Source organism: Aulonocara stuartgranti, assembly GCF_965226115.1.
Source record: "Aulonocara stuartgranti genome assembly, chromosome: 13".
In the NCBI taxonomy this organism is placed as follows: Eukaryota; Metazoa; Chordata; class Actinopteri; order Cichliformes; family Cichlidae; genus Aulonocara; species Aulonocara stuartgranti.
Window position 1 is genome coordinate 19,294,443 of NC_138949.1, and position 442,916 is coordinate 19,737,358.

General features: G+C 40.7%; 18 protein-coding genes and 2 long non-coding RNA genes across 40 annotated transcripts; 9 read left to right on the forward strand and 11 right to left on the reverse strand.

The window, feature by feature from the left end:
- The first annotated feature begins 13,571 nt into the window (after window positions 1-13,571).
- On the forward strand, window positions 13,572-315,012 carry cuedc2 (CUE domain containing 2). Of its 4 annotated transcripts, XR_014280354.1 has the most exons (10): window positions 13,714-13,998; window positions 14,430-14,515; window positions 14,602-14,745; window positions 14,875-14,936; window positions 15,035-15,165; window positions 15,280-15,447; window positions 15,533-15,597; window positions 15,682-15,742; window positions 15,825-16,659; window positions 314,992-315,012. XR_014280354.1 is itself a non-coding variant. In XM_082556318.1 (9 exons), exons 2-9 carry the CDS (start codon window positions 14,442-14,444, stop codon window positions 15,969-15,971), a joined length of 852 nt encoding a protein of 283 aa, XP_082412444.1. In that variant the 5' UTR covers window positions 13,572-13,699; window positions 14,430-14,441; the 3' UTR covers window positions 15,972-18,404. The 4 variants fall into 4 exon arrangements, 3 of the variants coding, with proteins under 3 accessions (XP_082412444.1, XP_082412442.1, XP_082412443.1); XM_082556318.1 differs by lacking the exons at window positions 13,714-13,998; window positions 314,992-315,012 and adding an exon at window positions 13,572-13,699 and having other exon boundaries at window positions 15,825-18,404; XM_082556316.1 differs by lacking the exon at window positions 314,992-315,012 and having other exon boundaries at window positions 15,825-18,404.
- On the reverse strand, window positions 18,282-32,509 carry hif1an (hypoxia inducible factor 1 subunit alpha inhibitor). The gene is made up of 8 exons (XM_082556314.1): window positions 32,089-32,509; window positions 27,854-28,104; window positions 26,752-26,900; window positions 26,520-26,665; window positions 23,864-23,970; window positions 20,874-20,937; window positions 20,680-20,790; window positions 18,282-20,366 (listed from the first exon to the last, which is right to left on the reverse strand). The coding sequence occupies exons 1-8, from the start codon at window positions 32,266-32,268 to the stop codon at window positions 20,310-20,312; spliced, it is 1,065 nt and encodes a 354-aa protein (XP_082412440.1). The 5' UTR covers window positions 32,269-32,509; the 3' UTR covers window positions 18,282-20,309.
- Window positions 38,380-40,946, forward strand: LOC309720874. Its single transcript, XR_014280585.1, has 3 exons — window positions 38,380-38,466; window positions 38,594-38,657; window positions 40,842-40,946. It is a non-coding gene; the product is annotated as an uncharacterized lncRNA (long non-coding RNA).
- wnt8b (wingless-type MMTV integration site family, member 8b) lies at window positions 39,825-44,408 on the reverse strand (the record flags this gene model as incomplete). The annotated part of the gene is made up of 6 exons (XM_082558072.1): window positions 39,825-40,648; window positions 41,827-41,969; window positions 42,064-42,189; window positions 42,791-42,929; window positions 43,779-43,812; window positions 44,338-44,408. The coding sequence occupies 6 exons, from the start codon at window positions 44,406-44,408 to the stop codon at window positions 40,079-40,081; spliced, it is 1,083 nt and encodes a 360-aa protein (XP_082414198.1). The 3' UTR covers window positions 39,825-40,078.
- On the reverse strand, window positions 47,643-50,737 carry scdb (stearoyl-CoA desaturase b). The gene is given in 4 exon segments (XM_082556214.1): window positions 47,643-48,166; window positions 48,908-49,162; window positions 49,563-49,586; window positions 49,588-50,737. Coding segments are annotated over 4 exon segments (813 nt in total). The 5' UTR covers window positions 49,866-50,737; the 3' UTR covers window positions 47,643-47,910.
- trmt2b (tRNA methyltransferase 2 homolog B) lies at window positions 50,788-54,102 on the reverse strand (the record flags this gene model as incomplete). The annotated part of the gene is made up of 2 exons (XM_082557709.1): window positions 50,788-51,867; window positions 53,272-54,102. 2 exons carry the CDS (start codon window positions 54,100-54,102, stop codon window positions 51,247-51,249), a joined length of 1,452 nt encoding a protein of 483 aa, XP_082413835.1. The 3' UTR covers window positions 50,788-51,246.
- Window positions 54,230-61,202, forward strand: dnajb12a (DnaJ heat shock protein family (Hsp40) member B12a). Of its 2 annotated transcripts, none has more exons than XM_082557710.1 (9): window positions 54,230-54,458; window positions 54,805-54,982; window positions 56,671-56,816; window positions 56,903-57,073; window positions 58,404-58,483; window positions 58,606-58,715; window positions 58,799-58,971; window positions 59,701-59,843; window positions 60,599-61,202. In XM_082557710.1, exons 1-8 carry the CDS (start codon window positions 54,326-54,328, stop codon window positions 59,820-59,822), a joined length of 1,113 nt encoding a protein of 370 aa, XP_082413836.1. In that variant the 5' UTR covers window positions 54,230-54,325; the 3' UTR covers window positions 59,823-59,843; window positions 60,599-61,202. The 2 variants fall into 2 exon arrangements, with proteins under 2 accessions (XP_082413836.1, XP_082413837.1); XM_082557711.1 differs by lacking the exon at window positions 54,230-54,458 and adding an exon at window positions 54,476-54,732.
- On the reverse strand, window positions 63,882-65,393 carry LOC309720701 (DNA damage-inducible transcript 4 protein-like). The gene is made up of 2 exons (XM_082557843.1): window positions 64,974-65,393; window positions 63,882-64,729 (listed from the first exon to the last, which is right to left on the reverse strand). The coding sequence occupies exons 1-2, from the start codon at window positions 65,131-65,133 to the stop codon at window positions 64,221-64,223; spliced, it is 669 nt and encodes a 222-aa protein (XP_082413969.1). The 5' UTR covers window positions 65,134-65,393; the 3' UTR covers window positions 63,882-64,220.
- On the forward strand, window positions 74,792-170,091 carry spock2 (SPARC (osteonectin), cwcv and kazal like domains proteoglycan 2). The gene is made up of 10 exons (XM_082556912.1): window positions 74,792-75,080; window positions 93,195-93,240; window positions 164,284-164,398; window positions 164,775-164,880; window positions 165,879-165,987; window positions 166,120-166,254; window positions 166,962-167,180; window positions 167,626-167,688; window positions 168,383-168,514; window positions 169,091-170,091. The coding sequence occupies exons 1-10, from the start codon at window positions 74,892-74,894 to the stop codon at window positions 169,228-169,230; spliced, it is 1,254 nt and encodes a 417-aa protein (XP_082413038.1). The 5' UTR covers window positions 74,792-74,891; the 3' UTR covers window positions 169,231-170,091.
- Window positions 175,119-179,618, reverse strand: tysnd1 (trypsin like peroxisomal matrix peptidase 1). Of its 3 annotated transcripts, none has more exons than XM_082557581.1 (5): window positions 179,504-179,618; window positions 178,336-179,408; window positions 176,183-176,313; window positions 175,875-176,060; window positions 175,119-175,699 (listed from the first exon to the last, which is right to left on the reverse strand). In XM_082557581.1, exons 2-5 carry the CDS (start codon window positions 179,403-179,405, stop codon window positions 175,497-175,499), a joined length of 1,590 nt encoding a protein of 529 aa, XP_082413707.1. In that variant the 5' UTR covers window positions 179,406-179,408; window positions 179,504-179,618; the 3' UTR covers window positions 175,119-175,496. The 3 variants fall into 3 exon arrangements, with proteins under 3 accessions (XP_082413707.1, XP_082413706.1, XP_082413705.1); XM_082557580.1 differs by having other exon boundaries at window positions 179,487-179,618; XM_082557579.1 differs by having other exon boundaries at window positions 175,120-175,699; window positions 178,336-179,618.
- On the reverse strand, window positions 180,691-185,858 carry sar1ab (secretion associated, Ras related GTPase 1Ab). The gene is made up of 7 exons (XM_082558338.1): window positions 185,770-185,858; window positions 184,782-184,852; window positions 183,680-183,799; window positions 183,530-183,595; window positions 183,314-183,417; window positions 183,081-183,212; window positions 180,691-181,826 (listed from the first exon to the last, which is right to left on the reverse strand). Exons 2-7 carry the CDS (start codon window positions 184,837-184,839, stop codon window positions 181,710-181,712), a joined length of 597 nt encoding a protein of 198 aa, XP_082414464.1. The 5' UTR covers window positions 184,840-184,852; window positions 185,770-185,858; the 3' UTR covers window positions 180,691-181,709.
- On the reverse strand, window positions 189,412-194,819 carry ppa1b (inorganic pyrophosphatase 1b). The gene is made up of 11 exons (XM_082558337.1): window positions 194,659-194,819; window positions 193,831-193,895; window positions 193,412-193,465; window positions 191,137-191,256; window positions 190,961-191,047; window positions 190,714-190,840; window positions 190,506-190,633; window positions 190,211-190,296; window positions 190,020-190,095; window positions 189,869-189,908; window positions 189,412-189,790 (listed from the first exon to the last, which is right to left on the reverse strand). Exons 1-11 carry the CDS (start codon window positions 194,717-194,719, stop codon window positions 189,759-189,761), a joined length of 876 nt encoding a protein of 291 aa, XP_082414463.1. The 5' UTR covers window positions 194,720-194,819; the 3' UTR covers window positions 189,412-189,758.
- eif4ebp2 (eukaryotic translation initiation factor 4E binding protein 2) lies at window positions 197,218-202,092 on the forward strand. The gene is made up of 3 exons (XM_082558345.1): window positions 197,218-197,548; window positions 199,713-199,892; window positions 199,989-202,092. The coding sequence occupies exons 1-3, from the start codon at window positions 197,416-197,418 to the stop codon at window positions 200,018-200,020; spliced, it is 345 nt and encodes a 114-aa protein (XP_082414471.1). The 5' UTR covers window positions 197,218-197,415; the 3' UTR covers window positions 200,021-202,092.
- Window positions 202,693-207,844, forward strand: rps24 (ribosomal protein S24). Of its 6 annotated transcripts, none has more exons than XM_082558344.1 (6): window positions 202,693-202,731; window positions 203,483-203,551; window positions 204,189-204,254; window positions 204,347-204,556; window positions 206,211-206,324; window positions 207,176-207,844. In XM_082558344.1, exons 1-6 carry the CDS (start codon window positions 202,708-202,710, stop codon window positions 207,179-207,181), a joined length of 489 nt encoding a protein of 162 aa, XP_082414470.1. In that variant the 5' UTR covers window positions 202,693-202,707; the 3' UTR covers window positions 207,182-207,844. The 6 variants fall into 6 exon arrangements, with proteins under 6 accessions (XP_082414470.1, XP_082414469.1, XP_082414467.1 ...); XM_082558343.1 differs by lacking the exon at window positions 202,693-202,731 and adding an exon at window positions 202,791-202,853; XM_082558341.1 differs by lacking the exon at window positions 202,693-202,731 and adding an exon at window positions 203,214-203,300 and having other exon boundaries at window positions 203,447-203,551.
- zmiz1a (zinc finger, MIZ-type containing 1a) lies at window positions 247,216-357,328 on the forward strand. 9 transcript variants are annotated; one of them, XM_082556305.1, is made up of 25 exons: window positions 247,216-247,479; window positions 275,739-275,854; window positions 291,132-291,208; window positions 323,080-323,190; window positions 325,863-325,976; window positions 329,438-329,543; window positions 339,214-339,249; window positions 345,722-345,857; window positions 347,750-347,864; window positions 347,991-348,211; window positions 348,306-348,507; window positions 348,612-348,893; window positions 348,998-349,174; window positions 349,337-349,405; window positions 349,549-349,714; window positions 349,855-349,996; window positions 350,954-351,164; window positions 351,348-351,453; window positions 351,580-351,740; window positions 351,849-351,916; window positions 351,999-352,067; window positions 352,152-352,429; window positions 352,793-352,968; window positions 353,432-353,719; window positions 354,173-357,328. In XM_082556305.1, the coding sequence occupies exons 4-25, from the start codon at window positions 323,122-323,124 to the stop codon at window positions 354,278-354,280; spliced, it is 3,300 nt and encodes a 1,099-aa protein (XP_082412431.1). In that variant the 5' UTR covers window positions 247,216-247,479; window positions 275,739-275,854; window positions 291,132-291,208; window positions 323,080-323,121; the 3' UTR covers window positions 354,281-357,328. The 9 variants fall into 9 exon arrangements, with proteins under 9 accessions (XP_082412431.1, XP_082412434.1, XP_082412436.1 ...); XM_082556308.1 differs by having other exon boundaries at window positions 349,340-349,405; XM_082556310.1 differs by lacking the exon at window positions 353,432-353,719.
- A 1,226-nt stretch (window positions 357,329-358,554) lies between these two features.
- On the reverse strand, window positions 358,555-365,906 carry LOC309720409 (uncharacterized protein). Its single transcript, XM_082557321.1, has 5 exons — window positions 365,529-365,906; window positions 365,186-365,368; window positions 360,889-361,114; window positions 360,659-360,785; window positions 358,555-359,597 (listed from the first exon to the last, which is right to left on the reverse strand). The coding sequence occupies exons 1-5, from the start codon at window positions 365,767-365,769 to the stop codon at window positions 358,851-358,853; spliced, it is 1,524 nt and encodes a 507-aa protein (XP_082413447.1). The 5' UTR covers window positions 365,770-365,906; the 3' UTR covers window positions 358,555-358,850.
- Window positions 365,907-366,955: 1,049 nt separating this feature from the next.
- Window positions 366,956-369,432, forward strand: ppifa (peptidylprolyl isomerase Fa). Of its 2 annotated transcripts, XM_082557338.1 has the most exons (6): window positions 366,956-367,182; window positions 367,298-367,328; window positions 367,399-367,487; window positions 367,554-367,650; window positions 368,778-368,853; window positions 368,980-369,432. In XM_082557338.1, exons 1-6 carry the CDS (start codon window positions 367,039-367,041, stop codon window positions 369,113-369,115), a joined length of 573 nt encoding a protein of 190 aa, XP_082413464.1. In that variant the 5' UTR covers window positions 366,956-367,038; the 3' UTR covers window positions 369,116-369,432. The 2 variants fall into 2 exon arrangements, with proteins under 2 accessions (XP_082413464.1, XP_082413463.1); XM_082557337.1 differs by having other exon boundaries at window positions 367,399-367,650.
- Window positions 369,433-370,518: 1,086 nt separating this feature from the next.
- On the reverse strand, window positions 370,519-418,170 carry zcchc24 (zinc finger, CCHC domain containing 24). Its single transcript, XM_082557335.1, has 4 exons — window positions 417,637-418,170; window positions 414,496-414,696; window positions 381,316-381,480; window positions 370,519-377,088 (listed from the first exon to the last, which is right to left on the reverse strand). The coding sequence occupies exons 1-4, from the start codon at window positions 417,874-417,876 to the stop codon at window positions 376,975-376,977; spliced, it is 720 nt and encodes a 239-aa protein (XP_082413461.1). The 5' UTR covers window positions 417,877-418,170; the 3' UTR covers window positions 370,519-376,974.
- Window positions 385,081-387,076, reverse strand: LOC309720418. The gene is made up of 3 exons (XR_014280477.1): window positions 386,764-387,076; window positions 386,477-386,564; window positions 385,081-385,763 (listed from the first exon to the last, which is right to left on the reverse strand). It is a non-coding gene; the product is annotated as an uncharacterized lncRNA (long non-coding RNA).
- Window positions 418,171-421,789: 3,619 nt separating the features above from the next.
- anxa11a (annexin A11a) lies at window positions 421,790-440,748 on the forward strand. Its single transcript, XM_082557582.1, has 15 exons — window positions 421,790-421,897; window positions 424,436-424,705; window positions 425,879-425,961; window positions 427,202-427,432; window positions 427,606-427,693; window positions 435,342-435,436; window positions 436,845-436,958; window positions 437,098-437,188; window positions 437,617-437,696; window positions 437,788-437,844; window positions 437,975-438,068; window positions 438,162-438,257; window positions 439,743-439,801; window positions 439,889-440,011; window positions 440,103-440,748. Exons 2-15 carry the CDS (start codon window positions 424,438-424,440, stop codon window positions 440,160-440,162), a joined length of 1,539 nt encoding a protein of 512 aa, XP_082413708.1. The 5' UTR covers window positions 421,790-421,897; window positions 424,436-424,437; the 3' UTR covers window positions 440,163-440,748.
- Window positions 440,749-442,916: the final 2,168 nt, after the last annotated feature.

Sequence of the window (442,916 nt, forward strand, 5' to 3'; positions counted from 1 at the left end):
GCCAGGAAACAAAAGAGCGTCTCTGTGTCCACTAGCAGGATGAGTATATCCCTTTCACAGGCACACATCTCCCTGGCTTTACTTATTTGACAAGCTTATGGTGGTTTTCAGTGGAAAGGATGGAAAGAGACTGACCAACATGGGATACGGACCACTGCAGCTGGATCAGAGTCGGAGCCAAACTCAGTAGTAGCCTCCCCTTTATTTATACTCATATGTTTTATGTCATGTTTGTGGTGTAAATTTATGTATAAATTCCCTTTTCGCTCATTTTAGTTTTACTTAAATTGCCATATCCTTAAGATTGATGCTAACAAAAAATTACTCAAAGACCCTAAAATGTAAATTTTAGCAGTGTTTCCTTTGTAGGTAACTTCCTCACGTCATTAACAATATATGCATTAAAATATAACTAAAAAATGTGAAACACAAGTAAAGTACACATTCTGAAGAAATGAATCAAATTGTCTGTTAAGTTATTAAAGCTTTTCTTTCTGTTAGGTATTTTAAGGTGCAAAGCATTCCTATTGTCCTAAGAACATATTTTACAAGCTAACAACTACACATTCCAGAAATGAAAACCATGTAAAATGCATTGAGCTGTATTGAAATTAAACACAGAGCAAAAATATATCATTTGAACCCTTTTTGTCACTGCTGCCTAAAAATGATAGATTATGTAAATGTTTCTTTTAGCGTGACCCATATATAGTCGACAGCATCGGTGTGAGGAAAGAAGTGGGCCAGAGTGACAGGCTGAAAACAGGCTCTACTCACCCTAAAGGAAAGCATGGCCTCAACTGGCCAAACATGAGCAGTACAACTTACAGCACCTCCCAGCGCTTTCCAGTGTTTTTTACACAAAGTGTACTGGAGCTGTATGAATTAGTAAATGATAGATTGATTTCCAAAAAGATGGACAATAAATGAGGAAAGTAAACACACACACACTTTTAAATACAGTGGTGTTAGGGTAGCATTGTCTATGACACGTGGGGATCAGTGTCACTGTGTCACAGATGATCCCTGGTGTACAATCTGACAGCAGGCACCCTCAGGGCCCTGCTTTACTGCTGAAAATACATCCGTCCATACGGTATCTATCGCAACAAACACATTTGGCGTTCATGTGAGTGGGGTGTTTGCACTTTAGCTGTATGGCTGTGAGTACACTGATGTAGCTGCCTGTGTGTGCATGTTGTATATTTCTGATTCTGCCATTTTATTATATTTGTGCAAAGCTAAAACATTCAAACATTAGCCCTTCAGTCTCATCCTACCCAGCTGCACCTGTCTTGCTCAAATTGCTTTTTCCCCACTCTGTCTAGCCTGCCAGCTACCTGCCATTGTGGCTGGCAGATTATCCCTATTTTACCAAGTTCCTCCTGTGTTTATTTGTCCCATCTTTAATGACGGGTCACTGTGGTCGCAGCCACTAATGACCTTGGTCTAGCACTCCTGCCACAGTAGGATTGCTCCATAAATGGTCAGTAAAGACCGAGTGCCTGAGAGCTAACAGGCCCCACTGTTACAAACAAAGGTAAGTAACAGTGACTGGGCTTTGATTGTAGAGCTTCTGTTCTTCCCAGAACAACTCGATCTTCTGGTTCCTTATGAAGAGAGTGAGGCTTTATTACTAGATTGCAAACATGTGGTATTAAAAATCAACATTTTGGTTTGAATGGGGTGCTATAATGAGAATTTAGCATCAGGTAAAATTAATTCTTATTTTCCAGTATTTGGTATTTCTTTTAGATGTTTCAGATAATTAAATTAATTGTCAGTGGTAGTTGTATTATTGGTATTATTTTTTAACCTAGCAAGGTGGGTCTAGGGTAAGGATGCTAATACTGGTAGGTCCAGACTGAATTTCTCAGAAACTACTGCATGAACTAACATATTTTTATAAGTTCAACAGATGATGGACTTAACGCTTTGATCTGCTGGTTTTCCAAATTGCTACCAGCAGGTTTACAATTGGCCAACAGCAAAATGTCCTCCTTGTAGCTGGATGGATTTTGATGATGGTTACATGCGTTGTTCCCTTCAGGATAATTTAACTCTGGGGATCATTGAACACTTTTACCAGCGTTATTACCAGGTCAAACCCCAGTATGTGTACTTGAGTGCAAGAAAATTACTTCTCCTACTTTAAAGTCCTACTTTATATCTTTTGCTAATTAGCAAATGTTAGCTGGTCATTATGCTAAAATAAGGCGAAGATTAGCATGCTAGCTTCTAATGACTTGCATTGGATTTTTAGTCTTCTTAAAACACATCAGGTCATTACTTTGCTTTTCCAGAATTATTGAACATGGGAATGCTGTTGCACATAAGTACATGAAATATTCCAATAAACACAGGCATAAATAATAATAAATCATTCATTTTTAAGCATTCAGGGGACCAAAAAATGGCTATCACTTTTTTTGTTTAACCCCTGTCTTTATCAGGGTAACTGAAAAGTGCTGACACTTTTATAGCAGCTGTGAAGAGAAGCCTCTTGAAGAGGCACCACAGAGCTCGCTCTGCTCCCTAGGTAGACACAGATAGACTGCTGCAGATTAGCTGGTTTTCTTAATGTCTCCTCTCTGGCAAAGTTTCTTTCAGAGTGTTGAGAGGCAAACAGGCCCTGGTGAAAGACTCACTCCCCATTAGTGGAGGTAAATGGCTCTTCTGTGAGCAACCAGTTAAAACAGGGTGGGATAAAGGACCTCTCCACAGAGTCTTCAGTCAGATTAGAGAGGTGACTCTTGTCTCGAGGATGTAAAATGTTTACATGGGCACAAGAGCCACTCTACCGTAGGACTTCAGCAGTTTTTCCTAACACATACAACACCAGGACTTCAGAAAGCGCTTCTTTTTAGTACTGACACAGCTCCCAAATAGGATATTAAAACTCTCCACATATGGCGAAACAGTTATAGTTAGCTGTCATTTATGTGTTTCCTATAGTGATAGCTTTAGTATTAATCAGTTTAATGCCACACAGCTCCCTGACGTCAAAACTAAATCAACTTTTCCTTCACCGTGTTTTAAAATTTACATGCAGTTTGGTGTGAGAGACCAAACTACTGCAATATATTTTCTGTGCTACTTCTTCAGCTCAAACTCTGCCTTACTCCTTGAAAGGCGTGGGGCGGGGAGGGACTGCACCTAATCACAGGCTCATTGCTTCTTTGCCAGCTACCAGCCACTGATTGCATTTCAGCTGAGAAGTAAATACTACATGCTCAGTTACCAGGTGAAATCAAGCAGGCAGATGTGTCTGCAGCCTCAGTAGATACTCTCTGGACCCTGCTTCTGTCTACCTGTGCCACAGAGTTTCTAGCCAAGTCAGCTGCTGCTGATCCATGTTGCTGAGTAGGTGTGTGTTTGTGTTGTGTTGTGTGTGTGTGTGTGTGTGTGTGCGTGTGTGTGTGTAAGTGAGTGAGTGAGGGGGGAAATGTACTTAAGCTAACTTAAAGGCTTTTTAAGAGACAAACATGAAGCAAATCCATGAGCCTCAGTGGGTAGAGTGGGTTGTCTACTAAACAGAAGGTCTGTAGTTCAATCCCCATCTTCTCCATATTTATAATAGTTCATATTATCCTCAGGCATGATACTCCACCTGAAATTCCCCCCAATGATGCATTTAAAGGCATTTAAGAAAGCATTGTTTGAATATGTGCGTAAATGAGTAGATGTGACAGTCTGAAAACTGCTTTGAGTGCTCATTAAAAAACATTATATAAATACCAGACTACATACTTCTACTGATTAAAATATAGCTCAAAATTCAAAACATACTCAAAGTAATGCATACTAGCTTCAGATTTCTAAGAGCTTACAAAGGAAGAGTGCAGCAGAGCTAGGTTTGCCAGAGAAGGGGTGAGAATACAATAGCCTTCCTTCCAAGGGTCTGTAACCATAGACTCTAATAAAGTCACTGCCTGCAAATAAAGAGCCGCTGCTCTGCTCGTGTTACAACAACAAGGACGGCATTATACACCACGGCTCTGTTTTGAAGTTCGCTACCATATATTAAAGATCAACAAAGGGGCACAATCCACATGGTTTGATACTGACGATCAGTAATTTGCTCGTCTCCTTTCACAACAGATATATCAATATATAACTGCACAGTTTGAAGTAACACGGCTGAGTTTTTTGTCTGATCTGTGTCCTGAAGACTGGTTGTTTGGCTGAGAATAATACTTAATGTATTACATTTTATAGACATAACATGCTGTCAGCTCAATCAAGAACAGACGTTGTATTGATGTTGAGTTTGAGAAAGATGTAAATCAATACCGATACATACTGATTGGTTCGTCTTTTTTTTAGGAAGCCGATCACTGGCTAGATGGAGATAAAGTTAATAAAAAAAAGTAAGACAGAACAACACACCTGTGTAAATGATCAAAAACATGGCAATGGCAACAAGGTAATGCCGGTGTTTATTATCACTTTTAATATGAAATTACATCCAATAAAACTGAATTAACCTCAAATTATTTGGTAAAAAGTTACAATGAAACAGTGACTGAAACTTGTCTGTACTCTGTCAGCAGTTACATGTAGTAAAAGTTTGACAGGGCTGCTCTTTGCAAATTTCAGGCCTCCCTGTTGCTAAAGGTTGTGACCCGGCTTTTTATTTTTCCCGGGGCTGTTGGGTTAATGAAGTAACAACAAACTGGGCCTGCAGCTAATTTGGAGTGGCACTTCCTGGCCCCTCCTGTCTCCACGAAGACGTATTTCATTTTCTCTTATCTCTGCTTCGGTCATGTGGCTTTCCGCATGGACGCCCTTGTCTCCCCCAGTTGCGCGAATAATGGAAACTTCGTTAATGTCATTAATCTGCAGACCAGGACATGAACCAAACATGGTTAACCTTTCTGGGTTTGCCTCTTCCACGAAGCTGTTGTGACTCGGTGCTCAGTGTGTGGACGGTTACTGCTTAGTGTTAGGTGTAACAACACGAGTTTCTCTTGTCCACATCAATTTCATCCACTACAAAGCCACGTTGGACCAACGTGGGAGTGCTATGCAGCATTGCAAAACATCATGTAAAACACGTAAGGTCTACAGATACTCAGGTTTCACCAGCACTAGGAGGATGGCTGTATCTTTAAGTTTACACTAAATACCTTTTCCAATCATCCTCACTTGACTGGATTGGTGTTTATTGATGACAGCGCTCCCACTTCCAGCATGCCCATTTAAACACTGCTAATGTCAAAAGCTTGTTTAATGACTAATCAGGTGTCTGTGTTTCATGCTTCATTCAAAGCCCTTATTCCCACATTCCACCAGCTCCATGAATGGACACTCAGCCCCGCATGTCATATACTTTCATTCATAAGAAGAAGACAGGAGAAGAGGGGGTGGTTAGAAAAAAAAAAGGACTCTCTCTCTCTGGTAGGATGGGTAACCCAGGGGACATTTTCTTTTGTGTGGCACTCAGCTTATGGGGCCAAATGCCAGCAGGCTTACCTCCACACTGTCTGTCTGTGTGTGTCCCTTTTTCCTTTGCACACAGTAATTAGGAGGATCTTAATGGAGAGGGGGTTTATTAGTGTCTAAGGAAGGCTTTAAACGTCACTTTAATTAAGGGGGATTCGACAGACAGCTTGTGTGGCTATGTCACCCGTTTTATAAAATCCTTGTTTGGGCACAACAGGAAAATAGAAGTGGGTCTTTAAAAAGAAGGGGAAAAGGCTTTCCAGAGGAAGACTGTCTAGACCTGCGGTCAGACAGAGAATAGATAGTCTGACCCTGGCTGAGCATTAAGATGACGATCATTATCTGCTCAGAAATTTCACATCTGTGCATGCAGCGGGGGGACACCCTCCCTCAAGAAAATCAGACAAACAAACTCACCTGCCTCTCTGAAAGTGTTTCATTGAAAAGATAACCTCTCTGCTAAAATTTGGACAGGGTGGGGGGGGGATTAATTTATTCTCAGCATATCCTATGGCCATTCATGCAGGATATAAAATCCTAGATTATTTCCTGCTTGGTTAACCCGCATCCGGCCAGTCCCTCTCACAAAGCCATTCTAATGTTGCCATTAGTTATGCTCCTCTGGTGGCCAAAAGATTGATCCCAGAGACTTGGAAACCAATAAATGTGTACATGAATGGCAGAGAGAGATAACATATTTCCCACAGATAGTAGAGGGGCCGATCAGTGCTGAAACATAATTGGAAAAAATTACTGATGATATAGCTTGGGGAAAATAGCACAACAATGATATGTTAAATTTAATATTTAATATTTAATCCTTCTTCTTTTTATGATATGTTTGATATATCTTTTACAGTTGTCATGTTTTCAGAATATTTTTTAATACAAAACGGCATTATTATATTTTTCTAGTATTGTGTTAACATGCATTAAAAAAGAAGGAAACTACTATCCAAACAAGTTAAATAGAGCATATATTTCCTCATAAAAAATAAAAAATAAAAATCCTGTCACAGACATCATGGTGCTATAAAAGTAGAGTCTTCCACAATGACTGCAGCTGCTGGGAGCCCACAGAGGGGATCTGATAATGGGCCTGAGGGGAAATGACAACGTGCTCAGGGAGCAGGGATTGTCTGGAAGACAGATAAGAAGACGCAGGAACAGGTTATCAGCTAGTTTATGGGGTGTCACTCTACTCAAACATTCACCTGTTCCTCAGGAAAAATCACACAGTCACAAGTACTGCATTAATTCCCACAAGGATCTTATAGCTATGATCCATTTAAATGTAGATATCTTTAAACTGTGTCTCGCGTATAACATTTAGACTGTTCAGACAGAAATGACACAAGATAATATTATTATATACACTGTAAACCAACTGTACATTGCAGTCAGGATTTAGTCAGTGTGTACACCAACACTTTGGAGTATTAATGCCGTACTTCGAAACAAGAAAGAAAAAAAAAAACAATGTAACAACGTAGAAGAGGTTCTTAAGGAAACATCCAACCAAAACTGTTTTGTGGAAATCATACAAAGACAGGTTAAATGTGAAAATGTAATGTTTTTTATCATTTCAAAGTGGGTCACAGCTGTCATGATGCACTTTTCCACAAATCCCAAATCAAATTTGGCTCAAGTCTGAGTAAAATCACTAAAAGACTACAAAAGAGAATATCAGTCGGCGTACATTTGTACAAACAGGGCATTGCTGTAGAATAAAAGTCTTAGGAGTTACCAAGTCATTTCAGTCACATTTGACTTTTGTGGCACCTGCAGTCCCTACAGAAGGCAAACTTCTTGTTGACAATAAACTAAAACAGCATCTTTTTTATTCATCGTCTATGAGCTGTAGTGTACTTGTTTACTAGACTAGCTACTACTCATGACATCAAAATGACTTCTTCATTCACTCATACAAATCTGACAAAGTAAATAAATTGTGTTTTGCACAATGAAATCGTTCGAAACAATATAGCACAATGCCAATTTCTCTTCTCCACTGACTTCTTCCCTATTGTGATAACAATCATCGCGTCATGAATAATTTTTGTTATCATTTTTAAGCCGCTGTCGATAACGCTAAATGCATGGGGGGATGTATGCTTACTGAATTGGTAAATTGCAAAATGTTTCTAAAAACTTTACTTTGCCATATTGCTCCCAGAGAATTATAGTTTAGATTTACATTAAATAACATAGTTACATGACATGCCTCGATGTGCCAGCTGCACTGTGCCACTAAAACATGGAAATGTTGCCTTCCATTAAAAAAGGCACAACCTCCTGTAGATAGCTTAACTACATGGGAATATTCTCCAGATTTTTTATTATTATTCTTTCACCCACATAAATGATCAAAACAAATGACAATCTCTGCGCAAGGAGGAGACGAAGCCCACAAAAGGGAGTCTGACAGCCATTTCCACAACAGATGTTTTTACAGAGGGGTGTCTTCTCTCCGCTGAGCAGTCTCACACATGAGAGACCCCCAAAAGCTTCAGAGAAACGTCCAGAAAACCAACATGTAAATTTGTAACTGCCACGTCTCAGACAAGCAGGCCCACGCCAATTATATTTCTTTAGGAAAAAAACACTGAGAGAGAAAGAAAGAGATGCCGTAAAAGCAAATACAAATGTACATATCAGCAAGGATGGTTTAAGAAAAAAAAAAAGAGTGGCGGACAAAATTAAAACTTCAATATCAGAAGAAGACAACAGGCATCGTTATGTGTTATCGTGAAAAGATAAAAGTCCCTATTGATCCAGGTTGTGGGCAAAGGCTGCACTATTGACAGGAAGACTGAATATGTCGGAGGGGCAATATTTCATACATTTGGCCTGTTCACTCCATCACTGTGAGAGGGTGTTTTTCTGGGCTGTATATAATAACACGTGTGCTCTTTATTTCCCTCAGATCAATGGTAATGTGAGGCGGGCCACACAAGATGGATGCCACAGGCAGGTTAACCTATCGACTGCTGAACAGAGACACGCAGACTAAGACAAGAGAGACCAATCCATTTACTGAGATAAACCTAAGCTAGTTGGGATTTGAATCTCTCTGCTTGTTGCTGTAGCTCGACAAAAAAATATATATTCATATCATAATTAAATGTATATTTTTTTATGTTATTTCCAGATACAAATTAAGATTTTTCTAAACATCCTGTTAACCTAGCTCTGATTTCTGTGTTGAAGGTGATGGGGGAAGTAGAAGAGGATGGAAAGAGCCAGTGGGAAGCCTAGTGACCATTTCCTGGAGCCAGGACAGGAGGCAGATGAGAGGGCAGGCTAGGCCACACAGGTGGCCCGGATCTGGACCAGGTCAGCCTCACCCTCGAACAACAAGCCAGCGTATCTTGTGCTTATGCTCCAAGTTCTCTCAAGTCACTAACTGGCAGCTTTTGTTAAGGGGGGGAAAAAGTGTAAAAGGTAACATTTAATTAAATTCATATGCCCGCTTTGATTTCATGAGTGTTGTTAATATGGTGCTTTTGTAAAAAATCTACACGGTCTGGCTTTGAAATCTATGACCTTCAAAACCAAGCAGAGAGAGGAGAAATGGATTTCAAGCATCTGATTTGATTAAACATACCTTAGGTTATGATTGTGAAGAAAGCCTTATATTATAAAAGTTTCAACTAATTAAACCACACTGTGCTTGAATTCACTTCGTAAATGCTCCTTTTGTAATGCTTAGGAACAGATCTGTTAACTGTTTAACAAATTCTGCCTCCGCTGAGTGTGCTGATCCCATCTGCGCTGCACAGGTGACTCAACAGAAAATGTGAAATAATTCTGCACCGTTCTATTGTGGATGCAATGCCACGCACTCACTGAGAAAATACAATAAAATCTAAATATGAAATCACTCTGGCTGAACTGCAAAGCGACTGTTAATAGAAGAATACCGTTCCGACAGACGGCTCCGAGCATTATTGTCTAAAGTTGGGTAAGGGGTAATTAATTTGGCATTAAATCATTCAGTGTTTTGGTGAGTCTGATGAGAACTGTAAAATACCTTCTTTTCTTTTTTTTCTCAGACACTGCCTCAGCCAACCCCCAGCCCCCATTGTCTGTGTGAAAATGGAAATCTGTGCCACCAGTACAATATCCACATTATGTGCCCTGCCTCGACATTGTTGCATGACATGCTTGATTGTACCCTGGCATATAAGAACAGAAATGTATAAACATACCATTAGCACATATTAAATTTATCTCCCACTCACATTATTGTGTAAAAGGTAAGTTTTTAAGTTCATTTTTTAATTTTTTGTATTTTCTGAATAAAATTCACCACTTTAGACATTTTGTACAACGCTTTTGATTGGATTTAAATGCAGAAGAAATGCATTTATTTCCTATTTGTTATGTCTTTGGACATGCTTAAGCGGTCAATTTTAAACTTTTACAATTAAATTTCGAAAAAAGAAAACTACGCAATTATGTTGAATTATCATTCCGCCACACGCATGCACAAAACAATCAAAAGGATACAGTTTTGCCACACCACTTTAACTTAATCAACCTGCTCTTCCATGTCTTTAGGTTAAAACTAAAAGTCTAAAACAATCTTTGTAATTATTTACAGTGTTAGCCATCTGTAAGCATTAATATGACTTGTTTTAAATGCTCCACATGTTTTATAGAAGTAAATGTTTTCTTCTGAACCTTAAAAAGGCCTGCAGCAATAGCAGGAAAAAAAACCTCACTAACCCTCAGCTGTACATTCACATTACTGGTATATTCTATTCCATTTTCGTTCACTCAAGTCCAAATTTAACAATTCTGCTCACAGCACAGGCTGAGGTCAACCCAGTACAAGCAGTCCAAACATGTCTCCCACTCACACTGAATGCACTGTAGCCACTGTATGCACAGAGAAAGTCTTCACTCATAAAACCAAATCAAAGAAACCTAAATTTGTACATCAGCATGGGTTAATGCTTTCAGATAGGACAAAATTATAGGTGACTTTTAACAACTTCCAACCCCAACATCATCGACACAACTGTTATTAATCCAAATTTGCACTCTTAAATTGAACTTTTCTGTCTGTTTTTTTGTTTTTTACATAATTCATTTTTGCATTTAAAAACGTAACATTGGGAGCATCTCGCCATCCCAGGAGGTTGTGGAAAATACACAAAGATATTCTAAAATTCTTTTCTTGCTTTCATTTATTTTTATTTTATTTTTCTCCAACTGAAAGGTCTCATGAGAATGCTATCTTTTCAAAAAATAGAAGAGGTCCTCTTGTCACTAATAACTCAATGCTGCCACCCAGTGTCAGCACATCTGTTGATTTAAAACAGCGGGTCTCAGACTTTCTCTGGCATTTCCCCCTTTTTGGAAGCTAAAAAAAATATCAACAGTAAAAAAAAGGAATCCTTTCTGGGTTTGCAGAAAAATCATAGTCATTTAACTTAGTTCCCAAATTTTTCCAGCTGGCCTTTCAAAGGCAAAAGTTAATTTTGTCTTTATCATGGTCTGTGAGGTTGATTTAACTACTGAACTTTGACTAGAAGAAGCTATAAACAGGACCTCCAGATGGCTTTTGAGACTATTATTTTCTGTTTGGACATGTGCAAATGCAGTTAAAACCTTGTTTCGTGCATTAAGGTATAAGCAATGGCTGTTCTAAGTATGAGCATGCGCAATATAATATTACAATATGTTCTTCAAATGTGTGTATTACTACTTGCAGGCTGTTCTCGGTGTTGGGAAAACACAAAGAGGGGAAAAACACCATGCTGTCCTTTAATACAGATACTACATGCTCTCCTCTGATACCTCAGCCCCACCTGTCTAGCCATGAGCTCAGAGTTGAAACAGAGTTCAGCCAAGTCGAGAATTGTTCTTGCTTGTTTTATCAGTGGTGTGTACCATATTTCCCGATGAAATACTACAGCCGGCAAGAGATACTGCCAAGGGAGCAAGGAGACAATTGAATGAGCATTAATGATTTACAGGTACATATCTGCTATAATACCAACACAGGCGGAGGTAACTGAGAGCAGGCTCTAATGACATCATTGATGTTGCCTCAGATAACACCTTGATCATCAACTATGTATGGATCTGGCAAAAGATATAAGATAATGTCAAAGTGAGAGTAGACTGTTTACCACCCTACCATAGGCTGGTAAATAGACCAATATTCAGACACTGAGTCAGGAATTTAAAAAAAGAAATCTACACATGTATCAATAAGACAAATGAACTGTAAATCTTGGGTTCGCAGTGGAAGATAAAATGTATTTTCTAAGAGAAAAATATTTGATGACAGCTGGAAAATACTTTGGGGGAAATAATTATTTGATCTCATGCTGAATTTGTAAGTTTTCTTGCTCGCAAGAAAATGAACGGTCTCTAATTTTTATGGTTGCATTTTAATGGAGATGGACAGAATATCAGCCAAAAATCATGAAGAAAACATGTTACACAAACGTTATAAATTGATTTGCATGTCACTGAGTGAAATATACATTTGATCCCCAAGCAAAACATGACTGGAAATCATAATGATATGACATTTCTTCTAGTTGGTCACCAGGTTTACATTCATGTCAGGAGGGATTTGGGGCCACTCCTGTTTACAGAAACTCTCTAAATCCTTTAGTCTTCTTTTACTGCATCTTGGCAGACCCTCTTGGACTGAAGGCTGTTAATCCATGACCCTATTGTGCTTCCTTGTTACCCACACCTTTGTTGCCTTGAAAATATTTTTGGGGCCACTGTCATGCTGGAAGATCCATCCACAGCTTAGAGAAGGAGGCTCTCCGCTATGATTTTATGGTACGTGGCTCTGTCTATAGGCCCCTCTGTGCAGTGAAGTAGCATGTACGCTTAGTAGAAGAAACAGTCCAAATCATAATGTTTCCACCTCTGTGCTTGACTGTGGGGATGATGTTCTTTGGGTCATACTTAGCACTTCTCTTTCTCCAAACAGGGTGGGTAGAATTGATGCCAAAGAGCTCATTTTTGTTTTCTACAGTCATTGTGTGTTACCAATGGTGTTCTCACTGACTGTGGTCCTGACTGTCTGCAGATCATTTACCGACTCATACATATAGTTTTGGACTGATCCACCAACTTTCTCATGATCATCCTCACCTCATAAACCAAAGATCTTGTATGGAGCTTCAGACTGAGGGTCACCAACAGTTGTCACTAGTTCTTGCTGATGGTCTTGTAACTCATTCCAGCTTCTTTTCACAGCTTTTTGGTTTTGCCCATGGTGGCATAGAGGTTGGTGTCTAAGAAGTATCTGTGACTGATTGATTGATTGATTGATTGATTCATTCATTGATTGATTCATTCATTCATTCATTCATTCATTCATTCATTCATTGACTGATTGAATACTTATTTTACCCACTAAGGAAAAAAATGTGACATTTTAAAAAAGGTAACAATGACCTTGAACTGGTAGGTATTAGCACTAATAGCTCTGAGAAAGTCTTACACTGATGTTTTTGCATTTCCGCCATTAGTTATCTACTTACTATCTACCGTCCATCATAAAATGGGTACACTGGATAACCAGGATAACCCACCATGTCACAAAGCTGAAATCATCTCAAACTGGATTTTGCTGTGTTTTATTCGTCAAACTACATTCTTGAACATAGCAATGAGTTCAGTATACTCAAATGGCCTCCAGTGACCAGATTTCAGTGTAACGTAGCAACTTAGGGATGTAGTGGAATAAAAGATTCCCATTATGAATATGTAGCTGACGAATCTGCAAGAATGATGTGATGATATTATTTTAATATAGACCAAAATTTCTTAGGAATATTTTCAGCATCTTGTTGCTGCAGTGAGTGTAGTTCTTTGTTATTTGTAGCAATATTTTGTCACAGTAACTGTGTATTTTAAGAGGGAGCAGGATAGTCCCTTGAATATATATGAATATTTAAAAAACATATGTTAAATAAAATATTATTCTACCATGGTCTCTTGGTTGTTTTGTTTTTTGTGTGTGTGTTTAAGCTTGACAGTGCAGATTCAAAAGAAACAGTCTGAATTGCATTAGATTTCCTTTTTATTTCAATTAAATATAACCAACATTATTAAGGATTAAACATTTTTAGAGGAAGTGACGTGCTAATGTTTTGAATCGTGCCGTGCAAGTTTGCGGTTGTCACGAATAGAAATCCCTGTACTGACCTGTCTTCCCCGTATATATCTGGGGAAAACCTTTTAGCTTCATGTCTCCATAATTTCTCTCACAGTAAGTTTTCTTCAATACAAACCCGCTCTTATGTAACAGCATTCGTTTAGGCATTCAGCGTTGAGTGTTAGCTTGCTTGTAGTTGTTGTCAGCTAACGAGAAGCCACTTTGCTAGCGCTAGTTCTCCAAGAGCCTGCAGCTATTTCTCTAACGAGATGCCCAGATGAAGGTTAGCCTTGTGGATCAACAGACACTTGTGATGTTAAGAAAATACGAGTGATATGTGTGTGAATAACAACACACAATATCGTATAGCTTATGATAGCTAAGCCGTGATGCTAGTAATTAACCATGAGCGGGTAAGTAACAGCTGCAGTGCTAATGCTGTGCTGCAAAGCACGAGAGAGGTCATTGTATAGTTGTGTGTGTGTTGTGCTAAAGCGTTGTTAGCTGCATAGATAGGCTGTTGCTTAACTATCTGAATTAATCTGCCTAATTGCAATGGTAAGTCTTTCCTCAAAGTTTGTAATATTATGGTTGCATCACAGCTAACCACATTTGAGATCTGTCCCGCATAAAAGTCATCGCTGCCTGCTAGAGATGTTGGATCTCAAGCTTTTGTAACAACTGGTTTTGTAACGTGTTTATTTCAGCATGAGCTGACTGTGTACCAAATCTGGTAAATGGTGACAGCTGTTAGGTTATTTAAGGGTCTGCATTTGCCACTGCTCAGTACATAACTGACGTGATCATCCAGCACTTTGACTTTTGTGCGTATTCTACCTCACAGCAGGAGAAAGTAATGGACCTCCACAAAATTATCCACAGTGCACTGCAGGAATTTATTCAGACTTACATTACTGATGCAGATCTCAGGTAAGCAGCCCCCAGCCTCATTTAAGCCTGAAAACTCATTTTCTATGGCTTTTGGAAATAACTTCCTTTCTTACCGTGCCATGCAGCACACTGGATGATGTCCTGTTGTCTTACATCACTGGGGTCCTGGAGGATCTTGGTTCCCAGCAGAGTGTTGAGGAGAACTTTGATGTGGAGGACTTTGCAGAGATGCTAGAAGCTTACATACCTGGCTTTGCAGAAATTGACAGGTAAACAGACTTTCTCCTTTCTCTGGATGGGTTAAGAAAACCACATAACAACTGTACTATGTGTTTTAATGTTATTTCTATTTTTATTAATTTTTTTAATAACAGTTTTTTTTTCTTTTTATTCTGCAGTGTCAAAGTCTGTGAAATGATGTTCAGTCTGGCTTCAAAACTAGCTACTGCTCGGACCTCAGGTGGCAAACATGTTCATTTTCTCAGCGTTTCTAAAAGTGTGATTCTGATACCTCTACTATTCTACTAAATGTTAATTTATTTGTTCCTTTTTATTTAGCTCGTGAAGAAAATGGTATCCCCAAGGCAAGGACAGAAGAGATCTCATTGAAGCTCACCAGCCTGCCCAGTGAGCCACCAAGAAGAGAAACGCAGTGCCTTAAATCACAGACAGAGGGAGCCACTGCCAAGGTTATCGATTCACCTGACATCAGCACATTGTTTTTTTACATATTTGCATTTGTCTTTTTGTCCTACTGTAGATATTGTTACATCCATTAACAAATATTCACGTGTCTGTGTTAGCCACCAGTGTCTGAGTGGGAGGCCCAGGAGCAGCACTTACTAGAGATGTTTCCCAAGTGTAGTCTGACTGAGGCTCGCAGCGCCCTGTCTATTGCCAAAGGAGACATGGAGGAAGCTGTTCGTCTTATCATAGAAGGGGATGTTCAACTCAGTCCCACACCTCTTAACGTGAGTCTCTGATACACACAGAAACGTTGGTTTTGTGTTCCTCCTACCTTCCTTAGCAGTCTTTGATGGGATCCTCTTGTCTCAGGTAAACCATGGGAAGAGTATTTCCTCACTGGCAGACCAGAAACTTAAAGAGAGCATCCTTGAGAAGTGAGTAAGAGTGCTAGTGTGACTCAGCAGAACTTTCCTCATTTGTTTGTTTCTTGAGTTTATGACTGTGCTTAATCATACCAGGTACATGCTGGTGGACAGGGAGGAAGATAAGAAAACACACCGTCCCGTCGTTCCCAAAGATGTAAGCTTCCCCTTATACTTCTATTTTCTTCACATCAAATCTGTTTCATGCCTCTAAATCCAGGTGCACTCTGTTGTGACAGGCTCCAAAGAAGCTAGTTCGGTACCACGGTAACCAGGTGGTAACCACGAAAGGAGAACGGTATCAGCTCGTGAAGAAGGACGAGACCGAGGACATGAAGAAGACATATGTCAACCTCAAGCCAGCGCGAAAGTACAGATTCCATTGATGACGAGCACAGTTCTGAAAGAGCAGCTAATGACAGTATTGTTTACACTATTTTTAATTTATTAATTTCATTTAGCCTACATTTTGTTTGTTTTTTCCCAATTAAAAGCTGACATCTGCAGTGTTGTCAGAAGCTTCTTTTGGAAAAGGAAAAAAAAAAAGTTACCTTTTCATGCCTTGGTTAAAACGTTGGATTACAGTGTTTCAGTTTTTTATTGAAAAACTGAAACAGATATTTCAGTCAGGATGTTGTGACTTGCGTTCTTGTGTGTGTTTGTAACAGCCTAACCTATCTACGTTTGGCCATCTCAGCAGGTCTGATGTTGTTCTGACAGTATTGAGGTTGTGTTTGTTTAAAAAAAAATTAATTTTATTTTTTTTTTATGCATTTTTCTTTTTAAGCCGTACTGACATTGTGAATGAACCTATATTGATTTCTGTAACTAAGTTTTAGTGGTGCTGTAAAGTTTCTTCTGGACATTAGAATTATCAGCTGTTTTATGTACATATTGATTCAAAGAGGCCAATTTCATTTAGTTTAAAGTTAGGTCCAGAGTTTGTTGGACAAGGACACTGTTGTTGGAGTTTTGCCTCTGCACTCCACCACGGTGGATTTTAAATAAGATAATCGTGATGATTTAAAACATTAGTCTTAGATGTTTATTGGTAAAGTCAAGTCCTTCCTCCTTGTTCTTGTGTAATCAGTGGTTTACAACTTGTTTTAAACTTGCTGTATTTAAATTGATGAATTAATTGCAGTTTGTGAAAATGGAGGATATGCTGATGAAATTGCTTTTCTTACCCATGTAAATAATTGCCATTGTGACCTTTAGTTTTTTGTTTTTTTTTTTCTATGGTCTTTCAGTTGTGGTGTACACACTCAAAACTACAAAAATTGTCTTTGTCCAACAAATTATGCACCTAACTGTGTATTGTAGCCAGTAGGAGTGCTGCAGATATGTTTGTTCAGGCCTTGAATTTTAAATCAGTTTGTTCAGTCCATAAGAGGAAGTCCTGATTGTTTACTTTAACCACTTTCTCACACACGTATTAGGGCAAAAGGATGTTTTAATATGCAAAGTTTTACGGTATTTTGGTTGTTTTGCCACAGAACACTATCGTCCCCTGCATCTCCCTACATTGTTGAATCGCCTCAGGTCTTACTCTCTTTCTCCTGTCTGGCAGCTCCATCTTCATCACCTCCTCTGCACATGTTCAAACCAGCTCAGCTTTGCCTCTTTGTTTCCAGACAGCTAAACCTGAGCTGTCCCTCTGATGTACTCATTTCTAATTCTGTCCATCTTGGTTACTCCCAGTAAAAATCTTGGCGTCTTTAACTCTGCAACCTAGCTGTTTAAGTACTGAATTTAAAACCAGAGGGGAAGAAAACGCATTACAATAACTTGATCTGAAGTCTGACAGAAGTGAGATTTGACAACCTACGGATTCACAGCTCATCCCTAATAAAGGAGGACGTACACTTCACAGGCCTTACCCAGCTGAAAACATGTCCGTATGCTATATAAATTCATTTTTCAAGACATGTTCAAACAACTGCAGCACTCTACTTTCTAACATTACGAAGTTGTGTGTGTGCTTTCTTTCACACCCCTAATGCAGAGTAAAAAATGCTGCTGGATGACTTCATTTTAAAGTTCATTCCAACAGGATTACCTTTATTTTTGATAGAGATGTTTAGATTTTCAAATTCTCCAATCATGTATTTGTGATAATAGATCATGTGCTTTCAGGGTCCGTTTACATATTACCGAAGTGGTTCTCTTGTCACAGCGCCTCTCATCTCGTTTGTGTTCTGTGAGGTTTGCTTCGCATGTGATTGTGGATGTTTTTTTTTCCTCTGATTGGATTCTGATTTCTTGTTAGTTGTAGATTAGGATAAATGGGGTTTTCTTTTAGATATATGCTTTGTGTTTCTTTCTGCGTCCATTTGGACCAGCTATAAGCATTTGTTCTAAATGGATGGTATATAGTTTTCCCCTCGGTGTAGTGTAACAGCTGGGTGTTGGAAAGATGTCTTGTTTCTGGTGCTTATCGGCAGCAATGTTATCTTTAAATACTGTATGATGGTGTTACTGTAGAGCATGGAATGGATCCCCTGAAGCTGTTATAGTGACAACCGAAACAGCTTTCCTCGCTCTGAGAAACTGCTGACGCACAATTTATAGTAAATACTAATTTTGTAGACTACCATATGAGTTGTGTCTATTTATTCATGTACATACATAAGGTGCTAAATTTGAATATTTAAGTTTATTATTTAATTTCACAGCTTTCAGTAATCAGTCAACTCTGAAGAAGAAGAAGAACAAACAAACTTTAATCAGAAGAACAAGGAGATGACATTTAAAAAAAAAAAAGAAACCACAGGCATCCATCAATAAAAAAGGGAAAAAAAAAAAAAAACATAACTATCTCTGCAAATAAAATCATTCTCATCTTTAAAGCAGCTTAATGCCAGAGTGACAACAAGCATTTTTACTATAAAATTGGAAAATTAAAAAAAAATAATAATAATCTTGTGACATTTAATACCCTGCCCATTTAAGACAAGGCACGCACAGTAATTAATTACCCTAGCAAAACAGTCTTATTTTTACAGAGTAATTAGTACTCAACGTTTGATCACTGCACAATTTGTGAGAAGAACAAATGATGATTACTATCAGGAGTTTAAAGGCTGAACCTTGAGCAGAAAGAAATGAAAAAATATTGACAATATATGTATATTTCCATTTCAAGGGTTCATCTCACTGATTTATTCAGTTACATTATGAAGATACCATCTACTGGTTGGTTTGGCACATACTGCACAGGACACCAGTCAGCCACAACATTAAAGCCACTGATATTTAAGTTAAACTGTTCTGCGAAACCATGCTCCTACTGTAGCATTCGTGTGGATGCTAATTTGACGTGCGCAAGCCACCGTACCCCACTGTACTCGCTTTTAATACCGTGGCCACACAGCGTGTACCAAATGGTGTCCCTTTTATTTAATGTACATATTAATAACAACTCGAGAGAGCAGCTTAAACTTCTATGACAGCCATCTTTCAAGTCGCTCTCGCGTCAAGATCTTACAAACCTGTTTGTGTGAAAGTAAAAATACATTTTTCTCATCTACAGATGCAAATACAGCATTTTCACCAGGAATTAAATGTTTGTATACATTACAGAATCATTTAATTTCAAAATAGACGTATGTAATATAACATTCTGATTAAGTGTACTGTAGTCCACATCAAGCTTGAAAAGCAAATGCAAACCTAACCACTAGGTGGTGCTTCTTTGTTGCACTGCAATGGTTGATACTGAGCTACATTCCACACATTTTCCTGCTAGTTCACTAAACTAATAGCATTTTAACATGTGAGTTGTTTTAAACCGGTTTTACACCCTTTAACCCAAGACAACATGATGTGTAATTGTTCTAAGAGGTTTCCACAAATTTCATATTTTCTTTCTTAAAAGTTGCAACTAAATCTGCACTGATCAGCTCATTTCAAGTACCCACTTCTCCTGATACTGGTGTGCAGAGTAGCCCATCCCAAAGAAAGGCCTTGAAGTAAAAACTCAAAGAGCAGTTTATAACACACACAAAGGAAAAGAAATCACTGCTAAAAAGAATGTGACATATTCCTTCAGCTGAATATATGACCCCCCCACAAAAAAAAAAAAAAAAAAAAAACACTTTTGAATATTACTGTACTGCATTAACATCTGTGCCTATGTCTTTTTTTTCTTTTCTTTTTTTAAACGAGAAGTCTTGCTGATCGTATCCGAAGCAAGTCTTAGGTAGGCATAGAGGAAACGCAGATAAATATTCCCAAAAACCTCAGCTGTAAAGCTGTCTTTGAATTGCAATAAAGATTATGATTATTACAACATAATGAAATGAAATTTACTAGTCAAGCCAAAACTGTATTACTCCATGTATATGACAAATATCCTGATGTGCACTGTACATATAATACCCCTCTGACTCTTTCATTAGTGGTTAAAATAACAATGCTTCTCTACCAATTTCAGACAATCAACAGCTTGAATTGTAAAACTGAGACAGCTCTGACAGATCGGTACGAATAGACAAAAGAAAACGAGAACATGAATGTTTGATCGATGTTTCTTCTGTTGCTTTTGTATTTTTCCAATGACAATGGCACTCGAAGACTGAAGCACAACGTTTTCATGATGGCCGCTTATTGCCATGCAGTGATGCGTAGCTCCAAAGACAGTGCTTACACACACACAGCAGTGTCAGCATCACATGCACACAGTTTCCAAAGCAGTCTAGTCAGCAGTTTTTAAGGGTAGGGGTCTAACTAAGATCCTGCTCGTATCGCCCTTTGATCATTGTTTTCAGCAAAGGTCCGACCTACAGTAAAAGAAAAAGGGTTTTTTTGTTTAGGATAAGCTACATCACGTACTCTTACTACACGGTTATGCTCACTGCATTGTCCTGAACTGCATATATATCTTTCCTCTGTACTAAATCAGGTAAGCCATAAATATTCACAGTAACTGGGTTGCTGGAAGGGTCAGCATGCCCCAGTGATTTCATGTAACAGGTGACCTAAATGTGGATCTTATTTGATGTTCTAGAATCAGGCAATGTGACATTCATGTGCAACTTTGTGCAGTCATGTACACTGCCAGTACTTTAGAAACCGCTCTTTTCTTTTTTTTACCTCATGTGGATCTCCGAGTGCTTCTCCCAGCATCTTTTCAATATTCCTCATGATGGCTACTTTCTGATGAGCCCGCAGAGGGTATTCTATCCTCTTAGGTGTGGGGGCACCCTGGAAGTACATGTAATAGCTGAGCAATCATGAACAGACATGTGGTGGCAATATACCACATGTTTTAAAGTAACTGTACATACTTTGTACCAGAAGTTTACAGTGATTGTCACTCCACCATTCAGCAGCGATTCAATGTGATGCCACCTGAAGACAGAAGAAAAATACAATCAACTAAATCCAGTGAACTGAATGTGTTAGAGCAAAATTAACCATCACTTAATCCCAGCATTACAAATGCAAGTAAGAAACTACAAGCAGTCTAAGTGAAAATAAAACAGAATGTCAATGGTGTAGTACCCCAGTATCCCAATTTCTTGTAATGTGTGAAGTACACAAAGTAAGTGATATGTTTTCTTGTCATTGGTTGTCTGTGCATTACTGGTGTTAGCATCAATCAATCAATTTATTTATAAGCACATTTAAAAACAACACAGGTTGACCAAAGTGCTGTACATAGTAAAAAAGTAGATCAAACACACACAAAGAACAGAACAAAACTCAGTGACAATTAAAAGCTAGAGCGTAGAAATGTGTTTTCAAACGGGTTTTAAAAATGTCAAGTGTTTGAGAGATCCTAATTTCAAGATGCAGACTGTTCCAAAGTTTGGTTGCAGCAATCGCAAAGGCCCGATCTCCTCTGTTTTTTGGCCTGCTTCTAGGGACAACTAGAAGTAATTTATCAGCTGACCTGAGAGTTCTACTAGGAGTATTTTTAGTTAACAGATCAGAGAGGTATGATGGAGCTAATCCATTTAGGGATTTAAAAACAAGCAATAAAATCTTAAAATCAATTCTACAACGTACTGGAAGCCAATGTAAATGAGCCAAGACTGGGGAAATATGGTCATGTTTACGTGTGCCGGTCAGGAGTCGAGCTGCAGCATTTTGAACTAGCTGAAGACGAGAGAGCAGAGCCTGGCTGATACCAAAATAAAGACTGTTACAGTAGCCAAGTAGTCAAGCCTGGATGAAATAAATGCATGTAGTCAGCAAATGACAAAATGTTCTTAGTTTTTGCAAGTGCCCTGAGCTAGAAGAAGCTGGCTTTTACAACAGAATTTATTTGTTTCTCAAATGAAAAGCTGCTATCAAAGAACACTCCGAGATTCTTTGCAAGCACTGCAAATAGTACAATCTCAGTTTTTTGGTCGTTTACATTCAAAAAATTTAATGCAAACCATGATTTAATGTCATCGAGCCAGTCTAGCAACACTTTTAGAGAGTCCGTAGAATTATTTTTAAGAGGAAAGTCAATTTGAAAATCATCTGCATAACAGTGAAATGAGATTCCGTGTTTCCTGAAAATAGAGCCTAATGGGAGCAAGTAAAGGGAAAAAGAGTACTGGGCCCAGGATAGATCCCTCAGGAACCCCACATGTAAGGTAAGTGGATGTGGATGAAGAGCCACCAAACCTGACAGAAAAACTTCTATCAATTAAATAGGATCTGAAGCATTCAAGTGCAGTTCCTTTAATACCCACACAGCTCTCCAGTCTTGATAAGAGAATCCCACGATCTACTGTATCAAATGCCACACTTATATCTAAAAGCACAAAAATGGCAGAGTTACTAGAGTCAGCAATTAATAAAAGATCATTAAGAACTTTTAAAAGCGCAGTTTCAGTGCTATGTAGCGCTTAATGCATAATGGTGGCAAGAAGACCTCTACGCTGCCTTCTTAATGACCACGTCCTCCATGATCAAGACCAGTAAGATCATAATCCATGTACAGGAGGGGTTTCAAGCGTACGACACGTGGGCCAGAGGTAACCCACCAAAGGATCCAATCCAGCCCACAGGATGCTTTTGGAAAAGGTGGTATTTTAAAGGAGGAGGCCAAAACTTTTGAGCCTTTAACTGCATTTTCATTAGTTTTAGTCTATACCAAGACGTAACCTGTAATAACCTATAATCTGCCATACACCAAGTAGCTCAACAGATAAACACCAACTGCAAGAAAATTTTACTTTTTTATTGTTAGTATTCATTTTAAAACCATTTACAATAGGATTTGGGGGGTTTTTTTCCAATGATTTTACAAAGTAAATAATGGAACCGTCTTTCATTTCTTTACAGTACAAGCCCTGCTGACCGGTTCATTTGATTTACCACAGCATTATGTTGACAAACAGATATATTGATGAAATTGTACTTTTCTTAAGACACATTTGGCATTAAATACATAGGTAACCTTCTTCACACTCAAAGTAACAATTTTGAGGTGTATTTCTTTATACGAGATATTGGGCAACATCTTTACTGGTCCACCCCATTTAAGATGAAACTGAGCTTTATGTGACACATGACGTAAAATGATTTTTGACACCCCTGATCTGAAGGAAATCAAGTGCTATGCAACACATACAGCAAGTCATGACATCACTCGTCAACACAGAGACTCATGTCAACAACCTTGCTAAATGGTTTAAACTGAAAAATGTACATCAGGAGCAAGAATTTGGTTAAACTAAGGAGTGCACATGAAGTTTATGATGGAGAAAATGGAAAAATGCTCATTAAAAAAAAGGGACCAAAGGGTTTGTTAACTGTGCACAAATTTCACCAAAATCTGACTAATGCTCAAAGCGGAGTAGTGGATTGTGAATCGTGGACAGATGGACAGACAACTGACTCCTCCCCATGGCACAAGCTCATTTGTCCTTTGGCTACATTAGCTAAAATAGCAAGGCATAATACGATGAGCAGACATGTACTGAGTGACAAAGTGACACAAGACACTACTTTTACACTAAAAAAGGAAAAGATCATGTTTTAAAACCTCTTAAATGACAGAGGCGGAATACAACGCACACTTCCTCCTCACATGGATGTGAAAGTGCGACTCAGAGAACTCCATCACATGACACATTAATGTCACGCTTGCTTTTTCTGGGCTAATTAATGAGGCCAACCTAAACCAAACGACTGATGGATAATCCTGCAACAGCCTGCTAAGTGCTTAAATAAAACAAAGCCATGCCGAGAGCATGAAAACAACAGCTGACAGGGCTTCCAAGAAATGTTTGCACACATAAGATTGATAGAAAGATCACAGAGATATTATTCTTACCAGTACATTGGGATGTAGAGCACGTCTCCGGGGCCCACGACAGCCTCATAGCCAACAACATTTTTAAAATTTGGAAACCTCTCATAGTCTGGATTATCAAAATCAACCTATAAATGAATAAATAAATTATATAAGAAACAGGAACATATTACTCATCTGTCTTCATGAAATATAAAACACATTTAAAAAGGTGCAGATTAAAGTTATTAAGGTAAATTAATAAAACAAATCTAATGTTATCACATTAATGACGTCATTGGAATCAAACTTGGGTGTATTGCTACATACAGCACACAAAAGTTTGGTTTCACTCATCAAAATGTGAAAAATAATTATATTAGAAAGTTAAAGATGAAATATTCTTTTCAATATATTATGCAATGTTGTATTATTTTTGTATTTCACAGTTTTTACAGTATAAAAAAAGGAAAGGAGCAAAGTGCAAATGAAATAGAACCCTAACCCTTAATGCAATGGAGCTAAGGCTTCTTTATAATCATAACTAATTAAAAAATAAAAATATTACTAAAACCTTATCCAGTTTTCATGTGCCGTCTATGCAACTGCCTGGTGTGACACATTTGAATAATTATGTTACTAAATTCCACTAAATGTGTTGTTAATGTGTTTCAGCTAGCAAGAGATTATTTAAGCCTAGCTGACGCAGTGAGCAGCTTCTCATCTCTAAAACAACTCTGCAGCTAGACACATCCTGTGGTTGTGGCGAAGATAATATTCTGTTACTGAAGGGTCAAGTTACTCTCCTGAATCAAGCACAGAAAATCACTTAACAACTCAACAATCATCTTTGAGTTAGAAATGTGGTTTTAAAAAAAGTTTTATAGAGAAAGCATTATGATCTGGGGTTGCTTCGGTTGGTCAGGTTGAGGTTTAAGAGAATTACAATTTAAAAAGTGAGGTGTATAAACTGAACGACCAGGTTTTTTTAATCAAAGGCTTTTTTTCCTGAGCTTCCAAGATTAATTGGGCTCAAATTGCGAAAGAGTGGTTCAGGGAGCATGAGACATTTTCACACATGGACTGGCCACCCGAGTCGAGACCTTAACCCCACTGAGAATCTCTAGGATGTGCTGGAGAAGACATTAGGCAGTGGGCCAACTCCCCCACTGTCAACACAAGAGCTTGGCAAAACATGAATGCAACTCTGGAAATAAATGCTGTGACATTGCACAGGTTTATAAAAATGATGCCACAATGAACGCATGCTGTCATCAAAGCTAAAATTGGTCCAATGAACTATTAGACTGTGTGCCTTTTTTCTTTTCCAGGCAGCGTATATGGACACAGTGCAGGCATCTGCACGTGAGCATGGCCGAAAGCCTTTTCGCAGGATGGAGCTGGCTTTGGACCGGAGGTCAAACATATGAAGCTTTCTGTGTGTTGTGCGTGTCAAACAGGTAAGTATACAATGTTGGGCAAGCGTCACCTTTCAACCCATCATTTCATCTCTAACAGAAAACGCAGAGTGGCACAAACACATACTGGCACTGTGAAAATAAAAATCTGATAGCCTACAGAAGAGAAGGCTATCACAGGATAAGCAAAGGTAACAGTTTCTTCAAATTTGTAATGCAAATAAGGAGTTCAAACAAATGCCGCAGGGCAAGTCTGGAAGAGCAAGAAAACTGCATGTCGGATTGCCACTGATGACCTGCAAAAGACTGAGAACATTTTAACAGTCTCTGGAGTGGTGGTGCACGGTCTTACTGTGCAGCAACACCTCTGCAAGTTTGCAAAGTAACATCTAAGCAAGCCTGACACAATTTGTAAATCCAAACTGATATTGTTGAAATAAAACTGACACCAATAAGCAGCCTGGCTTAATAACATGAACCCCTCCTGAATGGAGCAGCTCAAACACACTTTGGGTTTGTGCTGCAGCTAGTAGTATGGGAACATTTAACCGGGAAGAACGCATTTATGTAAATGCCAACTCCTGGAAGCACATAATGATAGTTTAAAATCCATAACAGCAAGGAACACAAAATACAGGTTGCACCACAGCCCTCAGGCCCTTAAAGTGAACATCAACAATATATTTATAAACCTCAAAGGAGAAGAGCATACAAGACCCATACAAGAGAATAACACAACTACACATCTTGCAGGATAAATTGGTGAAAACTTGCCAAACAAGAATTGAGACTGAGTAGAAAGAGGAAAGAAAAAAAACATCTGTATGGCTTTGGCAAAGAGGGTGTCATTAAGCAGAGAGTGATCCTTTCCTTTTTTTGTTATTTTAAAACTGCAAAAAATTTAAAAATTTAAAAAATGGAAATAACAGTGTCATCTTGCTGAAAGTTTAAAGAAATTTAGCAACTTTCGGGGTGGCTGTAGCTCAGGAGGTAGAGCATGTCAACTGCTGATTGGAAGGCTGGTGCTTCGATCCCTGGCTCCCCCAGTTTGCATGCCAAATATCCTTGGGCAAGATACTAACCCCGACTTGCTCTCCGATGCATCCATCGGAGTATGAATGTGTATGAATGACAGTTAGAAAGTATAGATAACTGTGTATGGGTGAACCCAGCATGTTGTATAGACTCCAGTAGAGTAGAAAAGCGCTATACAAGAATCAATCTATTCATCTTATTCTTTAATCATTTGACCAAATTTCTGCACCTACAGTACAACTTACTTGGCTCTGTCTGTCACAGGGGTGATGAACAGGGTATGGATAGAGACATTCAAACTGGTCTGGCGGGAAGAGGATGCATCTCTTATGGCCTTTAATCTGTGCAAAGAAATTCTGCTGCTCGTCATAATGCGCTGGCGTCACATTGCCTGCGGTGACAGATTAACAGAAAATGTAACGCAGGGGTGACAAAAATAACTTTGAACTTATTTTCTTTCTGCTGCCAGAGCCTCACCCTCCATGCCAATGAGCAGGAGGTTGGATGTCAGCTGTCCCCAGCTTCTCTTGGCTTGCTGCTTGTTGATCCAGTTCCAGTTGAAACCAAGAAAGTCAACAACGATCTTCTTTCCTACTGTGTCGTTCAGCGTCTGCTGCAGATATACCCTTGAAATGCACGAGAAAAGGGCACATGCAAAATGTATGAGCCTGAGACAAAAGTGGTATAAAATACACTGGCATTATAGTGTACAATGACAACTTGTTTACCAGCTCCTGTTTCAGCTGACTACATCTCCTTTACACCACAAAGAGAAATTTAGCATTTAAGGAAGTGGCTAGTTTAAATCCAAATAGGTAAAAGCCGCTTTGCGTGTCGGCAAGTCAACAGTCAGCTCTCTTTAGTAAATGATCTGTCTGTGTGTGTGCTGCCAGGCCAAGTCAGGTCACAGGAATAAGCTTCTCCCATGGTTCTCTGGTGGAAATGCTTAGTCATGGCCACCGCTTTCCTCTGCTGCATTACGCTGTGAGTGTAAAAACCCTTCCCTGTTAAGTACACCTGCAGCACAAACACATCTTGTCCCTGACATTCAATGAGGCCCTCGTGCACCATATTTCTATACTTAGGGGTGCACTTAAGTGGTCCGCAGGTGCGCATGCGCTGTCAAAATAAAAGACGCGCACCAGATAAGAAGTTGTAACGCGCGTTTGCGTACATAAGATTTTGTGGAGGAGGACAGACATTTGTTTAGAACTCTTAAAGATGTCGAAGAAGCAAGCTCCTTTAAGCAATTACTTTGGTGTTCCTCCACCTCCAAAGAAATATCAGGAGTCCGAACCGCAAAAGAAGCACGTATTCTCGGAAAAGTGGTTGCAGGAGGCGAGCTGGTTTCAAACAAATGATGAAAACACAGAGATGGGGTGCAGAATATGCCATGAAAATCCCACTGTAGTGGACAAAAACAGTACCTTTGTACGCAAACGCGCGTAGCAACTTCTTAGCTGGTGCGTGTCTTTTATTTTGACAGCACATGCGCACCTGCGGACCACTTATGTGCACCCCTGTCGATACGCCTATATAACAAACACACCGCTTCGACTAAAATATCATTTCATCCTACCTTTCATCTCCTCCCCTTTCCTCCGTTTCGTGCATTTGATCCACAAATTCGTTAAACTTCATTTCCATTCGCTGAGACTTCGGGACAAAGTTCTCAAAGTTGCACATTTTTTTCTCATCGTAGTAAAGGAATTTGTGGTTTCCTGAAATGTAAACAGAGAACTCTCCGTTTCCAATGTTGTCCTTGAGGTATGCGATATCCCATTTGAGAGCTGGGTACACGAGGTTTGTGTCTGTCAAAACCACCGGTTCCTGAAAAAAATAATAATAAAAAGCATTTCAACACAACAGAAAAATCTAACTTTATTTCACGCAATTGAAAGGTGACGTAAGTGACTTTGAACATGGCATTGTTTATGGAGACCGGTCAGAATACTTCAGTCTGATAGGAGGAAAAAGTAACTCATCACCACTCATCACGCCCAATGCATAAGAGCATCTCTGAATACAAAACACATCAAACCTTGAAGATGGGATACAGCAAGAGAAGACCAGACTGGAACATGGACCATGTCCATTTCGCCTTGTATCAACCATTCACGCTCCTGGTGGTGGTGAAACGATGTGGAGGATATTTTCTTGGCACACTTTGGACCCCCTGAGACTAACTGAGCATTATTTAAACACCACAGCCTACCTGAGCATTGTTGCTGACCATGTCCACCCCTTTATGACCACAGTATCTTCTTCTGATGGCTGCTTCCAGCAGGTTAACATGCTATGTCACAAAGCGCAAATTATCTTAAACAGGTTTCTTGAACATAACAATGTTTACTGCATTCAAATGCCCCCCCTATTCACCAGCTCTCGATGCAATAGATGACCATCACCATTATAGTGAAATGGGAGATTTGTATCATGGGCGGGACTCCAAAAATTCTGCACCAACTGCGTGATAACAGCATGTCAATATGGACAAAAATCTGCCAAATGGTTCCAGCAACTTGCTGAATCTACTACTACTTTTAATTCTTTATGGCAGCGTGGAAAAATCTCACAACTAGACTTCAGTAGATTGCAGATTACAGTCAAGTGATTTCTGTTTTTCTACTCCACCCAATTCAAGCGCCTAATCCTAGCTGCAATGGCCATCATAGGTCAAAAAAACCCAAAACAAAAACAGCTGGCCACTGTTCGTCTGCAATTAGCGCAGGCTGTCAGTCCACTGTTTACCTTATCTGTCAATATGCCAATTTTCCACATCTATTTACTCTGAATGACAACGTCAAATTTTGTGAAAGGAGTCCAATATGAGTTGATGGATCAGTGAAGTTCACAAGCATGTTTTGCATTTTTTCATATTTCAAAGGTCTGACTTCAGTTCAGGAGATGAAACGTGGGGTGAGAAGGAAGAGGATGAGTGGAAAAGAGGGAAAACAGAGACATAATGAAAATATACATGTAAAACTGTTAAATAGTCAAACAACTACTGTATTGAAGACAGACAACTTGGTGGCTTTTGCGAATCTGTGCCCTGTCTGTTTTTTTATGGACTAATTCTAGGCTGTTAAAATGCATCAATCTGTTAGAATATGTAATTATACACTAATAAGTGTAAATCTTTGATTACAGTGTTCTTTTTGCCATTAGAAATCCAACCCAGTACTACCAGGCATACCTAATATAGTGGACAGCGAGTGTACAATGGTAGGATAAAAATGTAAAGTTTTACTTTACATTTCTCACCTTTATGACCAGCACATAACTATGCTGCATAAATTAAGAGGAATGCAAAAAGACTGCTGAAGTGTCTTTCAAGGGCGACTTTTCAAGCTTTTAAGTAAAAATAATAATAATTAATTAAATTATTAATTACACATAAAAAATAAACATTAACTGTTGCTGCGTGTATCACCATGTTGATTTTGTCGCATTATTGTTCATAAAATCTCCCAAAATATTTGTTTAATAACTGCTCTGAATGCCATTAAAATAAATATATCCCAGCAGCTTGCAGCGGGCTGCACGGGGAGTATATGGCAGCACACTCTGAGCTACGAGGCCTACGTGACTAACTGAACGTACACCGCTGCGCGCGCCCCCGCCGCCCGCGTGTCTCGTACGTTGTGCACTGTACTGGTTCTCGGTTTCACTTTCACCGGACAACTGGGAGAATTTTCGGTGGCAAAGGCTTGAAATGATGCTGTAAATCCTCGACGCCGTCAACTAACTGTAACGTTTTGAAATATAGACACTTTAGTTATGGTCTGTGTTTAAATTAAGATGGCAGGTGGAAGCAAATAAGGGGGGAAACTGCCATTTACTTCAAATACATCTTTTTTTTTTTCTTTAGTTTTTACGCCCGCGCTTTATGTGCGTCGTTTTAAAATAGTTAAATATATCTCATTATTTTCCACTCTGCCTTAATACTGCTGGGAAAGAGAGTCGGTAGTTTTAATATGGATGTTTTTGTTAACATTAAACAGCTAATAAGGCGACACAATTGACATGTCACATTTGAAGCCGTGTTTGGTAGCTACAGGGGTCACTCCTAGCACAACCTGTGATCTACATTACACATACCCCTCAATGTGTCTTTTTTTTCACTCATGTATTAATGGTTGAATCAGAATGGCTGCAGCTGTTAAAAGCAGTCTCTCCAATATGACAACACCAAATAAACAAATTCCAGTGTAAAAGATGCCTATGATAATGAATAAACGGGGGCAATTATACTCATTTGATTATCTCTGAGTGCATTTCCCCACCCTAACCTGCCTTTGCTAAATATTCTACACCATCATACATATTACTATTTTTTAACTGTTGCACAATTTGCAAAGTAGAGATCTTGAAGCCCAAATACAGATAACTGCACCAGTTTTGAGGAAGTTGGAAGAGCACAATGTGTAAGAAAAGGTGTGAAAATGTGTAAGAAATTTTCACTTCCCTTGTTCCATATATGGTAATAAAAATGAAGTGTGAAACGTGAGTAAGCTTGACAATATTACTATCTGTGTTCTGTTACTATTCTTAGATAAACATGTCTCAAGAGCTGAAAACTGTCATGGATTAGTGTGCAGAAGAATAATAAAAAGCAGAGCAGGAAGCTGGTTTATTTGGAGAAGTATTAGTAAGATGACACATCTACTTCTGTGCAAACCAATTCTGATTACAAACAGAGAAAGTGTCAGCTCTATTAATGTGCCATTTTGCAATATGCTTTTGTTGGGCACATACACCTACTCCATAAAGTTTTATAACGCATACCATATCTTAAATGAGGAAAGTTAATATGGTTAACAGTACCTTTATAGCTCTATATTCCACATTAAATTCTTGTGAGACAACACTGAAGTGATTAGAGTTTTCTATGGGGAGTGACTTAGGTGTCACTTCTTTTTAAATGCAATGGCCTGCATAGAAGCCATTCACTTCTTTGCAGGCCATGCACCTATACATGATTGGTCAGTGGCCCATCAGTAAACTCCTGTAACGGGTAACTATTGTCTAGAGAGGTCTCTTGGTAAAAGGCTCCAGCTAAATTAAACAAAGAATAAGAGCAATAAAAGACAGTGGACGTATTATGATATTGTTTGCCTGCTCAAGATAGAAATTATTACAGCCTCAACCTTAAGCAGACGAGGCATGCATTTCACTTCCATTTGTTATGGTTGGAATTAACCTACAGCTGTTTCATCAAGAAGTTGGGGAGAGGTGAAAAACCTATATCAGATAAGACACCACAGAAACGCTGATTCTTATAAACACTTCTGTGTGTAGACCACAATGATGATCACCCCAAACAGCTCTGCAAAGTCACAAAGCACAGATACCGGATCTGCTTATATTAATACGTTTGCGTCCAAATGTGGAAGAAAAAGAAAGCATCTTGCTTTGGGTGTAATGTGCTGTCACGAAAACCCATTTACAGTGCCAAATTCTTACATGGCAAGCTGGAACTCTGAGGATTTGAGCTTGAAAATCAAAGTCTCTGTACTAAATTTAAATGCATCATACAGATTTATGTTGACCACACTGAGCTGATGTAGTGTTGTGATAAAACAAGGCTAAATCTGTCCAGGATGTGTCCTTGGACACTAAACAAAACTCTAAGATTGTTCGCGATCTTTCACTGTCACCGCGTTGGTAGATAACCTGAAGACTGATATTTCTTAGATGAAGCTGTTACTAAAATGTTTGTGCTGCAGCGGTACTTTTTTGGTTTCTGTAAAAACACGGGGTGCAATTTTAGCGAATCTTAGAAGTTCCCATAAGCTAACTTAGCAATTTTACCTCATTGTTTATTAGCATTTCTGCTCTCGGGTCCGTGTGAGACAGCCTGGGAATGGGCTTGGTGGGGAAAGAATACTTTCGGAGCTGGGATTCATCCCAACCCCGGCTCTGGACGCCAGAGAAAGCGGCACCACCTTCGCTCGTCGCCGGGTCAGCTTCCACCACGGTCGCCGCTGCCATGGTCGTCGACAAGCGCTGATTAGCCGCCTCAGTCTTCCCCTGAATAAAACAACCATACACCGGTTTTCGCTGCTAACGATATCCCGCTAGGCTACACAGTCAGCAACGGCACTCTCTTACAAGCTTTTCCATTCACAATTATTAATCGGTACAAGAAAATGTGCGCAGTCCCACAGAGAGCACACAGCTCCGCTCCGTGCAACTGTTTGTTGACAGCTAGAAAACAAACGAAACCAACTCATATATACTCTGGTCTGATAATGTGATGCTCAGAATATCGGACAGCGACTCCTAGCGTTGTGGCTGACTAAATGCTACTATTGCATCTATTTCCTTTCACCACAAGGGGGAGCAGTCGCACTTACTTTTTTCACAGTTGTGCAGAAAGTCGATAGCAAAGAGGCAACGAGCCCATCAGTGATAGGTTAAAAGTCACACTTATATCATCTAGTGTGCAGATACAAGCTGGAAGACTTTGTTAACATAATGTTGTTACTTCTGAAAAAATATGTCCTAATTAGAGCTCAGCCTACATGTAATATGAATATTTTATTTAAGTGCTTCACTTTATTCCTCTGTTATGCAAAATTTTATTGCATAAATCCGATATTGCATGGTTTTCAATACAGGAAACGCTAGTGTAATTTTAACAGGACTTTTAATTCACAGTGACAATTAGAATAGTTTAATATAATGGACATCAATTATATTGTTCTATACAATGGCAGGGCAAACGATGGGGCTGAGTTGGCATTGACCCCCATAGTTAAAGTACCATAACCCTCAATCAGTGTAAATATACCTCCACCATCCACTTTATTAAATACACCCTATTAGTACTAGATTGGACCCTTTTTTGCCTTCAGAACTCCCTTAATTTTTCATGCCATGCATTCAGTCAGTTGCTATCATGTCCAATATAGAGACAGAGTTGCTGCAGATCTATAGACTGCACATCCATGGTGCACTCCACTCCACTCCACTGCATCCCAGAGGTGCTCTATTGGATTGAGATCTAATGACTATGGAGGCCTTTTGAGTACAATGAACTCCTTGTTGTGTTTAAGAAACCAGTTTGAGAAAATTTGAGATTTAAGGCATAGCACATGATCCTGCTGGTAGCAGCCATCATAAGATGGGTACACACTGCTCATAAGGTGGTGTGGTGTTTGGTCTTTAAATGATGCGCAGAGGAACTACTAAGGAGGAGCCCAAAGTGTACCAAAAAATGTCCCTCACCCCGTTACACCACGGCTGAAAGCCTGAACTGTTCAATGTTGTTTGTGCCAAAGGTTGGCCCTATCTTCCAAATATCGTCATGTTCAAAGTCACTTAAATTGTCTTTCTTTCCCATTTTGATGCATAGTTTGAGTTAGGCAGGTTAGCTAGACCATATCCTACATGTCTAAATGCACTGAGTTGTTGCCAGGTGATTGACTGAGTAGACATTTGCATTAATAAGCAGTTAAAAAGGGTACCTAACAAAATGTCCAGTGAATGTGTAACTATGTAATGTTAAATAATAATATTTGCAAGTTTTAAAAGACAGACTCCCCCCTCACCTACCTCACAGTGGTTTGGTATAGTGGACTGAAACCTGTCTTAATATGACAAGACATCCTGAAAATAATGTAGAGAAACACAAACTCTTACTTTAGGGACAGAATGACATTTATTGGCGTGTTATTTAATGCCACCATAATCATAAAATGATATAAAATAAGATCAATCACACACACATTAAATACATGAAATACAATAAATTAGGACCAGAAAGAAAGGATGGCAGCGGCTTTATTGTGTAGTAGTATGTACATTTGTTTGTGAAACCAAAGATCCCTGGTTCAACTGTGGGAGGAGGCACAGATCCTGCAAAAGCAAATATGTGGCCCTATCTACTGTGGTGACCCCTGTGTGAATAAGGGAGCAACTGACAGTAGCTTCTATATAAAATATGTAAGAAAAAATAACAAAACTGATGAAGTTAGAAGCTCCGTGAAGGAAATTTTACATTAAACAAACGTGTTAAAAAGCTCCACGTGAGGATTGAAACTGTAAACCAAAAAGCATGTATTGTACCAAAATACTCTTTTAAATACTTTTGTTGAGTAGTTCCATGTTAAAGTACTTCTACTCCATAAGATGTCAGGGGGAAATATTGCATTTCCCCTTCAGTGCTTTAATTTCTCAGCCATAGTGGCGGGGATACTCTTCAGATTATAATAATAATTAATATTTTTCCTGTAATATTCTGAATTCAAGACTCATACTTTGAATACTAATTTAATTTGATTATGTGTCCCAGTAACACCACACAGTACCCCAGATGAGCCACCTATATAAGTCAAACTTTCTGCTTCAGATAAAGGAAGATGTAGTATTTTGATAGTGTGGCTCTTATTTCAGGAAAAAGACCAACTGCTTACAACAGTACTGGTCTTAACAAAGCACTGCATATTAAAAGTTTCATGAAAGTTAATCAGTGATGATCTGAAACATGAGTCTTTTTTTACTCTAATATTTAGGTACTCACACACTATGCCATGCTCAGCAGGCTGATTAGCCGATGCTGCCTTGTTCTGTTATTTAAATAACAACTGCTTTTAATGCTACACATAATTTTAGTTCAATAATGCAAATGCACTTCCTTTATGTGTTTTCTCCTGATTCAGTATTTATGTTCCCATGCTTAGTGTTGTTTGTTGTGGAGATCAGTGAGCTGAGCGGATCCCTCTGATGCTTTATTTTTCCCGTAGTTACTCACAGCCAGGAGATCAAACAGCCTGGTGAGTCACAAGAAACTTGTTGCTCCATCCTGCTGACCAATACCAGCAAATCTACCACTGCTGTCTTTTCCCCAAACAGCTGACAAAGCAATCACTCTGTGTTACAGTGGATCTCTACTGACGAATAGAAGCTGTTCATATCTATAGCACTTCCAAAAGTTGCAACAAATTTTGGCATTCATTGAGTTTTATAAAGCAGAGTAGAGCGCATAGTGGAAGTAAAACTCATCTGTACTCATCTGTGTTGGCTTTCATGCTGACCCTCTCCCCTCTAGGTGTTGCAGGTCTAAAACCCCTAAGCCATAAATCCTATAAGCTGAGGATTCTCTGAGGCATTATAAGTCATTTTCCCAACTTTAATTGTTTGCAAACAAAAATACTCCACATCAAAAGCTCAAAGTCTTAAAATTAGGTTTTAATACCGACGCTACTGTACAGATTAAAAGAAAAAAAATCTTTTATACATTATGCATCTCGCTGTTTTGGTTCAGAAGTTCAGATTAATTATTTAAACTGTGAAAGTAAGCAGCTGCTTTAAAACAGATCCCACAGTTCCCGTGTGGTGGTGGTGTAACCTGCTTCCCTGTCACCTCAGGCTCATGTGTTACCGCAGATCGAAAATGGCAGGGCCGGCCCGAGAGACGGAAGTTAAGACCGCTCGGTCAGAGGTCGTGTCACCTCTGCGTGGTGGGAAACTGTGTGCCCGGCTCAGCGACGAACACTTTGCGCTGTTTCACACATCCGTGATAATATTTGGTTAATTCAGGTCAGCTCTCTTCAGTTCATCAGGGTGTGTGGTAGCGCATTTGAGGAAAATGCTGGTGTTTGCATCAAACTTTATGTCTGTCTGCCAGCTTTTTTCTTTATTGTAGTCCAAATATATTGAAGGTATTTAATAGTAATAAAAAAATTATAGTAAAGCAACGATTTAGAGTTAGAGTGAGCATTAATGTTCTCTGTCCTTGTGAATCTTCTCAGCTGATCTTATAGTCCAGCCCCTGATTTTAGATCTCATTCAGTGAACAGGAGAATAATTTCACAGATGTGTCAAACTGCTCAACTTTAACCTCCTAAGACCCGAACTCTTTCATGGCACGCACTTTTAGTTTCTCTTTGCTATTTGGGTTGATTGGGACCTGATGAATGTAAAAACAAAGAATTACAGTGGGGCAAAAAAGTATTTAGTCAGCCACCGATTGTGCAAGTTCCCCCACCTAAAATGATGACAGAGGTCAGTAATTTGCACCAGAGGTACACTTCAACTGTGAGAGACAGAATGTGAAAAAAAAAATCCATGAATCCACATGGTAGGATTTGTAAAGAATTTATTCGTAAATCAGGGTGGAAAATAAGTATTTGGTCAATAACAAAAATACAACTCAATACTTTGTAACATAACCTTTGTTGGCAATAACAGAGGTCAAACGTTTACTATAGGTCTTTACCAGGTTTGCACACACAGTAGCTGGTATTTTGGCCCATTCCTCCATGCAGATCTTCTCGAGAGCAGTGATGTTTTGGGGCTGTCGCCGAGCAACACGGACTTTCAACTCCCGCCACAGATTTTCTATGGGGTTGAGGTCTGGAGACTGGCTAGGCCACTCCAGGACTTTCAAATGCTTCTTACGGAGCCACTCCTTTGTTGCCCGGGCGGTGTGTTGTGGATCATTGTCATGTTGGAAGACCCAGCCTCGTTTCATCTTCAAAGTTCTCACTGATGGAGGGAGGTTTTGGCTCAAAATCTCACGATACATGGCCCCATTCATTCTGTCCTTAACACGGATCAGTCGTCCTGTCCCCTTGGCAGAAAAACAGCCCCATAGCATGATGTTTCCACCCCCATGCTTCACAGTAGGTATGGTGTTCTTGGGATGCAACTCAGTATTCGTCTTCCTCCAAACACGACGAGTTGAGTTTATACCAAAAAGTTCTACTTTGGTTTCATCTGACCACATGACATTCTCCCAATCCTCTGCTGTATCATCCATGTGCTCTCTGGCAAACTTCAGACGGGCCTGGACATGCACTGGCTTCAGCAGCGGAACACGTCTGGCACTGCGGGATTTGATTCCCTGCCGTTGTAGTGTGTTACTGATGGTGACCTTTGTTACTTTGGTCCCAGCTCTCTGCAGGTCATTCACCAGGTCCCCCCGTGTGGTTCTGGGATCTTTGCTCACCGTTCTCATGATCATTTTGACCCCACGGGATGAGATCTTGCGTGGAGCCCCAGATCGAGGGAGATTATCAGTGGTCTTGTATGTCTTCCATTTTCTGATGATTGCTCCCACAGTTGATTTTTTCACACCAAGCTGCTTGCCTATTGTAGATTCACTCTTCCAGTCTGGTGCAGGTCTACAATACTTTTCCTGGTGTCCTTCGAAAGCTCTTTGGTCTTGGCCATGGCGGAGTTTGGAGTCTGACTGTTTGAGGCTGTGGACAGGTGTCTTTTATACAGATGATGAGTTCAAACAGGTGCCATTCATACAGGTAACGAGTGGGGGACAGAAAAGCTTCTTACAGAAGACGTTACAGGTCTGTGAGAGCCAGAGATTTTCCTTGTTTGAGCTGACCAAATACTTATTTTCCACCCTAATTTACGAATAAATTCTTTACAAATCCTACCATGTGAATTCATGGATTTTTTTTTCACATTCTGTCTCTCACAGTTGAAGTGTACCTCTGGTGCAAATTACTGACCTCTGTCATCATTTTAAGTGGGGGAACTTGCACAATCGGTGGCTGACTAAATACTGTTTTGCCCCACTGTATGTGATTTCTTTTAACCAATTTTTACTTATTTTTGTTTCTGAGAAAAATGAGATCCACATATGAGGACATTTGCTTTAAATTCTGATATAACAGTATAATGTCCTTGTAAGTGGATATCAGGCCCTTGTAGAGCAAAATTTAGTATTTTGGTCTAGACAACCCAAAATGTGATGTCCACATATGTGGACGCCAGGTCCTAGGAGGTTAAAATGTGTTTTTCATGTTCAGCTTTCCCACACGTTAACCAATTGTTGTGCCAGCATGCTTTCCTCACTCTCTAGGGTGCTTTTTCACACGCGGGTGTAAGTGGGCAGCAAACGACTGCTGATGGCGAATTACTGGATGGCAGCATGGAGAGGAAAGCACAAATGAGAATCACTGCATTGTGCACACTGAGTCTAAAGTGGCTTTGTTAGGTTTAATCCAAAACGCTTGTCCTAATTATATTTCTGCATTACCTTTGAATGCAGTGAATGAACATTTTGTGCCTCTGTTGTACTCCCTAACACAACAAATTTGCAGGACTGCAGAGCCGCGGGGCTTTTGTTCGTGCGAGGGTTTTGCTGCATGCCAGTCGGAGCGATCTGACCAGCCCACGGGGGTCATCAGAGGAGAGAGGAGTTTTGATTATAATCATTATTTGGTAAATAAGATGTCAACAAGGTGTTTCCTTGACACTTCATTGAGTAAAAGGAGGAAGGTGCAGAAATGAATGCCCCCGTCTCAATAGGGACTCTAATCTCCCCTTTCATGTCTCTTCTTGTCTGAAGGGTTTCAGCTTCGGCTGCCATGTGCTAGTTTGCCTGAACCTGGCACTTCTTACTCGCAGGTGGGGTGAGTATCCTGGCAAGCATGTGTTTATAAAACCCACTTGTTTGGGCACAATACTTGAACTAACTTCTTTTGAGCGAACAGTGTGAATCTGTGCAAAGCCTTTTCCCAAAGTCCTTTAGAAGGCGACAGCCCATTGAGAGTGGAGAAGAAGGGATTACCTTCCTCGACAGTGGTGCATTTCCGAGAGAGCTGATTAGCTCTGCATTCATTGTTAAATCGAGCAAAGGCAGGCCCTAGAGGAGTGAAAGGATCCAAATAGGTGGGCCCAGAAATAAAACAGCCACAGGAAGCCTTGCACAGCTAGCCCAAAGTTTTCCCAACACTTCTTTCCCCCACTCCTAAGGAGGTGCGGCGTGAAAAAGGAGATTAGCATACAAAATTAGAGGCGGGATGATTTTTAAGGGCAACTTGCCTCATGCCCTCCACCCCCATGGTCCTACTCTGTCTGGACAAAGTTAATTAAACTAGTATTAAACAGTGAAGAAACTTCCAAGCGCTCAGGAGTTAGGGGGCTCTTTGAGGATTACCATGATGAGGGAGAGAATGGGAGGTATTTGTTGAGGCGAAATTGAGAAAGGCGTGATGGAAGGAAGAGTATGCTGGAAAATTTTCTATTCTTGTTGGTATCCGAACCCCAGTGGGAGGAATGTGAAGCGTAATGCTGTGTTTACTCCAAACGGCAGGGTATTACTGTCACAAAGAGTGTGTTAAAGAAGGATGAGTACTTTCTCCAGGCTGAATGATAGACAGGGTTGACGGATTTATTATTCTTTTATGGCATTTTAATAGTAAACAAACCACAAAGAAAACTAACAATAAAGCAAAACTAGAAAATGCTTCGCAATAAATTAACAATGTACAGTACAAAGTGCTTCATTTTATGTACAATTAAATACATGAAGAGGTGGAGCAAAGGTCACAACAAGCCAAATGATGGGAGAGAAAATTCAAAACTTGACACTGATGGGTGTTTTATATACAAAGATTACTGACGGGTTCATATATATATATATATATATATATATATATATATATATATATATATATATATATATATATATATATACACACACACACACATAAGTTATTTATACCACAATAGCCACGTCCACCAAGATTGTGTATCTGCATGACAATAAATACATGAAGTTGTGGAGAATTTTGAAAGCAGATAAAAACTCTTCAAATGCCCAGTGACTTTTCAAGATGTTGTAAAAAATATAAAAAATATATCTTAAATACATTTATTCCTAACCATCTATAAATTTGTTAAAACCCTTCTCATCTCCTCTATCTTGTGGCCGTTGTGTTTACTTTTAAAACGCTGTGGACACTGACGACGGTCTGAGATCATCCTTTTATCCAAAACAAACTATCTAAAAAAGAATCTGCCGGGGAGCTGCAAGAAATCATTAAGATCCTCAGTGCTTCTTCCTCAGTCTGAGGTTCTTCCTGCGGCTCCCGGCGCTCTCGCTTCTTCCCCTCTGACCTCCTTTTTTCACACAAAAGTACTTGGTCACTGTCTTTCTGCACTGCTCGCACTTTACCGCACAGCACCAGTGAAATTTACAATTACAGCTCGACACCATCTCAGCCTTACGCTCCTCCACAGCCAGGCCGCACTCCCCACATAGTCTCTTGCAGCTTCGCTTCTCCCATTTGCTCAAGTTCTTGCCTTTCTTTAGGCACTCGCGGCCCTCAGTGCCAGGCAAACCCAGAGTGCGATTTTCCAGGCAGTAATCAGGAGAGTCCTCGAGGTGGACCAGCTCCTTACGGGAGATGGAACTAAAGGTCTCGGCGATGGCCCCCTTGCTGGCCGCGCTGTTCCCCGCTCCTCTCAGAAGGTCTACTTTCAGCGCCCTGTGGTACTTCTCCTTCAAGTAGTTCCCCACCTCTCTGAACTCTGGCAGCTGCAGCCAACAGGTCTGAGTTGTGCAGCTTCCTGACACGCCATGGCACTTGCATGTCCTCTGCATGGTTCCCTTCACAGCCTGGGCACACAGACACAGTTCATGTTATCAAAATAAATAGGAATAGTTCACTGCATTAAAGAAAACTGTGTTTTGCTCTGAGTTTAATGGAAAAACTGTCAAAACATAAAAACCGTAATTGTGTGTTGGTGCATACATTTCCTGCAAATTCTTGATTGACATGTGGTCAAATTAACTGATTGTATTCTCAAAGTTTTTCAGATAAAGGCATGAAAGCAGTGAAAAGGAAGAAATGATAGCTTCGAGGTCCATCGCGGAGTTCCTTGTCATCCATTGTGTTTCCTGACTTCAACCAACACAAAACAGCTGTCAATTGAAAAGCGGTGTTTTCTTTCCGTGAAGAGGGGATGAACTTTCTGTTGAAGTGAGGCTGAATCAAAGTTTCACATCGGGTCGCATTGTTCCTCGTAGAATAAATAGAAGTATTTATTTAGCATGTTCATTATCAACATGTTTTCTAGTGTGAGACGACCCAATGGAGAGTCCCATTGAGTGGATAAATGAAAAAGGAGGGGTTTTTCCCTCTCTCTTTCTATCCCCATTTTTTTCTGTTACAATGATGCTCCAGGTGCCATGGGGATCCCAGGGCCCAACAGGGGGGAGCAAAGGCACCGTAAACAAAGACCACTTCAGCTGCACGCCTGTGGTCCCCTCAGACTCCCTCGGGGCCAAACAAAGACCAACATAAATGTGGGATCCTTATTGCAAGAATAAAACTAAACACTTATTTTAAAAAAAGCAGAATAATACAGAATGCCGTGCAATGTCTGGCTCCCCAGGATCTCTAATTAAGCGTGCACCAGTGATCCTGAGATTCTTGAGTTGAGGTTTTGTCATAAGGAGCATTCAGCACTGGTAAATAGGCCCTTCTGGTACACCGAACACGCTGTTATTATTGGAGACGAGTGGCACCTCACTTATAGCGACGTGAAAGGGATGCTTGGGTGGCACACTCAGCGTAATTCTGCGCAGGGAAAAATGATTCAAAAGGTGCTTTACAATCTGCAATCAGTCGGAGGGCCGTGTAAGATTCTTACATTTTAAGCCAGGATGCCACCCAGTTTAAATAATGAGTGGTTAATTAAAGCCATAATATTGCATGATTGTACTGCATCTCATGCAAGATGCTCGTTTTTCATTTGCAAGTTGATCGGGTAAATTAAGAGGGCATACTGTACCTTGCGCCCAGCCTCATTGTTATGGAGATTCATGGCTGCCCGTGCATCCTGTCCAGTCTCTAAAGCATCAACAAACTGTTTGGAGATGGCCTCACCAAAGCCAACATTGTCACTGCAGCCACCCCAGAGCCACCCGTGACCACCTATAAAACAAAAAGAATGAAATTACTGGAATCGCTTTAGGAAGCGAAAACTGTCCTTTCACATGTCATGTACGCGTTCGTGTATCTCTCTGACCTCGTTGTCCATTTCTGCTGTCATCACAGCCGCAGTTATCAAAGTCTCCAAGGCTGCAGTTCCGGGTTAGGGTGTACATAACGCCAGCTGAGCTGATGGCGTGGACAAACGCCGTCTCTCGATTTGCTATTATCATCGGAGAAACTTGTTAGCTATGTTGTCTAATACATTCACACAATTATACTCCAGTTGCTTCCTTCCACTAAGTTAAATCAACTACAGAGAGAGTTTAACTTTATGTATTTTGTGTTGTTGCTGTTGTTTTTTTAATGAAAATTATTTTGAAAAAAAATCCCGCCTTCGTGCCAGGAGAGTAAAACCCTCACTGACAGTTATTATAAATATTCTCTAAATTAAACTAATTTTATTTTATATTACCTAACAAATCTGTCTCTTTGTGTTTGTGGATCTCTGTATGTAGAGGCTGTGATTCGGTGGGACATGAGTGCCTTTTTGTTTTGGCTCTTGTCTTACTTGCCTCTGTAACAATCCCAACTCTTTGGACTAAGCAAATATTTGTAAGACACAAAGAAGACAAAAAAACTCAAGCATCAGAAATAAACCTAAAAAAAAAAAAAAAAAAAGCACACAGTTGCATACCACTTTTTAAACATCTTTGAAAATCTGCCATGTTTGCCATGAGTTGGAATCTCAGCCTCGTAGGCGTGTGGGAATATTTGGGATGGCGTTGAGTTGTTCTGTGAGGGGTGGGGGGGTCAGGACTTACCACTGCGCAGGCTGCTGTGCGTGGATAGCTGCAGAGCTCGCTCGGGGCAGTTCCAGCGGTCCCATGCAAACTGGTATTTGCACTCCTCTATGCCACTCTGAGCTCCTGCTGCCACGCTGCTTGAGTAGATCAGGTATGCCTGCGTTATAATACAATGCACATTTTACAGCAACAGCAGTGTGATTTCACAACATGGCATCTGCTGTGATTTCAGTACCAGGATGCATCCTACCTAACAAGCATCATATTATACTTTTAGGAAACATGGTTGAACGAGCTTGATCAAGTACAGGGAAAGTCAGTCGCTGCTATCTGCGGGACTAAAAGATCATGAGGGACTGGATCAAGGATGTGCGACTTTCACATTTGTTAGTGTTAAATCCACTGCTTTCATGTCACTTTCTTATCAGTGCAAAATTTAAGTTACTATGTGGAGTTTAAAATGTGGAAGAAGCTGGTATAAAGTGGTTACTCTTTAACAGACAGATTAAATAGATGATATCTGTCAGTTATGTGACAAAAACACTATGAAGCGGCTCAGTTTGCATGTGGAGGTCTCATCAGCTGCAGTAAAGTCTCAAAGCGCCGTCTGTGCGGGTTTCGCCTGCCGCTCTGCTGCTTGTTCGGACTGTGTGAATGATAATATAACTAATATGTCTCAAGTGGCCTTCAGGGAGATGGAGTACCACCTCTTTCACAGGGGTCTGGATCACTAATGATGACCACCCACTACAGCAGTGCCTGCTCTTGCCTCTTAACACATTCAACCCTCGGCTACACAGAGCCTTTGAATAAGGTCAAGTGTACGGATGGGGGGGTAAAGAAAAAAAATCACAAAAGTCCAAGAATATCACAGATGTAGCACCATTGTTCAACGCAGACAGGTACCAGAATTTGTCCCTAAACTTGAGTTAAGATCTCATAAGAAGTGTCTTTCTCTTTTGTGGAAAAACAGAGAGGAGAGAAGATCAAAAGAAAGTTGGCTTACCTTGGGTCCAGTCATCAAGAAATTATTCACTGACCTGGAAAAGGAGACAGCTTATTCACCCTGGGAAGCTCAGTGTCCTCCACAAATTCCTCTGCTAATTCATCTCTCATTAGTGCACTTTGTAACATGTTAAACTATGACATGTGGGTATTCAAACTTTAGTGAACCACACTACTGAAAGATTTTTTAAAAGTGGGAACTGATGTGGGAATGTTATTTTATTGACTTAGTCAAGAAAAAAAATTTTCGCTGGTTGATGGATTTTAGTTTGTAAGAAATCTCAGGGAATTTTCAAAACCTGGCTACCCGCAAATCGACCTCATAAACGGCTTATATTTAGCCAACACTAAGTGCTTATTAACCGCCTTCAAACCCAATAAGCCCTTTATAAAAGGTTCCTTATTGAATAATTCTATTAAATAAATTGGGCTTTTATTTTTCGAATTAATAAATGAATAAAAGTTCCCCGCGTGTGTTCAGTTAATCCTTTTCAGTAGGCTATTTGGAGCGGACGTTATAGCCAAGAAAGTGGCTAATATTTCATAATAAACCAACTTACCAGCAGCAGGTGGACCTCATGTGAGTCAGGAGAATGAAAATGTAATAAAAAACCTCCCAGTGCATGAACATCCTGACAGGTGAGGGGAGGGAAGAGACGGCAACTCGTCCAAAGCTGCAGACGGCGTGAAGATGGAGAGGACACTGAACTACCAGCACATGAAACTTCACAAGGGCTTCCAGGATTCAAGGCGGGGGCTCTGAAATGGAGCTGCTCTCGTCCCAACAAGAGATTATCTGCTTAATTAAAGATTTTCCCCCTTCTTACTCTCTTGGCCAATCAGAAGTAATGCACCAAGGAGAGACTGAAATGATCAAAAGGGCACCCTGGGCCTTCAGGGCCGAGCAACGGTAGGTTCCCTGCCTTCCTTTAAAAGCAAAGGCAGATCTGTTTAATCCTTTAGGAAAAGTGTAACAGTGATCCCTTGAATTTCTGCGCAGAGAAAATGTTTATTTAAGCTATCGAAAAGCAGTTGATTTGTCGGGGATTAGCTGGAGGATAGCCGTTTGTCAGTTTGATGGGACAACAGAAAACTTTGGTTCAGTTTAACAAAGGTGTGATTGAATCAGTGTATCTGTCATGGAAACTGTTACTCAACGAAATTTAACAGCACCGAGCGAGTGTGTAGTTTCATACAGGTCAAATACTCCCGATTAGTGATTGATTTTTAAAATTGATTTATTTATTTTAATTAATATTTGTTTATTTATAGGAGAGTTAAAGCAAAATTCTGCAAATGAATGATGTTTGGGTGGGGGTTCTTGATAGATGCATTCTCAGAATAATGTGCGATGACGTGCTGCAGGGAGCGGCGATGTTTATTTTGAGTGTTTAGCAGGTTTTCCCTTAAAATTTTCTATTTATTTATTTTACTGATCTTAGTAGGAGTACATTTTTGTTTACTTGCCTGCTATATTTTAACAGCCACATAAAAGGTGGATTGTGACAGAGTGAAGGCCAAGCCACTGATCAGAAATAGGACATTTGCATCGCTAATCCAGACGGCCCTTTCCTGACACTGGATAAAGGGTTATTCCCCAATAACCTCGTCTGACCTTTAGGTCCCTTCCTTTATCTGAGGCAGGACTTTTGCGATCTTCTTGTGTGCAAATTGGGATTTGGGGCGGGGGAGGGGGGGTCATCATGAGGGACTTCTGAGGGATGTTTTTGGATTAAGATTTAAAAAGAACTGACAAGTAAGATGAGATGAAATCAGGAACCACGTTGTTGCCTTAGCTTCTTTTTTTTGTTTTTGTTTCTCCAAAAAAACACTACATTTATTTTTTTTCTTATAAATGAATTGGTCCTTATTTGGCATTTCCCCCCCCCCCCCCCCTTTTTTTTTTTTTACTCCAAGTCATATTCACCCAATAATAATAATAATAATAATAATAATAATAATAATAATAATAATAATAATAAATTTTATTTATGAGCGCCTTTCAAGTCACCCAAGGACACTTTACAATAGGATAAAACAATCACATTCACACAAGCATTTTTTCTAACGTTTGTATACACCCCACTGGATTGGGGACAGCTCTGGGTTTAGTATATTTCCCAAAGAAAATTTCTCATGCAGCCTCGAGTATCCAAGGATTGAATCACCAACCATTTGATGGACAAGCCACTCACCCTCCTGAGCCACAGCCACCTCAAACATAGAGTTCCTCATTTTTACATGTGGTCTCCCAACTAACCGGGCCCAATCCTGCTTAGTTTCCCAGATCAGATGAGAATGCTTAGGGTGCTATGACCATGAGCTACGACAAGAAGTTTGTTATTCCTTACCTGAAACAAACAGCAAAAATTTAGCACTGCAGATTTCAGTAAACATGATGGAAACTGAGTACATTTTTAGCTTCACACAGCATAAAAGTATAGCGTGAAGAGGCATTGTTTATGTATGTGTCATAATTGTTCAAATGTGTGACAGTGTATGAATATTTAATCCCAGGCACAGAAGAATACTAATCTTGCCACACTTGCAGTGCACAGTTTATTTTTATTTGTAAATTAGATTAAATTCAGAGGTGTCCCACACAAATGCTGCCTTTGTCTCACAGCAAGTTTATCTGCATTTGGTCACCCTGCCACAGTAAAAAAGGACAATGTCAAAGTTTAATGGAGCAGAAACGTAATGCTGCAAGTAATGTTCAGACCATATCTGAATAGCATGTCAAATGTGTAACCTGCAGATGGATATGATCCAAACTCACACAGCTATCAGCAAAGATAAGTGATTTCTACAAGGGTCATTTTCACAGAATCCAATATGTGGCGCTGAAATGTAATACTTAATGTTTTTGAGGGTTTTTAGATTCATTCACACAGTTCATGTTTTTGTCAAGTCATTTTTTATTTTTTTTTATTCTTTAAATAATGTCAAAGTGCATAATCTTCTTGTCTAAAGTAGCATTTTGATTAGTAACATATACTTAGCTGCTTTTGAGTGATTCTTAGTATAGATAGTATAAAAAAAACAAACAGCACTGGTTGTGATTCTTGCTTTTATTTCATTTTTTTAAATTTACATTATTTATTTATTTTTATTCGGAATGTGAATAGTTTTACAGTGCTCCAAATTTAAAAAAAAAAAACAAGAAGTCCGTTCTGGTGTGCAAAGAATTTGGTGCCTGCTTAAGGTTCATACATACAAAAAACAACAATAAAAAAAAGTCTGAAAATCAAGAACAAAGTGCCTTTATCAGTGTAGCAAGTCATTCTTAAAAAGAGACAAACTACTGATTTGGTGATGGTGATGATAACTCATCACAGAAAAGCAGTAGGGAGACAGACACTGGTTGAAGCATGTGAAGGATAATTTGATGCTGAGTACACTCGTTTTTCCATTTAAAAATCTTGAAAAATAAATAAATAAAAAGATAATCACACACATTTGTATGTTAAGCTAAGCACCTGTGATTAACATCCTTCCAAATCCCTTACTTGTGAAAACATTTTCTCATTATATATGTACTTTTACAATTACAATAAGTTTGGCACCTTCTAGGTCATTATGATCTTGACTTCGATGTTGTAAAGTCATTCTTTGATCATCTCTCTCTTCTGTAGTCTTTCAGGCCTGTCGCTGTTGCCGAGCTGGTTAGTACATTAGTTCTTACTAACATGCTAGATTTTGATTTGGCCTCTCCTAATTTTTTTTTTTTTCCTCTCAGGTTTAGTTTTGGCTTTTCAGCCTATATCTCTTTGAACCTTAAATTGAGGGTTCAGCTAGTAGATATTAAACTGAAGTTAAACACTTGGAATCAGACTCCATAGCTTTTATCTGCTTAACCTTTAATGAAATAAGAGCAGGCCTAAGCAGGCCTCACCTGACCTTATCAGTCAATTCTCAAATGAATTTAGATTCTCTGAAAATGGGATCCTGTGGACAAAAATGACTGCAATTCCCAAACAGTTAATGCAAAAATAATCTGTTTAACCCATTGAATTCAAGCTGAACGTCTGCACTTCAGTTTTTTTTAAATCTGCTGTTGTGGTATATAGAGGTTAAATTAAGAAATTGTGACACTGTCCATACAGTTAAGGACCTGACTGCAAATAGTAACTTTAATGAGTTGTAAAAGAAAATCTTACGGCACTGAAAGAAACAAACTTGTTTTCCCTTGGGTTGATGTTCTTGTCATAAGGTCTGTTGCCCCACATTTGTGCAACACTATTTACAAGCCAGGTGGCATTTAGGACTGCAACATGTCTGAGGAGCCCAGGGACAAAGCACCCCACAACTAAGGATTCACCCCAGAAGTACCAGGGAACCAGCGTGGGCACGAGGAACCAGAGGACCAGCATAGACACCACGTAATGTCTGAAATAAATCAACAGATAGCATCTCATACATCCATTCTTAGTTGGCTACAATTTGGTTTGCAATGAACATTTTTTTGGACTAGTTTCAAAGACGCACAAACTCTGAATGGTAATTGGACAAATTCTTACATAGCGCTTTTCTACTCTCCCGGAGAACTCAGAGCACTTATACAACATGTCTCATCCATTCATTCAGCACATTCAGCAAGTGCTTTCTATGTAACATCCACATACATACTTGGGTTAGTATCTTTTCCAAGGCAGGCAGACTAGAGCAGATAGGACCTGCTCTACCTCCTGAACTACCAGTGACTCCAAATGGAACAGAAATCAAACATAGCATGAAGAGCACCAACATCATCGTTATTAGGGCAACAACTTCCTCAGTACCTCTGACCAGGTCACTGACCATCATTAGCAGAGGAGGATTTGCCCAGAACAGTGTAAATGTTTACTAGTGACCAAAAAGTTAACATTACTAAATCAATTCAAGGCCAAACTCACTTTTCAACATTGTTTTGCAGAAATCAAGCTCAGAAACAGTAATAAAGTATGTCTGTGTAGGTTCTCAGTCATCCAAGTCTTGCTACTCTAAGGAGCTTGGAAAGAAATCAACTGGACTACCAATAAAGTATGAGGTGCATTATTGCACTCTGTGGCTTGTTGTTGATTGAATGAGTCTTGCATAACTGTACTTTTTTTATGATCCAAATCAGTGTCTGCATTAAGGTTTGCTCACCGTTTCTGGAACATAACCACTTTATCTGTCGTCAGGTCAGACAGGCTGAGTTTCTGTTTCTTTTCAGCGCAGTCAGGATGTTCTTGGACCAGGAGCCAACCAATGTGGGAGAAGAAAAATCCCCGTGAGGCATTGTGAGGGTCTGCGTCTGTGCATACATATTTGTGGTGGAGGCAATGGTCCCTCACCCATTCATATATGTTCTTCTGCATACACATAGACAGGGAGAAGGCATGAAGTATATCACATCTCAGACTTTGCATTTTATTTTATGTACAAGTGTTCAAAAGAAGCATCACATCCGCAATTATGTTTTGTAACTTAATATTAAGTATTTAGGTACATCAATGTTTTATGACAAAAAAAACAATATTTTCTTACTACATTACAGTATTTAATTTAATATACAGTAAAAACAAAAAGTGCAAATACTTAAAATTTAAAAAGCACTTGATTAACAGATCAGCAAGTGTGAACACCTCTGTAAAAGCAGTAGCCAAATACTTTTCCCGTGTGGAATTACATTGCATGTTTTTAAATGGCCATTCAGTTATTTAAAACGTGTCAGGTTGGCTTCCTTTTTTATGATATTTAGTTTGAAGATATGCAGATAGTGTCTTTTTATCATGTGCCAGAGGTTACTTTTTCATAGCACTTTACCCTGAAATTTATAAAGCTAGAGAGGATCAGCCTCCATTTTTCCCATATGTAATCGTACAACCAAGCATGCCCCTGGATTTCCTGAATACTCACTCCATGCAAGGGTTGAAGGCGATGTGGAGGAAATGAGAATCAGTCCGTAAAGTGCTCCCAGATGTAAGAGGATAAACACTATGATATTTCTCCATCTTAAGACTGTCGGCAGTTTCCATGGTTTCTCTTTATAGGTAAAGTAAATAGCATCATCTACCGTACTTGAGTCTGTCCTCGCATCTCCGCTTTGCTTCTTGTTAGTCATTTTTTATTTTTTGCAAAGAGGACCCTGTAATAGCACCTCGAAAACTAGACAGACAGATGTGATCAGTAAAACGCGCACACAGTCTCCGATCGTGTCTGCAGACACTCTTATTCTTTTGTTTGTCGTTCACCGCTTAGGTTACGCTAGACATTTTAATTAGTAACTTATTATGATGATGAGAGGGGACAGTCCACGTTAGACTAAGGTGATCGAGGTCCCCTTGACTGGATTGTTGCCATCTGCGTGGGGTGGGATAGTGATAGGGGAGGCTGGATGCCTGTTAGCTGTATTTGAAGCCTGCCTGTGAGACTGTGCAATCTCTGCAGGGCAGGTGTGGGTGTACTCCGGGCCTCAAGGGCCGGTCTCCTCCAGGTTTTAGATGTGTCCTTGATCCAACACAGCTGATTTAAATGGCTAAATTACCTCCTCAAAATGTTTTGAGGTTCTCCAGAGGCCTGGTAATGAACTAATTCAGGTGTGTTAACCCAGGGTGATATCTAAAACCTGCAGGACACCGGCCCTTGAGGCCTGGAGCTTTTCACCCCTAATGCAAGGTCTAAGTATCGCCTCATGTTACCACACTGATCATAGTCAAAATGCAATACTAGTAAAAAAAAATGCCAGCGCATATAATTCCCACCTGTAAAACCATACCTGTTTTGGGGGTTATCTCATTGTTGACGTTCTACTGTTATAACAACCCCTTCTGCTACTTATCTGACCAGATCAGACTCCCAGATGTTGAACTGTCTTGATGCTGCTCATGAAATTAAAGGATTGAAAGGTATTACTTTATTTATTTGAGTAAATACCAAAGTCCATGGATTTGTGTGTGTTACTGTTTGTGTGTTACTTTCCATTAGTTAATTAATGGAATTAATTTATAAATTGGGGGGGGGGGGGGGGGAGCTGCAAGACCTCCTCCTATAAGGACTTTGGTAAAGCACAATCTGTCAGAGCAGAGTAATAAACCCCCCAGTGCTGTATTTAGAGGTGTTTTATGTCACTCTAGGTCTGCTTAGTCTGATAATGTGAAATCAACAATGTCGATCACCATTAAAATTAGGATTTTTCCATTTTTTAGTTTTCAGTATTTAACGTGAATATATCTGGGGACTGACTGTTGGATATTCATCTTTCTAATATTTTATAAACCAATAATTACTCCAAAACAATGGCACGTTAGCTGATTAATAATCTAAACAGTAACTTGTTGCACTGGTAGCACAGAGTCCTGAAAGCAAACAATTGAGAACACGTGGGTCAAACATGAGTATAGGATGCGCAACGATTTATTTTATCATCTAAAATACAGTACATCATTATTCCTCTACTTACAAGCTTTCAGGGTTAAGGCCAACCTTTGAACAAAAACTATTTGCTACCTCTCGAAAAGTATCACCACTTCACAATGAGGAGTATGTGGGAACAAGTCAACGGGCACAGCCAGAGTTGGTGAAAATGCTTCTCCTGTGAGTTTCTTCTGTGAGTTAGGATCACAGCAAAGTTCCTTGAAGTTCCTCATAGCTTCTCCGTCTGGTTTACAAGAAACGTAGACCAGCCTGCGGATAGCCGGTTGGTTTCGCAAAGCCCGGACAACCCTGTGGTGGAGGCCGGCTCGAGCAGGATTTACCACGACTGTAAGGCATCTGCCTGCGAAGCTCAGCTGAGATATAAGGCCAGGAAGCACAGCTTCTGCCTTCCCAGAGATAAACTCACAGTTTAACACATTATTGAGAGCTGCGTTGTGTTTAGCGTCTTCCACTGCCTGTTCTATGAGCTCTATACCAATAATTTTGTCCACTCTGGGAGAAATAGTGATTCCCATGGCACCCGTCCCACAGCACACATCTAGAAGAGTGCTGCCGGCTTTTGTTTGCCCTCCATCCTCCTCAGTGTTTGGGACACAAAGGTCTCTCACTGTGGCATAGAGGACTTCAGCAGCTGCCTGGTTCACCTGGAAAAAGGCGTCGGCCGAGATGCGGAACTTGAAGTCCAGTATCTGAGAATCACAAGATGACAGAGGAGCAATGAAAAAAAACAATCATAAGGTAAAAACATATTAAACAGTAGCTACCCACTCTTCTCTATTGCCTACATAAATTCAATGTTTATAAGGATGGTTTTATAAGTAAAGCTAATGTTATTGTTTTATGGCAACTGACAACCAACATGAAGGTGTATTACTGCCACCTGCTTGGCTAGAGTAGTGGTACAAGACTTCAAAATGCAAGCCTGCAAGGGATGCAATGAAAGGGAGCAATGGCTGTACACACAAAAACACACAGTTTTATATTTCATTGCTAAGTTTGAATAATGACTCCTGTCTTTTTTAAAGAGACAGTTCCCCCTGGTGGGCCACAAAGATACTGCAGGTGGGCCACAGTAATAACAGAAACTCAGTTTTAATATACTAAGTTCATTACAAATGTATGAAAATATACTTATTTATATAAAAAGTGAAACAAAACTGGTAATATTAGGTGGTTAAGTTGTGATATTAGTCATTACTCTGACCTAAAGTTACAGCTCTTGAATTGACATTTCTGTCTTCCAGTAGCAGTCGGGTCACACACTGGCCTTAGCACCTTGTGTCTGACTGCGTAACATTAGGAATTTATAGACAACAGTCTGTGTTGTTTATGTTATTTAATAAAGTTTTCAAGGAAATACATCTCTTTCTCTTGTATTAATTTGGGCGAAGATTCAGGGCTTGATGGGCTCCGCTGGATTTTCTGGTGTTTAATGAGACACAGTACTCTTGGCTTTGGGAATGGCCGACTTACATTTTAGTCATACATGTTCCACTGCTTCCGTGATGTATCTTGTGGGGGGTTTTCCCAGTACTTCCACAGCTGTAAATAAGCTGAATTTCCTACATGGCCTATTCTTAACCTCAAAAATATTACTTCTTCCCTTCTGCTTCTCCCTATTGCCTTGCTATGATAACTTTGCTATTACAAATAATGCTCTTACATGCCTCATTTACATGTCCTTAGATACATTACTGTGCAAAAGTCTCGAGCCAACCCTAATTTCTTCATATTTTGCTAGGAAAATATGTGCAGCGACTTACTGAAACATGCACAAACAAGTACTGAATGATGTGCAGCTCTGCATGAGGCAACTGACACCAGCTTTCAGTAATGTTTTTCCAATATTCTCCGATTCTTTTGTGCGGGAATGGATCGTGTTAAGACATTATATAGCCAAGAGAATAAAAGAATAACAGATTTCAAACACTTTATTTAAATTTAAGTGTTTAAATGTGCACATTTACCTATTTTTGTTTCCTATTTTGGCAGTGAATCTGAATTAAAATATACATGAAATTATTCATGAGAGCAAGCACTTGAACAGTGTCTGTGCAGCTGGACAAGGGATTATGAAATCTCTGTGAGGTTACCTCCTCATATATGTGTGGCTGACCATACAGAAGCTGGTAGGGAGATTGCTCATGGGTGCACCGAGTCATGCTGCTCTCCTGGAAGTACAGCGAGTCCAGCTGACAGACCGATCCAGGACCCTGCGTGAAGTAATCCACCAATTCCGCCTTATGGACGGCCACTTCTGCTGGGGTGAGGCTCTGTGGGTGAAAGTACACGATGGCCATGGTGCAGCCCTCTTTATTGGTCCTCACTGTGATCTCTCTCCAGTGACCCCCGGTGTGGAACAGCAGGCAGGGCTCCAGTGAGGACAGGCGGATGAAGTCTTGGTAGCACCTGGCCACCAGTTTGTGCTTCTGTGGCATGTTGAGCAGGTGGTCTCCGCTGACACAGACGATGTTCCCCTTCCTGCCCGTGCCCACGTAAAATCCAACCGTCTTCGGATTGCCATCCACTCCTCTGTTGACTGAAAATGTGGACTTGTTGCGGTAGCCATCTCTCACTGGTGAGGGCAGAACAGGCAGCACAGGAAAGCTGAGTTTATCCCTGACAGGTGAGTCGCCAGAAAGATGCCCAGAGAGCTGGGACAGGATCTTCTCCTGATTCTGTTGCTTGAGCTCAAGCTGCTTATCATAACTCAGCCTCCACAGAGGGGTGACCACATCTGCCAGCCTCTCCTCCCACGACACATCATCAGTACATGAGGGTGGTTTCTTCTCCTTACCTTTCCTCCATCGCTTCTTTGATGGTGGGTTCCCCTGTTCGGTTACAATAGTGCCATTCGCTAGAAACCGCAAAAGGTCACGTTTGACAAATATAACTGACTTGCTGCGTGCAGCTACCAAGGCCATTTTCTATTTTTGAAAAACTTGCTACTATGGCTGAGGGTCCTGCAGGAGGATTAGCGCATTGTAATCTATAAGGTGTACACGGCAAAAGACTTTACCGGGTGTTCATGAAGCACATGCTGGAGGTTCAAAGAAACTCCTCTGACGTCTTATTTACCGGACAGATAAGCTTGCTATCGACATCCCCCTGCGTCCCAGGGCAAGTAAACATTTCCGCTGTGTCGCGATGGACTCAAACAAGGACGAAGCGGAGCGGTGCATTAAAATAGCCCTAAATGCAGTCAGTAACAACCAGCCGGATAAAGCCAGAAAGTTCCTGGAGAAGGCACAACGCCTGTTTCCGACAGAGCAAGCCAAAAGTACGTCGAATAAATGCCTGTTTGGGAAGTGATTGGGGTTTTTTTAAATCATGGGTGCTAGGCCGTCGCTGTGAAACCGAAGCAGCTAATGCTAGCATTAACGTTACACCAGCTGCTAGCCGACACTGGTATTTGTAGTTTTTCAGCCTAGAGTCGCGTTTCTCTAATACGTTTGGTTTCTTCAACATAGTGGACGATTAGTCGGTATTCGCAGTTTTATCCCTTATAGAGTGGTCTTCGTAGCAGCTGGGATGCTAACAAGTAGCTAACCGTGGTAGGATTAACGACATAGGAAACGTGAACTCAGGTGGCAACCGTCGATAATGTCTCCTCTGTCTTTTCACAGACTTACTGGAGTCTTTAGCGCAGAATGGAAAGCCTCCGGAGGAGAACGGCAGTCATGTGAACGGAGAAGGACCCGCTATGAGACACCGCGGCGGCAGAGAGGAGCCCGAAGTGTCCGCACAAGCGACGGCGGACTCGGGAAAGTCCTACACAGCCGAGCAGCTGGAGGCCGTTAAAAAGTCAGTTCGCGTCTATGTGCTCCCTTTGTTGCAGTGAAAATGCTGGTAGAGCTGGCTGACGTCGATATCACTTGACGTTTATCAAAAAGTCAGTGTGATTATAGTGAATATACGCTACCTGACCAGTTTATTAGGTACACTTGCTGGCAAATGCAAGGATTTCAACAGCCAATGACATGGCAGCAACCTAGTGCATTTAGTTATGTAGACATGTCCAAGACGACCCCTTTAAGTGCAACCTGAGCAGGAGAATAGGGAAGACGTGTGGTTCAAGGGACTTTGAATGTGGAGTGGTTTTAGGTGCCAGGCAGGCTGGTCTCAGTATTTCAGAAACTGCCGATCCACTGAGCTTGAGTGTGATTGAGATTGGCTAGACTTCTTCCAGCAATAACTCAAATAACCTCTCATTAAAATCAAGGTATGCTGAAGAGCATTTCTATAGGCAGAACGCATCGAACCGACACCATTGAGGTGTCACTCCTGTCAGCTAAGAACAGCAAACTGAGGCCAAGATTCACACAGTCTCACCAAAATTGGCCAGAAGAAAATTGGTAAAAATGCAGTTTGGTGTGATGAATCTCAGCATTTGGATGCTAGGGTCAAAATTTGGCATAAACTGCATGGATTTAACCTGCCTTGTATCAACAGTTCAGGCTCTTCATTGTGGGGGATATTTTCATGGGATGCTCTGGCCTCCTTCGAACCAATTGAGCATCCTTTAAATGCCACACCCTGCCTGAGTGTTGTTGCTAACCATGCCCATGCTTTTATGACCTCAGACCACAAAGCTCACATCATCTCAAAGTAGTCTCACAGTGAGTTCACTGTACTCAAATGATCGCCAGCTCTCTATCTGATAGAGCACTTTTGGGATGCGGAGAAACGGGAGAGTCACATCATGGATGTACAGCCAGCAGATCTGCAGCAACTTTGATATTGTCATGTAAATATGGAACAAAATCATGAGGAATGTTTTCCAATACCCATGCCGTAAAAGAATTAAGGCACCTCTGAAGGCAAAAAGACATCCCATTCAGCAAGGTGGCCCTCATAAAGTGTGCAGTGACTGTATTTCACACATCACTCAGTCCAGCAGATTTAGTTGACCAATAGGTCAACAGGTTTAGGTTTAGGATGACAAGATATCATTACTACTGGGATGTGATGACCACATTATCTAATCCATCTATATCACATTGCTCCAGACTTATTAGTTCCTTTTATCAATGCTGACATGTTTTTTTGCAAAACAGTGACGTCAAACAGACGTCTTCTACACACCCAAGTGATGTGCAAATCTGTTTCCCCCCTCTACAGAAAATTGATCTAGAATCAATAAGAGAAGTGATAAAAGTATCGGACCCATAAGCAATGTCAGTAGTTGCACCGGTGTCAATATCGGTCCCTAAAGATGGCAAAGCAGGTAGAAATGATGGTTCATGTAAAGTTAAAGTAGTTAGATCTGAAGAGAGAGAGAGCTCAAACTGGGGATGTGAATGTTGTAAATATATATATTTTTTTATTATTATTTGCGGAAATTAAAAAAATAAGCATCATAAAATCCACATAGTGTAAGACTCAGAGTCACATCTCTGTAGCTCTAACTACATATTGTGTTTATAGTGTTTTATTTTATTTATCGTGTGTAGTCTCCTAACAATCTCTGCTGTATCATTTTTTTCCTGCAGGATTAAGAGCTGTAAAGATTACTATCAAATCCTAGGAGTGGAAAAGACTGCCTCTGAGGAGGACCTTAAAAAGGCTTACAGAAAGCTCGCTCTGAAATTTCACCCAGATAAAAATCACGCACCAGGAGCCACAGAAGCATTTAAAGGTAAATTAAAAGTTATTTACGGGAAAGACATGGACACAAAGATTCAGAAAGTGCATAACGGTGGTGATCTTCTGTGTGTCTTGCAGCTATTGGTAATGCATATGCTGTTCTGAGTAACGCTGAGAAACGAAGGCAGTACGACCAGTATGGCGAGGAGAGAACGCACCCGAGCAGACACAGACACCATCATGAGTTTGAAGCAGATATCTCACCCGAGGACCTCTTTAACATGTTCTTTGGTGGAGGCTTTCCAACAAGTAAGTAGAGCTCAAAGGAATAATAACATCCCAGTAAAGATGTTTGGCGTGTTTTGATACACTCTTATCAAAGCAAGCAAGGGATCTTAGAAATTCTGCACAACACGAGAGTCAGCTAGTGGTTATTACATAACCATAATATGTAATCTTCCCTCATATCTGGCAGTTTTACAAAGCAGCTTCCCAGATTACCTTTCTAAATGCAGAAAGATAATCACTCCAGACTGAAAGCCAGCATATTCAGCTGGTTTTAGATGCTTACATGTGTTAGAAATGAGTTGAGTTGAAAGGTTTGAAAAACTCTTGGTAATCATCGAGGATCGTTTCGCCTTCACCATTGTCTGTCCTTACCACCAAAGTGTCTGTATGGAGGCAGTGAAGGAGGAACCTGCAAACCAGCTTATTGTGTGAATCTACGCATTTGTTGACCATGCATCATTTTCATCCTCCACAACAAGAAAATGCAGGCTGACACCGGCACAAACGGACCTGGGTACATCTTTATAGCACTGCTGCTTTATCATTTAGCATATGAAGAGTTTGGAGTTTGGGGAGGTTTTTGCCTTCAGAGACGCTCCTGGGAGGGTTTTTTTTTTTTTTTTTAAACCAGGACAAACATGTTCATGTTTAGTTCTCCAAAATCCCAACTGCACTGTGCTTGATGTCGATGACGCTGTGTTGAGTGGGCTGTAACAAGGAAGGGGGAGACAGCAGCATTCATGAGGAATGGGAATTGCAAAAAAGCCATCAAAGGCCACAAAGCACAGCACGAAATGCACAAACAGCAGCTCCAGTGGACACTCGGATTCACATCAGCTCTTTGTGTGTTATTACTTCAGCTTGCTTACAGACCAAGAAGAGCACAAGCAAGAGTAGCCCCCAGACCGGTTGTACCACATATTTTTCACACTGCCCTCATCTGTCAACAGACACTTTCTGCAGGTAGCGGGCTTCCGTAACTGCCCGCACACTGCCAACAAGCTACCGCTACTGATTCATCACTTCTCCATAAATGTGGTCGGCTCCTCTGTAATGTTTAGTTATGTGCTAGTTGATTGCTGAAGAGATGCTTTCTCTGACTTTCTCTGTAATTGTTGCTCAAGTTGTGTTGCAGTATAATTAGGAGAGATGATGTCATGAACACCAGACCGGTTTCACCAAATAACATGATTCCTTGGACCAGTTGTTAAAAATAACAGAACATCCTTCTCTGTGGTTGAGCATGAGAATGCCATAAGTGATTAGGCAGAAAGTTTGAGTATGCTTTGGACTGAATTTTACATATCCAAGAGGCGCAGTTTCATAATCATGATGTGTTCAAATTTTGCAGGTAACGTACATGTTTACAGAAATGGAAGAATGCACTTTGCACACCATAATAGGCAAGAAAGACGAGAACAACAGAGAGATGTGAGTACAAGCTTAAACCTTGTAAGACCTTCAATACACTTGATATTTATACCACCTGATTTAGTGTCTGATCTGTGGTTAAAAACTAATCAGTCCATTTTTGTTTTTTCCTCTCTTCACAGGGAGGTCTGGCTCTGTTTGTCCAGCTGATGCCCATCTTAATCCTCATCATTGTTTCAGCTCTCAGTCAGATGATGGTCACCCAGCCTCCATACAGCCTTAGCTACCGCCCGTAAGTGGTGCATTGGTTAATGAGGTTGTGCAAAAGTGTCTGAACATCTGTCACACCCTCAGTTATACATGTTTCTATACCAGGTCAGCAGGACATATCCACAAAAGGCATACATCAAGCCTGAAGGTGCCTTTTTATGTGGGAGAACGTTTCAATGAGGAATATTCTGGAAATATGCTGAAGACTGTGGAGAGAAGTGTAGAAGAAGACTACATCTCCAATCTAAGAAACAACTGTTGGAAGGAGAAGCAGCAGAGTGAGTTTACAGCATTAGCTATGATTATTATTGAGTTTTACATTGCCGGAGTTTAAATATTTGAAGTAATTATTTGATTCAAGATCTGATGCGAAACAAGAAGAAAACTGGAAGATTTTCACATTTTTAGGGTGGAATTATTCTTTTTTTCTTCAAATTTGGCTTTAAAGATTAACTCTTATTGTTTACATTTCATTTTCTTTTCTTCATTGAATATTTTATGTCACCTTGTAGTGCTTGAGCTTGTTTGGTTAACATCCCAAGTTCTTTAAAACAACGTCCAACTGAGCAATTTAACACCAGTATAAAAAATAGATGTAGCCACCATGACGTCACCTGTTTTGCAGCCTTGGGTTGAGCTGTTATTGCTGCCTTGGTGTTTGGAAACCGAGTGCGTCCCGTGTGAAACCAAGGACACTATACGACCCTGTATTATCTTTTTTAACTCCGAATGGGATCATAGTTTACAAAATGAACTTCAGGATTTATTCAGTTAGATTTTAGCCTAGCAATTGAGGTAATCAAGTCGTCAGAAAAGTATTTACTGGGATGACAGAGCAGAACCAGACCAGGAGGAAAGCTCCCCCTGCTGGCTGTTGGGAGTTGGCTTCGCACTTCAAACCAGGAGCCTAAATCCATATTTTATTCTATGTTTAACACTTAAGTTCTGCCTGATTTTGAACCAGTTAATGTGAATTGTACTGACAAATTCTCTTCTTGTACTTTCAGAGGAAGGCTTACTGTATCGTGCTCGTTACTTCGGGGATTCTGAGTTGTACCAGAGAGCACAGAGGATGGGGACTCCCAGCTGTTCCAGACTATCTGAGATTCAAGTCATATTGGATGGCTAGAAAACACTTCTGCACATATGGGTACGTTGCTGTCTGTGGCATACAGTATGAGTACTACAGGATGCCGTATATGGACTGGAAAGAATTCAGAGTTTTTGCATGTTTTATCTGACACATCCCCCATTACTCCAGCCACTCAGAATGCTGTTTTAAATTTATTTTTAATATCTTACAAGAATCAGTCAGTACACCTTGTTTTTGCGTGGCTTGATAATCGAGCTGTGTCAGGGACTGATACCAGATATTCAAGAGCAGGGATTTACATCAATTTACATCGCAGGCCACATACAGCCCACTTTGATTTTAAGTGGGCCGGATGAGTGACACTCTTCTTCCTGTCAGTGTAAAGAAGTTTAACTACCCCTTTATTCCCTAAGATGTCTTAATATAAGGAAAACAAGTGCAATTTAAACAATGTGTCACAGTTTTTCCTGCTTAAAAAAAAGCTCCTGCAGTAAATGAAAGAAATCTGTCTTTGACTGTGATTGTTTAGCCATATTGAGCTAAGGAAACATCCCTATAAATTAACGTTCCACCTTTTAAAGTAGGAACTACAATTCAAAAAGAGTGACCAGGTGTAAAGTAACAGTAGCTGGTTTGGTGAAAACATGCAAACTTATCTGTATAATTTAACCTTTCCACTCATGGTGAATGTTACTGAGTAATAGTGATAATGAATGATATTTTTAAGAAACTTAAATATATATAACATTGAAGTGATTATCCTGTGATATGAATGGCTGTATAACTGTGATTTATTCTCTTGGTTTTCTCAGGTTCGTCAGTACTTGAATCTAATTAGAAGAAATCGGTCGGAGCCCACTCAAATTTGACCACATTTCTGCAGCAAACCAAGAGAATCAAAAAATGCCTTACGTGTAGTGGGCAGCAGACCTCATCAGGGAACCTCTCTGCGCCTCGGTGTAGATTGACTTCCTGTAGAACTGTGAGAAGCTTTGAGTTCACTGCTGACATTGTCTTGCTAGAATCTTTACAGTGGTGAGAGGCGGCCGGGTAGTCGTGCTGAAAAGTAAGAGCATTGTTGTCGGTACGCAAAGCTACTAAGATTAGCTTCCTCTGTCCCAATCGTTTTCTTTTTCTTAAATATTTTGAGAAACCCGATGGCCTTGTCATAGACAGATGTCTGAGCCACTCACAAGGAAAGCGTGTAATTTTTGTAGTTTTACCAATGTAAATATTCATTTTACTTTTAACAGTGCAGGGGTTATTGAAGTCATTTACATTGTTAAGTGGATTTGCTTGTAGCCTGTTGGATCATAATTACTGTAAACTGTTGCACAAATGAAAGTAAACCATATTTATTAAATTAACATGCTAAAATTGTATAAAAGTTTCTTTGAATTAAAATTGTCCAATGATTGACTGGTGCACGCCTTTTGTTTTACATCATACATACACGTACACACACTCGCTTATGTGCTTCAATAGTAAGTCCGTTTTTGTGTCCCAAATTCAAACTTTACACTATGTAAGTCAGGGTATAAAAGCGGGTTTCTGAGTGTGCCTAAATGTAGCATTCACAGGAAACTGGAATCGCAGTTCAAAACCTTTACATTTTTAATTTTCAGTTATTTCTCCACGTTTACAGTTTTGACGTCCTCGTTGGATTTTCTGTAAACTGCTTAAACTGTGTGCTGCAGTGTATGTAGTAGATATGGGGGTGAGAATGATGACCTCTATAGCATCACAATATCCCCCGTTTTGGTATTTGCTGTTTCTCTGATGGCATAATGTTATTCTAGGACCATCACTGCAACTGATCAGTCATGCTGTTTGTGTCATATGTTTGTGACTTTGGTGGGAAATCTGGAAAAAATACCACAGAAACACTTAAAAGCTGGATGTAAAAGGCCTTCGGGAGTCAGCAACCGGCCTTCAGCTGGTTGTGGTGGGTGAACAGACGAGTTTCGCTCTGGGAAAGTAGAGATTTGTGTCCTCTGTGTTTTGTGGTTTTGTTTTTGTTTAAAAAAAAAAAAAGGAAAAAAAATCAGTGTTAAATTTTATTTTAGACGTCTTGCTTCACTATACTTTAAGGTTTCAGTTGCACTTCGGCTAGCATTTGGAAACAACTGTGGGTTGTTTTTTTTCCATGTTTGCTATTCCTAGGAAAGCTTTTTTGGGAGTTGGATGGCCTGAAGGCAAACTTCTCACATGTGTAGGAAAAGGTGACACATCTGCTTCGTGACGCATTCACTTCATGTGAATCATCACTCTTTGAACCGCCGGTTTACACCTTGTCTAATGTTGGCTTTAGGTTCAGACACACACAAGATAAGTTGGTTCCAATGAGAGTTTTATTATGATGTACAGTGCTGCGTAAAAGTATTGAGCCTCTCATTTCTTCATATTTTTCCAGGGAAACTGATGCAAACACACATGGAAATATGATTTGTGTGTGTGTGTATATATATATATATATATATATATATATATATATATATATATATATATATATATATATAAGCAAAAACAGTTTGTACATTTCTAACAAGCTTCAAAGTCAATTTTTGGTGTGGCCACTTTTAAACTTAAACACAGCCTGAGCTCTTACCAAACTTTCTTGTCATTTCTTTAAGTAGTTCAAAGCTCTTTGATTGTTGACTGCTTTTTTATTATGTTCTCTGTCAAAATGATCCCAAACTGCTTCAGCAAAGTTGAAGTCCAGTATCTGGGGAGGCCAATCCATGAATGATTGATGGAGTGCTCCATTGTGTGGAATAGTATGCTTTTTCTGTATTGGCGATGTGTTTGGGATCATTGTCATGCTGAAAAATGAAGTCGCTGACTGATTAATAACTAATTGAAGGTCTCTCAGGTCTTTCAGATGCTGTTCATCTGCTGCAGCTTTTTCAGGCCTGTTACTTTTCCAGATTTTTAATTTTTTTAAGGCCACACTTCACACCACGCTGTGCTACGCCAGGAATTTGGCTAATAGCTCTTTGGGAATCATCTTGTTGTTGCAAAAATACAGTTTTATGCCCTTCGAACTATGGTAACTTTTTTTTTGTAGGTTCAACTAAAGGTTTGTCATTCTGTTAAGTGCCTTTCTTATGCTTGAACGATGTCAAAGATTTTTAGTAAACCTGGCGAACTAATGCTTAAAACCTTTTTAAAATGTATAAAGTTGTTGGAAACAACATTTTTAAAACTGATGCGTTCCTCAAGACTTTTGAATATTACTGTTGAACATTCACACATTTCCTATGATAACCGTTATCAGACAGTACTATCTCACTTTTACTGGTGTCTGCCAGTTTCCCCTGTTATCTTTAAGGTTTCTTCTTCAAGATAAGTTGGTTAACTTCATTAACTACACCTGTTGACTACTCCACTCCATGTAGAGCAGGGATGTCAAACAAATTTTACATTATGGGCCACGTACAGCCCACTTTGATCTTAAGTGGGCTGAACCAGTGAAACACCTCTTTCTGTCGGTGTAAAGTTTAACTACACATGTAAGCCATAAGATATTTTAATATAAGGAAACAAGTGACGTTTCAACATTATAGCTCAGTTTTACTACATGATAAAAAAAATTCAATTGCAAGAAATAAATGTGTAAAATTATAGAAAAAGTTCTGTTAGCTCATTGTGCAGACTGTCCTGTGACTACAAATTAAAAAACTGACAGAATACTTCTCCTTTTTTTGTCTTTTTTAAAAAACTAAACCCACTTTCTGTGATTTATGTACTTAATTATTTTGGTGTATAATGGCCAAGGGGGAGGTAGAGTCTAAAATTGATATCTTCCTTCACATTTCCCATGCCATCCAAAGGGCAGAGTAGAGTCTTTGGTGGGCAGTTCTGGACTCCGGGCCTCATGTTTAACACCCCTGATGTCAAGTCATTAAGTACTGACTACTCTAAGAAAACTGCTGGAAGTATCTGTTTACAGCAGTAACATAACTGAATGGTTGGTGCAAGAGAAATAAAATACAACATACTGCTGCTTTACTGTTTTGTCTCAGCACTGCAGTACATGGCATGTATGAATTTGTGTGGATATGGGACACAGACAGATAAAACTCACACAAAAAGTTAATAAAAAAATAATTTATTCTCTCATGTTAAAAAAAAAACAAAACGAGTGTCCGTTGGTATATTTAAATGTCACATACATAAGGCATTCCCTTATAGGTGTGGCTTCACATTCACAGGAATGAAACTGACCCATGTGCTAACACTAATCTTCACTGCACCCACATGAGTAGCTGCTATGAGACAAAGGTAGTTCAGTATTAACCCCGTCATACATCATCACAGACAGGTCATCATTGTTATGTCTCGAGAGTGCTTTTGTTAAGATTTTGCATTAATTAGCAGCTTCTTTACAGTTTCTTTAGAGTTCAGCTTATCAGAGACAGGAGTGCTCAGCGATCAGCACTCCTCAACCAGCAGTGCGGCTGAACTGTACAGTTTCCTCTTGATAGCCCTGAAACTCGTGCTCAGCTTCAGGGTGTCGTGGTGCTTCGGAGACGATGAGGATGTCTGTGCTGGTTTGCTACTTTTGAAGAGCTTCTGAACTTTTGGCCACAGTCCACTGGACTCCACCCTCAGCACCAGTGTCACATGGAAAGTTGGGACAAGGGATGGATCTACTGCTATTTGATCCACAGTACATGGGGAGTCCTGTTTCCCCATGTCAACGCACAGGTCGATGAGCGCTCCCCTGAGACCACAAGGCTCTATCGCGGCCAAGTGGAGCAGCTCTTGGCTGATATTGTGTAGCAGGCAGTCAGGGAGGATGAGTTTGGAGCAATCCAAGCTGGTGTGCGATGCATCACTGAGACTATGTGCAATGGCAGTCACAACATCTGCAGCCAAGGTCTCCTCCAGAGGATAGAAGAAGGAGCTGATGTCTAACTCTGACAGATCTGTCATAGATCCTGAAACAAAGGAGTAGCTACAAGTTAGTAAGGAATATATAGCAGTGTGGGATTCACCTTTCTTTTTTTTTAAGTTTTCTAATCATTAAACAAAGTGGAAGAAAGACTGACAAGCATATTTTCTTGGTACTTTAAGACTTCGTTCTCTCTTGTTCTCTGTTTCTCTTTCCAAAATGCATTTAAACAATCAGAAATTATACATATATATTCTTGAACAGTGTTAGTTCGATCAAATGACACTCACCAGATTCACTCCTGCAGTACTGATCTTCTGTCACCCTCTGATTGTGTCCCTTCAGCTCTGTCAGCTTGTGAAGCAAACTGCTCCAGGACAGCCGCTGTGAGCCCCTGTCCTCCGATGGAGATGGAGGAAAACTACCGTACAGAGACTGATTGCAAGACATCCTTAAAAACAAAAAAATTAAAGTGCTATTGTATCCTCGAATGGTGGCCCCGTCCCTTGAACCAGACCAGCTGGAAGACCTCTGCAACAATGGAACAAAGCCTTAAATACCCACGAAAAGAACACCCCGCCCATCGTATTTTTCAGCCAATGACGATTCAGCTCACGTCCTCAGCATTCTGCCTTGCCTGGTAACACTGCTGATCCCATTGATGATTAGGCAAAGCCCCTCTGCCGGTATTGCAGCAACAGCCCGACCCCCATCCTGCATACGCGCAGAAGTTCCTGATCTTTCTACTCTTTATTTTTTTACTCCTCTATTTGTTAGTCATTTTAAAGGTAAAGTAAAGATTGCCACACAAATCCCACTAAACGATAAAGAAAGATCCGCCCAACAGAAATTTCACACGAAAGCCCAGAGGAAAAGACGATGACTGTACAGCTGTTGAAAGATCGATTCCTGTGAATGACATGGGGGACACGTCTCGCACGTAGACCTCGTTTGTCGTTTCCGTCAAATGGTCAGAAAGAGTGCTGACAATTAACTTTACAGCTTTTGTTTTAAACAGCGCCCCTGGGAATAATTTATAAACGTCTAAAAGTCTCTTCAGCAGGGGCCAAACCTAAACTCAAACTGCCAACTCAAACTAAACTTCAACAGGCAGTTTCTCAGGCATGAAGTAAGCCCAGTCGACATTGCTGGCACAAAAAACAGATTTTTTTAAAGGGGGCGTTGTAGTGATCATAGCCTAGATCTTATTATTTTAATGAGTTTTATTTTCCCCTCTGCACATCCTCATAGTTTCATTCTTCTTTTTCTTTTATGATAATTTGTTTTAAAGTTAAAGTTGGTTTAAAGTCTTACCATTACCAAAAAAAGCACTGTGTAAAACAGAATGCAATCAAAGCCAAAACTCTTAAAACCATATATTATTCACAATAAAACATAGAAATCTTTTAATAATTTACTATTTTATTAAAATGTTATCTCATTCTGAATTTGATGGCAGCAACAATTGTTTAAAAAAGTTGTGAAAGAAACAGGTGGTGAAATATTTTTAACTAATTAAGTTAATTGGCAAAAAGTCAACAATAGATTGGATATTTAAAAGAGTTTGTCTGAAGTAAAGATGGGCAGAGGTTCACTAATCTGTAAATAAAACATCTGCATTTACAAATTGTGGAACAATTTCAGAACAATATTCCCGAAGGTAAAATTGTAAAGATTTTAAAAATCATCTAAATAAAAAAAACATTATCATCAAAAGATTTTTAAAATCTGGAGGAATCTCTGTGTGCAATCAGTATTGGATGCTATATAGTCTTTGGGCACTCGGGCAGTATTGCATTCAAAACAGACATGATTCTGTCATGGAAGTCATTGCATCAGCTCAGAGACACTTCCAGAAATCAGGTTTTAGCAACATTTGCTCCATCCAGCTGATGTCCTTTCCAGGACCCACACATCCTAGATCTATTACAACAGCATGGCTTTGAAGTAGAAGAGTCCGGGTGCTGAACTGCCTTCAGCTCAATACAACAAAAATACAAAAAGATCCAGGACTGTTGAGCACATGGAATTTATATCAGGCAAGATTGGAAGAACAGTCCTTTCCCAGAAGTTCCTCTCCCCAGTTCCTAGACATTTATGGAGTGCTGTTAAAAGGGGAGGGGGTGATACACAGCCTAAAACATGGCCCTGTCCCACCTGTTTTCACATTTGTTGCTGCCATTTTCTCAGTTTAAGCAGCTGATACGTCCCTGTGCTCTTCTGTGAATAAAATATGGGTGTATGAGATCTGAAAATCATTCTGTTTTTATCTACATTTTACACAGCTTACACATGCTAGTTTTTCCTTTTTAAATGTTAATTTTTTTTCAGTCAGTCAATAAGCTTTAGTGACAGATTGGTGTCACAACTTTATGACCATGTTGTTCACTTAAATGCTTTAATAAATGACTAGAAAGTGTGCTATTCTCAGAGACCCAAAGTTTAAGAAAAATCTTGCACAATTCTGGCTCATGATTTCTAACAGGGAGGCTTTACCATCCCCCACTGCTGCAAATGCCTCCAGACCTGTTTACAATAGCAGGTAAGTGCTCTCCAACTTAAAGTCTTAAGCCTCTGTGTCCATTCATGCCTCTTATTTTTATGGGGATTGTAGGTTACTTACATCCCATTCTGGGGCCTGACCTTCTCTTTGACTAGGTTTGTTGGAATAAAAACCCAAAGAAACACAGAAAAGTACTAGTATAATTTTGAAAACTACCACTTGCTTTACACTGAAGTTGAAGCTTAGTTGATTAAAACTATGTAAAACCAAAAGTATATCAGATGTAAAATATACACTCAAATTGACTATATGAATGAACATTTCAGGAAATTCTAACAATGCAACACAAAAAAAGTTGATATCTGACTCAGTTTACCTGACTGGTCCTTGTTTAACGGTCTTAAAAACTAAAATAGCTTTACAGCACTCATATGATAAATTGCTATGATTTTACATTTGCAATATCAGAAAGCCCAGATAGCCTAAGTGTTGCAACAAGCAGGAAATAATCCTGTTTGACATTTGTTGATGATGTCATCATTACTACAGCTGCTAATGTGTGAGCCCCCAAGAAACGGTTGCTGTGAGTTAGTTTGTGTATATACAGTATATGTGTGTGTGTGTGTATATATATATATATATATATATATATATATATATATATATATATACATATATACATGTTTATTAACTTTTGTTGTTCATTGTTTAAACGTGGTCCATTGACTTATTTTTCACTCTTCAGTTTTCGGTTCGTGTCTTTTTATGATTATTATTATTATTATTACTACTACTACTATTATAGCCTAATAAGATTCCTATTTGTGCTGAGCAAGATTTGAAAAGTCCATTATTGCAAGTCATATCAAAAACTGACTCACAGTCAGTCACGTAGTCATCCCAGTCTCATAATATGCACGCACCAGAACCACCTGATACTGGTTGTGATGACACATTTGACCTCACTGACTAAGACTAAAACTCTCTTTTTTTTCTCTGCAGCTTTACGTAAGTATAGTTTTGTGAGCGCTAAACTTTTTTTTTTTAAGTTTACCTTTTATTTAGCACATAAACAGTGTTGTGATAAGACTAAGAACGCTGCAGAGATGGGGCAGAATGTGTTGGCAGAAAGCCTCATTTGGTTAAAAAGAAAACACCACATTTGTGATAACTGAAATGGCACATGCAAGGATACCGATGGTTAGACCCTCGTGCAGTTAAAGTATGATGTATCGCGAGACACAATAAGATCGCTGATCACGTTCCTTTACTAATTCACCTGCACAAGGCAGCTGTAGCAGTTGTTTGAATTTAAACGACAACTTTATTCTCCACATTTCAACTTTATTCTGAAAATGAACAACAACATATATATATATGGTGTTACCCTAATTGTCGTAGTAAAGAAGTAGTAAACAAGGAAAGGTAAAACAGAAAAAATTTCAGTAGCTGACTACACAAAAAAATAAAAAAGCTGAACTACCTAACAATAAACTAATGCCAAAACTATTTAAGCTACGTTCATTTCATAGTGCAGTTTGTGTGCTTAATCGCACTTAACCTAGTGGTGAAATTCCACAGTCGGCCCCCGATTGATGTAATGCACTGCATAACCAGATAGTGGCGTCACTATACAAGCTTTAAGTTTCACACAACGAAGAAGCTGCAGCCAGTGTGGTGAAAGTGCTTATGTTTGCATGGGAAATGTTTATGCCCGGTTGCATCTATTGTTTGTGCCCGTGAACACACAGCAGGCTGTCTGACGTGTCGTTTTCACGGGCGTTTCAACTGTAGCAAGTGCGTTTTATTCTGCTCCATTAATGTTTCTCCGCACACAGCGCCGGTGCCGTTTTCCTGAGCTTAAGCCTGCAGACTACACTGTTTGGGGGGAAAACATTATTTGTACATTGTCATGGAAGAAAAGTAAAAAGGGAAACAAAGCGTGACAGGCAGTGTGTTTTACAATTCAAACAGGCCTGAGAGGGCTGTTAAGCTGGCCAGCCTCGGGCTAATTCATGTATAATAAATCTATTACCAAGTGGCTTGTTGAGAGTGCTTTTTTTTGTTGTTGTTGTTTTCTGGAAGTACTTCCTTTAATCAGAGGATCATTGGAGCGAACCACAAAGAAAATCCTACCTGTATTTTTTTTCATCCCAGCATACTTGTTTCAGTAACTGGTGCGAAAATAACCCGAGCAATTACGATGCACTTAACCAGAATGTGCTCAGATACCACCTTCTTCTTCACGCTCTTTTGCATACGCTTATGTTAATGAATTCAGTAAGAGGTGAAAGGGTCTCTGGATTGTGTTTGGGAGGCTGTGACTATAGCAACGGCATGCCGTTGTGAGCAGAAGTACTTTATTGCTGTTTATCACTCCTCGTGGCATGAAAAATGAGGTGGTGTCTGTCACTCTGAGGAGACACTTCCAACTGAAGAAGAATAACCTTTCCATCTCAGCCTTCCTCGTGTTTATCTGAAAAGGCTTTTGCAGTGAATGCAGGATCGGCTGTTTGGCTCGGCGAGGCTGCATCACTTGACGCTGGACCTGGGACAGGTTTTGATTTATTGCTGGAAGAAGCAGAAACAGACCCACACTCTCAGGGGAGTGGAAAATGTGATGTTTAGCTTTTTCTCTCTCTCTCTCTTTGTTTGTGAAGATACACTCTTCTTTATTAAAGCATTAAAACTTTACACAACACTCCAGAGGGTGGATCTGCTGGGCCTTTCTGTTCAAAGATGATAGATCTGAAAAAAAAAGAGGAAAAAAAAGAGGCCTAGATAAAATCTAGTAAGGAACATTTTACCACTATCTGCTTTAAATACATTTCCAGAGGTGTAATAAGCCCTGTGTCATTCATTTATTATTGTTGTTGGTCACGGAACATGAGCAACAAAACAAAAAGGTGTTATCGTTTCCTTTCACTGACTGCCAACTTGACATAAAGCACCCAAAGGAGGTGGATTATTTGCATTTTCCAGCTTTGGTTGCTGAGTTTGTGAACGAGTTTCATTATTGATATTGATCGAGTGTAATTTGGCACAGAGGCTGCATTGCTAAGTGATAGGTAGCAGAGCAAAAAAGTCACTGCATGCATGATGACTTAAGACAGAGAAAAGGATCCCGATCATTATTTATAAGTACTCTTAGTGTGACTTGTCCCAGAGTGAAGCTCTCTCTCTCTGTCTCTCATTTTAGAAGCATGTGCATTATTTAGCAATCCTGCCAAACACAGCTTTCCTCGGCTGTTGTGACTGCTCTTTGAATCTTAAAGTATCCTGGATATCGTCCGTATTTACTGGACTAATACCACCTATTAGTCTTGAATGGACGTTACAGTTTAAGGGAAGAGTTCTGCAGTTTGCTTTTTTCCAGCCCAAAGTTAAGTAACATCATTAATATAATGATATCTGTAGGGAGACCTGAACCAATTGACTGACCCCTTAAACAGACTGCTAGAAAGTCATTAGTAATGGCACACATTCATTAAAAAAGTATTAATTAATAAGCTGACAAATAACTTAGGCTCCAAGACTGGCTCATGGATACACACATCTGTTCTGGATGACAGAATCCAAAATGTTTCGTTAATGAACTTCACTTTATCTGTGCGGTCGTCACAATTACATCTCTTCCTCTGAGTCACAAAGCATCAGACCCAGGGAAAACACTCACATGACACAGGAGTGTATTCACAGTGCTTTTATAAGATTGCATTACAGCCTATAGTACTATGACTCAAGGATTTCTCAGCCATTTATTTCCTTTTCTGTCTTCAAAGAACGAGATGAAAATTGTCAGTTCCCGTGTTTCTTCCTTTCACTTTCTGCTTCACTGCTCCGTGACTGTCATATCACATCTGTCTGGGTTCACGGCCAGGCCTTTGCTCGATTCCTGCTGCAGTAGCTTCAGGTTTTCCTCCTAATATGTGACTTACAAGAGAGAAGTTAATCACACTGTAATTTTTCTTCATGCTCTTCATTGCTTTCAGTTTGATTAATGTTGCTGAGATTAAAGCAGGGAGATTGCATGTATTCGTGTCTGGCTACAGTTAGCTTTAGTTGAACGCAGGAAGTACAAACTAAGCAGAGTCCAACCAGCTAGAAAATTTGTTGTTTGCACACATGAATATTTTATTCAGCTTGAGTGTGTAGCATTAAAAATAAGCATTTGCATGCTTGCTGTATGCTTCACTATATGTGGATTAAGCTCAGCTACTTTCACACACTTGCTTGTATCACATCACATAATTTCCATGCACGAGTCCATGTTCAGTTCGAACAACTTCCTGTCTTTACGCCTGCCTTTATTAAGGTCTCAAATACACTTCTTTCAGGATAAAATAAAGATGGCATCAGTTAATCCAGCATTTCATTTACAAGCTGTCATTCACTGCTCCTCTCTAGGGCTGAGACTGCAGCAGGCTATGCAGATATAGTCAAACGCTATAGCCTGGCAAAGTGCAAATGCTGTACTTCCCCAAAAAATGCATCAAAACATTTTATACAACGCAACCGAGATGTATCATAGAACTACAGTCAACATAACCACATCGCATACCTCTTTTTGTGTTGTCATTAATCCAGATAACAATCAACATTGACTCTTTTCTGTGTTTTTTTTTTTCTATTTTAGCCAACTGTGTTTCATTGTTATAATGTAGATACAAGGGAAAAATGCAAGGTTGTCAGTTTGTCAATCAAGATATAACAATGTAATTAACTATTGCTTTAACTTTATTCCATATGAAAATCACATGAAATCAGACAGCACTGTGGTAATTTGTTTCATTTTTATTAAGACTGAGAGGTTTTGATTAAGTTCACATACAATAATGAGTTTTGACAGCATGAACAGTACAGTTTGAATAATTCATAACATTTGTTGTAGGTGTGTTGCACTTAGGTATCCCATTTCTAGGGCCTGGTGTCATGTATGCTGCCCCTTACCGGGACACTTAGCAGAGTCGTGTGAGATTACACCTTAGTTAACACCTTTTTGGATGCCACAGGAGAAAAATTGTTGTCCACTGCATCTTTAAAAGTTACATGAGAACAAAATCTTTTCAAAATTTCAGTCCAGTTTTAAACAGCATCACAGAACTGAGACGGTGCCTATTAGCGTCACAAATGATATTTTAAAAACTGCTGACACTGATGAATGTTCTGTCCTTGTTCTGCTTGACTTAAGTGCAACATTTGATGCAACAGTCCATAAAACGTTTTTGACTGAGAGGCTGCAGCATCAGGTTGGTATATCTGGAACAGCTCTACAGTTTTATTTTTGTTTTGTTTTTTTACTGGTGACCACAGCTCTCCCTATTCTAAAATCTGGAGTCCCCCAGGGGTCTATACTAGGTCCTATCTTGTTTTTAAAAAAATTATATATACATGCTGTCTCTTGGCACCATTATACAGAGAAATGATATTTTGTTCCACTACTATGCTAACAGCTTAGTATTAAATGAATGGTAAAATACACAGACTTATATTTTCTAAAAAATTAAACTCAGAAAAAAAAACAGAAAATCCTATCATTGGTCCAGAAACGCTCCATTTACTCATCAAGTCCTCCCTTGGTTATCAGTTCATGTACAATCAGTTGTCAGAAACCTGGGTGTGCTTGAGAAACACATAAGCAAGGTTAACGAGTCCTGCTGCTACAGTGTAGCAAGTGGCGCTGTTACACTGTTTACACTGGCTGCCCTTTACTTTAAGAACTGGTTTTAATATTCAACTTATTATTTTAAAAAACATTCATGGCCTGGCTGCAGTTGCACAGCCTGAGATCCTCCCAGAAACCTGTTTACTTTTCCCATCACGCTCACACTTAAAGAGAAAAGGTGATTGAGCATTTGCTGTTAGGGCTCTTCAGCTGTGAAATGACCTGCCCGAGGAAGTCCAACTCGCTTCCTCAGTGTCTTCATCAGTGTTAATTTATAGCACTTGGTAGCGCTTTTATTATAGATTTTATATCTTTGACATTCTTAGCTTATCTCCATTTCATTCTTTAAACTTTTACATTTTATGTTAAATGTATTATTTCCTATGGAGTCACATTATATTTTATTGTCTCTTGCACTTGAGTCTCGTGTGGTTTTTTATAATTGATATGGAAAATTGTTTTTATAATTTATTCCTAGGGGGCTTTTAAAAAAAATTACGTTTATTGTTTGTTTATTGCGTGTTTTTGAGAAGCACTTTGTAAATGCTGGTTTTATTAAGTGCTGTACAAATAAATTTTATTTTATTATCTTTATGGTTCATTGATTTTTAAGGCTCTGTTTGGGCAGCAGCTGTAATCTATCACTCCTAAATTGTTTTAAATTTTCATACAAGCTGCTGGACCATGAAACCAAATGATAATTTCTAAATACTTGTGTTATTCTTCTGAAAATACTTACATTTACTATTTTATATTAAATAGATGATTAGGTTTTGTCTATATGCAATTGGATTCGAATTTTATATTATATGTCATATTGTACTGTATTTATTATAAAGTCTCAACTTTGTAAACAAATGTACTCTTGAACTGAGTAAGTGCAGGCACTTACTAGATAATTAAATGAATTATGCGGAGCAGATTCATAGCCTTACTTTCAACAACTACAACAAATGCCACAGCCACAGTAATTGATTATGTATTATAAATAATAACGCCATGGTCTCTCTTGGAATAGATATCTTAATCTCAAGCACACTATTTTGGATGAATATATCTGGATGAATAAAGGATAACTAACAAGATAAGCATAAATAAAAAGAAAAATCCAGTCACTTTAGAAAAAAGGGGGGGGGGGGGGGGGTGAAGTGAATCGCCTAATAGCTGCTGTTGATACCTGAAAAGTTTGATTCATTTGAAATTAATAAATTGTAAATAAAACAAAAACATCCCTGCCAAGTGATTAATCTCCATGACAACCAAGAGAGAGCCGCATTCATTGATGAAAGTCGTGTGATATGATTGAAGCCTCTGGAAAAGCTCTAAGTGGACCCAGTTGGGTTTTTTTTTTCCAAACTAACATCGCTAAGTACATTTGCATAGCTCTTTTGTAGATAAAGGGTCGCAAAGGGTTTCCCTGTTGCGGTGAAATTTTAATGAAAAAGACATCTTACCGTGCTGCAGCAGAACTGCTGGCTGAGTGTGTGTCAGAGTGGGCTTTTTACTGACTGAAGGCTTTTTTTTAACATAGACATGAGCTGGAATGATCAGGAAATCCAATCTACGACTATCCCGACGCCAAAATTTCTCAAATAAAAACTAAAACCTGTCTAATCCCAGCCTTTCAGGTGGAAGGTTTTACTTATCTCATCAGAAATAAAGGTGATCTAAATATGTTTCCCCTCACAATCCTAAAAGAATTAACTGAGGAGTCAATAATACATTATTATAGCCTTTATTTACCTGCCCCACAAACCAAAGTGTCCCACCTGAAAAAGCCCAGAGCGGAGAGGAGTCACGTGACATTTGAATTCGTTTCTTGTAAACACCAACAGCACCCAGGAACATGCAAATAAATGTGTGGCGTGTTCACGGAAACACACCCTGAAAATCTCTCTCTCCCTCCCTCTCCCTCTCTCTCTCCTCGAGCAGAAGGCGCATCCTATAGGCTAATCAGGTGGTACTTTCAGTCCAGCCTCGGTATCCTCCTCCTGCTGCCGACAGTCGGTGTGCGCGAGGTGTTTTTGTTTGTCCGCTACCATGGTGGGAAATACGGATATCGTGTGCCTTCTCGTCCCGCTGGTGATGCTGGCGGGGTCAACCCTCCAAACCGAAGTGAAGAGCGTCAAAGAGGCGGAAAAGACGGGGAATTTCATGGAAGACGAGCAGTGGCTGTCCACCATTTCACAGTACAGCCGCAAGATCAAGCACTGGAATCGCTTCAGAGATGTAAGTGTTGATTGGGAGATCCGCTGTAATGCGGTATGAGATGCGCTGATGGGGAAACACGCACTCCACATTTCGGAAGTGTAGCCTAATAGTTATTATCACACACTTTCGAAGCGGGTTAAAGCACAGAAACTTGGTGCTGGCAGTTTTAACACATATAAATGTTTCAAAATGTGAAAAAACATAGAAAATTAAGCACTATAAGATCTATTTTACACAGAAAGGCTTTTATAGTAGAATTAAATGGGAAATACATGTAAGTGACAAAACATGGTATTGTGTATTATATTGAATTCGGGTGATTTTATAAATATTGATTCAGTAAACTTCCACAATAGAGCCCAAGAAAAAAATGCCACATTTGCAAGCACAGTCCATAGTGTATCGACTGCTGTTCTTCCTACTTTTCGCTTATGAGCCCTTTGCTCATTCTAAGCAATTAAGTTTCAGCCCCACTTGCACAGAGGCATAAACCTATTCCATCACACTGACCTGACTACTGGTTGCCCCAGATGTGCTACCAGACGTGTTCCAAGAGATTTCACAAACAAGGGAATTTAGCAATTAGAGCAGAGCCAGTGATTGATTGATGAGCATTTTCACCTACTAAACACACTAAACTGGGCTGCAGGGATTGATTAAAGCTTTCAGAGCACTTTGATATATTGCCGTGTCTGGGGCTGCATAGCCATAGTTTTGCTTTCCTTTGCTTCTCTGTGAAATGATTAGTAATGATCCCAACACGATTTGGGCAATAGTGCAGTTGGATTAGGTTCCATATGACTCCTGTTAATTGGGTTTTAATTGATCCTATGTGGTAACTGCACTGAATGATAGGTATCATTATTGGATCTGAAATGTGAGCGGTTTGCTTCAGCTTGAGCATCTGTTGTGAGAACAATGGCTTATCTGTTCTGGAAGAAAAGATGAGCCTTTCGAAGTAATAACCTTTCCCGAAGAGATTGCGGTGTCATTTCTGATCCTCCTCCTTAAAACACGGGTCGTGGTCCCCGGAGAGGACGTGAACGTGTGTGAAAACTGTCAGCATCCCCTCTCGGGGACGGATTAGTTTGACTGCGATTACTTAAAGAGTGTGTCCTCTGGAACTGTAGTTAGGGAAGTAATGAAATTGTGGGCACGGAAAGATTAAGTCAGAATTATGGTGGGATTATAACTCACTGGTCGTGGCTCCATATTTGATGCAGAATGTTTGTTACAGCAGCGATGTCATTATGAATTCGGCACTTCGTGATTAGCTATGCAGAAACATCACTTTTCACAAACATGACAGGAATTTGACGAGTATCCCAAGATATAAACAGTTTGCTTAACGATAGAGCTTCTAATATAAAGATGTCACTTTCTCTGTGCCCCCTTTTCCCTTAATTTAACATCAAAGCTGCTGTGCAACACAAACGGCCCCTACTTTTACACACTGAATCTCTTTCATGATCATTATTCTCAAAGGTGATTGTCTCAGTGTGTTAGTGCATATGCGTGCATGCATACAGGCATACAGATGTGCTCTTGATTTTGGGAAGTCTTAACGCCCGTGTGCATGGCGGTGTCTTTGTTAATGATGATGATGACAGGAGAAAACATCAGAGGAAGTAACCAGTGAACATCCAGAGGGAATCGCCAGTAGAAACTGCTTTGATTTCAGCTTGCTGCTGTAGCAACTGCAGTCTCTGGATGAAGCACGTATCACTGGGAATTTGATGACTCTATCCACTCACAAGTCTTGCTTCAGGGTGTGGGAATAAATGGAAAATTCTTTTATTAGGGTTTCTCAGTAATTAAAACTGTAAACGTCCACAGCTGAAATACAGATTTCGCAACCAAATAGCGCTGGGGGTTTTTCTTAATAGTTGCCCCATGATGGTCTTTCAGTTAAAAAAAGACAAAAACTGGAGCAGTTCAGTCCCTGGGAATATTTTGGTTAGTGTATAAATGACTGCCAATGACACAGTTATAGGTATTGAGATTACGCAAATTCACTTGCACAGTCCTCTGAGAGCCAAATGCTAAATATTAATCCAACACTGGAAAGCAATAATCAAAGCAGCACAACATGAAAGAGGAGCTCTTCCACTCTTGCTTTGGCATGTACGGAAATGCACACAGATGCACACCAAACCTCCCCCCACAAAAACACACTGAATACATAGGGTGCAGAAAATGCACCGTAAATATTTTATATTTATTCTTTTGCAGGTTTTTAAAAGCAGGATCAGGATAAGAGGCTCTTTCACTTCCAATACAAAAAGGGCTCCCACACTTCAATCTATTTGGCATCCGAGGCAGATAGATTTAACAGATACAGTCAACAAATAATAGAATGGGATACCTTCAATCCTTTAATCTGACAGGTGCACTCAACATTTCATTCCACTAATGCACCAAATCCTGGAAAAAACTATAAGACAATCATGGTAACTGGATGCAGATTTGTTACATTACCTCAAACATGAACAACTTTTGTCATTTTTCAAATTTTTATGAAGAATTGGTCACTTTTTAGCTTAAATGACAATCAATTAAGGGTTACATTGACATTTTTTTACATTTTTATATCAGACAAAGACAACTCGAGTAAATATTAAAGGAAATTTTTAAGGGAAAAAAGCTATCCAAACATAATCCTACCAAAGTAATTGCCCCATCTTGTTACACTATTAATTAACTGGGATTAACCACATATTGAAAGCCGAGTTAAAGTTCACTCATCACACCCAGGCTTGATTACTGTCAGACCTGTTGAATTAAGAAATACCCTAAATAGAACTTGTCGGACAAAGTGAAGCAGACTAAAATCAACATGTACATGCTACAATCTAAAGAATCTCCAGAACAGGTGAGAAACAAGTCACTGACATCAGTCAATGTGGAAATGGTTGCATAGAAATTTCTAAGGCTTTGGGACTCCACCGAACACGGTCACAGCCATTATACACAAATGGAGAGAACTTGGAACGGCGGTGAACCTTGCCAGGAGTCGCCGTCCAACCTAAATCACTCCAAGAGTACATCAACCACTTATCCAGAAGGTCACAAAAGAACATCTAAAGAAATGCAGGACTCACTTATCTCAGTTAAGGTCAGAGTTCATGATTCAACAATAAGATAGAGACTGGGCAAGGAGAAAACCACTGCTGATGAAAAAGACTGCAAAGACTCATCTCGCATTTTACAAAAAACATCTTGATGATACCCAAGACTTTGGGGGAAATATTCTATGAACTGACATGACGAAAGCTGGAACTTTTTTGGAAGGGTTGAGTCCCGTTACATCTGGCATAAAACTAAAACAGCATCTTATAAAAAGAGCATCATACCAACAGTCAAACATGATAGTGGTAATGTGATGGTCTGGGGCTGCTTTGCTGTTTCAGGATGACTGATGGAACAAAGAAATTTGCTTTCTTACACAAAAATCCTGAAGAAGAATGTCGGACCATCAATCTGTCCCCTGAATCTCAAACACATTCGGGTTATGTAACAGGAAAATGATCTAGAACACACCAGTAAGCCCACCTCTGAATGGCTTAAAAAAACAAAAACAAATGAAGGTTATGGAGTGACCGAGTCAAAGTCTGATCTGATCTTTGGCGTGACCTTGAACAAGCCATTTATATTTGAAAATCCTCCAGTATGGCTGAATTAAAACAACACTGCAAAGACGAGTGGGCCAAAATTCCTCCACAGTGATGTGAAAGACTCATTGGCAGCTATCACAAACACATGATTGCAGTTCTTGTTGCCAAGGATGGCACAATCAGTTACTAGGTTTAGCGCGCAATTACTTTTTTCACACAGAGCCAAGCAGGTTTGAATAGCTTTTCTCTCTTAATGAATGAAATAATCATCTAAAAAAATAATTTTAACTCAGGTTATCTTTTTCAAAGGCTAAAATTTGTTTGATGATCTAAAACATTTAAATCTGATAAATATCCCCCAAGGAAAGATCAGGAAAGGGCCAAATACTTTTTCACAGCACTATGTATAGACAGTGTACTAAATGATGGGAGTCTGCTGTAATTTTGTGCATTGCAGATCCACTTTTATGTTATTAAAGCAGATCAACAGTAGATTCCATTTTGTTCTCAACTTACCTTGTAAAAAATAATAGCGTCCATGAAATCACACGGGCATGAAATTGTTCTGGTCCTTTATTTCTGTTGAAGTAATATGAACATATATATGTGTCTAGAAATTGATGATAACAAAGAGTCAGCAATTCAACTTCATACCGAAGGATGCTCTACATTGTTAGCCTCAGTCAAACATGGCAGCATGTACTTGTCAGAAATAGCTCAGTGTTTAAAACTGGATTTTTCTGTGTACTGTATATATTTTTGTGCTTTCCCCCTTCCTATCCTGCACTGTCTGTGCCCTAAATCCTTATCTTAAAAACATGCACGTCTCCAGTCAGGCATTTCAGGACCACCCAGTAGCAATCTTGCCTGCACCTGTTATCCATTCACTTCATTTTTAATGAACAGAAACTCGTCGGCCTGCACAAAAACATCAGATCCCTCGTCGATGTCAGTGAATTAAATATGCAGAACGGTGGAAGCACTTGGAGTAGACTCTGACAGTTCTTATTGAGATGTGATGTTGTATTCTTTTGCTCCAAAACACTAGCAGGTTTACCTTTACTACCTGTTCACACCTGTCTGTTTTTAGTCTCTCGTGCCATTTATATGGCTACAGTGCAGCAGAACTGTGGGCGCACTCTCAGTTGCTTCTTTTATTATTTCACCATGGCATACAGAAATGATTGTGGATAAATCGTCTGTAACGCTGGAGCCAAACTCTCCATTAAAGGCTATCCAGACGAACAGTAAATTATCATCGCTAGCCCGACGCTCAGTCTGTTATTCCCACTGCACATGCTGTCTGATGTTAAAATAGACTGCTACTGATGCATTAATGCTATGAATGATGATAGCGGCTTATCAGAAAACCATTAATCTATCTAGTCATGCTTTGTTCTGGCATGAGTCGGTGCTTATCGCTCACCAGATTCTCCTCGAGGCTGTAAGCATCCAAAGCTCTGAGGCAACGCACACGGAGTGCATCTTGATCGCCTCCAACTGTTTTGGGAGAGAGGGTCTGCTTGTTCAGAGTTTAGATAGAGTACTGGTGCACTGTGGGGTGTCTTGGCTGGTTACCAGAGGCCTAGGTGGGCTGTAATTGAGTAGAAGAAGAAAAAAAAAAGAAATAGCCTTTCATCGTGCCAGGCTACAGCTGCTTCCTACAGTGGTACAATAGCCACAGCTGAAGGGAACAGGTGTCACAAAGACAAATTTGCTAAAGAGTTAAGAGGGTGATTAATTTCAATTTTCTTGGAAGATTCAGTTGTTTACAAAATGGAATAAGTGCATCACAATTCAGAAGTCTTCATACAGGTGTGACTAATGCCTGCTTAACAACACTTGGGTATTTAAAACAGCCATTTTCCTTCCAGTTGCCAGCAATCCCTGCCTGCCTCGATTTCTAAGTGACCTTCTACTGCATTTCCCACACCTAGTTTGGGAGTCTGTTTGCCAAACTTGCTGCAGGAAACACCTAATATCCCAAAAACTACCAATAAAGAGCTCTTTATGGGATACTGCCAGTGTCCTGAAGGTAAACGACAAAGTTAGTAAAGATCCCATTTACTGTTTTTTGGAGTTGTTTGGTTTTTCTCTGAGGTGATTTAAGTTGTGATTTGGTTAGACTTAAAATATCAAGCACGCATGATTATGCATGGTCAGAGGTGATATGTTGTTAGGGGCAGCGTAGGGTGTTCCAAGCCAAATTGTTCCTGGGGGTGAGAAGACAGACAAGAGTGATGATATCATAGAAAATAGAGGTACATGGCTACTCTGCCAGGAAATAGTTACTTGGGGCCAACCCTGCAGCCATGCCTGGCCACAAGGAGGTCTGGGCATCTCTTTTTATACTGTTGCCCCCTTGACCCACACCTGGAGAGAGCAAGATGGATTATCAACTGAAAAACACTCTAAATTAATTCTAATTGCATATCAGTATGACATGTTTATATCAATTCTGGTGCAAAACAACGTTCTATATATAAATTTGTTTCATGAATCTCATTCGAAAAACAACAGTGCAGCAATCTAAGACCCAGTGAGCCTTTTGAGGTTCTTTACAGCAGGTTCAGTAAATCTAACTTTGCCCCCTTTAAAGCTAACAATAACTTTAAGTGCCAGTAGCTGTCTCCACAGTAAATGCAGTTGGTCTTGAGCCAGGCTGATTCACAGCCAGTGTGAGATCAGGCCCTGTGGGTACAGGAGTGTATACCAAGGATTTTGATTAGCGCTGTGGAGAAATTGTTAAAAATGGTTAGAAATAACTGTACGTATCCAGATGTTTTAGCACCTGGGAAATCCTGAGAGGAAAAACTGTTTGTTGTAATCAAACTGAGAAAAACATAAACACACACGCAAATATGTCATGTGCACATATAAATCCAGTGTATGGAGCTATGATTCTTGTTTTGAAAGGAGGTTGGCGAGTCTGGTCCTTCAGATTTAAGTTTTAATTGATAAAGCAGCATTCATAACACTGCTGTCTTTAAAACTAAAAACACATGAGCAAAAGAGCTTTGATGAGTCAAATATACACTCATAAGATTAGTTAATTTCCCACCTTATGACAACTGTATGGGCTGGGTATGTTTTTTTTATATAAGCTGTTTAATTGTATTTAAGCACTAATTTTTTGAATACTGAGAAAGTACTGTGGTTATTTAAGTCACTGAACAGGACCTTTTTTTATATGGATACAAATAATGTGGCTTGCTGTGAGGTTAATTGTATTAAGAGACTGATCGAAAAGTCTGAGGCCAGGTTTTGTTTTTTTACTGAGGGAAAGACAATATAATTTTGGCTAGGAATAATGAGCAGGTATTTGCATCAATATGACAAACCAAGCTGACTAGCTTTAACTGAAAAATTAGCTTTCCACCCTCTTGAGCCCAGTATAGTAATGGAGTTCTGTCAGGACAAGCAAGGCAAGCTGTGCTTGCCCAGTGCAATCTAAAGACTGACAATAATTCAAACATAACAAAGTGAAACAATCCCTCTGCTTTTATCTGAAACTGTGTTTTATCATAAAGCTTACCTCTTTGCATTTATCCTTTACATTACCGTGATCATGTTGCCACAACCGTCTATTGTCACAAGAAGCAGGTTTGACATTGATTCCAATGAAATCGTAGGGTGTCTTTCATGGGCATTTCAGTTTCTCCTTAACAGAGGCATGAGCTTGCCAAGTTGAGAGGCCAATAGCTTCTTTCTTGTTGTTTGTGCATGGTCTGTGAAGTCAGAATAAAGCTGCCACTGTCTATGCTTTCACTGCACTGAGATCAGTTACTATATGTACGTTTGTGGAAACAGAGGTAACATTAGTAAGTAAACTACCTTCTGTGGTTATATTGCCAACTATCTTGGCCAACATATGTGATGTAGAGGAGACGGAGTGTAATAATTCTTTTAGCGCATTAGCAAAGAAAGCTTCAATGATGGAGAAAAGAAATCTAATCTAATTTAATAAAACATGCAAGTTAAAGTCAACCATCACTTTTAAATTAGCAACTCTTAGAAGTAACTTGGTAGAATGAGCGTACAAACTAACCAGCTGTTTCGCCAACACACCGCCTTCATTTTTCTGAATATTCTTAATCCCCCTGAAGATATAAACACTTAACCATGTCCCACAGCCCCGAAGCCTTGTATTTCAGCTGTCCTTTTATTTATTATGAATATATTTATTACACTTTTCAAAGTCAAGGCCTGTTTTTCTGACCTGTTTTTCAGAGATATGTAATCCTTGCATGGTAGCTAATAAAGAAATGTGATTTTATAGAATAGGGTGCATTACTAGAAATTAAACAGAAAAGTTTTTAAAAGTAGTTCAATAAAAAAGATTAGTCATCTTCAGCATTAATATTGGCAAATATAACATAATTTGGGAAGGTACTTTTATTTGTTATCATTGTTTTGATCATTTATGTGCAGTTTGACAAGAATAGAGTTTAGATGTGATTTTTATAGTGTTTATTGTTGTTATTATTATAATTATTATTATTATTGGAAAAAGGAATGGTTTAAAAAAATCTCCACCACTTTTCAACTAATAGTAAATATTTAGTAATATATTAAATATTTATTTAACTAGAAAAGTAATAACATTTTACAGTTTTTGTGCAGAAAGGTGAAGACATCCAGGAAGAGTGCAGCAAATTGCAGGAGACTGTCAGCATAGATTAAACAATAAAAGTCAAGCAGGGCAAACTGGTATGTTTTAATTAGGCCCAGTTTTTTCTTGATAAACAATGAACAAAGCAGTATGGTCATTTCTGGCTCCAAAAAACAATGACAGTGGTTGTGTTGCCAGACATGATGCCTTCAAACTGTAGTCGACAAACTACTGGCTGATGGTGGGCTACGTCCACCTTTAATATAGAGACTATGAGTACTTGACATTTCATAATTTATTCTTTTTGTTCAGATTAAGTTTCCAAGCAGTATTCTTCTTACGTAAGATGACATCAGCTTAACTGAGCAGTGAGTCACCAAGTGGACATTATTTATGTGAGAAATTAAGGACCTATCGCGTCACAACCAAATAAAAATGAACTTGATTTTGACTGATTGGGTCTGTGTTAATTCTGTGCTTTAGGTAGGTCATAACCCTACGTCGCAACATGATGTGTACCTCCCGAGAAATGCAGCAACATATCGCTGTTGAAACAGTCCACATGGGCGTAACTGTTGACAGCGGTTAGATCACAGAGTCCACGTAGATTCACCCCAAAATTCAGGTTAGTCTCTGGTGGAAATTAAGAATTTTGGGGGGGCTTCTGAATATCTTGATCTGTCTGCCTGTCAGTATTTGAAACACCAAAAAGAAGAGCTTGTTTGTCACAAGACCCATTTGTTTCAAGATAACATTTCAGCAAAGGGAACTTCAAGCAGACTTCAAGCTGAACCAAGGAAGCTTTGGTGCTAAAATTCTTATCTCTTACCTACTGATTATGAATATTTATATACTGACATTTCTTAACAGTATCCCAAACAAGGAAAAAGGAATATATGTATGAATTAAAAACAAAAAAAGTATTTTAGTCAAAATAGGAATTTGTGAATTTTAGCAGGGTCTAAGACTGAAATTAATAGACCCCCATATCTGCTTTTCACATGAGATGAGCCAGGTTTCAGTCCTGTTGTGTTAACGTGGGTGTGACTCTTGTCCGATTACACTGTTTTAGACTCCCCTGTCTCAGAACATCGGCCAATTCTTATCCCTTTTGAAACCCTTACCTAGGCAGCTTCATTGATTTTCCATTGTCGTATGAGCCTGTTTTTCAGTTGAGATGTGTTTTCTGCAAAGTGTGAAGCATCTTGCTGTGCGCACCAGATTCTCCTGTGAATTGCACACTGTTTTCTTATTCCCCACAGGGCCCTGAAAGGCACAAGGGCTGATTTTATTTATAGATAGTGAGGACAGGGCTGGCATGAGTGCACAGAGGTTTCGTGGACTAAGTGTGATTTTCATTTTGTTTGTTTTTTCATAACCGGATCTGTGCATGTCTGCATGCCTGTTGTGTCTATGCTTCATGTATTGCCAAACAACATGGATGATTAAAACTGCATGAAAATGTCTTTTTTAATTCAGTGTAGCCCGTCCTTTTAGTTTTGTTGGGGTTTTTTGTACATTTTAATGTGTATTCACTCAAATGGAAAAAACAATTTACCGTTTGTCTAATTAGATGCAGTTTTCAGTCAGGCTTTATATTTGACCTTTTATCCATTCTTTGCTCTCACAGTATTTCTGACGTCATTTGTCCGTGAAGCGTGAAGAGTGACATTAGAGCCTTTCTTGAATGAGAATTATGTATAATGCACAATGACCATATTAGCGAAGTACCTCACTGTTTAGTGCAGATGTGAGTGAATGCTTTTTATCCACCACTTGCAGAGTGAAGGTGATTACTCATTCTGGAAAAAGTAAGGAAGGGGGTCATGTCTGTTTATTCGAGGTAGAATCTGTCCACATCTGCCTATATTTTTTGTGCTTTTCTTCGATATTAGTTGTATATAGACACAAATCTGTGCACCTTTGCGCTACTCAAATGCTCGCACAAGAAAACCCTCAATGTTCTCAAGACGGAAACGACTTGACTCAAACCTCTCCAATCATTCTTTGTCTAGTGTTTTCTATTTGTGTCTTTTGGTTTGATGCCTCCCTCTTGTAAAATACATTTTTAAAATAGCACTAGTTCTGTTGGTGCTTCTCTAAACATCCAGAGACTTGCTCTACAAATGCAGGTTTCAATTTTGCATCTTCAAAACCTTAAAAGCTTAAAAAAACCCACAGAAAATAATTAGAAAATAAATAAATTAAAATAATAAACCATTTTGATTCACCGCTCTAATCTTTTGTCCTCAACGTGTCCAGTTTCCTTAAATCTTTTAAGGACACGCTGCACACCATGCTGAGATATGCCAGGTTTTCAGCTAACAGGTCAGTGTTAAGCAGCTTAACAAACAAAAAACAACATTCATCTGAAAATGAGCAAGTGCAAGGTCTCAACTGAAAATGAATAAAAAAGCAGCCAATGTCCAAAGATAAACTATGAAAGGCCTTCAAAAAGGCTGGAGAACTATTGCTCCAGACCACTTTTAAAAAAATACAAGAAAGTTTGGCTCATCAGAAGCAAAATGAGAGGTGGATCAATACATTTGCACAGTGCTGTAGATTATTACTTTGCCCTCTTGCCCTCACCCACATTTTGACCATTGATTGAATTCTCAAAAAGTACTAAACTCTGTTTCTTCTTTTACTTACCCGGTCTTTGGAGCACTCTTACATAAGCCTCTCTCTGTCCTGTAAGCGCACAAGCCTCTCAGTATTTGATGCCGTGCCTCTGCTCTGCCTCTGCTTTGCAGTCCTGGCTTGGTGCATGCAGAGATAGGAATCTGCAGGCTTGCTTCTCATGCCCTGTAACCAAACACGCATAAGATCAGGAGAAAGGATATAGAATATGAATAATGTTGAGGGGGTTTTGTTTCATCTCTGGTATGTGATCCGTAAACTAAAGCCGAGAAGCATGTGAACAACAAGCAAGTTTTTATGAGGTAGGAGGGAGTGGTACAGTTCTGTATGTAGCATAATATATTAAATTTATATTGCCTTGAGGTTTTCTTCAGCAACCTCAAGGCAATATAATTGCATTTAGCAGATCTGGAGGGGGTTGTACAGCTGTTACCCGACCAAGTTTATATCAGTGTGCTTCCACAAAAATTTCATTGATAATAAATAAAACATCAGTGCATAAGTCTTATAAAGATTGCACTAGACGCTGCAAGCCTCATTTTCCAGCATTTTAAGGTGAAACTGGGTTGATTTTTTTTGCTTGTCACTTAGCTAATTACTATTTAGCTACAACTGCAAAGCTCTCCAGCGAGTAGTGCGGTGCTCTGAACGGATAATTGGAGGTGAGCTTCCCTCCCTCCAAGACATCTACAGGAAGCGGTGCCTGAGGAAAGCGGGGAGGATCATCAAGGACTCCAGTCACCCCAGCCATAAACTGTTCAGACTGCTTCCATCAGGAAGGAGGTTCTGCAGCATCCGGTCCCGTACCAGCAGACTGAGAGACAGCTTTTTCCATCAGGCCATCAGACTGCTGAACACGTCATAGACACCTCAGCTTCACTACTGGAACTTCAACATTATGCACTCCACACTGTATATAAATGCCACTTGTTTTGCACATATTCAACTCTGTATATTTTATATATTTTATTATTATTATTATTTTTTTTTTTATTTATTTTTTTTTTTACTATTTAATTTGTAAAAATGTGTATACACACACACACACACACACACACACACACACACAGGAAAATATTTAGTATACACATCCAGAAATGCATACACTATTATATATTGTACATATATTTATTAGTTTCAGGTTGGCCATTCTTGTATTTTGCTCGTTTGTGTTGTTGTGTTTGCACATCTCTGTTGCTTGTGGGGCTCGCACACAAGAATTTCACTCGCATGTGCTGTGCCAGTGTGCCTGCACATGTGATGTGACAATAAAAAGTGATTTGATTTGATTTGATTTGATTTCCACCAGACAGAAATTCTTATTGTACATTATGAGCTTCTTTGTGCCCTCATCCTTCAGTCCCTCTGACTTTGGGCATGAAGCCCATCTGTCTATGAACTCTGAAGGAAGATTATGTTACATTAGTATGACCTTGGTGTAAAGTAAGCTTAAGAGTGAAGATCCTGCAGGTCCAGGTAGCAGTCTGTTCACATCCTCACTAGCCTTGAAGAAAAAGCATCAGCATCAATTTTTTTTTTTCAGCAAGTGCAAAAAATTATTATACTAGTTAGTGCTTACATCTGGCTCTGCATTTAGATTATGTAATTATTTTATATTTTATATCCGTAATTTATATTTTATATTGTGATTTTTATCTGTATCTTGGTTTACTGGAAAGCACTTTGGTATACTTCGGTCTTTAAATGTGCTATATAAATAAATTTGATTTGATTTGATTTGATTTGATACTTAGGCATTACAGATGTATATATATTCATGCACTGGTGGGTCTCTATTGGTCTACCATCGCAAGTGAAGCTGATTTGTTCATCCTGCACTTGGAGCTACCTGCAAAACAACAGTTACTCTTACTGAAACGAAGTAGGGAGGGACTTTGATTCTTGAGTTTAATACATGTGTTGTCAAGGCTAGGGGAATGATAAATGGCTTGTGTCTTTATGGGCAGAATACAATCTGTTTTATTAACACAATAAGCAACAATTACAGCCTATTACATTTGGTTTCACTGAGGTATTATCCTCGTGATAATCAATATACTGCACTCAAACCACGTATTAGTACCAAACCGAGCTATCACAGCAATGTAGTTACATTTCTGGGATGGACCACATCAGGCTACAGCACGCCGTAGATTGAACACGATGCTGTAAATGAAGCATCACCAGTGCAAGGCCAAATATTAAATCAGTCTTATTTTAAAATTGCATGGACAAAGATTATATTTTGTATTTTAAAGTTGACAATTTGTATTTTTTTTCATGAGCTACATTCAGAAGTTTTTTTTTTCCTTAATTAGACATTGTAGAATTAGACATGTACTTACTTGCTACGATTAAACCAGAAACAGTCATCTGCTGTTTTTCAGGAAACAGGGACACAGAAATGAATATTTTGCATCAGCATAAATTATATGTTTGCGAGTGGCTCACATTTACACGTTTGTGTTTAGTATGCAACAGCTCTGAGGCACTTCACCTCCCTCACAAAAGGGTTTTGGCTGCTGTCATGCTTAAATAATTTTGTTATTGTGTGAATTGTGTGGCCCCTGGTCTCTTTTGATGTTGTGGATATGCCAGAGCTCTGTGAGGTTTAGCACGAATGTGATGAATCCACTGAAGGCCGATATTAACAGAAATTGCAGCAAAGGGTCAATAAAGTTCCATCCAGGCTTGTACGCATCTCCTCCAGAGAGTGTTATTACTGTATCCTTTGTTACTGATGAGCCCGTGATGCACTCTGCAGTTACCATGAACATACCCCTCAGGATAACCGTGGCGAGCAGAGTGCATCTGACAGCTGACATTTACCCCAAAACACTTGTCAGTCACACGTGTGGGGGACATACACCCCCACATTCATTTCAAACGCTTTCTTGTTTGTTCTTTTCAATCCAGCAAACAAGCACGACCTCAGTCTGTCAAGAGATCTTTGTGACTCTGTGCAGTTCCTCCCGAGTTGAACCCAATCTTTCGGTGGACAGGCTCACAGGGTTGTGATCCTCCCCCGACAGATATGAGGGATTGTGATCTGTCAATCAGTATTGTAGCCCGGCAGCAGGACGAACACTCTGCCGTGTTTGATGTGGAGGGTAAGCTTTCCCGCTCTGTTTAACAAGAGGAGATCTTTCTGATGTTATCAGTTAGATCACAGAGCTCCTGGATGCACCTGAGTGTTTTCATCTCTCGCTGCCTGCTACCTCTAATCACTTCTGTGTAAAAGCCAGCAGTGTTTTCATCAGAGTACTGGTCTGTGAATCATATTCGAGGTGATGTAATTTCTCCGCTGCGTGCCAAACTTGTCGTCTTGTTCCACGTTTCATGCTCACTTTCAGTTTGCACTCAGGAGAATTTATTTTCCCCGAATACATTTTCTGCTGTCTCTCTTCTATGAAATCATTGATTTCCAGTCCTGTCAGCGCAGCAGGACAGTTTCCTCATCAGTCCTGGCAGAATCACAAATACAGAAAGGCTGCTAAATAATGCAGGAGCTGTAGCATCAATAAGAGAGGCATGGGAGGCATCGGATTAATGCCCAGGTTGTAAACTCTTTGATGTCTACACCCTAAATGTGTGACTCCATCAGACCAGACAAGGTTAAACTGCATAACCAGCAATCGTCCATAAAGCTCATCTGTAGTGTTGAGTTAAGATTTAGACACGAGCCAGGTTACCAAAGGAGGGGGAATAAACTTGGCACTGCAGCGAGCAGAGGATGAGCAGAGCATCTGAGCTGCACTGGGGTAGATTTTAAATCACAAGTGGAGCCTTTGCTAGTGATGAAAATACTTACCTCTCTGTGTTGCAGTGGTGAGGGTCAAAAAAGACGATCTTGGCTTTCACGACGGCTGCTTTTCTCGCATGTTGTGTTGGGATATATCACCTTCAACTGTAAATGTTTACAGTTATGAGTCAGTCATCGCTAAGGAGGGATAGTGGCTGATTGTAAATATCCTAAAATGACTCATATTTATTATTTCAGACATGGCAATATGCTCCAAACACTTGTTTTGCTAACATTAAACTCTTTAACCCTTTAAACCCTAACCCGTCACCGGTGACGGTTAGCATTTTTAGCAAGAGTGGGCAACTCCAGGCCTCGAGGGCCGGTGTCCTGCAGGTTTTGGATCTCACCCTGGGTCAACACACCTGAATCAAATAATTAGTTCATTACCAGGCCTCTGGAGAACTTCAAGACATGTTGAGGAGGTCATATAGCAATTTAAATCAGCTGTGTTAGATCAAGGACACATCTAAAACCTGCTGGAAACCGGCCCTTGAGCCCTGGAGTTTCCTTCCCCTGGTTTAAAGGGTAAATTAGGTCAGGGTTTAAAGGGTTAACCGTGTGCCTGAACTAATCTACAATAACAACAACTTATCATACTGTGTGTGTACACAAAAGTAGAAGCTTTGCAGAATTTTACTGTTATTTTGGCAGTCCTATTGTAATCTGTATAATCTTTTTGCCATAAAATATTATTCCATTGTCACACAGGACTAAAGATCCACTGGCGAATGAGCAGCATCCCCTGATCACTGGGGAAAAATATGTATTCCTTGGCTGATTGGCAAGTGGTGGCTGGAGGTTGCTGGCTGTCTCCAGATGAACACAAACAGTGTCCTCCACATACCAACTTCCTCGTGATAACCTGCCAAGTTAAATCCTCTAGGTATCTTGGTATTCATCTAAATTACCCTTTGAGTTGGAATGACCACACTGGTAATTTGAGTTTTCCTTTGCAGCAAAGGCTGTATTTTTTTTATTTTTTACGCAGGCTGAAAGTCTCGGAGTACACACGACAACTCATGAAGTATGAGACGTTGTGGTTATGGCAGCTTATGTGTACGGGCAAAATCTAAGCCGTTGCATCTGGTTCAGTCCATTTCTGAGCAGTCTGTACTCAGACAGACACAGAGGTTTCTGTCAGACATGTTGGATATCCTCCATCCTAAGTAGGAGCTCCTGCAGGCAGATGATGAAGAGCTCCAAAATACAAGCTGAAGTGTTTTAAAAATTAATTTTTCCCCATGTCAATCAAGATGTTAAATAACAATTTTTAAAGGTACAGTTAGTAATTTCTTCAGGTTATTTAGAAAATTGATGCATTCTCATAAACTTAGTATTAATCCATTAAAAATGCATAGGAGCAGGTAGATGCTGCCATGGTGGCCCGCCTAATAGTTCCCCCTTATCACATCTATATGGCTAGAGACTGGCCTCATATGTAGCACACCTTATAAGTTACTTTTAATTTAAGCATCACAAATAGCTCCTTCAAACTATATATGACCATTTAACACCTGCACATCTATATTTTCATCATCTCTTTGTCATTATGTCTCTCTCCTCCCTTATTTCCACCTCTTCCTCATTACCTGAAGCGTCATCTCCTGAACTGAAGTAAGGGCTCTAACATGACTATTCACCTCCAATATTGTCACAGTTACTTATTGTTAACAGGTTAAACATGCAATCTTCCCGTCTCCAGACAACTGGCTTAAAAACAGCAACAGCAGCTGGATATAAGCTAATGTTAGTCTAGCTAATGTTAGGCTTAAGCATCCAAAAAAATCAAACATTCCCTTTGATAAACATTTGTTTTGTTTTGTTTGACATTCGTACATTGTATTAGAGTTTATTCACTCAGCAGCAGAGTCTAACAATATTAGATCCACTTAGAAGAAAGTTTCACTAACACTGGCTAACAGAGGCTAACAGCAGCTAACAGCGTTAAAAACAGCAGACCAGCAGAAAAGCTCAGTTTCACTGCTGCTGCTAGGTGAGGAGTTGGCAAGTGTTTGCAAACCAGTCAGCATCTTCCGTGCAAACTATGAGGGGCTAAAGCAATGACAGGGGGTTTTCAGTGCAGCTGTCACCCAGAGACACCCAGGGACCACTTCATATTCTTGCATCTTTATCTGTCATTCAATTTCTTTGAGCTATTAGCTTTGCACTACACCACAAAGGGAATGCTGCTGTATGTAGCTAAACCGTGACACGTCAGTCAGTCATGCAATTATTGTAAATCACAAATAAACATGTATATTCTGATGAGTCATGCCAGAAAAGAAATGCAGTTTAATACCATAAAAATGTAGAGGCATTCTGTTTCAGCGATTCAGTGTATAAAATTTACTGTATTTTTAATGCAGTTTGCCACTGTGTATTTATATCAGGACATAAATTGCATCAGGAAAGTACTGACAGGTGTCCCAAACCTGAAGATGAAACAGGTAGAAAACTGAAATGTCATATGTGCCACCAACTACAGGTTGAGACATCTGTCACCTTGTATTCTTACGATACTCATTACCCTTCTTTTCCACCTTTTTCACCTTGTTTAGGTTTGTGGTGAAGCAGTGTTGGGAAAATTTAATATTGTGTGTTTTTATGCACCAGCCATCATTCAGTTACATTTAGTGATAAGGTGAAACCACTTTCCTAATGTTGGTGGGTCTCTCTCCGTCAAATCTAATCTGATCTGATCTTCTAAATTTGTGGTAAATAAACCAAATTAAGCAACAAAAGACTTTGTTACATATATTATTATAAAATCAGGCTCTAAGAGATTTAAAAATGAACTTACAAAGTCTTTTTTGTGTCCTCATGATGTCTTGAATACAGCTTAATACGCTCTGTCCAAAATTGCACTTTTCTTCTTGACTAATATCGACTCTTTTCTCTCCTTTTGCTGTCATTTCACCAGGAGGTAGAGGTCAGTTCTCTTCACTTTTTGTACAGCTCTCTTATAGCCGCCTTTTGTCCAGTGTCTTTTGCATTCATGAGTAATTTCCTTGTCTCTTTGTGTGTCTTTATCTTTGCCTCACCATCCATCTTTTCTCCCTTTTTTGCAAAATCTCTTTCAATTTGCCCATTTTAATTAGAGCGATTAATGTTCTAATTAAACAGGGGTAAAAAGGCAGAGCATTTAAAAGGCAGCTCACCCCTGATACCATATGTCTCGAATATAGGCAGAGTGTGCAGATTTGTTGAGCTCATTTCCATAAAGAATGTACAGCCATAGTCTCTGGTGTGACTCACTTAGCTAATTATCATGCCAGTGTACACATTATAATCAGTGTCCAGTGATAATGTAAACTACATCACTTCTCCACTGTGATGTGGAGTGTAGCAGTGTTCATGCTGTATTTTATAATATCAGCAACACTGTGCACTCACTGTGAATTACCTGACTCTGTTGTCTTGGCAGCAGATGGTAAAGTAGTGTTTTCTTCCTCTTTCTGCAGGATGACTACGTGCGTACCTGGGATGAAAATCAAGGTTCTAATGACAGTAAGTTTCACAACATCTTGTTCCTTCCTGTGTGTGCTGCTGAGAGATGCTGAACATAAAAGCGTCTTGTTGAATTTTGATAGCTTACAAATGGCTCATAGAAGTTTTAGGACCAAGTTTTGCTTTCATAGATGCCTTAATTCTTGGCAGCATAGATTCACCAAGGTGCTGGAAACCCTCCTCAGAGACCAAGGTTGCCCCATGCTTTAATGTTGTTTATACTAAATTCAGGGCCTATCATCAAAATGTTGCAGCACATGTCAAGACTCATCAGACCAGGCAATGTTTTTGTCCAATTTTGATTAGGCTGCGCGAATCTTAGCCTCAGTTTCCTGTTCGTAGCTGACAGGAGGTGCACCCAGTGTTGTCTTCTGCTGCTTGTAGCCCACCACCTTCAAGGTTTGATGTGTGTTCTACATATACTGGTTGTAATTAGTGGTTATTTAAGTTAGTGTTGCTTTTCTGACAGCTTTTAGCAGTCTAGCCATTCTCCTCTGACCTCTGGGATCAACAAGGCATTTTCACCCAGAGAACCCAGAGAGTTTTCTGTGTGGGGAAATCCCAATGAGCAATTTCTGAAATACTCAGACCAGCCTATCTTGTGCCATGCTACGTTCAAAGTCACCAAAATTGTCTTTCTTTGCTATTCCAATGCTAAGTCTGAACTTTATATGCCTAAATGTCATCTGGTTTATTAGTTGTGTGGATGCTTTAAGCATCCACACTATTGAGTTCCTGTTTCTCTTTATTCTTTATTGTGTGGATGCTTTAAGCATCCACACTATTGAGTTCCTGTTTCTCTTTATTCTTTATTATTCTTAGGACTTCCGTACACTTTTCGCCGTGGAACTACTTCCACAATTTTTGTGCTATTTTCACCGTTCAAACTTTAAACTATTCAGCTATTTTTGCTAATGCCGGCTATGACTTTTGCTATTTTTAACTATTATACTTTTTAAAATATTCCACTTTTTTCCTTTAATTTGTCCCATTGAAATGAATGGGAAACTTCTGCAATTCTGCTAAAATTTGCTTGTTTTTGAAACTTAACTACTTCCTCATATTTTCACCTAGAACAACCATTCAAACTTTAAAATGTTCACAAATTATTGGGCTATTCAGGTATGATTCAGCTTTTTCAAATCTTTTACTGTTTTACTTTTATGCCTCTTAAAGTTTTGAGTTGCAAAATTGTGATTTTTCACAAAATACATGCGTTGTTATGGTTGCTATGCTCTTGGCTTCCAGTGTGACACTGAAGCTTTTGCAGTCTTCTCTTCATGTCCGAACAACTGTTTGCTACTTGCTCAATTTTCACTCAACTTCCACAAATTATACATCAAAACGTAGGTATTTTTGCTGGCTTTCAGAAAATGTCACTATCATTGTTGTGGTATTCATAGAACTTTCGCAAATCTCCTCAGACCAACACAATGTCAGAAAACTCTCCATAGAAAGTCAATGGAGAGTTTGTTCAAAATCACCGCTTGATTTCTGTAATGAGAGGCATATTCGAATCGTCATATCTCCTTAACGAAGCAAAGTTAAGACATGAGGCTTGTCCCCGAATATCTTCAGACACCCCTGACGCTCACAATTCAAGAATTTCTTTCTCACCTATTACCGTTCTGAAATGAGTTGGACTTGTTTGAGGGTAGGAAATTCGTCCTTCGCTCAGATTTCTTCAGATTTCAAACTGTGGAAATGAACCACTTTTTTCTCTCGTCATAACTTTTTGTTGGATTTCCACAGAGACCTGAAAATTTCCATGATTGTTCACCAAAGCCTGCTGTCTCTTACGGTGAAAGAATGATATCGATACTCCAAATAGATTTCGAGTTAGAAAGCGTTGTTTGAGGGCAAGTCAAGGCAGTTTTTGCTTCGCTCTACTCAGTTATGGTGCATTACAAGTCAAATATCTTTAATAATTCATATTTTAATGATAAATTGTAAACACTGGAAGATTCCCCCATGTCTTCTGAACAAAACGGTGTAAGAATGACCGCTCTAGCCCCTACGGTTAGGAAATTATGGTCATTTGTTTGAGGGGAGTCCTCACTATGAGAAATAGGCTGCAATAATCCTGTGCCTCTCTGTGCTGCGTGTGTAAAAAGAGGCACATGTTTTGGCGGGAAAAAGTACACAGGCTCTCTGATTGGTGGATTCAAATTCAGCAGCTCCCAGGCTGACCTAGAAACTTACTTCTCTCTCCCTGTGCATTTTTTTGCTGATTTTATCATTTAACAAGTATATTTGAGGGACCCTCAGCATGTTCAGCATTTTTTCAGCTGTCCATTTTGCTTTTCCAATTTTTCTGTTTAACTTATTACTATTGTGCTAAATAATACTATTTCTGCTATTTTATAAGATTTGTGCCTAATATAGTATTTCTGCTAAATTACAATATTTCTGCTTTTTATACTATTTGTGCTAAAACATAGTATTTCTACTAAATGTAGTATTTATGCTTAATCATACTATTTCTGCTTTTTATGGGATTTGTGCCTAATATAGTATTTCTGCTTTTTAGAGGATTTTTGCTCAAACATAGTATTTCTACTAAATGTAGTGTTTATGCTTAATCATCCTATTTCTGCTTTTTATAGGATTTGTGCTTAATATAGTATTTCTGCTAAATTATAGTATTTCTGCTTTTTATAGTATTTGTGCTAAAACATAGTATTTCTACTAAATGTAGTATTTATGCTTAATCATAGTATTTCTATATATTTCTGCCAGGTCCCCAGGCAGCCAATCCTCTGTGAGGACTGAGAAATTCAAATTTTCAAATCAGGGCCTGCACAGCTTCCCAGCCAATCATATATGTGTCCTGAGGCATTCAAATTTGCATATTGGGGCCTTCATGGCTTCTAAGCCAGCCAATCATATCTGAGGGCTGAGGAATTCAAATCCACAAATCAGGGCCTGCACAGCTTCCCAGCCAGCCAATCATGTATGTGGGCTCCAGGTATTCAAATTTGCATATTGGGGAATTCGTGGCTTCTAAGTCAACAAGTCATCCATGTCATATATCTCTAAAAATTCATATTTTAATGATAAATTGTCAACACTTGAAGATTCCCCCATCTCTTCTGAACAAAACGGTGTAAGAATGACCGTTCTAGCCCCTACGGTTAGGAAATTACGGTCATTTGTTTGAGGGGAGTCGTCACTATGAGAAATAGACTGCAAAAATCCTGTGTCTCTCTGTGCTGCTGCGTGTGTAAACAGATGCACCTGTTTTGGTGGGGAAAAGTGCACAGCCTCTCTGATTGGTGGATTCAAATTCACCAGCTCCCAGGCTGACCTAGAAACTTACTTCTCTCTCCCTGTGTGTGTGTGTGTGTGTGTGTGTGTGTGTGTGTGTGTGTGTGTGTGTGTGTGTGTGTGTGTGTGTGTGTGTGTGACAGCGAGAGAGAGAGAGAAAGGCTTTTAATGGGATGATCTCATTCTAAGATTTAAATTCAATATATTTAGACTGGTTGACTGAATTGGATCTTGTGTGTGGGTCTCTCTGTGCATGTGTGTTTCCTCATGTGTACATATTTGTGATTGTGTGGCTGTAATAAATTTTTTTGCAGATTTTTGTCATTTAACAAGTATATTTGAGGGACCCTCAGCATGTTCAGCATTTTTTCAGCTGTCCATTTTGCTTTTCCAATTTTTCTGTTTAACTTATTACTATTGTGCTAAATCATACTATTTCTGCTATTTTATAAGATTTGTGCTTAATATACTATTTCTGCTTTTATAGGATTTGTGCTTAATATAGTATTTCTGCTAAATGTAGTATTTATGCTTAATCATACTATTTCTGCTTTTCATAGTATTTGTGCTTAATATAGTATTTCTGCTAAATTTAGTATTTCTGATTAATTATAGTTTTTCTACTAAATCATAGTACAGTATTTCTGCTTTTTATGGGATTTGTGCTAAAACAAAGTATTTCTACTAAATGTAGTATTTATGCTTAATCATACCATTTCTGCTTTTTATAGGATTTGTGCTTAATATAGTATTTCTGCTAAATTATAGTATTTCTGCCAAATTATAATATTTGTGCTAAAACATAGTCTCAATTTAAAATTACAATATTCATAGTTCATCACAGTGTCTCTGGTAAATCACAATATTTCTGCTCTGTTGTACTATTTTTCTAAATCATAGTGTTTCTGTAATGTTTAAGTATTTTTGGCTAAATATATTCTTTCTGTTATCTTATACTATTTCTCCTAAATTCTTGTATTTTTGAGAAGTTATCATGTTTCTGGTAAGTTACAATATTTCTGCTAAATTCTGCTATGCTATTGTATTTCTGCCAAGTATTATGTTTCCTCTAAGATATTGCAGTTCTGCTAAGTTATTCCATTTTAGCAAACTTCTTTTGCTTCTGCAAAGTTTTTACAATTTCTGCAACTTTTCAGCTTTTTCAGCTACTTTTTGCATACAGCTTCAGCTTTAAGCATCCACACTGCATTTTCGCAGGAAATGCAAATTTTTCTAGTTATTATTGTGTGGATGCTTTAAGCATCCACACTATTGAGTTCCTGTTTCTCTTTATTCTTTATTGTGTGGATGCTTTAAGCATCCACACTATTGAGTTCCTGTTTCTCTTTATTCTTTATTGTGTGGATGCTTTAAGCATCCACACTATTGAGTTCCTGTTTCTCTTTATTCTTTATTATTATTATTATTATTCTTCAAGTTGCTCGTTTTTCGTCCTTTAACTACTTCCACAATTTTTGTGCTATTTTCACCGTTCAAATTTTAAACTATTCTGCTATTTCTGCTAATTTGCGCTATGATTTTTGCTATTTTTTGCTATTATACTTTTTAAAATATTAAGCTTTTTTCCTTTAATTTGTCCCATTGAAATGAATGGAAAACTTCCAAAATTCTGCTAAATTTTGCTTGTTTTTGAAACTTAACTACTTCCTCATACTTTCGCCTAGAACAACCATTCAAACTTTAAAATGTTCACAAATTATTGGGCTATTCATGTATGATTCAGCTTTTTCAAATCTTTTACCGTTTTACTTTTATGCCTCTTAAAGTTTTCAGTTGCAAAATTGTGATTTTTCACAAAATACATGCGTTGTTATGGTTGCTATGCTCTTGGCTTCCAGTGTGACACTGAAGCTTTTGCAGTCTTCTCTTCATGTCCGAACAACTTCTTGCTACTTGCTCATTTTTCACTCAACTTCCACAAATTATACATCAAAACGTAGGTATTTTTGCTGGCTTTCAGAACATGTCACTATCATTGTTGTGGGATTTATAGAATTTTGGCAAATCTCCTCAGACCAACACATGGTCTCAAAACTCTCCATATAAAGTCAATGGAGAGCTTGTTCAAAATCACCGCTGCATTTCTGTAATGAGAGGCATATTCGAATCGTCATATCTCCTTAACGAAGCGACTTTAAGACATGAGGCTTGTCCCGGTATATCTTCAGACACTCATGACGCTCACAATTCAAGAATTTCTTTCTCACCTATTACCGTTCTGAAATGAGTTGGACTTGTTTGAGGGTAGGAAATTCGTCCTTCGCTCAGATTTCTTCAGATTTCAAACTGTGGAAATGAACCACTTTTTTCTCTCGTCATAACTTTTTGTTGGATTTCCACAGAGACCTGAAAATTTCCATGATTGTTCACCAAAGCCTGCTGTCTCTTACGGTGAAAGAATGATATCGATACTCCAAATAGATTTAGAGTTAGAAAGCGTTGTTTGAGGGCAAGTCAAGGCAGTTTTTGCTTCGCTCTACTCAGTTATGGTGCATAACAAGTCAAATATCTTCAATAATTCATATTTTAATGATAAATTGTTAACACTGGAAGATTCCCCCATCTCTTCTGAATAAAACGGTGTAAGAATGACCGCTCTAGCCCCTACGGTTAGGAAATTATGGTCATTTGTTTGAGGGGAGTCGTCACTATGAGAAATAGGCTGCAATAATCCTGTGCCTCTCTGTCCTGCGTGTGTAAAAAGATGCACCTGTTTTGGCGGGAAAACGTAAACAGCCACTCTGATTGGTGGATTTAAATTCGGCAGCTCTCTCTCTGTGTGTGTGTGTGTGTGTGTGTGTGTGTGTGTGTGTGTGTGTGTGTGTGTGTTTAGTGGGAGAGAGAGGACCCTGCCCTTATTTGGCAGCATGTCATTGTAGGATTTAAATTGAATATAGTTAGACTGGTTGACTGGATTAGAGCCTGTGTTTGTGTGTCCCTCTGTGCATTTGTGTTTCAATATGCCTCCATATTTGTAATTTTGTAAGTTATTACTATTCTGCTAAATCATACTATTTCTGCTTTTCATAAGATTTGTGCCTTATATAGTATTTCTGCTAAATTATAGTATTTATTCTTTTTATAGGATTTGTGCCTAACATAGTATTTCTGCTAAATTATAGTATTTCTGCTTTTTATACTATTTGTGCCTAATATAGTATTTCTGCTTTTTATAAGATTTGTGCCTAATATAGTTTTTCTGCTTTTTATAGGATTTGTACCTAATATAGTATTTCTGCTTTTTATAGGATTTGTGCTTAATATAGTATTTCTGCTAAATTATAGTATTTCTGCTTTTTATAGGATTTGTGCTAAAACATAGTATTTCTACTAAATGTAGTATTTATGCTTAATCATAGTATTTCTATATATTTCTGCCAGGTCCCCAGGCAGCCAATCCTCTGTGAGGACTGAGAAATTCAAATTTTCAAATCAGGGCCTGCACGGCTTCCCAGCCAATCATATATGTGTCCTGAGGCATTCAAATTTGCATATTGGGGCCTTCATGGCTTCTAAGCCAGCCAATCATATCAGGGCTGAGGAATTCAAATCCACAAATCAGGGCCTACACGGCTTCCCAGCCAGCCAATCATATATGTGGCCTCAGCCATTCAAATTTGCATATTGGGGAATTCGTGGCTTCTAAGTCAATAAGTCATCCATGTCATATCTCTCTAATAATTCATATTTTAATGATAAATTGTCAACACTTGAAGATTCCCCAATCACTTCTGAACAAAACGGTGTAAGAATGACCGCTCTAGCCCCTACAGTTAGGAAATTATGGTCATTTGTTTGATGGGAGTCCTCACTATGAGAAATAGACTGCAATAATCCTGTGTCTCTCTGTGCTGCGTGTGTAAACAGAAGCACCTGTTTTGGCGGGAAAAAGTACACAGCCACTCTGATTGGTGGATTCAAATTCAGCAGCTCTCTCCCTCTTTGTGTTTGTGTGTGCGTGTGCGTGTGTGTGTGTGTGTGTGTGACAGAGAGAGAGAGAGAGAGAAAGCCTTTTAATGGGATGATCTCATTGTAAGATTCAAATTCAATATATGTAGACTGGTTGACTGAATTGGATCTTGTGTGTGTGTCTCTCTGTGCATGTGTGTTTCCTCATGTGTACATATTTGTAATTGTGTGGCTGTCATAAATTTTTTTTCGCAGATTTTTGTCATTTAACAAGTATATTTGAGGGAACCTCAGCATGTTCAGCATTTTTTCAGCTGTCCATTTTGCTTTTCCAATTTTTCTGTTTAACTTATTACTATTGTGCTAAATCATACTATTTCTTCTATTTTATAAGATTTGTGCTTAATATACTATTTCTGCTTTTATAGGATTTGTGCTTAATATAGTATTTCTGCTAAATGTAGTATTTATGCTTAATCATACTATTTCTGCTTTTCATAGGATTTGTGCTTAATATAGTATTTCTGCTAAATTTAGTATTCCTGATTAATTATAGTCTTTCTACTAAATCATAGTACAGTATTTCTGCTTTTTATGGGATTTGTGCTAAAACAAAGTATTTCTACTAAATGTAGTATTTATGCTTAATCATACCATTTCTGCTTTTTATAGGATTTGTGCTTAATATAGTATTTCTGCTAAATTATAGTATTTCTGCCAAATTATAATATTTGTGCTAAAACATAGTCTTAATTTAAAATTACAACATTCATAGTTCATCACAGTGTCTCTGGTAAATCACAATATTTCTGCTCTGTTGTACTATTTTTCTAAATCATAGTGTTTCTGTAATGTTTAAGTATTTTTGGCTAAATATATTCTTTCTGTTATCTTATACTATTTCTCCTAAATTCTTGTATTTTTGAGAAGTTATCATGTTTCTGGTAAGTTACAATATTTCTGCTAAATTCTGCTATGCTATTGTATTTCTGCCAAGTATTATGTTTCCTCTAAGATATTGCAGTTCTGCTAAGTTATTCCATTTTAGCAAACTTCTTTTGCTTCTGCAAAGTTTTTACAATTTTTGCAACTTTTCAGCTTTTTCAGCTACTTTTTGCATACAGCTTCAGCTTTAAGCATCCACACTGCATTTTCGCAGGAAATGCAAATTTTTCTAGTTGTGTGGATGCTTTAAGCATCCACACTATTGAGTTCCTGTTTCTCTTTATTCTTTATTATTATTATTATTATTCTTCAAGTTGCTCGTTTTTCGTCCTTTAACTACTTCCACAATTTTTGTGCTATTTTCACCGTTCAAATTTTAAACTATTCTGCTATTTCTGCTAATTTGCGCTATGATTTTTGCTATTTTTTGCTATTATACTTTTTAAAATATTAAGCTTTTTTCCTTTAATTTGTCCCATTGAAATGAATGGAAAACTTCCAAAATTCTGCTAAATTTTGCTTGTTTTTGAAACTTAACTACTTCCTCATACTTTCGCCTAGAACAACCATTCAAACTTTAAAATGTTCACAAATTATTGGGCTATTCATGTATGATTCAGCTTTTTCAAATCTTTTACCGTTTTACTTTTATGCCTCTTAAAGTTTTCAGTTGCAAAATTGTGATTTTTCACAAAATACATGCGTTGTTATGGTTGCTATGCTCTTGGCTTCCAGTGTGACACTGAAGCTTTTGCAGTCTTCTCTTCATGTCCGAACAACTTCTTGCTACTTGCTCATTTTTCACTCAACTTCCACAAATTATACATCAAAACGTAGGTATTTTTGCTGGCTTTCAGAACATGTCACTATCATTGTTGTGGGATTTATAGAATTTTGGCAAATCTCCTCAGACCAACACATGGTCTCAAAACTCTCCATATAAAGTCAATGGAGAGCTTGTTCAAAATCACCGCTACATTTCTGTAATGAGAGGCATATTCGAATCGTCATATCTCCTTAACGAAGCGACTTTAAGACATGAGGCTTGTCCCGGTATATCTTCAGACACTCATGACGCTCACAATTCAAGAATTTCTTTCTCACCTATTACCGTTCTGAAATGAGTTGGACTTGTTTGAGGGTAGGAAATTCGTCCTTCGCTCAGATTTCTTCAGATTTCAAACTGTGGAAATGAACCACTTTTTTCTCTCGTCATAACTTTTTGTTGGATTTCCACAGAGACCTGAAAATTTCCATGATTGTTCACCAAAGCCTGCTGTCTCTTACGGTGAAAGAATGATATCGATACTCCAAATAGATTTAGAGTTAGAAAGCGTTGTTTGAGGGCAAGTCAAGGCAGTTTTTGCTTCGCTCTACTCAGTTATGGTGCATAACAAGTCAAATATCTTCAATAATTCATATTTTAATGATAAATTGTTAACACTGGAAGATTCCCCCATCTCTTCTGAATAAAACGGTGTAAGAATGACCGCTCTAGCCCCTACGGTTAGGAAATTATGGTCATTTGTTTGAGGGGAGTCGTCACTATGAGAAATAGGCTGCAATAATCCTGTGCCTCTCTGTCCTGCGTGTGTAAAAAGATGCACCTGTTTTGGCGGGAAAACGTAAACAGCCACTCTGATTGGTGGATTTAAATTCGGCAGCTCTCTCTCTGTGTGTGTGTGTGTGTGTGTGTGTGTGTGTGTGTGTGTGTGTGTGTGTGTGTGTTTAGTGGGAGAGAGAGGACCCTGCCCTTATTTGGCAGCATGTCATTGTAGGATTTAAATTGAATATAGTTAGACTGGTTGACTGGATTAGAGCCTGTGTTTGTGTGTCCCTCTGTGCATTTGTGTTTCAATATGCCTCCATATTTGTAATTTTGTAAGTTATTACTATTCTGCTAAATCATACTATTTCTGCTTTTCATAAGATTTGTGCCTTATATAGTATTTCTGCTAAATTATAGTATTTATTCTTTTTATAGGATTTGTGCCTAACATAGTATTTCTGCTAAATTATAGTATTTCTGCTTTTTATACTATTTGTGCCTAATATAGTATTTCTGCTTTTTATAAGATTTGTGCCTAATATAGTTTTTCTGCTTTTTATAGGATTTGTACCTAATATAGTATTTCTGCTTTTTATAGGATTTGTGCTTAATATAGTATTTCTGCTAAATTATAGTATTTCTGCTTTTTATAGGATTTGTGCTAAAACATAGTATTTCTACTAAATGTAGTATTTATGCTTAATCATAGTATTTCTATATATTTCTGCCAGGTCCCCAGGCAGCCAATCCTCTGTGAGGACTGAGAAATTCAAATTTTCAAATCAGGGCCTGCACGGCTTCCCAGCCAATCATATATGTGTCCTGAGGCATTCAAATTTGCATATTGGGGCCTTCATGGCTTCTAAGCCAGCCAATCATATCAGGGCTGAGGAATTCAAATCCACAAATCAGGGCCTACACGGCTTCCCAGCCAGCCAATCATATATGTGGCCTCAGCCATTCAAATTTGCATATTGGGGAATTCGTGGCTTCTAAGTCAATAAGTCATCCATGTCATATCTCTCTAATAATTCATATTTTAATGATAAATTGTCAACACTTGAAGATTCCCCAATCACTTCTGAACAAAACGGTGTAAGAATGACCGCTCTAGCCCCTACAGTTAGGAAATTATGGTCATTTGTTTGATGGGAGTCCTCACTATGAGAAATAGACTGCAATAATCCTGTGTCTCTCTGTGCTGCGTGTGTAAACAGAAGCACCTGTTTTGGCGGGAAAAAGTACACAGCCACTCTGATTGGTGGATTCAAATTCAGCAGCTCTCTCCCTCTTTGTGTTTGTGTGTGCGTGTGCGTGTGTGTGTGTGTGTGTGTGACAGAGAGAGAGAGAGAGAGAAAGCCTTTTAATGGGATGATCTCATTGTAAGATTCAAATTCAATATATGTAGACTGGTTGACTGAATTGGATCTTGTGTGTGTGTCTCTCTGTGCATGTGTGTTTCCTCATGTGTACATATTTGTAATTGTGTGGCTGTCATAAATTTTTTTTCGCAGATTTTTGTCATTTAACAAGTATATTTGAGGGAACCTCAGCATGTTCAGCATTTTTTCAGCTGTCCATTTTGCTTTTCCAATTTTTCTGTTTAACTTATTACTATTGTGCTAAATCATACTATTTCTTCTATTTTATAAGATTTGTGCTTAATATACTATTTCTGCTTTTATAGGATTTGTGCTTAATATAGTATTTCTGCTAAATGTAGTATTTATGCTTAATCATACTATTTCTGCTTTTCATAGGATTTGTGCTTAATATAGTATTTCTGCTAAATTTAGTATTCCTGATTAATTATAGTCTTTCTACTAAATCATAGTACAGTATTTCTGCTTTTTATGGGATTTGTGCTAAAACAAAGTATTTCTACTAAATGTAGTATTTATGCTTAATCATACCATTTCTGCTTTTTATAGGATTTGTGCTTAATATAGTATTTCTGCTAAATTATAGTATTTCTGCCAAATTATAATATTTGTGCTAAAACATAGTCTTAATTTAAAATTACAACATTCATAGTTCATCACAGTGTCTCTGGTAAATCACAATATTTCTGCTCTGTTGTACTATTTTTCTAAATCATAGTGTTTCTGTAATGTTTAAGTATTTTTGGCTAAATATATTCTTTCTGTTATCTTATACTATTTCTCCTAAATTCTTGTATTTTTGAGAAGTTATCATGTTTCTGGTAAGTTACAATATTTCTGCTAAATTCTGCTATGCTATTGTATTTCTGCCAAGTATTATGTTTCCTCTAAGATATTGCAGTTCTGCTAAGTTATTCCATTTTAGCAAACTTCTTTTGCTTCTGCAAAGTTTTTACAATTTTTGCAACTTTTCAGCTTTTTCAGCTACTTTTTGCATACAGCTTCAGCTTTAAGCATCCACACTGCATTTTCGCAGGAAATGCAAATTTTTCTAGTTGTGTGGATGCTTAAGCATCCACACTATTGAGTTCCTGTTTCTCTTTATTCTTTATTGTGTGGATGCTTTAAGCATCCACACTATTGAGTTCCTGTTTCTCTTTATTCTTTATTATTATTGTGTGGATGCTTTAAGCATCCACACTATTGAGTTCCTGTTTCTCTTTATTCTTTATTGTGTGGATGCTTTAAGCATCCACACTATTGAGTTCCTGTTTCTCTTTATTCTTTATTATTATTTTTATTATTATTATTCTAGTTGCCACTTTTTCTGCTTTCTTTGGCACTTAACTACTTCCACAATTTTTATGCTATTTTCACCGTTCAAATTTTATACTATTCTGCTATTTCTGCTAAACATCGCTATGATTTTTGCTATTTTTTGCTATTATACTTTTTAAAATATTCCACTTTTTTCCTTTAATTTGTCCCATTGAAATGAATGGAAAACTTCCAAAATTCTGCTAAATTTTGCTTGTTTTTGAAACTTAACTACTTCCTCATACTTTCGCCTAGAACAACCATTCAAACTTTAAAATGTTCACAAATTATTGGGCTATTCAGGTATGATTCAGCTTTTTCAAATGTTTTACTGTTTTACTTTTATGCCTCTTAAAGTTTTGAGTTGCAAAATTGTGATTTTTCACAAAATACATGCGTTGTTATGGTTGCTATGCTCTTGGCTTCCAGTGTGCCACTGAAGGTTTTGCAATTTTCACTTCATGTCCGAACAACTTCTTGCTACTTGCTCAATTTTCACTCAACTTCCACAAATTATACATCAAAACGTAGGTATTTTTGCTGGCTTTCAGAAAATGTCACTATCATTGTTGTGGGATTTATAGAATTTTCGCAAATCTCCTCAGACCAACACAATGTCAGAAAACTCTCCATATAAAGTGAATGGAGAGCTTGTTCAAAATCACCGCTGGATTTCTGTAATGAGAGGCATATTCGAATCGTCATATCTCCTTAACGAAGCGACTTTAAGACATGAGGCTTGTCCCCGAATATCTTCAGACACCCCTGACGCTCACAATTCAAGAATTTCTTTCTCACCTATTACCGTTCTGAAATGAGTTGGACTTGTTTGAGGGTAGGAAGTTCGTCCTTCGCTCAGATTTCTTCAGATTTAAAACTCTGGAAATGAACCACTTTTTTCTCTCGTCATAACTTTTTGTTGGATTTCCACAGAGACCTGAAAATTTCCATGACTGTTCACCAAAGCCTGCTGTCTCTTACGGTGAAAGAATGATATCGATACTCCAAATAGATTTCGAGTTACAAAGCGTTGTTTGAGGGCAAGTCAAGGCAGTTTTTGCTTCGCTCTACTCAGTTATGGTGCATTACAAGTCAAATATCTTTAATAATTCATATTTTAATGATAAATTGTAAACACTGGAAGATTCCCCCATCTCTTCTGAACAAAACGGTGTAAGAATGACCGCTCTAGCCCCTACGGTTTGGGAATTATGGTCATTTGTTTGAGGGGAGTCCTCACTATGAGAAATAGGCTGCAATAATCCTGTGCCTCTCTGTGCTGCGTGTGTAAAAAGAGGCACATGTTTTGGCGGGAAAAAGTACACAGGCTCTCTGATTGGTGGATTCAAATTCAGCAGCTCCCAGGCTGACCTAGAAACTTACTTCTCTCTCCCTGTGCATTTTTTTGCTGATTTTTTCATTTAACAAGTATATTTGAGGGACCCTCAGCATGTTCAGCATTTTTTCAGCTGTCCATTTTGCTTTTCCAATTTTTCTGTTTAACTGATTACTATTGTGCTAAATCATACTATTTCTGCTATTTTATAAGATTTGTGCCTAATATAGTATTTCTGCTAAATTACAATATTTCTGCTTTTTATACTATTTGTGCTAAAACATAGTATTTCTACTAAATGTAGTATTTATGCTTAATCATACTATTTCTGCTTTTTATGGGATTTGTGCCTAATATAGTATTTCTGCTTTTTATAGGATTTTTGCTCAAACATAATATTTCTACTAAATGTAGTGTTTATGCTTAATCATCCTATTTCTGCTTTTTATAGGATTTGTGCTTAATATAGTATTTCTGCTAAATTATAGTATTTCTGCTTTTTATAGTATTTGTGCTAAAACATAGTATTTCTACTAAATGTAGTATTTATGCTTAATCATAGTATTTCTATATATTTCTATATATTTCTGCCAGGTACCCAGGCAGCCAATCTTCTGTGAGGACTGAGACATTCAAATTTTCAAATCAGGGCCTGCACGGCTTCCCAGCCAATCATATATGTGTCCTGAGGCATTCAAATTTGCATATTGGGGCCTTCATGGCTTCTAAGCCAGCCAATCATATCTGAGGGCTGAGGAATTCAAATCCACAAATCAGGGCCTGCACAGCTTCCCAGCCAGCCAATCATGTATGTGGGCTCCAGGTATTCAAATTTGCATATTGGGGAATTCGTGGCTTCTAAGTCAACAAGTCATCCATGTCATATATCTCTAAAAATTCATATTTTAATGATAAATTGTCAACACTTGAAGATTCCCCCATCTCTTCTGAACAAAACGGTGTAAGAATGACCGCTCTAGCCCCTATGGTTAGGAAATTATGGTCATTTGTTTGAGGGGAATCCTCACTATGTGAAATAAACCGACAGAAGCAGGTCTATGTCTCTGTGCTGCGTGTGTAAAAAGATGCACCTGTTTTGGCGGGAAAACGTAAACAGCCTCTCTGATTGGTGGATTCAAATTCAGCAGCTCCCAGGCTGACCTAGAAACTTAGTCCTCTCTCCCTGTGTGTGTGTGTGTGTGTGTGTGTGTGTGTGTGTGTGTGTGTGTGTGTGTGTGTGTGTTTGTTTAGTGGGAGAGAGAGGACCCTGCCCTTATTTGGCAGCATGTCATTGTAGGATTTAAATTGAACATAGTTAGACTGGTTGACTGGATTAGAGCCTGTGTTTGTGTGTCCCTCTGTGCATTTGTGTTTCAATAAGTTATTACTATTCTGCTAAATCATAGTATTTCTGGTACTTTTCGGTACTTGTGCTAAATACAGTATTTCTGCTAAATCATACTATTTCTGCTTTTCATAGGATTTATGCCTAATATAGTATTTCTGCTAAATTATAGTATTTCTGCTTTTTATAGGATTTGTGCCTAACATAGTATTTCTGCTAAATTATAGTATTTCTGCTTTTTATAGGATTTGTGCCTAACATAGTATTTCTGCTAAATTATAGTATTTCTGCTTTTTATACTATTTGTTCTAAATTATAGTATTTCTGCTTTTTATAGGATTTGTGCTTAATATAGTATTTCTGCTAAATTATAGTTTTTCTTCTTTTTATAGTATTTGTGCTAAAACATAGTATTTCTACTAAATGTAGTATTTATGCTTAATAATAGTATTTCTATATATTTCTGCCAGGTCCCCAGGCAGCCAATCCTCTGTGAGGACTGAGACATTCAAATTTTCAAATCAGGGCCTGCACAGTTTCCCAGCCAATCAAATAAGTGTCCTGAGGCATTCAAATTTGCATATTGGGGCCTTCGTGGCTTCTAAGCCAGCCAATCATATCTGAGGGCTGAGGAATTCAAATCCACAAATCAGGGCCTGCACGGCTTCCCAGCCAGCCAATCACATATGTGGTCTCAGGCATTCAAATTTGCATATTGGGGAATTCGTGGCTTCTAAGTCAACAAGTCATCCATGTCATATATCTCTAAAAATTCATATTTTAATATTAAATTGTCAACACTTGAAGATTCCCCCATCTCTTCTGAACAAAACGGTGTAAGAATGACCGTTCTAGCCCCTACGGTTAGGAAATTACGGTCATTTGTTTGAGGGGAGTCGTCACTATGAGAAATAGACTGCAAAAATCCTGTGTCTCTCTGTGCTGCTGCGTGTGTAAACAGATGCACCTGTTTTGGTGGGGAAAAGTGCACAGCCTCTCTGATTGGTGGATTCAAATTCACCAGCTCCCAGGCTGACCTAGAAACTTACTTCTCTCTCCCTGTGTGTGTGTGTGTGTGTGTGTGTGTGTGTGTGTGTGTGTGTGTGTGTGTGTGTGTGTGTGTGACAGAGAGAGAGAGAAAGCCTTTTAATGGGATGATCCCATTGTAAGATTCAAATTCAATATATTTAGACTGGTTGACTGAATTGGATCTTGTGTGTGTGTCTCTCTGTGCATGTGTGTTTCCTCATGTGTACATATTTGTAATTGTGTGGCAGTCATAAATTTTTTTGCTGATTTTTGTCATTTAACAAGTATATTTGAGGGAACCTCAGCATGTTCAGCATTTTTTCAGCTGTCCATTTTGCTTTTCCAATTTTTCTTTTTAACTTATTACTATTGTGCTAAATCACACTATTTCTGCTATTTTATAAGATTTGTGCTTAATATACTATTTCTGCTTTTATAGGATTTGTGCTTAATATACTATTTCTGCTTTTATAGGATTTGTGCTTAATATACTATTTCTGCTTTTATAGGATTTGTGCTTAATATAGTATTTCTGCTTTTCATAGGATTTGTGCTTAATATAGTATTTCTGCTAAATTTAGTATTTCTGATTAATTATAGTCTTTCTACTAAATCATAGTACAGTATTTCTGCTTTTTATGGGATTTGTGCTAAAACAAAGTATTTCTACTAAATGTAGTATTTATGCTTAATCATACCATTTCTGCTTTTTATAGGATTTGTGGTTAATATAGTATTTCTGCTTTTATAGGATTTGTGCTTAATATACTATTTCTGCTTTTATAGGATTTGTGCTTAATATACTATTTCTGCTTTTATAGGATTTGTGCTTAATATAGTATTTCTGCTTTTCATAGGATTTGTGCTTAATATAGTATTTCTACTAAATTTAGTATTTCTGATTAATTATAGTTTTTCTACTAAATCATAGTACAGTATTTCTGCTTTTTATAGGATTTGTGGTTAATATAGTATTTCTGCTAAATTATAGTATTTCTGCCAAATTATAATATTTGTGCTAAAACATAGTCTTAATTTAAAATTACAATATTCATAGTTCATCACAGTGTCTCTGGTAAATCACAATATTTCTGCTCTGTTGTACTATTTTTCTAAATCATAGTGTTTCTGTAATGTTTCAGTATTTTTGGCTAAATATATTCTTTCTGTTATCTTATACTATTTCTCCTAAATTCTTGTATTTTTGAGAAGTTATCATGTTTCTGGTAAGTTACAATATTTCTGCTAAATTCTGCTATGCTATTGTATTTCTGCCAAGTATTATGTTTCCTCTAAGATATTGCAGTTCTGCTAAGTTATTCCATTTTAGCAAACTTCTTTTGCTTCTGCAAAGTTTTTACAATTTCTGCAACTTTTCAGCTTTTTCAGCTACTTTTTGCATACAGCTTCAGCTTTAAGCATCCACACTGCATTTTCGCAGGAAATGCAAATTTTTCTAGTTATTATTATTATTCTAGTTGCTTCCGTACACTTTTTGGCACTTAACTACTTCCACAATTTTCAGCCGATTTTCACCGTTCAAATTTTAAACTATTCTGCTATTTCTGCTCATTTACGCTACGATTTTTGCTATTTTTAACTATTATACTTTTTAAAATATTCCACTTTTTTCCTTTAATTTGTCCCATTGAAATGAATGGGAAACTTCTGCAATTCTGCTAAAATTTGCTTGTTTTTGAAACTTAACTACTTCCTCATATTTTCACCTAGAACAACCATTCAAACTTTAAAATGTTCACAAATTATTGGGCTATTCAGGTATGATTCAGCTTTTTCAAATCTTTTACTGTTTTACTTTTATGCCTCTTAAAGTTTTGAGTTGCAAAATTGTGATTTTTCACAAAATACATGTGTTGTTATGGTTGCTATGCTCTTGGCTTCCAGTGTGCCACTGAAGGTTTTGCAATTTTCACTTCATGTCCGAACAACTTCCTGCTACTTGCTCAATTTTCACTCAACTTCCACAAATTATACATCAAAACGTAGGTATTTTTGCTGGCTTTCAGAAAATGTCACCATCATTGTTGTGGGATTTATAGAATTTTTGCAAATCTCCTCAGACTAACACAAGGTCAGAAAACTCTCCATATAAAGTGAATGGAGAGCTTGTTCAAAATCACCGCTGGATTTCTGTAATGAGAGGCATATTCGAATCGTCATATCTCCTTAACGAAGCGACTTTAAGACATGAGGCTTGTCCCCGAATATCTTCAGACACCCCTGACGCTCACAATTCAAGAATTTCTTTCTCACCTATTACCGTTCTGAAATGAGTTGGACTTGTTTGAGGGTAGGAAATTTGTCCTTCGCTCAGATTTCTTCAGATTTCAAACTGTGGAAATGAACCACTTTTTTCTCTCGTCATAACTTTTTGTTGGATTTCCACAGAGACCTGAAAATTTCCATGACTGTTCACCAAAGCCTGCTGTCTCTTACGGTGAAAGAATGATATCGATACTCCAAATAGATTTCGAGTTACAAAGCGTTGTTTGAGGGCAAGTCAAGGCAGTTTTTGCTTCGCTCTACTCAGTTATGGTGCATTAGAAGTCAAATATCTTTAATAATTCATATTTTAATGATAAATTGTAAACACTGGAAGATTCCCCCATCTCTTCTGAACAAAACGGTGTAAGAATGACCGCTCTAGCCCCTACGGTTTGGAAATTATGGTCATTTGTTTGAGGGGAGTCCTCACTATGAGAAACAGGCTGCAATAATCCTGTGCATCTCTGTGCTGCGTGTGTAAAAAGAGGCACCTGTTTTGGCGGGAAAAAGTACACAGGCTCTCTGATTGGTGGATTCAAATTCAGCAGCTCCCAGGCTGACCTAGAAACTTACTTCTCTCTCCCTGTGCATTTTTTTGCTGATTTTTTCATTTAACAAGTATATTTGAGGGACCCTCAGCATGTTCAGCATTTTTTCAGCTGTCCATTTTGCTTTTCCAATTTTTCTATTTAACTGATTACTATTGTGCTAAATCATACTATTTCTGCTATTTTATAAGATTTGTGCCTAATATAGTATTTCTGCTAAATTACAGTATTTCTGCTTTTTATACTATTTGTGCTAAAACATAGTATTTCTACTAAATGTAGTATTTATGCTTAATCATACTATTTCTGCTTTTTATGGGATTTGTGCCTAATATAGTATTTCTGCTTTTTATAGGATTTTTGCTCAAACATAATATTTCTACTAAATGTAGTGTTTATGCTTAATCATCCTATTTCTGCTTTTTATACTATTTGTGCCTAATATAGTATTTCTGCTAAATTATAGTATTTCTGCTTTTTATAGTATTTGTGCGAAAACATAGTATTTCTACTAAATGTAGTATTTATGCTTAATCATAGTATTTCTATATATTATATCTGCCAGGTCCCCAGGCAGCCAATCCTCTCTGAGGACTGAGACATTCAAATTTTCAAATCAGGGCCTGCACGGCTTCCCAGCCAATCATATATGTGTCCTGAGGCATTCAAATTTGCATATTGGGGCCTTCATGGCTTCTAAGCCAGCCAATCATATCAGGGCTGAGGAATTCAAATCCACAAATCAGGGCCTGCATGGCTTCCCAGCCAGCCAATCATATATGTGGCCTGAGCCATTCAAATTTGCATATTGGGGAATTCGTGGCTTCTAAGTCAATAAGTCATCCATGTCATATATCTCTAAAAATTCATATTTTAATGATAAATTGTCAACACTTGAAGATTCCCCAATCACTTCTGAACAAAACGGTGTAAGAATGACCGCTCTAGCCCCTACGGTTAGGAAATTATGGTCATTTGTTTGAGGGGAGTCCTCACTATGAGAAATAGACTGCAATAATCCTGTGCCTCTCTGTGCTGCGTGTGTAAAAAGATGCACCTGTTTTGGCGGGAAAACGTAAACAGCCACTCTGATTGGTGGATTTAAATTCGGCAGCTCTCTCCCTCTGTGTGTGTGTGTGTGTGTGTGTGTGTGTGTGTGTGTTTAGTGGGAGAGAGAGGACCCTGCCCTTATTTGGCAGCATGTCATTGTAGGATTTAAATTGAATATAGTTAGACTGGTTGACTGAATTGGATCTTGTGTGTGTGTCTCTCTGTGCATGTGTGTTTCCTCATGTGTACATATTTGTAATTGTGTGGCTGTCATAAATTTTCTTTTTCAGATTTTTGTCATTTAACAAGTATATTTGAGGGACCCTCAGCATGTTCAGCATTTTTTCAGCTGTCCATTTTGCTTTTCCAATTTTTCTGTTTGATTTAGCACAATAGTAATAAGTTATACTATTTCTGCTATTTTATAAGATTTGTGCTTAATATACTATTTCTGCTTTTATAGGATTTGTGCTTAATATAGTATTTCTGCTTTTTATAAGATTTGTGCTTAATATAGTATTTCTGCTAAATGTAGTATTTATGCTTAATCATATTATTTCTGCTTTTCATAGGATTTGTGCTTAATATAGTATTTCTGCTAAATTTAGTATTTCTGATTAATTATAGTTTTTCTACTAAATCATAGTACAGTATTTCTGCTTTTTATGGGATTTGTGCTAAAACAAAGTATTTCTACTAAATGTAGTATTTATGCTTAATCATACCATTTCTGCTTTTTATAGGATTTGTGCTTAATATAGTATTTCTGCTAAATTATAGTATTTCTGCCAAATTATAATATTTGTGCTAAAACATAGTCTTAATTTAAATTACAATATTCATAGTTCATCACAGTGTCTCTGGTAAATCACAGTATTTCTACTATGTTGTACTATTTTTCTAAATCATAGTGTTTCTGTAATGTTTAAGTATTTTTGGCTAAATATATTCTTTCTGTTATCTTATACTATTTCTCCTAAATTCTTGTATTTTTGAGAAGTTATCATGTTTCTGGTAAGTTACAATATTTCTGCTAAATTCTGCTATGCTATTGTATCTCTGCCAAGTATTATGTTTCCTCTAAGATATTGCAGTTCTGCTAAGTTATTCCATTTTAGCAAACTTCTTTTGCTTCTGCAAAGTTTTTACAATTTCTGCAACTTTTCAGCTTTTTCAGCTACTTTTTGCATACAGCTTCAGCTTTAAGCATCCACACTGCATTTTCGCAGGAAATGCAAATTTTTCTAGTTATTATTATTATTATTATTCTAGTTGCTTCCGTACACTTTTTGGCACTTAACTACTTCCACAATTTTCAGCCGATTTTCACCGTTCAAATTTTAAACTATTCTGCTATTTTTGCTCTTTCTTGCTACGATTTTTGCTATTTTTAACTATTATACTTTTTAAAATATTCCACTTTTTTCCTTTAATTTGTCCCATTGAAATGAATGGGAAACTTCTGCAATTCTGCTAAAATTTGCTTGTTTTTGAAACTTAACTACTTCCTCATATTTTCACCTAGAACAACCATTCAAACTTTAAAATGTTCATAAATTATTGGGCTATTCAGGTATGATTCAGCTTTTTGAAATCTTTTACTGTTTTACTTTTATGCCTCTTAAAGTTTTGAGTTGCAAAATTGTGATTTTTCACAAAATACATGCGTTGTTATGGTTGCTATGCTCTTGGCTTCCAGTGTGCCACTGAAGGTTTTGCAATTTTCACTTCATGTCCGAACAACTTCTTGCTACTTGCTCAATTTTCACTCAACTTCCACAAATTATACATCAAAACGTAGGTATTTTTGCTGGCTTTCAGAAAATGTCACTATCATTGTTGTGTGATTTATAGAATTTTTGCAAATCTCCTCAGACCAACACAAGGTCTCAAAACTCTCCATATAAAGTCAATGGAGAGCTTGTTCAAAATCATCGCTGGATTTCTGTAATGAGAGGCATATTCGAATCGTCATATCTCCTTAACGAAGCGACTTTAAGACATGAGGCTTGTCCCCGAATATCTTCAGACACCCCTGACGCTCACAATTCAAGAATTTCTTTCTCACCTATTACCGTTCTGAAATGAGTTGGACTTGTTTGAGGGTAGGAAATTCGTCCTTCGCTCAGATTTCTTCAGATTTCAATCTCTGGAAATGAACCACTTTTTTCTCTCGTCATAACTTTTTTTTGGATTTCCACAGAGACCTGAAAATTTCCATGACTGTTCACCAAAGCCTGCTGTCTCTTACGGTGAAAGAATGATATCGATACTCCAAATAGATTTCGAGTTACAAAGCGTTGTTTGAGGGCAAGTCAAGGCAGTTTTTGCTTCGCTCTACTCAGTTATGGTGCATTAGAAGTCAAATATCTTTAATAATTCATATTTTAATGATAAATTGTAAACACTGGAAGATTCCCCCATCTCTTCTGAACAAAACGGTGTAAGAATGACCGCTCTAGCCCCTACGGTTTGGAAATTATGGTCATTTGTTTGAGGGGAGTCCTCACTATGAGAAATAGGCTGCAATAATCCTGTGCATCTCTGTGCTGCGTGTGTAAAAAGAGGCACCTGTTTTGGCGGGAAAAAGTACACAGGCTCTCTGATTGGTGGATTCAAATTCAGCAGCTCCCAGGCTGACCTAGAAACTTACTTCTCTCTCCCTGTGCATTTTTTTGCTGATTTTTGTCATTTAACAAGTATATTTGAGGGACCCTCAGCATGTTCAGCATTTTTTCAGCTGTCCATTTTGCTTTTCCAATTTTTCTGTTTAACTGATTACTATTGTGCTAAATCATACTATTTCTGCTATTTTATAAGATTTGTGCCTAATATAGTATTTCTGCTAAATTACAGTATTTCTGCTTTTTATACTATTTGTGCTAAAACATAGTATTTCTACTAAATGTAGTATTTATGCTTAATCATACTATTTCTGCTTTTTATGGGATTTGTGCCTAATATAGTATTTCTGCTTTTTATAGGATTTTTGCTCAAACATAATATTTCTACTAAATGTAGTGTTTATGCTTAATCATCCTATTTCTGCTTTTTATAGGATTTGTGCTTAATATAGTATTTCTGCTAAATTATAGTATTTCTGCTTTTTATAGTATTTGTGCTAAAACATAGTATTTCTACTAAATGTAGTATTTATGCTTAATCATAGTATTTCTATATATTTCTGCCAGGTCCCCAGGCAGCCAATCCTCTGTGAGGACTTAGACATTCAAATTTTCAAATCAGGGCCTGCACGGTTTCCCAGCCAATCATATATGTGTCCTGAGGCATTGAAATTTGCATATTGGGGCCTTCATGGCTTCTAAGCCAGCCAATCATATCTGAGGGCTGAGGAATTCAAATCCACAAATCAGGGCCTGCACGGCTTCCCAGCCAGCCAATCATGTATGTGGGCTCCAGGTATTCAAATTTGCATATTGGGGAATTCGTGGCTTCTAAGTCAACAAGTCATCCATGTCATATATCTCTAAAAATTCATATTTTAATGATAAATTGTCAACACTTGAAGATTCCCCCATCTCTTCTGAACAAAACGGTGTAAGAATGACCGCTCTAGCCCCTATGGTTAGGAAATTATGGTCATTTGTTTGAGGGGAATCCTCACTATGTGAAATAAACTGAAAGAAGCAGGTCTATGTCTCTGTGCTGCGTGTGTAAAAAGATGCACCTGTTTTGGCGGGAAAACGTAAACAGCCTCTCTGATTGGTGGATTCAAATTCAGCAGCTCCCAGGCTGACCTAGAAACTTAGTCCTCTCTCCCTGTGTGTGTGTGTGTGTGTGCGTGTGTGTGTGTGTGTGTTTAGTGGGAGAGAGAGGACCCTGCCCTTATTTGGCAGCATGTCATTGTAGGATTTAAATTGAACATAGTTAGACTGGTTGACTGGATTAGAGCCTGTGTTTGTGTGTCCCTCTGTGCATTTGTGTTTCAATAAGTTATTACTATTCTGCTAAATCATAGTATTTCTGCTTTTCATAGGATTTATGCCTAATATAGTATTTCTGCTAAATTATAGTATTTCTGCTTTTTATAGGATTTGTGCCTAACATAGTATTTCTGCTAAATTATAGTATTTCTGCTTTTTATAGGATTTGTGCCTAACATAGTATTTCTGCTAAATTATAGTATTTCTGCTTTTTATACTATTTGTTCTAAATTATAGTATTTCTGCTTTTTATAGGATTTGTGCTTAATATAGTATTTCTGCTAAATTATAGTTTTTCTTCTTTTTATAGTATTTGTGCTAAAACATAGTATTTCTACTAAATGTAGTATTTATGCTTAATAATAGTATTTCTATATATTTCTGCCAGGTCCCCAGGCAGCCAATCCTCTGTGAGGACTGAGACATTCAAATTTTCAAATCAGGGCCTGCACAGTTTCCCAGCCAATGAAATAAGTGTCCTGAGGCATTCAAATTTGCATATTGGGGCCTTCGTGGCTTCTAAGCCAGCCAATCATATCTGAGGGCTGAGGAATTCAAATCCACAAATCAGGGCCTGCACGGCTTCCCAGCCAGCCAATCACATATGTGGTCTCAGGCATTCAAATTTGCATATTGGGGAATTCGTGGCTTCTAAGTCAACAAGTCATCCATGTCATATATCTCTAAAAATTCATATTTTAATATTAAATTGTCAACACTTGAAGATTCCCCCATCTCTTCTGAACAAAACAGTGTAAGAATGACCGTTCTAGCCCCTACGGTTAGGAAATTACGGTCATTTGTTTGAGGGGAGTCGTCACTATGAGAAATAGACTGCAAAAATCCTGTGTCTCTCTGTGCTGCTGCGTGTGTAAACAGATGCACCTGTTTTGGTGGGGAAAAGTGCACAGCCTCTCTGATTGGTGGATTCAAATTCAGCAGCTCCCAGGCTGACCTAGAAACTTACTTCTCTCTCCCTGTGTTTGTGTGTGTGTGTGTGTGTGTGTGTGTGTGTGTGTGTGTGTGTGTGTGTGTGTGTGTGTGTGTGTGTGACAGAGAGAGAGAGAGAGAGAGAAAGGCTTTTAATGGGATGATCTCATTCTAAGATTTAAATTCAATATATTTAGACTGGTTGACTGAATTGGATCTTGTGTGTGGGTCTCTCTGTGCATGTGTGTTTCCTCATGTGTACATATTTGTGATTGTGTGGCTGTAATAAATTTTTTTGCAGATTTTTGTCATTTAACAAGTATATTTGAGGGACCCTCAGCATGTTCAGCATTTTTTCAGCTGTCCATTTTGCTTTTCCAATTTTTCTGTTTAACTTATTACTATTGTGCTAAATCATACTATTTCTGCTATTTTATAAGATTTGTGCTTAATATACTATTTCTGCTTTTATAGGATTTGTGCTTAATATAGTATTTCTGCTAAATGTAGTATTTATGCTTAATCATACTATTTCTGCTATTTTATAAGATTTGTGCTTAATATACTATTTCTGCTTTTCATAGTATTTGTGCTTAATATAGTACTTCTGCTAAATTTAGTATTTCTGATTAATTATAGTTTTTCTACTAAATCATAGTACAGTATTTCTGCTTTTTATGGGATTTGTGCTAAAACAAAGTATTTCTACTAAATGTAGTATTTGTGCTTAATCATACCATTTCTGCTTTTTATAGGATTTGTGCTTAATATAGTATTTCTGCTAAATTATAGTATTTCTGCCAAATTATAATATTTGTGCTAAAACATAGTCTCAATTTAAAATTACAGTATTCATAGTTCATCACAGTGTCTCTGGTAAATCACAATATTTCTGCTCTGTTGTACTATTTTTCTAAATCATAGTGTTTCTGTAATGTTTAAGTATTTTTGGCTAAATATATTCTTTCTGTTATCTTATACTATTTCTCCTAAATTCTTGTATTTTTGAGAAGTTATCATGTTTCTGGTAAGTTACAATATTTCTGCTAAATTCTGCTATGCTATTGTATTTCTGCCAAGTATTATGTTCCCTCTAAGATATTGCAGTTCTGCTAAGTTATTCCATTTTAGCAAACTTCTTTTGCTTCTGCAAAGTTTTTACAATTTCTGCAACTTTTCAGCTTTTTCAGCTACTTTTTGCATACAGCTTCAGCTTTAAGCATCCACACTGCATTTTCGCAGGAAATGCAAATTTTTCTAGTTGTGTGGATGCTTAAGCATCCACACTATTGAGTTCCTGTTTCTCTTTATTCTTTATTATTATTCTAGTTGCTTCCGTACACTTTTTGGCACTTAACTACTTCCACAATTTTCAGCCGATTTTCACCGTTCAAATTTTAAACTATTCAGCTATTTCTGCTAATTTACGCTACGATTTTTGCTATTTTTAACTATTATACTTTTTAAAATATTCCACTTTTTTCCTTTAATTTGTCCCATTGAAATGAATGGGAAACTTCAGCAATTCTGCTAAAATTTGCTTGTTTTTGAAACTTAACTACTTCCTCATATTTTCACCTAGAACAACCATTCAAACTTTAAAATGTTCACAAATTATTGGGCTATTCAGGTATGATTCAGCTTTTTCAAATCTTTTACTGTTTTACTTTTATGCCTCTTAAAGTTTTGAGTTGCAAAATTGTGATTTTTCACAAAATACATGTGTTGTTATGGTTGCTATGCTCTTGGCTTCCAGTGTGCCACTGAAGGTTTTGCAATTTTCACTTCATGTCCGAACAACTTCCTGCTACTTGCTCAATTTTCACTCAACTTCCACAAATTATACATCAAAACGTAGGTATTTTTGCTGGCTTTCAGAAAATGTCACCATCATTGTTGTGGGATTTATAGAATTCTTGCAAATCTCCTCAGACTAACACAAGGTCAGAAAACTCTCCATATAAAGTGAATGGAGAGCTTGTTCAAAATCACCGCTGGATTTCTGTAATGAGAGGCATATTCGAATCGTCATATCTCCTTAACGAAGCAAAGTTGAGACATGAGGCTTGTCCCCGAATATCTTCAGACACCCCTGACGCTCACAATTCAAGAATTTCTTTCTCACCTATTACCGTTCTGAAATGAGTTGGACTTGTTTGAGGGTAGGAAATTCGTCCTTCGCTCGGATTTCTTCAGATTTCAAACTGTGGAAATGAACCACTTTTTTCTCTCGTCATAACTTTTTGTTGGATTTCCACAGAGACCTGAAAATTTCCATGATTGTTCACCAAAGCCTGCTGTCTCTTACGGTGAAAGAATGATATCGATACTCCAAATAGATTTCAAGTCACAAAGCGTTGTTTGAGGGCAAGTCAAGGCAGTTTTTGCTTCGCTCTACTCAGTTATGGTGCATTAGAAGTCAAATATCTTTAATAATTCATATTTTAATGATAAATTGTAAACACTGGAAGATTCCCCCATCTCTTCTGAACAAAACGGTGTAAGAATGACCGCTCTAGCCCCTACGGTTTGGAAATTATGGTCATTTGTTTGAGGGGAGTCCTCACTATGAGAAATAGGCTGCAATAATCCTGTGCCTCTCTGTGCTGCGTGTGTAAAAAGAGGCACATGTTTTGGCGGGAAAAAGTACACAGGCTCTCTGATTGGTGGATTCAAATTCAGCAGCTCCCAGGCTGACCTAGAAACTTACTTCTCTCTCCCTGTGCATTTTTTTGCTGATTTTTTCATTTAACAAGTATATTTGAGGGACCCTCAGCATGTTCAGCAATTTTTCAGCTGTCCATTTTGCTTTTCCAATTTTTCTGTTTAACTTATTACTATTGTGCTAAATAATACTATTTCTGCTATTTTATAGGATTTGTGCCTAATATAGAATTTCTGGTAAATTACAATATTTCTGCTTTTTATACTATTTGTGCTAAAACATAGTATTTCTACTAAATGTAGTATTTATGCTTAATCATACTATTTCTGCTTTTTATGGGATTTGTGCCTAATATAGTATTTCTGCTTTTTATAGGATTTTTGCTCAAACATAGTATTTCTACTAAATGTAGTGTTTATGCTTAATCATCCTATTTCTGCTTTTTATAGGATTTGTGCTTAATATAGTATTTCTGCTAAATTATAGTATTTCTGCTTTTTATAGTATTTGTGCTAAAACATAGTATTTCTACTAAATGTAGTATTTATGCTTAATCATAGTATTTCTATATATTTCTGCCAGGTCCCCAGGCAGCCAATCCTCTGTGAGGACTGAGAAATTCAAATTTTCAAATCAGGGCCTGCACGGCTTCCCAGCCAATCATATATGTGTCCTGAGGCATTCAAATTTGCATATTGGGGCCTTCATGGCTTCTAAGCCAGCCAATCATATCTGAGGGCTGAGGAATTCAAATCCACAAATCAGGGCCTGCACAGCTTCCCAGCCAGCCAATCATGTATGTGGGCTCCAGGTATTCAAATTTGCATATTGGGGAATTCGTGGCTTCTAAGTCAACAAGTCATCCATGTCATATATCTCTAAAAATTCATATTTTAATGATAAATTATCAACACTTGAAGATTCCCCCATCTCTTCTGAACAAAACGGTGTAAGAATGACCGCTCTAGCCCCTATGGTTAGGAAATTATGGTAATTTGTTTGAGGGGAATCCTAACTATGTGAAATAAACTGAAAGAAGCAGGTCTATGTCTCTGTGCTGCGTGTGTAAAAAGATGCACCTGTTTTGGCGGGAAAACGTAAACAGCCTCTCTGATTGGTGGATTCAAATTCAGCAGCTCCCAGGCTGACCTAGAAACTTAGTCCTCTCTCCCTGTGTGTGTGTGTGTGTGTGTGTGTGTGTGTGTGTGTTTAGTGGGAGAGAGAGGACCCTGCCCTTATTTGGCAGCATGTCATTGTAGGATTTAAATTGAACATAGTTAGACTGGTTGACTGGATTAGAGCCTGTGTTTGTGTGTCCCTCTGTGCATTTGTGTTTCAATAAGTTATTACTATTCTGCTAAATCATAGTATTTCTGGTACTTTTCGGTACTTGTGCTAAATACAGTATTTCTGCTAAATCATACTATTTCTGCTTTTCATAGGATTTATGCCTAATATAGTATTTCTGCTAAATTATAGTATTTCTGCTTTTTATAGGATTTGTGCCTAACATAGTATTTCTGCTAAATTATAGTATTTCTGCTTTTTATAGGATTTGTGCCTAACATAGTATTTCTGCTAAATTATAGTATTTCTGCTTTTTATACTATTTGTTCTAAATTATAGTATTTCTGCTTTTTATAGGATTTGTGCTTAATATAGTATTTCTGCTAAATTATAGTTTTTCTTCTTTTTATAGTATTTGTGCTAAAACATAGTATTTCTACTAAATGTAGTATTTATGCTTAATAATAGTATTTCTATATATTTCTGCCAGGTCCCCAGGCAGCCAATCCTCTGTGAGGACTGAGACATTCAAATTTTCAAATCAGGGCCTGCACAGTTTCCCAGCCAATCAAATAAGTGTCCTGAGGCATTCAAATTTGCATATTGGGGCCTTCGTGGCTTCTAAGCCAGCCAATCATATCTGAGGGCTGAGGAATTCAAATCCACAAATCAGGGCCTGCACGGCTTCCCAGCCAGCCAATCACATATGTGGTCTCAGGCATTCAAATTTGCATATTGGGGAATTCGTGGCTTCTAAGTCAACAAGTCATCCATGTCATATATCTCTAAAAATTCATATTTTAATATTAAATTGTCAACACTTGAAGATTCCCCCATCTCTTCTGAACAAAACGGTGTAAGAATGACCGTTCTAGCCCCTACGGTTAGGAAATTACGGTCATTTGTTTGAGGGGAGTCGTCACTATGAGAAATAGACTGCAAAAATCCTGTGTCTCTCTGTGCTGCTGCGTGTGTAAACAGATGCACCTGTTTTGGTGGGGAAAAGTGCACAGGCTCTCTGATTGGTGGATTCAAATTCACCAGCTCCCAGGCTGACCTAGAAACTTACTTCTCTCTCCCTGTGTGTGTGTGTGTGTGTGTGTGTGTGTGTGTGTGTGTGTGTGTGTGTGTTTGTGTGTGTGTGTGACAGAGAGAGAGAGAGAGAGAGAGAAAGCCTTTTAATGGGATGATCCCATTGTAAGATTCAAATTCAATATATTTAGACTGGTTGACTGAATTGGATCTTGTGTGTGTGTCTCTCTGTGCATGTGTGTTTCCTCATGTGTACATATTTGTAATTGTGTGGCAGTCATAAATTTTTTTGCTGATTTTTGTCATTTAACAAGTATATTTGAGGGAACCTCAGCATGTTCAGCATTTTTTCAGCTGTCCATTTTGCTTTTCCAATTTTTCTGTTTAACTTATTACTATTGTGCTAAATCACACTATTTCTGCTATTTTATAAGATTTGTGCTTAATATACTATTTCTGCTTTTATAGGATTTGTGCTTAATATAGTATTTCTGCTTTTTATAAGATTTGTGCTTAATATAGTATTTCTGCTAAATGTAGTATTTATGCTTAATCATACTATTTCTGCTTTTCATAGGATTTGTGCTTAATATAGTATTTCTGCTAAATTTAGTATTTCTGATTAATTATAGTCTTTCTACTAAATCATAGTACAGTATTTCTGCTTTTTATGGGATTTGTGCTAAAACAAAGTATTTCTACTAAATGTAGTATTTATGCTTAATCATACCATTTCTGCTTTTTATAGGATTTGTGCTTAATATAGTATTTCTGCTAAATTATAGTATTTCTGCCAAATTATAATATTTGTGCTAAAACATAGTCTTAATTTAAAATTACAATATTCATAGTTCATCACAGTGTCTCTGGTAAATCACAATATTTCTGCTCTGTTGTACTATTTTTCTAAATCATAGTGTTTCTGTAATGTTTAAGTATTTTTGGCTAAATATATTCTTTCTGTTATCTTATACTATTTCTCCTAAATTCTTGTATTTTTGAGAAGTTATCATGTTTCTGGTAAGTTACAATATTTCTGCTAAATTCTGCTATGCTATTGTATTTCTGCCAAGTATTATGTTTCCTCTAAGATATTGCAGTTCTGCTAAGTTATTCCATTTTAGCAAACTTCTTTTGCTTCTGCAAAGTTTTTACAATTTCTGCAACTTTTCAGCTTTTTCAGCTACTTTTTGCATACAGCTTCAGCTTTAAGCATCCACACTGCATTTTCGCAGGAAATGCAAATTTTTCTAGTTATTATTCTAGTTGCTTCCGTACACTTTTTGGCACTTAACTACTTCCACAATTTTCAGCCGATTTTCACCGTTCAAATTTTAAACTATTCTGCTATTTCTGCTAATGTGCGCTATGACTTTTGCTATTTTTAACTATTATACTTTTTAAAATATTAAGCTTTTTTCCTTTAATTTGTCCCATTGAAATGAATGGGAAACTTCAGCAATTCTGCTAAAATTTGCTTGTTTTTGAAACTTAACTACTTCCTCATATTTTCACCTAGAACAACCATTCAAACTTTAAAATGTTCACAAATTATTGGGCTATTCAGGTATGATTCAGCTTTTTCAAATCTTTTACTGTTTTACTTTTATGCCTCTTAAAGTTTTGAGTTGCAAAATTGTGATTTTTCACAAAATACATGTGTTGTTATGGTTGCTATGCTCTTGGCTTCCAGTGTGCCACTGAAGGTTTTGCAATTTTCACTTCATGTCCGAACAACTTCCTGCTACTTGCTCAATTTTCACTCAACTTCCACAAATTATACATCAAAACGTAGGTATTTTTGCTGGCTTTCAGAAAATGTCACCATCATTGTTGTGGGATTTATAGAATTTTTGCAAATCTCCTCAGACTAACACAAGGTCAGAAAACTCTCCATATAAAGTGAATGGAGAGCTTGTTCAAAATCACCGCTGGATTTCTGTAATGAGAGGCATATTCGAATCGTCATATCTCCTTAACGAAGCAAAGTTAAGACATGAGGCTTGTCCCCGAATATCTTCAGACACCCCTGACGCTCACAATTCAAGAATTTCTTTCTCACCTATTACCGTTCTGAAATGAGTTGGACTTGTTTGAGGGTAGGAAATTCGTCCTTCGCTCAGATTTCTTCAGATTTCAAACTGTGGAAATGAACCACTTTTTTCTCTCGTCATAACTTTTTGTTGGATTTCCACAGAGACCTGAAAATTTCCATGATTGTTCACCAAAGCCTGCTGTCTCTTACGGTGAAAGAATGATATCGATACTCCAAATAGATTTCGAGTTAGAAAGCGTTGTTTGAGGGCAAGTCAAGGCAGTTTTTGCTTCGCTCTACTCAGTTATGGTGCATTACAAGTCAAATATCTTTAATAATTCATATTTTAATGATAAATTGTAAACACTGGAAGATTCCCCCATCTCTTCTGAACAAAACGGTGTAAGAATGACCGCTCTAGCCCCTACGGTTTGGAAATTATGGTCATTTGTTTGAGGGGAGTCCTCACTATGAGAAATAGGCTGCAATAATCCTGTGCCTCTCTGTGCTGCGTGTGTAAAAAGAGGCACATGTTTTGGCGGGAAAAAGTACACAGCCTCTCTGATTGGTGGATTCAAATTCAGCAGCTCCCAGGCTGACCTAGAAACTTACTTCTCTCTCCCTGTGCATTTTTTTGCTGATTTTTTCATTTAACAAGTATATTTGAGGGACCCTCAGCATGTTCAGCATTTTTTCAGCTGTCCATTTTGCTTTTCCAATTTTTCTGTTTAACTTATTACTATTGTGCTAAATAATACTATTTCTGCTATTTTATAAGATTTGTGCCTAATATAGTATTTCTGCTAAATTACAATATTTCTGCTTTTTATACTGTTTGTGCTAAAACATAGTATTTCTACTAAATGTAGTATTTATGCTTAATCATACTATTTCTGCTTTTTATGGGATTTGTGCCTAATATAGTATTTCTGCTTTTTATAGGATTTTTGCTCAAACATAGTATTTCTGCTAAATGTAGTGTTTATGCTTAATCATCCTATTTCTGCTTTTTATAAGATTTGTGCTTAATATAGTATTTCTGCTAAATTATAGTATTTCTGCTTTTTATAGTATTTGTGCTAAAACATAGTATTTCTACTAAATGTAGTATTTATGCTTAATCATAGTATTTCTATATATTTCTGCCAGGTCCCCAGGCAGCCAATCCTCTGTGAGGACTTAGACATTCAAATTTTCAAATCAGGGCCTGCACGGTTTCCCAGCCAATCATATATGTGTCCTGAGGCATTCAAATTTGCATATTGGGGCCTTCATGGCTTCTAAGCCAGCCAATCATATCTGAGGGCTGAGGAATTCAAATCCACAAATCAGGGCCTGCACAGCTTCCCAGCCAGCCAATCATGTATGTGGGCTCCAGGTATTCAAATTTGCATATTGGGGAATTCGTGGCTTCTAAGTCAACAAGTCATCCATGTCATATATCTCTAAAAATTCATATTTTAATGATAAATTGTCAACACTTGAAGATTCCCCCATCTCTTCTGAACAAAACGGTGTAAGAATGACCGCTCTAGCCCCTATGGTTAGGAAATTATGGTCATTTGTTTGAGGGGAATCCTCACTATGTGAAATAAACTGAAAGAAGCAGGTCTATGTCTCTGTGCTGCGTGTGTAAAAAGATGCACCTGTTTTGGCGGGAAAACGTAAACAGCCTCTCTGATTGGTGGATTCAAATTCAGCAGCTCCCAGGCTGACCTAGAAACTTAGTCCTCTCTCCCTGTGTGTGTGTGTGTGTGTGTGTGTGTGTGTGTGTGTGTTTAGTGGGAGAGAGAGGACCCTGCCCTTATTTGACAGCATGTCATTGTAGGATTTAAATTGAACATAGTTAGACTGGTTGACTGGATTAGAGCCTGTGTTTGTGTGTCCCTCTGTGCATTTGTGTTTCAATAAGTTATTACTATTCTGCTAAATCATAGTATTTCTGGTACTTTTCGGTACTTGTGCTAAATACAGTATTTCTGCTAAATCATACTATTTCTGCTTTTCATAGGATTTATGCCTAATATAGTATTTCTGCTAAATTATAGTATTTCTGCTATTTTATAGGATTTGTGCCTAACATAGTATTTCTGCTAAATTATAGTATTTCTGCTTTTTATAGGATTTGTGCCTAACATAGTATTTCTGCTAAATTATAGTATTTCTGCTTTTTATACTATTTGTTCTAAATTATAGTATTTCTGCTTTTTATAGGATTTGTGCTTAATATAGTATTTCTGCTAAATTAGTTTTTCTTCTTTTTATAGTATTTGTGCTAAAACATAGTATTTCTACTAAATGTAGTATTTATGCTTAATAATAGTATTTCTATATATTTCTGCCAGGTCCCCAGGCAGCCAATCCTCTGTGAGGACTGAGACATTCAAATTTTCAAATCAGGGCCTGCACAGTTTCCCAGCCAATCAAATAAGTGTCCTGAGGCATTCAAATTTGCATATTGGGGCCTTCGTGGCTTCTAAGCCAGCCAATCATATCTGAGGGCTGAGGAATTCAAATCCACAAATCAGGGCCTGCACGGCTTCCCAGCCAGCCAATCACATATGTGGTCTCAGGCATTCAAATTTGCATATTTGGGAATTCGTGGCTTCTAAGTCAACAAGTCATCCATGTCATATATCTCTAAAAATTCATATTTTAATATTAAATTGTCAACACTTGAAGATTCCCCCATCTCTTCTGAACAAAACGGTGTAAGAATGACCGTTCTAGCCCCTACGGTTAGGAAATTACGGTCATTTGTTTGAGGGGAGTCCTAACTATGAGAAATAGGCTGCAATAATCCTGTGCCTCTCTCTGCTGCGTGTGTAAAAAGATGCACCTGTTTTGGCGGGAAAAAGTACACAGGCTCTCTGATTGGTGGATTCAAATTCAGCAGCTCCCAGGCTGACCTAGAAACTTACTTCTCTCTCCCTGTGTGTGTGTGTGTGTGTGTGTGTGTGTGTGTGTGTGTGTGTGTGTGTGACAGAGAGAGAGAGAGAGAGAGAGAGAAAGGCTTTTAATGGGATGATCTCATTCTAAGATTTAAATTCAATATATTTAGACTGGTTGACTGAATTGGATCTTGTGTGTGGGTCTCTCTGTGCATGTGTGTTTCCTCATGTGTACATATTTGTGATTGTGTGGCTGTAATAAATTTTTTTGCAGATTTTTGTCATTTAACAAGTATATTTGAGGGACCCTCAGCATGTTCAGCATTTTTTCAGCTGTCCATTTTGCTTTTCCAATTTTTCTGTTTAACTTATTACTATTGTGCTAAATCATACTGTTTCTGCTATTTTATAAGATTTGTGCTTAATATACTATTTCTGCTTTTATAGGATTTGTGCTTAATATAGTATTTCTGCTAAATGTAGTATTTATGCTTAATCATACTATTTCTGCTTTTCATAGTATTTGTGCTTAATATAGTATTTCTGCTAAATTTAGTATTTCTGATTAATTATAGTTTTTCTACTAAATCATAGTACAGTATTTCTGCTTTTTATGGGATTTGTGCTAAAACAAAGTATTTCTACTAAATGTAGTATTTGTGCTTAATCATACCATTTCTGCTTTTTATAGGATTTGTGCTTAATATAGTATTTCTGCTAAATTATAGTATTTCTGCCAAATTATAATATTTGTGCTAAAACATAGTCTCAATTTAAAATTACAATATTCATAGTTCATCACAGTGTCTCTGGTAAATCACAATATTTCTGCTCTGTTGTACTATTTTTCTAAATCATAGTGTTTCTGTAATGTTTAAGTATTTTTGGCTAAATATATTCTTTCTGTTATCTTATACTATTTCTCCTAAATTCTTGTATTTTTGAGAAGTTATCATGTTTCTGGTAAGTTACAATATTTCTGCTAAATTCTGCTATGCTATTGTATTTCTGCCAAGTATTATGTTTCCTCTAAGATATTGCAGTTCTGCTAAGTTATTCCATTTTAGCAAACTTCTTTTGCTTCTGCAAAGTTTTTACAATTTCTGCAACTTTTCAGCTTTTTCAGCTAGTTTTTGCATACAGCTTCAGCTTTAAGCATCCACACTGCATTTTCGCAGGAAATGCAAATTTTTCTAGTTATTATTATTATTATTCTAGTTGCTTCCGTACACTTTTTGGCACTTAACTACTTCCACAATTTTCAGCCGATTTTCACCGTTCAAATTTTAAACTATTCTGCTATTTCTGCTAATTTACGCTATGATTTTTGCTATTTTTAACTATTATACTTTTTAAAATATTCCACTTTTTTCCTTTAATTTGTCCCATTGAAATGAATGGGAAACTTCAGCAATTCTGCTAAAATTTGCTTGTTTTTGAAACTTAACTACTTCCTCATATTTTCACCTAGAACAACCATTCAAACTTTAAAATGTTCACAAATTATTGGGCTATTCAGGTATGATTCAGCTTTTTCAAATCTTCTACTGTTTTACTTTTATGCCTCTTAAAGTTTTGAGTTGCAAAATTGTGATTTTTCACAAAATACATGTGTTGTTATGGTTGCTATGCTCTTGGCTTCCAGTGTGCCACTGAAGGTTTTGCAATTTTCACTTCATGTCCGAACAACTTCCTGCTACTTGCTCAATTTTCACTCAACTTCCACAAATTATACATCAAAACGTAGGTATTTTTGCTGGCTTTCAGAAAATGTCACCATCATTGTTGTGGGATTTATAGAATTTTTGCAAATCTCCTCAGACTAACACAAGGTCAGAAAACTCTCCATATAAAGTGAATGGAGAGCTTGTTCAAAATCACCGCTGGATTTCTGTAATGAGAGGCATATTCGAATCGTCATATCTCCTTAACGAAGCAAAGTTAAGACATGAGGCTTGTCCCCGAATATCTTCAGACACCCCTGACGCTCACAATTCAAGAATTTCTTTCTCACCTATTACCGTTCTGAAATGAGTTGGACTTGTTTGAGGGTAGGAAATTCGTCCTTCGCTCAGATTTCTTCAGATTTCAAACTGTGGAAATGAACCACTTTTTTCTCTCGTCATAACTTTTTGTTGGATTTCCACAGAGACCTGAAAATTTCCATGATTGTTCACCAAAGCCTGCTGTCTCTTACGGTGAAAGAATGATATCGATACTCCAAATAGATTTCAAGTTACAAAGCGTTGTTTGAGGGCAAGTCAAGGCAGTTTTTGCTTCGCTCTACTCAGTTATGGTGCATTAGAAGTCAAATATCTTTAATAATTCATATTTTAATGATAAATTGTAAACACTGGAAGATTCCCCCATCTCTTCTGAACAAAACGGTGTAAGAATGACCGCTCTAGCCCCTACGGTTTGGAAATTATGGTCATTTGTTTGAGGGTAGTCGTCACTATGAGAAATAGGCTGCAATAATCCTGTGCCTCTCTGTGCTGCGTGTGTAAAAAGAGGCACATGTTTTGGCGGGAAAAAGTACACAGGCTCTCTGATTGGTGGATTCAAATTCAGCAGCTCCCAGGCTGACCTAGAAACGTACTTCTCTCTCCCTGTGCATTTTTTTGCTGATTTTTTTCATTTAACAAGTATATTTGAGGGACCCTCAGCATGTTCAGCATTTTTTCAGCTGTCCATTTTGCTTTTCCAATTTTTCTGTTTAACTTATTACTATTGTGCTAAATAATACTATTTCTGCTATTTTATAAGATTTGTGCCTAATATAGTATTTCTGCTAAATTACAATATTTCTGCTTTTTATACTATTTGTGCTCAAACATAGTATTTCTGCTAAATGTAATGTTTATGCTTAATCATCCTATTTCTGCTTTTTATGGGATTTGTGCTTAATATAGTATTTCTGCTAAATTATAGTATTTCTGCTTTTTATAGTATTTGTGCTAAAACATAGTATTTCTACTAAATGTAGTATTTATGCTTAATCATACTATTTCTGCTTTTTATGGGATTTGTGCTTAATATAGTATTTCTGCTTTTTATAGGATTTTTGCTCAAACATAGTATTTCTACTAAATGTAGTGTTTATGCTTAATCATCCTATTTCTGCTTTTTATAGGATTTGTGCTTAATATAGTATTTCTGCTTTTTATAGAATTTGTGCTTAATATAGTATTTCTGCTTTTTATAGAATTTGTGCTTAATATAGTATTTCTGCTTTTTATAGGATTTGTGCTTAATATAGTATTTCTGCTTTTTATATGATTTGTGCTTAATATAGTATTTCTGCTAAATTATAGTATTTCTGCTTTTTATAGGATTTGTGCTAAAACATAGTATTTCTACTAAATGTAGTATTTATGCTTAATCATAGTATTTCTATATATTTCTGCCTGGTCCCCAGGCAGCCAATCCTCTGTGAGGACTTAGACATTCAAATTTTCAAATCAGGTCCTGCACGGTTTCCCAGCCAATCATATATGTGTCCTGAGGCATTCAAATTTGCATATTGGGGACTTCATGGCTTCTAAGCCAGCCAATCATATCTGAGGGCTGAGGAATTCAAATCCACAAATCAGGGCCTGCACGGCTTCCCAGCCAGCCAATCACATATGTGGTCTCAGGCATTCAAATTTGCATATTGGGGAATTCGTGGCTTCTAAGTCAACAAGTCATCCATGTCATATATCTCTAAAAATTCATATTTTAATATTAAATTGTCAACACTTGAAGATTCCCCCACCTCTTCTGAACAAAACGGTGTAAGAATGACCGTTCTAGCCCCTACGGTTAGGAAATTACGGTCATTTGTTTGAGGGAGTCGTCACTATGAGAAATAGACTGCAAAAATCCTGTGTCTCTCTGTGCTGCTGCGTGTGTAAACAGATGCACCTGTTTTGGTGGGGAAAAGTGCACAGCCTCTCTGATTGGTGGATTCAAATTCAGCAGTTCCCAGGCTGACCTAGAAACTTAGTCCTCTCTCCCCGTGTGTGTGTGTGTGTGTGTGTGTGTGTGTGTGTGTGTGTCTGTGACAGAGAGAGAGAGAGAGAGAGAGAGGCTTTTAATGGGATGATCTCATTCTAAGATTTAAATTCAATATATTTAGACTGGTTGACTGAATTGGATCTTGTGTGTGGGTCTCTATGTGCATGTGTGTTTCCTCATGTGTACATATTTGTGATTGTGTGGCTGTAATAAATTTTTTTGCAGATTTTTGTCATTTAACAAGTATATTTGAGGGACCCTCAGCATGTTCAGCATTTTTTCAGCTGTCCATTTTGCTTTTCCAATTTTTCTGTTTAACTTATTACTATTGTGCTAAATCATAGCATTTCTGCTATTTTATAAGATTTGTGCTTAATATACTATTTCTGCTTTTCATAGTATTTGTGCTTAATATAGTATTTCTGCTAAATTTAGTATTTCTGATTAATTATAGTTTTTCTACTAAATCATAGTACAGTATTTCTGCTTTTTATGGGATTTGTGCTAAAACAAAGTATTTCTACTAAATGTAGTATTTGTGCTTAATCATGCCATTTCTGCTTTTTATAGGATTTGTGCTTAATATAGTATTTCTGCTAAATTATAGTATTTCTGCCAAATTATAATATTTGTGCTAAAACATAGTCTCAATTTAAAATTACAATATTCATAGTTCATCACAGTGTCTCTGGTAAATCACAATATTTCTGCTCTGTTGTACTATTTTTCTAAATCATAGTGTTTCTGTAATGTTTAAGTATTTTTGGCTAAATATATTCTTTCTGTTATCTTATACTATTTCTCCTAAATTCTTGTATTTTTGAGAAGTTATCATGTTTCTGGTAAGTTACAATATTTCTGCTAAATTCTGCTATGCTATTGTATTTCTGCCAAGTATTATGTTTCCTCTAAGATATTGCAGTTCTGCTAAGTTATTCCATTTTAGCAAACTTCTTTTGCTTCTGCAAAGTTTTTACAATTTCTGCAACTTTTCAGCTTTTTCAGCTACTTTTTGCATACAGCTTCAGCTTTAAGCATCCACACTGCATTTTCGCAGGAAATGCAAATTTTTCTAGTTATTGTGTGGATGCTTTAAGCATCCACACTATTGAGTTCCTGTTTCTCTTTATTCTTTATTATTCTTAGGACTTCCGTACACTTTTCGCCGTGGAACTACTTCCACAATTTTTGTGCTATTTTCACCGTTCAAACTTTAAACTATTCAGCTATTTTTGCTAATGCCGGCTATGACTTTTGCTATTTTTAACTATTATACTTTTTAAAATATTCCACTTTTTTCCTTTAATTTGTCCCATTGAAATGAATGGGAAACTTCAGCAATTCTGCTAAAATTTGCTTGTTTTTGAAACTTAACTACTTCCTCATACTTTCACCTAGAACAACCATTCAAATTTTAAAATGTTCACAAATTATTGGGCTATTCATGTATGTTTCAGCTTTTTCAAATCTTTTACTGTTTTACTTTTATGCCTCTTAAAGTTTTGAGTTGCAAAATTGTGATTTTTCACAAAATACATGCGTTGTTATGGTTGCTATGCTCTTGGCTTCCAGTGTGCCACTGAAGCTTTTGCAGTCTTCTCTTCATGTCCGAACAACTGTTTGCTACTTGCTCAATTTTCACTCAACTTCCACAAATTATACATCAAAACGTAGGTATTTTTGCTGGCTTTCAGAAAATGTCACTATCATTGTTGTGGTATTCATAGAACTTTCGCAAATCTCCTCAGACTAACACAAGGTCAGAAAACTCTCCATATAAAGTCAATGGAGAGTTTGTTCAAAATCACCGCTGCATTTCTGTAATGAGAGGCATATTCGAATCGTCATATCTCCTTAACGAAGCAAAGTTAAGACATGAGGCTTGTCCCGGCATATCTTCAGACACTCCTGACGCTCACAATTCAAGAATTTCTTTCTCACCTATTACCGTTCTGAAATGAGTTGGACTTGTTTGAGGGTAGGAAATTCGTCCTTCGCTCAGATTTCTTCAGATTTCAAAGTCTGGAAATGAACCACTTTTTTCTCTCGTCATAACTTTTTGTTGGATTTCCACAGAGACCTGAAAATTTCCATGATTGTTCACCAAAGCCTGCTGTCTCTTACGGTGAAAGAATGATATTGATACTCCAAACAGATTTCAAGTTACAAAGCGTTGTTTGAGGGCAAGTCAAGGCAGTTTTTGCTTCGCTCTACTCAGTTATGGTGCATTAGAAGTCAAATATCTTTAATAATTCATATTTTAATGATAAATTGTAAACACTGGAAGATTCCCCCATGTCTTCTGAACAAAACGGTGTAAGAATGACCGCTCTAGCCCCTACGGTTAGGAAATTATGGTCATTTGTTTGAGGGGAGTCGTCACTATGAGAAATAGACTGCAATAATCCTGTGCCTCTCTCTGCTGCGTGTGTAAAAAGATGCACCTTTTTTGGCGGGAAAACGTAAACAGCCACTCTGATTGGTGGATTTAAATTCGGCAGCTCTCTCCCTCTGTGTCTGTCTGTGTGTGTGTGTGTGTGTGTGTGTGTGTGTGTGTGGTGTGTGTGTGTGTTTAGTGGGAGAGAGAGAACCCTACCCTTATTTGGCAGCATGTCATTGTAGGATTTAAATTGAATATAGTTAGACTGGTTGACTGGATTAGAGCCTGTGTTTGTGTGTCCCTCTCTGCATTTCTGTTTCAATATGCCTCCATATTTGTAATTTTGTAAGTTATTGCTATTCTGCTAAATCATAGTATTTCTGGTACTTTTCGGTACTTGTGCTAAATACAGTATTTCTGCTAAATTATAGTATTTCTGCTTTATTATACTATTTGTGCTAAAACATAGTATTTCTACTAAATGTAGTATTTCTGCTTTTTATACTATTTGTGCTAAATTATAATATTTCTGCTTTTTATACTATTTGTGCTTAATATAGTATTTCTGCTAAATTATAGTATTTCTGCTTTTTATACTATTTGTGCTAAAACATAGTATTTCTACTAAATGTAGTATTTATGCTTAATCATACTATTTCTGCTTTTTATAGGATTTGTGCCTAATATAGTATTTCTGCTTTTTATAGGATTTGTGCTTAATATGGTATTTCTGCTAAATTATAGTATTTCTGCTTTTTATAGTATTTGTGCTAAAACATAGTATTTCTACTAAATGTAGTATTTATGCTTAATCATACTATTTCTATATATTTCTGCCAGGTCCCTAGGCAGCCAATCCTCTGTGAGGACTGAGACATTCAAATTTTCAAATCAGGGCCTGCACGGTTTCCCAGCCAATCATATAAGTGTCCTGAGGCATTCAAATTTGCATATTGGGGCCTTCATGGCTTCTAAGCCAGCCAATCATATCTGAGGGCTGAGGAATTCAAATCCACAAATCAGGGCCTGCACGGCTTCCCAGGCAGCCAATCATATATGTGGCCTCAGGCATTCAAATTTGCATATTGGGGGAATTCGTGGCTTCTAAGTCAACAAGTCATCCATGTCGTATATCTCTAAAAATTCATATTTTAATGATAAATTGTTAACACTGGAAGATTCCCCCATCTCTTCTGAACAAAACGGTGTAAGAATGACCGCTCTAGCCCCTACGGTTAGGAAATTATGGTCATTTGTTTGAGGGGAGTCCTCACTATGAGAAATAGGCTGCAATAATCCTGTGCCTCTCTGTCCTGCGTGTGTAAAAAGATGCACCTGTTTTGGCGGGAAAACGTAAACAGCCACTCTGATTGGTGGATTTAAATTCGGCAGCTCTCTCCCTCTGTGTCTGTCTGTGTGTGTGTGTGTGTGTGTGTGTGTGTGTGTGTGTGTGTGTGTGTGTGTGTGTGTGTGTGTGTGTTTAGTGGGAGAGAGAGGACCCTGCCCTTATTTGGCAGCATGTCATTGTAGGATTTAAATTGAATATAGTTAGACTGGTTGACTGGATTAGAGCCTGTGTTTGTGTGTCCCTCTGTGCATTTGTGTTTCAATATGCCTCCATATTTGTAATTTTGTAAGTTATTACTATTCTGCTAAATCATACTATTTCTGCTTTTCATAAGATTTGTGCCTAATATAGTATTTCTGGTAAATTATAGTATTTATTCTTTTTATAGGATTTGTGCCTAACATAGTATTTCTGCTAAATTATAGTATTTCTGCTTTTTATACTATTTGTGCCTAATATAGTATTTCTGCTTTTTATAAGATTTGTGCCTAATATAGTATTTCTGCTTTTTATAGGATTTGTGCCTAATATAGTATTTCTGCTTTTTATAGGATTTGTGCTTAATATAGTATTTCTGCTAAATTATAGTATTTCTGCTTTTTATAGTATTTGTGCTAAAACATAGTATTTCTACTAAATGTAGTATTTATGCTTAATCATAGTATTTCTATATATTTCTGCCAGGTCCCCAGGCAGCCAATCCTCTGTGAGGACTGAGACATTCAAATTTTCAAATCAGGGCCTGCACGGTTTCCCAGCCAATCATATAAGTGTCCTGAGGCATTCAAATTTGCATATTGGGGCCTTCATGGCTTCTAAGCCAGCCAATCATATCTGAGGGCTGAGGAATTCAAATCCACAAATCAGGGCCTGCACAGCTTCCCAGCCAGCCAATCATATATGTGGCCTCAGGCATTCAAATTTGCATATTGGGGAATTCGTGGCTTCTAAGTCAATAAGTCATCCATGTCATATATCTCTAAAAATTCATATTTTAATGATAAATTGTCAACACTTGAAGATTCCCCAATCACTTCTGAACAAAACGGTGTAAGAATGACCGCTCTAGCCCCTACAGTTAGGAAATTATGGTCATTTGTTTGAGGGGAGTCCTCACTATGAGAAATAGACTGCAATAATCCTGTGTCTCTCTGTGCTGCGTGTGTAAACAGAAGCACCTGTTTTGGCGGGAAAAAGTACACAGCCACTCTGATTGGTGGATTCAAATTCAGCAGCTCTCTCCCTCTGTGTGTTTGTGTGTGCGTGTGTGTGTGTGTGTGTGTGTGTGTGTTTGTGTGTGACAGAGAGAGAGAGAGAGAGAAAGCCTTTTAATGGGATGATCCCATTGTAAGATTCAAATTCAATATATTTAGACTGGTTGACTGAATTGGATCTTGTGTGTGTGTCTCTCTGTGCATGTGTGTTTCCTCATGTGTACATATTTGTAATTGTGTGGCTGTCATAAATTTTTTTGCAGATTTTTGTCATTTAACAAGTATATTTGAGGGAACCTCAGCATGTTCAGCATTTTTTCAGCTGTCCATTTTGCTTTTCCAATTTTTCTGTTTAACTTATTACTATTGTGCTAAATCACACTATTTCTGATATTTTATAAGATTTGTGCTTAATATACTATTTCTGCTTTTATAGGATTTGTGCTTAATATAGTATTTCTGCTTTTTATAAGATTTGTGCTTAATATAGTATTTCTGCTAAATTTAGTATTTCTGATTAATTATAGTTTTTCTACTAAATCATAGTACAGTATTTCTGCTTTTTATGGGATTTGTGCTAAAACAAAGTATTTCTACTAAATGTAGTATTTATGCTTAATCATACCATTTCTGCTTTTTATAGGATTTGTGCTTAGTATAGTATTTCTGCTAAATTATAGTATTTCTGCCAAATTATAATATTTGTGCTAAAACATAGTCTTAATTTAAAATTACAATATTCATAGTTCATCACAGTGTCTCTGGTAAATCACAATATTTCTGCTCTGTTGTACTATTTTTCTAAATCATAGTGTTTCTGTAATGTTTAAGTATTTTTGGCTAAATATATTCTTTCTGTTATCTTATACTATTTCTCCTAAATTCTTGTATTTTTGAGAAGTTATCATGTTTCTGGTAAGTTACAATATTTCTGCTAAATTCTGCTATGCTATTGTATTTCTGCCAAGTATTATGTTTCCTCTAAGATATTGCAGTTCTGCTAAGTTATTCCATTTTAGCAAACTTCTTTTGCTTCTGCAAAGTTTTTACAATTTCTGCAACTTTTCAGCTTTTTCAGCTACTTTTTGCATACAGCTTCAGCTTTAAGCATCCACACTGCATTTTCGCAGGAAATGCAAATTTTTCTAGTTATTATTATTCTTCAAGTTGCTTCCGTACACTTTTCGCCGTAGAACTACTTCCACAATTTTCAGCCGATTTTCACCGTTCAAATTTTAAACTATTCTGCTATTTTTGCTCTTTCCGGCTATGACTTTTGCTATTTTTTTGCTATTATACTTTTTAAAATATTAAGCTTTTTTCCTTTAATTTGTCCCATTGAAATGAATGGGAAACTTCAGCAATTCTGCTAAAATTTGCTTGTTTTTGAAACTTAACTACTTCCTCATACTTTCACCTAGAACAACCATTCAAATTTTAAAATGTTCACAAATTATTGGGCTATTCAGGTATGATTCAGCTTTTTCAAATCTTTTACTGTTTTACTTTTATGCCTCTTAAAGTTTTGAGTTGCAAAATTGTGATTTTTCACAAAATACATGTGTTGTTATGGTTGCTATGCTCTTGGCTTCCAGTGTGCCACTGAAGTTTTTGCAGTCTTCTCTTCATGTCCGAACAACTGTTTGCTACTTGCTCAATTTTCACTCAACTTCCACAAATTATACATCAAAACGTAGGTATTTTTGCTGGCTTTCAGAAAATGTCACCATCATTGTTGTGGGATTTATAGAATTTTGGCAAATCTCCTCAGACTAACACAAGGTCAGAAAACTCTCCATATAAAGTCAATGGAGAGTTTGTTCAAAATCACCGCTGCATTTCTGTAATGAGAGGCATATTCGAATCGTCATATCTCCTTAACGAAGCAAAGTTAAGACATGAGGCTTGTCCCGGTATATCTTCAGACACTCGTGACGCTCACAATTCAAGAATTATTTTCTCACCTATTACCGTTCTGAAATGAGTTGGACTTGTTTGAGGGTAGGAAATTTGTCCTTCGCTCAGATTTCTTCAGATTTCAAACTGTGGAAATGAACCACTTTTTTCTCTCGTCATAACTTTTTGTTGGATTTCCACAGAGACCTGAAAATTTCCATGATTGTTCACCAAAGCCTGCTGTCTCTTACGGTGAAAGAATGATATCGATACTCCAAATAGATTTAGAGTTAGAAAGCGTTGTTTGAGGGCAAGTCAAGGCAGTTTTTGCTTCGCTCTACTCAGTTATGGTGCATTAGAAGTCAAATATCTTTAATAATTCATATTTTAATGATAAATTGTTAACACTGGAAGATTCCCCCATCTCTTCTGAACAAAACGGTGTAAGAATGACCGCTCTAGCCCCTACGGTTAGGAAATTATGGTCATTTGTTTGAGGGGAGTCCTCACTATGAGAAAAAGGCTGCAATAATCCTGTGCCTCTCTGTGCTGCGTGTGTAAAAAGAAGCACCTGTTTTGGCGGGAAAACGTAAACAGCCACTCTGATTGGTGGATTTAAATTCGGCAGCTCTCTCCCTCTGTGTGTGTGTGTGTGTGTGTGTGTGTGTGTGTGTGTGTTTGTTTAGTGGGAGAGAGAGGACCCTGCCCTTATTTGGCAGCATGTCATTGTTGGATTTAAATTGAATATAGTTAGACTGGCTGACTGGATTAGAGCCTGTGTTTGTGTGTCCCTCTGTGCATTTGTGTTTCAATAAGTTATTACTATTCTGCTAAATCATAGTATTTCTGGTACTTTTCGGTACTTGTGCTAAATACAGTATTTCTGCTAAATCATACTATTTCTGCTTTTCATAAGATTTGTGCCTAACATAGTATTTCTGCTAAATTATAGTATTTATTCTTTTTAAACGATTTGTGCCTAACATAATATTTCTGCTAAATTATAGTATTTCTGCTTTTTATACTATTTGTGCCTAATATAGTATTTCTGCTTTTTATAGGATTTGTGCCTAATATAGTATTTCTGCTTTTTATAGGATTTGTGCTTAATATAGTATTTCTGCTAAATTATAGTATTTCTGCTTTTTATAGTATTTGTGCTAAAACATAGTATTTCTACTAAATGTAGTATTTATGCTTAATCATAGTATTTCTATATATTTCTGCCAGGTCCCCAGGCAGCCAATCCTCTGTGAGGACTGAGAAATTCAAATTTTCAAATCAGGGCCTGCACGGCTTCCCAGCCAATCATATATGTGTCCTGAGGCATTCAAATTTGCATATTGGGGCCTTCATGGCTTCTAAGCCAGCCAATCATATCTGAGGGCTGAGGAATTCAAATCCACAAATCAGGGCCTGCACAGCTTCCCAGCCAGCCAATCATGTATGTGGGCTCCAGGTATTCAAATTTGCATATTGGGGAATTCGTGGCTTCTAAGTCAACAAGTCATCCATGTCATATATCTCTAAAAATTCATATTTTAATGATAAATTGTCAACACTTGAAGATTCCCCCATCTCTTCTGAACAAAACGGTGTAAGAATGACCGCTCTAGCCCCTATGGTTAGGAAATTATGGTCATTTGTTTGAGGGGAATCCTCACTATGTGAAATAAACTGAAAGAAGCAGGTCTATGTCTCTGTGCTGCGTGTGTAAAAAGATGCACCTGTTTTGGCGGGAAAACATAAACAGCCTCTCTGATTGGTGGATTCAAATTCAGCAGCTCCCAGGCTGACCTAGAAACTTAGTCCTCTCTCCCTGTGTGTGTGTGTGTGTGTGTGTGTGTGTGTGTGTGTGTGTGTGTGTGTGTGTGTTTAGTGGGAGAGAGAGGACCCTGCCCTTATTTGACAGCATGTCATTGTAGGATTTAAATTGAACATAGTTAGACTGGTTGACTGGATTAGAGCCTGTGTTTGTGTGTCCCTCTGTGCATTTGTGTTTCAATAAGTTATTACTATTCTGCTAAATCATAGTATTTCTGGTACTTTTCGGTACTTGTGCTAAATACAGTATTTCTGCTAAATCATACTATTTCTGCTTTTTATAGGATTTGTGCCTAACATAGTATTTCTGCTAAATTATAGTATTTCTGCTTTTTATAGGATTTGTGCCTAACATAGTATTTCTGCTAAATTATAGTATTTCTGCTTTTTATACTATTTGTTCTAAATTATAGTATTTCTGCTTTTTATAGGATTTGTGCTTAATATAGTATTTCTGCTAAATTATAGTTTTTCTTCTTTTTATAATATTTGTGCTAAAACATAGTATTTCTACTAAATGTAGTATTTATGCTTAATAATAGTATTTCTATATATTTCTGCCAGGTCCCCAGGCAGCCAATCCTCTGTGAGGACTGAGACATTCAAATTTTCAAATCAGGGCCTGCACAGTTTCCCAGCCAATCAAATAAGTGTCCTGAGGCATTCAAATTTGCATATTGGGGCCTTCGTGGCTTCTAAGCCAGCCAATCATATCTGAGGGCTGAGGAATTCAAATCCACAAATCAGGGCCTGCACGGCTTCCCAGCCAGCCAATCACATATGTGGTCTCAGGCATTCAAATTTGCATATTGGGGAATTCGTGGCTTCTAAGTCAACAAGTCATCCATGTCATATATCTCTAAAAATTCATATTTTAATATTAAATTGTCAACACTTGAAGATTCCCCCATCTCTTCTGAACAAAACGGTGTAAGAATGACCGTTCTAGCCCCTACGGTTAGGAAATTACGGTCATTTGTTTGAGGGGAGTCGTCACTATGAGAAATAGACTGCAAAAATCCTGTGTCTCTCTGTGCTGCTGCGTGTGTAAACAGATGCACCTGTTTTGGTGGGGAAAAGTGCACAGCCTCTCTGATTGGTGGATTCAAATTCACCAGCTCCCAGGCTGACCTAGAAACTTACTTCTCTCTCCCTGTGTGTGTGTGTGTGTGTGTGTGTGTGTGTGTGTGTGTGTGTGTGTGTGTGTGTGACAGAGAGAGAGAGAGAGAAAGGCTTTTAATGGGATGATCTCATTCTAAGATTTAAATTCAATATATTTAGACTGGTTGACTGAATTGGATCTTGTGTGTGGGTCTCTCTGTGCATGTGTGTTTCCTCATGTGTACATATTTGTGATTGTGTGGCTGTAATAAATTTTTTTGCAGATTTTTGTCATTTAACAAGTATATTTGAGGGACCCTCAGCATGTTCAGCATTTTTTCAGCTGTCCATTTTGCTTTTCCAATTTTTCTGTTTAACTTATTACTATTGTGCTAAATCATACTATTTCTGCTATTTTATAAGATTTGTGCTTAATATACTATTTCTGCTTTTATAGGATTTGTGCTTAATATAGTATTTCTGCTAAATGTAGTATTTATGCTTAATCATACTATTTCTGCTTTTTATAGTATTTGTGCTTAATATAGTATTTCTGCTAAATTTAGTATTTCTGATTAATTATAGTTTTTCTACTAAATCATAGTACAGTATTTCTGCTTTTTATGGGATTTGTGCTAAAACAAAGTATTTCTACTAAATGTAGTATTTGTGCTTAATCATACCATTTCTGCTTTTTATAGGATTTGTGCTTAATATAGTATTTCTGCTAAATTATAGTATTTCTGCCAAATTATAATATTTGTGCTAAAACATAGTCTCAATTTAAAATTACAATATTCATAGTTCATCACAGTGTCTCTGGTAAATCACAATATTTCTGCTCTGTTGTACTATTTTTCTAAGTCATAGTGTTTCTGTAATGTTTAAGTATTTTTGGCTAAATATATTCTTTCTGTTATCTTATACTATTTCTCCTAAATTCTTGTATTTTTGAGAAGTTATCATGTTTCTGGTAAGTTACAATATTTCTGCTAAATTCTGCTATGCTATTGTATTTCTGCCAAGTATTATGTTTCCTCTAAGATATTGCAGTTCTGCTAAGTTATTCCATTTTAGCAAACTTCTTTTGCTTCTGCAAAGTTTTTACAATTTCTGCAACTTTTCAGCTTTTTCAGCTACTTTTTGCATACAGCTTCAGCTTTAAGCATCCACACTGCATTTTCGCAGGAAATGCAAATTTTTCTAGTTGTGTGGATGCTCCACACTATTGAGTTCCTTCTTGGTGTTTCCGTACACTTTTCGCCGTGGATCTACTTCCACAATTTTTGTGCTATTTTCACCGTTCAAATTTTAAACTATTCTGCTATTTCTGTTAATGATGGCTATATCTTTTGGTATTTTTCACTATTATACTTTTTAAAATATTAAGCTTTTTTCTTTTAATTTGAAATGAATGGGAAACTTCTGCAATTCTGCTAAAATTTGCTTGTTTTTGAAACTTAACTACTTCCTCATATTTTCACGTAGAACAACCATTCAAACTTTAAAATGTTCTCAAATTATTGGGCTATTCAGGTATAAATCAGCTTTTTCAAAGCTTTTACCGTTTTACTTTTATTCCTCTTAAAGTTTTGAGTTGCCAAATTGTGATTTTTCACAAAATACATGCGTTGTTATGGTTGCTATACTCTTGGCTTCCAGTGTGCAGTTTTCTCTTCATGTCCGAACAACTTCTTGCTACTTGCTCAATTTTCACTCAACTTCCACAAATTATACATCAAAATGTAGGTATTTTTGCTGGCTTTCAGGAAATGTCACTATCATTGTTGTGGGACTTATAGGATCTTTGCAAATCTCCTCAGACCAACACAAAGTCGGAAAACTCTCCATAGAAAGTCAATGGAGAGTTTGTTCAAAATCACCGCTTGATTTCTGTAATGAGAGGCATATTCGAATCATCATATCTCCTTAACGAAACAAACTTAAGACATGAGGCTTGTCCCAGTATATCTTCAGACACTCCTGACGCTCACAATTCAAGAATTTCTTTCTCACCTATTACCGTTCTGAAATGAGTTAGACTTGTTTGAGGGTAGGAAATTTGTCCTTCGCTCAGATTTCAAACTCTGGAAATGAACCACTTTTTTCTCTTGTCATAACTTTTTGTTGGATTTCCACAGAGACCTGAAAATTTCCATGACTGTTCACCAAAGCCTGCTGTCTCTTACGGTGAAAGAATGATATTGATACTCCAAATAGATTTAGAGTTAGAAAGCGTTGTTTGAGGGCAAGTCAAGGCAGTTTTTGCTTCGCCTCTACTCAGTTATGGTGCATTACAAGTCAAATATCTTTAATAATTCAGATTTTAATGATAAATTGTCAACACTGGAAGATTCCCCCATCTCTTCTGAACAAAATGGTCTAAGAATGACCGTTCTAGCCTCTACGGTTAGGAAATTACGGCCATTTGTTTGAGGGGAGTCCGCACTACGAGAAATAGACTGCAAAAATCAGCTGTCCATTTTGCTTTTCCAATTTTTCTGTTTAAGTTATTACTAGTTCTGCTATTTTATAAGATTTGTGCTAAATATAGTATTTCTGCCAAATATAGTATTTCTGATTAATTATAGTTTTTCTACCAAATCATAGTACAGTATTTTTGCTTTTTAAAGGATTTTTATGGGATATTTATATTGCTTAATATAGTATTTGTGCTTTTTATAAGATTTGTGCTTAATATAGTATTTGTGCTTTTTATAGGATTTGTGCTTAATATAGTATTTCTTCTTTTTATAATATTTGTGCTAAAACATAGTATTTCTACTAAATGTAGTATTTATGCTTAATCATACTATTTGTGCTTTTTATAGGATTTGTGCTTAATATAGTATTTCTGCCAAATGATAGTATTTGTGCTAAAACATAGTATTAATTTAAAATTACAATATTCATACTTCATCACAGTGTCTCTGGTAAATCACAGTATTTCTACTATGTTGTACTATTTTTCTAAATCATAGTGTTTCTGTAATGTTCAAGTATTTTTGGCTAAATATATTCTTTCTGTTATCTTATACTATTTCTCCTAAAGTCTTGTATTTTTGAGAAGTTATCATGTTTCTGGTAAGTTACAATATTTCTGCTAAGTTCTGCTATGCTATTGTATTTCTGCCAAGTATTATGTTTCCTCTAAGATATTGCAGTTCTGCTAAGTTATTACATTTTAGCAAAGTTCCTTTGCTTCTGCAAAGTTTTTACAATTTCTGCAACTTTTCAGCTTTTTCAGCTAGTTTTTGCATACAGCTTCAGCTTTAAAGCATCCACACAGCATTTTCGCAGGAAATGCAAATTTTTCTAGTTATTCTTCAAGTTGCTTCCGTACACTTTTCGCCGTAGAACTACTTCCACAATTTTCAGCCGATTTTCACCGTTCAAATTTTAAACTATTCTGCTATTTTTGCTCTTTCCGGCTATGACTTTTGCTATTTTTTGCTATTATACTTTTTAAAATATTAAGCTTTTTTCCTTTAATTTGTCCCATTGAAATGAATGGGAAACTTCAGCAATTCTGCTAAAATTTGCTTGTTTTTGAAACTTAACTACTTCCTCATACTTTCACCTAGAACAACCATTCAAATTTTAAAATGTTCACAAATTATTGGGCTATTCAGGTATGATTCAGCTTTTTCAAATCTTTTACTGTTTTACTTTTATGCCTCTTAAAATTTTGAGTTGCAAAATTGTGATTTTTCACAAAATACATGTGTTGTTATGGTTGCTATGCTCTTGGCTTCCAGTGTGCCACTGAAGGTTTTGCAATTTTCACTTCATGTCCGAACAACTTCCTGCTACTTGCTCAATTTTCACTCAACTTCCACAAATTATACATCAAAACGTAGGTATTTTTGCTGGCTTTCAGAAAATGTCACCATCATTGTTGTGGTATTCATAGAACTTTCGCAAATCTCCTCAGACTAACACAAGGTCAGAAAACTCTCCATATAAAGTCAATGGAGAGTTTGTTCAAAATTACCGCTGCATTTCTGTAATGAGAGGCATATTCGAATCGTCATATCTCCTTAACGAAGCAAAGTTAAGACATGAGGCTTGTCCCGGTATATCTTCAGACACTCGTGACGCTCACAATTCAAGAATTATTTTCTCACCTATTACCGTTCTGAAATGAGTTGGACTTGTTTGAGGGTAGGAAATTTGTCCTTCGCTCAGATTTCTTCAGATTTCAAACTGTGGAAATGAACCACTTTTTTCTCTCGTCATAACTTTTTGTTGGATTTCCACAGAGACCTGAAAATTTCCATGATTGTTCACCAAACCCTGCTGTCTCTTACGGTGAAAGAATGATATCAATACTCCAAATAGATTTAGAGTTAGAAAGCGTTGTTTGAGGGCAAGTCAAGGCAGTTTTTGCTTCGCTCTACTCAGTTATGGTGCATTAGAAGTCAAATATCTTTAATAATTCATATTTTAATGATAAATTGTAAACACTGGAAGATTCCCCCATCTCTTCTGAACAAAACGGTGTAAGAATGACCGCTCTAGCCCCTACGGTTAGGAAATTATTTTCATTTGTTTGAGGGGAGTCCTCACTATGAGAAATAGGCTGCAATAATCCTGTGCCTCTCTGTGCTGCGTGTGTAAAAAGAGGCACATGTTTTGGCGGGAAAAAGTACACAGGCTCTCTGATTGGTGGATTCAAATTCAGCAGCTCCCAGGCTGACCTAGAAACTTACTTCTCTCTCCCTGTGCATTTTTTTGCTGATTTTTTCATTTAACAAGTATATTTGAGGGACCCTCAGCATGTTCAGCATTTTTTCAGCTGTCCATTTTGCTTTTCCAATTTTTCTGTTTAACTTATTACTATTGTGCTAAATCATACTGTTTCTGCTATTTCATAAGATTTGTGCTTAATATAGTATTTCTGCTTTTAATAGGATTTGTGCTTAATATAGTATTTCTGCTTTTTATAGAATTTGTGCTTAATATAGTATTTCTGCTTTTTATATGATTTGTGCTTAATATGGTATTTCTGCTAAATTATAGTATTTCTGCTTTTTATAGGATTTGTGCTAAAACATAGTATTTCTACTAAATGTAGTATTTATGCTTAATCATAGTATTTCTATATATTTCTGCCTGGTCCCCAGGCAGCCAATCCTCTGTGAGGACTTAGACATTCAAATTTTCAAATCAGGTCCTGCACGGTTTCCCAGCCAATCATATATGTGTCCTGAGGCATTCAAATTTGCATATTGGGGACTTCATGGCTTCTAAGCCAGCCAATCATATCTGAGGGCTGAGGAATTCAAATCCACAAATCAGGGCCTGCACAGCTTCCCAGCCAGCCAATCATGTATGTGGGCTCAAGGTATTCAAATTTGCATATTGGGGAATTCGTGGCTTCTAAGTCAACAAGTCATCCGTGTCATATATCTCTAAAAATTCATATTTTAATGATAAATTGTCAACACTTGAAGATTCCCCCATCTCTTCTGAACAAAACGGTGTAAGAATGACCGTTCTAGCTCCTACGGTTAGGAAATTATGGTCATTTGTTTGAGGGGAGTCGTCATTATGAGAAATAGACTGCAATGATCCTGTGTCTCTCTGTGCTGCGTGTGTAAAAAGGATGCACCTGTTTTGGAGGGAAAGAGTGCACAGGCTCTCTGATTGGTGGATTCAAATTCAGCAGCTCCCAGGCTGACCTAGAAACTCACTTTTCTCTCCCTGTGTGTGTGTGTGTGTGTGTGTGTGTGTGTGTGTGAGAGAGAGAGAGAGAGAGAGAGAGAGAGAAAGGCTTTTAATGGGATGATCTCATTCTAAGATTCAAATTCAATATATTTAGACTGGTTGACTGAATTGGATCTTGTGTGTGTGTCTCTCTGTGCATGTGTGTTTTCTTATGTGTACATATTTGTGATTGTGTGGCTGTTATAGATTTTTTTGCTGATTTTTTTCATTTAACAAGTATAGTTGAGGGACCTTCAGCATGTTCATCATTTTTTCAGCTGTCCATTTTTGCTTTTCCAATTTTTCTGTTTAAGTTATTACTATTGTGCTAAATCATACTATTTCTGCTATTTTATAAGATTTGTGCCAAATACCGTATTTCTGCCAAATATAGTATTTCTGATTAATTATAGTTTTTTCTACCAAATCATAGTACAGTATTTCTGCTTTTTATAGGGTTTGTGTTTAATATAGTATTTCTGCTAAATTATAGTATTTCTGCTTTTTATAGTATTTGTGCTAAATTATAGTATTTCTGCCAAATTATAATATTTGTGCTAAAACATAGTCTTAATTTAAAATTACAATATTCATAGTTCATCACAGTGTCTCTGGTAAATCACAATATTTCTGCTCTGTTGTACTATTTTTCTAAATCATAGTGTTTCTGTAATGTTTAAGTATTTTTGGCTAAATATATTCTTTCTGTTATCTTATACTATTTCTCCTAAATTCTTGTATTTTTGAGAAGTTATCATGTTTCTGGTAAGTTACAATATTTCTGCTAAATTCTGCTATGCTATTGTATTTCTGCCAAGTATTATGTTTCCTCTAAGATATTGCAGTTCTGCTAAGTTATTCCATTTTAGCAAACTTCTTTTGCTTCTGCAAAGTTTTTACAATTTCTGCAACTTTTCAGCTTTTTCAGCTACTTTTTGCATACAGCTTCAGCTTTAAGCATCCACACTGCATTTTCGCAGGAAATGCAAATTTTTCTAGTTATATTAAAGAGCAGTTGAAGAGGTTTACCTAACAAGGTGGCCTGTGAGTGTGCTTGCTTAATTAGAGAAAACAATAAATAACTTATACTCAGTGATCACTTTCTGTGTGATAATAATATATAAAATGGACCAACATGTATGACTATGCTGTTTTTAAGATTATGAGGAACATAAATATTATAAAAATGCTTATTTGGAGGGAAAGCCCTTTTGATGGTCTTATTGAGAGTTTCCTATAAATGTATTTAGGCTCAAATAAAGTTCTTAAGGCTTTTACAGTTCAAGTAAAAGATGAACTACTTTCATTAAAGCTAAATGTAAAACCACAGATTTGTAACTTGCTACACAATATTACTAAATATATACTGAGTTCTTCCTTGTTGCGTTTGTATCAGTCGTACGGTCTCATGTTTATCTTTAGCAATTAGTCATTTTTTGGCTTTCCATTGTGGAACTCCATTATGTCTGTGTTTCTCTGAAACATGATTCCATGCTCAGGCCTTTTCTGCAGTAAAGCTGCTTTCAGCTCAGTTTACAAAAGCCTCAGCAAGTATTGTGAAGCTCTGAAATACCTAGTTAGACGTAATAGTTCTATAGAAAGAGAAGCTAAAAGTTTCAATTTGATTACTGGCTTATCCGATCATAATTTAACCATGACTGCAAGAAATGCTGCAGTTACTCATACAAATGTTTTTACAAATGCATCACCATATATCTTAAGGCAAACTGAATGAACTGAAGGAATGGCAGAACAATATATACACTAATGCACACACCGAGGGCTAATCAGGGGAATCAGACACAGCTGGGGAAACAAGGCACAGAACAAATAAAAACCAAAAACTGGAACAAGGAGACACGGAGACAAGAACTTTAGTGAATGGATAAAAGTGAAGAACCGTGGAAAGGGAACAGTGAGAAAACAAACTGTGCTAACAGAGGATATACCCGGAACATAAGAGCAACCGAACACTAATGAAAAAGTGTGAAACCAGAATGGCCCGAAAACAACATGAAGAACCAGAAGCTCTGAAGAAAGAATGGAAATCAAAACCAAGACAATAACTCCCAACTCCTAAATTTCAAATACTAGTAAAACCCCAGGGAGAAAGCCCTGGTTCATGGCATCTTTGAACAACTTAATATCAGCATTTCGGGTTTGCATCACGTATGCTTTGGCTCTGTAACAGGGAAATTCAATTAAAATTGTCTTCAAATGAAGTGCTTACTTTAAAAACAAACTATGGAAAGGTGTAGTTTGAGTTTCCCGGTATTTTAATTTTCTTTAACGACATTTTACATGTAAACCATCTCAGCTTCAAACCGTCTTTTCACACTGTCTATTTCGCTGACTTACTTCTTTAGACTTGTGCATCTTGAGCATAGTAGGTGTTCCTCAATGATCAGTGCTAGGCCCCCTTACTAATATGTCTGTATATGTATAATCTTTAGGGTTTAGTTGAGAAACGTTTTGGCCGTCGAAGCCTAAATTTGCGTACTGACATTCTAAAAAAGTGCAGAGAGGCAGGGTAGATATTGAAAGATCAAAAATTGTAGTTGTCACAATCTGCTGAGTGGCAGGCAGGATGTGGACCCAAATGCAGGACTCATCACACACTCAAAGAGGCAGCTTTAATTGTGCTGTAGCAAAAAATACACTAGAAACAAAAATCAAAAACCAGAGAACTAAAAACTAAGGACAAGGAACTAAGGCAAGGCAAGGCAAATTTATTTGTATAGCACAATTCAACAACAAGGTGATTCAAAGTGCTTTACAGAGACATTAGAAACAAAAACAAATAAAAAGCATGATTTAAAATTAATTAAAACAAGCAAACAAACAAACTAACTAAACACACACATTTCACACCTGTTCGCACGATCTGAACCCTTATCGTAAGGGGAGCTACCAGTCCTTCTGTGGACGAGCTACTTTCTATTTTAAATTCCCTGAATTTAAAATACTCTCTAGACCCAGTCTAGACCCAGCTGGGGAGCTACCCAGAGCTCTAAACCCACTTAACAAACAAACAAACAAACAAACAAAACAGTATATAAAATCAAAACAGATAAAATCAGAACAGTAGATAAAATCAGTAGTTAATGTAAGTTTTGAAATTTAAGCTTAACAAACAAACAAAACAGTATATAAAACCAAAACAGATAAAATCAGAAATAGATAAGATCAGTAGTTAGTGTAAGTTTTGAAATTTAAGCTTAAAAGTGTGGATTTGGTGCTTTATTCAAATGCAGCGGAGAATAGGTGAGTCTTCAACCTGGATTTAAATAAACTGAGTGTTTCAGCTGATCTGAGGCTTTCTGGGAGTTTGTTACCAGATATAAGGAGCATAAAAGCTGAATGCAGCTTCTCCGTGTCTGGTTCTGACTCTGGGAACTGATAAAAGACCAGATCCAGATGACCTGAGGGATCTGGAAGGTTCATACTGGGTCAGGAGGTCACTGATGTATTTTGGTCCTAAACCATTCAGAGCTTTATAGACCAGCATCAGAACTTTAAAGTCTATCCTCTAACGGACAGGCAGCCAGTGTAAAGACCTCAGAGCTGGACTGATGTGGTCCACTTTTTTGGTCTTAGTGAGGACTCGAGCAGCAGAGTTCTGAATGAGCTGTAGTTGTCTGACTGATTTTTTAGGTAGACCTGTAAAGATGCTGTTACAGTAATCAAGCCTACTAAAGATGAATGCATGGACTAGTTTTTCCAGGTCCTGTTGAGACATCAGATCTTTTATCCTTGAAATATTCTTGAGGTGATAGTAAGCTGACTTTGTTATTGTCTTAATGTGTTTTTCTAAGTTTTGGTCTGCATCCATCACTACACCCAAATTTCTCGCCTGGTTTGTGGTTTTTAGATGTATAGATTGAAGTTCTCTGGTGACCTGTAATCAGTCTAAGACACTGGGAAACTAGAAACTTTAAACTAGAAGCGAGGATGACGAGGAACATGGAGGAAACACACACACACACACACCACAGAGCACATGGGAGTGGTACGACGCAACAACGGACAGAGGGACAGGAATAGCAAGGGAACAAGACACGGGAGGAGAGAACAGCACAGGACAGGACTATCAAAATAAAACAGGAAGCATGAGACAGGCACGGAGACGTGGACTTGTCAAGGAGACACGACTGACTGGGGAGACACAGGAGATGAACAAACACAGAGATTAAACACAGGCTGGGATAAACACTAAGAGAGGAAGAACTGAGAACTAAAGAAAACCAACAACAATAATCAAAGATTATAATAACAGAACAGAAACACAAATCCTGGATCGCAGACCTAGTACCGTGACAGTAATAAGCACAGAGCTAATCTGCGCTTGTAAATCAAAACTCAACATTTTTTGTAATAAAATAGTCTGCTGGACAAGTAGTCAGCCAACTGGCCTCCTTATGAAAACTCTGCCTTCCGTTATAGTGTCATGGAGTAGATTTAATAATGTATGCTGAGCTAAAGAAGTTAACTAATGCTATCAAAAGGACAGTAAAGTTGCTTTTAATTAAGGGTGAGAAGATTGATGTGGTTTCTAAATTGACATATCTCTGGCTCAAATGCAAATTTTAAGAAACATGTCAAATTAAAATAGCCACTAAATGTAACTTGGCTCTTTCTCAACAAAATAAAAGCCAAAGCAAACCACTAGAATCTTTGCTCAAGAAAAATGGAAAGAAGCCAATTTAACATCATCACTATAAAATCTTCCCACTCTTGGCTCTTTATTGACCTGTGTTATATTTGTTTGGACTGGTATTCAAATATTCTTGCTTATAATTTGTCTGATACATTTAAGATGCCGACAAAGTGCGTATGTGTGAGTGTGTTTTGTCTGGTTAGTTTCGTCTCACTTGCTGTTGTTGTATCGCTCTGTGGACATTTTAATTGTTGGCCTGCCTGGTCACAGTGGAAGAAAACAAGCCTTAGGCTAACTATTCTGCAATGAATCAGATAGTAACATTGGTAAATAATGTTGTAACAAATAAAATGAAGAAAAAGAAACCGACTAGACAGGATTGCATTTTTTCTGTATGTGTTAAAGGAAAGACGGGCAACTCTGGACTAGTATCATTAAGGTTACAAATGAGGCAGTCCAAAGCAAAACACCCCTTTAATGCTTCTTCTGTAACCCTGACACAACCCGATACTTTATTTGCTCAAAGAGAACATATTCTGTTAATACGTAAATGTCCAGGCCCCAGTGAAACAGGCTATTACCCTGTAAGATTTATTTATGGGATCTTAATGATAACACAAAACGCACACATATTACCCACCAGAATCCAAAGTATATCCAATTATCTCAAAATAAAACTATATTCATGAAACCTCCCAGGCTTTGTATAATACAGTAATGTATGTGCATGTAAAAAACCTTTTCCTGTACTCAAAATGTGTCATAATGCATTCATTATTCAGGCATGAATATAAATCCATGCAAAACGAAGAAATCCCTGCGATGGATGCTTTTGCAGTGAAAGCAAAGCTGCAAGATTGATTGAAACGGAATGTCATTATATGGCTGTGCTGCTGCACAATCCGTGGCCTGTATTTGAACTGTAGCGCTTTCCAGATGGTCACCGGTTCACCATATTAGACAGTGTTGCCTGTGTTTTTGTGGTTTTATTTTTATTCCGGGGTCAGACATGCACTGTCCACAGCTGTATTGATTCCTTGGCGAAGATGCTGAAAGATGTTTGCACTCCGCTTGAGCGGATCTGATGTGACTCCCACAGGAAATGCTAAACATTGGCTCGACTTCCACCCATCATCACTTCGCTCTGCTTCCTCGTTTTTCCTCCATTTACACTCCAGCAGGAGCCGCGAGTGGAGGCAGAACAATTGAGGTCTCCTCCTTAACTCCTGCTGCAACTCCAGCCTTAATTGAGCCGGTGCCAGATGAAGTCATGACATGGAGTTTTGTCCTTAACCACTGTCACTAGATTTGCAGCCTAAATGAAGTCAGCTGAATAGCTGAGTCCATTAGCGGAATTTCCAAGGACTTAATGAAGGACTAATTATTGTTCCCAATGGCTGAGAGGTATAAAAGCATGAGAAGACAGTGAGGCAGAGGTGTGAAGCTAATATGCCTTGATTTAGTGTAAAATGACTGACATCAGCTTTATTCCTGCCAGCTCTAAGGCACTCTGATGATCAGGAAATTGTGGACTGTGGGTGAAGGCAAGTTGGTGTATGAGAGTGTGATAGGATGCTAATAGAAATATCTTATACCCTGTTCATCTGTAAAAAGGAAATATTTTATTCAGAAGGAAGAATGCAAGGACGAGAACATTTACTGAAAATGCACAAAACATTACACACTCACTTTGTTAGTTACAACTTGCACATACTAGGTTGGGACCCCCCCTTTGTCTTTAGAACTGTCTTAATGCTTTATGGCATCGATTCAACAAGGTGCTGGAACCATTCCCAGGTTATTGTTCCCCATTGACATGACAGTCTCACACACTTGCTGCAGATTTGTTGGTTGCACATTCGTGATGTGAAAGTGCTCTGTTGGAATAAGGACAACTCCAGTCCTCGAGAGCTACCATCCTGCAGCTTTTAGATGCATCCCTACTCCAACAGAGTAGCTTCAGAGTAACTTCAACATGTTGTGTGTTCAGAGATGGTCTTCTGCATATCTTAATGCAGTGGTTGCCAAAAATTATACAACTGTGAGATACTGTTTGTCCGTGATTTGAACCGGGGGAACAAATTGTGGCAGGATCAGCCTGATATTATTTGTATCCCACTGTAATTTTACTACATAAAGAGCTAACATTGCCAACATTTCAGTATAAGAAGTGTTTGTGAACTAAAAATCAAGAATTGTGGGATACTGTTTGTCCATTACTTGGACAGCCCAGAGCATGCTCCCGACGCAGGGGAAACAAATACTTTCGGGGATCCCGACCTGGCACCGCTGTTGTTCAGTTGAAGCCAAAGGCAAGATATGCTTCATCATATTTTATAGTCTTTGGTTTGGAAGAAAGGTGGTTTGGAAGCATATGATCCTTGATCCTGTGCTTTGCGTTTGTGTGGGAGCCCCATCAGAAACCTGCCCATTATGCTAGCAGTGTCCAAGAATTCTGTTTTTTTTTAATCCCCCCCCCCCCCCACACACACACACACACACAATGGCTCTCCCCCACTTCGGGAACCACTGCCTTAATGTAGCAAGTGGTTATTCAGCAGTCTGTACTCAGACCAGCCCTTATGGCACCAACAACCATGGCACGTTCAAAGTCGTCAAAATCATCTTTTTTATTCCCATTCTTATGCTTGGTTTGAACTTCAGTGAGCTGGCTTTACCATGTCTCCATGCCTAAATGAATTCAGTTACTGCCATGTGATTGGTTGATTAGAGCAGTTGAGTAGGAATGCCAATCACAGTGGCTGATGAGTGTACATCCAAACTCTAAGGCAGACCTTCCCAAAGTGTGGGGCCTGCCCACTAGGGGGGGCGCAGAGCCATTGCAGGGGGGGGGGATGAAAAGGGGGGAAGAAAAACAAAACGCTTGGACACTGCTAGCACGGGGCGCCCACAGAAACGCAAAGCAGGAGATGAAGCATTACAGCGAAGAAAAACCCTAAACAAGTACCGAGTGCGCAACAACGTAATGTGAAATTCACAGAGAAACTCGCGGATTCTTCCACTGACCGCTGCGGCACACCTGCACCAGGGCACACCTCCGCCTACCCCACTCCTGCTTTACAGGTGAAAATAGAGCAACAGGACCGCTAGTCTTTGATATTATTTATTTTCTGCTGTGTTTTACTTGCATCTGTTTGAAAGACTGAGTGTAAACAAAAAAATATTAAATATGTTTCCAAACCAACTTCTTTCTAAGCCAAAGACTAGAAAATTTGGAACCACCAGTTCTTCAGTCACTACCTTGCACGACAAGCAAAGATTTCCAGTAGTACACAAGTGTCTACATAAACCCACGGTAACAGTTGGGTTTTAATTCTCATTTAACTTGTTGCCATGGCAAACATTAAAAAATGAAATGTCATCTTTGAACTTAATCCTGAGTTTTTGAGGCTCTTGTCTTACCTATTTTGCAGTCAAACATACCAGCATACTGTGGATCAACTTCACAAGTGGCATTTGCGTCTTCAGCTTTTATGAAACTTTAAAATGCTTGCCTTAGGTTGTCAGATGAGTAGTATTCCACATCTTTCATTTCACACAGCATAAAACCCTTCATCTATTTCCCTTTCTCTCATTCTGACGCAAGTGTGTTATCTCCCTCCATTGATCTGCCTTCCTTTATGACTGGCCTAATGAAGCAAAAGAGTGAAAAGAGGAGATTTGTCCCTCTGAGACATCACTAAATCAGTGTGATGTCTTTACTCCGAAGCTCTGAGCCTACAGGCCTCATTTCTCAGCCGGGCTGCCCAGACTGCTACACTGCTTTGCAGAGGAAATGTCAACAGACAAGAGAGCCAAAGCCGTCAGACTGAGGTGGAAATTTGCATTCAGGAATCGTAGTAGCTGACTCCACTTTAGTCGATGCTGTCCCGAATGAGGGTGGCCAAGAGAGCTCACCGCAGCTTATTAAAGGACAGATAGATAAGACACAAGCCAATTAAGGAATTGTCTTCATTTATTTGACATTACATGCAAAGCACAACTAAGTACGCTGTGAATATCTCTGATGGGAAAGTTTTCATTTGCATTGTCTTTGTTTGACTTGCGGTGTGTTTTTTTGTCCTGGTACTTTAGGAGATAATTGTGTGAAATTTAGTGATGGAAAAGGACCCCAAATTCAGACTCATGAGCAGGTGTCAAGTGAAAAGAACATTTTATTTAAGGCAAACCAAAATCCATCAGTAAACACAGGAACATGGGGACACTCTACAGGAACACTACAGACTGGGATGAATAGTAGCATGAACATGAAACAGGGTGAGACAACAAAGATCTATGGGGAGATAAGGGCTATATAAACACACAAGATAATTAATGAGATGTGGAATAGCAGGGAACACAATAGAAATTTATCTGAGAAACAAGAGAAAGTACTACAAAATGCAGCGTACACAAGGCAGGAGATCCCATAAATTCTGTTCCTCTGGACGTAGCATTTTCAGTTTTCCATCAGTGAAGGATTGGTAGGAGACTTCCAAAATACAATAGGAAGAACTGATGGAGACTATACATGGGGAACACAAGAGAGGCAGGGAAAACTGGAAGAACTCAACAGTAAGTGGAACAAAAACACAAAGCTAAAAGCACAATAACAAACTAAGAAACAAGCTGACTATAACCAGGAATCAACAGAACTCTGAAGTCCAAAACACAAAAGGCTGGGTGAAAGACTCAGAACCGAAACAAATAGTTAATCCCAATCTTAATATCATCAGATGGCTCAGTTGATACCTTTTCTCCACTTTGCTGTTGGCCCTACAAGCCACTTTGCAACCTGACGCAACCGCTGCATCTGCTCTGCCCGCTCTGTCATGTGCTGTGGGTCTTGCAGCTGCTCTAGCAAAACTAATCTATACATTTGTTTGACTAATGTTGGCCTCAGTGAAGTGTATATATTTGTGAGTAGGATCTGCAGTACATGTGTTGCAAAATGAATGAGTATTTGTCATTAATTTCCTTATGTTTTGCTGTTTCCATTGTCTAAAGCTGCACTGCAGTGATCTCTCTTTGTTGCTGTAAAAACAGGTCCAGGAAATCTACAGTTGATTTGTGCAACCCCACAAATGACTAAATTGGCATACTTAAAGACATTAAATTGTGGTAGGCAAACTGTTGTAATGTAAGGTTGCAAGAGTAATCAAGCACACACACCCTAACAATTAAGTGCATGTGTATAGCACTGATGTTTTTATGTATACCTTTAAGTGTACACTGGATTTACATATGCTGATCTAAGATAGAGAGGCCAATAAATGGTAAATGGACATTTTCTGGATATATTAAAGGCAAAGAGCATGGTGAATTTTGCTGAACCCACACTTTACAAGGACTGTTCCTCTAGAGCAGGGATTCAAATATAAGGCACGGGGGCTTAAATCGGCCCAGCAAAGTCTCCACTGGATGGCTTTGAAAAATAAAGGCCGAGATATACCCGCTATAATGGCCGATTAGGAAGCCAATGCAGTATTGTCCTGAAGGATCGGTGCCGCCATTCAGATAACATCGCTGCTAAAGTACGGCTATAGGAGGAGAAGAAGTCACAACTTGTCACGGCGAGTGAGGTGAGCCGTGTGGAGATGATCAGAGATGGGCAGTAACGCGTTACTTGATTACTTTTTTCAAGTAACGAGTAAAGTAAGGGATTACTATTGCAAAAACGGTAATTAGATTACTGTTACTTTCCCATAGGAACGCTGCGTTACTAAAACCGTGATTTTTTTTTTTTTGCGTGAACGTCTCATGACCAGAGATGGGCAGTAACGCGTTACTTGTAACGCGTTACTGTAATCTGATTACTTTTTTCAAGTAACGAGTAAAGTAAGGGATTACTATTGCAAAATCAGTAATTAGATTACCGTTACTTTCCCGTAGGAACGCTGCGTTACTGCATTACTAAAACCGTGATTTTTTTGCGAGAATGTCTCATGACAGTGACGTAAGCAAGTGCGACGTTGGTGACAGCAGCTGTGTGCAGATCAACAATGGATAATATATCGAGTGCGGGAGAGAGTATGAGCGTGCAGCGTTTAAAGTGTGGAAGTACTGACCTTACTTTGAGTTTGATTCCATAAAAAGTGACAAAAACATTAGTGTCCATCGTGCGTGGGAAGAAAACTTCTTTTTACAGCGAAAAAAACCCCTAAACTTCCGAGCAAGCACCGAGTAGCTACGACGTGATGGGAAACTCACAGAGACACTCGCGGATTCTTCAACTGACCGCAGCACACCTACACCAGGGTAACCCTCCGCCTACCCTGCTCCTGCTTTACAGGTGAAAATAAAGCAACAGGACCGCTAGTCTTTGACTTTATTTATTTTCTGCTGTGTTTTACTTGCATCTGTTTGAAAGAGTGAGTGAAAACACAAAAAATATTTTATTTTATGTGCTGGAATGTGTAGAAAATAGGTTTAAATGTTAAACTAATTTATTCAAGTCAGAGAATGTTGCATATAATTAAATGTTTTGCTTGATGCATAAAGTTAAAAGATTAAAACTGATAAAACAAGTTAAAAAAAGAGACTTTTCCATTTGATTACATTTTGTATGATGGATTATGTAGAAAAAGTAGAATTGGGCTGAAAGATCTATCACTTTATCACCTCTTCAGGTTGTAAATCGTGTTTTTAAAAAGTAACTAAGTAACTAAGTAATTAATTACTTTTGAAAATAAGTAATCAGTAAAGTAACGGGATTACTTTTTGGGGGGAGTAATCAGTAATTAGTTACTGATTACTTTTTTCAAGTAACTTGACCAACACTGCTCATGACAGTGACGTAAGCAAGTGCGACGTTCGTGACAACAGCTGTGTGCAGATCAACAATGGATAATATATCAGTGCGGGAGAGAGTATGAGCGTGCAGCGTTTAAAGCGTGGAAGTACTGACCTTACTTTGAGTTTGATTCCATAAAAAGTGACAAAAACATTAGTGTCTGTTGTGCGTGGGAAGAAAACTTCTTTTTATAGCGAAAAAAAGACCCTAAACAAGCACCGAGTGCGCTACCACGTAATGGGAAATTCACAGAGAAACTCGCGGATTCTTCCACTGACCGCTGCGGCACACCTGCACCAGGGCAAACCTCCGCCTACTGCACTCCTGCTTTACAGGTGAAAATAGAGCAACAGGACCGCTAGTCTTTGATTTTATTTATTTTATGCTGTGTTTTACTTGCATCTATTTGAAAGACTGAGTGTAAACACAAAAAATATTTTATTTAATATGCTGGAATGTGCAGAAAATAGGTTTAACTAATGTTTAACTAATTTCTTCAAGTCAGAGAATGGTGCATATAATTAAATTTTTGCTTGATGCATAAAGTTAAAAGATTAAAACTGAAAAAACAAGTTTAAAAAAAAAGAGACTTTTCCATTTGATTACATTTTGTATGATGGATTATGCAGAAAAAGTAGAATTGGGCTGAAAGATCTATCGCTTTATCACCTATTCAGGTTGTAAATCGTGTTTTTAAAAAGTAACTAAGTAACTAAGTAATTAATTACTTTCGAAAATAAGTGATCAGTAAAGTAACGGGATTACTTTTTTGGGGAAGTAATCAGTAATTAGTTACTGATTACTTTTTTCAAGTAACTTGAACAACACTGGAGATGATAAAGGAGGATCCTATCGCAGGCAGTCGTGAAGGTGAGAAGGTGGTTTATTGAACACAGAGCAAATAGCCTTCTGTCCCGTTTCTCTATCTAAACTGGGAACAACTAAACTACTGAACACAAACCAGGACCTGAACATGAGGGAGGATGGACAGAGGTAAATGACGGTGAAAGCAGGAAGAATACACAGATGAAGCACGGTGAATACACAGACGGACCAGCGACTACAATGGCTGTATCCCAATTCAGGGTCTGCAGCCTTAAAGTACGCAGTCTCAACGATCCTCAAGGGCCGCGTACTTAAAGACCGCTAAGGCCAGAAGTGCGAGGCTTGTGAAATGGGACGGTCTAGCCTCCATTGCGCTGCCCAGGTTGCTTAACAACCATGATTCTAACAGCTGGAAACGTGTCATACAGCTTTGTTTGACAGAAATGAAGGAGAAAATCTTTTGTTCATTTGTTTGTTTCTACATGAGCTTTGATCATTCTCTGTAAGATTAAGCTCAGCTATTGAACGGCGTATATTTTAAAGTAAAGGCTGTAAAACCAAGTTAGTACAAACGTCACTAATGTCACATAACGTTGCCGACATGTGGCCAACAGTAATGTTTTAATGTTCTTCGTTATTAAACATTTGCACATAAATAAGTGACATAATATTCAGTACTTACTTAAAGTTTACTCTTCAGGCACCCCTCATCTGCCGTTTTTTTCGGCAAAATTATCCACACCCACCGCCGCGCTATGCATTCTGGGATATATTGGGCCACGAAGTCTACACCGCCACGTCCTTAAAATTCAGGGAAATTAAGGACGCATTTGAGGCCGCATTTCGAGCAGCCTTCGAATTGGGACAGCCTTTGTCGCGTCGCGGTGACGTAATCGGCCTTGAAAGGCGGCCTTTAAGGCTGCAGACCCTGAATTGGGATACAGCCAATGACAGGAGACACGACTGAAATACACTCAGAGAAACACAGGGAGATTACACACAGGTGGGGGACACAGCTGGAAGTAATTAACGAGACGAGGAAGGTAAAGGTAAAACTTCCTTGTCTCGTCTCGTTTGTCAAAATCGGCGCACGACACAAGCAATGCATCAAGCATCAAAAAAGCATAAGAAGGGCACATATTTAGGGTTTTTCAATTATAATACGTTTTGTAGCTTTTCCTGCTAATAAAACCTCATCCATGGCCGTTCATGCAGCACCAAAGTAAACAAGTCTTTCCGGCCCACTTATGATCAAAGTGAGCTGTATGTGGCCCACCATATATATGACATCGCTGCTCTAGAAGGTATTAATAAATGTAAGGGATAATGTGTTTAAAACAAGATAAAGACAATGGATAGACCGTTTTGTTTTTGTTGGGAAAATCTTGCCCTTTGCAAAATATCTCCACTGCTATTACCTTGTTTTTACTTTACAACAACCAGCGCTTCTGGCGCTCCCCCTACCAGGGACTCTGCCCAGCTCTTTGCACACAGTGCACACATCATGTACTGTATGCACACTACTCCAACTCTAAACCTCAGAAAACAGAAAAACACCCAATTAAGTTCCCTGGGGAATTTCCCTTTGTCCTTCTCACCATCACCTCTTCCTGAGCATCCTTTTTAGGCCCGCCTGGGGTTCCTTCTATCCAGTAATTTCAAACTATATAAGGCTGCAAAGGAAACAGCCTGTTATTCCAACTCTGGAGGGGGGTCAACCTTGTCTCGTACTTGTAACAAATTATGTTTTTGCTCCTGAGTCTCTTCTGTTTAACATTTTCTAAGGACATTCAGTAAATCTCCACTGTAATCTGAATTGTAGTCCTTTCACTGCTCTTTCTTCCTTATACAGTTTGTGAGTATGTAATGGTTTTTACACATTACACCCTGGATTTGCATATATCATTCCCAGGTAGACAGGACAATAAATTGTAAATGGACACTTCCTGGTGTTATGTCAAAGGCAGACCGCATGAAAATGGGTGAATGTGCTGAGTCCACTCTCTATGAGGACTATTGATAGATGTTGTGAGATCCAACCTGTTTAAAACAAGGTAGAGGCAAAAGAGAGACCCTTTTGTCCTGTTTGCCTTGCACGTGAAACAAATTATGTTTTTGCTCCCGAGGCTCTTCTATTTAACATTTTCTGAGGAAATGTAATAATTTAATTTAATAAATTGTGTTAAATCTCTGTCATTTCACTGCTACTTCTTCCATATAGGTCTGGTGAATGTGTAAAGGGTTTTAGATGGTATAAAGCTGCCACTAATCAGCATTTTTAAATGGAACAGAAATATGATCATCTATTAAATGTATAATTAAAGCCAGTAGCTTATCTTAGCACAAAAGCTGGAATTAACACAGTAGATCTTAACTGTTTATTTTATAAAAAATAAAAATATATGTAATGTAATGTTGCCAAGTTGCCTGCAGTTATAGCATCATATTTAGCAGCAGTAATTTACTCATCTTGATCCAGGCAGGACTATTTTTGCACAAAGTGCAGGCACACCTGAGAACACTCCTACCTAGAAAACAACATAGCACCAATGACATTAGAGACTGGGTGTGTAAATACTAGATAAAAGAGCTGATGATGAGGATGTGGCCTGAGCACTGCTTCCGTTATCCCCAATCTGCAGGGATAAACCTCATGCAAATCTCGATTGGATTAGACTGAAGCACGGGGAGCCTAATTAGGAGAGGTTTACTGCTACAGGCATTAGTTTAAAACCATAGGAGAGGCTTTTTAAAAGTAAAAAGAATTAAAGTAGGTGCACTGGGGAATAGATGGAAAAATAGTGGAATGCGAGGTGGAAAATAATAAGCAAAACAGGTAGGCCAAGAGTGAGGGCGCACAGCAAGGATGTCTGATGTGAGGAGAAGACAAAGGAATGTGAAAAGATGGAAGAAAGGTGGCTTGATAAACATGATTGCACAACAGGGGGTTTGAGACACGGAGAGGGAGAGAGTTCTTAGAAACACCAGATTGAGCTGCAAATCACAGTCAACCCAGAAATGATTCCCAGACCAAGGAGAGCCTGTTGCTATGGAAACGTCATCATCGCAGGCACTGCTTTAATCCGTGGAAGCCTGTTAAGTTAACATGAGGCTCAGGCAGCCACCTTATGCTTCTGTACTCACAACACAACGCCGTGCCAGCATTGTAGCCACTCGCTACAGACGAGATTTATTTACAAATGTTTTTGCTATTAGAAAAATCAGGATCATCTTATTTGTATTTATGGTTTTCCTTCTCTCTTTCCTTTGCTTTCTTTGGTTCAATGGATTGCAAAACATATAGCCTTTTGCGTGCGTGGCCCTTTACCTACTACACTTAATCGCCTTCTCCTTCATGTCAGAGAGAGGGTCCCCAAAGGGTGGAATTGGCTGATGCACCGTGATTCTGCTGATGCGCTGGTGTGAATTGGACAGGGCGGGTGGTGAAACATCAAACCTGCGAGGAAAAGAAAGGCGGGTGGCAGCAAAAGAGGACAGAGTCGAGTAAGAAAAGCTGGGAGACGTCTGTGATATTGTGTACTGAGATAGTGTACACAATCAATGCCAACTGGGATAAGGAGCAACCAGAGAATAAGGCTGCACTGCTGACAGTTTAAATGGATGAGGAGTCTGCATCTGGGCATTAATGCCTCCAAGCCTTCTCCCCAGCAGCAGAGCAGTCAGTCAATCAGTTATACAACCAGCTCAGCCGTAGCAGGATTGGGGGGGGGGGGGTTGTATTGTTTTGGATTTGCTACTCAAATCAGATCTCTGTCAGTTCGCTTCAATAATCCTGTGATGTAGGCAGAATTAATGTATTCTGCAACCAGAAAGGACAAGAGAGGAGATCCTAAGCCTGCCTGCTAACTGCCATAAAACAGGATACAGTAAGGATTCAAGGCGAACCTCAGTCCTACATATGAAGTCTGTGATAGCAGTGTGAAAATAAACTCTATTCCTGTGTAGCTGTGCTCATGGATAGTGCAGGTGAATATAGGCTGAAGTAGTTAAAGAGAATAGAGGGTGACATCCAGGTCAGGCTCCAGGAGGCCTGCTAGGAAGAGACAGATATGACATATGAGCATGTGTGAGGTGCTGCTAGCAGAGAGTTTGATGGATGTGGCAACCTGAGTTAGACATCCTGGCTTTAGCCCAGATTGCAGGAATTATTTAAGTGTAGTAGAGAATGTAAATATGTAAGTAGATGAAGTCTGCAAGTTATTCAACGCTTTTTTAAAAAAAATATATATATATCAGCTGAGGAGCTAAATTGGATCAAAAGCCAACTAAAGAAGCTCTTGTAATTTTATGTTCAAGAATAAGATTTTTCCTCCCAATAAATAAAAGTGCCTCAGAGTGCATATTTAAAATAGTGCAACACCAGCACAGCTCGAGTCATTTAGACTGACTCTTGGGTTATGCTGAGCAAGTAGGGAGCAGAAAAAAGACAGAAAAGGGGGAACGGAGGGAGGAAAAGTGAAGCAGTGTGAAAGCTAAAGTACATGTCTCATTTTCTTTTTTCTCCCCAGATGTAGACACCACCAAGGACCCTTGTCAAAAGGTTAAGTGCAGCCGACACAAGGTGTGTATCGCCCAGGGCTACCAGAGAGCTGTGTGCGTCAACCGCAAGAAACTTGAACACAGGTGAGTGTGTGTAGCCCATGGGCAAGAATTGACTAATTCCCAAAACAGAAAAATAGTCAAAAAAAAAAAATCTTCTTTACGCACACTAACATGAGTTCAACTCAACCAAGCACGCACTCCATAGTCTGCTGCAAACTGGAGTGTTTATCCCTGTCGGCCACACTCGTAGTATTAAAGCTTGTTTGTGCACCAGTGTAAGTACGACTGCCTGCTGTTTAATGATAAGCTAATGCATTTGGACAACACAGAGGAGGCCTGTTAGCTTCGCGCTTGTGTTTTGGTGCTGCTGTGTGTGTACTCTGAATTAACGCAGCAGTTGCTGTCTAAGCTGGACTTATCCAGGCTGACATGGTTGTGTTGTCCCCTTGTCCTGCAGGCTGAAGCAGCCCGCTCTCAGGTCTCCTGATGGAAACTGTCACCCCTGTCCCATCTCCTCCACTGGGCCTGTGTGTGGATCTGATGGACACAACTATGCCTCAAAGGTACACCTCCACCCCCCACTTTAATTAACCTGTTAATGTCTAAACAATTAAATAATTGCCAGAAATTTAACATTTTTTGAAAATGGACTGTTTACTAAACTGCCTGACAAATTAAAAACATTAAATAATAATTAAAAATAGTTTTCATTTGCATCATATTTGCTGTGTCTGGCTTTTATTCGGTTTTTTTGGGAGGGGAAAAATCACACCGATGATGTGGAATACTCCAAAACTGACAAAACCTAACCATATTGTACATATCGAATATGATTAATGAGTGGTTAAATGGTTACAAAGTGAGATTTATGGTTGAATTTTATACATATAGCAAAGCAACAGTACAAAGTTGACTGCACTGAGCACCACTTTAATTTTTCCATGTGGTTTTACGTATATTAGTAGTGCTGTGACTGTGATGTGCACTTGAGCTCCCCTAATGTGGCTCGTTCCCCTCGGTGAACATTATTACATGCTGATTCAACACATAAATTCTGCTACTATATGCTACGTTGCTAAATAGCCTTGACAACTCTTGCAAATTTAGGTCATACGGATGTACACATACTTTTACACACATCTTGAAATCCGTGGTACATGCTGTACGTGCTCTGCGTCGTTTGGTAAGAACCGACACACACCTTTGCACATTCAGAGCTAAGCAGTGTGAGGAGAATCTCAAGGGACACAAAGCTGAGACAAAGAGCCGTGATGTATGGCCTCAGAGGAACCAATTGGTGGCTTGCGGTGACAGAATCCCATGTGTTTATTGATTAATGCTTTGTCTTTTGAATCACTATTTCTGACCTTGTGTGCAAGTAAAGGTTGGGAAGCGCATTCAAGAGCAGGACTCTGATTTTGAATTAAGGCTTACAGTCGGTCACCTCATGAATATTTGATCTGCGTTGCGGCAATAACTCATTTCACTTCACCTTTGTGTCCCCTTGTCGATGTCATCGGTGTGTGTGCGTGTGTGTTTAATGACTGTATGTGTGTTGCAGTGCAAGCTGGAGCAGCAGGCGTGTCTTACGGGGAAGGATCTTACCCTGAAGTGTTCTGGTCTGTGTCCTTGTCCAACTACTGCTCCTACAACCAAGGAGAGTAAACATGGTGAGAGCAACATACATGACATACAACTCGTGTTTTGTTTTGTTTTATTCTCACACATCTACTCAAGCATAACAGCCATCATAACTGCATAAATAGGTGCAACAAATATTTTTCTCTCCTGTACTTACACAGAGGGCTGCACCGGGCAGGATCTGGCTGATCTCGGGGAGCGTCTGAGGGACTGGTTCCAGCTACTGCAGAGTAATGCCAACCAGAACAACAACAGCAAGCCCGGGGCCAAAGCCACTGCAGTCAGCACCACATCAGGTTAGCGCTACTACTTAATAAACTCATTGCATGAAGAGGGCATTTCAATGCTTTAGATGCAGGGTAGCGTACTATAAAATATCTAAGAAAGCCATTAAATCTATTTTTCATGTCTCATTTAAGACAAAGTTTGTTTCTGCTGCTGACAGTCGACACTGTAGCTCTTGGCTGTTTAACACTGGATCTCTAGATTCACAAAAAATAATTGATGCCTCATAAAGAAATAAACTGGATGCCTTCCACGAGCTATTTTCTGGTTCAAGGATTTGTAATCAGTAATCGTATCAGCCAATCACTATAATTAAAATAGTAAAAAGAAGTACAGCAGGAAAATCAAATTGTCCTGTTGGTGCCACTTGCAACCATTTGCCTGAAACTATCTTGGATGGATAGTGTAACATAACGCTGCATCACATACGGGAGGATGTTTATGCCTCAGGGTACAGTCAGGAAGTTCCAAGCATCAACCGGCGTTGTAAAGCCGGGAGAACAATACGTTATAATGCCATTTTCATATGCAAAACTTTTTCTTTTTTTTAACGTTGAAACTGGCAGCACTGGAAGGCATTAGGAGGATGATAAATGCAGTTTTTTTTCCATTGGAAACAGGAGATGTTTCTGAGCATGCTGGCATGATTTTTTCCGTTTGTGCAGCTGTCCCCCTGAAAAAAGTCTATGTTTGTTTGTCTGCCTCTGTGTGTTGGCAGTGCTGGACAGGAGCCTGGTGGCCAGCTGTAAGGACTCCATAGGCTGGATGTTCTCCAAGCTGGACACCAATAGCGACCTGTACCTGGATCAGGCCGAGCTGGCTGCCATCAACCTAGACAAGTATGAGGTCTGCATTCGGCCCTTCTTCAACTCCTGCGATTCCTACAGGGACGGCAAGGTCTCCACTGCTGAATGGTGCCTCTGCTTCTGGAGAGAGAGTGAGTGTTCGGGGGATTATGTGAGGTTTGCAGGCTTGTGGGTTCGCACTCACTTGTCTGTATGCTGACATTTTCCCTTCTGGCACATGCAATCAAACTTCAAGGCGCTCGGCTGCCCTCGAGGTGTGGCTGCGTCTGTGTTGTGCGCTGGCCCATCAGTGTTTGTCTTCCTCCTCATCCTTCAGTCCCCCTATGGGCCGAAACGGTCACCGCAAGGCACTAAAAACATTTCTGCTGCTTGTTGACAGCCTGATTCTCCCACCGCTCTCGGAGATTGAGCGTGTCAGCCAAGCAGCTGAGCAGAAACTAGGTCCCAGGATTGTGCAGTTATTTATTTGGGAAGAAAGGGTCCTAAAATACATGGATTATAGTTGCAGCTCTCTAAGATTTTTGTTATTTTCTCTCTTCTGTGACTAATTGTGCCTTTATTTCCACTTCTTTTAAGAACCCCCCTGCCTTGCTGAACTCGAGAGGATCCAAGTATTAGACGGCGGGAAGAGGAAGTTTGGTAGGTGCAGGGGGTTAGTCCCTGATCCCTTCTGTGGATTATAACATGATACGGGCATCTTTGTGTTTGTCTTACGCGTGCATGTTAAGAAGTAAAGAGGAGCAGTGTGGGATTATGTGTGAGTGTGCATGTGTGCACTGCAGATTTTGATTTTGTCTTGCTGACTGGGCTCTGAGTCAAGACTCTCCAAGGACACAGAGCGGTGAGCAGGGGGCAGTCTGCCAGCCTGACGCGCTGACGTTCCCCCGAAAAACTGGATAGACAGTTCAGCCGTCCCTAATTATTATTTTTCATTACATTTACAAATGTATCAAAAAACAATTAAGCAACACAACAGATCCGCCCATCTCTGAAGTTTACAACCAGGCTAATTTTTGCCTCACTGACAAACACAGCTACACTTAGGTGTGATCACAGGCTGCTTTTTATACGTCCTCCCTTATAACATCATGATAGCCAGCCACCCCCACATCACCTCAGTAGGCTGCAGCATGCTGACTTCCTCTGGGTATTCCTCCATGAACATATTGTTTTCATGGAATATAGAATTAGCCTCCACATATGCTGCATGCATTATATTGTCACTTGGGCTCATGTGTGATGAGCCACACTGAGAAACTGTGCGAGATTGAAGGCGAGGCCTCTTTACCTTACTCTGCTCTTATTTATTTATGTGTGTGCGTGTAAATGGCAGGTCGATTCATTCCTAGCTGTGACGAAGACGGCTTCTACAGGAAGCAGCAGTGTGACAGGGGGGAGTGTTGGTGTGTCAACCAAAACGGAGGAGAAGTGGCCGGATCGAGGATTCGTGGCAAGCCAGATTGCGGTGAGTGTCGAAAGGTTTTGCATACCGATAAAAAACAGATTTTTTGAACTTGAAAGCTGAATGCAGTGAGAGTTCAGTGCAGATCGGCGCAATTCTGCACGTGTCCCCGCTGCATGCATTCTGCACAAGGCTTTCTTTATGTTAAAGGGCCGAGGCCCACTGCAGCATAACTCACAGTAGGGACCAAGTGCCACATTCATGTGTCCGGAGTCATTTGCATTCTAAAGCGCCGCTTGTCGCTGTGAGAAAAGTCTTTCAAGATAAATGAGGACTGGTTGGACTGAACCTGTGCCTGATAAGAATAGGTCCCTTGGCAAGGTTTAGAAATAGCTATTAAAATCCAGACAAAGTCAAACACCCCCCCCCCCCCCCCTATTTTTTTTTTGCCATTGCAGTCAGTGTTTTTAAATTGATTTTAGCATTTCTCACTGGCACAGAAAGGACTCCATCAAAACTGAGAGGAAGGCATGCTGAACAGAATATATTGCAATGTGCAAGATGGCCACAGCGGATAATTCGATTTCTCTGCATCCCCCCCCTCCCATGCCCGTGTGATTTCTCTCCGTCTTCCCGCAGATTACGAAATGGCATATTCAGGTGATTTTGGAAGTGGGGTTGGATGGGAAGACGAGGAGGAGAAAGAAGCCGAGGAGACTGCAGAGGAGGCTGAAGAAGAGGAGGTGGGAGAGGTGGATGACGGGGGATATATCTGGTAAACGGGCCAACCAATCTCTAAAGGAGCATCTCGGTGGTCCCAAACTTACACACACACACACTTATACACACAAATCCTGCAAAGAGATGGACGGGATCAAGCGCTCACACTCAGAACAACACTGGATTATAAAAAAAGCAAAGGGGGGGAAAGTGGCACAGGTTGGGAGGGTGAAGATACAGATGCTATGGAAGTAATTCTTGTTACAGGGTGATAAAGAGCAAGGGAGGGGTGGGGGGATCACAGTTAAGAAATTATGGGTCTGGTGTCATGAATTTTGTCCTTCATACTTGTGAATCTTTGTTCTCTTCTGTTGTCTGTCCTTTAAACTATCTTTGAGCACTTTTTAGCTGATGCATAATGGAGACTTTAAGAAGCTGCAGGTGCTTTGCATTAAAAAGAATAAAATAAACAAAGCTTCAGTCGTCCAAATTGGCATCTTTCATCGATTATGTTTGCTGATTAACAACATTTAGATAATCAGATTTGCTTTAAGGCAGAAATCTGGCAAAAAGAAAAAGAAAAGAAAAGAGAGAAAGCCACATTAGAATATTGAAAAGCACCTTTTGACTTTGCCATTTTCATCTCTTATGCTTCAGCTCTTATGTGACAGTAGTGCTCTGTCTCATTCATGACTTAAGAAAAGGTTTCTCATGCGTCACTCTTTAGCTTGTATATATTGTGTGTATCAGAAGGCAGAATGTCACCTATTAGTCCCGTAATCAATGCCTTGAAAGACTAGCAGAACATGCTGCTTAGTTGACAAGTGTACATCGTATCATAGTGTGGATTGGTTATTGTGTTTAATAAAAAAATGGAATAAAATAAACGTATCTATGTGGCTCCAGTGGCCACCGTACAACTGAGTGTGTTCTCTTTTCTTTTCATGTCTAAACTGGAGCCAAAGCATCTTGTTCCCCGGCTGCACAAGGGGAGCCTAGCTCTCTATTTGTTGAAAATAGAATAGAATAGAATACAATTCAACTTTATTGTCATTGCACATGCACAGGTACAGGGCAACGAAATGCAGTTTGCATCCATCCAGAAGTGCAAAATGACATAACATGCATTAGGATTGACCTGAACTCAATAGGAGTGTTAATGTGGGTTACCAGGAGATTGAACTTTGGAGCTTAGCACCACTGGAACCCTTGAAACCAGCCGCATAGCTTGTTTTATTTAGCGTTTTAATATCAACTCATTAACAGAGAATGGAGGGACTTTAAATTCACCGGTAAGAAAATATTGGGCTATCCTATAGACATACATATATACAAAATATCTATAGCACTGTGCAAAAGTCTTGAACCGCTCTTCATTCCTTTAATTTCCAAGGAAGCTGGGAACAGGGAAATAGAGTGTATAAGGCATAAGAGGAGTTTGTACAATTTTAATGAGCTTGAAAGTGAATAATTACTATGACCACCTTTATTCTTCAACACAGCCTAAACTCTCTTGGGCAAACTTTTGTCTTGTCATTTCTTTTAAGTAGTCTTCAGGAATAGTTCACCAGGCTTCTTGAAGGATATTCAAAGCTCTTCTTTGGTTGTTGGCTGCTGTCAAGAAATGTGTGATTGAAAGAGAGGACAAGGTCTTAAAATCCAGCATTTTATGTTTACAGAGATACAAAATGCTATGACAGAGTTTATCTGTATTTGCTTTTGCTAATAGTAAATCATCTTTATTCTTAATGATATAATCAAAATATACATCTAATTAAGATGATGAATGTTTGTTCTAATGTCTGGATTTTGTGTGTGTAGACAGCTGTAACCTTGATAGATTAGTGTCTGTGTGTGTCTACAGGAATGTGAAAAGAAATGTCTCCAGCCCATCATTATACATGATTCTGAATAAGAGAAATGGTATGATAGTACAATTTTATGTATGTTTGTCACACTTAAATGTTTCAGATCAAATCAATTTAAATATTAGACAAAGACGAGGCAAGTAAATGCAGTTTCTAAATGGAAAATCGAACCTACAGGTTTAAAGTTTATATTTAAAAAGTGACAAATAATATAAAGAAGAGGAAATCGGGACAGGGAATCATATTTCATATGCGAGTTTGCTGATAGTTAATCGGGTATAAGTTTAATTGATGTAACAAGTGAGAAAATATAGTAATGATTCTAGTGGCAGGCTGCTCACTGAGAGCTTGTATGGAGATGCCCTTGGAGGCTCTGTGTGTGTGTGTGTGTGTGTGTGTGTGTGTGTGTGTGTGTGTGTGAGTGAGTGAGAGAGAGGAGGAGGGGAGGTGGGGAGTGAGTGCAACACTGAGGAGCCACTCATCTAAAAGAATGTCTGACTTTAACACGTCTGATTCAATAAAAGACATTATACTGAGTGTGTTAACAAGGTACCAGTCTTTGCTTATGCTTAAATGATTCATAGGTTAGCATTAAGTAGCTTGACAAAAAGCATTCTTCTGAAAATATTCAGGTACAAGGACTGGATTGAGGACTGACAATGATGGGGGCGGGAAACAAAAACAGCCAGTGTCCAGAGAAAGAACTTCAGAAAGCCTGGAGAACTATTGACTGAGACCACTAAATACAAATAAAAAAACACTACAAATATATTTTTGAAATGACACGTCAGCTAAGAAAGCCGACTTTCTGATGCATAGCTTTGACATTTGTTCCTTTTTTCCTGGAACATTGAAAAGCAGTACTAAAATCTGTCATTTTCTGCTGTTTGTCTCTAAATCTGCTCTTTGAACAATACAATAAAATAACAAAAATAACATGCTGGTTTAGAAAGTTGATTGTATTCCTGTGCACCTTGTTAGTGTGAAAAAAAAATGGCAAATAAGCACAACATAAGTATAGCTGATGGGCATGATTAATTAGGCAAACGGTTAGTCATAAAACAGAGTTTTGGACAAAGGGAAATTTTGATTGAGACACTAAAAGAACAAGTCAAATTTGATAAATGTAAGGGATCCTTTACAAAAAAAGTCCTACAGCACTCTTACAATAAGTGTTTGTGTTTGTAAAAGAACATCTCATTTTTGGCCAGGATATCAGCGAGTCAGTCTGGCAGACAGAAAGGTGCTTACGTGCATTACTGACGTCAAGAGGATGAAGCTTACTCAGCAAAGTCACCTTGCATGGGTTCATGATTTTGCCAGAATTCTCTGATAAACAAATTTACCTAAGACTGTGTTGGATGAACTGCTTTTATTTTTTGTTTTACTTTTTTTGTTGTTGTTGTTTCATAATACTGACCTACATGTGTGCACCAACACCCATATAACATCGAGTTGAAACTGTTAGATACTACATTACTCAAACAAAATTGCTGGAACACATTGAAAACACATCAGATTTTATCAACTTTTCTTCTAAAGATGCTGTCTGCTAGCCGAAATTGAACCTCCCCCACCCTCATTCAAATCTGGCGTTTGGAACTATTTTGGTTTTCATGTGAAGTATGACCCTGAAGGTAAGCCTGTCATGGACAAAAGTAAAACAGTATGTCGGATGTACCACGCAGTGCTCAATTACATGGGTGGGAACTAGTGCGTTAGCGCAGTTTGCTCGTTAATGTGTTGACGCTGTCCAGCCCCACGCAAGGGGCAATCCGCGGTAGCTCGTTAACGGAGATTTGCCGCGTTGTGGCGTTAATGTCATTTTAACGAGATTAACGCTGACAGCACTAGTGGGAACACAATGAATATGACTGCACATTTACGCCGACATCATCCTAGTGCAAAGACAAGTGGAAGCAGACAAAAACAACAAGCACGCATGCTACAAACTTTACCCGAGTCATTTAGACAGCCGTTAGCACAGGATTCTCCTTATGGGGACCTGATATGTTTAATATGCTGCTGAGAATATAGCCCAGAAGAAGCGTATAGTATAGCTTTTATTTTGGAAAGAGCCATTTCTCTGTAATAAACTCTCTTTTCCAAAGATGAGTGATTCCTCGAGCAGATAGATTTTTTTATTATTATTATTATTTTGTTGTTTCAGCAACATTACATTTAAAAACTGTACTTTTGAGTTAAAATATATATTTTTAATTTTAATAAATGACAAATTAAAAAGGCATGAACATTTTTTTGTATCAAAAAAATATCAAACCGGACTGTGAATTTTGTGCAGCGTTGCACCCCTACTATACAGGGCTGAAATCAAAGAAATCCTTAAAATCAAATGGAAAAAATGATTAAAATTGATTGGAGCAACTCAAAATGGTAATCAGTAGTTTCTATGGCCCCCACGTGCTTGTATGAATACCTGACATTGTTGGGGCATGCTCCTAATGAGAAGACAGTGTCCTGGGGAATCTCTTCCCAGATGTGGGCCAGGCCATCACTGAGGTCCTGGACAGTCTTGAGTCTCCACAACTTCTCCAGATCCTTTCACATAGTCGCATGTGCTCAGGGTGAACCTGCTTTTAACTAAGAAAAGCACAGGGTGCCAGTGGTGGACCTGCCAATTTTGGTATTCTATGTCAAATGTCAATCGGGCTTAATGGTGCTGGGAAGTGAGCGCAGGGATCCGCTAAATGATGTCAGGCCCTCAGGCCACCCTCAGTCTGTTTCTGATTGTTTGGTCAGAGACATTCACACCAGTGACCTGCCGGAACTCATTTTGTAGCTCTGGTAGTGTTCATCCTTCTTCTACAAAGAAGCAAACACCAGTCCTGCTAATGGGTTCAGGCCCTTCAACAGGGCCTTGACAGGCTCTCTGCCCGTCTCCTGGAATCTCCTCCATGCTCGAGAGACTGTGCTGGGAGACGCAGCAAACCTGGTATCCTGGAAGACTTGAACTACCTGTGTAATGTCTGTAGAATCCAGGTATCACCTCATGCTATTAGAGGCTCTGACCCTGGCTAAATGCAAAACTAGTGAGAAAGATTGTCTCAACGTTGCTTCTCTTCTGCACCTGTTGTTAATTTCATTACCACCCAAGCAGCTGAAACTGATTAACAACCCTCTGCTACTTAACTGACCAGATCAAGATCCCAGAAGTTTAACTGACTTGATGCTATACTCTTAATTAAAAGTGCTCCTTTGAGTTTTTCCACTAGTGTGTAAACTGCTCAGAATATTACTACATCTTCTAAAATAAAAATTCCTCTAGCAAAGTTGGTTACTGGTGCACAGACAGGCTAGCCATATTTGTGATTACAGATAGCAAATTAAAATCTATATATTTGCCTTATTTTAATGAGCAGTGCAGCATGAACGAACACTGCACCTATAATTAGATGCTATTTAAAAAAAAAACAGCATATGCGTCTCTGTGCGAAATGCTCCTTAAGGATTCAGTGTCCTTCTCAGCTCATTTCTACCCCTACTGCACCTCATTCTGCAGTGAAGTGTGGCTTGTAGCTATGAGAAACCAGCAGAAATGAGATACAGACACAAGTCTGCATATCAGCACTTCGAACAGCACAATGCCTTTAGAAAACTCTCTCCTCAGCCTCCTTGGGACACTGCTGAAAACTCCACTATGAACTATTCAGCCTGGGAACAGTGAAATAGAAACCTTTCAGCATGTTAGAGCGTATGCACATCCTCAGGAGTTCAGGCCCAGAAAGCTCGTCTTAGCATTGTAAAAACTGACAGCAACCAATTCTCTGAAATGTCATTTCTCAGTTTCACGTTTCTGTGATAATGGAAATAAGAACCAGTAGCTTCCCAGTGGGTGAACCCTCAAATGTGTTCACTGTGAGTGGGTACGTCTGCCAACAGATGTCTGAATACCTGAAACCGACAGCAGTCCTCTGGCTACCCAAAGGGACCAATCATTTTCAGCAGCCTGTCAGCCTATTATGCTGAATATTCCTCCCCGCCTGGTAAAAAAAACAAACTGTATGCACCAGACGCAGGTGTAAATCCTAACACATGCTCTGAGAAATGTGTCTTTGATGCTGTAACTGTAACATAAATAAGGATCAAAAGTTGGATGATTCACTTTTTTTATCCCAGCAGATTACGTAATCTTTTTTATTTTATTTTATAAATGGATAAATGTATTTTATAACCTTGGGAATCCAGCAGCACACCAAGAAAACACTAATCATTAGCTGAAAAAAAAATTATTTAATGTAATTATTGTGCAATTAAACAGGTATAAATGTACTTAAAGTACCTGTAAACATTAGTACCCTTATAAAGATTTTCTGGTTAACCACATGACTCTGAGATGACAATTAAGCAGTAATTATTCCTTCAGTTGCAAATGTCTCATCTAATTAATTCTGATTTGTCATCTGTACCACGTGTCAGTGTAGTGCAGGGGTCCTCGGTTACAGTTTGCTCTGAGCACCTTGTAGTCTCCACACCCTCCTGATTTCTTTTTCTGTACTGTCCAGCTCCCTGAATACATTAACATCCTTTGTCTGCTCAAAGTGCTGCAACAATCTCTGGAAAACAGTCACTGGGACGCTGAAGTTCAGATGTGGGTAAGTCACTTTAGTGGCCATGTCTCGCGTGTTGCTGGAAACAATCCCTGCAACACAACAAAGAAACATTTTTTTGTGAATTCAAAGCCACAGCAGTGCTGACTGAACCACTGATATAAGCACAGCTGACTTTTCCCTGCACAGAGACGTTTTCTGTGGTTATCATGTGCCCCCCTCTGTTCAAAAGGTGCACATGGCTTTCTTCCTGCAGGACCTCCTTACCCAGCAGCTCTCCTGAGCATCTCTGCACCACAGCACCCCCGCTGGTTCCCGCTTGTACTGCACATGTGGTCTGGAGCATGACAGGCTGGCAATTCCAGCTAATGGCTTTGGATAGGACGCCGCAGGTCAGGGACGGACCGCAGCTCCGACCCAGCCCACCGTATCCGACGACAACTACAGATTCACCTGAAGTTAGAAAAGGCCATAACGGTTTTTAAGCGTAAAGAAGCAGGAACTCTCTTCTGGAACTGCTTATAATAAAATAACAATAATTCTACTGTTTCTGCTGCACAAGACTGAAATCAAACCTGGAATGAAACTCTGACACATCCGTGAGACCACAGCTTCTGGGACAGCATCTCTGAGCTGCACCAAAGCGAGGTCATAGGGTGAAGATGCTTTAGTGGAAAAAAGGACATCACCCACTGAATCATGGACTCTGAGAAAAGAAAATCGCCAAAAAAGTGAGGATTATTAGTCTTACACATTCTGTGATCACAAAACATACTTCCAAAATGTGGTGAAGTTGCTAAATAAACAGGAAAAGACCATAATCCCATATGGTGTAGATCCATACAGAAAGCTTTGTCTTTGATGCAGCAAGTCCATGTCAGCTTATAGGACTGTCCATACATTCAGAAGTTTATTACTGCCTATAAATTTAGGGCTGAACGATATATCGCATTTGCGATAATATCGCGACATGATCAAGTGCAATTTTCTAACCGCAAAGGCTGCGATTATACTCTGGACATGTCCAAATTCATGGGCTGCATCCTCCTGAGGCCGCATTTGTAGACCGATTACGTCACAGCGACGCGCCGAAGGCTGTCCAAATTACTACCATATCCCAGAATTCATAGCGCGGCCAAGCCAAACTCCAGTTTCCAACAATGGCGGCCGCTACTAAGTTTTAAAATTACTCATACTAATCTTTCTGGGTCACAAAATAAACTTTTAAAATATTTTCAGGCGAGAAAGTAGTTGTGTAAACATCAAATATCTGCTCGGTTTATCAAGATATCCCATATTTGCAAAAGTGCTTCGACGTTTTCAGAGGCGTCTGCTACCCACCAGCTCGACAGCTAGCCGGGAGCTCGAGGGTTACTGATGCGGCCGAGAACGGCACAACTCCCGGCACATCATTTTCAGATCACCGCGGAGTTTCGCTGCTCGGGTTAAACGTAATATATAAGTCACTTAGACAACCTAAAAATGTTATTGTTGGGCTTTTTTCAGTGTTTTGTTTGTTCGTGAGTAAATCGGTTTGGCTGAGATTAAAGTTATTAGATTAGATAAAATAAAACTTTATTAATCCCCCGGGTGGGTTCCTCCTTGGTTTTCACACAGCTGACTAAACGTCAAACAGAAAACTTATTAAACAGAAGTATGAGACAGTCGAGAATTTACACCAGTGTCTGGTTATATTTTAGATAGCAAGAAGCAGACGGCCGAGTTTATTAAACTCCACCGAGACAGCGGTGACGCTAATCAGAACTAGCCTTCTGATTAGCTAATCAGAAGGCTAGACCGTCCAATTTCACGCCTTTAAATTTTAAAGGCGTGTTTGTGTGTGTGTTTATACAATTGCTATTATGTTTGCACTTTATGTGTAATGTTACTGACTGCAGAGATCAGTAAGATGTGTGTATTTTTTATTTATTAGTTTTATTTATTTAATATTATTTTTTAATTGAATGACTGTCTAGTAGTTCACAGATGTCGAAAAACTGAGTGTGGTAAAGCCACTGATTTTGTTTATGTATATTTCTGCAATCTGCACATTGTACTGACTTTCATTTTAATGTTTACACCAGGGTTCCTTGTCAGCACTTTATGCTCAGATGTTTGTAAGCTAAAAATAAACTATTGTGTATGTTCAAATATACTGTTGTGATTGAAGAAGTTAAATAAAAATGTCAGTCATCAATTCATGCATCACCTCATGTCATCATAATAGAGGTCTGTCTTCCAGGAAAGAACAGTTTAAAATTAATGTAATATAGTATTGGCCATACTATATGATGTATTGCTTGTCTTTGTTTAATAATACAGAAGACAAAGACCTTAAAAAATAATCGCATATCGCATCGCAATCGCAATATTGGGGCAAAAAAATCGCAATTAGATTATTTTCCATAATCGTTCAGCCCTATATAAATTGCACTCATTTTTTTCCAGGCTGGAATAATAGTACCGAATACATCTTTAATGGCGTTAAAAATCAAGAATTTGATGCACAAGTTTGAATATATTTTTGATTTTCTCTCATCCAAACCAGGTCAATCTGAAGGCAAGTTCCTAGTACTTGTTTATGCTTGTTTTTTTTTCTACCCAAAACTGTGTTAGGTTTGAAAAGAAGACTAAGATTAGCGGATTAACACATTTTAGTGTTTAATAAGGTTTGAATTAATTTCTGCTTCAATTAGGAGGGGGTTTAAGATAGTAAATGTGCCATCACCTGTCCCTATGGTGGAACTTCAAGCGGACTTTAGACTTCCTGTTGACAACATGCCTGCACGACACAACCAGTCGAGAGCCGACAACAACCCCTGAACCCCAGAACTGCCCGCTGTCCACAAAGCAAACAGTGGGGTATTTAACAGCTTTTGACTCGTGAGCAGCGGTGGACATCTGGATGTCCGACTCTCCTGGATGAAGCCAAACATTTCTGAGGGGATCCTGGACACTCAGGCAGCTGATGAGATTCCTGAAGACCAACTGGGCAGAGCAGACCAGAGTGAGGCCAATCCACTCATTGGCCTTCCAGCCAAATGGAGACACAATCAGCCCGATGAGATGCACGCTGCCTGCACCTTTCACCACAAACAACCCTCCACCTTCTGTGCCTGGCAGGCAGCGGGCGTCTGTGAGGATGACAGCGTTATCTTCTCCAGCAAGGTTACTGATGATGCCTCTGCTGAGGGTGCTGATGAAGAGATCCAAGCAGAGGGAGCCAAAAGGTGAGCCGCAGGCAACAACAGGGCAGCCCTTCTGGAGAGGCGCACTGCTCTGCCAGGGGATGGTGCCTGATTCCTGGCTGCTGTCTAGCACCACACCTACCCTGAGTACAGCAAACCAGCTGAGGAAGTGGAAATCTCTGAGCAGCTCCTCATCCTCATCACAATGGAAACGCCACTGGTCGGCCTCCTGGAAAACTGCTTGGAAAGCGTGTTTAAACTCCACGCAGTTCACCAGCATCAGCAGCTCGGCTGCAGCCTCCCTCTGCCCTGCTGCTGTTTTGCTTCTAGTGGGTGTGATTGTTGCTCTCCGTGCGCTCTGCTTGGTGTCAGTTGGAAAGGTGACGCAGATTTGAAGTTTGGCACTGAAGCTGTGAGGTGGCAAGAAGTCGTGGTCCCAGTAGAGGGGGTCTCCGTCGATGATAAAACGTGAAAACGGGAGTCCGGTGCATATGATGATTCCTGTGCGAGGGTGGACAACAACTCCGCTGCAGCTCACCGGTTTCTTTGCCGAAGACGCCTCTGACACCTTGACAACACAGCAGCGCCTCTCCACGTCCTTTAACTCCATGCTCTAGCAAAGCAAATCAACAAATGTTTTAACGGCGTTTAAAACACTCGAAAAAGCAGCTCATTAAAAATGTGTACATGCCAGGAGTGAGAAGGAACCTTCAGATAAGTCACTGTGACCTTAAGTTTAAACTATTTATGGAAAATATTTCCCACAGTGTCTTCTAACTTCTTCGCCCTGTTCGTAACTTCCTGGTTCTGCTTCGTTCCTGCACCTGATTGGTCTGAAAGCAAACACCTTCTAGCCAATGGTAAACAAGGAAACTAGAGGGCGTTCCTATATCCCGATTAGAAGTTTATTTACGTTTTACGATGTTTTATGTGTGGTTTTTATGTATAATATCTTTGCTGTTATCAGCATATAGGCTGAAGTCAACTGCATTTGATATGGAGTTTTATATAAAATAAATAAAAAACTTTTTTGCCCGTTTATGACTCTGTGTTCTACTGTGTAATCAATACAGTCCTTTTTGGGTCACTTAAAATATCCTTTCTATTCTATCACACTTGGAAAAGACATAAAGACATTTTTAATCGGACTGACCTGATTTGTTTTGTTTTTGTTTGTTTTGTGTGTGTGTGTGTGTGGGGGGGGGGGGGGGGGGGGTCTTTACCTGGAAATCAAAGGTGAAAGGTGAGGCATTTTTCTCCTCGGGTACTTTTGCAGCCCAAAAGTTTTCATTTAGGATCATTGGTGATTCTAAGTTGACCGATGTGAATGTGATGGGTCGTCTGTCTGTGTTAGCCCTTAATGCTCTAGAACTGGATTTAATAAAAACAGACAGAATGAAGCTTGGTGAGAGCAGCCATCATCACGGGGCAGACGACCATCAGAGTATGAGTGTGAGAGACACTGAGACATGCTAAAATCTAGTTGCAGAAAGGCATTATACAATAAAATAATGTGAATAATACATAAATTTAAGAAATTCTTCCACAATATCATAAGGTTCGGATTTTAGATTTTTAACTGTATTTTTATAGGTTTTACAGCTGTCCCCACTAATAAAGACCTCTTTATTACCAAAGTAATAGAAAAACAATTAACTAACAGAAACCTTGAAGTTCCACCACAGGAACCTTCCATAATTATACAGTATTACGTGTGTAGTTCTTTACACTGACAGAAAGGAGCCTTTCACTGGTCCACCCCACTAAAGCTCAATAAGTTTGACATTCCTGTTCAAGGAGGACTAATAAGTGTTGTGAATGTGAATGGATCAATAGATAGATGGATGTTCCTTTGGTGGATGAACCAAAAATGAATTAAAATATCTTAAACAAGGTTTAAAGAGTTACCAAATATATTTATTTTGCTAAAATATTGCACAACACACCCAACAAGAACATGACATCTTTTTTGTATGAGATATATCAAGCATTAAGAATGCGAAGTAACAGACAGGCCAGTTATTTATTGCAAAATATAAATACACTCTTATAAAATATTTTATAATGTTTTAAGATAATTTTATCCAAAAATACTGTATAAGCTTTTTTTGCTAATCACCACCCAAGTACTCTCATAAATCACTGCGTACTGTTAGCAGCAACCAATCACAAAGTACTCAAGTCTTTTCAGTGCAGTCACCCATCGGTGTGTTTGGCTGGCGTAAATATCTAGTATAGGCAAAAAGTCAGTCAGTGCACTTGTGGTAACAATGTTAGTGGCCGTGTTTGTAAACCTAAATGTAAACCTTAAAATAAACATACTATCACAAGAACTGTCAGCATCCTCCGAGGTAGGCTTGCAAGTTGAGTTTAACAATTACAGCAACACATTTTTGCAGCACTTTCTAGGAAGAAAAAAAAAAGTTGTTTTTGAAAACGATCAATTGAAAGAAAAAAAATAAAACAGAATAAATAATGTGCATACGTGCCAACAAAAATGTTTCATCCTCTATCAAAGAAGAGCTGCTCTAAGCACACAGTGTTAACTACACTGACCTTCACTGTAAGCCAACACCAGCAGCCAAAAATACACCCGGGTCTGAAACAAGTTCACAGCCATGGCATGTCCTACACGGCAGAAACAATTCCCTACAGGCTTTAGGTAAAGGTAGAAGAACCACAGCATGGAGCTTTTCTCCACACTCAGTCTGAATAATACAGGCCAATGATTCATAACTTATCTTTGACTTGCTGCGGTACGACTGAGATAAAATACAGAATTCTTCAAACAGATGAATAATGCTGGGCTTTTAAATACAAAACATATTTTGTACTAGCATATTTAATAAAATCTCTCTACTGCAGGTAGTTTTGTGTGGAACAAATCTGGTTAAGGCTATTATAAAAATGTCAATCAATCGATATACTGGGCAAGCCAGCGAAAACCGTCTCCATATCCCTGTCGCTTCAGCACACTGCACATGAACACCTCCATTGGCCTCAAATTCAGCTCCTTCAGCGGCACTTTGCCCTGAAAAGAAACAAAAATACACATCAAAAAGAACAGCTTTAAATCTACAACTCCATCCAGCAACCTTGCCCATGAACACTGAACAAATACAACGCACATCTTAAACTTTAACCGTGCTTTAAGCTCTATTAGAAAAGGTTTTCCCTGACTCGTCAGCATGGATCAATAAACCGACGCTTAGGTCTTGAACCAGAAATGATGTCTCAGATTTATACAAAAAATTTAACTGCAGTAAAATATCGTTGTGGGGCAGCGGTTTCCTTAAGTCTTTTCTTCTTAGGGTCGATTTGGGCTTGTTGCACAGACAACTAAAAAGAATGCACATACACTAACCAGCCAATTTGTTAGGTATCCCTGAACTGCTCAGTAATCCAAATATCTATATATTTATAATGTGATCACCACTCAATGCATACACTGAGACTCAGCAGGTCATCACCAGATTTTATATTGTTGGCTGGCTGACTGCTGAGTCCACCCATCTGCGATCTGGCTCCTGAAAAGTAAGTGGGTAGCCACTGTGACCACAGTATACCCAGCTTCTGACGGCAGCTTCCAGCAGGATAACACACCATGTCAAATAGCTTGGTCCTATTTATTGAAGTCTTAAAAGCCTAGTAAGAAGACTGTCTCTAAGTACTGTTGCTATGATTGTTTTAGTCTTTCCAACACAGTAACATGTACAAACAGTAAGAAATTGATATAGGCATTGTGACATCGCCTTTTATTTTCTTTTAAGTGCTGTTTTGAAGCCTTCAGTTAGACATTCTGGCTGCCACATCTTGATTATTATTTTATTTTTTTTAAACTGGATGTAACAAGCAAAAGTTAGATTTGACTGCGAAACACTAAGCTGCTACTAGAGCGTAGCCAGCTTTATCTTGTATTTTATTCTATTCCAAAAGGGACCATACTTTACAAAAGAACATCATGTTCTATTCAGTAAGTTATGAAATGAGAACACAGACTGTAAAGACACCAGGAAAGTATTTAGTGAGGTCAAAGATCAAGTGAGCAGCACTTTCTAATATATGTCTATACAATCTGACTGCTTTTTCCCCACCAGAGGTGTCACCTCCTGCTGGCCATTAAAAAGAATGCAGATTTGAAGTACTTTGAACAGGTTTCACTTTTCCAGAGGCTACGTTAACCTTTTAAATACAGTTTATGGTTTAGAAAATATCAACACCATATGACTCTAATGCTCTTGCCAGACGTCACATCATCATTTAATCCCACATTTCTTGTACAAACCTTTCCAGTTGTATGCCCCTGAAGACCAAGTACTGCCCTGAGTGCATCCTCACTGATGGCCTCTGGACGGTCTATCTTATTGCCCAGGATTAGAATGGGGATGTTTGCAATGGTTTCATCTGTTAACATGGCCTACACAAAAGAAGTGTCATATCAGACATATCATACAGATCATTCCTATCAGTGGCAGCTATGGGCAGCTGTCTGTGTTGACATCAGTACAAATAACTCACATCCAGTTCAACTTTTGCTTCTGCTAGTCGCATATGGTCAGCACAATCCACCATGTACACGATACCGTTTATGGCTGGGAAGTAGTTCTTCCAGATCCTTCGTGCTGTAAAGACACACATTTTCAGTATTTTTATGCAACACCTCAACAAATACATCAATAATATTTTAAAAAGCTCAAAAATAAGATTGAGAATCACTTTTTTTTTTACTCCCACCTTGCGTATGACCTCCAAGGTCAAATGTCGTAAAAGTCATTCCAGCTATTGTCAGCTCCTCGGATGCTGGGGAAGAGAGGTTTGATTTTAGGATAAGCAGTGAAGCAAGACACACATGGCTAATTCCTGATGTGACAAGTAAAAATCTACTTGGGTATAGCGTCGGCATGTGCTGTCCCAGCCTGTCATCCCTGAGCATCTGCAGGAGCGTTGTTTTTCCAGCATTGTCTAGTCCAAGAAAAACCATCTTCCCAGTCTTCTTGTACAACCCTGATAGCAGAAAGAAGTCAAATTGATGGGTTTAAAAGAAGTCTTGGGCAGGAGAACTGGGAGCCAGAATAGAACTGGCTGGTATATGTTTTATAGAAATAGAGCGAATGCCAAAAACAAAGTGAAAATCTGGATATTTGTTAGTATTCAGGCTCGAATTTACTTCAAACTGTCTAGTTACTACCTCCAAGTTACCATTTTGTAAAACAACAATATCGGTGCTTTATATCCTCTCAAGGATATTTGAGGGTGCGTGCGTGGGACCAAACTAGTTTACATAGACTTTAGACTGGACTTGGAGACTTGAGACTTGGTATTTAGCTGCTTCTCTCTGGGTTTCCTGTGGTGGGGGCACAGGAGGACTGGGTCCTTGTTGTTACAGGGTCTTCGTATGATGGTTTCCATTGCCAGCTATATGCAGATACTGGACTCCACTAGGGCTGCCCTTTCTTATCAGGTATGTTAATGATTTTTATGGACTTATTTTTATGGGATATCTAGCCAAGGGGTGGAGGGTTTGGTGGTCTCAGGATCTCATCTGAACATAGAGCCATGACCTCCACCTTACTCTGAAGCGGTTTGCAGATGAGTGTGAAGCAGCTGGGACGACACTCAGCTCGAGACTCGGCAGAAATTGGCTTCCTCCGAAAGGTGTCTCAGAGTAGAGCTGCTACACCGCCATATTGAAAAAGGACATTTGGGGTGGTTCAGAAATCTGACCTGAATGTCTCCCAGGTGCGTCCTAGGTGAGGTGTTCAGGGTATGTTCTATCAGGAAACCCAGGGGCAGACCCAGGTTACGCTAAAGAGATTACATTTCTTGTCTGGCTTCAGGCCACCTTAGAGTCCTTTCTGGAAAAGCAGGCGGAAAAGGCAAGAGAGAGGGAGGTCTCTACTTAGCCTACCACACCCACAATTCAGCCTCAGATAAATGGCAAATGTTGGATGATAATGGATGAAAATGTGGAAATTTATTTCAACACCTAATAGTTGCAAGACACTGCTGAAGCCCCTGTAGATCCAATCAAATAGAAAAGACATTTCTGATGGCTTCCTGAAAGACAGAAAGCTGAAGTTAATTATGACACATGAAGGACAGTGATGTACATAAGATACCAGTCATAAAGTCTGTAAATGAAAAAAAAGAACCCTTTTTTTAAACTACTGCAAAAAGCTGTCATCTAGCACTAAAGCGCATTGTTAATCATTATTCTTGACCCTGCGTGGATTACTCTGCTGGTATGTGTAAGCTCCGTGTAATCACACAAGTTTTAAAGCTTGAAAGGAAAGGAGCTAAGCAAGGCAACAAACAGCCTTCAGTGATTTTTCAGACGCTGGTTTGATCTGGGAGCTGTCTCGCTCGCTCACAGTGATCGTCCCCTGACTATTTTTGTGAGGGTTGCGACAACGACACTTGATCTTGGTAGTCTCCCCCTGCCTTCGCTCAATGACACACAAACACCTGTCACTGGGTGAACTTAAAGTGAATAGTGAGGCCTGTGGGCTCTGAGAAATTACCCAATTGTTAATGCCTTTATTATACAATGTTTTCACAGGGTCACTTAAATGTCAGCGTGGCACTTAACTGCTTCATCTGTGGATTTACAGCTGTGGCACTGTAGGCACTGTTCACAAACTTTGGTTTGCCGTTTTAGTGATGAAATGACCAAATCAGCACTCCAAAACAAGTAAACACGGCTAAAAGCAGAAATCACCACTAGCTCACTACTCTTTATAAACGCTCGTTCTAGTGAAATCACTACTACTGTCTAGCTTATCACGTGCAGCTCCGCGGTACCGACGTCAGCTTTAATAAACAACGGTAAATTTAATAAACACGAGCGCGCGGAGGGATCCACAGTGTCCAGTCCTCGAACTTTATGATGTCGGCAAATGGTTTCAACAAGCAGTCTTGAATGGAAAAGTTTAAACCCCAACAAAGCCAACTTAATACATCATTTGCAGCGTTACCTTGGTCAGCAGTGTTAGTGAACTGAACTCGTCCGTTGTTGGGTTTTTTTTCCTTCTCAAAGCCTTCAACTTTGACAGTTAACCGGAAGTACGTCACCGGGATGGCTACCAACACACCAAGGTAAGAAGTGCGCATGCTGGGTTTTTTGTTTGTTAGTTTTTTAATAACAGTAAAAAAAAAAAAATTTAAAGTACACTTCAAACGGTCCTGAAAACATTAATTTAAAATGTGTTTTAAGAACTTAGAACTTAATTTGCTTTTTAACACTACTGACTGTAGTTTACTTTTAGTTTGGGGGGGGGGGGATACTGGTCATGCCACTATCTTTCTACATTTTCGGTGTAACTTTCCGACATACATAGTATCAACGTAATTACATTTTAATAATTATTTCTATTTAAAAAAAATTAAATTACCCAGACATTATACAGTTTTCATACTAGGAACAGAAAAATAAAGGAGACACAATCGCCTCTTAGTATAACTTTGGGCTACAAAAACTGGGCCTCGGGATCTAAATTTAATATATAGAACCAGCTTATTATTTTATGTCCTCTGTAATGGACATTTGTTTTTGATCAATATCTTTTTACTTATTTGAGCTACCCTACTAAGTCCCGATGTACTAAATAGAGGGCTTTCCATTAATATCTCATGTGTTTGAGTGGCCTCTTTTAACGCTAAAGAGGAAGGAAAATTACAAAAAAGTTCAATGGGAAGATTCATTTTTCCTCGGTTCTCAGAGAATATAGTAGTTAAAGCAAAAAGTGAAGGCGATGAGGGCTGTGATCACTAGGTGGCAGCATTACAACCATGAGAGTTTAGTCTGTTCTGAACTAGTTCTCAAACTTTTTCTTGCCAAATAACACTTTTTAAACTCACTAATATTTTTTTTAAATGAAAGAAATTAAAGTAATCAAAATAAGTCCAGTTCCAAAGTATCAGCAAACGTCATTTCCCTTAAAACTAATATATTGATTCAACTTAGTTTTGTTTTTTGTTTTTTTTTTAACTCACTGGGTATTTTGTTCGGTACATGTACAGGGGCTTGCAAAAGTATTCGGCCCAATTGGACTTTTCCACATTTGGTCACATTACAGCCACAAATATGAATCAATTGTATTGGAATTCCACGTGGAAGACCAATACAAAGTGGTGTACACGTGAGAAGTGGAACCAAAATTATACGTGATTCCAAACATTTTTCACAAATAAATAACTGAAAAGTGTGGTGTGCGTAATTATTCAGCCCCCTGAGTAAATACTTTGTACAACCACCTTTTGCTGCAATTACAACTGCCAGTCTTTTAGGGTATGTCTCTACCAGCTTTGCACATCCAGTGTTAAATTAACACTAGAGAGTGTCTATATGGGTCCACTCCTCTGAGTGTTAAATACAACACTGTTGGGTGTTAAATTAACACTTTTGACAGTGTTATATGTTTAAAAGTAACCTAGTCAGTTTTGAAGATTAACAAAGACTAACACTGAGCAGTGCTGATTTTCTAACACTGGAATATTTCTAACATTTTGAGTTATTTTCCAGTGTTAGAAAATCAGCACTGCTCAGTGTTAGTCTTTGTTAATCTTCAAAACTGACTAGGTTACTTTTAAACATATAACACTGTCAAAAGTGTTAATTTAACACCCAACAGTGTTGTATTTAACACTCAGAGGAGTGGACCCATATAGACACTCTCTAGTGTTAATTTAACACTGGAGATTTTGCTGTGTAGAGACTGAAATTCTTGCCCATTCTTCTTTGCAAAACAGCTCCATCTCAGTTAGATTAGATGGACAGTGCTTGTGAACAGCAGTTTTCAGACCTTGCCACAGATTCTCGATTGGATTTAGATCTGGACTTTGACTGGGCCAGTCTAACACATGGATGTGTTTTGTTTTAAACCGTTCCATTGTTGCTCTGGCTTTGTGTTTAGGGTCATTGTCCTGCTGGAAGGTGAACCTCCGCCCCAGTCTCAAGTCTTTTGCACACTCCAAGAGGTTTTCTTCCAAGATTGCCCTGTATTTGGCTCCATCCATCTTCCCATCAACTCTGACCAGCTTCCTTGTCCCTGCTGAAGAGAAGCACCCCCAGAGCATGATGCTGCCACCACCATATTTGACAGTGGGGATGGTGTTTTTCAATGTAATGTGCAGTGTTAGTTTTCCGCCACACATAGCGTTTTGCATTTTGGTCTCATCTGACCAGAGCAGCTTCTTCCACATTTGCTGTGTCCCCCACATGACTTGTGGCAAACTGCAAACGGCACTTCTTATGGTTTTCTGTTAACAATGGCTTTCTTCTTGCTTCTTCTTTCTTCCCCCACCTGAGCTGTAGATCTCTGCAGCTCGTCCAGAGTCACCATGGGCCTCTTGGCTGCATTTCTGATCAGCGCTCTCCTTGTTTGGCCTGTGAGTTTAGGTGGACGGCCTTGTCTTGGTAGGTTTACAGTTGTGCCATACTCCTTCCATTTCTGACTGATCGCTTGAACAGTGCTCCGTGGGATGTTTAAGGCTCAGGAAATCTTTTTGTAGCCTAAGCCTGCTTTAAATTTCTCAATAACTTTATCTCTGACCTGTCTGGTGTGTTCTTTGGACTTCATGGTGTTGCTGCTCCCAGTATTCTCTTAGACAACCTGAGGCCGTCACAGAGCAGCTGTATTTGTACTAACATTAGATTACACATAGGTGCACTCTACTTAGTCATTAGCACTCATCAGACAATGTCTATGGGCAACTGACTGCACTGAGACCAAAGGGGGCTGAATAATTATGCACACTCCACTTTGCAGTTATTTATTTGTAAAAAATGTTTTGAATCATGTATGATTTTTGTTCCACTTCTCACGTGCACAGCACTTTGTATTGGTCTTTCACGTGGAATTCCAACAAAATTGATTCATATTTGCATGTGGAAAGTTCAAGGGGGCCGAAGACTTTTGTTTGGGCTTTTACTTTGCTTTCTGCCTCAATTTCTGCTGCAACATTTGGATTTTAGGGTTACAATTTGGCATAAATATGAAAGCATGGATCTGTTCTCCCTGGTGTCAAAGCATCAGGCTTTTGGCTGTGATGTAAAAAAAAAAAAAAAAAAAAAAAAAAAAAAAGGGTGCAGCTATTTCATGCCAATTGAGCATCATTTAAACACCACAGCCTACCTGAATATTGTAGCTGACCACATCCATCCTTTAATGACCACGGTGTACCCTGTTGGAAGCTGCCATCTTCTGATGCTTCCAACGGGATAACCCACCACATCACGAAGTTCAAATAATCTTAAACACGAAAATGAGTTAACGAGTTAACTCCACCATCAACCGATTTCAATCCAATAGAGCACCTATGTGATGTGGTGGCATGCCCAGTTATTGCATATAAACATAAATAACAATAAAGCCCATGTTCTAAACCAGTCGTTCTCAATCTTTTCTGTTACATCGCTTCAGAAGCCAGATCCCAATTTTTTTTTTTTTAAAAAAGAAAAAGAAAAGCAGTACTCTTAAAAAATAAATAAATGAAAATTTTAAAAAACTGATTGTGTCAGCTCCATCTTTCCATGATCATCAGGTGACTATAACACCCTACAGTTTGAGAACCACTGGTCTAAACTAAATACTAATGACTCCACTCAAACTCACACGTTCACGTTCAGAAGCTTTATTAAAGCAGTTCGGTCTCAGACAGGACACACGCATCTACTAGGCACAGTGCCTGCACTTTGTTCATTACAGCACATCTGCAAAGAGATTACTTTTTTTTTTTTTTTTTTAAATAAGCGAAAAATCATTGGTCATGACATAAGTGCTCTCTTTCTCTACAGTATCATTACTATTAATCAATAGTATCGCTATTCTTCTCCATCTACAAGGAGATGGGTAAACCCAGACCCCACCACCCATCATCCCACTGGTTCCTAATCCAAGTAGGTCTTCAAATATTCCTGTGAGAGATGAACTTTCCTCCTGGTCCACTTGAAGAAGGTCCTCTTTTACTTCCTCTCATAGTAGAACCATTTATCAACTGCGAATGAAAACAACTGTGTAAATCTCACATCTGAACACTCAACCTCAGAATCATAACAATTATATGAAATGTTACCTGACGAGGGGACAGGGTCTTCTTTTCCACACGGGCATGTCTTTAGAAAGAAAAAAAAAATAGAAAGAAAGAAAGAAACATCCATCAAAGAGACCCAAATTTGAAATTTCTGATGTTATATTGCAAAATCTGGCAGGGATAGAAGTCTTACCTCACCAACAGCAGCAGTAGCCTCATCTGCAGAGCAGCAGAAAGGGCTGTCGCCAGCTGACACACATGTGTTTTTGCTGTTTTGTTTGATAATATAGAGATTTATAGTAAGTATGACTACTTATATTCAAGAAATTATTGGCTGCAAGTTTGCATTTCTTCTAAAAGCAGCTGATAAAAGTCAGAGTTTACCAGTTCAGTTCACCAGCGCTAGCCTTTTGGGAAATGAGGGCTTTCCAAAAGTTGTGAGTGCTCTTGATTACTTCAATGGCAAAGTCCTGAAACATAAAACAGCAACTACATATGAGTGTAGGACTTTTAATAGTAATTATAAAGTAATCAAAGCTTTTATAACTGAACATGCAGGAACTAATTTGACAGTTCCTTGAACTGTTTTATAACTGAATGCTGAGTTTGACAAAGAAGGAAATGCTGACAAAGTGTTTAAAAAATGACTGGTTGGCTAAATGAGATGTTAGGTGGAGACCTTGTCTTTGAACTCCTCATTGAAAGCAAACTGGTTTTCTGGTTTCCCATCTGGTACTTTGTACCTCCTGAACCATTCGACTGTGGCCTCCAGGTAGCCAGGTTTCAGGCGCCGGACATCACCGATGTCTAATGATGGACAACATCGTCGTCATAAGTTCATGACGCTAATGCAGAAAAACGAAAACTGAGAAATCTGAGGCACTTACTGTTAAACTCGCTGGCCTCGGGGTCATCAACATTGATTGCAATCACTTTCCAATCTGTTTCACCCTCGTCGATCATGGCCAGGATGCCAAGGACTTTCACTTTGATTACTTCACCACGGGAGCACACCTACACAGGACATTCCAGCTCGTGGTTAATTTTCAGTAACAAAGAAGAAATCACATAATTGGCAGTATTATTCATTTATGAAATGAAACACAATCACAAAATCATCAGCGTGCACTGCACCTTACTGCCGATCTCACAGACATCTATGGGATCATTGTCACCGCAGCAGCCAGTGTCTCCATCTTTATGTGCCGGATCTTCCCACGTCTAAGACATGAAAGCAGGAAGTTAAATCACTCACTGTTCAAGCAATCTACTAATGTGGATACTTCAGCTCTTTTGAACAAAATACTGACCTGAGGAATGGCTCCGTAGTTCCATATGTAGCCTTTATGTGGGAAAACATTGGCAACATAGCGCAGCTTGCCCTTCTTAACGTCCTGCTTTATTGGATTCAAGAGGTCTTTTGTAGCAATCTGAAAGAAATTTTTTAATGCAGTTAATATTAAGTTCATTCCTGGTAAATGGCATGCACTTGTAACTTAATGTTACATGCACAGCTAGAAACAATAATTCTTCATACAACTATCAAAATTGGGAAACAATGCATTAGCCACAGTAAATACACTGTGGAATAAGCTCAAACCAAATCTTCCAAGATCTGATGCAGAATTCAGAGAGTTCATCACAGTGCAAAAAGTAACTAATGATGACAACACTCAGCATTTAAGATTAAATTTTCCCTAAGACAAGATTCTGGTAAAGATGTTTGCAACCAGAGTTCCTGTGGTGAAAATCTGGAGTAATGAGGGCGACTTTCAAGAGGCTTAGGAGATTCTTCTGCAGGGAACAGAAGAAAGCAGCTGGCAAATAAAGATGTAGGGGAAATATTCTGTAAATGCTGAATGACAGCAAGTTAATGAAATGCTACAGATTAACTGGTGCACAGATAATGTCCGCGGTGGAGCTCATTAGAGATGCGCTCACATCTCTAGCCCAAGGGAAAAACGTTTTAACGGCAGAAATTACAGCGATCGTAACACTCAAACATTTGGCAAGTGGAAAAATATAACAGTGCAGCAACAATGACTTCACACTGTCACAGTGGAGTGAGCACACAAACATTTACAGCACTGTCACAGACTACATCACAGATACTGTTGCAGTCTCATATTATGAAGCAGCTCATTGAGTTCCTGTTTCTCTTTATTCTTTATCTTTTCTTCATCTTCAAGTTGCTTCCGTACGTTTTTCGGCGCTTAACTACTCCCGCAGTTTGTGCCATTTTCACCGTTCAAATCTTAAAGAATTCTGCTCTTTCCAGCTATGACTTTTGGTGCTCATAACTTCTATACTTTTTGAGATATTGAATTTTTTTTGCCCATTTCTGCCATATTATCAGTGGCCTCACTGATTTTCCTTGCCGGGTTGACCTGTGTTTTAGCTCAGTGAGATGAGCATCCGTTCTCAGACTGGGAGGCCCGGGTTCAAATCCCGCTTATGGCAACATTTCTTTCAGTTACCAATTCAACTTATTTAACTCTTTTCAACACAAATTTCAGCTTTTTCAGCTGTTTTCAGCAAAAACCTCTTTTCAGCGCATCTTTTTGCTTCTTTACCTCTTTTCAGCAGAAATTCTACTGATTCACCTCTTTTCTGCAAAATTTTTAGCCTTTTCACCTCTTATCAGCACAATTCTCAGCAGCTTCTGCTCATTTCAGCAGAATTGTCAGTCTCTCCACCTCTTCTTTGTGAGAATGAGTTTGGCTCAGTGAGATGAGTAGCTGCCTTGAGACCAGAAGGGCCAGGTTCGAATCCTGCTCAGGGCAACGTTTTTTTTTTCTTCAACTTTTTCAGCTTTTTTCAGCAGACATCTTCAGCGTTAAGGCATCCACACAGCATTTTCGCAGGAAATGCAAATTTTTCTAGTTACTGTATTGAAATGACTAGCACAGAAAATTAACAAGTAAACTACAAGTGATGCAGTGAAAAAAAACCTCTTTCCTGATTTCTTTTCTCCTTTTGCATATTTGTCACATCTTCATTTTTCAGATCATCAAATAAATGTGATTATTAGACAACGATAAGCTGAGTAATTATAAAATGCAGTTTTTGAATGATTTCATCTATTAAGGGAACAAAGCTATCCAAACCTACATGGCCCTGTGAGAAAAAGTAATCACCACCTAAACCTCATAACTGATAGTGCCACCATTGGTAACAAGAACTGCAATCAAATGATTGTGATAACTGGTAATGAGCCCTAAATATCGCTATGGAGCAATCTTCAGTCTCGAGACTTGAGTGACAAAACATTTCTCCCACTGTCCTTGTCAAGGGAGAACTGAAGTTGCCCCTTCTCACAAAGAACAGGAGTCTACTAATGGAAAAATTATATCGGCTGGACTATTACCTGCACTATTCTATTGGTTCCAACAGGTATTGCACAGACTTTGTACTAGACTAAAAAGCACGTAATATCTTATCTGCATTCTCACACACACCGATGTCAGGGCTGCACTCAGTAAGTGAAAACACCTCAAAAGTATATATATTTTTTGTTTGTTTTCCTTCTTGTGTCAATCAACTGCACCTTCAGAAAGAATGCATTTTGCGCAGCACCAGTCTTACCTCCATTTTTGCATTTGTCCATCTTGGCACTTCAACAACCATGTGAAAGATGTTCTGAAAAACAGAGAGAAAGAAATCTATTGAACTGTCTTTAAGTTATTTTAAGTTTGTTTTTTTTTCATTCATACTTAAGCGAGACAATTCTAAACTTTTTATCATCCATTCAAGCTCATGCTCAGGTATTGCTTCAATTAACTGCTGCTGGCAGATAAGATAAATAATCTACAGTAGTCACAAAAGGTATTGACACAGCACTGAGGACATGGAGTAAAGGCCACTGCCTTGCAAATCGATTATTGGCTCACTACTACAGAAAAAAAAAGCAGCTGAACATCACTGCCTGTGCTGCAGGGGAAATTTATCTTGAGGGCTGATCTTATAAATGCACAAATATTTACACACGTAACAAGGTGGCTTACCTGGCCTTCGTCAGCATACATAGGTATGTCATGAAATGGTGAGATGTACTTCCCTTCAGCATTTTCTGCAACAAAGATTAAACATTGTATGAATACGGCAGGCAAATACCAACTGCACGCAGCATTCACCTGAATGAAGTCATTCATATCGTGCTCGGAGGCCCCTGCTTGCAAAGGCTGGACTGTGCCGTGCATACTTAACCGGAACATGTTTTTCCCCTTACTTCTTTACTGCAGCTGGTATGAACGTGCTTTAATGAAAAACCTGCAGTAATCTAGCCATAAAAACTGTAAACTGTGAGACAACAACAACACTAGATTATAATGTGATGACAGTCAAAGCCCTTGCTGAAATTACTAAATACACTTTGACCCACAATAAATAAGAGCGGGGGTTGTAATAAATCAACGAGGGCGTAGTCCCACCAGCTCCAAGGATTTATGATGCCTGCAGGTAATTTAGCATCGTGCGAAAGTTAGACAAAAGCAACTTCCTTCTCCCATGTACAAACAGGTAGGTCGCCGATCAGGTATAGCCACTTCATGCCAGATCCATCATTATTTCACAGGGCAAAACCTAAAGGACCGGTTAGGCCAGGTTATTGGACTCGAGAGGAGATTTACTATCGGTTTTAAAACATTCTATTAATTCCTTCTGCAAGGATATATGTAAATACACACACTTCACTGATATGACTGAAGGGAACATGCAAAACAAATGAATAAGTGACACGTGGGAGGTTGCGACTAGCCGGTGGCATTTGAAGAAAGTCCTAAAAGTAGAGAATAAAGACGAAACGTTATTACTTGTGCTTATTTCCTACTTACTGAAAAACAAGCGGTAGCTCAGGGAGTTCGGGTTTCCCCTCTCTTCTACCGAGAAGCTCATGTTTTCGTTTGGCTTTCTGTTTCACGCTGGATTTGAGTGAAGGATGGCGTCGGAAGAGTCTGCGCAGGGCTCTCGCGCTGCGTTGTCAGTCACCGAGGGCACCGCGCATGCGTACTTAGCCAATGATGCCTTTATAGGCGATTGGAAATATTAGCTTCAACAGAAAAAATAATTCTCCCATTGAACTTCATTACTAGTAATAACCACCAAGCTAGAACTTTATTTGTGAACATCAGTGCTAACAATATTATCCATTATCCACGATACATGTGTACTATAGGTTGAGAGTTTATACAAAAACTAAGAGGAAAAAACATATATAAGACAATATGATTCACAAATTGACATAATATATTCAAATTGTGCAAAAAATAAAGATAAGAAAATGGGGTTCATCTCAAATTCATTTAAAATATTTAAACAGTCCTGCTAACTTAAGGGTTTTCTTCTCATTTGCAAGCTTTAGTTACTTACTTAAGAGTTTAAATGATGTCAGCTGTCTGTTTTCGTGGTTTATGAAAAATGTTCCCTGACAGAACAGTCCTGATAACAGAGTCTAAATCTGGATTCTCAATATATGTATTCCAAATTCCACTTAAATGTGGAATTAATGTGAAATGTGAAAAAAGGCCCATCAACAAACTCAAACAAAGCAGGAACAACACAGGTTGAACAAATATAACAATATGCAAATATATGCACAAAAAATTGAAGAGGAAAGTGCAAGTGATAGCCTCAAATCCAGTAAGCAGACAGCAGGGGATCCCTCGCCATGCATAAATTTACAAACAGGTCGACGTTGAACGAAAACACCTGCACAGTGTCTGAAGGCATCTCTTCCTCTCTGCTGTCAGGAGATGGAAAAAATGTCTTTAGCTGATTGCCTCCTGCAGGAAGAACTGATGACCTCAGGTTCTAATGATCATATATCTCCTACTTTCACTTCATGCCTCCTCTCCGATAAACCTGCTGGAAGGGAGAAACAGAGAATCCATGTAATGCCATCTACAGGTGACAAACTGGAACAAGATGGCCTCGCCCTGCAGACCCGTGCAAGAAGCATTTTGCCAGTACATTGATTTTGATCTGGCTCGTCAGATGCATAGTTTGTGAATTTATAGTTTGTTCTCTGTCTGGTCTAGTTTACAGACATCCGGTCTCTGTTGACAAAAATTATAACACAATATAACACAAAATTACACACTCTCAAACATGGAAACTCTTTGCATCACACACACGCACACATAGAGAATCACCTTTTCTTTTGAAAAAGAATCATACAAGAATGTGCATAGTTAAGCTAAAGGATTGGGCATGGAGCTCTAAACTGCATGAATAACTACAAACTACTCTTAGCTCCTTCCACTATTTCTTGTCAGTTGTCAATCATGCTTCAGCTTCCTGCACTTGTTGCTGTCCAGTTCATCTTCTGCCCTTTCTTTTTTGGATCCAAGTGCCTTGCCATTATACTTGTTTTGATCTGTAGATAATGCTTTCAGCTAACTGCCAACATAAGTGCTCAGAGGTGACCGTACAATCATATTCATTTGATCAGCTCACCACTGACGCTACACCTTCTGCACTGCTTTGAGCTCCAGGAGGTTAACACAGCAGACCCATTATGACCAGATACAGCTGCCAGCTGCCCTCCATCCAACAAGTGATGCACCCAGAAACACTGCTTTTACTAGCTTTTATTCTCTATTTCTATTCTCGCAGAAACTTTAAGGTATATCTGTGTTTTGTAAAGGTTGATTTAAAATCCCTCTTCCGACTACACTTCAATTCTGAGGCAAGCGGAGTAGATGATCCCAAAGTGATCATCTATGAGAAAGCTTCCAATGGCTCGTTTTGGAGATCATCTCCCTCGCACCCCCCTCTATCACACCAACCCTCTGCATGTCCTCCTTCCCTACATCCATGAATCTTTTCTGAGGACAAGATTCATGGATGTCCTCTTTTCCTCTTGCCTGCCAGCTCCATCATAAACATCCTATTGTCCAATATATTTTTTTTCTCAGTGCTAACATCTCCAAACCATACATCATAGCACGTCTCACTACCATCTTGTAAACCTTCCCTTTCACGTTTGCTGCCATCCTTCTCATAGTTGTCTCTTCAGAAACCTTAAAAATAGAAATTAACGTGGATGTGTACATATTTTATAGCAACACCAAACTCAGTTTTAAGAATTATTATAATTATTTAATAAATTTTTAATTATAACCGCCTCCTATTCTGCTATTAAACCCTTTTTTCATAAAATAAAAGATAATGTTTTCACTTTTAGCAAGGAAAGGGGAAACTATACATGCATGTACAGCCATGTCCCCCCCATTTGTTTTTGTTTTTTTATGTTGCATGACAGAAACACCTACAAGTCCATCCATTTCTTGCCAGCATGCATGATTTCCGAAGAACATACAGGTTTCCCTGTTAACGTATAAAAAAAGGTTTTAACCGATAGTGACGCCTCGCACGGCTGACCTCACATCCGGACGCAGCTTGTCGTGCTTCCTGCCTTGCTGAGGGAGGGGACGGTGCTGACGGCTGGGAGGACGAAAGGAGAGACAAGAAAGCTTTAGGGAAGACATACGAGAGTGGGGAACGGCCCGGGTTTCCACCGTCCGTCGGGAAACAAACACCCCAGTTTTCTGTAGCTGCTGGATTTGTCACCAAATCAGCGCTAAACAAAAATGTCGACCAGTCGTCAGCTTAGCGAGAGCAGGGCCATCCCGACCAAGACGGTGTTGATCAACGACACAACGCAGCTACCTCATGACTATTGTACCACCCCCGGAGGCACTTTATTCTCTACCACTCCTGGAGGTGAGAGGGCAGCTCGCCTGCTTTGTCGTCGATTTGTAGGGAAAGAGGGGAATTTGGAGTGAGGTGGTGCTTGTGGTCTCAGCTAAGCTTCAACTGTGCCTGGCAGTGTTGGCCTAGGCTGCCTTGTCATCCAGATGAAAACAAAAACAAAGCTTAGCCCCGCCCCCGTGCGCTCTAGCTGCTGCCTGATTGGCTCGTTGGCAACGCAGAGATTCCATTAGTGCATCGTTACCTGAAACTGTGTATAAAGGTGTACTTGTTACATTTGCCAGCGGTGGTGAGCAGAAATCTGATGATCGTTAGATTACAGGTAAAGGCGTGTCTCTGTGGAAGCTCGTTTTCACCACTGGGATTTTTTTTCATGCATAAGTCGAAGTTTTGACTTATTAAGTTACTAACTTCAAAATGAGTTATTAAGTCGATATTTTGACTTATGGATCGCAAGAAATTTAGTTTTTCAGTGGCAGAAACAAGCTTCCATATGTTTTAGCTTCAGTTCATAATACTTGATTTCTACAAGGACTCAAGCAGGGTTGCCAAACATAAGGCCCAGGGGCCAGAATTGGCCCGGCAAAGACTCCAATCCAGCCCACTGGATGGCGCTGGAAAATGTGAAAGAGGGCATAAATTTTGGACTTTTAAATGTATTTTAATAAGTTTTATACAGGTTTTTTTCTGCACATAAAGATCTCCACTTTGTCAGTGTATACGTACAATTGATTAAGTAACAGATAAACAATGAATTAAATGTTTTGACAATAGGTCTGCAGTAAAACAAGTCCTGTAAATGAACAGAAACTTGGTTTTGTAATTATAGCACAGTATGGGCCTACCAGAACCTTCTGTAAATTTCCACGTTTATTTGTTACAATGTAAGCCCAAAGAGTTGTGCTGACAGATTTATTTCGTTTACTACAGCAACATTTCTTTACCATGCAGAGAAACAGAGAAGTATTGTTGAGAATGAGCATTTGTTTATTTTTCTCATATTTAATGCAGATTAAATGTGTAGTTGAACTGTTTTCAGTTGCTGAAAGGGCAGTTTCACAGGTCCATTTCAGATCAAAATGGGCTGTAATGAGGCCCACAATGTAAAATGAGTTTGACATGCCCGCACTAAAGGATCCTTTCCAATAAGGACAATTTTACACAATTTTCCTGCCTGACTGGCATCACTGATATGCTTTATTCTGCATAGTAATAGTACTTACATAGAGACTTTCTGTTAAAGCATTCATTTCTAGAAGTGGGTGGTTTGATCCTAATATCAATATTATCAATATTGGATACTTTGTTTCTGTATTCTATGTTCAGTATGTAGCTGCTGAATTGTGTTAATTATTTTTGGGGAAACGAACAAAAATACCTCAAAGATGCACTACAAAAATATATCTGGACCTTTTTGTGTAGACTGTAACATTTATTGCATTTATGGACTTTAGCACAGATACAGGCAAAGAGAGGAACATTTACATTATAGGTCTCCAAAAAAAAAACAGTGCGCAGGATTACACAGCACTGTTTTTCTTTCATTATCAGCAAACGGTTTGTACAGGAAATGTCTGTATTAAGCATTACAACCACAAAAGGACAGTCAGTTTACAGTGAAATGAAACTGCTCAACTACACTCTAAATGCACATTTAGTTTTAGGCTAGAATAATGAATAGATGGGGTTTCTTAGGAGCAGGAAGAAAACGCCTGAGAGGAAGAAGTGAAACTAAAATTTGAAGAAGCTCAACTGATTTGATCAGTCACACAGGTGCTGCTGATGAAATCAACTTGACCTGTGCTGCCGTTATTGTGAACAAGCTGATGTTAATGTTATTAGTTTCACCTGTGTTTGCCTGCTATGGAGAAGAGGAAAAAGGTCAAACTGCATTTTGAGTCAGCCACGAATGCAAATACTGTGATGTCACCATGGCCATCAAGACTGCAGATTTTAGTACGTTTATTCAGAAATTATTAGACAATAGTGTGTACAGGGAAACTCAGAACCTAATGGGGAAATATGTGCAGGAAGTTGGCTTCACTAATGTTATTGCATATAGTTGAATCTGGCCCCTGTGGATGAAGACCAGGCTTTTGCCTTTAAACAAATTAAGCTGCACCCATATTCACCATCTCTTTGAAAGGTAGCAGAAACTTGATGTTTCCCGTTTCAGGAACCCGGATCATCTACGACCGCAAGTTCCTCCTGGATCGGCGCAATTCTCCCATTGCCCAGACTCCACCGGCTCACCTGCCTGTCATCCCTGGCGTGACCAGTCTAAATGTTCTGACTGAGAACCGGAAGAATGAAGCCAACAACCACGTCAACAACCACGATGGGAAGCCTACAACTGGTAAAAGATCCACTGTTCCACATATTAATTAATCTGCCTCTTCTAGACACATCTCAATACCTACTTGTCCTGTTCCCCTTTCTTTGTGCTTTAAAGGTGATGATGCTCAGTTTGAAATGGACATCTAACCGACTGGAACCACACCAGCAAAAGGAAATAACCTGGCAACACGTGTGCCAGTGGCTTGGCTTGTAGAAACCAATGTCGTGAGCCCTCATGGCAGCCATCTTCTTTAGCTCTTTGTCTCACTGCTGGATGTAATGTGTGTAAACCATGGGGATTCAGTCTATCATACAGGTACAGTTTGGCCATTGCTGGAAACTCGGTTTATTTGAATAGATTTCCATGGTTACCAGTTGCAGTACAAATTAACTTCACAACACGGGAGCTTCTCCCAGAATGCCCAAACAAATTAGTCCAATTTCTCGGGAGTCCCCCAGCAGAGACGTAAAACAGGAAATAATCCACGTTAATTGGGAGAGGAAGTGGTTATTTTTTAAATTTTTTCTTTTTAGTCTTTGCCTCGGAATCAATCGAAACATATGAAATTCCACACAGTCTTTGGTTTTGAAGACTCTTGTTAGCATGATATTTCAGTGATTTTTTTTTTTTTTTTTTTTTAAATTGTTTTGAAACTACTTGAAAAGCCCCACAGTCTATTATTATTATTATTATTATTATTATTATTATTATTATTATTATCAGTTGGACTCTTTAGTTTCCAGTGATGGTTTGTAAAGGGATGCTGTGTTTTCAATTAGGTGAAGATTTCATGCTATTCCAAGACTTCACTCTTCATTATCAACACAAGGGTGCACAAGTTTCCAATTTCCAAGATATGTTTTGTTTTTTTGTTTTGTTTGTTTGTTGTTGTTGTTGTGTTTTTTTTTTTTTGTTTTTTTTTTTTAAATGAATTTTAGCCTGCGATTGAGCGGTTTTTAATCAAAAAATGATTGTACTTCCCACTTATGTAAGGTTTCAACCTGGCAACTGACAAACAAGCTTTTGATTTTAGTTACATTTCAGTGTAACAATATAAAGCCACTAATTTCATCACGACCGTGGCCTCGCTGTGATTTTTATTTTCATGTTTCTCATCTGCCAAAAAAATTATTATTATTATTTTTTTTTTTTTTTTTTTTACTACACTTTGATCTTGTGTTGGCAGGTGCTCTGCATTCATAATTTGATAAAATCGAAGGATACTTGGCACCATGTGCTGGGAGCTTTCCAAACCAGATAAAAACATTTAGAAGAACATGGAAACGGTTAATATCCTGCTGATGTTTTTGGTGCGATACAAGATTTTGGAAAACTTGAAATAGTCCAGATGTTTTATATGCATTTTATTTTTTAATACGGTTTCTTAGTACTGAGTGAATTTGTTTGGATATGGGCACTGTCAAGCCTGTTGAATTGCAGCCAGAACAAACTGTTTGCATCAGGCTTGATGGATGCTGTAATCAACAAATCTGTCCCCCAGTGTCCTTAACCCATTTTAGATTACCTTGTTCATCTCATGAGTCACGCCTGCCCATGCCTTACTTTACATGAAATGCAGTAACTAGATACCTGGTCATCAATTTGTACTTTCCAACAGATGTTTATTTTTTCACTGCAACATTGAACAGGTAACATTGTACTTGGCAATTGAGCAAAAGGAATACTTTTTATTTTCTTTGCCATTTTTCTATCCTCAAACAGCTGTGAAGTTTTGAAGTGCAATGGTAAATATGGGATATTGAAGTTGGCAATGTGAGAGTACCGCACACTCATGTTCAAATAATATTTTTTCTTTTTAACACCACAAATCATATTCATACCTGCTAACTGTACTCTGTCCAAGTAGCAGCTCTGAATTTGGTAAATGACTCAACATGAAGTTTGTTTCTCAGTAAGACTGGAACCTCTGATGTCTGTCAGATTATTTTATTTTTTTTCTTCTTTTTGCCGTTATTAATTCTGGCCATGTTTCGTGATAAGTCTTTACGGCATTATAATTTACACGGCAGATTTCTTTCCAGTGACTTCAGTTTCACAAAGAGGGCTTAATATTATGCTTTGAGAGACAAATTTGAAACCAACTTTACTGTAATCTTTTGTTCTGATTTTTAAATGACGTTTATTTTAAATGAGACTCCAATGCCAGTGGACACTGTTGCTGCAAGATCAATAAAATTCTGTAACAAAGGAAAAACAAGATTTTTTGGGGGCTTCATTTTTCTTCTTTGTGTGTGGTTTTGGCAACTTGGAGAGGCAGAATCACACTTGTGCAAACAGGTGTGCTGAAGTTGATCTTTCTTATCTGATCACCCTTGTAAACATTTTCCTATGTCTTTTATTCATTGAGTGTTGTTTAGCCAACCACCTATTACCATCTAACACAATAGTGCATGTAACGTACTTTCTTTAAAAAAAAAAGAAATGGTGTTTGGTGTGTTGTTGGTGTTTACGTTCATAAGTAAATTGATTGCTCTATTTCAAAAGTGCATAATAAACAAGAGGGAGGATACTGAATTACCACCAACAACACTGCACCACTCACTTTACATGTTTGGAAAACTGCTTAATACTTAATCCTATCTCTGTTACTGCTCTTTCATAATCTCTTCAATAACTACATATGTATATACATATAGAAACAAATCTGACCTATACTTGGTTTAAAAAGAAAAAAATATTTTTAAACTGTGTTTGGAAATTGAGCTCTACACTTAGTCTATTCCCTAATTTTACTCCAAAAACTATATAGTCATCTCCCTATTTTTTTTTTTTTTTTTTTTTTTTTTTAGGGGGATGGGCATTGTTAAAGTGGATGGATCTTGAAGCTCCAAAAGAGGTGTGTGTTTGGAGTTACCCTGACAAAAACCTGCACTTACAGTGTCCTTTTTTCCAGCGCAGTTTGGAAATGAAATGTTTTCATCAAAAAGCAATTTGGTCCTACCTAAAAGGTTCAGCCCAGTATGTTACAGTATTAAAAAAAAAATATGTTGTTAGCTGTGTTGTGTTTTCTGTCCATCTCTTAAAATTAATGACTATAAAATGAGAATTGATGTCTAGTGAACTGAAGAACTGCCAGAAGTGTTGTTCATTATGTCATTTTACTCTGGAAGTTTGTTTCCTTCACTGAAAACAAGTTTTGTTGGACTGACTTACTCAAACCAATGCGAAAATTACTAAAAACTCCGAGAATCTAAAATGTAAATTAAGTCAAAATTTTGAGCTAATGATCTAAGCGTTTGAGATAAGAACCTGTTTGTTTTTTTAAAAATAACCCGATATTTTGTATAGCAACAAGAATTTTGATTTGTAAATGGAAAAAAAGTATTTTTTCCGATGAAAAACAATTTTTTAAGTGGCAGAAACAAACGTCCACAGTTTTTACCTCAAACGCCAAATGTTTTTATGGTGAGGAAAGTTCTGGATTTTTCTTTAAAAGTATCATATAATAGGCTCTATTTCTTTGTAGCGTAATTAAAATGTTTTCACATTTATTAAATATTGTTAGAAACCGAAATAAAATAAAATTTCGCCGATATCATCTTTTCCATCAGGCAGTACGAGTAACATGCTCGCTAAATTTTGTGCAGGCATTAATCCGGTTGCCTGCTGGTCCTTCCTCCTTTTCTACGTCCCTGAGCGAGGCCGGCGTCAAGATGGTGAGTGTTGTGGTGAAAATTGCGAGTAAAATCTGTCGATCATCGAGGCCATCCGTTCACCAACACACATTTCTCTCAGACCAAGTGATCCTTTAGAGCTGCTTTATAATAAAATGTTGATATTGTTGTAGTGTGAAACGATCTTAGAGAAATTTCAGAGATACCGTCAGGATGCTAGTCTGACTGAGGTCGATCCGCATATTGCACACACCAGAGGCTACACTCGTCTTTCCAGTCGTTGTAAATTGTTTTCTATGCACCACATGGCCACATTAACACGCTTAGATAATACGTTAATTTAGAAAACACAAAGTAGCGCAGCTTACAGTCCTACCTATGGCAGCTAACGTTAGCATAATTACACTAATGGCGGCCCACACGTTAGGCTAGCATGTTTGTTAAAGTACCACAAGAACACTTCAGTAACGGACAGAAATAGGCTTTACAGCAATTAGTTGTTTTATTTCTAAGTTAACACACCGTGTAAACGTTAGGAGAGTCGAGGACTTAACGGTTATGTCAACATAGTGGTATTTAGGTAGGGTGAGACGGGTGAGCCTCTATCTTCACTATTATGAGGCTCTTACAAGTACAGCAGTTTTCTCGTTGCTAATGCATAATTTCTTTTCGTCTTCAGAACGACACTGTAACAGTCAGGACCCGCAAGTTCATGACGAACCGACTGCTTCAGAGGAAGCAAATGGTAAGGGCTCTCATGTTCATAGTTGATCACATCTCGAGCTTAAGCTCTAGTCCTGAAGCAGCACATTTATCGCCTGCCCTTCCTCTCTGTAGGTCGTCGATGTCCTCCATCCCGGCAAGGCCACAGTCCCAAAGACTGAAATCAGGGAGAAGCTCGCCAAGATGTACAAGACCACCCCTGATGTCGTCTTCGTCTTTGGCTTCAGGACTCAGTTTGGTGGCGGCAAGACAACAGGCTTTGCCATGGTGTACGACTCCCTAGATTATGCCAAGAAGAATGAGCCCAAGCACAGACTGGCCAGGGTGAGTTTTGAATAACTTTGCCAAGTCAAGTCAACACAAGTGGCTATACAAAAATCAGAGAGCTGTCTGTTGAAATTGGTATATATGAGCAGGAGATGTATGTTCTCTCAGCCATCTCACAAATTTTGCACGAGTCTGGACCTCCAGTGTAATGTTATGGAATATTATTTTACCCGAGAAGAGCTTTTGATGACATTAGGACGTAGTATTTATTATCTTGAACTAGAGCCAGATTAGTACCAGATTTGATGTTTTTACAGAGTAAAATGTGACAGGGATATTGGCTGATATTCTGCATGTAGATGCATATAAACATGCGGTATGTTGGAGAGATATAGAAAGGGAAAATGATGGGGCTTCTATTGACTTATCAGGATACGCATTTGTCAAAATAGTTAGCACCTTGCTATGAAGACCCTGCTTGAGTCATGATACCAGAGATTCAGGAAACCAATATCACGAGAAGTGCCTAATTCTCTGTACCCAATATGGCACCGTGGAGGAGGAAAAAGGTTCTCCCATGTATTTAAATCAAGATGTTTGCTGATTTGATTGTAGCAGACCATTTATTGAAACATTTTTAACAGTCTGTTAAAACACACTGAACTATTAGGATGGTTGTTGAGTGGCCTCCTAATCGTTGTACAGGTATAATGTTGGCTACATTGCATTAGACTAGCCATCCATATACCATGGACCATAGCTGATTTTACAGTGGCAAGCTGTCTCAAATAAAATAGCAACCAGTATTTCAAGGAAGCATCGCAAAGTACTTCCGTACCCCCAACTAGTTGCACTAGTCCCCCTCTTCCACTTAGTTGTTTTGCTGTGCCCTATGTGTGTGTGATGTTTCCTGTCCTTTTCAGCATGTAAGGATAGTCAAGCTTCAGTACACATGCTGCCTAAAAAAGATCTACAGCAGCAAAACACTGTTGCATTTTCTGAATCAGTTCTGAGGACGTCTCCATCGTATGCCATGCAGTGGAGCAGAGAGTATTAAAAAAAGTGGGGTCAGAGCCATTGGGTGGACATACAGTTTAATGATGCCTTGAACTACCACTAATTCATTTTTTGCAGTAGCCTGTATTTAAAAGAAGAAAATGTGTTCCTGTTAGTAATAATGATAGTATCTCTGATAAAGAAGTGCTAACGGTGAATTGGTTCAGCCCTCCTGTAAACTAGATACTGAACACAGTTTTACATTTGATTGATTTTAAGTTTTTGGTGGAACTCTAGCAGAGCAGCCCTTGAACATAGAGGAAATGTCCTTTCTTAGTTTGATAACATTGTTATTAAAAAGGATGTGTCTATTGAGTCTTTTTTTTTTTAAAGTTCTTATGCCTGCACTGAGTTTCCTAAACTTTGCCTGTGACATGTGATTGTCATACAGTAGTATTTAAAGAGACAAAAACTAACACTTGAACTAATAAAAATAAGAACAATGAAACAAGAAAATCCACTCTAGAAACGAAATTAAACTAAATTATTAAAAATAAAAAGTGAGAATGAAATAAAATGAAAAACTAACTACGAAATATAAACCGTTAATAGCTCTGACTCTGACGGGTCTTTTTAAAAGCCTCTCACAGTCTCGAGGTTTCCCATGTTCTTTTACAGTCTGTAAAATAAAATGCGTTTGTCTTTGTGTCCTCAGCACGGTCTCTATGAGAAAAAGAAGACCTCCAGGAAACAGCGCAAGGAACGCAAGAACAGAATGAAGAAAGTACGAGGCGTCAAGAAGGCCAGTGTTGGCGCTGCTGGCAAAAAGGTATCGTGAGCACTCGCTGACCAACCTCATAGTTTTCCACGGGGAAATAGTCTTGACCATTATCCAAGCTACTGTGAAATCTCTGTATTTCTTGATTTTCATTACACACCTGTCCTTTTATTCTACCCTGCTAATCTTTGTTTCTCCACAACTCTTCTGCTATTTTAATTTCCTTTGTCATCTTTCCAATCATATCTCATTGTCTTCGGAAACTGTAGAAGGTAAATGCTTTCCAGAAATAGACTTAAATGCAGTGTGCAGATAATCCAGGAGTTACATTCAGTAGCTCAGTAACTCCTGCTTTTGCACCACCCCTGATCCATCTTTTCACTAAAGCTGTAGTGCTTTTGTCTTTGGATGTACACTCATCCAATATGAAAGGATCTGACCCCACCGGTTAATACATAATACTACCCATCCCTTCTCCTAGTACTAACAAGTACTACTGTAAACTAATAGTGTTGTAGTTTTATAAACCTGTTAACATAGCGAGGAAATCGCCCAAACAATAAATCAAAGTAGTGCTTAAATGATTATGTAATCTCTTGAAACCCTGCATACTTCTGTACCCTCTTTGGCATCAGTCACATAGAATAGATCTCTGAATGTCACAGCCCAGCTGGACAGTGTTTTAGCCCAATTCACTGCATCTGGAATAGCTACAGCACAGCTGGCTAGGAAAATATTGACACTGTCCAGCCATGCCTGTGGTGCTGTCTGTTGGCCTTGGTCAAAACTCTCGGGTCCATTCAGAGCTCTTTTCTATTCCACGTTTCAATTTTCAACATGTTAACATCGTTTTTGTGCCATGTTTTGTTCTTGATTTTGCTTCCCATGGATTTCTTTTGCAGAAATGAAGTGTCAGTCTGCAGGTATAGAAGCAGAACAAGCATGGTGTGCTAATGTGTTGCACATCAGACGCTGATAGACCTGAGCTTTGCCGTGCATGTCATCCCTTATTTTCCCTGCAGTTTTCCTTCAGTGTTTTTCACCCCCCGCAATGGTGTTTTTAAACTCCCAGCTTATGTGTTTTCCCACTACTCCAGCCCATTCTACCACTTTATCTGCTACAGTGGGCTTTTCCCACTCTGTCTTAGATTTGAACAGACTGCTTTGATAGTGCATATCTGTAGTTAATAGAAGCAGAGTGTAGCATGTGGGTTTTAGCTTGTTTTGTGTGGGAGGAAGCTCAACTAAAAGCCTGTCGATGTGTGAATTTTACTCTGGACATTATGTTCTTCAAGTAAAATGTCTTACTCAGACTGCATTCAAGTGTGAATTTAAACTGTCCCAACAAAAAATGCAACTTTTTTTTGTGAACATTTGTCTTTATTTGCACTCTTCTAACTTACTGAAACTCCCTGTGAGGTTTTCTTTTGCTGTAGTTTAAATTAAATTTGCTGTGGTATTGATTTTTTTTTTTCTTCCCCACAGTGATCCCAGACAGCCAGGGAGGGTCTCCGTGCTCAAGATGTTCTTGTATATTGTCATCAAATAAAGTTTGGAAAAAATTGGAAAAATGTGTCTTTGTGTTTATTTGTTTTTGAAAGAATTGAATTGACCATATGTTTTTAAACTCTAGACTTTGAAAGAAGCCAGCAGGTGTTTGAGTGTTTCTGTAAAACACTCGAGGAGTGAAAAGTCAGATAGCTGGCAGCCAGCCTTCTGATCTGAATGACCTGCTGTGTTTTTGTAGGCTGCCGAGTAGAAGCTGTTGGAAAAGCTGATATTTGTAGCTTTGACATCTGTGAATTTCATTACTAAGGACTCTGGGCCAGTTTTCCAGTGTGAGTGCAGTAAATATGATGAACACAAGTTACATATTTACATAGTTAATTGACACACGCAGTGTCGATGGTGACATCCAGTGGCTTTGCTGTAACATTACTGTCAAGCAGCCAACAAGTGATTTTTTTTTTTTGTTTGTTTTGTTTTATTCTTCAATTATTCACTTGTACAACTCATTAAATAATGCAAAGGTTTTATATTTTAATGTAAATAATCTAAATGCAGGGTCAGTAAATCTGATTCAATAGCCATTTTATTAGGTACATCAAGTCAAGTGGCTTCATTGTCATTTCAACCATGTCCAGTGGTACAGTACACAGTGAAGCGAGACAATGTTCCTCCAAGACCATTGCAAAAATCTATATCTGTACATCTTGCTAGTACCAGGTTGGACCTCCTTTATGTCTTGAAATCTGCCCTTACTCTCCATGATGCAGGTTCAACAAGGTGCTGGTAACATTCATTGGAGATATTTCACCACACCCTAAAAGTGTTTTCCTCCTGGAAGTAGTCATCAGAAGATCGGTACACAGCAGCAATAATCAGGTAGACTGTGGTGTTTAAATAACTCATAGTTTGTTCTCAGGGACCTGAAATGTCTGGGCCTATCATCCAAGTGTCACAGCAGAAATAAAGACTCCTCTGCTTTGCTAATATTGTAGAGTCTGTGCAAACTGTAGCTTCAGTTTCCTCCTCTTAGCTGACAGGAGTGGGGACCTGCTGCAGTCTTTGCTGCTGTAGCCAATCTGCTTCCAGCTTCCGTTTGTTGTGTGTTCTGGGACGCTCTTCTGCATACCTTGCTTGTAATAAAAGTTTATTTGGGTTATATTTGCCTTCCTATCAACTCAAACCCGAATGACTTCTTTTGATTGACTGGGCATTTTCATTTTGCTCACTGGAAATTTTCTGTATTTCAGGCTGTCAATTCTCATAAAACATGCAGGTTAACAAGTTATAACTCACTAAAATCACGTCAGGTCGTCTTGATCATGTGTATGTGCACTGAGTCCCTGACATTTGATTGCCTGATTAGATATCTGAAGTAACAAGCGGTTGAGCAGATGTACCTAAGTGGCCAGTGAGCGCACCAGCTTTTGTTTGATTAGAAAGCTTTTGCTGTAATAACACGAGTGGCCACATGGGGGCTCCTTTCATTGAAAATATGAAACTGGTTTGATGTGCTGAAGCTGCTACTAAAAGGGTGGTCACCTGACAAATTAGGTATTTTAACTCTTTTCGATCTAAAACCTTTTTTTATATGAAGGTCAGTGATGACTAAATAATACTAATACACAGGTTAGTCAGTGTTTGGACCTGTTTATAAATAAATACCATTTGGAACAGAATAGATATCCCTCTTTGCAGTGTGACCTTTTCAGATAATTTGCATCAGAATACCCTGAGAGACTGTAAATGAAGTGATTAAAATGCCAAGGAATACTCTGTCCTCAGGGTTACCCTCACTCCATGCTTCTGCGCCAGTGTCTCGCTTTCTTGTGTGGTTAGAATTTCTTCTTGTAGGAGAAATGATTGCAAGAAGCTAAAGAGGAGAGGAAAACTCCTCGTGGCAGATTGAGTGCACACTTTAAAGTAATGAATAATAGCATACAACAAGGAAAATGCAATCTGACTGGCACTAATGCACTGCTAAAAATGACAACCTCTACCCCCAAAATAGCATTATCCAAAGTGCAGCAACTACTTTGTCCAATCTGATGTAACATGTGCAAGTTAGGGACCACGCTCAAGCTCTGTGTTCCACATAATGTATATAATTCTGTTCAACCTTGCAGTTTGACATATTTCCATGCCTTTGCACTGTTAAATGTAGGTCAGACACTTCTCTACCGGAGTCCTCAGTGTACACACCACCGGGAAAAAAGGGATGGGAGGGGGGGGCAGTACCTTGGAGCCACTTCCATTGACACATTTTGTGTCATGGGCTCTTGTTTCCCAGTAGAAAGCCCTATATATACCGGGCAGCCCCGATGGGCTTTTCCTTTAATCTGTGCCAGTCGGCAAAGATTAAACACTGAGTTTATCGAGATCATTTGGACCGCGACACAACAGAAAGGAGTTCCTGTATGAAGACTCCACTAATTAAGTGTGCAGTGAGCTGGTAAAGTTGAGCATATTTTTCCAGCACGGCATGGTTTTCTTTTTCCTTGCCACGAGCTGGAAAATTGCTTTCAGATTGAGATTATCTCATCTTAAGTGTCTTATCTTGCCCTGTAGAGGAAGATAGAGTATGCTACATAGGTGTGGAGCGCGAAGAGTTACTGGGGACAGACGAGAAAAAGACTCTGTGGTGGGAGGTTTGACATAAGTGGAGCTTTCAATCCAGGGACTGGTAACAGATGGTGTTGGGAAATTAAGCTCCACTCGCCGCAGCCCTGTTGGTCCGTCCCAGGAGTCTCTCCCTCGCTTTTGTCTCTCTTTCTTCTCGCGGCTCTTGTTCTCAGTGTCTCTAACTCTTTATTTTCTTGCCTCTGTTTCATATCTTCTCTGCCCCTCCTTTGTTTTAGCATTAAAGTATCTAAATGAGTTTCGTTCTGCACTAATCCAGCTTCTCTTCTAATAACGAGAAGGCAGGGTGACATCAGCAGGTTAATGCAATAAATTGTAATTTACAGAATTAAGCTGTGGACGAATAAGGGTTAGTAATGTGATGCGAAATAATGGAAAAAAGGGTAGGCTATATTGATGAGAGAAAAATAAGCAGACTGTTAAGAAGGCGGTGGGTGACATTGAGCTGCGGATTGGTGTGTTTATACAGTACCTGCAGTCTCAGCAGCGAGAGTCTGCCAAGGGCCTCCAGGGACCCTCGAACATGCCACATCAAAGCAGATAAAGGACAACATTCACCTCTGCTTTCCTTCAAGACACGAAGGGGATTTGTAATGAGAGTATTCGTCTACCTGCATGTAGAAAAAGAGGTGGGGATTTTTTTTTGTAGTCGTCTTCAGGATGGATATTTATGAGGAACACATGTTTATGCCCTCACCACAGGTGCCGTTTTAATGGCCTGTCCCTCTCCATGCAGTACAGCGTTATGGTATTATACTAATAAGGAGATGGACAGAATTCCCGATGACTCACTATGTGGTTTTGCCAGCATGTCCGTGCAGTAATCAATAGCAACAATAGCCTACACGTCTCATACAAAGGCCTTATTGTTTTCCATGTTATGATACTGTGTGTGTGCCACTGCTTCAATGTGCAATGTTACTCATCTGAACTGGAAACTATACAGCCTTACTTGTATTTGATGCTCTAATAAAATACATTTTGTTACTGCCAAGCTGGTGTGCGTTTGCTTTGCAGCTATTTGCTTCCAAATGGTATGTTTTCAATAGCTCTGTAAATATATTTTGCAAAAGAGCAACTTGCTGCTGTAAAGTGTGGCCGGGCATTCAAGGATGCGCTGCATCTTAATGAGGTATGTCTCCCTTGTTGGCCTCAGCAGGGGAATCATCACAGCTCATTTTGCAGTCCTGCAGTGTCCTATCAGCTTTGGCAGCCTGCACTAAGTTCACTCCATCTGCCAGTTGCTAGGTGCTGATATATAAAATGATCTGTGCCTTGGTAGCCCCTGAGCACCAGGGATGTGATTTGCTTTTGAGGACAAACTGTGTTTCGTGAATCCTAATTATCCTCTTTGCATCGCCAGCCTGACATGGTTTTGTCATTTATCCTTCTCTGGAAATGGTGGAAGAGGTTAAAAAAAAAAAAAAAAAAAACCTGCAGAGACTGCAGCAAACTGCATCTGCCCAAACAGACAGAGCTCCTCTGATTGTCCCGTATAGTCGCTGAAATGCAACAATGGTATTTTCCATCAATGCTTCCACCCATTCAGAGGAAGGTGGGGGGAAAAATCATACCTGCTGTCTAATGCTGGCATTCTAACCAGTGTGCACATGTGAAGAAAAAAAAACAAACACTTTTCGGTTTCAATCATGCGAGGTGTATTGAAACCACTCTGTGGTCCTTTTTTCCAGGTTGTTAACATGCCATCTGAGGCTCAGAGGACATCACACCAGAGTAAAAATGTGCCAGCTGACGTGCGTCCCGGCTACCTTCCAATGTCCTCAGGAATTCTGTTCATTTTGGTTGGCACGGAAGGATAGTCTGTAGAGCACTAAGAAAAGGAAGTCGGGGGCCGGGGCATGGGGGGATAACGCGGATGGTTGCAGGAGCGGGAAAGAAAAAAGGATTCGGCAGAAGGGGAGGTAAAGGAGGATGGAGTAATCGGAAAGGGCAGCAGATGTGGGTGACTGTATGATGGAGCGCTGTGTGTGATAAGTCATGATCTCCACATCGGGATCTGTGTGTGTTTATGTGAGCACAGTTATTGAGAAAATATATGCGCATACGTGTGCCCTCGGGCTTAAGAGAACGTGTGATGCAAAAATAATCCAAGTCTGTGCCTTGCAAACATTGCATCACGGTGTTCCAGTTTGCTAATGAAACTGAAATAAACCAAAACGCTGCCTAATGCTGCCTGTATCAAATACGGCAGTTGTAATATTGCTGGCTTCTCATTCACTCTTTGGACAAAAATTAGATATGACGATTGATGAAACTTCTGCATCTGTCTGCTCTGCTGACAGGTGAAAAAAAAGAAGCCAAAAACAAAGAAAATGTGTTAGGATGATGGAAGTAAAATTTTGTTACTGCTTTGAAGGAGCCAGGACAGCTGTTTCCCTTTCTTCCAGCCAATCAAGCCACAGTCACCTCATTATATCTCAAATACTGAAGCTTAAAGACGATGAATTTGGGTTTTTGAAGGAGTTTGCAGGCAGGAATCAGTCGCTGCGACATTCAGGACCACGTAGAAAATCAGGAAATTCTACCAGACAAATGTTGGGTTGATTGTGTATATTATAACAGTAATAATAGCTGTCCCTATAACAATATGTTGCTCACAATGAAGCACAATACCAGAGTCACCCCAGCGCCCAAACCGAACTCTTTATCTGCCTGTGGCGTGCAGCACTATTTCTTGGTTTCCAGTATTTATGCCACCCTGTCCTAATATGGTGCTTGTTACGTATCCGCAGACCTGTATGTCACATGCTCTCTGCACTGTGAAATTATTCCTTTAAATTTCTTGGTCACTAATGTGAGTTACAGTTACTTGTAAAGGCTTGGAAATTACAATTACGTGAATGGAAGATTCAAAATATGAAAAACAAACCCCCAGATGAGTTCTAAAAACTATCCTTATTCTCGGGGCATTAACTGCATGCAGGCAAATTTATAGATTCAATTTATGAGTGCAAAGCTCCCCAGTGCCTGAGTCTGGTCCAGTTTTCTTCAATCAATGAAACAAATTTGTGTTTTAGATGTTGCATCATGCTGTTTCCAAAGTACCAATATGACTGTGGTACACGGTTTTCCAATAGCTGTCAAAAAACAAATTGTCTCAGTCTCAGTGGGTGTGCAGCAGATATAATCCCTATCTGAGAACACGGTCAAATGGTAATAGACTTCATTCCTGGTAAGGATGGGACAAGGTTGTGTTTAGACTGCACACAGCACTTGGCTGTCTGAATGGCTGAGTTATTCTGCCATTTTTCAGCCCATGCACATTCCTCCACTCATTGGTATTCCTGTTCATATTACCCTCCTCAATCAGCAGCAGAGGAGCTCTGATTAATGGCAACAGTGAGAGCAATCTCCCAGTGATTCATTAAACAGGACTGGCATGAATAAAAAGGAAGATTTGCTCATATTGCCTCTCTGATCCCATAATATGTTCTGTCGCCGGAAAAAATTTATAATTCATGGTGTTGTTAGTGGCTCTCACCATATCCACGCATTAAGTTCATGGAGCTATATGAAATTAGGGGAAAAGGGATATTACTCAGCATCATTATATCAGGTCATTGTTGGACTAATTAATGTTCCCTGTTTAAGTTTGGGGCTCTAGATTTATTCACTGATCTTTTAACACTTGCACAAGTAATTAAAATGTAATAAACCTTATTACTGCTGTTTTACTCATCATCTCATTACTGGTACATTTTGGTGCAGTTCACCGCCCTGATATGTCTGGATCAAGCGGCCACCCCCATGGCTGACAAATGAAGCTGCAATGCTGCCAACAGCCACTTCAGGTGGGCTACGAGCCCAAGTCAGTCCCGTACACTCCCATGAAAAAATACTAGAGGCAGTAGGTGGATGTAGACATGGTGACATCATCATTATCGTGTTTTGAAACTGTAAGTAACGAGCAAAGAGTGTATGACTGTGAAACCCTACGCAAACTGGCTAATGACAAGAAGTTAGATGACAAGACGTTAGATCCCAATAGATCCCAACGATTTAGGATTTTTCAAGACTGATACTGATACCGATATGTGGTAATTTAAAAACTTGATATTCTAATTTATTGGCCTAAAGTGTTTTGTCTTTCAGAAACATAAAACATAAACACATTTCCCTAACATTTATCATGTGTGATTATTTATTCACACTATGACTGACAGTGCACAGATCAGCGGGTTTTTGTGTTTGTGCCATTCCAAATGTGTGTTGCCAACAGGAAGTTACAGATCGCCCCCTGGTGGGCAAACTATGCAACATCAACACTCATAACATCTTTGAAGGATGTTTCTGGTCTCCTCCTTTTTAATGTAATGCGAAGAGCTAATATCAGCCAATACAATCAGCCAGCTGATACAGCTGTTTGCTCTATTAGCTTCTATTTGAATCTCAGAAAGAACAAAATGTGTAAAATTGACTTTTTGTGCAGTGTGACCTTAAAATTGGTGAAAAATCTCATAAAGTCATCAGAAAAGTGTTTACTGAGGTAACATAGTGAAATAACTGAAGTCCACTTTCCTATAGACTTCTATACAACCAGGAGTCTGTTTTAAACCACTGGAGCTTCCCGCTTGGTCATTAAAAATAAAACTTGCTTAAGGCAAATCTTTGAGTAATTCATGGCCCTGACATATCTGGATCAGGACATGTTGGCTTCACTTTTCAGACCTGGAAGCAAAGTCCATCTTTCAAACTCTCTCTATGGGAAATACCAAATTCAGAGATGAGATTAACATGTTTACAGCTGGATACAAGAATGGTTTTGTTTCCCACATATAATTACTCCCTTCTTAATAAACTTACTGTTGGTGTGTATTTTATTTATTTATTTATTTTTAAAAATCAGCCATTTGTAATTTTGGCTTAAAGTGAGGGACTTTGATTGACTTCTTTAGGTATCTGTAACCCATTGCTGTCTTCTAGGCTTCACTTCGGCTAATTCTGTTCGCTTGACCCTGTTTGTGATGGTTGGTGCTCTCTGGAGACATTTTGGTGCAATTATTTGACAAATAAAGTTTTCTGTGTGATACAGAAACTTTAAGAAGTCTGTGCTCCAGGAAAAAGTCTCAGAAATTCTATGGCATCTATCTGTGCAGTACAGTTTATTATACAGAATGCATCTTGCTAACCAAACTTGTTAGCTTTAGCTGACAACTAACATTACCAGCCTAACAGATGTTTCTACACTCTCTGACATTTAAAATAATACACAGTTCTCCAGCCAATGGGTGACATGGCTATGGCCATCTTTGATATACAGTCTGTGGATTGGATAGAATGGATGTCATTCCCTCCTGAGGAACACAAATATCTCTCATCAAACTATACAAGTTATATATTATTCAATGTAGTTTTCTTTGGCAACATTCCTGTATTTACTGAGTCACAATAATTAGATTTTTGCACTTTGGTAAAGAACTACAACATGTGACTAATCATAGCCATAGTTTTAGTGACCCAGTTTATTTAACTTGAATTGCAAAGTTTCCATTTATTAAAAGCATTTTGTGTTGTATAATCAAGAATTCTAAACGAATTTAATGTAAAAGTCTTCCATTCACTGCCACAACACGCACTGGTAAATAGCATAAAGGCAAAAATGAAATTGCATTCTGCACTCATTGGTTAAGCATGCTGGAAAACACTGCGTCCTTTCCAAGATGAAATGAGAACCTGAAAGCGACACCCTCACAGCTGAAATATTCACACTAGACAAAACCCATCTGAGGGAAATCACCTCAGTGTTCCCATCCACAATATTATCACAGATTGATTTCTATCAAACATTATCCCTGCAAATGTGCACGAGCATGGGCCATCAGGCGAGTGTCATTACTGCTGCTCATTTGTGAGGTAAGAGACAATCGGATGTGACAGGGGCAGAATTAGCTTTGTGTTGGCTCTCTGTCACTCTCATCCTAAACTGCTGCTGGGTGGGGGAGTATGATTAAAAGGATATATAATTCCACCCTGCACATTAAAGACCCCGTGCCCCACTTTCCCTCCCACCTACACTGCAGGGCATACAAAGGCCGTGCTCACGCGGCGCATGAGGTTGCAATGGAAGCGCCACATTTCTGCTGCCTTTCTTCTTCGAGGTGATTGCAGATCTGAGTGATAAAACGATGAAAGCATCAAAGCGTGAAGGCAATCATATAGAGATTTCTTGCATTGCTTTTTCATAATAGTACACCTACTTGAAATGGATGTAGCAGTTAGTGGAACTGAGCTGCAGACATGTTTCTTTACACAGGCTCCACAGTGGTGTCTTTCACTGAGTAGCCTGCTGTCTCGTTGAGCAGTGTTAAAAATCAATAGGCTCTGACCTTACCTCTGTTGCAGGCTATGTTGGAAGCCCCAACACACAGATCAGGCCACTATATGTCTTCTGCTGTCTCAGTACAAGCACTTGACAACTAAAGCTACCAGGTGACAGTTGAGTAGCTGAGTTCTTGTGAAAGGTAAAGGTTACCATTGCAGCAATCTCAGTAAATTATTGATGCATTTATATTTACACATACAATAGTGCTTATTACAGTTTTGTTGCAGTCATTCCAAAAGCTGTATTTTAAAGTTTAAATCTGCCCATCCTTGTATTACCAGAGGGCTTGAACATGACAATGAGTTCATTTTACTCAACTTATCTCAGTGCAATAGAGATCTGGGATGTGGTGGAACGGGAGATTCACATCACCGTTGTGCAGCCAACAAATCTGCAGCAGTTTTGAAAGAATCAAGGCAGCACGATGGCAAAAAGGAGGTCCAACCTGGTACTAGCATGTTGTCTCTAATAAAGTGTCGAGTGAATGCATACATACATTCATGATAGTCAGATGGTTTTCTATAGGGGGGTGGGGTGAGTGTGTGTGTGTGTGTGTGTGTGTGTGTGTGTGTGTGTGTGTGTGTGTGTGTGTGTGTGTGTGTGTGTGTAATAAGCAAATGCCATAGTTTCAATTAAGATCATGAACACACTAAATATTATATCTGCAAAAACAAAAATCTGCATGTCAATATTATCTTGGTGAGCATGTTTGCATACTGATCTTCCTTGATTTCATTACAATTTCAAAAAGACACAAAAGTTTTGTGCAGATAAGTGAATGCGGCAAATAAATCAGCAGCCTCTCCTTGATTATTATGCATTGTGGTGAATTTATACTGTGCTACATAATTTTCTTGAATAGAATAGAAAGGATGGGCCTGAAGAAAAAGAAACCCTGCTTTCACTAACTGTGTTTTATGTTTGAATAGTTTACCAGCCTAACACCATAAATCCAGATGTTCCTGCACTCTCCGTAAAACCTGGTGCAACTGGGTCAACTTCTAATATTATGACAAAGGTTGCAAGTAAGATTGCAGATTTCTCCCTGTGTCAGTATTTCAAGTTGTGTAGATGGATTAGGCTACGTGTTAAGAAGCACATTAATAATTAAGCAGTACCCAGAATATAAGCTGCCCCCTGTTGTGCAGTCAACTGCACTGGCATGAAAGAGCAGGGTTGGAGGGAAATGGAATGAATAGCAAGAAGTGTTTAGAAAAAATGAATAGCAGGAAGCGAGAACTCCTGTAAAGTTAACAGGGAGGACGGGGCTGTGGCCCCCCCACACTCCCTAGCAGATCATTACATGGAGAAACCTTTGGAATGCAAGCATGCTGATCCACACAGGTATGCACACATGGGTATTCACAGACGCGGACTAAAGCTTTCTTGGCTGCTGCCTCAAAGCACACTGTGCGCTGTCTATCTTGCGTGCTGCACAATATCGTTTATTATTTAGTAAATATTGATATCTATGACTAGCTAGTTTATTGTGATGGTGCTTTGTTTTCTCTATTATTATGTTGCTCTTTGTTGTTTGCTGTCTCCTCTGTTTGTTTTTTTTGTTTGTTTGTTTTTTTTTTCTCCATACAGGTGACCCAGGAGTTCTTTTTTTTTTTCTCTCTCTTCCCCCCCCTTCTCACCGTCTCTTCTCCCCTTTGGTTTTCTTTCTTTCTCTCCCCCTCTTTCTCTCATTCATTCCCCCTGTCCTATTTATTAAAAAAAAAAAAAAAAAAAAAAAAGACAAAGGATGAACTGAAGCTCTGCCATCACGTAATGTCGCATACTGCTGTTTCTGATGTCATTTAAAAAAAAAGAAGAAAAAAAAAAAAAAAAGTTAACAGGGAAGTCACCAGGCTTTTCCTTATAAACTGAATACATTTCTGCATCAGAGATTGCAGCTAATTGAAGTGAATCAACACTAGAGACCATCTCGCAATGGGATCACAGATCACACCCACTCAACCTTTATTTGGTTTTGGCCCAGCATTTTCCGTTTTGGACTCTCAGTTTCTGTTTGATATTCTCTGTTTGACTTGGTTTGTTGTAGTTTTGAATATTACCTTGGCTTAGGTTGTGTTTTCATTCATATTTGGCATTTGTAGTTATCACTGTTAGTTATTCTCATGGGTTTCCTGTCCTCCTATGTGCACTGTGTCTAGTCTGTGTTTCTGTTTCCTGTGTTTAGTCTTCTCTTTGTGTTTCCTGTCTTATTTTGATAGTCTCTTGTCCTGAGTGTGTGGTGTTGGTTTTGCGTTCCTTCTTTCTCGTTAGTTGATTCTGTTCACCTGAGTCTTGTTTTCTCCAGCTGTGTTATCTTTCCCTGTATACATCGTTTATATTTAAGCCCTAGGTTTTCCTTGGTTCTCTGTCGTGGAGTTCTGTTTGTCTGCCTGAGTGTTTTCCCCCCTTGTGTGTTTCCTGTTTTTGTCTGCCTTTTGGATTTGCTGCCTCGTGTAAATAAAGGTTTGTTTTTGTTTATTTAAACCTGCCCTGGAGTCTGCATTTTGGGTCCAAATTCTCCATAAACATGACCTCAGTTTAGGTGTCAAGACACTAGCGAGGTGTTGAATCTGACACGGCTGTGAAGGTATCGCTGTGGCAAAATCTGTCCACAGTGAGGTTACTATAGTTATTGACTGTGTCACAATAGAGGAGTAACAGGACAGAAATACTGGTGAAGGTTTGCAAATAATTGAATCTAACTTATGAAAGCAGACAGATTACCAATGATTCTGAGTCAGCATGCACCAATTAATACAAATCATCTACGACCCATAGCCTTACAATAGGGCACTGAACTGGTTCCAAACTGGTTGTATTCTGATTATATTCCCATATAAAAGTAAGGCTAGCGCATATGTCCTCCTTGACTCTCTGCTCAAACCAACACGCTTCCCCACCCACCATTTGTACATCCTCATGATCACTGAAATAGTTTTTCAATCCCTCCGCCCTTGACTGCCACCTCACATACATCGCACCCGACCACTGTGGCGCCTCGTGTGGGTGGTGGGCCCACATGAGGGCGGGCCCATGTCACTTCTTTGGGCAGTGCCCAACCAGGACCCATAGGCCGAGCCCTAGCCACCAGACACTCTCCCTTGAGCTCCCTCACCAGACCTGGCTTCAGGGTCGGGCCCTGGTAACTCTATTCCAGGTAGGGCACACTGGCTCCTTGATTTTATTCCTTTCATAGCAGTCTCTTAATCTGGCCCCTTGCCCAGGTCCACTTTGCCTTGGGAGACCCTACCAGGTGGCAACATAGCCCCTGTAAATACTGGGACACACAAACTCCTCCACCACGATAAGGTGGCAATTCACTCCTCCACATCGAAAGGAGCCAGTTGAGGTAGTTTGAGCATCTGATTATTACATAATAATTACAGTTCATAAGACGACTGATAACCTCTGCCCAAAGGCATGTGTAAACACTACGAATCGTCAAAACTGCACACAGACTTACTAGATGAAAGCAACATCCAGCTGCTAACACTTTGACCATATCAGTCTGAGTGTCTTGTACAGTTTCTGCGGTCATGTGATATTATGACTACCACATGCTTGCATGCTCTGGCTCTGTGACATCACGTGAATATTAGGCAGCAGTAATTGTCTCCATAGACCATAATTTGTCTTACATTTCAATACAAGGCTCATTATCATGCATTACAAGGAGGAGCGGTTAAAGTACTTCCCTCTGTGCGTTTGTTGGAGAAGAGGCATAAAATAGAACACCTTTGTTAATCCCTGATGGCCACTGTAACACATGCATAATTTCATGCCTTCTGGTGCAGCTATTTTAAGAGCAACAGATATCCTTGGCGCCGTAGCAGCGATGTTTATGCCCGGGAAAGACTCGGCCCCTGAATCTCAGACATGATGCAAAGATGTAGCATAAGAAAATCTAATCAAATAAAATGAAACAAAGCTGCACTGCATTCGTCTGCGGTTTATGGTTACTTCCAGGCCAACGTTATTCAGTGAAGAGTTTATTGCTCTGGGCTTCATGGGATATATATCTCCTTAAGTATTTTAGTGCACTGAAGAAAACTAGTGCGAAATGAGCGAGCATGTGGAATATGAACCCGTGCCATCATGAATATTTACTTAGTACTTCAGAAGACTAAAGGCACTGGGATACTCTTTGACTTTGGTTATATTAACTTGGAATGAATGCGTTATGAGCTGCTTGACTTGCTTTATGCCAAATGTTACATGCTCTGTTGAGCAAATGACTGCAAGATTTTTACTGGCCTCTGTTGAAGCCCAGGCTGCAATATTAAGATTTAACATCAGTGCTGACAAGGGTTGGAGGAAAAAGCTGTTTTGTATTCCCACTAGCTGGACTGAAGACCGGCATCATACAAACTAGTGGGGAGAGTAGCACGCTATCAATGGGCTGACTGGCCGACTGGCTTTGGCGTTCAGCTTCAAAGAACCGCCCGCGGGCATCGTTTCTAATATTGTCTCAGAGTCTGTTTTTCACAAAAGTACTGATGCATGAGTGGCCTGAAAAAACAAGGGCGAAACATCAAAAGTGCTTTTGAAGTGTGGGGGTTTTGTCAGACCACAGCTAAATGTTTCCACCTGAATCCTGATTGGTATACCACCGTCCTCCGAACGGTCTTTTTGGGGATTATGCCTCTATCTAGATAAGATTCAGATCAACTGAAATGGTAGATATATGGAGAGACTACCCAGGTTATTTTAAGGAACAGGGTGATTCAGCAGCTTCTCTACACATCCTGACAAGTATATACAATGTGTAAGAGGAGGCAGGAAGCACAGTTGTATAGGGATCAGTATCAAAGTGGAGGATGTATCCAATTGTATCATTACAGCTTGTGCTGCCCTAACACTCCTCCCTTTCTTTCTCGCATACGACCCACATGGACTAGCATTACGTAACCTGGTGGCTGGGTGTTGCAGTGAGAGCAGAGGATGTGTAAACAGCTGCATTGTCAGTGCTGCGCACACTTCATCATCACAGCATAACACAGGACCCCAGGCATCACATCACATGCAGCAGAGGCAGTGTGAGTTTAAGTGGGGTTTGCACGGAAACTCACAGTGACCCACAGTTACTAAAACCTTTCTAGTGGATTTGCTGTCTTTGTCTATATGGTCACATTATCACAGTTTAGTTGGTTTGCCCAGAGATGTATAATCCCCGGCTTTGTGATTGAAATAAGTGTAACAAATCACTGCGTTTATTTTTTGTTGTTTGCTTGCTTGTTTGTTTGTTTTAGCCCAAGTCTTTCTGAGAGAGACAGACAGGAGTGTCAGTGGCGTACTCTGGGAAATGACTGGTCTGTCACGCTCCAGTTGACTTCCATCTTTCATCCCCTCAATCCCCACCATGTTGTTTTCTGACTGTCACTTTGGATTGGCCTCACAGTACAGTAAGCCTCTGCTCATGTCTAATTGGAGAGATGAGAGACGCATCTCGAGCCCCACGGTGTCTCCAAATGCGGCTACTCAAGCACTTAGACACTCATTAAACTCTCCAGCATGGTCCTTAAGCTCCACCTGACATTTCCGTATCAAGCGTTACGGGTAAGTGTCATCAGCTGACCTAATGAGAGTCATTTGTGGCTCTTCTTTTGAAGATTAGATTAAAATTAAATCATAGGTGTCATAATGAAACATTATCTATAAACTACAGAAATCATGTTGTTTGCAATCAGGCCCAGTCATCACAACTGATCCAATCAAAAGTCATTTGGGCAATATGCAGCATTTTTGCTAATGTAGCCAAACAAATAGCACACTCCTGCACACACACCTGTACTTCATGATTTGGCTCCACTGTACAGGATGTAATAATCTTTCACAACCTTGTGGCAGATTTTTCCTTAATATCGTGATGCTTGTAATGGAGACCAGGGGGTACATTTACCTATATGACTATTAGACGCTAAATGAAAAGGTATTTATTGATTTGAGAGATTTGTTATTGTGTTTTTTTATATTTGGGTGATGTTATGTAAGTGACACCTTTATGGAAGATGACAGGGTCACTGTCCATCCTACCTGTTTCAAAAATACAAGCTTAATCAGAGCTGTTCACTAATAATTATTTGACTTGTAAACCTAAATTCTGTGTATGTTAATATGCATAAATCAGGCATATTATTATCACCACCTGCCTAATATTGGGTTGGTCCCCCTTTTGCTGCCAAAGCAGCCCTGATTGTGTGCTGTGGTGTCTGCTGCCAAGATGTTTGCAACGGGTCCTTTAAGTTGTGTGAGTTGAGAGGTGGGGTCTCCATAGATCAGGGTTATTAGTCCAGCACATCCCACAGATGCTTGAGTGGACTGAGATCTGGGGAATTTGGAGGCCACATCAACACCTCAAAACTCATCGTTGTGCTCCTCAAACCATTCCTAAAGCACTTTTGCTTTGTGGCAGGGCACGTTATCCTGCTGTTAGAGGCCACAGCCATCAAGGATTACTGATTCCATAAAATACAGTACATGGTCTTTGCTTAGGTAAGTGTCAAAGTAACATCCACATGGATGATAGGACCCAACATTTCAAAGCAGAATATTTCCCAATGTGTCAACTGCCTCTGTAGGCTTAGAAGCTCCTCTAACTTCTTTGGGATGCACATTGCAGGTTTTGCACAAAAAAATCAGACTTTTTGAAAACTAAAACATCAGATATGTGGTTCATTAAGAAGAGAGCGTAATGCTCCTTAAATGAATATGCACATTGGAGGTTTAATTAGATACCAGATTTTTGTGGCTGACGCTAGTATACATTTTTAAGAAATAAAAAAAAATTCCAAAATTGACATATCAGTTGAAATCTTATACTAAATTGACTTTCCAGGAACATAGTTCACAAACTAACATGAAGGCACCATCTACTCAGCTGTGTACTCTGTTACATGTGACCCATACACAGTGCTGAAAGTAATGTCAACAGTAGAGTCTCAGCTTCTCTGCCAGATAAAATATGGAACAAAAACCTTTATCTACAGTAGAAAAAACATCCGTTTACATCAGCAGGGCCTTTAATTATGTGTCCCGCTGTCTTCGTATCACTGAACAGGTACAATCTCATGTGGTCATCAATTTAGACTTTTGCAGGTGGAATAATAGTGGTAGGCTGGGATCCTTGGGTAACTGCCATGTTTGAGAAGGTTCAGAGTGATGGGCCCTCCTTATTCACCTGCTGTCATGGTTCACAGAACTTCATGCTTCACCAACCAGCTCACTTGTATTGGCTCTGTTTATCTGCCACTCCAGTATGATGAGGTGTAGAGAAGTGAATAACAAGGCTCTATATATGTCGGTCACCGAATTAAGGGGATTTTTTAGATATACTCTTTGTTACTCTATTTAGAGCCCCTGAGCACTTTTTAACCTTTATGTTATACAGTGGCGTACTCACACATGTGCAAGCAGAGGTGCACACACACAGTACATACACACACGCAGACACCATTCACACAAGAGGAGGCAGTTAAGAGTAGGCTCTGGATACATTTGTCACTCTGGCAGCCAGGCCTCCCATTCTCCGGGTTGGTGGCCTGGTTTCTGCACGGGGGCTGGGCATCTCCCCGCCTGCACTGCCTAGTAACTGTCAGATATAGACTGTGATTTATGCAAATTAGCAGGCAAGGGCTTGTGGGTCAGCAGCGATATGCGGTAAGATCATCAGAGGGACAGAGTACAAAGGCAAGTCAACAACAGCGGTAATGCGGCCTATATTACACTGTGTACCACCATCAAATGAAAGAAATTACAGTTAAGGAGCATAAGGATAATAATTTATAAATTAAGAAAGCAATTAAACCTACTAACTTAATCAGAGCAGCTTATTGGTATTTGAAGTCACACATTCCCAACATGATTTAAAAACAAGAAAATAAATGTATATTTAGATTTTAAACATTGCTAAAATGAACAAAACCAAACCAGAAAGACTCATAATTCAGTATTATGATCAAGTCAGACTTGTTAAAATGTCACAAGTGAGCATAACAATCATAAAAATCATAAAAACATAATGTCCAAGCCCCAATAACTGCAGCATAAATACCAAATTGTACAAGCTAAAAACCTATTAACAGCACACACAGACTCCTCTGCGATGCAAAATGGGAGAAATATCTATCAATCACCCCTGTTGCCAACTCCTGGACTCAAATGTCTCCCAAATGGTTTTCTCACAATCAAACACCTGCTCACTTTGTTCCCCGAACACTTCAGATGATTACTTGTGCGCAATCTGGCACTGTCCACTCCTACACCACTTCTGGAAGGAGATCACTAATAAGCAATCTAACATATTGGACTGCTGCACGAAGCTCTCCACATCTTTGTGTTTAGCAGGCAGCACTCTTCCCACCTCAAACAGAGTCAAGAGAGCACTTAAAAACACACAAAGAAGTGCACGAAATAAGACATAAACTGGTTTTATGACATAATTTCCCTCAAAGTAGAAACCTTAACCGTGAAAAATGTCCCCGGTCTTCCTCTCATCCTTCCATCTTCTTTCACATGTTGCCAAAGTAACGCATGTTAATTGTTATTATGTCGTCTTTTTTCCCCTCTCTGTTTTCACGTGGAAGCAGATCGGTGAAGGGAGTACATAAAGTCTGGACTATATGTTTTATAACAGCTCAAGAGAGCACAGGTGCGCTGCACAAAAAGGTGAGGGGCTACCCGTTATCCTCGGCAACCCTCAAAGTCCCCCTCCACTCAAAAATGTGTTTTGAGTAAACGTCCCTACTCTTGGATGTTTGAATTTCAGCGTGCAGATTGTTGCGCTAGAAGGCTGTTTAAAAATTCATCCACTGAAAGTGGAAAGTTTCACATCCTCACCAAAAGGGTTTAGGGCACATTTCTGCGAGCAGAATTTCCAGCATCACAGATCACTTAGAAGTCAATCATGGTCCAGGAAGAGCTAGACGCCTCCATCCATGCACTAATATTGGACTTGAGGTGTGATTGTTGAAAACTGCTCGTTCCCAATAAAGATTTATAAGCAGATTAACGGAGTTGCAAGGTGTAAAAAGTTAAATTAGCAAAGTACTAAGATAAAGTTCAAATTTTAAGTGTAGAAAGTAGCAGTGGGAGATGTTCTTGGCTGACTAAATTTCAGCCAGAGTCCTTTGTTGCATGTTATTTCTCATCTGTCTCACCTCATTTTGTGTCAGCTCCCTGCTGGCTCTAACATCTAATTAAGCCAAAAACACCCGGGGAAATATTTTTAAAAAGTAAATGTTTGTGGATATTTAAAAGGAAAGCACTAGTCTGTGATCCTCTGGTCCAGGTGATCCAGGTGGTTTTGGAAGGGGTAAACATGTGACACTCCCCATCCTTTGATACAAACAGTTGGTCTTTCTATTTTAACGGCCGTAGGCTTGTGGCGCCTGGCACAGTTTAATTAGTGTGAATACATTAGGTCTGTGTGAGAGCTTGCTACCTGGCAGGGGTTAGAGCTGGCCAGGGACTGCAGGAGAGCAGACTGCACCATACTCCCAGGCCCTGCTGTAATGACCCTGCCAGGCTGACACAACGCCCCCACCTGGGGGACCACTGCGGTTTTTCCAGTGACAGATGGAGGGCTGCTGAGACAGGGGAGCTGGGCTGGATTACTGCAGGCTAACAGAGCGACCATTAGACCGGCTAAGCCAACATGTCTTTGTGTTGGCTCCACCTTTGCCTGGTAAGTAGTATAATAGTATGACTGGACACACTGCCAAAAGAAGTAGATTTGACTCCATGAAAATTTTGCGTCGGGTTATGTTTGGAACTGGTTATATTAGGAGTGTCAGTCTCATTTTAGTTATGAGACCACATTTTTATGCTGAAGTATCAAACTTTTCAAGGTAGTTAAGCAGACCTGACTGGACCCTTTAGTGGTTTATATGTTTGACACATCGGATAACATCTTTTAAAACTTATGCTTAGCCTTATTTATGTGACAACTTTGGTTAATCTCAAATCACCTGATCACTCCTACACTTCTCCCATTTGACGAAATTCAGCTGAAAGGTGGGATATTTGTTTTAAATCATTAGCTTTCCCTACACAACTTTAAACTCTCCTCTGGGTGTTATTGGAGGGCAGTGCAGTAGAGAAAAACAACCTATATTTATATTTATATCAGTCAGCCTCAGCATTAAAACCACTTACAGGTGAGCTGAGAAACACTGAACATGTAGTTATGCTGCAGTGTTCTGCTGGGAAACCTTAAGTCCTGCCATTTGCAGGGCATGGATGCACCCTGGCACACCAGAAGAGCCTAGAGCCTTGACCTGGCCTCCGAACTCCCCGCATCCCAATCCAGTCAGGTATCTGCAGGCTGTGCAGCAAGGCATACATCCACTAAGGCCCCATTGTCTCACCTGGAGGACCTGAAGGATCTCTTGCCGATGTTCTGGTGCCAGACACCACACTGCACCCTGAGAGGTCAACAAAACACAAACACGGGACTGATGGGTCAGAGCTGTTTTGGCAGTGTAAGGATGATCTGTTGGAGAGCTTGTTTAAATGTCATGTAAAAGCTTAAAACATGTGAGGCAAAGTTGTTTCAGATGTACAAGAATCACAAAACAGGAGTAAAATCTAATCGCAGTAAGGCAGCTTCAGCTATGAGGAAGCTCTGTCAGCTGGATTTCACTAAAGCTGCTATTTCTGCCAGTCTTCTGCAACAAAAAATCTAATAATTATGCACCCATAGCTTCATAATTAATAAAATCAGCATGTTGATCAGCTTATTTTTTCTTATTCAGACCACGGTTCTTTGGCAAAATCTAAATACATTATAAAAAGTGTATTTACATTTTTACATGTTGCTGGGCAATCGTGGCTCAAGAGTTGGGAGTTCGCCTTGTAATCGGAAGGTTGCCGGTTCGAGCCTCGGCTTGGACAGTCTCGGTCGTTGTGTCCTTGGGCAAGACACTTCACCCGTTGCCTACTGGTGGTGGTCAGAGGGCCCGGTGGCGCCAGTGTCCGGCAGCCTCGCCTCTGTCAGTGCGCCCCAGGGTGGCTGTGGCTACAATGTAGCTTGCCATCACCAGTGTGTGAATGTGTGTGTGAATGGGTGGATGACTGGATGTGTAAAGCGCTTTGAGGTCCTTAGGGACTAGTAAAGCGCTATACAAATACAGGCCATTTACCATAAAAAGGGAAGGAAGGGAAATAGGATTTTGAAAATAAGACTTCGGCATTGCAGAGCCAGCTGGCTGGAAGGAGTTATTTAAATGGTATAAATGCAAAATAGCAATATTTCCATATAATAACAAGAAAACCAGTGTTTCACTGGTTCATTAAGATTTAAGATCACCGGCCAAAAAAACAACATTTTGATCACAGCATGCCACTTAATCAGTGTTTTTTTTAACTGGATGCAAGCCATGCAGACCTGAATATACGACAACTCTTTCTTCTGTTCTGATGCTGCTGATCAGAGAACTGCATCTGAAGCTATCAGATCTCAACCACATGGGATCTTTCACTCTTGCCTCTGATGACCAGTGCTGCTCCAGTGTAGAAAAAAAAGAGAAGAAGGAGCTCTTTGGTCTGGTTTGTGTTAGTGATATAATCGTTAATAAATGAAAGCTCTTTCTGTCATACGCCCGTAGGCAAAGACTGGCGGCTGGCTGGGACTTCACTTGCGGCAGGAGAGCAGGGGAATGAACACAAGTTCTCATAAAGACAGAGGATGATGGAGAGATTAGAGGGAGAAATTGAAGGCAGATAGGAGGAGAGGACGGGAATAGACGCCGCCCTTAATGTGCACTGTCCATGCCCTGTCCAGAAATGCTTGAATCTAATGGGGACAAGCATGCGCAGCCTCCTGAAGGTTGTACAAGCAATTACCCCACTTAGGAGGCTTTGACGGGCAAGGTCGTATCGGGAAACAGACACGAGGAGCATTATAACATAATGTTCTGTATTCAGCGTGACACAGATCTTTTTACCGAAGACAATATCAATCTTCTGAGTGTCACTTAGTGCCCTGTTGTGCACAGAGACGCTAAAATCCATCATAATCCTATCTGCGCGTGGAACCAAAAATAACCACAGGTGCTCCAATTATGCACATATATGTCACAGGCACCTTTACTTGTCTTTACCATTCTGATTTCCATACGCTCCCCTCCCTCCTCTCAAAATAAAGAAAAAGTAAAAAGAACAGGCAAGGACAGATTCCCTTCAAACCCTAACCCAACAGAAGGCAGCTCCTCTGAGCTGATAACAAAAGCAGATGTGATGGGAGGACTTTGCCAGAAAAGGTTGATGTAACAGTTTGCTGGGTGTTTCTGGTGTTCATTTCATTCACTCCATGCAAGCTGTGCTCAGTTGTCAGGGGAGCCGTTAGCCTGAGTGTGTGTGTGAGGAAGAGAGCGAGCATGTGTGGAGGAAGACTATGCACCTGAGCTCCTTGGTGCCTGAGGAAACATGGTTGCCATGGACACGGGTGATTATTATAGGATACAAGGCGAATTTGATCTGCAAGAATCTCGGAAACGACAAAGTTAGCATCACTGAAAAGAAGAAAAATATACATGTATCATATTAAAGCTATTAAACTACCCTTATAGGCAGTGTGCACATGCACCTGTTAAATGTCTCGACTGCATTTTTGCCAATAGATTCCTATATAAACTAAGTCATCCAAGAAGAGTTGGCATCTATAATGCTAAAATCCTGTTAGTCCCATTTCTAGCATTTAATTATCCACCATGGTTTCTTTTTTATGTCTCTAATCTGGGGTAGAAAAAAAGTGTTAAAAAGTACACTACTGTGGCAATAAGATGTTGTTAATTAAAAGTTGGATCAGAGTCACATATGACAGAAGGGAGATTAAAAGCCTCAAATCAAAGTCAAATCATATGTTTACATAGATAAACCCCTTTTTTGGCATATGGTAGGTTTGTTCTGCAATTAAGCAGAATGCAGTCTTTCTGCGATGCTTTATTTTGTAGTTTAATTCTATTAAATTACACTTAAAGCACCCGACGTGCTCCTCCTCCACAATCAGTCGGGTTTAAATGTTCAGAGGAGGTGACAAACTATCCTGCTCGGCGCCGGAGTACAGAGTGTGTTCAGACATGTTGCACCAAGGGACCGATTAAAGCTAATGGTGTCAAAACTGGAGCCTCTTCACTTTCCATATGGCCCATTGACTGCTAGTAAACATCAGCGAGAGGAGGGTTTTCCTGCCAAAAGAGGGTGCTGTGCACATTGTTTGGAGTGTACGCTATACAGTATAGCTCTGAGGTCTGGAGGATGACAATACAGAAAGGGATAATTATATCTAATTAAGCTTGATGTCATCTTCTGCCGCTGCCTCCTACACACTTCAGTAATGACAGGCACAAAAGGTGACTAGTTGGGCTGGAAATGCAGGCTAAAGCACCACCGCTTAAACCTCCATCTAAAATGCGCACATGTGTTTTGTTCTATAGCTTTACAGCATTTTATTTTTATTTCCCAGGTTTCAGGATGTCACAGCTTTAAGTATCGCTGCGTCATCTCGGCACTCATCACTATAAACTATCTGTATCCTCTTTGCTCTTTGTTCTTTTACTGCTGCTGTGAACGTCACTCCACTCATCGTCTGCTCTCTAACAGCATTCCTCTTGTTCTCCATTCACCCCCTACTCCTTTCACCTCCTTCTTTTTCACACACATCCTTTTTGTCTTTCTATCCTTGGACCTTCTCTCTGCAGGTAGACACTTTGTCAGCATGGGATGAGATTAGCCCAGTGTGCCAGACCCATGGGGAAAACCTCTGAATATGCAGCCAAAGCCCCTTCTTTCTTTCTTTCTTTCTTTCTTTCTTTCTTTCTTTCTTTCTTTCTTTCTTTCTTTCTTTCTTTCTTTCTTTCTTTCTTAGTGCTTTATTTGAGTTTTGAATATCCTTTTATTTATTTTCCTAATAAAAAAAAGTCCCTGGCCAGACATGTGCTGCAGTAATTATGGTTTAATATTGTGCATGACCAGAAACAGTACTGTGCAAAAGTCTCAAGCCACCACTGAATTTTTTATATTTTGCCAGACCTCCTTCTAATTTTTTTAATTGTTTTTTGTTCGCATTGAAAGTCTTTCAAAGTTTTTTTTTCTTTCACAAAAAATATATAATTTGTTCCTACTTTTAAGTTTTAGTCTATGAAAAATGCCAAAGATATCACAGTTTGACAGGCATAAAATAGCATTTTTGCATTAACAAGGTGATTCCCAAACAACGATTGGCAGAACACATGCCCCATCTCGGAATGGTGTGTGGTGTGTCCTCAAAAAAGTGGGAAAAAAGATCTGACAGATGTGAAAAAACAAAAGAATATCTACACCAGATTAACAGTATCTCAAAATAATATCATTCATAAAAGGAGAATCTCTGGCAAAGAATTGATACAGAACTGAAAGATGGATCTGAGCTAGTCTGAAAATCAGACACAACGGGTCTTAGGAAGTGATGAATCCAAAATTTCACATTTTTGGTTTGGGGAGAGGTACAACAGTGAGGATCTACAGCCATCTGTATAATATGGTGGAGGCTCTGTGATTGTTTGAGCTCATTCATGTACTGGTACCCCCACTACCCGGATTTAATGTGCGGGGTCATCTTGACAGAAAGGAAAAAAAGGCACCCAATATCCAAAGAAGAGCTTTTAATGTCCTTCAAGAAGCCTGGAGAACTATTCCATACAGACTACAAGAAAGCTTGGCTAAGAGAGTTCAGACAGTGTTAAAGAATAAAGGTGTTCATACCAAATATTGACTTTCAAGTTTGTTAGAGTTTTATAAGCTGTTACAGTTTTTTGCACATGTTTTCACATGATTAATTAAACTACTGGACAACTTTCCCTCTATTTTAGGAAAATGTAAAGAAATGAAGGGTGGCTCAAGACTTTTGCACAGGACTGATTACACCTATTTTTAATTACATGTTTATTTTGGATTCTTTTTCTATTCCTTTCCTACCAATCTTATCCCTACAGTTAATTTTTTAATTATTAAACCTATTTCAGCATCTCCACAGACATTCAAGGCTCAAATCCAAGATGAAGGACAGCAAGCTGTTGCATATACCCTTCAGGGAATTATTCAGTGATGGTAGCTTTTTGTATTTTATTGTTAGTCTCCGCTGTATGCACATTAATCGCCTACTTGTCCTGCTGCCTCCCTGCCCTCGAGACGTCCTTGGCTGGAAAGTATCAGCTCTGTGTGGACGTATGCTGGTGATACATGGTAAACTCCTGACCCGTCTGCGCTCTGGCCTCTCTGTTAGATGCTATTAGATGGGCCTCTAATTGCTGCTGACATTCATTTACCCACTAACGCTATCACTTTCCCCATTAAAGAACCGACGTCTGTCTTCCAGGTTTTAGCCTGTTACCGCAGAAGAAAGTGTATTTATCTATCCATTACAATCCAGCGTAGGTTAAAGTAACTGTAACAGTTCACATACTGTAATCAAAACAGCTTTTCAATTCCCTTTCCCTGATTGCACAAAAAACACTGCAGCTCTGTCCCCTGTGTGTTGTAAAGCAGGTGCCGTCTTATCAGCAGTCATTCAGAATGACAATATTCACTATACAGCTGTGCCGCAGCTTGATTACGCAGGGACTCTATCGCCCCCGAACACAGACACCTGCATTCTGCTGCACAGCGCATCGATTTATGCTTCTTTGTAATATTGTTGTGTATAGTTATTGGAAGTGCAGCTATCACGGTGGCGCATTGCTGATTCTTCATTATTTCCATCACCGCCCAAACACCTTTTTCTTATTATTTTTGGGAGATAATCAAGTCATAATGGGATACAGAAATATTATAGTTCCATCAACTCCCGTCTAACCTGTGCACTCGCTATTTGAAGGGGATGAAACTGTTCTTAATGTCCGTGGGATATTAGAAAATGAAAATCAGAGGTGCTATCTCTGCAGAGTCAGCCTATGCCTGTGTGTGATTAAAAAAAGAGGATAATCTGCATAGTTTATCTGATGATCTGATAAAGTAGCATGCAAGATGTTAAAAAGAACGGATAAATTAAAAACAGTGCAGTACAATGAACTTGTATAAACATCAATTTATACTTACAGTTGCGATGATTTTTTCCCCCAAAAATGGTTAATCTTCTGATGCACAACTTTCTACAAACACACTTGTTAACTCGTTTGCATATTCCTTATAGACAATCCATAATCAAGAGTCATGTTTAACCTTCTGAAAAATGCTGCCATACATTTTAAGGTTTAAATATGAAGTTGTTGGGGTTTTTTTTAAGTATTTTAAATGTTAATAAAATGATTAAATCCAAGTGAAAAATGTTGTGCATGGTGCATAAAATCACAGCTTTTCACGGCACCATTTCCATTTACAGTATACACCAGGACAGAGGGATGCAATCAAGACTCCAAATGAAGCATAATATTATTACTTATCTAATGGAAGTGTAAATAGTCTATCCAGAGTTTTTCATATGCATTCTGTCCAAAATAAAGCTAATGCATATTTAACTGTGAATACTAAAAGAATATCAACTTAATGGACTGAAGTCATTATTAGTAACTTTATTGGACCTGACATGAAGTTAGCTAACCTTTGCTGTTACTTAAAAAAGTATGAATCTCGGGTTTTTTTGCACAGCCTGACACTCTAAAAGATTGTCTTATTGCTCATACCTGACTACAAAACATAACCAAATTAAAAAACAAAACAAAACATTAATAATTAACCAATAAATCATTTTTAGAAACCAACTAGTAACTTCTAAACTCAATATGCCAAAATGTGCCAAAAGGCCACCAGAAGCTTAGTCCATCCCTGGACCAATGGTGACCTTTGAGTCACCATTGAGGTTTTTCAAGCGACATCATCTGCACATTACTCAAGATTTATCTGGCATGACATGACAAGTTGCTAAAGAACAATGTATATGCTTCGTTAGTAGTACATTAGTAGTAAGACTTGAAAGACTGTGCCGAAAACCAGAAATGGGGATGGTTCAGCGCTCCAGACAGCTGAACTTTTTCCAGTCTGTGCCGCATTTTTCAGTTTTCCAACAGCTTGGAGAGCAGCTGGACAGTGTTTGTAGACTTAAAAACACTGTCCATTAAAACTACAGTTGCAGGAGTAGCGACCAAAACGATCACAGGGAGGCTTTTGCCATCCAGCTGGGGAATACTTATTTTACCCTAGCAAAGGTGGTGGCCAGGGAGTCACTGATCGGTCTGTAGAGCTGTGTGACCGGGTCCAAGCGACTGCCATCAAAATCCAGCAACCAGTCACAGCTACACGAATTTTTCCCACACGACTGGTGATTGTCAGATGGTCTCTGGGCCTGTGTGATCTTATTCATCTGACCCTACACTGTCACGTGGTTAATGGTCACATGCAAAACATCAATATGCAATTCCATCTCTTCAACAACTGCACAGAGGATGACTTTAAAAAAAACTTTATCAGGACCTACAGTTTGCATAATTAGACTTGTGGTAGCCTGACTTACACATACATGTGGAAACAAAACGTTGCTAGCTCTTTGCTAGCTCTCATCTCAGCTTACTCGGACCACTAAACAGGACCTTAAGTATTTGCAGTGTTGGTGCTGCCTTTTTGAGCATTTCTGTCGTAACTAGCGAGGCTTTTTGTGTAATCAATTATACCAACTGTCCAAGAAGTCTTGGCGAGTGAATAATCATTTAATTCATTCATTCTACTTTCCACTAATCAGCCGGTATCTGTGTCCATGCCATGCACTTATACAGACTAATGATGCAGCTATGTTTGATTATTATCTAAATATGGTTAGCTCAGTCTGCAAAATAAAAAAAACCCAAATATGCTGAGTGAGGCCACTGTGGCTACATCCACATTTGATCTATTGTCTATGTTCTAAACACTTTAAGAAAAATGCCATTTGAGAAAGTAATAGCTCTGGATATATACAAGCTGCAGTCTAAAGAAAGCCACCATAACAGTACCACTCTGTGTCAAAATTTGATGCAATACTCCACACATGAGAGCCTATGTATCTGCACTTCCCTGAGAGGGCCATTTGAAGAGCAGCAGGTCAATACACATTCATAGAGAGTGCATTTCCCTGAATGCCTCAACAGTCCGTAAAGCTTCAGTGCCACTTTCCGCCATATTGTGCTTGCTGCATTAATCTATCCTACAAAAGTGTCATTCTATGCTTGAAGAGGGGACACTTGCGTACACACACGCACGCGCACAGTGGAGGCACACATAGACACACATTTTCGCAGGTCCAATGGCAGAAAATCCATAGCCCTTTCTGGGAGGAGGAATTCCATTAGATAATAGATATGGAATCCATCTCGATTCCTCACCTTATCTTCTCCCAGGGTGAGAGATCAATACTAGGGCTTCAGCTCAACTGCCAACAATAACAGGAAATTGATGGGACAGAGTAAGCAGCTCGGCGGTTCAGTAATGGCACTTTCTTGGCCACCTCTGTTGTGCAAATCAGAGGGGGAGTTAATTGGTGAAAGCTTGCTTATAGTAATGAGGAGGAATGGGAGCTGATGCTAGGAGCTCATTAACCAACACACGATAAGGTTGTAGGAAAAGTTATTGTAAATGCACAAAAGCAGGGGAAAAAAACAGTTCGGGGCTACAGTAGAAGCAAAACAGCTGAGACTGACAAAAAGATCCCATGCACGGATATCCAGTTATCTGAACAAATGGGCACGCACGCCATAATGGCATCTAATTTTCCAGAGAGCTACAGAGGTTTCCTGTCAGAATTGCCAGGTGCTGTGTTTACAGAGACCATTGCTTGGCAACACATTCCAAACAGCATTAGGATATGAGGGCATTGAGCCGCGGTGAGTTGAGTGTTGGGTCAGGTGTTATATAGATGCAGACATACTGATACTGTTCGTCGAAGGACCTGGGCGGTTCCTTTCCTAACACAGGGATGAGTCATTTTTTCTGTTTGTGCACAGTAGGTCCCATATGTGGCAACATGTGGGTGGGTGGTGGCTGGGGAGGTTAACAGCTCACTGGTAAATAAGGTCCAGAGTCCGTTCTCGGTGAGATGTTTGCACAGCTAAAACGTCATTTATTGCATCACGTCACACAGGAGTGTCAACAACAGAGTGAGACCGTGAATGACCGCTGTAGGACAGAATGTTTTTTTGTTTTCCACTTGTGCTGCTTGTGCAGGAACATTCGATTGAACACGAACGTCTTGTTCTCTTGTCTTAGTCACAGAGCATAACTGCTTGTCCTGGTTCGTGGTTTCATTGCTTAAACTTGATCAAGTTGAGCAATGCAACAAGTTAACTTGGGACTCTTTGATCACAAACCATAACTCTAACACCTTTTAGGCTCTGCAGCTGCAGGGACTCATTCGCTCACAGTGCACTTACATCTCTGCATCTTTGCATGCATGCACGTATCAACCCTCCCACCCCCCACACCACTGACTAGACACAGCCAGCAGGTGGTGCTGTCTTCTGTAGTATCACTTTGTTTTCTTTGGCTTAAAATGTTTTGGTTTTACCCTTTAGCACCATCCTTTAATAGCAGCCACCTAACTGTATGGACAACATTTAAGAGTAAACGCTCTCACAGTGCTGCTCCCTGTTAACCTCCGTGATTCTGTGCTGCTTTGCAAACAAGCGAAGATGAAGATGAAGTAGATGAAAAGATGAGTCCGTTTCAGATTATTAAGATACACATGATTACAAGTTGGGAGCGGCACACTTCTCTCTCTGATCTCCGTGGTTGTCTTACCAGAGCATTATCTGCAGTAATGGAGTCAGATCTTCATGGACAAATCCCTTTAATGTCATCCACAGCGCCCAGGGGAGACCACCCTCATTGGGAGAAGGGTGGTGGGAGCTAATTTCAACCCACACAATAGACTCATCTCTAAGACTGCCTGGTTAGATCACACCATCTTTTGTGTGCGCGTGTGTATGTGCATGTGTGCGAGCTCGCACATATTAAATAGAAAACTGTACTGTCTGAGCGTTGCCACTCCGGGGAATTAAGGTCATGTTTTGCCTCTTGAATACTAATAATTGAAGATTGGAGCTTTCCTCTCCATGGACACATAACAGTCTAATAAGGGTCGTGATCAGTCAGCAATACATCCAAACCTTCTGACAGAGGACACAGTGTTCTCAGCGATAACATCATGCAGTTAGATGTGTTAGGAGAAAAAGATCAGGACATGATCTTATGTTTTGATAGAGTATCGAGCCTTTGTGGTGGAGCCATCCCTGGCTTGCTCTGTGCCTCGCTCTCCCGCACAATGATGTCATCTGTGGGAAGGTATTTCTCTCAGACACAACCTGTCTGCTCCTTTTAGGGGCCACAGTAACTCGAGCTGCCTTGAAAGTCTGGAAGGGAGCACTGGTCACTCGCAGACAAGGGCGTTATTTATTTTTTCTGGAGGAGATTCAATACCTACTCCCGCTGCTTCATGGCTCCGAGATTCATCTGCGGTACAAAGCACTTTCCCTCCAGAGACACACGAGAGGTTGTAAGCTCACTCACAGAGTTTTTTTGGCAAAGCAGATAGTGGTAGGTTCTATAACATGATTAGTCATTGTTAATGGATATAATCACAGAGATCTGGGATGGCTAAGTCTCTTAAGCAGACTACCGGCTGTGTTTCTTCTTTTAAGTGGACATTGTGAGTGTTCTCTTGCAGTGTCACGAATCCCTACTTCTACTTGAGTCTCTTCAGTTCTCTAATATCCATGTATATATGTGTACTACTACTAGACTACTTCTTTTGTTTACAAAATTTAGAGATCTGTGGAAAAAGCCTGTTGCCCCTCATTTCTTTGTATTTTGTGTCCAAGGAGCCTTTTTTTTTTTTTTTGCAGTTTTTTAAAACTGGTCTTGTGCAACAGTTTTGACTTTCTGAAAGTCTTTCAAAGTTTCTTTGTTTTTCACTCATTTTCATTCCAGTCCTCATACCTGACAATTTTCAAAGGAATGCCGTTTTTGTTAAGCCATTTAACACTGGCCTTTTGGTCAACTCAAGTATAAAAGTTTAACTAACAGATGAACCAGTGTTGTGTCTACACATAACAGACAACTTAGCAAACAACCAATTTTAAATTGTACCTTTAGGTGCTTTGTTACTAGCAGGCTGTCGCAAAAACACATATAAGTTTTCATTTATGAATACTGAGGAAGAAAACACAGTTTGACAGGTATAAATGTATTTTTGCAACAACAAGGTGATTCCCAAAGAGCTATTAGCTTAAAACTTGTCATATCTTGCCATGGTGTGCAGTGTGTCCTTAAAAAAGTTGAGGAATCTGGACAAGTGGAGGACAAGAGAAAAAGTGACAGGCCTAAAAACGATCCCACAGGACCCGAGAGATGCATCTGGCCCTTCAGCTGATCATCAGAAATGATCTCAGTGAAAGAATGGTTGTTAAAGAAGGGGAAAAAATAATAGGCTGAATTATGCAGAATCACACAAAAACTGCACTGAAAATCAATTCAACAGGTCTCATGGAGTTATGAATGCAAATTTAAAGTTCTATCGATATGTACGTAGGAACTCAGGAGAGAGTTCAGTCATTGTCTAGAACCATCTGTGAAACGTGCTTCAGGATCTGTCATGGTTTGGGGATGTATTTCAATCAGTGGTGTTGGAGATCTTGTCAAAACAGATGGAATTACGAACACAGAAACGTACCATTAGATTTTGATCGACCATGCAAAACCGTCTGGAAAGAACAACTTTGTTTTTCACCATGACAAATGACCCCAAACAGCCTGCCAATGCAGTAAAAGTATACCTGGATATAAAAACACACGGTGGAACTCTATCAGTCATGGACTGGCCTCCCCAGAGCCCAGACCTCAATATTATTGAAGCAGCGTGGGATCAGCTTCACAGAGAATGGAAGAAAAACCTGCCAACGTCCAAAAAGGAGCTCTGAATATTCATAGAGAGTTAAGAGAGTCGACTTTCAAGCTCGCTAGAATTATAAAAACTTTGTTTTTGCTTGTTTCAATAAATCACTGCATTTGTGTCCCGTTTTCATTGTGAGGGTGTTACATGTGGAAAGCCTGAAGAGACAACATCTGCTTTCAAATGGCTCAATTGTCACACAGGATTTCTTAGAAAGAAGGAAAGGGTGGAGATTCTTTTGTAACCATGTCCCGCAAACATTCAGCTGCAGCACAATAACAACTACTACGTGGTGGTTATTAGTGTCGCATGTTTGGAACAGGCTTTGTTTTTCCATGTGCACTGAGAGGCAGAATCCCCGTTAAACGCCAAAAACACCCTGTTGCCACAACATATGCGGGCACACTCAAGTAGAAACTGCAGTGAGCATGCCATACACTTACAAACAACCCCAGTGTCTTTGGCCATTCAGCTTTTATCATGAACTCCCTCAAGATCTTAAGATTCTGTGTTTGAGGATGAGTCACCATGACCTGTGAGTTGGGAAGCCATAGCACCACTGAAGAGTATGAGTCAGCACATCAGGAATAAAAGCACATTAAAACAGACGTTACATAAGTATTTATAGCTTTAAATAATACTTAAACTAGGGGTCGCGATACCAAAAAAAGCCACGTCAGTAAAAGATGGCACTTCTTACTTTTAACATTTTGATGAGAAAGAGCTGAGAAAGCCTACTCATGAAACTATATTTAAAAAAAACGACAACACCGGACATAATATTTAACATGCAACACTGCAACAAATCCTTGCTTGAAAACATAGCCATGCTAAAGCATTCTGAGTTAGAGTGCAGCAATCGACTGGCTTAAAAGGTTATGCGAATCAATACAAAGTTGTTTTGGGCACCAGCGCTATTATATTAATGTCATCTTGAGAAATAGGCACTAGCTTAGGTGGCTTGTCTGCCAGCCTGTTTTCCTTTTTAACTCTGGTCAAGGTTTCCTTGTAGCAATAAGAGGATTTCTACTGACAGCTGTTTTAAACGGCAGGTAATGGTTGTGCTTTAAATGGGAATTTGACCGTTTTCAACAAGCAAAACCAGGGAGTATTAGCTATGTTTGATTTAGTACAAAAAGAAGTCACCCTTTTTTCCATTCCAGCCTCGCAACAAGCTCCGATGGTGGTGTAACACGCGGAGCAGGCAACCTATGGAACTGAATAAACTGAATTAATAATGTTCGGAGTCCTCATGAGAGCTCCCCTGTGACTAGTGAGGTAGCTAGTTGTGCAGTCAAGGATGACACAGAGGTTGAAATGGTCACACATTTACTCAGCTCTCTCCCTATCCCTCTGGCTCATGTTCTTGCCAAGGTCAGATACAGCATTGCATAATAATAATAAAAAAAAAAGAGTCTCTCGCTCTCTCTGTCTCTCTCTCATGCACACATACACACACAGACACATACACACACACACGCGCACACGTATGCAAACATGCAAACTATGCAACAATGAGGGGAATAAGAAGCCAACTAAAAATAGTGCTATCACTGCAGCCATCACCCCAAGCATTGCACCACCACTCTTCACATTACATCTCATAACTTATGACTCCTGCTTTGGATATAGCCAAGAGTTTGCTTCCTGAACTGTATGTAATCTTCAAGTTACACATGCTTTAGTGAGCATAAACAACCACAAAGGAATGTGTGCTTTAGTATTACAAACAGGCTTTTTTTTTCTTTATTATTTCTATTTTATTTCTGCCAGTGGCTGGAAAACCACCTATGACACCCACAAAATCTCTTTGCTCAATGCTCTGTACCTTTCTTCTGCCTCTTCTCTCCTTTCTTTCCCCTTCTTCTATCATCCCCCTCTTCTCCACCTATTTCCCATGGCCTCGGGGAGCTGTTAGCTATCTGGATGCTGGCGCTCTATTGTGAGCACTCATTGATTGCCTCTCTGCTCCCCACAGCCAGTCGGACTAGTCAGCATGGGGCCCGGGCTGTCTGCCTTACTGCTCAGTCAACATACACCATGAAAAACAGAAGAGAAATGGAGAGTTCAACCGAGACAGAGAAACACACACAAACACGCAGACAGAGCGAGAGTGAGCATTTATAAAAGGCTGTCCAAGCTTCCAGAGTCCAGCAGTCACATCATCTGTTTTCTGTCCTCTCTCCTCCTCTCCCTTTCTCTCTCTCTCGCTCTGCTCCTTGTTCTTCTCACAGCCAGAGACAATCAATGGTGTACTCAACCAGACTTCTCTTGTCTTGTTTTAAAATAGTGCTCTTCTGCCTTTTCTCTGCAGGAGACGATCCATTTACTGCCCCACATCTTCTCTACTTGTCCTGAAAATTAACCCTTGTCTCACCTCCTCTGGATTCAGTCACCCGGTCAATCAATTAAATCATTTTCACACCCAAACATTTATTTTTTTTCCTTTTTTTAAAAACAGGATATTCGGCATGTGGGTTTAACCCATGGTTAATCCATGATTCATACCGGGTTGTGGCAACTAATTCCATTTTAAAATGCAATGATTTGTCAGATATTCTTTAAACCATGCTTGCAACTGATCCAGGGTTCACTGCAGCTATCACCTGAAGACAGCTCCATGGGCTCCAGGCCCTTGTGACCCTGAATTGGGTGGTTAAGAAAAAAAGTGAAACAAGTTAAAAAAGCTGGTGGTCATCACGCAGAACAAACAATTTAAAGGCTTAAAGTGGGCTTTGGAAAAATTGTGTTGTGTGTTTTGTGTTCACATGAGGTCTGAAGCATTTTTCTACATATATGGACAAAGTGCTGAAACTTCATGGGATTCTTTTCTTTCTACTCCCACTTTATGAAAGGTTAATGCAATAAATAATGCTAAACAAGCATCCTGAAGGGTCACAGCAGAATTTATTGGGAGAAAAATCCTGGGATTGCTTCTAAAGTACTGGAGTGCACTGTTATAAAACTGCTAGTTGTATAATTGCATGTCTTTGTTAGCAAAGTAGCAGAAAGCTTGGTTAGGAGCAGGGTCAGAAAACACATTTACGCCTTACACCAGTGGAAAACATTCTTTTGTCTTTGTCCTGTGAAAGACGTATCAGTCATTCTGTCAGTCACTCAGTCATGGCGGCGACAACAGGGTGGCATATAAACCACCATCACACCTCTGTGTGAATGGGAGAGCTGATGTCAGCACAACTGAAATTTTCCCTCCATCATGTAGCAACATGAAGCCCCAGCAGCATCCATCACTCCCGGCGCTGCCTCTATAGAGAGGCGCCTCGTCACCAGCAGAACGGTGGCCAAAGGAAATGTACATCATTTCGTGTTTGAGCACGAGTCGGGAGCCGAGGCTTGCCTTGATGTTAACTAATGTTTAAAGGGCTAAACAGTTTTCATATGTTAATTTGATACACCCCAACACAATGCAATATGTATTAACCTTGTCGGAGCATGCTTCACTGCGAGTTCTCTTTGTTCTCCTTTGATGCATTCGCTCAGGCTTTGAAATGCTGCGTGTATGAAATTATACACAGAGCCAAAGTCAAGCCGAAGTCACCCCACCTATAATCCATCCATCTTATTGGCAGCCATCTGGCCATATTATTTGGAGAAGCTGAGGCGCATGCCTTACCATGAAAGTGAGGACTTCTGACAACAAGCCATTCTTTGAACTGCGGAGTGCCACCGAAGAATGACCCGACCAGCTGCAAGCCCCCCTGACACTCATAACAGGGCTTGTCGCCTTGAGTTGGTATTAAACAAAGCGTTGATGGATGATCCCGAACGGCTAATATTACGATCAGAATAAAAACTAAATGGCAAAAGCCAACAATAGATCTGTCACTTGCTGATCCCAAGTTCTGAGGAAAGAGTAATAAGGAAACCTATATTTGTCTTCTTTTAAATTGAAGAAGGCTCAAAATGTCTGACAACACGACGGCCTGAGGATTTCAGGAAACACACACACACATATATGTGATTTCTCAGATGTGAACCACAGTGTTAACATCAATATTACTGCTGTAACACGGCAGATGAAAAACATCCATAACAGAAGCGGTGTCACCACAAAGACAGGGGGTCATCTCAATGAGCCATTTTTGAAGGGGGGAAGAAAAAAAAATCACATCATGAGCTTACAGCTACAGCATTGTGACATTGACTGTTCGCCCAATCTCCGTCTAAGAAACTGGCCCCCTGAAATAAAAATGAGTGACTGCCAGAGTCGGTGATGTCACTGGCCACATTTGTCCCCATCAGTGTGGATAGCTGCTTCGACCAGAGGGCTGGGGTGTCCTTGAGACACAGTGTGATGCAGACACCCAACCAACCCCCTCTCTCTGCAGATACCCCCGTTTAGGGCCGTGCTGCATCAGTGTCAGGAGCCCTGCAGGCAGGAAACTAAAAGGATGGCAGTCTCTTCCTACCCTTCAAAAAGGAAAAGAGCCAGGGCCGGGAGCTGCTGATAGGAATTTGACCCCTGGACTGAGGACAGTGTGTGAAGGGAAATTGTTGGTTACCTTTCAGAAGCCCTGATCTTGTCAATCTTTATCACCTTTACTGATAATACTGGATTTATGCTTTTCACCGACAAGAAATACACTGTTTGGAAAACATGCATGCAGGTCTAGCTGTGCTGTGACTAGCTGGGACTCTGCTCTTTCTTTTTAATTTTCTTCACACACACACACACACACACACTGAAGACATCCTGTATGGAGGCACAGCGTGAGGAGTGAGGGAGCTGACCGGCCCTCCCTCTGGGCAGTTCAGCCTCGCCAGAGTAGGAAGAGAGGGGAAGAGCTTGCGTGCTGCCGTGCGCGCGTGTGCGTGTCGGGAGGAGAGACATTGTTCCTTGACGTCACCGCTCAACCCAGCCTGCCGCTGCTCTCAAACATGTCTTTGTTATTCTGAGGCTTCCACCAGAGACCGGCCGCCTGCAAAACCTGGAGCCCGGCCTGCACAACTGCTGGAGCGGAGTGCAGACGGAACATAGGCTTCACACATGGGAAGTTATTAATGAAACGTTCAAATATAAACAAATAATAATAAATAAATAAAAACGTGTTTCTGCAGTTTAATGTTATTTATTACTTCAAACAATATCTAATGTTCTGCTGGAACTGCTGTGACTGGGATAATGCTTTATGTTTAATAATAATAATAATAATAATAATAATAATAATAATAATAATAATAATAATAATAATAATAATAACATAATAATTGTTCATTAAGGCTGGTTTTTGCTCATCGTAAATAACACTTCAATAAATATATTTTAATACACATGAAACGTATAATAATTAATTAACTAATATGCTTAACTAAAATGTCCATGACCGATTACCTGTTAACTGTGGGGCAGGTCCCAAGAGAAAGATATGGTCAACTAAACAGTAGTTTCTTACTGTGTCTTGCTGACTTATAATACACATGTAACTGCTTAATATAAGTTTAATTAATTAGCTAACTGGGAGAAATCAGAGGTCCTCAACCTGTGGCCCCACTGGTGGGTCATAAAGCAACTGCAGGTTGGGCAGAAATGAACAAGGGAAAGCCATAAGCAAGTGTTTAAACGACCCCATCAGAGAACCTCCTAATAATAGCTATATTAATAGTGCTAATAATAACATATTTTTCTATATGTTTTTGGAATTAGCGTCAAAGGTTATGTTTTCCTAACTTGTCGGCTGACAGCAGTACAGGATAGATTGAAGTGTCCAGTGTTGTTGATGTGATGATGTTACAGTGCGCTCACACAGAGGTGTTGCTGCTTCAGCAATGTTGTTTATCATTGATCGCCTAGATAAGACTTTCATTGCTGCGGCAGAAAGAAGATGAAGAGCTAATTTAATGACACAAATCAGTTATGCAGATTTAAAACACACTTTAACTGAAATACAGCAAAATAAAAACCGTTCTGATAATGCGTGGATAGTGGTTTGACTTGTACAGTGTCTGCTAATTTTTATTTGTTCTCAAAATAGCGTCAAAAACGTTAGTTAACGTAGCTTAAATCATTAGAGATTATTAGCTAATTTTAACCTTCTGATCTCATAGTTTGCTGGTATATCGCTAGATGCCAGTCAAGGAGCTGTTGTACTTTATTATTTTAGCTTGTTAAAAAAAACTTCTGTTCCTTTTCTGGTTGAATTGGACTTCAGTGTTTGTTTACAGTATAGATCCAGATCCAGGTGACAGCAGGTCAAAATGATTTTACCTATGTGCAGCAGCAGCCTGTATTCAGTTTGAATATTGCTATGAACTGACGGATCACTTTATGTCTTTCATTGACTGCAACATTGAACTTTTGGGTGACGGCACAAAGACTGAGAGAGCAGGATGAAGACAGCAAAAAGAAAGAGCAAAAAGAAACAGGTGAGAATGGACATGTGGTCAAATTCACAAAAATGATAAAGCTGTAGCTTCCGTTTGTCCACATTCATTAATGATGATTTCACATAACACGGCAGTGTGCTGTACTGTTGTGCATTGTGGATCCCCCACTTGCTCTTGTGATTATTATTATAAGATTATATTCGCTGTCTCAAGAGGGCACGCAGCATCCTACGGGATGGTACACACCCAGGACACCGGGTGTTTAAGCTGCTGCCGTCTGGCAGGAGGTTCAGGCTGCTGAGGTCCCGAACAAATAGACTCAAGGACAGCTTTTACAACAGGGCAATAGCCCTGATCAATGCAAATAGCTGACCTGACTGGATACCTCCCTGGACTTTTTTTTTGGGGGGGGGGGAAGGTAACAACGGTAAAAACAGTAACAATAATAATATTTATATTTATAACAAGGTGCAATAACAATTAATGTACAATAATAACAGTGTGCAATACAAATACACTTCTTCTTCTTTTTTATTACTAAGTTATTATACTGTGTTGTGTTGTTTGTGTTGCGTTGTGATGTGTCGTATCGGGTCCTGTTGTGTTATATGTAGTGCCGACGTAGGACAGTTTTCCAATTTCATTGTACTATTGTACTATGTATGACTGTGCAATGACAATAAAGAGTTATCTTATCTTATCTTTTCCTAGTTTCTTGGAAAGAGAGAGGATGGAGAGTAAGGACAGAGAGGTTGTACAAGAACATGAAGAATGAAGGAGCAAATAGTGACGTTAGCTGGAAAAACTACAATTATTTTTAGTAGTTTTTCATGCATTTCACAGATGCTTTGCGTGCTTTCTAGTAGCGCACTTAAAAATGCCAGTGGGGGTTCTAGACAGAAAATATTGATATGAATGACAGCATTTTATAAGATTCATACCACTCTAAACATGGCTCGAACAGGATGGCTGCCACTACATTGAAGTGACTGACTACAAATCATTTCTCCACTCGTGAAATTCGGGTAGATGATCTCTGCTGAGTCTGCATAATAAACAGAGGGTTTGTATGAATTCAAAAAGTTTAATAACAATTTTAAAACAACTCTATTGCCAGCCTGCTTCATGTACAGGTCTATGGTGTTGTAGAGTGATTTTCCAGTGTCTGTACTGATTAATGCTACTTTAAGTGCTTAATGATTTGGTGGACTGCCTCTATGTGATTAAGAGACTGAAATAATGTTGTGCGTGTTTCACATCTTATCTGCTTTGCCACAAATACCTCTTTAACTTCTTTAACAAATGAGCCTTAGCCTCGGGTTTGATAACTAAAGGCTCCACCCTGAAACAGGCGAAAAGGGGTGGATTGGATTGAAATCTCTGGTTGATCTTAGACACTACAATGGGTCATCCAACTAATGAGCTGAGGCCTCCTAAAAATCTGAACCTAGAATTGCCCCTGAGTGAAGCTAAAGTGAAATGATTTAAAAAACAAACAAATAAATAACCAATAAGTACAGTGTCTTGCTGACTTTTCTTCAATTTGAATCCTTTCTCAGATTTAATGATGATTTAAGATGTGGTGTGAGGCATGACCTGTACTTAACCTTAAAGCATAATGATAATAATAATAACTAGACAGTTATTAAGAGATTTGTTTTCTCCCTTATGCACAGGTGGCCACACTGGATGTTCGACTCGGTAGATTTTTACACCCGATGCCCTTCCTGATACAACTCCAAAGGGATTTGTGTCTTTTTCTGAGACTGAACAAGGGACTGTTTGCTTTCTCAGCAAATATGTAAACCACTACACTATAAAGACACTATAATATATAATAATAAGAAAAAGAACAATAAAAATTGGCTAATAAAGTTAATAGAGTTCACATCACTACTGCTACTAACAACAACAAAAAAACAATAATAATTACTAGCTAGTTAATTAAGTCGTTTTTTGATAATAACGTGAATAAATCTGTATCTCAGATAAGCTTACGGTGTTGCCTTTCATGTATATTCCTATTATGTTTTACTAACAGCTATTAAACTCACACAATGGCTGAATTAGCAATTAACTCCTGGCTCGGTTACACAGTGCAGCTCTGAAGCATCACTGCTGTAATGACACAAAAGCAGACAATAGCCGGAGCTGCCGGCTGCAGTCCGCTCCAGTGTGAAACGTGCCGTTATCAGGCTGTTAGCGTCTACTTACACCTTCACACCCGGGTGTCCTTCCGCGGAAAGTCTAGGTCACGTTTTCACGCCGGCCGCCGAGCACGGCTCTCTCTGGTAACTGAATAGCCAGTGTAATCTGACACTTCAACTTGCCGTGCTCTACGATAGTTGATTCAGTCACTCAGTCACAGCGTCTTCGGAGCTCTCACGTCGTCTTTGTGGAAGGGAAGCGAGTGAGCGAGGGGAGCATCGTAAACACGCGGTTTGGAGACACAATACGCCGCTTTGCCGCTCGGGTCCGAGCTCAAAGTAAGTTTCGCGCCTGGTTATTTTTTGTGTTACACAGCGGGGTTTTGAACGTGTGTTTGCGTGCGTGTGTGTGGTTTTGCCTCCCGCTGGACAGATACTACCTCCTAACAATAGGGTGACCTCCTGGAAACCTTTTAGCAGCCGCTGAGAGTCTCGTGCCAGCGGGTGCACGTTAAGAGCCGAGCCGGAGCTCGTTTACGCGGCGTAATATCCAGACTGTGCCGCGTATCCCCTCTACCTGTGTAGTTACGCTGGAGCGACACGTCCAAAGTCACTGGGTCTGTAGGATCATTTCGTGAGGCGTGTGTACATTATTCTTAAAATCACTAGAAATGAATGCGCTAGTAAGTCAGTGATTGCAGGTCTGCGTGTGTATGTGTGTGGGTGAATGTCTCGTCTCGGTGGATCAGCTGATGGCTCGTTTGATGCTAAACTGAGAATGTGTGTCACTTAGCTAACAGTCAGCAGTGTGCCTGGGCTTGTTGACTCCCTTCAAGGCTATTATCCGCTACCTGTTGTAATGCAATTAGTAGGCATGTCCATATGCTGCCCTGCTCTGTTCTGCTGAACGGCACATGTCATGCAGCTTCAGTGGTAATTGCTATCTGATAACACTAGTTGTGTTTGCTGGATGTAGTCAGGGATCATTCAAAGATCAGTGGCTCAACGTGTTAGGTCGTTTGGGACCTTTGCAGGGACACCTTGTGAATCTGGCCTCTGATAGATAGTTTACTTGCACTATATGTATTTGTGTGTATTTGTGTGTTGCAGTGTGACTATTACAATTAAGACAATGCTCAGGTGATTTATAATAGCTGTATGCCTGCACTGGAGCCTTGCAGTGCACTCACATCTGTAATGGTCCAGTATTAGCATGTGCATCTGGCTTGCTCTACATTAAACTATCCCCGATAGAGAACAGCATTGCCACATTTACAAGCCCTTCTGCAGCAGAGTGTGGATGAGCAGCTTTGACTCAGTGCAGGCTTCTGCCTTAAGTCTGGTGGACCCTCCCCGTTAAATTCCTCCTGTCTGGATGTGAGGCCAGTCTGGGCAGAGTGGAGAAGAGGGGGGCTCACGATTGGAGGAGGAGGAGGAGAAGGAGGAGGTGGAGACTGCTGCTCTTTCATTACCGTGCACCCTGCTACAGGACAGCTGAACTTTGAGAGAGGGTGACAAAAAGGGCCCTTTACTTGTTAGTAAGGTTGAAGTTGAAGGGGGCGTGATTGGAGCGGATGATCAAATTAACTGCTGTTATAATGTCATCATGCTTTAAACGCCCAAAAGCACCAGATTCCTAAGAAATCTGATACAGCCTTGCATAAAAGTTGATATTACAGGCTTAAAAACAGTTACTGGGTTCATTACTGGGGTATTGCATTGGATTGCAGGTGTTCGTATTATTGTGTCCACTCCCTATATGTCTCAGAAAGTGTATAAACAGATTTTGGATGGGTGCGCCCTCCAGTGTCTCCTTCCTGGGTAATTTAAATTGGTGATGTAATGAAATTGTTTCAGCAGCAACACTTGTCAGCTGCACCACATTAATTAGTGCTGTTTGCCCCCCTTCTTCTGACAAAACAAAGGAGCATTAAGTCATCTCACCAAAGCATGAAAAGGCAGCGCAGTCATTCAGAGTAGGTTACCTGATAAATTGTGAAAGAAAGAGGGCAAGGAATTAAAGCCATCTGCAACTGTTTGAAACTTGGAAGTGTGTCTGTTTGTGTATGTGTGTGTTCGTGTGAGTTTTCTTTCCTTCTGTTGTCCCTCATGGGGCCTCTCTGCAACCAGCCAGCCAGCCAGACTGAGAGACAAGACAGAAGTGTCTGATTCACTAAACAGGCTAAAAGGCTCCAGCATACACACTTTGAAATCAAAATTTTCTTTTTCTTTTTTTCTTCTTCTCCAAAGTCATTTAAGATGGTGCTGGACACAATTGCAGGCGTGCTCTCTGAGAATGGAGTGCTTGGCTGCCTGTGCAAGAATGTGAAGGCGATCTTACTGGAAAAATAGTGAAATTTTCAGCAGATAGAAATACAACACATGCACTGGCCCCGCTACAAGTTGCAGCAAAACGGGAAGAAAAATTACGTTTGCATCCAACAGCGTGTTTGATCCTGAGGCAGAATGTGGAGATTATTCTCTTTAAGCTGCAGCATTAGCCAATATTGGGGAAAATATTGGGAAATATGTATCCTTTGAAACCAAATCTTTTTAGTATCAATCTGTCTTTTCTGATAGTTTGGGCTGCAGAAAGTTGCGACGCATGCTTAAGTTGTGCAGTTGTTCAGTCTCACATGCTGATTAGTCACAGAAAAGATTAAGGTAGTGAGTTAACATTACCCCCTGTCATTGTACCTCGGTAAAGCAGTGAGGTAATGCTGATTAGAAGTACGTAGCAGGAAAACAACTAATTACTTGTGTCTCAGTAATTAGCTTTTTGTTACTCAGCAATTTACCAAGTTGCACCATCTCTGCCGCTGTTTGCTGTGTGTGTCGGCACAGCTGCAGCCAGCTAAGTGCTTAAAAACCTGGCGAACGCTAATCAATGTTTTGACAGCCTGACATTTCATCTGACTGTTCCTGTTGTTCGAGGACTACTGTGAAATACTTGCTGCCTGTTCAACTTGACACAGATTCTTGTAGTCTGGTGTCTCACCAGCAGCCCTAACCCACCCACTCGTGTCCAGAGCAGAAGTCAGGCCTTGTTTCTCTCTCTGTCTCTCTCTCGCTGTCTGTGTCTTGAGTGCGGTTCAAACTTGGCATTACTTGTCATCTAAAAACCCAGCCTTTTGTTTTTCAATGTGCCTATTTTGGTCTTTTTAATAAGGGAAAACGTGTGTTGCCTCAGAGCGTTTTTAAAGACTCAATCTGAGAATAAGAGCTTAGAGGGAGTTAAAACCTGAAATATTCAGTTTGAGCTGAGGTTGTGCCCTCTTGTCAGACACTTAACTACTTCCTAAATGTTGTTGTAATTCTACCCATAAGTCTACAGTTAAGCTCCCTTCAAGTTAAAGCCTGGTAATTGCAGGCTAACTAATTCAGAGAAAATGAAGCATACAGCAGCTGTAACTCATCCTGCTGACAGCGTGCAATGACATCAGTTCAGTGCAGAAAGCCAAAAGTGGACCAACATGAGGCGCTGGGATTAAAAAAAACCCTCAGTTCCACATGCCTGTCACCACTGTTCTTCAAGCTGCCAACCTTATGCTGTGGTTTGGGTTTGTGGTTGAAGAGACCACTGCTTTTAAACTCCTGAGTTGCTTGAGGTAGGCTGGACAGTCAGCATGACTAATGCTGAGTCTTCGAGCAAGGCACCGAACCTCGAGCGGCGGTGGCGAGCAGCATTGTTTCGTTAAGGACCGTGTAGGACTGTAGCCGTGAGCCCGAGCGGGCATGCGGGTGATGTTTATGGACATCAGGTGAAATGTTTTGCACGTGCTGTCATGAATGAGTTGCTCTGTTTGCTCCCGTTGGGTTTTATTTACTTTCATGTTAGATCGGAAATGAACTAATACCATGTGTGCAGTGGGTAGGTGGAGTTTAGCTTCCTTGTTTTCTCTCAAGACTAAGTCGCCATAGTATTAACAGATTGAGCTTTAACATGGCAAATGGGATTGCAATGAGGCTTTGTTTAATCGTGACCACTTACGCTGATCAAACAGAGGGAATTAGAAATAAAATGCTGCCTCTAATGCAATCCTGCTTCAGATAAAGGCCTGTTACCTTCTGCATTTGAGGTAAATAAAGGCTCTGGTTACTATGAGGAACTACAGTGGGGATATAATTTTTCCGTGTTGTCCTTGCTTTGCCTGTCAGTTGTTTCCTTGTTGACAGATATCGGTTTAATATAGACAAAACACCAGCTTAACTCCTCTTTCTTAAGAGCCGTCATTTCAGCTCTTGAGCTCTGCCAACATCAGGGAGACGCAGTCCTCTTAAGTGCTTTCTTTTTTTCCTCTCTCTCTCCCTGAGACGAGAGCGAAACAAAGTGCAGAGAAGGTGAGGAGAGCGAATAGGGAGAAGTTGCCGGCCCACCCCTGTCACCATCTCATACATGTTTGATTTAATGTTCTTTGAGAAACGAGTGCACAGGATGTCACAATGGCCGTGTCCTGTTCCCATCCGCCGTGAGAGAGCGGGGGCCCTTGAATCATAAATGACACCCGGCCTCATCAGGAACAATATGAGAGTCGGAGCCCGCACAGGAGGAACAAAATGTTCCCTCTATCCATCCATTCGCCCCAACGCCGCTGCATGCACTCAAGACTTCTCACCATCGCGAGCAATTACCCTCACTTTTTTCCTCCAGCTGATGAAATCCTCGCTGAGAGCCCGTCTCGGCTGCGTTTCTGTGCGTCTGTGTTGGCAAAACAGGGAGGGGGCGGGGAGGGGCGGGGAGGGGCGGCAGGCAGCGGGGAAAAGAGATAGTATGTGTCTGAGTGAGTGGCGTTGGCGTGTGTCTGTTTGGCTTGTAAATCCTGTTTAAGCTAAACAAACTCATTGTCTTCATCCTCCAACTGTGTGCTCTCAGCCCCCCCCCCCCCCCCCCCCCCCCCGCCCCCTTCTCTTCCCTACTTTCTCCTCTACTCTTTCCTCCTCCTTTGAGTTGTAAGTACAGTCGCTAATTACTCCCCTCTCCCTCTTCACGCTGGGTCAGTGGGTTTACAGTTTTGGCACTGATCTGCTGTGTTTGCCTTGCTTCTCTTGATACTCGAGCACGTCTGCAAGCCTCCTCCAAGAGGTCCTCACACCTTGCACAGTGTCCCACGTGGGTTCATTTGCCAGAGAGCCACTCAGGTCTGCGCTTAGACTCCCTCTCGCTATCTCAGGAGGCTTGTCCTGCGCTTCGTTTCATGCCAGGTGCTGGGCCGACCGGCCTGCTGGGCCCGCGTCAATATAACCTGTTATGTTTTCAAGCAACAGCACCTCATCTCGAGGAGGATTCCCAATGATAGGAATTAATTTTAGATACAGTTTAGTTACCCCCTCCACCCAGCGTGTTGCAAATCTTTCTAGCTTATAGGCCATAATGAATCATTTTCTAAAGATAATACACCACATGCTGTGTTTATAATACCATTTGTGCTATAAACAGCGCCTTGTCTAGTCGGCACTGTTGTCTCTCAGAGTGCACGCTGATGCTGATTTTCTGGTGGAGGTTGCGTGGGAGATGCAGAGTGATGGCAGAGATTCTATGAAGGCGGTCGAATTGTCTCCCTTCATGGCCTCCAGGGATACATACTTCCTTGTTTTCTGACAACGTAAATTAACTGGGATGTTACTAATGCAAAGGGACAGCATTTATTCTCCAGCTCGCGGTGTGGGTTATGAGGCTGCGAAGGAGTCGTGCAATATCTGCTCTCACGCGACGCCTGCTGCTTACGCATGCAAGGAGCGCTGGGCTGATAACGTGGTCAATAGCGAAAAGCGGCATTCGTTTTTCTTTGCCGAGGTGCGGGCGAGCAATAAAAATGTCATTCAGCTTTAAGGGCGGGGAGTCGGCCGTACGCTGGGGTTTGATTTTCCAGTTTTGCCTTTTGGTCAGTTAATGATGCCTGTTGTGGTTGTTATGGAGAGCCTCCTCAAATCATATTGGCATATAATCGTGAGCCTCGCTGCTCTAATAAGGCTGTTTTCTTCCTATTTCTCAACGTTGCTCAGTGTGTTTGCCCGCTTATTGCCCTTCCCTCAGTTTTGACACTGGCGGTTGAGCCAGGCGCTTTCCCAGGGTTCTAAGGACTGACATCCCTTTCATTTTCCCGCCTGGGCGGCTCAGATAAAGGGGCATATTTTAAACCTCTGTGTGGATACACTAACTGTAAAAAGAGACGGGCTGGTGGGCCGGGGCCGAGCAACAGCATTAACTTCACAGAGAAGGAGAGGGATGAAGGGAGCAATGGGATGATGAGGAGTGAAGCAAATAAAGAAGCAAAGAGTCTGAGTCCACATTATTAAACAGTAATCTCAGCAATTCATAATAAATGGTTGGAAGCACCATAAAAGCTGGCTGCAGCCCTGACTTTGCAAATATCACAAACATTATCTGCAGTCCTCCTGCAGATAACCCATCTTTCTTGTTTAGCGCTGGTCTATTACAGGGGCAATGTGTTTAACCACTTTTTCCCCCCTAATCTACCCCTGTTGCGTGCGTCCTCCCGGCACACCAAAGCCACGGTGGAAGCCGTCGTTTATCATATCAGTAATGAGACCAGGGTAATCGTGTGTATTCCGGAGACAGCAATGATACACTGCTTGGCGCTTGCCAGGGATCAGCCTCTAAACAATGTTTATCATTGTCTCCCAGGGCTCTTTAATTATCTGGCAAACATTATTGACAAACCAACGAGAGTCCTTGTGTTTTAAGGATGCGGGCTGCTGTTCATAAATATGTGAGCTTGAGTAAAGCGATTTATATTTAACATGCTTGTAAATATTGTTAGTAAAAAGGCGATAATATTTCTTCAGTCAGCCGTGTCTGCTCCAGTCCCAACATCCTCCCGTTACCTACATGTTAATGATCTACCAGAGTTATTATACGGCTCAGCTGTATTGCTCTCACAGCCGTCTTCCAACCTTTACTTGGCAGCTCCAGCTGAGTGGAGGCTGAATGGCATGTGTTGACATTGTTAAAGACACACGTGAGGACCTCACACGTTTCATGTCTGAGTCAAGCAAGGGGCATGTTGGAAAAGATGGGGTGGGGGTGCAGTTTGTCATATCATTGCCTCACCTGCAATATCTTGAGGCGGTTGCACAGTGTTGTGCTCCAGTCCAGAGATGATGTCTAAGTCGTGCTGGTTAGTGACGGTAAACAAGAGCAGCAGATGGACGAGACCAAACTTCACACAAACACACACACTGCCATCTTCTTTTACTTGTCATGTCTCCCTGGATATCAAATCAGCATAAATGTGTAACAAAGAGAGAAGGGATGTCTCATTGATGGGTGCATGAAATCACCTTTGCTGTGCTGTGTGTTTGTGAGGGAAATGGGGGTAGTGGTAGTAACAGCAGCAGCAGCAGTAGAGGTGGCTTGGGGTGAGGTCCTGCCCTGATTTTCTCTGGAATTCCTTTGCTTTTGGAAGCCAGAACGAGTGGAAACCAAATCTGGGTAGCCTGAGGGTCTCTCCTTCTTGAGTATTCTCCACGCATATCCCTCTGCTGCCATCTCTGACGGCTTTTTAGGGGTAGCTCTGTTTTCAAAGCTCGCAACAGCCAAGGTGTTATTCACCTTCCAGAGAAAGGAGACGGAGAGAGGCATGCAAAAAAAAAAAAAAAAAAAAAAAATCAGATGACTGCACCAGGAAAACCATCTCAGGCCTGGAGGGACCGGCGCTGCTCAAACATAAATTTTCTCCATGTTTCAGACACGGAAATGAAAGTCAAATGTAGAGCCTGTCACTCAGGGCACAAAAGATACCTTCCAATGAATATGGATGAAAAACCGAGGGTAAGAAACAGCACTGTCTTTACTCAAAAACTAATAATGATAAAAAAAAGAAAAGGATGTTGCAATGATTGCCTTATGTTTTCCACATTTAATGATTCTCCTTTGCAGATTAATAAGCATTTTTAATTGTGTTTTACGGTTGCTGGAAGGGCAAACAGTGCTTTAGAAATGTTGTCAGCTGCTCCTGCAAGCTGAAAATTTGACCTCACATTCATGGCTCATTAAATCTGATAAACCATGGGTAATGGTGTTAGAATTGTACAAAGGTATCTCCATTTACTCCGTACCACAAGTTTTCCGTGACCAGATCCTTATCTGGTGGGCTGTCGCTTTAAGTAACTAACTTCCACAAAAGCAGAGCTTTTCCCTCTCGTTTGAAGGGGGCTCGTGTTGAGTGAGGGGGGAAATGAATAGTGTTGCTGCCTACCTCTATTGAGCCGGCCTCATTCTTCCCTGACCACTGGAACGGTGGGTGAAGGGGTGGCTGGCTTGAGAAAGGGGATGTAGAAGAGGAAGGGGGAATAGGAGAAGTGCTCGGAGGTCTGGATCACGTGAGCTGTTATAGTGTTCGTGCTGGTCCCTTTCAGGCTGTCACAGTAAATCTGTTTGACTTGTCACTTTCTAAATCATTACGAAGGCTAAAAGCCTCTCTATTGGATTGTGGTGGAAGAGGGGAGGCAGCAGGTTTCCTTTGTGCCTTCTTGACGATGATGATAATCAAGTTTGTTTCTGGCCATCCTGCTGCGCGGCTATAATTAGCTCCCTTCTTCTCTCTTCTCATCATCTTTATCGTGTGTTGCTCCTCAGAGTGAAAGCGAGTCGTTGTGTGGAGGTCGTGCGTTGACTTTTGTGTAGCGGTGCCTGATTGAAAACTTGTAGTTTTATCAGGTTTTTTTTGCTGCACAGAGACGAGGCTTGTGTGTTGCCTCACGCAAGCGTTTATTTCTCAAAATGAGCGTGAGGACCTCCTGTTCGTCCCCCAGGTCAGTCGGGGTCAGCTGGAGGTATGTCTGAACTTGTAGCATCTCTTTCTGCCCAAACTGGTTTCTGACAGAGATGTGACGGAGTATATCTCGTCCTGCTGATGAAGTCTGCAGGAAGTGACATGTGAATTCCCCCACCCCTTTCTTCTTCTCCTGTTTTCTTTTCCCTCCTCTCCTTTTTCATGCCATCCAGCTCGTCCTCTGTGCTCACTCTGTTCTCTCCCTTTTTTGCCCCTCGCCGCCATCCCTCGTCGGTTCGTGTGCCAGCAGCACTCATGCCTGGAACAGAGCGCCAGGGCAGACATCTGTCGCATAGCGTCCCTGATCTGATCTGTGGCTCGAAGCATCGGGGTCAAGAAGAGTAGCAGCCGCCAGTCCAGACACAGTGGGAGACAATCTCAGAGCTCTATCTCTTGTGTTTTGGTCTCCCAGTGTCTTTCTCTGCATTTCTCATTAAAATTCACACTGCACACAACCAAACACACGCAGGCGCCCTCACACACACACACACACACCAGGGTATTAAGTTGTTTGTTGTCTTTATGTGAAGCGTCTGTCCTTTGGACTGTGTGGCACTCAGTCAAGCTGGGCTGGCACCGTCCCATGTCTTCTGGTAACGCTCTTCCTTAGACTCACAGGTGCAGGCAGGAGGGAAATGTCAGTTTTATCAGGTTGTTCATCAGGCACGATGATGTGCACTTGATCTGAAGGGAGGATTTTGACAGTTAAACTGGCTCTTTGTGCCTGGGGCAACGCTATTAATGACAAAACCAATGACAGAACGAATAAAAAGGCGTTAATTGCGGCTGCTCGGTTTTTTTAAAGAGAGCATAAGTGTGGATTGACACACACAGCGTCTGCCAAGTTTGATACATCGCATACCTTCTCGAGAGATTAATGCCTGCATATTGATCCCGCTCACCGTTTTGACATTTATTGGTGTTGTAGTAGTGGCTCCCCTCCTCCCCCCTCCCCAAAACAGGTGAGTTCCTGCCAAGTGACTAGACTGGCGAACGCTCACTCGGTCATGGGAAAATGAAAGCTCACAATTAAAGGACCATAACTTAGTTTTGCTACTAATATTATGATTTTTTTGCATGTCCCAGCTCATTGACACCAAATCACTTACACTGTATTTTACACATGCATATCTTTTCTGATGTTTTCTGATTGTTTTTAAGCTGCTGTTTGTTTCCAGTGACTTCACTAGATTATGAAGTGTAACTTGCAGAAGCTTGATTGACACAGCTAATCCATCACAGCACACACAGCATTTAGTTGTCTTTAAGTTATGTTATCGGCACTTAGTGATGTGGTTGACAGCAGAGTGAAAACTCCTTCTGCGAGTATATTTGAAGACGCCACATCAGAGATTTGTGAGCCACCTTTAAAGGAAAGAAAGAAAACTAGATTCACACGCGCCGTTTCATATCCATGTTTACTCACTTCCCATTTTGATTTGAATTTCTGACAGCGCAGCTTGTCAAAGCAGTGCCTTTTCAGCTTTTGACTGCAACAACAGTTTTGACAATGGTTCCTGATTGCAATTTAAGTGTCTTACAATTGTAGAGCACAGTGCAGACTGTGACAAACTCTAACTTATTTAAGAATCAATAATTTTTTCTAGTTTTTAAAACCCAAAAGCAAACAGTTTGGAAATCAGCATAAAAACTTACAATCACTGTCACTTCAGTAGGCACATCTGTTCAACTGCTCATTAATGCAGTTGTCTAATTAGCCAATCACATGGCAGAAACTCAACGCCTATAGGCATGTAGGCATGTTTCAGATGACCTGCTGTAATTCAAACGGAGGAGCAGAATGAAAAGGTGATTTAAGTGACTTTGACTGTGCCGTGGTTATTGGTGCCAAGCATGCTGGTCTGGATATTCCAGACACTGCTGATCTATTGGGATTTTCCACACAATCATCTCTTGGGTTTACAGGGAATGGTCCAGAAAAGAGAAAATATGCAGTGAGTGTCAGTGCTCTCGGCAAAAATGCCTTGCTGGTGTCAGAGGTCAAAGGAGAATGGCCACGCTCCGTTGAGCTGATAGGAAGGACACAGTAACTGAAATAACCACTCGTTACAGCCAAGGTATGCAGAAGAGTGACACTGAACACACAAAACACGTCAGACCTTGAAGTAGAGGGCTTGCAGCAGCAGAAGACCACACTAAGAAGCTAAGAATAAACTGAAGCTACAGTTTACATGGGTTCACCAAAACTGAAAAATGGAAGATTGGAAGAAATGGGTCAGAATGTGGTGTAAACAACATGAAAGCATGGATCCATCTTGCCTTGTATCAACTTCATGCTGCTGCTGCTGGTGGTATAATGGTGCAGGGCATATCTTCTTGGCACACTTTGGACTCCTTAGTACCAAACGAGGATCATTTAAATACCACAGCCTACATGAATATGCTTGCTGTCCACATTTTTCTCTACACCACAGTGTACCCATGTTTGATGGCTGCTTCCAGCAGAATAACTCACGATGTCAGAAAGCTTAAATCGCCTCAAACTGTTTCTTGAGCATCACAGTTAGTTAGTTCACTGCAGTCAAAAGGCTTCCACAGTCACCAGATCTCAATCCAGTGGAGCACATTCGGGATGTGTTGGGACAGGAGATTCACATTATGGATGTGTAGCAACTGTGTGATACTTCATGTCAATATGTAGCAAAATCTCTGAGGAATGTTTCCAGCACCTTGTTGAGTTAATGCAGTTCTGAAGGCAAAAGGGGTTCAACCCTACTCTGGAAAAGTGTAACTAATAAAATGGCCGGTATACTGTTCTTTAACATTGGCTGGTGTTTAAAGTATACATGTTAAGTTCAATGTGCAAAAACATAGTCTGACTGAATCAAGCTTTTCTTTTTGGTTCTTGATTCAATCAGACGTTAGGCTGTGTTTTTTGTTAGGGAGATGAAGGAGCTATTTTACCACTAACAAATGATTAGTGTCTTTTTTTGTCTGTCAAAATCATTTTCAGATTTAGATTGCTCTACTGCTTGGTTGGAGTAGTTAGACTAATGTTGAAGGAAGGAAGGTATTTAAGAATTATGATTTCAGTCTGATGACTTTCAAAGATCATTTCAGCTGATGCATTTTTGCTGTTTTCATGCCCCTTTTTCTGATTCGATTTGTCTGGCTCTGGCACAGGAACAACAAAACTTCTGATTGTCTTGTATTTTTCTGTCCTGGCAGACAGTCATCAATGAGCAAAAGGCCTTTGAATAAAAACTGAAAAAATCTGAGATGTGCGCAGCAAATGAAAGGTCTACGAAACCACAGGTATGGTCCTTCAAGATAAAGCAGTAAACCTATTTGTCAGCTCAAAGCCTCTCGAATACTCAGCTCCCAAGTCACTGAATCAGAAGCCGCTTTGATTCAGCTCATCTCGTGTGAGTCAGCAGAGTCACAAAGTAAAAGGCGAGCATGTGTGACAAGTAGATTAGTCCCCTTTATTACGCCTGCTCCCTTTCAAAATAAATATCTCAGCATCTTGTTTACTTATGAATCCACAAGATGGAAATCAGGCTTGCGATAAGATAAATGGTAAATGTGGCTGTTATCTTTTGAAAGGTAATTGACCTCTGACACTTTATTGGCAGGAACCCAAGCCCATGATGGCTCCATGATTTAAACGCAAAGGCTTCTTCCAGTAAGCCTGAAAATAAATGTTTACATACTGTCGCTGCAAAGAGGTTAATTTACCCAATTAATACATTGTAGACAGTGTAGTGAATAGATCAACCCTTCATTAGTAATGCTGCCTCTGGTTTAAGATCAGAACAGCTCATATGACCTGACAAACTCATGGCTGGTTTACACTTTAAAGGCATTTAAAAAAACCATCAGCGCTGCAGATTTCAGATAGCATTTCACTAAGCAAATATTAACTGGCTCTGTGCATTAATTCAGTTCACTTACAGCACCATAGCCAAAGCTCACAGTGTGCTTACACTGTATAAATCAGCCTTTCATAGGTTCACAATGGCACTATAATAACATATGCTATCCCAACACTAATGAGATAAATTATGACACATCTTCCACGCGTGCATTTATTGTTTTTATAGGTTCTTTTATTCAATTAAACAGGCCAACACAATAAGTCTGTTGTTTTTTTAGTCATCTCAGTTTTCTAAAGTGGTGCTTTCAACTATTTTATTTTGTCTGAAAGTAAGTGTTTTTTTCACAGTATAGAACTGACATGGACTAGACCTCGTATTTGGACAGGCGTTTCATGTTTAGCTACATTCTGTGGACAGAAGTATTGAGCCACACCTCTTAATCTGTAATTCAGGTGTTTTCAGCCTCAGTCTGGCTTTACAGACTTTGTGAAAGAATGGTTTGTTCTAAACAGCTCACTGAATTCCAGCATGGTCCTGAAATAGGATGCCACGGTTGCAACATGTCAGTTTGTGAAATTTCCTCTATATTCCACAATGAGCTGTAAGTGGTTTTACTGCAACGTGGAAGCATTTAGGAACCACAGCAGGTCAGACGTGTAAGGTTTACAGAGCCGAGTGCTGAGTGCATAAAAGTCCCCAGCACACTGCTGACTTAATAAACCAGCTCTAAACCTTCTTTGGCATTAACATCGGCACATAAACTGTGCACTGGGAGCTTCATGGCATGTCAAACACCTCCTGTTGGTGACCCGGTATTTTTGTTTATATAGTTTTGTTTACATAGTGGGCCACACCCACTTTTATCTTAAGTGGCTTGGACCAGTAAAACTCCTCTTTTTGTCAGTGTAAAGAAGTTTAACTGCCCATTTAATCCTGGAGATATTTTAATATAAGCCAAAGAAGTGCTTTTTTTACATGATTAAAAATGCTGCTAATATTTTGTCTTTTCTTCTATAGTAGATAGTGAAAAAACAATTGTTTGTCTGTTGCTTATTTACTTTGGTATTGTATAAATTGCTAAGTGTTCTGGATCAGAAGGGATAGCTATAAAAATATAAATTTTTTCCAAAGATGTACATTTGGCAGACTGGAAACTTTAGCAGGCCAATTCTGGCCCCCGGGTTTTATGTTTGACACCCCTGATATAGTCTATGTTGTTGACGTGGTTCTAGTTATAGCAGTGATGGTCAGTTGGTAAAACACTTTGGTGTATACTGACCTATTTTAGCATCTATGGGACAGCGTTCCCAGACATTTTCCACTGACATTCATGTTCCCCAGAAAACTACCAACTTTGGTGATGGTTTTTTCTTACAAGTGCTTTTACAGCTGTTGAATGGACTGTGCACAAACTGACTTCTCTTCCCTGTGATTTTCATTGTCATTTCTGCTCACGCAACATTCTGGCAGAAGTTTCAGCTTCCAAACACTTGTGTGTTTATGACCAGCTGCCTGCAATGCTGATGCCACTCCCATCAGCCTCACCTGTACTTTGTGCTTAATACAGGTAACAGCGCTAACACAAGAAAACTAGGTGTTAAATGTAGTAAACATAACCATCTGCGTGTTACCACAGTTTTTGTGAGCACGTTGGCATTGGGGTACAGCTCAAAGCACAGCTGCATGAATGTAGACAGTCTATTTTCACTCACTAACTCGTGTTTTCAACACCGCATGTAAGCATATTGCTTTGCTTGTTAAATTAAAGCAGAGCCCACGTTTGTGTCTGAACCTTTTAAGACGAATTCTCTCCACAGAATCTTCTCAGTGTCCTCCCTGTGTTTCTGTAATGCAGCAGCCTTGAGAAGCTGCTTTATACCGATGACAGGCAAGGTCGGGGCTAGTGAAACAGGACAGTGTGTGTGTGTGTGTGTGTGGGGGGTGGCAGAAGGGGAAGGGAGAGAGAGAGAAAGTATATGGCACTGCAGCTCTGATGGTGTACCACCCACTACTGAGCTGCAGCTACAAATCAGACAAACTGTAGTCGCTGCTGGCGATACGCCATGACACTGATCACTGGCACACGGAACACTGTCAGAACCATCTTGATGGGTAATTAGGGATACTCTGTCATTTTTGGTATCACTTAGCTGCAGTGCTTATGTAGTGTAGAATGTGTATGGTGTGTATGTGAAATCTGAGCCTGCGAGGCTGTTAGAGGAGATGCTGCAAGGATACCGTAAAAGTCAATTTTACACCGTGTAGCCTTAGCTGGGCGGTGGACTGAAGGATCTTGGCTGATCCCTTAAAGACGGTCCAAAGCTGTAAACTCTAACTGACTCGTGTGCGTTGGTGTGTGTTTGTGTGTGTGCAGCTTTACATGCACAAACACACACACGGGGCTGTGTGTAACCTTGTGTTTGTTTTAAAGGGTAGCAGCAGTGTTACGGTTCTTTGTGAGTGTCGCTGATGCACATCGTGTCCTGCGTGACTTTGACCAGGCCAGCCTTCAGCTTTACAGAGCGAGCCAGATAGACAGATTTTTCTTCAAACAGTGCTGCATATACAAGTTCAGACACGTTGTTGAATGTAAATGAATGGTGCAAATAATTTATTGCTTATATGTAACTGAAAGCAGAGACAACATATATCAAACAGTGAGATTCAGAAGCTGTACTGCTTTTCAAAAAACATATGCTGACTGTACAGTGTAACTAGTATCAAATTCAAGCTATAAAATTTGTGTAGGGCTATAAAAAGCCTGGTGAAACATCTAACAACTAATTAGGGTTACATTAGTAACAAGATTATGTTAAAACAGGCGGAGAGGCTTTCAGAAGTAAGAATGGGGATAGGTTTATCACTCTATATGTGGTGTGATAAGTTAATTATTAAATTAAAAAAATGTCTCAGCATAAGATTGCACCAAATTCTGGGATTCATATACAATCTAAAGAAATCACCGCACACAAAAAAACCCCAATTCCAAAATAAATTTAGAAGAAATGCATTGAAGAGATGCTGTGGTGGAAACCACTGCATGGTCTCAGGATCACATCTGAAAGCTGTTGAACTGATGAACATTTTACGGCATCCACAAATGCAAGTTAAAACTCTACCATTCAAAGAAAAGAATGTATACAGAGAAGATCTAGAAGTGCTGTCGTCTGTTTAAGATGGACGGAGGCAAAGTGGAAAAGTGTCATGTGGCATTACCAATTAAATTATACATTCTTTTCCTTTTTAGGAAACATAGACAGTAAATCCTCTGAGTTAAAGCAAAGGGGTAGCTTGTAGTGCCGGGTGGCATAGTGGCGAACGGATAAAACATCCACATAGGCTTTTCAAGTGGCTTAAATGGACTATATTATTGTCTACCGGTAGCAGTAAAAAGCATGAGAGTGGGTCTGTAGTAACTGTGAACCCTTCTCACTCATAGTTCTAATCGCACGACTCATATGGCTGGCGTATTGGTGAACACGATCACAAGTTTAGCAATCAGAATTGGCACACAGCTACATTAAAGCTCCCAAAGGTTCTTATCCACATCAGATGTTATGATGTCATCACGTTACCTGGCAGCCACCTACCAACGGGCTAAAGTGACCTACTGGTAGTGTTAATCCACATATAACTCCTAATTAAGCATTGTGTCATTTTAATTTCACAACTGTAACATCTGATTTATATCAAAAAAGTTCTGTTTTGATTTCATCCCATTGCCTAGCAACTACTTAACAAGGATTAAAATCACAGACCGAGCAGTACGGTAGCACGGGCGTTAACAATCCACAGTTAGCTCTCTTCACCTCTCAGTGACGCTCCCAGTAATTTGTGAAACATAAAATAATTTAACAGTAATTACGGCGCTTACGAGCATGCTGGGAAATTACGCTAACTAGCCAGGTAGCATAACAGTTCGCTAACAGCTGGGAGAGGAGCTGTTGCTGAGCACAGTGCAGACAGATGGAGGATGAAGAAGAGAGAGCGGAGATGCACCGAGATAACTCAAGACCAAGACAGGAGTTGTGTCTACTTTTTGGAAGTTTTTAACTTTAAATCATTTCTGCTCTGCTGCTTGTGTGCTGGTCTTTGACTGTGGGTGGGGCTCAGGCAGCTCCTCCACACACACACACACACACACACACACACACACACACACACACACACACACACACACACACACACACAAAGAGGGAGCCAGGTGAGGCACAGATATGCTAATGAGCCATATGTTGACTTTGTTTGAAAACAGCCGGCCTGCTAAACCGACGCTACATCTGGTAAAAGCATGAAAAGCAGCCTTCTAAGCACTGACTCCACGTGCCACTCATGTGCCAAATATTTGATTTTTGTCAACAAAGCCTAAAAGTAGATAATTTAATGTTTTTAGTCATGTGGTTTATTTGTGTTGCTCCTTTTTGATAATGACTTTAAAAAGATTTGTATTTCATGTACTTCTGTGAGACAACTAGCTCGTGTTACAGATATAATATTAATAGCAGTAACAAATCTTCAAAATACCACAGTACAAATTGTCGGCCATGTTATATTTCCGCTCTTTTAGCAAGACAAAGCCGCTTTCTTCGTATATCACAACAGCGTGACTGCACAGTAAAAGAGTGCAGATTCTGACCTGCCTGCACTTCAGCGGACTTCTTGTGTTGCATTATGAAATGAAAAATATGAAAAAGAAGGCCCACTAATGCAGCTGAAATAGGTTTCCTCAAATTCCAAATGCTTGTGAATATTATTAAAAGACGAGTTGATGCAACAGAGGGGTAAACATAGCCCTTTTCCAACTACTTTGAGGTGTTGCATCATATAAAAAAAATAGAAAGAAAGCATTTCTCAGATTCAGCATTTGATCTGTTGTCTCTGTAAGAAAATAAAAGCACTGGCTGTTTTTTTTTCTTTTTCTCTCCCCCGTGATTTAAACATTTAAAATTTGCACATTAACCCTCATCACTCAAAAGAAGACCTCTGCGAAAATGCCTACTTTTACACTTAAGCTGTGAACAATTTTCTAATTTGTGCTGCGATTATCCTAATTTGAGCAAGTGAAAATGAGAGAAACTGAGAGCACATTGTGTGCCCTTTGATTAAGTGTGATGTTTGAATGTGGGTCTTCCACCTTCAAGAGATATTTGATACTTGAGGGGTTGAAGTGTTTTTGATGGAAACTCCATTAATGATTGATAACAGGAGGAGAGCGGTTATCTCCCTACTCCAGTACCATCAATAATTAAACGCTCTTTCCTAGCATTTTTTTTGGTGGCACATAAAATATAAGTCACCATCTTGAAATCTTTAGTTATGATATCTGTCAAAGAGATTAGGGCTTTGCGTTGATTTCTTAAAACTCTCTTCTTTTGTGTTTTGAATAGCGTGCGTTTCAGATGCTTGCAAGAAAAGCAGCATTTGGCAAAGTTTCTAGCGTTTTGCTACATCGGGTACTAAGTTTTTCATTGACAGTTTTTCTGTTTAATCTTGTATTAATCAAATGAAACCAAATCCATCCATTTTCTTCTCCTTCTTCAATTCAGGCATGCTGGGAGGGCCTATTCTAGTTGTCACAGGGTGAGAAGCAGGGTACACCCTTGACAGGTTGCCAATCTATCCCAGGGCTTGAAACCAAATCTAGAGCTAAAATTGCTTTGCTAAGATTAGATCTTACATTTCGATACAACGCAGAAACTGATGCAGACCAAAGAGTTTGTGCCAAGTGAACTTAATGTAACCTTTACCAGTTCATCCTCACTGTAGTCTCTGGTCCAGCTGGCTCTGTGCTAAAGCACTGCCGCTCTTCTGCATATCAGAGCGTTATTTTGAGATGGTCGTGTGTCATGCAACATCCAAATTTAAACCTGGAATGACTCAGTCTGTGTGTATGCTGCAAATCTCACGCACAGACGCCACATGTCGAGTATGATGTTGAAGGACTGAGTGGATGGCTGAAGTGATGCTGGAGATTTGTGTCAGCCAGTGTGTGAGTGCGTGTCAGCGCCGCGGTAAAAAGTTCTCCGTTAGGCCAGCGCTGATTTGACCGCATCGAGACGAGCTGACAGGCCTGCAGGCTTCTCTGTGTCATCACCGAAGTTCCCATCAGTCCTTGCAGACGGAATTCTCTCAGAAGCCATCGTTGTACTTAGACACGGTAGACCTGATTAAGTCTTTATACTGCATGTGGCAGCCATAGAGTGGCTTGTCAGCCCACTTTCCTCAAAGAGCTCCAAGGCTGCTTCGAGGCACGCGAGAGTAGATGTTTTCACGGGGCTTCAAGTGGTTGTGGAGCCTTTCTCAAGCCAAGGTAATGATTATTGGCTCACATACATGCAGAGAATGCCTGGAAGCACTTCTGCTGAACGCTGCTCTGTTTCTTTGCGTCATGAGTGACACCCTCATTTACTGGTGTCAATATTCGAGTTATTCATTGACTACAAATGGAGCCCCGCAGCACTGCGCCTGCATTTCTTTGTTGTTCTTTTGGTCTTTTTACTAACAACAGCACCTCAGTCACTTAAGGTGAGCTCAGGGAAATGATCCTGTAGATATGAAATAAACATTAAGATGTCGGGATTTTTAAAAGATAGCAAAGAACAGTTGCAGCAAATGAAAAGAAAGAACAATAAAGCGATAGCTGTTCTTATCTGGACGCTAATCGGCGTGTCTCATCATAGCAGCGAGGCACCGTGTACTGCTCGTCTTATGTCAACAGTGTTGTATTTACATAAGCTGTTTCCCGTCGGCCGCGGCTTCTGTCCTGAGAGCACCAGGCGCTGCAACAGTGAGGGAGTGTGATTAGATTTACAGATGGAGAGTAATGGGAAGAGAGTTAATAGCACAAAGGCATAAATCACAAAGAAGAGGCTTGAAGCATTGTGCTTGACCTTTTGAATGGTGATAATGATGCCGGAGACAGATACGCGCCTACCGGGGGCTGCAAAACCAGCACGCTTGCGTTTAGAGAACGTTGTCGTAAATGCAAAGTGGGCACGTGTGCGGGGTTAATAGGTGGGCTGGTCAACCTTGTAGCGTATTCAGACGACAGTGACAGCATGTATGAAGCTGTCAGAGCATTACATGTTAGAAAGTTTTCCACATACACAAACACACGAGCACACACAGGCATGAGCTGATACCTGGCTCTCAGGCTCTTTCTTTATGCGGGAAGTGAAACCTGTCCGCCTGTCTGTCTGCATGCTCATCTCCCCGTCTGTCCCTGCACCGCAGAGCATCAGCGGGGTTATTAGAATAGCCCTGTGGCTGTCACTGATAAGGCCTGTATGGGTGCTGCCACTGACAGCGCTGCCTGCCTGCGTGGCAAACACAAGTGGCCTGGCTGGGGGATTACTGCCTGCTGCCATTTCTGCTGATGCCTTTCTTTATGTTATCCTCTCCAGTCAGATGTGCTGCATTTGAATAACTTGGCTGATGTTGTAGAAATGGAACTCCTTGAAATCTCCACCTGCATACAAATGAACGTGCACGAAGAAAAAAAAATGCTTGCACATTCACATATTTAGCGCTTGTTAGCTTATTAGTCTCGGTGTCTCCATCTTTTCTTTCCTTCTCCCACTGACCATAACTGGTTATTTACAAGCTCCACTCAGAGGAGTGATGCTGAAGGGTTAGGAGGCTCACTAATCCACTCTGCTGCTGTCATTAGAGAAGCAAACAGACTATTACCACCTCCTCCTCCTCTTTCGGCTCATCATAAGCCGCCCGAACCACACAAACATATGCTTGCATGTGCACGCTCACACGCAGCTGTGATGGAGAGTGCCTCTTGTTTCTTTAGCGCTGCTGAGTGGAGCCCTGCTTTGGTAATTGATCCTGTTTGGTACATGGGGAGGAAGGGGAGAGAGCGAGTGAGCGCGAGAGGGAGGGAGGCCCTAAGTGTTGTCAGTTTGCTGCATTAATTTTTCAACTGTGGCCAGTGAGGCTGGAGAAGCGAGGAGGGGCCCTCGATGCAGAGCTCACTGAGAGGAAACATACTGTACCTAATGCTGCCTACACTTGTAAAGCAGTTTATCGGTGCTCATTCTAAAATAAGTTCCTTTCTGCGAGACGCAGTTATGATTCAGCCGATTCGTCTACTCACTCCCAGCCTCCTGCTGATGACAGATTTGTTTTCCTCTGTCTCCCTTTCTTCCGCGGCTCATAAATAGCCTTCTGGTGGTTGTGTGACTTGTGTGCCTCTTTGACTGGATGTTTGTGCCTTCTCATGCTGTACAGTATGTGCAGCTGGTAATAGGCAGGCCTCACTCTGTGCTTTTTGATCCCAGCTCTGGGCCTGGTCCCGATGATGTCATCAATCCAGCTGAGAGGAAGCACACGCATTTGGGTTTTTGCCTGCCACTCTGTGTGGTGTTAAATAGCCATTATTACTTCTGTTATTCACAGCTCTTCCTCGTGTGCTGTGTTAAAATACCCCGATGTTATCACAATGCCGGTCAGCGACTGGAAAGAATCCCGCTGAATGATTTTAATGTCCGTCAGAGCCACATTAGTGAACACTTCCATGAGTCATTAAGAGGTGCTCACAGCCACACAGGACGTCACTGCTGACATTTGTTGCAGATATGAGTCATAATTTCTTGCTTTTATTTAATACTTCCTAATTAATTTGACGTGGCGCATTCGATTTACCGTTTCTCTTTCGGGTCTTCTGCGTAGATGCAGCGGCTCACGGCTGCTTGCAGATGTCATGCACTGGATCTAAAAATGCTTTGTGATGATGCAGTAAACACTCTGTGGGAGAGAGTTGCCTGGAGGCTGCACAGGAGTGAAGTCATGTTCGCTGGAGTTACAGCGCCCAAGTCCTTCATTGTCAGAACGGGTCGTGTGCAGAGGACAAATCTGCCCTCTTAACTTTACTTGAACGCGCCATGAGTGGATGGACCTAAGATAATGACGTTTGTAACAGATTTTGATGGTGTGGACTCAATCTAGTATATTCTGCAAATATCTGCACTCAAAAAACAAATGGTATAAAGACACTTAAAACGCTTCTCAAGTGATTAAGTGACTCAGGGACTGAGATTTTCCAGCATTCAGTTCATTGTAAAGTTCAGGTGGATTCTAAAATACCGCAGACAGTACATGACTCTTAGCGCCAGTTTAGTTGTCCAATAGGGCATCTACATGCATGCATGATCAGCTATAAAACAAATGGCATCTAGCAGTCAGGGCATTCAATTGTTTGAACTGAGAGGTGTGTCAGTGGATCCACTGGGAAACTGGCTTTATTTAACCTCAAAGTAACCATCACAGAAGGGGGTCCCAATCAGTGGGTCAGAACTGGAAATATGAACAGGAGTTACAGGATAGCTTGCGATATATCCCCATGAAAACTAAAGCTACGTCTGCTCGCTTGTGGAGATTCCAGTTTCTGTTTGCCTACGTGAGTCTCTAATGTATTTACGTCCAAATCATCTGTCAATAAATGCTATCCTCTCATTAGTAGATGCTCCTGTTGCTTGCCTAGAAGTTATTTCACCTGTAGTCACTTGAAGTTGCCAAATATCATTCACGTCCTGTGGTCTCCGGTTTCCACGTTGCTCCCAGCTTAAGCAAATCTGCAATCTCAATACATCACAATACACTCATTTCTTGTAGTTTATGATCTGTGTAACTGAAGAAAAACAAATTATGTATTCACTGAACTGTGGTGTTAGTGTTTTCGTATGATATCATTCAGTTTTAATAATTACGTTCTTTTGCTTTTCTTTGCTTTCCCCCATGAGGTTCTCTGTGTTTCCACCACAACTAACTTCACTTATTTTTTTTTAATTATAGTGACTTCATAGCATAGTGGTTAACAGGCTTATCATACTTATGAAAGATCCCCGGTTTGAGACCAGGAAGAGACACAAACTGGTTCCAAGCCTGGATTAATGTGAGGTGTAAAATCTGTGCCAAATCGAACATGCAGTGACCCATTGGAAATAAGGGAGCAGAAAAAAAGTATCAGTATTATTTCTATTGGACTTTTATTGTGAAGAGGACTGGAAAGAGTAGTTCAGTGTTTTGTTGCATAAAAACGAAACAATGTGGCAACAAAGTAAAGGTTGATTTTATTGTATTAGCTGCATTAGGTTGATTTCTGCCTCTGCAAGAAGCCATGAAGTAGTGAGTGTTTCCACACATATCACAAGAGGAAGCGTGAGCATATATCGGTATATCACAGCCATATTAAGGGTGTCTGTACCTCAGGAGTTGGTGGTGGTTCGATCCCTGACTGCTCCAAATCGTTGGGCAGAACCCCAAGTTGCTTTCTAGTGTGTTCATCTGAGTATGAGGCATTTGGTATAAAGTGCTTGAGTAGAAAATTGCTACCAGAGCAATATTTTGTCCCAAACCTGGTTAGCAACGACCGTATCCTTCAGGTTTGAGAAGCTTTGATTTCTACCTCAGCATTATGACACAATCAAATATAAAAGTATACACTTTGAAGCATTTAGGTCTGTTTTCTTAGGCAAGAAAAGTTGATTCATGTGGAGGAAGTGAATAACTATTTAATCTCAACTTGACAACTTGACAAGGCAGGCCCAGGTCTGGTCGCACAGGTGAGACTTCTGTCTCAGCCCCGCTGTGTTTTGTCCCCTTCCGACAAGTGTGTTTTCTCTCTCAGGTTTGATTCTCCTTCGCCACGCTCCCCTCCTATCCTCTCACCCTCCTGCCAGCTTAGCTAGCCAGGACAGGCCTTATTCCACTCCAAAACCATGATTGCATTCTTGAGCTATTCCACCCCCTCCTTCAGAACAAGAGCCCTCCGCATCTCTCTCCCCTTCAAGTACAGGCAGCTGGGCGCATTTCCCCTTTGAAGATGTAATCTTGGAAATCACAGAGACATCTCCGGGATTATCTTAAATGTCTTCAGTATGTCAACAGCCTAGCCTCTGTTGCAGAGCAGCTCTGGCCGTTTAAAGGGTCGGCTGTGATGACAGCCAAGGAAAATGCCGCACCGCAGAGGTAATCACAGGGTCAGCTCGGTTGATTCCATTCAGGGCCGAATTCCCACTGCTAAAACTGGATGTTAACAGACACAATGAAATGGCGTATTTCCCCATGCGGCAAAGCTATGTTTACAGTGGAAGGTAATAGAAAGCAAGTGGCGCACTCTGTAACGGATGGTGTCGGTAGGTGAGGTTTGTTTATGTCACTGCATTTTCCGAAATGTTATGACAATCCAAAGGGTGCAACATCTTAACTAGGTGTACACAATAAGATGAGAAGCTTCAATGAGTAGTCACGAGAGGGAAAGTTAGTGTACACCAAATTAAAGGCACATAAGTGGGCGCTCTTTGAAAGGGATCTCGACTTTGTAATCATATCAGATGTTATCAGGGGGGAGATTTTAGGAAGGGTAAGTGCTTGGAAACTAAATCAGAGAGAGGCCGCCTAGGGAACACGTTGTTATCATAATTACCTGCTGAGCAGTGACTGCAGAACCGGTGTTGATGTTGACGCCGAGCTGGCCTCTTCTCTCTCTCCACCAAAGTTGCCTTGTGTGGGCTGCTGCCTGCCTCGACATCTCTTTGTGCTCTGTTCTCTGTCTGTTTTCTTTCTTTCTTGTTTTCTCTCCTTTTTTTTCAGCCAGTAACACCGACTGCAGGCCAGAAACTCAGATATTGTTTTGGTGAGATCGGGCTCGTAGATTGAGGACGGACTTGCGTCAGCGAGTGCGTGCGGGTGCTGGCAGGCTTTGGGGTCGCTCCCGGGAGTTGAGGCAAAACCGGAGACCTCATCCTCTCTGTTTCAAACAACAGACAGCTACTGCCGGTGCACAAGGCCTGCCTGCGTGGGGCTTCCCCCCCTCTTTTATTACAAATGATCTGTTTGAATGAAATACAGCCCTGGCTCCCTTACTGTTGGCATTTAAACAGGAGGAAATAACAGATGATGATATCAGAGCGGGAGACGGTGAAAGCGTGGGACAGGCCACTCAAAAGAGGAGAAACACTTGACCTGTTTGTTTGGGAAAATGGTATTCCTCTGCTAATTTCCTCCTGATAAGTATCTGACAGCTCGTAGTAAAGTGTTTTATCTTGGCTAGAGGAAAATGGCTTCTCTCGCTCATGGCGTCAATCGATTTTCAGAGCCTCTGCTCCTGCTTTAAATTGCAGTCGGTGGTTTTTTAAAGTTCTTCTATTTGCATAGAGGTAATCAATTACATATATTAGCCTGCTGCTTTTAGCTTAAGATGGACTTTCTCTTTCCTGCCTTCCTTCCTTCCTTCCTTGGATTCCTCCCATTTCTTTCTCCTTACCTCTCCAGACACTGCTGCAAATTCTCGCTCTTTCCTCTTCCAACTAACATAATTGACTGCTGTTTGCAGTGCTGGGGGCATTGATTTTTACTGCTCTGCCTCTCTCTCTGGTTTAACAGTTGATGAGTTGTGTTAAGACACCCAGGGACAGCCCTGGCTGTTTTAAGGAAGATGAGGTTTGCTTTTATTTCGATGCATAGCATATGTGTGCGTGCTTGTGCACATGCTTCTGTATGAATGCGTCTGTATGAGCTGAACTGTACGAGCGGCCACTTGAGGCGAGGATTCCCCTCCAGAAAGCCAAAGTAAATGTGGTGGTGTTAAAGGCTTTTAAAAGGCAAACTTAGGCTTTGTCATCTTCAGAAACTGAATCACTTTTAAGACCAAAGAAAATGTATTCGTGTCTCCGTTAGGGCTGCACGATTTTGCATAATTCGATTCTCTCACGATTTTCTTTTCCAGTATAAATATTTATTGCACTTATTAACTGCACATCAACTTCGTAACAGTTGAGACTGAACATAAAAACAATAAATAAACATAAAAACAACAAATGTCTCACGTTATGTTGTTGCCGCAAAATGTTGTACTGCTTGAAATTCCGTCTCCACCGTTGCTCGACGCTGCGTGTATAGAGCAGGTAGTGCAACAATAGAAAAATAGTTGCGGGACGGCACTGTGTAGCGTTTGTCTAGGGTGTTGATCATTTTCCTAAATCCCTCGTTTTGCACAGTGTTGATGGGAGCCATATCTTTGGTCAGGTGATAAGTAATAGCCTCCGTAATTTCTTTGTGCCTGCGGGAGTTCGACGTGTATAGGGAAGCGCTGTATAAGGTTCCCGTTATTGATGTTTGGGTGGTTGACCGGGACGGATTTTCTCCTGTCACTTTCTCGTCATCCCTGACGTGCTCTCCGTTGTTTTTTTCCCTGCTAATTTTAGCATCACACGGCACAGCTTCTGTATCACGTGGTATAAGGCTCCGCCCTTGTCATTTGTTGAGCAGGAAGAGTGAGCGCTTGTTTTCATGCAGATTACGTCCCGGATCAAAATGCGGTACAATCGTCGTCGTCGTCGTCTTTTCTTTCTTTCTTTTTTTTTTTTAAATCATTGTCATTTGGAAATGAGATCGCACATAAGTATGAATCGAGATCGCGATTTTCTAACGATTAATCGTGCAGCCCTAGTCTCCATAAATGTACACCCCGATCAACTGATACAGTTACCAGGACTGAAGCATTAACCAAGTGAAAACAGGAGACGGCTGACTCGAGCGGAGACAGGACAGAGTTTAGATTCAAAGGTGACAAGAATTTGTAGTCGCTCACAGGCACCTACAACTTCCCTCACTCCAGCCCCTGACATCCCACACACGCACACTCAGAAGTCATGGATACAGACACAAACCTCATTTAACGCGATTAGTCTCTTTGAGGATTTTACCGCAGCCTCTTATATCCTGGATGAAAGAGTTCACACTTCTGACAGGAAAGGGGAAAAAAAGCAGGAGTCTGCAGAAGCTACTCAGCTTTTCACTGCAATATTCACCACGTTATTAAAGAACACATTGCTATGTGCTGTGTTGCTCTCAACACCATCTGTAGTGTGCTGCTCAAGTGGTAGCAATTTTCTCGCAGTCTTGTGTCTCTCGTGCAGTATTTCAAGTGAAATTCGATTGCAGATCTCCATGTTCTAGTGCATTGGGTTTCTTATAAACGTTTGCATTCTTCACTGATTGCTCCCTGGCAGTTTTCAATGCGCAGAAATGCACTGCCATCTCAGTGTTTAGCTCTCTCTTGCATTCTTTTGGATGTGAAGGCTAATGTCGTTTTCAGAATATGAGAGAAAAAAAAGAGAAAAACCTGGTGTAGCTCTCTAAAGTCGAATCAGACCTAACATCTACTGCAATAAAACAAGCTTGCTGTTGTTTGTTTGCTTGTTTTTTATTCAACAAGCGAAGCGAAACACGTATTTCTTTCACGGCTGCCGAATTATGTCAGCTCGGAAAAAACAAAAAAAGGCGATGCAGTGAATTAAATCAATGTGAAACCAGCTCAGTAATGATGTAGTTGCTGCATTTTTAAAAATAAATGTATAACTCTCTCTTAAACCCGTCACCTTTAAACACTGGTGCATGTTATAGCTGGGTAATAGCAACCTAATAGGCTTACCTGTCAGCACCGCGTGCTATGTAGACCCCCGCAAATCATATTTCTCGAACACCTGCTCGCCTCCCTGCGTATTTATGGCTTTCTTCTCTGCCCTGTCCTCTTCTTTGTTGGACTCTGTCCAAAATCAGCACCCACCCCACCCCCTTCTCACATTATAGTCTTCAGTATGTTCCCTTCCCATCATGGAATAAATGAACGAGCAGGTGCTGTGATGTATGAGGTGCCTGCCATTGCATCACATGGATTTTGTGTCTTTATTGATGGGAATAGTAAAGAGAGACAGGAAATATGGATGGTAGTGACCACCGCTTTTCCAACCATATGTCTGTTGTTCTCTCAATATTGGTATCAGCGATTTTAGGTGTTTTTTTTTGTTTGTTTTTTTACATGGTGTTATCTTTTATGCATTTCAGTCATTTTATTCCTTTTATTATAGCTTCAGCTAACATCTGCTGCCAGGACAAAGCGTGCTGATTTTTGCTGATTGAAGCAAAACTTCTGTTTTCAAACTTTTGCAAAATATGGACACTAACAAAAGTGATCTAAGAGAAATCAATCAACTGGATCCCCAGACTTTTAACAAGATTTTAGCTGTCCACGTTTTGACTCTAAACTGCAGTTTTTAGACTTATTCTACTTCTTGACCAGATTGCATGTGAAGAAACACTGGAGGAAGTAGGGGGATTGTGTATCTTCCTGGGGGACTATTATTGTCAGTTATTATAAACTTTATTGCAGTAATGTTGCAGGACGCCGAAATGATTTAGTCTGTTAGCTTTTTATACTAAGCAACATTTGCTGTTTTACATCAAACACAGACTACAGCTGAGGCTGGCGGGGATGTGGTTAGTTACAAAGTCAGTTTTGGAGCATTTGGACATCGGTGGTCAAGGGTAGGGGCTAGCATAGTACTCCGTTTCATCATCACAGCTTCTGTGGTGATGAAATTTGTACCAATCACAGAGACAGAAAGGAAAAGTTCTGATAGGCTAATCTCAAAACCCGTGTAAATTTGTGTGTTCTGGGCCTACGCTGGATTTGTATCGGCCTGTAAAGGGCGCAGTGAAGCAGTGAGGAGAGACTAAGAGAGGTGTATTAAGGCAGTGAATCTCGATGCTCTGTGTGTAATGGATTCAGAATGAGGGCTGACCAAGCAGCAGGCTGCTGATAACCTTTAGGAAGGACATTGTTCCTGTGCAGCAGGGGTGGGGGTGGTGGGGTCGCGTGGATGGGGGTGGTGGGGGATTTACACAGGACTGCTGCTGCAGTATATACGCACGGTAGTGTGATTGGTGGTGCAGCTGTTTATTGGTTCATTGGCTCTCCGGCAGGGTTAGGAGGTAGAGTAAATGGGGCAGTATAGCAAACTCCCTCATGGCTTCCCGCACACATTTTTCAACTCCGGGGTGCATTTTTTTTGTTTTCTGTGATACATTTGTCCTCTGTCTGAACCAGGCTCTCACTGGCTTTCCATTAAAAGAAATGTAACAGCCTTCTTCTTCTGTCTCGCTTTCCCTTCAGATCGCCACTTAAGGAGAGGTCAGCGAGGGACCCTGCGTGAGGAATACATGACGGGCGGGGCGGGGGAGGGGGTGGCGACCACAGCGGCACTACCACCGAGGTCAAGGTTCACGCAGGTAAACGGATCTTTCTCTCATTCCGCATCTCATCGATTGTGCACATTGGTTGAATCAATCCTGCCTCCTTTTTCTCCCTGACTTGGAGCCGACTTGGCACGCAGAGAAAAAGTGAGGGAGTGATGTGGCTGGTTTGACTGGACACTCCTGAGCTGGCAGCTAAGGAAGCAGTCTGCAGCTGCTGTTTATGAGGCGCTGTGCAGGCTTTGCTTTAAAATAAAATCCCCACCATGATGCTTGTGGCCAGTGTCAAAATGAGAAATCATTAAAAAAACATGCTATGATTCAAGAACCTTTGATTTTCAAAAAAACCCCGTCTAGCTCGAAAGAGATTTGTAGTGACAAACAGTAATAGTAGGGCACGCTGTACTTTAAAAGAGCTTACCAGGACCTTATTGTGGCTCCCATTCAAAGGTCTGGTGCACTTTTCATTGCCCTAAATCTGAAAACTTATCAGCCATTTAAAAAGTAGGTCTGTAGTGTCTGTAGTGCTCCAATATTACACTTTTTATTTGCCTCCCGTTTTCTTTTCCACCAGGGATTAAGAAAAATGACTTGGGGGGAGGGGGGGCTTTGGGAGTTGGGTGGGGGCAGTTTAGGAAGCAAATAAATAAATAAAGTGCAAGGTAATCTTCCTTAATACTGTGTGTGTGTGTGTGTGTGTGTGTGTGTGTGTGTGTGTGTGTGTGTGTGTGTGAATGCTGAGCAAAGGCTATGCTTTGGGAGCATCTGCCCTGCACACAAACACTCATGTGCACATATAGCCAGCCCGACACAAATACTGTACACACCCGACTAGCAGGGCTCAGCCAAAGCGATTAGGACACGGACTTCAGAGTGCAGAAAGTGACAGGTTTAACACACACACGCCGACCATCAGCAGATTGACAAGTAATGCACAGCGAAAGAAAGAACAGAGCTTCCGAATGTGACAGCACACGACTGCAGACACATGAAAGTATAGGAAGACTAGTTTCACTGCTTCTCCCTGCGGCTGTCGTGCCTTATTCGTCTCAGCTCAAGCCCGTGGACTCATATCTGTTCTTCCTCTCTCCCTCCCTCACATTAACACATAGACTCGGCACAAACAGTTGATCAAACAACTGTGCAGTGGAGACAGAATTTGGCCAGACAGCCGGCCAGGATGAGTAATGTAGAGCCGCTTTGGCTTAATTTGTTTAGAAAGCCTATCATTGCTGCAAACACGTTACAGACTGTTGCTGTTTACTGAAGAGTATTTATCCCCGTAGCTTCTAACTGCACGCCTTTTTAACGTCAGCGGCGCACAGCGTGGCCACTGTTGAGGTCGAACAATGCGGCCGTTGTGAGGCGATGAAGCTGAGATTTAGAAGAGAGGAGGAGTGCGTTTTGTTCGCAGCGGTTAGGTGGACTCCTTCAGTGTGTGACCACACTAAAGGGGAAATTTTCTGCGTCACAGGGTTACAGCGTAGCTCGGGGCCTGTGTACATGTGAAGAAGGAAAACAGAGCTTTTTGGAAAACAATGACATAAGCCCTTTTAGGTCTTCCAGGCCTCTCACCCATTCTGTTGTGACAGATTTATGATCCCATTCTCAGCGTTCCTTTTTCATTCGTGTTTCATTTTTCCGCCATCCAGTGTCCTACACCCTCCTCTTTTTTTCTTGCCTTTTCTGTTTTGTCCCTTTCTTCCCATCTTTTTTCTTTTGAGTGCGTATACTGTACATCGACTATATGTGAAGGGGTGAGAGAAAGGCAAGACGAAGACACAATGACAGACAGCGAGTCTAATCAAAACTATTATTCTCTAAGGAGTTTTACCTCCAGCTTAGGAGACAGTGATGATATTCAAAAGACAGGGGGTGTTTATTTTTATCCTTGCTGGTGAGTTTCATTGTGGTTAACATCTTACGCCCTGTTTTTCACACGCACAAGCTGGCCGTTTTTGGATTTTGTGCTGCAAGAGGCATTTCACAAACAAGCAGAGGTATGAAGCGGTGAGAGTGGGAGGATAAGAGAGAACATTGTCTTCTCTTCTCCAGCTTAGGGACAGAGCAGAACAGGTTGTGTGAGGATACTTGCTATCCTTAACAATGTCTAACACAGCCTCAGGGCCACCTCTTCCTCTCTGACGAAGCTGGGAGTTGTGCAGAGTAGGAGACGCACATTCCTGAGCGTCAGATGGCCTGCTGGTACACTGTAATTGCTTTAACTTTGTCATCTTTAGACCTAATCACCACAATAACTTGGATCAATGGTTTTAATGATTTTATTTAATGGATAAAGATGATATTTGTCTCGCTTTTCATATTTATGACTCTGGCCAATCACTTTAAACAGTCATTGTGGTTTACAAACAGAATTCCTGCTTCAGCTTTGACTTTCTAACTCTTTCTGTGTTACTACTGCTCACTTTGAGTTTTAGCTCTATATTTAGATAACAGGGTTTAGATAATCTGGCTCTCCCTGGAGTTATTCTCACCTGGTCTCACTTAAATGAAACGATCTGCGCTTTACCTAGAGGGCGCTCATCAGATGGTCCTGGGCAGATCTCAGGAAATCGGTTTTTGGGACGGAAAACTTGGTAGGAAAGGACGCAAATACTTTAAAAAATGCTTAAACAGATGAAGAGCAACCATCTAGGGCAGTATTTGCCCTTTGGGGAAAGCATGTAAGAGCTCCCTAGCTAGGCAGATCCTCTTAGCACCTGCAAAAGAGGAAGACAAGCAGACACAGAGGAGGAAGGGTGGGGCGCAAACAGGTATGCAGAGCAGGCAGGCATTTATACAGGTACGACCAGATAGGAAGTGCACGAACTTCTGAACTCCTTCCAAACAAAAAACAAACGTAAGCTCGACGCCTGCTTCTAAACACACAAGGCCAACATTTTATTTTAGTTTAGTTTAGTCAGCCACACTCTTGGTTGGAATGAAACAATACAGCTGTCGTTTCACTTTGCCTTTAAAACACCAGCATTCTGCTAACGTATCATTCTCAACAGTCACTATGAAACAGGAAGCTCTCAGGATGGGATTTCTGCTGTTTTGAAATTCTCTTGCTAGCTCATGTGGACGGCTGAGCTCACGCCATGACGAGGCCTCTGGTGTCAGTTCACAAGAATTGCTACTCCTTGCACAGGATTCAGTCAAACTTACAAGTGTAACAGTAATCAGTCATTACCGAAACTGTGCTCAAGTTCAGCGTCGTATTTGTTGTTTTACTGGCACTTTTCCATTTTCAACTCACTTTATTGATCACAACCTACCTAATTATAGACATACAACGTACAAACCTGAAACACTTAACCACAAACACTGTTGAGTGTCAAGGTGTGTCAAACAAAGAGGTCGGTCGGCAAAGAGCAGTAAATAGTAAAACTCATTAAAAAAACCCAAAGAAAATAAATAGATTGAGAAAGAAATGTGTCTAAAATGAACAATCATTAAAAGAAGTCAAACTAAATAACCCCTGTCAAGAGTTAAGCGATCTAATAGCTGAGGGAATGAGAGATTTAAGTATCTATTTGTTCTGCACTGAGAGCAACTTCTTGATCTCGGATCACAAAACATGATCAGGATGATTAATAACCTTTTTTGCCTTCTTTATCACCTGATTCCTCCTGTAGTGTCCGTCAAATTATAGTGAAACCTGCACACAGTAATCACCTAATGGGTTTTCACCACACTGTGGTCAAGGTCAAGGGTACATTGCCGTAGTAGTAGTAGTAGCCGCGTGAGCTACTACATTGCTGAAGTTCTCGTTTTCGTGAGATCGCTGTGCTGCCCCATTTCAGTAATTACAAACCCAAGAAGAAGGAAAAGCAGACCAAGGCTTTAAGAAGCACAAATTTGCTGCAGATTTCTCCAAAAGCTGATATAAATTGAAATGACATCACTCTGGCGGTGGGCCGCCATCTTTGTGTGCCTGTCGGTCCATTATGTTATCCATCACTGGGTCTCTCTGTCTGGTATTGTCAATTACCCAGAGGAAAACAACATTAGAGGCCTGAATGGGACACGGAGCTGTGGCAGGCCTGACATGGCTGTGTTATATGATTACACAACCTGTTGGCTGTCGCCTGTCAAGTGTCTCCTGACTCTGATGAATGGCTGTAATATGCCGCGCATCACAACACGCCACGCCACGCACTCATTAATGGCTTCTCATAATGGCCAGGACGTTCCTGCGATGCCGCAGAAGGGTTCACAACGAGAGAGAGAAGGTGAGAGCGAGGAATACTCCCAACGCTGTACCGACAAACAAAAGATACACCGTGTCCTCATTTTAAACGGCAAGACGCCAACATCACAGTCACATGTAACTGCATAAATGAACGAATGCTGACAGAAATAAAGTAAAGGGGGGGGGGAAATAAACACACACGCACACTGGGAGATGTAAGAATTATTATTTTTGAGTGTGACACATATGTTTCTCAATTAGATACATTCTAGTCAATCTGTGGCCTATTTGCATAGATTATCAGTAATGTGAGCAACGCGGCGTGCTCACCAGCATGTGGGAACGTCACAATAGAGACGCTCGAAGAAAGGAGATTGAATCTGTCGTCTGTTGGGTGCCATCTGAAGCTTAGCTGATTGCTCTTTCTTTCAGTGAATTAGGAGACACGCTACCCGAGATCCTCCAAACTACTCGACTCCCAGCTCTAACAAACAGATCTGATTCTCATAGAGACACTGCTCCGCGAGGTTTCAAATTAAAAGTGTGAAAAAATGCTCCAAATGAGCTTTGGAGTCTGTAGGGGGGAAGCTGCTGTGCAGCAGTGGCTGTATGGCAACAAAGTAAAGTAGTTTTTCATGCAGTGTATCAGCTGTGGAGAGGTTATCTAAAACATACACCAACCTAACCCGAAGCCACGTTAGGTGGCTTTGATCAGACTCTTAATTCTTACCGGGAAGCATCACACAGTGCTGGAGCCTCATTGAAAATTTGACAAGCCCCTCCTAAATATAGTGTGCCTCGGCTTTGTGTGGTCTTATGTTTTACATTGTCTCACATTAAAGTCAGTATTTTTATAGAAGGAGACACAGAGGTAAAGAGAGTTTTGAGTATGGCATCACTCAGATGTGCCTCAATGGCCTGGAGGGGACTGCTGAACATTGCTGCACCTGCAATGTGTGTGTGTGTGTGTGTGTGTGTGTGTGAGACAGAGAGGAAAAGACAGAGGGACAATCTGCCTTAATATTCCTATGTTTCTGTCATTGTTAGCGTATGTTTTCTTTCTCACAGCTTGAGTTTCTCAGTTTGAAATGCAACACCTGCAGATGTGTCTTGTAAACGGCAGCCGCCAGCTCCTCTCCCATTCAGAGGGGACCATTGAAACAAAGCAATTAAAGCAGCTCTCTCCACGGGGCGAAGACTCGGTCCATGGGTGTGCCTGCCTGTGCGCGAATGATTTTCCATTGTTTTAAAGCCAGAATCTTTAGATTGAACGGCGAAGAGCTCCACACTCCAGGAGAATGTGCCAGTCAAAACATTAGCAGCTCTGTCATATTCGTGTGTGTTTAAATATGGAAGTCAGAGGTCACTGACAACCTGTTGACACAGCGCAGATTTATGCAACGCGCACAACCGTGCAAACATGTATCCGCAGCCCAGGTTTCGACTCAGCGGTGGTTTCTTGTTGCTGCTGATCTCCGGGTCCTTGCAGCTCCAGATACCAGAGGCTGAGTTATTTCTCCGCTCCGCTCACTGACCCTCCTAATTGAGAACGGCTGTTACTGAGAAAGAGCGAGCTAAAGAGACAGAGAAAGATTGAGAACAGATACTTGTGTGAAAGCACACGACTCTTAAGAGCAAAAGAAAGACCGAATGAAAGGAGCAAAGAGCTAAACCTGTGGAGGCCAAAGCTCATAGAGGGTGCTCCTCTTTCACGCCCCTTGATCATCTCTATCTCTTCCTCTTCTTGCCGTAAACCAACAGTAGCCAAGCGCAGTGTCTCAAACGTAGGAGGGGTCGTTAGTGTCGTACATGATGGCCGTAGGAAGGAGAAAAGGAGGGAAGCACTGTTTAGGGTGGAGGGAGAATCACATAAAGCAAAGTCAAACCAGAGGGCTGGGGAAGAGGAGCGGTGAGAACAGTGACAGCTGCAAGCATGTCGTACTGGGTGATGGTCTGTCCGTCTGTCAGAGCAGATATTTCTGTCTGTTTAGTGCTGCCTTACTGGCTGCCAGAGACACTCCTCGTGTCATCGCTGGGTGCCTGCTGTCACTGGCTAAAAAGGAGAGAGGGAGTGGAGTGTGTACGCAAGCACGCGTGTGTGTGCGCACAGGGGTGTGTGTGTGTGTGTGTGTGTCAGCGAGAGTGACAGAGAGAAACTAGAGCAGCTGTCTTGAAAGCTCTTCCACTCTGTCAGTACATCTAGAATCTGCTTTCCCCTGATATCTCCTCACTGAGGCAGTGTTTTAGTCAGATGTTTGGTCAGAAGTCTCAGTTTTTCCCTGATAAAGGAACACTTTGGGGAAATCAGTATGTTGTGTAGCTTATCTGTTAAGATAACGAGATCATAAGCGCTGTAAAGCCTATATTTGTAACACACTGTTTAATGTTGTAATTTTAGTCAGTAAATATGTGTTACATACATCTACATTGCCTGTATTTGTAGCAAAACTGCTTTTATGTGGTTGTAGCTTTGGCATGCCGACTTGCCGATCATGGTTGAAGACCAGGCACAACCCCAAATGGCAAAAGCACACCCCTACTGCAGCAGCCTCCCCAGCAAGGATGCTGTGCCCCACTACACTACACGACTGACTTTACACTTACTAGATCAGAATCTGAGAGTATTCAAAAGCTTCAGCAAAATTTAGTATACTATATTGAGTGTACAGTGCACATATAGAACTTTATATCCTAAGTGCTAAGCGAAAAGGACACCAGCAGAGCCGAAGGTGGTTATCTTCAGGTTCACCATGATACGAATATCTGATGATTGATGGTTTTTCTTTTAAAAATATCACAAATGAGAGAATAGGAGTGCAGCTAGAGTACCGTGTCGATAAACAGTATCAGTAAACTGCCGTTAAAATATGATACCCATCCTTGACTAAGCCCAGATTAGCCTGGATGAGCTACACCTTTCAAAGCGGCTTCGTGGCGCTGGTGTGTTCATGCTTTGTTGAATGACAGGCTTTGTGAAGTGTCTCTCTTGGTCAGCCTGAACACTGCTATATTGAAGTTTTGCAGACACGTAACCGCAAAGTGACGTGACATTTTGGACGTGGGACAGCTACAGTCACAATGTAGAATAGAGCGAACAAGGCCCCATTCACACAGGCTTAGAGCCTGATCTGCAACCATCTGGCAACCGCCGGTTCACCGAATGGTTGTTGGAGGGAAAATTATTACCTAAGCCCCAGCCACACAGGCATATGAACATGCCACTTTATAGAACTGGCAGCCACCTGTTGCCAGAGAAAAGTGTTGGTTGCTTTGGTTCATAGCATATTGCTGTGGTTTTACTTTGAATGGAAGTGATGTTCTTGTCTACAAACACTGTGCAGCTACTGCCCGAGCTATAGTGAAACTGTAGAAAGTCAGAACCAAACTGGAAATGAAGACGATTCGTTTTCAAAGCAACAGTTTTGAAACACATAGACTCATCTTTTACTTTGAAGGTGAAAATGTGCCACTTTACTTCCTGAGTAGTTAGCAAGAAGTTGCAGAGAAACACGAAAAAGTGCAAGCATCCGACAATCTCCAGAAACCACCACCAACCAGTTGGGGAATACATTTTCCCCCCTACAAGCCAGTGGTTGAGTCACATCCAATATGGTGTACAACTACAGTGTGAGGTGATATCACACGAGAAGTCATACATTTTTCAAAATAAAGCAATGTAGGATGTCACCATCGAAAAGGTTTGACACTTTTATTTTCTTGGACTATCAAGAAATTTGAAGCTGTTTCCTGTGGAGTCAGTGAGAACAGAATTTTTACTATCTTACACTGTTAATAAGTAGACAGTGAATAATGACCCACATTTTGAAGAAGCAGAACTTTTAAGCATGCACACGCTGCTGGCTGATGGCAGAGGGTTAGTTTAATCTTAGAATAACTTGTAGAGGCTGTAATGAGAAGACATGGTAGTAGGCAGGCGAGTGTCAGCGTTGTGTAGGTGGCACAATTTACATGAAATATTAAATAAAAATAGCATACGGTTTTAAATTTCCTGGGTCAACAGAATGTGAGTGTGGGAGGCACAGTGAGACGGTGTGAAGCTGAAAATCACTGTGCACAGAGCGTGCCCACCCGAAATACTTCCAAAAGTCAACCTAGATGGTCTGTTTAGTCTTTATTGAAATATTCAATGTTTGTCAGTTTATAAATGTGAAGGCTAAGACGTCAAAAACCGCCAACGGCTGTTTAGTAAAAGGTTTGGCCTCTCACGCTGGATAATGGTAGTCATAACAGCTGCTATCATTTAACATGCTGAAGAGAAGTTAAAGGCACCAAGTGGAAGATTTTCAGTGCGTGCATTTTCAGTACTTAAACAATCGGGCAATCTCCTTTGTTCATATAAATCATAGGTTTTTATGTTTTACTAATATGGTGTGTTTTTGACCATCGATTGTTTTGATTGAAGTCATCTGTTGTTGGAGTGTTGTCATCTGATTACAAACATGTGCTTTTCAACAATCAAGATGGCCCTGGAGTGAGGTAATGGAATATTTAAAACAAAGATGTAAGAGCATTAGCGAGGCTTTAGGCTGCACGGTGGCTCTGTGGTTATCCTAAAAGTCGAGAGTTTGCACCCACTGGAGTGAATGTGTGCAACCTGAGCTGGATGTGGGCTGGGGAAATGGATAGATTTTGTGCAGTTTAGAGAGCGCTCTCAATGTTTGAACTTTCCTTGACCTTTCTCTGACTGTTTGATGGGTTATCTCAGCAAGACGGCAAGACTCGTATGACTTAATGAATCAAGGAAATAGCGTCACCTAAGTCTCCCGGGCTAATTTCAGCAGCGGCGTGAGCCCCCACATTGATGTTGCCTGTAATTTTGCGGCAGCCGTGACAACATTAGTGCAACTTTAGATCCTGTGCTGTCAGTGTCAGCCTCTTCTGGCTCCTCAGCTGCCTCCGCAGCCCTGTAACCACACACTGCTGTTTATGTTCTTTAGGTTAACACAGTTATCTCTGTGCGCAACCGGAGCCGTCAACCTACATGGGCACTTTGGCACATGTGTGCAGTTGCGTGTGTGCAGCTGCAGGACCTGCCTCCCTCCAGAAAGAGCTGCAGGGACTTGCCAGTATTTTCATTCCCTCTAGAGGCATTTCCGCTCACCAACAAAGCCCTGCCTGAGTGATGAAACGAAGAGGAAGCAGCTTTTGTGAAGGGAGCAGCCAAATTCTGTCTGTGTGTTGGTGCGTGTGCGTGTGCACTGCTGACCCTGGCTAACAGTTCGCTACATGCAAATTTACTCTTCAGCTTGCAGTTCAGGTTGCTCCAGGCTCTTGTTTGCTCACAAGCCTACTGTACCACAAGAACAAGCCTACTCTGTATCCCATTCAAGAAAACAAAGTTGCCTCCTGTTTGCCTCTAATTGACTGGTATAATTCCTGGCTTGTTGGATTGGTTAGTGTTTTTTCACAGGGCTTGTTAGCACTGGCCTTTACTTCCTCTGTAGCTGTTGCCAAAAAGGAAATGTATGCTGTAGCTCAGGTCACAATTCTCCAGAGTGTCTGGCTCTGGGAAAGAATTGAATCGAGCCAATAATACAAAAAAACTTCTCATTGTAAAGTGAAAATGACATAAAAAACGAAAAGCAAATAACACTGATATAAATGATCGTTTTGGGTTCTTTCTCTGTGCGAATATCACTTTTTCTCTGCTGAGTGAATAGCCTTTGTTTAGTCTGTGATTTCTAGAAATAACTCCTCGGTTTTGATAATAACTATGGTTGGTGGGAAAACATCATTATTGCTTTCTCACTTGAGGTCATGACACAGCTACTGAGTTGTTGTTTTTTTTTGTAATTTTCAAATGGGTGCAAAAGCAGCAAAACTGCTGGATCTGACAACCGCAGAGATTGAGATTTTCTCTGGGGTTGTCTACAGAGTCAGCGTCCTGTGGGTTGACAGCCAGGGCCCTGTGACACACGCTCATGGCCATAAACAGGGATTTAGCCCTCTGGAGAAAATAACCTTGATAATTACTGGGTGCATATGGACCTGCCCACAGAGGGAGAGGGAGGGAGGAGACGAGAGCTGACTGAGAAGGAGAGAGAAGGGAGAGAGCCACATCCGCTGGTGCATTCCTGCATGCTGTGTCATACTGGTGCTGAGTTTCCCCTCGGTTTGCACGGAGATTTCCACAAGGTGGAGAGTGCAAAGACCTACTGACGCAGCGCTTGGGGCTGTGGATGCTGACATTTAAAGTTTAACAAAGCAAAAAGCACATGCATACACTCCCCAAAGTAACAAAAAGACAACATAAAAAAAATGGAGGCATGTGAGGGTGGGATACATGGAAAGAAGGGGGCATATATAGCCTGGCAACCTAACTCATGAGTTGAACTCTGCTCTCCTGGTTGCTTTCTGCTCTCATCACGTGGCCTCTGTGGTATAGCTGAACTGGGCATCATTACAGCACAGCCAGAGCCGAATGTCTGTGGCTGGCTCACTGCCCCGTCTGCCTGCCTGTCATTCAGCTGGTTAAAGAAGCCTTGTTGAACAACTGCACCGTGCCGGACTACTACAGGGCCATTCATTGCGTGCAACAGCCAAGTCCTGTCACCAGTGTTAGCTAGCAACATACCAATTTACTACTAGAAACGACTCGGGCATTTTGCTCGGTAAGCACAGTTTCCCCCGAGCAACCTCCTAACCCATTTTTTTGAAGTTTGGATTTCAGAGAGCACGCCCCTCTAACAGAACAAGCCTCTTCAGACAAACGCGGTGTTCGCGTCTCAGAGATGTTTTCCGCCTCTGTTGAATGTACGCCATTGAGCGCATAGTGATCCATTCCCCAAGGAATCACACAACAACAGCAAAACACAAAAAAAAAACAAACCAAAAAACAACAAAACAGATCCTTTGTGCCGCCTGTAATGCTGGATCTCTCAAACAGAAGAGCTGAAAATACACTTCATCACTCTGAGAGGGTTTTTGCTTCCCCCCACCCCACATGCGTTGGGCTAATCCTGTCACAGCTGACCTGCGTCTTGGTGAACTGTTCTCCGTCCTTTTCTCAGTCCCAGAGTGGCACACACAGAGAGGACATGCATGAGAGTCATAACTTCAACAGGCGCTCTTTCTCCCTTTCGTTACATGCTTTATTCCTGCTCTCATTCTTGACTCCTCCAGCTCTTGTCCCTCTCTTGTCCTTTTTGCCCCCTCCCCACCCTTAACCCTCACTCTGTCTGCATCCCTAACATCCTCCCGCTATGATTAGCAATAGTGTTTTTCTTCCCCAGCCAGTGTAATGTCTAGATCCTCCTGTGTCCTTGGAAAGCAGCCTAATAAGCTCAGACACACACTGATGTCTCTGTGCACCACAGGCCTATTCTCCAGCGTCAGCCAGCACACACTGAGGTAAACAAAGACTGCCACACACACACACACACACACACACACACACACACACACACACACACACACACACACACACACACACACACACTATCCTAGTGTGCTAATAGACCAGCATACCAACCCACTGAGGACAGCGTTGACGCTAGCTTGCTAACGTTGACCTTCCGTGTGCCAATCACAACAAATCTGCTCTCCCGATTTGAATATGGGGAGGAAAACAGTGTAAATTGAAAGCAGAAATCCCCCTGGTGTGAGACAAGATGAGACTCTGAATAAATTATTCAGATGGCAGCCTCTTTCCTGTATGATTCTCGCCTTCTGCTACGTTTAATGGCATCTGTGAAGACGCCCATTCGAGATTAATCCAGATGTAAGACGTTTGTGCGCGTATGTTTGTGCGATCTTACATTTGTAAGAACGCGTGCATGTGTGTGTTGCCCGCTCACCCCTCTTCTCATGCGTCCCGTTGTGTCGTGTGATGGGGAAACAAAGCCTCAACAGGGGAATTTATTTCTTCTCCAGAGAGGGCTGTAAATAAACAACTAGTGAATCAATGCCTCCATTTGTTTTTTCTCTGATAATTCTGCCTGTGGCGTCAGGCGGTGTGACAGTGTTTTGCAAGCCAGCGTAGCTCTCAGCAGCCATATTTCCTCTTGGTGAGAGTGAGAAAACATGCCACACTGGCCTCATGTTTCATTACCTAGGATCAGTAAATTACCGCACGCTTTTTTCTTTCTTTTTTTAATATCATTCACTGAAGCTCGTTTAGTACCATGATGGCGCCTTTGTATGAATGGGAAAAAACACCAGCATTAGAGCTGCTCAGTCAATTAAAGACAGACAGGCATAGAAATTACTGTGTTCAGCTGAATGAAAAAAATAACCCACAGTAGGCCCTGTGGTTTCAATCAACGGTGACCTTCCCCAACAGAAGTACTTACAAATGTTTGGATATTAAATATTACGGCGCGCTTTGTAATGCACTCTTTGAATTCATGTTCATGTTATAATCAAAGTGTAAAGAACTTTGCAGGTTATTAAAAAAGAGTTTTGAATAGGTTAGTTCACTTAAATGACAGTAAAACATATTTACTCACTTACTCACTTAATGGGAGCTTTGATGACACTCAGCATACACAGTCCATTTTGATTCTCATCTTGATTTTTTTTTCTTTTTTATGGGGTTTAAGTAAAAAAAAAAAAACTAAACAGGGAAGGTAAAACAACAAAAAACCTGTTTTTTTTAGATATATTTCCATTTCATTCTTGATCTTAATCTGATCTTTAAACATTGCAGCTTTCACCAGACTCCAGCGATTTACTGGGCTTTTAACAGCTTTACGTGGCAGCTAGCATAAGCATCATAATAAAAAATAACATCTATTTTATTCTCAATGCTAGGCTAATACAAGTACCCTTAGTGCTTTCCATAGGAATGAAACAGGTACGTAGCACCCAGGTCCTGCTAATCAAATGCACTTCATTATTAGATCATCAGCAAGTATGAGCACCTCTATTAAAGCACAAGATTTGGCAGTTTGCTGGTCTGGTGCATTCAGAAACATGTGCCACACACGTCCCAGCAAATTCAACCCAAAGCATTTTTAATTTTGCCAGCAGATGTTTTTAGTTTTAGTCGTCATTTAGGCTTCTAAATCAGTGGTCCCCAACCCCCGGGCCACGGACCGGTCCGTGAAAATATTGTCGGGCACAAACCGGTCCATGGCGCAAAAAAGGTTGGGGACCGCTGCTCTAAATGATTGTTTTTTTTAGTCTAGTTTTATCTGACTACATATCATAAGATTATAGTAGACTAAATCTAAAGTTGATTCAGTTGACTAAACTATAAAGTGTAAAAATTAGTTGTGTTTTTAACGGTGAGAGTTGCTCTACACAGTTTACAAAGTGTCTTAATTTCCTTGACATCAAATGTCTACTTTTCTCTTCTCTTCCTCCCAACTGTTGACATCTTGTCACGCTTCTATGAGAAACATGGAGCATTCATTGATGAAAACAAGATGTCTTTACATTACATCATCCTTTTTGTCTGCATGCATTAGTTTTGTTTTTTTTTTTAATTTATCGTCTTGTGTTTGTCAGAAAAGACAGGTCGTTGATGAAAACAATGACGGAAATTATTGGTCAGTTAAATTAACACGGCCCCAAAGGTCAGCACGTCCAATGCTCAGAGAAACTGCAAGAAAGGAAAAACAAGAGCTATATCTTAGACTCTAGAGCCCCCATTTACCGTTTTAAAGTTGCATGCGGACAAACACTGAGACTTCTGGAACAAAATCCTCTGGATAGATAAGATCAAAGTGGAGAGAATGCAGAATTTGGCGGAAACCAAATAGGTCAGGCAGCATTACAATGATCCCAAGCACAGCAGAAAACGTAAACAGAATGGCTGAAAAAGAAACGAATTAAGGTTCTGCAATGGTCGAGTCAAACCCCAGACCTAAGAGAGCTGTACATAAAGAGATGTCATAAAAGCAACACGTTATTGTTGCTAAATGTTGTTCTACAAGTTAGTGAATCATGTAGGTGCACTCAGTTTTTCACAAGACTGTACATGCAGATGTACATTTAAAAAAGGATTTGGTGCTAGCAGCTCTGTCTATCTTGGGATCCAGGTATCTTAATATCTGGCCAACTAAGCCCAGCTCCTTTACTTTTAAACTGTTTGTTTTCCTTAAATGCACTTCTGCAATCTTCAATAACAATAATTAGCGCAGGTTCTAGAAAATATGGGGGGAGTTGCTTATATTAGCTACGGTTGGATGGCTAATGGGAAAGTGAATAATGGTGTAAACAGAGTGTTCCTGGTTCTGCAGGAATAACGTTAACCTCCCAGTGTGCGAACCTTGATTAGAAGCAATCATTCAGCTAATGCTACTATTGGTAATGCCAACACAACTGTACACAAGAGCCTCTAATGAACACTGGTTTACTGTGGTTTCTTTGTACTGAAGTACCCTTCTCTATATCCCATATCCAAGTGTGAAATTACAATATCAGATCATATTTAGTTAATTAAACCCATATGACTAATTTAATTTGACTCAAATGTGGGGAAAGTGAATAAATCATGGAGGCGTATTTAGCTTGCTAGCACTGGTGTTAACAGTAATTAAATGTGGGGCAATCTGTAGCCTGTGAAGATAGCTCAAGTCTTTTCTTTCTGCCTACTGTACAAGTACACATGTGGAAGAAATGTAAGCCAGACGGGGCTTTTTCGGGGGGAGACGTCTTGCAGAATATTAATGAAATGGTGTGTGAGTTTCAAACATAGAAATAAGCGAGTCAAAGATGCAGTCTTGTAAAGTAGGCTAGTGCATTAATAGTCAGCGAGCGACTGTCCCATTAGGAGATCTGCACATCTTAGTTAGAGAAGAGCCAGAAGCAGAGAAGAAATATTCCTCCATGATTAGAGTCGGGAGAGTTCAAAGACAGCTGGTTTTTGCAGCTAGATGGGCACAAAGCACTCACAAGGAAGACAAGAAATCAACTTGTATTTGTCATTTAAGTATTTTATGCTTCATATTTGGCAGGGATTAGAGATGCATATTCTCTCCAGCTCTGTCAGTCCTAGTTATGCGCTTCCATTTTGTCAGATGCACAACGGGGTGCTTTATTGCATCTCGATAAATGTTGCCACCTAAGCCTTGTTTTCCTATCACTAAAAAGCACGTTGTGTTTTGTCACACTCCCTCATGCGCATGGCACTTTGTTTTTTGTTCATTTTAGACTCGCTCTGTGATTGATGAGGATTAAGAAACGGATTTTGCCTAACAGGAAACACAAGAACATCCTTATCCAAACTGGTAAGAATCTTGATTTATCAGCTGCGTGTTCATCTGACTGGTTTGGCTTCAGCTCGTGTGGTGATACTGCAAATAAGACAATATGGCTGCCATTTGGATATTGCCCCACGTTGTATCATACCAGGTGTTTTGTCCTAGAAAAGGATGCTCTCGTGATCGTGTTATGTGGTAACTAAAGCAGAAAGAAGACTTGCTTTCAAGAACAATATGAAAACCTGAATATGTTGCGATTCGGGGCATCAAAAGAACACGCGAAGCTTTAACATAAATCATCTGTGTGTTGTTTGATTGTCCTGCGATACCTAAATTTTTACATGCTGCATTCTGTTATCCCAACGCTTTCATATATTAGACCACATACGCGTCAGAACATCCTGAATTAATTGCCACCATGACTGGCCACCATTGTTCTGAATGAAAGCACATGTTTACGGGGATTAGTTGCGTGATAGTGGGTGATGGCATTTCCTCTTTGCATGGTAGACAGCTGGTGCTTGTCAGGTGAGGGGTGGAGGAGGAATGGGGGCAGTCAGTCAGTCAGTGAGACCAAACAAGTTGGGATGCCAAGTCTTTCTTGCTGGGTCTTTCCTCTGATGTGGTCATTTTAGATCAAGCCCATTTGAAGGATGTTTACAAGAGCACATTCCTGCATGCGTGCTATAGTGGAGCTCTACCTTTTTTTTGCTTGTTTTCAAGGCATCGTTATCCATGTTGAACCAGTGCTGGAGCTTCTGTGTGTGACCATTGATTTGCCCGTATCAATCTCCAAGAGGAGTAAACTGCTCATCCCCATTTCCTCATCCTCCAATCCGATCTTTACTGTAAGGACAAAGCTGCATTTGATGCAAAAACATGCTTGAATACTCTGTTCATTTTTCCTTTGAACAGCATGGACATTATGTATTCAGATAACCCTCGGACTGCATGAATATTAAGTGTTCATTTAAACCTTAGCCGAGATGAAACACCCCATCAGTCGTCATGTGACAGTGACCACGATGATGCATGAAGTAATTGGGTTGGATGAGGATATGAGGAAACAGCGCACTAAAGGATGTCATGTTAAGGCCTCCATCGCATTTTAGGTAAAAAGAGGCCCAGTCCTTCTGGTTTTGTTTGGGAGGGTTGTGCAAAATGTCGACAGCGTTAGTTGTATACATGTGAAACGGCATCAAAGCGCTTGAAGGTGAATAATTTTTGGTGGCATCTGCACATTCTGCAATATGCTAATAAGCAAAGCTGCAAAAGCCAGATTGCCAGGAGAGAGAAGGGGCGACGGGGAGAGGAGGGGAAAAAAGAAAGAAGGGGAGAGCAGAGTGGAAAAGAGAGAAACAGACGGAGGCTGGTGTAAATTATGGATGCAACGTGCGATTTCCAAGAGGAAAAGAAAGGCAGAGAGAAACCTCAAGTCATGCATATCAGATTACGCATTTACCACATTTTCTTATCATGGTCCGTGAGCAAACTTGTGTGCAATCTGGCCTCTTTGTGTGTACGTGCACGCGCGTTTGTTTGAGACAGGAAGTATAAGAGTGAGCGAGAGAGCACTTACATATTCATCCATGTCAAGTTGCGTGGAGTTGTCTTGTGCTGTGAGGCATTCTTAAAAACTTGCTATGACGTGCACGTCTAAAGCCGGGTTGACTTACATTGCTATTGTGTAGCTTTGCTTCGTGTGTCCATGGCGACACGGCTCCTTTTGGTACGCACGTGCCATCTCGTTAGTTTTGAGGGTGCATATTTACACAGTGGCAAATCTGCCCCACTGGGCATTTACATGACATTGTTTAACTGTGCCGAAAAGCTGAGCTGGCTGCTTTAATGCCTTCTTTAGCAGTTCTAAGTAAAGTTAAGTAAAAGTATGTTTACCCTGCCCCCCCGAACTACCACCACATCGCACCCTTATGTGCCAGCGCCTGTGTGTATGTGAATAATGAATCCATTCTTAAGTTGTGTCCGTGTCTGGGGTCTGCGCAGTGGTGTGGTTTCCCCCACAGAGGAGTTGGGAGGGGCTGGGTGGTAGGGGGTGTCTGGAAATAGCTCTGCCTGAGCTGGGAGCACCTTAGGTGGGCCTCTGTGCCAGCCTCACCTTCCTTTAACATGCATGCACGACAAAAGTACAATTCTACTCGCAAACCTGGACTATATTACTCCCCTGTTTTTCAGTTAGACTTGAAAGGGACGCATGTCTGCATTCACATTCACTGAGCAGGAAAGAAAAGAGCTGCGATTTCTAAGAACTGAGCAGGAGACACGTTGCAGTTAAAGCGCAAAGTGTCTTAGTTAGAAAACAGAAACTACAAAGCCCGCTCTGGATCTTGCCTGCATGTAAATGTGTGTTAATGTGCAAAGTAGGTCATTTATTTGGAGCAGGGACAGCCGTGGTGTGCCTCTCTTGAGCGATGTCAGAGCGGGGAATAAGTTCATAAGCAGACACATTGCTGGATTTGGTGAATTGTACAGGGGATTTACATATACCGATATTTTGTTTATGTGTCGAGCCAAATCCCTGGGTGGGTGTTGAAGGTGAAAATGGCTGTGGTCAATCCAGAGACAGCATCAGTAACCACAAGCAGAGATAGCAGCCTAAAAATCAGACTAAATCAGATTACCAAACAAACAGCTAAGAGGATTAATTCTGATCTCTCTCTCTCTCTCTCTTTTTCCATCAGATGGACACATTAAATCTGCAATCTATAAAATCCCTTCAAATGATTTTCTATTTTACTTTGTGGCCCTCATTTTCTGGTCACATGTTTGGAGCGAAGCTCTTTCTGCTCCCAGTGAACTCTGCCCTTTTGTTCTGCCTTGAGGCCTCTAGAAATGACTTTAGTAAACAGGGTATCAAAACCAGTCTTTAAAAATATCTTCACAGGGTACAAGAGCAGTCTGACCTCTGATCAGGTGATATACTGGCAAGCCCATACTGTTATAATAATGCGTTTTACCCAGCACGCTCGCTGTTAGGAGTAAAGCTGTGTTGAGAGATGCCTGTGGCCCTGTGGCTGTCAGTTAAACAAGCACAGTAACGTTCGCCGGAACAGGCGCAATTAATAGGAACCATAATATATAGAAGGGAATAATTACACCTTGTCGCTGGCTTTCACAGATCAAATATGTTCCTGCATTTCTTCAAATTAATCTCAGGAATGATTGTTGGCTTACAGGGAATCAGTGGCAGCACAGTATGTGTTCTCAGGGAGAAAATACTGTAGATTAATTTGGTTAATATTTCATAAAGCTTAGGAAGGCAAAGGGCATTTGAGGCTTTTCAGATTATTTATTCTCAGCCAATACTACACGCTACGGTTGAGCTGCTGTGCCACTGTGCTGCAACTGCCTTGCACAATGCCAAAGAAAGGCACTTGCCTTTAAAAGTGTTTGCCTGTGATAGCATTGTTTATGAAATGGGAGCCGTTCACATGTGCAGCTGCGTTTCCTTTACGCCATGATCTGATTCAAAGGCTCTCGTTCACGTACGGCTTTGTATCGCTCTCCTGAGTGCTGATAACTGCTAAAAGATTCGTATTAATATCCTCTCTGGTGCTCTTTTATATTAGCTGATTCATTCCCTGCCCGGCTACTTCAGCTAAACACAGGGATACAACATAGCAACGTCGCTCTTGACAGCTTGACAAACTGACATTCCCACTCTCAGTGACTCCCGCTTCTGCCCTCTTGGTCTCTGTGATACAACTGTATACTGTAACCAACAAGACTGTAATCAGTGCAGACCTAATCTAATCATCGCTCCCGACAAGCAGCACTGGCTGCCGGGCTTCCACAAAACACATCTCGCATCAACAGGCTGCTTGGACGGCATCGTGTAGCTCGAGCAACCGCCGGATGAAATGTCAGGAGAAGCAGGATTATTCCCGAAAATGTCACTGACAGCATAATAACTTAGCAGAAGAGTGTCTCATGCTATGTTTGTATCTCATGTCAGCAGGTGTGATGTGTAACTCGGTGTGTGTCATAAAAGCTACTGTACACAAACGTAAACAGAAAGCGGGATCTGTTGAGTGAAACTGGTGCGCGATCGGTGTGCGCGCAAACCGTGGTGTTAGACGTTAAAGTGTGTGTTTTTAGATCTGCACAAACAAATGCACATCTTTAAAACCTCCTCATTATTGGCAGCGGGAAAGCTGCCCGGGCACCGGGACAACTCCTGTGTGCATCTGCGTGCGTGTCTGTCTGCAGCTTGTGTGTTCGTGGTATGCGCCTAATTCGGCGGCTCATTCCAAGATTTGGTTAACCGAGTTGGCTCGCCCTATCGCATTGCCACAGAGTGTGCAGTTGCTTCAGCCTCTGTTTCATTTAGTGGCACCCACGCTCTTATCCTCTTGCCATGAAAGCACGCAGACACACATGCTTTTGCACCAGAACAGAAATGCACATACGCGCACACACAGCTGAATGAGAGAAAGACAGAGTAAGAGGGACAGAAAGAGAGAGTGAGAAAGAGGAGAAAAAAATAAGAAAGTACCAATTAAGCTCCTCAGACAGTTCTGCCAACAGGCATCAGGAGGTTGGAGGCGGTGAGTGTTTGCGTGTTTGTGTGTGTGTGTTGGATAAGGGGGTAGAGGGTGTTTGACTAGAGCTGAGGTCTCTAACTTTTGCGTTGTCAGTTTTGTACTTGTGCAAGTTTTGAAACAACTCATTACCGTGAGGTGTCAATAACCTGCTGAGGAGGCTGGCAATTATCAAGAGCTTGTCACTTTTTATAGTTGTTTGTTGACAATTTCCTATTATATGCTGTATTGTTGCTCCGTGTACTCATTTATATATAGACTTTTAATCACACTGCTGTAGATTTTGAAATATTTGAAAAATATAAATGAAAAAAACATTCAGATTCTTGTACTGTAGTTGTGGGGAGAGGTTTACATGCAATCATCATGATTTTTATGATTTCTTCTTTTTCCAGTGTGGGGTGATTATAAAACAAAGAAACAAGAATCAGGTGGTATTGGTTTGAGCTCATTTTGTATTTTCTCTAATCTGCACAGGGTCAAAAGTATATATAAACCCTCACTAATATTTGGTTAAATGTCCCTTAGCAAGTTTCACCTCGATCAGGCATTTTTGGCAGGCATAATAAAGCTTCTGGAGTAATTCTGGCTGAATATTTGACCACTCTTCTTGGCAGAATTGGCAGAGTTCATTTAAATTGGTTGGTTTCCTGGTACAGACCTGGCTTGTAAGCATAGTCTGCATATTTTCAGGAGGGTTGAGGTCGGGGGAAGGCCATTCCAGAAGCTTAATGTTAGCCTGCTTTACCCATTCCCAAACCAGTTCTGATGTGTGTTTGGAATCATTGTCCCAACCGTTTCCAAGTTTCAGCCCTCTAGCTGTTGAAGAATTCTTCTTCATTATTCCTTCCACTGTGCAGTGTACCAGTACCACTGGCACCAAAACAGCCCCAGAGCATAATGCTATAACCACTTGATGCTTGATCCCTCACCTTTACTCCTCCAAACATACCTCTTGTCATTGTGGTAAAATAGCTCATTCTTGACTTATAAAACTTGGTATTTGGATTGTTCATCTGGGAAGCTGCAAATTTAAACCAAGATTGAAGGTGTTAATTTTTTGGGCAGGGGATTCTTTCTAAAACTCACTTTATTGTGGACAGTGACAATGGTGTTACAGCAGTTTCCAGTTTAAGGCCAGGTTTGAGCCTTGGTGTTTTCTGGGTTGTTCCTGAACATCCTAACCCATTTACTCACATCTGACAGTGACAGTTCAGGTCTTCTTCCAGACCTTCCAGTCTGCTTCCAGTCTGCTGTTGTAGAACTGTTTGAAGTCATGATCTTGGAATCTGCGGGTGTTTAGAAATGTCTCCAAGAGACCTCCCTCACTTGTGTAAATCTACAATTCTACTTCATTGACTTCCTTGACTTTTCTCATTGTTCTTAATATCGTTCAGTCCACTAAGTGCTGTCAAACAAATCCTTTTTATGCAGGCAAAGAGAAAGTTGTAGTTGCAGTCAGTCCTGATCACTAATGAGAAGTTAATAGGCCTTGGCCTCGTCAAGTTAACAGATATTTTAGAACCTTCAGCACCACTTATTTTAAAAAATTTGTGAATGAATGTATGTATTTGAGGCTGTATGTGTACTTTTGTTCTTGCATCACAACTGTTGGTGTGTACACAATAGTTTCATAGCTCAGTTTTATGCTGTTTAATCAATATAGCAATCTTGTTATTCTGTAGCTCCAAGAAGCAGCTTTACATTACAAATGCTGACATACAACAAGCTACAAGAAGTCAGAAAGATGCTTTGAGTTATTAACTGATTTTCAAAGTTATTTTCAACTTTTTCTTCTCTGTTTAACCGGGGAAAAGTATTTATTTTGCTGTGAGACTTTTCTGTCAGCAACCAGTAGCTAAGCCCTAATCCAAACAATCTTACTGTACTGCCAAATGAAGCCTCTTCCTCTGTTCATGCTGTGAAACAAAAGGCTACTTTGGCCAAATCAGGACTGACATCATTGGCAACAGCTGCAGGCTGCATGTGCGATGTGTGCATGCATGTGCGTGCACGCCTCTGTGTGTTGACGTCTTTGTGCGCGCGTGTTTGCGTCTGTCAAGATGAGGTGACCTGATTGCTCAGCTGAGCAGCGAGGGAAGACCCAGCCTTGTGTTGTCAGAGCACCAATAAAAACCACAAGAGATGAACCACAATGCTCCCCGGTCGGCCGCCCCTCCCTCTCGCGGTCCCTCTGAGTTTTCTGTGTCTGCCGTGCCCACCCCCTGCACACCCCTGCCACACATACACACACTTAGACACACAGTGGCACTCCTGACCATGCCAAAGCAGATTTAGAGATGAAAAATGATCCACCGCTGGCCCTGCACTGCGCTATCAGCTCCCAGCTATGGAGTGGTCAAGCCAAATCCTGTCCTATCCTTATAGCTGTGAAGATAGAGCTAGTTAAAACTGGACCTCTCCTCTCTCTAGTCTCAGGCAGGTTGACCCTGCATAGTACAGTAGTATAGTTATGTACATGGACGACCTTCTTCCACATCAAACCTTGTACAGCTTAGATGTGGGAGTTTTTTGTTTGTTTCTTTTTACTTCAGCAGCTGCAGGGACTGACAGTCTCTAAAACCTGCAATGAAACACGTCTCACTTTGCCTCAAGGTGCCATTAACCCATTTAAATGAATTGAATTTGTTTATTATTCAGTGGAGAGTTTAGCTTTTACATGATGGCTCAGATGCTGTTTGAAGAGACCTTTTCCCTTCAAAGCATACACTTTGAAGGGTCCTGCAGAATTTCAGGATGAAGAGATTTCAGATTAAAGATGCTAGCCAGTACCAGCTTTAGTTGTTAGTGTCAGTAAAGGTGTGTGGTCTCATCATTCATGGCTCCCAGCGTGAACACACATAGTGCCTTCTCAACACACACACACATGCACAAACAGAAATGGCCCCCCGACCCCCTGGGGTCTCACCTCTGTAGCCCTGTGGCGAATTGTGTGTTTGTGTCTGAGGCTTAATAACTTCACTGGGGCCGTCCCACCCCTGCTGCTCTGCCTTATTATTCCCTGTACCTTCTCTGCTTTGTCCAGAGGAAGTAAAAGAGATAGGATGGATATCAAGCAGCACCTTTGGGGAATGGAAGAAGGGGTGAAGGTGGGTGTGTGTGTGTGTGTGTGTGTCTGAGGGCTAAAAATGAGAGCTGCAAGGCGGGAACAGTAAGGACGAGGAAGGCTGGGGGGTGGTATTGTGGATAAAGAAAGCGGAGAATGGAGCAGAAGGTGGGGGCCTGCAGCAGTATTGACGTGGTTCAGGTAAGTGAAGGATTAGTGGAGCTGCAGAAAGCCTAGGAGCTGCTGCTCCCTCATCCAGCCAGCGGTGAAGTGGCTCCTCTTAATGAACTATTAAGAGGAAAAGGATTCTCTTACATGCATGCACGCACATGGACATGCCATTCATCCTGCAGAAAGGGTCTCCATTCATGACGAATACAGAATACCAGCTTTTCGAAGCTTTTGGGACATTTTTTAGATTATCTGTCCTTCAGCCATCCGTGCTAATAACAAAAACAGCCATGAAGTGAGTCTCCAAGTAATGTGTGTGCAGTCAAAGCCTGATATAAGCCTGTTCTCCTGTGCCACAGAGGACTGTGTCTAAAATTTGTTAACCCTTTAAAGCCTGAACTATGAAGTACTTGGTAGAAAATACTGATTTAAAAATATAGTGTTTATCGAACCTTTTAACAAATTAAAAAGAATATTAATTTCTTTTTACTCCAACACGTATACACCAGTCTGCTGCTTTAACTACTCATTTGTGCAGTAAATGTGCATTTATGACTCAGATGCCTCCATTATAACTATAACAATTTAGCCTTTGAATGAATGGGCTTGAGGATTAGTGCTGCCAAAAGTGAAGGGACATTACAACATATTATTGCATTGTTTTTATTTGTTTTATGACGATAGCAAGAAGAAAAGCTACGAGACAATATGTTAAGATGTCACTGACACAGAAACCTTTCACTGGATCCATGTTTGATGTTATCTGATGCCACTGAAGTTAACTTTTAAATGATCATTGAGTTCAGGAAAAAGAACGTTTGGCGTTCGACCTTTAATGCTGACGCTTCTTGCGACATATGGCGAGGTCAAAGAGATGAACATAACTACAAAAGCATGCAAGGAATCGACTTAATGGACTCAGAGCTCAAATCATGACACTGTTAGTTTGCTCCCGTGACTCCCGATATTTCCTGCAGCTTTTCTTTATAATTCTGACTGTCCTTTAACTGACTTGACGGATGGAGAAGCAAGAGCGTGAACCTACCATGTTCTTTAACTCTCCAGACACACATTCACACTTTGCCTGTCCTGCAGATACAGCAGACACTGTCACGGTTGTTTTAGGGCGAGCTCTGCTTGTGTGTCCAAGGACTCACTTGAGTGTGGGTTCTGTGCTTCAGTGAAAATTCCCTTAATGTGGATGTGGTAATGTTTGTGTCCCATGTGTGCTTTAGTGCATGTCTGAACAGGTGTTTCTGATTGTGTAGTGTGTGTGTGTGTGTGTGTCACATGTCAGTCGGGGTCAGGTGTCTGTCTAGTTTCACTTTACAGAGGAAACCCAGCAGCTCAGATTTCAGCGGGGGTCATCTGTTCTGCTCTGTGTGTCTGAGAGGTTAAAGTTGACTCTGCTGAGGGTTACAGAGGGCTAGGCTACGTTTCCTGAGACACACACATATATAACATGCGAAAGACACATTATAGGTAGAAAAGGGTTTATTTATGTTTTTTATATTGTTGGTACAGTGAAAATGAAGCGTTTGTACATTTGTACAGAAATACCTTTGCATCTAAACATGCGAAAACTGCAAATGTTTGTTATTATTAGTATTATTATTATTTTGGGGGTTGGTTAATCAATTAATTGTTTTAGCTGTAAGTAATCTGTTTAATTGTGCATTTTTAATTCATTACCACAAACATTTTAGTAACTTTATTCTTGTTTTCCATTAAAAATGTCAGCAAAGTAAACTTGTAATTATTGTGTTCTTACTATATACTATATATATGGCATACAGTATTATTATTCGACTTAACCCTAACCCTTGTTTTAGCATTCTCACAAACGACAACACTTGCGGTAAATTTTAGCCCATAGACACTCTCTAAGTGGCTGTAATAGTTACAGGAAAATCTTGACAGTGACATGTTGGTGTGTCGGGAAAACAAAAGGACAGTGACACTAAAGTTACATAAGGCACAGAGTCTGTCTTTCTCTGTCAGTCTTTCTCACTCCCACTTGTTTTTTTTCCATTCGACCCCCACCTTTTTTTCTGTCCCTCTGTACCTCTCCTATACAGGAACTGGCCAATTTCCTGAGCCTGTTTTTCCATTTTGCTTCCCTGTGCATGTATCTTTTACATGCATATGTTTCTGCGTTCCTCTGTGTGTGCCTGTTCGTCATCCCCCGTCTCTGACTGGCTCTCAGCTAACAGCTTAAAATGTCACAACTGTTTAATTTCACAAGAGCAAGCTTTTTGGAAAGTGACCTCATGCGCACGGTGCAGTTTGAGTCAGATCGCGACTTTTTCAGCTTGATGCTCTAACATCAAAAAACGTGTCTTTAGACGTTGTGTAAACACGTTATTGATAGGCAGCAGTGCCGGTACATCTCAAGGTTTAAAGAAGGAATTCTCAAACTGTGGGAGACTCACGAAAAAGGAACTTATCCCAATTTATTTTTCCATGGATCGTCATTCTGTTTTTTTGTCCCAGGACAAGGTGGAAAAGATATGTAGTCATGGTTTCTTTGTATTTACCTACACGTGGCTAAAACCCGATTTAGGCTTCTGCAGGGAATTTACAGATCAATTTATGAAATAACCGGAAACCCCTCACTGCAACCTTATGTACCATCCAGTTGTTGCGGACTGCATTGGCCTGACGTGTAGTTAAATTTTTCATGGAAGTTTGGCGTACAGTTAAAAAGGGTTTCCGGTTACATCATGAGTTACAGTGTATATTTCCCACTGAAGTATAATTCAGGCATAAAGCAAGAAAGAAATACAGCAAAGAAATAACTAAGACAGGGTAAAACAAATGCCAGCAAGGTCTGTTTTGCATTGAGATCTGGTGACTCTGGAAGCAATTTGAATACAGTGAACTCACTGTCATGTTCAAGAAACAGTTTAAGATGACTTGAGCTTAGTGACATGGTGCGTTATCCTAAGGGAAGTAGCCATCAGAAGATGGTACACTGTGATCAAGGGTCAGCAACATGGTGTTTAAATGATGCTCAGCTGGTACTAAGAGGCCTGAAGTGTACCAAGAAAATACACCCTGACATCATTACTCTGTTGTTGATACAAGGCAGAAATTGTGTGAATTGTAGCCTCGGTTTCCTTTTCTTAACAGACAGGAGTGGCGCTCAGTGTGGTCTTCTGCTCCTGAAATGCTCTTCTGCATAGCTTGGCTGTTAAAGGTCATTTGAGTTACCGTTACCTTCTTATCAGACCAATTAGTATGCAGTTGAGCAGATATACCTAATGAAGTGGCCGGTGAGTTTATAAGCAAAGACGATTCAACCTTTTGTGAAAGATTATTTTGCGTGTCAGACAGAGATTTATTCCCATGGTGAGTTTTGGCATCTCGGAGTGAATGACTGAGTGCAGGTTGACATTTAATGTTCCCCAAATCAAGAAACAATCAAACAGGCAAAAACTGTTTTGTGCACTATGGCTTTCCACTTCAATGAGGGAATCCCAATAACCTCCAGATTTTATTGGCATATTTTGGGAAAGCAGCTTATACAGTTCAGTGGAAGAAAACTTTCTCAGTCGTCTTCATGCAGCGTTCCCGTTTTACACTCGATAGCATCGCACTACCTGTAATGGATGTTTGCTGGTTTTACTCTTTCCTCCCTCCCTCCACTTCCTCCTGGCCTTCAACACCATGGATCACTTTGCTGCAGAAAGACATTTTTCCACATCTAACTTAATGTCAAACCAATTTCTGTACTTCTGTCAAGGTAACTTTCTGCGCTGACATGTTGACAGCAATGTTTTCTAATATTCTTGGGTCAGGGTGTTCAGTCTCTTTACTTTTCACTTTGAGTACTGAGGTGTGAAATACTTCATCCACAATGCTGTGCTTTGCTTAAATAAAAGCTGCGCACATAATGATAAAAAAAAAGGTTATCTCATCAATTTTAGAGGTGTTAATGGTCAAAGCTCTCGCAAACATGTATTCAAAAAGCAACAAGCACTTTATGAAAAGTATGCAGAGGCCAATGAGTTTGGTGAACTTTGTACTCTGCAGATGAGTAAATATTTGATTTCAGACTGTAAAGCCTTGATACATCCAAATGGCAGATCTTGTGCAGAAATGCACTAGAAAAAAAAAACTCAAGTGAAGCTATTCTAGTAAAAGCATTTTTTTGGAAGGGTTTCATTAGACATTAGCATGAGTTGAACTGTCATATTTGTCACTGTGACCCCCTAATGGCCACTTGTCCAGCTGAAGCTGCGTGTCTTTGATCAAAGCTGACCGGCGTTCCCCTCTGGCTCCAAAACAGGCGGTTCACACAGAATAGCCTGTGTTTTTCCTATTCCGATTGGAGCTATTACTCCTCCACCTAATATTCATTTAGTGCCTGCTGTTTGTGTGTTTGTGTGCTTGCTGTGTTGTGTGTGTGTGGCCCATGCTGCCTCGGTTGATGAAGGAGATCCTTATTGCCCTCGGCACAGTGGCTCAAGGAAATCAATGTTTGATTTGCCGGGTACATGATAAAGGATTTAATGCTGAAATACACCCCCACCCTCTCATGGGCTGCTCGTGGTAAAGAAATCGCCTCGTTGAATGCATTTGTTCCTTTCGCTCTGTAAGCGGTAGTATTTGCTGCCTCTGTTCGTGCATGTATCTGTTTGTGAATGCGCTGGCGGGTAATAAGAAAGCTTTGATTGCCTGATGGGCCTTGTGTCCATTTGCTGGTGACTGCCAATACAAACATGTCTTTGTGTGTGTGTGTGTGTGCGTGCGTGCAAATGCAGTGTCCAGAGTGGTGTATAACCACTCCTGTGCTCCCTGCTCTTGGTGAATGTATCGACCAGACTCTGGAATGGAGAAATGCCTGCCCAGCACACAAAATCAATGGCTGCTGTTTTCTCCCCTCCAATGGCCTCCTGTTATCTGCAATGAATACAAAGCACATATTGTAGCACACAAGACAGACACTCATACACCTCATCTTTATGTCTGCTTCATTTTTCAATACTGCAGCGGGGTCACATACAAACCTACAGGAGATTGGGCAAAATTACAAGTCAGTTACACGTAATTGGAAGAAATATGGCTCTTGCTGTGTGTTTTCTCGTCCTGAGCGTGTTTGCCGCTGAGTCTTCAGTCACCTAACAAGACTTGAGTGAGACCTACACCGCCGCTGCTTTCACTGGACTCCAAAGTTTATTATTTTTGCTACTATATAAACTGTGCTCTGCCAGCAAATCAAACAAAGCAGCCAAGAGTGTGAATGAAACATCATCTGTCTTCCATTGTGTTGAGTAGCATTAGCAAAGTGGCCAACAAGTGTTTATTTAGTGAGCGGGCAGTCCATTTCAGTTCAGGCACGGGGATAAGATCAAGCCTATTTTCATTGTGCAAATGTGCTTCCCTCTAATTCTGTTTCTCTCACTCACTGTCCTAAACACTTTCTTTCTCACTCCCTGTCTCCCTGTCAGGGATTATAGGTGGTGGTGCTGGTGCTGGTGAAAGGAGGAGGAGGAAGAGTAGGAGGGGAGGTAGCAGATTAGTGGCGGTTGTCCAGTGGGTCCGTCTGTCTACCGTCAGAAAATAGAATTCATTTGTGTGATCCAGATGCTTATGCTCAGCTCTCTGCGTCTCTCTTTGTGTGTGTGTGTGTGTGTGTGTGTGTGTGTGTGTGTGTGTGTGTGTGTGTGTGGTAGTTGCTCAGTCAGAGGAGAGGATTGGCCGTTGGGCTGTTGGGGGGGCGGGGTGTTTGGTGGTGGAGGTGCAGGCTAGCTCACATCCGCTTTGGAGCTTTTGTACTGGCATCAAAGAGAATGGCCATGACCTGATGACTAGATCCCTTGTTTAACCACACTGACAGCATACAGTATAAACAGAAATGTGCACTGACACACTGTATGTGTTGAGCACATAGGTCCTATCCACTCCAACTATGGACTTCACTGCAATGCCAAAAAAAAAAAGCTAGAACACAGAAAAGGACAATTCAAAGTGGTTGGCCATTTAGGTTTCTAGAGGTAGGCAATATAGAGCACATGTTAGAGAAAACACACCTGGCTGGTCATGTGTGGCCACACACTCACTATTTAACAATGGTACGGCCAGTAGAAAACCAAGCTGCAACCTCTAAATCGCTAAGGGCTGCAGTTCCTTTAATGGCCACTTGAGGTTGACTCGAAAAGCAAGTCAGTCCCCACAGAGTGTTACGTTCAAATGAACTAAAAAGCATGTTTACAGTTTGAACCTCTGTTTCCTCCTTTTTAAAAACTGTATGACGGGGTAGCTTTAAAGCTTTAAAGTCAGGGGTGTGGCTGCTTTGGCATAGAGGTGTATTGACACAGGGAGCTAAAGCTGGCAGGTGTCTACTAGGCTTCACCTCCACTAATTCCACCCATTGAACCAGACATCTCCATTGTGTTTGTGATGTTGGCGCTTTTGGATGCAGGAATAATATGTCTGGCTTGCATGGTGCAGCCTAGTGTGTCTTTTGTCCTGTCTTCCTCCCCTTATTCCCAACAGGTTGTGGCAGATGCCTGCCTTTCCTTCAGCTTGTTTCGGCAGGAGGTTTCTTCCTGTTAAAAGGGAGTTTTTTTCCCCACTGTCACCGAGTGCTTGCTCATAGAAGCTCGTCTGATTATTGGGGTTTCTCTGTATTGTTTTAGGGTCTCCACCTTACAGTATAAAGAGCTTTGAGGCTGCTCTTGTGATTTGAATTGAATCTAAGAAAGTGAATGAAATTCTGTAAATTTATTAGTCCATTAATAAGCAGACTTGCGTATCAGTGGGTCACACCCATGCAATTTATAAATGTAGCTCACTAACCAGGCTTATATTCAAATGAAAAAGCATTTTCGGTGTTACAAAAATGGTTATTTCCCATATCTTGTATAAAACAGTATCAAATTATCCTTATCTCTGATACTCCACCCGGCCCTAAAAGGTTTCTGAGACTGGATGTAATGTGCATTCATTGTTAGTGGACCCAGGGGAGAGAATGGACAATGATTGGGAGAGCAGGTGGGGCTGTATAAACATTATATGGGTTACTACAGAGGGGGTTTTCTGTTTTGGCTGGCTGCTTCATGCATCCAGAGTAGGAGCAGGGTTGATGGATGGATCCAGACCGGAGATCTCATGGAGGGCTTCAGAGCAGGATACTGGGGGAGGTCTGTGGGGTCTCCGAAGAAGTGTGGGGTTGGGGTTGCTTTCATTTTTCAAACCCCTCTCCACCTGCCGCCTCTCTTCTCTGTCTTCTATCCTCTCTTTGCCGCCCCTCTTTAGTCCCCCGCACTGTGCCTAACTATTTTTTTGTTCCATGTCCAAGTGGAGTCCTCTACTGGTTGCTGCCCTTTCACAGTCATTGCAGCATGCTCCCTCCCAAACATCAATCTGGGATGTGTTTAATGCTATTATGAGGTGGCAGCCCAGGCAGCGTGCCCTCCAACAAGGAGAGATGGACTCGTGCCGGGGTTAAACACGACTTAGTTTTCTTAATTCACTTAAACTCGGGTGCTTCTGCTCTCTGCCACCAAGCTCTTAACTTCCTGGTCGGCGCAGCCCTCTAATGCCCGCCTGACACAGCTGTAAAGCGAAGCACTGCTCGTTTTGTTGCTTTGAGGTCAGTGCGAACATTACGAGGTGCTTTGACAGGTCAGAAGTCTTGGCTGGTGTTGGTGTGTGTTTTATTCCCTAACTGTACTTTCCAGCAGCGCCTGGGTGAGCAGAGTTGGCATCTAATTTGCTGGCTTACAGGCAGCGAGTTTGAATGGGATGATCAACTAGTTACTGATGAGATTCAGTCACCAAATCCATAATCCTGTCCGTCTTATAATAACAGGAATAAGAACAGCAGACCTTTGAGTTTGCCTTCATGTGCGGAAAAAATAAAACTTGAAGCTTACAGCAAAAAATAATATTCATTGATCTATTTTTAATTGAATCTTTCTCAGGAACATTGATTTGGACAAGAAATAAAATTTTTAATTACTGCTGTGGTGCTACAGGAGACACAGCAAATCACATGCCAACATATATCTAACACAAAAAGCGTGCCGCGGAGTCTGTATCTGTATTTCTTTCTTTCTGGCACGACAAACTGAATGGAGCAAAAGTGTAATATCTCTGTCTCCCCTGAGCAAACACTCCATATAAACATCAACATTTCATAGCATTTCTGTGTCATGTGTGTCTTGCTTATATATTAAATGAGCAACAGTGTGTGCTCATTAAAAATGCATGCTTCACATTGGGCATAGGAGACCAATTATCCCACCTAGTTCCTTTACAATGGCTCATAATAAAAGGCCCCTGCAGTGGGCCACTCCCTGATAGCTTCACCGCCTCAACCGCTCTCACCCCTCACCTCGCCTTCCCTCTCTTCTCCTCTCTTTTCCTCCCTTCCTATCTCCCACTCCAGCTGCCTGTTGTCTTCACACCAGATCATCAGTAAACAGGCTTTTCACTGGATTTGATGGAGTGCGGTGTTTTGATCTGTCGGGATTTGGTGTGTGTGCGCTGCAGGTGGCGGCGGACAATGGTATTACAGACAGAGGCAGACATTTGAGTGCACGCAGAACACACCTGATGGCACACATGCATGCATGCACACACACACGTGCACGGGCTCACATGTGTAAACATACACAGTAGATGAGACTGTTAAGGTGCGTGTCGTTGCCATCGTGCTTTCTGACAGGAGTGCCTTAAGAAGATCAGAGCGCCTGTGGCACGGAGGCTGTTTCCCGCCACATGCTGTACATCAAATACAAACGCATGTGGGAAGCAACTGCATCACTGGAGCACTTTAAAGCCCCCATACTGACAGCCTGTTCATCAAAAGACTGCCATTATTGTATACATATGGAATTGTATAATTTCCCTGCCTCATATTTGTTCGTGCATTTGTATGTGCGTGGCTGGCAGTGTACTCTTTGAGGATCAAACGCGGCTAGTTTTACTTCACAACAGGAGAAGAAAGAAGGCAATGTGATGGAGTTTCTGCAGCTGATGCTTCGGTTTGTTTAAATGTATACATCAACACACATGGCAGGCTGTCACAACCTTCTCTGCACTTCAAACGGATGAGCTGATGGCTGATGCGTCTCCGTAAAGGAAGCTAGCTGGCCCCGCAGAGTGCTGAAAACAGCGTTAGCGCTGAAACGATTAGTCTATTAATCACCTCAAAGGACAGAACATTAAGCAATAAAAGTTTTGATAATCAATTAATCATTAAAGTAATCTGTCAAGCAACAAAAAAAGAAACATTTCTAACATTCACTGGTTCTAGACGAGACTTTTCATGCTTTTAGAGGCCGTTATGAAGATGCCATCACCAAAACCAGGTACTGGGAGCCAGAGGGACGTTGTGATTTTTAATGCCTGAAGGCAACTGTGAAAATGGAGGGAGTGCCAGTCATGCTAAAAGGGGGCTTTTAATTTAAAAAAACAAAAAAAACAAACAAAAAACTGAAAATCAACAGTGAAAATAATTATTAGTTAGCCCTAACCCCTACTTCGGTGTAGCGTGCCATTTTAATTGGCGACAAAACCTGTCAAGGCCAAGAGCCCGATTTTATTTGATATGCTCCCTGGATGAGGAAACCCCTCCTTCGCTCCCCGTAGACGCTGTTAAAATCAGACTGACTTCATTAATAGTCTGATCTGGATGTAATTAAGAACGAGCAGAGGGCGGCCGGCAGAGAGACGGCAAGTGAGAAGCAGAGTTTTCGTTTCTTTTTTTTCCCTTTTTTTGGATCCTTCTGTCGACTGTGTTGACAGGTCAGGTAGAGATGAGTAGGTCAGGAGATGGATTGTGATGGAGCTTGACCCGAGTTGTGTCGTGCTCTTGTCACAGCTTCATGTGAGAGGCCTGTTAGAGCTGGTAAACACTGGGAGCTGCTGGGCTATCACTTTGTTCTGAGATGTTTTGGCTCATTTGTCTGTGATTAGTCTGCTCGCCTGCCTTTGTTTTGCAAGTGTGGATTATCTGAAACACCCCCCTACCCGTCCTTCTGCACACGCACACGCACACCAGTTCTTCTGTGCTCGTGTTTACACGGCGCTGGGTGGAAAACATAAATTGGAGACAGAGCGTTCCCCGTCTGCGCGGCTTGGAATGGGGTTTGGACTCGGAAAGCTGGCTTTCCTCTCAGGAAGTGTTGTTGCTCACCACTCTCCATAAACACTGGAAAAGAGACCCAAAGAAAATGTCCCAGACTCACTATTTCCACTGTAAACACACAGACATACACACAGACATATACTGCTCCCATTTTTCGCTTTCTCGCATATATGTCTTTCCCGAGCAGAAGGCTTCACATGTCTGGAGCGTGCGAACCAGAAACCCGACCTATGCGTATAAGCTGCTTCAGATTTGTAATTTATGACCGTTATATTTCAGGCGTTGCAAAGGCCAAACAGTGCTTATAAACACAAACAACAAGGAGCTAGAGAGACAAAACATTGCGTTATAGAGGTTTCAGGACTCATGCAATGTTTTTTATTTATTTATTGCAAAACAGTTGGCAATAGGGAGAATGCACTGCAAGGAAAAAAGAAAGAAATCAACAAACCAGGATTTGCTTTGTTTACGTTGCACCCCTGGGTGAAAATGCCAGCATGCTCCAACTGAATTACCTCTTAAAGGAGCGTAAATGTTACTTTTCAGCGTTAACAAGTTGTTGGATTGCAGCTCCCCTTGTGTGCTCTGTGAAGTTAATAAATCTGCATCAGTGAGAAAAGGAAAGAAAGAAAGCTCTTTCCATCAATTTTATGGCATTTATTCCCGCACTGGAGCATTATGCTTTAAAAAAAAATATCATCGCTAAGCCCCCCACTCCTTAAAAAAAAAAAAAAAAAACTTGAAATGTTCACAGTTTGTCATTGTCACAGCTTGGATTTGACAACAGGGAGCAGGACTCTGTAATCTGTCACTGACAAGTTAGCTCCTGTGACTTCATTGCAGTTTTTTCTTTTTTTTTTAAAGAATCAGCAATATACCATAACAACCTGTAAAGCTTTTTTTAACATGTAGAGGATTAGATGATGCGCTTTTTCACAGTTCCAACCATTTGCTGCTATTATCGCTTTAACACCCATTTGGCTCCCAGCACCCTAACCTGCCTGTGCACAAGCCTGTAGCAGCAGAACAAGGGAGTGTCGTGGAGAGAGAGAGAGAGAGAGAGGTTAGAAACCCTCTTTTTTTATTACATTTCCTCCGCAGTGAAAGAGGAGGCAAGATGGACACTCCATATCTCCCCGCTGCACCAGAAAACTCATCTAAATGGAAAACACATTGTCTTCATTATTTTGCGAGAGCTGAAAGAACGGGGTTGTCATGGTAACAGCCATCTGAGTGAGCGCAAGCGGGCGGCCGAGGGGCTGGTTTTAGGGCCAGAGGAATGGAGAAAGAGAGAGAGAGGAAAAAAGAGGAGGAGGAGGTGGAGGGAGGGAGGGGTGGAGGAAACAAGGAGTCAGGAGAGGGGAGGAGGTTTGGTGGGAAGAGAGGAGAGATGAAGAGGGTGGAGATCAAAGGAAGACAATAGAGATGGAGGGAAGGAAAATAGGAAATTGTGGGGTTAAAGACACAGAGAGGAGGAAAGAGAGCAGCGGGTGTGATGGAGAGAAGACCGAGGAAAGGAGGGGAGGGTTTGTGAGAGGAGCCAGACAGTGCAAATGGCCAGTTAGTGGCTCTGGGAGAGCAGCTCGGAGGCCCTTATTAATTTCAAGGGGGCAGCAAGATGGTAAGATTTAAAAACTTAGGAAACCTCGCCACAGCCCCGCTGGTGCGTGCCACAGTGTGTGTCTGCGCATGGGAGCGCATGCACAGTCGAGAGAAAAAAGGGGGCTCATATTCGAGGAGCGGGTAACCGTCGGGTTGAGATTACAGTCTCCTGCCACTTCAACTCAGCCGGCGCCCCCGCTGGTGATCGACAACCTGCTCGCCGGCGTCTTTATTAGTTGCTCCCTGAGAACAGCCCCTGGCAGCAGCAAGCCCAACACCAACGCCCTTCATCAAATATTTACCCTGTCTGAATCTACAACATGCACCAAGGCCACATCAAATAAAACCAAGTGCCAAGGCGATATCTAATCCAGTCCAATCCCTCTCCTTGTCAACTTCATTCTCTTCCCTTTTCTGATGCTGGGTGGCTTTTCCTGATGCGGCTGTCAGTTTAGCATCAGCTCGAGGATTAGAGAAGGAGACCTAGATGATTGTTTATTCAAGTTGCTCCTCTGTTTTATAGCCACTGGCGTAGATATGACTGAGGCCTGACACAACATCATTTTGGCAGCCGTTGGGTGATTAAGGAAATTAAAGTAAAAGCTTAAGTCTTTGTCGTGTAAATACTTCCCCCTGGGGTATTTGGATTGGCTTTAACATCCATTAGGATTTGACATACAACCTCTTCAAAGGAACAGTATCATTATCGTTATTGTTTGCGGTTCAAAAATGGGACGGAACTGAGAAACCAAAGGACTGTCAGATAGATTTATTTATTGCAGATGAAGCCATCATCACTTTTGGTAAATGCCTCTCCGCTGTTGTCCGTGATGCATTGCGTTTTCGGGGGGGGGGTTGTCAGTCATGTGGCTGGGGTAGGGTATTTTTCTTCACAAAAGCATCCAGATCCATTGGCGATAGAGTCCCGGGAGCTTCGCGGGATTTCTCAGCGCATGGGGGAAATTATGTTTGTCTTTTTCTCTCATCGGTTCCCTCCAGATGTGCAGTCGTGGTCAAAGGGAGGGACGAGGGCTGCGGCTTGTGATTGACCAGCACTTAGAGAAAGAGACAAGCGCGCTCTCGGTCGACTGTTTGGCTGCTCTGGCTGGCCAGCTGTGTGGCTGCCTGTAGGTCTTAGTGATTCATGTCACACTGTAATTGGTTTACCTGCTCCCTGTGTGTCTGCGCTCTGAGAGGACCAAAACAAATTACCCAAGGATGACCTCTCGCCATCTCCCTCTCTCTCTCTGCTGCTCTTCAAGCCCCCCCCCCCCCCTTCTCTCCCTGCTTGTCTCACCCTGCCTCCCGCTCCATGTAATATGTTGTGTGAGTGTTTTCCGTCTCCCCCTTTCTTCCCATCCATTTGTCGCGTCCTCCTGAGCTCTTTCTACATATACCTTGAATCTCACAAGCGAAGTCACAGCAGAATATGATTCTTTCATAGGAAAAAATGTACACACATTTAAAGCCTCTCGAGGTTTGGTGCCGTTTGCTTATGAGCGTGCCCGCTATGTCACACATCACCACATGTTACGCACACATGCATGCGTGAAGATAAGCTGATGTGATGGACTTGAGATGACAAATAAACACACGCACACCGCGGTTGGAGTGCTTTGTAGCTCCGAAAGAGTGTTTTGTAAATGCTGCAGTGAAGCACATTAGCCTTTCAGTGCTGTTTTTTTTTTTTTTTTGCGCTCATTGTGCCAAATAATACCTGTGTGGATTGTCCCTTCAGTGAATGAAACTGGTGCTCTGTGTACACCATTAGGCTGTTTCATTTTCACAGCGAGCAGATGTTTTGTGTTGTTTGCTCCTCTCGCTCTCGCACGGCAGTGAGCAAACTTTCAAAGAACAAGATGAATGCGCTCTCCCATCTACCCGTGCAGGCAGGTCTCGCTATCTCTAAGGTTATTTAGCGGTCTCTGTAAAAATCCTCTGTCAAAGGATTTCACTCAGAGCTTGAAAAAGTGATTTGTTTGGGTTTGTTGCATCTCTGATACACACTGTTCTCGTATGGGAGGCCCTGGTGCATGTACTGGTAAACATCAAGTCTTGTTTGAGTGTCCTTGAACAAGTCCTTTATTCTGTGCCGACTCCAGGCAATGCTCGGCTATAGACACGGCAGTCGGAAAATCAATAAGGATTCTGTAGCTTTTTTAGATTAACATTAGAATATCTTAGCTGTTTATTTATTGCTGGATAGCAGCAACACATGCCAAGAACAAGTCATTATAAATTATAGTACCTGTAATCTGATGAAGGCATGTGAACTTCAGTGACCAATAATTGCCAATTTTTCTTTTCTTTCTTTCTTTTTTTTTTTTTATAGGTATTTTCACAAAATACCTAAAGGTAAAAAAAATGCCTTTTTACCTAAAAAAAGGCTTGTGATGAAGACAGGACCTTTAGTAATTAGTAATGTTAATGATTTGTGGTAACTGAATGAGAAAGGGAGTACTTGGTACTCTGTACTGTACTGTTATTACTGTGGTTTTATTTTGGAGCTGAAAAAATTTGCACTTGTAAAGGTGGCAAAAACTACAGTTCCTTGAATGTCCGCAAGGGGGCTCCCGTGTTAGAATTTTTTTTTGTTTAAAATGCACAATTTTGTTAACCACCGCCCTCCCATAAAGCTAGGTAATGTTTTATCTATAACACCCCTGTTTGTATAAAGACTATAAAGACTTATGTCTTCTTTGGCAATATGCTAGTAAAAGAAGCTTTAAGTACGCTCTGGTAAGTAAATTTTTAAGCCTTTTTTTTACTAGCTAAAATTATATTAATAAAAATATTATCGAGCTTTCTGTTTTTTCCACTTATCAAAATCAGAGTTGTTGTTGGGCTGGAGCATATGCTAGTTATAGGTGGGAGGGGGTACCCCTGGAATAGGTTGCCAGTCTTAGCACAGGGCTAACACACCTAGCCAGCTAGCTAGCCAGACCTAGCATTACTCTTTTGTCAAAATAGCATCATATTGTGTTTAAAATAAATTAATAAATACAAAGGCAACGTGGGTATGGGTTAGAATGTAAAATTACATGCAAAGGTTAGTCCACATGTTTATAGTTTAACTTCCGGAGATTTAAAAAATATTATTTATGGTTTAAAGGCTTTGCCCACAGGGATAAACAAAGGATGTTCAGCAGAAGCTGGAGCACAGTGGGGCATTTTGTTCCACTATGTCCAAAGAGGTTGGACTGCGAGCTTTTTTTTGTAAGATTGTGCATTTGGAGTGTCTGAGACAAGGGGAGTGGAGGGCAGGCTGGCACAGATATATTTTTGCTCTCCCTAATGACACCAATACCATTTCATGGCTTAGTGAGCAGATTGAATCACACTCACTCTTTGTAAGTCTCACCCTCTGCCCCTGTCTCTCTGTTTCTCCTTCCTGCACACACTTCATCACTCTCTCCTCACACAGACATATCACATGCGCATTCATATGTTACCGTACACTGATGTGTTACACTCACCCTGGTGGATGTTGTTTAATTGCATTTGGGTCAGCAGTTTGCCAGTGCTGGACATGGAATTTGTCAGTTTACCCATTCAGCAGCCACAGGGGGCAGTGTGTGAGCTAACAGCTCTGCTGGAGTCAGGCCCATAAGGTTAGCTTTACACAAGCCTGTCAGACTGCACTGTCAATCACTCTCCTCTCCTCTCCTCTCCTCTCCTCTCCTCTCCTCTCACACATTCCTAAAAACATACTAAACTTCCATTATCCCACTTAATAAACTTCAGACTCGCCTCTGAAGTCCTGAAGGCTACACACACTGTCATAATGTTACACATACACACACACATATGCTCAATTGCTTCGTCTCTTTTGCATCTCTAGTGATAGAATCTCGCCTTTGGTGACAGTGGAAAATCATATGTGGCAGCCAGGACATACAATCTCCCCCAGTTGGTATTTTTAGTCCTCAGGAACTGGAACTGGAACATTGTATGGAATAAGGAGTTCATTCATTCATCATGTGATGCTCAAAGCTCTGTTCTGCTCATGGATGACCTGATTTTTGTATCTCATGGTTAGATAAATGGCCTTTCCTTATTATTCCAGTATAGACAATACAAATGTAAACCTAGCTGGACCTGGATAATAATGTTGTGCTATTATGTTAAAATATGGGATTAGGTGTAATTGAGCATTTAGCTTTATAGTTATCAGGTGGTAGAGCTCAACTTGCAACCCAGGATTTGTCCACTGTAATGCTGTCAAAGCGCAAGCGCAAGTATGACAAAACATACTTTTATTTGCACATGCAGCACACGGAGAGCATGTGCAAATCAGAATCAGAATCAGAATACTTTATTGATCCCTGGGGGAAATTATTTTTTGTTACAGTGCTCCATTTTAAACCAACATTAAGACAAGACAGACAATACGCTAACTAAGAATAGTACAATATATACATATATATACATACATACATACATACATAAGTCACTTATAAATAAATATTTGGAAAAGAAACATGTGTAGTTGTAGCAGCAAACAGTGTGTTAAGTGGATGCGTTGTACAGGGAGATGGCCACAGGCAGGAATGATTTCCTGTGTCGTTCAGTGGTGCTTTTCGGTAATCTCAGTCTCTCACTGAACGAGCTCCTGTGACTGACCAACATGTCATGGAGTGGGTGGGAGGTGTTATCCAACATTGTCTTTATCTTGGACAGCATCCGCCTCTCCGACACCACCTTGAGGGAGTCCAGCTCCATCCCCACAACATTGCTGGCCTTACGGATCAGTTTATTAAGTCTGTTGGCATCTGCGACCCTCAGCCTGCTCCCCCAGCATGCAACAGCATAGAGGATCGCACTGGCCACCACAGACTCATAGAAAATCCTCAGCATTTTCTGGCAGATGCTGAAGGACCTCAGTCGCCTCAAAAAATAGAGACGACTCTGGCCCTTCCTGTAAAGTGCTGTGGTGTTTTTAGCCCAGTCCAGTTTATTGTCAATGTGTACTCCAAGGTATTTATAGTCCTCCACAATGTCAACACTGACCCCCTGGATTGAAACAGGGGTCAAGTGTTTCCTGGTCTTCCTGAAGTCCACGATCAGTTCCTTGGTCTTTGCCACGTTGAGCTGCAGATGATTCTGCTCACACCACGTGACAAAGGAGTCGACCACAGCCCGGTACTCTGTCTCATCATCCCTGCTGATGCATCCAACCACCGCAGAGTCATCAGAAAACTTCTGAAGATGGCAGGTCTCTGTGCAGTGGCTGAAGTCTGTGGTGTAGAGGGTGAAGAGGAAGGGGGAGAGGACAGTCCCCTGTGGTGCCCCTGTGTTGCTAATCACCTTGTCAGACACACACTGTGGGAGACGTACATATTGTGGTCTTCCTGTCAGGTAATCAACAATCCAGGACACCAGAGAAGCATCCACCTGCATCGCTGCTAACTTATCACCCAGGAGGGTCGGCCTGATGGTGTTGAAAGCACTGGAAAAGTCAAAAAACATGACCCTCACAGTGCTCGCCGGCTGGTCCAGATGGGTGTAGACACGATTGAGCAGGTAGATGATGGCGTCCTCTGTTCCGAGACGAGGCTGATAAGCGAACTGAAGGGGATCCAGATGTGGTCTTACTATGGGTCGCAGCTGGTCCAGGATGACCCTTTCCAGGGTCTTCATGATGTGGGAGGTCAGTGCCACGGGCCTGTAATCCTGGGGGCCACTGGGACGAGGCGTCTTTGGTACAGGGACGAGGCATGATGTCTTCCACATCACCGGGACCCTCTGCAGACTCAGACTCAGCATAAACAGTTTATGAAAGACTCCACACAGCTGGGGGGCACAGGTCTTGAGGACAAGGGGACTCACTCCGTCTGGTCCAGCAGACTTGCCTGAGTGAAGTCTCCTCATTTGCATCTCAACCTGGTATTGAGTGAAGGTGATGGGTGGGGGAGGGGTGTCAGGAATCTCACAGGAGGCAACATGTGAAGAGAGAGGCTGGCACAGTGGTGTGGCTCTGGATTCCAGGCTGACTGCAGGTGAGGTTGTGGGGGTGGGAGCAGACACTGTGGTGTCGAATCTATTGAAAAACAGATTCAACTCGTCGGCTCTATTCTCACCTCCCTCAGCTCCCCTGCTGTTGGTTGGCCTGAATCCAGTGATGGTCTTCATGCCCCTCCACACCTCTCTCATGCTGTTCTGCTGGAGTTTCCACTCCAGCTTCCTCCTGTAATTGTCCTTAGCCTCTCTGATCTTGTCCTTTAGTAACACCTGGATCTTCCTCATAAATAAATGTCTTTGGCCATTTTGTTGCATACTAACTCCCCAGGGAGCCTCGAAACTCTCCTCTCCAGGTTTCTCTTTGTTTACAGGTGATGCATAGAGAATTTATCAGAACTTTTCCCCTGAAAATAGATTTCTGATGTGGCTGAAACGTTAGAGAGCTAAGAAGCTCACAAGCTCCACAAAGCTGAATGGAACTACAAAGTCAGTGGATAATTATCTGTGAATTTCTCTCAGCGGGGGAATATCTTTCACAGACAAAACTATATTTGACCCATTGTTAATACAGAACATTTCATTAAATATTTTGTTTTCCTAGTTGGTTCTGAAAGTGGTAAAACATTAAAGATAGCAAAGCTTTGTAGAATTATCTCACTACTGGCTTTGTGTTACTTATATTTCTAAACTTGTCCTGGTAGAGCTGAAATAATCATAAGTTTAACCACCTGTCGACACTGCTTTAGTGCTTTGTGCTGTGCAGAGGTCTTTTTTTGGCTTCCAAGAAGTCATTTTTTGTGATTTTTTTTTAAAGACAGTATCAAACCTCCAGGCTTTCTGAAGGTCTTCCAAAGTTTTTCTTTGGTCATTTGCTGGTCCTTGTACCTGACCATTTTTAACACTGACCGATGAATCATTCAAGCATAAGAACAGCACCCAACTCAAGGGGTGAACCAGTGTTGTGGCTACATATAAGACACAGCTTCTGAGAAAAAAATTAAATTGTTTCTCTAGACATTTTGTTACAAAAAAACACCAAATACACTATTTTTGGTGATTCTCAAAACTTGGCATATCTCTGCATTTAACAAAATTGAGGAAACTGGACAAATAGAGGAGAAAAGAAGAAGTGGCAGGTCTAAAAAAAAAAAAAAGTACCTTCAAGTCAAATCGAGCAAAGACTTGACACAGGACCTGAGATCATCTGGTCCTTGAGTTGATTAATCTACTGTTGACAGAAGCCTCATCAAAAATGGTCTCAGTGGAAGGATGGCTGTCATTCATAAGCAGGAAGCAGAGAGAAAAGTCTTATGGAGTGAAATCGTACCTAAAAGAGTTCAGGTTGTGTTGAAGAATAAAGGTGATCATAACAAATATTGACTTTCAAGCCTGTTAGAAGTGTACAAATTCAATCTCCGTGTATGTTTGCCAGTGTTTCAATAAACTGCTGTGCCTATTTCCTATTTTCCAATCAATATATAAATGGCTTGAGACCTTTGCACAGTACTGCAACTCATGAAAAGTTATTTTTCACCTTATAAACAGAAAAATAAATCTAATCTAAAAATAAATTTAAAAGGTAACTAATTGTAACAGCTGTCCTCACCATGACTGTGTTAATTAAAATTAACTTAAAAGATTATAGGATTCAGTTCTCCGTTCACTTAGCACATGGTGCTCCGTTTTTGAACTTACATATAGAGTGGTGAAATAATCGTCTGTTCCCGGGGGTATCTGGTGGTGCATACCTGTAATATTCCACAACAGAAGCTCCATATTTATAGACGGCAGCAGAGCCGCTCGCATATCCCCACATCACAGCTGTTTGCATTGCAGTGTTGGGTGTCACATAGCTGCCCGGTGCTCCTGTGGTTGTCACATTAAAACAGAAGATAAACAAACAGCAACATTTAGAGTTTATTTTTTCCACCCCTGGGACAAGTCGTTTCACATTTTTATAGAGGCTGGTGGTTGTGATGGTGTAGAGGGTTTGAGTTTTATAAAGCCCAGAGGGAGCGATATGACTAATAGTTGGCTTTGCTGAGAGGGAAAAGGAGAAGGGTAGAGATTAGCGGAGGAGAGGATTAGCAGGGAGTCAACAAAATAGACAGAAACAAGGCAGAAAAACAAAGATATGAAGATGCAAGGAGGTTTGTAAAGAAAAAAATGAAGAAAGCTGACAACAAAATGGAGTGGACTGGAGAATATAAAGAAAATAGCTGCTGTATGGCATTGTGAGTTTGCCACTAAAGATAATAACGTGTATGTGTGAGAGAGAGAAATGGCTGGTGGCTTTTTTACAGACATACTGAGAGCAGAGATTGTGGGAGGGAGAGGTAAAGAGAGGCCATCACAGCTGAGTGGTGTTGATTGGCCTGTTTGAAAACACATGAACTGCACACAGGGAGAGAAAGAGAGGGAGAGAAGCTCAGTGCACTGGGATAAAGTGTCGCTCTGTGCCGTGCCACGCTGCAGCCCAAACCACATTAGAGCAAATGAATCCATTCCACCTCCTGTTATGGCAGCTCCCACACGGGGCCCCGGGAAGGAGGAGGGAGGGAGGGAGTGAGGGAGGAAAGAAGAGTGGCAGGAGGGTTGAGATATGAGGGATGGGGAGAAGAAAATGATAGAATGGAAAATGGAAGGTGGTGTAAGGGACTCGCATGCTGGGTGGCTCTAATGATGTCTTGGGGGGCTGTAGGAGAGGAGAGCGAAAAGAAAATCTGTGGCCATATGACTGAAGATGAAGAGGAGGAGTGAAGATCCCCCGCTGAGTCCAGAGAACTGAGTTCTCCTTTTCAAAATGAAGTTGATCACTGGTCAGACTTCATCAGATTGCTCTTTTTTTTGTCATTGTTCAGAACTCCCCTCTGCACTTCACCTACAGCATAGAGTCAGCATTAAAGCAGTATATAATTTTCCACGTGGTTATGTAAAAGCCCTTCATTATTTTGAAATAGACCCGTCCCGAGGCACCGTGAAACCTTTTCCGACTTCAACTTTAAAAACCGTTAAAGAAATTTCAAGGAAGCGGCGACAGCATGTTGCACTTACAGCTTGCGTAGCTGCAGAAGTTTGGGTCCTCAATAAGGCAGATAATTTTACATCGCTATTATTTATCAACAGGCTATAATTAAGAACTAATAAAATAAATTATAAGGTCCTGCTATACTCCCACAAAGAGTTTATTTTGCACATGAATCTTTTCATTCGTCATCTCATTTACATCCTTTTGTCTAAAGTACAAAAGCGAATTGTAAGGACCCAACTGCCGACCTGCAGTGACTGACAGAAACAATGCAGCCTTTGTAAAGATGATGAGCAAGTCATCAAAAAGTCATATGGGATTATGAGTAATGCTCTGTGACCACAGAGTTAAAGCTAACTTTGGACCTATTATTATGTATTACTGGCACGCTATGAACCTATAACATATTTAAATGTGCTTTTAGCACGTTTAGTTGTTTTTTAAGTGTGTGTGAACAGATTATTTAAGTGAGTGTCAGATTGGCCCTCGAGGGAGCAAAGGGGCCCGTTCTTTCATCAGTGCACAGCACACAGCTTCTACAGTTTTAGTTTGTAACGTCAGCTGATGTCTGCACAGGTAATTTTGCATTCATTAGCATCTCACTGCTTGCGCATTGATTTTGGAGAATACTGTGATTGACCTATCAAGGCGCTGATTGCAACCATATCATCCAACCCTGCTCCTAATGTATTCCCACGCAATGCATAGCACTGCGATGTGTCACAAGCTCCTGCACAGCTGCCTCCGTGTAACGACCGATCACATTCACAAAGCTCGCTGCACTTGACAAAGGTGGTAGTCATTTGTCTGAAATGAGAAATCACTCGCGCTATGAGCGATCGTACGCTGTGTCTGTGCACGTGCGTGCTGCTGCTGTTGATAATGAAGAGATCATTTCAACACTCTTTTTTTTGTTTCTCTCCGTCTCTTCTCTCCACCGAGCCTAGCCCTTCTTTCCCTCTTCCTGCCATTCTTCAGGGCCTTTCATATCACTGCGCTTTTGTTTAGGATTGCTTATTTCTTGCCCCGTTTCTCCCAGCTCGTTTTCGCTCAGAAACAGAAAGAGAAGGAGGGAAACAACAAAAAAAAAGAACACAAGCTTCCTTGGATGTTAGCACTGCTTATATTTTGCTCTTACTCTGCACTGATTCATAGCAGCATCCTCCCACTGCTTTTTTGTAGAGAGGTCGTAATATGCACATCGTAATTGGATGTGTAATGCTTTCCTTTGCACCTCGGGTAAGCAGTGCTGACTGTTGCTGATTAAGATGTTGGGAAGACAATAAAGATTAAGCAGGTCTGTCTGTGGCTTGTGCATGCTCAAACAATGATGGAAGTTGCCCAAAAACAGAAAAATATAACTCTGGAAAGGAGGGGGAAAAAAGTAAACTGCTACACTAAGACACACACATAAGGTTTTTTTTTCCAGCCTAATCAGTGAATCTGTGGAAAACTGAGAGCAGAGATTTCAACATTTTGCGGTAAAACATTTAGCTTCCCCTCCCAGTGATCAGATAACAGATTAGCGTGTTTCGTTTTGAAAGTACAGGAGGAGGAGTGAGGGTGTGGGGCAACTGGGAGATGTTCTGCTCCGTCTACAATGGAGCATCATCTGTTACGCAACACATTACATGGGCGTGTGCTGCTGGGTGGTCTGACAGCGCGGACGGTCGGTCAGTCAGGTGAATTGGCTTCTAGTCTCAGTTACAATGCCGCTGACTGAGCGCAGCCTGGCCAACCAGTCACATTTCCACCTCATTTTCCTTTCAGAACCTCAGGGCCCATCTTTTCATCGACTAACAAAAGAGCTGTATGTTGATGGGGAGGGGAGGGGTGTGTGTGTGTGTGTTGGACCTTGTGAAAGTGCAACAGAGGGAAGGAGGGAAAGATGGTTAAAATATGTAGCTATCTCCACCCCAAAGCCCCCGGCCCTCCTCTTTTCTTTCTAGTCTTGATGTGTTGGGACAGCAGGAAGGGGAGCTGGAGGAGAAACAGTTAATCAATAGCCACAAGGTCAGACGGCCAGCGCTGGGCTGAAGCGTGCCCTGTTAGCGGTCTGTGGAGCTGCCTGCTTGCTGAAGGGGGATTTGTAGCACTTGTCAGGGCTTAAAGGAGGCCTCTCTGGACCACTTACTCCAGGTGTAGTGTATAAAAAGAGACATGCTGGTTAGCAGCAGGAGAGGGAGACATCTGCTGGACGCTGGGAGGCACAGCAGCATGGCAGAATTAGGCCACACAAAGTTAGGGGTCAAGTTTTTGCACAGTCAGAGTGACTTTGTGGCTCGCACTCTACGGATTTAGCAGTTTCCTCAGGACAGTCAGCGCCCACACCGTGCAGCGCGATGAGACATTTCCCTGCCAGGCATTTCACAACATTTGCTCCAGAATTCCTTGTTACTCATGCAAGCAGTGTATTGGTGATGTTCAAGACTTTGTAAGTGCACTCTGTGTAACTCTAATCTGATAATGCTTAAGCTCGGAGGATTAGTAATACAGTCTTATTCTTAAAGTGTTGCTTTGAAGTTTTACCTTTACGTTTAATCAAAGTGAAGCATTCAAGCTTTTGTGTTTACATGCTCTTAAGTGCGAGAGTGTGTGCGCGCGCGTGTGTAAAAGAGAGTGTGTGTGCATATTGCTGTGCTCTTTCTAAGATAGGTGCACAAGACTGAGCGCTACAGATGAAAACTCTCAGGCTGAGCACTGTGTTTCGATCGTGTTTGTTCTTTCGCTCTGTTTCTCGCAGCAGGGGATCTTGGGGGACCCTTTATCAGTGCTGAGCAGCTTTCCACCCCCACCTGTGGTTTCTCTGTTGGCCTTTTGTGTGGAGGAATGTGAAGCGGACCAATACTGATAGAGATAAACACAGAGGGATGGTGAGGGACGGGGGCTTCGCTGGCAAATCAGCACGATACCCATTAATCCAAATCTCAGCATATTTCTCTGAGATGCTCAGAAAAGTGAACGCACGGTGGCAATTGTTCATGTTGTTGCAAAGAAAAAGAGAAAAAGAAGAACCTTATCTTCTGTTTGATTTGTTTGTCCACGGCACAATGATAACTTCAGCTCTGAGGGTTGCTAACAGCTGTCTTTTCTCTTTTGCAGTGTGAGACTTTTCTCACATAGTTAGCAAAAAAGCTGCAACAGTTTCCTTTCAGTTTCATCATGTTTCCGTTTGTCATTAATGCTGCTGCTGCAGGACATCTCAGTTTCGTGCATTTGCCAAAAATATGCGCTCGAGGCTGATCAAACCCTTCAGTGAGTCAGCGCGTAAACAAGCTGGCTTCTCAGTTTGAAACATTTCTTGAGCTACTGTTTGAAATTTACAGCCTGCAAACTCTGCACGCACTGGGGGACCTGACAGAAACCTGTTGTAACAGTTGTACTTCTCTCCATCCTCTTCTTTTACAGAGTAAAAGAGCTCTTTAATGGAGTCCCGATAGAGACGTCAAGATGAACACGTTACCATCAATGGACCGGCACATCCAGCAGACCAATGACAGGCTGCAGTGCATCAAACAGGTGTGTATGCAGAGCAGTGTGTAGAAGCCCTCTCTCCTCCTCCTTGTTTTACTCCTTTGCAGACACAGTTTTTAGAGGCAAAGACAGAAGAATGTACATTTCCTCATCCTTCCTGCATTACTTTCTCCCCTCAGCACCTTATTTGGGCATCAGTTTTTCTGGCCATTAGCTCCAGTCACACAGATCAAGTTGCACAGGGTCATAGAGCGAGAGAGAGAGGGGGAGGCAAATCTGGCAGCTAACACAGGAACAGACTTCAAAGCGACTAGCAACATAACAGCCCCCCTCCCTTCTTCTCCTGGTCCTGTGTTCCCTTACTTCACGTTCCTGACTCTTGACGTTTGCCTACCCTTGTTGTGGTTTTGCTTAAATACTTCTTTGACTGTCAGCTTTCAGGAGACTCCTCATAGACACACATATATACAGACAGACATAACCCAGGGCTACCGCCTCTGCCTGTGATTAATTGTCTACAAGAGCTCATAGACTGGTTGGCTAGCTGGCTGGCTGTGGGCATATTCATTTATGCTACGTGGGTGTGATGCTTTATATCTGAAAACATCCATATGACACCATGCCTTAGAGTGACTCAGTGAATGATGGAGCTTCTTAGCTTGTGATTTTTTGCAATTTCTCTTTACCCATTGTTGAACCTCCCACCTCCACCCCCTTATTCCCGCGTTCCCTCCTAAACTCCTGCGCACCTTTCATAATAACCTCCATCTGAACAGGCTCAGATCGCCTCGGCTCTTTTGCACGACACCAAATCTTGGAAAGGCTCTGTTTTTTGAAACGTCAGCTCATTTCAAGTGAATACAATTTGAAGTAACTGACACTGCTCACGTCTAAAATCCTCCTCGCTTACTTTCCTTGGCGTCACCGATAAGCCTGTAATAGGCGGATTTAACACGTCTGGCTTAATAAACGCACTAATTGTAGTTTGTTTTATGTACTCCTCAGCTTTTGCTGTAATGGAGCTTGTCGTAAACCTGACTTCAAAGGCTCTGAGCTAGTCATTGAGCGCTGAGCTTGTGGTAGCTCTGCTAGCAGGGTGTTGTTTTGGTTTGGGGAAAGCCGCTGGCACAGAGCAAGCTGTTATGCCCTTTTCTGTGTCGTGTTTTTTTCATGCAGCCAGGTAAGCACTGAACAGCCTGAACCACTGCTGGCCTAAAAAGAGGAGTACGCCGGTCCGTCATCTCGCTGAGGACAGTCTGTCAGACGTCTGTCTCTTGGTGTGCTAAAGCCCCATCACTGCTGCAGCTGCTCTTCTCTCTCCCTCGCTTCCCAGTTCTTGTCCTCATCCAACCCTAAACAACAACAAGAACAGCTCAGGCCCCATCCTCCTCCTGAAACTCAGCTGAGCTGTTTCACTCCGCTGTCCTCCCCCTCACACCAGAGTCGAGGTTGTCAGGCAGAGTTGGTGGCGAGCGCTGCGGCAGGAGGAGCTGTGAGTTCAGATCTAGACAGACAGCCCCTGCTGTGCTAGTTCTGATTCCTCTCGCGCTGGAGGTTGATACGCCTCCCATCAAGCAGCAATAATGCCAGATTATATCACTCATCTAGAGCAGGCTCTTCTCCTCCCTCTCACTGAACCTCGATGAGAGCATCTCTCACTTTCTCTCACTCTTTCTGCTTTTCTTCGTCATCAGTCAGACTCCTGTGAGAGTCTACAACTAACTCTATAATGCCTAATCTTCACATCACAAAAGATGAGTCACTCAAGGCCTCTCTTGAAGCCCATGATATCGTTGGACGCTCTCAGAGATTTTCTCAGTGGGCGGGCACCGGCTTGACACGTTGCATTTGCAACGAGGAGTCCCTTTTGTCACACATTGCCAGAAAGCTGCCCTTTCAGAAATGCTCACCTCTGCTGCCCCCTAAAGACAATAGTTCTACCTTCTTTCCAAGAGCACACAAAACATAACGCTTCAGCTCTAGATGAGAATAATAAATGCTTTCAAGTGGGCTCAATCTCGCCGAGTGAACGAGCTGCAGCTCTGCGCCATTTCAGAGCTATTAACCTCCTGAGCCGTGAAGAAAGGGAGCCCAATTTTAAAACCGCTTATTGTGTCCTGCCAGCCTCAGTAGCCTTCAGACACTGGGAAGAAAAGACTCAACTGTTTCAGGCCTCAGTGAACAAGCGAGAGAGACAGACAGAGACTCAAAGAGATTAGACAACACACCAACGGCTCGTATTGAGTCTGCACACATAGCTGCCAGGACCAAGGTTGTTTTCTTTGTGCACAGCCAAGTCAGCCAGTGGAGTAATGGTGCCTGGGCTCTGTTACACTGAGAACAGGCAGGGAATGAGGGGAAGTGAGAGAAGGAGAATTGGAGGGAAAGATTTGGTTGCTGTGTGGGTCATGGGGGTGAGGGATGGGTGTTGCCAAGAGAGATTAACAAGAAACACTGGCATCATTGTTGATATGGGTGTGATCTTCTTCCCACATTGCGGCTGAGCCCTGAGTGGGCGTATATTGGAAAGAGTCAAGGTCCTCACAGGGTTGCGGAGAAACACAAGACATTAAATCAAGGCAGTTTAAGGGGGGAGAACAAGGCTGCAAAACTACTTGGGTTCAGTGTTTTTCCAATTTGTACTTAATGCGAAAAAAATAACACTCATTATTTCCCATTGTCTCTAATAGCAGTCTCCTTTCTGTCTGTTTGCACAGCACTTACAGAACCCAGCCAACTTTCACTCAGCGGCCACAGAGCTGCTCGACTGGTGTGGAGATCCCCGGGCCTTCCAGCGACCTTTCGAGCAAAGTCTCATGGGATGTCTGACGGTACGCAAACACTAATTATGGTTTTTGTTGAGTTTTTCAGGTACTTTTTTGAACACAAGGAAAACAGTAATTAGATTTGGATAAGGATGTGTCCACCTCTGAGGCTTTTAGCCGACGTTTAGGATCGTATATACACAAGTTTCATGTAATATTCGTGTAGATATTTCAGATTGTTTTACAAAGCTGTTAATAGCACGTTGTAATTTGGATCCAGAGGTGATCTAGCTGCTTAGGCTCTTGACAGAAGTTGTTGTCAGCTGCTGCTACATTGTGCTGTGCACACACAAAACCACACACATACACAGAAGAGGTATGAAGAGGTTTGTAACTACCCAGTCACCTCTGGCTATCGCCTTTCAGTTCGCTAGCTGCTGCTCATCGATCTGGGCACAGGGCCAGAGAGCTGGCTCTCACCAGGTGTGTACAAACCTCTCACACACGTACTTACATGCGCAGCCATGTGTGCGAGCCCTTAGAGCAAAGACCTGCGTGTTTCACGTGTTTATTGCAAAGATAAGCCTTTGCAGCACTGAAAGAACGCTGTTCCCAGTCCAAGCGTTCACGTGAGCAAACAGACAAATGCTCATTAATGTGTAAATCACAATAAAAGCCTCTTAAAGGCCGATAAGGAGCTATACAATCGAGCCCCCCCACTGAGATCCCTCTCAGCATGGTGCGGTTTCCATCAGCTAAATTGTTTCGTCAGACTTGGAGCAAACTGCTGCTTATCTGGAGAATTAGAACACGCAACAAGTCTGTGCATTCTTTCAGGATTTTGTCTTTATGCCGGTTGTGTATCAGAGATCCAAAGAGAAATTTAAACATGACTGTTAATTGAACGCATGCTCCATGTGGAGGATGCGCCTGTTCCCCGGGGGCTTTAGAATCAGGAAGAGATGACGCAAATAACAAGTATTCCACTGTTAGAATGACACTTTACATGACAGGTGTAGTGTTTTTTTTGTGTTTTGTTTGTTTCTTTATATTTATGCAAAATGTGTGGGCGGTAATGTAGTGGATGCAGACATATGTATTATTTTTGTATATGATTCCACAGTTTTCTAAATTCTCCCACGTAGTTCACAAGGAGCCGTCTTTCACGAATGACTTCAACAGCAGTTAAAAATAAACTACAAAACTGATTCCTTTTCTCTTTGGCAAATAGATAAACAAGAAAGTGAGTGGCCTACTAACCCTTTCAGCACCTCTCACAGCGCTGTTTTCATATTGACAGAAATATGTGCTTGGATGCACATCCTCAGAGGGAGATTAAGCTGAAAAAGGCTTATGAGGTGAAACACTGTTAAATCCATGTTGAATCTATGCTAGCCTCTGTAACTGGCTGCCTGCCTTGTATAAACTGTAGGGCAGACTCACTCACGCAGGAAATTAAGCCATTGACAACAACACGATTTGAGCGTTTGTCAGAATAGTTTGCTTAATCCTGATGTGTCCTGAGCAGCTTCAGATGGATATAATGCAAGTTGCACTGGAAGTGTAGAATTGCATATTTTATTCTCCTGAATGGAACAATCAAATAAACCCTATTATTGACATCATTTCACCAGTTTTCTCTCTTTTTTCACCTCCCAAGCTTTTTACAGTATTGTGCACAAGTGTCGAGCCACCTCTCTTTTTTTGTTTTGCTTCCAAGGAGCCAGACTTGCTTCTAATTGTTTAAAGTGTTTTTGAGAAACTTATTTTCTTTCTTTCTTTGGACATTGGCTGCTTTTTGACTCATTTTAAGTCTACTCATTATAAATGATTATTTTAAGAGGAAGGTTTTTAGTGTGCTTACCCCTGTAACACTGGCCGATGAATCATTTAAGCATAAAAAGGAACCTAACTCACAGGATGAATCAGTGTTGTGTCTACATATAACAGGCAACTTAGCAAAGAACCAGTTTTAAGTTGTAGCTTTTGGCACCTTGTTACTAGCATCCTGTTGCAAAAACACATCATTTGTTCCCTTTTTTTGTTTAATCTATAAAAATAAAATGCCAAAGTTAACACAGCTTAGCAGGCATAAAGTATTTTTGCACCAATAAGATGATTCCCAAAAAACTGTTAGCTTAAAACCTGCCACCTAATAGATGTATTTGCTCCTTCAGTTCATCCATCTACTGTTCACTAAAGCCTCATTATAAATGGTCTCAGTGGAAGGGCGACTGTCAAGAAGCCATTCTTCAGGCTGAGATATGCCACTTTACATAAGACTGTTCTGAAATCAGTCTGATGGAGCGACAAACTCAAATTTGAAATTTTATATCAATATATATGGAGGAAACTGGGAGAGAGGTGCAGCAGTGAGCGTATACAGGCATCTGTTAAACACGGTGGAGGCTCTCTCGTGGCTTTGCGCTGCATTTCACCCAGTGGTGTTTGGGTTCTTGTTAAAATGATGGAAAAGTCTGATTTTGATTTACCATGCATTACCATTTGGAGATCCTCTGATTGCAGCAAAGATCCTCATCTTTCAGCATGGCAATAATCCTAAACACACTGGCAGAGCAGTAAAAGCATAACTGGATAGAAACGTGCAAACTATTCCAATTTTGTGTTTTAATAGTAGATGGATTAGAAAAACTTAGACATATTTACCCGCTAACTGAAGCTTGAATCGACAGAAAAATACCCCAATACCTATTATTTCAGGTGCTTTCAGAGCAGACAGTTCTGCAGACTATCCAGAGGTTAGTCTGGACATCCCCTGGAACTGCATACCTTCCTGTTTTCATTTGAGCCATTCATAGAACATCTGGGGCAATGTAATATCTGGCCAGCAGCTGGTAATGCACCATCACCTTGTGATCTTTTTATTTATTGTTTGATTTTTTTAGTTGGGTGGTGGATGCCTGGTAGCGAGTACAGGGGAACTCCTAGTGAATGTGTGTTTATATTGGGCTCTGCGCAGTCAGAATTACATAGTATTTCCTCTGTTGCATATAGATTCAACAAAGCCTGCACTTTTCAGTATGATCTCATAAAAAAGAAAAAGTTACTAGCACTATGAAAAAGTCCCACATTCTCCTCATCTGGTTGGACATCTGACTCACGCTCCGGCTGGCTGGGTGTCGCGCTCTGGCCAGTTCACTTCCTGGTCAGTGCAGACTTGTTTCAGGTGACCCTTCATAAGCTCTGCTCCTTCTGCAGAGTGACTGTGGTTTGGCACTCTCGCCTCTCTTGGAGGAGGATACAGTCATCAAACTCGTCCCAACTGTGGATCATTGGAGCGAGCCAGACTGCAGACTCCACATTAATCTTACTATCTGTCTTTTCGTGTGTGTATTTGTGCGTGAGCGTTCACTCTTTCTGAAGAGAAATGAAGTTTATTTACAAAAGTGGCTCAAAATATGAGCACAGTTAATAAATTCAGCAGTCGAGAATATTTAGAAATTCAACTTGGGGACTTTTGATAGATAGACAGCAGCTATACTCACAATCCGCTGCTCTTTCTCCAGGTGGTGAGTCGCGTTGCTGCTCAGCAGGGGTTTGACTTGGACCTGGGCTACAGACTGCTGGCTGTATGTGCTGCCAACAGGGACAAATTCACTCCTAAATCTGCAGGTAAGACCCATCACTTAAAAACAACAACTTTTCTTTATATACAAAACAAGTCACATATCATAAAATCACATCTTAAAGTCTTATGCTAACAGACAGTTTAGCTTATTAATTAAATAACTGTATAGTTTCAATAAATAAAAAGAAAATAAATGTCTGTTAAAGTCACCATGAATCTGTGGTTGGTTGATTTCTACCAGCAACCACAAACATCACACAAAAAGTCCATGGAGCATTATAATGTGAAGTTATTTTTAGTTCCCATTAAACATTGATGTGCTATTGAGATGAGCCGTCTGAGAGGTAGCCTGAGAAAAAGAGTCCACTCAACAGTGTTTCCGCACTGCGTGCGTGCAGCCTACACGCACATACACATGAAGCCAAAAGAGAAAGAGTGAGCAGTAATGCTATCCTCAGACATTTATCTATCAAATCCAATTTCCCCCGATCCATACCTCCCCTCCCCGCCTCTCCGCCTCCCACAGTCCTGCAGTAGCTGCCTGTTCTTGTACATTTGTCAAAGTGAAACATGCAGAGGCGGGAGAGAGAGGAGAGAGAGAGAAAGAGATGGATGGCTGGAGAGGTGTCGCTGATGTGTGCTGGACCACTCGCTCTGCCTGACAGAAACCTGACAAAGCTGTTGTCAGCCAGTCAGAGCACAGATAAACCTTTATTCGGCGGTTGCATGAGTAGGAATAATAAGAGTCAAATATTTTGTCTGGTTTCTTTGTTTTTCTGACAAGTTAAACGTGTGTCATTTGTCGGAAAACAGGAACTGCAGTTATGTCAGTAACGGTTTTGAAATCTTATCCCATAATTCCTCATACAGGCTACAGTTAAATGTGTTGCAGTTAAATGTACAGAAGGGAGTTTCTGCTTTGTTTTGTTTTTTTGTCCAAAGTGTCCGTGATATGAACATTTGCTAAGGGTGAATATCAGCTTTCAGTTGTGGCGGGAAGCATCTTGTTGGGGGGAACTTAAGTGGTCAGACAGACGTCATTGTACATTATTGATTGTTGTGTTTCTCTCTCTCTCTGTCTCTCTCTGTGTTCCTGCGTTGGGATAATATGATTGTTGTCCAGGCCATGGCACGGACTGGCTGGCAGGCTGCCTGGCTGGGCTGGGCTGGGCCCGACTGACAGTCAGAATCATCTTCAGGCCTGCTGATGGTTCTGGGATCTAATAGAAGACAGCACGAGGGTTTCAGGAAGAGCTGTTTATGTACAGGAGACAAATGGGTACTATAGTGTAATTATGCGAGGTTGGGGGAGGGATGTGAGATATGATGCAGCCAGCCATTAAACAGGGCAGACAGGCTGCTGGGGTGGGAAGCAGATATGACTCAGGGCAGATCTTACTCACTGAGCGTCCGTCTTAGCTCCCTTACAAGGACGTCTGTCTGAGAAGCCAGACAAGGGGATGACAGCGGAGACAAGATGTGTGCATGAAATCAAAGATACATCCATGCGCTCAGAAAGAGATGTAGAGAAGTGTCGGCTGTCTGTGTGGTCATTTGTGTCTTTTCACCTGCCTTGCGCGCGCGTGTGTATGTACGTGCATTTATGCATGCGTGTGTGTCTAATTGTGCAGCTCCTGCACAATGTTCTTGGAGTCTGCATGGCGACAGAAGCCTGTGAATCTGACACCTGAGAGCCCAGACAAGGGCCAAGGAGTCTGGGATGCTATCTGTAGGCTCCTCAGGGATGGAGGCAGACTGCAGATCAATCACACTGACACTTTCTTTGAAAGTATCAGTCAAATAAGAAATTGATGAAACAATTATCCCTACCCTCCATTAGAGCAGTTCAACAAAAACATTTAAAATGATATTTGTGTGGGTTTTTTTTAAAAACTGCAGCCACAAATGACTGTAGAATGAATGCAAATAAATGCTGAGTGAACATATTAGAAACTAATCACTAAACTTTTAGGTTTCCAAGAAGGCTGACTTTGCATTTTAATATTTACATCAACTCTTTTGTGTGTCTCAATTAAGTGTCTTGCAAGTAATTGAACCCATGAACAAAGTACAAAGGCATAGTTGCACAGTATGAAAGTATAAATTGCTGACTGTGAGATCTGTCGAGTGAAGTAGAAAGATTTTCAGCAACAGCAGGCAGCTGACGATGAGCTGTCTGGAGATTGTGACCCTGCAGTGAAGCCTGGGGGATTAGTATGTTGCTCTAATCTGGAATCAGCCAGAGAAGAGACCTATCTGCTGTTAGGCAACGTAGCATTAGCACTGTTAACTCTCAGAACCAGCAAAGATACACAGCATTACTGCTGTTAGCATAGTAGGATTGTTAGCATTGATGTTTTGCTCCATGTTTATTTTTTATTTTTTGGAGTAGGCATGCTATAAGCTCAGGTTTATAGAAAAATAAACTTAAGTAAATCTGTGTTTATGTTTTACACCCAATAATCTGTAGTCTAGCACAAATACGCTTACACCTCAGAGGTTCATTAGATGATAGAGGCGCACTTTCCGCCTTACAAATGCACAAAACACAACACATAGGAAATTAGATTAATCACAAAATCTGTCGAAGCTTTTTCTGCTGCCTTTTTCAGTGAATCTGCTACTCTAAATATAAACTCATAAAGAGTTATCTTCCTTTTATGAAGGAAAAGCTTCACAAATTGTCACCAAGATCAGCTTTAGTTGTCTGCAGTTATCAGCTTGTCACCTCATCTCCTTGAAAATATCTCCTCCTGTTGTTTGTACTCGGATTACATCTGAAGTGTGACTTGGATTGTTTTGAATGTGTATATGTTTCCAGCGTGACTCGACATGCCCTGGATTAGAGGCGGCTCCTCCCTGGAATGGTAGCTTTTTTAGCTTTAATGTTTAAGATACACACAGGTTGCTGCTTGTTTTCCCTTTGTCTAACTCAAAGACGTAATAGTTATTTAGACTGGAATCTCGAGTGATATTGTAATTTACACAGAAGGTTAAAGTCCCTATCCAAACAATGATTCGAACTGTAAAACCTTATCTGCATACATTAAAATTACATATTTAACATTTTTTCCAGGCCTTAACATGGCATAGACTTAACTCTAGCTTTCGTGTAATGCTATAAATATATATATGATTTTGCAAACTAGTCCCCACCCCCTCCTTCAGCAGCTTTCCTGTAGCCTGCTCTCCTGTACTAGCAAGTCTCACTTACAATACTGGTTCCCGGTGCTGAAGTTTTAAGCAGTAGGTTTTTTCCTCCTGCTTAGTTTGTGAAAGGAGAAGTCAGTAAAACAGAAAAGGTGCTTTTCCAGTCAGCGGAGGGGAAAACGCAAAAACAAGAACCACCGTTGCCAGGAGAACACGGGACAATGGCTAGGTGCTCAAGGTTAGAACTAAACAAAGCTTTCATCTCAACCAGAGAATTTAGATGGATGTGCACTTGTTGGAAAGCTGTGCATAAAAAGTCATAAACTCAAGTACATCATGTTCACATGACCTGTGTCTCCTCTCCTTTCTCTCCTCTCTGTTTGTCTGTTTCACAGAGATACACTTGCACAGTCTCACAAAAGTTTGTAAAATAATAAGTTATTATTTAAAAATAGTTTCCTGAATAAGTTTGGACATTAAAACTACTGGGTTAGAGCTATGGTCTAAAACTGTGAGGTTGGGTTTAGAAAAAGATTAAAGATTGCCTTGGATTAAAATACAACGTTTTAAAGCTATGGTCACTTGGTTGCCATGGTGACGCATACCTGCTTTGTCTGGATTAATTAAATGCATGCTAAAGAGATATGCTTCTTATTAAGCTTCTTACTTACAAAGTTGTACCTGACACATAGATTTTTTTCATTTTTTTGCTTGAGCCCAACAATTGTATAGGTGGGTAGAGATTACTGGCTGATATTAATCTGTCTGTGTCTGCACTTATAACAGCAGATAAATGAAAATTTATATACAAAGACGAGGTGGGAGAAACACCCTTCAACCATGTTACGAGTGTTGACGTTGCATTGTTTGCCCACCAGAGGGCGCTTTGAATCTTCCACGACACATGTTAGCAATGCCATAAATACAACCACGAGCGTAAACAAGTAAATAAGTAACTACGCATAGCAAATGTTAATGAAATCTGTTTATGTTTAATGTGTCTGAAAGAAAAAAAAATATCAGCTAATATATCAAACTATCGGTTAGTTTAAAAATCACCAAATATCAGTATCGGTTTTAAAAGTCCTATATCTGTTGGGCTTTAATGGATATGTCTGCATAGCAGAGCATAAACTAACTACTAACTGCATTATCATTGGTGTAGTGGGCGATTTTAGATCTACACAAGTGATCAGTGTGTTGCACTGTGTTTTGCATGTTAGGGTAGTTTCCCTGATTCAGCTGGTTAAGAACGAGTATTTGAGAAAAAAAGAGGAAACGATGATGAGAAGGCTTTGTTGGAGGTGGCTGGTGGAGTCCCTTCCACCCACTCGCATCTGACATTTATGAAATTTATTGGCAAAGCTGGTGTTTCTCTGTCAGTCAGCGGAGCACGCTCAGAGCTCAGATCAGGAAAACAGCCGCTCTGCTGTGTCAACAGTGACAGAAAACTTCCAGGGTGTGGCTGTAACTCACCCCCATGTCCTGTGAAAACACACACTTCACTAGCCAGTAAACTCCCTCACTTTAACAAGAACTGCAAGAGAATGAGTCCTCCTATTAGCCTCTGTGTAGGCACACTGTGTGAGCGCCTGTGCGTAGACACAAACCCTTGTCTTTCTTCTCTTAGCCTACAACAATCTGACATGTCTTCCACTTATCTGCTTCAATTTACTTTCACCTGATTGATTTTCTCGGCCTGTCTTTCTTTCCATCTTTGAGTCGTGCATGTGTATGTACAACTAGAGGAAAGTGTAGGCATCCTTTGTTACTGACCCAATCAACCTTACAGACTTTTATATTTAATTACTGCTGAGTAAGTGCAGGGCTCTGAATTATTAACAGGAAACTGGGTTTATTTTTAGCAGACGGGCCTCTCTTCTGACACTCTCCAGTGGTTCATTTTAGATGATGCAACCCCCAAAACTACCTTCAGAACTTTACTATTAATTTTATAGAAATAAAACTCACGGGGAAACACTTATTATGGAAGCTGCATTTGCTGCCTCTGGCTGATTGGGCCCTCTATCACACACTCCTTAATTGGTTTGGTTTATACAGTTACAAGCGAATTCATTTTAGTAATATCCCAGCTGACAGGACAGTGCAGTTGTACTCAACACACTCACACACACACACTGAAGACTTTGTTCTTGTCAAAACCGGATGAGCAAATGATTTAAATCCTCCTTTTGTTCAGGGTTGACTGATCTGGCACCCACATCTCAGGACCTCAGCCAACACCCCCACCATCATCTCCCCCCCAGGGGCTTTCGACACACCCTTTTAAAGTTATATTTCTGGCCAACAATGCCTCTGTTGTGTCTGTGCGTTTCGATTATGCGTGGGACATTTGTGAAACTGTTAATGACTGCGTACGCTGCACAAAAACCACACAAAAGAAAAACTTCTCTCAGCTGTCACGAGGCCCGTGGGCTTTTCCCTCTTCTTTATTTGACTGTGCGGCCCCATCTTAGCATTTAGGTAAGGGCAGCGAGAACAACGTCGGGTTAGGTCTTTCCTGTTCATTATTAAGAGGTGGGCGCGCAAAGACAATGAACTCAGATTCACCCTTGTGTGCCTCGCATTTTTATTCATCTACTTCAGATATTCTGCTAATCTCTGGTGTGTCTTCTTAGCTGGATGTGCAAAGTGGCCGCTGTCAGATTTTATTGTCCTGCGGACAGGAGTCCCCCTCTCTGATAAGCCCGATAACTTACTTCTTGTCTGTCTTTGAAAAGATTGATCTTTTTTCTTCTCCCACTTCCTTCCTCGTGTGTAGGCTTCCAGCCAGCGTTTTAAGCTCCACCCATTTATGCAAGTTTGCAATCTGAGCTTGCAGGGTTTTTCTGTTTTGTTTTTTTTCTTCTGGTTTTCTTTGCCCTTCCTGACAAATGGCAGTCACATTGCTGGATCATGCATGTGTGTGTTCCACAGTGAACTGTGTAACAGCTTAGAGAGACAGAGCAATGGAGAGCTAGAGCCTACACATCAATAACGGCACCTTACAACTGAGGTGAGAAGCGCTGCAAATATCTTGCCGTCTCTATCGCTAGTCCTGTTTGTCTGCGTCGCCTCGCTGTCTTTATCTCTTCCTCTCATCCTCCCTCCTCCACTGCTCCCTCTTGTCTATCCACCCCCCCTCCTCCTCCTCCTCTCTGCTGTCTCAAGAGTGTGTTGGAGCCGGTAGCAGGTACAGCAGGAGCCCATTAGTGCAGAGCCCTGCTCTGATTGGATAAGCTGGAGAAACTGGGAGACTGCCTCTGAATAATTGATGTGCATTGTGCAGACGCTGGACAAGGGAAAAAGACAGATCAGAGAGCAAGGAAGGAGAAAGAAAGCGAAAAGAGAGCGAGAGGGAGAGAAGGGAGAAAGACAGGAGAGGACAGAGGAAGTAAGAAAAGAGTGAGCAGAGTGAGAGATCTGTGCAGAGAGTGAGAGTGATAAGGCACAGGCACAGGAGGCTTGGAAGCAGCAAAAAGCTTTGAGAGTTGCCACTGGCCTCTGCAGAAACAGGAGCATTTGTGACACTTGAGTCTTTTCTCTGCGCTATGAAGGGAATGAGATGAGATGTGCAGGGACTTTGCCCGGCTCTGGGTAAGTGTCAGAGAGAGAGTGTGTGTGTCTGTGTGTGTCTGTGTGTGTGTGCGCTCCCCCCTCCACGTGCCTCTCTAGCACAGAACTATTTGGCGTATTAAGCGAGTGTGTTTGTATGCATAGCGGATGATCAGGGGGTTAGCAGAGGCCAGTTGAGCAACTGCTTTTGATCTATGATTGATACAAGAAGAAAAAGCAACAATTAGCTGCAGTGTTTCTTTAAAGTATGTTATTTTAGTACATTTAAAATAGGAATAATCATTTCAGCTGTGCCTTGACATTTGTGCATTTCAGGCTTAATAATACGGGCTTCTAGCTTTGTAGTAGTGTAACACACCGGTCGCTCGCACCAGAGAGGATCAGAAGAGATCAGCTGACCACAGGTTGACCTACATGCTGTTCTGTCATAGGGGTTACACTGACTGCCTGTTTCGTGTGTGCAAACACACACTTCGCAGTGCATTACACTTAGGTTGTTTTAAGTTTTATCTTGAGTTAGGATTTAGGGTTGTCAGTTTAACATTACAATTATAGAAATGCTACAATGCTACACTATGATTGTATGAGCCCTGGTGGCTATGCAGCATCGTACAGCTAGTAAAATCCTTCAGATTTATGAAATGTAAGAGAGGTCGTGCTCATGTTGGTGTTAGGAGTACGTGCGTCAGTGTCCCTCTTTCAGTCAGGAAAAGATGACCCACTTTTCCATTGTGGATTCTTTTTTTAAGTTGTTGACCTGTGCTTGGAGCCAGAGCCTGTCTGCTTGTCCACTCATTAGGAGAGAAGAAGAGAGAGGAGGAAGGAGGGGGTGTAGAGTGTAGTCATGGAAGGACAATGCAGTTGGATGAGTGCACAGAAAGGCCTGGTTTAGTTTTTCTTTTTTTCTTTCAGTCTTTCAGTGATGCTGAAAAGTGTTTAATGTCCGCCGTGTTGTCAGCTGTGCGTCTTTTAAAGGGTAACAGAATTTGAATGAGCAAAGGGCAGCCAGGCAATAAAAACACGAGGGCGCTGCAGGGGATTCAATCAGTGTTTAATCTAACCTTAAAACTGACAAGTTAATTAGCAAATGGCTCTTGTAAACAATATCGTAACCATTCACTGACCGGCGGTTAAAAAAAAAGAAAGAAATATACATATTTATATTATGGCACAATATGACTTCCAGCTAGCGGTAGTGGCGCTGCAGCACTTCCTGTTAGCCTGAGCAGGGTGTAAACCACTGAAACCGTCTGCATCCTCAACCTCGCAGCCACATGCAGCCGCTCTCCCCCATAGCCTTCCTCCTTTCTCTCTGACTCCAGCGCTTTGTTTGTATCACTTACTCCACACACTTTGGTGAACCCCAGTGAGTGCACTCTGAGTACTTCCCATCAGGCTGTTTAGTGACTCATTCCTGACATTTGAACTGGATGTGTTTGTGTGTGTGTGTGTGTGTGTGTGTGTGTGTGTGTGTGTGTGTGTGGCCTACTTTGTTTTTGCAGTTTGTTTTGCCTTTTTTTTTTCTTTTCTGTGAATCATTACCATGCCTTACATGTGTCACTCCACCCACCACGAGCAAGTGTGGCCCGAGCGAAACAGCGTTCGATTTATGACTGGAGAATCTGAGCAAGGGATTTCTGGCAGGACAAGCCGATGCCGGGTATTGATGTGATCAGTGGGGGGAGGAGCAATAGGGCAGGACAGCAGGAAGTGTTTCAGGAAACAGTGAAATTCTCCATTCTTGGCATTGACTTCCCCCATCTAGTCGAGGTGTGCTGATGGCCTCTCATGGCCGCTCCTCGTGAAATCGCTGTTTACTGATTCATGTGCAAAAAACAAAAAACCCAGCTTCCGTAGCTGGAATTTCATCACTTTTTAATCATTGTCTTAGATTATGAAAGAGCAGCCGTGGGAAATCTCAGAATTTCTGATTGTGTTTTTCACCCTAATGATTTCATTGAAGCAACAACAGTGTGAGATGAAAGACTCATTGTGGAAGTTGAGACAAGTAGCGTGTCTAGTTATAATTAAGCATGTGATATTTGCTCGTTCCCTCCAGTGGTGGCGAGCTGCACGTGGCTGATAAGAGCAGTTCATTCACAGCTTGCTCCTCTCTGATGTTCTTTCGAGCTATTCGAGGTGCTTTACTGTTTAAGCACATCTTCCCTGACGCCAAGAGACCGAATGTGTTTGTTTGCTCACCAGCACAGACCGCAGATTTCATATTTACTTTAGCTGCTTTTCTGTCCTTGTATGCGAGCATGCTTGTTTCCAGATTCCTTTGAGTGCAACAGTGCATTTTGTTTTATTGTGGATTGTGGCTGTGTGATCACGGACGGATGCTGGTGACATCCCGCCCCCCACGGCTGAGAAGTTTATGGAGGACATTCTCTGTTGCATCTGATGCAAGTCACCTGATTTTCATACTCCCAGTTATAGCAAATGTACCCAAAGCAAGCATGAAGATTTCCCCGCACGAAAGATTTAAGGGAAGCAAAACGAGTCCGCAACTATTTAAGTTGCATGTCCCTGTAAAGCAACTATTTTAAGGTTTTGGACTTTTGGTTGGTTAAACAAGCAGTAAATAATCTGTAGATTAACCAAAACGTATATTTTGATTTTACTGAACGAGCATTTTAGGATGCATATGTGTTATATACAAAGGATTGGCTTGGCTTTTGTAGTTTAATATATTATATATGGCACACATAATGAAAATATCTATTGCATCAGAGCGACCATTTAAATCTGCAATAAATACTATGGCAGGAAATGTGAATCTTTGCAGGGAGTCTCAGTCAAGCTCAGCTTACCTGCAAATGGATACATTAAAAACATAATAAAGAGTGTTTTTGGTGGCAGCACGGAGATCCTCCAGCACTTTCAACCTTCTGCTCAGATCTAGCCGTCATACTGCATTATGTTTGGTGTTTATTCTGATTCTCATAACTCTGCCACATTTAAAAATGTGTAATTTGAACCCCACAGAAACCAGCACCTGCAGGAGATGTCAGAGTGATTCAGGTAGAGCTACCCTCCCTTTTGGGCTGCAGCATCTCTTTTGGCTTGTGACCCACACACACACATCCAGGGGAGGAGGGGATCTGCCTACTCCCTCCATCTCCACCTGTCCTCTTGTCTAGCATCCTTCCATCCATCCTCCACCCCCCCCTCTGTCCTCATATCTGGTGTACAGCCAGAGGTTGAGGATGGAAGTCTTCCCGATAAGGAAGTCGCTTTGCTTTTCAGTTCAAATTAACAAAAAGCAATAATCAAGTCTTTTTGAAAAATCCAAACAAAACGAGGCACTTTCAAGCTAGAAGATCTGGAACACTGTGATTCGTGTGAACGTTAAACTAAAGGCTTGGTTTTGGTCGACTGTGATTTTTTGACATAGAGCTTTCTCTCTGCAGGGCATGTTTGAGTTGTTCTGCCTCCAAGCTGTTGAGACTAAAGCCCATTTGATATGCTCTTCTCTTGGAAGAAGTTGGCGTAACAGAGAGGGGGCAGGAAGGGGGATATCATTGACTGCTTAAATGGCTTCCATTACACTTCGGCAAAAAGCATGATTTTTTTTTTCCACAGGATTTTATATCCCCTCCATATTTGTATTTTGCATAATATTTTGTACCCACACAGCATAATTCTACCTGCCAGTGTTTTACAGACCTCTGCTTTTGATATCTATTATAAATTGCTTCTTTTTTTTCTTTTTTATCATCCCACACATTGTCTCAGAAGGCTTCTTTGTCTAGTGCCGCAGTGTTCATGCTCAGAAAGTGTAATTTTTCATGTAGTATTTTCTTTTTGTGTGTGTGTGTTTTGTTATCAACAAAAACTACAGTAGAGCTGCATGTTCGGTGTTACATGTCTCTATCAAAGCGTGCCGCGACTTGTGACAGAGGCTTTTTTTCTTTTTTTGTGTGGTAATTTTAGGATCAGGCTTGATGTGAGAGTGTACAGTATGAGGGATGTGCATTCCTGCTGAAGATTAAACTGATTAAATCCTCCACAATTAGGACAATGCTTTTGCTGAATGTGGCTCAAACGTGTTTGAGCTTTTGTGCAAACCAACCTCATTAAGCTATTTAACCGAGTTTATACTTTGCAGTTGCTTCTTCTGTCAGAATCGTACAAAGAGGAGTACGAGCAGCAAGAAATCTCTACCTGTTTCTACTTCATAAAACTCCTTCAGCCGTTCTTTGTGTTGCCATCCAAACTAATGAGGCTCAGAAAGTCTTATGTAACATCTCCTTTTTAGCAGCTTTCTTGAAAGCAGCTAACCCTTAAATATGTATGCATAAAACAGCCAAGCCCTCCAGCTGCTACGTGATACTGTGTCAGTAATAGATATTCCATATCAGTATCATGGTATCACAGTGCAGTCATGGCTGTAACTGCAGTCTTAAGAGGAAACAGGTGCACTTCTCTTGCACTGAATTTCAGTTGCCATGCAAGCTTTAAAAAAAAAGAAAAGGGAAAGGGCTGACACTCCGGAGCACTCTTCTCATACAGGCTTTGAAAACTCAACAGTACTTTCTTTTAGTCGCAGTTCACAGTATTTAGACATCAGCTCTTTTCTTTTGCTTACCACATTTGTACTGTTTTAATTCCATTTTGGAAACATGGCTGCCATAATATACTTTTGATAATGCACCTCAGCTGATGCTGTCTTTACGTTCTTCTGCTGAAAATGAACCCCCCCCCCCCCCCCCCCCCCCCCCCCCCGTGGTGGGGCAGTTTTACCCAGCTTCTTTTCTTAATGTTTGCGTATTGATCATATATAAAGCGACTTCACATCTAAAGTCATTTTTATAAAATGTGTGACATGCCAGTGCTTTCCCCCCGCCAAAATGGCCTGTCTGTTTTGTTTTTTAATTTACTTTTATTTATACACACTATAATTACGCTGTATTAAATGCGTGGTGAACTCTGTTCCTCTTTTAATGCAGATGTCACCCTCTGAAATAGTCGTTTGAGTGGGTGGAAGTTCACTTTACCTCTGCACTTGGCATGCTCAGACACAGGGCTGCTTCGCTGTGTTCACTCTTTAAATCTTTAACCACACAATAGTACACTTAGTACAGTGATTTAGGGCCACAGCACAGCAGCACTCTTTTGCTGTTGCCTTCAGCATCTTTGCTGAAAGTTGAATACCTTGCGCTTATACGTGGCAGAGCACCGGCTTCATATTTCAGAACAGGTCAGGTGTTTATCAACAAAGTGGGGTCGCTGTCTTGCGGCTAACTCAATTATATTAGGGCGGATACATTTAAAGTATTAGCAATCTGTCAGGATTTCTAAGGGAAATGATATGCTCAGTAGCAGAAGGCTTTTACCGCACACGCAGATGCTTACACACACACAGCACTGCCAGAGTTCATAGTAATTAGCATTTGGGTTTCCTTGTAAAAAGGACTTGTACATACACTCTGTCATTAGTTAATGGGCCTTGCAGCCTGTTACCAGGGCTTATTCTCCCTCCCTTCTGCTCCCAGAGGGGCTGAGGTGAGGTGAGAATGAGCCAGGGCTTCTGCTATCAGTCAGCCATATAGCATTAAATACAGCTTGAGTGAGGAGGACCCATATGTCTCTGGCCATTATTCAATTAAAAGTCCCAGCTTCTAAGAAACGGAGATGGTTGGAACGGGTTCACGAGAGCTTCAGCTTATGTCCGGCTTTCCCTGCAGAGCAGTCTATGTGCTCAGGAGGAGGCTCTGTTTAAGGCTGGAGAATCCACTGAAACTTGTTAGAACAGAATAGTAGCTTCAGATGAGCCCCAGAGGCTTGAATGTCACCGTTGTCTACAGATATTAGTCAGGCAGATCAGTAACTGTGGTTTTAGTCATGTATTACGAAGAAGCGCTTGACTCTGTCAGCTTTTTGAATGCTTTTTAGAAAGTCTCAGATGGTGAGATTAGCTTAGATAAACTCATTTGCTGAATATCTGTGGGCTCACCAGCTGCAAGTCAAGGACAAGGAGATTCTCTATTAAATGCTTTCGAAAGAATTTGATGATGGAACTATTTAAAAGCACAGCACGGCGTAACTGAGAGCCGACTCTTCGATGCAGGTAAAAACAGCAGTTTATGATGTTATTGTTGTGAAAGACTGCCAGACTGATGCGTCGAGAAAGTAGTTTCAGGAACACTTTCTCCATCAGCTACAATCTCTATACTTTTTTACCCAACTGTAAATTGTCAGCACATTATCAAGTAGCCCTGACAGTGTAGCTATTCAGCAGAAATAGGATAATCTCACCGTTTAAAGCTAGATGTAGCCACTGTGAGTAACCCGTTGTTTAGTGGATGAGTGTTGTGAAGCCTTTAGGTTACCAAGTGGTTTGTTTGGTTTTTTGTGGGGTAGGGGGTTGGAGCCAGAAGTGGGCATGCTTGGGTTATATATTGTAAACTCATTCTAGCTTTTTTAAATGACCCACTAGCTTTTCACCTGTGACTATGCTGATTTGTCTGCAGATAATTTACGTTACAGTGCACCGGCTACACGTGCAGCTTAAAGATGTACAGCAGGAATGATCACTTGATCGTCGGGTGGAAAGAGTAACTGTGAACTGTGTCAAGACCCACCTGACTCCAGACTTTTCATGAATGGTGACATTTATATAGGAATAAGGACCAAAACACTTTAAATGTCAGGCTGGTACAGAAACGTAAATACTTTTAATTGTGCTGTAAAATTTGGGCTTTTTATGATGTTTTTTGAGCCTCAAGTGGCCATTTGTGGAACTGCAGTTTCAGACTTAGATTATACCATTATGTAAAAGAAGGAAGGGGGGCATCAGTTGGGAAGACAGCGAGGGTAGTCGTACAGACCGGGTACAAATTTTCGTGTTCCCTTAGATGATTTTTTTGTGGAACACCACGTCAATTTGGATTTCCCGGAATGTTGGAGCAGACCAACATAACCTGAGGTAGCGATCCAAGATGGCAGCACTGAACATAAACAGTACTAAAACTGTAGACTTTGAACCTGTTTTGCCACTGTTGTGTATTTGTAACTCACTAAATGTGACTGATTGGGCTTTATCCACGAATGTGTTTTTTAAGAGCATAAAAATAAGTATTATGCCGTGTTGCTAGTGATACCTGAATGGCTCTAAGTTGGTAAGAACCAAAATAAATTTTCCCTCACTGTATCTGGAACGCGCTAACTCGGGAGTGACGCAACTCCAAGATATCTGGAACACAGCAACAGAGAGACAGGGAGCCGGATTTAAACGCAAGGAAAAAGTGAAGTAACGACGCATTTCGAGGATATTGTAGACTGCAGGCCTTAAGCCCCATGTATGTTCTCCCATAGCAGTATTGAATTCACAAAATTAAGACCTGTGTCAAAATGATGCATTAAAAAAAGTTTCCCAGCACACAAAATATGTATAATTAATAAATTGGGCTAAAATAGAAGGCTCCGATTGAAGAGCCATTTGGGAGCCATAAGAGCCAGCTCTTCTAAGGGAACCGAGCCAGAAGACCTCCCATCACTCTTAAAAGTACCATTTCCCAAAGCTGAACTATCTCAGTAATCTTGCTGGTTTCAGGATTCTCTCATTCTTAAGTAAAGTTGCAATCATGTTAAAGTTACCAGAGAATAGAAACATGGCATTCTTTAATATTAGAAACAAAAGACGGAAGAGAGTGAGAAAGGCTTTAAAGAAGAATCTTTAAGTAGCTGACCTTAACTTGTCTCAACCAGCCAGCTGTTAGCACCTTCAGAACAAACTGAAGGCTTTAGTTTCATCTTTCTATTCATTCAACGGGAATGAATAGAAAGATGAAATAAAGAGAGGTGTAATGAGACGGAGACCTTGTCTTTATATTCTTCTGTTTTTGTTGGCTGGGTTGTCTGCACGCTTGACATCTGCACCTCATGTTCTCCATTAGCGAAGTCAACAAAACAACTTAATGGATAGTAGTAGAGACAGATGCCATCAGAATGCTATTTAAATTTGTATGAGGACCGAGGGCGTGCGGGGCTCTGTAAAGAGGAGGGCCGTAAAGAGGTAAAGCGAGAGGAGTATGGCGGGCGAGTTGTGGGTGTGTGATAGTGTTGGCAGAGGTTTTAACACAGGGGGCTGTGAGGTGAAAACAAGGTCATGTACACTGTACTAAGCTCGCTAAATATGCACGACGCCCAGAGCAGACCCTCACTCTATTATGAATGACATCTGGCCTTGGCAGCTTGTTAGATTCAGTAGCTCATAACCACGCTGATGTGATAAGTCGCCATTGCTCTCTTTTGTCCTCTGCCTGTCTCTCCCTGCCTCAAAGCAACTCCCATCACTCGAGCTTGGAGTTTTAGGTCTAAATGGTGGGTTGCCTGTTGAAGAGACAGTCCCTCTGTGTGGAGGTGGTGATTTAGTGGGGAGATAAGCTCTCCGTAATGGCAGGGTGGAATAATTCCTCTTTAACTAGGAGGCTTGGCTCTCTCCACCCTGCAGAGGAAAATGTAACCGCTCCTCTCCTTTATTTTTTCCCTTCTCTCCTTTCTTTGTTGTTCCTTTCACTCCTCGTCATTTTCGAGTGACTTCAGAAATAATCACTTGTCATGTCATGTTTTTAATTTCCTTTCATTTAGATCATTTAGACATAGTGTAAATCTTAATGCAGTGCCAATTTCAGTGTCATGGACTTTGTAACACCCCCTCCGCCCCAAACCTAGTAACAGCACCTTCTAAAAGCTGCTGTATCTGGCTCTACAAGGCTATAAATAGCATCTTAAACTATTTAATAAAATGATGAACACGGTAACCTTTCTTTTGTTAGGCTGATGTTTGTCAAGGCAACTTTCAAATAACCCATTGATTAAAAAAAAAAGAAGACAACTTGATTGGCATTGGGGAAAAAACACAACAAAATCAAATAAAATTGGCACATCATTGGAACAAGAACAAAAAATCCCAACTCTTATCTTCATGAAGGCGGGATGAGAAGGCTGTCTGATTAGTCCTTAGAGACATGAGAGGACAACAAGGCAAAGAATAAAGTGGTGCTGATGAATGAAGGAAGTGGAGGACTGAAGATGTTACTGTTTCTTACTTTCTACACGGCTCTTATCTGTAACCCCAATCACTCACTGGTGTCTGCCTCTCACGCTCCATTTCAGCTTTTTCCTCACAGTGGCAGAGAAAACTGGGAGGTCCTTTGTGCTGTACATAGATCTCAGTTTATATTTGACTCTGCAGGTTGATATGACGTGTAAGGCAGCTGTTGTGGAAACTACACAGAGCGATTGATAATGGAAGTGTTGCATTAGGCTGCCCCCTGGAGGCTTTAGCAGTAACATCAAGCTGCAACCGTTAGACACCTGTAATTGTGTTTATTGAAGGAAAACTTTAAAACTCTGTTATAAGCGACATTCTGTGTGATCATTTGCAACCATAGAGCCATAAACATGCGTCTGATAATACATAAGTACCCAGTGCAGACCAGTTGTGCACACGAGGAATCATGAACCTGTCATTGTGCTCTCCTTGCAGCCCTGCTGTCGTCGTGGTGCGAGGAGCTGGGTCGCCTCCTCCTTCTGCGTCACCAGAAGAACAGACAGAACGAACCGCAGGGGAAAGTCCCCATGCAGCCCGGCATGAACAGCATGAAGCCCGGCCTCACGCACAGGTGAGATACATGCCCTGTCAGATTACAAAGCCTGCTGCAGTTGGCTCTCAGTAAAGTCACATTTTCAATAAAGTGTGTGGTGGGAGGAAACTGCATCTGAATAACCAGTGTACAATATATTGCCAGCTTCCCATGCATGTGAACTTGAGACATCCCATTCTAAGTCCATAGGGTTTAATATTATGTCGGCCCAGCCTCTGCAGCTATAACAGCTCCAACTCTTCTAGGAAGGCTTTCCACAAGGTTTAGGAGAGCTTATGGGAATTTTTCACCATTCTGAGATCACACACTGATAATGGACGATGAGGCCTGGATAACAGTCTCCACTCTAATTCATCCCGAAGGTGATCTGTCAGGTTGAAGTTAGGACTCTGTGCAGACCAGTCAAGTTCTTCCATACCAAACTGTTTCCACAAAGTCCAAAATGTTAAAGCATTAAGAGTTTCTTTTACTGGAAGTAAGGCGCTGAGGCCAACTGCTGAAAAACAGCCCCACACTATAAACCCCCTGCACCAAACTTTACATTGGGTACAGTGCAGTCAGACAAGAAGCATTCTCCTGGCAACCGCCAAACCCAGACTCACCCATCGGATTGCCAGATGGAGAAGTGTGATTCGTCAGTCCAGGCAATACGTCTCCACTGCTCTCGAGTCCAGTGGCGGCACGCTTTACATCACTGCATCTGACACTTTGCACTGAGCTTGTGATTTAAGGCTTGGATGCAGCTGTTTGGCCGTGGAAGCCCATTCCATGAAGTTTGCCACACACTGTGAAGGCCGCAGGAAGTTTTGAGGTCTGTAACGACTGACTGCAGAAAGTTGGCGACCTCTGTGCACTGTGCGCCTCAGCACCTGCTGACCCCACTCTCTGATTTTACGTGGCCTACAACCTCATGGTTGAGTTGTTGTCGTTCCCAATCACTTCCACTTTGTTATAACAGCTGACTGATATTTAGCAGTACAGGGGGCGTCCTATCACAGTACCAGCTTGGAGTTCCTGAGAGCAACATGTTCTTTCACAGATCATTGTAGAAACAGTCTGCATTCTTAGGTGCTTAAATTTATACACCGTAGTCATGGAAGTGATTGGAACACGTGAGTTCAATGAATTGGATGGGTGAGTGAATACTTTTGGCAATATAGTGTTTATAAGGCATCAGAGGAAGTCATTAAAGAAATTAAGGTTCACATCTAACATTCAGGCCTCATGAGGGTTTCCACTGATTGGAGAAAAGCCAGAAAAATTTGTAGAAGTGAAGTGATGTGAAGTGCAAGGGCAAACCTAGAGGGAAGACAGATGTGAGGTAATGCTTTTAGAGAACAGCATGTGCTCGGACCTCTCTCAAAAAAACAAAAAGAGAAGGGGGAAAAAAAGCCTGGAGTTAGCCAAGAGTCCTGTTTGCTTCTGCTGAAGATCTTGGGATAATGTGTATTTATGAGGAAATATTGAACATGTCGTCCATTCTGAGAGCTAACCTCTCAGGGAAAACAGGGTGCCTTCCAAGAGCAGCAGTTCCCTCCCACACTGCTGGCCACTTGCCTCTCCCCTCATGGAGACTTAGCTTGTTTATCATGTGTAACAGAATCTCGTATTTTACTCTATTTGTTTTAAATCTGAACGCTAAACATTCCAGATGTGTACTACCTATCCTTATCCGAAGAACTTAGATGTTTACCGGTGCATGCGGACAGACGAGTCCTTATCGGCACATTTGGAAATTTTGACTCATCTTACTTGTGCAATCATTAGCAGATTTCCTGGCTCGAAATGTGGTGTGAAACTCAACGCCAGACATTTAAATTGAATGAACATTTCGGCTTAAGAAACCCTAGAGTTACTCAGAACTTTAAGTGACATCAGGCACATTGTTTGTGTTTTGATCTGTTTTCCAGTGATGGCTCATTTCCCTATGACTCTGTCCCCTGGCAACAAAACGCCAACCAGCCCCCTGGGTCATTGTCCGTGGTTACAACAGTGTGGGGCGTTACCAACACATCACAGAGTCAGGTATGTCCATGCATGAAAAGCACCCACTCTGTAATTATATGAGTTCAGCAAACAGTTTTAAGACAGGTTTATTGCACAAACCTAGCAGATAGTTTCACTTCCTCTTTGATTCTTTGTTAAATATAGGTGCTAGGCAACCCAATGGCAAACAGCAATAACCCCATGAATCCTGGGGGTAACCCAGTGGGATCGGGCATGTCTGGCAATGCAGCAGGGCTCAATTCACCCCAGTTCAATGCGCAGCAGCAACAATTCCCAAATAAAGGCGGTTCCAGCCAATCATACATGCAGCAGAGCATGTACGGCAGGCCCGGCTACCCCGGTGGTCCTGGAGGATACAGTGGGAGGTGAGAAACAGGATACCAGTCTTCTTTTTTATTCTTTAAGACAGCAGCTCCGGTTTTAAAAGAGTGGTTAAAACATAAATCATGTGTTCATCAGTTACTCTGGAGGCCCGAATGCACCACCAGGAGGTATGGGAATGGCCTCCCACACACGTCCTCCTGGTGACTTCACCCAGCCAGCTGCTGCAGCTGCAGCTGCTGCTGTTGCTGCCGCTGCTGCTACCGCGACAGCCACTGCAACAGCCACTGTAGCGGCGCTGCAGGAAACCCAGAATAAAGACATGAACCAGTATGGACAGGTACAGTACACATCTGCTATGAGGCAAACAGTTTGATGGAGGAAGATGTTAGGTAACTACTTGCTGCAAAATGTAGCCATTAATTATTCGGTTGTTTTCTCCAGATGTGTCCATCGTTCCAGATGGGCCATGCTCCAGCCTACAATAGCCAGTTTATGAATCAGCCAGGCCCACGAGGTCCCCCTGGGGGAATGAATCCATCCAGCATGGGATCTGCCATGAACAACCCCAATATGAGCGGGCCTCCAATGGGTATAAACCAGGCGAGAACCCCAGGCATGACGCCTTTTGGAGCTCACAGCCAGAGGATGCCTCAGCAAGGTTATCCCGGTGGACCTCGACAGGGCATACCCATGCAGGGGATAAAGAGGCCATATCCTGGGGATGTGAGTGGAAATATCAGACATGAATATTCTTCTTGTTGTAGCACCTGAGACATGTATATATATATAATGTCTTTTCTTCTTTTTTTTTAACTTTCTTCTTGAAGGGAAGCTATGGAGGTCAGCAGTATGGGCCAAACAGTCAGTTCCAACAGCAGGGGCAGTATCCCTCATCAAATGCCTCCAGACCATTGCCCTCTCCTAACTACCCCAGCCAGAGGATGCCAGGGCAACAGGGCCAAGGGCAGTACCCGCCTGGCATGCCCATGAGCCAGTACTACAAGGTTTGTTAGTCCATCATTTATGCATACTCAGGGTCAGAAGGGGGGCAAAGGAAGCGAATTATTCAGAAGATCAGGACGTTTGAACCCTTGTCACCTAAACTATAGTGCATCCCTGGCACTAAAGGGAACTGTATCAATTCCTTTTTGCTTTTCCTTATTCAGCAGGAGCCCTTCAACGGTCAGAGCACCAACTTCTCTGGAGGCGGATACTCTTACGGCCAAGGCAGTGGGGTATGTTTTTCCTTCGTACCCATGTAAAAGTGCAATTTCAGTTTTAGCAGGTGAAGACATTGGTGCCAGATTTGAGCCTTTCATGTCTGTGAAATGACTTTAATAGATCTTTTGATTATTGCACTTCCCCCACCTTTCTTTAGCCCCCCAGGCCTGGTAACTACCCACACTCTCCAGTCCCCGGAAACCCCACACCTCCCATGACCCCGGGAAGTAGTATTCCGCCGTATCTGTCGCCAAACCAGGATGTGAAGCCCCCGTTTCCAGCCGACATGAAACCAAATATGACAGCGCTTCCGCCCCCTCCAAGTAAGTACCCAAGCAGACCTGAAACGAGTCGTTCACATGACTCATTTGTCTGTTTTTGTCCTTTTTATCCTTTTATCTCACCTCCTGACATTTACATTCTGAGATTAAAAGCCATCCTCTCCCGTTTTCCTCGTCTGCAGCTATCCCCAACGAGGAACTACGTCTGACGTTCCCAGTCAGGGACGGAGTGGTGCTGGAACCGTTCCGCTTGGAGCACAACCTGGCTGTCAGCAACCACGTCTTCCACCTTCGACCGTCCGTCCACCAGACCCTCATGTGGAGGTAAAAACCTTGTAGTTTCGTATTTGTTGTTACTAGTGCAGCATGTGCACAGCAAGCTCTAAAATGGATGTGTGGTGAAAGTTGCTACATTGTGGGTGCTGTTATTTTAGGCTGTTGTTATAGCGCCACATGAATGTGACAGACATGAGATACTAAATCACATACTAAATCACGTGTTACTGCAGAGTTTATTAATAGTGAGAATCTTGATTTGTCGTAAGCTAGCACAGTGTTGCCTACATACAATCCGCTTCATTTCTTTGTATTTGACATCGAAGGAGGCAGATTTCTTTTTTTTTCTTTGCAAGGTTTTTGCCTTCATCAGATAATGTAATAGTGAAGAGTACACAGGAAAGGAGGGAGAGCGAGGGCCTTGGGTCAGAATCAAACCCGAGTTGTTGCATTCAGCCTTGCGACATCTCCTCACCCCCTGAGCTAAACTGGCACCCGTGTTTTTTATAAAGTGGTCTTAAGCAATAGTTCTCCAGGATTTCTGGAGATCTTTCAAAGTTTTTATTTGGACACTGCCTGCTTTTCCAGTCATTTTCAGTTCTTTCCTCATAGCTGCCAAAAACAAACAACCATGAGCCAAAAACCTGGCATATGTCTTCAGGGTGTGCAGTATGTCCTTAAAAAATAGAGTAAATTGGACACGTGGAGGGCAAAAGATGAGGTTACAGGTCTTAAAAAACAGGCAAAATCCAAAATCTGGCATCTGACCCTTCACTTGATCCATCTGCTATTCATGAAGCGTCATCAGAAATGGTCTCAGTGGATGGGTGTCTGTCAATAAGTCATCCTAAGGAAGGGAAACAAGAAAAAAACCAAAGATTGACTTTCAAACTCATTAGAATTGGTTAACCTCTGATGCCTGATGTATTGTACAGACTGTGCGGCTGTCGTTTTGTTTTTCCCAGTTTTTTCCACTAACTGTTATTCCTCTGGTTACCCTCGAAGGTCTGACCTCGAGCTGCAGTTTAAGTGCTACCATCATGAAGACAGGCAAATGAACACCAACTGGCCTGCTTCCGTCCAGGTCAGCGTCAACGCCACGCCTCTCACCATCGAGAGGGGAGACAACAAAACCTCCCACAAACCCCTGCACCTGAAGCACGTTTGCCAACCCGGGAGGAACACCATCCAAATTACGGTCACCGCATGCTGTTGTGTGAGTATTCGCATTCTCAGAGCACCGACTAGCAGCTTTGATATGTAGCGGCTTCATTCATTAGTTCAGACAAGCTGGAGTGATTTACACACACGTGATTTCAATTTGAATTGTCTGGAGTATGAATGAGATTCAGCTGTCTGTACTAATTCTGCTTGTGTTCATGGCTTCTTTTCTTTGCAGTCCCACCTGTTTGTGCTTCAGCTGGTCCACAGGCCATCTGTGCGATCCGTCCTCCAGGGGCTCCTGAAGAAGAGACTCCTCCCTGCAGAACACTGCATCACCAAGAGTACGGCTCCTTTGCGTAGTTAATGTTCAATAATACATCCGAATTCAGTGAACTCAACCCTGTTTCTCTTTATCGTTCTTTAAGCACATCTATGACTGCTCCCTCTGTGACACTTTATATTTTCAGTTAAGAGAAACTTCAGCAGCGTTGCGGCCTCGGCGGGCAACACTACTCTTAACGGGGAAGACGGCGTGGAGCAGACGGCCATTAAAGTGTCTTTGAAATGTCCCATCACGTTCAGACGCATCCAGCTACCTGCGAGGGGGCACGACTGCAAGCATGTTCAGGTTTGCGTGCATTTAAGTGGAAATAATGTTAATGGAAATGCGTGCCTGGTGTTGCAGTGAACGGAAGAATATTATCCTAATGAGGATTTGTGATGTTTCTGTCTGCAGTGCTTTGATCTGGAGTCCTACTTGCAGCTCAACTGTGAGAGGGGGACATGGAGGTGTCCTGTGTGCAAGTAAGGAGGCTTGTGTAAAAATACGTTTAGGGAATCCATCCAGTAGCTTATGTGTTGTTTTTATTCTGGTTTTTTTTTATAGTAAAACTGCGTTATTAGAAGGTCTGGAGGTGGATCAGTACATGTGGGGAATCCTGAATGCCATCCAAAAGTAAGTTCACTCTGTTTAGCCTGTTTTTACACGCACAAATTGTTTAGACGTGAAGCCAACATGATTTGTTTTCTCCTCCAATAGTTCAGAGTTTGAGGAGGTAACTATAGACCCCACATGTAGCTGGCGACCTGTCCCCATCAAGTCTGAGCTACACATCAAAGAAGACCCCGACGCACCGCTGGCCAAGCGCTTTAAAACAATGAGCCCGAGTCAGATGACCATGCCTAATGTGATGGAAATGATCGCACAGCTAGGGCCAGGCCCCGGCCCAGGATCTGGACCCGGACCTGGGCCGAGTCCATACCCACCACACCCCGGTCAACATGTTAGTGGCAACGGGGGAGATTACCCGGGAGCAGGTAATGAAAAGCAGGCAGCGTCCTGCAGTGTAGAATAATAACAGGAGAGTCATCTCATTTATCGGAAGAATGAGCCGTTGTGCATTTTGCAGCAGGATCTATTGATGTGTCTCTAGTGCATTAAACAAAGAAACAGCCCCAAGGAGAGTTTTATGCTGAAACTGTGTTTTAAAAAATGTTCCTGCTCTGATAAATGTTTCTCATCAGTAAAAAAAAGAGTAGAATGGGTATATCCTGTTATGTAACTGCTTTGATAAAGGTACATTTTATTTGCAACATCAGGGATTCCTCATCAAATGAGTGAGCGGGACCAAACTGCAGTTAGCCCCTTCAAAAGATGTGTTTTATCTTCTCTCCTTGTAGGCAACAGCTACCACACCCAGGGGAATTTCGACTTCCCTCACGGGAACCCCTCCGGAGGTGGAGGGGGTCCCCCTATGAATGACTTCATCCATGGACCTCAGCTATCCCATCCTCCGGACGGGCCTGGTGGTCTCCTCCCACAGGATAAGCCCCTCAGCCACAGCATGAATGATCCAGTGAGTACATCTGACTTTGGCTGCTCATGGTTTATGGGAATAAAGTTGCACATTAAGCTTTTCATATATTTGGGCTTTTTTTAATGCGATGCTAAGTTAGTCATGTTTGCTGCTTAGTCTGAGGAAGAAACTCTCTAGAGAATCTGTGCCGTACTGAACACCTGTATTTCTTATCTGACCAAGGTGCAGCCTGTGCCTCTAGCCAGCATGTGTGCTCAGTCATGCTCACATGTTCATGTCACCGTATAATGTTGCAGCTGTACATGTCTGCTGATCGCAGCTTCCATTTAGAAAGCCTGTTCCATATTATTCACGCTGGAACTCATTTCGCTCCCCCCCTTCCTTCCCCCCTTAACACTCTCTCCTTCCCTCTCTGTGTGTCTCTCTCGCTTTATCCTCCTCCTTTTTTCCCCTCCCGTCTCTCCTTCACTGTCGCTCTTTGTTTGCCCTCTCGCACTTGCAGATGTCCCATTCCGATCAGTCCCATAACTCCATGCAGCAGCAGCAGAGCTTGCATGCGTCTCCCCACCCCGGCGGCCAAACAGGGCCGCCTTTACATCACAGTGTCCAGTCAGGGCAGCCCTTGCATCACAGTGGCCAATCATCGCACCCGCCTCGCCAGTCGCAGCCTCAGCCGCAGCCTCAGCATCCCGGGCAGAACAGTCATCCTCACAGCGATCTGAACTTTAACCCCTCCTCAGATGGGCAGATGGGTCAGGGAGCCCAGGATATGCCCGAACCCTCCCTGGATGTAAGTGTGTCTGCTTTGGGTGCCGTAAGCTAACTGTTGACCTGTTGTCTGCCGCAGCTGCTCTCATCTCTCTGCTGTTTTCTGTTAACATTTGACTCTCGGCGGTAGCTGTTTATGTGCACGCTAGCATCAACTTTATTGATTGACGAATTTTATTGAATTTTATTTTTTCTTTTATTTGTATTCTTTCACTTATTGTTGCATGTGTGTTGTTGCTGCCTGTGTTTGAGTATGGTAATTTCTGTAACTGTGAGACATCTGCTGCTGCCTATCTTGGCCAGGTCTCCCTTGAAAAAGAGGTTTTTAATCTCAATGGGATCTTCCTGGTTAAATAAAGGTTAATAAATAAAATCAACACTTCATATGAAGTCACTAGAAAAGGTAAATTTGCCTTCCTTGAAAAAAAGAACAAAAGAAATCATGTTTTTGTTTTTTTCTGCCTTTCGTGCACAGTTGCTTCCCGAACTGGCGAATCCAGAAGAGCTGCTCTCGTACCTGGACCCCCCCGACCTTCCCACCAACAGCAACGACGACCTCCTCTCCCTTTTTGAGAACAACTAGCACCTTCGCCTTGCCCACGAGCCCCTCGTTCACCCCCGTGGGAGTCATGACGTGTCGGACCACCCCGTCCACAGACGCCTGACCGACCTCCTGTTAACACTTCAAATCAGCTTTCTTATGCACTTACACACAAACGGAGAATGTGCGGCACAGGAGCACAGCTGGGGGGGGGGGGGGGGCACCTGTTTGGGAACTCCTAGGGAGAGAGCAGGAGAGCCTCTCGTCCCCCACACTTCCTTCTTTCGCTTGTGCAAAGATTCAACACACCAGTTCCACCACCTCTGACTCAAAACACGCCATTTACAGCCATGTCGGTGGGCACTAAAGTGACTTCATATATACATATATATATATATGTGTGTGTGTGTGTGTATATATGTATACATATACATATATATATATATATTAAATATTTGTGACTTTTTTTCAACTGAAAAACTGTGCAGCTATAATCATTATATGTAATCAACACAGAGGAGACAGGAGCCGTTGTGGGCTCCAGGAAAAGTGTTGTAGCTTTGTTGTTTATATAAATATCTATAATTTTCATTTTAAAAAAAAAAAGGACGAGAGTCGGCGGCAAAGACATTGTCTTGTAAGAGTGTTTTTACCCTTGAAATGTGTTCTTCCAAAACTTTGGCGTATGCCATGCCCTTTGACCTTGCCACCCCCCCACCTCCCTAGACTTCTGAATGTGTGTGTGTGTGTGTGTGTGTGTGTGTCTGTGTGTGCGTGAGGTGGTTAAATAACTGGAACTCATCAGAATCAGTGCACTGAGAGGACAAACTCAATCGTCCTTGAGTGTCAGCGGAGGAGGCGAGTGCACATAGTGTGAAATGTGGTGTGTGTGTGTGTGTGTGCCCGACTGCGAGTGTGTTTCCGCGTCCTCTTTCGTTTGCCTGCGAGCGTACGTGGAAAACAGCGGGAGAGAGAAAGTTTGAGACAGAAGAGGAGGGGGGAGGGAGGGGACAATCTAGCTTAAAGAGCTGTCTCAGCACCTGTGTATTTATTGTGACGTTTCACTTCTCATCGAATTCAGCACAGTTTCCATCACAAGTGCATGTGTGCCAACGGCTCCTGTTGTCTTTTGTCCAGCCTAGATGTGCTTGATCAAATCATTATCTTTCTAGTCTTTATATTTATTATTTTATTGTAAATTCATCGGGGGTTTTTTGTTCTTTGTCAGCGTCTTTGTGTTTTCTTCGTTCAACCTCCTGCTCCCTTTCCCTTTATTGACACGAATCAGTCACCGCAGCTGTCCTGTGCTTTTTGTAAGGGGTTGAGTCTGGATATTACTGTGTGTTGGTGTAACAGCAGGATTTCAGCATCCCACAGACATCCACAGAAGTTTTTAAAATCACTGTTTTATAAAAAAAAATCAAACACACACACAGAAAAAAAATCTGTATGACTGTACTGATCTTTTGTTGTTTTATTACTGTTTGGGAAGGGGAAGAAAAAAAACAACTTGCATGACCCGACAGTGTTTCCAGAGCTGTTGTATATACCCTTTGTGAATACATTGTGAATGTACAGTACTGTACCTAACTATTACTGGCATCTACATGGTACTGCGTGTCTGTCGGTGACAACTCACACACATTAAATACACACAGTCCCCAATAAACAGTCCAACATTGTAAGGAATTGATTTAAATGCACTCTCACTGGCTTTGTATTAAGTACCTGTGTATTGTGTACAGTTTTTTCCATTACTCTGTGACTTTGAATCAGCGGGAAGAAACATATAAAAGGTTGTTAATGCAGCTCTGGGGTCCAAATTTCTCCAAAACGTATTTGTTCAATATTATTGGATCCTCATCTTCTTTATTTAAGGTGAGAATGTGCAAAAAAAAAAAAGTCCTCTGGATGGTTTTGAGGTGTGATACTGAGCTTTTCATAGCCATCGATCTGTGTGTTTCCATCACTTTTGTTTTGCATTTTAAGTTATTTTTGTCCAGTGTTTGTATGAGAGTAAAATTTGGTTTACATCAGTTTATGCAGTAAAGACAATGAATATGAAGTAAACTGTATGTCATTGGTAAAAAAAAAAAAAAAAAGTCGCCCATATTTAGGCTTTATGATCCTTTTTCAAGAACCGCATTTTGGCTTCAAGAGTAATCACATGGCCTGCATACAACACAGCTGAAAGAGTCAAATGTTGTTTTGTGTTTGTTTATATGTTTGTTAAAGACAATGCACTGCCGCATTGGGATGTTTTATTTCCCTACACAGTGTGTAATTATGACTGTAACCTTTCACAAAAATCGAGTAATTTTCGCGACACACTTTGTACTAGTTGAGGATTTAAAGGAGAAGACGATTAATATTGTAAAATGAAATTCGGGAAAGACCCCCAGTAAGTTTTGGGGGAGGGGTTTGGGATATAAGGGATATTTGTACATAATGTAAATGACAAATAGAGACACGTTAACAGAAATGTATTCATTTTCTCCAGTGGGAGTGTGCATAGTGTATTTAGAATTTGTAAAGCTTGCATCCTCCTGTCAGACATTGAATTGGGAAAATGAGTCTGTGTTTGATTATGTCTGTGCAGACCTCTCTAACCATGCCTGTTCATTTATGTAAGATACTTTATGAACCCCTTCGACAAGGGGTTCAAGAAAAAGAAAAGACGTTTTTCCTCTTGTGTAATATGAAAATTCTGTGTATTTCGTTATTACCTGTGTACTTTATAAAGGTGCTACGAAATTATTCCGACCTTTTGAGGTATAATTGGGACTCGGGAGACATCGAGCTTCGAGAAGGCTCTCGAGGGTTGTTTCCAAAATTTACAGTTTGTAAAACATTTTGTCAAATTTATAATTTTTATGCAATTTGGCAAAACTTATGCTATAAAGGTACAATCTGAAGTGATTGGCACAAGTGGCAGTTGTCTATTTGGTTTTGTACATTCTATGTACAATCATTTCATATTCTAAACTGGTCAGAAGAACATTGTGATTTTTAGTCTTGCAAATCTGTATGTAGTTAGATGATGTGACATCCTAATATTTATCTAATAAATATGTATTCAGATGAAACACAGTTGGCAGCCTTCTGTGTATTTTGGGCTCGACTTGTCCAACATGTTCCATGGAACAATAAAAAAATTCAGTTCACTTGTATTTACATGTAGTGCAAAAATCACAGAGCAGTCGCCTCAAAATGCTTTTAACACAAAGAAACCTCTGGCGGAACAACCACAGGGAGGGGCAGTCATGTGACGCAATGAGTTGGAGTTAATTAGAGGAAGACAGGACAAACTGGAAGACAGTCAGAGATCACTAATATCTAGTAACTAAATGCAAAGTGGTGTGTAAGCACATAGTGAGTCATGGAAAGCCCTCGGCAGCTAGGCCTATTATAACATAACATAATAAAACATAATTAAGAGAAGATTCAGGGTTACCTGATCCAGCCCGAACATTGAAATGCAGACCACAAAGTCGAAATCATTCACCGTCTCACAGCTCACTTCCTCAGCTGAACGCTCCACTGATACACATGGACACATCCAGTTGGTAAACTCCATACATTTAAGCTTCTTTAGCCTGTTTACAAGTTGCTATGCACAGCATGCGCCTTTACAACCCACGTCCAGCTCAACTCTGACCTTCATGCTTTGTTAGTGATAGTGTGATGCTACTGTTCTAAATATAGTCAGTTTAAACTATTTATATATTATGTACAGCTGAGTGAAAAAGAAAGAACACTCCATGACTCAGTAGCTTGCAGAACCACATGAATTTGAAGCAAACAATTTTTGTATGACTTTCTTGGTCTCTTACGTCATGGATTTTTTTCCGTTTTTTAAGGACACCACTTTCAGATACTGTTCAGCTGCAGATAGATTCAGGCTGTTAGTATCAGGGCCTAAAGATACAATATAAAATGGGCTCTTTACTATTTTGTCTGTTATGTGTAGACAGCACTAGTTCGTCCCTTTAATTAGGTTTCTTTTTTAATCCTTGAACGATTCATAGGTCAGCATTACATGTTTTGGGGTGTTTTTTTTTAATGGGGCGGAAAAAGGCCAGAAATAAGGCCTGAAAATGAGTGAAAAATCATCCAAAGAAAAACTTCGAAAGACCTTCAGAAAGTCTAAAGAACTACTGCCCTTTAAAAAAAAGAATCTTGCATCTTGGACAAAAAATGCAGAGAAATGAGGTGGCTCAAGACTACCTGAATATAGCTTGAATTTAAAAACAAAGAAAAGATGCACACATGAAAGGATTTTAAAGACCAAATCCAATTAAACATTTGAGTGTAAATTCGTGTTAATTCATTTTATTTAAATTAATGCATTTTAAAGTCATTTAAAATTATATTCAGTGACTGTTTTGTGAACGACTCAGATTTATTCATGAAATTTATACATCATGACATCAGTTCATAACATGCTGCTGTGACTCTACATCTGTTGACATTGTCTACATTTCAGAAAACATTCAGAACAAGGAAATAAAAATTCCTTATTTATAGAAATATACAACTTGCTTATGTTCACAATTTACCTACCCAGTTACTTTCTGTCTGCGCGGTCAAGTGAAGTCTATATTCATGTGCGTTACTTAGCCCGTGCCTTGACGAGAGGTTTATTTTGGTAATTAATTAGCAAGCAAGCCACAGTAAAAATTTCCTTAATGCTTCCAGAAATCGATAGCGGTATAACCGAGTCAAGCAGTTTGTTTTCCTTAACCCTTCGGATTACACTCTCCACATGTGCGCTGAGTCGTTCAATTTCCTGTCTCTGGAAGCCGCTGTGTGCTAGCATCTGGCTATTTTGGCTAAGAAAAGCTGGACAGTACACCTTCCAATCCACACAGTCAGACATGAGGAATCCTTCGTCAACCACTATGGCCATGTCTTCTGTAAGAAGGTCAGCCAAACCTGATCTCCTAAAGAGTTCTTCGTCACTTATTGACCCCTGATAGAGTGAAGAAACAAAGGTCACTGCGCCATGGGGGGCCATCCCAATCAGACCTTTCATTGTGCAGTGAGACGGGGAGAACATTTCACGTTGGGGGAGAGTGGAGGATGCGGTTTGGCATTTTAGCTCAGTGCAAGTAACTATCACCTGAGTATCAGGAAAGTCTTTGAAGTCATCAGGGAGGTGAGCTTTAATGTCCTCAGCATCAATCCAGATACACACAGAACCCAAGAGAGTGTACAAGTAGTTGGTCCATGAAGAGATAATGCCGCTTACAGTCAAGGGGTGAATGCCAAACCGGTCTGCCAAGTCTCTCTCCTCAAGACCAGCAGCCAGGCACATTTGGAATAGGAACAGCTCATCAATGGGTTGCAATGACTGCCTCTGAAAAAGAAAAAAAAAGTCATACAACATGTTTATAAAACTAATTACACTGATCAGACATAACAGATGATGTGAATAACACTGATTTCCTATTCACCATGGCACTTGTTAGTAGGTGGGATGTATTAGGGAGCAAATGAACATTTTGTCTTCAAAGTTGTTGTTAGAAACAGGAAAAATGGGCAAGTGTAAGGATTTGAGTGAGTTTGAGAAGGGCTCTAGTGGCGTGTTCCTGGTCTGCAGTGACCAGTATCTATCAAAAGTGGTCCAAGGAAGCACCGACAAGGTCATGAGCGAACAGATGAGCCACTGTAGCTCAAATTGCCAAAAAAAGTTAATGCTGGTCCTGACAGAAAGGTGTCAGAATACACAGTACAGTTTGTTGGGCTTAGGGCTAAATAGTTGCGGACGAGTCTGGGTGCCCATGCCGACCCTTGTCCACCGCCGAAAGCAGCAACAATGGGTACGTGAGCATCAGATCTGGACCACCAATGGAAGAAGGTGGTCTGATCTGATGAATCACGTTTTCTTTTATATCACAAGCACAGCCAGGTGCAAGTGTGTCACTTACCCTAGGGAGCTCCAAGCACCAGATCCACCTACCTAAGCATTATTTTAGACCATATACACCCTTTTCTTCTCTTTTAGCTTTGCAACAAAGCAAAAAAGGTTCAGTAATGGTTTGAGGAACACGTTTGAGGTGTTGACATGGAGCACAAACTCCCCAATTCAATTGAGCATCTGTGGGATGAGCTGAAGGAACAAGTCCGATCCATGGAGGCTCAACCTCACCACTTACCGGACTTGTGCCAGATACTACAGCACATCTTTAGGGGTCTACTGGAGTCCATGCCTCGACATGTTAGAGCTGTTTTGGTTGCAAAAAGGGGGACCAACAAAATAATCAGGCAGGTGGTCATAAAGTTGTGCCTGACTGATGTTAATGTAAGCAGTACCACGTGCATATGATACTTTTATATAATTCCAGTTTACAATAAAAAGGTTTGACATGTATTTCCTGTTTGTTTTTTTCTCAAAATCTTTAATGCACAAATACAAACCGTGTGTGATGCATTTACGGCTTCACTCCTTCTTTCAGTAGCTTCGGACCTTGACCTGTAAATCACTTTGTGGACAGAGGGCTCAATCAGCCCCCAAAACATCATGAAGTGACGGTAACTTGCAAACCTATTGTAAAAAAAAACACAGTAATTACAGGTCATTTACAATATTTCTCACAATCAAACTGGTATTTTTGTGTAACATGTCTAGCTAAGTGTTGTAGGTTTACCCTGTGTAGAACTGAATGTCATCATCGGATCCGGCAAATCTTTGTAATCCAAAAGCAGACTGCATTTTGAGCTCCTGGATCTCTTTCCTTAACGTTCCCATTTCTTCTTTTAACTTCATGTTTTGCTCTACTGTCACATCAAGGCAAGCAGGTTCTGGGTCACAGAAATAGTCATGATCCAAGGCAGAATTATACTCCATAGGCTGCTCACCTGATGCTGGGTTACCTACAAAACATATTAAGGATTGTACATTAATATATGTTATTGTGAAAACTGTTGTCGGAACCATACTGAATTTAACCAGATAAATATTTAAGATAAGATAAAACATAAAACTTTATTGATCCCACGGTGGGGAAATTTGTGCAGCTAGCAGAAGAAGAATACAACAAATACAAATAAAATACAACAAACACAAAATAAGTTAGATAATACACTATATATTTTATATAGTGGGAGAGAGAGAGTATGGCTAACAAACAGCCACTATAAAATTCATTATACATTGAGAATAGCAGACACATCAACAATACACCTCTTCCAATTAATGGCTAATTAATATTATGCTGAACACAGTCCAAAAGATTCAATAAGCCACATCAGTGTCTACTGTCAGTTAGGGCTGCCACGATTAGTCGACTAGTCACGATTACGTCGACCATCAAAATCCTCGACGACTCGTTTAATAGTCGACGCGTCCTTTGAAGCTTTGTAAGATCACAAAAGACGCAGGAATAAGTAGTAGGATTTAAGAGTGTAATAACGGACTGAAACAGAAGATGGCAGCACTGCATGTACAAGAATGCCAGCTGCCGTTAAGCTGTTAGTCTTATTATTCTTTCTGTGTCCCAGAATTCATAGCGTGGCCCACCGCGACCTGATCCGTACCAGAAACCCGATTGGTACCCCGCATGCGCGAAAGGCGTCTACTTGCGGTGTCTACTTCCCTGTGCACTTAGGCAGACAACAATGGTCGCAATATTGTTTTTCTTGCTTCTGAAGCACAAATTTATCTCTCCTGGCGGTCATGGTTCCTCAAACAGGAAGTGAGCGAGCAGTACTTCCCGCTTGCTGATATGACATAGCGCAAAGTGCAAAGGCTCTGTTCATACAAATGTTTGTTTATTTATTTGTAATCAATTACAAATGTCAAAATGTAAGTTCACTGGAAATTGAACTGTTGCTGCATTTAAAACAGGAATGAAGGAGCTGTACTTACTGGTTCATAGTTCTTGAAACGAATGAAGTAATGTTGTTTCTCAAAATATTATTTCATTTTTATTATAAAATTAGTATTTCGACTTTATTCTAAAAATGACGAATACTGTTTTTTTCCCTTTTGCCCTACTACTTTATCGTAATAATTAAATAAATTTTAAATTTAATAATAATAATAATAAAAAAAACGTAATTTCTATGAATAGATTTGTTCCCTCTCATGCGGGGTCACTTACTGCGCTTGTCCACACGATTTGATTACTTTGTTTAGAAGTCAAATTCTGTAAATCAAACAGCCACATTTCTACGTTGGCATTTAAAACTTAACTTGGCCCTTTGACCCATACAGTTTTAAAATAAATACTTTTAAAACAAATGACTGTGATGAAAAATCTAAGTAAAACATAGACAGCAAAAACAGTGACTTGTAACTTTGAACTGAACTATCCGCAGTTGCCAAAGAGCAAAACAGTTGAGCTAAACACAGGTAAACACAGTGGGAATTAGGGCTGCCACAAACGATTATTTTGATAGTCGACTAGTCAGATCATGCATCCATTGGACGTAAAACGTACAGCTTATTGCACCAGCATGCATCTGATCTTATATAACTATCATTAGCTTACAGCTTTAAGTGTTTAAGGTATGTGCTAACTAAAAATAAAGACAAGATGATAGTTTATTAAATTTTAATAAAATTTGCAGATTGTTTCGGTGAAGTTTAATAAACTCAGCCGTCTGCTCCTTGCTATCTAAAATATAACGGGACACCGGAGTATATTCTCGAGCATCTCACACTTCTGATAATCAGTTGTTTGCTTGACGTTTATTCAGCTGTGTAAAAACTATAACTTTAATCTCAGCCAAACCGATTTACTCAGGAACAAATAAAATACTAAAAAAATCAAACAAACAATAATATTTTTAAGTTATCTAAGTGACTTATGTCTAACCTGAGTAGCGAAAGACGGCGGTGGGTTTGAAAACAATTTGCCAAGAGTCCGGTGTTCTCATGGGCTCTAGTGAGCCTCTCCTCCCAGAGACATTGCTTCAGACATTGACCCCCAACACACCTTCCACCTCTCCCCCCTTCACCCTCACCAATCCAGACTCAACGACCACCCCCACTCTCTCCAATCCAGACTCAACGACCTCCACCACACCTCTCACCCCCCTTTCCTCCTCCCTGAAACTCAGAATACACACTCAGGATGTGAGCCGACTATTTCAGAAACAGAAGCCCAGGAAAACCCCCGGACCAGACGGCGTCTCACCCTCCTGCCTCAAAACCTGTGCTGAACAGCTGGCACCAATCTTTACTCGCATCTTCAACAGATCCCTGGAGCTGTGTGAAGTTCCCTCCTGCTTCAAACGCTCCACCATCATCCCTGTTCCCAAGAAACCCACCATCACAGGACTGAATGACTACAGACCTGTCGCCCTGAGTGTCACCAGCTACCTGTCAATGGATCACCAGCTTCCTGACAGATAGAAAGCAACAAGTGAGGCTGGAGGAGATCACTTCTGAAACTCGGTCCCTCAGTATTGGTGCCCCTAAAGGATGTGTCCTCTCACCACTACTGTTCTCCCTCTACACTAATGACTGCACCTCCAAGAACTCGGCTGTTAAACTCCTAAAGTTTGCAGATGACACCACCGTCATTGGCCTCATTCAGAATGGTGATGAGTCTGCAGGAAGTTGAGCGGCTGGTACTCTGGTGCAGTGAGCACAATCTGGAGCTGAACACTCTTAAAACTGTAGAGATGACAGTGGACTTCAGGAGACATCCCTCAACTCTGCCCCCCCTCACCATATCAGACAGCTCGGTGTTGACTGTGGAGATCTTCAAGTTCCTGGGTACCACCATCTCCCAGGACCTGAAGTGGGAGACCAACATCTCCTCCATCCTCAAAAAGACTCAGCAGAGGATGTACTTCCTGAGACAACTGGGGAAGTACAGTCTTCCACGGGAGCTGCTAATCCAGTTCTACACTGCGGTCATTGAGTCTGTCCTGTGCTCCTCCATCAGTATGGTATGGTGTAGCCACTAAACAGGACAGGAGCAGACTGCAGCGGACTGAACGGGCAGCAGAAAGGATCATTGGCACCCCCCTGCCCTCCATCCAGGATCTGTACCTCTCAAGAACCAGGAAACGGGCAGGGAAAATCATCACAGACCCCTCACACCCTGGACACAGACTTTTTGATCTGCTGCCCTCTGACAGACGGTACAGAAGCCTGCAGACCAGGACCACCCGACATAGGAACAGTTTCTTTCCCCTCGCCATCTCCCTTCTAAACAGTTGACCTGTCACACTGCTCCCACTGCCAGACTGCAACTGCACCTTATGTACATTCTGTAGTATTCATTCCACCTCATTCATTTCTGTATTTTATGTATATAAGTTTAGATTAGTTATTTATAATAATAATAATAATAATAATAATAATAATACATTTTATTTAAATAGCGCCTTTCAAAGCACCCAAGGACACTGTACAACAGATAAAAACTGGAAATATACACAATGATAAAAATAGAAGATAAAAGTTAAAACATACAGAAATTTAATTTAATTATAGTTGGTTTACACAGCTTTGTGTATGTATGTGTACGCATGTGTAATGTATATATAGACACGTGTGTGTTTGTGTGATTTACATTGCTGTGCTTGAGAGCCACCATCTACCGGAACCAAATTCCTTGTATGTGTCTGCACATATACTTGGCCAATAAACACTATTCTGATCTGATTCTGAACTAGCTGCCGCCAATGTTGGAAACTGAGCTGGGCTGCGCTATGAATTCTGGGACAGAGCTACTTCTTCTTCTTCGGGGTTTAACGGTAGCTGGCATCCTTGTACATGCAGTGCTGCCATCTTCTGTTTCAGTCCGTTATAACCCTCCTAAATCCTACTACTTATTCCTGCATCTGTTGTGATCTTACAAAGCTTCAAACCAGGCGTCGACTATTAAATCAGTCATCAACGATTTATACCTAATAGTGACTAGTCGACTAATCGTGGCAGCCCTAGTGGGAAAAGTACAAGATTTTTATGGAAAATAATAATTTTACCTGCGTGGATTTCGCCTGGATTATCCGTCTCTGGCCCAGAGGAATGCGAGACTTGTGGTGGCTGCTTTGATCTTGCTCTCCCATCACATTTTGCTGTCGTAGCAGCTTTCAACTCAGTATGACCCAGATGGATAGAGGGTGCCCAGTCTGGATCGCTTTCCATCATTTTGTAGGCTGGTTTGCCTACAAAATACAACAAACATTAGCCCGCAAAGCCACAGTAAACAAAGCAGCATAGCGCAAAGAATTTAATTCAAATCAATATAAGACTTATCTGTAACCTACATCAACAATAATGTTATGATAAATGACTTAACTACAACACACACACACACACACTCACCTTTGAGGAAATGCTTGGAGCAGACTAACATGTGAGGTGGAGTGTTCTGGAACGTTATATTTGGTCTTCCAATAGCTGCAATCCAGGCCATCCGTTGCCTCTTCGTGACTTCGGAAACATCTCTTGCATAATTTTTATTCCACGCAGGAATCCGATAAAAACCGATTCCTTTAGCCTTCGGCTTCCCGTGGCTGTCATGCGACCGGCTATGGCAGTTAATAACACAACAGCTTCTTGCCATTTGTGTCTCTGTTTGTCTGTGTGACTGTTGTCTTGTAATAGCCCACGCGCGCTAGCCGCTTGTACCTACAATCCTTTGCGGTTTTAGCCCGGAAATGACGTCACGTTTTCGAATTACTTGTGCGTACTTGCGTTCTCGTTGACTCGTGATACGTCATCAGTCGGCGCATGTGTTCATTAAATTTGAATGTTTGGTTTATTTCAGTGTTTTATTTGTTCCCGATTAAATCGGTTTGGCTGTGATTAGCTGACTCTGAATTAAATCCAACATTAAATTATCAGTTTGTTTTTCACCGGAAACAAAAACAGCATGTTAATATGTGGAGATTCTGAAGGCTGCTTCAAAAATGATCAGATTATATTTTAAGTATTTGTTCAGTTCTCTTCCAAACCCCAGCAGCTGTCTGCTGTAATTTTTGAGTATCTGCTCAAATAAAAATAAACGCGTTCTAGCATCCCACCTGTTTGTTTTTATTCAGGCGTACATGTACACTATTTTTATTAATAGAGAGATTTCGCTACAGAGGTTAAACATGATAATAAGTCACTTAGATAACTTATCAATCTTAATGTTTGGTTTGCTTCAGTGTTTTATTTATTCCTGAGTACATCGATTTGGCTGAGATTAAAGTTAAGCTTCATAACATATTAATCACAGAGGCAGTAAAAACTCCGGACGTGTGACATCATCAAGTACGCTGGTGTTGCTGTACAAATCTCGAGTCCGTTTTGGTCCTGCTTATACACGAATATACTTTAAGTACCCCATGCACAGGGCAAACGTATTTTATTTGATTAATTTACTGATATTACTGGCTAAATTTCATATACATAAATCGAAACCATCCTTTCAGTGCTTCTTAAACAAAACAAAATATGTTAAAACCAAACAACATTCTCAAAATGTAAAAGCTGTGGAGACCTATGTTCCCTGTTCAATATTATGTGATTCTTTACTAGACTTTGTATAGCGCTTTACGGGAACTTTTTGCGTAAAGCGCTATACAAATACAGGCCATTTACCATTTTAGACTGTATGTATTTAGTTTTTTTATACGAAACCCCCTGACATTGTGTTTTGTTAATTTGTATCTGTATTTTGTGCTTTGTCAATAAAGCGTATTAAAAAAACAAAAAACAAATCGCGGGTCCGTACTCGCATTCTCGGCAAGTACGTACTCCCGTGCAGAGAACGCGAGAACTCGCGTACTTGAGAATTGAGAAAGGGCCATGGTTTGCAGGTCCGCCTCACCGTGTGAGCTAAGCAGCTATGCTTCAAATAAAAAATCGTATGAGGTACAGCTCGCTGGGCATCACTGCAGCGCGCCTGTTTTCTTCCGGCCCCGTCGAGAACCCGGTAGTATTTTTGGACATCGACGCTGACAGCGATCCTCTGGGGAGAATAATCATTGAGGTAGCTTGCGATTATCACAGTCGCCTCCAGAGACCTTGATCTGACCTGTAGCGTTCATATCTGTCAGTAGCCAGACCTGTGCAGATAAGTACATGTGATTTGTTTTATCTTGCAGCTGAATGCAGATGTGGTGCCAAAGACTGCAGGTAGGTGAAGCCACGTTCTTTCCACGATGGGCTCATCGTCATTCATTTAAAAAATCCTTTCGATCCACAGAAAACTTCAGGGCTCTGTGCACCGGGGAGCATGGCTTTGGATACAAGGGATCTGTGTTTCACAGGGTCATCCCCGAGTTCATGTGTCAGGTACAGTTTACAGTGAAGGTGCAGTGTCATTTGGCACGTTTTCTGCTGTTGTTTTTTCTCTTGCAGGGAGGAGATTTTACCAACCACAACGGTACAGGAGGGAAATCTATTTATGGGAAAACGTTTAAAGATGAAAACTTCAAGTTAAAGCACACTGGTCCAGGTACAGCTCCACAGCTTTGAGGGGTTACACTAAAACAATAAAAACCCTTTTCACATATTCAAAAGATGCAACATCAGTCAGTCACTTCAACTCTGTGATCAGTGAATACAAACCCTTTCACCACTGTTTTAAGACTTAAACACCAAGTGGTTTTATACTGTTATCAAACCCCGCACTGACTTTGGAAGGAGTATTGCAAAACTGTAGGCCTATGGTGGCCTCAGACACAAAAATGAAATGTGAAGGATTTATTTGAAACAACTAATCAGCCAATCACATGTCAGCAACTCAAAGCATTTTAGGCTTGTAGCCTGCTGAAGTTCAAACCAGGCATCAGAATGGGGAAGAAAGGTGATTGAATGTGGCATGGTTGTTCGTGCCAGATGGGCTGGTCCGAGTATTTCAGAAACTGCTGATCTGCTGGGATTTTCCCTCCTAAAGATCTCTAGAGTTTACAGAAGTAATTTGACTAAAAACACTAACGTGCTGCTGGACAGTGTTCAGGAAAGTGAAAAAGTTTGAGTTCTTACAAAAGTCTAAACTGTTTTGATGAAATTAAGGTGAGAAGGACATCAACACAGTGATAAAAGTATCTTTAGCAGTGAAGTATGGAGCTGTGTGCAAAGAAACAATATAGGTGGGGGAAGGTCTTACTGATTAGAGAACTTCATTAGGAGAAGTGAAAATTGCACCAAAACTGAACTTCCAGGTGTTATGTGCCAGCTGTTCTTCTGCATTTTAATCCCACTTTTTCTCCACTAGATGGCAGTGCAGAATCTCATGCAGCGTTCAAACTGCTGGGCATATACATTTTGCAATCCTCATGTGAATGACCTAGTTTAGTGAGTCAACATGCACTAATCAAAATAACTCTGTTTGTTGAATAAACATCATCCATGTGCACATTATTTAGTGCTTTGCGTAATCACAGCGTGCGTCAGATCACAAGAGAAGTGGCCCTTTTTTTTTTCTTTTCTTTTCTTTTCTTTTTTACAATCTTGCATGACGTTGCTGTAATGAGGCCTAAATGTCCTTGGATCAGGAGTAAAAAGGACATGAAGATCTTGTTTACATCATCTAGTTCAATTGATTGCTTTTTCTTCTTCTTCTTCTATGGTTTTCTGCAGGAACGCTTTCAATGGCAAATTCAGGCCCGAACAGCAACGGCTCGCAGTTCTTCATCTGCACAACGAAAACCGAGTGGTAAACACCCCGTAGAACTTTTTAATCAGTCATTTCAGACTCCAGTTCGTGCCTCATCAATCACAAGCTGCTGGAGCCACTTTTTCATCTTTTCTTTTTCGTTTTCTTGTCTTTCTTTTTGGGCAGGCTTGATGGTAAACACGTGGTGTTCGGGCAGGTGAAGGATGGGATGGATGTGGTCTCCAAGATGGAATCCTTTGGTTTACACGACGGCGGTGTGATCAAAAAAATTGTCATCACAGACTGCGGGGAGATCAAATGACGCCCGAGCGCACTCACAGACTTCTGCTGGATGAGTCATTGTGCAGCAATCTAGTATTTACTCTGTCCTGGCTCGTGTGTTCGTGCACTCTGAAGGCGGGGCTGTCGCAGGTGATCAGCTTTTACTCAAATCTGTGCTTTTTAACTTCTGGTTTTGAGGTTGAGCAAAGCCAGAGGTTTCTAACACTCAGACAGACCTTTTTACTCTCTAAAATCTTTACTCAACTGATCTAAATTGTATGCAAGCATGTAAAACAATTGTGTGGTGACTCATTCTCCAATAACTGCCAAATAAATGACTGATATTTTTCGACTTTACCAGCTCTGGTCTTACTGCAAGACATTTGCTCTGATGTGCCACAAATCTTGCTGCTTTTAAAGCTTCCCGGAAACGATCCAGCGTGCTTTTTTTAGACACGGGCTCCAGCGCGACTGACTTCCTGTCCATCAAGAGCAGGATGTGACATCATGTGACATTCCACCTACACTGCAGCTGAAGCATCACATGTATGCACGATGGGCATGTGAGTTAGAGCCTCTTAGGGTGAAGTCGTTTCAGGACCTGAAATTGCTTTTTTATTGAGACGCAGGGCGTCTTGAAGAGGGAGAGAGACATGTCTGAAAGCCAGAGACTGGGTGGTGCTGCTTATCGAGCTAATACTTTATAAAAGTAAATAATGAAGAAGAAAAAGGCAGCTCTTGCCCCTAAATGAAACCATATGTGTGCTGACCTTCCTCCGTTTGTTTGAATTCTCAGATTACATTGTTGCCATAGAGATTTTTCGGCTCTCGCTCTGTTTGAGCTGGAGATGTTGTAACAAACTTGATATAATTTGGGTCCCCACCCTCGGGTTTAGTTTTAGTTATTTGGAATGCATGTCCAATAATGTGTATGGAAACTTGGTTCCGGAGACGACTGTGCCATTTCTTTTTACCACACATGCAAAACAATGACATCTTTACAGCTGGTGCATGCTGCTGCTTCTCTAAGTGTCTGCGTTATCACAGAGTCAGTGGGCATCTTTTTGTGGGGGGGGGGGGTTTCCTGTCCACAAGTGTTGGGAAATGGGGGAGGGGGTGTGCGTCCTGGCCGGTTTACATGTCTGTTATCTCTCAGCACTTTCATGGCAAGTGGGAAAAAAAATGTTTTCCAAGTCTCTCGCTCTTCTGCGTTACACAACCACCATGAATAATCCATTAAAAGCCCCGTTATCGTAATCTATACGCTCAGTGTTGCGTAAGCCTCGCACTCAAGAGCGATGGCAAAAACACTAACGAGAGGAGCGCTCACAAAAACAACGTGTTGCTTTTGGCTGAAATCAGACACCAGAACGAACACCTCCCAGTTAACATAAATTCGGCACAGGACCCGAAAACAAATGAAAACTGCGCAACCCGGGTGGCTTTAATTCAACGTGACTTTTATTCATCAAACTCTGAACAGCACTAAAATGTTTTCCCAACTAACAAATAAGGCACATTTTGGAATGCCGTTTTCATGGACATGAAAAACAGACCTGTGGTCGACTCTCGAGGCCACGACTGTCCTTGCTTTTCCCATAATCATTGTCTTTCCCGACCGCACGCCTGCGTTCTGTCCAAATCAAATATTACATTATTGCAATACTGCATGACAAACATCTCAAGTGATACAGACAGTAAAGAATACAAACGAGACTCTCTGACTCGACCACTTAAGTGTTAACACGTTACATTCAGTAAATATGTATTATCTGCAGAGGCTACATTTGCGGTAAATGAGGACTAATAACAATCAGACGTTGCTGATAATGTTAAAAACAATATTTACTTTAGCAAACTACTGTAAGGTATTTAAATAGGTATACATTGCACAAAAAAGGGGATATTTCATTCAAAACACATGCACATGCAAACTCTAAAATAGTTCTTTGTCACACACGCTTCCTTGACAGAAGTATACACTCGCTACACTACCAATATAACATTTTATAATAGTTTCTTGTTATCGCTGCTTTAACCAAACTACATCTCACAGTTTAATGCGTTTATACAGTGGTGAGTATCCGTCACTAATTAATAAAAACATACTTTTCTGCATGTTAACACATATTTTCATAATATCGTTTACAAAATGAATACACGTGGCTGTATGGATGCATATGGCAGCTCATAATTAGTCACATAGCAACTGAATAATGGGTTATTCAACTCTGATAACATCAATAAATCAAAAACACAGAAAAAAAATACAATGGCTTATAATTGAGAAAGGTTATTAATTATGTACCAGCTTTTTTTTCTTTTTAATAATATTCTATGTAGACATCAATATTTCCTTCTTAGTGTAACTTTGTTGCATATTCTATACAAAAAGTGTTGTAAAAAGTCTTTCCATAAATATTTCTGCAGGATAACCCTTCAGATTATTGTAAAACATAAAGAAGAAGAAAAAAAACAACAACTCCCAGCTTTGATTATTTCTCAGCAATAGGCCCTTCTTCACGCCGGAAAGAGAAAAAGCTTTGATATTGCTTCAACACTTCAAAAGAGCTACTATCATTGAAAACGATGGCCATCAAATATATACATAAAACAGTCGATCTTTGTCAGGGAAATAACTCTTGATTTTTTGCAGATTGCTTTAAAATTTTCAACATCTATTAAGAGTTCCAAAATACACATCTCATTCATAGAAAATAACAATTTTGAACTGAAAAGGTACTAGAAAAGTCAAGTATATGTAATTCAAGACACTACATCTGAAAGCAGAGATTTCGCTTTCTTTCTTTTTCTTTTAAAATGTATCAGCTGCTTCCATTGGCTCTTGAGTTGCCATTTTAAATGACCTCCTCATAACATGTCTCTGGGCGGAATCGAACTCTCTGACAGGATTTATCAACATTAACGTGATTCACAATAACTAATAATATTATTTGTTTATGAGGTTAGTTCATAAGGCATAATTGGTATGTATTCCTTTCACTACAGCCACATGGTCTGATGTAGAAAATAAGGTTACGGGAGACCTGTTAGCTTAGTGCCATTACACAGAACAAAAACAGACATTAATAAGAAGAAAAATGGGTTGTTCCCAACAGTGGTGAATCTTTCATAAAAATTGGGTCTTTACTATAAATGCAACGAGGGGCTTTCAGTTACTCCTTCAAAGGGACACTCCACAGATTTGTCCTTTAGCTACTGTAATATCTTTTGGGGCTGTGGAGGCTCATTGTCACGTGAGAGAAAATCAAAAAGCCTGTGTTAAAAAGTGAGGAGTTTTATTGTCAGCATTTAGTAGGCTGGGGAGTCTAGCATAGACTGTATATAGAAGATGGACTTGGACATGTCAAGGTTTTTGGACTTTGATCCTGATCTACGAGTTGAGTATTTTGGCCAACTTGTTCATCAAGTGAATTTGAAAGATGGGCCATATTTAAAAAAAAAAAATCACACTGTATTAAATAAGACTTGAAATCAGTGATTGAGAAGTAAGAATGACTTTGTGGGGTTCTTGAGGTTCCTCGTGTGATTTCAGAGTTTTCCACAATATTGGACGCGATACAACCAATGGTTATGAGGGAAATATGTATATTTCCTGCCTAGTTGGCAAGTGGTTCCTGTAGCTGAGTAAAACTGGTTGCAAATAAGGCACTGCACCAGAAACCACCTCGCAATTGCGTTGGTCACTAGCAGATTGCTGCAGTTGGTTGTAGTTTGCGTGAAAGACGGCGACTTCCTTCTCTGCAAACACTGATGCAAACTAGAAACAGAGAACATTCACTTGCAAACTAAAAGCAGAAGACACAACTTCTACTTTTAAGGAAAACATTCTGTTTCCAGTTTGTGTCACTTCCCTGCGGAGATTAGCTGGCCAGTGTTTGTGGACAAGTCAGCTCATTCCATGCAAACTAAGAGTAACTGTGACCATCTGCTAGTGACCAAAGGTATATCAACAAGTTTTTTACCAACCAGTTGCAAAATACACATTTTTCCTCAGCGACGGCCAAAGAAAAATGTGGGAACCCCTTGGCGACCAGTAGGGGCCAGAGAGTCCTAGTGGTTGCCAGGGAGAGCTAACATGTTTGAAAACGTGCAACTTTGAAGGTAAGCCTCCATTTTTTTGGAGGAGGTTTTTGCTAATCAGCTGGGGAATACAGGATTCTTAGCAAGAGGTGGTTGCCAGGGGGTCACTGACTGATCTGTAGATCTCCACAATTCAGACTTTAGCAATAATATCCCAGCAACTGCCAGCAACCAGCTGGGAAATACAAATAAATCTCAATACTCAAAATGAGCTGGACATTTTCTCTGGTTGTGGTTTAGGAGGTAGAGCAGGTCATCTACCAAATGGATCCCTGGCTCCTCTAATTTGCATGCCGAAGAATCCTTTGGCAAGGTACTGAAGCTCAAGTTGCTCCCGATGCATTCATCGGAGTGTGAGTGTGAACGTAAGTATTATACAGAGCCTACAGTAACAGTAAAAGTGCTTTGATTGGGTGAATGAGGTTTGTGGTAAAAAGTGCTTTTGGACTTCAAGTCCATTTACAACCACAGAAGTCGATCCTCTATTGGCCATTACAAAGAATGTAAATTTAAGATGTCTTAACACTGACGCTGCTTTTGAAATCCATTGTTTATATACAGTCTATGGAGCTTACTTTAAAAGGCTACTGAGTTGCATAATAGCTGATGCATTTCTGGAGCTTGAGCCAAACTGAAAGTAAAGATATTTCATCCACTGCTGCATGCACTGTTATTTAGTGTCTTCTGCAGGCCTCCCAACTGGTGAAGCTGGAATAGTAAATCACTGGAGTGCCCTTTTAAATCAACAAATGGAATTTAGTTAAATTTCCCAACAGTGTAATGCACCAATATCATCCATTTCCACTAAAGCAAGTAACAATGCATGTTTTTTCACAAAACCCACGGTTTCCTTGAAAAAACATAACGATAACAGATAAAAATAACAATGAGTGAGGTCCACAGTTTGTGTCAACTTCATTCTGTTGTGAGGATCGACTAAGAAATAACATCTCTGTTGATATTCCATGACAACAGACCACAGTAAGATTGTTTTTGCCAGCTGGAAATGCTGTTTCAGCCTGTGCCTGCAACATGAATCGAACACCCACTATGCCAGTTCAACCGCTAATAGCGGAGCTTTATCGTTTTTCTGTCCTGTGTCACATCTTGAACCTACAACAAACTTACTCTGCATCACAGTTAACCACATGCACATAATACTGCTCCACCTCTGAGTCTCTCGCCACAAATCTTTGAAATTTCAAATGGCCTCTTAGCCTTGACACAATCGTTTTAAGGCACATACAGTATGTTATAGTATAAAATATTGTCAGCCAGTTTTTGTAAGGCTAGAAATACAGTACATATAAAACAGTTCACAATTCCTATACCAAGGATCCTCGAAAAGCAGATTTCCATAAATGATAACTAAAATAGTTTCCTCTTTAGTGCTTCACATCTGCATAGTGATATATGGAACCACAGTGGGTATTCCTTTTTCTTTAAAGTGGCTCTATTATGCTCATTTCCAGATGAGTGTTTTTATTTCTGGGCTACAGTGGAGTACTTTTGGATGTTTAGGTTTAAAATAAATATTTTTCAGGGGAGCCCTACAATCTTAAAAAAGGCATTATAGCTCCTTTATGATCAGCCCTGTTTCCTGGTCCAAGCTCCTACTGCACTGGTTGAGGTTGTCATCTTTTTAATGTGTTTTAAGACTTTGCCCCGAACACCAAATATTTGAAGAATCACACCAAGATTTCAGTGTGGACCTTAGACTTAGGATCAGGACTTTTTTACAGCAAGTAATCCAAACCATACTGTCACATATTAATGTAGCAGTTGTGCTAATCTAAGATGTCTTTTGGCTGAAATTTGATCCGTTTTTAGCATCTTCTTTCTGCTCTGTAATGGCTTTATCTCTCCCAGCTGAACAGCATGAACAATTTAACTCAATTCTTACATTTTTTGTTAGCAAATGTATTTATATTAGCTTAAGCTAATAGCTAGCTCTAAAGCTAGCCACCAGGTAGCCTATTTTTAGCATTGTCTGCTAGCCCAACTTCAGTAATCCAAATGTCTACTCTATGATACTCCAAATGTCACTGCTTTGTTGTTTTGCATCTTTGTTTACGCCAAATGTTGTGCTTGTGTTTTAGAAATACTTTAGTCAGAACATGGCATATCGTCTTTACGCGGAAACTAGCTTGCTAACCTGGAAAATTCTCTGTTTTAGGGGATGCCTGGATATGTATAACAAGAAATGAGGAAAAAAATACATAATAGTTCCACTTTAAAGATATGGTTTCTGATATTAGGCCCCATAAAAATGGATGTAAACTTAAATCACCATAAATTTCAATACAGCCATGAATTCTCACCATCAACATATCACAAACCAGCTCTTCTGTCTCTCGACAAACCTGAAAAGCAAAGTTCTCCAAAGCTTCACCTCTCTTTAGGCACTCTACGCTGCAATTAGCTGTTGGACATAGTTTCTTCAGTGTACAAGCCCTTGGAAAGTTTTCCATCTTGCTTCACCGACTCCACTGAGGCTGCCAGACATCAACTGGCACTAAAACTTGGATAAAAAAAGTCTCTCTGAATCTTTGTCAAGCAAACAGCTCCTTTTGTATTATGCTATCTTGTGGTTAAAATCTATTCAGGATTTATGTGAACAGTTTAGGGTCCAAAATCATGTTTATCAATGCTAAACAAGCTGTGGCAAGCATTTTATCAATAGTTTTGAAACAATGAAAATATGTGACTGCCAACAATTACTAAACCATTTTTCCCCACAGCTGCTTCTGCCTATCTAGTGTCTATTTTTTCCAACGCTAACAAATAAATGAGAGGCAAGAATGACAAGAACAACAACAAAAATAGGAATAGGATAAATGAAGCGTTATCTATTAGCAATGCACTAAATCTAGCCCAAGGAGCGTTTTATACAACTGAACCTACAGTAGTTTCTAAAGACAAGTGGAAGCAGTTACACAATAATGCGATATACAAACATACAAAAATGTCTCTATATGTCCCAGTTAAAATTCAAATTGCACACGAGACAACAAGAAAATAAATAGGCCAAATGTAAGCTAGGGATGCATGGCACATTATCCCTCAGTTAATTCACAGTTAATAAGATGTGCTGCTGACCCTAATAAGGCAAGACATCAAAGGCCTCGAATACATTATGCCATCATGAGAGGCCCCAGTTAAATGTTCGTCACATCTACACACACTTCACTTGGCAGGGAAATGGAAAGCGGATCTCTGTAAACACAAAGCCAACAAACCCCAAGGTGAGGTAATCTATTGAGACAAATACTGTCAGTGATGCCAAGGAAATATAACCCCTGGTGCTAAATCATCAATATAATAATTTTTTTGTTGTTAAACATTGAGTATTGAGTAAATTAATCATGTGGTTCTGATACATAAGGCATAAAAAGTCAATCATTTTGGCCTCTTTTTTTTTTTTTTGCTGTGTTGAAGAGCACTTCAAGAGATAGAGGCTGACCCTCAAACATATTCTTGGATGTACTGTCACTGAAAGAGGAGGAAAATGACTAAAGTCTATGCTCCACAAGTGGCTGAGAAGAGGGAGCAGAATTAATTGATGTGGTAATAAAGGAAGGCATCAGGAGATTTGGGAGGATTAGACCTAATGTCCACATTAGATGTTTCTGAGACACTGGGAGGAAGACGTGAAGAAGAAAGGGTGCCATGTCGTGTTGAGGGAAATCTGGATGTGGACCGGGAAGGGAGGATGTATAATGTCTCAATGGCGGATAAAAAAAACAGGGTTTGGGATGGAGCGGCTCCTCTCTGCTACTGAATAATGATGAATATTTATTGCACACGGCGGCAGTAGTAGCCAAGGACTTTACACTTCTCGCACAGGTGTTGGGGGTGCTCCTTACTCTGGTCAGACACATCCAGGCCATCTGGCTTCTCTAAAGGTCGCTGGAGATACAAACAGAAGACCAATAATGATTCATATTAAACACAGAAAAGGGCAAACCGAGCAAGAAACACACATAAACCTCTTGAATTTTGCAAGCCGTTTATTTAGCAACAGATTCAGGTCAGCTATACGCCTAACAACTCCAACTCTCATATTCTTCACAGACCTGATGTGTTATTTGCCAAATTAGATGCAGAGATATGGCAATGCACCATCAGCCATGCTGGCTAGCAATACATTTTAACAACCTGGTGCTAAAGGAAAAGATGCAGTATGCATTTAATCGTGATGGACTGTATGGAAATGTTGGCTTCAACACTGACCATCTTGGACTCATTATCGAGGACAAAGGTAACCTTTCTGGGCCAGCACGCTTGGAGGTTATTTTAACGGTCCATCTGGAAAATTTTATTTTTCATCTATTGTTTTTTTTTCTTGTTAGAGCTTTGAACAAAACCTTTATTTATTCCAAGTGGTCTAGCTAAAGGAAACCAGGTTACCATGGGTCACCACAAGAAGATATTTGAGTCTGAGTCTTCCAGGAAGTGTTGAAAATGTATTATTGCTTTGTCAAAGACATTAGGTCCTTGATGAAAGCTGGAAGAGAGTTCCCTTGGAGGCTAAAGGGAATTGAGTTCAAGGCCCTGTACTGCAGGCATCACCCAGTGAAATGACCTTAAGGAAGAAACATCTACTATATGTAAATATAAAAAAAGTGGTTTTGCATACATGTGACCACAAACAATTTAATGTTAACTTGTCTCTCAGGTAGTCTCCGAGTACTAGTGAAACCAAAGCGTGAAAAGCGAACTAAAAAAATTGGAGGTTTAGGAGGCAAAAGTTTTGCCTTCAAAGTAAAAGTTGTGCTTCAGCACTGCACCCAACATCAAAAAGCCACAGCTTTTACTCTAAAGCTAAATATTCTCCATTTCTAGTTTCTGTCACTTTTTGCAAATTTTACTATCACTTGTCTTGAAAGTTGGCATCATTTGCAGATAAACATGAAAAACTAAAGACTAACATGGCAATCTGCTAGCAAAACCATCAGGGAATACATATTTTCTCTTAACAACCCGTTGATGCATCATATCGCATCCAACATGGCAGATTGGATGAACTCGTGTGATGTCGTGTGAGAAACCTCAATACACACACTGCATATGGTAAATGGTAAATGGCCTGTATTTATATAGCGCTTTCACTAGTCCCTAAGGACCCCAAAGCGCTTTACATATCCAGTCATCCACCCATTCACACACTGGTGATGGCAAGCTACATTGTAGCCACAGCCACCCTGGGGCGCACTGACAGAGGCGCATACATGCATATAATAAATGCATGTTGCCACCGTAGTGTTACCCACTGGAAGATGAAGTTGGATCGCGAAAGCTCGACGTGAGCATTTTGCCCTTAACCATCTTGGTGTTTTGAACCCAGACAAGATGAAGAAGGACACGATCTGATTGTGGGACAGGGACATTACATGCTTAATTGATACTGACCTTCCAATCACAAGGTAAGCCTTGGTAGAAAAGAAGATGGACTAACCTCTTGCTAGCCATTAGAAATAATCCACCTTTAAAACACTTGCACATTTTCTTCACTTTTCAGACCCAGAACATAAATCTATCATTTATATAGTCTATGGTCACAACTTCAGGTGACCTGGAGGCTTGCTGACGCAGTGGCAACTCCCAGACCTTCAAATGCCCCTTTCCACTAGCACCAACGCAGCTCGACTCAACTCGGTTTTTAGGGTTTACCATTAGGTGGTAGTACCTGGTACCAGGTATGTGTTTAATACCTACTTTGCCGGGGTTTCAAGCGAGCTGCCAAGATTAAAATGCAACATCAACCGACTGTATGTCAGTGGATGGGTCACGAGAGCAACTCCTTCAAAAGAATCAAATCAGCCATTTTTGAAACCCAGCACCGAGAGGAAAATGGCTACGCACAAAGTAACACCATGGTCCAACAACAAGGTGCAGATTTTTGTGCTTGGTGAGTGACGACAGAATCAGAGCAGCATGACTTTTGGGCCACCTTGCTATAACGATTCCACCCACACTGAGGTGGTGCTCAATTGTAATTCAAAACAACTGAAACCAAGTAGAGCTGAGTTGAGTAGATTAGAGTAGGTACTAGTGGAAAAGCGGTTAAGTACTGCAGTTTGTACTAGCTGTTAGCTCCCTATCTTCTATCTAGGATGACAGCAGCGCATGTAAAACACTAGATGTTGCAAAATGTACTAAGGATATGCGTGACTAGTTGACTAGATGTGAAAACCTTGCTGCCTTTGCTAGTCGGCCCCAGAAATACTGGTCAGTTAAACATAATATGTAATTAAAGGATAACGGCAGATTATTTCTCTGAATCTAAGCGGTAAATGATCCGAGGGGGGAAACCAAGCAAAATTCTGCATTCTGCAAATTCTGTACACAGAATGGTGAGGAAGGGAATGCAGGTGGCGTGAAGTGGGTGGAGACGAGTGTCAGGAGTGATTTGTGACAGACAGGCAGCATTAACAGTGAAAGGGAAGGTTTACAAGACAGTAGTGACTCCTGCTGATGTATGAGTTTGGAGCCAGTGGTGCTGACAAAAAGAAAAAAAGAAAGATGGCTGAACTGAAGATGCTATGATTGGGCGTGACCAAAAGTGGTGGGTAATAAAACCTCAAAATTATATCACAATATATCAAGAGAATTTAAAATGCTAGAGGCAGCAACATTTACAAATAAACGAAGGTCATTTTCTGTCCTTTTCCAATGACCTACTGTCACTGATAACAAACTTCCAAATTTGAAGTGTGACTTTATTGGAACAGATAAAACAGAAAAACAGGAAAGTACTCTAGGCAAGTTTTTCTCCTAGAAATGTGCAATACAAAATATAAAATAACTGCTTAACACTTCAGTTTAAGAATAATTAAAGTAACCTAACTTCAATAGCTGATGACTTACACGTTTAATTGCTTTGACTGGCTTTATTGCAGCTACAAGAGAAGAGACGGACTGAGAGAGACTGTTTTGTGTAAAGTGAGGGTGACAAAAAACTTGAGTTTGACATCTAAAAGGGTACAAATTAAAATCTCGATCAAAAGGGTCGAAAGTTCATGTCTGTATGACGTTAAAGAGGACCAAATTTTGAACACTCGAGGATGTGTTTGGAAAATCCATATTCTTTTCATTTATGGGAATCCGCAGCCTGAGAAGGAGCTGTGCTGAGCTCTTTGATACTCAAGGACACAGAGGTTAGTGGTCTGTTTCAACTGCTGACCGGGTTGGAAAGGGGAGGGGGGTATGTTAAGTGGGTGACACTGCAAATGCAGAGAATTTGCTTGTCTGTGTGCAGCTTTGCCACAAGACTCAAAGCAGAGTGAGGGTTTCTCACCAGTTTCGGGAACAAAGCAGGTTTTACCAAGACATATTTGAACTCTTGCAAAGTGTGTGCAGACTTCTATCTGTGGTTATGACTACAGGTAAGCTGTTTGGGTAAGATCTCAGAGATTTCTAATAAATTATGCATAAAATTTCAGGCTCCGAATGGCGTTAATGCTCGACAGATGTACAAAATGTCCCTTTCCTGCTTCATTTCACGTGTTAACAGAGCAAAGCGTGGACAGTTGTGGTATTCTGAGAATGAGCAGGCCTCAAGCCGACAACGATCCTAATTTTATTTCAGGAAGTGGAATTAGAAGAATGTGAAAAAGCATACATATCAAAAGATGAAGTGTTGAGGATAAATATAAAACTGACACGATTCTTTCTCCAGCTCCGTACCCAGCTGCTTACCAGGATTATTTGAGGTTAAGTTGAACAGATTTCTCTTCGAGTGTTGTTTGAAAAATGACTCCAGAGAATCCTGCTTTATGTGCTTTCCCTTCTTATTATTAAATGTGAGACAGATTTCTGCAGCTGGAAGTCTGACTTCCCTCTGAGTTAGTTTATGTCTGAGACCCATTAATACAGAAATATTTGCTTTAGCATTTGATGGCATTCAGTGTATAATTCCAAACTTTTATCAGTCAGGAAATTTCATTAGTTTCGTCAATGCTGGTTTATTACCAAAGCAATTATTAGTGGTGGGATTTTTATTTTACTGTAATGAGGCCATCTGGAATATCATCAAAACAACACGGAAACCAAAGCCTGATGTCTATGAGCAATTTTTTTTTAACTCAACTGCAAATTCTCAGGACATGAGTGCTGTGATGCAGGCTTACATACCTGTTTGTGTGGATAAACGTTGATGTGGCATTTGATACATTCTTGTCCCATGTTAGCCCAGGAGTTGCCACTCATCCACTTCCTCTTACACTTAGGGCACTTGTACTCTCCAAAGCATCTCTTCTTCCCTTGGTAGGGTGTCAGTCCTTCACCTTTGGGTCTGGCCTGTAAAGAACAAAGTGAATAAGATGCTTGCACATGTGGAAGCTATAGACTGCATATATTTAAAGCCTCATTCTGAAGCCAGAAGAGAAGGAGGGGTAGATCTGACTGGTATCGACCTGTCAGTGACATGGTACCAAACCCTTTATTTGTAACGCAGCACAGGAAAAGCCATCCAAATATAACACACACAACAGCATCCAACCAATGACACTGTGTTTTAAAACTATGTCTGAAAAATGTAGTTTATTAAACAGTTTCTGATGAGAATAATCACATTATTTTCCCCAGAGCCTAATCCAGCAAATCTCTCAGCTGTGAGGGGAAAACGCCAGCACAGCGCAGCTACGCATGCAGAGGGGTGTGACCCGGTCAGTCGGCCAGCGAAATGTACCTCGTTAAAGGGGATTTATGCGTCAGCGTCGTAAACGCAACAACTTTTGGCGTAACCTGACGTGCACACCTAACCTGAGAGAATAACAATCATCTTCTCAATATAAGGAATAGTAATCGTAGCATGAAGATAAGGACTCACTAATGTCAGCAAATTCCTGGAGTTTTATGAAACTATCCGAACAGGAAATGCACGAAGAAGTGGAAACACTTGTGGGAAAAATATGTTTACGAACCAAAACAAAAGGCCTCAGTGATGCTGGCGAGCTTTCCACTCTGTGTGGATTGTCATCAATCAGTGGTTTGATCGTGGTTGCTAAACCACAATAATTCAAAGAACGGACATCACTTGGCATCTTCAAGTTAAAAATTTATAGAAAATAAGCAAAGACAGATAAAATAAGTGGCAAAAAAGAAAAAGAAACTGGACTTTAGCCAGGTTTTTGCACACTGCATCACTTTTTTTTTTTTCATACTCTGTAGGTAAACTAAACAAACATCTTCTTGCGTGTAATAGAACTTGAAAGCAGCAACGACCATAAATTTGTTCAAGTGTTTACTGAGGAGATAATTCAAGTTACAAGTAGGGTTATGCTCTCTGCACAGCTGGACTTCTTTGCAACCATGAGAGTAGCCCCCTGCTGTGCATTAGATATATTGCAGGTTTACGTTGCTCATCTTTAATATACAGTCCATATCTTTATGTAGTTAAAAATTTATATGAAATAGAAATGTTTCAAAAAAATTTTTTTTCTTTCAGTCCAGAAGATGGACAGATAATAAAAGATGGTGAGATGACAGCAGGGTGTGTCCATCCTTGTTGTGCTAAAATATTTTCACCTTCATCAGACAGGACACTCCTACAAACAGTTTTGGCACAGTTTGCGGTCTTGTAATTGACATTAATTTTCATTACATCTGTGTTAAATTACTCCCAACGATTCTCGTGAGGGAGATGATTACGAACAGTCAGTCAGCCATGAAAAAGCGCAAGCCCGAGGGCAGTTCTTTCTCGGGGAGCCGCCTCTATGACTTCATGTTGGCAACTTTATTTAAGCCACTATAGCAGCAATGGGAAAACAGACAAATTTTTCCTCTAGAAGCATGTCTGCAATGACTGCGAGACATTTGCCAGAAGAAACCCACATGTATGCTGATTAGTAACTTTGTCAGAACTTGTCATAATCAATTTAAAGCTCCATTACTGAAATAAAAATGAAGACTCATCCCAGAACAAGTGATAGTCATCATCAGGCTGGGAGTGGGCTATCTGGGTAAACAAATATCTTCATTTTGGGAAGTAAACACTGTAAATAGAATACCAAGGAAGTCCTTTATTTTATTTAAAACCTAAAAAATATGTTTTTTCATGAAAGTCTGATCCAACAGGCAGAAGTGAGCCTCACGCAAAGCATGAAACTGCTGGCAGCTTTCCAGGAAGTTAGGAAATGCTGCGCCTTTTACTTGAAATCAGACCTGTCCAGTCCACTCTTGAGTCCCTGCGACTGCAGATTGTTTTCATCATAACTTAGACATTGCTTGCAGATTCTGGAATAGATGGTAAGGGGGGTAAGGGGTACCAAGAATGAGAGGAGGAGGGGGTACAATCAGTATTCCTGGTTTTCACTTATTTTGTCCTAGCCCATGTATGAGTAATAAGAACTTTAATCAGGAGCATGTGGCTTCTCCAAACAGACGTCAGCACTTTGCATCAGCAGCAGCAAGCCAATACTAAGTAATGGCGGCTGTGCTTCAATCGGGCCCCTCAACAGCATGACCTCAAAGCCACTGTCAGCTTTGCATCTCCCACTGTGACAGCATGCAAGCTGGAAAATCTGACTTCTGCTGGCTCCCACCACACCACTCGCTATACAGTGACAGCGTTGTCTTGATGCAATCGATGGGCAATCTTGGAGACAATGCCATGGCAACATTTTGTTTGAACACTCCTCCAAATGAGCTAGCTGTTATATAATCCAGCTATAAACAGGCTGCCATTGTTACTCTAAAAATTAATTTTAAAGTACAAGAACCAGCTGTGGCAAGATTGACCGTTATCACACGCAACAAAATACGACTGACTATTCTGAGTTTAAAAACAAAATCATCAGTGTACCAGGTGTACTGCCAAGGAGGTTCTACCTTACCCCCTTGTTATTCAGATTTATTTAGAAATCTGAACATAATCAGCGGTAATTTCCTCGTGCAGCTGTTTGTTAGAAAAAGAAATTCTCACTAACACTGTAGCCAGATCTCAGCAGGACAGAAACAGCACTCATCCTCCTCATGACCATTCCTCTCTTGCTCCATGCTGCTTCCAGGGCCCGGCTTTGACCTTTGGCTGCACATCGCGCTCTCTGTCTGCAGCTGAGCCATCTCAGATTAGCTCAAACTCTTTTCGCAATCATTGTGTAGATGCTTGTATTATGCACATAGAATATAGAAACCAAATAATAATTACATTCATTTGTTGACAATCATTTTATGTCAATTTCATTTTTGTCTCTACAAAATCAAGATCTGAAGATCTGTGTTTGCTGATAGCAAGCGCCACGCATCATCTCAATGGATTCTTCTTTGAATCTAATGGTCGCCTGAGGTCCTTTCTGTGCAGAGTATGCTTGTTCTCTCTGTGCCTGTGTGTTTTTCTTCCAACAGACCAAAAACGTACTTGTTAGCTTTGTCCTAAACAGGCCGGAGGTGTTTGTCCTGTGAAGTACTGGCATCCTGTCAAGGGGGAACAGCATATGTGCTAATGGTTGGGCTACTTCAGCCATGCACACCAGTAGGTTAGGTGTGTGTGAGTGTTATAAAAGGCAAACAACAGAAAATGTTAAGAAAAACTTACTGAACACAACAGCTCAAAAGACAAGGACACTGCTGAAAAGAAGGGTCTGAGGAATTTGGTGGTGTGGACATATTTTGGTTATTTAAAAACAGACAAAGAAGCAGCAAAGCATGCACTGTAAATGATGTTGGAAGCATGTCCACACAAAGGCAGGTAATACCTACGTATTTTTGTCTATTTGTGGGATTGTTTCCAAAAAAATCTATCTATACAAAAAAATTATAAGATTATAGCGGTAGGCCAGGTGATGGAGTCAAACTCAGGGCTGTGAGGTTACAGTGCTAATCGCTAATGTCTCTGTAATGTCTATAAAACACTGTTGTGTAATGCTCTACAGTATGCACACCAGAGGAGGAGCCAGACATTTGAAACACCCGGGGCTTAGCCCTAAAGGGTAGTATGCATGTGGGATTTTTTTTTTTTTTTAAGGGGGGGGGGGTGTAGAAATGACTGAAAGATTAATAGGCTCTGTTTTGAGTTTTGTTCAAAAAAGAATGACTTCATATAGGGAAATATATATATCACACATGCAGGACACCTTAAACTAGTTTTTTAATTGAGCAGCAAGACAGAACGAAGTCGGGGCTGTATCAAGACACAGGGACTAAACCCCAATTCAACCAGACCCAGAACTGATCCAGAATTAAAACAGGACTACAACAGTTCAAAAGCAGGATTACTGAGGACTTAACCAAGACATAACCACAATCAGAACTAGATGATAGTAGCACTAAAAATCATCATAGACCTGCACTACACTTATTTATTTAATTCTACCAAAGTACAATATTTAGATTGAGAAAAGTTTATATAATTATTTAGCCTTGTTGTGCAAACAAGCCTGCAGAACTTAATAAATATAGAATTTGAAAAATAGCAAACCTAAAAAGAAACACTAGGTACAAGATACATGAGTACCTATGATACAGTGATACTTTTAGTAAGCAACCATTTGACTAACATGTGTGTCTCACCTGCTCTTGTTCATCTCTGTTCTGTCCTCATTCTCCATCTCAATCTCTGCTCCTCTCTCTCCCTCTTTGTGCTGACAATCATCAAATATACAGTTGAAACCAGATATTTACAAACTCTTCAGATCAAAACACAAACACTTTTTTAATTGTAACATCAAATCAGACTAAATGTTTATTTTTTTAGATTGATAAATATAAAAAACATATTTGTTAACTTTAAGAGTAAAGAGAGAAACTGTCTGTGTTTTTTAATTGCAAATGGCACCAAATTGTATTCAAATTGAGCCACACTTATGGAGCTCCACAATTCTTTTCCTGGTGTTTTGGTTGACATCTCTTGATTTTCCCATGTCACAGAAACAGGCTCTGTGTTTTGCCTTATATGCATCCACAGCTGTGCCACCAATTTACTCACATGGACTCTACTAACCTATCAGAAGCTTCTTCAGCTCACAATGGAATCGTCTGGAGTTTTCTTATTAATTAACAATAAACTTAGTGTACATGTACTCCTAAATTTAATGAAAGTGATAAAAAATAGACAGCTCTGTCTCTCTTTATTCTGACATTTAACTAATTCAAAATATATTTCAATATTTATCTAAAACAAAAGTTTACTCTAAATTGATGTTGTACAGTAAAAATGTTTTATGTTTTCTCCATAAAGTGTATGTAAATATCTGGTTACAAATGTGAATATCCTGCTGTGTACTGAAATCCCTCTTGTTTTGCATAGAAATATACTGAACAACATACAAAGCATAATATATAAAATAACATTTACCTGAGTTTTTTCTTTGAAAGAACCCTCTAATGTCCATTCTTATATTTCAGTACATAACTGAAACCGAATTAGTCGGGGAGGGTAAGAACTGAAAATATGAAATAAACACACGTAAGCTAAGACTCTCTAAAAAATAGCATTTGTTCGGCTTTTCATTTCGCCATTTGTTGATTCACTTGAAGAGCAAGTAAAATAATATTGGTCAAGTGATCAGTTTCATATCAATCTTTCGTGATGCACCGTCATATTTACATTATTTGTACGGTACGAATGATTTGCTTTGGTACCTGGTCAAACTTAAGCTCTCCTTAGTATGGCTGGCTCCGTCTCTCCAACAGCGCACTCACGGGCAGCAGCTCCCCCCGCCCCCTCGCTCAGTCGCTTAGTGCCTGAGCTTGGATCATACCAATATCAGGGGGGGATTCACGCACAGTCGTAAATTCCCACAGTGTGCACTATGTGCTTCGAATATTGTGTGTACTTTTTGTTTTATACAGTTGTCAGCCAGGCATCTAACTATGAAAAAATTACACTCCAAAATACCCCGGGCTTCTGACAAAACAACCCGGGCTTAAGCCCCGTAAGCCACCCCCACGCTCCGCCCCTGAATGCACACTGAAAATAAATATTATTTAAATAAAAATTAACCTTAAGCCTTCACTTAGGAGAAAAAAATGAATCTTTAAGCTTGACAGAAATAGTGATTTGATTTATATCATATATATATCAATACAGACTGATTTTTTTTTTTAAAAAGGTATGATATCGCAATTTTTGTTCAATATTAACAAGTCCCTGATAAATAAAGTTTGTTTTGAATATATTACATTTTTTAGGTTAAATAAAATAGTATTTAATTAATATTAAGGCTGTTCGATATATATCGGATGACGATATAAAAATGTCTATCGTTTCATTTTACACTATCGTTTGTTTCGTGGTGTCGTAAAATAAACCGTTTACAGCAAAAAAAATTTCATCGTTTTGATGGTTACTGTAGTGGCTTTATTAATAAGTTCTCTCGTTCTCTTATATATAACCACACTATGGACGGACAAGCGCCTGTTTTTACGTTGGCAACAATGACGGTAAAACCATCGCGTGGCTCCGCTGCCCGCTTGTTTGTTTTCCAAGTAAACCTTTCACAATAAAGCTCAAGATCCTGTTGAGACTTTTCAAAATAAACTGAATCACGCGAAAAAGTATGCAGAGTGCTTACGGATGAGAATCAAAAACGAGCCGTTAGGTGCTAAAAAATAAACTTTAAACTCAAATGTTAGAACAGGCTTTTCCCCACAGCACGCCGTGTAATAAATACAAAGAAAACGGCGGCCGTTACAACCTATGGCTAAAAATATAGTTTCATGCATCGGTTAAAACAGTCGACTCCAGGTGCAGGACGCCCAGCTGGAAAAAGTTCAAGCAAGTCGACTTGCCCGAGATTCACAGAATTTACAGAAAATATTACATTTTTGGGATTTATATCGTTGTCAGGATGATAAATGTCTTATATCGGGGATCTGAGATTTTGGTCATTTCGCACAGCCCTAATTAATATGAATAAAAATCAGTAATACAATTATTAGTTTTGGACCTGTGTACAATAAAATCAATGTACTGATGGATCAGTCAGTCAAGAATTAGCCAATTTATCAGCATTCTCATGCATGTGCATCACGTGCACAACGGCGAAGGCAAATAGTCGCATGCACACTCAAAGCCACATGCTAACATTTTGTTTGGTAGGTGAAGGCAAGTGTATAGCAGCTCATTTTCAGTTCATATTCTGTACCTATTTCCAGTGACAGAGTAGATGCTGTGACTTCCAGAGTTTAGTCATCATTTACAAAAATAATACTTTGCAATGAAAAGAATTGTTTTTGTTTTGTATATGATGAAGCCTATTCTTTACATGACTTCCACTTGCCCACACTGTCAAACTTAATTCTGCAGTCAATACTCTGGTCCAATCATTTTCACATCAATTCCTTCTGCAAACCAATCAGCTCTGTCCTTCAAATCTCAGTGCTTTTGTTTTCTTCTGCCTTTCAGCCTCTCATTAGAAAATTAATTACACACAAATAAATGACCAAAGAAACTTGCGTCTGTCCAACAATATGGACATCAAGTTGATAAAAGAGCAAAAAGTGAGTGAAAAAGCAGTGAATGAACCAATTTCTCATCACATCTGCCTTCCACACAGTCTGAAATTCAGTTTTGTGCAACTGCAAAGTACTGTAGAATTTATTTGGACATTTGAAGTCATAAATCTGAGTATTACTCACATTGTGGTCAGCTGCTGTCAGCCCATTGTAACTCGCCCGCCTCTCATGGTGGTCTTAGACGAAGAACGAGTTTAATTAATGAATTAGGCGCTGTGTTTCTTCCATACATACAGGACCTGTCCTTCTATTTACATCGGTTTTCACAGATGTAAACACTAATGACTGAGCAAAAATGTTTTAGTTAAGCTTCATTTCCAGGAAAATAATCTTTTAAAACAACATTTACAAACTGTCCACAGCAGACACAATACAATGACTAATTTAATGGAATTGCGTCATCACACCATGCAACGCTCTGGAGATGAGCCTGCACAGGAGGATGTGTTTTGTTTTCCGTTGCTCTCTACAGTTGAAACCATTCAAGCTTGTGACAAGTTAAAAGCTAAATGGACATATCTGACCAATTTAGAGCATTTTAGGTGTCCGTCAAGTGGAAACGAGGGCTTGAAACGGCAAATGGGCCTGTGGGGATCTGTGCTAGGAGGCTGCAAGCAGTGTTTGTCATATTACTTAGTGTTTGTTTAAGTCCGCAAGGCTATAGCCCTGTGTGTTGAGATAAGGGTCAGTGCGTGTGTGTGTGTGTGTGTGGAAGACAGTGGCCTTAGACAAGGCAGCGATGCTCCATAACAACAGCTAGTTTACCATATCCTCCTCTTGTCCAGATCAGAGCACACACACACACACACACACACACACACACGCACACACGCACGCATACACATTATGGGTCATTGAACTGTTAAACCAAGCATGCACACGTGATACCCACTTTCTCTGACACAAAACATGGCCACACACAGGCACAAGCAAGCCCTAATTTAATGCTTTTTCCTCTTCTTGTTCCCTTTAACACCCCGGCACAGACACACATACACTCTCGGCAAATTCCACACACACAGGTTTTCATACACTCTCGAGACGTAACTGGAAAGTCTCGGTTTCCTGCATTACTCCCACTCAAGTGTTTCGCTCTGCTACAAGAGCACAGATCATTCTTTGGCTAATATCACAGAATTAATGAGCACACAAAGTGCATTAAATGGAATAAACAGAGCTGTGCAAGACACAGTAAAACAAAGAGGGAGACAAAAAATGGCACGCAAGAGACCGAGATCAGCACTGGAGCTGACGTCACAGTTGAATTCGAAGCGGCCTCTGTCTCCTGAAAACCTGCTGGTCAAAAAAAAAAACTTGATGGAAAAGAAGGAAAGTGGACAAATAACCACAAGCCCCATGATTTTTTGGAGAGACCCTCAATTCAGTCCCTCAAAGGAGGGTGGAAAAACGGAAGAAAAAACTGAGAGAAGGAGCGGAGGAGGAGGAGAAGGAGGGTGGAAATCTAAATCCAAAGCAGATGGTCTCCGCAAGGGCAACATGAGAAACACTGAGGGCTGTCGTAAAATTGCTCCTCTGCTTTCAATTAGGCCATACATTTCAGTGACTGAGAGAGGGCGAGAGAGAGATGGGGGGAACAAAACGGCGTTAACTAACCACTGCAGTGCTGGCCAAAACTATGGTGGACTCGACTTGTTATCATGTGGAGAAATGCAGAGAGAATTCTCAGGGGGGAGCTGATTTTATGATTTTTAAAGACACGTACATTCATTTTGTTAAACACATATCCAATTTGGGGGCGTGGAGGGTAAAGCCTATACTACCGGTAGAAGACATAGGTCCCTCACAGGGCTAACACAGCTTAGGCCAATTTATAGTGTCTAATTAACCTAACATGCATGGATGTAGAATACGGGAGGACACGCAGACACATGCAAGAACATCCAGACTCCACACTGAAAGGTCAGGTGGTTCAAACCCTGTTGCTGAGAAGTGACAGTGCTAACCGCTGCGCCAATGTTCTGCCACTTCCACACGCGTTAGTTGAACAGAGAGAACAATATTATGGATCTGATGCACAATTACTGGCACATTGCTGCATTTTAAGAGGTGTTTTTAAGTAAGAAATCACAGTCTAGACTACATTTAATGAGACGTCTTAAAATTTCTGGGTAAATCAGGTAATACTGTGAAATGGAGAGAGGTATGCAGCCCAGGCATCTGACTCTGAAATTGCAGTTTGAATACCATTGTGCCACAAAACCATCCTGAAATTCTGATCCATTGTAAATCTCTAAATGATGTCTTATATTACTGACCGCTGGAAAAATGTGGTCCTGACCACCGTCTGAAGCCTAAAGTTGACCTTGCATTCGTGTTGATCTTACATTCCTTGCTGAGAGCAATGGGGAGTGGACAGACACCAGACTTAATATTAGACGTCCTTCCCAAACCAAACATAAAAAGGAATCATGCTAAAGACGTCTCCTTTCAAGGTTGTGGCGATTTCGTACTTTCTCAACATATTGGAGGAGACATTAACCTTGAGTTGGATTTCCTATATTATCAGTCCGCAGACAACGGCTTAACTAGACAGTAAGAAACTATAGCAGCGAGCAACGAGAGACCACAAAATATCAAAATTCAGCAGTTTGAATGACAGGTGAAATATTCATTAAAGCAAAGCAAAAAGAGCACTGAGTTAAACTAGTTTCAACTGAGCTGAGATACTGAAGAGCACAAAATACTGCTGTACGACATATGGCAGGGTGGGAAGTATGAAAGAAGGTTACAAAACAGCCATAACCTGAAATAACAACCAGTGTTGTTATTGTTTGTAAAAAGTGATAGGTGACAACGAGCAAATTCCTTTATATGTGAACAAGACTTAAAGTTTGTTCTTTACTTCAGCGACTGACAGATTCTACTGTGACCGATACCGATATTTAGTGCATTAAAAAGCCTACATATGGGCCGATATTTTTTTTCCAGACGCACAAAACAGAAACTGACATCCCAAATATTTGTTATAAGTAGCAAACTATGAGTCCTTACTATGACAAGGCAATCCAATTTAAAAGTAATCTTGTTTTATATCCAGAATGACTTGTTTATTCTCAGATGTGGTTGTTGTATTTAGCCTCGCTTCCACTAGTAGCTTCCCGAATCGACTCAGGTCATCTTGACTCTACTCACTTTTGGTCATTTTCCATTAAATTTGAGTACCCCCTCAATGTGCTTGGGGTTGTTATGGCAACCCAGCTGAAGGTCCAGTGACGTCATTTTTACGCGACACAAACAACAAAACAGACACTCGGCTCGCTTGGAACCCCGATAGAGCAGGTACTAAAAAAGTAAACCCTAAAACCTGAGTTGAGTCGAGTGGCGTTCCAAACACGTGTTCCCAAGAAGGACGTTGCAGAGTGCCCCCTGGTGGACAAACTACGCAACATCAATATTTGTAACATGGTTAAAGGGTGTTTCTTCTATCTCTTCTTTACTTCTTAAATTTATATTTATCAGTCGTCATAAATCTCAATACTAATATATTGTTAAATAGCTAATATCAGCTGATATATTGGCCTCACTGATATATCAGTCAGGCTTCGGTGAAGGAGATTTAGTTGAGAAAACAAATTTGGAAAAATGTGTAAGAACTCTATTTCTGAATTTAGATCTGCTCAAATGCACTTCGTTTTCAGTAATACAGCAAATACAGTGCAACTGTGACAAGTGACCCCTTATTTCTTTATATTTTGCTTCCTTCTCCAGAAGGAGAAGATTGTTTAATATACTGTATTTACACTTATGTCTGCACATGTTTCAATCAACTGCTCCGCCTGTTTTTAACTTTCCAAGCAAAATATAAAGAAATGAGTCTAAAGAATTTTGCACAGTACTGTAATTTCACAGTTGGTGCATCTCAAGTTATCAGCTATTGTTTTAATAGGTAATGATTATCTAACATAAATCTTAAAACATAGAAGCAAACAAACAAAGCTAAGTTTCTCCCTTACAAGGAAGTTCATTGTGTGAGATTCTTTGGTATGATTTGATGATACCATTAACACACCACAAAGTTAAAATGATCCCCGAGATGCAGACAGGTCAGTGATTCATAACATAAGCTTCCCTTTCACATTTAAAAGGAAGAGCCTAAGGTTGTTTGTAAAAACCACACCAGAAGAGGAAGAAAAGAAAAACATTTGTCGGGTTCCTCGGATGAAAATAATTCTGACAAAACAGTGTTTTTGCGCCATTGGGTTTGGGCTGACCACATCAAAGCAAGTCATATGTGAAACATGGAAACTATTCAGTTAAAGCTTCATACTTTCACACGCTGCATTTTCTTAAGTGGTATTTCTATCCACATGTACCTAGAAAAACAAAGAAGGAAATCAGAGCGGCACTCTTTGACTCGTCTCACTTCCCCATGTCTTAGTTAAACCATTTCATCTGCTTCCACCATCACTACCCGCATTGTTTAACATCACAGCAACTAAAGAATAAAGATCTGAGGATGCAGTCGTCACCATGTCAGTCAGAACTCAGAGCCAAGTGAGGGCGTGCAGATGGCCACTGCTCCAAGACTCTCACAAGAATGACACTGTCCCCACCTCAGCTGTGTCCCACTGCACACAGAACAAGCATTTTTTTATTGGCTGTTTCCGCTGCTGGACTAAACAGCCACGACTTCATGCCAGAACCTCAGTCAGGTGCATTATGGGAACTGTTTATCAATCCCACCATGCACTACAAGCTCTAAATACAGCCACTGTTTTCCGTGCATCTCTCCCTCTCTCTCTCTCTTTCTCCCCCCCCTGCAATCTTTCTCACCTCTCTCTCGCTCCTTTGCTGGTGCAGCTGTCTCTTTATAATGCCTGTAAGGAAAAGTGGCTCAAAGTGACGGGAGGAACAGGTGTTTAAGTGATAAATTTGCCCTCCCTCGGGCACAATGCACCTCTGTTTATGAAAACAATCCCCCCCCTCCCCGAATAAGGCAACATAGAATACAGACAATATACTCAGGCTGCCCCAGAAAAACAAGTAGAGGAAAATTATAGGGTGCAAAATCTCTCTTTGCAATCAGCATCAGAAGAAACGCCTGGCTGGAGCCTGTTTAAAGAAACATGCAGTCAAATTACCGAGTAAAACAAATATGTTAATTACAGTCAGATGCAATTAATCCAAGTGTACATATTGTGACTAATAATTACACTTAATGACCTAAGACGTCATTGTATGTTGCATGTCCCCCCCTCCAATTCAGTGAAGACAACAGCATGTACATTTATGACTGCCACATGCAAAGGAATAATTTATAATAATTTATAATTAAATTTTATAAGAAAAACTCTGTCATTCATTGGAAACAATTGCAAAATTATTACAAAACAAAGCTGTGATTTTTTTTCAAGTATCAAAGTTAAAGCTGCCTTAATCCCAGCTTGTTGGCACAGACCCTAAACTGCTGGGCTGCTCCCCAGCGTTCCGTAGCGCTCCGATCACTACCTAGCATCTGGAAACCATCAGTGTAAACAAAGGAGCAGCGGAGGAGCTCAAGCCCCGCTCTGCCTTCTCCGCATCCCACAGGACATCGTTCAGCGAGCAACAGAGAAGACCAGATCCGAGCGCGAGTGTGTCCGTGCCCATACGTCTGCATGTGTGTCTGCTCTTGTGTCCTCGTCTCAGGATCTCTATTTAGTTTGGCTGGAGCTCAGAAAGAGATAGATTTACAGATACAGCGGATGGGGTTCAGTCCACAATGTTTGCTTTGAGTCTTTCAGGGTTTTTGTTTGGTTTGGTCATTAAGCGTAGCATTTCTGATAAGACTTCTAATTGCTTTAATGTGGTTTCAGTTAGCATGCTAGTCTCAGTGGTTTGATGAAAGCTTGCTGCAGGGGGGAGGAGGGAGGCAGGAACCTGGATGTGGTTTAAACCTGAGAACTGGTTCTCCTCTGTGAAACATCAAGCAAGATCAAAGGATCAATCGTACCCGATTCTTCACCTAAACATGACAAGGAAATATTTCCTCAACAGATATCTATTAATCATGGGATCTGACTATTTTCAGTACAGCCAACATTTTTAAAATGTCATTCATGGAGCCTTCAAACACAAAACCTCACACTTTGATGGTTATGTACTTCACCGTGTATACACCTCAAACTACACCCGGGTTTTGCTGTTGAAGCTGTTACACCACAAAAGAAAGCTTGTTGTTAGCCTATATGAAGATAGAATTTTTCACTATGAATCCACCTTTCACTTAATTTAGCATTCCTCATGCCAAAGAGCCAATAATCAAGCTTGTAATATACTGAGTTTACTCAACGAAAGTGCACGTGTGACTTTTGAGGCAGATATTTAGTGGAAAATTTCAAGCAAAACAACCTTAGTAATGCTTTGTTGAGTATAATCACAGGGGCTTGTATCTGCCTAGTAACGACATCGTAGTTTCACAGCCCCACATCTACAACTGCTGAAATAAGCATTCTTATCTTCTACAGCTGTCTCTAAATATAAACCACAGCATTACACATCATGTAGGGCACCTAACTTCAGTCGGATACACTTTGGTTCACTCAAACTTCTTATGCCACCAAGCATGTAAACCCGTGCATATGGTCATCCTGAAAAACAAGTTAACACAAACACATTATGACAATAAGGTTGTGTTTGCTGGCTCACAAATCAGAGGGTTCGGATCATTAATGAAACTGTTACAGATAATAAGTTGTCCTTCTGATGATGCATATTAAACCTTGGCTGCCATTGTTTCTCCCTTCTCTCCTTTTTTTGTTAATTTTGTTTGTGCCAAATTTGATATTATATAAGTTACATACAATGGATTAAAATCATTATATATATATAATTTATTGAAACACAATGCATGAATTTACAAACCTACACAAAGAAGCATATAATAGTTGGTTCCAACATTCTCATTCAGTCTTCTGATTTGTTATTGTTAATCAGCTTGATTTGTTTGATCAGAAGTTTTTTTTACTATTGGAGACTTTTTTCATTTGTTTGTGTGGTTCTGTCTCAGGGTTATGTAAGCTCAAAGTGGTGTGGGATAAACACGTGGGTGGGTTTTAGAAACTGCTTTTCAGAATAAAAGCATCTGTAAGTAAACACGCACAATGGCTAAATTAATAATAATCTGATAATACAAATGCATTTTTTATTTCATTTCTCTGAAATAAAATTTCCCCATCTCAATTTGTAAAGGGCTACACCAAGAGAAAAAACTGTTCCTTAAACAGCTAATGCCGTTTAGCCCTTAAAAGTCTGAACCATGAAATTATTGCCAAGAAATTCAATTTCTTTTTACCTTCTTTTTACCCCAGAAACAAAAGTCTAATCTGGATTTTTATCAGACAACACCTGCTCCATGAATCGTCCACATACTATTCACTGCAGCCTAGGGGTTGCAGTAGCCACAATACTATCTGAACTGGGACATCAGCATACATCTGCCTTTGATTACGATATAAAAGATTTACCCATTTATTGCTGAGCAGAAAAGATTCTGACAATGAAACCAACGCATCTGAACAACCTGAAACCCAGCACTGAATTTAATCAGGTCCCTAGAAATACACAAAGAAATACAAGTTTGTAGATCATAGATCGGATGTTAGACAGTTGTTAAGACAGGCATGCGTACAGCGATTTCTTCATTTACTAATAGGTTACTTGGGTACCTCATTCACTGTACTTATAGCAACAAGAGGACAGCTGCTGTTACAGCATTTTTTTCCAATAAGCTACCTAGAGCTGGGTGAAAAAATGCAAATATACGGATGTTAGGCACTATTAGGAGAAAGCATAGCATATATTTACATTGCTATGCAGATGACACCCAGCTTTATCTATTTCCAATTTCCTACTTTTAAATTCACATAAAACTGAGGTTATCATACTCGGTCCTAAAAATCCTAAAAATTTTAGATGGCGTCTGACCAGATACCTAATCTAGGTGGCCTTGCCTTGACCTCCAGTAACGCTGTGAGGAGTGTGAGGTTTCTTCCTGTTAAAAGAGAGTTTTTCCTTCCCACAGTCGCCAATTGCTTGCTCATAGGGGGCCGTCTGATTTCTCAGTATTATTGTAGGGTCTTTATCTTAGAATATAAGGCTTTGAGGTGACTATTTTTGTGTTTTGCTGCTATATAAATATAACTGAACTGAATCTAACAATTAAAAGATGATTGTTTTAAACCTTTGATGTACATTGAATTTTAAATAAACTGGTTTTAAATACTTCGCTGCCTATAAATACAATGTGTTACAAAAATTAGGACGCTACTTCTGCACATGTTATTATTAATTTGTGATGATGTATAATGTATAATTTTATTATGTGTCTGTCTGTCTCAATTTTTATATGTTTTTTGTACACAGGTCGCTACTGAAAACTAGATCTCAATCTTAATAAGACTGCATATTCAAATAAAACATTTGCACTTGAATATAAAGTTGCTGACAAAGCAACAATGTGTTTTCTAACATAGCTTCTAGCATAACTAAGTTAGCAAAAGGTATGTGAGCTCACTAGATATGACTTCTCCAAGTTTACCATCACAGTCATCAGCCACTCAACTAGCACTCATCTAAACCTGCTCTGCACCCATGTGGGTCACAGTGCTATTCTTAAAAAGGTTTCATATTCTACAAGCTCTTTATTTCAGCTATTCGGATATACCCTCACCATTCACTACACTATAAAAAGGGGTTTACTCACAATAGCACATCCTGGTGTTTCGAGGTCTAAATAGGCCCTAGGAGGCATTTGTGTTGTCATAGGGTCTTTTGCCTCGCTTACTCACCTTCAAGTGTGAAGTGTGAGGAAAGCAGCAAAGACAGCAGAGGACGGAGGAAAGTGAAACATGTGGTATGTGGAAAGGAGCCATAACCATGTTGATACACAACCAAGTGCTCGGCTATAATCAAATCCACGGCTATTTTAAAGGATCATAACCCCACATCGACCAGGAACAGTTTAAAAAAATCTATATCAGCAGTGCAGTCTATATAAGGTGGACAGCAATGCATTTAAAATGACTAGATGCTGAATATTTTCAAGTGTGAGATGGTGACACTGCTCTTAAGGGGTTTCAGGGTTTAACCGCCAAAATTGTCATAAATGCGTTTGTTACCGTCATATCCAGGGAAAAATTTGAGAGGAGAGCCACTCCAACTGTTTTAAAATATAACCACAAGTCCATTTCGAGACCCGTGGAGGCGCCAGAATAGTTCATTCTTGGAAATGGCCTCTGCTTTGGCAGAGTAACTGTGTGAGCACTGTGTGTGTGTGTGTCTATCCGTGTGTGTTTTTGTAGACTTCTGCACTGTACGTGTGTGTTCCTACTGGAAGAGAGCGAAGCACAGAAGACACACGAAAGCTGCTTTTTATAATATAATCTTAAAACAGAACAAGTACCTTGATTTAACATTTTCTCACATTTTCTTGAGAAGTCCCGTAACACTACAAGGTATTTTGCTTATGTTTAGTCTGTTCTATGACAAGCTGACATATCACACAGGGAAAAAGGTAAATCAAGACAGCTGCACCAAATATAAAACATCCCACAGCTTGCAGTCATGCAGATAACTGCTGAGACTTTTCCAGAAAGCAAAAGCTGAGGTGTTTTGGATTTTGAAATGTCATCACTGCCCACCAAGAAATTCTTGACACATTTGAACATGAACAATATACTAGATTGTAAAATGATTGTGTTTTCAATTCTACTTACATTTGTCTCTTTAAAATAATAAAAAACTAAAACAATGAAATACAGGCAGCAATAAAAATATGGCATCATAAAAAACATCCCCACAGGAGAGCATCTTTCACAGGACGAACTAGATTAGCTTTTTGTTTTGTTTTTTAAATTACCTGCAGACATTCATGTTTTTCAGCCTTTGAACAACATATTTTTGTGAGTGGCTTAACTTAGCAGAAGGATCCTAAAACATAATTTAGTTGCAGAGGCAATTAAGCCCTCAGTAACTGTATTGTGAAACCAAATTGGCAAAGTCGGAAACATGATATTCTGATCTGTTGATACAGATCGTAACAAATCTCGGCTTAGTCATCTCTAATAATGTTATTGCTTGCAAATTACATTCAATGACCTGCAATTTGTGATTGCTTTGATAAAGCGGAGGAGGAGGTTATGTTGTGGTAAGCAGTTCAATGGTAAAATCTCCCACACAACATGAAATTTTACTCTAAACTTCACGCTTCCTTTAGTCGCTACAGCGACTTAAGGCATAATATAGCATGTTTGTGGATACTTGTGCATATGCATGTCCAAACTGTTCTCCTTAGGAGCAGACCCATGTCATTCGTGTTCAAGACAGCTGCAGAGGCATATCATGATGCCAGCGTGCTCTCTGCCAAAACCCCATTCCCAGATTCCTAGATTTCCACAACTAATCGGCCAAAGGATCTCAGTGACATGTTGCTGGATGACTAATGAATACCCCTGATAGCCAAGCATGTGGGTGTTTTGAGTTATACGAGTAACACGCTGTTGTTTTAAAGCTGATGGTTTTGACAGGGTGCTTTTTCTCTTTCTTCATGCTTAGTTCATAGAAAACACAAGAACAAGCCAACTGGGCTTTGGGATCTGTCCGCTTCAAGCCAATGGTGCAGGATCATCAACACATCTGCTTGACATGCAAGACTCCTCATTTCACACACATAATATAACTTTACCCTACTCCTAAACTTACATATGCCATATTTACTAGGCGTTAAGGGCTTTTGATAAGTGAGGCCACAGGTGTGAATTTCCTCTTTACCCTCTGCTAGCCTTGGACGTAGCCACAGCCCCGCAACACTCAACAAGCTGTGCAGCTGCACAGCAGCGTTATATTACCAGTCTGTGAATGACAAGAGCAGGTTGGGTCGCACACTGGTGCATACAGAGGTGCACAAAATATTGTCATCTGCTTGCAGGAGGAGGTTCTTGCTACTGCTGTCTGTGCATATGCTGCATGTGTCACCTGCATTTGCTGTACGTAGCAGGATTTGTTTGCATGTCCCTCTGCAGACTGTATTTTTGAGAGTCACTCTGCCGGATATACCGTACACGTGTGTTGCTAATCTCAGCGTCACTTGGTGGCAATGCTATATTGGACCTATGGCCCTATATGGTTTCTAAATGCTCTGACTATGAAAGGCTCTTTCCAATATAACTTCTCAAAACTAAAATATCTTGACTGTTTTTTGTTTGTGTGCTTTGTTCACAGAGGCACAGCTTTTTAATGTCTGCTATGAAACAGAAAAAAATCCATCTGACACCACACATCCCTGATAAGCCTTATCTGTTTAGCAGGGAGTCTGCACTCGCTCCCAGTCTTTCGCTTTGCTAACCTGACTGAGCGTGTGTTAAAGAAGAGACAGAGACACAAGGCCTTTTCGGAGCCTTTGCTGTGACTGGAAGGAAGATCAGGGGTCACCCTGTAAAAACATTCCCATAGCGCACCTCCCCCAGCCCTCATCCCTGCCAGAAACGTCTCAGCACACTACAGGGTAGCACATACTGATAGCGAGAGGCGAGAGAGACAGTTTCCAAATGAAATGTGGATTATTTTTTAAAGTAAAGACCTTGGATCTATAAGTAAACAAGGGGTAAAAAGTAAGTAAATCGAGCAGAAACATAGTTCTTCATACCCTAGAAACCCGTGTCCTCTTTTATATCTGTTTTGACTACTTTCATATTTCGAGCAGCCTGATTAGTTGACCCATATTACCTGCTCATATGTGAGGATTCATATTTGTTTCTCATGCTATTTGAGGTCCATCAGTGCACTAAATAATCATTATTAAAAAAAAAATACAGCTTCTAATTTTTTGTGATGATGATTTTTCACCTGGTTTCTTACTTTAATAAACAACATACAACAACTTATATCTTTATTATATTCAGTAACACATACTGAAGGGATGTGAAGCTTTTATTGTGTTTTTAAAAAAATATAAATTAAAAAGCATTAAACCACCATGTTATATTTTATGCTTAATTTATTACAGATCTCTGATATTATAACTGACTTAATGTTATTTAGAGGTCATGCTTTGTGAAGCTATAACCCCTCTATGTCTTCACGTGACTTTATATTCTTATTTTAATCTTTTTGATTCGTTTTACCTTGTGCAAAACATTTTTTAAAACTTACTAATGATGCACACGCACACATGCATGCACACACACACACACACCACTATGGCTTCCCATTATTGAGCGCAACTCTAGTTTAATCTGCAAACACTGTCCTGATCCCTGGCAAGGCTGCAGCTTCTGGATAGCCTCCCAAACTTCATGACACAGAGAGCAAAAAACAGTCAGAAAATGAAAACCACAGAAGAGGCCCCTAAGTGTTGACATATAGACAAACAGACTATATAGGACTCGTTGTGTGTGGTTTGTTGTTGTACTCCTTTTTTCTTCTCTGTAAGATTCAAGGCTCTCTCCAAACATACTTGAGTCTGACGCACTACTCTGATGAAGTGAGGGCCCTGCTGGGCGAACAATACAGGCCTGCCTTCCTGACCTCTCCGTCTAGCATATCCTACAGACACACAATGACTGCCTTAATTACCAGCCTCCATTCCCACCGCTAGGGTTTTCCCCAATAGCTCCCATTCAGAACCACGGTCTCTCCCTAAGGTGCCCATTCAAGTGTGATACAAAGCTAGCAGTGTCAGTCCCTGATCTCTTGACACCAAACTCAGTCCAGTGTGCCAGCACTTGCAGCCTCACAGCGTCTCTGTCCGTCCATCTGCTTGTCCGTCCCCTCCTTCAGCCTAGTCTTAGAAAAAAAAAAATTGTTGTTTCTTTTTTTTCCATATGAATCGTCTCAATTAGGAGCAATTAGTTAAAACAAATGCCAAAGTCAGTATGACGTGGATATTTTATTGAGGTAGGTTTTAATGGCTTTCTCAGCTCACTAACGAGATAAAGCAGAGAGAGATAAGACCACGGTTAAATAGCTTGTTGGTGCATCATTTAAATTACCTGTACAATGTGGGTTTCACATCTGTCTTTGAGCCTGTAAATTAATCCAAATGAACCTAATCACACAATTTTAACATCAAAATAGCTATTAAGCATCACTGTAAGTGACTCGCACACACTACATGGTGTATTAACCAATGAGAAGAGTCTATGACAATTTCTACAGGGAAGAGCACAAGGCTGCATCTTACCAATATTGTAAAAAACAGGAAATAAAAGAAAATAGCAAAACTAGCATTTTCAAGCACAGAAGAACAAAATCGACTTTTTTATGTTGTTATGGATTATTGAGTATAAATTGATGTTGGATAAATCTGTGTTACTACAACTCCTAAGAATATGAGTAGTATGAGCTAACAGAGCTTTTGGCCCTTGTCTGCTAACAGGACTGTCATGGTCTGTGGAATGCGTGATGCTCGGGTAGCCACACCCCCGGGCTGGGCCATCACTAGCACACCTGCTCTCCATCCCGGTGATTACACGGAGATCCACTTAATCCGGCGCTGACGGATGCTCCACGCCAGTCCGTAGTCATCCCCACAGTGGTAACCAGACTTCCACGAAAAGTGTGCATTCTCTTCTGCTTGGAACTTTGTTTAACCTGCCTACTTCTGTCCAGATTTCTACTCGGCGTCTGCTACCTGCCTGTCCTCCGGCTCAACTGGATCTCGCGGCGCTCACCTGGCCCACTCGCCATTCCACGGACTTCCTGCCCCCACGGACTGCCACACTTCCCTCCCGAGCTCCCACGGTTCCGTTCTATCGTAAGCCCCTACTCTAACTCAGTCCTGATATGTTCTCCCCGCTTCCTGGCTCCCTAGTAATCATCTCCCCTTTCTATTGCAGCCCCCCGCCGTCCCGATCCCGGCTTCCTCGTGTCATTGTTTCCCCGGATTTTTAGTTTCTGTTTTGCTCTCTACTTTCCCCGGGTCGCCTTTCGTTGTTTTAATAAAGTGTCTTTTTGTTAGCTCGGAGTCTGCGCCTGGATCCTTTCGTGCCCGCGCACCACGGCGCATGACAGTACGGACTGGCCAAGATGGATCCAGCAGACCCGATACGTTCAGCTATTAATAAGCAGGGTGCCATGCTCGGCCGACACGATCAGTTACTTTCTTCGCTTCAGGATCAGTATCAGGAGCTGAGCGAGAAACAGGGAGAGATGTGCGCTAAACAGCCCGACTCGGCGTACCGCTGTGTGACGTCTCCGCCGCCGGAACCCTTCCACGGCGAATTGGACCAGTGTGGGGGGTTCCTTTTTCAGTGTACTCTTTTCTTCAGTCGCTCGCCACTCGCCTTCCCCACTGACGCGGCCAAGATTTCCCACTTCGTGGGACTACTGAGGGGAAGGGCGTTGGCGTGGGCTGAAGCCTATTTATCTGCTAACCCGATACAGCGCTGCGACTTCGATGACTTCCTCGACGAGTTTAAAGCAACCTTCTCTCCGTCAGTTTCCGAGGATGATGCCGCTCAAAAGCTACTGGTGCTCCGCCAGGGTCGGCGTAGCGTTGCGGAGTATTTAGTGGAGTTTCGCACCGTGGCAGCCGCTGTTGGCTGGCCCGATTCGGCCCTAAGGGGAATTTTTTTACGCTCCCTGAACGATCAGATGAAGGATCAGCTCGCGTTTCACGAGGCGGCTAAAACGTTCGAGGATTTGGTGTCACTCGCCCGTAGGATCGATAAGCGTCTACGGGAGAGGGAGGCCGAACGGCGGTCCAAGCCACCGAAACCCGTGTTGCACCCAGACTTTCGCGTGTCACTGCCCCTGTCCCCTTTTAGCTCTCCAGCGGCGTGCGCTCGCTCACAGTCTCCTCCTCCGCCGGAGCCGATGCAGATCGGGCGCTCTCGGCTCTCGCCGGAGGAGAGGGAACGCCGTTTTCGGGCCGGGGACTGCTTATACTGTGGGAAGCCGGGACACCGCATCGCCAGCTGCCCGGTTCGCCCAAACGGACCAGCTCACCGGTAGGTTCGGGGATACGGGTGGGCTGCACATTGAATACTATTAGACCCCGATTGATTGTGTCCGTTGCCATAATAACCAATAAAAAGACTGTCACATGCAGCGCATTAGTGGATTCTGGGGCGGAGCAGAATCTCATGGATGAAAGACTGGCTAAAGAGCTGGAAATTCCACTCACTCTGTTGGAACCTCCCCTCCCTGCGTCAGCGCTGAATAAACAAGTGTTTGCTTACATCACTCATCAGACCGCGCCCGTGACATTAGTCACTTCCGGGAACCACAACGAATCGCTTTCGTTCTTTACCTTCCCGTCTCCCGACACCCCGCTCGTGTTAGGCTACCCGTGGCTGCAAAGACATAATCCCCACATCGATTGGGCAGGAAGCAAGATCGCCAGTTGGAGTTTGTTCTGCCTTGCGAATTGCCTGAGATCAGCAGTTCTCGCTCCACCCACTAACCCGACCCCACCTGTTACACAAGCACCTGACCTCTCCTCCATCCCACCCGAATACCACGACTTACAGGAAGTGTTTAACAAAGACAAGGCTTGCTCTCTGCCACCACACCGCCCCTATGACTGCGCCATCGACCTGCTACCTGGTGCCCCGCTGCCCTCCGGCCGGTTGTACAACCTGTCTCGCCCCGAGAGGGAGTCTATGGAAAACTACATCCGAGAATCACTCGCGGCCGGTATCATTCGACCCTCTTCTTCCCCAGTCGATGCGGGCTTCTTCTTCGTGGGGAAAAAGGACGGTTCGCTGCGGCCGTGCATTGACTACCGGGGCTTAAATGACATCACCGTAAAGAACAAGTACCCTCTTCCGTTGATTAACTCTGTTTTTGGCTCTCTCCAGGAAGCCACCGTTTTCACAAAACTGGACCTGCGAAACGCATACCATCTGGTCCGAATAAGGGAGGGGGACGAGTGGAAAACCGCTTTTAACACGCCACTGGGCCACTTCGAGTATTTGGTTATGCCATTCGGCTTAACTAACGCCCCTGCGGTTTTTCAGACGCTAGTGAATGATGTGCTCCGAGACTTCCTGAACGTGTTTGTTTTTGTATACTTGGATGACATCCTCGTTTTTTCCAGGACCATGGAGGAGCATCACGTTCACGTCCGGAGCGTCCTGCAACGGTTACTGGAAAACAGACTGTTTGTCAAAGCAGAAAAATGCGAGTTTCACGCCTCATCGGTTTCCTTTTTGGGCTATGTCTTAGCAGGAGGACAGGTGAAGACGGACCCAGCTAAGATCAAGGCGGTTCTGGAGTGGCCAGTCCCGGATTCGCGGAAGAAGCTCCAATGCTTTCTCGGGTTCGCGAACTTCTACCGACGTTTCTACAGCCACGTCGCCGCGCCTCTCACTCGCCTCACTTCTCCTAAGGTACCTTTCACCTGGCCCCTGGAGGCCCACACAGCGTTCACCAAATTGAAGGCATTGTTCACTACGGCGCCCATTCTGCTCCACCCCGACACCACCAAACAATTCATCGTCGAGGTGGACGCGTCCGACACCGGAGTCGGGGCTGTTCTCTCTCAGCGGTCTGGACCTCAAGGTAAGCTCCAGCCGTGCGCCTACTTCTCTCGCCGGCTCACCCCTACTGAAAGAAATTATGACGTAGGCGATAAGGAGCTCTTGGCCATAAAACTCGCCTTGGAGGAGTGGCGCCACTGGCTGGAGGGAGCCGAGCAGCCTTTTCTCATATGGACGGACCATAAGAATCTAATTTATCTTAGGACTGCTAAAAGGTTAAACTCTCGCCAAGCCCGCTGGTCCCTGTTTTTTACACGCTTTAACTTCACTCTCTCGTATCGCCCAGGTTCACGGAATGCCAAGCCAGATGCGCTCTCCCGCCAGTACTCCCCAGACACGGCGACATCGTCACCAACCACCATTCTCCCCCCAACCTGTGTGGTGGGCGCCCTCTCCTGGGATGTTGAGGAGGTTATCCGCCAGGCCCTCCCGGGAGACCCTGACCCGGGTACCGGACCCCCCGGACGGCGTTTTGTCCCCGCTGCTGCCCGCGGAGCGGTAATCCATTGGGTCCACACTGCACGTTTTTCGTGTCACCCTGGCGTGAGCAGAACCATTGGTCTTCTCAAACGGCATTTCTGGTGGAAGACTTTACGACAAGATGCGAGGGAGTACGTGGCTGCCTGCACTGTCTGCGCCCGCAACAAATTGTCCACTAAGCACCCAGCGGGCCTGCTCCATCCGCTCAGCACGCCTCACCGGCCTTGGTCTCATATCTCATTAGATTTCATTACCGGTCTTCCTTGTTCCTCGGGAAAGAGCGTCATCCTCACCATCATTGACCGGTTCTCTAAAGCCGCCCACTTCGTCCCGCTACCGAAACTACCCTCCGCCCCTGACACAGCCCTAGCCCTAATTGAAAACGTGTTCCGGCTCCATGGTATTCCCCTTGACATCGTCTCAGACCGAGGCCCACAGTTCACTTCACAAGTGTGGAGGACCTTTTGTTCCATTTTGGGCGCGAGAGTTAGTTTAAGCTCGGGTTTCCATCCGCAATCTAACGGCCAGACCGAGCGGCTTAACCAGGAGCTAGAGGCTGCGCTACGGTGCATGGCGTCCCAAAACCCCACTTCCTGGGTCACCTTTCTGCCCTGGGTTGAATATGCACATAACTCACTTACCTCGTCTGCCACAGGTTTGTCCCCGTTCGAGGCATCCCTCGGTTATCAGCCTCCTCTTTTCCCTGAAGACGAACTCGGTCTCGCAGTCCCCTCCGCTCGGCACCATCTCCGGCGCTGCCAGCGGGTCTGGCTCAGGGCCCGCCAAGCTCTCCTGCGGACGAAGGAACAGCACACACGCCATGCCAACCGCCGTCGCACCCCCGCCCCCGACTATCAGCCGGGGCAGAAGGTCTGGCTGGCCGCCAAAAACATTCCGCTGCGTGTGTCCTCCCGGAAGCTGGCCCCCCGCTTCATTGGCCCGTATGAAGTTGATGCGGTTGTTAACCCGGCGGCAGTTCGGCTCAAGCTCCCTACTTCCTGGCGCATACATCCCACGTTCCACGTTTCCCAGGTCAAACCCGTCCGCCGCAGCCCATTGTGCCCTCCGTCCGAGCCCCCTCCTCCCGCCCGGCTTGTCGCCGGTCACCCGGCCTATGCGGTCCGGCGCATCGTGGCTGAGCGCCGGCGTGGGCGTGGGTGGCAGTTCCTGGTGGACTGGGTGGGGTACGGTCCCGAGGACCGCCTCTGGGTTCCGCGTTCCTTCATTCTGGACCCGTCCCTCATCGCTGATTTCCGCGCTTCTCTCCGCAGGCCGCAGTCCGGTCGGTCGCCTGGGGGCGACCCTTGAGGGGGGGGCACTGTCATGGTCTGTGGAATGCGTGATGCTCGGGTAGCCACACCCCCGGGCTGGGCCATCACTAGCACACCTGCTCTCCATCCCGGTGATTACACGGAGATCCACTTAATCCGGCGCTGACGGATGCTCCACGCCAGTCCGTAGTCATCCCCACAGTGGTAACCAGACTTCCACGAAAAGTGTGCATTCTCTTCTGCTTGGAACTTTGTTTAACCTGCCTACTTCTGTCCAGATTTCTACTCGGCGTCTGCTACCTGCCTGTCCTCCGGCTCAACTGGATCTCGCGGCGCTCACCTGGCCCACTCGCCATTCCACGGACTTCCTGCCCCCACGGACTGCCACACTTCCCTCCCGAGCTCCCACGGTTCCGTTCTATCGTAAGCCCCTACTCTAACTCAGTCCTGATATGTTCTCCCCGCTTCCTGGCTCCCTAGTAATCATCTCCCCTTTCTATTGCAGCCCCCCGCCGTCCCGATCCCGGCTTCCTCGTGTCATTGTTTCCCCGGATTTTTAGTTTCTGTTTTGCTCTCTACTTTCCCCGGGTCGCCTTTCGTTGTTTTAATAAAGTGTCTTTTTGTTAGCTCGGAGTCTGCGCCTGGATCCTTTCATGCCCGCGCACCACGGCGCATGACAAGGACATCATGCTGTAGTGAAAATGTGACCTTTGACCCTCTGATTCCTCCTTTCTCTCTGAGTGAAAAGTGAACCATCCTGTTCCCGAGTTCCCGAGGCCTCATTATGGGGCTGAAAAACCGTAACACTGTCTTGACTACTGTCATAGCCACCATGTATATATTTTGCAATATATTCAGTACCATCTGTTAAACAGTAGAGAGGTAAAACTGCACATTTTACAAAGGATTTTTCACTCTAGTACAATAACATAACAGATACTGAAACTTGGTTCCAAAATGAGTGCTGACCTGGTTTCCCTCATGCTGCAAAAACACAATTACATAAAGCAGTGTGATGAGCAAGAGCTCCGAACACATTATTGTTTATTTTCTTTTATTATCTGAAGCCTCCATTTTACAGTGCTGGCTCAGCAACGTGATGGAAAAAGTGTTACATAAGAAACTATCCAAAAATAAGCTAATGGAGCCCTCTAACATCACTTAGACTGTGTAGCCTTCATCTGAGCATGAAAAGGAGGACTAATCAAATGACACAACGTGCATAATCTCTTCCCAGCGAGAAAGCTGAGGGACTTTACGGCAGCTTAGCTTCACCTAAAAGCGAGCAGATGGTGCACCGTGTCTTCGTCCATATTTCAGCATTTAATCTGCAAACAGCTGTGAGTTTATCTATCTGCGGCAAATGTAACAGCATGCTGGAGTCCCAGAGATCGGGTTTTAAGTGTCACAGTTACCAAAACAGGAAGTGGTGTGATTGTTGACTCAGCAAAAACTGAGAGGAACAATGGGATTTCTGGACAGAACGCAAACCAGCTGGCAGGAAACTACACTTTTATCATTCTTTTAACTTTGATTTCCGTTTAGAGGAAGTGCCCTCGCTCCCCTTTCACTGGTCCGCTGTCTCTCGGCTCTTATGCCCTTCTCAAGCTTTCAGACTATGCCCTCTCTGTGCCAGACAAACACAATAGTGCTGAATGGCATGACAGTGACACATCCAAACTGCCTCCCTGCCCCAGCAAAATAAGTGCAGCCGTGTCAGAACCTGCCCCTGGGGCATCGTGGGGGTAAAATGTGAAACTCTTTCTCATGACAAATGTTGAATAAATCAATAAACTGGTATTTCATTAAAAATATATATATATTTCAACTCAGGAAAGAGTGGGTTAAACATAGATTAGAAAAGCAAAAAGACAGATGTAGGTTCTTTCTCCTCCCAGGAACATTAGCCTCCAGGGAGACTGCAAACTTCTCCAGCTACATTAAGCTCACATAATCTGCTGGACTAGTGAATAATCAGCACTGGGCTGAATAGCAAGGAAGGATAGAAAGCTAGTTTAGACAATTTCGCAGCATGTTTCCAACACAAGAGTTGCAAAATGTTTTGCCAAAGGTTTAAGACGGCACTGTTAATATGAGATACAAGTCGCACATGACACCAGAATTTAGACTGTGCTTGAATTTCTTACTGCTGACTGAAAAAGTTGAATTTTAATAGGAAGCTGGAGTGCAGAGCCCTTTAAATATGTGGGACACTTTATATTGGTGGCTTCAACAGTCTGTTGAAGTGACAGCATCCTATTATTCTGACACTTTTATGTTAATATTCATACCCACAGCTCTGACAGAAAAAGCCACACTATGTGCACAAGATTTGCCAAACATGCAAAGGACTTGTTGCAGTTTTGGCAGTATTATTTCTAGCGAAGTGCAGCCACACTTTTGAGCCTTTTAGGTCTCGCCACCATTGGGCTGTTTTACACTAGCAGCTGTTTTTTTCTGGATCTTATTTAAGGCAGCCCACACCTTTGTGCTTGTTCCAACCACAGGAACTCCCGCTGCAATACGTCTTTCAGGATGTATCCAGGGGACTGTCCCCTGAAAAAATGCTAACTGGTTAAAAGTGAATCTTTGAAAGACCAAATGAAGTTGTGACTGTGATCAGAGGACTGCTTTCTATTCAACCCTTGTAAAATTTGCCACATAGAGGAATAAAATAAACAGGAGCGAGCAACAGCCCCATTCACTCCATCTATTGTTGTTTCTGGTGACACAGACCCAAAATTATTCATCTGTGTAGTTTTGATGCACTTGGAATTTAAATTACATTAAAATCTCTTACAAAATTAAATTATCAGCTCATAAAATCTATAAGGGAAATAGAAAGGGTAAATGGGCTAATTATAGTGGCTATAATATGTCTGAGAGAGTCTTAGGGATGATCAGATTTTTGGGATTGCAAGGCAGAAGTGTTGATTAAACTATCATAACCAGCAGAATGTAATGAAGTCTCTTGTTTTAGCACTGCAGAGTTGCACAAACAAGGCTAAGCAGTTTCTAAATTAACTGTTAGAACTGACACACCAATAACACCACCACTGAAACGTGAAAGCCCCGCCTCTCGTAAACCCCCCCCAAAAAACTAGCATCCTTGTTAAATGGTTAAATTAATTTTGGCTAAAAGTGCTAAAAGCACTGAATATCGTCTTTTTGAAGTCTCGGATAAATAAATATTGCCCCCAAAAAGATCAGACGTTAGATCCTCGTGCTCAGATTAACTGGAAGAGATAACACATGCTGGAAAGGTGAAACTCGGCTAAAGACCTGAATCAGATTCGATTAAGGCTTTAATATGAGTTACACTCTGCAGGAAATTGGGTGTTCCCACGCTGAGCTAAAATACTTGTTTTTCCTAAAGTGAAGCAAACACACAAGCAACACTCTGTGCAGTGATGTAACGCTGGTAAATTACAAATTTGCAGTGTGTTTTTGACAAATCACAGACACACACATACAACAACAAACTGAAACATTAAAAACATTGCACAATTCTCTCAGCGTGACTGCCAACCAAATCCGAAAAGGATCGCCGCTCTGTCAGAGGCAAGCACCGGAAAATTTAAAAGCAAATATGTTTTGTCAAAACCACTGATGTTTGTTATGGTAGACAAAGCAGGCTGCAGTAATGACAAGTCATTATGTTTACTACCACGGCTGACGGGAAAGCACACACTCTGGAAAGTCACACGTTGCTCTTTTGCCTCTCCTCCGAGGACGCCCTTAGTTCAAAGGTCAACTCTCGTCTCCACTTTTACGGGAGATCGTGGAGACCATTTGTTACAAAGTACAAACTCCTGCTGAAACTCACGCCACGTGAGGCGTAAATGCCATCGCAGTGATTTGCATTAGATATACGCAAGTGGAGATGCCTGCCGACTGACTGGCAGCCATAGACGTGAGAGGGAACGTTAGTGCCTGTGCTTTTAGAGTGAAGCATCCTCTGCAAAAGCCTTTGGTAAATTAAATGGCTTGATTCTATCTTCTGTCATACTCGGCTGGAAATATTTAAAATACATAGACATCGCACTAACACAGTCCAAATGGGAACAAAAAAGCTTGATAAAGAGGGATCTGTATAGGGATCACTGTGCTCTTGCAGACAAACCTGTACAACATCTTTGGCTATATCATCATCAGCAATTTAAGCAATGAAAATTCAAAGGCTTATGTAAGTTGGTTTGATGCTACAGCTGCATAAAAGCTCTCGTTTAAAACAAAAGACTATACCGCTCACATCTGTTTGTTAGATATAAAGCAACATCTGCTGAGCACAAAGTGTGAAAACAAGAGCAAACCGCTAGCCTGTTTTACTCCACAAAAGCTGACTAATTAACGTGTTAATGCATATTTAATGCATATATAAATATATGTATCAGAATGCATATTTTGAGAGTGGACACCACTGAAGAAGAAGCTACCATAGGAGCAGGAAAAGCTTTAGGTTCTGAGTGTTGAGACAGATAGAGGAGCCAGAAACCACCAGCCATGCAGTCAGTAGACAACCAAGTTTACCACTTGACCCACAGCTGCCTCTTTGCATTTAACTCATAAAAAGAAAAAAATAAATAAAAAGCATCTTTCCTGAAAAATAATGAATGTTGCTTAAAAAGACCAAATGTTCTCAATCAGCTGATTGTGATTTTTTTAAGCTGTCAAACAATGCCTCCAAAAAGTTCAGCAGTTTTGGTTAACCTCATATGAGAGATGAGAAACCACATTTTTGTGGCATTCTCCCAGTAAAAGACAACAACAACAACAATCTGGCATTTCTCAGAAGCATAAGAGCGTGCAGTGCTAACTGAAGATCCTGGACAAGGGGGTTGCATAATGTTCAGGAATGAGAGATTGTAAGTCGAGAGTCCAGCGTAGCTCAAAGACACGCATAAAACATACAACAGCAAGATCCACCCCCGCCCACCCATAAACCTGCATTACAGCAAAGAAACTTTCCATGAGTTCATCTTTCTACCTCTGGTAAACCTGTCAGTCACTGCATCACTCTGATCACTCAAATCAGAGGTGGGGCCAGCTGTTGAGAGGATTAGTCCTCTAAACAAAACCAAATCATGAGTGCAAGTGGAAGACATCTTGGAGCGGGGCCAGAGCGTGGCAGCGAGAGGCATTCTGCTCATAACTAGGGGAGCGACGTCATTTTCCCAAATAAAAGCCAGTTTACATAACACCTCTGTCCCCATGACAGGCAGCACTGGGCAGCTGCTGCCAGACCTGTGGCTTTCACTCAGCTACAAGTTTCCTGAAAAATAAATCTCTCAGCACAACCACAAACCTTGCCTGTGTTTCCAATATTAACATGTAAAAACTTTTTTTTTAAAAAGGGGGGGGTCTTCAATTTCAATTAATGTATTAGCACTTTGGCCTACCTCTATATACTCAAAAAGCAAAACAATAAAGAAAAGCTAGAGAAAGCATCATAAATAAAGGAGAAACTTACTTGACCCTTTGACAGTCTTTGCGCAAAGCACCTCAATAAAAGGCGGTGAGGGGAAGTAGACGAGGAAGCTTTTACATACTGTGCTGGACTAGGATGACAAACTTTGCAGGACCCGGTGAAGCAAGAGCTTCTGTTTTCATTGGCAAAGCCTCTCTGAACAGGACAAACTCTTTCTTAGTACGAACACACGACTGCACAATGTAAAACAGAGTACTGATCATTTAGAATGAGGAGTTCTTGTTTAGAGAATGACACCAGACTTGGCGAGCAAGCACTCTTAGGAAGAGCTCTTCTCGCTTGTGCGTCACATATATTATTCGGATCTTCAGCTGGTTAAATAAGGAAGAACTATCCTTGGCTTAGGCATGCAGTGACAGGTGAGAGGGCAATAGTGTAAATGATGCAGCACAAATGGAAGGTAAGCTTATGGAGGAGAAGCCCAGGAGAGACCTAAATAACTGAGATGGTAGGTGTTGAGGCTGTTTGGAGACTTTGCTGCTTTCTGAGTTACTGCTGGCAGTTTAACGAACAGCTGAAATACAAACCAGAAGTAGGGTGAGGGTGTTTCTGACATACACAATGGAAAGATTCATTTCACTGCTCCCTGCTGTCAAAGGGGTTTTATTTAATAAAGGAACAGTTTAGCCTTTTTTCATCTTGAAACGGTAAAGTGAAACTTAATATACAGCAGATATGGTTTTAGTACTAAAGACACTAAATTGTGAGTCGTTTAATGTGCACCTGTGCCAGCGCCGAGTATCACTTCATCATTGCTCACATCCACATGTACAGTATTAGTTGAAGGAAGATGGAAGGTAAAACGTTACATGTTGCATGATATAGTACAAAACCAAATTCCAGGAAGAGTTGTGAGCAGATGATCTAATTCCCACACACTGCAGTTTGGGGCTGCCCAGGAGATATTTCATCACTACAGTGGTCTTATACAGACCTCGTGAGACCAGTCATCATATGTCATAAAGCGAGTCAAAGCATTTTAATCTCACATCTGCTCCTCATTACACTTTCATGCAAAAGAAACTTAGGGCTGGGGTTCGGCTGTTGCACCTCACCCAGGGAAAGGGAGAGGAGACAAACGGGGGAGGCAACTGAAAGACGAGGGAGTGTAAGGTCCAACTAAAAACTCAGAAACTCCACAGTTCCAAGGGAAGGTGCTTTTGTGTTCTCCCTATGAAATTAGCTCACTTGGCACTCCATGACTTTGCCTTTACAAGCTGCTACACAACAACATAATGACAGATCAGACCGTAGCAGTTTCACAGTCTAGTCCTAGAAAATACACTTTAATTTTGCTACAGCAGCTACAAACGAAGCTTTTCCTTTCACACATTATGTTCCGCTATAGTTCACAGAGAGACAGACAGGCAGGATAAATATATAAATACTTTTCTTTTCCAAATCAAGCTACGGTTTAGGGGTGTTGACAACAGCTGGAGCCCCATTTGTCACACACTGGTGGTACCCAGTAACCTCGATACTAGACCTCAAGGTGGATTTGTCATGGTGCCTCGCCAAAAAAAAAAAAAGGATAAAAAGCTGCATCATAACAGGCTGATTCAGTGGGAAACAGAGACAGGAAAGCTCCCACTGAAATTTCCCACTTAAACTGTGGCTGTAATAGCGACAGTTTAAGTGGATGTACAACTGTGGATATAAAAACTGTGGCTACATGTCAGAAAATGGCACTTACACTACTTACTTATACACAGTCAACATGATGATCTGATTCAAACCCTTCACCTTTGACTTGGGAGTTTAAAAATATGGCCGTGACATAACATGTGCTTATAACGTGTAGTCTTTTTGTTGTGCAGTGTTTTGCCAGTCAAGACAAACACACACATACACACACACATGACTACAGAAGACAGAGGCCAGTCTGTTTAACAAGTAGGTCAGACCAGATCCAAAAAGAGAGGAAGAAAGAAAAAGAGTGAGGGAGAGAGTGACTGACTGCAGCAAGCTTAGATTTTAGTGTCATTATTGGTTTGTATGAACCAAATAAAAAGTCATTGAAGAAGTCTAATGTCAAGATTAAGCAAATGAGACACACTGAAAGATTTAACAGTGATTATAAGCCATCTGTGTCACCTGATGACTAGATTATGTCATACGTGTGTGTTAACAGTCTCACCTGAGGGCAGTCTTTGATATAGTGGCCCTTGTTGAAGCACAGGTGGCACAAGTAGTTGGGTGGGGGTCTTTTGTTCGGTTTTCTTGTTTCAGAAGAGAGGGAAAGGTCTGAGAAATGGTCCGTCAGGGAGTTGAGTCCGTCCACAATATTGTTCAGGGAGCCATAGGGAGACACGTTCTTATACACGTTGTTGTTTAAGGCCTGAAAAATAACACCAGATACAGCCTGTTGTTAACATGAAACTCTGCTTCTCGTGAAATGCTTAGATTACGCGCCAGGTTCCTAAATGTGCTCTCTGTCCTGTTTGCTGTTGTACAAAAAGTAAAGAAAAACTAAACAAAAAAAACGGAAAAAGAACTCCAAGATAATTTCGCTCATTAAATTCGGAACATCTGGCACGAGGCCCAGCTGTGCTCATGAACTGGAAAAGTACTGCGCATGTCCTCAGAGAAACACAGGACAAAGTATGACTCATTGTAAACAAGATGGGAAGCATGTTCCCCCGGCCACCCAGCGGAACATCAGCATTAACGCCATGCACTGCTGGTGGTAAACTATCCGCCGTCCGAATCTGTAGTCTGCTCGGAGACACAGGATGCACTGTTGCGTGCCACCAGGCCAACTGAATTCGCAGAAGATGCTCTCTGAATATTAATAACAGGGAAAGCGCTCCCTGCCTTTCCTTATTTCCCTTTTCGTTCATGTCTTCCTCTTTTCAAACGCAGTCCAGAAGAGACAGACGTGATTTGACCCCTGGGTGAAATTAATCTGATTTTAGCAAATATTCATACAGCCAGGTAATTAACCTAGGAGAAGCCTAACTAATTATCTGGCCTGACATTTAATATCCGAGTAACCGCTCTTGAGAAAAAGAAAAGATGTCAAAGAGTTCGTAGGCATGTGGAAATCCACTGATAAACTCTTTAATATAACCGAAGGGTATGCATCATTTTAGGACACAGGCTTGTGTCTGGGAAATGATGTTACTGTTGATTTTAAATGTTGCACGGCACAGAAACCTTACACTTGGCAACCTAACCAGGGCTGAAAGCCAAATCTCTATCTGGAGACTGTAAGATTGTCTTGCTAACCAGCTCCAGCTTTAAGAGCCGTGTTCATTTATTACTTGTCGTTGCTGTAAATCAAGCACTACAGCTCTGTAGTTTCTCAGTTTCCCATCTGGTGCATGTGTTCCAGCTCTGTGTACTACTGCATCCCTCCTCCAAATGGAAATGTACACATTTAAGTTTTACTGCAGCTTGCGAAATCATTTTTAACAAATAAAAAACAGGAAACTTTGCTCTGTTTACATTCGGAGCATTTCTTCAGTTTGGCTTCAAACCACCTACTGTCAGCCCAAAGGAAACGGATTTCACACACATCTGCTAATGGTGGGGTGAGACGGTTTGTTTATTTTTGCGTGTGTGACTGAGTGACTAGTCCTTGGTAGGTTGTGTGTTTTGTGCCGTGTGGCAATAGATGAGGGGATGGCCAGCCACGGTGTGCCCAAGACAGGCAGAACAAGTGTAGCACATCTGTGAGTGTTTTCACAGGTCCGGTGATGAGGTGTCACACAGCAGGAGGTCAATAAAACACTGCTGTTTTTAGGCCAGGCTTGTGGTGCCACCTGGGAACTTTAAAGGTGCACTGATAAGAGGTAGAGTAATCCAGATAGTTTCTAAATTAACAGTAAAAATATGTTAGGGGGGCTTTTCTGCCTGCAACTGGGTTGTGAAGGAGGCTTTTGAGCAAAGCTGTCAGCAGACGAATCTGCGATAAGCGTGCTCGACTTGTGCCCTGTCGACAGCGACTTCATTAATCTATATCGCAATTTCACTCCAAGCAGGCTGTTGTGTGATCCTTCACCGTGAAAACAACCACATTTCGCATTAGTCATCTCATCATCAAATCTCTGCAGTGGTTTGTTTTGCTTGGCTTAGCCGGTATAGAAAGTTGCAAAATCTCCCCCTCCCTCCACCCCTTAAACCGTTTCCAGACTCTATGTGTGTTCCCTCACTTTGAAACACTTTATACTCTCATGGCATTACACAATTGCGTGTAATGTATAAAGCGAACGCCCCATTTTCAGATGACTTTACGTGTTAAGTGACTTCAAAAGCCCCCTGCGGTTGCCACCATTATAATGAACACTGGCTCTAGATGGTGACTACACCATCCATCCACTACTAAAGTTTCCAACACATAGCGTCACTTGAACAGAGATCTAAGAAACTGGGCTGCAGTGCAATCAACACTGCTCACTGTGTATTTTTATTTATTATAACACTGCCTTTCTGCCCACGCTGTGTGATCATTTTCTGTATGCGGGAGAGATGGAGGGGTCACTTTTGCACAGAGTGCACTATGGGGTATCAGATTTGCACCGTGCACACATTATCAGCATGTTGGTTCCCTAAAATTACTTGGAGGCACAAAAATAGAGAATATGTAAACAAGGACTGATTTTGTTTGCACAACCTGGTTTATTTGAAGGAGTCAGAGACAGCAGACCTCAGCAAGGGGCTGCAGTGGCCTGCTCTCTCCAGACAGAGGCGTGCAGAGGGTGGGGGGGGATCTATTTCCATCTCCTGCCTCTCTGATTAAAACATATTTTTCCTCACCACATTAACTTTGAGCCATAACTTATAAATATGCTGAAAGCAGACCTCTTCATGTGTAATCATGTCATCTGGGGGAGGGAAATGAGCTGTGTGATATTTAGATCTTGAAAGATTGCACATTAATTTTAATTTTAACATAAGTATTTAATCCATGAGTGGGTTAGTGACATATTTACTGAGTATTTCTGGTGTATTTTTCTCTTCTAGTATTGCAATCATATACACAGAAGCCTACACAATCGTTTTATATTATGTAAAACACTTACATCTGCACATAGCAATAGAGCTACATTCAAAGTAGCCCCACCAAAAATGTTTATTTCATCGGACTATTTTAGGTTTTTGTCCATATTAAAAATATCATGGCGGTTATACCAGAATAGCCTATGTTGCAACCTGCATGCTAAAACATTTGCTGCTCAGACAAACAACACTAACACCGTCCAACTCTCCCTAAAATCAGCCACAGTCTCACAACCTCAGATATCCCGGATTTGTACGTAGCATGCCGTCAGTTCACCTCATTTCGCTGCAGCTGGAAGAAGTTGTTGAGATAGTTGGAGTTCAGGGAAGAGCTCAAATCCGCCGCTGCGGGAGTCTTGCTGAAACTGAGATCCGGGTGGGAAGAGTTGGGTTCGGGTCTGAACGCGTCAAAGGCGCTGGTCTGGTGGGGGTCTTGTAAGGAGAGATAGACCCAGTTGAGAAGTTGAGCCGGCTGGTACACGGAGGCACTCGTGTCTATGGCAGACAGCAAGCTCATCTTTCCATTCAAATGTCCAAACTGGATTTCCACCGCTTCTTTTTTTTCTTTTTTGCTGGACTCGTCTCAAATGTTGCTTTTTTCCCGTCCCCGTCCCCAAACTGATGGCAAGTGCTCCCTTTTCTTCTTCTTCTTTCTGTAAAAGGCCCTGTCCTCCTCACGCCGGGAGCCTCGTCCCACTTAGGTGTTACTCAAAAGTCATGGCGTTAACATGTCAGTATAAAAAGTTTTCCCTTGCTCCCCATGGTCCGCTATCTGCCTTTATTGCAGCGGGGCAGAGAGAAGCTCTTTGAATATGCAATGAACGCGGCTCTGCGTCACCGAGGACCAGCAGCCAATCAGCGCGTCGTTTGTTCCAGGAGTCAACCGAGTAACTGCTGTAATAAAGACGGTGTAGATATTCTATTATTTACCAAGTTACTAATATATATGGTTTACTATTTCTCTATTCTTGAGTGGAAACAGGCCTCCCTGATTCTTTATGACATTCAGCCACCTTCTGAAAACACATATTAATATGCTATAAAGAAAAACCTGGATAACTTTAGACATTTAGTCCAGCGGTTAAGAAATCAATAAACTGTGCAGCTTATCAGGACTATGGGGCACACTCTGTCGAGCACGTCCCAGCTTCCAGCCAACCCGCAGATTCAAGGCAGCAGAGTATGGGGAAAACCTTAAAAACGGCTCCCTCTTGTGGCAAAAATCCCTGCATATATCCACGAATCCAGAAGATACTGGCATTCATTTCCTAGAGAGGTTATTCTGGCTCTTAAGTATGACTACTGCTTTCCAAAACCTAATTTTATCTTGTGCTTTTAAATTTGCAGACTTAAATTAGGAGAATTTTAGGAGAACGGACGTTTGCAATGAGTCACATATATAAACTATATTAACAGATATTTCCCATATGTGCATACATTTACAGTAGAGTCATGTGAAAAGCTCTTTCAGTTCTGAGGTGCATATGACACAATAATAAAACAAATAGACCTAACCAGGTTCTAAAATTAGTGAAATACAACTTCAGATGAACAGTAATACATGTGATATTACATTGTAACATTATTTCATTAAAACTAAGCCACAACACACATGGAGTGTGCGAAAAACTAAGCACAATCTGTGATTCAGTAGCTTTTGAACCACCCTTAACAGCAATGAGTTGAAGTAAATGTTGTCTGTGCTATTTTATCAGTCTCTCACATGTGTAGGAATTTTGGCCCACTCTTCTTTCCTTGTGTTGCTTGAGTTTATTGGGGTTTGGAAGCATTTATTTCTGCACAGCTTTCCTGCCACAGCATTTCAGTGTGGTTGAGATCTAGATTTTGCAACACCTTGCCATTGCAGCACTTTGATTCTTTACTTTTTAAGCCATTCTGTTGTAGATTTGCTGCTGTCATTGTCCTGCTGCATGACCGAGTTTCAGCCAAGCCTTAGCTGCCAAACAGATGACCTCACATTTGACTCCAGAATACTTGAGGAGCTCATGATCGACTCAATGACAGCACGGTGCGTAGGACCTGTGGCTGCAAAACAAGCCCAAAACATCATGCCTCCACCACCAAGCTTATAGTTGCTACAAGTTGTTTGTGCTGATATGCTGTGTTTGGTTTTTGCCAAATGTGGCAGTGTACATTGTGGTAAAACATCTCCACTTTGTTCTCATTTGTGCAGACGACATTGTTCCAGGTGTTTTCAATTTGCTCAGATGCAACTTTGAAAACCTAAACTGTGCTAATGTTTTCTTTTTAGAAACAAGAGGCCTTGTGCTGGCAACCCTTTCAAACACGCCATATTTATTCAGTCTTTTTCTAAATGTACTTTGTACATGAACTTTAACATTTAGGAGTCTGAGGCAGAGGCGGGGATGTCAAACTTATTTTACATTACGGGCCACATACAGCCCACTTTAATCTTAAGTGGGCCAGATAAACTTATCTGGGTATCTATCACTGTACAGAAGTTCAACTGCACATTTGAACTCAGAGATAACAACAGAGAAATGCTGCTGAAAAAAAAAAAGAATGACCCTTTGGGCTTAAATTGTAAGAAATAAATGTAAAAAATGACAGACAAGTTCAGATAGTTTGTTACCCAGACTGTCCTGCAGTTATTATAAAACTGAAAGGTTTTGTTAATTAGAAGAAAATGTACATTTTTGTCTTTTTATTGTGAAACAAAAAGTTTCTATAATAGTGAAAAAATGAACTTTTTTGTCGTTTAACTTTTTATCTATTACTTTAGTGTAGTATGAATGTCCATGGGGAGGTCTTTTATTAGTGGGAAGTCCAAAATGTATGCCCTCCTTAATATTTTCCAAAGCAGTCCAGTGGGCTGGATTGGAGTGATTGGAGTTTTTGTCAGGCCAATTATGACCCCATGGCCTTGCTGCTGGGACCCTACTGGGATGTCCCATGAAATTCTCCCATGTATTGAATCTTTCTAATTGTACAATAATGAAGGTCATAGTGTTTGGTGATATAATTCTAACCCTTCCAAAATGGATGGGCAGCAACAATAGGTTCTCCGAGATCACCGCTGATGTCTTTTTGCCTTGGCTTTGAGTTAACACATACCTAAAAACTCCAGACTGGCTAAAAAAGCTTTAGCTTTCATAGAGATGCTGAAATGTATTGATGATCAAAACATATGGCTGCTATTTACCCTCTTAATTCCCAGGTAAGTAGTAAGGGCGTAGTTTGTATTTAGTTGGTTCATTTGAATAAGTAATGATATGGTGAAATGTGTCATATGTTGATGCTCATCTCATCTCACAAAATTTGCAACATTTTTTTTCATGTAGCCTATACTTGACAATAGCATAATAAAACTGGAATAGAAAACTTAAAACATTTGGTGTGCCACCCCAATACTTTTAGTGGCCCCCGTATGGCCATCTGGAGGAGCCTTGTAATATCTTTTCATCATTACGTCCTGAACAAAATCATTGGACATCCTCTTCCCTCCCTGAAGGACCTGTACAGCACTCGCTGTCTCACGAGAGCACGTAGCATCCTACGGGATTTCACAGACCCAAGTCACCGGGTGTTTAAGTGACCTCAGCAACCTGAATCTCCTGCCCAGATTTGGGTTGCCAAGGTCACAGACAAACAGACTCAAGGACAGCTTTTACAATAGGGCAATAGCCCTAATCAATGCTAACAGCTAACCTGATTGGCTACCTCCCTGGACTTTTTTTTGGAGGGCAATAATAATAATGTGCAAGAAACATTCATTAATTTCTTTTATTTATTTATGAAGTCATTCCTTTTTCTTTCTTTCTTTTTTGCTTATACCTTTTTGCGCTTATCACTCCACTTTAAAGTTACTGTGTTGTGTTGTTACTATTTGTGTTGTGTTTTGTTGTGTTTAGTTGTCGAGGTGGGACAGTTTCCATTTTCATTGTACTATTGTACTAGCTATGACTGTGCAATGACAATAAAATGTGTTATCTTATCTTATCTTATCTTATCTTGATAAGTAAAACTTTAGAACAGAATTGGTTGTCCTGTCTTCTTTTCTTTCTTTCTTTTTGGCTGTATATGTTCACAAGCCTACAGCATGGTTTCACTTCCTAATATTTTTTTATTTTATTTCATTTTATCTTTTAAAAATTGCTAAGACTTATTACTGCCAGCTACATTAATCATTACATTTTCTTGTAGCTCCAAGAAAATAAAAAGAAATGTACAAAGAAAGGGGATTAACTCAGTCATACACTCAGATATTCTTACCTGAGTAGGGTGTTACCTTCCAGGAACACATCAGTCAAACAACATACCTTTTGTGAAATAATAGCTGTCATGTTTTCCATTAAGTCACCATAGGTCACATATACGTCCAGCAGGGAGTAATTCGTTTTTGTTCATAGGCGTTGTGAAAGAGGACGGCTAGAGAGAGAGAGAGAGATGGGTGGGAACCTTGAATGGAAACTCTGCGTCCCACCCACACCACTTAAATACAACCAAGCTAGTCGAAGAAATACAAGCTTCCAGGAAGAGACTGCAAGAAAACTAAAGTAAGTGCTAAAAGCGAAAACAGCTTCCTACACAGACTAAAGCGTTGATTGATAGGTTAGTAAAGGTTATACCTGAGCTGGATCGTGGTGTCGTTTTTTAAGGCGTTTTGCTGCTTTGACGTCTACCGAGCTGCTTGTCTTCTCGAAGCAGTCGCTAGCTGCTCTGTCAACGTTATTACAGACATACCTTTGCCTTTAGCTCAGTCGAGGAAAGCTAGAAAGTACACACGCAGGTCGTAGTTTCGTTTTTGTTGCTTGATATTTTGTTATATTTATTTGTAGTTAGTTAGCTTAATGCGGGAAGCGAGCGAGCCTTCAATGGATTAGACGGATATGGCTACTCTATGTAAATACAGTTGGGAGCCAGTTTAACTTGCGAGCTCTCTAAAATTATTAACGCAGGCCCAAAGCATGGCTGTATGTATTTTATAATTAGCGAGCCAAAGGTTGGTTTCCGAGGACTGTCATAGTAGATTTTTAGCATATTATAACACTGGTCACGATGTTTAACCGGTCCAAAAGTCGCCTAAGTTATAAAGCGAGTAAACTGCGTATGTTACGATTTCCCAATATTAACAGTCACTTTTTTTAAAGACCGCAAACCCTTAAAAGAACATATATGGAGATGTGACTGCTTACAATTTGCAGGGGAAAACAGTCAGATGTGTTCCCCCTGAACAACATTTAAATGTGTTTAAGACAGATTTGAAACTAAACCGTATTTACTCATGTTTGTACACGAAGACCTTAACCTTAATACTCAGCATCAGTGTTTCTGAGCTGGACATCAGCAGTAGTTTAAGATAATGACGTGTGCTGTGTTGTTTTTAAGATAAAATATTCTAATTTGACCTCTGCATTTCCCTGAGTATCTTTCTTTCCCTGTGTGCTTATTCAGATGCAGTAGCAGCTTGTTTTCATCCTCAGTGCATAAAAGCAGTGAAGACTGTTCCAGTTAAGTCAACTGGAGTCAGTTTTACCACGGAATAAATGGGCCTGCTGGAGGACAAGCTTTTCATACTATGCCTAACCAAAATGAAAGTTTCCTTACCATCCCACCACTGAGCTAAAAGTATCTGTGATCACATGACTATGGAATGAAGAGTCTGTCCTTCATTAGGTTTCCATGACCATGGCCTCTACATTGCTACATTAGCAAAAGTTAATGGCGACTAGAAAAAGACTAGTTCAATTCATATTAAGGGAAGAAAGAAACGTAAAATGAGTTTCTTCAATTGTGCATGGCTTGGTTAACAGTGAAAGACAGTTTGGGGTCAGGGATATAAATCGGCTATAAAACCTGTAGTATCACTATACAAACAAGCATTGTGCAAATATTAGACCAGAAGCCAATTAAAGCACATCATTGTTAAATTCAGAAAAGCAGCAAAATTAACGTGCTTTACTGAGGTGTTGTAAACATTTTAAAAACTTTTGTTTATTTATTTATTTTTTTAGTTTTAAACGTGTGAACTTGCCTTGAATAGTAGTTCACACGATTTTAACATGCAGCAGCAGCAACGGTGTAACCACACACTCCAAACCAGGAAACCAAGGCAACACATAGTCATTACCTTTTCACAGTTATAGGTTCTCAGGTCAGAAGTTCATTTCAACAAAAGATTACAAACATAAAGCATACAGATTTTAAAACTTTTAAATGTGGTATTAACAACACCACAAGTTATTGCTAGTAAAGCCAACTAAAGGTAAGTAAAATGTACAAGAAAACTAGATTTTGAGGGAAAACTAACTAAAAAATGAGGAAATGTACTTAGTTTTACTTTTTTTTTTTTTTTTTTTTTTTTTTTTTTTTGAGACTTAGACGCACATGATTGTGAGTCAACTGTTTTCACAGAGTCTTGTGCTTTATTGTAATGCTAAATAATTAACTAATATCCAGGAATTCAAATCTTGCCTCTGACAAAGAACCTCTGCGTAACAGAAGATCCTTTCAGCTGGTCCCTTCACTACAGCTGGTAGTTTCACATGTTTGATTTGGCAGATTTTTATACTGGTTGATGAATTTAATTGGGGACATTTTGCTTGTTACACAAATGTGTAAACCACTACATTGTGGAAATACCATTTATGTAATAATTATTTAAAAAAACAAACAAACCCGGAAATAATAAAAACTTCAGTAACATATAAAACGGTAAAAACAAAACTGAAAGAGCAAATCGGCTCCAGGGGGCTAACCAAAATTAAACTCAAGACAAAAACACTCAAACGTAACATTCATCTTCCATTTTCTGCTCCATGTTAGAGTAAATAATAAAACCTCATTTGAAAATGCTAAACTATAATGACTCTGTTTAGAAATGCGATGCACATTGCATCATTTGCATATTACTTAAAGGTGCAGTTCACATAAACGTTTGATCTTTTACTTTTCTTTTTCATTTTCAACAGATGATGTACTTTTTAATGGAGGCAGCTGCACAAAATGATAATGATGCTGCAGATTCTTATTATTTGTAAGAGGTTATGTTGTATGGTGGGCATCCCTTTGACTGCTCTGTTTTATGTTTAAAGCAATGAGCTACCCTGGATACCCCCCTCAGGCAGGAGGATACCCCCCTCAGGCAGGAGGATATCCCCCACAGGCAGGAGGATACCCACCTCAGCCTGGGGCTTACCCTCCACAACCAGGTGCTTACCCTCCCCAAGCAGGAGGTTACCCCCCACAGCCGGGTGGCTATCCTCCTCAAGCTGGAGGCTACCCACCACAGGCAGGAGGATATCCACCTCAAGCTGGAGGTTACCCACCACAGGCTGGAGGTTACCCACAGGCACCACCTCAAGGTGAGCCACTGTGCAGGACTGTTAAAGTCAGTGCACACTTTTGCACACTTAAGTAAAGAGAAGATTCATTTCTTTGTAAAGATTTTGTGATGTATATAATTCTACTTTCTGCAGCAAGGTTGTTAAATCTTAGCATGTAGCGCTGGTTGCTGCTGTTGATTGATGGATTAATCCATTAGTTAAATGTGTTTATCGTTATGTCCTGTCAAACTCTGACTGTAATGACTGAAGCGGATGAGTCATTTGGTCTCCTGTTCAGAGTCCAGCAGACCTTGAATGTGATCTAATTTTATCTTCAGGAAATCTGCACACAAAACAAGTCTGTTTGCACAACGATACACAGCTCTGCACCGTATATACACAAATTAACTGTTGTTGTATGTGACAATGACACATACAGCAACACGGCCAACTAATAAATATCATTTTCATATCTTACTGATGTATTAAATAAATTAAAATGATTGCCTGTCACTTAACATTAAGCCGAATGCAAAGAAGTTGGAAAGAAAAGAAGTAACATTTATACAACTTTTCATATAATTGCTGATTTGAAGATTTGCTTATTACAGGCTCAATAGTCAGTCTTTATCCGAGGCCAATCTGACGAGCTGCTAGCTGTAGCTTCATATTTATCATTCAGACATGAAAGTGATCTTAATCTTTTTATTAACATGTGTTTTGGTTAATGTGAAATGGTGCCTACTTTCAGTTAAGTGGTGTTTGCAGGCAACTGGGATCATGAGAATTTATACTTAATGGACTGGAGTTCATAACTTTGTTTATGTGTCCTTTAACAACAGTGTTTACAAATTGCTTCGGAAATTCCATTACAACAGAAAGAGGAAAATGATATGATAAAGGAAAATTAAAGTGTATATCTAACAGCAGTGATGACCATTAAGGACAATAAAAGATGACATCACCTAAAAACAAACAACATGACTTGAAGGACATTACTCATGGAAGGAGTACCGTCATATCTAAAATCGAAGAATATGAACGGATTCGTAGTTGGTCAGCATTTCTGCGTTCCAGCTGTTGGCGTTATTCATCCCACATGCAAATTTTAAAATGATCCGTAGAATCTCAAAATGAGCTTTAAATGAAAACAAGGAGCAAGTGCAGTTCCTTAAATTTCCTGAATAGTTTCTTCTTTGTTAACTTGTGCAGGCAGCTGGGGTGGAGGGCCTACAGGTGGATATCCCTCCTTTGGTCTTGATGGCTTATCCAACCCTGGATACAATCCTGGCATGGTAAGTTTGATCTCAAAATATACATCCCAGAAATTTGTAAAATTTTGTTTAATGCATGATCACTGGATTTTTGCCTTAAATATTCAAGTTAGAATTACACGCCATTAATGGAATATCACGCACTTTCACTTTACGGTAAGATGGTTTCAAAATACGTCTCCCTAAATTCTCAGCATTATTGCTTCTTTTTTTTTTCCCTTACCTGTTTTTTTTTCAATTTTTCCTGCATGAAAAGCAGTCATAAACTTAATTTCTGTGTATTGTTCTTAAAGATACCAATGCCCTTTTTTTTACTCTTTGACTTTCCCCATGCATTTTCTTTTTATTTGGTCTGTCAGATGTATGCAATGACATTTTAATAGCTTGGCCACACTTTCTTTGGATTCTTCTTTATATCCTCCTGAGACCCAGAACTATAAATGTTATTAGTGGTTCAATGGAGCATTTTTTTTCCGGGAGGGGTTAAAATTGTTCAGGTTTTATTTCATGACCGAATGATGTGGTGTAATATATAAAAATGGTTAGATGACAGAACCCCATCTGATTACTGAAATGTAAGTTTAACAAAAAACAGAGGAGGACTTAACAGACAAACCACACAAGTCCATCATGGCTAACAAATACTGTGTATTTAATTTAACTGCCCTTCCACATTTCTGAATAAAGGTTTTGCCTCACTCTGCCATCTGCTTCCTAAAGTATGTACATAGATTGAAAATGTAAAGTAGTAAGTCCAGATGTCTGTTAGTAAGGACACTAAAAAAAATAGAAAGCCCATGATATCCCCTCGCCGGTACAGAGGAATAATACAGATTGCATAAATAGTATTTGACGGAGAGGTCTCAGACTCATGCCTGCCCAAACAAAAAAGGAAAACAAAAATGAAGTGTTGGGTCTTAGGAGGATATCATGTATAAACACCAGGAATATTGAACTCAGTTTGAGTATTTACTTGGAAATATTTATTTTAATCATGGTAATTTGACAAACAAGTGTAACCAAAAAAGGTGTGACCAGCTACCTGTATTAAAAATTAAAAAATCTTCAAGAATCTGTGCACATGTTATGGGATGACAATATTTCCAAATCACAGGCTAACCAGATCTCTGGAGCCATGGGGGGGTTTCCTCCAAACACGTCCATGTTTGCCCAAGTCCCTGGGGGCTACCAACCTGCCCCTCAACCTGGTGGGTTTGGTGGCCCCATCCCTAACCAACAGTCATGTGGCCTGTACCCACAGCCAGGAGGAACCATGCCACCACAACAAAACCAGGGTCCAGCAATGGGTTACCCTGGTCAGCCTGGCCAGCCAATGCCTGGATACCCGGGTGCACCATCACCCAACCCATCCATGCCAGGTTATGGAGGAGCACCAGCACCTATGCCTGGGTACCCAAATGCCCCATCAGCAAATCCATCCATGCCAGCCTATGGTGGAGGAGGAGCCATGCCAATAGCTCCACCTATCAATGTAAGAGTAGTGTTTTTTTTTTTTTTGTTGTTGTTTTTTTTTAACTTATTTGTTTAAAAACAATTAAATGTATTCTTGTTATTCCTCTCTGAATGTGTTTAATGTACTTTGTGTTTACAGTGCAGTGTTGCAAAACTAACTTAATAACCCTAGTTCAAATTAACCTGTTCCAGAGAGGATTCAGGGGAACAATCAAGGACTTTCCTGGAGCTGACCCTCTCAAAGATGCGGAGGTCCTGAGGAAGGCCATGAAGGGCTTTGGTGAGTGTTATGGACATAGACTCTGATCAGGAAGAATAAACTCTATTTTAAGCAAGAACAGAGAAACTTTCCAGTTTAGGTGGGGGGAATTTGAAAAGCTTTATACTGTCTGACTATGTAAATTGTTCTATCTTGTGCAGCTTAAACATCCCAGAAAATAGGCAAATAGGCAAGACACTCTGGATATTGTACATTTGGGAAACTGTGTTCTGTTTGTTCTTCTGGGAATAATCCCATTTAATATTTTACCTGATTCACAGCCTGATAAATAAGCACATGTTTAGCAGGGTAGCCTTTTTAAAACTATGGGTGAATAGTAGGGCTGCAACGATACTCGTATCGATATTGAACCGTTCGATACAGTGCTTTCGGTTCGGTACGCATATGTATCGAACAATACAAAATTTGTAATTTATTTTATCAACTTTCCTTCTGACGATGCTGTCTGTGTTGAGCGCTCAGTGAATCTGCGTTCGACTACTCCGCCTATGCTGCACTGTCGAGCGCAGATCCACTGAGCGTTCAACACAGACAGCATCCTCAGAAGGAAGAGCGCAGGGCAAGCTAGCGAGACAGAAGTTAAGCTCTCCTTGCAACATGGCAAATTGAACCTCCCCCACCCTCATTCAGATCTGGCGTTTGGAATTATTTTGGTTTTCATGTGACGTATGACCCTGAAGGTAAGCCCATCATGAACTAAAGTAGGGCTGCCACGATTAGTCGACTAGTCACGATTACGTCGACTATCAAAATCGTCGACGACTGATTTAATAGTCGACGCGTCGTTTGAAGCTTTGTAAGATCCCACAAGACGCAGGAATAAGTAGTAGGATTTAAGAGTGTAGTAACGGACTGTAACAGAAAATGGCAGCACTGCATGTACAAGGATGCCAGCTGCCGTTAAACCCCGAAGAAGAAGCAGCAGCGTCCCAGAATTCATAGCGCAGCCCAGCTCAGTTTCCAACAATGGCGGCAGCTAGTTAGTTTTAATATTACTCTTATTATTCTTTCTGGGTCACAAAATAAACGTTTAACATATTTTCAGGCGAGAATGTAGCTGTGTAAACCTCAAATATCTGCTCAGTTTATCAAGACACCACATATTTTCAAAAGCGCTCCGACGTTTTCGGAGACGTCTGTTACCCACTAGCTTGATAGCGAGCCGGGGGCTAGGCTCACTAGAGCCGTGAGAACACCGGACTCCCGGCAAATCGTTTTCAAACCCACCGCCATCTTTCGCTACTCAGGTTAAACATGATATATAAGTAGGGATGGGTATCGTTTAGGTTTTATCCGATACCGGTGCCAAATCGGTACTTTTGAAACGGTGCCGGTGCTTAAACGGTGCTCGAGCCGGTGCTTAAAGAATGGAGAACACAAAATTGGTCCAAAAACCTCTCATGTTCAGCTGTTTTTTGTAAAAAGATAACAATGTTAGCCTTTTCTGCAGCTATGGGGCATATATGGTATCACTCTTGGCTGGAAGCAGTGCTTAAACAATGGAAAAAACACAAACTTTGTCCAAAACCTCTCATGTTCAGCTGTTTTCCACTTTTTCTTTGGTCATTTTAGCCTTTTTGGCCAGGGTGAAGGGAGTATCTGCCATCAAACAAGAGGACAGCGGCATGTAGCTATGATGATGTTTGCTAGTTCACCTTACATGCATTAATGTAATAACGTGGTTAGCCTACTCAACGTAAATTAGCTACTCACGCAGAGAAGAACGGCTGCTGCTGCCACCATCATCCGTCATCATTTCTGCTACACTGGCAGGGCTAGGGGCCAGGACTCTCCTCTTTGTGTTTTTTGGGGGATGTTGCATAACAGGCAACCCACCCGCAGTAGATGTGCACGGTGTGAGGTCTCGCAGCACGCTATCAAATACGGCGCATTTCTGGGCTTTTAAAAAAAAACGCTATGCGTCGCCAGCTGTTTAATCGGATTCTTGGTGTTACCTCCTTTGACAGTATCACAGTATCAGCTTAAAGCACTTGTTGCAGGCTGCTGAGTTTGCATATTTTGCTATGAAGTACAGCCAGACTTTGACCGCTTAGCCTTGGACATTTTTAATCTGTAGCTCTGCTCTAACAGAACGTACGTACCTGGCCCCGCCTACTATCCTCGGAAACGTAAAATGATTGGCTAGAAGTGTATCACAGCTCAGGAAAAAAAAGCACCGAAATAAAGCACCGAAATGTGCGCTGCTTTTCGGTCTGGTTACTACCGTTTATGTCAGAACCGGTGCCATCATGGCACCGGACACCGGTACCCATCCCTAAATATAAGTCACTTAGATAACTTAACAATGTTATTGTTTGGCTTTTTTTTTTTAGTATTTTATTTGTTCCTGAGTAAATCTGTTTGGCTGAGATTAAAGTTATAGTTTTTACACAGCTGAATAAACATCAAGCAGACAGCTGATTATCAGAAGTGTGAGATGCTGGAGAATTTACTCCGGTGTCCTGTTATATTTTAGATAGCAAGGAGTTTATTAAACTTCACCGAAACAATCTGCAAATTTCATTAAAATTTAATAAACTATCATCTTGTCTTTATTTTTAGTTAGCACAGACCTTAAACACTTAAAGCTGTAAGCTAATGATAGTTATATAAGAGCAGATGCTGCTGGTGCAATAAGCTGTACGTTTTACGTCCAATGGATGATGATCTGATTAGTCGACTAATCGCAAAAATAATCGGTGACTAGTCGACTATCAAAATAATCGTTTGTGGCAGCCCTAGACTAAAGTAAAACAGTATGTTGGATGTGCCACGCAATGCTCAATTACATGGGTGGGAACTAGTGTGTTAGCACAGTTAGCTCGTTAACGTGTTGGCCGTCTAGCCCCACACACGGGGCGATCAGGGGTAGCTCGTTAAAGTCATTTCAACGAGATTAACGCTGACAGCACTAGTGGGAACACAACGAATATGACTGCACATTTACACCGACATCATCCTAGTGCAAAGACAAGTGGACAAAAACAACAAGCATGCATGCTACAAACTTTACCCGAGTCATTTAGACAGCCGTTAGCACATGATTCTCCTTATGGGGACCTGATATGTTTAATATTGTGGCGAGCTCAGACAAGGAGGAGACGGAGGTGTCGTTTGGTCTTGCTTCCCGTGAGCTAGCCAGGGAGCACAGCCGTTTATTGACATCTGCAGAAGAACACTGCCGCTAGCTAACTGCTCAGCGTGGCAACCGCACAGCAACAACAACAACAACACACAGGGCGCCCTCTGACCCCGGAAGGACACACCGTCGCAGCGAGAGGGCGTCACCTGTCACTATGGCAACATAAACAAAACATAACTGTACAAACAGAACCCCGAACAGCCCTGACCCGCTACATAGCCCCCACCTAAGGGGTCAGTCGTCCCCGACGACCCCATTACCCCACACAAAGTCCTGCAAATGTCCAGGTGCCTTATTTTGGCGCACCGGCTGGTCACGACCGGCGGGGGAAAAGTCACTCGGGTCAGAACATGGGGTGCCACCATCATCCCACTTCTGACACCAATGTGGCGAGCTCAGACAAGGAGGAGACGGAGGTATCGTTTGGTCTTGCTTCCCGTGAGCTAGCCAGGGAGCACAGCCGTTTATTGACATCTGCAGAAGAACACTGCCGCTAGCTAACTGCTCAGCGCGGCAACCGCACAGCAACAACGACAACACACAGGGCGCCCTCTGACCCCGGAAGGACGCACCGTCGCAGCGAGAGGGCGTCACCCGTCACTATGGCAACATAAACAAAACATAACTGTACAAACAGAACCCCGAACAGCCCTGACCCGCTACAATATGCTGCTGAGAATATAGCCCAGAAGAAGCGTATAGTATAGCTTTTATTTTGGAAAGAGCCATTTCTCTGTAATAAACTCTCTTTTTCAAAGATGAGTGATTCCTCAATCAGATACAGGGCTCGCAAAATCGCTAGCCCGACGTCCCGGGGCTAGCGATTTTTTTCCAGTCGGGCTACCAAAATCTATCTCTTCCCTGCCCGTCGGGCTATTGTAGGAAGGAAAAATATATGTCAATGCTTTTGCATTCTTTTGGAAATGTAGCTGGGTAATTATGTCATTGGCATCGGGGAGCCACTGTCAATATGTGACATATTGAAATCGCGTTTGAATTTGCGCTTGTTTTTTTTGCTTTCACTTTGCAATCAGGCGAACTGTGTATAGAGAGCGACAGTACTGATCTGTGAGTGATGATAATTTGTGCACCAATTCCTCTGACATCGTCTTATCAATCGTTAGCTTACTATGCAAACATGACAAGTGAAATCTCCCGCAGCAAGCTTAAACATGTGAGCGGTTGATCGCGCAGAGAATCGCTGACCGTTATGTGTGTGTGTGCGTGTGTAAAAGCAGCAGGATATATATTTTAGTTCTGGGGTCCGTTCTTCGTACCTCGCTAAGTAAGTTAGCTGGATTTGATTGTTGACGATTTCGCGTGATCTTGGATCGTTCGGTTCCCCGAAGCTCATCCGGGACTTGCTGTCGTAGCAACAGAGCCGTAAGCGTAAACCTGCTCGGTAGCAGGTTTACTTTATGTAAACAGGATTAGATCGCGGCCACTCAGGTATGTCCGCTTCATTTATACGAAAGCAACAGCGATATTCCACCACTGTTTCACCATAAATAAATAACATCAATGTAACTAAAGATAATGCAGCACCTGATCCTTTTATTGATTTCACACAGATACATACAGGTCATTTCCTAAAAAAGGGAAATGTACTATTAACATTCTATTACATGTATGTGATTATTACAGATGTAATTCATATTTCAGAGTAGCAATTGCAAATTACTTCGTGTAATCAAGATGAGAGACCACGGCTATAAAAGCGAAGGTGGATTTGGGAAGCCTGTCGCAGCCATGTCCTGTCCGTATACGCGAGCAGCCCATTGCGGAAGGTGCAAGATTGATAAGGGGAGTCCTCAGAATTCAGCGTATATTGCGGGATAGACAGGATCCTTTAGCTCAGCGCGACAGTGTGCTCATAGAGAGATATCGATTTTCCCACGAGGGTATTATTTACTTAACCAACTTGTTGACGAGGGGGTGCAGGACCACCACCTGTCTTTTTTTTTGCTCTGCCCTTTTCTTGGTTGCTGTTATGAACAAACAAACAGATTATTTCAGGGTCTCTTTCCAAGAGACGAAAAGCAATATAAGTGATAAATATTACCATTCTGTAGAATATTCTTATATTTCACTTTTACTTGTTCCCATGTTCTAGTGGGTCCTGTTGTGGCTCTAATGTGGAAGGGGATATAATATAACATAATATAATGTAATATAATATTGGATAATATAGTGTAATATAATAAATCTACCCTACCGCCTACTGGTGTTGGCCAGAGGGGCCGATGGCGCGATATGGCAGCCTGGCTTCTGTCAGTCTGCCCCAGGGCAGCTGTGGCTACACCTGTAGCTGCCTCCACCAGTGTGTGAATGTGAGAGTGACTGAATAGTGGCATTGTAAAGCGCTTTGGGTGCCTTGAAAAGCGCTATATCAATCCACTCCATTGTTATTGTTATTATTAAATCACTTACGAGTTTAATTTGTCAGCAACTTTCTGCCAGCCCTCTCTCCTTGCTTTTGCAGCCTTTGCAGTGTTCCCTTGCGTTCTGATTAAACTCTGAAACTCCTGAAATCCCTCACTCAAGAGTTCTTGCTCTGCTGCCGAAAAATACCGAGCACGCTCCTTCGACATTTGCGCCGACCAATCAGAGGGTTGCCGATCAATGTTTCTACTATCGATGCGTAGCCCCTTTTACGATACCCAGTGATCTCACATTACTTCATCCAGCTGTACTAATCGTCAACAGCAGGTGTGTTCGGAGAACCGGATTAGCGAGCTCACAGTTAGCGCGATGATTTGGTCTTGGATGTGTTATTTGATCTTGGATGTAGTAAGTGACGTACGAAGAACGGGCCCCTGGTGAGCCAAATAAGACAGGTCAGGGTGAAGAAGTGACACAAAGAAAAGCTTACCACAAAACGGAAAAGTTATGACAAATCAGACTACAAGACAAAAAGAAAGTGCAGCTTTATGGTTTCATGGACAAAAGAATTTCTGTGGCTGCAATATGACGAGCTATATAATCGGGGCTGCACATAAGTGGTCCGCAGGTGCGCATTCGCTGTCAAAAAGAAAAACAAAAAACGCACACAAGATATGAAGTTGCAACGCGTGTTTGCATACATAAGATTTTCTGGAGGAGGACAGACATTTGTTTAAAACTCTTAAAGATGTCGAAGAAGCTCCTTTAAGCAATTACTTTGGTGTTCCTCTACCTCCAAAGAAATGTCAGATGGAATCCGAACCACAAAAGAAGCGCGTATCCTCGGAAAAGTGGTTGCAGGACGTGAGCTGGCTTCAAACAAATGATGAACACACAGAGATGTGGTGCAGAATGTGCCGTGAAAATCCCACTCTAGCGGACAAAAACAGTGCTTTTTATATGGACGCAAACGCGCGTTGCAACTTCTGGTGCGCGTCTTTTATTTTGACAGCGAATGCGCACATGCGGACCACTTATGCGCACCCGTGTAAATAACATAATGTTCTGCCGGGTGTGTTGTTGGTTTTCTCTCGATTTCTGAGTCGACAAGCGCCTTTGTTACTGGGACCAGTCATTTTAAGAAAGGCCCCCATTAGAACCCATGAGAAATGCAAGAAATGCATTATTGCTCAGTCTGCAATATCTTTCCCAGAACAAACACCAATTGCAAATAACATACTAAAAATAAACCTGAAAAATCTGTTTAGAACAGTGTACTATGTTGCAAAGAGTGAACTACCACTGGCAAAATTTAGCAGTCTTTGCAAACTTCAAAAAGCAAATGCCCTAGATCTTGGTTCCACTTGCCTCTTACCCGTGACTTCGGTGGAAATTTCAAATTCAGGATCTGACACAGACTGATTCATGTCCTACACAGTTCTTACAAGTTCATAGAAATTTCTGTTCAATTAGAACCAAGTATTTGAGTTGATGATTGTAATTTTTATACAATGTTGCAATTTGTTTTTCAACAATTTTTTGATTAATGTTTTGTTTCCTTTACAATATTATACTTTAATGTTGTAATGTTAATATTGTAAAGGAAACAAAACATCAATCAAAAAATTGCTCTCTTTTTTTTTTTTAATTCGGGTTATTGGGCTACCAAAAACTGAAGAGTCCCTGCCCGAAGGGCTACCAGGGATTTTGAAATTTTGAGACCCCTGAGATAGATAGATAGAGAGAGAGATATATATATATTTTTTTTTTAATTACTTTTGTTTCAGCAACATTAAATTTAAAAACTGTACTTTTGAGTTAAAATATATATTTATAATTTTTAATAAATGACAAATTAAAAGGGCATGAACATTTTTTTTGTATCGAAAAAATATCGAACCGTGACACCAAAGTATCGAACCGAACCGTGAATTTTGTGTATCGTTGCACCCCTAGTGAATAGTCATTTATTGTCATTAGCTCAACACAGCCCTAGTTTTCTTCTTTTCTATGCCATTTTCATTTCATTCATAGTGTGAATTAAATGTGAGAAGAAGCTAATTTATTTATTTTTTTTTTTAATTGATCTGTGCCTGACTTGACATCTCTGGCTTGTCTGTGCAGGAACTGATGAGCAAGCCATCATTGAGTTGCTCGGGAGTCGGTCCAACAAACAGCGCGTTCCTTTGCTCCGGTCTTACAAAACCGCCTATGGCAAGGTAACGATTCTCATAACTAATGCCTTTTTCTTTTTTTCTTTTTTTTTCTCTTAGTACTGTGTATACAAACAATTTGCCAAAATAGAAACATGACTTTGTCTCATTACATAGCAGTAGGTAAATCATGCTAATAGACCATGTGCACGAGAAAATGCTAACTTCCTGGTTTGAGACCGGATGTGGGGTTGTACATTTCCGGTAGCTTTACTTTGCGGTCAATCACTACTGCGAAGATATACTCGAAAATCATGTCCAAAACTTGAAAACGGAAAGATCGCGTTAAGTTACAAAGAGCAGAAGGTGGGAACACTCACCACTGTTGTGTCATAAAAAGTCGAATGATCAATTTTGACGTTTAAACAGTTTAGATCGATCACTTGTTTACATCACTCAACACAAGCAGAACTGCATTACAAAATCAGAAGACACATCGTCCACATTCAGAAGCACATCTCTGTATAGTGACTGGTCTTATGATTTAAACAGGCAAATGTTCAACATTCAAACTACAGGTGAAGAATAGTCAAACCAGATGTTTCCCCTTTATGTCGATATCAGCTAGTCAAGTACACACCTACACAGCATGTCAACAAACCGTGAAAAAAGCCACACAAAAAATGAATGATTGCTGGTAACGGTTTCTATACATTAGTATTTACGAAGGGTATGTTGTGACTTATCTTCAAAATTACAGTGGTCCCTCGCTATAATGCAGTTCACCTTTCACCTCGCTGTTTCGCAGATTTTTTTTTTTAGTGCAAGTTTGCATGCTTATTTTTACGTTACATTGTGTCCTGCGTCCTGATCGCTGCAGACGATCTCCTCCGTGACGTCTCTCCTGTACAGTACAGAATCGCTGCATCGATCGCTAGCAGTGTGACTCTGAAGTGCAGTACTGTATGTCGACGAAACGTTTTGCACCATCAAAAAATAAAATTGGCTACTTGATTTCACCTATCGCTGGTTATTTTTAGAACATAACACCCGCAATAAACCAGGGACCGCTGTTTACAGATACTGAGAAATATAAAATTTGAATCCCTTTTCTCTTTTGCTCTGAGGCGCGGGGGAAAAAATATCGACAAGTCGATGGACATCATTTACAGATATATTGGGTAAATGCCCAAGACATCTATAGAAATGTAAATCGCCGCTTGATTCATTCATTTGCTTAACTTGTTTTGGACCCTAAACAAGGCGCGAATAGGACACCGGAAACAAAGCTCCCCACAGGAGTTTCCACACCGGAAGTAGCATATGCTAACGTGCACATAGTCTATCGTGCCGGTCAGATTCAGAGGGGATTGAATGTCCTTAAAGCTGATTGTTGTTAGGCCACAGTGGAGTGTTTTGCAGCAAAATTTTCAAGGAGCAGTTAACGATGGTTTTGAACAATCCCCGCTTTCAGGATCTGATTAAGGATCTGCACTCAGAACTGTCTGGGGATTTCAGGAAGCTCGTCATGGCCATGCTGAAGACCCCCACTGAGTTTGATGCCTCTGAACTCAACAGTTCCATAAAGGTAAATACTGAGAAAATGCATGTTGGTGTGTCGCATCATAACGAAGGTCTGAATGCATGCTCATTGAAAAGACATACACAGGCTGCTGCAATCCAGACAAAGAGGTTCTTATGATAGCATTATTCTGTCCTCTTAATAGGGAGCTGGAACTGATGAGGCCTGTCTAATTGAGATCCTGTCTTCTCGCTCCAATGCTGAAATCAAGGAGATTAACCGTATTTACAAACAAGGTTTGATGCTTGGGGGGTTTTTTTTGTTTTTTTTTAAATGCTGCTTTTCCTCACTGCTCTCTTAACCTTAGTCTCACAGCATGACACCACTGAGATTGATTGCATAGAGGATAAGCTTAGTGTATTTAGATGTGGGTAGCACGATAACGCCTATAAATTCTGATTTGATAGCAAGAAAGCTGTCGCAATTCTAATATCAAAACATATAAAATAAGGGTATTATTTTAATTACTTAATCATTCACTGTTTGCTCTTTTAGCTCTTTATATTTATCTACTTGTGTCCCATTTTCCCCTTTGTCACTAATCTGGGCTACAAAATATTCCCAGATAGCTGTTTGTAGTATATTGATCTGAGAAATTTAGTCACATTTGATATTTTTCTCACATTTGATATGTTTAAAAAAAACATCATATTTGCCATATCAGAATACAAGAAGTCACTGGAGGATTCAATTAGTGGAGACACCTCAGGCCACTTCCGCAGGCTCCTGGTCTCTCTCGCTCAGGTATAGTTGTGAAACACTTGTGCACCACCTGCTTTTGTTAGAAACTACTTTCGAATTTGTACTAGGAAATGTGCTGCTCTCTGTTTTGCAGGGTAATCGGGATGAACGAGAAAATGTCGACATCTCGCTGGCTAAACAAGATGCTCAGGTAAAACCTCCGGATTTCATGTTGTTGACTTATGTTCAGTGATTCACCTGCATGTCTTAAAATGGTCAATCCTTGATTTCTTTGAGTGCAAGGACATTCAGTTTGTCACACCTGGCTTTTGTCTAAACAGGCCCTGTATGCTGCTGGAGAAAACAAACTGGGAACAGATGAGTCCAAATTCAATGCCATTTTATGTGCCAGGAGCAAATCCCATCTCAGAGCAGGTATAAATTCTGGATTAGTAAACAAAGGCAAATCTTTGGCGTCCTTTTCAGTCTGTTTACCTGTTTCCTGTGGATTTGTGGTTATGTGTGTAGTGTTCCTGGAGTACCAGCAGATGTGCGGTAGGGATATTGAGAAGAGCATCGGCAGGGAAATGTCTGGCGATCTTGAGAGTGGCATGTTGGCAGTGGGTAAGAATGCGCACACGCCTATTCAAGTTTTTACTTAAAAGAGCCACTCCCATGTGCTGGGAAAGTTAGACTGTGTGCTATGTAAAAGGTCAATGATTGTAGAGGCATGCACGCAGTAAAGGATTCACTATTAACTATTAAACTGCCTTACTGGATTAATACTGTACTGCAGTTAACTTTGCTAAATGTGTTGTACAGATGCAAGGGTCCTTCAAATGCTTAATCTTTGTTTTGTCTTGCCCTCCTCCTTCTCCCCCTTTTGCCATCAATTCACAGAGATATGGTAGAGTAACCTGTTTTTTTTTGTTTTGTTTAGATATTATTTCTATTTTTTGTGAACTCTTTCATTAGTTTTCCACATCCCCTCTGTGTTATCATTCTGAGTTTTGTGCAGTGCAGTGTTGAAAGTTTGCCACAGTTTTGGGTTTTTTTTGTTTTGTTTTTGGTTTTTTTTTTTGTTTTTTAATTTGCTCTAAAGCTTCAACCAATACCTCACCTGATAGGTTTGTAGCTTGAACCTATTCGCTGGAGCGTTAAGGACAATTTGCTACACAGCAAAACAAGACACGAGTTCTTCATGTTTCTCGTGCACGGGAGAGAACCGGACAAACGCCGTTCCTTCGCTTGACCCCAGTTGCTCTCGTCCGCTCCCCCGTAACACTGCTCTTTTATTGAGGTTACATGAATATGCATAGGTTCATTAACATACGACGTCTACATACAGACAAAGAGTACCGTGTGTGTGGGTGTGGGTGGGTGGGGTCAGAGTGTGACCCCATAAATGACTTCCCTAAACCTGCTGGTCTGGAAGTCCAACAGTTCATCTAAACAAAAGGCACTTAGCCTAAAACAGATATAGCCACGTTTATCCTACCATAAAACAATAAGAGAAGGTTCGACCTCTCCCATGCTCCCAGAGTGCTCTCTAATGCACACAAAGTTTGCAGACTGGTAGAGGTTTGATCCTTGATAATCTAAAACTAATTATAAAACTCTAAGCATATATAAGTAGATATTTCTAAGCATAAATGACAATCAACAATACAAAACCTAACATCACCTTTAGGGCTTAGAAGAATTTTTCAGCTTTATTGCTTTATGTAGATGCTCAGGTGGTGGTGGAGTAAATATCATGTGAATATTTAATGTCACATTTACTATTTCACAGTAGATTTGAGCCTGACGTTGATGTTGTTGTGTTTTCTGTTGGGGTGTTTGTTTGTTTTTTTTGTTTTATGTTACTTAATTTGTTTCACCTTGCTGTTATTGTTGTGGATACATCAGGAAGTCCGGTTTAATAAGATTTAAATAACATAACACAATTAATAACATTCAGATACTTCTTTTTAAGAAGTTTTTTTTGTTGTTGTTTTGTTTCCATTTCACAGATGTCATTTTGTGGTGTTTTAGAGAAATAAACTGCTTTTGTACAGTTAATAATATATTGTTGTTGTCTTGGTAATGACTTGGTTTTCTCTGTTTTAGTGAAGTGCATTAAAAATACACCTGCATATTTTGCTGAAAGACTCTACAAGGCCATGAAGGTGAGACAGCCTGTTCCCTTTCTATGCGTTACTAAATAGATGGAGCATCATATTCATTTTTTGTGCGTGTTATTTTTTTGTGTGCAGGGAGCTGGGACAAAAGACAAAACTCTGATCCGGATCATGGTCTCCCGTTCCGAGGTTGACATGCTGGACATTCGCCAGGAGTATTTGAAAAATTACGGCAAGTCTCTGTACACTGCGATCTCTGTAAGTATCCACTATGATACAAAAGCACTGTATCCACTAAAATCTGTTTTTAAGAGACCGATGTTTAATTTTCTTGGCCTGTGTTGAACAGGGAGACACATCAGGAGACTACAAGAAACTCCTACTCAAGCTCTGCGGGGGCAGTGACTGAAAAAGGGAGACGTTCTGTCGACTTCTTTACAGATGCTTCTTCAAATATAATCTTTCTGAGTCATCTGTATGCACTATACACACACTGCATACTTGCATGCCATGTCAATGCTTTCAATGCAAAATTTACCTAGCTTTGAAAAGCTCATACATATTGTTGCCTTTCTATGCAAAACATGTTTTATATATATTTTTTGTTTGTACTATATTGGCCGGATATGACAGTACATGGATTTACAAAATAGATTTGTAAGAGTTTACATTGGATTTTGAAGAGCTATATATATATTTTAAAAGATTTTTTTTATTGTGCCAATATGATCAGATACTGAACTGTATCTGATGTTTAGCAGCTAGCTCATGTGAGGCATATAATACATAGCAGCTAAGTACCAAAGTAAAAGATGATGCTTGCAATTGTACAATCTCTTCTCTATATTTTTTTTCTAGTCTTGAGTTTTGTTTCTAAAAGCTATGTTTGCAGTAGTTTTGTCACATAAAGGTCACTATAGTTCATCATTGAGCATGATGTTTCATAATTAAGGTGCCATTTTCAGGGGATTCAGGAAATAAATACTGAGAATGTACACTGGGATTGTTTTTTTTTTTTTTTTTTTTTTTTTTGTTCATTCAACCATAAAACTGCAACAAACTCGATGAAAAGGCTTTAGGAAACGGGCATACACTCTAGTGTATGTCACATCCATTTATTGGATCACAAGCGCAAGTGGATTCTGGTGAAAAGGCGTTGTGAATATATGAATATGGCAGTAATGCTTTTTTTTTTTCTTTTTTTTTTAGAAGAAACCAAGTTTAGTTACATTTTTATTTGTGTCACACCACATTACCAACATCTGTTGCCTCAAGCAGACAAACCCTTGCACAATACAGTTGTCTAAAAAAAATGTTAATACATAGTGCAGCAGATAACATTACAGAGAAATTGTTCACAGGTTGTTCAAAGCCATTTGAAAAATCCATAAAGATGATAATTTGGCCATTGATGAAGGCAAGAATTTTTTTTTAGTTTTTTCTGATAAAGAAAATTAAGCTTACCTTTTTGAATTAAATCACACGTTTGATCACCTAAGTCAACTCTGGAAGTCTGAAATTACTCAGATTGTTTTAAAATGATTGGTCAGTTTCACTAAAAGAATAGAATTTCACTAAACTGCCATTGTCAAGGATACTGATTGACTGGTTACTGTATTTTAGGTCAAAAAGTAAAATGTATTGCCAGCCATTCAAACTTTGCAGTGATGCTTAATAACCAAACCTTTGGCTGTACCACTGTGATGCTGTAAGGGTTTGGTAGTAGACTTGGTTTGTCAGCAGAGGGCAGTGATGTCTTTACTTCTAAAAAAAAATGCAGCAAGCAAAAATCAGTCACATCATGGCACTGAATTAATCATCACGGTCACAGTTTACACATGTACAAACCACCAAACAAGGCTGCTAGTTCTTTCACACTGTATCAGCTAAAAGTCTCACAATCACTGCCATAAAGTAGTGTGAGACTTAAACACTGTATTTTCCTCAATCAATACAGATAACTGTTTTTTCTTTCCTGAAGGGGCGTAAGGCCAGCATGTGTGGCTGCAGAAGGAGCTCTGTATGCCTTATTAAATCCTGTTGGCTTCACTTAAAATGCTGTTCAACACTGTAAAGACATGGCTATGCGCTTGGCTGGCCATAGTAGTGTACGTGTGTGTGTTAAGTGCACTACAATCAATAACTCTGTGAAGTGAGAAGGGGGGAGGCGGGGGAGGAGCCTGTGGAATTAATGGCATCCATAAAGCTGCCATGCCCACATTAAACGACTCTACCATGACTGTGGTGCTGTCAGATGCATGGGGGACCCTTAGGGAAGAGCCATGCTGGAGGAATCGCTTTTGATCACCTCACGTTAAAACTGACTAGAAATGGCAGAGAAGGTTTGAGGGCTTTAGATGGCTGTTTAGATTGCGATGGCTAAAAGTGTAATGAATCCTGAATGCGATTACATCAGTTTTGAAAAGATAATTTAGATGTGATTAGATTAGTTTTTTAAAATAAAGTGTCTCTGGCATGTCTATGCCAACATTGCAGTTTTGATATCATTACAACCATCAGCCTCTCATCTGTTGCAGGCGTCTAGCTGAAGGCTGTGTAATTCACCGTTAATTAAAAACCACGAATTGCCTAATTTACTGTCTGTTATGACTGATCTAATCACTTGGGAATCCTCTCACAGTGTCTGAGGTATTGTGGGGGAAAAGATGAAATTACATTATGAAACATAAAACTCTATAAATGACAGCAGCAAGCACATGCCCGTCTAACATTTCACTAAATGAGCATTGTGTATTCACTGCTTTGGGAATGCTATCACTCTCATGCATTCGTGCAGGAAATTAGTGTGAGAAGTAAGTGTCTAATAAACCAATTGCTTTGTTACTCTCAGCTGAGACAGCGAAGCTGATAATAAAAAAAGAAAAGAAAAAATACGCGAAAATGATTTGTTGTCTCCATTTGAGACAATTTGACCGGGATCGGTGATGGATATACTTGTTGACAGTCTTTTCAATAAAAGATAAAGCTATTATCTGCTGTGATCTGAGCTGCCTGACGTATAATTTGTTTAATAAAATTCAGTAAATTATCAGACAGCCACAAGCACCACCCTTGTAGTCTAAATAATAAACTCATTCATACCCCCAAGATAAAAAGGATCAGGCTGTCTTCTATATTTAAATGGGTTGTCCTCGGAAGTAGG

Bases quoted from the DNA above. Each gene is read 5' to 3' on its own strand.
- cuedc2 (XM_082556316.1), top strand. From the start codon at position 13,975: ATGCTAGTAATTAACCATGAGCGG. The intron at 13,999-14,429 runs GTAAGTAACAGC...TCTACCTCACAG, and splicing joins TAGTAATTAACCATGAGCGG to CAGGAGAAAGTAATGGACCT. The intron at 14,937-15,034 runs GTGGCAAACATG...CTTTTTATTTAG, and splicing joins AGCTACTGCTCGGACCTCAG to CTCGTGAAGAAAATGGTATC.
- hif1an (XM_082556314.1), bottom strand. From the start codon at position 32,268: ATGGCAGCGGCGACCGTGGTGGAAGCTGACCCGGCGACGAGCGAAGGT. The intron at 28,105-32,088 runs GTAAAATTGCTA...TATTTTTTTCAG, and splicing joins AAATGCTAATAAACAATGAG to GAACCGGTGGTTTTGACAGA. The intron at 26,666-26,751 runs GTGAGGCTCTGG...CTGTCACCGCAG, and splicing joins CCTGCTCATTGGCATGGAGG to GCAATGTGACGCCAGCGCAT.
- dnajb12a (XM_082557710.1), top strand. From the start codon at position 54,326: ATGGACTCAAACAAGGACGAAGCGGAGCGGTGCATTAAAATAGCCCTA. The intron at 54,459-54,804 runs GTACGTCGAATA...GTCTTTTCACAG, and splicing joins TCCGACAGAGCAAGCCAAAA to ACTTACTGGAGTCTTTAGCG. The intron at 56,817-56,902 runs GTAAATTAAAAG...TGTGTCTTGCAG, and splicing joins AGCCACAGAAGCATTTAAAG to CTATTGGTAATGCATATGCT.
- LOC309720701 (XM_082557843.1), bottom strand. From the start codon at position 65,133: ATGTCTTGCAATCAGTCTCTGTACGGTAGTTTTCCTCCATCTCCATCG. The intron at 64,730-64,973 runs GTGAGTGTCATT...CCTTTGTTTCAG, and splicing joins GTACTGCAGGAGTGAATCTG to GATCTATGACAGATCTGTCA.
- spock2 (XM_082556912.1), top strand. From the start codon at position 74,892: ATGGTGGGAAATACGGATATCGTGTGCCTTCTCGTCCCGCTGGTGATG. The intron at 93,241-164,283 runs GTAAGTTTCACA...TTTTCTCCCCAG, and splicing joins AAATCAAGGTTCTAATGACA to ATGTAGACACCACCAAGGAC. The intron at 164,399-164,774 runs GTGAGTGTGTGT...CTTGTCCTGCAG, and splicing joins CGCAAGAAACTTGAACACAG to GCTGAAGCAGCCCGCTCTCA.
- tysnd1 (XM_082557581.1), bottom strand. From the start codon at position 179,405: ATGGAGTTAAAGGACGTGGAGAGGCGCTGCTGTGTTGTCAAGGTGTCA. The intron at 176,314-178,335 runs GTGATGGCACAT...TTCTTTTCTCAG, and splicing joins AAGTTCCACCATAGGGACAG to AGTCCATGATTCAGTGGGTG. The intron at 175,700-175,874 runs GTAAGGAGGTCC...GTTGTGTTGCAG, and splicing joins ATGCTCAGGAGAGCTGCTGG to GGATTGTTTCCAGCAACACG.
- sar1ab (XM_082558338.1), bottom strand. From the start codon at position 184,839: ATGTCTTTTCTATTTGATTGGATCTACAGGGGCTTCAGCAGTGTCTTG. The intron at 183,800-184,781 runs GTGTTGAAATAA...TTCTGCTATCAG, and splicing joins CAGTGTCTTGCAACTATTAG to GGTTGTACAAGAAGACTGGG. The intron at 183,418-183,529 runs GTGGGAGTAAAA...GTGTCTTTACAG, and splicing joins CCTTGGAGGTCATACGCAAG to CACGAAGGATCTGGAAGAAC.
- ppa1b (XM_082558337.1), bottom strand. From the start codon at position 194,719: ATGAGCTTCTCGGTAGAAGAGAGGGGAAACCCGAACTCCCTGAGCTAC. The intron at 190,841-190,960 runs GTGCAGTGCACG...TGTCCTGTGTAG, and splicing joins TCTGTGAGATCGGCAGTAAG to GTGTGCTCCCGTGGTGAAGT. The intron at 189,909-190,019 runs GTAAGACTTCTA...TTCTTTCTAAAG, and splicing joins CTACTGCTGCTGTTGGTGAG to ACATGCCCGTGTGGAAAAGA.
- eif4ebp2 (XM_082558345.1), top strand. From the start codon at position 197,416: ATGTCGACCAGTCGTCAGCTTAGCGAGAGCAGGGCCATCCCGACCAAG. The intron at 197,549-199,712 runs GTGAGAGGGCAG...TTCCCGTTTCAG, and splicing joins ATTCTCTACCACTCCTGGAG to GAACCCGGATCATCTACGAC. The intron at 199,893-199,988 runs GTAAAAGATCCA...TGTGCTTTAAAG, and splicing joins CGATGGGAAGCCTACAACTG to GTGATGATGCTCAGTTTGAA.
- rps24 (XM_082558339.1), top strand. From the start codon at position 203,372: ATGTTTTCACATTTATTAAATATTGTTAGAAACCGAAATAAAATAAAA. The intron at 203,552-204,188 runs GTGAGTGTTGTG...TTTCGTCTTCAG, and splicing joins GCGAGGCCGGCGTCAAGATG to AACGACACTGTAACAGTCAG. The intron at 204,255-204,346 runs GTAAGGGCTCTC...TCCTCTCTGTAG, and splicing joins TGCTTCAGAGGAAGCAAATG to GTCGTCGATGTCCTCCATCC.
- zmiz1a (XM_082556305.1), top strand. From the start codon at position 323,122: ATGAACACGTTACCATCAATGGACCGGCACATCCAGCAGACCAATGAC. The intron at 325,977-329,437 runs GTACGCAAACAC...CTCTTTCTCCAG, and splicing joins GTCTCATGGGATGTCTGACG to GTGGTGAGTCGCGTTGCTGC. The intron at 351,917-351,998 runs GTAAGGAGGCTT...TTTTTTTTATAG, and splicing joins TGGAGGTGTCCTGTGTGCAA to TAAAACTGCGTTATTAGAAG.
- LOC309720409 (XM_082557321.1), bottom strand. From the start codon at position 365,769: ATGGCAAGAAGCTGTTGTGTTATTAACTGCCATAGCCGGTCGCATGAC. The intron at 365,369-365,528 runs GTGAGTGTGTGT...TGTATTTTGTAG, and splicing joins CTCCAAGCATTTCCTCAAAG to GCAAACCAGCCTACAAAATG. The intron at 360,786-360,888 runs GTAAACCTACAA...TTTTTACAATAG, and splicing joins GACATTCAGTTCTACACAGG to GTTTGCAAGTTACCGTCACT.
- ppifa (XM_082557337.1), top strand. From the start codon at position 367,039: ATGCTTCAAATAAAAAATCGTATGAGGTACAGCTCGCTGGGCATCACT. The intron at 367,651-368,777 runs GTACAGCTCCAC...GGTTTTCTGCAG, and splicing joins GTTAAAGCACACTGGTCCAG to GAACGCTTTCAATGGCAAAT. The intron at 368,854-368,979 runs GTAAACACCCCG...CTTTTTGGGCAG, and splicing joins TGCACAACGAAAACCGAGTG to GCTTGATGGTAAACACGTGG.
- zcchc24 (XM_082557335.1), bottom strand. From the start codon at position 417,876: ATGAGCTTGCTGTCTGCCATAGACACGAGTGCCTCCGTGTACCAGCCG. The intron at 414,697-417,636 runs GTGAACTGACGG...GTTATTTTTCAG, and splicing joins TCCAGCTGCAGCGAAATGAG to GCCTTAAACAACAACGTGTA. The intron at 381,481-414,495 runs GTGAGACTGTTA...TGTTCTTTACAG, and splicing joins ATATCAAAGACTGCCCTCAG to GCCAGACCCAAAGGTGAAGG.
- anxa11a (XM_082557582.1), top strand. From the start codon at position 424,438: ATGAGCTACCCTGGATACCCCCCTCAGGCAGGAGGATACCCCCCTCAG. The intron at 427,694-435,341 runs GTGAGTGTTATG...TTGTCTGTGCAG, and splicing joins GAAGGCCATGAAGGGCTTTG to GAACTGATGAGCAAGCCATC. The intron at 437,189-437,616 runs GTTTGATGCTTG...TTGCCATATCAG, and splicing joins TAACCGTATTTACAAACAAG to AATACAAGAAGTCACTGGAG.